This window comes from Pezoporus flaviventris, unplaced genomic scaffold, assembly GCF_033815535.1.
Source record: "Pezoporus flaviventris isolate CSIRO_AGI_PZ_B2104156 unplaced genomic scaffold, CSIRO_AGI_Pfla_v1 ptg000034l, whole genome shotgun sequence".
Taxonomy (NCBI): domain Eukaryota; kingdom Metazoa; phylum Chordata; class Aves; order Psittaciformes; family Psittacidae; genus Pezoporus; species Pezoporus flaviventris.
Window position 1 is genome coordinate 42,635 of NW_026892582.1, and position 493,086 is coordinate 535,720.

The following is a 493,086-nucleotide window of genomic DNA, read 5'->3' on the forward strand; positions in this document are numbered from 1 at the left end:
TCACACCTTGCTTCTCCCTCAAGCTGTGGGGCACAGTGGGCCTTTGCGTGGTCACCTCAGCAAGGGCGGCTCCAAAGCTGGGTGGCTCTGGGGCTCCCTCCGGACTCCGTGTGCTGTGCAGCCATCCCTCACCACCGCTCTGCTTGGAGGGGCTGGCTCTGGGGAGCCCCCCCCGGACCCGCCATGACACCTCCAACTATGGCGGCGCAGCCCTCCCTCCACTCCCAAGATGGCCGCGACCAGGGGCACTGCGCATGCTCCTGGCCACTGCTGGGCCCCGGCTCCTTCCTTCCCCTCCTCAAGGCAGGCCCAGCGGCAGCGGGCTCCCGGCCCCGCCGCGCAGGCGCACGGCTTTCCTCGCCGCTCCCAAGATGGCGGCCCGGCAGTGACGGGGGGTAGAGGAGGTTGTGGGCAGCGGCAGCGGCAGCGGCAGCGGCCGGCGGAGCGCGGCAGGATGATCCCCACCGAGGAGGTGTCGGCCCGCAGGAGGGAGATTGAGTACAAGCTCAAGCAGGTGGGACTGGCGCCCGGACGTGCTGCAGGCCCGGCTGGGGCCTGCGCTCCTAGCCCCAGCGCGTTGCTCAGGAGACGGGCCTGGGGATGCCCACAGGGCTTGGGAGCCAGCCGGGAACCCCTTAGAGCCTGGTCACCCCCTCCGGGCCTGGCAGCATCCCAGGTCTCCTTCAGCGCCTAGGGCCCTGCTTGTCAGGGCTATCTCTACCCCACCCCTTCGGCCTGTGGCAGCTCTCTTAGGGTCTGGTGGCCTCTTGGAGCTCTCTCTTCAGGTCCTCAGACCCAGCCTGAGGCCAGCCCTTGCAGGCTTCTGTTCCTTTCCTATGCCCGGGCTTTGGTGTCTTGAAAACAGCCCGTGGTGGTTGCTTTGCATTGGCTGCTTGAGTTCATGGCTGTGCGTGGGATTTGGGGGTGCTGGTACAGCCACTGTATTGTGCTATGGCAGGGAAATGTGTGCTCTCAGTCGGTGTGCCTCTGTGGTAAAGGTATTAGTTTTATCTTGTGCTGTGACTGTAGCATGCTAAGGCTTATGGTATTGAAGGGAAACAAGTAATCCGTAAAAACCTGGCTCATTTTGTTGTGTCTCACCTTGGGTCAGTTGCCCAGATTTCTATTAAGAGGTGGGTGGCCTCAGCATCAGACCAAGCGTGGTTTGCTGCAGTGTTTGCCAGGATGTGGAAAAACCTTCATGTGATGTTGAGTGACTTAAATGCTCAGTCTTCAGAACTGAAGAGTGTTTTTTCATCTTACTGGCAGGAAGAATTAACTCTGTCCTTCATCAAAGATAGCCTTGAGAAGAGTGACCAGCTCACAAAGAACATGGTAAGTTGATCCTTGAAATTCAGCCCTAATGTTGAGCCTGGCTTTACTCTTTATTAGGAGAAACTGTGTTCGAGGCTGTCACTGTGCCCATCTGAGGAGTGCAAAGTAATGAACCACTTGCTTTGTGCCTGTGTTTTGCACTTCAGTACCTGGGCAAAGGGGAGAACTGATCATAGAATGGTTTGGGTTGGAAAGGTCCTTAAGGTCATCCAGTTCTACTCCCCTGCCATGGGCAGGGACACCTCACGCTAAACTGTGTCACCCAAGGCTCTGTCTGTCCAGTCTGGCCTTAAACACTGCCAGGGATGGAGCATTTACCGCTTGCCACTTGATGAATGCTTCAGTCCTAAGCTTCTCTCCTGTTTAGATGAGGGCTCAAATCAGCTGTTGGCCTCGTCTCTTTATGGTCTGTCCCTCTTGGGAGGAGGTGTTAATAGACCTCAGACTAGTTTGTGCAACAACATCATGTTGTTGCTTCATAAAGTCAGGTCTTGTTTGGAGTTATATTTTGGGAATGTTCTGTTTAAGAGGTAGAAAGTAGTATTGTGCTCTCATGGCATGATAGCCCCCAGCTACTACGCTATGTCTAGTTTTGGGCTATAAGAAAGTCATAAAGGCATCACTAGGGAAGTGTGGAAAGCGTAGCATGAGAGTTAATCTTGAAGGAGTTGCATTTTGGCCTACAGAAGATGACAGTAAGGCATCCTTTAAGAGCGTACTATGGTTTAAAAGTAGTATCACGGTCCCTTTTAAGAAACAAGTGTCTATGATGGGTAAGATTTTTGCTTTACTTGTACTGTGCCTTCAGGTTGTGCATCTCATGTGTGGGTCTCAGTGGTATGGGGCGAAGTGGCTGCTGGTTTATGTGGGTGTCCTTTTTACCTAGTGCACGTGCAAGCTGTTCCTGTGGCTGTTCATGCTGTCAAATGGACTTTTGCTCCCCCTTAGGATGTCCTGAAAAGTCATGTTCACGCTTCACAAGCATTTAATTTAAGATTGGCCCATCTCTGTATGGCAGGTGATCTGTTTTGTAATTATGAATTGAAATTAGGACACAGAGGGATTAAAGAGCCAACCTAAGGAGAAATCAATAGCAGAGCCCCAAAAGAGACAGTGGGACCTGAAGGTCCCTGATTGCCCTACTGTTAACTACTACCCTACTGTATGGATACATGTGGAAGGATGTCCTCAGCTCTCATTCTTTCTTGGTGTTGTAGGTTGCTATCCTTTCCTCCTTTGAAAGTCGTCTGATGAAGCTGGAGAACTCCATCATCCCAGTCTATAAACAGACAGAGAACCTGCAGCGCTTGCAGGAGAATGTGGAGAAGACCCTGTCCTGCTTGGATCATGTCATCAGTTACTACCATGTGGCTAAAGACACAGAGAAGATCATAAAGGAAGGGTGAGTGGAGCAGCTAGATCTTGCTGTTGAACTTTCAGGATGGAAGTAAGGGAACAGACTCCACACACTCTTCAGAGGGTTCCTTGTAGCCTTCCCACACACTTTCCCTGGCATCAGACCACAGTGAAGCTGCTTGTCTTGACCTTCAGCAATCCCCAGAGGGCAAAGTCTGCTCAGGCTTGGCACTGGTGTCTCTTCCAGTTTAGCACACATGCTGCTATATGAAATTCATTAGCATTGGTGGCTTCTTTCCTCCACTGTTTTCCCAAAGGTTCTTCCTGCACTGCTGATGTTGTGCAGAACTGTATCCAGTTCTGGAGCCTGCTTTCAGCCTTTGGGTGGATGTTGTGATGGCCCCTCACTGGGGTGGGTGAAGACAAGGCTGAGAGTTGTGTGCTGCTCAGTCATCAGTACCTTTGCACTTGTTGCATGGATTTTATATTCTGCCATTGAGTGGAGGCAAAAGGGAATCCCATGATGATCTCCTGGTGGAAGAAAAGGGAATTGAAATGTTCCTTATTGTTTTTATCCTGATTTTGGTCTGATGCTTTCTTAATAACTTCATTCTTTGCTTCTTGGGGCATTACTTTAATTTTGGGTTTATTTTCAGCCCTACTGGGAGGCTGGAGGAATACTTGAATTGCATGGACAAAATCCAGAAAGCAGTGGAATACTTCCAGGACAACAATCCTGACAGCCCAGAGCTGAACCGTGTGGTAGGTCATGGGTTTGGAGCCTTGCATGAGTGAGATAGGCACAGATGTAGCCCTGCTGCTCAGCCTTGTGCTGTGAGAGGCTCTCAGCCTTGCTGCTGGTGAAGAGGGTGTTTGGGCACAGCTGAAGAAATGATTGTTTTGGGGTCTGGTGAAGTCTGTACACTTGGCAGCATTTCTGCTTGTGGGGTTCTGCTCTCTGCGTTGCACCAGTAGGACATCTGAAAGCATGTCACAGAATCCTAGAATGGTTTGGTTTGGAAGGGACATTAAGCTCATCCAGTTCCAACCCTCTGCCGTGGGCTTGGACACCTTCCACTAGAACAAGTTGCTCCAAGCCCCATCCAACCTGGCCTTGAACACTGCCAGGGATGGGGCAGCCACAGCTTCTCTGGGCACCCTGTGCCAGCGCCTCAGCACCCTCGCATGGAAGAACTTCTTCCTTATATCTAACCTGAACTTCCTCTGTTTCAATTTAAACCCATTACCCCTTGTCCTATCACTCCAGTCCCTGATGAAGAGTCCCTCTCCAGCATCTTTGTAGCTCCCTTCAGACACTGGAAGCTGCTCTGAGGTCTCCAAGCAGCCTTCTCTTCTCCAGGCTGAACAGCCTCAGTGTTCTCAGCCTGTCCTCATATGGGAGGTGCTTCAGCCCCTGATCATCCTCGTGGTCTCCTCTGGACTTTCTCCAACATCTTCATGTCCTTAAAACTTGCACATGTGATGGCGTTGATTTAGCCTCTTCTTGAGTAGCTCTTGTTGGTCCTCCAGCTGCTTGAGCAGAATGGGAGATGTGTCTGAATCCTGCTTGAAGACTAAGCAATTCCCAAGCAGTATTTTTTATTATTTCATTAGCTTTAAAAGTCTCTTACTTACAGATGTTGCTGGAGTTTGAACCATGTGGTACTTGACAGTGGTCAGAAACACTGCAGGAAGTATGTTCTGATGCAGAAATAATTTGGATGCTGGAGAGGACTTATCATCAGCAACTGTAGTGATAGAACAAGTGGTGATGGGTTTAAACTGAAACAGGGGAAGTTCGGGTTAGGTATAAGGAAGAACTTCCCTGTGAGGCATCCCTGCACTAGATTAGACTGGGCAGGGGTTGGAACTGGATGAGCTATAAGGACCCTTCCAACCCAAGCCGGTCTGTGATTCTATGAAACATTCATGAGGGACTGATTACAGAATCTCTGTCCTGCTTTCTCCTGTTTTGTGCCAGAAATCCCTCTTTGAGAGGGGCAAGGAGTCCCTGGAGTCGGAGTTCCGCAGCCTGATGACACGACACACCAAGCCAGTGCCACCCATCCTCATTCTGGACCTCATCAGTGGGGATGATGACATGGAGCCCCAGGAGGAGATGTTTCTGGAGCACCTCCCAGAGGGTGTCCTGCATGATATCATCCGCATTTCTGGATGGCTGGTGGAAAATGGCAGGAATCAAGGTTAGTGCTGCCGGGTGTTCCCTGGTAGTGGTGTATTGGGGAATGCTCTCCAGCTACTTACAACATGTAGTTGAGACCAGAAGTAGGGTGTTGAGGGCTGTGTGTAGCACTGCACAGCTTGTCTTATAGGTCAGCCGTGAAGCCTCTGCTCAGGTGCTGCTGTGGTTAAGAAACCCCCAGGCACACTGCTGTTGGAAGCAGCACCAGCAAAACTAGTGGCTGCCTCAGTGGAACCTTTCAGGTGAGTAGTTCAGTCTTTCAGTCACCTCAAGATTCCACTTTTTACAGTGTTTGGAGTGCAACTGAAGTGATGGTTTATTAGTTACAAAACAATCTCCTCCAATTTGTCGTAGTGCCTGGTCTGACCTATAGCAGAAATCCATTTAACTTGCAACTGTAATGCCTCCTGATGGAGCTGCAGCTGTCTAGTGCTCAGCTATTATTAATGTGCAAAACACCGGTCATTTATTCCCATCTGGGGACTATTTATGAACAGATTAAATGTGACCAAGGGCAGGGAGAAAGCAGCCCAAAGACTTCCTTCAGTCAGTATGTGCATCTTTCATGTCCTGCAGCATCAAAATATGCCTGCAGCTTTATAGTCCTTTATTAACGTTTCCTTTGGAAGTGATTGTCTTTGTGGAATTGTTATAGGAAAGCCTGTATTTCACACGCATGGAGCTGCTGGAATCACCCCCACCTCAGTCCTTTACTTCAGAGTGGGGATTACTGTTCTTACCAAGTATGACAAACATCTTTAAAAGCTTCTTAAGAATTTGTCCATGATCAAAGGCAATTCAAACACGTATAGCATAGTTTGTCAGTCACTTTGTCTTCTGCTTTTAAATGATGAACGCCTCATTTAGTTCCTGAGCACAGTGAACCCTGAGAAGTGTGTAAAGCCTCTTATCCTACAAACTGAGCCCTTCAGTTGGCAGCATCTTGCACAAATGTCTCCCATCAGTTTCACAGCTGATGTGCTCTTGTAGCAGTGCATAGACTTATTGTGTGTGGTGGGAGGGCTGGAATGAATACTGTGGAGGAGGGAAGAAGCTGGTTTGGAGAGACTCTGTGAGGGAAAACCACTTCACACTTCCTTAGGGTCCCACATCAATGCTAATAAGCCCCCTTAGGAGCACAGAATGTTTCAGGAGAGGTTTGGTTTCCCGTTTGCTTATAACCTTGTTTCTACCTTGTCTCTGTAGATTTCATGACAGTTTACTTCCAAATCCGCTCGGTCCAACTTGACCGCTCCATCAAGGGGCTGAAGGACCATTTCCGTAAGAACAGCTCCTCCACAGGGGTTCCCTATTCCCCTGCCATCCAGAACAAAAGGAAGGACACTCCCACCAAGAAGCCAGTCAAGAGACCAGGTGAGTCCCTAAAGTAGGGGATCACTGCAGTATGTATCCTCTTGGCTGGGTATGGAATGCCTTCCCTTTGCTGAGGTAGCCTCTGTGTCTAAGATGTGCTTTCAGGACAGGAGCAGGGGTAAGATTTTGGAGGTGAGCACCTCTTCTCTGCCCTGGGTTCAGCATTTTGATGACGGACGTTTTCTGTCTTGTTGTCAAGTCCTCAGACCTGTTCTTTGGAGGAGAGTGAGGTCCTGTATACAGAGAGAGAAAAGGTCATTGCCTTAACAATGGAGATGAGTAAAGAGACCTGAGAGGGCTCTATCTAAGAACACCTGTCTCCAGCCTTGGAATAGTGCTTATACATTGTGCCATAGCAAAACACAAAACTCTGATACAAGACATCACTTGAATCACTAGTTATGAATAAACTAGTGCTGGGAAACCAAGAACTGGTCAGGAACTGGGATGGGGTCTGGGGAGGTGCCTACAGAAATGAGATCCAGAATTTTGGAAGGGTTGCTTAAGGCTTTTGCCTCAGCCTGTTGTTGAAAGAAAGTCTGAGGCTGGTGGGTTGTTCCACCTCTCCAGCTTATCATGGGTTCTGCTGCGTGTTTTGCAGCTGGTGAGAGCAGTCACTCCAGCGTACTGAAGTGTGGAGCTGGAGTTCCATCTCTGAAACGTGCCATCTAGTGGGAGCACGGCCAGAAGGAGGGTAGCAAAAGCTAATGTGTCCCTTCCACAGCAGCACAGTGAGGTTGTCCCTCTGTGTGTCACGGCACCTTATTTCCTCCTCTGTAATAATGATGAAAGTCAGGAAAGTCCATATTTATGTGGGTTTATACAGGCAATGCTCTCCCACCCACATATATTTTCCTGTGTTGTCCAAATACTCTTACTGGGTTTCAGGAAAATAACAGGCAATGTGGGTAGGGCCTGGGAACGGATGGGATGGGGAAAGGGAGGGAAAGAAATACCCATTTTAATTGTGTTGTGTTTATTTTTATAATCCTGATGTGAATGCAGTCCTCATCCCAGGTAATGTGTCGCTGTGTGTGTGCTGGCCCTGGGGCTCTTCACTTCTCTGTGTGGAGATGCTTTGCTGGGCCTCTTCTTGCTAAAGCAGAGGGTGTGCCTGGGATATTTGCAGAGGGAGGTCTGGGGGAGGTTGAGACAGCTGGAGATCACCCCTCTGGTTGTTTAACATCAATCTGTTCCCTTGCTGCTGTGCCCTGGAGCTGTTCCTGAAAGCTGGAGTGGGAGTTGCAGGTGATGGGTGCAGTCAGGCTGAACTACAGTGGGGTTTCTCTTGCCAGCAGAGAACCACCTGACCAGGGGATGTCTCTCTTGGTTTTGCTCTGGGGGTTGATGTGTAGTTACTTGAGTAAGAATTTGCCATCAGTATTTGGAGAACTGTAGAGGACAGTATCCTCCTGCTAAGGAGAACTGTGCTGCAGATGGCAGAAACCAGTGTTTAAAATTGCTCCTAAGCATGGTGACAGTCATTAGTGGCAGTACCTCCTACCCAACAGCATGATTACCACAGGTAAAGACTGGTTTTGTGTGGTTCAGTAGCTCTCTCCTGGAAAGATGCCCCATGGGATACGTAGATGAACCATTGGGGTGTGGGTGCTTCAGGCTTGGTCCACAGTGCTCAGTTAACACCTGATGCTAAAGAGATCTCTGGGTGTTGATTGCTGTGAGGTCAACATGGCCAGTAAATATTTCTAAGCAGCCTGCCAAATGGTGACATCTCCCCTGTGCTCTGGGTAAACAGAGATAGAGGAGAGGGGTTTCATCATGGGCAGATGGAAATAAAACCAAGCAGCACTAGGCTATTTTATGAGTCTCAATCTTGGGTGCTCACATAGAGAGTACAGAAAGTACACACGTTTTGAGAGCACAAGCATTTGTCCCTATGAAGAAGAGTCCTCCAAAATGAATGCATTTGGGCATGGAATATTCCTTGTCATGATGAGTGTCTGTGCTGTAGATATACCAGGAGATTTTCACACCTTTCTGCCCAGTTTCATTGGAGTTACTGGGGTGGGTCTGGTAGAAGGCAGAGAGCAGGTCTGGATGCATTTAGAGAGCTGACAGTGACAGAAAGAGCATTTCAAGTCATCTTTTGGGGTATTGTTCATCTCAAGAAAAAACTAGTGGCTAATTTGTCTCAAATTTTCTGTGAACAAGGACAGACTGTAGCTCAAGGCAAGGGGTGGTTAAACCTCATGTACCAGCCATCTCTTACGGCCACTAAATTGTACTTAAGTGAAATTAAAAACTGAGGGAAAAAAATAGTCTTTGAGCAGTTTCACAGGTTTTTCTGCAGTCCCATCAGCTTTCAAGGACACCTCTTGAGGTCTTTATCCTCTTTGCACTGGCACAGTGGCTCTCTTCATAGCAATATTCATCTGGTGGGATTTGATTCCCCTGTTTTTAGCCTGTTTTCAATCATGGAAGAAGAACTGGTTTCCTGTACTGTTGCTTCAGTAAGCAAAGTCAAGTTCTGCCAGTTTGGGTTTCAGACAAGGGGATTTTCTCATGGCTTCACTGAGCAAGTTGATTTCCTTATTCCTTAAGGAAGAATATCCCAGTGCACACCCCAGCGCACACTTTAACCTGTCACAAGGGAAAAATAACAAACTAAATCCGATGTGCTATAACTTCTTTGCCCACAAAGCACAAGAGAGCCTACAGGTAAAGGGCAGGTGCTGTATTAGGGGCAGGGTAACAAGGCAGAGACATCCCCTCCCTGTTCCCCAGGTATTATTGATGCATTATGGAGAACTTGTTCCATATCCATGTGTTGTTTCAGAGGGTCTTCATCCCTCTGTTGTGGTTTTATTTGTTGGTGTATCCTGTACTATCTCCTGTTGTTACAGCAAGTAGTTGGAAACCTGGCTGCTGGAGATGCTTCTAAATCAGAGTTATCTCCTCTTAAATGAAACTTGCCAAGTCGAGTTGAATTCATGGAGCAACCTGTGGGCTTGGTTTTTAGTAGTTTGCTATTTGAAACGTCAGCAGTGTATTCAGATTCTCAAATCAGCCTCCTGCAAATATATGCAGATCAAATATTGCTTTTTTGGGATGCCTATAGACCCAGTAGTCTCTTCTTGGCTGGAGAGCAGCAGGTAGCTGGGGAGCTTTTCATTGCCAGGGAATGATAGGACGAGAAGATGCCAGCCTGGCTGCCTGCAAGAAACAGAACAAGGTACAATTGGAAAACTGTGCCTCATGTATGCCCAAAACCTATTTTAACAACTGGGCCACAGGAGCAAATATTTCAGATGGTTTTTGACTTGTGGGGGCTCTTTTTAAGCTATAGGGAGCCCTTTTCCAGTGTACCCAGGGCTCCCCTTTGCCTAGGGCTCCAGTTTACCCAGCAGTGTAGTGCTACCTGAAAGCAGGCTGTGGAGTCTTTGTGTGGCAGAATAAAGAGCTTCCCACTTCCCATATTGATCGCTGCCTGGCTTGAATGTGATGTTTTCATTAGCAGCTGAAGCACAGTCCCATTTGGTTTGGAACTGCTTAATAGCAAAAACCAATCATGGAACAAAAGCTTTGGCTTCCCCTCGAATCCATTAAAGCCTAATTACAGTGCAAAGAGAGAGGGATGGAGCAGCAGTGAAGGGATGCTCAGGAACAAACACAGGTAACTGTGTTATGCAAAACAACACAGCAGAGGTTTTCAGCTCTCATCTGAGAAGGAACTGTCAGGGGTGGGCTGTGGAGACATGCTCTGCATACCTGTGAAGTGAGAGCCTCTCTGCTTGTGTTTAATGCCAGTTTACCCTCTTTTTATTTTTTCCCCCCATCCACCCGGATGCTAGGAAGTGGGAAAGATGAAAGAACTGGTAGAGGAGCAGTGCCTGGGTTGAGCTGCTCTGCATCAGCTGGGCTATGGGGACAGCAGTAAGAAAGAGCTTAGCACGTATCTCCAGAGCTTGTTACAACCCTGCTTGCTCAGAGGAACTTCGTGTTGTGCCCAAGCTCTTAAGGTTTCTGCAAGTAGCTAAGAATAAACTGGAAGTGTTGGGTGTGAAGAGCACTGGGAAGCTTGGAGGAAGAGGAAGAGCCCTCTCATTTGATCATATGGCAGAAGGTAGGAGCAAATGCATCAGCACAGCGAGGGTGTAAAGTCTTCCCACCTCCCTGCTGTGCGCCTAGAGGGGAAAATGTGGTTTATGGATATGATGTTTTTTTTCTTTACTAAATGGTTGAAAGCAGCCTAAACTGGTAGTAGAAAGATGTTGCCAGTGAAACATTACACTTTAGGAACCATGTGCTGTTGTTTAGCGAGTGCACCATGTTAAGGCAGCTTGGTAGTTCAGTGAGAACTTCTCTCTCCTGTTCTCCCCCATTAGAGATGCACTGGGGGAAGTTTCAGTCCCCCTGCCCTATATCTTCTTATGAGATAAAGCTGTCCTGCACACGAGGATGCTGTTCTGCAGCAGTGTGTGCTTGGGCTTCCCCTCAGGATAGCGGTCCTCAGTGTTAGTGCAGCCAGCACTGTTTCTAGGCTGCACAGTGGCTCAGTCACTGATGGAAGCAGGGATTTTCTGCATGTTTGGAGGGTTTATTTCTTCAAAATGGAAGAACAATTCTTAATTTTGGCAGCAGCATTTTTATTTCTTGGATCCTTCTTCATTTTCTCAGTTCTGTTGCATCTGGGCCTGCTATAGAAACTCCTTCCACCTTCCCAAAACTTTCTGTTCCCTGTTGTGCAGGCAACAGCGAAGCTCTGCTCCGAGAGGGTGTCCATGTGCTTGTGGTAATTGTAGCTTCTTGCATGAAGGACTAACCTTTGAATGTGGAACCATTGTCTTCAGTTGTCACATTAATGCTTTGTTTTGTGCTGTCTAGCTGTATAGCCAGTGCTGGCTTTTGTTCAGTTCTGTCTGGTTTTTGTGTGTGTGAAGTATAAATCTTTTAACCCAGTGTTATGTTGTGTTTTTTTTTCCATGGTTTGAATTGATTTGCAGTTCCTTAGAAGAGAAGTGGCTTTGGGGATTAGGGGGTCTTAATGCCAGTTAGACATGGGTGGGCAGCATCCATTATTCTGGGATTCCTGGGATGGGAATTGCTCCCTCGAGCCCAGAGATTGTCACCATTTTACTGCTTCCTGTAGCACCAGAGATCATTCCTTGGCTGTGGAGATCATTGTCTTGGCTGTTGGGCTCTTGATGGGTCTGTATTGATTCTGCTCAGAAAATCCCCCTTGGAAAGGTACCTCTTGCTGCAGCTCTAACCAAGTGGCTGCAGTTGTGGCTCTGGGGAGCACACAGCGTGTTGCCAGACAGGAATTGTTGGCACTGCAAAGCCCTGCTTCTAAAGCCGAGGAAAAGCAATGATTTTGTATGCTTATGTAGAGTATCAGCTTAAAGTCCCTACAGGGAAGGGTGCTTCAGTGCTTCCCTTCTCTGCTCCTGTTTTCTCCACCTCACCAAACTGGTTGAACACCCTCTGATAGAGGGAGTCTCTCCGTGTGAGGCGCTGGCACAGGGTGCCCAGAGAAGCTGTGGCTGCCCCATCCCTGGCAGTGTTCAAGGCCAGGTTGGACCCAGGGGCTTGGAGCAAGCTGCTCTAGTGGAAGCTGTCCCTGCCCGTGGCAGGGGTTGGAGCTGGAGGATCTTTAAGGTCCCTTCCAACACAAACCAGTCCATGATGATTCTGTAACCCTGGCTGGAATTGGTGCTCCCACCCTCAAAGCAGGGAAGCAGACTGGAAATGCCATTGGATCTGCACACTTGGACATGAGCTTGGGGTTCACGTTCCTGTACTGAGCTTTCTCATTGGTGCCCAGGTGACTTGCTGGTGGAGGGCTGGTGGTCCGCGTTTGTTTTCTTTCACTCATTTTCTAGGTCTTCTTGTCTCTTCTCTCTGGCTCTGGTGACAGGCACGATCCGTAAGGCTCAGAATCTTCTGAAACAATACTCTCAGCATGGTCTAGATGGGAAAAAGGGGGCCTCTAACCTCATTCCTATGGAAGGTAATCACAGCTCTAGCTACTTCACCCTTGACTTTCTGTGTATCAGCCTTGCTTTTTCAGGTGGGACTTCCATTACCCTAGTGCTTGATGGCCAGCATTGGATACGTGCAGGTCTTCTTGGGAGCCAAGGAGATGCTGGAGGGCCAAATTATTTATCTGAGTTCAGTCTCTGACTTACAAAGTCTCCATAAGCATGAACACAGGTGGAAAGGAATGTGACCTTAAAGCAATTGACCCACCAGAGCCACCTGGCTAATGGAAGCTCTGCTCTAGTGACATCTGCTTGTGGTGTTTCTGTTCTCTTTTCTTTTTGCCTGGACTTTGAGACATTCTGTTTCCTGGTGACCTTTCCAAACCTGATGCTGAAGTGTCAGACCACAGCCTAGCTCAATGCATCCTGTGTGAAGTTCACCTCAGTGCATCTCTGTGAAGACCTACCTAAATAGTTGTCTTCCGTATTCTGATCTCCTCTGCCTATAGAGGTTGGACCAGATAAGGGGAAGAGGTCACTTGCTTCAAAGCATCTAAGACCTTTCCACCCCCTGTTATGTACGCATCCAAAGTAGATCTCTTCAGCACCTACACTGTAGTCTACTAAATCCCAGATGGTGACTAACATCACTCATTTGGGGTGGAAAAATCCTTGTGCTGAGCAGGAGATGGGCTTTGAGTTTGGCTTTGTGATGGTTGTGGGTACAAGTGGGACTTCTGGGGCCCGCTGTCCCATTCAGAACTTACGGCAGGAGGTTCAAGGGACTCCTGTGGCCCAGCAAATGGCTTGACTCACACTTTCATCAGGTTTCAAAGGGTTGCTACTGCCGCATAGCCCAACAAAGGGATTTGGTCAGGTAGTATTCCTGGGACTGTAGGGCAAAATAAGTGTCCATAACCTCAAATAAGCCAAGCTTGAAGCAGCTTCAGCCCGTGTGAGCATCCATCCATGCTGTAACCACCTGGATAAATTGCGCCTTCTGTTTGTGCCGGCTGCCATCTCACTAGGTCATGAGCATGACTTACGGGTTAAACACCTTTCCGATGCCCTGAGCGACAAGCATGGGCCAGCTGCTGGTAAGTACCATGTTGTCACTTCACACCAAGCTGGCTAACATCCCTTCTCTCCAGCATGTTCACGGTAGTTCTGTAGGCAGTGGCTGTTCATGGGCAGTCTGGGAGCATGGGCCTTCTCTGGCTAAGAAGCTCTGGCTCTTCTCAGTAGAATTCACTCCTACTAATCACACACCCCCCGAGCCCTCAAAAAGGGAACCCTGGCTTTAGCCAAGCAAAGACTGGGAGCCACCATGCTGAGAGGCACTTTTCTATAGCTAGCTACTGGCTTGTTTGGTGCTGCAGTGAAGCAGACACGAAAGGGATCACCTCAGCATGCAGTGGTGGGTCACTCTCCACTGTAGGCACTCTGTAAAACCACACATGTGTGTCCCCTGCTGACCATAGCTTTGAAAAGCTCAACCTGAAGGACCTGTCAGTGTAGGGAAGAATTGGTTCTGTGCCCATCAAAAGTTGCACATTGTTGCTGGGAGAAGAGAAACAGCAGCAGCACCTATAGCTTACAGAAGGCCTCTCCATGTAATCTGTTTTATAGTGGTTCCTGTAGGGGTCTGGGTGATGCAGGATGGTGTGTGTCACTTTGTGGCTGTCCTCATGACACATGCAGCTGGTGGTTGGCATGAGCTGATGCTGGCCCTTGTATCGTAGCAGCACTTCTCATGCTTACCTCTGAGATTCTTTGATGGATCTTGAAGACATCTGTATGCTAGGACTCAACTATTTGCATTTGTATGCAGCTGTGTGTGAGATAGCTCACCCAGCTGTGCTGATAGTCCTGCTTCATGGGGTCGAAATGTTCATCTGCCTGGTTTTTATCTTGTTTCTTCCTGTGGGAAGATGCTGCCTTCCAGGACAGCTTTGGTTTCCCAGAAATGGTGATGCATAATGGCATCTCTTCATCTGCATGATGGATGGAGATAAAGAACTCTAAAAATACCAGCAGAGATATTGAATAATTCACCTCAGACATTCCCAAGTACTCGGTGTTCAAGCCTTGATTTAATTTAGTCTGTGTCCCAGAAGAGTTCCAAACCTGCCTTTTGCCATGAGGCTGGCAAGAGCTGATGGCTTGATGTGCCTGTTTCCTGACCTGCAGGTGACTCTGCATACCCTGCAGGAGGCATTCATAGCTTCCTGTGCACAAACCCTGGGGCAGTTGGTGAGAACATGACTGTAGTTCTCACACAAGGATGTGTGCAAAGCCAGAACCACCTTTTCCAGAAGAACCTTATGCAAACCAAGGCCTTGAGCAGAGCTGCTGAAGCTCAGGGTGGAGTTTGGTCTCCTAAAGCCCTCTTGCCCTTGCAGGGAGGGATGATGTCTTCGACATTGAGATCGACGCGTACATTCACTGTGTTAGTGCCTTTGTCAAACTAGCCCAGAGTGAGTACCAGCTCCTGACTGATATCGTCCCTGAGCACCACCAGAAGAAGACCTTTGATTCCCTCATCCAGGTCAGTTGAGCCTCTTTGCTTGGCTTCTCTTGTAAAAGGATGCACACAGTCTTTTTCCCTTCCTCTTCATTGTGAGGATGTGGATTCCGCTACCCACTGTGGGTGCCCAGGAGCACCACCACTGCTTGTGCTGTCCTCCAGGAGCTATTGAGGGAACTGGGGCCTCACAGACCCTGGAGAACATGTGCTCAGAGTCACTCACTGGGTACCACAAATGAACCATTGGCTGGATTGGCACCTTAACTAGGGCATCCTACATGGAGCCCCTTGTGCTGCTTCCGACACTGTTGTGCTGCTTCCTTCTGACACTGTCATGCTGCTTCCTTCTGACCCTGTGGTTTTGTTGCAGGAGTCACTGGATAACTTGATCATGGAGGGGGATAACATTGTCTCAGCTGCCCGCAAAGCCATCATCCGACATGACTATTCAGCTGTGCTTACAATCTTCCCCATCCTTAAGCATCTGAAGCAGATGAAGCCAGAATTTGACCAGGTCTTGCAGGTGAGTGTGACAGGATTGGAGAGGGTCCTGTGGCTTGGGATGTGTGGAGAACTTCCTGAAAGGGATTATCACAGTGGCTTTGAACAAAGCTGCTTCTGTCTTCCAGCATGGGCTGGATGGAAATGCAGCTTGTGTCTTTCTGTGACAGTGAACCATTAACTCAGCATCTCTCAGCAGCAGCTCTTTTCAGTTCAAGTCATGACTCAGTGATGGACCATATAAATGGTCCATTCTGCTGTGTACATGGCCTCTGAGGGGCTTCATCTCTGTTAGTGCTGAGCTTAGTTTAGGCTGTGCTTACTGATGCCTGGAAGATGGGTTCCTCTGAGGAGAGCCTGCTTGGACTGTGCCACAAGGTACTCCAGGTATCAAACACATCTAGGTTTAGCCAGGCTCCTTTCCATCTGCTTCCAGCTGGTGGCTGTGATGCAGCAACCCCCTGTATCAGGTACAGTCCAAGAAGAGACATGAGAAGTGGCAGGTCCTGGTCACCACTGGGGTCACAGCATCCTCCCCTTCTGTCTAGCAGAAGGATGCAGGATTTCATGTGTTGTGGTGTTGATGGTGTTGTAATTATTCTCCTGGCACATGAGGAGTTGAAAATGAGATGCTGGGGTGGGGGATCAGGGTGGGTAGGTGCTGGATAACAGTTCAGATGCTGTTTGTTTAGCTTCTCTGATCTGTAATGAAACTATTGCAGGGAACTGCAGCAGGCACCAAGAACAAACTGCCAGGGCTGATCACTTCCATGGAGACCACTGGTGCAAAAGCACTGGAAGAGTTTGCAGACAACATTAAGGTAGGATTCTCCTCAGTGTTTCTTTTGGCAAGACCAGCAGGCTTGGTAAAGGTGTTTTCTGTGCGGAACCCCTACTTTAGCTTTCAGCTTTCCATGAGACCCTGCAGTTTCTGAGTCTAAAGGAGGCGCTTGCTGGATCAGCTGCAAATACCAAATGCTTGGTGCTGATTTCAAAGACAGAAGGTCTCTGCATAAGACCCTTTACAGGGTTACTACAGATAATCTGCCATAAGTTTCCAGATGCAGAATTAATCTCAGAATTAATCCTATTTAAGAAGAAACTAAAACTGCTGACTTGGTAAATTTTGGGGTACTCAGGTGAAACTGGCCCTATGTAAGGTGTGTTTGGTAAGCATACTGCCTGGTAGGTGAGCTTGATGGTCACATGCTGCCCAAACCCCTGTGGTTCTGAGCTGCTGGTACATTGGAGCTGTGGTTTCTGAGCACCAGGAGATGGCACTGTGAGAGACAGCTCTGAGGGTGTTGAGAGAGGCTGGATGAACAAGCCTACAGCTCGCTTGCAGCAGTTTTATTGTAGAGGCCCTGTTTCTTTACATGCTTACCTTGTGTCTTTCTTTCTTTCTTAGAATGATCCAGACAAGGAATACAACATGCCAAAAGATGGGACGGTTCATGAACTCACCAGCAATGTATGTGATGATGGTTTGAACCACCCTGTGTGAAAAACAGCTTCTGATGATGTTTGAAAAAGAGTAGTAAGGAAATTTCTGAAGTTAAACTGTCTTGGAAGGGTAATGAACTGGTTTCCATGGGGAGATCAGTCAGTTACTGGTTGAGCCATGATATGACTCTGTGAGTAAAACCCAGCAACTTAAAGCAGTGTAATGATTTGTTTCTTGAAGGCTTTTAAGTGTGGGGGACACATGGTCTTGCATGATCCTTAATAGCAGAGCATTTAATAGGAGATGCAGTGTTGGTTGTTCATAACTTCCCTCTCTTGCTTCCAGGCCATCCTTTTCCTCCAGCAATTGTTGGATTTCCAGGAGACAGCAGGTGCCATGCTGGCATCACAAGGTACAGACATGCATGAGGCTTGTTTGGGCATGCAGTTCCTTCCCCACATTGTCTGGACATCTTCCCTAAAAAGCTCAGACTTCATCATGCCTGTGAGCTTGTTCTCCTCCTGTCCTTCACCCTGTGGTTTGTCTTGTCCTCTGATATGCCATGACCATGTAGATAGTTATCTGGAGGGGATGCCGAGAGTTTCCTTCCACACTTGCTGCTATCAGGTACCCTTGGGGTAGTGTTTATTGCTGATGTGTTCCATCATGAGAGGATGCCTCAGTCATTTAGCTACAAATCTGACACTGGGCTGGTTCTCTGTGGCTGTACTGGAGTGAGGGTGGATGGACCAGCTGAGCTGGCTTTAGTTAGGGGTGTGTTGATGAATTTCACCTTTCCTGTCACAGCCTCTGGTCAGAGCATAACAGCAGCAGCAAGAATATTCTCCTTGGAATCTAGCATGGGCAAGCTGGGACTCCTGAGCTGTGTGTGCCTTGTGCTCTAGCAGAGAGATGAGTTTTAGCTCTGCTCTCCAGGATGCTAAAGAGACTTAGCATCCAGAAAGAAATACATGGATCAGAAGCTGAGGGCAGCTGCCTCATGGAACAGGATGTTGCTGCTTAACAGCTAGAGCATGAGTCTGTGTTCTGTGCAGAGCAGCAGCTCCCTGATGAGCCCTTGGCCTAGGCAGGGCTCGTGTTTTCATGTTTCCCTTGTAATAGAGCAGCTTGAGACGTGGAGAACTGTAGATTTTGGAGGTACAGAGACCTGAGGAGGCACAGGCCACAGCCTGGTGTTTGGGAGCCCATTAGGAGCAGGGGAAGGGGGAAGCTTACAGCTGCCTCTAGACTTGTATCTGCTATTCCTGCTTGGAAGATCCTGCCAGTTCTAAATTAACTCAAGCTGGGATGTGTCTGCTTCTTGCCACATCTCCTGTAACCACTGCCTTGTGCCCTTGGCACTTGTAAGCTCAGTGTGCTCAGAGCCTCCTTGACTTTCTCTCCTTAAACTAAGAGGTGATCTGGGGTTTTTTCTTCTGGAGAAACCAACTGTTTCCCATGTCCTTCCCTGAGTGGTGATGTCAGCACCGTTATGTAAAGCCTTGACATGTTGTCATGCACTCGAGCTCTGTCACAGGAGCTGATTCAGAAGGTACAATAGGCTTTTTTATTCTCTGTATTGGTCATGTAACAAAATGTGACACACAAACCATTTCCTTTTGAGTTGTGGCTGTCCCATCACATCAGGTGTAGAGGGATCCTGCTGTATAGTGAGACACACAGCTTTGCCCTCTGTTCAATTATTAAAGCTTGAAGTCAGTGTAATTGTAGCAGCTCTGGTAACTTGGGCTGACGTGCAGGAGCTCAGAGCCATGCAGGAAGTGACCCATAATCCATGTGCTGTCAATGGTGCTGTCTCTGGCTGCAGCCAGGCCTCGGGGACCATCTGCTGCACTGGTGTTCTGCAGAAACTGTGCTGTCACTTGCTCCAAAGCTATGCCCAACAGAGGGCACCGTACAGGCCAGACGTGTTCTCATTTTGAGCGACACTGGTTACTGATTGTTGGTGAAGCTGTAGTCCCTGTCTGGCTGTGGACCTGGTGTCACCCTACACCAGCCATCATCAGATCGGAGGTGATGTTACTGAAGTTGGAGGGATTTGCTTCTGGATCAGAGGCTTTGGGGTGGTGACTTGCCTTCAAGGCTTTACTCTGCGACAGCTTCCAGCTGCCAGCTCAGGTGTGGGTGCCTGGAGCTGGGTTTGATAACTCCCAGTGATCCCAAGTGGTGGGAATTACAGTTTTTTATGGGATGTTTGCCTCGAGTGGTAGCAAAAGCAGAGTGATGGGTTAAATGTGTGCTGCCAGTTCCTTCCTCTTGCCCGCTGAATGGTTCTGTAGAACCCTGTATGGTCATGGAGGGATGCTGAAGTGCAGAGTGAGGGTGGGAGTGCTTTGCTCAGGTTCTTGGGAAGGTTACGTGGGCTGTGCAGTTCATTTCTGGGGCATTAAACTGCTGCTTGTGTGAGGGGAAGCTTTCCTTTGCCTTGAAAGTGTGTTTGAACTCATTTGGAATGAGATGTCTTTCAGTGACCATGCAAACAATGTTTCTGGCAGGGGAAGGAGGTTAGACTGCCTTTCCTCTGTGATCTCCACTCCGTGGCCTTGGAAGGAGTTCTGCCTGCTCTCCTGTGTAGCTGTCTGTGGCTGCTCTGTGTTAATATCTGCTTTGTTCTCCAAGAGATGCTGGTCTCTAACCTGTCTTTTTGCACTTTGCCTTTCTTTTTCTCTCTCCACCCGCCCCTTTTCTCTCTGCTCTGCCTAATCTTTGTAGTTCTTGGGGACACATACAATATTCCTTTAGATCCCAGAGGTAAGCAGACTTACCCCCACCTCCCTGTTCACATTGCCTCGGACGCTGGTGATGTATGTTAATGCTTTATCCTCCAGGAGTGGTAAATAAATGAACATGTAACTGAAAAGGGAAAAGGGGAGAGTAAGTAACCCTTGCCAGGGCTGGAAAGACTAGGGAGGGCTTGTCACCAGCAGACAATGAGGGATGCCACATGAGCTGCAACAGGCTAAAGACACTCTCTTGGCACTGAATCCCTTTGGCACGGGTGCAAATTGGCCCAGCTGGGATCATGCTTTATCCCATGTGCATTCGGCTCCTTATTGTCCAACTCCCAGCAACAGGAGCCTCGAGGCCTTTCCCATGGGGGCTGATGAACTCAGACCACCCCAGCTAGGCCTGGCTGCCAAAGTCTCTGGTGGAGGAGGAGGAGATAGTTACCCACGTGTCCCATGAGCAACTGAGGGCAGAAAGCCATCTCTTATGCACAGAGGGACATGTGCCAGCCCAGAGTCATTGCTTATAAGGGCAGGCTCCCATGCTGGTGCAGCCCCTCTTACAGAGCCAAGCAGCCCTGTCAGCAACCATGGGGATGGCTGAAACTTCCCAGAGCCCTTGTGCCTGTTCCAGTTCCTGTTGTGTGCCTGCTGTGAACAGCTCCAGCTTGATTGTGCACGGATTGCCAGTTTCTAGTGCTTCCAAAGCCTTTCCAGGTGGTGGGGGAAGAATGGGGATGATGTGCTTAATGACTCTATTTCTGATCAAGAGGGTGTCCTCTGAGCACTAGGAAGGAAAGGAGAGGTTTCTGTGGGGGGTGCTGAGCATCTGATGCAGATAAAAGGGGTGAGAGGTGCAGAGCTCTTCCAGCCTTGCCCTGGATAATCAGCACTGAAGCAGGAAGCTTTCCACTGGTGATGGGAGCTCTGCACTAATTCCATAGCAACTTGGATGATGCTTGTTTGACTTAGAGGCAAGGCTGATGACACATATCCCCTTCCCATGGCATGATAACTGGCCTGAGACTCTTTGCTTTTCAGAGACCAGCTCTTCAGCTAGCAGCTACAGCTCGGAGTTCAGCAGGCGGCTGCTGAGCACCTACATCTGTGAGTACCCTGCACACCTTCCCAGTTCTTCCCCATCGCCTGTCCTTTGTGCTTGGGTGAAGAGCACAGGCTGTGTCTCTAATGCCATGTGCTCTTTCCACCTTTGAGCTGGAGTCTGATGGGAGGGCTGGGGAAAAAAGGGTCAAACTGGGAGTTTCAGGCTGATAGAGTTAGTCAGGACAAAGCGCAGAACTTCGTGTTCACTGTGCTGCAGAGCTTTTGTCGTCAGCTGCCTCAAACCGTTCTCAGACAGTACTTTGCACCTTCAACCCCACAGAGGCTCCCAGCTGCCAGATGGGCTCTGTAAAACCTTTATCCTGGCTTTAACAGTAAGGTAGTGAGATGAACTCATGGTGCTACCTCATCGTGATCTGTTACAGTGGGGATCATGTCCTTTGCCTTCTTTGAGATCAGAGCCTGCATCATGGTCAGGCTGTGTCTGATCCCCCCTAAGTCATGGGATGTGCTCTGAACCCAAAACACAACTATTGCCAGTTGCAACAAAGGCACTAGTTTGCAGAGAGCTTTTGGTGGCTCCCTGAGGAAAGACTGTTGTAGGGCTCATAGGATTGTCCCCTTGCCTGCACGTGCAGCTGGGACTGTGCTGTTCACCTTGCTGGGGCCCCCAGTGATGGTACAGTTTGGATTGCCAGTAATGAGAAGTTTCAGTGCAAAACCTTTTTGTTATCTGTTTTTCCCTCTTTAAGGCAAAGTGCTGGGCAACTTGCAGCTTAACCTTCTCAGTAAATCCAAGGTTTATGAAGACCCAGCTTTGAGTGCCATTTTTCTGCACAACAACTACAACTACATTCTGAAATCTCTAGAAAAGTAAGTGTGGAGCTGGGTAAATCTCCCTGAAGTCCAGGCTGAATCTAAGCGTGGTTCTGGAGCAGAGTTTTGCATCAAATGCATTTCCTTGCCAGCCTGTCTCATCTCTGCTCTTCCTTCCATTCTTAAAGTGCTCTTCTGAAAGCCTTGCTAAGCATCACATTACCCAAGAGTAGGAGATAAAAGCATCAGAGCTACTTTAGCTTGTAGAGAGTCCTTTGATCTTGGGAGGACTGAGGACACAGGTTTGGAAAGTAACTTCTGTCTCCCAGTTTGTGCATTTCAGGGTCCTTTTTATTGTAAAGGGCAGAAACTTGCTAATAGGGGGCTGAAGTGCAGACCTGACAGCAGCTGCCTCAGGTGCTTCCTCAAGTGCTCTGTCCTTTCAGATCTGAGCTGATCCAGTTGGTAGCTGTGACACAGAAGACAGCCGAGAGGTCTTACCGAGAGCTCATTGAGCAGCAGATCCAGACCTACCAGCGCAGGTCAGTCACATCCTCTGCTCTTCCCTCCATTTGCTTAGTTTGGAGCTCCTTGGGAGCCAGTGCTGTTGGAGCGGTGGGAGAGATTGGTCTGAAAATTGGTCTAAATCCAAACCCAGGTATTTTGGTTTCCAGGCAATGAATCTGACTTGGGAAGGGGTCCCTGTAGGAAGCTTTGGGGGGTGTATTGTCAGGGGTGGCCTTTGGGTCATGCGTGAATACGTAGATGTTCTGGTGAGGCAGGAGTGACTTCTCTTTGCCTCTGTCCTATCTCATTTTACATACAGCTGGCTGAAGGTGACAGACTACATCTTAGAGAGAAACCTGCCTGTCTTTCAACCAGGAGTGAAGGTGAGAGGATGGGCAAGGAGGGTTTTGAGATGATAGAAATGGCTGGAAGCATCTTCTCCTTTGTCATATGAAACAATTTCCAGAAACCTGCTTTATATCTCATGCCAGTACTGCTCTGCGGAGTGAATACTGTGCCTGGGATAAGATGGAGAGCATCACTGCCTTCTGATTTGCCCCAGGTTCATACAGGTCTTTTAATCTCTGCCTCTATTCTTATATTTCCACCTGAACAGTTCCTTCTATTTCAGATCTGTAAAACCTTGAGACCGTCTCTTAGAAAGGGCTGGGAACATAAAGAAATCTATTTTTATGTCTGTTCTAGCTGAAAATTACCCTTGTTAAACCTACTTCAGATGAAAGCCAATTGCTGAATGTAGAGTGTGCTGCTCACTGCAGCTTTCTTTCCTCCCTGCTTTAGGAGAGGGAATTCAAGCCAAGTAAGTAGGATATTACTTAGGTTGGATGGGGAGCTGTGGGCAAACACTGGTGTTGGAAATTTACTTCTGGAGATGTAATAAAATGTTTTCCCTCCTTGTTGCAGCTCAAGGATAAGGAAAGGCAGATGATAAAGGAGCGCTTTAAGGTGAGGAGGTGTTAGATGGCCTGAGAACATCCCTTGGTGATGGGGATAGGCAGTCAGAGATCTCCCTGAGGAGGAGACCTGTCAGTGGAGAGGAAGAACATCAAACTTGGTATGGAGATGGGGTTGCAGGCAGGACACTCACTGAGTTTTACTTTGGACAGGGATTTAATGATGGGCTGGAGGAGCTGTGTAAGATCCAGAAGGCCTGGGCAATTCCAGACATGGAGCAACGGGACAAAATCCGTCGGGCACAGAAAACCATTGTGAAAGAGACCTATGGTGCCTTCTTGAACAGGTGACAACATTGCAGCATTGTCCTCTCTTCTTTGGATTTAAGGAGGTCTTTAGGCCCTAGAGTAGCCTCAGATGAGGCATTTTTCTGTTGTCCTGTCTTGGCTTCCCTACTAAAACATCCCCAAGCTGAACTCTACTGGTTGCCAGCATCTGCTGCCAGCCTGATTCCTTGGTCAGGGTGAGTGCAGATGTTGTAGCCAGCACAAAGCTCTGACCCACCCTGAGCTACTCATGTAAAACTCAAGGGAAGACCCATTATAACCAGGTTACTTGCTCCCTACAAGATAACCTGTCAGTGGGATGTGCTGGTGTGGAACTGATTTGTGGCACGGGAGGCACCAGTGGGTCTCTTTTCTGTGTTCCATTTGTCACCTAGGGGTTGTCTTCCTTTGCAGATATGGCAACGTGCCCTTCACCAAGAACCCTGAGAAGTACATCAAATACCAGGTTGAGCAGGTTGGGGAGATGATTGAGAAGCTGTTTGACACCTCAGCATGAATCTCTAGCTGTCATATACAAGTCAGCACACTCTCAGCAGCCTTTGGGACTCCCTTTGCTCCCCCCCTGCCCCATTGTGGTGGGCAGGTTGTTATACTTGTATTTATCAGATTTATAAACCTGTGGAAGCACTCCCTCCTGGCTGCCTCTCCCTTCTTCCATGGATCTGGAGCAAAGGCTGCTGTGTGGGCTCTTACACTGATGCATCTTCAGGCCTGGGTGTAAGTGTTTATGCTTTGATGTGCAGCAGATGTGGTGAGTTGTTTAAAAAAAGGCAAAACAAAAAAATCTCTTATGGGTACAGCCCTTCTGTTAAGGGCAGAAGGCCTTAAACTCCAGGTGGTGCTTCCTGCTTCCCTGATGGGTTTTGGGAATCTTGGTTCTATAGGATCCCAAAGGATTTTCCCACTGTAACTGTTAGTTCAGTGAGGGGGTGAGATGCTGAGTCTCTCCTGTGGCTGTGCCTGGCAGGCTTTGTTTCCCCCAGAGTTTCATGAGCTGTCCCAGTAGCAGTTGTCCTGTGTGAGGTGGTGGGAGTCATGACAGAACCCTGAGAGCCGGAGGGAGCTGGGCTCTGCCATGTGAGATGGGCTGAGAACACTGGGGCTGTTCAGCCTGGAGAAGAGAAACTGCATGGAGACCAGAGAGCAGCTTCCTGTGTCTGAAGGGAGCTACAAGGATGCTGGGGAGGGACTCTTCATCAGGGACTGGAGTGATGGGACAAGGGGTGATGGGTTCAAACTGACACAGGGGAAGTTCAGGTTAGATCTAAGGCAGAAGCTCTTCCCTGGGGGGGTGCTGAGGAGCTGGCACAGGGTGCCCAGAGAAGCTGTGGCTGCCCCATCCCTGGCTTGTCCAGCTGCAGCTGGACCACTGCATGGTTCAAATCCTGACTGTCCCTGCTTGGCTGTTTTTCATGGGTCTGGCTGTGCAGGCTCACAGCTCCCTGCAGGGACCTTCCCTCCTGCTTTCAGAGCTCAACTCCTTGAGGAAGGCTGAGGCTTCAGTGCTAGCTGTTCCCTCTGCCAGCTCCAAGAGCCTCTGAAGGCTGGCAGGCAGTAGACAGAGTGGTTTTAAGCATAAGCAAAGTGCTGCTGGCGTGCATGATGTGCAGTGTCAAGCCTGCTGGATCCACATGCTGACACTGACCAGAAGGAGCTGGTTTCCATCTTTCTGGGTCTGTTTCTGCCACCACAGTGGTCTTGACCTGAATTTCTGTCTCCAGGAGAGTGGGTGGAATTGGTTGATGTGCTCACGTTGAGTCTGTAAATCATGTTTTATTGCAGCCCATCCTGGGGCGAGGTGATTCACCTGGAGGGGTTGGAGGCAAAACCAGGGGAGGGAAGGGGGAGCTTTGCCTCCAGCTTTTAAGGCTGTAAGCTGCCAGAGGCGAGGTTGAGATGAGCTCTTAGGCAGAAGCTCTTCCCTGTGAGGGTGCTGAGGCACTGGCAAAGAATGCTCAGAGAAGCTGTGGCTGCCCCATCCCTGGCAGTGTTCAAGGCCAGGTTGGACACAGGGGCTTGGAGCAAGCTGCTCCAGGGGAAGGTGTCCCTGCCTGTGGCAGGGGTTGGAACTGGATGAGCTTTAATGTCCCTTCCAACACAAACCAGGCTGGGATTCTGTGATTTCTGGAGCATTTGAGCCTTAGTGTACAGGAGCTGGTATCTCCCTGTACTGATGTTCTTGTGCTCACCAGGCCCAAAGATGGATGGGACCCTTTATGGACTGCTATGGGGCCACATCCCATTCTCCACAGGCTCTGGGAACGTCTCTGTATGGCCTGTACTGAAAAAGGCATTTCTGGGCTCCACTGTAGGCCTTTTCCCATGGGAAAGCTGGACTGGTCTGGGGCTGTGAGGAGCAGGACCAGCTCGGCTCAAACATGGGGAGACGCAGTCAGAGGGGTGCGCAAAGTCCCACTCCTCTGCCCTGGTCTCTCTGTTACCAGCACCAGAAGTTGGCTGGGTTGTTTCCTACCCTAGGGATTCCTTATCCACATCTGGAAGAAGGAAAGGGGATAAAGAGGCTACTGAGTCCTAGCTTGGTGGTAGCTGTGCAGCGAGGAGGAGCTGGAGGTGGTGAGTACCCAGAGGAAGAGGCAGCTTGTGCTGCTCCCAGGTGTATGGCTCTTAGGTGGGAGACCAAGACTCTGTTTTCCCTGAGCTAAAGGGAAAGCAGAAACTCCTAGTCCCTATTTCCTAAATCCAGCCTCCCAGTTGCTGTTCCCACACCACCTGCCTCTCTCCTGCACAGGGAATGGCCCTGAGGAGGTGGATGGGATTTCAGCCTTCTCTGGTGCCCCCTGCAGTGCCCAGAGCTGCTGAGGGAGCAGCAGCAGCTTCAGCCAGAGCTGCCCTTCCATGGGGTGGGAGCAGGGGAGCCCCTCGTGTGTCCCCCCCCTTCCCGGGCTGACCTCACGTGTCTGAGTGGCACCTGATGCTGCGCAGCGCTGGGGAGCGGCTGCCTGTGCTCCGTGGCTTTTTATGGTAAGGAATGTCAGAGCATCCTCATCAGAGCCACCGTGGCAGCCAGCACCACCCGGCACGGCTGAGCTCCTCACACCCCTGCGGGAGCTGAGACCACAGAGCCCACTGGGGGCTGAGCCCCCTCTGCCTCCCCACTGGCTTCCTCCAGGGCTCCAAGCCCCCTCACTTCCTGCCCTGCTCTGGCTGCTGGTGAATCCCTGACAGGCTGGAACAGACTGGGGATGTGTCTGATTCCAGGGGTTTGGGGCTGATCTCTGATGGTTTTTCTCAACCAATGGTTTTGGGGGCTGGAGCCCCAGTTCTCTATTTTGTGTTGGTCTCTCCTGCAGCGGGCCATGCTGTGGGGATCTGCAGGGTCTGGTGTGTTACCTGCACTGACTTACTCTGGGGTAGCAAAAGGGGTTTGTCAAACCCTGCAGGGACAGTGACCAGCTCTGCGTTCCCTGCAGCCCCCAGGGCTACTGTGGGTGCAGTTTGCAGCCTGGTACAGCAGATGAGGGTGGGAGGCTCAAAAGTCTCAGCCCCAACCCCTCTTTGGCTGTTTATGAGACCAGGGAGCAAATTTGGCAGAGGAAGTGTTTGAAAACAGAACAAAACCCCAGACGAAACCAGCTTCTTCAACCCAGTGCTAAATCCACATGCTGGACAGCTCACATCAACCCATGCCCCTCAGCTCCCTGCCCACGGCTGGCCGTGATGGGAGCTGAGTGCAGCCTCTTTATGTTCCAGTTGCATGCGGATTTATTAAGCTTTAACTGGGACAAGGGGACTTGTAATGTTCATTTAAGATAAAACCTCCCAGTGGAATGGACCAGGAGCCTGTCCCTGCTCAGCTGGGAGGGGGCAGGTCATGATGTGCTCGTCTTGTCCATCTGGTATGTTGTTATTCAGGGCACAGTCGCTTACCATGGTGGTTTTGTGTTGGCAGCAGTATCTTGTGCTTGCCCTTGAAGGGCTTCTCAAGGCGTGGGCTGGGTGGAGCAGCGTGATGGCTTCCTCCTCAGATGAACAGAGGCAACAGCAGATAAGCTGGAGGGTTCGTTTTTCCTCTATTCCTGTAGTATCCTGTAATGATCCAGCAGCTGATCCAGGCTTCTCTGCCTACAAATGAATAAGGACCAATGGATGGGGGAGGATCCATAAAACAAGGAGAGCAGTTGCTTGTGGCACACTGCAGAGACCTGTGAAAGCCCAGCCCTTGCTGAACAACCATCACAGAGCCCCTTCCTGCTCCTGTGTGAGGGTGAGAGCAGCATGGGGTGTGTTGGGGGGATTTGGGATGCAGGAGGGAGGAGTGAGGTGCACCCCCAGGCAGAGCCTGCCCCAGCCCAATGTCACACTGGTGCTGCTGAGCAGTGACCAGAAACAAGCCAGTGCCCAGGTAAAGGGGATGCAGCGATGCTTTGGGCTGGGATTGGGGTGTTCTGAAGTGTGTCCTCAAAACGGTCACAGGGATGGCCAGGCAGCTCTAGAGTTGTTGACAGGGGAGGGCAGGGCTCCATTTCCTTCCTTTGTATGTTTGCTCTCTACTGTTCTCCTTACAGAATCCCAGACTGGTTTGAGTTTGGAGGGACCTTAAAGCTCATCCAGCTCCACCCCCTGCCACAGGCAGGGACACCTTCCACTAGAGCAGCTTGCTCCAAGCCCCTGGGTCCAACCTGGCCTTGAGCACTGCCAGGGATGGGGCAGCCACAGCTTCTCTGGGCACCCTGTGCCAGCGCCTCAGCACCCTCACAGGGAAGAGCTTCTGCCCAAGAGCTCAGCTCAGCCTCCCTTCGGGCAGGTTAAAGCCATTCCCCTTGGCCTGTTCTTACAGGCCCTTGTCCCAAGCCCCTCTCCAGGTTTCCTGCAGCCCCTTCAGGCACTGGAGCTGCTCTAAGGTCTCCCCTTCAGGAGCCTTCTCTTCTCCAGGCTGCCCCAGCCCAGCTCTCTCAGCCTGGCTCCAGAGCAGAGCTGCTCCAGCCCTCGCAGCATCTCCATGGCCTCCACTGGCCTCGCTCCAACAGCTCCACGTCCCTCTTGTGCTGCTGCCCCAGAGCTGGATCAGGACTGCAGGGGGTTCTCCCCAGAGCACAGCAGAGGGGCAGAATCCCCTCCATGACCCTGCTGCTCACGCTCTGAGGGTGCAGCCCAGCACACAGACACAACCCCCTCCACACCCATCCCCTGCACTTGGCCTTTCTCTGCAGGAGGCTTTTGCCTTTCAAACATTTTTCCCCCCACTGAGTGTTATTATAAGCAGATCTTCCTGTCCCCACGCAAAGGGCCATAAACCAGCCACTGCCTCATATCAATAACCATGATATTTAGTCTAGGACTGCTCCCAGCATAAGTCACCGGGAGCAAGTGTATAAACAGCACCATTACTTAGATCTGCATTTATCTCCTCTGCTCAACCCTTCCCAGCCAGGGCAGACACTGAATCAGACACTCAAACACAGCCAACAGCTCATCTTCCTCCTGCCCTCACCCACCTCTGCTTGGCGAGCTGATGGATCCCCCCCAGCCCTCTCCTGGACACAGTTCTCACCTCTCCCTGAGGATGGAGACATTGTCCCCCACCACCCCTGCACTGCCCAAGGACAGGGGTCCCTGTGCTGGCATGGTTGGGGGTGCAGCATCCCCCATCTGCTCGATGCCATCCCAGAGGAGGCACTGACCCTGCTCCCCTCCTTGCCCTCCCTGGACCTGTTTTCCTATCACACGTGGCTGCACCCACAAATCTCAACCTGAGATGCTGCAGGGCACAGAGTCACAATCTGCTCTAGGGGAAGGTGTCCCTCACAGGGAAGAGCTCCTGTCTTATGTCTAACCTGAACCTCCCACATTTGTATCCTTGGAGGTAACCCCCATCCTCCACCCCCCCAGCACCCCTCCAGCCTCTCATCCGCTGCAGCCTCTGGGGTGTCTCAGTGGAGCTGGACACAGCACATGGGATAAAGGGCTTTATTGAGGCTTCCCCAGCTGCCTGGGGTCACCCCCCCAGCCCTGCTTGTCCAGCCCCACGCCATGGCCACGGGAAAGCTTTTCTCTCCTCCACAAGCTCCTTGCTGGGTCTGCAGTGCTGAGCCATGCCCAAGCTGGCTGCGAGCGGCACTGAGCCATTGATGCCCTGCTCCCCTTCCCCTGACAGCACAACCTCCCCCGTGGGGCCGTGGCTGTGTTCCTCCACCCCACTGGCCCTTGGTGACCTCTGCCTGGGCTGCAGAGCCAGAGCCTTGCATGCACCCAGATGGCCAGGGTGAGCCATGGACAGCAGCAGCACAGGGTGGTGGTGCTCTGTGCTCTCAGCACTCCATACTTGGGCTATGGATGTGTGTTCCAGCTTCCAGCCATGGGCAAACCTCTTTGAGCCACAAACCCCGCAGCCCAGGCAGCACTGGAAGGTTTCTGTCCTGATTTCTGTGCTTCCTTCCTGGATTTCCTACCTGAGCCAGGTTTTTGCCCATGGGGCTGTGGCCAGTGGTTCCCTGGGACTCAGCTGCTGAACTGGGATACAAATGAACCAAGACTTCCCATATGTCCCTAAAAGTGCACCCAGCTGGAAGTTGTGTTGGTTGGAGGAAGCAGAGCTTTCAAAAGGCTCCAGGTGTAGATGCAACTGGGTGTAAGTCCATCTGTAACAGAGGAACACATGAGACACGTGAGTTTGATCTCTGCTCTCAGCAAGTGCATGGTGGAAGCAAATCCTGCCCTTGGCTCTCTGCTTGGTTGCTTGCTGAGTCTGAAGTGAGCACCATCACTTTAACAGGTACGGTATCTGGGTGCATTTGAATGAAAAAGGGAATGTTCTGATGCATTTCAACCCAAACCAAAGCCCATCCCCAGGCCTGTGATGCTGCAGGACACTGCAAAGCCATGGGGTGGGAAGGAGCTCTGCTAGGTGATGCTGAAGGGGATGCAGGAGCCATCATCTTCCTGCTGCTCTCCCACCAGCCCTGCTTTCCCCCAGGGCCGGGCTGGGCCCGTGCAGCGCAGGGAGGAGCGGCCGCCGCGGGTCACCTCGCTGAGCTCTGCCTCCAGTGTGCTGACCGTGTTCGTCACCTGGGCCCTGTGCCCCTCGTGGGCTGGCTCCTGGTGCAGGAGGCAGGTGAAGATCTTCTTGAAGCCCTTGCGGAAGCGCTTGGAGACCAGGGCGTAGACGATGGGATTCACGCAGGAGTTGGCGTAAGAGATGAGATGCGAGAGGATGCGGAGCACGTACGTGGCGTGATTGAGGGGGAAGTACCCGAACCAGACGCAGAGGATGAGCAGGTGATGGGGCAGCCAACAGAGGCAGAACAGGACAGCTACAATGATGATCATCCTGGTGACCTTCCGCTTGGCCTTCTTGGCCTCTGACATGTCTTGGAGAGGGTCCACGGACCTCCACAGGTAGTGAATAGTCCGCACGTAGGTGAGGCTCAGGATCAGCACTGGGATGATGTAGCTGAAGATGAAGGTGCAGATGTCCATGACCTTGCGCTGGGAGATCTCCCAGATGGGGTGGCAGACGGTGAGGTTGGCCAGCTGGAACTCCTCGTAGTAGCTGAGGTAAGGGCCCGAGAAGATGAAGGAAAACCCCCAGATGAAGCAGATGGCAGTGAGGGCGTTCCGGGGTGTCCTCAGCTCCCGTGAGTGCAGGGGGTAGCGGATGGCCAGGTACCTGCAGGGGAAAGGGACACGACTGCACTCCAGGGGAGGCCACGGGGAGCTGCTCCAGGAGCGGGTTGGAGAAAGGGCACATGTGATGGATTTGAGCTTTCCAGGGCCATCAGTCACACAACTCATCCCTCAGGGTAGCTGTGCAGCGCAGTGGGGTGAGGAAGAACCTCTCCCCCAGCCCTGTCTTGTCACCCTCTCTGCTCCCTTGTGGAGCAGATGCGGATGGTTCCCTTCCGTCCCTCTCCCAACTCCAGCAGATCCTCGCTCCATCATCAGCCTGCCTGGCACAAGCGATAGCAGTAGTGAGGATATGAAGGCAGTAGCAAGCTCCCATGATCCCCAGGCATGGTGTTCCTCACGCTGGCACATGCTGAAGCCCATCGCCCATCTTCAGTCCTGCAGTTAGCTGGTTCCTTACACCCACGTCGGGGGGCTCATGCGAGCCCCCGTTGCTTGACACCTCTGTTCCCCTCTGTGGGCTGTAGGAGATCAGCCCCTGGCTGTGTTTTGGGGGTGCTGTCCTGGGAGCCAGCATGGGGCCGTGGACACATCCAGCTCTGCTCTGGGGCTGCCATGGCCCTTCCTAGGGGGACCTTCCAAGTGCCATCGTGCAGGTTTCGGGCACTGATGGAGCAGCACCAGGAGCTCCCTGCCTCTCTCTTGCTGGGGATTAGTAACTCACCAGCTCTTACAGAGGAGAGCTGGGGTGAGGTGAGGCACAGGCAGGAGCCCCAGGCAGAGCTTCCTGGCTAAAACCCACCCTGAGCCAGGCTGGGGCAGTCCCTGGGACAAGGGACAGCACCAGGACAGAAAGGGGCTTTTCCCCACTCTCCCCTTCTACTAGCAAAAGCAGAGCCCCAGCTCCAACATCCCAATGTCTGCTTGAGGTTTGCCTGCTTTGCCGCGGGCTGTTGGGAGGGTTGAGGATCTCTCCATGCATCCTGGGGCTGTGCAGGGACAGAGCCTGGTTTCTCTCTGGTTTTCCATCACCTCTTCAGCTGCCAGAGCCTGTGGATAAACCCCAGTCCTACAGCTTCAGGGTCTGAAAGCTTCCTCCAGCTGGGGACAGGGCTCCCAGGGCAACCTCTCTGCTGGACCCCCTCCTCAGTGCTTGCATTTCCTTGCCCTCATGAACTGGGAAACACTGAGGGATTCCACTGGGAGGTCACAGCTTGGCTCCAGGGGGCTCTCTCCCCTCTTCTGCCTGGGGGGATCCAGAGAAGGGGGAGATTTAGGCTACAGGGAGAACCCCCCCAGCCCCTTTCCTACCTGTCAAGGGAGACGGTGGCCAGGGTGAAGCTGCTGGCATACATGGTGAGGAAGATGAAGAAGTGGACGGCCTTGCACATGAAGGGCCCAAACACCCACCCTTCCAGGGTGTAGATGGTGGCTTGGAAGGGGACGCAGAAGAGGATGAAGCAGAGGTCGGCCACCCCCAGGTTGAGGATGAAGAGGTTGGTGGTGTTCTTCACCTGCCCACTGCGCAGCAGCACGGCCAGGACCAGGCAGTTGCCCACGGTGCCGATGAGGAAGATGAGGAGGTAGGCGAGCGGGATGAGCACTGCCTCGGGCTGCCAGCCCTCGGCCGAGCTGTTCATAGCCGGAGAGCACGGGGCGTAAGCCGGGATGCACGGGAGAGTGGGGACTGCACCGGGAGGCACAGGAGAAGGAGGTGCACGGGGAGAGAGCAGGGATGGATGCGGAGGAAAAGGGGTGCACGGAGAGGTCAGCGGGGGTGCATGGAAAGAGAGGAGTGCGCGGGGAGAGAGCAGGGATGCACGGGAGAAGGGGTGCACAGAGCGGTCAGCGGGGAGCGCACCAGGGATGCACGGGAAACGGGGCGCAGGGGCAGCACATTGGGGAGTGCAGCGGGGATGCGGAGGTAAAGGGGGTGCGGGGGGGGGTGTGCAGCGCACCGGGATACACGGAAAGGGGGTGCAGGGGGACCCGGTGCCCTTCCTTTCCTCCCGGGGGCCGCTCGGCTCGGCGCTGTCCCTCCCGCCGCGGGGGGCGGCTCCGGGGCGGCCGCTCCCTCCCGGCTCCGCTTCCCGCTGGGATAAACCCCGGCCCCGAGCGACGGCTGCAGGAGCCACCGCGCAGAGCGGGCAGGGGGGCTCGGCCCGGGGCCGGTTTGCTCCGCTGGTGGGGGGTGTAAAATGTCTTCCGGTACCGCGACCCCCGGGAAGGGGCTGGGCAGCCCGAAGGGACCCGGGCACCCGAAGCGGGGAGTCGGGTGGTCTTCTTTATCTCCCCCTTTAGCAGGCACTGGGAGAGGGCCGGTCCCACCCCGGGGGTTGCAGGGTTGGTGCTCAGGACCAGGGGCCCTCCCAGACTGTGAGCGTATCCAAATCATCCCGCATGCAGCTCAATCCCTGCCCCAAACACCCCCGAGGTGGGCTCAGGTTTGTGGGGTGGGATCAGGTAATTCACTGCAGAGAGGACAGATCTTTAACACGTGTCTTCTCCTGTCTGTAAACCCGCCTGGTTTGTGCCTTCGGAGCTTCCATGGGTGGAAGTCTCGGGACTGGCCGGTGCAATGAGCTCCCCAAAGACACCCCATTTGGCCCCAGACCGAGTCGCTTTGCTCCTGTGGACAGAGAAGCATTTAATACCTCAATCACACCTCTGACCACCCCGCTCCTCAGCTGTCCTAATGGACGTTTGGATCGCAGCCTGGGGCAGTGCTGGGAGCAATGGGGACAGCCACAGCCCTGTGATGGTCTTGCCACAGGACATGATGTGGAGCCCTTTCACCCCCAGCAGCCCACAGGCAGCCCCACAGAACCTGTTCCCATTCAGCTGCGCAGATAAGGTGGGGAAGCCAACACACCACTTTGGTGTGAGGATGCTCTGCTCCTGATGTTATCTGACAGGCAAGAGCAGGAATCGGGAGCAGAGGAAAGCTCCATCCTGTAGGGCATAAGGAGGTGCTGAGACACAGCAGTGCAGCACTGCCTTCCTCTTCTCATCCCAGACTGGCCAAATGCCCATGAAGAGTCACTCCTGAGGGCTGTGCCCCATCCCCATCCATGCCCATTGTGGTTGCAGGGCCAGCTCATGGGGAAAGTCAAGCCCCAGGGAGCTTTCACCTTGGCTCCTTTTCCCCTCCCATACTCACAGTAAGACACTGGCATCTGGGCTGAACAATGCTCATGGTGTCTTTGGTCTCCCTGGAGCTGCTGTCAGCTCACAGAGATGCCAGGTCTACCCTCACGCTGCAGAGTACTGAGGGAAAACACCCAGTTTCATCCCAACCACCAGCAGCTCACAGCCCGTGATGTATGCAAAGATCAGGAGCAGGATCCCTCATCCAGAGACAGATCCTGCAAAAGAAATTCCTGGCCCAAGATGTAGATGGGTTATTTGGGCAGGCCTGCAGCAGGCTGGGCATTTCCCAAGAGGGGCCAACGGTGCTCCCAGGGGTGGCCAAAAGCAAGAGCAAAAGGCACGCTGTAAGGCTGCCAGCCCTCGCAGGGCGCAGGGGCTGGTGGTGCAGGGTGCTCTGTGCGCGGTGGGTGTCTCTGGAGCTGGTGGCCCTCAGTGCATTTATTCCCCACAGCCCTCTCTGTGACCCCAAAGGCAGCTCAGCCCCACCTCCTTGCTGCAAGGCTCTCAACCAGGGCTCTTTGGATGCGGTGCCATGGGTTTGTGTTGCCCTCCTCTTCCTCCGCCAGCTCTGCAGCAGGTACCCACGCACTGAGCCAGTGCCTTATCCTCCTGCTTACAGCCTGCAGAGGAGCAGCAGAGCCTCGTGCCAGCACAGGACGAAGGCAGCGTGGCAGAAACGTGCCTGTGATAAACCTGATGGATGTTCTGCCCTGGGCGCTGGTTCCTTGGTGTGTGACGTGCACATGTTTGCACTGGGGCATCCGAACATGGGTGCTGCAGTGCCAATAGAATCCATGTCTGAGCCACCATGGCCGTGAGAGAGGAGCTGCTGTGTGTAAAACAGGCTTTGACTGACACCTGCTTGATCCAAGAACCATCCTCAAACACTTTGGTTTGGATGGGGGATGATGGAAACCCAGAGCAGCCAGAAGCGACTTAGGAAGATTTGCAATGGAAGGCTGCAGCTTGAGGGCTTGAGTTTTCTTTCTCCCCTTTGAGCTTTTATGGCCTCAAGAGGGAAGGAGAGCTTTGAAATCTGACATAAGGGTCATAGCTAAGCCCTCCGAAGGGGAGAGGAGCCAAAATTGCTGCTTGCTGTAGCATGGCAGCTGCAGACTGATCCCACTGCCCCCAAAGTGGCACAGGCAGGTTTAGGGGTGTGAGTGCAGTGGGAACTATCAGAGCAGCTTGCGATGCTCAGTGTTCTAACGGCTGTGTTTGCACAAGGATTTGGGATAGGTATAGAGAAAGCAGTTCAGTATCTGCCCCTGAAGGGGTATCTCTAAGCTTGGTTCAAATATTTAAACCTCTTCTGCAAGAGGACCTGGTCTGAAATGTTTCCTTCAGGTTTATGCCTTTAAGCAGCTGCAGGGCGGACTTGGGTGCTTTTGGGGCACCAGGTACACAGAGGGGGCAGAAGTGCTCCTGCTGCTGTGCCTGGTGGTGGGAGATGGTGCCCAGTGCTTGGCCTGAGGGAGTTTAAACCACTCACCTAATGGCTGCCCAGCCCCACACACAGATCCCAGCATCGTTAGGGCTGGAAGGGACCTCTGGAGATCACCCAGTCCCAGGCAGGGTCACACAGGAACATATCTATGCAGGTTTGGGATGCCTGCAGAGAGGAGACCCCACAACCCCCCAGCAGCCTGTGGCAGGGCTCTGCCGCCCTCCATGGAAAGTTGTTGCTTGCGTTGAGGTGAAACTTGTTGAGTTTTACTTTCTGGCCATCGCTCCTTGTCCTGTTGCTGGGCACTGCTGGAAAGTGTCCGGCAGCATCCTCCTGGCACCGGCACGCTTGAAGGTGTCATAGGAAGGTGCTAAGGGAAAGAGAAGCTCCCCAGGGCCTGCCGCAGCAGCTGGGCACCCTTTGCTGGCCGGGTACAGCACTGGTCCCAGAGCCAGCGTGGATCTGTTCTCCTTTGCCCCGCAGCAGCCTGGGCTGAGCCCTTCAGGCACCGCCAGGGTTTGCAGGGAGGCTGCAGCCACGGACCTGTCCTCAGCCCTTCCCTGGGATGCTCTGGGGAGCGAAGGTGCCACCAGAGGAGCAGGAATGGAAGTGGACGGCAGAGGAGGGGGCTGGGCAGGGGCGTCAGCCCCGGTCCGGGGGGATGTGCCCGGGTCCCGCTTCACCCGCGCATCCCGCTGGGTACCAGCGCCTCATCCCCGCCCCAGCCCCGCTCCTCCGCCGTCCCATCGGCCCCCGCGCTGGCCGCGCTACCCATGGCATCGGAGCGCGCCTCTTCTGCCCCGGCCCATGATGCAGCGCGGCGGCGGCGGCGGCCCGGGCACAAGATGGCGGCGGAGAGACAGAGTGGCCGAGGCGGCGGCGCGGAGGAGAACAAGGAGAACGAGAGGCCGGGGGGGCCGCAGGCCGGGGACCTCGGCGACAGCCTGGGCCTGGAGAGCATCCTGTGCCGCGGCGGTGGGCGGATGTGGCAGGCCTGGCCCCGTGCACGGCGGGGCGACGTGGCGGCCGCTGTGTGCAGCGCGGGGGCTCGCAGGCCGCGGGCAGGCAGGGTCGGCTCCGCTTCCCCCCGGGGCAGTCGCGGGCGGGCGGCGGAGGCTGCCGGCCCCTGTGCCAAGGCGGCGGCCGGGCCGGGCCGGGCCCCGGGGTGCCGGTGTGAGCGTGTCGGTGCGGGGGCTGCGCGAGCCCGCGCCGTGCCCGCGGGCAGGTTCGCGTCTCGGAGCTGTGAGTTCGTGCTTTGCCTTAGCAGCGTGAGAGCCTGGGGAGCAGAGCTGTGCGCTGCGGGCTGAGGGAGGAGCTGCGGATGGTGGCGCTTGAAGCGGGTGCGAGTGGGTAAAGTAAATCCTAACGGGTAGCGCTGAGGTGGCAAACCAGCTCCGCCAGGCTGAGCCCTTCTCCAGTGTGATGTGGCACATAGAGCTCGTGGTGTGCCTGTGCATGGAATTCTCCTTGAAACTAGTCCAGGTGCACGGCTCCGATAGAGCTGAGCTTTGTCTGGGGGTGAGAGCCAAACCCAAGTTTAGTTTCCATTTAGTTTGTGGCAGGTGTTGTGAAGTAACTGTTGAGTAAGATGTAGATAATGTCAGGAATACCTAAGTTAATGATAAGGTAAATGACAGAAGGGGTATGAATTCAGTGGGTAACTGCACAGGATAAAACAGAGAAGAATCCTAGGTAGACAGCAAGGAAAAGGATTGTTGTTGAGATGTTGTTTGACTTGTTTGTTCTACAAATACAGACTAATTCAGTCTAATAACTTGATGCAGGGTTTTAATGCTTCAGCTAAAGAGACTGTTAAGTGTAATTCTGAGAAAACACTTTGATAGACATCTGCCATTTGAACCTTTATAGTTTCTTTTGGTATAGTAACTTTCGCTTGATGGGTCACTGTATAGTCTGGCTTTGGTTTTGTGGAGTTCTTTTTGAAGCTAAAAAGGGAATTTTGTGATATAAATGTGTCAAGCACAGAGTGGTGGAGGTTTTAGTTCACAAAACAATCTGCCTTGTAAACTGAATGACAGCAGCAGATTTACTAGAACACAGCATGGTTTTCTTTGGTAGCGTAAGAACCTGTGAAGGGTTTGATGGTGAGAATCATGGTTTTTGTGAATAAAAGTAGGTGAATAAAGTCAGTACAGGATGCACAGGAGTCAGCAAATACGGTGAAAAATGGAGAGACTGGATGGAAATTGTGGAGTCAGTCAGGCCAGTGCGTTCTGTCATGGAGTACTTGCAGGAATGTGCAGTAAGACTGGAAATGTGTTGGAAAAATCTGTAGAAAACAAGTTCCCCCAACAGCTCTTTGTATGAGGTTCTCTGTATTCAGAAAACAGTTTGTGGAGGCTGTGTCAGGAGGCAGCAGTGATCCTGTTTTTCCTGAGAAATGGGATGTTTAAGGGCAGGAAAGCTGCTCTCTCTTCCAGCTTTGCCAACCAAACTGTGTCACAAGTGTGACTGGGAGGGGGTGTAGTGTAGGGTGGGGAGTTACATTAACCTGGATGTGCCTGGTGGCAGAGCCGATTATGCTGAAAGGAGCTCTAGAAACAGCATGACTGTGGTGGTTGTCTGTGAGAGGAGCTGCTTGTGGTGTGTCTTTGTCCTGGCCTTGATGACAGTCGTAAAGCTCTGAAGTAGGCAGTGGAGCCATGAGGTCTTCTGGGATCATCAGTTGTCTCAGCTGTGCTTTTTTTGGGAGGTTTTTGGGTGCCCTTCTTTTTCTCTAGAGTTCCCTTCCCATGTGTTTGGGGTGGAAGGAAGAACTGGTAACAGACTGTGCTGTCAATCTGCCTTAACACAAGCCCCAGTCCTGCAGATCGTGAAGGAGTCTCAGCAGCAGCACGGTTTACGACATGGAGACTTCCAGAGGTACAGGTAAGTACTGTGAGTGGCTTGGAGTTACCAGTGGGACTCAGCTTGCTTCATTTAGTATGTAAACTCACTGTAGCAGGCACAAGAAATGATCCACCACGTAAATACCCCTTCACAGGTTGCTTCATGTGAAGTAACATGTTGTTTTACATGAGATATTGTCAGCTGTGGCTGTTTCACGTAGGAGGTTACAGACTCGCTCTTACTTTTCCATTGCTTTTAAAAGCTTGTTTCTTACCACCTCACTCATAATCACTGCACTCTTCCAGAAGCGTGTGTTCAATAAACGTACATAAAGCAAATAGACAGTAAAGGGACCATCATTCTGATTTTTTTTAAGATCAGGAATTATTACGTGTCTTACCTTTCTTGTGTTCTGTTCTAAGAGGGCTGACAAGAAGCTTGGAGAGGGGCTTTGGACAGGAGCCTGTTATGGACAGAGGGGATGGCTTTAACATGCCAGAGGGGAGACTGAGCTGAGTTCTTAGGCAGAAGCTCTTCCCTGTGAGGGTGCTGAGGCGCTGGCACAGGGTGCCCAGAGAAGCTGTTGCTGCCCCATCCCTGGCAGTGTTCAAGGCCAGGTTGGACACAGGGGCTTGGAGCAAGCTGCTCTAGTGGAAGGGGTCCTGCCCATGGATGAGCTTTAAGGTCCCTTCTAACCCAAACTAGTCTGGGATTTTATTAACCACTGGTTTACAGGTAGTTCCTGAACTATTTCTTACCATATGTCATATGGAGTTCTTAGTTGTTAAAACGTTGCCTGTCACAGCCTTTGGTCACTTATTTTTTCCAGTTGTAGAGAGCATTAAACAGAAACCAAGTTGTTCTTTGGCCAGACTGACTTAGTTCCCTTTTCTTTAGGGGTTACTGCTCCCGTAGGCTGAGGCGGCTCCGGAAAACTCTCAACTTCAAGATGGGAAACAGGCACAAGTTCACTGGGAAGAAAGTGACTGAAGAGATTCTCTCAGACAACAGGTACCGTTGCTGCATGGAATTGAGCACTCAGTACATCAGTGAATAGTTTCTTTTCAGTAATTCCTTTCCATGTGGGTGTGGTGGAAAACTGTTCTCTACAATGTACTCAGAAAGGTTTCTTCTCAGAGATGGGTGTTGTTGGTGTTAATAAAGACAAAAGTTCAGGCTGCAGTGTGGGGGGGAAGAGGCACTGCTGGGATCCTGCTTCATCATGTGAACAAGTGGGAGAAGAGGGAGCAACAGCAGCCAGTTCCTTCTCATCCCTCATAGTTGCTGAGTGGGTTTTTCCATAATCAGTAAATCATTTTGATACTGCAGAAGAAATGCTTCTTCAGACCTGTTGTAAGGTGGCCATATGGATGCTGAGAACATAAATGGGGCAGCCAGTGAGGGTGTGGTTGGAGACATATCCCCTTTGAATAGAAATAGTGCAAGTTTTACTTTGGATTTTCCAAATCTGGCACATTCCTTCTCTGATAAAATATGTGGAGAGTAGACAGGATCTTGGGCTAATTTCCCACCTTTTAGAAGAACTTGAAATGTCTATCTTGTCTTTTCCTGTGGGGAAAAGAGGGCAGGATGCTCTCTTCACCTGTGTTGTTAAGAAGCCAGATGCATTATAGCGTTAGCTATAGGGAGAGCAGATGTATTTACATATGTTGAACCAGTTCGAAGAGCAACCTAAAATCATCAGTCCCTTGGTAATGTCTGTGGTGCTACAGAATCATCAAATTCTCTTCCTCAGTTGGGTAATTACATTTCTGCAGGGAGAAACAGAGTAGAAATCAGTGAGAAATAACACAACTTTGTGTGCTTAAGAGGTTAAGAAATAAAAACATCCACCTTTTATTAACCAAGCTGAAGTTTTGCTCCCAAAGTTTGCAGATGTGATGCAGGGATACCTGTTTCAGTGGCATCATTTTGTCATTAAACTTCCTCTGCAGGTATTTGCTGTTGATCCTGATGGATGCAGAGAGAGCCTGGAGTTACGCCATGCAGCTGAAACAGGAAGCAAACACAGAGCCCCGCAAGCGGTTCCACTTGCTGTCTCGCCTGCGCAAAGCTGTGAAACATGCTGAGGAGCTGGAGAGACTCTGTGAAAGTAACCGAGTGGATGCCAAGACAAAGCTGGAAGCTCAGGTAAAAACTGATCCTTGGATCTTTCACAGCGAAAGCTGAATAAGAAACCTTTGGATTTTGGGTGAAGAGATTATGCCCATGGCAGGGGGCTTGGAACTTAATGATCTTAGGGTCCTTTCCATCCCTAAGCATTCTGGTAGATAATCCAGATTGACTGATTCTCAAACTGGGTAATGTCTCCCTTTGAATAGCTTGGATTTATGTTAATGAAGCTGCTGGAATTGCAGAAATAACCGGTGGCACCAGCCAAGATGATTATAAGATCAGTATATCAAACGATTGTCCTTGCTTTGAAACTTTTTAAAGTAAAAAGAATTGAGAGAGGCTTAAGATGGTGCAACACAGCCTAAGAAACTATGGTTATTTATTGAGTTATTTGTTAAATGCCTTAAAGTATCCACTTAGGACACAAGACTCGTGGCTTCAGTTCCTGGCACGCAGAAAGCAACTGTGTTAAGACACAGCACAAAACCCCAAAAGTTCTTTGGCATCAATAGGCCATGTTGATTGCCTGACAAGCCAGAAGCATCTTTGCTTTCATCTCCATAGAAATGTAGCAGTGTCAGTTAAAAGAAGGGAAGGTGGGTAGCTGGTAATCCACAATCCAGACCTGTTGTTTTCTGTGGGAAGACCAGATGAAAAGGACAGGGCTTAGTCACTGACTGTAGGCATCACAGCAGCCCTCATACTCCAGGTTGTACAAACTAGGCTGTTAGTCCGGGGGAGGTTAATTTGTCCTTGTGCTGTCTGCAGGCATACATGGCTTACCTCACAGGGATGCTTCGTTTTGAACACCAGGAGTGGAAGGCAGCAATGGAGGCTTTCAACAAATGCAAGTGAGTTCCTCCCACTTCACCAACTTCATTTAGTAAATAGTATTGGACCAGTCTAATAAGTTTATGTACAGTATGTGGGAGCTGCTTACACGTAACACTGAGGTACTACTGAAGAAATAGCATCCTCCAGAGTAGAGACAAACTCTTCCCTTAACATAGCCTCTCATAAATGACAAATTCTGCAGTGTTAATATTTATCCTCTGCTGTAGGACCATATATGAGAAACTGGCCAATGCTTTCACAGAGGAGCAAGCTGTTCTGTACAACCAGCGTGTGGAAGAGATCTCGCCCAACATTCGCTACTGTGCCTATAACATTGGTAAGGAAAGGGGTTACCTCATCTCCAACACAGAGCAGGGCTTGTTCATGTGAAAGGAATAGTGACTTGATAGTTAAATACCAATCTAAGTGACACTGCAGCGAGTCCATAATGCTTTGGGCAGATTCTGCATACGTTCTGGGTCAGTTTAGCGGTGGAGTAATGTACTTATTTTGCAGCATGTGGTTTTGTATAAAAGGATAGAATGTCAGTTTGCAGGAGTTTGCTTATAAAGTCAGAATGAAATTGCAGATTTATCCCCTTTGTCCCCACATTGCCAGTATAACACCTATTGATGAGCTTTCCTATATTAAAGCAATTGGTGAACTCAGATGTTGGTTTGTTAATTCTCTCAGGTGACCAATCTGCCATGAATGAATTAATGCAGATGAGACTGAGGTCTGGTGGCACAGAAGGCCTTCTTGCAGAAAAACTGGAGGTAACTTATTTGCATGGTTCAAGTTGAAACAGTATCACTCTGAGCATAAGTATTGCTGCAGCACATCATTCAAGAGCTAAAACACGTGAGAGGAAAGCAAGCAAAGCCCTGGGCTCTATGGGAAACCACAATTTTTCCTTGGAGCAGCCTGGTCTAGTGGAAGGTGTCCCTGCCCATGGCTGGGGGTTGGAAGCAGATGATGTTTAAGGTTTCTTCCAACCCAAACCATTCTAGGATTTAGTCTATAATTTCAAAATGGTCAAGGGTAGTATGAATTTGAGAGGCTGGATTTTGGCTACCTGAAACTTCAAGCTCCTAAATTCAGTCCATTCTGTACAGGCACTGATTACTCAGACTCGAGCAAAGCAGGCAGCCACAATGAGTGAGGTGGAGTGGAGAGGAAGAACTGTCCCAGTGAAGATAGACAAAGTGAGGATCTTCTTGCTGGGGCTGGCTGACAACGAAGCAGCAATTGCTCAGGTAACCCAGAAGGCATCTCCAGTGCTGGTGTTCTGACCTTTATTATCTTTCTTTCAGTGTGCAAGATAATATGTGATACTTCGACCAAAAGCTTTGAATAATCTTTCTTCAAACTTGATGTTGGAAGGCTAAAAGTGGGAATACTGACTGTAACCCAAAGCTGAAGTCTCAGTTGGGGATAGCACCCACAGTCTAGTAGTAGTAGTAGTCTGAGAGATCTGTGCTGCCCAGAAGTGCTACCTTTCAAGTGATAACCATTATTATTTGTAAGTCAGTTGGATATGAAGGTTACAATTTTAAGAGTAACTGGGTTTGGAGTTGCTGTTCTAATTTCTCTTGAGTATCTTGCTGAAATGCTCCAGCTTCAGAGCACGCAGAAGAGATGTGTATGAATCATGTTTTTTCAGCACCAAAAGCACTTTGCCAGGTGAAGCAGGTGCTGTGAGATCTACAGCATTCTCTTCTTGACTTATAAATCCTCCAAAGCAAGAGGAGGATTACTGAATGTCAGGATGCGAATCATCCTCAAATGTAAGCTCTGGAGCACTTGCAGTGGCACATACTATGTGTATCTTGCAGCCAAGTTTTCTGCATGGGGCTTTTTACCTTGGTGCCCAGAGGATGTATTTTGCTTCCCAGTGGCTGCATACAGGTAGTGAAAGGATCTTTGGTAACAATTGTTACCACTAAAAATGTTTTTCAGCATCAAACCCCATTTATCACCAGAAGAATGATGACAATAAATAGAACTTTAATAAGAAAATGAAGGCCCTGCAGAGGAATGAGGCTAGAGGCTAGGAGCCAGAGACAGTGTTGGGAAGATAGTGCGATTACAGTAAACTGGTTATGGTTGAGGAGGAAGCATTGATGTTTACCACTCTTGTCCTAGTGTTCTGAATTGGAAGGTGCTGTTTGTATTGTTGGTAGGTAGTACAGTGGTATGACCAGCAGGTGGAAGTGTAGCTTAGGCTTTAGTGTCCCCTGTCAAATGTGCCCCCTGCCAGGCTAGCAGTTAGAACTTTTCAGTTTTGCCTCCCTCTTTGTCCTGTAAAGCTGTGGCAGAACAGTGATCTGGATTTGTTTTCTTCTTGCTTTGTGTTCCTTGGAGGCTCTGACTAAACACAGGAGTTTTGTGGAACCAGCTCACAACCAGCAATGGTGAGAGCTAAGCAGGCAGCAGCAGTATTTACATTCCTAGAGGGGTAAAACTTGGCTTTTTGAAAGCAGTGGTGTCAGCTGTGGTGGGCAGCCCAGCCTTAGCTAAATGCACTGTGGTTCCTGGGATCTTTGGCTAAGGCAACCTTCTGCTAAGGTTGAAATCCTGACTTCACAGCAGCTCTGCTCAGGGTTTGATTAGGAGCAAACACAGGTGGGTGTTGTGAGTAAAAATGCAGATTCTCAGTGGAGTTATGCCACTGCCTTCAGCATATTGATAACAGAAACAGAACAAATAAGCCAAACTGGAATTTGAATCCACATTTTGCCCAGGGAAGTTGTGAATGCTCCATCCCTGGCAATGTTCAAGACCAGGTTGGATGAGGCCTTGGGTGATATGGTTTAGTGTGAGGTGTCCCTGCCCGTGGCAGGGGGATTGGAACTGCATGATATTAAGGTCCTTTCCAACCCTAACTATTCTATGATTCTATGATTTAAAATTACTCATGTTAGCCCTTGTGTAGAATTGAGTGCATGACTTCCAGGGCCCATTGACTCCCACCAGGAAGAAGGGAGAAGGCTAAAGGGCAGAGTGATGGAAGGGTGCCCCTGTCTGGTATTGCCTCAAGGATTCTGTGGGCATCTCTCTGGTAACCAGGACTGCAGTAAAATGGGTGGTAATAATGTTCAGAGACGATCCACAATGCTTCAGAACAAAGGAAAAGTAGGAAGTGAGCACTGCTGGGCTTTGAAGAGTGGGTTCAGTGAGATCAGTTCCCTTGACCCCTTTAAGAAGAACCTGTGCTGTTCTATCAGGCCACTTGAATCACCAGCCACAGCACTTGTATCTCAATTTTATGTTCTGCTATCTCCCAGATCGAACATAGGTGTATTTTTGCATAGAATCAGCTTAACCTTGGGAATTTTCGCTTAGAAAGGAAAGCCTTTGTTTCACTGCATGGCCCAGCCCTTTCCCAGCCCTTTCCCTGTTGTGCTTGACTGATGATCCAGCTCTGTTTTCATTTTTGTACAGCGCAATTGCTGTGCTACTCTGGGTGAGGTTGAGAATGCTGTCAGACTCGTCCCTGCTTATTCTGAGCAGTCAGTCCCACCTTAAAAGTGGCAGCAAATCTTGCAAAAAAAAAAAGCCTTCATCTCAGGTCAAAATACCTGAGGCTTTGTGAGGGAGTAAAATTAACATTCCTTAATGGCTTTGCGAACCTGAGAAGAGCAGAGACTGCAGAGCTCTGTGGAAGATAAACAAGCAAGTGTGGGTTTAGACAGCTTTTTCTTCATCTGGACAATTGCAGATTGATTGCAACAAACTTTATCTTATGCTGTTACATGATGTGGAAGTGATTTAACATAGTGCAGGTACACTTTAATCCCTCCTTTGATTGCTTAAGGTCAGGGTTTGTTTCTGGGCAGTTTCCTCTTACTGAACTTAAGCAGGGGAAGTTCAGGTTGGATATGAGGCAGAAGCTCTTCCCTGTGAGGGTGCTGAGGCGCTGGCACAGGGTGCCCAGAGAAGCTGTGGCTGCCCCATCCCTGGCAGTGTTCAAGGGCAGGTTGGACCCAGGGGCTTGGAGCAAGCTGCTCTAGTGGAAGGTGTCCCTGCCTGTGGCAGGGGTTGGAACTGAATGATCTTAAGGTCCTTTCCAACCCAAGCCATTCTATGAATCAGTAAAAGCCTTATGATCCCCATCTGGTTACCTTCTCAGTCCCTTGGATGGAAGTGGAGTTTGGGTTTGGGTGCACTGTTTAATTGTGTACATGATATGTTAGTTCATCAGGCAGGGCTCAGGCTTCAACTTGCTTTTCAGAAGTTGTTTTCCAGTTTTGGCTGTGGTTCAGAAAGCCAAAAGCAGCTTTGTTTTTTGACGGAACTTGTGGTGACAGCAGAAAAGCTCTGGGTCACTCCTGCTATAAACTGCAGGCTGACTTAGAAAAGTGCTTCAAACAAGCAAATTACTGAGCATTACTGGAGTGGGAGTGTAGAAAAGATAATCATCTACATGTTGTTACCACATGAGAGGTGAAATCAGCATAACAAGAGCAGTCTACATTGACAGCTTGCCAGGTCAGTAATACTCAGCTGCTCTTGTGGTGCTGGGCCTTTCCCACAGTGCAGTCCAGCCCCAGCTGCTGCAGGGATGAGGTGGTCAGAGCTGTGTGTGACAGGCCTTCAGAGCTGCTGAATTCTCAGCACTGACCATGTTCCCCACCATTTACCCCCTAGAACGTACTGCAGACAGGTACAGATTGGGGTTCTAGCTGTCCGTGGCTCTTGAAGCCATAATTTGGGAGAAACTTTGTTTAATCTCAGTTAATTCTTGCATCATGGGATGCAAAAGACAGTAATTTCTGATAGACCTGTTTTGTCTTTCCTTTGCTCTTAGGCAGAAAATGAGGAGACAAAGGAGCGTTTGTTTGAGTCTTTACTCAGTGAGTGTAGAGATGCCATCCAGGCTGTCCGTGAAGAGCTGAAACCCGACCAGGTAAGCAGCAAACAGCAGTGGTTCTGCTTTCAAAACACAGCGTTCCTTTGGGACTAATTTGTTACTGTTGAGCTTGCTTAACAGTAAAAGTGACTGGGATTCCTGGAACAAAAAGGCACAAAAGAGTCAATACCTTTGAGTTTTATTCTCTTCAGAATTGGAGAGAGTGAATAGCAATGTGAAGCCCTCATTCTTCTGTCTGGAAATCTGTTCTAACTCCCTGGTTTACCCAACCCTTGAGTTGTTTCTGATGTTTTCAGTAAATTGTGCACTTGTTTGTCCCCAATTTCTGCAGAAGCAGCGGGAGCACTCTCTGGAAAATGATTCTGGGAAGGTGTCCAACATCCAGTACTTACACAGGTAATAGTCAAACGTTGCTGCCTGTTCTAGTGCGAAGAAGCATGGTCTTATGTCAGGGTTTTATTTCTGTTTGGTTTTGCTTTTATGGTTTTTTTTTGTTCTGGGCCTCTCAGTCTCAAAGGGTGACTGTATGGATAAGGATCTGATTCATGCAGCACTGAAAACATTTTACTTAAGACTCATGTTGACCTTTCACATGGGATTTTTTCCATACTAGTATCAGCTTAGACTGGGGGGGAAGTGTTCTCAGAACAAAGAGCAATGTCTGAGTAGTTCTGCTAATGGCAGTCTCTGCTAATGGCATTTTATCTTTCATCTTTTAGTTATTTGACCTACATCAAGCTGTCAACAGCCATCAGGCGCAACGAGAGCATGGCAAAGTCTCTGCAGAAGGCCCTGCTGCAGCAGCAGCGGTCAGAAGAGGATGGCAAACGCATGCCACGGCCTCAGGACCTGATCAGGCTTTATGATATCATTCTGCAGGTAGTGCTGGGAAAGCAAATCTTAATTCTTCATATTAACTGGAGAACTTTGGTACAAGAAGCTGTTGTAGGAAATAGAGCCCATGAAGTCTGAAGAGCAGCTGAGTACCTACAGTAGAAGATGCTCAACATCTACATGAAACACAAAACCCCTCTTCTAGCTGTGAACAGAAAATGCTCCTAGAATGGGTGCCTTTGGTTGTACACTCTGATGCAGTTTATAACTAGTTTTTCTGACTGTTTTATACAGCACCCTGATAGCTGCCTTTAATTTCTGCTGGCCAGAGAAAGTAGCAGCTACAACTACTGAAAATGTTCTTCATAAACAGTTTTTCAGTTTCTCACATAAGTTTTCTCTGTGGGAGCCTGTGGCTGAATCAGTTGTGAATGGGAAAGGGAAATGCCTTATAAAGGAATAACTTCATGTGAAATCTGAGGAGTCTTTGTCCTAATTCCTGTTTGTGTCAGGAAATCTGTCCTGAGGGCAGACTTTCACAAGTTTCAGTGGGTGTCCTTCAGAAGGTTAGAGTGCTGACAATTAAAAACTGGAAACTATTTCCATGGGAGTGTACTGTTGACTTGTTGAAAGGGGCAGCTTTCTCTTACTCCAGCAGATTCCAGAGGAAAACAGTGCCTGTGTTTGTTACTCTGACTCTCTTTTGCACAGAACCTCGTGGAACTGACACAGCTTCCTGGCCTAGAAGAGGACAAGAACTTCCAAAAAGAGATTGGATTGAAGACACTTGTGTACAAGGCTTACAGGTGACTTAGAAGCAGCCAGGTTTTCTTTAGCAGGCATTAATATCTTCAGAGGTTGCTATTCCAAAGCTGTATGGGCTGTACAGGACACTGATGCAGTTTCCTCAGCCCTGTTGTGAAATGAAAACTGGATACTAAGGGGAAACTGCCCAGTGCAACTTCACAATATCCTCTGTTATCAACAGTTTGAGTTGGCAGGAGGTGTGGGTAACAAACATGTCAAGGATCCACTCTATGGTTGCAGGTGTTTCTTCATTGCCCAGTCCTATGTCCTGGTGAAGAAATGGAGTGAAGCTCTTGTTTTGTATGAAAGAGTGCTGAAATATGCCCGTGAAGTTCAGTCAGGAGCTGGAGCTTACACAAACAGCTTGAAGGTAGGATCCCAGTCCTGGGTGTAGGAGGGAGCTGAAGTTTATGAGCAAGCTCTGTCCTGGTATTTATTGTCAGTTAAGTGCCAGACCATTATAGTTCAAGACTGATCTTTAGGGAGAATAATACAAGTGTGACTTCTTGGCTCATTGTAGTAGAGACTTTCTATGAGGCGGAGAGGCAGACATCCCGACACAGCTCCATAACCATTTCCCACTTCTTCTCGTGCATTTTCTATTACACAACTTCTGTAGTGCCTGAAGGGCTCTAGCTTTGCCTCTTCTGGGAAGGCTTATCAGCACCAGGACTTAATCTCTCAGTTCTTGCTTTATCAGCTTTAACCTTTGTCCTAAGTCTTAAACTGGTATATTTCAGGCTCTCTAATAATTGCCTTTAATGATCTAGGAGTTGCCTGATGTTCAGGATTTGATCACTCAAGTCAATGCTGAAAAGTACTCCTTGCAAGCATCAGCTATACTGGGTGAGTTGCACAATTATACTGGAGCTTGAACATCTTTTCATTCCTCATACTTCATTTCTGAAGTTCCAAATGTTTTTCCTCTTCACTCTGATCACCTTGGAAGATGTTTTCTCACCCTCCCAGTTCTAGGTTCTTCTAGCATTGTGTAGTGCAGCTAGACAGGCAGTGACCAGATATTTGGCATCTTGCTTCCTGCCCAGAGATATGAAAACACTTCTTGAGGATGTGCACCTGATTGGTAACCTCAGAACACTCTGTTTAGGGTTTATTTTTTAGGCTACAAACAAGGCCAGCTTGGATGGGGCTTGGAGCAGCCTGCTCCAGTGGAAGGTGTCCCTGCTGGTGGCAAAGGGTTGGACCTGCATGAGGTTTATGGTCCCTTCCAACACAAACCAGTCTGGGATTCTATGAAGTTGGCCTTACTCATCCCAGTTCTGCCCAGCTGGGAGAACTGCTGTGAAAGGGGAGTAGTGATGATCGGTGCCAGTGCTGACCAGTTTAACAGAACTTTGGGGAATGGGTGAACTGTGTGATTCTTGGGCTGTTGTTTTTTGCTGTGCCTGCTGCTAAACAACCAACATAAGTAATGGATTGTCTTGTCTTTCATTGCCTAAATGTTACTTTAACAGACCCCACTAGGGTCTTTCATCATCTCCTGCTTTGCACTTAACTCAGAATCTGTGCTTTCAGGAGCTTCTCACGCAATGTGGAGGAGCAGCTTTCCATCACTGGAGAGCTGGGCTGGCTGTAGATCCTTTTGGTCTAGACAGCGAGTTGATTCTAGTGAAAGTGCTGTCTTGTGTATCCCAGAAAGTAAAGCTCATAGCTAAGCTTAGGGGACAGCTGGGACAGGCTTACTTTGAGCCAAGATCTACCCTCTTATTCTTACCAGTTTTTCTTCAATCTTCCAGATGCAAATGATACTCATGAGACTGAGTCTCCATCACAGGTCAAGGATGGCAAGGTAAGAGCTGAGAGCTCAGACAAATTCCAGTAGGGTCCTTAATGACCATCACTTTAAGCTGTTAACCTGAATGTCTCTCACAATCGGAGCAGTTTCCTACTGATGGGATTTTGGTCATGACCAGTGTATTTAAATGACTTTATTGGACTTGTTTTCCTTCTGCAAGTCCTGCAGGTGGGTGACACAGTGGGTTCCTTGGATAGGAGCTAGGCAGCTGCTTGCAGCTTCTAGTGTGGCATCTTTTGATTTTATTTAGCTTTACCCTGTGCATGGGAAGGTTTTCCAGAGATCCTGCAGTGATGTTTTGACAGGGGTTTGAATCATTTTCAGGGACCTAAAGGAACTTCAGCTTCTGTTGTCTCAGTCCCTGCTTAACCCCAACCCCTTTTGCTTGTTTGGCTCTTGTCATCTGTGATTTGACATGTGCTTGATTTGTTTTTCTGCACTGGTCTCTTTCAGCCTCTCTCAGAACGGTTTGAGACTTTCTGTCTGGATCCTTCTCTTGTCAGCAAGCAAGTCAGCCTCGTGCACTTCCCTCCAGGCTTCCAGCCCATTCCATGCAAACCCTTGTTCTTCGACCTGGCCCTTAATCACGTTGCTTTCCCACCTTTGGAGGACAAGGTGGAACAGAAAGCCAAGAGTGGCCTCACTGGATATATAAAGGGCATCTTTGGATTCAAAAGTTAACCAGGACCCCCTGAGGAACAGAGGTTTTATCCTGTATTGAAGGAAAAGCTCCAGCAGGTTCTAAGGACACAAATGTCTGCATCTGAAACCAACAAAGGGAAGTTTTACCATCTTCTTCCCTGTGTTCTGTGTCTATGTCTGTGCACTTACATTCTCGCCCGGTGTATTAAAGACAAAGCAGTCTCTTACATGTACACTATCAATAGCTGAAAATAATCTGAAGCACAGAGAAATTCCATCCTGCTTGGAGGAGCTGGAGCTTGCTTTGTGACTGGTCAGGGCCAGTACACATCTACTTACCATGGACCAGGGCATAGGTACAATTTGATTCCTCCCTCTGCCCCATTATTTGACACTATAAATTGGTATTTTGGTCTAGAAATTGGGGTGTGATGGGGAACCAGAGGCAAAAGTAGGTGCGGAACTAAACCAGAAGGGTGAAGCTGCCTACAGGACAAGAAACAGTAGACAACGGGATAACTTCTTTTTGGCTCCCTGAAGTCTCTGTATTGTTAAACAGAAATGACAAAATAGAGCTTCCTTATGGGTAAGGATGGCAAATACCTTCCCAAATGTTAATGGTTACCCCAGTTTTGGTGGAGTATAACCTAAATTTGTACTCTGAGCCAAAAGAATCCTCCTTTATTTGATACACATTTTGTTAACCCCCCAGATATAACCTATTCCTGCAGGGCTTTTCCTGGGAAACCAGCTGATGGGTGGCTTCAGAAGTCGCTACTTGCTCTTCATGGGAACTTGGGTCTCTCAGTGTTCGTTTTGTCTCTGATCTAAACCTTGCCTGAAAACAATAAGGCCTTTTTCTGGAGTCCACTTGTTGCTTTTTTCTCTCATCCTCAGGCAGGAAATACACCTGAAATGAGGAACTGGCAACAAGAGACCAGAAGGTTTTTTTAGTGATGGATCTTCTCTGTCGTGCCACACAGCTTTTTTATAAAGCACCTGGGTGCTCTGATGAAAGGCACTTTCACAATGGGTAATTCCATAATTGTGATCAATGAAATGGGAAAAAACCGCACAGCACATGGGCAGAACTGTTCCTGAATAAAGAATTTGGAAGTTTCCACCAGCAGTGGTTGGGTTTTCACTTGCTCTGTGGCTGGGAGGGGAAGAAGCAGTTTGTTGTAGCTGCATCAACTCCTCTGCACCAGTTGTCTTTGTGGTGTTTCTCCATTTTAGGCACTGGAGTTCATAGGGGTGGAAAGCAGAGCTGTTCTAAATGATGGGGTGGTTGTTGTCATGGGAATTTTCCCTGCAAGGTGCATGTCAGATGAATGGGGGGAATGAACACTTCCCATTATTTTAGTCTGAACATTTGCTTCTTTGTTCCGAGCTGAAGTGATTTGTGAGTTCTCAAAGTACAGAGCAGCTTTCAATAGGACTCTGCTCAGAGGTGAGGGAAGGAGGAGGAGCTTCTTGTTTGTGTTTGATTTGGAAGTGGAATGGAAATTTCTGGTATTGTAGCAAATTCCATTTTCCTTTGGATGCTGCAGGAGGGGGGTTACAAGAGAAAGGAGAGCGTAGAGCTGAAAGAAACTTAGAAGTCTATGTACTCATCAGATGCCAGTGTCTAGAAAGCCTGGTTTTGAGTGGCAGATCTCTCTTTCCCCATAAAGCCTGTTTCCTTCTAGACAAGGAAGGGTCATGGAGTAACCAGCAGAGGCTGAATCTGAGCTGCTCTCTCCTTTTCAGCTTGTCCATTGCAGAACCAGTTTGAGAGCTATTCCCCAGTTTGGTTTCCAAACTGAACTCCTGCTTTTCTACCACAAATGTCTGTGGTGCCTGGATTGATTCCAGGGAAACTTGTACTGCAGCCACTTCTTAACGGGTGAATTACAGAAGGCTGAGAGCAGCTGCCCCCTGTGTCCAACATCTTTTGACAGATCTAATGGATTAGCTGAGCACAGATAAGAAACCTGGAAACAATGAAGTTTTATTCCGGAGCTCTGAGGCGTGTAGTTGGTGTGGAGCACTGGGAACACCAAGCACCCTTTGCCTGTGAAGCATTCAAAAGATCAAGGTCAAACCATCAACCTGAGGCTACATAACCGCTGGAGAATGGCCACTTAGTTCTGGAGGAGGATCCTGTGCCTGAGGGCTCAGATAAGGACATCCACCACTGAGGTAACTTGGCTTATTTAGTTTGATGTGATGTTAATGGCAATTAACAAGAAGTAGAGTGGGATTTGTGAGCTCTTGTGTGCCTTAAATAATGGGGAAGGCACTGGTGAGGGACTAGGAAAATGTCTTAAAATGTAAAAAAAGGGGGAAAATGGTGTTATTGGGGTCATTGAGTGGGGAAAACCAGACTGCTAAAGCTCATTGTGGCATTTAGCCCTGCAGTGGAGCAGGGAATGGCAAAGGTGAGGCTTGGCCAACAGCAGTTGGAAGGGAACAGTGCAGGGAAGTGGAGTGTGATGGCACATCTAGACTGATTCCCTGGAGTGCTGGGTATTGGTGTGCCTGGAACACCTGGAGCAGGATGCAGAGCACTGGGTTATGGGGGGTGGAAACCTGCTTCCTTATTGCCCTGGTCTTTCATCAGGCTGCACTGTTTGCTGTGAAGTGTTTGCTCTCTTGCCATGAATGAATTGGCAGGTTGGCCTCATGATTGCCCTCAGACCATCATGCTGGAGCTTCCTGTTGGGATTATTGCTTTCCATCAACTTTTCCTATGGAGTATCTTTGAGTTTAGCACTGGAATGTTAATTACAGGCTAAGCCTGGTGCCACTGCATCAGTTAAAACAGCAGTGAGATGTACATTTTGGCCTGCGGCTACACCACCAGTGATGGACCTGGCTCTTGGGCAATGTTCACTCTGGTCTTGCACTCTGAGGGGTCCAGTGGCAATGGGTGGGTCTAGGGGGACTAATGGGACATGACAGGGCAGTTTCAAGGGAGAAACGAGAGGTGACTTGTAGGACAGTAACAGTCTGGCCTTGGGAGCTTTTAGATAACAGTCTCTGCCTCCTTTAAGCCAAGGAATTGGGGTGTTTTAAACTGAAGGTGTTGTGTTAGTGGAGAAAACCATCTGCGATCCAAGCTGCCTCAGGCAGACACATCCCCAGTGGTGCTGGAGGTGGGTGGCTGCAGCTCCTGGAATTTAGATGTGGGGAGTCCTTGTACAGCTCCAGTGGCAGTGAGTTAGAACTAGAACGAGCTCCTGGGACAGCATGTGTCTGCTGAGGGATGTCTGTGCTCCTGCACAGCCCTTGCCATAGACTTACAGCCTGGTTTGGGTTGAAAGGGACCTTAACGCTCCTCCAGCTCCAACCCCTGCCACGGGCAGGGACACCTTCCACTAGAGCAGCTTGCTCCAAGCCCCTGTGTCCAACCTGCCCTTGAACACTGCCAGGGATGGGGCAGCCACAGCTTCTCTGGGCACCCTGTGCCAGCGCCTCAGCACCCTCACAGGGAAGAGCTTCTGCCTAAGAGCTCATCTCAGTCTCCCCTCTGGCAGGTTCAAGCCATTCCCCTTGGCCTGTCCCTACAGGCCCTTGTCCAAAGCCCCTCTCCAGCTTTCTTGCAGCCCCTTAGTTTGTTCTTCAAGCATCTGCAAGTTGGTTTGCAGCCAAAGAGCAGCCGGTTCTGATTCGGGGGGGGGGAGGGAAAGGCGCATGCTGAGTGCCCCAGTGTACAACAGGAAGCTCCAAGAGGAAGGACATAATGCATATAAAGGTGACAAGGATCCTGAAAGCTGCTGAGCAGAGGTGGGCTGGAGCAGCCTGTGTGCTCTGAGCATCCCTGGGGCTGCAGCTTCTCCATCCCAGCTTGGAAACCCAGGTCACAGCTCGAGTCCCTCTTCCTGTGCCCTGGCACAAGGAGGGGTTGCTGTGGAGCGACCGTGCAGCAGGAGCCGGTCGGAGGGACACGCCTGCAGCAAAGGCTGGTGCTGGGCTCACCCAGAGCCTGCCGAGGGTGAGCAGGTTTGTGCAATGCAGCCACTCCCTGACCCTCTCCCTTTGGGTGAGGTCTCGTGGGCCTGGGTGTGCTGCTTTGTGCCTGGGGAGCGGCCGGGCCCTCGCTGTCCTCCTGCATCACCTGAACTGAGCGGCTGATCCAGAAATCCCATGCTGGGGAAGGGAATCCTGGTGGGATTTGGGTGGGCGCAAAGCCGGAGAGTCCTTGCTCCAGCGCTTCCAGCCCGAGCACCTGGAGTGTCATCGCTCCTGGGGTTTTGGAGTGTTCCCACTCTCGTGCTTTTCTTTGCACTGGGATTTGCTTCGCACCGCGGAGCGATTGGTGCCCTGCTCTGTGCTGAGCCCTGGATGACAGTGTTCGGGTTAGAGCTGAGCCCAAGTGCAAATTCCCTTGTGCCAGGGCTGGCATGGGAGGGAGGCGGCTGCGTCATCGCTTCCCTGCATCCCCAGCCCTTCTTTGTCAACCGGGGCTGGAAATCCTAGCACCTCTGGCCTGGAAAGCAGTAATGTCTCAGAGGAGGGGGTTTAACACCACTTCCAAAGGGTTCTGCCTGTTGTGTGCACGTGGCCTTGGGCACAGCTTTCACGTTCTCCAGGTGCCATTGCCTTCAGACCCAGGTCCTGGCATGTGCTCGTAGCACTGCCATAGCATGATCTTGGGCAGACTCCACTGCTGGGCACCTGCAGTGTTGGGGTTATTGAAGTTACAATTCCTGCTCTGGAAATAGTCTTCCTGTGCTCCCGCTGGGTCTGTGGTGTCTGTGCATGGAGCAGACGGAGCAGCTTGCCCGAGGCTCACACGCTGTGATGAGGATTAGCGACTCTCAGCCCAGCCTGTGGTCAGTGCAGGCAGCGATGCCGTGGCTGTGGTGCCCGAATGACTAAAGAGCTGCATCAAAGCCTCTGAATTACCTTCAGTGCTGGCCTTTTTCCACAGAAGTGGGAGAACATCTAATTTTCTCAGAGCATCAATTTAAGTCTGGGCAGGCAAAGTCTGGCTGCACAGAATTAGCTGTGGCCGATGGATTCATCCTGCTCTGGTCCCTGTGCCACAGAGCTCCCCGCTGAACCAGGCAAGAGCAGCTCAAAAATGGAGCTTTGCAGGTTTGTGTCTGATTGAAATGCACTGGGGGCTGCTGGGGGGGGTCAGCCCCTGGCTCAGCTGCTGGGTGCTGCACCCTCTGCCCCGAAGGAGGGGGTCCAGTGCTGCCCTCCTGCCTGGGTGCTGGTTTGCAGGGGCTGTCACCACCCTGCTCCCAGCCTCCCCCAGGAGGGATTTGTCTCCTCTCCCACTAATGCTGTGCTACAAACAGAGCCCTCCCGTGGGCTTGGTTTGGTTTGGAGGGTGGCTGAAAGCACAGTCATAGCCTCACAGCCTGGTTTGTGCTGAAAGGGACCTTTAAAGCTCATCCGGTCCCAACCCCTGCCACGGGCAGGGACACCTTCCACTAGAGCAGCTTGCTCCAAGCCCCTGTGTCCAACCTGCCCTTGAACACTGCCAGGGATGGGGCAGCCACAGCTTCTCTGGGCACCCTGGGCCAGCGCCTCAGCACCCTCACAGGGAAGAGCTTCTGCCTAAGAGCTCATCTCAGTCTCCCCTCCTTCCTAGGAGGTGATGATCCTCCCTTGGTGCTGTGTGCCACAGCGTGTGAGCACCAGGAATCTTCAGCTCTGGCCAAAGGGGGTGCTCCAGCCTGGACCCCTCTCTCCCAAACATCACCTCCTCCACTCAGCTCTTTGTACCGAGGCCAGGCAGGCTTTGGGCTGTTCAGGTGTCCGTGGTTCAGCTGCCACCACCTACAGTGCAGCATCCTGTAGGGATCTATGCACGGTGCAAGGCCTTTGTGTTGTGCTTGAGTGCGGAGGCACAGAGCAGAGCAAACCTGCCCTCGCATTTAACTTTCCATCACCCTGATCTCGGCCTGGTGCTTCAGCCCAGTGCCCGCAGGGGCCGGTCCCTTCTCCAGGATGCTGCCATTGGAGCAGAGCAGCTCTTTTGGGGGATGTGGAAGAAACCTACCCCAAAAGCTCTGATCTCCACCCTGATGCCATGGGGTGCTTCTCCAGCTGTGCCATGTGTGCATCCTTGCCTGCTGGATGATCTAGGACACAGCTTGCTCAGATCCAGTTGCCCTGTTTGGGGAGCAGCTCCCTTCAGCACTGTCACTGGATAATAAAGCCAATTTTGCAGGCTGCATCCTGAACAAGCTTTCCAGACAAAGTGTCTTGAGAATCTGCCATTAGTGAATGCATTTAGTGCTATTACAGCCTTGCTAATCCTCTGGGGAGAGGAAAGCCAGGCTAAGGCGTTAGCTGCTGCAGGGGATTGCCGTGATGTCCTGCTCCTTGGCTTGAGGGTTTGAACTCAGGAGGAGCTGGAGGATGCTGTAATGAGCCTGGAGAGTCGATGGGGTGGTAGCAGGCAGGTTCTTTTGATGTCTGAAGGGTCTAGGGATGAGTAGCTCCTAAGCCCTAGGACTGAGCTGTTAATGAGGTGGTGGAAGTGTCCTCTGTATTTAGAGAGATACAGAGGAGAAGGACCTGGATTTCCCATTCATCTGCTGGAGTTTGGCCTCCTCTGGTCTCCCAGGGGAAGGCTCCTTGGTCCTGAAGCCCCTTTCCTCTGCTGCCCCTGAGCCAGCCTGTCCCAGGGACCTTTCTTATGGGTCTTAATCAGACCTGCAGGGAGAAGGGCTGGGGCCTTCGTGCTTCCTTTTTGCACTTATCACTTGGTAAAGATAAAACAAAACCTGAGGACTGAGCGATGCTAGACTTGGGAAAACCAATTGTCCTGTTTTGCCAGTGAGATGTGAGCTTTTAGAAATGGGCTCTTGTGGGGCCCTGGAGTTTCCCTTTGGCTTGGATGGAAACTGCACAAAGAAGAAAAGGGGCTGGGGTAAAAATGACACAAAAAGATGTGAGAAAGGATGTGGCTGACTTGTGTGCAGTGGGAACAGGCTCTGATACCTCCCAAGGGAGTGAACATTGGTGTGTCCCTGGCTCCTGACTGCCGTGGCTGCCCTCTTCCTGCATCCCTATTCTCCATGGAGACTCTTAGAAGGGTTTCCCTCTCACCGAGGACAGCTCAACTCTTACAGCCTCTGTCTGAAGTTGTAAAGAGGCTGACAAGCATCCTTTGCCATAGGCATCCTTTGCAGCAATCCTTGGCCTGGGCTGGCTGTACCTGTGCATCCTGCTGCCAAACAAGCAGCATCTCTGTGTCGCAAAGCATCTGCCACGTTCCAGAGGGTTCCTGCATCCCTCCAAGACACAAAAGTCAGATGCTGGGCAGAGGCAGGGTGGCTGTGCCTTACCTCTGCTGGGCCGTGGAGTGAAGATGAGAGGTGACCAAGCGAGGAACCTTCCTCCAGCTGCCGGGTGCTGCTTCTCTGACCTCGTGGCTGTGAAACTCTTCCTGACGTTGTCCTTGGGGCCGTGGTGGTGGGCAGGGCCTTGGCTTTACTTGGTGTGAACGTGGGTTACTGTTGGCAGGGGCTTTACAGGGAGAGGAAATGTGTTAAAGCTTGGCCATAGGTGGTGTTTTATGAGCAAATCAAGGCTGTTTCCTGGTGTACTGGAGGCCAAACCCCAACCACCCTCCTGCATCCGTGCTCACTGATGGCTCCTGCTCTTCTCCTCCCACCTCCCAGCTGTTCAGTTTGTTGGAAAGGTCCTTCCATTGCTCTGCTGTAGGCACCCATCACTTCTACAGGGCCGTTTAGGACCTTAGCAGTGGTGTTTTCCGTGCAGTGCCTGCCCAGGAGCAGCTCGGTGCTGGGATGTGGGAAGCTGGTGCAGGGTAAGGGCTCTGCTCGTTGCTTTGATTTCAGCACATCGCTTCCCAGGAGAATCATTTCAAGAATGAAGGAGCTCAGCAGCAAGGAGGTGAAGTGAGAAGAAAACTCAGCCAGAGCCGTGGTGAGCGGAGGATGGCCAGGAGAGGTGCAGAGAAGGTGAGAATGTTGTCACCCAGAAGGGCAAATGATCCTAACAGCTAAGAGTGAATAACTTATGGGTCATATTAAGCCATCACCTCCTCTGTAAAAGCTTAACCTGCCCGGTAACAGACACGCCATCCTCTGAACTGCTCCTCTGCCAGGCTCTTAGGAAAGATTAGTCCAGGATTGTTCCTGAAATCTTCACTCCTGAAAAGGTAACCTGCTCGCCAAGGCCCTCTATGCAGCTGTGCCTGCTGTCTGTCCCTGCAGGCACCTACTCATCGGTGTGAGCAGCAAGAGAGCATCTGGTAATGGGACTGCTCTGTAAACCCAGGCATCTGCATCCTGGCACAGCTCCGGGCTGTTGGGATGGATCCCCAGGTCCTGTTCTGGAAAGTGAATGAAATGATTGGGATGTGACTTCCCAAACCATCTCCTGCTGTGCCTGGAGCCCTGCCAGAGCAGCCAGCCCCATGGCTGTACCCCCAGGACATCTGTCTCACCCCCCAAAGTGAGCTGTAGCCTATCTGGGACCTACCTGGGCAAGCCACAGCCTCCTCTTGATTGGTCTTATCTGTAGATCAAGACCAGCATTTCAAGGCTGGTCCACTGGGAATGAAGTGAATGCTGCCCACCCCTGCCCAGGAATGACCTGGATCCATTCTTAACATGGATGATCTTGCTGGGGCAAGGCAGCTCTGCTGGCTGTGGCAGCAGGGAGCTTGGTCCTCACTGCAGTGATCCCATTGGGAATACAGCTGGGGTGGTCGGGACGTGCTGTTTTGGATGCCTGTCTTGGAGAGCTGTGTTTAGTTTTCCAGCTCTAAGGAGCAAGCACATCTTGGGTTTTGGGCTCGGGTCCAAGTGCCAGGCAGTGTGTGGGTAGCTGTGGTGAAGAACTGGCTGAACTGGTCTCCTTGCCTGTTGCTTCTTGCAGGGCCTGGGTGAACCATTGTACTGTGCCCTGGCATGGCTGGGGCCGGTCTGGACAGAGCCTGCTGAGATCTGGAAGTGACCTGGGCTGCAGCAAGCAGTGCTCATCACAAGTGTTCCCCTGAGCAGTCTTGCAGCCACATCCCCTTCACGTGTGCAGGTCGTGGTGGCCGTTGCTGGGCTGGCAGCAGGCAGAGCATCCCTCACTGCAGCACTCAGAACAAGGCTGGCAAGACCTGTCACCCACAGCCATCCTTGGCTCTCCCTGCAGCCTCCCCCTGCCACTCTTGGTCCCTGGGGCTGGGATGGTGACAGACTCCTTGGGGCTTTGCTGAGGGCTGTGTGAGGCCTGCTTGTGGCACGGCTCTGCCTCTTCTCCTCCCACCGTGCCTGTCTGAGCGAGGAGGAATCGGGTCCCTTCACCTCCATGAGGCAGGCTGGATGCTTGGCATCGCTCCTGGAGCAGGGCTCAAACCCCAGGTGGGATCTGGCCTTGTGTCTTGCACCATCTGTGAGCAGACAGGTGCTGCTCTGCCACTCTCTTCCCGTCAGCCCAAGATTAGCTGGTGTTGGTCTGTTCGGTCTGCGTATGGCACGGAGGATGCTGCTGCCTGCCAGAGCACGTGTCTGTGTGTGCACAGGGCTGCGATCAAGCACTCTGAGCTTTCCAAAATGCTCTGTCTGGTCCTTGCCAGCTGGAGCTCGGCTGGGGGGAAGGCTCAACCTCTGCCTTGTTAAACACAGCAGAGGAAGGTGCTGGTTTAAGGCTCTGTGGGTGAGGAGCTCCAGTCCTCGGCTCCAGGCTGCGGGTGATGGATGGCTCGGGGAGCAGCTTGTCCTGGGGGTGTTGGGATGCGCCTGGTTTGCTGTTTGTGTTACGTACAAGCGTGCTGTGTTCCAGGGGACTGCAGGCAATCGGTGTTAGCCCATTGAGTTTGTTTGGTTTGAATGCCCAGGGGATTGATCCCTCCTGGCTTCTGCAAGCAGCGGCCCTGCAGAGAGGGGCTGTCCCATGCAGCCATGGGCTCCTGCATCTGCTGCTTTGTGTGGGTACAGCCTGAGGTCTGCTGGGCCTCGGATGCTCTCAGCTCTTGGCCCTGGCAAGGCTTCATCTTGCTTTAAGGCTTTGAATGCAAATGCAGCAGGGTCTGGACCTGTGGGCTATAGGTGCTGTGCCTCCTGCCTGGGGCCCTCCAGCAGCTCCGGCCAAGGAGCATCATTGCTGTCATCTGTCAACTGGATGTTAATGGCAAAGGGCTGATCTCTGGAACCGCTTTCCAACCTGTGTATAGACCTTCACACAGCAAAGACAGGCCCCGAGGCAGGTCTCTGCTAACTGCAGCCCCCTTGGAGGAGAGGTCCTCCTAAGGTCCACACCAGCCACCTCCCAGCGCTTTGAGCTGCGGGGACCTCCCATCCTCATGCTTTTGGGATCCCCGTGTGAGAAGCAGGGCCCAAGCTGTGATACCACCATGAAAAAGTGGGGCTTTGCAGCTTGTTGAAGAGCAAAATCGTAGCAGAAAGCAAGTCACTTGTAAAGGAGCCTTGTCCTATGCATGTCTTTCCCTTTCTCCTGAGATAAGTGTGATTTGGTCTGTGCCAATTTAAAGAGGACAAAGAGGTCACCCAGGAAGTGATGAGGGACCCTCCGGCCTTTGGCTCTAGATTGTTCTGAGGTCACATGAAATGGGGAAGAGCAGCCACAAATGTGTGTGGGCATCACGGGTGGCTGGTGCTTATGTGGGGACTGTGGTCCCATCTGCTCCTGTCTTCCTCCTCCATCCTCCGCCCCTCCTCTCTGGTCCTGCACTGGATAAGGATCCCATGTGGCTGTGGGATCCATGTAGGATCAGCCTGAAACGCAGCCTTCCTGGTTTCTGGGGGTCTTTGGACTTTGCTTTCTCTGAAACCCACAGGATGTCGATGCCAGCCCAGCCTTGCAGTGGCTTAGGAGAGCTGCGGGGCGCAGCATGGCTTGGATGGGCATCCCCGGGAGCATGGAGGTGCCAGAGTGTTGTTGGGCTGCACTGGGAACCAGCTGGGACTCTGAACCTTTGCTCCCCAGGGAAAACAGCTGCCCAGAGGCAGAGCCTGCTCTAAGGTCTCGCATAGACCGGGTGCCTCAGTAGAGCCTCAGAGCCAGGTCTTGGGGGGCTTTGGGACCTGAGTTTGTCTCAGAGTCTGAACCCTACAGGCTGCAGCTTTTGTGATGCTTGGAGCCTCCAGCCTTCGTTCTGCCATGGCCTTTCGGTGTTTTGCTGGAGCTGGGGCTGCCGTGTGCCGAGCCTGGGCCCAAAACCTTCCCGAGCTGCAAAATAACATCGTGCTCTGCAAATCGGTGGTTCCCAAAGTGCTGAGCTGCCTTGGGAAACTCTTGGTTGGCTTCGTCTGCGGGGTTTCTGCTGCTTCCCCGGCATTTAAACAGCGAATGGCAGACGATGCCTTACAACGCGTTTGGGACGGGCAGCGCATCCCCGGAGGAGGCGGTTGCGGGTTCCCCTCGCTGCTGTGCTCGCCGGTCTCCGCTGGGGCTGTGTGCGCAGAAACGCTCCCCCAGCCAGGGCGGGCCCAAGCCCCGGCCTCCCCCGGGGCTCTGCTCTTCCCCCCCCAAACTGGTTCATCGGGTGCCTGCTCCCGCTCCGCCGCCGCCGCTCACCTGCGCCCGGGGAGGAGCCGCCCCCGAGCTGCTCTTCAGCGGCTCCCGGCCGAGTCCCGTCCTCCCGTCCCGACAGCGAGCACGGAGCCAGCGCCCACCGCGACCCCGCCGGCGCCCGGAGACCCGCGGGGACCTCGCCGTCATGTTCAAGGGGGTGGGCAAAGGCTCCCCGAGCAGGAGCTCCCCCAGCAGAGCTTCCCCTGTCAAGCCGAGCAAGTAAGTGTGGGTCCTCTCCTCGCCCTAAGCTGTCCTGGGGCCCTGCGGGAGGATGAGGGGAGAGCGCTCGATGTGTCCTAGGCCACCCTAAAGAACCAGAGCCGTCCTTGTGGAGCAGCTGGGAAGTTGGGGTCCGCTGGGAGGGGATGCCAAAACGTGCTGCCCCAGCTCTTGTCTTTGGTGGGCTTTGTGCTCTAGACCAGAAGAACCTGTGCAGCCTCTGGGACGGACAGCGCTGCAAAGCCCCTTTTGGGTGGGTAGGAAGGAAATAGGGAGAATAAAACAGCCTCTTTGCTTGGGTGGAGAGAGGTGTGCTTGATGGTGGAGCAGATACCAGCCTGGAGTTGAGATCTCGGGACTCACTGGCTGTGTGAGGTTGGTGTGATGCTGCCCTGGGACCTGGGGTCTGTGAAGAAGGATGCTCAGTTCAGTGCTGCTGAGGTGATGAAGATGGGTGAGGAGCAGGCTTGCTGGTGACTGCTCTAATCCATCCTGGTGACAGGCTGGGTCTCTGCAGGTCAGAGAGCTGAGGTGGCACCAAAAGGATCTGACAGTGCTGTCCCTTCCGAAGAGATTCCCTAAGCTGTGTGTGATGGGACCAGGATGCTTCCCATGGAGCAGGGTGTCCTCTGGGAGGGGTGCTCCTGCGGGGAGAGGGCTCATCCCTCCCTTCAGCAGTTGCTAACTCAGGGCTATTTTCCAGCTTCCTCAGCAGTTCCACGTCTCATACGCTCATGGACTGATTCTGTGGGAATCCCTGTGGCCAGCCAGCGTTAGAGGCTGTGGAAATCACAGTGGGGGTGTTCTGAGGAGGGGGGACCTGCAGGGAGAAGAGGGTGCTGGCCCCGTCTCCTGGGGTCAGCAGCAGCCCAGGATGGCGTGGGGCAGACAGACTCCTGGGTGGACACAACACGGTGCTGGCACCCAACTGCGCTGTTTATGGGGCCAAACCCTGGGAGCAGACAGCAAACAGGAGGGTGGTGGCTCTGTGCTGCTGGGCAGGGCAGTGGGGCAGGGGGAGAAGGGGCCCACACAGAGACTGAGGCCTCCCCATGTAGATGTTGGGAGCTGGAGCCCTGCCTCAGTGGAGCTGAGCCCTTACAAACTCATCTCAAAGAGGGATCTGGGGCTCTCTGAGCACCAAACGTCTGCTGGGGCCTGGCTGCAGTGAGACCCCTCCCCAGGAGCCCTGGGGCTGTGTCAGCCTCAGGTTTTAGTCTTGCTAATGCAATCTACCCCCTTCACCATCTGGGTTCCAAACCTGGGACGGGGATTTCACATGTCCTGGGACAGCCTCACTGCAGCCCCTGTGGGTTTGAGCCAGGCTCTTCCCCAGCATGAGCCTCTCGGGATAACTGGAGCTGCATCCTGCTGAGACCTCACAGCTCTCCCCTGTGCGGGACGGAGCCTGGAGCCAGAAGCCCTGCAATCACTGAGCTAGTTGTGCTTGTTTTAGGAGGCACCAGCCATCAGACAAGGGCTGATTCTCCTGGCCATGGCCTGGGGCTTGGTCAGCGCCAGTGTTTGCTGAGAGAATGAAGGTGAATGAGTTGTCTGAGGAGCAGCCGCCAGCACACGCTCTGCAGGTGGCCCCAAGAAGATCTTGGTGGCCCATTGCTGCTCCTGGTGGCCCCAAGGCCAGAACCTCAGCAGCAGTTGGGGTTCTCTGCCTCCAGAGGTGCACGATTCATGGTGCTGCTGCTGGCATAGACCCCTAGAGAGGTTCCTTGGGACCATGATGTTGAGCATCCTGGCTTGCAGGGCCCTTTGCTGTCTCTCCTTGGTGGGTGGATCCCAGGGAGGCAGTGGCAGGCGCAGGTTTGTCCCCAGGGAGCATCCTCACTGTGTGCTGGAGGAAGCACAATGCAGGGCTGAAAGGAAAACCTCCCGAGAAGGTGGAATTGAATCAGATCTGGCTGGACTGGCTGCCCGGGTGCGATCTCGACACCAGCAGTGGGTGGGTTTGCAGGTGGATGGAAAGTCCTGTCCTGGTTTTGTCATCTGGGATTGCTGCTTGGGCTGGAAGATCAGAGCGTGTGAGGACTTCTGTGTGCTGGGGAGAGCAGACCCATCTTTGCGCTCTGCCTCATGGCTATAAAGCAAAGCCCACTGAGAGGAAGGGACAGAGGGGGTCAGGGATAGAAGCTGGTGGGTGCTGTGGTCCTGCCCAAAGATGCTCTGGCAGGAGTGACCCAGAATAGGGCACAGTCCTGCTCCTGCTAAGAGACACTGTCCCCGGTGTGCGGTTGGACTGGCCAGGAGGCAGAAAGTGGTGTGAGGAATGAACCAATTAATGATGTTAATAACTGTGCTCTGCCTCTTGCAGGCATGAGATAGCCCTAGGGAGGAGGCCTGTCCTGGCTCCCGAGGAGGAGGAGCAGGAGGAGCTGGCCGAGCCTTGCCCTCATCCGTCTCGGCCATGCTGGAGCTGTGGGTGCAGGCTCACACTGTGTGGAGCAGGACCTGAGCCCCAGGAGCCTGAGGGATGCCCAATGTGAGCACAGGGGAGCTCGTGGCTCCTCGTATCCCACCCAAAGCCTCCCTGCAGCCCAAGTGTCAGCATGGCCACCCTGAAACATGGGGCCAAGCTGTGCTCAGGTGTGAGTGAGGGCTTCTGCCCGGGAGCAGGAGGGACAGGGATGTGTCTGAGTCACTGCAGGCTGTGGATGGGTGTTGGCATGGACAGGAGATGCTCACGCTCCTTTTGCCATGGTCTGTGGATGGGATAAGAGGGTCTGTGGTGGTTTGGGCACTTCTCTAAGCGTGCATGGACCAAATGGGTTCCTCAGTGCTGCTCTCACCTTGACCGAGGAGCAATGTGAGGGTGGGAGGCTCAGCTGAGGTGGCTTCAGGCCTTACTCTGGCTCCCAGGGCAGCGTGCAGACACCTCTCTCCTCCCAGGAGACATCCCTTACCTGCCTCCAGTGTCCTCCAGCATCCAGACTGCTCTTTCATAGACTCTGAAGTGGTTCAGGTGCTCGTAGGGCTGGGGAGCTGCTTCCCGTCAGGCTGCTGGATACAGGGTCTTGGTGTCCTCCTCTGCCAGGCTTCCTTCCTTAGCCAGCAAGGGGACCTGGCTCTCCAGCCCAGGACACACAGGGCAGACCCTTCTGCTCCTGAGACTGTTCTGCAGGAAGCATCACTTCTGCCCTGAAATCAGGCTGTTTGCTGCAGCATCCTCGTTGCTAACCTCAGGCGCCCCATGTGAAGGCAGTGCAAGTGGGGATGGGCAAGGCTGAGTCCCTGTGACCGGGAGGGTGCTGAGCTCTTGGCAGTCCATAGTTTTGTTGTGGCTTGGCCTAAATGAAGCTGATTTGCGTGTCCAGCCTTATGAACCAAGGGAGGGGGTGTCCCAGTGTTTTCTTCAGCCAGGAGGGAGGTGCCACAAGAAATAAGCAGGAATCTATTGGCAATCCCCTGTCCCTGGGAAGAACGGATGCTCACTTCTCCTCTCTCAGAATCAGAGGATCAGCCAGGCTGGAAAAGCCCTTTAAGCTCATCGAGTCCAACCTTTGCCCAGCGCTAACCCATGGCACTGAGGGCCTCATCCCCACGGTGTGTGAACACTTGCAGGGACATCCACGCTCACATCCCAGCAGGGCTCACACTGAACGCCCCATGCCTGCTCTCGCCAGGCAGGAGCGGAGCTCAGCAGCCCTCCCGGCTGGATGCTGCTCGCCCTGCGCATCGGGACAGGCGTGCATCCCCTGGGATGGGCCAGCCCGTGACTCACTCCCTCCTCCCTGCACAGGGAGCCCGAGCAGCAAACCTGGGTGGTGCTCAAGTATTTGCTCATGGGACACCACCTCATTCCAGGCGTGTCGGGGATGAGTGGGAGATTGTGTAACCTGCTGGGGAGGGGGCTCCTCCGCAGCTTCCAGCCTGCCGCACGCTCAGGCTCACAGCCCTGGCTCCGTGCTGCTTCCATCCGCCCTGTGGTGCTGGGGCTTGGGGCTCTTCTTCACCTCCTCAGGCACTGCAGCTGACCCCAGGACAGGCATCCCCGGGGCTCGGATGGGATGTTTGATGGGGTATAAAAGACAGATTGCAGCAGTGATGTTTTGGTGATGGCGATGATGAATGCTCTGCTTGGGCGCTTTGGCTCCATGATCCCCGGAATTAGACCCCATAGAAGAGGGCAGCAGTCCCCCCTTCTCTTTGCTGACACGCATTTTGCAGGCAGGGAAGCTGAGGCATGGCCCGGAGTCGCTGCCAACCCAAACCCAGAGGGAGCTGAGAGCTGCTGTGCTGCAGGCCCACACCTCCCAGATGGGAAATCCAAGCTAAGGGAGGAGCTGGAGAAAGAAAGGGGACAGGAGGATGCTGTGAGCGGGAGTGCTGCTCACCCGGTGTTACACAGGCTTGGCTGTGGTCAGCAGGGGCTGAGCTGACTTGAAGCACAAGCTCTGACTGTGGCATCCAAGTGCTTGGCTTGGGGTGACTGTAACACTCACTGGCACTTTACAGTCACTTGGGGCTGTTAGAAATGAACATCCCAGCAGCTGCTCTAGCCTTTGGTATGAGCCGTGCGTAGCTGGAGCCATGATGAGGAGCTGCAGCAGCGACGGAGCCGCTAAAGGAGCCGCTTTCCTCTGTCCTCTGCTGGATTAGGGGCTAGGAAGGAAACCACGTGGCTGGAGGGCAAATGTGGGTGGCTGTGCTGCAGGCCAGCACCTTCCTCCTCCACCAAAGAGGTACCAACCAGCCCTGGAGAAGTGCCCCCCCCCTTCAGCTGACCCCTTGCAGTGTCCCATCGCTGCTGCTCCAACTCTTTCCTCCTGGTCTCAGACCCCGGAGTCGGCAGGACCCGAGCTGAGCCTCTGCTGAACTTTGTCCCACGGGCAGTTTTCCAAGGGCTCATCCCTGGATGATGCTTCTGGTCCCACAGCCTGGCAGTGCAGCGCAATCCCTGCCTGGAGGGCACTGTCCTCAGGGGGACATTAGGACAAAGGTGGCACCAAGGCTTGTCCGCAGGGAGCTTTGGGAACCATCCCGTGCCTCGCTGCGGTCTCTGGGACCAGCAGAGCTCTCAGTGCCCACGGTGGCCATCTCGGTGCCATCCCTTGGTGGGGATGGAGTGAGGGCTGTGATGGTGCCCATCGGTTGTGTGGTGGCACTGAGGGGACAGACGATAGGGAATGGTCTGATGGGGACCTTCAGTGAATGTTCGCTGGTTCTGTGTTCTGGGCCTGGGCAATTTCTCCCCAGGCCCTGAAAGCAGCACAACTGCAGCAGCTACACAGTGCCCAGAGGGGTTTCTTGTCTGCGTCGCAAGTCCTTGTCCACTGCAACCCAGTCCTGGGGTGGCACTGGGCTCTCCAGCATCTCAATGGGCTGAACCGCAGGGCACTGAGCATGAAACAAGGGCGCAGGAAGGCATCTCTGGGTCAGGCTGAGGGGACATCTCACCCACCTCTGCCAGCAGCCAAGGGCAGCCACGCAGGGAAGTGCCTCCAAACAGGGCAAGCATGTTGTGCTGCCTCTGCAGGGTGCTCTCCTGGCCTCCAGCTGTCTGTGGCTTCAGGTCTTCCCCACCCAGATGTGGTGCTGGTGTATTTGGGAGCCCTACAGCAGATTCCTTTTCTCTTCCCCCCTCACTGCTTTTTGAATGCACTCAAACTTCGGAGCAGCTGCAGTGTCCTGCACAGGGAGTTGTGCCGATGAGCTGCATGGTGCTCAAAAAGCCGCAGTCTGAACACACCACCTTGTACCTTCACTTGGCTGAAGGCAACAGCCAGGCGTCCAGCACCCATATACACCTTGGCCACGCTTAGACTCTTTCTTTGGAGCACGGGAAGGCAGAGGGAGAAGATGTGAAGAGCCATCCCCACGTCAGGTCCTGGGTGCTGATGAAGAGGGTGCGAATTGCCGTCGCCCACCCCTTGCTTTGCTGCTCCCTCTCGCAGGTCCTCCACAAACGAGCTGGCCGTGCTCATCTCCCGCATGCAGACGAACGCTGACCAGGTGGAGAGGGACATCCTGGAGACACAGTCCAGGCTCCGGCAGGTGAGCTCTGCAGAGGGGGTGCAAAGGGGAAAGGCTTTGCAGTGCCTAGGGCAGCAGGTCAGGCGTCTGCTCTGTGTGCATCAGCTTGCTGGTGCAGGTTTGGGGGCTGACTCGAGGCTGGGGAGGAGCAGAGCACCCTGCAGAGCCTCCCAGCCCCTGGGGCTGCATACCAGGGCCTCCCAGATTCCAGCCTCCGTGCTTTCTGCTTGGTGCCTAATGCTTCCCACAGCCAAGGCTGTCTCACCCACAGCAGCACAGCCCTGTGCCTCCCGGCAGCCCCAGAGGCAGGCAGCCAGCCTGACCCACACTGCGCCCTGGGTGGAAGAGGTGCTGAAGCAGACAGCTTGGCTGCACCCTTGCATCTCTGTGGGGTTCCTCTGGGGTCAGTGCGTTGAGCATCCAGGCCCTGTGTGTTGACCAAGGAAAATGTTGTGAGGTCTGCGTGGCCCAACCAGGCTCCTTCCTGCCTTCCCTGGTCCCCAGGATGCCAGCAATCACCAGAAGAACAAGGCTTTTGAGTTCCAGCCGGAGAATGCCAGGAATCTGAAGGAAGCAGAGACCCTGCTGAAGGACCTCTTCCTGGATGTGGACCGTGCCAAGCGGCTGAAACACCCTCAGGCTACTGAGATAGAGAAGGAGTGAGTACAAGCGGGGAGGACTGGTGTGATGGGGGCATCAAGCCATTGAGAACCCCGCTAAGGCCTAGACTGAGCTCCAGTGGTTGCCGTGAGAGGCTGAGTTTCACCCTTCCTCCCATAGACTTTATCCTTAAAATCGGGGATTTTGCCAATATATTGTAAGGAGAGGGGTGTGTAGGGTGGCTTCTGAAGTGATCACCCCGAAGTGCCCGCTCTTATTTGGGAGCTCTTGTGAAAGGTACCCGAAAAATGCAGAGCTGAACCACGGCCCCGCTCCCAGAGCAAATCCCCTTTTCCTCTGCCTTTCCTAAAACGAATGCCTTTTGTTCAGGCGAGCACAGAGGTGGTGGGTGGAATGGGAGAAGGGCTTCGGTTGGCCTTTGGTTGCTTTGCTCCCTTTCTCTCTCCAGCCCTTCTAGGTGGAAGGCAGGAGGGAAGAGCTCTTTCCTAGTTGGGAAGGGACAGCCCTGATCTCCCTGCAGCTGCCTTTCTCCTGGGTGGGGAGTTCTGAGACACCCCTGGAGATGGAGAGCACCAGGACAAGAGCCCAGTGTCGCAAAGGGACAGCAAAGGGTGTTACGAGTGAAATCTGGGCTCCACAAACCCCACTTTGGTTCTCCCCTTTCCAAACTGACCCTGAGACGTGTTCCTTTTCTCTTGGCAGCATCCAGCAGCTCCATGACCGTGTGACACAGCTCTGTGCAGAGTACCGGGCCCTCTATGAACAACTGAACATCCCTGACGTGGGACCCAGGGTAGACTGGGCCAAGATCCTGGACCAAAAGATGGTAACAGCTGCTGGTTTTAGATGCATCTCCCAAATCCTGCAAGGCCAGATAATGTCTGCTATTGCCTATAGGGCTCTGTGAGCCATCGTGTGCTCAGCAGCAGCATGCTGGGACGTTTGGGGTGGTGGAAGTAACTCAACTGCTCTGGGTAGGAGAAGGATTCCCTTCCCACCTCTTAAAACCCTCTGGAGCATCTTCTTGATTGACCCCTTCATATTAAGAGCTGCTTTAGGGGGACCAGGTAGAGGTGCCCTGATGTGGGATGAAAGGATAGAGAAGGTGATGTCTTCAGGGACTTCACAGCCCTACATCCTAGGGTTTCATGCTGCAGTCTCAGGTATATGGAGTGCCCAGTTTGGAATCATTGGATTCCCTTGAAAGCTGGATGGTAACTATGTGCATTCAATGCAGCCACCACAGGCTGGCTGGTTCAGCTTAGGTTTGTACACCAGGCTTGTACGTCCTGGTAATCTTTGCCCTGCATATGGCTGGGGAAATGGGAACCTACAACAATCACGGTAAAGCAGCTCCCTTCCCTTCCCTTCCTCCTGGACTGCTGTCAAATCCCAGATCTTTTCATTCCCTGCCAGCACTCACTGGGGCTTTTCCCTGAAATAAAGTCTCCTGCTTTAATCCCTGCCTCAACTCCTTTTGCACAGAAACAAGTCAGCGCGGGGCAGTACGGCCCCGGCATGTCAGAGCTGGAGAAGCAAATAGCTGAGCACAACATCCTCCAGAAGGAGATTGAAGCCTATGGCCTCCAGATCAAGAACCTCCGCTCCGGGGTAAGGCACCCTCCATCCCCTCCCTGTGCCTGTTGGCTTTGCTTGGACCCTGCAGGCTCTGCTCATCCGCTCCTCTGCGTGGTGAATATCCACCCCGTTCTGCAGAGGGCATGGGGAGCTTGGACAGCCCAAACCATGCAGGGGCCAGGGAGGAGGTTCCTGAATGGCTCCTAAAGCACTTCCCATAAATCAGCACATCAGCATCTACCACGTGTTTTGCTAACAGCTTTTTTCTCTTTTCTTTTCCCCTTGATCTTGGCCGTGTTGTAACCCAGGATGTGGCAGATTTAAAAAGCCAGTACAAGGACTTGCTGGTAAGCTTCCAGCGGCTTTCTGGGCAGATGATGGGGTCACACCACAGAGAAACCCCCTCCCTGATGGACAGGGAATGCCCGGCTGAGGGCAGGAGCTACCTCTGGTTGTGCCCCTCATCTTGTTGCCCTGTTTCCTCCCCACCTGGAGTGTAAATCGGGAGCACGCTTGCTGCCCTCGGGGCAGTGCTGTGGGTGAGATCTGTGTGTCTCCTCCTCATGGATTGCTGGTCTGGAGCTGCTGTGTGTCCGTGAGCGCAGGGTTACGGGTGCAGCAGCAGGAAACCCTGTCCTAGCCCACACTGTTCCAAATCAGGATTGCAAATGTTGAGGCTTGCAGTGATCCCTGACGAGGGCTCCAGAGAGGAAATGAACAGCCGGAACAAAGGAGGTGGTTGGGAATTAGGTCCTGGGTTTAGCCAGCTGGGCCTGGAAAGGTTGATGCTGAAGAATGGCATTTGTGAGAAACAGAGCAGAGCGGAGCCAGCCCTCAGCCTGCCCCAGGCACCAGCCCACACCTGAGATTCTGGTTAGACAAACACAGCCTGTCTGTGAAGGAGGGAAAAGGGATTGGCATCCCCATCAGATAAGAGCAAGGGGTGGCAGAGATGTCTCACCGAGGGCTCTGGGAATCTCCCAGTGGATGCGCAATGAGAGTGGGATTCTGGGGAGGAGGAGGAGGAGGGGAAGGGGCTCCTCAGCCTGAGCACCAACGCTGTCTCTCCCCTGTGTGCATGGGCAGAAAACCTCCATCTGGCGAGGGCAGAGCCTGGGCAGCCTCTACCACCACCTCCAGGGCTGCACCAAGGAGCTGGGCTACCTGACGGACCAGCAGACCAGGATCCTGAAGCAGGACTGGAGTGACCAAATGATGGACGTCCAGAGTGTGCGTCGGGAGTACGAGGTGGGCTCCTGGGGGCTGGCCAAGCCCAGCAGCCGAGATTGGATCCCAGCTTCCTGGATATCCACCCCCAGCCCTGAGCCTGCTGCTTTCCCAGGCACAGAAAAAGAGGTGGAACAGATGCTCTGAGTCCATGCCGGAGTTAAGGATGAGCCACTCTGAGCATCCCCTGAGCTGGCATGTGGGATCACACATTAGAGAGCTGTTGGTGACGGAAAGGCTCAGCATCATGTCAGCCTCTGCATCCAAACTACAGCACCCAGTGCCAGCTATATGCTGGGATCTGGAAAAAGGGGAGGGATAATTGCTTAGGAAAATGCTCTCTGGATGAATGCCCTGATGCTCTGTGAGGCCCAAGCGTGTGTAATTTGTTGTAGCTTTGCTGAGCCTCTTCTTTCTTTAAAAACAACCCAATAAGGATGTGCGTGCTTTGATGTCCCAGGAAACCGCTCTGTGCTCCCTGCGTGCTCCCACGGTCATGGAATTTCTCTTCCCCTTCAGGATTTCAAGTCCAAGGAGCTGCTCAGCCAGGAGGAGTTTGTGAACAATCTGCAGGACGATGGGGACAGGATGATTGAGCTAAAGCACCCTGCGGTCAAACCTATCCAGGTAAGGCAAGGGGTCCTCCCAAACCCTGTAAGAGAATGAGTGTCTCTGCATCGAGAGCCAGGAAGTGCTTTGGAGGAGACCTCTTCTGCTTCTGCAGAGCTGCTGTGCTACTCTTCCCTTCCACGGTGCCGCAGACAGACAGCATCAGTCTGCCTGCTCCAGCCCTATGGGGAAGCTGAGGGCAGTGCAGGGTCTTCACCCCTTCAGGAACCTCCAGGAGGCAGTGGCTAACATTAGTGTGCTGGGACCAGCTCCTGCTCTGGCGCTCAGACGTGTGGTTGGTGCAGCCACATTCCTGCTGCTGTGAAGCTCCAGCTGTAACATGGCACAATCTCTCCCAAGTTACACCAGCCCCAGATCTCCATTTGCAGGCCCACAGACAGTGGGAAGCTGAGGTGGGCTCAGAGCTGAGGCCCCTTGGGAAATGGTGGCTGCTCTGTACGAGCCAGGTCCTTGTCACAGTGTCCTTGCTCAGCTCAGCATCAGGCAATGTTTTTGTCTCCGCTCAACAGCAGCCTTCACTCTTGCTCTGATCTCTGGGGCCTCTGGGGAAAGGAGAGCAGTGGCGGGGGGGGTAGGACCAGCTGGAGCCCACCGCGTCCTGCTCTGTCCCACCACAGGCTCACCAGGAAGCCCTGAAGAATGAGTGGCAGAATTTCCTGAACCTCTGCATTTGCCAGGAGAGTCAACTGAAAAACGTGGAGAGCTATAAGAAGGTAAAAAGCAATGAGGAGAGCACTGGCCATGGGGCTGCAGGGTCAGGTCTGAGTGGGCAACCTAGGGAGAGGGTCAGCAAAGGGATGAGGATGGGAGCTCCTTTGCTTGCATCTAGTGAGGGTATGTTGGGGAAACACCCCTTCAAACCAGTCCTTTAGTGCTGCAGGGAAGGATGGCTCCCATCTCATCAATTCAACCCTGTTGTGTTGGTGTGCTGGCTTGGAGGAGAGGGGCAGGGAGGGTTTGCACGTCACTGTTACCACGTGAGGGTGGTCTGTAGGGTCTTGTGAGCCCCAGACAGGCTGCAGGAGATGTGCTGGGAAATGAGACCCACGACAGGACTTGGAGATAGCAATGTCCTCCCATCGCTGACCATTTCCCTACCCACACCTCCAGTTCCAGGATGATGCTGAGGCTGTGAGCCACTCCCTGAAGAAGATGAGCTCTGACCTGGACACCAAATACAGCAAGTTTAACAAAGACAGCCCTGGGGTTGTGTCAGACCTGCTGCTTCAGCTGGAGGTGAGGTCCTCAGGGCTGGTGGCCCTCACGAGACCTAAGGGGCAGACCAAATGCCACAACATCCCCAGGAAGTAACAGTGGGGAAGGGGAAGAGGTGGGTGAATAACCCTACTGAACCTAGTGGGACAGTTCATCTCAGCTCATTCCCAGATGAGGGGGAAGCCCATGGCAATGCTGTGCTCTGGATGCTGTGTCCCTGTAGCCCCCAAAGGTCTGCACTGCTCATGCTGTGGGGCAGTGACCCCATGGGAAGGGACTGGTCCTCATCAGTGACACACAGCCTGGCCCCAGGTCACCATCAGAACGAAGAAGTGCAGGGAGGAGCTGCATGTTCTCGTCACTGAGACACTTGGATTAGAGGCCCTGCAGAGAACGTGAGCTGCTGGCACTCAAACAGCAGGGAAAGGTCCTCCCATCTCCTCAGCAGTGTCATGAGCCAAGGGCAAGGGAGAGATTAAAGAAATCTGACCTCAGGGGTGAGATACAGATAGGAGAGGAATATTTGCCTGGGAGAGAGGGAGGGGGCGTGTTCAACACGGTGTCTTCCCATGCATGCAGCACATTTTGCTCTGGTGCTGGGATCTTGGTACCTTCTGACACTGGAATGCAGCCACCTCTTGGCAGGTCTCTGTTCCATTTCCGAGAAGAAAAGCTTCCCTAGGAGACTGAAAATGACAGAGTGGAATCACCTAAGGTTAGCTCAGGCTGCGCCTTCAAGGCCAGATCTGCTGTGAGAGAAGGAAACAGAGGAGAGTGTTGAGGATGAAAAGGGGAAGAGAGGACATGGAGGGGTCAAGAATGGAGAAATTCCTGACTCCACCTCAGCAGTGATCACACAGGGCTGGACAACTGGCCCCAGCAGCCCCACTATTGTGTGACCTTCCCCTTCCTTCTCATCTAAGGCTGGTCACAACCACTGTCTTCTCTGTTTTCTCTAGAACGAGGAGAAAGCAGTGAAGCAGGTGGAGAAGAGCATCACAGACCTGAAGAGAAGGAGTAAAGAGATCAGCCCACTGAAACTACGCCGGATGCATCCGTCTCAGACCCTCACCTTGGACACCCTCTGTGACTGGGATGCTGGGGAGGTGAGGGCTTCACTGGCAGTACCCTCAGAAGAGGCAAGATTGCTCCAGATCTTGGCTCTGTGATGGGAGAAACCAGCCTGGTGCCAGAGAGCCAAGTCTCTCACTGGGTTTTGTGTCTTTGTGCCAGGTGCAGCTGGCCAGAGGTGACAAGTACACGCTGAAGGACAACAGCAACCCGGAGATGTGGGTGGTGCAGAGCAGCACCGGTGTGGTCCAGGAGGCACCGTCTGCTTGCTTCTCCATCCCTCCACCAGACCCTGAGTCCATAGACAAGGTCAATAGGTGAGCCTGCAGTGAAGAGCCTGGCCCAGAGAGATGTCCAGACTTGCTCTTAGGTTGTAGCCAGCTTGGCTGCCTCATCTCCAGAGAAATAGCAGCTGGGAGCAACCTCTGCACTGCCTAGTATGAAATCCCTCCTGGAGAGGGGTTGTTCCCTGCACCCAGCTGTCTCATCGAGGTCCCTGCCATTCCTCGATAGCTCTGCATGCTACACAGACCTTGCTGTCAAAGAGTTTTCTGGCAGCCGGGCTTGATTTCTTCACCCAAACATGTGACTTGCATAGGTTTGACTAAATTCATTGCAGAATCAGTCTGGAGCTTGGAACTTGCTAAACAGGACAAGTTATCTGTGGAATCTCCTCTCAGACAGCCCCAGATGGAAACTGAGAAGTGTTCTTGAATCACCGTGTGCTTCACTGCCTGGGTGCCCAGTCAGCTCCTGTGGTTCCCACAGGATGGATGGGGTGGTGGTGCAGGCAGCCCTGGCATTACCTTTATAATCATGTCCCTGGGTGCTGGGATAAATCAGTGCTGCTCAAGTCTTTGGGAAGAGCCCACAGCCTAGATACAGGGCTCCTTGGGCATGCCCGTGATGGGAGCATGGGTCCCCACTCAGCTGGGTGCGATTACTTCATTGTGCTGCTCTTCCTGAGTGCGAGCCCCTCTTCACACATCCTGGATTACTGAATCCTTTGGGTTTATGGGTTTCATGCGTGTTTTAAAACAGAACAGGAAAAGTTTGCCACATCCTCCTGGATAACAGCTCTAGAGATATTGCCTGGGAAACACTCACCCTATTCAGGCCATGTCTGACAGTTTGTTCCATTTCCCAGGGTTTGCTTCCCTTCCTACACACAAAATGTTTGTCTTTGTTGTATTTCCCAGCCTGTTTCACCATTCAGTCCCTCTGCATGGAGCTATGTCCTGCTGCTGCAGAGAGACAGCCTTTGCCTGACAGCACCCAGCAAGCTGGGACACGGTGGTTTTAGAGCACAGTGCATGTAGCAGGGCAGAGCAGGGATGTGAACTAGTCTGGTCCTTCAAATAGCCTACAAGAAACCTGGAGAGGGGCTTTGGACAAGGGCCTGTAGGGACAGGCCAAAGGGAATGGCTTTAACCTGCCTGAGGGGAGACTGAGCTGAGCTCTCAGGCAGAAGCTCTTCCCTGTGAGGGTGCTGAGGGTGCTGAGCAAGCTGCTCTAGTGGAAGGTGTCCCTGCCCATGGCAGGGGTTTAAGGGTCCTTCCAACCCAAACCATTCTAGGATTCCATGGCTCAAAGGCCCCTGCTTCCATCAGTCTTTTCTCACCCAGAGATATTTTTGGTCCTCCCAGCTCCTTCTGATCCCAGCTTGTTTTAGAACGGAACCATCCTTACAAATGAGACTTGGCATTTCTGCTGCAGCAGCCACAGAAGCAGCTGCTCGTACTTGCTTCCTGTGGAACTGCAAGGCACTGCAGTGATACGGAATAAACGTTCACCTTTGATAGCTGCTGCTGCTGCGAGCTGGAAACATAGGCTCCAGTGAGAGAAATGTGCTGCTCAAACCAGCCGGCTGCTCTTCCTGCTGTCCCCTTTCCTAAGGGACACCTCCGAGTTACAACAGGCTGCAGGCCCCCAGCCTGCCCCTGCCTTTGGGAGCACAAAGCTGCTGCTGGGCCTGGCTCTGTCAGGGCTTGCTCCGTGGTTTCCACGCTGCTGGCTGATGATGCTCCTCTCTGCTCACAGGCTGGAAGCAGAACTGAACACGGTGAAGCAGAAGCGAGCAGCGGTTCAGAGCACCCTGAGATGCGGCCAGAAGGAGCAGGTTCAACCCAGCCAGCAAGGTGCGTACGTCCACTGTTAGTCGAGCTCTCTCCAAAGCCACCCCATGCACCTCCCTTGCGGAGCACCTAAACCTGGCTGGAAGCAGAGCAGCCACCCAAGCAGGCAGAGGTACCTGTACAAGTGCAAGGATGCCTTCTGCTCCGTGGAATAGCGCAGCCGATGGGATAACCTGACTCCTAGTGCTGCCGAGGATTCACTGTGTGGTCTCAGGCAATTCTCCCAAATTCCCTGTTGTCTTTCTCAACCTCAGCTCTATCAACAGCTGCAGGGTATTATTTAGGGTTGCAGGGGGATGTGCTTATCTAGAAGCCTTAATTAAACCTTGTTTGGGATCTGGGTCCCTTGAAGTTCTCTTCCCTAGCTGGGGGCTGTGGGATAAGCAGGCAGCCATGGCTAAATCCTAACCCCTGGCTAAGCTGTGTTACTCCCACAGCTGTAGTTGGAAAGCTCCCAGCAAAGCTGAGCAGGGATGGGTCTGCATGACAGCACATGGATGTTTGTGTCCCTCCTCTGGACGTGAGCTCTGGTTGGCCAAGGCAGAGCTAAAACCGTTTTCCTAAGCCTTTGCCATGGGTAGGCACCTGCATCTGCATGATCCTCTGTGGGTTAGAAATGGTAACTGGATCCTTTATGGTTCCATCAAAACCGCATGCCCAGGAGAAGCCTTTGTGCCTCAGAGCTGCAAAACACAAAGGGCAGAGCTCTATAGCAGGGTTATCATGAGAGGGAGCTTTAGGGACCATGCATGGGAGAGCTCCCAGGGCCATGCACCACGGCTGGGATGGCAGATGGGAAACAGGGATTAACCTAGGCTGTGTCTCACTGCAGCTCTGTCCAGGAGCCCCACTGTAGTCCAGGATGACCCTCAAGCTGACCAGCTTCTCAGTAGCCTGGATCGTGTTGGCAAGGACCTGATCCAGGTAGAAAAGGAGGTGTTGAACCGCGTGAGGTCTCCAGTGAACTTCAGTGATCCCACAGATGACCTTGCCAGGAGGATCAAACACCAGCAGGTGGGTGCTGCCGCTGCGGCAGAGCTGGAGCAGGGTGAGTTTGGTAGCACTGCGTCCTTGGCCCCAAATAGGTTGATACAGGAATTACATGGGAGATGACAGCTTGTGCTTTAAAGAACACCATGCTGCTGTTGCAAGGCTTTTAGGCTGCCTCAAGCCCTTGGTATGGGACAGGTTAACCCAAACCCTAGGCAAATGCAGGCCCTTCTCTTGGCTCAGCCCTGTAGCAAGATGGTCCATTTGTTTCAGAGCCAGTTTTAGGGTGCCCTCAGCCTTGCCACAGGTATGCTGTCACCCTTCACTCCCAGGTCTGTAGCATAAAAGTCTGGGATAGAGGGAATTACTCCAAGGACCAGCTTTGGCTCACGTGGTGGGGAGTACAGACTGGTAGATGCGGGGGGGACAGGAAAAGAGGCAGTGCCCTGGAGCCCCTCTCCTTTCCTCTGTGAGAAGGTCTGGGTCTGTAGCAGTTCAGCTTGTTACACCTTCACCTGTGGGTGTTTATCCAGCCCTGGCAGAGGGATGGACTCAGGCACATAGGTTTCCTCCATCTCTGCCTCCTTGGATCCCTTTCCCACACCCTGGCCTTGCCAGACAGCCACAGTCTGGCTGGGGCTCTGCCCCAGGGCCCAGCTCCTCATGAGAGGGCTCCTGCACCCTTATCCCCACAGCAAAACCTGTCCCTGAGGGAGACACGTTTTCGCAACAGCCCTGTTATGACTGTGTTGGGTGACTCTGCTCCCATCTGATGTGCCAGGAAACAACAAAGAAACTTGAGAACCTGGGGGCAGCCAAGGATGCCTTGCAGAAGGAGTGTGAGACCTTCCTTTCCAAGAAACCCACCAGCACCTCGGCTTCCCAGCTCCCTGTCACACTGAATGCCCTCCGGAGCAAGTACAATGATGTCAATATGCTCTCCAGCCTGTACAACGAGAAGTGAGTGATGGTGGCAAGGCCTGATGGGGATGAGGGAAGGAAGTATTTGCACAGAGGTAGCAACACAGAGGCATGAGAAGATACTTTTGGTCTATATGGGCATTGGTTGAGGTCCATCCCAGGCAGTCCAGGTTGGAAACCTCCCATCCATCACCAAAAGCACCTCTGAAGGAGTTCCTGTGCATAATCTGTGGACAGTCCACTACAATGGGTGTGTGTCCCAGCTCCGCTGTATGCAGCGAAATGCTTTCTGCGTAGCATGACAGGGTGGTGAGTGTGCATGTTGCTTGTTCTCTGCCACGCTGCAGAAGCTCTGATGTTAAATAAGCTTAAACATGCAAAATCAGAGAGAAGAATGGGGTCTTCTGTAGCTAACCTTGTTGGTTTTCCCTTACCCAGGGCTAAGGCTGCCCTGAACCTGGAGACTCAGATTGATAACACAGACAAGATTGTCAGCACGTTTGAGGCCAGGCTGGCTCAGGACAGCATCATTCCTGCATCTCCCAATGCTCTGCAGGATCGGGCCAATGATCTGCAGGTAGGGCAGCATCAGGGTCTTCGTGAAGGAAGGGAGATATCTGAGCTCAGGTAGCAACAGTGGGGAGAGTTGGACTTTGCTTATTTGAGCACCTCAAGCCTTTCTAAGGACCAGTTCTTTGAAGGCTTTACATTGGTGTTGCAGGCTGATCTGCACTCACTGGCTAGCAAAAAGTTCTGTCCCTCTCAGGTTACCTTTGGGGTCCCTAAATACGCGATGAACCCCTTAGCATCTAAACTATATTGCTCTGCTTTACACTCATCCCTGTTCTTTCCTGCTCCCCATCTCCCTGCCCCATCCTTAGCACTCACAGTGATCCTTTTCTGCCTTCCTCAAAACTTTTTCCTTCTGCTCCATGCACTGTCCAACCCACCTTGCTTTCCACCTTCTTTACTGCATAAGTCTCACTGCTCCATCTCTTCCCTGTTGCACATCTCTTGGAGAGCCTAACTACCCCCCAGGTGCTGCACAGTGAATAAGAGTGAGAGCCTAACTACCCCCCAGGTGCTGCACAGTGAATAAGAGTGAGAGCCTAACTACCCCCCAGGTGCTGCACAGTGAATAAGAGTATTAAGTACTTCTGTTTGGTGCACTGACTGATGCAAACCTGGAGCTGCCCTGTTTCCCCCTGCAGAAGATGAAGCGGGAGGTGGTGGCTCAAGAGGACTGCGTGCTGAAGCTGAACCGGGGACTCAAGGATGCTGAGCACAGCTGCAGTGCTGTGCAGAACAACTTCCAGGAGTACTGCCCTGACCTGCCGAGGCAGAAGCGGGAGGTGCAGCTGCTCAATGACCGCTACCATGCCGTGGCAGACCAGCTGGACCAGCGGTGAGGAGCTACGGCATCATCTCTGCTTCTCTTAGCTGACATGGGCCAGCATTAGTCAGAGACCCGGGAATATGTTCTTCATTGCAGAGCCACCCTGAACACTATCAAAGAATACTGAGGACTAGGTCTGTCTTGCTGTGTAGTTGCTACCTTCCTATGCACAGCAGAGGCTTTGAGCTTCCAGATAGCTGTGAGAAGGTGGCCTTAAGTAGCTGACTGCTGGCCTCTGCCTGACCCATGAGCCTGCCCAGAGAGACCCTGATGTTTAATAATTCTCACAGGCATTGCTGTTGCTTGCCTTTTTCTTTCTCTCATCCTCCCAGGTTGCAGTAGCAACCACAATGTTGGGCTCCCCACTCGGGAACCAGTTATCACCCCCTTATTTTTGTTGTCTTGTTTTTTGTTGTGGTGACATTCTTACCATAGTGTCTTTTTAGGAACTTGCACATGAATCTTTGCCCTTCCCCTTTATGTTGCTGATCACTTCTGTGCTATGCAGAGAGAAGACCCTCAGAAATATCAGCCTCACCTACCAGCAGTTCCAAAACTCCAATGAGAACCTGATGTTCTGGATGAACAACCTACCCAAGCACCAAGTGAAGACCACTGATGGGCCAAGCCAGGTGAACTACAAGCTGCAGGCACAGAAGGTGGGTTCCAGGACAAGCCTCATAACCTGTAATGTTACTGGGATGGGGGGATTTGCTTATGAACAGCTCCTAGTTGTGTGCTCCACCCACCACAGTGAATGAACTAGAACAAGGAGGCAGTGATTGCAGCCCACAGATGATGTATCTCACCCAGCTGCCTTCATCCTCAGTGCTGGTGTCCTCATCTGTGCCAGTCTCCCCCAGGCTGATAACCTCTCCATGGAGAGGGCACACACAGATCCTGAAAGATTGCACTTTGGGCTGAGATGTTGCATCTGGGTTCTGCATCTTTCTCTCTCTGAGCGGATCCTAAGCTGACCAGTTCAGAGGATGAGATGTGGAGGTCTTTGTGTTGGCTGGTATTTATCTCATGCATGATAAATCAGTATGGCAGCTCCTGGGCAAATGAGAGTGCTGCTGAGATGCTCTAAAACCCCCTCTTAAATGTATTCCTGTTCTCATCACTCCAGTACGAGGCTGAGCTACTGCTTGTGTAGTCAAGAGTATTACTGCGTTTCTTTATTTCAACCTGTCCTTAACACCATGTGTGTCTCCTGCAGAGGCTGGTGGAGGAGATCGAAAGCAAAGAGCCAGAGAAGAATGCAGTGATCAGGCTATCCCGGAACGTGCAGTCCACGCTCAATGTATGGCTGGGTGTTCCCAGGTAGCACTCCCTTAGTGTCCCACCTGAGAGATCCCAACTGATTCTTCTGTCTCTGCTCTTAACAGGACTATGAGCTCCAAGCAGGCAAATACAGCTCTTCTCTGGACCCTGCCCTGACTGACTTTGCTGCAAAGAGGCTGCGTGTGACCCCCCTGCAAGAAAGCATCCAGGCCCAGGTAAAATGTTAAGATAAAGGCATGGAAACAGTTGTCCAGCTCCTTGCCCAAGCCTCATGTCCTCTGCAAAGCCTTAATCCAGCCTTAAAGCCTTAAAGTGATCATGGTCCTAATCCCAAAATCCAGTGTCATCAGGGATCTCTTTGTCTATTGGTCAAAGCAGCATGTGATCCAGAACTAGGGGTGTGCCTGGTACCTTTGGTCGAGATTGCTGATGATGCCTCCTTACCATATGGTGTGTGAAGATAAACCACAGGGCAGGTGTGTGGGGACAGGACTGAGCCAGAGCTCCTGTGTGCTCTTCCCAATTGCACCCAAGTTCTCCTGCATCACCTCGGGCTATTTGCCCATTGCCATCCATGTGTGGCCCAAAGTGAATCTGTAGGTCTGGACCATATGTAGGTTAGCAGGCACCTAACAGGCATTCAGCTGAAGGGGACAGGGTCTCCTACATGAGTCCTTAGACTCTGTGTCTCTAGAAAGCCAGATGTGAAGACACAAATCCCTGGAATATTGCAGTACACAAAGTGCATCCAGGTGAAAGGAGGGGTGGCAGTGTGCCATCCCAAAGAGCTGTGCCAGGGCGAGGGGGGCAAAGCTCTCACTTCTGTTTCTGTTTCAGGAAAACGATGTAGCCAAGCTCTACATGGAGCTGGCAGCAGCAAACAAACAGCAGCTCAGCCGGCTGGAATTTGCCAAGAAGATTGTTGAGAAGGTACCTGCTTAACAGCTCCTGGCAAGAATGGGGTACTCTAGCTTGGGGATTGAACTGATCTTTCCAAAGCTGTCAGACTGGGATCATACCGCTCCCTCCCCAGATCTCCACATCCAAGTGTGAGGAGGGACAGAAATGGAAACCCCTGTGAGATAAAGACCACGAGTTACCACAGTTTCACTGACACTGGTCCTGTTCTCAGCTGCATCTAATCGATGTTCACAGACTGACAGTTTCAGATTCAGCTGTGGCTGGTATTTAGTGCTCACAAACTTCTGGAAACATTCCAAAGCAGTAGAACTTTTATGCCTTTTTAGAGCTTGATTCACCTGTATTAAAGATTGCTGGGCTGTATGATTTTCAATGTGCTCAGGAAGGACAAGAGATTAAACTGGGGCACTCTGTGATGCTGCCATGAACCAGCTGCATAGTGGGGACTGGCCATGTTACCCTCCCTCAGCTGAAGATACAAGGCAGCACAAAGCACCTTTATGGGCTGCTGCAGCACCACCATGACAGGGGGAAGACACCAAGTCAGTTGCTTGAGATATTGAGAATGTCATAGAAACCTAGAATGGTTTGTGTTGAAAGGGACCTTAAAGCTCACCCAGCTCCAACCCCGGCCACGGGCAGGGACACCTTCCACTAGATCAGCTTGCTCCAAGCCCCTGTGTCCAACCTGGCCTTGAACACTGCCAGGGATGGGGCAGCCACAGCTTCTCTGGGCACCCTGTGCCAGCGCCTCAGCACCCTCACAGGGAAGAGCTTCTGCCTAAGAGCTCATCTCAGTCTCCCCTCTGGCAGGTTCAAGCCATTCCCCTTGGCCTGTCCCTACATCCCTTGTCCCAAGCCCCTCTCCAGGTTTCCTGCAGCCCCTTTAGGCACTGGAGCTGCTCTAAGGTCTCCCCTTCTCTTCTCCAGGCTGAACAACCCCAACTCTTTGCCATTTATCAATAGTTTTATTTGGTGGTTCTCTGTGGATTCTGTTCCAGTTCTGTCTTTCTGTCTCCTACCGTGCCTTGTTATGGAAAGGCCTCAGTGCCAGATTCAGGGACTCAGTTTCCTTGCCTTTTTTCTTGTTTTAATTTCTTTTTGGTTTTCCCTTGCAGAAGGAAGTGCATGAGGACATTGAAGCTGTACGTGAGCAAACCCAGCAATCGGAAAACAGAGCCACAAGCAGCAGGGAATCTGAGGGATTGAAATCACAGCTGGAGGAGGAAAGGAGGAAAGTGGCCAAGATTGAAGGGGACCTGGAGGAACACAGAAACAAGCTGCTGATGTTGAAGACTCAGAAGCCCATTGAAAAAGTGGAAGAAAAGGAGGTGATAGAATATTACAGAGACCCACAGGTGGAAAGCAACCTGTCTAAGATGGCACAGCAGATTGAAGAGGAAGGTAAAAAGAGGCAGAGGTTGCAAGAAGACATTGACTTGATGAGCCAGAAGCTTGCCCAGATGGAGAGTGAGAAGAAAGACACTCCTGCCCAGCTCCTCACCAAAGAGATCACAAAGATTGAGAGAGATCCAAGCCTAGAGAGCCAAGCAGCCAGTCTTCGTCAGGAGATCAAACGTCTCCAGGAGGAAAGCTTGGCTGCTGCTTCTGAACTTGAGCAGCATAAGAGAGAGCTCCACATGCTGGAGCGAAAGCAGCCCAACATCCGAGAGAAAGTGGTGGTGAAGGAGCTGATCAAACTGGAGAAAAACCCAGAAATGCTGAAGTCTGTGAGGACCCTGCAGCTACAAATTGATGAGGAATCCTTCAAGAGGAAGTCTGCAGAGGAAGCCATAGTGAAAGTGAAGAACAAGATTGAAGAGGTGGAAAGACTAATTGAAATGGCAGAACCCAAAATTATTGTTAAGGAGGTGAAGCAGGTAGAGCAGGATCCAGAGTTATTGAGAGAGTCTTCCAAGCTGAAAACTCTGATTGAAGAAGAGAGGAGCAAAAACATGATGCTTACAGGTGAGCTGGGAGAACTGCAGAGCCAGTACAGTATTGCAGAGAAGCAAAAGCCGAGGGTAGAGGTTAAAGAGAGGGTCAATGAAATTTTCCTGGTGGATCCTGAAACAGAGCGGCAAATTGCACACCTGAAAAGGGAGCTGCAGGAAGTTACTCTGAAAAGGACAAAGGTTGACAGTGAAGTGGAGGAGGCCTTAGCAGAGCTCAATGTCCTCAGGTCACAGAAACCAGTGGTGGAACTTAAGGAGGTCATAGAAGAGGTGGTGAAACATGAGAAGAGTCCGGAGATTCTCCGAGAAATAGACAGGCTGAAAGAGCAGCTCAATGAACTAGTGAACACCAATGGCAGGACCCAAGAGCAGCTCATTAGGCTGCAGGGTGAAAGGGATGAATGGAAGAGGGAGAGATCCAAGGTGGAAACCAAGCTAGTCAACAAGGAAGTAATCCGCTACGAGAATGATCCACTCTTGGAAAAAGAAGCTGATCGCCTTCGTCAAGAGGTGCGTAACATGTCTCAAAAGAGGAGAGCTGCAGAGGATGCAATCTATGACTTGCAGAATAAATACATGCTACTGGAGAGGAGAAAGCCAGAGGAGAAGGTAGTAGTTCAAGAGGTGATACTGACTCAAAAGGATCCGAAGCTCCGAGATGAGCACAACAGGCTGCGCAGGAGTCTGGATGAGGAGGTGAGCAACAGGCGGCGTCTGGAACGTGACGTGCAGCAGGTTCGTGCGCTGGTGGAAGAGCAGGAGAAGTTGCTCAATTTTCAGGAGGATCGAAGCAAGAGGCTTGCACTGGAGAAGGAGATGAGACAAATTACACTGAGAATAAAGGAGCTGGAGGAGAGCCCAGCCCCAGTGCAAGAAAAGATCATTATGGAAGAAGTGGTCAAGTTGGAGAAGGATCCAGTCCTTGAACAGTCTGCTAGCAACCTACGCTTGGAGCTGGACCGTGAGAAGATGGAGGTGCTGAACTTGCAGAGGGAATGTAAGAACCTGCAGATGCAAGTTGATGTCCTGCAGAAAACAAAATCCCAGGAGAAGACCATCTACAAGGAAGTGATTCGAGTAGAAAAGGACAGAGCACTGGAGAGTGAACGTGCACGCATCTGGGAGCTGCTGAACAGGGAGAGGGGAGCCAAGCAAAAGGCAGAAGAGGAGGTGCGGCGGCTTAGGGAGAAGATTGAGAGAGCTGAAGGCATGAAGAGGACATGGGCTCGTGAAGAGACAGAGCTGCAGAAAGCCAGGAACCTGGCCATCCAGGAGAGAGCCAGCTTGGAGAGTGAGCTGCGGGAGCTGGAGAGGCAGAAACAACAGAAAGTCCTCTTCCTGAGGGAGGAGTCCAAACTGCTTAACCAACGGACGGAGAATGATAGGCAGAAGAAGAAGCAGCTGCAACACGAGTTCTCCCTGCTGGAGGCAGACATCCTTAGGGAGAAGGATCAGATCTACAACAAGGAGAGGTTCATTCGAGATCTCCAGTCAAGAGTCAACCGGGAAGAAATCAACCATGAGACCCAGATGAGAGAGACAAACCTGTCCACCAAGATCTCTATCTTGGACCCTGAGACAGGGAAGGATATGTCCCCTTACGAGGCCTATAAGAGAGGAATTATAGACAGAGGTCAGTACATCCAGCTGCAAGAGCTGGAGTGTGACTGGGAGGAAATCACCACCCTAGGCCCAAACGGGGAAGTCTCATTGCTCCTTGACAAGAAAAGTGGGAAGCAGTACTCCATTGATGATGCACTACGGCTGAGGAGGATCACTAAGGAGGAATATCAGCTGTACCGCGATGGCAAGATTCCCATCTCTGAATTTGCCTTGCTGGTGGCTGGGGAATCCAAGCCTCCCCCATCCCTCTCTATTGGTTCCATCATCTCCAAATCCCCAGTCTCGTCACCCACCACTCACCAAACCCAAAGCTTCTTCCCCCCAGCCTCACAGAAGGGCTTCTGTGATGATACATCCCCCATTGCTGGGGTGTATGACACCACCACCGACACCAAGTACAACATCAAGACTGCTGTTGTAAAGAAGCTGCTTGATCCCATGACGGCTCAGAAGCTCCTGGAAGCCCAGGCTGCCACAGGGGGCATCATAGACCTCATTTCTCGGGACCGGTTCTCAGTCCATAAGGCAGTTGAGAGGGGGCTGATTGACAGGACCTACATGCAGAGACTGCTTAATGCCCAGAAAGCTTTCACAGGGATTGAGGACCCGGTAACCAAGCGAAGGCTGTCTGTGGGGGAAGCAGTTCAGAAGGGATGGATAACCAAGGAGAGTGCTTTCCCCTATCTGGAGGTCCAGCATCTAACTGGAGGGCTCATTGATCCCAAGAAAACCGGTCGCATCCCCGTGCTGGAAGCTGTCCAGACAGGGATGATAACAGGCAACCTGGCCAACAGGCTCCAGGATGAGTCCAACTATGAAAAGGATCTCATTGACCCTATCACTAAAGAGAAGATAAATTACAAGGAGGCCATGGCCCTGTGCCAGAAGGATTCTCTGAGCAGCTTCCTGCTGCTCCCAGCCACCTCAGAGGGTTATCAGCGGTACCACCAGGCGAGCCGTTCCCCCAAGCTCTCACGGTTCAGGCACTGAATGGATTCAGGCACATACTGGATCTGGTTCCTTCAGGAGTTCTTCCCTTCAAAACACCTCTCCCCTTGGAGGCAGCAGCGATCACAGGAACAGAGCATCTAGCATTTAGGGCTGCACACTCCTCTATCTTAGCTATCTGCTTCCCAATGCAGCTTGGCCGTGCAAGGAAGAAAGTGTGATCGTGAGTGTGCAAAAGGGGTCTCCACAGCCCCCTGGGCGCTGCTGCGACAGCAAAGGGGGGTTGATTGTGAGAACTCCGCTGGTAGTGGGTTAAATGTGTTCATGGCCAGAAAGGAGGAAGAGCCAGAGCATTTTCTAGTTGGGTCATTCTTCTGCATGCAATAAACATAGGAAGTGTGTCTCTGTGGCTGTGTTGTCTCTGCAGGCTGAGGCGCAAAGTGGCGGAGGACATGGCTCCACTGTGGAGTGTCCCCTGGCTTTGTGGGATGAGAAAAAGGAGTTTCTATTGACATGAGCTGCTTCTCCCCCTCTCCGGAGGGCTCTTTCAGCTGACATCGTTTGGGAACTCCAACACACCCAAAACAATCCATAAGGGTTTTCTCCCTCTCCTTTCCCCATCAGGGCAGCAGCATAGCCTCTGTTTCCATATGGCCTAGCTGGGATTTGAAGTCTGGGCTCCAAGAAGAAATTGTTCTCATGCTGGCAAGCTCAGCATAGTCACAGGTCCCTTTCCCTTCCTGCTGGTAGGCAGTGGTAGTGCTCAACATTAACAGTCGAGTCCCGTATAGAAATGCCATTTCCAGTCCAAGATCTGCCTGGGCTCTGTCCCATCCCCTGCAGGGTCTGTTTATTGTCAGGCCTATGGCTGGTGTCTGTAGCCATCTCAGCTGCCGTGATCAACACAGGACAATTTGTTGGTTTACAATGGGGAAAACTGCTGCCCACACCCTAGAGCATCCATGCATTCCCAGCCAGTTTCCTCTTGGTAGAGCACTGCTGCCACACGGCACACTGCGTTCCCCTCCTGGCTGGTCTGGACCAGGGGACACATGAGGGGAGAAATTCTTGCCTGATCTCCTGCCAGGGCAAACGCAACAGCCCTTGGAGCACAGGAATACGGTCAGATGAGGATCACATCCCAGCACAACCAGTGTGAGTCCCAGCTCCTCAAAGCTGCTGGGAGCAGCCTTGCTCTGCTCCAGATTTCTCCCCTTAGCTGGCTGAACACTGGGAAGATCCAGCAGCAGCAGGGCTGTTGCCTTTCCGCAGTTCACCTCTGCCCAGCAGGTGAGTTTGCTTCAGCCTTCCCTTGCCCAGTTCCGTGGGACTGCCCCTCTTGCCAAGGAGAACAGTGCTTGCTTTTAATGCACAAGGTTCACGTGGTGACTCTTTCCTGAAGTGCTGAGTAAATGGTTCTGGGGAAATGCTCTGTAACTGAAGGACTTGGTGTCCTGGTAATTAGGCACTCAGTTAATTAGTGTGGATAAAGTGTTCCCCTGCTGTGAGGTGGGAGGTGTTCACCCAGGGCTGGTTGAAGGCATTAAGAGATGATCAGGTGCTTGAGTAGGCTCCCTTCAAGGCTGGTCTGCCTTTACTTTATGAATAAAACCCCACTAAAAACCCTTTTCTTTGGTACCAAGTGGTCCTCACCTGCAGAAAGTAGCTGGTATCTTGTATTCCTGATGTGTCTGTAGGAACACCACACAGCCATGGAGCTTCCCCAGAGCCCAGGTGGCTTGTGAGCTGCTCAGGAGCCAGGTAGTGCTTTTCCTCCCTTCCTGTGCAGAGGGTGATGTTGCTGCATCATGGCTTTCCCAGAGTGGGTGTTTCGACACAGCTGTTTTTGGGCTCCTTTTTTGGCAGTAGGGTTGGGTCACAAATATGTGAAATTCAGGGTGTTGCATCATCTTATTGGGCTAGATGAGCTGTAGTAATTTTATTTATGTTTCTGGTCTTGAAGAAGGCTGTATGGAGGCCTCAGAGCAGCTTCCAGTATCTGAAGGGAGCTATAAGGATGCTGGAGAGGGACTCTCAGGGACTGTAGTGATAGGACAAGGGGTGAAGGGTTCGAACTGAAGCAGGGGAAGCTCAGGTTAGATATAAGGCTGAAGTTCTTCCCTGTGAGGGTGGTGAGGCGCTGGAACAGCTTGCCCAAAGAAGTGGTAAATGCTCTATCCCTGGCAGCATTCAAGGCCATGTTTGACAGCCTTGGACAACATGGTCTAGTGGAAGGTGTCCCTGCCTGTGGCAGGGGGTTAGAACTAGATGATCTTAAGGTCCTTTCTAACCTGAATCATTCTCTATGTATGTCCTTGGTATTTACTTTTTAATGCAGATCTTAACAAATCAAAAAGCAATCTCTCCTGAAAACAGCTTGACTGGTACAACACAAGATTTGCTTGCATAGAGCAAACAGTAGAGTATTGTCTCTATGAAATGAGATAACCTAAAAAAACATATGCAAGGGTAGGGAAATGATTCCCATAGCAGAACTCATCCACATCTCACAAATGTGCCCCTGTGAGCTGGGTGTTGTCACATAGAGGTTATGAGAGGCTGCAGGAGCACAGCTTCTCAATCTTCCTGCCACGCAGTTCTGGAGGCTGCTGCTGAGCCCAGCCCAGGGGCAGGTGAGCAACATGTCCCAGGGTTTCACTGTGGGGATCTGTCAGGATTTGTCCCAGGGTTTCACTGTTGGGATGTGTCAGGAGTTGTCCTAGGGTTTTGTTGCTGGGATCTGTCAGGAGGTGTGGCTGCTGCAATAGGGTTTCCAAAGGTCTTTTTGGTGCCAGGAATAAAGCAGAGCCACCCACTGCCTTGTGTTGGGTGGGGAAGAGGAATGAATGATGGAGGATGTCAAAGAACATAAAAAGGACATGGAACTGTTGGAACAAGTCCAGAGGAAGGCCACGAGGATGATCAGGGGCTGGAGCACCTCCTGTATGAAGACAGGCTGAGAAAGTTGGGGCTGTTCAGCCTGGAGAAGAGAAGGCTGCATAGAGACCTCATAGCAGCCTTCCAGTATCTTAAGGGGGGCTATAGGGATGCTGTGGAGGGACTCTTCATTAGGGACTGTAGTGATAGGACAAGGGGTAACGGGTTAAAACTTAAACAGGGGAAGTTTAGATTGGACATAAGGAAGAAGTTCTTTACTGTGAGGGAGGTGAGGCACTGGAAAGGGCTGCCCAGGGAAGTTGTGAATGCTCCATCCCTGGTGGTGTTCAAGGTCAGGTTGGACAGAGCCTTGGGTGACATGGTTTAGTGGGAGGTGTCCCTGCCCATAGCAGGGGGGTTGGAACTGGATGATCTTAAGGTTCTTTCCAACCCTAACTATTCTATGATTCTATGATGTCAAAGGACAGCTGAACTTGGCTTTAGACAGGTAGGTCTTGTATTGAGAGGGCTTTCCAGGAGGCACTCTAAAGCCTTCCCTCCACTGTGCAAATTCTCTGATATGTGGTATATGCAGAAGGAGAGTGTTGCTACAGCTCTGTGTGCTCTGTGTGCCCCTCTCCTTTACTGCAGTGTTTATCTGTCACGAAAGTCTATAAACATGATGGCTTTTGGGATAGCACTTTTATGCTGAGGATCACAGTCATTAGGAGGGCATGTGTGCGAGTGCACGGAAAGCAGAAGCACAGAAGTTTGTCTTACGTTAAAAGTCTGTCTTTTGGGTATTTAAATGTAGAACATAACTAAACTGGTTTGTGGGAACCTCTGATGGAAAGCAAGCCCATCTTACCATCGAGACTGCACTGGCCTGTAAAACCATCAGTCCCATGTCCACAGTGGAAGTGAGAGCACATCTCTGCACCTGCCAAGGGTTTGGGCTGGAAAAGATAAAAGAAAGAGTATAGGAGATTAGAAAAGGACAAGAGCTCTGTGGGAAAAAAGGATGAGCCAGACTGGGCTGCCTCACTAGCTGATGGGCTGCCCCAACCAAAGAACAAATGCCAAGGCTTCTGAACAAATGACAAGCCTTTATTTCTCTTCTGTACTGAAAAGAAAAAGATGTAAAAACCACACCAAAAGTTAGGGACAATTCTTGAATCATTTGAACAACAAAAAACATTTTCAAGATAATAAAGTGAAGGAAACAGCATTATGTCTGGACCAATGGTGGACAACCAGGGCTCTAGCTGTTTCTCTTTCCAGCCACATGCATTAAGTGCTTTATGTTAACTGGATCTTTCGGATTCTTGGTCCCAGCTAAGGTACAAATTAAGACATCATATAGTGCATTTCAGCTTGTGAAAGAGCAGAATGCCAGCTCTGTTAAACAGCTCAGAATAAACAACTTGTCTAGTGCTGACAAGCCAAGGCTTTGGTAACAGCAGCGGAGCAGAGAAGTGCTCCCTTGCCCGCAGTGGAGCTCCGGCACACCCTGCTGTCAGAAACTGCCACCGGCACACCTGGGGATGTGCCGCTGCTGGGAATGCGGGGATGACTCCAGTGCTGGCAGACATCACTGTGTCACCTTAGCTCACCAACGCAAGGACAAACCTCTGAAAGATGATCTCTCACATTTCAGTGTTTTACGCTGATAAATACCCCCCTACTTTTGCACGTGACCCATTTAAAAGGGTTCTACGGGCTATAACTCAAACTTTCCCCCAGGAAAACAGGCTGAGAGTCTCTAAATGCAAGAATGTCCCCTCCAGGCTCCTCAGGAGAAGGGATCCCAACTGTATTTTCTCATCTGCAGTGTTTCTGCAGCACACGTTGCTCTTCAGGCTTCCGAGGGCTTCTCTGGAAGAAGTACTGGTGACTGAGGGCTGCCTTGGCTGAGATGCGCTTGCTGGGGTCGTACAGGAGCAATTGCTACCAAGAGGAAACCCAGAAGAATTAGCAATTTAAAAACAAAATGATGGAATGTACCTGCATGTGGTGGTCCTAGATGCAGATGTTACTCCTGTTTTTCCTCCTTTCCAGGCTTTGGGGGTAACCCACAGCTGGAGTTACCATGGGAATTATGTTAGAAGGGTTTCTTGACCCTCAATGCAGTGGTTTCCTAGAGGAACCTGCAATGACAGTCCTGCTTTAGAGCCAGGACTTAGCACTGTTTGATGATTTGTTGTTTCTGCAGTGGCAGAGATGAGCATTAGAGCCAGGTCAGCTAATGCACATCCAGGTAGATCAGTCCCAAATGTCCCTGTTCTTTTCCCAGTTTCAAAAGGTCCTGCATGTCCCAGGGTCTTGTTCTGATGATTCTGTGGTCAGAACAGAGTCCCTAAAAATAGTGCACTTGTTACTCACCACCAGTAAGTCTCTACCATCTCGATTTAAGCTGGGAACAATTTCTGTCATCTCCTTCCTTGCCCACTGGGGAAAGTTCTCCTTGTAGTCAGGCAGCTGGGTCACTCCAGGCCAGGTCTCCTCAGTGGGAGTGCCCAGAGTGCGAAAGATCCGGAAGAGCTGATCGATCTCAGAGTCCCCTGGAAACAGGGCCTTCCTGGTCAGCTGTGGGGGAAAGATAATTCCTACCTTTCTATCAGTTCTATTTCCTGCTGTAAGCAGCCCTATGTCCCAGCAGATGCAAACAACTGCACAGACAGGTCAGTGGTTGGGAAAGTCACAGGTGTGGCTGCTTGTCTCCAGCACCTCTCCATGGATCCATGTTCCCCTGAGGCTGCCTCCCTTTCAGCCAGTTCCTTGTCCTTCTTTGTCTCCAGTTTCCTAACACCCGTTCTTGCAGGTTAGCTCCTTCCCCTCTTACTTGCCCAGGATCTGCTGCTTGGCAGCTCCAGTGGCTTCGTGAGCTAGGGATAGTGCTATTACACTGCAGGGATAACAAAAGCCCTTCAAAGTGGTGTATGGACCCCAAAGAAATCCACTCTGCCATGCTATGAGAGTGTTAGCTCTCTGCAGCCTATTATGGGGACATCTGCAAGAAGCACCTCCTCCCAGGGTCAAAATGCTGCAGCAAAAACATTGAAGTTGCCCCTTCTGCAAGGGGAGGCACCAAAATTCCCACCTACCTGGAACTGCAGCCAGGCAACAGAGACTTGGCCTTCTGCCAGGCACATGAGGGTGGCAGATTTCCTTCTGAACCCACAGTTAAAGATCAGCTAACCCTCACAGAATCATAGAAAAGCTTGAGTTTTAAAGGACATTAAGATCATCTTTAGTGTACTTCCCATAAAATACACCCCAGCATAGGGTGGGACCACACTATCACAGATGCTCTGTGTCTTGCCCCTTCTTCCCCACTTCCCATTGCAGCTGCATCCTCCCTGCTCATTAAAAAGGCTATTTAAACCCATTCTACCATTTCTGCAAAGATGCAGCCGACGCTCCAGATATCCACAGGGGTTGAGTAATATTTGCATCCCAGCAGTATTTCAGGGGCTCGGTACCACAGAGTCACTACCTGGTAAGGAACAAAGAAACAAGTTTTGGTTGTTTCCCTGGATGAAAGCAGAGGTATGGAATCCTCTCTTCTCAGCTGTAATGCAGTGACTGTACAAATCAGAGCATGCCAAGGCCATGCTGAATTAACAAATACCTTAGTGACAGCATGACTGGGATTAACAGATCATCCTTCAACAGGAGCCTCTGCAACAAATAAATATACCCAATGCAGAGAAGGTGGGAACCCAGCTTGCAGGCAGTCTAGGGTAGAAGCAGTCGGCACACTGTGTGGGACATGAGGTAGCCCTGTAGCTGCAGATGATGTTAAGAGCATGTGCCTGGGCAGGCCTGTGACTCTGTTATGGATGAGTAACTTATGATGGTGCTTTTGTTCACGCACTATGGATTGTGTACCCCACTCTCAGGTAGCAGAGAGCCTCAACAGTACCTCATGAGTGTACGTGCGCAGGGGGACACCGAAAGCTCTTGCCAGCCCAAAATCAGCCAGCTTGATTACTCCTGCTTCGTTAATGAGCAAGTTCTGTGGCTTCAAGTCCCTGTGTATGACTCTGTGTGAGTGGCAGAAGTTCACACCCTGCAGCAGCTGGAAAAGGTAGTTCTATGGAGAGAAAAGATTTCAGACAAGGCCACTGTGAAACTACTTTGAAGGCTGGATCTCATTTATAGACCTGAAGGGGAAAACAGACTTTGTTATAATGCAACACTAGGCTGGCGGGCCACTACTCAGAGACCCACACAAACTGCTCCCACCCTATGTGGAGACAGAGAGATTCCAGTCAAGTGGCAGTTCCTTCCACACATCTACTGCTCTGTAACAAGGCAATTAGTAATAGATCCCCCAGCTGTCCTCTTAGGAGCAGTTTGTGCTGCAGTGAGATGGGCTGGAGAGCCTGGAAACAGCTGGGAAATGAAAGCACTGAGCAATAGTGTCATGAGGGTTTCCCAGCTGAATTGTCTGAGATCTGAGAGATTGAATGCCTCCAGCCAAGGATGAGTCTCTTCAGAAGAAGCCAGGGTATGAGCAGCTCAGTGATGGCTCTGCCCAGCAGAAGGCAGCAAGGACACATGCCTTCTGCCCTGCCTGTTAGCATTCCCTCCATGCTGTACCTTGACCAAGCTTAAAGGAAGCTCTCTGGTTTGGGATGAGTCCATGTATTTCTTCAGGTCCTGATTCAGATACTCAAACACCAGATAGAGCTTCTTCTGGCTGTGTATGACATCCAGGAGCCTGCAAAAGAAATGCAAGTGCTCCCTTTGGTATCTGAAAGGTCCTCCAGACCCAGAAATCCCTGCTCCCACAGACTGCTCTGCTCTGGGAGTCCTTTGGAGCAGAGAGAGGTAGACACAAAAGCAGAATCTAGCATAGGATAGCAGCGGCTTGGACCAGCCTGTGTTGCTGGAATGAAGTAGCAGTGCTGTGAGCTATTGCTGAGAACCAGGGAAGTGTAAATGGTTCCTGCATTTTCCTATTTGGCTCCTGTCCTGCAGTCAGGAAGGACAGGAAAACCTCTCTTGCTGCCTGTACCCAGAGCTCCCAGAGCAGGAGCTCATCGATGAGCTGCTGAGAGGGTACATCCAGGTCTTACCTTACTATGTTGGGGTGCTTCAGCTCCTTCAGCAGTGAGATTTCTCGGATTGCAGTGCTAGGGACACCCTCCGTGTCGCTGCGGCAGAGACAGGCTGCATAGCACCCATCCCCCAGGATCCCACAGCCTGTGTCCCCCTTTGTACCCCATCACCCTGTGTGGGGCAGCGTGTGCCACGCTGAGCACCCTGGCTCTGGGATGGAGCCGCGTGTGAGGCGGGGGGAAATGGAGCCGTGGGGAAGGAGAAGGAAGGGGTGGTCTCAGTGCAAACTCCGAGGCAGAGCTGGTTTTAGAGCACCTGAGGGCACACTTGGAGAAGCAACAGTGGCTGAGACGCCCGAGCCTTGAAGTGGTCTCTGAGGCAGACGGAGCCTTGCAAGCACCATGCCCCTGAGGAACAGGACACCTCCCAAAATGGTGGCTACTTCCCCTTGCCCTGCGCTGTGAAGCCAGAGCCACGTAGGGCCAGGTGAGGCCCTAGCTGCTTGCTTGAGCTGGTTAAGAGACATTTCTTTCCCTCACGTCAGGCTTTTGTGAGCCTCCTGCCCCTTGCAGGGCTCAGGACCCTCCTGCTCACCCCCACGGCAGGCCTCGGGCCTTAGGCCCCAGAGGAGCCATTTGCCTTCCTCACCCCCCCTCTCTCCTCAGCACCCTGTGCATGGCATTCCTGGGCTCTTCCCCACTCACGAGTCCAAGCGGATCTTCTTGAGGGCCACCAGCTGCCCCGTGCGCTTGTTGCGAGCCTTGTACACCACGCCATAGGTGCCCTCCCCGATCTTCTCCAGCTTCTGAAACACCTCCTGGCAGGGGTCCATGCCGCTGCCGCTGCCTCGCGATGGCCGCAGGGGGTGGCTGGCACCGCTTTCTGAGGAGCAAAAGGAAACGGGGGAAAACCTACAGCCAAATGTGTGTGGAAAGGGTCTGCTCTTCCCCTGAGCTGCTCTTGGGGTCTGGGTCCCCTCTTGCTGCTCCCCCAGCGCAGGGGCCTGCCTTTGGCTGAGGCAGCAGCAGGCAGACAGAGCCTGCTGGGGCTCTGGGGGGTGTTTGCGGGTCTTCAAGCCCACCCAAAAAAGCCCAGCACGCTGTGCAGCAACCAGTACTGGCTGCAGCGTGACCCACAGTGCGCTGGCTAGAGCAAAACCAGGGCAAAATGGAGGCAAAGGGTGCTTTGGGCCTGCGGCACGGGCACTGCGCAGCGCCGAGGGAGGCTCTTCAGCCCTTTTACAGTGCCCGGCACCAAGGCGATGCAGCAAAGAATGGAGGTTCCCTGGGGATGCTCAGGTCAAACATACAGCAGAAGTGTCTTTTTTTCTTCATTTCTTGTTTCATGTGTTTGCTCTCTCTTGCGAAATTGTCCCTTGAAGCTTCCCACTGTGGGCTGTGCCACTCAGCCGGCCTTTCGGGAGATGTCCTTGGTGGGGGTTAATCATTGACTTGATAGCTGGCAGGCAGCAAGATTAAAAACCCATTATAAATGGGCACGCAGACAGGGCCATTGGGCCCGTCCTCTGGAAAGCTTGGGGGTTCCATGTCTCTGGGTGGGCACAGCAGGACATGGGTGCATGGGTCCACAGTGCAGACCCCAACTTTAGGTGACCCCCAAAGGACTGCTTTAACCCATTGCTGAGCCAGCTTAACATCCTTGTGCAACTGATCCTGATTTCTGCCAATGTGAAAGAACCGAAGGGCAGTCGTTCTGTGGCTGCAGAGGGATCCACGTGGCTACGGCCAACTCCAGTGTGGGTTCCCCAGTGGCTTGTGAAGGTTGAATTTGTCCTCATATCTCCACTTGGAGTCACTGCTAAATCTGCTCTCCGCTTCATGGTTGGTTGATTTTCTGGTTGTTTTCTTGTAGGAATCTGGTATCTTGGCTGTTCCCAGCCCTGGCATCGTGGCTATTCCCAACTCTCTGGCAAACCTGGCCATTTGGATAAAATTTAAGCATGAGGAGGAAGGTGGGAGAAGAGACAGGAGATGAGGTGTAAACATAAACCCATCATGACAAGCTCATCACTGTCTCTTAAAGAACCAGGTTAAAAATCTTGGCTCTTGAGTTCATGTTTTTGGACTTGGGCAGAACAAAGTGTGCTGAGGCAGGGTTTTTGTATTTCTGTAACTGTGTGAATGAAAAACATAAGGCTAAACTAAGATTAAAGATTACAGAAAGCACTGTAATTACTGAGCTACCTCAGGCCCTTGAATCAAGCCTGCTGGTAACAGGGGACTTTGTCAATACCTGTTGTGTTTTGATCTGCTGCTGTGCATTGTACTGCTTCAGTCCCTATTTTCTGTACATTTCACCAGCAAAAAGCAGAAAAGGCTGAATTCTGCCTGCAAACCACAGTCCCAGCTACCTCCAGGTCCGGACATTCCTATAGCACAGGAGTCTCCTCTCTTGCACTAACTTATTCTCATCTCACATTAGTGATTTTTGGTCTTTTTGTTGATGGTTTAGTTCTGCCAGGTGGGCTTGGCACCATGTTCTTAAACCAGAGTGGCTCTGATGTAACTTCATCTCCTCTTCTTGCAACGTTTTCAAAGCCAAGCCCTTCTTTATACACCCAGTGCTGAGGAGGAGGCAAACTGCACATCGCCAAGTTTTCTTACGCCATCCATCCAGCAAATCCAGGGGTTTCTGCAAGGCCTTTGTGTTATGCATTTGCCTTAGCAAGAAAGAGGGTTTCAATCAATAAGAGACGGGCTGCCTTCTTTTTAAATCTTTATTTAGGAATACATCAATCAAAAGCTGCAATAAAGTGATTTAAGGTCTCCTAAACTTAGTTGTGTCAAGGAAGAAAGTCAAGTCAAGTTGTGATTCTCAGGGCATTGCAAATATGTTTTCTACAGTAAAAATCAGCCCCCCCCCCCCCCATACAGCAGCTCCTGAAAACCTGAAGAGGCAGTGCTGCTGGAAATAACTCTTTGTTTTTCTTGTTTCTTTGCTGGTCAGCCCAGATCCGTGAGTGTTTTGCCAGGAACGCTCCTGTATGGAAGCTGAGTCATGGTAACTAAACTGGACCTGCAGTCACCCAGGGCTCATGAACTTTGTGCTAATGCCCTTCACCCTTTATCTGCCAACAGCCCATAAGCTGCTGAGCTTTGAGAGTAAGTTGCTTAACTCCAGGTTCAGAGACTTCCCCTGTTTCTGACCTCTCCAAGCCCTGCGTTACAAAAGGACCAGTATAACTCAAGTGCTCCCTTTTCTTAACCTCCCTTTTTAAACAACCCAACCTGCTTCCCAGAGGTTATTTTCAGTGATGACACCTGCATGAACGGACAGCCCACAGGCACATACTGACTCACAGAGTCTTCAAGCATTTCCCTCATCGTGACTTTACTTTGCTATTTACCACAGCAAACCTCAGTATGTCGCAAACCCATCTTCTAAATTTACTTTTAACAGAGCTGTTGCAAATGGCAGTGCAAGGACCAGCATACGGCTGGCCTCAGAGCTGCTGTCGGGATGTGCTCTTTCCCATCTTCTTCTCCTGCCTCTCGCTGAAGTATTTCCTCTGCTCCTGTACGGCTTGTTCCAGCAAGGGCACATTCAGCCCTTCCACGCAGGTCAATATTCGTGCCTTTACCACGGGACCCTCACCTGGGAAAAACAGGAAGTTTCTTTATAAAGAAAACCAGATGGAGCAGCTTGGAGGCAAACAGAGAGGTCCCTACAGGCAGCATATGGCTCCAGCTGGCCAAATAATCATAGCCTGAGAACTTGCAGGAGACTGGACCAGCCACCAGCGTGAGCAGCAGGCCCAGGAGCAGGTTAATTTAGTTATGTGCTTTCCTTCTGTAGGCTACAAAATGCTGACACCGTGCTCTCCGTGCACTGGGGAACACTGAGCCTAGGACATGCAATGCCTACCATGCAGCATCTGTTTACTTCGTGACTGGATGAAGTTTGGATTTCCCTGTCTGAAAAGCACCAGGGATGGGTTCTAAGCTCATTTCTGAATGCCTCCATGCAGACGAGGACAGAACAAAGCTGGGCTTAGAACAGGCTCAATGCTGACTATAACTGACAGTTTGTTAGTAGCATTCAAATGGTAAGAGAGATGCACAAAAGAGGCCAAACCCTGGCGACACAGCCACCATCTCAGCCTGCTCCCCTTCCACCCCTGCAAAATGGGGACAACTCGCTCCTAAGCTGTGATAAACAAAGTAGTATGTCTTTGTAAAGGAACTCTGCAGCAGTGGCTTAGCCGGTTACTCACTCAGTGCCATGTGCAGTGTGGTGTTCCACATGCCACTGAGGGTTTCAATGGTATGAATGCGAATGCTTGTTGCCAGGTGTGGGCAAGACAACACTTGGGATTTGCTTCCCAACCGCACAGCCCAGCCCAGATCAAGTCCCCAGGCAAAGAGCCGTGCAGCTGGAGTAATGCTCAGGGCACCCAGGAAAGGACATAACAGGGTGCCCTGTTACACAACAGAGCCTGCTCCATTCCTCACGCCCCATGTTTTGAGGGCAGGGATATAATTAGAGCCTTTCAAGGATGGCAAAGATCAACCCCCAGCTCACAGTGAGGTATTGCTGCAATCAACCATGTTTGGAGTGAAGATGATATGGTGGCTGGCAATGATGCCAGAAGGTTCCACTACAGCTTTCACCAACCCAGCGATGCTGCTGAGGTGCTTCTTTTTTAGAACAAAATCTGTGCCAGAGCATCGGATTTTCACCAAAATAATGGTGGTGGCTCTTCTCATGGTCAATGGGGAGAGACAGGCTGCTCCTGCCCTGAATCACATGCTTGTGTGACTAGAGGCTTGCCTTGGCCAACACCAACCTCAGCGACAGCATGTCTCACCGTGCACACAGGGAGCCATGAAGAAGCTGTTGAACAGCAAACAGCAAAGGGCACCGGTGCCTGAAGCATTTACCTTCCCTATGTTCAGCCTCTCCCAGGACCATGTAGCGAGATCCCAGCTGGGCTTGGAATGGCTCCACAAACTTGGTGTCGACACAAACCTGGTACTGAGCTGAGCTGTGCTGAGCGGTGAGAACAGCTTCAGACCGGGCCAGGTCATAGCAGCATAACCTGGGAATGATTGATTTGGGAAGCTCAGCAGTGCAGAGATACAACAATTACAAAGGGATTGGGGTCAGCCAGTGAAAGAAAAGCCTGGCCTGCAAGGACAGCAGTGTACCCTTCTCACCTGCCAAACGTTCTCAGTGCCTCCCCTTCTGGGACTGAGCTGTTGATCTCCCATGGAAAGTAATAGACGCCAGCACTTGGCAGCATCTCTGTCAGGCCTGCAGTAAAGTGAAAGATCTGAGTTCATGCCACCCCAGTACCTGACCTAGATACCCGGTGACACTGCCCCAAAACTCTCTCCTTGATCAGGGCCTCCCCACCCAGAGGACTGCAGGAGCTTCATAGCTTCTCTGCTGAGCCCTGCTGGCAGCTCAGTGCACATGCAAAGCCCCCAGCATCCCGGCATGAAGAGGGGCTACCTTCCCCTACCTTCCCCCTTCCCACAGTCCAGCATCAACAGCAACAAGCAGCCCACCAGATCCTCCAGATCTCCCCTAGGCTATGGATGGGTTGAGAAAGGTTAAGTAAGTGGGAAAAATAGTGATTGAGAAGTTCAGAGAGTGTGAGGGACTGAGATGCAGGAACAGACCCAGTTGCGGGGGTGATGGGGTACCACGCAGCAAGATTAGGATCCCAAGGCTGTTCTTATGCTGCAGGATAAGAAATTCTGGCAGCATGTGATCCTGCAGCTGGGGAACAATTACTTGGATACAAGCCCACCTGGCTTCACCAGGAGTCTAGGAGGCTTTACAAGGCAGCAATGAGTTAGAATGATTCACATCAAGACAAGACTTAAGTGGGGCCTCCAGTATGGAGCACATGCAGGCTAGCCAGTGCCATAGCTAGGCTGCTGCTGTGCCCCAAAGCGGTTTCTTTTAGCACAATTTTTCCTCTGATCTCCCTTGCAGGTGGCCTTTGTTTGGCATGTTTCCATGCTCCGTTTATTGTTTTTCATCCTGGTTTTTGCCCCCCTGGGGGGGACCCCCAAGAGCTGCATAACGGCCCAGGCATCCTGCAATGCAGACACAGGGGGCCACCCCGGCAGCTTCAAGGATCCCCCATACTGATTATGCAGCAGCAGCGACACAGTGAGCTGTAAGCCTGTGGCTTTAATGCCTGCTCAACCCATACATTGGTCAGGGGTTGCAATCTTGCAAAATGCCCCACTGCCATCCCTGATGTGGGAAGCCACCGAGACCAGGGTGATCCTGCTCACCCTGTCCCTGCACCCCTGGGTGCCTGGTCTGGTTGCCCCGAGTCCCTGTGCGAGGCCACGAAACCCCTGTCAGGATCCCAACCAGGAGTGATGGAGGTGGATCTCCTCCATGCAGTCTGCAGCTCCCTTCATCTCCACCTCACCTAACCCAGATTTAAAAAGCAGGTTCAATTCTACACCTCCCTAACAGAGCAAAGGCTGTCCTACACTGCTCAAGCTGTGCAGCACGGTGGGATCAGCCAGGAGTGCAGGATGCTCAGTGCGCATTTAATGCTCTTTTTAACACATGCCCAACCTATGTGCCTACTCAGTGCACGATTTAATGCACATGTAACCTCATCTGCAGGATGCTGCATGTGCATTTACCAGACACTTGGCCCCGAGTGAAGCACGTTACATGCAGATATATATATACACCTAATGCAACACTTAATGCGTGACCAAGAGCAGCACGCGCTCTTAATGAACACAAAACGCCTGGCGGCAGGTGGCTGTAGTTGCAGGATGTTACGTGCAGTCTCAATGCGCTATGCAACTGATCTTAAAGCTCTTTTCCAGCCTAGCCGATTCTGTGCAATGCCCGATTTCATGCCCGTCCGTCCAGCGCAGCTCTCTGCGCGCAGGTCACTAAGCCCCCGCTCCAGGATCTCTATCTGTCCGTCCCCCGCCTGCAGCCCGCGGCCGGGCCTCTTTAAAGCGCAGTTGAACGCCCCGTCCCGCACTGACCCGCTCCCGCTGCTCGCCGCCGGCACCGCCTCTTCCCGCGGGAGCTAACGGTCACGTGGCCCGGCGTGACGTGAGGTGACGTAAGGTGGGGGCGCGGCTTGGTGGAGCGGAGGCCGGAGCCGGAGGGCGCCGGGGCTGAGGCCGAGCGGAGCCGCCGCCGTTGCTGTCCCCACGATGATGAACGCGGACCTGCGGAGGGAACGCGCCGCCGCCACCTTCCAGCCCGAGCTCCTCACGCACATCCTGGATGGCGGCCCCGACCGCACCCGCCGCCGGAAGGAGCTCGGTGGGGATGGCCCCGGCCCGGTGACCCCTTACCGCTGAGGGGAGGGCGTCCTGTGGGGAGCGGGAGACAGCTCGGGAAGGGCTGTGAGGGGAGGAGAAGGTTTTAGGAGGGGGAATCGAGTGTGTGGGGAGGCGAGAGGCTGCGGAGGGAGAGGGAGGCCCGGTATGGGGCTTCTGAGGAGAGGGAAACCCGGGGACAGAGTGGGAGGGGGGAGGATGTGGGGAGAGGGGGACCTGGGGACGGGGCAGTGGGGAGGCCGGCTGCTGGGCAGGGAAAACCTGGGTAGGAACTTCTGGGGAGAGGGGAAGCTGCGAGGAGAGGGCTTGCAGGGGAAGGGTGTCTGTCTGATGGGTTAGACAGGAGCAGTGTTGTGTCCCTGATCCCTGTCTTCTGCCCTTCGCTAAAAGTATTAGGGTGGCCCTAATAGAGTAATGTCCTACCTCTCAATTATCCTTTCCTCCAGAGGCAACTTCCCGTGGGCATATTTCTTGGCCCCTCTCCCTTTTTTTCTTTTTAGTACACTTGTGCCCAGCAGTACATGTACAACGTGATTGTCACTCACCATTCCCATGATATGTGAGATTAATGACAGCATACCGACATCCTCTTCCCAGCCCACACTGGGATGAGGCTCCCAAAGGGTTGTGTAACTTCAGTGCCAAAGGGGACTGTGGCTTCTGGGTATCTTGGTTTCTAGTTGGAATGGTTGGAGTAATAGATGTACCCTTTGCAAGGATCAAAGTTCATGAGGCAGCTTTTCTGGCAGTAAGGGTGATTATCTGAGCTTTTGAGATGGTTATTGAGGGGCCTTGCAAGTAAACTGAGGGCCTCATAAGTGAATTACCCTCCTGCCAGGTGTGGTTTGAATTTAAGATGAGTATTATGTGTGGAATGGGAGAATGCCCTGTTGCTAGAGTCCCTTTCTCCAAGAGCTGTGATATCTTTCTAATTGCATTAGCTGTTGTTATGTTCTGTTATCTGTACCCAGAGATCCAGCAAGTGAAAGGCTGAATCATTTCTCACCTGCTGCCTGTTGAGGCTTGTGGAAGCTGAGTTTGTTTCCCTCTTCTCTTCTGTCCCCAGAGGCCTTAGTTATTAATGACCCTGACTTCCAGCATGAGGATTTGAACTTCCTGTCCCGCAGCCAGCGCTATGAGCAAGCCATCAGGAAGAGCTCTTTGATGGTGATGAAGTTAAGAGAATATGGAATTGCCGACCCAGAGGAGATCTACTGGTTTAAAAGGTACCTCGCTATGGAGTTTGCAGCTTGAATCATCATTAAGGGTGTTAGAGTTGGGCTTTTTTGCTGTGTTTGCTGTTTAAGGAAGCTCAAGACCTGTACAAAAGCCTCCTGAAGATTTGGCTTCAGTACATTGCCGCTGAAAAGCTGAATATTGTGTTATCTTAGATTTTTGACTAGAAATGCACCATTAATAATCACACCCTGTTTATTATATATGGTGCAGAAAGTAAAAAATAGGACTCGTAGTCTGATCATTTTTTCTTTTCCGAAAAGAAATAAAAATTATACCAAAATATTTTGAATCTGGACAGATCTGATGAGGTTGCAGCTTCTAATGAAATCTCTTAAAACTGATTACTTCACTTTGCACTTAGACCTAATAAAGTTGCATTACAGGCATAGTTGAAAATGTGCCAGGATAGCTTATATGTTTTTTGTTTATAACTCTCTCTCCTATCTCCCCGCTTCAGGCTTCGGGTGCTGTAGTGGTTCCCTTTCACCTAGAGGCATTTTGTTGTATCTGACCTTTATCTGATACTATTACCCTTGGATTAAATTTATAAAACTGCCCTTAACATCTGAGTTTGATTCCTTGCAGCTTGCAGGGAATTTAGTTCCTGACTTTGATGTATTTCTCCCCTTAGTTCCGTTAAACTCATTCTCATATAATCAGACAGAAACTGCTTAACAGAGGGAGATTGCACAGCTCTAGACACATCTGGACATACCGTGAATACTCTGGCACATTAAATGAGCATTGCAAATGAAATAATGCAGTGGTAGCATCACAAGCCCCCTCTGACTGGATTTGTGGGAAAGCTGTTGTTAGCCTCAGGGTACGAATATTGGGAGTAGCGAGTTGGAATCAAACTTGTCTGATGGAGTTTGAATTTCAAAGAACTTGGTCTGCACTGACCTTCATGAAAGCTCTCATGGCAGTAATGGAAATGTCATTTGAAAATTGGCACTGGTGGACAGTGACAACAAGAAGGAAGTTCAGTGACTGCATTGGGTTATTCAGGTACTACGTGGCAGAAGTTAATCATTAGAATTTTTCCTATATGAGGATTATTGGAGGTGATAGGGAAGTTTTTTAGTTATTTGTATGGAGAAAACTCGGAGCAGCCTATCCAGCATGCCAGCTGGCAGACTTCACCAAAGCTTGCAATATCAGTGCTGTCTTATGGTGGCATTACTGACAATACTTTATGAAGACAGGACTTTCTGAAGTAGTCAAATGTTAGATTCTCCTTTTGTCCTTCCATAAACTTATTTAGAAGTCAGCAATTCTTAACATTAAATGGATGAAAGCTTAATATTTCATATAGGTACCAAATATCACATCCAAGTGTTACGTGCTGTGAATAGTTAGGGGTGACTAGTCAGAGCTCATGATCCAAAATCAGCTGAAACCATGAGGAAGGATTACTTCTTTCAGAGTCAAGTCTAATTGTGGACATTAAGGATTTCAAGAGACAATTGCATTACTACAGGCTGCATTTTCCAGTATCTTCTGTAATAACACAAAGAATGAAGAGCAGCACGTACACTTCTTGCCTGCAAGTGGAATATGTTTGCTCTGAAAACTGTATTCTGTTCATATTCCTCATTTCCTTACTTTAACACCTGGTGTTTGCAAGGGAGGCTGTTTGCTTTGTGCTGCATAGAAAAGGGAAGAAATGAATGGATTATTTTTCCATCCTTAGATTTCATTTCCATTTCAGTATCTGTCCCCACTTTCTCACCTGCTGACTGCCAAATGCTTTAAGTTTAGTGAAACCCACCCAACTTGCAAAACTTTATTTGGGACTTTTTTTATAAGGGACTTTATTTGTGTGAAAGCTGATGTAGAGAAACTGGGGTTTTGTCTTTCCGAACTTGAAAATTGAATGGGTATAATGGACATACCTTATACAAAGTTATTGAAATAGATGGAAGTCCTTGATTCACGTCTCAAGTTGTATTTATTGTGATTGACCATCAGATTTTTACATATGGAAGCTTGAGATATTTTGTCATCAATTCCCTGTGCCTTGGATTATCCCCAAACAGCAGGGACAGATTTATTCACATATGCATATTTTGAATTTTGAGCTTGTTGGTTTCCTGTGGCTTTTCCTGGAAGCCAGAGCTTCTCCAGGGAGCTTTGTGTTTGACTGACTGAGTTTATAGCTTAATTTATGAAGAGGAGAGGAGAAATGCTTGTTCCTTCAACTGTCCTGGAGATGAACAGTTGTTGCTGCTGTGACATGCCCAACAGAAAGCTCCTCCTTCGTGTTTCCAGAGGGCTTTGCATTCCAAAATGTAAGAAGATCTATCAAATACAATGAAAAATCATTTTTATTGCTTTTTCAGCTAGTTCTTCATGTCTTAACATGTGGCAACACTGCAGTTGCTGCTGTGGCTACAGCTGTTGAAGGCCAGCAGCCTAAAAGTGCCAATAGTTAAGATTTTCTTCACAGTCTGGCTGCAGGAAAGTGTAAGTCAGCATGGAAAATGGGAATTGTTCTGTGCCGCACAACTCTGAAGAGAGCAATCTTGTCAGTTTTAATTCACCTTCAAGTTTAACCTTCACTGAGGAAAAGGGGAGTAAATGAAGAAAAGAAAAACAGTTGGGAGAAACTGGGTCAGAGAAGATCTGAGAGCTGCAAATCAACAGATTATTCCTGTGTTCATAAGCATTGCATGAGTGTGGACTTCCCCTGTGAGAATTTGAACTTCTTATTTTGAATCTGGTGTTAGGACCTGGAGTAGCTTTCAGCAAATCAAACCAGCAAAAGCGTAGTAGGGCCCTATTAACCACTGCTGAATTAATTTGGAGTTGGATGAGTCTTTTTGATACAGCTGGAAAAGGGGTTTATTACCATAATATCTATTAACACTGAAACCCTTCATGCTCTTCTTTGAGAGGGTTACCTCAAGAACCACAAAAAGCTAGAAGAGCTTGCTTCCAGATTGTGCTTAAAGTAAATGGCCTCATTCTGTGACCCAGTTCTGCAGCCTGAGAATCTTCGCAGTTGTTCATTTAGCTTTGGAGTCTCTGAAAACATAGACTTTGCTTCTGTTGTACTCTGTTTGCTGATAGATACACTGTCACACTCACCTCTCCAATACAGTTGTCTTTTACTATGTGGGTGGTGTTGGCTGCAATGAAATCTATGAAGATCTGTTATTGATGAAGTAGTGTATCCTTCTCCCATAAGTGGGTTTGGAGCTGCAGCCCTTCTCTTGACTTGCTGATTGTCATGACAAGTCTGACTTCAGACTGACAGGGCCATTGCTCATTGATCAAATGGCTCGTGCCACAATCAGTCCTGATGTAGCAAAGTCCTCGAACAGTTACACGATGCAGCTTTTGGGGAACAAGCTGTGGGAATGTAGAAATTGGAAGGGGAAGGAGTAAGCATTTGAGAGAGGAAAAAGAAGGAAAGAAAACCTGTTGTTCCTCCCTTCACAGCAAATACCTCTTTTTGTTTGCCCTGAGTCACAAGGAAAATGGGATTCTCTCTGTCTTTCAAATTGTTAAAAGACACATTAAGGAAATCCTAAACATTCCATATGGAGTATGCAGAGATGAGAAGTTTCTGCTGTATATTAGCTTTCAGTTCTGCTTTAAGCCTCGTTAATGCAAGAATGCTGTGTGTTTAGTCAGTGAAATAGCATGACCTTCTGACACAGGGATGTTAAAGTATTCACTCCCAAAATGTCATTCTTCTTACTGCTATCAGAGAAGGTGCTAGTTAAGCATGAAACATCTGGCAGTTGTGATTAAGCGTTAGTCATAGGCAATGACGGCTGCTGGTGGGACCTTCATGATTTTTTTTTGAGTATTACCTTCAGAGCAGCAGTGTCTGACCTGCTTTCTCTGACAGCAAAGCATGTGCTGCACCTTTTTCACAAGTTGTTTCAATGGCTTTTGAAAACATGCAGAGAACTGCACAAGCTCTTCCCAAGCCTCCCTGAAGCAGTGTATTTCATAGTCAACACTTGGTTTCCCTCTGTGGGTTTATCCTTCTTGGGCCCAAGGACTAGATATAAAGTAATTATGCTGTAAGCAGTGAGGAAGTGAAGGGTGCTTCTGTTGCTATATGGGTCTGAGAGTAAATAACCTGTGTAGGAAACCACAGAAATGCTGAAAAATACTCTGTCGGGTTGTCCTCATAGCATTTTTAAGGCCTTGGTCACCCTAAGTTTGACTTTGTAACCATGTGCTCCTGTAGGCAACAGAATATTTTCTGGTAAGAACGCTGCTTTGATTGCAAACACTCTAGACACCAGCTTGAAGCACAGTTAATATGTTGAGAGCCAGCTTTAGATTATATGATTGGTTTTGCTTCTGGAACAATCCATCACTTTTTCAGTCTTGTCTATTTGAAAACTGTTCCATTTAAAACAAACATCTTCAGTATGCAATTCAGTGGAGCTTGAAGAAGCTTTGTCCTGCTTTCTCTTGCCCTACGGCTGAGCTCCACAGCTTGTGTAAGGGATGTGGTTTTGAATTAGTATGTGCTCTCTGCTCCCAAGCACTTATTCCAGTCCTGGTGTAAAATGCCAGTCACAAATGCTGCTGTAATTTGACAAACTGTGCATAGCATCTGCTATGTAATGTGGATCTGTGTTGGCAACAAGCTCTTTAATATGCTCCCTGAGCAGGTATTAGTACCTTGGGATGGAAGGATGTATGTTTGAGTAAGTGGGGAGTTCTGTTCCTACAGGGCACTCATATTTTTCCTTCTCCAGCTTAGAGTTAGGATGGAACGCTTTTGTGTACAATAGATTGAAGGTGAAAAAGCTGTTCAGACTGCAGAATGTTGAAGGGAAGCTGTTATGATTTACTACACAGTTTCTACACAGTGAAACTTTCTAGCATGTTTGTGTTATGGAGCTGCTTGTAATTAGGAATGTACTTTGCCTGCCATTGTGGCAACTAAATTACTAGAGTTCTCTCATGAAATAACTTCTATTTTGATGAGGCACACCTAAAATATCTGACTTCCTTCCATCCCCTCCAGCACCAGCCTGTAACAGTAATTTTAATTGAAGGTGAGTTCTGTATTGGGTAGAGGCAGCTACATGAAACACAGCACTCTTCTGAGAAGACTTGGTCACCCAAGAAGCTTTTTCCTTTTCAATACATAGTCCTTGTAGCTAATAATGGCCTAGTTTTAGGCTACCAGCAGCAGTGGGATTTATTCCCACCAAGCCTGAGAGGTGAGGGAGAAGATAACCTGATTTTCATGTCCTCAGTTTAGAGTTCACCTTGAATCTTTGTAGATTTTTTTTTTTTTTCCAGTTACACAGTAACAACAGGATTCCTGGGTGAAGAAAATGCCTGAAAAAAAACATTTATTTCCCCATCAGCATTGCTTCTGAAGGGAGCTACAAGGATGCTGGGGAGTGACTCTTCATCAGGGACTGTAGTGATAGGAGAAGGGGTGATGATTTTAAACTGAAAGAGGTTCAGGTTAAATCTGAAGCAGAAGTTCTTCCCTGTGAGGGTGCTGAGATGCTGGCACAGGGTGCCCAGAGAAGCTGTGGCTGCCCCATCTCCAGCAGTGCTCAAGGCCAGGTTGGACAGAGCTTTGGGTGACATAGTGTGAGGTGTCCCTGCCCATTGCAGGGGGTTGGAACTGGATGATCTTAAGGTCCTTTCCAGCCCAAACCATTCTATGATCCTGATGCCTCCTGATTTGGAGGCTGACTGTGGGACAAAAGAAGAGGTTGCAATAGGTAAAGAAATTATCTTATTGTAGGGTTGGCAAAAAGCCTTTCAGACTGAGCTCCAGATCCCTCTATTTCTCTCCTGTAGAACATGCTTGGGCAATTTTCCTGAACCTTTCGGTCTCCACTTCAGCATGTTTCAAAAAACCTTAGAGAGCCAAACGACTGATGCTCAGAAGGAGAAATGGCTGCCCCTGGTCCATGGAGTCAAGATAATTGGCACCTACGCCCAAACCGAAATGGGACATGGTTAGTTCCCTGCAGGGATCAATGGGTAACCTCTGTTCTATAACTTCCCTTTGGAAATGGATGATGCTCCCTAGGTAAAGCTAAAAGGGGGAAAGTAAAATGGGTTGGTTAACTGTGGGTATTTCCTGTGTGGTAGGTAGACAGTTGCTTCATTTCACATCCTAACAATCACAGAGTTAATTTTGGTCTTTTCCAGAATGCACCTTTTAGCTGGTCACTGACTTTGTAGTTGTTTACTTTTGCTTTAAGGTGAGGAGGTGGTTCTAAGCTGTGGGAGTCTGAATTTCACTTGAACTGGTTTGGAACATGCTAGTCAGCAGTACTGTGGTTTTGATTTTTTTGCCTGAATTTGGGTCACATATATCTTGGTTCTTAGTGCATGACTGCCGTGCTTAAACAGGTCAGAAGTACACCTTCAGATGCAGTACAGCATGGTGAGGTTGTACAGTTTTGGTTTTGAGAGTAAGATATGCTTTGCCCCAAGCACTTTTCTTCCAGATGCTACTTGATTGCTGCTGTACAACATCATGGAAAAATCTTGGTTTCAAAGAAGAAAAACATCTGATTCCTGCTGTTGTTGAAAATGACTCATTCTTCAACTGGAAGAACATTTAATGGATCAGAAAACAGTCTTTTAGCCCTGAACCTGGAATTATGGCTGTTAAATATGTGCAAGAGTAGTTCAACAAAGCAAAGACTCCAGTGCTTGTGCTGGCATCTCAACTTGGAAAGTGGGATACGTACAAGTCTGGACAACTGCAGAAGTTAGCTGGTGATGCCAGTTGCTGTTCACTTACAGCTACTTGTGGTAGCCGAAATCTTTGTAAAAGAGGCAACAGAGGGAATCCTGAGTCTGTTCTGCTTGGGAGAGATGGAATGAGCAAACCTGGCTTAGCACCCGTAGCTGAGGCACACCTGGGTGGCACCAATAAAATCCTGTTGACCTTCTTTGCTTTATCATACCAACTTCTTTAAATCAGACACACATTCACACCAAAGTGATTTGTTCTACTCGCTATTTCACATCAGATCATTGCACTTCTTTGCCTGGTGATGGTCTGGTTTGCTTATAGTTCATAGTTTTCATGTTGTTTGAAGGTAAAATTAGTAGTTTGACACTTAATAGGGCTGATATGGTGATAGTGTGGTAAAATCTCTCCATGCTGAATAATTCAAATGCAACTGTTTGGTATTCCTGTGGTGGATGTTGAGTATCTGAACTATTTTACTGGTAAAGCTGCTGCAGCAATTGTCACTGAGCTCTCCTTAATTTAATCCTGATAGTTAGAAACTGGTGATATGGAAACAGACCTCTGCATTATTGAGTTGAATCCTAGCCTGGATGGGTTACTCAGTTTTATCTTAGTGAACTGATTTTAATCCATAATGAATTAGTCTCTTGAAAAAAAACTAAAGAAAGAGAAAGCACAAGTAGCACAGGGCTGTAAAAGAAACCAAAAGGGGTATTGACACTACTGTACTGTTTCTACCTGGATCATAGCTTTTGCTAGTAAATAGGATTTTCTTTCAGTCATTGACTGTCAGCTGTGTACTTCTTACCAGTACTGAATCTGTTATTCCTGATAAGCCATTAGTTCTCTGTTGAGCTTGGTTTCTGCTCAGTCAGAAAGCTTAGGAAACATTGCTACTAGGTTTATTAGATGGTTGAATTTATTTGTAGGTGTCTGAAATATCAAAGGAAGACACTAGACTTCTTAGAAAGCTGTAGAGGTAGAGCTAGTTCCTGTTAATATGTGTTTAGAAGTAACATGAGGATGTGTTCTTCCCACTTTGCTAAGAATGTCAGCTGAGTTTGAGCTAAGTTCAGATCAGTGCTCTTTCCATAATGTACCTCTTATTTAAATCTGTGTATTCCTGTTAGACCTATTTAATTATTTCATACATAAATGAACCAGATGGACAACCTCTGTACAGGAGGTACTGATCCTCCATCTATATCCCTGCTCTTTTAATACTCAAACCTATCAATAATTAAAGGTTTAATATGCATTTAATTCTGTATATCAGAAAACCTTAATAGACCACTTACTAATAATGGTGTTTGACAGAGCTTGGAGGAAGAGTAGGTCTAATGAAGCATATTTAATTGGAGAGACTGTGCTGGTTGAAAAATATTGGCTTTCTTGCCAAATTGTTTGTGTTCACAACTTTGATTTAACACATGCAGAGCACTGTCCTTTTAAGAGAGCTTTTAAACATAGCTAAAGTTGAAGGCGTTGGAATTGAGTGTACTCTAATCGCACCTGATCTTTAAAAAAAAGAGAAGATAGGTAGCATAGACAGCTAGGACATGCTTTTTTAAAATAAGAAAAGCAAGCTCAGTTGAAACTTTGCTCACTCAGCTGGATAAACTGAGAGTTTTACCTCATTCTACCCTGAGGAAAAAGTGGACTTCATATCTTTCTTTATGAAGTGTGGTGCACCAAAAATACAGGAATGCTGCAAATGCATTTTATGTAGCATTAGCAGGAAATACACTGTAGGATGTTTATTTCAGAGTAAGGGTAAGTTGTTCAGCTTGAGAAAGGACAGTGCTCTGGTTTCTGTAATACATTTGCTGAATTCTGATTTACACCTGAATCTTTCTTTTTTTCCTCTTTTTGTCTCTCCCTGAACCTCCACCATAATCCTCATGCTTGCTTCCTTCCCATAACATTCCCTTCACACTCCCATCCCATGGCACTTCTTCACAGCTTTGTTCATCGTGGACGGCCTGAGCCTCTGGACCTTCATCTGGGCATGTTCCTCCCCACCCTTCTCACCCAGGCAACCCCAGAGCAGCAGGATCGCTTCTTCATGCCTGCCTGGAACCTGGAGATCATTGGCACTTATGCCCAGACTGAAATGGGCCATGGTACAGTACATTCACTAAATGCTCTTTCTAAGAATGGTTTGTGTTCAAAGGAGTCCCCTGCCTGGGAAAAATGGTGTGTGTTTTCCCCCATCTTCACATGTGCAGCTGGGGCTGTAGGGAAAAGTGGACTGCTGGATTTTTTAATGGATCATTGTGCCACATGCTGTCTTTTTATTTCCTAGGGGAGAGTTTAGTGTCTGTAGCTCTATAGATGAGCATACTGAATGCTCCTGTTGTGCCATTCAAACCGGTATAGACTATCACATGTGGCTGTGGTGATGTCAGTTTGATGACATCTGTTCATTTCTACACTTACCATTCTTTCCAGTGTGATTTCTGTTTTTCTCTGCTTAATAGCTGGTGTGAAGACAAAAGAACAGAGCTTTAAGGTACTGAAACAGATGCTAAAAAGAAAGGCATTGAGTTGCTTGTCACCCTGGGACTGACCTTGGACCAGAGAACATGTGGATGACTTGGTTCCAAAGCTCATGTTTTGTGGGGAGCTTTATTCACCCAGTTCTTTAGTTCACTCCCATGTGTTCTTTTTAATTGGACCACAAAATGTTGTTTTTAATTGTCTGTCTCAAGTAGACTTTGTTCTCTACTGCTTTTCCTTTGCTTTCAAGCTTGACGTGGATTTTGATAACTCCAGCAGTATTGTGATTGCAACACTTTTAATGCAAGTTTCAAAGGGATGATATTATGCTTTGTGGACCTTGATTTTTGACATCTGAGAGTTGCAGATGAGAATCATTTTCTAAAAACGAGCAGGATTCATCTTTGTGTTGAAGTGAAATGTAGAGACTGAATGAAGCACAAATTAACTGCAAGCCTGTGGAGAATGTCCTGCAACTTAGTGAGGTTTGAAGATCCTTTACCAGCAAAGTAAGGCTATATTAAACTGCCTGTGGAAGTCTACCATGAACTCCATGCTTTGGAAATGTGGTTGCATCAAGGTGATAAAATTTTTATGTTGAAGCTTTCATGTAGAGTCACTAGCTCCATCAGTCCCTACTCAGGAGTGTTCACAGCTTTCTAGTTCAAGCAAGTAGGCCCAGTGATTTTGGATTTACATGTGTAGGAGCAATGCCACTGCTGAGGCAGGTGTGTGTGAAGTGTAAGGAGTTGGGAGTAGAAGACAAAGACGTTTCCTGGATTGGTTACCTTCATCTTTTTGCAGTGTCTTCATCTACCTGCATCAGTATCCTAGCATATTCATGCTATATGTGCTGTCTTGGAGCTATGGATGGTCTTGTTTAGGAGACACTGCTCCATCAAGTGAGGAGAATGTAGCCTGATGAGGGAAGGAAGAGATGAGGGGTGCTAATGCTTTCGTCTTGTGCCTGAAATGTAGATGATTTTTGTTTTGCTATTTAATCAAATTGCAGTTCTAGTGACATCCAGGTGAGCATGTTTTCTTGGACCTTTTGAACTGAGCTTCTGGGGTGTGAGAGAAAAAAGGTGTCAGTTTGGAGGTGCTTGGAAAACTTGTCTTAGACCACTAGGGGGGAAAAAAAACCCCAAACCAACAAGGACATGTTTTCTGAGAATTAGCTTCAGGTCCCAGAATATGGTCTAACTCTCACTTGTTCTTCCTGAATTGGTTGATAATTTATCCTTTATGTAGCCTAAAACAAAACTTCAAATTTGTACATTACTACTGGAGTTCAACTTCCATTTGTCCAGTTCTGTCCTTGTCTCTCTTGTGACTGACTTTCTGCCAAAACATTGTGTTTTGCTTATTTTTAGGAACTCATCTTCGGGGTCTAGAAACTACAGCTACTTATGACCCTGCTACCCAGGAATTCATCCTCAACAGCCCCACTGTGACTTCCATTAAGTGGTGGCCTGGTGGACGTAAGTGCATCGCTGTGTGCCTAAATCTGGAATACGTATGGCAGAGCTTAGGGAGGTGATGTCCTGCCTGTTCTGTCTACAGGATGGTGGCTGAAAGACAATCCAAAGAGTTGGGTGAAAGGCAGTTCCTCTTGCGCAACAAATAACAGACTTGGCAGAGCCTACTAAAACTTTGCATTGTCTGTGTGCTCTGATTTGTTTCTCAGAATCATTCACACTCCATGGATTTGGTGTAATTTTTGACTGGTTGTATCAGAGTTTAGACTTCCTTCGGCTTCACTGACAGGTTTGCCAAGGACTTGGTATTGTATAGTCAAGAGAATCATATTGTGCAGCTTTCATTGACTTGAGCAACATTTTCTAGCTGTAGAATTCGGCTGATAACTGATGTTGTAAATCCAGTTCTCTAATGCATGACATGCTTAAGGTAATCTTAGATCCTGCTTTAAAGAAAGACACTCTATGTATGGGATTATGTTTGTTTTTTTCCTTCTGACTCCCACTCCTTTTGCAGTTGGAAAGACATCAAACCATGCCATCGTTCTGGCTCAGCTCTACACCCAGGGCCAGTGCAAAGGGCTGCATGCCTTCATTGTTCCCATACGGCAGCTGGGCACCCACGAACCTTTGCCAGGTAAAACTTAAGGAATATACCTGGAATATGATTGATGTATTCCTCTCCACCTATATACAGCTCTGTGTATCTTCTTGATGTATGTGGCTTCTTTCAGCAGCTGATTTCAGTAATAGTTGGTAGGTCACAAGGCTTAAAGGAGTCTTTCTTATGACTGAACTACCACAGAGTCATTTTTCATCTCAGGCTTTCAATGGGAAGGTTAGTTTGGAATTTGATCCCAGTGTTTCCCAGATCTGCATTCTGTGAGGCAGCATGTCCCACTTTCTGAAAGGGAAAGAGTAACTTTCATCATCATCTAGCTAGAGGTGAGCTGTGGATGATCTTCAGAAATAACTGCCCCAGTAGGAGGACTGCATATATGAAGATCCCCATGTTTTGATGTCCACTTGTTGTGGTTCAACCTGGCAGCAGCTAAACACCACACAGCCATTCCCTCGTAGAATTGGAAAAAGGTAACACTTGTAGGTTGGGATAAAGACGGTTTAATAGGACAGAAAAGGAAGGGGAAAATAACACTAATAATAATGATAAAAGAATACAGAAAGCAAGTGATGCACAGTGCAGTTTCTCACCTCCTGCTGGCTCATCCCAGCCAGTCCCTGAGCAGCAGCCACCACCGCTGGTCAGCTCCACCCAGTTTTATTGTTCAGTGTGACTCCATATGATCTGGAATCTCCCTTTGGCCAGTCAAGGTCACCTGTCCTGGCTGTGTCCCCTCCCAGCTTGTTGTGCACCCCCAGCCTGCTTGCTGGCAAGGCAGTGTGAGTAGCTGACAAGTCCTTGACTTGGTGTAAGCACAGTTCAGCAACAGCCCGAACTCCAGTGTGTTGTCAACCTTGTTCTCATCCTGAATCCAAAACACAGTGCTGCACCAGCTATTAGGAAGTTAACTCTGCCCCAGCCAAAATCAGGACAGTGCTTTCTCATCAAAGAGATGAATGTCCTTGTTGGCTGTGACTTCTAACAATCCCAGGACTGGCTATAAAACCAAAGTCTCTTTACTGGAGAAAGCTCGAACCTCTCGTGTGATGTTTAGTTCCCATTTCCTAACATGGCTTTGTCTGTGGCAGGTATTACAGTGGGTGACATAGGGCCAAAGTTTGGTTATGATGAAATGGATAATGGCTACCTGAAAATGGACAACTTCAGAATTCCTCGGGAAAACATGCTGATGAAGTATGCCCAGGTAAACCAGTGCATTCCAGCGTATGCTGTTAGAAATGGACACTTCAAATGCTCTTGTGTGGTTGAATTGTGTACCAAAAAGATTGTAGGTTGCTTCTAAGTGCTACTTGGTGAGTTTAGAGCTTGACATGTGAACATGTAAAAGGGAGGACACTTTAGAAACCAATAGGCTGTGGTTTGTTTCTTTTTTCTTGGTAGGTTGAACCAGATGGCACCTATGTGAAGCCACTCAGTGACAAGCTAACCTATGGGACCATGGTGTTCATCCGGTCGCTCATTGTAGGTGATTCTGCTCGCTCACTGTCTCGGGCCTGTACCATTGCCATCCGCTACAGCGCAGTGAGACACCAGTCTGAGTTGAAGCCAGGGTGAGTGCAGTGAAATAAGAGTGCTGAGAGAAAAACCTCGAGTACTGGGGGGAAGAAGGACTATGGCTGATGTTTGTTGTAGCACTTGAAAGTTTCAGAACACTTTCATCTTTCATTCTTGACATTCTTGACAAATGTCTTCCCCCTGCCAGAGACTTTACTGTAGAGTCTTAGATAGTCTGGCTTGATATGGCTGCAGCTTGGACTCCAGAACCTACTGAGAGTTGAATAGGGATTCTGCAGCAGTTTGTTAGCCACGGGCATACTAATTCATCTGTATTTTGCTCTAGGGAACCTGAACCCCAGATCTTGGATTATCAGACCCAGCAATACAAACTCTTTCCTCTCCTGGCAACAGCATATGCTTTTCATTTTGTGGGAGCCTACATAAAAGACACCTATCGTCGTATTAGTGGAGACATCAATGAAGGGGATCTGAGTGAGCTGCCAGAGGTACTGTGTCCTCTGCAATCAGAGGGGTGGTTTTGGATCTTACCTAAGGTTTCTTTGTAGCATGGAAAAAAAGGCCTCAAGCCTTTATGGCTTTCACTCCTGAGATGACTTGTACTGCTTGAGACTGGGAGATCCCAAGCCCAGTATGTGCTTGTGACTTCTTTATTTGCACTATTCATTTAGCAGCCTTTTATAAAAAAAAAAAAAAGAAAAGAATTAATGCACAGTGAGAAAGCTACTGTGACTATATTCTTTTAAAAGGTGACTTTCAGGAGTGATTGCGTATTGCTTGAGAGCAGAGTTAAGACTGGTCTTAGGCTTGTCCTGTAGCTCCTTGATTGTCCTTCCAGGTGACTAGAGTGTTGATCAAAGTTATCAGTACTATACTGAGGGGTTAGGGTTGTATAATGGTACTTTTCAGTTAGGGATTCTGTTTGAGATCCTAATGTAACACAGGCAATTGAAGAGAGTTTTGTACATACAATGCGTAGAGACAGAAAGGATGGGCTACTCAAAAGAAGTCTTTAGATGTACAGAGGTATTCATAAACTCTTCCTCAGAGAAGAGTTCTTAGAAGATGAACCAGAACCTGTGGGACAGTGGAAGGGTGATGTTGACTCTGGTTTTTCTGGGCGCCACAGTACTGGGCATGTGGGCAAGCTAAAACTGGAAAATAAATATCTAAACTGGCTTTGCTTTTGTCCATCAGCTCCATGCACTGACAGCAGGGCTGAAGGCGTTCACTTCCTGGACTGCCAATGCTGGTATTGAGGAATGTCGGATGGCGTGTGGTGGGCATGGCTACTCTCGCTGCAGCGGCATTCCTGACATCTATGTCACGTTCACCCCATCCTGCACCTACGAGGGAGAAAATACAGTCATGATGCTGCAGACAGCTAGGTATGATAGCTCTGTCCAGAGGCATTCTTGCCTTGACATTACGCTCTTGGAAGTGATGAGTAGAAGAGTATCCCATTTTACCTTGAAGCTCTTCTCTCCTGTTTCTGTCCCTTGCCCTGTTTTTGACAGAAAATAAGCCTGCAGCTGTTCCTTGCTAGTCTGAGCCTACGTAAGCTGACTTCATTCAAATGACTCCTGTGTAAGAGTTGCTGTTTGTCTCTATTTCCAGATTCCTTGTCAAAAGCTACACCCAAGTTAGTTCTGGGCAGCGGGTTACTGGCATGGTGTCCTACCTTAATGATCTCTCCAGGCAACGTATCCAGCCACAGCATGTGGCTGCCAGGACTGTGACTGTGCGGCTTAATGATCCAGTCAGCTTGGTAGAGGCCTACAAAGCACGTGCTGCCTGGTGAGTTCACGCTTCCCAGGCTGAGCCAAGCACCAGTCAAACTGTGTCTCAGGAGGGGATGGTGATGAGCTGCCCTGTCAGTGTTGTGGTTTGCAAAGCTTTGCTCCATGTGTTGCTGTCAGGTAGTGACACGCTTTACCAGATTAGGGTCAGTGTCAAGTGGTTTTGAGGTTAAAGAGGCTCCTTAGCCCCTCTGTTTTCTGTCCCATTTTGAAGTATCTCTTATTTGCATGTAAAGTATATTTACGCATACAAATACATTGTTCAAACTGCTGAGAGATCTATCTGGAGAGAAACAATCCTGATACTAAAGCCTGTTGTGAAGGAAGTGTGAGAGTAGGACAGATGCCTACATGGAGTAGGTATTCAGGCACCACAGATGTGTTATCCAATGTCCTCTTACCCTCTAGCTGTGTTCTAGCTGCAGGAGTGATGACTGGTGATTTAGAGCCACAACTTTTCACTCAGTTTATTCAGTTGTGGCACATGATCTCAGAGTAGTTCAGATGTGTTAGACTGAAATTCATGTGAATACAGTGTATGTAATCCTGTTACTGTAGTGTTACTGTGTAATCTGGTTTTCTTCCTTTTATGAAACAGGCTTGTAGAAGCTGCAGCAAAGAATTTAGAAGCTGAACTGAACCACAGGAGGAGCAAGGAGGATGCCTGGAATAAAACTTCTGTTGATCTTGTGCAAGCATCTGAGGTGAATGATGTGTCTGATAAAGGAAAGCGCTAGAAGAACTTCTCACCTCTTCATGAACCTGATCCACTTTCCTTTTTGTTTCTTGTAGGCACACTGTCACTATGTGATAGTGAAGCTTTTCACAGCAAAGCTGGCTGAGATCAGTAATGCAGCAGTCCGTGCTGTCCTGACTGAGCTGTGTCTCCTGTATGCTCTCTGTGGAATCAGCAAGAACACAGGGGACTTCCTGCAGGTTGGTGCCTTCCTCCAACACTAAATCTTTTAGAGCCAGACTCATTGTTTGCAAAGATGCTTTAAATGTGGAGTTGCACGAGTGCTTAGGGCTAAGTTCTGTTGACTTCCAGAAGGCCATTAGCAGTGCAGGTCTAATGGAAGGCTGTTGTCAAGTTTTAATGGCGATCTGCTACAGAAGCAGAGTGGGATGATAAATGGTAACGTGGCATCAGTCTAGGTTTGCTTGAGTGTTTTGCAGTTGGTGACCAGGTGCTGTATGTTCGAAACCAAGGAGTCAGTAAAGGAGATGCATGTTAGACTTCAGTGAACGGGTTTATATTACCAAGCGTTACTTCGTTCTCTCTGAGAATTGTGTTTTTGCAGCACTGTTTTACTTTGTCTTCAGGCAGGCACAATATTTTGTCTCCCCATTTTCCTCTTTGCTGCTTTTAGTTCCCTGAAACCAGGCTGAACTTAATATACACTTATGCATACTCTTCAGGACACTTGCTACTGAAGTAAGTTCAGGCACTCTAAAGAATGAGTCTTCTACCCAGGGTTAAATAGCTGGGCAGTGTGGTGGGTTATGGTAGGCAGCTCCTTTTGCTTGTGCACAATGGCAAATTTGATTACTTAGAACTTGGGAAAGAACACCAAAATCCACTGTTCTGTGAACTGCTGCGTTTGGGGGAAAGGCTGACCTGTGTTAGAACACGGGAGGGGAGGGTTCTTGTGGCCTGGATTCTCTTCTGCTAATCTCTATTTTTCACCCCCCAAGGCGGGTATCTTGACTGATGCCCAAGTTACTCAAGTGAAGCAGCATGTGAAAGAGCTCTTGGCTGTGATTCGTCCCAATGCTGTGGCCCTGGTGGACTCCTTTGACTTTCATGACAGTCACCTGGGATCGGTGCTTGGCCGCTACGATGGCAATGTCTATGAGAACATGTTTGAGTGGGCAAAGAAATCCCCACTGAACAAAACAGAGGTAAAGAAACCTTACTTCTTTGTCTCAGGCCACGTGTGCCTAGAGAAATAACTCGCTTTAGAGTTCTCTGCTGAGACCATTGGATCAAAATGAATTGATGAAGCGGGGAGAAAAGTCACTGGTGGTAATAGACCAAAATTAGCAACCTGGCTTCTGCTCCTCTGCTTTGAGTATACTTAGTTCCTCTCCTTTGTGTACTTCACATGCACCCTGTGGGACACTTCAGAGTTTCTCAGTTAAGAGGGAGGAAATCATATGCTCCACAGGGAAACAATGGAGTCATCTCATGGAATTTAAAAGCAGTTATCACTTGCTGTTAATTCTGCTTAGTGACTGGAGCTGTGAAAGTCCTACCTACTTCCTGGCAATTCTGCCAGTGCCTTCAGGCAATAGTAAAGACTGGAGAAGAAGATAAATTGCTCCTCTGTAGTACTTCAGTGTCAGGTGTTTCATGTCTGCATCTGAGCTAATAAAATAAACTGAGCTAGGAAGAGGCAGTGTCCTTCTTCCATCAGCAAAGCAGAATTCTAAATCTTGTCTCAATGGCCTTTGCTGCCTTTATCTGATTTGGACAGACTGCATCTTCTATGGTGGGCTGCCAGAGACTCCAGCTGTAGTTGAATCCCAGCAGGACTTGCTCCATTTTATTGAGTTCCTGAAGTCAGTGGGGCTTAGGAGCTTCATTAGCACACTAGGAGACCTCTCCCATTTGTATTTTAATTAAAAAGCCACATGGTCTGTATGGATGCGAGATACCTTGCATTCTTTTCTTACAAGAAAGGTACTGGGGAGGCTCTTTTCTTGGGGAGGGTCTTTATATTCTTGTGCTTTGTGTCACACAGACACTCAAATACAGGAGTTAGCTGGCTGATCTTGCATCTCCATTGTGCCTCTGATTCGGATGTCCTTGGTATAAAACCCCACTGCAAGATGAGAGGAGCTCAAATGGTTTAAAGTTGAGGCCTGATCTGCTTGTAACCACTGTCTCCTCTTACAGGTTCACGAGTCTTTCCACAAACACCTGAAGCCAATGCAAGCCAAGCTGTGAAACCTGCTGTTTTTTTTCCTCAGCTGAACACTGTGTCCTTCCTTCAGGCACCTAAATCAAAGCTCTCAAACCCTGGTAGCTGTAGGACAGTGAAGAACTGTAGCCTTTCTTTCCACTTTTCTAAGTCGAGGAGGTGTTTGGGGAGAGTGCATAGGGATCGATGCCTGTTTTTAAAGTGCAATTCTAATGGTAAGATTAACCTTTTAGAAATCTGGGAAAGCTTTATCTATTCACACAAGGGTTGCTTTTGTGAAGCTGCTAACTGGAGACAAGTTGCTGTCAACTGGAAAGGTGGCAGGATTTTACAACTAGGTAGTCAAGATCCCTCAGGCCATGGCTTCTAAAGAGCAGTTCTGTCCTCCCCCCAAAAAACATCAATGTCTTGATTTTGGTTTTATTTTTAAGATTAGCACCAGCTCTCTCCTTGTTTGGCAAATATTTATGCTCCCTAAAGCCTCCTGCATAGCTTTGTGCACATCAGTCTGCATGGGCACTCCTTTCCTGATGTAGCTGGGAGGGAAATGCTCATCCTCCCCTGGAGCTCTGCTTCCTTCATCCTTCCAGAAAACATCCTCATGTTTTCCAGTGCAACCTTTCACTGCCCTGCAGCAACAACTTTTGCTGTGTGCCTTCTCCATTGCTGGCCCCAGACTCTTAGTGTGAAGGCAAAGGAGGATATAGTGATGCTGCTCGGAGGGGGAAAAAAAGGAATGTTGTCGTAGTAAGCAGATAGGTGCTGCTAAGAGATATTTCGCCCTTCCTCTACCTTAGAGTTTTCATGGCGCTCTCTCAAAGCACTTTACAAATGTTATGCAATGGAGACTTGATGTGAAAAACTACGTGTAGTGCTAGAAACTGCAGATTTGACCTGGAATGATGAAGCCAGTATCTGAGAGCAGAACTCAGTTGACCAAGGTCCTTGGTTCCTCAGGGAGGTCCTTCTGGTTTTTAAAGACATTCTTGAAGAAATCGACAATCCCAAGTGTCCAGTTTTTCCTGCCTGTGCATTTCCAAGGAGCTTTTTATGATTTGCTTAATTTTAGTTTTATATTGACTTGGGCTTTGGGCAGTGCTGTCTGGATTTAATGGGACAAAGACTGAACTTGTAACAGAACCTCCTGATGCCCTGGGATGTCAGTGCAACTGCCACTGTGCAAACTCCCTGCTATTCCTCAACACCACTAACTGTCCAGTAACAATAAAAGCTCTCTTCATGCAGAGAAGAGCATCTCTGAGCTTCAACTGGTAAAAAGCTTTCAGTTTAGACCTAAATCCTGGAGTTGTGAGGAGCTGGTGCTCTGACAGCTTTGGTATCTGCTAGTCTCTCGTTTCGGATCAGTTTTTGGGATGATTTTTTCCTGGCACTAACAATGATCAGACCCAATGTTTGCCTTCACCTGCAGTAGGTGGACAGAAAGAGATGTTAAATAAAATGATTAAACTTGCCTTTTGGCTGCAGAGTCTTTCAGATTGAATGGATACCAAAGCAGGCAAAGGGGCCTTGCCTTCTGTTCAGTTGATAGACCTGTGGAGAGGTGATGGAGGAGCAGGTTAAAATTATGTTGCTGGGAAGAGTACTGAGGAGGTATGTACAGATTTAATAAACTGTTTTCAGACAAAATGTGTCTATTTCGTGCACTGCCTTCAGGATCTCACGTCAAGTAGCAGAGGTGTGATGGTGGTGTTGGGCAGGAGCAGCTTTAATTCACAGAGCTGTTGGTTCATTGTTTCAGCCGTGTTTCTGGACAGGGATGTGTGTTAATGCCGTGCTGCCCTGCGCCGGGGCAGGGCATTGGCCACTTGGTTCATCTTGCCGCTGGTGGCGGTGGTACCCGAGTGCCCCCCGCCGGGCCGTGTCTTGCCGGGCGCGGCGGCCAGTGGCGGCGGTTTGAGCTGCCGAGCGGTGCCCCTGCTCTGTCTGTCGGCGCTGCAGGCTCATTCCTCTCTGCACAGGGAGGGGAAGCCGGCGCGGGCAGGGGTGGGGCCGAGCATCAGCAGCAGGAGCAGCCGTGCTGCTGCCCCCCTCCAAACTCCGTGTGGCTGTTCCCTGGTACAAAGCGTTCCCAGTGGGACCTTGTTGATCTCTGTGGGAAGAGAGCCAGAGGGGTTGCATTTAAGATATGCCTGTCCCCAAAGTGTCCTGCTCTTCCCCAGGCCCTGCTCTGGAGATGATTCCTGGGGGCATTTGCATTTTCCCGTGTGCTTTGGTTGTTAATGCCCGTCTGTAACACTTGGGAGCCCTTGTGTCAGGGGGATTCTGCCCAGCTTCCAGACTGGAGTGAGGGTTTCCTGGCACGGCTGAGATCTGCTTGTCAAAGCCTGAGCTTTAGCCAAGATCAGCATCTCTTAAACCTCGAATGCGCTTTAGGCGATTTAGGTGGGCTTTCTTCTTCCCCCTTCCTTTGCCTAACAATGTCCAAGCATTAAAGCACCCAAAGTGTGAGTTCTTCTAGGAGAAAGAAAATGTGGGAAAGCTGAACAGAAGTGTAATTCTTGGCTGTTTGAAGCACGTTGTAGCTGCCACTGCTTGTACGTGTAGTTGTCATTGCTTCTCTGCTGCTTTTTGACAATTGAGTACATTCAGAGTGAAGTGTGGTAGAATCATAGAATGGTTTGGGTTGGAAAGGACCTTAAGATCATCGAGTTCCAAGCCCCTGCCACGGCCAGGGAGACCTTCAACTAGAGCAGGTTGCTGCAACTGATGATGCTGACGCTGATGCTCCTGGCATTTCATTCTGCTGATGTGGGAGAGTGTGGTGGAAAATGACTGCTTTAGGGTCACTCAAAAAATGACCATCAAAGCTGTTAGCAAGAGCAGTTTATAAAAAAGGCATGATTGAACAGAATTTGATGGCAAGGCTCACTCTACTACTTATTACATAGGAGAAGTGTAGAGAGGGAAGAGCTAAAGGGGATTGGGATAGTGCCTGAAGGCATAAAGATACAAGGGAGACCCTGCTGCTGAGCCATGGGGTTCAGAACGGATGCCCCCTGCTTTCTAAACTCCTGACAGAGCCTGGATGTGGCTGGATCTTGTCTTAGTCTCAGACTTGGTCAACAATTTGTGTCTAATGGAATGCTTGAAGGAAAATCAAGGTAGAGCCAAGCTAAAATGATTTGTATGGAGACTGAAGGTGACAAGGGTAAGGGGACCCTCCCTTTAAGTGACAACATTCAGAACAGACCCCTGTTGCTTTCTAAACTCCTGATGGAGCCTGGGTGTGCCTGGCTCCTGAGTCTCAGACTAAGGAAATGCCTGCTCAGCCCAGAAGTGCTCCGGGTACAGTCGGGGAGTTCCCAACCATCCAGATCTCTGAGTGCTGCACTCTACCTTTGCCAGGCAACAAGAGTTCTTGCTACAGCCATGCAGCACCCAGCCATCCGGCTCGTTGCACTTGTGGAAAGGCAATCTCCCTTGCCATGGGATGTCGAGGGCAAAAGAGGAGGCTCTGTCAAGTCCAGAAACTATGGAGAAAGCCGTAGTTTTACCAGGGAGGAACGCTTCTGGATACTCTGCTGGTTGGGACTGTTGAAGAGGGAAGGAGGAAAGAAAGATGACTCTTGAAGTTGTGATGCCCGACGTCTTTATTGGGATAATGAAAGGGAAATGGAACAGAGGAGAACTTCAGCAATGCATTTTGGAGGCCGAGGAAAGGTCGAGTAAGTGGTGGGAACTGAGGGGAAAGCCGAGCAAGAGAAGGAAGGCAGAGGTTTCCTGGGCAGAGAGAGAAGGGCAGCGCAGGCCGGTTCCTGCAGGCGGAGCGTCCGGAGCTCGGCTCCTCTGCAGAGCACAGGCACGCGCTCGGGGCTGTCTCCAGGGCTTTCGTGGAGGCTGCTGGCGCTGGAGCACGGGCAGGCAATGCACGGGCTTCAGCATAAGAGATTGGCACGTCCCAGAGCCCCGCCGAGCCCCCGGCCCAGCCCTGCCCAGCCATAGCCCCCCAGCCCCAGGGAGCCCCCAGAAGCGATGGGCACGCTGGCAGCGCTGAGAGAGCTGCCCACGGCAGCCGAGGCGCTGGATCCCACGGCTGTGCTCTGCGGGAAGGAGCTGAGGATCGGGCCCGGCAGCGTCACCAGCACTGGCGAGGGCTGGATGGCAACGCTGGAGTCGGCGCAGCGCAGGACGCACGGCTCGTTGCAGCTGTTGGCAAGCGGGGTTGGGCCGCAGGCAGCGGGCAGGCACGGGCTGTAGCACGCCATGGCTGCTGGAGGGAGGAGAGCCTGCGGGACCCAGACAGGGAGCAGAGGCCATGAGCTGCCGGGCCCTGGCAGGCGCCAGCTCCGCGCCTCTGGCAACGGGCACTGCCTGGCCAGGGCCAGGGCCAGGGAAAAGCCCTCCCTCTTCCCGCACCATCCCAGCTCCCAGCACCCGGGAGCACAGGGCATTTTCCAGCCTCCAGCCCTGCTCAGAAGGACCCCGCACAGGAGCCGAGCAGTCCCCCTCCAGCTGCTCCGGTGGGGAGGGCCCCAGAGAGAGTCCTCATTAAGCCCCTTCCCAGAATGGGAATACGGATGCTGGGGTTTTCAGGTGGGTTGAGCACAGCCTTGACGCTGTGGCCTTAGGCAGGGAAAGATTTTCTCTTGCGGATCAGGAGGTTCCCTCTCCTTGGAATCGGCTCTGCACTTCCTGGCCATCAGCCCTGGTACCAGCACCCATCTGTTCACGCAGCCAAACGCCCTGCCCTGGAGCGCCCTGGTCTTGCCAGGTGGGGCTCCTCTCACCCTGCTCTCAGGAGGGGACGTGGCTGAGCACAACGCAACAGGCTCCTGAAGACAGCAGCCACTACGGAGGAAGGCGTGAATGCTGGGACTAGCTCTCCTGAGGGAGCTCCTCATCCTGCCATTAGTGCAAAAGCAGCATCGCTGAACTGCGGATGCTGGAGGAAGTGCCCAGTCATCGGATAGACGGCGCTGACCGTAGGACCTGAGCCTCGGAAGGAGCCACGGCTGGCAAAGAGACCAACCCGTGTCCTGATCCACATCCCAGCCCATTCACCAAGAACCAGGGAGGCCCTCACCCCAAAAACCTGTTCTGCCGACCAGGGAGACAAGAGGCAAAGTGAACTGAGACTTACCAACTTCCCGGAGCAGAGGAAGGCGCGAGGAGAGGATGGAGGAGCTGGCAGTTGGGCCACTTTTATACTGCGGCCCAGAGCCCCAGGGGAGCTGAAAAATGACCCAAACACGAAGCATGTTGAGAAACGGCAATTTTGGCTTCTCAGAGCTCGGCTGGAAGATGAAAGACATGCCTCCTCTGCCTGAAATGCTTGGTCCCTTTTCATCCTGGACAAACCACTCCTGTCACTGTGTTGATAGCAATTGTGGTTCTCCCACAGACCAGCGCTCCTTTGAGGTCCCATTCCAGGTGCTGGTGAAGCCTGGGGGCAGATTGAGGCCATGACTGGGTGTTGTGCATGTCCTGCCCTTCCTGGGCAACATGGCCACTGCTTACTTAGCACTCTGCCTGTGGAGCAAGCCTGAAGGGCACTCAGAAGGGTCTCCCTATGGTGGGCTCTGGCTGGCCCTGAGCAAGACCAGTGCCTGCAGGCTATGGAGATGCTCAGAGCCCAGCCAAGCCCCTGCAGGACGGCTGCTCTGCTGAGGGGCCTGGGAATGCCGGGGTGGTTGGGAGGTGATGGTCAAACAAAGCCCCCCTGAGCTCGGGAGGGAAACCCTCTCCCGAGGAGAAGCAGCGGCTCAGCACGTCCTGGAGAGCGATGAAGGAGCTGTTGACTCATGCCTGAGTGTGAGCCATCCCCAAGTGGACCTGTTGGCTTCGGCACGCTCTTTCCAGAGAAAACAACGCTCCTCTTGCATCAGTGGAGGGTGGCTTGTTCAGGTCACTTGACCCAGAGGGTCCGGCTTGTTTTGCCCAGCTCAGGGACAGATGGGCACCTTCAGGGCCCTTTAATTGCAAGGGGGCAGCAGCAGCCACCAGAAAGTGCTGAGCCACTCGGAGAGACCTCAGCTCCACCTCGGGGTGAATCACCCATGCCCTGGCCCCAGGGGCTCTGGGGCAAACGGCTTCAGATGTGCAGAGGTGCAGCTTCACATGCGTGTTCGTTCCTGCAGGCATGCAGCTTTTGGCACAGTGTTGTCAGGACTGTCAGCGTCTTGCCCAAGCACTTGGGGACTCCTTGCAACCCTGTCGTGCTCCTGGGTGAAACAGCAGCCACAGGAGGACAGCACAGACGTGCCCTGACGCTCCCACTCCGAGACGGTTCCGCAGCGCAGACGAAGGGGAGGCAGGCAGCGAGCACCGTGCCTGAGCTGCTCTCCTCCTTGGCCTGCCCCTGCCCCGCTGCTGGATGCAGAAGGCTGGGAGCCATTCCTGTGCCACGAGGAGCCCGGCCTCGGCTGTGCCTGAGCAGAGCTGAGGCAGCTGGAGAGGGCACACGCATCCACTGCCTCAGCAGCCGTGCGGGAACGCCCGAGGGCAGGAAGTGGACACCACAGGCCCGCACTTGCTCCCCGGGAAGCCTTCTGCTTTGAACTGCAGGCACCAGAGGACACGTCCTTCCCAGGCCGGGCTAGGACACCCAAGGTGGAAAGCACCCTCAGCCAAATGCCCAGGGGTTTGCTCCTCTGCCCCTTTGAGCTGGCACCCTTGGGGCTGACGACTCACTTTGGGAATGAGAATTTTGGGACTGAGAAATGACACATTGCCCTGCAGCAAGACCTTTCCCCCTTCAACCTTTTTGTCCCTGCTTTGAGGCCACCTCTAGGAATGCCTCCAGTGCCCCCCTCTTTCACACAACGGTGCTTCTCTCCATCCCACAAAGGGTCCTTCTTTGGCCTTCACCTTCCAGCCACCCCTGGGGATCTGAGTTCCCTTCTTTCTGTGTCCCTCCTCCAGAAAGGCATCCGGCCGGGGCTTGGCTGCTTACTGAGCCCTTCCGTGGCCCTGCGGGACCTGTGCTCCTCAGCCTCAGCCCTTCCACAGGTGACCCAGGTGAGTGCCCTTCATCAGCAGCGCTCTGCAGCTCAAGGCCAGGCTGAGAAGGGCCCTCCCGCTGCCCAGCAAGGCTGTGCACGACCCTCACACAGGGCCTGGAGCTGCTGAAACCCTTTCTGGGAGCTGGCGGGGAGCTCCACGGCCGTTGCTTTGGGGAGCAGCATCGGATGCATCACCGCTGCGCTCTCACCCAATGGGGAAATGCAAATCAGACCTTTCAGATGAAAGAGACCATTCTCCATCTCATGGCTGTGCTTTGCAAACCCCAAATTGCTGTTTGTTAACGTGCTTCACACAGACACGCGTGTTCCGCGTGTCCCGAGGCGCTGGCTCACCGTATAAAAGGCCGTGCTACTCCAGGCCCTTCCATCCCCAGCTCTTCCCTTGCTCTCCGCGGTGAACTCGGTACGTCTGAACTCCCTTCTTCTCTTCCTGTGGGTAGAGGGGGACTGCTCGGCTCCTGTGCGGGGTCCTTCTGAGCAGGGCTGGAGGCTGGAAAATGCCCTGTGCTCCCGGGTGCTGGGAGCTGGGATGGTGCGGGAAGAGGGAGGGCTTTTCCCTGGCCCTGGCCAGGCAGTGCCCGTTGCCAGAGGCGCGGAGCTGGCGCCTGCCAGGGCCCGGCAGCTCATGGCCTCTGCTCCCTGTCTGGGTCCCGCAGGCTCTCCTCCCTCCAGCAGCCATGGCGTGCTACAGCCCGTGCCTGCCCGCTGCCTGCGGCCCAACCCCGCTTGCCAACAGCTGCAACGAGCCGTGCGTCCTGCGCTGCGCCGACTCCAGCGTTGCCATCCAGCCCTCGCCAGTGCTGGTGACGCTGCCGGGCCCGATCCTCAGCTCCTTCCCGCAGAGCACAGCCGTGGGATCCAGCGCCTCGGCTGCCGTGGGCAGCTCTCTCAGCGCTGCCAGCGTGCCCATCGCTTCTGGGGGCTCCCTGGGGCTGGGGGGCTATGGCTGGGCAGGGCTGGGCCGGGGGCTCGGCGGGGCTCTGGGACGTGCCAATCTCTTATGCTGAAGCCCGTGCATTGCCTGCCCGTGCTCCAGCGCCAGCAGCCTCCACGAAAGCCCTGGAGACAGCCCCGAGCGCGTGCCTGTGCTCTGCAGAGGAGCCGAGCTCCGGACGCTCCGCCTGCAGGAACCGGCCTGCGCTGCCCTTCTCTCTCTGCCCAGGAAACCTCTGCCTTCCTTCTCTTGCTCGGCTTTCCCCTCAGTTCCCACCTCTTACCCGACCTTTCCTCGGCCTCCAAAATGCATTGCTGAAGTTCTCCTCTGTTCCCTTTTTCCGTTGATTGTCTCAATAAAGACGTCGGTCATCACAACTTCAAGAGTCATCTTTCTTTCCTCCTTCCCTCTTCTCCAATCCCAGCCAGCAGAGTATCCAGAAGCGTTCCTCCCTGGTAAAACTACGGCTTTCTCCATAGTTTCTGGACTTGACAGAGCCTCTTCTTTTGCCCTCGACATCCCATGGCAAGGGAGATTGCCTTTCCACAAGTGCAACGAGCCGGATGGCTGGGTGCTGCATGGCTGTAGCAAGAACTGTTGTTGCCTGGTAAAGGTAGAGTGCAGCACTCAGAGATCTCGATGGTTGGGAACTCCTCGTCTGTGGATGGATTTTTAGCAAAGAATGGCCACATTTCCAAGTCAGCAAGTGCCTACGTGGAGCTTGAGATGAACCTAGGATGAAGAGGACGTGGGTAAAGAAGGAAAAGTAGCAGTAGGAAAAGTAGCAGTGCAAGCAAGATAAGAAGAAACTGGACTGTGCCAAGATAGAAAATAGTGGACTGTTAGCAAATTTTATAGGATAAGTTCTCATACATTTGTTGTTACTAGTTGCTGTGTGCTGCAGGAATATGTATCAAAGCACAGTATACTGAGCTATTGTATATGTATTCAATCATCATACAACAAGCTCACTACAGTGAGCTATTGGTGAGGTAACCGTAGTTGTGGTGTGTTACAAGAAAATGCATCCGATTATAATACAGCAAGCTATTGTAAGCCGAGGCAGAGAAACAGTATAAAAAGGATTGATACTCTATGATAAATGGCTTTTGTCTGTTCACATTGATCTCTGACTGAGTCCATAATTTTTCTGCAGCAATTGACTCTCAACTTGGGGCACCCCCCTATTTTTCATATTGTGACTGAAGGAATTAAAGCTCCTGTCACCGAAGAAAGTGGAGAACGCGGAGCCCAGGGATGTCGGCTGGGTTCGATCCGGCAGGATCAGGATCGGGAGGTAGATGCCTTGGAACAGAGCCTTGTGAGCCTGGAAAGCACTGCGCAATGCAAATAAGGTAACAGCCAACGGGTCTGGAAGAGGGTTAGGATGGGGAATCAATTAAGTAAAGAAGAAACGGCCATCCTTAAGCCCTTCCAGCATATCCTCTCTGCGAGAGGGATAGAGTATGACGATAATCTGTCAAAAAAGACTATTGCTCTGGAGTAAAGAAAGTGCTGATCCAGGGGGTTAATGAAGCCTTTGAGCTTGGTCTTGGGAAAAATTGTTAAGGAAGAAGCCTCTGTTTTATGGATGTTTTCAGTCCTTAAGGTGAAGGGAGCAACCTTTAAAGAGACAGACTTAAATTTAATGTTGAAATGGTCGAAGACTCATTATCCAGAGATTGAGGAGTCTACCGTATTTGAGGTCTCTTTGTGGGATGGTGCAGGAGTTAAATTGTGGGACGCAGCCACAAAAGGCAATGACACTGTGAAAAATTTGGAGAACTATTTTTGAGACATTAAAGTCAAAAAGTGACATCATGGAGCCCAGTGCCCCCTCCCCCCCCCCTTTGCGGCTGCAAAGACTGAGGACAGAGACGAAGATGATCCTTTGGACCCATACCTTATTGACCTCAAGAAGGAGCCTGTGCACGTTCATCAGACATAGGCTGGCCACCTGCGTCAGAATGAGTGTGCATTTTGGTCAGTATAAAAGCCCAAGCCTCATGCGATGTGGGGGAGGCAGAGCCTCTGTGCGGACACCCGCTAAGGCTGAGCCTGCCACCTCGCACTGCGATGATGCTTCTTGGAGCTGGTTTCCTGATAGTCTCCACAGGGTCCTTGTGCCACGTTCTGTACGTGGGACTGTGTAGTGGGAGTAATGATTGTCTGGATTTTGTGCTTCAAATCTTGTAGTTGTGTGGAGTGTGCTTGTGGGATCCCACACGTGTGTGTGTGTGTGCTGAGGGCAGAGGGTGTTCTGTGTACTTCTTGTTGTTGGGTTCCTGTAAAAGTTTTTAACGGGTAGCAGTTTAACATTTCGGGCAAGAAAGGGTTAATGCAAAAGTGCGGTTGCCGGCAGGTATTTATGGCTGCTGCTGAAGCAGGCAGGCACCTGTAGCTGCTGCGGAGCAGGCCGGCATTTGTAGCCACGCAAAGCAGGGTGAGCGACTTTGACTTAAGAAAAGAGGGGTAATGATACAGCAAACTCCTTGACTGTTAACAGTGTCCAGTTTACTTCTGCAGCTGCTTCGTTCTTAGCTCCTGGAGCAGCTAGTGCTCAAGCTTTAGCAACATTAAATAAGTCAGGATGTTGGCTCATTAAACAAACTATTGCTACAGCATCCGCTCTCTCTGCATTACTCACTGATGTTGATTCTATTAAGCACGCGACTTTGCAAAATAGGGCAGCAACTGATTTCCTCCTCTTAGCACATGGACACGGGTGTGAAATTTTGGAAGGAAGGTGTTGTATGAACTTGCCAGATCATTCAGAATCTATACATGAAAGTATCCGTAAGTTAGGAGCTCACCCAGGCTCCACCAGGAGTTTAGAAAGCAACAGGGGTCTGTTCTGAATGTTGTCACTTAAGGGGAGAGTACCCTTACCCTTGTCACCTTCAGTCTCCATTCAAATCGTTTTAGCTTGGTTCTACCTTGATTTTCCTTCAAGCATTCCATTAGACACAAATTGTTGACCAAGTCTGAGACTAAGACAAGATCCAGCCACATCCAGTCTCTGTCAGGAGTTTAGAAAGCAGGGGGCATCTGTTCTGAACCTCATGACTCGGCAGCAGGGTCTCCCTTGTATCTTTATGCCTTCAGGAACAATACCAATCCCCTTTAGCTCAGTTTCACCTCCATTTTCATATCTATCCTTCAGCTACATAAAGTGCAGCCTTGCCATATAATTCTGTTCAATCATGCCTTATTTCTAATCTGCTCTTGCTAATATCCTTGATGGTCATTTTTTGAGTGACCCTAAAGCAGTCATTTTCCACCACACTCTCCCACATCAAACAGCATAAAAAGCCAGGAGCAGCATCATCATTATCAGCAGCAGCAGCAGGAGGAGGACAGTGATGAGGTGGCCGAGTGGTGAAGGCGATGGACTGCTAATCCATTGTACTGTGCACACGTGTGTTCGAATCCCATCCTCGTCGGCCAGCTCAGCGTTTGCTACAGATAAGACTTTGTTCTGCTTGTGCTGGGCCAGCCCTGCTGGCAGATCCCCTCGTGTTGGCCAAGCCAGTGGCTTTTGGTAAATGTGCATCCCCATGTTTGAAAGTCCCACCACTCATTGCTTTTAGTGTTGGTTTTAACAGCCCATTATACTGGTTGATTCTCCCAGAAGCTGGTGCACGGTAGGGGATGTGAAATACCCGCTCAATGCCGTGCTCTTTGGCCCAAATGTATGAGGTTGTTCTGGAAATGAGTCCCATTGTCTGACTCAGTTCTCTCTGGGCTGCGGTATCGCCTCAAAATCTCAAGGCCCAGGACAGTGGTACGGGCAGTGGCGTGGGGCACAGCGCGTGTTCCCAGCCATCCGGTGGGTGCTTCCACCATGGTAAGCACACGGCGCTTGCCTTGATGTGTTGGTGGCAGTGTGATATAATTGATCTGCCAGGCCTCCCCATAGTTGTTCTTCAGCCATCGTCCCCCATACCAAAGAGGCTTTAACCGCTTGGCTTGCTCAATTGCAGCACAGTTTTCACGCTCCTGAATAACCTGGGCAATAGAGTCCATTGTTAAATCCACCCCACGATCACCGGCCCATCTGTATGTTGCATCTCCGCCCCGATGCAGCGTGATCCACCTGTTGATTGTTCTGGTGTTCCTCAGTGGCCCGACTCCAGGGTACATCAGCATCTACATGGCGTACCTTCACCACCAGGGTCTGCACCCGGGCAGCGATATCTTGCCACAGATGGGCGTACCTCTGTGTTGCCAGTTGCTCTGCTTCCATTGCTGCAACCAGCAGCACAGGGCATTGGTCACCACCACCTTGCCACAGTGCAAAACACCCACAACCTCTCTGGGCATCCTGATCCAGTCTTTGACCCGCCTCAGAGGAGGAGCAGGAGAGCAGAGCTCTCTCTCTCAGAGATGAGCTCGCGCTTTGGGCAGCCCTGGAAGATCCCTCTCTGCCGGGTGCTCCTGCCCCCAGTGCTCAGCAGAGCTCCGGCTGCCCCAGCTCCAGCCTGACATGGTTCAAACCCAGCCAGTACCTCAGCACCACGCACCCTGCTCCCAGCCCAGGCTGGACGGGGAGAATCAAAGGGATGGAAAACCATGGAGTGTGATAACAGCAGTTTAATAACCAAATTAAAGTATGATATTGTAATAATAACAATGCTGTACTACTAATAAATAAGAACAACAATGAATATTAACATAGATTAATTATAATTAATTATAATGATAATAAAGTAGTAAACAATTATAAAGTACAATTATGATAATACAATAATGCTAAGAATGATAGGAATGATGATAATTATAATGATGACAATCACAGAATCACAGAATCCCAAGGGCTGGAAGGGACCTCAAAAGATCATCTAGTCCAACCCCCCTGCAAGTGCAGGGTAACCTAGAGTACATCACACAGGAACTTGTCCAGGCGGGCCTTGAATATCTCCAACGTAGGAGACCCCACAGCCCCCCTTGGGCAACCTGTTCCAGTGCTCTGTCACTCTCACAGTAAAGAAATTGTTCCTGATGTTCACTTGGAACCTCCTATGCTCCGGTTTACACCCATTGCCCCTTGTCCTGTCACTGGACATCACTGAAAAAAACCTAGCTCCATCATCCTGACACTCACCCTTTACATATTTGTAAACATTGATGGAGTCACCCCTCAGTCTCCTCTTTCCAAGCGAAACAGTCCCAGCTCCCTCAGCCTCTCCTCATAAGGGAGATGTTCCACTCCCTTAATCATCTTTGTGGCTCTGTGCTGGACTCGTTCAAACAATTCCCTGTCCTTCTTGAACTGAGGGGCCCAGAACTGGACACAATAGTCCAGATGCGGCCTCACCAAGGCAGAGTAGAGGGAGAGGAGAACCTCTCTTGACCTACTAACCACACCCTTTCTAATACACCCCAGGATGCCATTGGCCTTCTTGGCCACAAGGGCACATTGCTGGCTCATGGTCACCCTCCTATCCACCAGGACCCCCAGGTCCCTTTCCCCTTCGCTACTGTCCAGCAGGTCAGCCCCCAACCTGTACTGGTACATGGGGTTGTTCTTCCCCGCATGCAAGACTCTACACTTGCCCTTGTTGAATTTCATCAAGTTCCTCTCTGCCCAACTCTCCAGCCTGTCCAGGTCTCGCTGAATGGCAACACAGCCCTCTGGTGTGTCAGCCACTCCTCCCAGTTTAGTGTCATCAGCGAACTTGCTGTGGGTACACTCAGTTCCCTCATCCAGGTCGTTGATGAAAATATTAAACAGCACTGGTCCCAGCACCGACCCCTGAGGGACTCCACTAGTCACAGACCTCCAGCTAGATTCTGCCCCGTTAATCACAACTCTCTGCCTTCTTCCTTTCAACCAGTTCTTGATCCACCTCACTACCTGATCATCAAGCCCACACTTCCTTAGCTTATCTATGGGGATGCTGCGGGAGACTGTATCAAATGCCTTACTGAAATCAAGAAAAACCACATCTACCGCTCTACCACCATCCAGCCCCCTAGTTACTTCCTCATAGAAGGCTATAAGGCTGGTCAAACATGACTTCCCCTTGCTAAAACCATTTTGGCTGCTCTTAATGATCCCCTCATCCTTGATATTCCTGGGGATGGTGTCAAGAATAAGTTGTTCCATCACCTTTCCAGGGATGGAGGTGAGGCTGACCAGTCTAAAATTAGCTCCTTCTTGCCCTTCTTATAGACTGGCATGACATTTGCCATCCTCCAATCCTCAGGAACCTCTCCTGTTTCCCACGGCTTACCAAAGATGATGGAGAGTGGCCCAGCAATGACCTCCGCCAGCTCCCTCATCACCCGCGGGTGTAATCCATCCAGACCCATCGATTTATAATAATAATATAAAAGTAGTAGTAGTAGTAATAATAACAATAGTTATAATGGATAAAACAAGGGGAGACAATCTGAAAATAAAAAGGGGGCAGATAAAACCCAGCACTGCTGCACAACACAATTGCTCAGCACCCACCAACACATACCCAGCCCAAACCGAGCAGTGATTGGTCCCTTCCGGGTGATTTACCCCCAGTTTCTATACTGGGCATGACTTGCTGTGGTATGGAAGGGCCCTTTGGCTAGTGGGGATCAGGTGTCCTGTCTCTGCTTCCTCTCAGCTCTTAGGAGGAACAAGAACTTAATCCCAGCTGAAACCAGGACACTTTAGTATTGGGCAGCTTATTCTCCAAAGGGGATGGTGATTTGAACTTTGCTTCTGACAGGCCAAGCTCTTCCTTCTGTTTTTCCACATGCTTTCAATTGTTCTTGCTTTACTGAGTTTTGTTTCTCAGCCTGAGCTCTTTTGTTTGCCTTGGTATCAGGCTGATTGGTCATGTTCAGTGGAAATTCCCTCCTCTGAGCTTATCCTCAGCATGAGAAGAATGGTGAGCCAGCCTGTGATGGGCTGCCAGAGACTGCAGCTGTAGTTGAATCCCAGCAGAACATGCTCCATTTTATTGAGTTCCTGAAGTCAGTGGGGCTTAGGAGCTTCCTTAGCCCCCCTAGGAGATCTCTCCCATTTGTATTTTAATTCAAAAGCCACATGGTCTGTATGGATGCGAGATACCTTGCATTCTTTTCTTACAAGGTACTGGGGAGGCTCTTTTCTTGGGGAGGGTCTTTATATGACGTGCTTTGTGTCACACAGACACTCAAATACAGGAGTTAGCTGGCTGATCTCTCATCTCCATTGTGCCTCTGATTCAGATGTCCTTGGTATAAAACCCCACTGCAAGATGAGAGGAGCTCAAATGGTTTAAAGATGAGGCCTGATCTGCTTGTAACCACTGTCTCCTCTTACAGGTTCACGAGTCTTTCCACAAACACCTGAAGCCAATGCAAGCCAAGCTGTGAAACCTGCTGTTTTTTTTCCTCAGCTGAACACTGTGTCCTTCCTTCAAGCACCTAAATCAAAGCTCTCAAACCCTGGTAGCTGTAGGACAGTGAAGAACTGTAGCCTTTCTTTCCACTTTTCCAAGTCGAGGAGGTGTTTGGGGAGAGTGCATAGGGATCGATGCCTGTTTTTAAAGTGCAATTCTAATGGTAAGATTAACCTTTTAGAAATCTGGGAAAGCTTTATCTATTCACACAAGGGTTGCTTTTGTGAAGCTGCTAACTGGAGACAAGTTGCTGTCAACTGGAAAGGTGGCAGGATTTTACTACTAGGTAGTCAAGAGCCCTCAGGCCATGGCTTCTAAAGAGCAGTTCTGTCCTTCCCCCAAAAAACATCAATGTCTTGATTTTGGTTTTATTTTTAAGATTAGCACCAGCTCTCTCCTTGTTTGGCAAATATTTATGCTCCCTAAAGCCTCCTGCATAGCTTTGTGCACATCAGTCTGCATGGGCACTCCTTTCCTGATGTAGCTGGGAAGGAAATGCTCATCCTCCCCTGGAGCTCTGCTTCCTTCATCCTTCCAGAAAACATCCTCATGTTTTCCAGTGCAACCTTTCACTGCCCTGCAGCAACAACTTTTGCTGTGTGCCTTCTCCATTGCTGGCCCCAGACTCTTAGTGTGAAGGCAAAGGAGGATATAGTGATGCTGCTCGGAGGGGGAAAAAAAGGAATGTTGTCGTAGTAAGCAGATAGGTGCTGCTAAGAGATATTTCGCCCTTCCTCTACCTTAGAGTTTTCATGGCGCTCTCTCAAAGCACTTTACAAATGTTATGCAATGGAGACTTGATGTGAAAAACTACGTGTAGTGCTAGAAACTGCAGATTTGACCTGGAATGATGAAGCCAGTATCTGAGAGCAGAACTCAGTTGACCAAGGTCCTTGGTTCCTCAGGGAGGTCCTTCTGGTTTTTAAAGACATTCTTGAAGAAATCGACAGTCCCAAGTGTCCAGTTTTTCCTGCCTGTGCATTTCCAAGGAGCTTTTTATGATTTGCTTAATTTTAGTTTTATATTGACTTGGGCTTTGGGCAGTGCTGTCTGGATTTAACGGGACAAAGACTGAACTTGTAACAGAACCTCCTGATGCCCTGGGATGTCAGTGCAACTGCCACTGTGCAAACTCCCTGCTATTCCTCAACACCACTAACTCTGTCCAGTAACAATAAAAGCTCTCTTCATGCAGAGAAGAGCATCTCTGAGCTTCAACTGGTAAAAAGCTTTCAGTTTAGACCTAAATCCTGGAGTTGTGAGGAGCTGGTGCTCTGACAGCTTTGGTATCTGCTAGTCTCTCGTTTCGGATCAGTTTTTGGGATGATTTTTTCCTGGCACTAACAATGATCAGACCCAATGTTTGCCTTCACCTGCAGTAGGTGGACAGAAAGAGATGTTAAATAAAATGATTAAACTTGCCTTTTGGCTGCAGAGTCTTTCAGATTGAATGGATACCAAAGCAGGCAAAGGGGCCTTGCCTTCTGTTCAGTTGATAGACCTGTGGAGAGGTGATGGAGGAGCAGGTTAAAATTATGTTGCTGGGAAGAGTACTGAGGAGGTATGTACAGATTTAATAAACTGTTTTCAGACAAAATGTGTCTATTTCGTGCACTGCCTTCAGGATCTCACGTCAAGTAGCAGAGGTGTGATGGTGGTGTTGGGCAGGAGCAGCTTTAATTCACAGAGCTGTTGGTTCATTGTTTCAGCCGTGTTTCTGGACAGGGATGTGTGTTAATGCCGTGCTGCCCTGCGCCGGGGCAGGGCATTGGCCACTTGGTTCATCTTGCCGCTGGTGGCGGTGGTACCCGAGTGCCCCCCGCCGGGCCGTGTCTTGCCGGGCGCGGCGGCCAGTGGCGGCGGTTTGAGCTGCCGAGCGGTGCCCCTGCTCTGTCTGTCGGCGCTGCAGGCTCATTCCTCTCTGCACAGGGAGGGGAAGCCGGCGCGGGCAGGGGTGGGGCCGAGCATCAGCAGCAGGAGCAGCCGTGCTGCTGCCCCCCTCCAAACTCCGTGTGGCTGTTCCCTGGTACAAAGCGTTCCCAGTGGGACCTTGTTGATCTCTGTGGGAAGAGAGCCAGAGGGGTTGCATTTAAGATATGCCTGTCCCCAAAGTGTCCTGCTCTTCCCCAGGCCCTGCTCTGGAGATGATTCCTGGGGGCATTTGCATTTTCCCGTGTGCTTTGGTTGTTAATGCCCGTCTGTAACACTTGGGAGCCCTTGTGTCAGGGGGATTCTGCCCAGCTTCCAGACTGGAGTGAGGGTTTCCTGGCACGGCTGAGATCTGCTTGTCAAAGCCTGAGCTTTAGCCAAGATCAGCATCTCTTAAACCTCGAATGCGCTTTAGGTGATTTAGGTGGGCTTTCTTCTCCCCCCTTCCTTTGCCTAACAATGTCCAAGCATTAAAGCACCCAAAGTGTGAGTCCTTCTAGGAGAAAGAAAATGTGGGAAAGCTGAACAGAAGTGTAATTCTTGGCTGTTTGAAGCACGTTGTAGCTGCCACTGCTTGTACGTGTAGTTGTCATTGCTTCTCTGCTGCTTTTTGACAATTGAGTACATTCAGAGTGAAGTGTGGTAGAATCATAGAATGGTTTGGGTTGGAAAGGACCTTAAGATCATCGAGTTCCAAGCCCCTGCCATGGCCAGGGAGACCTTCGACTAGAGCAGGTTGCTGCAACTGATGATGCTGACGCTGATGCTCCTGGCATTTCATTCTGCTGATGTGGGAGAGTGTGGTGGAAAATGACTGCTTTAGGGTCACTCAAAAAATGACCATCAAAGCTATTAGCAAGAGCAGTTTATAAAAAAGGCATGATTGAACAGAATTTGATGGCAAGGCTCACTCTACTACTTATTACATAGGAGAAGTGTAGAGAGGGAAGAGCTAAAGGGGATTGGGATAGTGCCTGAAGGCATAAAGATACAATGGAGACCCTGCTGCTGAGCCATGGGGCTCAGAACGGATGCCCCCTACTTTCTGAACTCCTGACAGAGCCTGGATGTGGCTGGATTTTGTCTTAGTCTCAGACTTGGTCAACAATTTGTGTCTAATGGAATGCTTGAAGGAAAATCAAGGTAGAGCCAAGCTAAAATGATTTGTATGGAGACTGAAGGTGACAAGGGTAAGGGGACCCTCCCTTTAAGTGACAACATTCAGAACAGACCCCTGTTGCTTTCTAAACTCCTGATGGAGCCTGGGTGCGCCTGGCTCCTGAGTCTCAGACTAAGGAAATGCCTGCTCAGCCCAGAAGTGCTCCAGGTACAGCTGGGGAGTTCCCAACCATCGAGATCTCTGAGTGCTGCACTCTACCTTTACCAGGCAACAAGAGTTCTTGCTACAGCCATGCAGCACCCAGCCATCCGGCTCGTTGCACTTGTGGAAAGGCAATCTCCATTGCCATGGGATGTCGAGGGCAAAAGAGGAGGCTCTGTCAAGCCCAGAAACTATGGAGAAAACCATAGTTTTACCAGGGAGGAACGCTCACAGACACTCTGCTGGTTGGGACTGGGGAAGAGGGAAGGAGGAAAGAAAGATGACTCTTGAGGAGCTGATGCCCGACGTCTTTATTGGGATAATGAAGGGGAAATGGAACAGAGGAGAACTTCAGCAATGCATTTTGGAGGCCGAGGAAAGGTCGGGTAAGAGGTGGGAACTGAGGGGAAAGCCGAGCAAGAGAAGGAAGGCAGAGGTTTCCTGGGCAGAGAGAGAAGGGCAGCGCAGGCCGGTTCCTGCAGGCGGAGCGTCCGGAGCTCGGCTCCTCTGCAGAGCACAGGCACGCGCTCGGGGCTGTCTCCAGGGCTTTCGTGGAGGCTGCTGGCGCTGGAGCACGGGCAGGCAATGCACGGGCTTCAGCATAAGAGATTGGCACGTCCCAGAGCCCCGCCGAGCCCCCGGCCCAGCCCTGCCCAGCCATAGCCCCCCAGCCCCAGGGAGCCCCCAGAAGCGATGGGCACGCTGGCAGCGCTGAGAGAGCTGCCCACGGCAGCCGAGGCGCTGGATCCCACGGCTGTGCTCTGCGGGAAGGAGCTGAGGATCGGGCCCGGCAGCGTCACCAGCACTGGCGAGGGCTGGATGGCAACGCTGGAGTCGGCGCAGCGCAGGACGCACGGCTCGTTGCAGCTGTTGGCAAGCGGGGTTGGGCCGCAGGCAGCGGGCAGGCACGGGCTGTAGCACGCCATGGCTGCTGGAGGGAGGAGAGCCTGCGGGACCCAGACAGGGAGCAGAGGCCATGAGCTGCCGGGCCCTGGCAGGCGCCAGCTCCGCGCCTCTGGCAACGGGCACTGCCTGGCCAGGGCCAGGGCCAGGGAAAAGCCCTCCCTCTTCCCGCACCATCCCAGCTCCCAGCACCCGGGAGCACAGGGCATTTTCCAGCCTCCAGCCCTGCTCAGAAGGACCCCGCACAGGAGCCGAGCAGTCCCCCTCCAGCTGCTCCGGTGGGCAGGGCCCCAGAGAGAGTCCTCATTAAGCCCCTTCCCAGAATGGGAATACGGATGCTGGGGTTTTCAGGTGGGTTGAGCACAGCCTTGACGCTGTGGCCTTAGGCAGGGAAAGATTTTCTCTTGCGCATCAGGAGGATTCCTCTCCTTGGAAGCGGCTCTGCACTTCCTGGCCATCAGCCCTGGTACCAGCACCCATCTGTTCACGCAGCCAAACGCCCTGCCCTGGAGCGCCCTGGTCTTGCCAGGTGGGGCTCCTCTCACCCTGCTCTCAGGAGGGGACGTGGCTGAGCACAACGCAACAGGCTCCTGAAGACAGCAGCCACTACGGAGGAAGGCGTGAATGCTGGGCCTAGCTCTCCTGAGGGAGCTCCTCATCCTGCCATTAGTGCAAAAGCAGCATCGCTGAACTGGGGATGCTGGAGGAAGTGCCCAGTCATCGGATAGACGGTGCTGGCCATAGGACCTGAGCCTCGGAAGGAGCCATGGCTGGCAAAGAGACCAACCCGTGTCCTGATCCACATCCCAGCCCATTCACCAAGAACCAGGGAGGCCCTCACCCCAAAAACCTGTTCTGCCGACCAGGGAGACAAGAGGCAAAGTGAACTGAGACTTACCAACTTCCCGGAGCAGAGGAAGGCGCGAGGAGAGGATGGAGGAGCTGGCAGTTGGGCCACTTTTATACTGCGGCCCAGAGCCCCAGGGGAGCTGAAAAATGACCCAAACACGAAGCATGTTGAGAAACGGCAATTTTGGCTTCTCAGAGCTCGGCTGGAAGATGAAAGACATGCCTCCTCTGCCTGAAATGCTTGGTCCCTTTTCATCCTGGACAAACCACTCCTGTCACTGTGTTGATAGCAATTGTGGTTCTCCCACAGACCAGCGCTCCTTTGAGGTCCCATTCCAGGTGCTGGTGAAGCCTGGGGGCAGATTGAGGCCATGACTGGGTGTTGTGCATGTCCTGCCCTTCCTGGGCAACATGGCCACTGCTTACTTAGCACTCGGCCTGTGGAGCAAGCCTGAAGGGCACTCAGAAGGGTCTCCCTATGGTGGGCTCTGGCTGGCCCTGAGCAAGACCAGTGCCTGCAGGCTATGGAGATGCACAGAGCCCAGCCAAGCCCCTGCAGGACGGCTGCTCTGCTGAGGGGCCTGGGAATGCCGGGGTGGTTGGGAGGTGATGGTCAAACAAAGCCCCCCTGAGCTCGGGAGGGAAACCCTCTCCCGAGGAGAAGCAGCGGCTCAGCACGTCCTGGAGAGCGATGAAGGAGCTGTTGACTCATGCCTGAGTGTGAGCCATCCCCAAGTGGACCTGTTGGCTTCGGCACGCTCTTCCCAGAGAAAACAACGCTCCTCTTGCATCAGTGGAGGGTGGCTTGTTCAGGTCACTTGACCCGGAGGGTCCGGCTTGTTTTGCCCAGCTCAGGGACAGATGGGCGCCTTCAGGGCCCTTTAATTGCAAGGGGGCAGCAGCAGCCACCAGAAAGTGCTGAGCCACTCAGAGAGACCTCAGCTCCACCTCGGGGTGAATCACCCATGCCCTGGCCCCAGGGGCTCTGGGGCAAAACAGCTTCAGATGTGCAGAGGTGCAGCTTCACATGCGTGTTCGTTCCTGCAGGCATGCAGCTTTTGGCACAGTGCCTTGGCTGTGCCTGAGCAGAGCTGGGGCAGCTGGAGAGGGCACACGCATCCACTGCCTCAGCAGCTGTGTGGGAACGCCCGAGGGCAGGAAGCGGACACCACAGGCCTGCACTTGCTCCCCGGGAAGCCTTCTGCTTTGAACTGCTTGCACCAGAGGACACGTCCTTCCCAGGCCGGGCTAGGACACCCAAGGTGGAAAGCACCCTCAGCCAAATGCCCAGGGGTTTGCTCCTCTGCCCCTTTGAGCTGGCACCCTTGGGGCTGACGACTCACTTTGGGAATGAGAATTTTGGGACTGAGAAATGACACATTGCCCTGCAGCAAGACCTTTCCCCCTTCAACCTTTTTGTCCCTGCTTTGAGGCCACCTCTAGGACTGCCTCCAGTGCCCCCCTCTGTCACACAACGGTGCTTCTCTCCATCCCACAAAGGGTCCTTCTTTGGCCTTCACCTTCCAGCCACCCCTGGAGATCTGAGTTCCCTTCTTTCTGTGTCCCTCCTCCAGAAAGGCATCCGGCCGGGGCTTGGCTGCTTACTGAGCCCTTCCGTGGCCCTGCGGGACCTGTGCTCCTCAGCGTCAGCCCTTCCACAGGTGACCCAGGCGAGTGCCGTTCATCAGCAGCGCTCTGCAGCTCAAGGCCAGGCTGAGAAGGGCCCTCCCGCTGCCCAGCAAGGCTGTGCACGACCCTCACACAGGGCCTGGAGCTGCTGAAACCCTTTCTGGGAGCTGGCGGGAAGCTCCACGGCCGTTGCTTTGGGGAGCAGCATCGGATGCATCACCGCTGTGCTCTCACCCAATGGGGAAATGCAAATCTGACCTTTCGGATGAAAGAGACCATTCTCCATCTCATGGCTGTGCTTTGCAAACCCCAAATTGCTGTTTGTTAACGTGCTTCACACAGACACGCGTGTTCCGCGTGTCCCGAGGCGCTGGCTCACCATATAAAAGGCCGTGCTACTCCAGGCCCTTCCATCCCCAGCTCTTCCCTTGCTCTCCGCGGTGAACTCGGTACGTCTGAACTCCCTTCTTCTCTTCCTGTGGGTAGAGGGGGACTGCTCGGCTCCTGTGCGGGGTCCTTCTGAGCAGGGCTGGAGGCTGGAAAATGCCCTGTGCTCCCGGGTGCTGGGAGCTGGGATGGTGCGGGAAGAGGGAGGGCTTTTCCCTGGCCCTGGCCCTGGCCAGGCAGTGCCCGTTGCCAGAGGCGCGGAGCTGGCGCCTGCCAGGGCCCGGCAGCTCATGGCCTCTGCTCCCTGTCTGGGTCCCGCAGGCTCTCCTCCCTCCAGCAGCCATGGCGTGCTACAGCCCGTGCCTGCCCGCTGCCTGCGGCCCAACCCCGCTTGCCAACAGCTGCAACGAGCCGTGCGTCCTGCGCTGCGCCGACTCCAGCGTTGCCATCCAGCCCTCGCCAGTGCTGGTGACGCTGCCGGGCCCGATCCTCAGCTCCTTCCCGCAGAGCACAGCCGTGGGATCCAGCGCCTCGGCTGCCGTGGGCAGCTCTCTCAGCGCTGCCAGCGTGCCCATCGCTTCTGGGGGCTCCCTGGGGCTGGGGGGCTATGGCTGGGCAGGGCTGGGCCGGGGGCTCGGCGGGGCTCTGGGACGTGCCAATCTCTTATGCTGAAGCCCGTGCATTGCCTGCCCGTGCTCCAGCGCCAGCAGCCTCCACGAAAGCCCTGGAGACAGCCCCGGGCGCGTGCCTGTGCTCTGCAGAGGAGCTGAGCTCCGGACGCTCCGCCTGCAGGAACCGGCCTGCGCTGCCCTTCTCTCTCTGCCCAGGAAACCTCTGCCTTCCTTCTCTTGCTCGGCTTTCCCCTCAGTTCCCACCTCTTACCCGACCTTTCCTCGGCCTCCAAAATGCGTTGCTTAAGTTCTCCTCTGTTCCATTTCCCCTTCATTATCCCAATAAAGACGTCGAGCATCACAACTTCAAGAGTCATCTTTCTTTCCTCCTTCCCTCTTCAACAGTCCCAGCCAGCAGAGTATCCAGAAGCGTTCCTCCCTGGTAAAACTACGGCTTTCTCCATAGTTTCTGGGTTTTCAGAGCCTCCTCTTTTCCCCTCGACATCCCATGGCAATGGAGATTGCCTTTCCACGAGTGCAACGAGCTGAATGGCTGGGTGCTGCATGGCTTTAGCAAGAACTGTTGTTGCCTGGCAAAGGTAGAGTGCAGCACTCAGAGATCTGGATTCTGGGGAACTCCCCAACTGTGGGTGGATTTTTAGCAAAGAATGGCCACATTCCCAAGTCAGTAAGTGCCTACGTGGAGCTTGACATGAACCGAGGATGAAGTAGGACATGGGTAAAGAAGGAAAAGTAGCAGTAGGAAAAGTAGTAGTGCAAGCAATATAAGAAGAAACTGGACTGTGCTAAGATAGAAAATAGTGGACTGTTAGCAAATTTTAAAGGTTAAGTTCTCATACGCTTATTGTTACTAGTTTCTGTGTCCTGCAGTAATATGTATCAAAGCATAGAAAAAGAGCTGATCCAGGGGGTTAATGAAGCCTTTGAGCTTGGGACTTGGGAAAAATTGTTAAGGAAGAAGCCTCTGTTTTATGGATGTTTTCAGGCCTTAAGGTGAAGGGAGCAACCTTTAAAGAGACAGACTTAAATTTAATGCTGAAATGGTCGAAGACTCATTATCCAGAGATTGAGGAGTCTACCGTATTTGAGGTCTCTTTGTGGGATGGTGCAGGAGTTAAATTGTGGGACGCAGCCACAAAAGGCAATGACACTGCGAAAAATTTGGAGAACTATTTTTGAGACATTAAAGTCAAAAAGTGAGATCATGGAGCCCAGTGCCCTCTCCCCCCCACTTTGCGGCTGCAAAGACTGAGGACAGAGACGAAGATGATCCTTTGGACCCATACCTTATTGACCTCAAGAAGGAGCCTGTGCACGTTCATCAGACATAGGCTGGCCACCTGTGTCAGAATGAGTGTTCATTTTGGTCAGTATAAAAGCCCAAGCCTCATGCGATGTGGGGGAGGCAGAGCCTCTGTGCGGACACCCGCTATGGCTGAGCCTGCCACCTCACACTGCGATGATGCTTCTTGGAGCTGGTTTCCTGATAGTCTCCACAGGGTCCTTGTGCCACGTTCTGTACGTGGGACTGTGTAGTGGGAGTAATGATTGTCTGGATTTTGTGCTTCAAATCTTGTAGTTGTGTGGAGTGTGCTTGTGGGATCCCATACGTGTGTGTGTGTGTGCTGAGGGCAGAGGGTGTTCTGTGTACTTCTTGTTGTTGGGTTCCTGTAAAAGTTTTTAACGGGTAGCAGTTTAACATTTCGGGCAAGAAAGGGTTAATGCAAAAGTGCGGTTGCCGGCAGGTATTTATGGCTGCTGCTGAAGCAGGCAGGCACCTGTAGCTGCTGCGGAGCAGGCCGGCATTTGTAGCCACGCAAAGCAGGGTGAGCGACTTTGACTTAAGAAAAGAGGGGTAATGATACAGCAAACTCCTTGACTGTTAACAGTGTGCAGTTTACTTCTGCAGCTGTTTTGTTCTTAGCTCCTGGAGCAGCTAGTGCTCAAGCTTTAGCAACATTAAATAAGTCAGGATGTTGGCTCATTAAACAAACTATTGCTACAGCATCCGCTCTCTCTGCATTACTCACTGATGTTGATTCTATTAAGCAGGCGACTTTGCAAAATAGGGCAGCAACTGATTTCCTCCTCTTAGCACATGGACACGGGTGTGAAATTTTGGAAGGAAGGTGTTGTATGAACTTGCCAGATCATTCAGAATCTATACATGAAAGTATCCGTAAGTTAGGAGCTCACCCAGGCTCCATCAGGAGTTTAGAAAGCAACAGGGGTCTGTTCTGAATGTTGTCACTTAAGGGGAGGGTCCCCTTACCCTTGTCACCTTCAGTCTCCATTCAAATCATTTTAGCTTGGTTCTACCTTGATTTTCCTTTAAGCATTCCATTAGACACAAATTGTTGACCAAGTCTGAGACTAAGACAAGATCCAGCCACATCCAGTCTCTGTCAGGAGTTTAGAAAGCAGGGGGCATCTGTTCTGAACCTCATGACTCGGCAGCAGGGTCTCCCTCGTATCTTTACGCCTTCAGGCACAATACCAATCCCCTTTAGCTCAGTTTCACCTCCATTTTCCTATCTATCCTTCACCTACATAATAAGTAGCAGAGTGAGCCTTGCCATCAAATTCTGTTCAATCATGCCTTATTTCTAATCTGCTCTTGCTAATATCCTTGATGGTCATTTTTTGAGTAACCCTAAAGCAGTCATTTTCCACCACACTCTCCCACATCAAAGAGAATAAAAAGCCAGGAGCAGCAGCATCATCATTATCAGTAGCAGCAGCAGGAGGAGGACAGTGACGAGGTGGCCGAGTGGTGAAGGCGATGGACTGCTAATCCATTGTGCTCTGCACGTGTGTGTTCGAATCCCATCCTCGTCGGCCAGCTCAGCGTTTGCGACAGATAAGACTTTGTTCTGCTTGTGCTGGGCCAGCCCTGCTGGCAGATCCCCTCATGTTGGCCAAGCCAGTGGCTTTTGGTAAATGCGCATCCCCACCTTGGAAAGTCCCACCACTCATTGCTTTTAGTGTCGGTTTTAACAGCCCATTATACTGGTTGATTCTCCCAGAGGCTGGTGCACGGTAGGGGATGTGAAATACCCGCTCAATGCCGTGCTCTTTGGCCCAAATGTATGAGGTTGTTCTGGAAATGAGTCCCATTGTCTGACTCAGTTCTCTCTGGGCTGCGGTATCGCCTCAAAATCTCAAGGCCCAGGATAGTGTTACGGGCAGTGGCGTGGGGCAGAGCGCGTGTTCCCAGCCATCCGGTGGTTGCTTCCACCATGGTAAGCACACGGCGCTTGCCTTGATGTGTTGGTGTCAGTGTGATATAATTGATCTGCCAGGCCTCCCCATAGTTGTTCTTCAGCCACCGTCCCCCATACCAAAGAGGCTTTAACCGCTTGGCTTGCTCAATTGCAGCACAGTTTTCACGCTCCTGAATAAACCGGGCAATAGAGTCCATTGTTAAATCCACCCCACGATCACCGGCCCATCTGTATGTTGCATCTCCGCCCTGATGCAGCGTGATCCACCTGTTGATTGTTCTGGTGTTCCTCAGTGGCCCGACTCCAGGGTACATCAGCATCTACATGGCGTACCTTCACCACCAGGGTCTGCACCCGGGCAGCGATATCTTGCCACAGATGGGCGTACCTCTGTGTTGCCAGTTGCTCTGCTTCCATTGCTGCAACCAGCAGCACAGGGCATTGGTCACCACCACCTTGCCACAGTGCAAAACACCCACAACCTCTCTGGGCATCCTGATCCAGTCTTTGACCCGCCTCAGAGGAGGAGCAGGAGAGCAGAACTCTCTCTCTCAGAGATGAGCTCGCGCTTTGGGTAGCCCTGGAAGATCCCTCTCTGCCGGGTGCTCCTGCCCCCAGTGCTCAGCAGAGCTCCGGCTGCCCCAGCTCCAGCCTGACGTGGTTCAAACCCAGCCAGTACCTCAGCACCACGCACCCTGCTCCCAGCCCAGGCTGGACGGGGAGAATCAAAGGGATGGAAAACCATGGAGTGTGATAACAGCAGTTTAATAACCAAATTAAAGTATGATATTGTAATAATAACAATGCTATACTACTAATAAATAAGAACAACAATGAATATTAACATAGATTAATTATAATTAATTATAATGATAATAAAGTAGTACACAATTATGAAGTACAATTATGATAATACAATAATGATAAGAATGATAAGAATGATGATAATCACAGAATCACAGAATCCCAAGGGCTGGAAGGGACCTCAAAAGATCATTTAGACCAACCCCCCTGCAAGAGCAGGGTAACCTAGAGTACATCACACAGGAACTTGTCCAGGTGGGCCTTGAATATCTCCAACACTGGAGACTCCACAACCCCCCTGGGCAACCTGTTCCGGTGCTCTGTCACTCTCACAGTAAAGAAATTGTTCCTGATGTTCACTTGGAACCTCCTATGCTCCGGTTTACACCCATTGCCATCCTCCAATCCTCAGGCACCTCTCCTGTTTCCCACGACTTACCAAAGATGATGGAGAGTGGCCCAGCAATGACCTCCGCCAGCTCCCTCATCACCCGCGGGTGTAATCCATCCAGACCCATCGATTTATAATAATAATATAAAAGCAGTAGTAGTAGTAATAATAACAATAGTTATAATGGATAAAACAAGGGGAGACAATCTGAAAATAAAAAGGGGGCAGATAAAACCCAGCACTGCTGCACAACACAATTGCTCAGCGCCCCCCAACACATACCGAGCCCAAACCGAGCAGTGATTGGTCCCTTCCGGGTGATTTACCCCCAGTTTCTATACTGGGCATGACTTGCTGTGGTATAGAAGGGCCCTTTGGCTAGTGGGGATCAGGTGTCCTGTCTCTGCTTCCTCTCAGCTCTTAGGAGGAACAAGAACTTAATCCCAGCTGAAACCAGGACTCTTTAGTATTGGGCAGCTTATTCTCCAAAGGGGATGGTGATTTAAACTTTGCTTCTGACAGGCCAAGCTCTTCCTTCTGTTTTTCCACATGCTTTCAATTGTTCTTGCTTTACTGAGTTTTGTTTCTCAGCCTGAGCTCTTTTGTTTGCCTTGGTATCAGGCTGATTGGTCATGTTCAGTGGAAATTCCCTCCTCTGAGCTTATCCTCAGCATGAGAAGAATGGTGAGCCAGCCTGTGATGGGCTGCCAGAGACTGCAGCTAGAGTTGAATCCCAGCAGAACTTGCTCCATTTTATTGAGTTCCTGAAGTCAGTGGGGCTTAGGAGCTTCCTTAGCCCCCCTAGGAGATCTCTCCCATTTGTATTTTAATTCAAAAGCCACATGGTCTGTATGGATGCTTTTGTGAAGCTGCTAACTGGAGACAAGTTGCTGTCAACTGGAAAGGTGGCAGGATTTTACTACTAGGTAGTCAAGATCCCTCAGGCCATGGCTTCTAAAGAGCAGTTCTGTCCTCCCCCCAAAAAACATCAATGTCTTGATTTTGGTTTTATTTTTAAGATTAGCACCAGCTCTCTCCTTGTTTGGCAAATATTTGTGCTCCCTAAAGCCTCCTGCATAGCTTTGTGCACATCAGTCTGCATGGGCACTCCTTTCCTGATGTAGCTGGGAAGGAAATGCTCATCCTTCTGGAAAGTAAATTCCCATCCTCCCCTGGAGCTCTGCTTTCTTCATCCTTCCAGAAAACATCCTCATGTTTTCCAGTGCATCCTTTCACTGCCTTTCACTGCTGCCTTCTCCTGCCTCCACACGGGTCTCCTCTGCACATCCCTGCTTTATCACGCAACTGGTTAAGTGCTGTGCTTGTCTCAAGTATGAGGGGAGGCTGTGAGTGCTGTGGGGGCTGGACTCTTCTCATAACTGATGGGAGAGGGTGAAGAAGGAGCCAGGCTCTTCCCGGCAGTACCAACTGGCAGTGCAAGAGGTAAAGGGCACAAATCAAACACATGAAATTCAAGGCAAATCTTAGCGTGAGGCAGGTCGAAGAGTGGACCAGGTTGCCCAGAGAGGCAGTGGAGGCTCCATCCTTAGAGGTGTTGAAAACGCAACTGGATTACGTGCTAAGCAAGCAGGTCAAGGTGACCCTGCTGAACCAGTTGGCTGGCACTAAAGGATCTCTGGAGGCCTCTTCCACTCCCAGCGATTCTGAAACTCTGCCAACAGGCAGGAGTAATGTGTCCCATCAAAATCTTACTTCAAATGTTGTGTGACAGAAAGTGCTTTACTTGTATTTTCTTTTTTGATCCTATGACCTGTTGAGCGTTTCTGAAGGCAAGGTGAAGAGCATCCACTGCTCGTGCCTTCTCCGTCAGGCTACTCACCTCCCTGTAGAAGACTGGCAGCTTGGTAAGAATGACTTCTCCTTCATAAACCCACGCTTCCCGAATCCCTAGCACCTTCCTGTGCTACCTGTTCTTGTAACACACTTCCCAGGTATTTTGCTCTCTCATCATTGCAGATGATCAAGGCATCATTGCGTGGTTCAAGGAATCAGTGAGATTCCTGTGAGTTTATGGATCTGCCCTGTTTCCCTTCTTGTTCCTCTTCCCTAGGTGCACAGACAGAAGAGGCTGAGGTGTGTGCTGTGAAACTTGAACACCTTGTCTCAAAACAAAGCCTTATCTGTTGCAAACCCTGAGCTGGCCGACGAGGATGGGATTCGAACCCACGCGTGCAGAGCACAATGGATTAGCAGTCCATCGCCTTCACCACTCGGCCACCTCGTCAGTGTCCTCCCTGCTCCTGCTAGTGCTGCTGCTGCTGTTGCTGCTGCCGCTGCTGCTGCTTGTGCTGGTGCTGGTGCTGGCTCCTTATACTGATTGATGGGGGAGAGTATGTAAATAATGACTGATTTAGTGTCCCTCAAAAAATGACCATCAAAGGTATAAGCAAGAGCAGATTAGAAATAGGGCATGATTGAACAGAATTATATGGCAAGGCTCACTCTGCTACTTATTACATAGATGAAGTGTAGAAAGGGAAATCGAGGTGAAACTGAGCTAAAGGGGATTGGGAAAGTGCCTGAAGGCACAAAGATGCAAGGGAGACCCTGCTGCCGAGTCATGAGGTTCAGAACAGATGCCCCCTGCTTTCTAAACTCCTGACAGAGCCTGGATGTGGCTGGATCTTGTCTTAGTCTCAGACTTGGTCAACAATTTGTGTCTAATGGAATGCTTAAAGGAAAATCAAGGTAGAACCAAGCTAAAATGATTTGTATGGAGACTGAAGGTGACAAGGGTAAGGGGACCCTCCCCTTAAGTGACAACATTCAGAACAGACCCCTGTTGCTTTCTAGACTCCTGATGGAGCCTGGGTGCGCCTGGCTCCTATCTGAGTCTCAGACTCAGCCAACGGTGCGTGCAGTGGAACGTAACTTTGAGAGTTTCTGAACTCTGAGGGGTGCCCCACTCAGAGGGAGTGACCTGCTTGCAGCTCACTGCAGTCCAGGAGAGCCCAAAGTGTCTCTCTCCTGGGACAGTTACTTACAGGCTCATAAGATGATTGGCCTTAGCCATCAGTTCCATCGTGACCTCAGTGGTGTGTGTGTTCCACAACAGTTCTATTCCAGCTTGTCAGGAAATGCCTGCTCAGCCCAGAAGTGCTCCGGGTACAGTTGGGAAGTTCTCAACCATCGAGATCTCTGAGTGCTGCACTCTACCTTTGCCAGGCAACAAGAGTTCTTGCTAAAGCCATGCAGCACCCAGCCATCCAGCTCGTTGCACTGGTGGAAAGGCAATCTCCCTTGCCATGGGATGTCGAGGGCAAAAGAGGAGGCTCTGAAAACCCAGAAACTATGGAGAAAGCCGTAGTTTTACCAGGGAGGCACGCTTCTGGATACTCTGCTGGCTGGGACTGTTGAAGAGGGAAGGAGGAAAGAAAGATGACTCTTGAAGTTGTGATGCCCGATGTCTTTATTGGGATAATGAAGGGGAAATGGAACAGAGGAGAACTTAAGCAATGCATTTTGGAGGCCGAGGAAAGGTCGGGTAAGAGGTGGGAACTGAGGGGAAAGCCGAGCAAGAGAAGGAAGGCAGAGGTTTCCTGGGCAGAGAGAGAAGGGCAGCGCAGGCCGGTTCCTGCAGGCGGAGCGTCCGGAGCTCGGCTGGCAACGGGCACTGCCTGGCCAGGGCCAGGGAAAAGCCCTCCCTCTTCCCGCACCATCCCAGCTCCCAGCACCCGGGAGCACAGGGCATTTTCCAGCCTCCAGCCCTGCTCAGAAGGACCCCGCACAGGAGCCGAGCAGTCCCCCTCTACCCACAGGAAGAGAAGAAGGGAGTTCAGACGTACCGAGTTCACCGCGGAGAGCAAGGGAAGAGCTGGGGATGGAAGGGCCTGGAGTAGCACGGCCTTTTATACGGTGAGCCAGCGCCTCGGGACACGCGGAACACGCGTGTCTGTGTGAAGCACGTTAACAAACAGCAATTTGGGGTTTGCAAAGCACAGCCATGAGATGGAGAATGGTCTCTTTCATCTGAAAGGTCTGATTTGCATTTCCCCATTGGGTGAGAGCGCAGCGGTGATGCATCCGATGCTGCTCCTCAAAGCAACGGCCGTGGAGCTCCCCACCAGCTTCCAGAAAGGGTTTCAGCAGCTCCAGGCCCTGTGTGAGGGTCGTGCACAGCCTTGCTGGGCAGCGGGAGGGCCCCTCTCAGCCTGGCCTTGAGCTGCAGAGCGCTGCTGATGAAGGGCACTCACCTGGGTCACCTGTGGAAGGGCTGAGGCTGAGGAGCACAGGTCCTGCAGGGCCACGGAAGGGCTCAGTAAGCAGGCAAGCCCCGGCCGGATGCCTTTCTGAAGGAGAGACACAGAAAGAAGGGAACTCAGATCCCCAGGGGTGGCTGGAAGGTGAAGGCCAAAGAAGGACCCTTTGTGGGATGGAGAGAAGCACCGTTGTGTGAAAGAGGGGGGCACTGGAGGCAGTCCTAGAGGTGGCCTCAAAGCAGGGACAAAAAGGTTGAAGGGGGAAAGGTCTTGCTGCAGGGCAATGTGTCATTTCTCAGTCCCAAAATTCTCATTCCCAAAGTGAGTCGTCAGCCCCAAGGGTGCCAGCTCAAAGGGGCAGGGGAGCAAACCCCTGGGCATTTGGCTGAGGGTGCTTTCCACCTTGGGTGTCCTTGCCCGGCCTGGGAAGGACGTGTCCTCTGGTGCAAGCAGTTCAAAGCAGAAGGCTTCCCGGGGAGCAAGTGCGGGCCTGTGGTGTCCGCTTCCTGCCCTCGGGCGATCCCGCAGGGCTGCTGAGGCAGTGGATTCGTGTGCCCTCTCCAGCTGCCTCAGCTCTGCTCAGGCACAGCCAAGGCACTGTGCCAAAAGCTGCATGCCTGCAGGAAGGAACACGCATGTGAAGCTGCACCTCTGCACATCTGAAGCCGTTTGCTTCAGAGCCCCTGGGGCCAGGGCATGGGTGATTCACCCCGAGGTGGAGCTGAGATCTCTCCGAGTGGCTCAGCACTTTCTGGTGGCTGCTGCTGCCCCCTTGCAATTAAAGGGCCCTGAAGGTGCCCATCTGTCCCTGAGCTGGGCAAAACAAGCCGGACCCTCCGGGTCAAGTGACCTGAACAAGCCACCCTCCACTGATGCAAGAGGAGCGTTGTTTCCTTTGGGAAGAGCGTGCCGAAGCCAACAGGTCCACTTGGGGATGGCTCACACTCAGGCATGAGTCAACAGCTCCTTCATCGCTCTCCAGGACGTGCTGAGCCGCTGCTTCTCCTCGGGAGAGGGTTTCCCTCCCGAGCTCAGGGGGGCTTTGTTTGACCATCACCTCCCAACCACCCCGGCGTTCCCAGTCCCCTCAGCAGAGCAGCCGTCCTGCAGGGGCTTGGCTGGGCTCTGAGCATCTCCATAGCCTGCAGGCACTGGTCTTGCTCAGGGCCAGCCAGAGCCCACCACAGGGAGACCCTTCTGAGTGCCCTTCAGGCTTGCTCCACAGGCCGAGTGCTAAGTAAGCAGTGGCCATGTTGCCCAGGAAGGGCAGGACATGCACAACACCCAGTCATGGCCTCAATCTGCACCCAGGCTTCACCAGCACCTGGAATGGGACCTCAAAGGAGCGCTGGTCTGTGGGAGAACCACAATTGCTATCAACACAGTGACAGGAGTGGTTTGTCCAGGATGAAAAGGGACCAAGCATTTCAGGCAGAGGAGGCATGTCTTTCATCTTCCAGCCGAGCTCTGAGAAGCCAAAATTGCCGTTTCTCAACATGCTTCGTGTTTGGGTCATTTTTCAGCTCCCCTGGGGCTCTGGGCCGCAGTATAAAAGTGGCCCAACTGCCTGCTCCTCCATCCTCTCCTCGCGCCTTCCTCTGCTCCGGGAAGTTGGTAAGTCTCAGTTCACTTTGCCTCTTGTCTTCCTGGTCGGCAGAACAGGTTTTTGGGGTGAGGGCCTCCCTGGTTCTTGGTGAATGGGCTGGGATGTGGATCAGGACACGGGTTGGTCTCTTTGCCAGCCGTGGCTCCTTCCGAGGCTCAGGTCCTACGGCCAGCACCATCTATCCGATGACTGGGCACTTCCTCCAGCATCCGCAGTTCAGCGATGCTGCTTTTGCACTAATGGCAGGATGAGGAGCCTCCAAAATGCATTGCTTAAGTTCTCCTCTGTTCCATTTCCCCTTCATTATCCCAATAAAGACGTCGGGCATCAGCTCCTCAAGAGTCATCTTTCTTTCCTCCTTCCCTCTTCTCCAATCCCAACCAGCAGTGTCTGTGCGCGTTTCTCCCTGGTAAAACTATGGTTTTCTCCATAGTTTCTGGGCTTGACAGAGCCTCCTCTTTTGCCCTCGACATCCCATGGCAAGGGAGATTGCCTTTCCACAAGTGCAACGAGCTGGATGGCTGGGTGCTGCATGGCTGTAGCAAGAACTCTTGTTGCTTGGCAAAGGTAGAGTGCAGCACTCAGAGATCTCGATGGTTGGGAACTCCCCGACTGTACCCGGAGCACTTCTGGGCTGAGCAGGCATTTCCTGACAAGCTGGAATAGAACTGTTGTGGAACACACACACCACTGAGGTCAAGATGGAACTGATGGCTAAGGCCAATCATCTTATGAGCCTATAAGTAACTGTCCCAGGAGAGAGACACTTTGGGCTCTCCTGGACTGCAGTGAGCTGCAAGCAGGTCACTCCCTCTGAGTGGGGCACCCCTCAGAGTTCAGAAACTCTCAAGGTTACGTTCCACTGCACACACCGTTGGCTGAGTCTGAGACTCAGATAGGAGCCAGGCGCACCCAGACTCCATCCGGAGTTTAGAAAGCAACAGAGGTCTGTTTTGAATCTTGCCACTTAAGGGGAGGGTCCCCTTACCCTTGTCACCTTCAGTCTCCATACAAATCATTTTAGCTTGGTTCTACCTTGATTTTGTCAGGAGTTTAGAAAGCAGGGGGCATCTGTTCTGAACCTCATGACTCAGCAGCAGGGTCTCCCTCGTATCTTTATGTCTTCAGGCACAATACCAATCCCCTTTAGCTCAGTTTCACCTCGATTTCCCTTTCAACACTTCTCCTATATAATAAGTAGCAGAGTGAGCCTTGCCATCAAATTCTGTTCAGTCATGCCTTATTTCTAATCTGCTCTTGCTAATATCCTTGATGGTCATTTTTTGAGTGACCCTAAAGCAGTCATTTTCCACCACACTCTCCCACATCAAACAGCATAAAAAGCCAGGAGCAGCAGCATCATCATTATCAGTAGCAGCAGCAGGAGGAGGACAGTGACGAGGTGGCCGAGTGGTGAAGGCGATTGTGCTGTGCACACGTGGGTTCGAATCCCATCCTCGTTGGTCAGCTCAGCGTTTGCTACAGATAAGACTTTGTTCTGCTTGTGCTGGGCCAGCCCTGCTGGCAGATCCCCTCGTGTTGGCCAAGCCAGTGGCTTTTGGTAAATGTGCATCCCCACGTTTGAAAATCCCACCACTCATTGCTTTTAGTGTTGGTTTTAACAGCCCATTATACTGGTTGATTCTCCCAGAGGCTGGTGCACGGTAGGGGATGTGAAATACCCGCTCAATGCCGTGCTCTTTGGCCCAAATGTATGAGGTTGTTCTGGAAATGAGTCCCATTGTCTGACTCAGTTCTCCCTGGCCTTGAACACTGCCAGGGATGGATTATTCACAACTTCCCTGGGCAACCCATTCCAGTGCCTCACCACCCTCACAGGAAAGAATTTCCTTCTTATATCCAACCTAAATTTCCCCTATTTAAGTTTTAACCCATTACCCCTTGTCCTGTCACTACAGACCCTAATGAAGAGTCCCTCCCCAGCATCCCTATAGGCCCCCTTCAGATACAAGAAGGCTGCTATTAGGTCTCCACACAGCCTTCTCTTCTCCAGGCTGAGCAGCCCCAACTTTCTCAGCCCGTCTTCATACGGGAGGTGCTCCAGTCCCCCGATCATCCTCGTGGCCCTTCTCTGAACTTGTTTCAACAGTTCCATGTCCTTTTTATGTTGAGTACATCGGAACTGCACACAATGCTCCAGGTGAGGTCTCACAAGAGCAGAGTAAAGGGGCAGGATCACCTCCTTCAACCTGCTGGTCACGCTCCTTTTGATGCAGCGCAGGATACGGTTGCTTTCTGGGCTGCGAGCGCACACTGAAGCCGCCTCATGTTCATTTTCTCATCAACCAACACCCCCAAGTCCTTCTCTGCAGGGCTGCTCTGAATCTCTTCTCTGCCCAACCTGTAGCTGTGCTGGGATTGCTCCGACCCAGGGGTAGGACCTTGCACTTGTCATGGTTAAACTCCATGAGGTTGGCATCAGCCCACCTCACAAGCGTGTTGAGGTCCCTCTGGATGGCATTCCTTCCCTCCAGGGTATCAACCGAACCACACAGCTTGGTGTCATCAGCAAACTTGCTGAGGGTGCACTCAATCCCACTGTCCATGTCAGCAACAAAGATGTTGAACAAGACCGGTTCCAAAAGCGATCCCCGAGGGACACCACTCGTTACTGGTCTCCAGCCGGACATTGAGCCATTGACCACAACTCTTTGCGTGTGGCCATCCAGCCAGTTCTTTATCCACCGAGTGGTCCATCCATCAAATTGATGTCTCTCCAATTTAGAGACAAGGATGCCGTGTGGGACAGTGTTGAATGCTTTGCATAAGTCCAGGTAGATGCCATCAACTGCTCTACCCCTGTCCATCAGTTCTGTAGCCCCATCATAGAAGGCCACCAAATTGGTCAGGCAGGATTTCCCCTTAGTGAAGCCCTGCTGGCTGTCACCAAGCACCTGTTGTTTTTCATGTGCCTTAGCTTGCTTTACTGAGTTTTGTTTCTCAGCCTGTGTTGTTTTCTTTGCATAGGTATCAGGCTGATTGGTCATGTTCAGAGGAAATCCCCTCCTGTGAGCTTATCCTCAGCATGAGAAGAATGGTGAGCCAGCCTGTGATGGGCTGCCAGAGACTGCAGCTGTAGTTGACTCCCAGCAGAACATGCTCCATTTTATTAAGTTCCTGAAGTCAGTGGGGCGTAGGAGCTTCATTTGTCCCCCTAGGAGACCTCTCCCATTTGTATTTTAATTCAAATGCCACATGGTCTGTATGGATGCGAGACACCTTGCATTCTTTTCTTACAAGGTACTGGGGAGGCTCTTTTCTTGGGGAGGGTCTTTATATGACGTGCTTTGTGTCACACAGACACTCAAATACAGGAGTTAGCTGGCTGATCTCTCATCTCCAGAGTGCCTCTGATTCGGATGTCCTTGGTATAAAACCCCACTGCAAGATGAGAGGAGCTCAAATGGTTTAAAGATGAGGCCTGATCTGCTTGTAACCACTGTCTCCTCTTACAGGTTCACGAGTCTTTCCACAAACACCTGAAGTCAATGCAAGCCAAGCTGTGAAACCTGCTGTTTTTTTTCCTCAGCTGAACACTGTGTCCTTCCTTCAGGCACCTAAATCAAAGCTCTCAAACCCTGGTAGCTGTAGGACAGTGAAGAACTGTAGCCTTTCTTTCCACTTTTCCAAGTCGAGGAGGTGTTTGGGGAGAGTGCATAGGGATCGATGCCTGTTTTTAAAGTGCAATTCTAATGGTAAGATTAACCTTTTAGAAATCTGGGAAAGCTTTATCTATTCACACAAGGGTTGCTTTTGTGAAGCTGCTAACTGGAGACAAGTTGCTGTCAACTGGAAAGGTGGCAGGATTTTACTACTAGGTAGTCAAGATCCCTCAGGCCATGGCTTCTAAAGAGCAGTTCTGTCCTCCCCCCAAAAAACATCAATGTCTTGATTTTGGTTTTATTTTTAAGATTAGCACCAGCTCTCTCCTTGTTTGGCAAATATTTGTGCTCCCTAAAGCCTCCTGCATAGCTTTGTGCACATCAGTCTGCATGGGCACTCCTTTCCTGATGTAGCTGGGAGGGAAATGCTCATCCTCCCCTGGAGCTCTGCTTCCTTCATCCTTCCAGAAAACATCCTCATGTTTTCCAGTGCAACCTTTCACTGCCCTGCAGCAACAACTTTTGCTGTGTGCCTTCTCCATCGCTGGCCCCAGACTCTAGTGTGAAGGCAAAGGAGGATATAGTGATGCTGCTCGGAGGGGGAAAAAAAGGAATGTTGTCGTAGTAAGCAGATAGGTGCTGCTAAGAGATATTTCGCCCTTTCTCTACCTTAGAGTTTTCATGGCGCTCTCTCAAAGCACTTTACAAATGTTATGCAATGGAGACTTGATGTGAAAAACTACGTGTAGTGCTAGAAACTGCAGATTTGACCTGGAATGATGAAGCCAGTATCTGAGAGCAGAACTCAGTTGATAGACCTGTGGAGAGGTGATGGAGGAGCAGGTTAAAATTATGTTGCTGGGAAGAGTACTGAGGAGGTATGTACAGATTTAATAAACTGTTTTCAGACAAAATGTGTCTATTTCGTGCACTGCCTTCAGGATCTCACGTCAAGTAGCAGAGGTGTGATGGTGGTGTTGGGCAGGAGCAGCTTTAATTCACAGAGCTGTTGGTTCATTGTTTCAGCCGTGTTTCTGGACAGGGATGTGTGTTAATGCCGTGCTGCCCTGCGCCGGGGCAGGGCATTGGCCACTTGGTTCATCTTGCCGCTGGTGGCGGTGGTACCCGAGTGCCCCCCGCCGGGCCGTGTCTTGCCGGGCGCGGCGGCCAGTGGCGGCGGTTTGAGCTGCCGAGCGGTGCCCCTGCTCTGTCTGTCGGCGCTGCAGGCTCATTCCTCTCTGCACAGGGAGGGGAAGCCGGCGCGGGCAGGGGTGGGGCCGAGCATCAGCAGCAGGAGCAGCCGTGCTGCTGCCCCCCTCCAAACTCCGTGTGGCTGTTCCCTGGTACAAAGCGTTCCCAGTGGGACCTTGTTGATCTCTGTGGGAAGAGAGCCAGAGGGGTTGCATTTAAGATATGCCTGTCCCCAAAGTGTCCTGCTCTTCCCCAGGCCCTGCTCTGGAGATGATTCCTGGGGGCATTTGCATTTTCCCGTGTGCTTTGGTTGTTAATGCCCGTCTGTAACACTTGGGAGCCCTTGTGTCAGGGGGATTCTGCCCAGCTTCCAGACTGGAGTGAGGGTTTCCTGGCACGGCTGAGATCTGCTTGTCAAAGCCTGAGCTTTAGCCAAGATCAGCATCTCTTAAACCTCGAATGCGCTTTAGGTGATTTAGGTGGGCTTTCTTCTCCCCCCTTCCTTTGCCTAACAATGTCCAAGCATTAAAGCACCCAAAGTGTGAGTCCTTCTAGGAGAAAGAAAATGTGGGAAAGCTGAACAGAAGTGTAATTCTTGGCTGTTTGAAGCACGTTGTAGCTGCCACTGCTTGTACGTGTAGTTGTCATTGCTTCTCTGCTGCTTTTTGACAATTGAGTACATTCAGAGTGAAGTGTGGTAGAATCATAGAATGGTTTGGGTTGGAAAGGACCTTAAGATCATCGAGTTCAAAGCCCCTGCCATGGCCAGGGAGACCTTCGACTAGAGCAGGTTGCTGCAACTGATGATGCTGACGCTGATGCTCCTGGCATTTCATTCTGCTGATGTGGGAGAGTGTGGTGGAAAATGACTGCTTTAGGGTCACACAAAAAATGACCATCAAAGCTATTAGCAAGAGCAGTTTATAAAAAAGGCATGATTGAACAGAATTTGATGGCAAGGCTCACTCTACTACTTATTACATAGGAGAAGTGTAGAGAGGGAAGAGCTAAAGGGGATTGGGATAGTGCCTGAAGGCATAAAGATACAAGGGAGACCCTGCTGCTGAGCCATGGGGTTCAGAACGGATGCCCCCTGCTTTCTAAACTCCTGACAGAGCCTGGATGTAGCTGGACCTTGTCTTAGTCTCAGACTTGGTCAACAATTTGTGTCTAATGGAATGCTTAAAGGAAAATCAAGGTAGAGCCAAGCTAAAATGATTTGTATGGAGACTGAAGGTGACAAGGGTAAGGGGACCCTCCCCTTAAGTGACAACATTCAGAACAGACCCCTCTTGCTTTCTAAACTCCTGATGGAGCCTGGGTGCGCCTGGCTCCTGTCTCAGTCTCAGACTAAGGAAATGCCTGCTCAGCCCAGAAGTGCTCCAGGTACAGCTGGGGAGTTCCCAACCATCGAGATCTCTGAGTGCTGCACTCTACCTTTACCAGGCAACAAGAGTTCTTGCTAAAGCCATGCAGCACCCAGCCATCCGGCTCGTTGCACTTGTGGAAAGGCAATCTCCATTGCCATGGGATGTCGAGGGCAAAAGAGGAGGCTCTGTCAAGCCCAGAAACTATGGAGAAAAACATAGTTTTACCAGGGAGGAACGCTCACAGACACTGCTGGTTGGGACTGGGGAAGAGGGAAGGAGGAAAGAAAGATGACTCTTGAGGAGCTGATGCCCGACGTCTTTATTGGGATAATGAAGGGGAAATGGAACAGAGGAGAACTTAAGCAATGCATTTTGGAGGCCGAGGAAAGGTCGAGTAAGAGGTGGGAACTGAGGGGAAAGCCGAGCAAGAGAAGGAAGGCAGAGGTTTCCTGGGCAGAGAGAGAAGGGCAGCGCAGGCCGGTTCCTGCAGGCGGAGCGTCCGGAGCTCGGCTCCTCTGCAGAGCACAGGCACGCGCTCGGGGCTGTCTCCAGGGCTTTCGTGGAGGCTGCTGGCGCTGGAGCACGGGCAGGCAATGCACGGGCTTCAGCATAAGAGATTGGCACGTCCCAGAGCCCCGCCGAGCCCCCGGCCCAGCCCTGCCCAGCCATAGCCCCCCAGCCCCAGGGAGCCCCCAGAAGCGATGGGCACGCTGGCAGCGCTGAGAGAGCTGCCCACGGCAGCCGAGGCGCTGGATCCCACGGCTGTGCTCTGCGGGAAGGAGCTGAGGATCGGGCCCGGCAGCGTCACCAGCACTGGCGAGGGCTGGATGGCAACGCTGGAGTCGGCGCAGCGCAGGACGCACGGCTCGTTGCAGCTGTTGGCAAGCGGGGTTGGGCCGCAGGCAGCGGGCAGGCACGGGCTGTAGCACGCCATGGCTGCTGGAGGGAGGAGAGCCTGCGGGACCCAGACAGGGAGCAGAGGCCATGAGCTGCCGGGCCCTGGCAGGCGCCAGCTCCGCGCCTCTGGCAACGGGCACTGCCTGGCCAGGGCCAGGGAAAAGCCCTCCCTCTTCCCGCACCATCCCAGCTCCCAGCACCCGGGAGCACAGGGCATTTTCCAGCCTCCAGCCCTGCTCAGAAGGACCCCGCACAGGAGCCGAGCAGTCCCTTTCTACCCACAGGAAGAGAAGAAGGGAGTTCAGACGTACCGAGTTCACCGCGGAGAGCAAGGGAAGAGCTGGGGATGGAAGGGCCTGGAGTAGCACGGCCTTTTATACGGTGAGCCAGCGCCTCGGGACACGCGGAACACGTGTGTCTGTGTGAAGCGCGTTAACAAACAGCAATTTGGGGTTTGCAAAGCACAGCCATGAGATGGAGAATGGTCTCTTTCATCTGAAAGGTCTGATTTGCATTTCCCCATTGGGGGAGAGCGCAGCGGTGATGCATCCGATGCTGCTGCTCAAAGCAACGGCCGTGGAGCTCCCCGCCAGCTTCCAGAAAGGGTTTCAGCAGCTCCAGGCCCTGTGTGAGGGTCGTGCACAGCCTTGCTGGGCAGCGGGAGGGCCCCTCTCAGCCTGGCCTTGAGCTGCAGAGCGCTGCTGATGAAGGGCACTCACCTGGGTCACCTGTGGAAGGGCTGAGGCTGAGGAGCACAGGTCCCGCAGGGCCACGGAAGGGCTCAGTAAGCAGCCAAGTCCCGGCCGGATGCCTTTCTGGAGGAGGGACACAGAAAGAAGGGAACTCAGATCCCCAGGGGTGGCTGGAAGGTGAAGGCCAAAGAAGGACCCTTTGTGGGATGGAGAGAAGCACCATTGTGTGAAAGAGGGGGGCACTGGAGGCAGTCCTAGAGGTGGCCTCAAAGCAGGGACAAAAAGGTTGAAGGGGGAAAGGTCTTGCTGCAGGGCAATGTGTCATTTCTCAGTCCCAAAATTCTCATTCCCAAAGTGAGTCGTCAGCCTGGGAAGGACGTGTCCTCTGGTGCAAGCAGTTCAAAGCAGAAGGCTTCCCGGGGAGCAAGTGCGGGCCTGTGGTGTCCGCTTCCTGCCCTCGGGCGCTCCCGCAGGGCTGCTGAGGCAGTGGATGTGTGTGCCCTCTCCAGCTGCCTCAGCTCTGCTCAGGCACAGCCAAGGCACTGTGCCAAAAGCTGCATGCCTGCAGGAACGAACACGCATGTGAAGCTGCACCTCTGCACATCTGAAGCCGTTTGCTTCAGAGCCCCTGGGGCCAGGGCATGGGTGATTCACCCCGAGGTGGAGCTGAGGTCTCTCCGAGTGGCTCAGCACTTTCTGGTGGCTGCTGCTGCCCCCTTGCAATTAAAGGGCCCTGAAGGCGCCCATCTGTCCCTGAGCTGGGCAAAACAAGCCGGACCCTCCGGGTCAAGTGACCTGAACAAGCCACCCTCCACTGATGCAAGAGGAGCGTTGTTTTCTCTGGGAAGAGCGTGCCGAAGCCAACAGGTCCACTTGGGGATGGCTCACACTCAGGCATGAGTCAACAGCTCCTTCATCGCTCTCCAGGACGTGCTGAGCCGCTGCTTCTCCTCGGGAGAGGGTTTCCCTCCCGAGCTCAGGGGGGCTTTGTTTGACCATCACCTCCCAACCACCCCGGCATTCCCAGTCCCCTCAGCAGAGCACCCGTCCTGCAGGGGCTTGGCTGGGCTCTAAGCATCTCCATAGCCTGCAGGCACTGGTCTTGCTCAGGGCCAGCCAGAGCCCACCATAGGGAGACCCTTCTGAGTGCCCTTCAGGCTTGCTCCACAGGCCGAGTGCTAAGTAAGCAGTGGCCATGTTGCCCAGGAAGGGCAGGACATGCACAACACCCAGTCATGGCCTCAATCTGCCCCCAGGCTTCACCAGCACCTGGAATGGGACCTCAAAGGAGCGCTGGTCTGTGGGAGAACCACAATTGCTATCAACACAGTGACAGGAGTGGTTTGTCCAGGATGAAAAGGGACCAAGCATTTCAGGCAGAGGAGGCATGTCTTTCATCTTCCAGCCGAGCTCTGAGAAGCCAAAATTGCCGTTTCTCAACATGCTTCGTGTTTGGGTCATTTTTCAGCTCCCCTGGGGCTCTGGGCCGCAGTATAAAAGTGGCCCAACTGCCAGCTCCTCCATCCTCTCCTCGCGCCTTCCTCTGCTCCGGGAAGTTGGTAAGTCTCAGTTCACTTTGCCTCTTGTCTCCCTGGTCGGCAGAACAGGTTTTTGGGGTGAGGGCCTCCCTGGTTCTTGGTGAATGGGCTGGGATGTGGATCAGGACACGGGTTGGTCTCTTTGCCAGCCGTGGCTCCTTCCGAGGCTCAGGTCCTACGGCCAGCACCATCTATCCGATGACTGGGCACTTCCTCCAGCATCCCCAGTTCAGCGATGCTGCTTTTGCACTAATGGCAGGATGAGGAGCTCCCTCAGGAGAGCTAGTCCCAGCATTCACGCCTTCCTCCGTAGTGGCTGCTGTCTTCAGGAGCCTGTTGCGTTGTGCTCAGCCACGTCCCCTCCTGAGAGCAGGGTGAGAGGAGCCCCACCTGGCAAGACCAGGGCACTCCAGGGCAGGGCGTTTGGCTGCGTGAACAGATGGGTGCTGGTACCAGGGCTGATGGCCAGGAAGTGCAGAGCCGATTCCAAGGAGAGGGAACCTTTGATCCGCAAGAGAAAATCTTTCCCTGCCTAAGGCCACAGCGTCAAGGCTGTGCTCAACGCACCTGAAAACCCCAGCATCCGTATTCCCATTCTGGGAAGGGGCTTAATGAGGACTCTCTCTGGGGCCCTCCCCACCGGAGCAGCTGGAGGGGGACTGCTCGGCTCCTGTGCGGGGTCCTTCTGAGCAGGGCTGGAGGCTGGAAAATGCCCTGTGCTCCCGGGTGCTGGGAGCTGGGATGGTGCGGGAAGAGGGAGGGCTTTTCCCTGGCCCTGGCCCTGGCCAGGCAGTGCCCGTTGCCAGAGGCGCGGAGCTGGCGCCTGCCAGGGCCCGGCAGCTCATGGCCTCTGCTCCCTGTCGGGGTCCCGCAGGCTCTCCTCCCTCCAGCAGCCATGGCGTGCTACAGCCCGTGCCTGCCCGCTGCCTGCGGCCCAACCCCGCTTGCCAACAGCTGCAACGAGCCGTGCGTCCTGCGCTGCGCCGACTCCAGCGTTGCCATCCAGCCCTCGCCAGTGCTGGTGACGCTGCCGGGCCCGATCCTCAGCTCCTTCCCGCAGAGCACAGCCGTGGGATCCAGCGCCTCGGCTGCCGTGGGCAGCTCTCTCAGCGCTGCCAGCGTGCCCATCGCTTCTGGGGGCTCCCTGGGGCTGGGGGGCTATGGCTGGGCAGGGCTGGGCCGGGGGCTCGGCGGGGCTCTGGGACGTGCCAATCTCTTATGCTGAAGCCCGTGCATTGCCTGCCCGTGCTCCAGCGCCAGCAGCCTCCACGAAAGCCCTGGAGACAGCCCCGAGCGCGTGCCTGTGCTCTGCAGAGGAGCCGAGCTCCGGACGCTCCGCCTGCAGGAACCGGCCTGCGCTGCCCTTCTCTCTCTGCCCAGGAAACCTCTGCCTTCCTTCTCTTGCTCGGCTTTCCCCTCAGTTCCCACCTCTTACCCGACCTTTCCTCGGCCTCCAAAATGCGTTGCTTAAGTTCTCCTCTGTTCCCTTTTTCCGTTGATTATCCCAATAAAGACGTCGGTCATTACCACTTCAAGAGTCATCTTTCTTTGCCCCTTCCCTCTTCAACAGTCCCAGCCAGCAGAGTGTCTGTGAGCGTTCCTCCCTGGTAAAACTACGTCTTTCTCCATAGTTTCTGGGCTTGACAGAGCTCCTCTTTTGCCCTCGACATCCCATGGCAAGGGAGATTGCTTTCCATGAGTGCAACGAGCGGAATGGCTGGGTGCTGCATGGCTGTAGCAAGAACTGTTGTTGCCTGGCAAAGGTAGAGTGCAGCACTCAGAGATCTCGATGGTTTGGAACTCCCCAACTGTGGGTGGATTTTTAGCAAAGAATGGCCACATTCCCAAGTCAGTAAGTGCCTACGTGGAGCTTGACATGAACCGAGGATGAAGTAGGACGTGGGTAAAGAAGGAAAAGTAGCAGTAGCAAAAGTAGAAGTGCAAGCAAGATAAGAAGAAACTGGACTGTGCTAAGATAGAAAATAGTGGACTGTTAGCAAATTTTAAAGGTTAAGTTCTCATACGCTTATTGTTACTAGTTGCTGTGTCCTGCAGGAATATGTATCAAAGCATAGAAAACGAGCTGATCCAGGGGGTTAATGAAGCCTTTGAGCTTGGGACTTGGGAAAAATTGCCCTCCCATGGCAATGGAGATTGCCTTTCCACGAGTGCAACGAGCTGAATGGCTGGGTGCTGTATGGCTTTAGCAAGAACTGTTCTTGCCTGGCAAAGGTAGAGTGCAGCACTCAGAGATCTCGATGGTTGGGAACTCCTTGACTGTACCCGGAGCACTTCTGGGCTGTGCAGGCATTTCCTGACAAGCTGGAATAGAACTGTTGTGGAACACACACATCACTGAGGTCACGATGGAACTGATGGCTAAGGCCAATCATCTTATGAGCCTGTAAGTAACTGTCCCAGGAGAGAGACACTTTGGGCTCTCCTGGACTGCAGTGAGCTGCAAGCAGGTCACTCCCTCTGAGTGGGGCACCCCTCAGAGTTCAGAAACTCTCAAGGTTACGTTCCACTGCACGCACCGTTGGCTGAGTCTGAGACTCAGATAGGAGCCAGGCGCACCCAGGCTCCATCAGGAGTTTAGAAAGCAACAGGGGTCTGTTCTGAATGTTGTCACTTAAGGGGAGGGTCCCCTTACCCTTGTCACCTTCAGTCTCCATACAAATCATTTTAGCTTGGTTCTACCTTGATTTTCCTTTAAGCATTCCATTAGACACAAATTGTTGACCAAGTCTGAGACTAAGACAAGATCCAGCCGCACCCAGTCTCTGTCAGGAGTGTAGAAAGCAGGGGGCATCTCTTCTGAACCTCATGACTCGGCAGCAGGGTCTCCCTTGCATCTTTGTGCCTTCAGGCACTATCCCAATCCCCTTTAGCTCAGTTTCACCTCGATTTCCCTTTCTACACTTCATCTATGTAATAAGTAGCAGAGTGAGCCTTGCCATATAATTCTGTTCAATCATGCCCTATTTCTAATCTGCTCTTGCTTATACCTTTGATGGTCATTTTTTGAGGGACACTAAATCAGTCATTTTTTACATACTCTCCCCCATCAATCAGTATAAGGAGCCAGCACCAGCACCAGCACAAGCAGCAGCAGCGGCAGCAGCAACAGCAGCAGCAGCACTAGCAGGAGCAGGGAGGACACTGACGAGGTGGCCGAGTGGTGAAGGCGATGGACTGCTAATCCATTGTGCTCTGCACACGTGGGTTCGAATCCCATCCTCGTCGGCCAGCTCAGGGTTTGCAACAGATAAGGCTTTGTTTTGAGACAAGGTGTTCAAGTTTCACAGCACACACCTCAGCCTCTTCTGTCTGTGCACCTAGGGAAGAGGAACAAGAAGGGAAACAGGGCAGATCCATAAACTCACAGGAATCTCACTGACTCCTTGAACCACACAATGATTCCTTGATCATCTGCAATGATGAGAGAGCAAAATACCTGGGAAGTGTGTTACAAGAACAGGTAGCACAGGAAGGTGCTTGGGATTCGGGAAGCGTGGGTTTATGAAGGAGAAGTCATTCTTACCAAGCTGCCCGTCTTCTACAGGGAGGTGAGTAGCCTGACGGAGAAGGCACGAGCAGTGGATGCTCTTCACCTTGCCTTCAGAAATGCTCAACAGGTCATAGGATCAAAAAAGAAAATACAAGTAAAGCACTTTCTGTCACACAACATTTGAAGTAAGATTTTGATGGGACACATTACTCCTACCTGTTGGCAGAGTTTCAGAATCGCTGGGAGTGGAAGAGGCCTCCAGAGATCCTTTAGTGCCAGCCAACTGGTTCAGCAGGGTCACCTTGACCTGCTTGCTTAGCACGTAATCCAGTTGCGTTTTCAACACCTCTAAGGATGGAGCCTCCACTGCCTCTCTGGGCAACCTGGTCCACTCTTCGACCTGCCTCACGCTAAGATTTGCCTTGAATTTCATGTGTTTGATTTGTGCCCTTTACCTCTTGCACTGCCGGTTGGTACTGCCGGGAAGAGCCTGGCTCCTTCTTCACCCTCTCCCATCAGTTATGAGAAGAGTCCAGCCCCCACAGCACTCACAGCCTCCCCTCATACTTGAGACAAGCACAGCACTTAACCAGTTGCGTGATAAAGCAGGGATGTGCAGAGGAGACCCGTGTGGAGGCAGGAGAAGGCAGCAGTGAAAGGCAGTGAAAGGATGCACTGGAAAACATGAGGATGTTTTCTGGAAGGATGAAGAAAGCAGAGCTCCAGGGGAGGATGGGAATTTACTTTCCAGAAGGATGAGTATTTCCTTCCCAGCTACATCAGGAAAGGAGTGCCCATGCAGACTGATGTGCACAAAGCTATGCAGGAGGCTTTAGGGAGCATAAATATTTGCCAAACAAGGAGAGAGCTGGTGCTAATCTTAAAAATAAAACCAAAATCAAGACATTGATGCTTTTTTGGGGGGAGGACAGAACTGCTCTTTAGAAGCCATGGCCTGAGGGATCTTGACTACCTAGTAGTAAAATCCTGCCACCTTTCCAGTTGACAGCAACTTGTCTCCAGTTAGCAGCTTCACAAAAGCAACCCTTGTGTGAATAGATAAAGCTTTCCCAGATTTCTAAAAGGTTAATCTTACCATTAGAATTGCACTTTAAAAACAGGCATCGATCCCTATGCACTCTCCCCAAACACCTCCTCGACTTAGAAAAGTGGAAAGAAAGGCTACAGTTCTTCACTGCCCTACAGCTACCAGGGTTTGAGAGCTTTGATTTAGGTGCCTGAAGGAAGGACACAGTGTTCAGCTGAGGAAAAAAAACAGCAGGTTTCACAGCTTGGCTTGCATTGGCTTCAGGTGTTTGTGGAAAGACTCGTGAACCTGTAAGAGGAGACAGTGGTTACAAGCAGATCAGGCCTCATCTTTAAACCATTTGAGCTCCTCTCATCTTGCAGTGGGGTTTTATACCAAGGACATCCGAATCAGAGGCACAATGGAGATGCAAGATCAGCCAGCTAACTCCTGTATTTGAGTGTCTGTCTGACACAAAGCACGTCATATAAAGACCCTCCCCAAGAAAAGAGCCTCCCCAGTACCTTTCTTGTAAGAAAAGAATGCAAGGTATCTCGCATCCATACAGACCATGTGGCTTTTGAATTAAAATACAAATGGGAGAGGTCTCCTAGGGGGGCTAAGGAAGCTCCTAAGCCCCACTGACTTCAGGAACTTAATAAAATGGAGCATGTTCTGCTGGGATTCAACTACAGCTGCAGTCTCTGGCAGCCCATCACAGGCTGACTCACCATTCTTCTCATGCTGAGGATAAGCTCAGAGGAGGGAATTTCCACTGAACATGACCAATCAGCCTGATACCAAGGCAAACAAAAGAGCTCAGGCTGAGAAACAAAACTCAGTAAAGCAAGAACAATTGAAAGCATGTGGAAAAACAGAAGGAAGAGCTTGGCCTGTCAGAAGCAAAGTTTAAATCACCATCCCCTTTGGAGAATAAGCTGCCCAATACTAAAGAGTCCTGGTTTCAGCTGGGATTAAGTTCTTGTTCCTCCTAAGAGCTGAGAGGAAGCAGAGACAGGACACCTGATCCCCACTAGCCAAAGGGCCCTTCCATACCACAGCAAGTCATGCCCAGTATAGAAACTGGGGGTAAATCACCCGGAAGGGACCAATCACTGCTCGGTTTGGGCTGGGTATGTGTTGGTGGGTGCTGAGCAATTGTATTGTGCAGCAGTGCTGGGTTTTATCTGCCCCCTTTTTATTTTCAGATTGTCTCCCCTTGTTTTATCCATTATAACTATTGTTATTATTACTACTACTACTACTTTTATATTATTATTATAAATCGATGGGTCTGGATGGATTACACCCGCGGGTGATGAGGGAGCTGGCGGAGGTCATTGCTGGGCCACTCTCCATCATCTTTGGTAAGCGGTGGGAAACAGGAGAGGTGCCTGAGGATTGGAGGATGGCAAATGTCATGCCAGTCTATAAGAAGGGCAAAAAGGAGGTAATTTTAGACTGGTCAGCCTCACCTCCATCCCTGGAAAGGTGATGGAACAACTTATTCTTGACACCATCCCCAGGCATATCAAGGATGAGGGGATCATTAAGAGCAGCCAAAATGGTTTTAGCAAGGGGAAGTCATGTTTGACCAGCCTTATAGCCTTCTATGAGGAAGTAACTAGGGGGCTGGATGGTGGTAGAGCGGTAGATGTGGTTTTTCTTGATTTCAGTAAGGCATTTGATACAGTCTCCCACAGCATCCCCATAGATAAGCTAAGGAAGTCTGGGCTTGATGATCAGGTGGTGAGGTGGATCAAGAACTGGTTGAAAGGAAGAAGGCAGAGAGTTGTGATTAAGGAGGCAGAATCTAGCTGGAGGTCTGTGACTAGGGGAGTCCCTCAGGGGTCGGTGCTGGGACCAGTGCTGTTTAATATTTTCATCAACGACCTGGATGAGGGAACTGAGTGTACCCTCAGCAAGTTCGCTGATGACACTAAACTGGGAGGAGTGGCTGACACACCAGAGGGCTGTGTTGCCATTCAGCGAGACCTGGACAGGCTGGAGAGTTGGGCGGAGAGGAACTTGATGAAAGCCGTGTGCTTACCATGGTGGAAGCAACCACCGGATGGCTGGGAACATGCGCTGTGCCCCACGCCACTGCCCGTAACACTATCCTGGGCCTTGAGATTTTGAGGCGATACCGCAGCCCAGAGAGAACTGAGTCAGACAATGGGACTCATTTCCAGAACAACCTCATACATTTGGGCCAAAGAGCACGGCATTGAGCGGGTATTTCACATCCCCTACCGTGCACCAGCCTCTGGGAGAATCAACCAGTATAATGGGCTGTTAAAACCGACACTAAAAGCAATGAGTGGTGGGACTTTCAAAGGTGGGGATGCACATTTACCAAAAGCCACTGGCTTGGCCAACATGAGGGGATCTGCCAGCAGGGCTGGCCCAGCACAAGCAGAACAAAGTCTTATCTGTTGCAAACGCTGAGCTGGCCGACGAGGATGGGATTCGAACACACACGTGCAGAGCACAATGGATTAGCAGTCCATCGCCTTCACCACTCGGCCACCTCGTCACTGTCCTCCTCCTGCTGCTGCTGCTGATAATGATGATGCTGCTCCTGGCTTTTTATGCTGTTTGATGTGGGAGAGTGTGGTGGAAAATGACTGCTTAGGGTCACTCAAAAAATGACCATCAAGGATATTAGCAAGAGCAGATTAGAAATAAGGCATGATTGAACAGAATTATATGGCAAGGCTGCACTTTATGTAGCTGAAGGATAGATAGGAAAATGGAGGTGAAACTGAGCTAAAGGGGATTGGTATTGTGCCTGAAGGCATAAAGATACAAGGGAGACCCTGCTGCCGAGTCATGAGGTTCAGAACAGATGCCCCCTGCTTTCTAAACTCCTGACAGAGACTGGATGTGGCTGGATCTTGTCTTAGTCTCAGACTTGGTCAACAATTTGTGTCTAATGGAATGCTTGAAGGAAAATCAAGGTAGAGCCAAGCTAAAACGATTTGAATGGAGACTGAAGGTGACAAGGGTAAGGGGACTCTCCCCTTAAGTGACAACATTCAGAACAGACCCCTGTTGCTTTCTAAACTCCTGGTGGAGCCTGGGTGAGCTCCTAACTTACGGATACTTTCATGTATAGATTCTGAATGATCTGGCAAGTTCATACAACACCTTCCTTCCAAAATTTCACACCCGTGTCCATGTGCTAAGAGGAGGAAATCAGTTGCTGCCCTATTTTGCAAAGTCGCGTGCTTAATATAATCAACATCAGTGAGTAATGCAGAGAGAGCGGATGCTGTAGCAATAGTTTGTTTAATGAGCCAACATCCTGACTTATTTAATGTTGCTAAAGCTTGAGCACTAGCTGCTCCAGGAGCTAAGAACGAAGCAGCTGCAGAAGTAAACTGGACACTGTTAACAGTCAAGGAGTTTGCTGTATCATTACCCCTCTTTTCTTAAGTCAAAGTCGCTCACCCTGCTTTGCGTGGCTACAAATGCCAGCCTGCTCCGCAGCAGCTACAGGTGCCTGCCTGCTTCAGCAGCAGCCATAAATACCTGCCGGCAACCGCACTTTTGCATTAACCCTTTCTTGCCCGAAATGTTAAACTGCTACCCGTTAAAAACTTTTACAGGAACCCAACAACAAGAAGTACACAGAACACCCTCTGCCCTCAGCACACACACACACACGTATGGGATCCCACAAGCACACTCCACACAACTACAAGATTTGAAGCACAAAATCCAGACAATCATTACTCCCACTACACAGTCCCACGTACAGAACGTGGCACAAGGACCCTGTGGAGGCTATCAGGAAACCAGCTCCAAGAAGCATCATCGCAGTGCAAGGTGGCAGGCTCAGCCTTAGCGGGTGTCCGCACAGAGGCTCTGCCTCCCCCACATCGCATGAGGCTTGGGCTTTTATACTGACCAAAATGCACACTCATTCTGATGCAGGTGGCCAGCCTGTGTCTGATGAACGTGCACAGGCTCCTTCTTGAGGTCAATAAGGTATGGGTCCAAAGGATCATCTTCGTCTCTGTCCTCAGTCTTTGCAGCCGCTGTGGCAACCAGCAGAGGTTTGGGGGGGGGGGGGGGGGGAGGGGACACGACTGGGCTCCATGATGTCACTTTTTGACTTTGACGTCTCGAAAATAGTTCTCCAAATTTTTCACAGTGTCATTGCCTTTTGTGGCTGCGTCCCACAATTTAACTCCTGCACCATCCCACAAAGAGACCTCAAATACGGTAGACTCCTCAATCTCTGGATAATGAGTCTTCGACCATTTCAGCATTAAATTTAAGTCTGTCTCTTTAAAGGTTGCTCCCTTCACCTTAAGGCCTGAAAACATCCATAAAACAGAGGCTTCTTCCTTAACAATTTTTCCCAAGTCCCAAGCTCAAAGGCTTCATTAACCCCCTGGATCAGCTCTTTTTCTATGCTTTGATACATATTCCTGCAGGACACAGCAACTAGTAACAATAAGCGTATGAGAACTTAACCTTTAAAATTTGCTAACAGTCCACTATTTTCTATCTTAGCACAGTCCAGTTTCTTCTTATCTTGCTTGCACTTCTACTTTTGCTACTGCTACTTTTCCTTCTTTACCCACGTCCTACTTCATCCTCGGTTCATGTCAAGCTCCACGTAGGCACTTACTGACTTGGGAATGTGGCCATTCTTTGCTAAAAATCCACCCACAGTTGGGGAGTTCCAAACCATCGAGATCTCTGAGTGCTGCACTCTACCTTTGCCAGGCAACAACAGTTCTTGCTAAAGCCATGCAGCACCCAGCCATTCAGCTCATTGCACTCGTGGAACGGCAATCTCCATTGCCATGGGATGTCGAGGGCAAAAGAGGAGGCTCTGAAAACCCAGAAACTATGGAGAAAGCCGTAGTTTTACCAGGGAGGAACGCTTCTGGATACTCTGCTGGCTGGGATTGGAGAAGAGGGAAGGAGGAAAGAAAGATGACTCTTGAAGTGGTGATGCCCGACGTCTTTATTGGGATAATGAAGGGGAAATGGAACAGAGGAGAACTTCAGCAATGCATTTTGGAGGCCGAGGAAAGGTCGAGTAAGAGGTGGGAACTGAGGGGAAAGCCGAGCAAGAGAAGGAAGGCAGAGGTTTCCTGGGCAGAGAGAGAAGGGCAGCGCAGGCCGGTTCCTGCAGGCGGAGAGTCCGGAGCTCGGCTCCTCTGCAGAGCACAGGCACGCGCCCGGGGCTGTCTCCAGGGCTTTCGTGGAGGCTGCTGGCGCTGGAGCACGGGCAGGCAATGCACGGGCTTCAGCATAAGAGATTGGCACGTCCCAGAGCCCCGCCGAGCCCCCGGCCCAGCCCTGCCCAGCCATAGCCCCCCAGCCCCAGGGAGCCCCCAGAAGCGATGGGCACGCTGGCAGCGCTGAGAGAGCTGCCCACGGCAGCCGAGGCGCTGGATCCCACGGCTGTGCTCTGCGGGAAGGAGCTGAGGATCGGGCCCGGCAGCGTCACCAGCACTGGCGAGGGCTGGATGGCAACGCTGGAGTCGGCGCAGCGCAGGACGCACGGCTCGTTGCAGCTGTTGGCAAGCGGGGTTGGGCCGCAGGCAGCGGGCAGGCACGGGCTGTAGCACGCCATGGCTGCTGGAGGGAGGAGAGCCTGCGGGACCCAGACAGGGAGCAGAGGCCATGAGCTGCCGGGCCCTGGCAGGCGCCAGCTCCGCGCCTCTGGCAACGGGCACTGCCTGGCCAGGGCCAGGGCCAGGGAAAAGCCCTCCCTCTTCCCGCACCATCCCAGCTCCCAGCACCCGGGAGCACAGGGCATTTTCCAGCCTCCAGCCCTGCTCAGAAGGACCCCGCACAGGAGCCGAGCAGTCCCCCTCCAGCTGCTCCGGTGGGCAGGGCCCCAGAGAGAGTCCTCATTAAGCCCCTTCCCAGAATGGGAATACGGATGCTGGGGTTTTCAGGTGGGTTGAGCACAGCCTTGACGCTGTGGCCTTAGGCAGGGAAAGATTTTCTCTTGCGCATCAGGAGGATTCCTCTCCTTGGAAGCGGCTCTGCACTTCCTGGCCATCAGCCCTGGTACCAGCACCCATCTGTTCACGCAGCCAAACGCCCTGCCCTGGAGCGCCCTGGTCTTGCCAGGTGGGGCTCCTCTCACCCTGCTCTCAGGAGGGGACGTGGCTGAGCACAACGCAACAGGCTCCTGAAGACAGCAGCCACTACGGAGGAAGGCGTGAATGCTGGGCCTAGCTCTCCTGAGGGAGCTCCTCATCCTGCCATTAGTGCAAAAGCAGCATCGCTGAACTGCGGATGCTGGAGGAAGTGCCCAGTCATCGGATAGACGGTGCTGGCCATAGGTCCTGAGCCTCGGAAGGAGCCACGGCTGGCAAAGAGACCAACCCGTGTCCTGATCCACATCCCAGCCCATTCACCAAGAACCAGGGAGGCCCTCACCCCAAAAACCTGTTCTGCCGACCAGGGAGACAAGAGGCAAAGTGAACTGAGACTTACCAACTTCCCGGAGCAGAGGAAGGCGCGAGGAGAGGATGGAGGAGCTGGCAGTTGGGCCACTTTTATACTGCGGCCCAGAGCCCCAGGGGAGCTGAAAAATGACCCAAACACGAAGCATGTTGAGAAACGGCAATTTTGGCTTCTCAGAGCTCGGCTGGAAGATGAAAGACATGCCTCCTCTGCCTGAAATGCTTGGTCCCTTTTCATCCTGGACAAACCACTCCTGTCACTGTGTTGATAGCAATTGTGGTTCTCCCACAGACCAGCGCTCCTTTGAGGTCCCATTCCAGGTGCTGGTGAAGCCTGGGGGCAGATTGAGGCCATGACTGGGTGTTGTGCATGTCCTGCCCTTCCTGGGCAACATGGCCACTGCTTACTTAGCACTCGGCCTGTGGAGCAAGCCTGAAGGGCACTCAGAAGGGTCTCCCTATGGTGGGCTCTGGCTGGCCCTGAGCAAGACCAGTGCCTGCAGGCTATGGAGATGCTCAGAGCCCAGCCAAGCCCCTGCAGGACGGCTGCTCTGCTGAGGGGCCTGGGAATGCCGGGGTGGTTGGGAGGTGATGGTCAAACAAAGCCCCCCTGAGCTCGGGAGGGAAACCCTCTCCCGAGGAGAAGCAGCGGCTCAGCACGTCCTGGAGAGCGATGAAGGAGCTGTTGACTCATGCCTGAGTGTGAGCCATCCCCAAGTGGACCTGTTGGCTTCGGCACGCTCTTCCCAGAGAAAACAACGCTCCTCTTGCATCAGTGGAGGGTGGCTTGTTCAGGTCACTTGACCCGGAGGGTCCGGCTTGTTTTGCCCAGCTCAGGGACAGATGGGCGCCTTCAGGGCCCTTTAATTGCAAGGGGGCAGCAGCAGCCACCAGAAAGTGCTGAGCCACTCGGAGAGATCTCAGCTCCACCTCGGGGTGAATCACCCATGCCCTGGCCCCAGGGGCTCTGGGGCAAAACAGCTTCAGATGTGCAGAGGTGCAGCTTCACATCCGCGTTCCTTCCTGCAGGCATGCAGCTTTTGGCACAGTGCCTTGGCTGTGCCTGAGCAGAGCTGGCGCAGCTGGAGAGGGCACACGCATCCACTGCCTCAGCAGCCCTGCGGGAGCGCCCGAGGGCAGGAAGCGGACACCACAGGCCCGCACTTGCTCCCCGGGAAGCCTTCTGCTTTGAACTGCTTGCACCAGAGGACACGTCCTTCCCAGGCCGGGCAAGGACACCCAAGGTGGAAAGCACCCTCAGCCAAATGCCCAGGGGTTTGCTCCTCTGCCCCTTTGAGCTGGCACCCTTGGGGCTGACGACTCACTTTGGGAATGAGAATTTTGGGACTGAGAAATGACACATTGCCCTGCAGCAAGACCTTTCCCCCTTCAACCTTTTTGTCCCTGCTTTGAGGCCACCGCTAGGAATGCCTCCAGTGCCCCCCTCTTTCACACAACGGTGCTTCTCTCCATCCCACAAAGGGTCCTTCTTTGGCCTTCACCTTCCAGCCACCCCTGGGGATCTGAGTTCCCTTCTTTCTGTGTCCCTCCTCCAGAAAGGCATCCGGCCAGGACTTGGCTGCTTACTGAGCCCTTCCGTGGCCCTGCGGGACCTGTTCTCCTCAGCCTCAGCCCTTCCACAGGTGACCCAGGTGAGTGCCCTTCATCAGCAGCGCTCTGCAGCTCAAGGCCAGGCTGAGAAGGGCCCTCCCGCTGCCCAGCAAGGCTGTGCACGACCCTCACACAGGGCCTGGAGCTGCTGAAACCCTTTCTGGAAGCTGGCGGGGAGCTCCACGGCCGTTGCTTTGAGGAGCAGCATCGGATGCATCACCGCTGCGCTCTCCCCCAATGGGGAAATGCAAATCTGACCTTTCAGATGAAAGAGACCATTCTCCATCTCATGGCTGTGCTTTGCAAACCCCAAATTGCTGTTTGTTAACGTGCTTCACACAGACACGCGTGTTCCGCGTGTCCCGAGGCGCTGGCTCACCGTATAAAAGGCCGTGCTACTCCAGGCCCTTCCATCCCCAGCTCTTCCCTTGCTCTCCGCGGTGAACTCGGTACGTCTGAACTCCCTTCTTCTCTTCCTGTGGGTGGAGGGGGACTGCTCGGCTCCTGTGCGGGGTCCTTCTGAGCAGGGCTGGAGGCTGGAAAATGCCCTGTGCTCCCGGGTGCTGGGAGCTGGGATGGTGCGGGAAGAGGGAGGGCTTTTCCCTGGCCCTGGCCCTGGCCAGGCAGTGCCCGTTGCCAGAGGCGCGGAGCTGGCGCCTGCCAGGGCCCGGCAGCTCATGGCCTCTGCTCCCTGTCTGGGTCCCGCAGGCTCTCCTCCCTCCAGCAGCCATGGCGTGCTACAGCCCGTGCCTGCCCGCTGCCTGCGGCCCAACCCCGCTTGCCAACAGCTGCAACGAGCCGTGCGTCCTGCGCTGCGCCGACTCCAGCGTTGCCATCCAGCCCTCGCCAGTGCTGGTGACGCTGCCGGGCCCGATCCTCAGCTCCTTCCCGCAGAGCACAGCCGTGGGATCCAGCGCCTCGGCTGCCGTGGGCAGCTCTCTCAGCGCTGCCAGCGTGCCCATCGCTTCTGGGGGCTCCCTGGGGCTGGGGGGCTATGGCTGGGCAGGGCTGGGCCGGGGGCTCGGCGGGGCTCTGGGACGTGCCAATCTCTTATGCTGAAGCCCGTGCATTGCCTGCCCGTGCTCCAGCGCCAGCAGCCTCCACGAAAGCCCTGGAGACAGCCCCGAGCGCGTGCCTGTGCTCTGCAGAGGAGCCGAGCTCCGGACGCTCCGCCTGCAGGAACCGGCCTGCGCTGCCCTTCTCTCTCTGCCCAGGAAACCTCTGCCTTCCTTCTCTTGCTCGGCTTTCCCCTCAGTTCCCACCTCTTACCCGACCTTTCCTCGGCCTCCAAAATGCATTGCTGAAGTTCTCCTCTGTTCCATTTCCCCTTCATTATCCCAATAAAGATGTCGGTCATCACCACTTCAAGAGTCATCTTTCTTTCCTCCTTCCCTCTTCTCCAATCCCAGCCAGCAGAGTGTCCAGAAGCGTTCCTCCCTGGTAAAACTATGGCTTTCTCCATAGTTTCTGGGTTTTCAGAGCCTCCTCTTTTCCCCTCGACATCCCATGGCAATGGAGATTGCCGTTCCACGAGTGCAATGAGCTGGATGGCTGGGTGCTGCATGGCTTTAGCAAGAACTGTTGTTGCCTGGCAAAGGTAGAGTGCAGCACTCAGAGATCTGGATGGTTGGGAACTCCCCAACTGTGGGTGGATTTTTAGCAAAGAATGGCCACATTCCCAAGTCAGTAAGTGCCTACGTGGAGCTTGACATGAACCGAGGATGAAGTAGGACGTGGGTAAAGAAGGAAAAGTAGCAGTAGCAAAAGAAGTAGTGCAAGCAAGATAAGAAGAAACTGGACTGTGCTAAGATAGAAAATAGTGGACTGTTAGCAAATTTTAAAGGTTAAGTTCTCATACGCTTATTGTTACTAGTTTCTGTGTCCTGCAGGAATATGTATCAAAGCATAGAAAAAGAGCTGATCCAGGGGGTTAATGAAGCCTTTGAGCTTGGGACTTGGGAAAAATTGTTAAGGAAGAAGCCTCTGTTTTATGGATGTTTTCAGGCCTTAAGGTGAAGGGAGCAACCTTTAAAGAGACAGACTTAAATTTAATGCTGAAATGGTCGAAGACTCATTATCCAGAGATTGAGGAGTCTACCGTATTTGAGGTCTCTTTGTGGGATGGTGCAGGAGTTAAATTGTGGGACGCAGCCACAAAAGGCAATGACACTGTGAAAAATTTGGAGAACTATTTTCGAGACGTCAAAGTCAAAAAGTGACATCATGGAGCCCAGTCGTGTCCCCTCCCCCCCCCCCCCCCCCCAAACCTCTGCTGGTTGCCACAGCGGCTGCAAAGACTGAGGACAGAGACGAAGATGATCCTTTGGACCCATACCTTATTGACCTCAAGAAGGAGCCTGTGCACGTTCATCAGACATAGGCTGGCCACCTGTGTCAGAATGAGTGTGCATTTTGGTCAGTATAAAAGCCCAAGCCTCATGCAATGTGGGGGAGGCAGAGCCTCTGTGCGGACACCCGCTATGGCTGAGCCTGCCACCTCACACTGCGATGATGCTTCTTGGAGCTGGTTTCCTGATAGTCTCCACAGGGTCCTTGTGCCACGTTCTGTACGTGGGACTGTGTAGTGGGAGTAATGATTGTCTGGATTTTGTGCTTCAAATCTTGTAGTTGTGTGGAGTGTGCTTGTGGGATCCCATACGTGTGTGTGTGTGTGCTGAGGGCAGAGGGTGTTCTGTGTACTTCTTGTTGTTGGGTTCCTGTAAAAGTTTTTAACGGGTAGCAGTTTAACATTTCGGGCAAGAAAGGGTTAATGCAAAAGTGCGGTTGCCGGCAGGTATTTATGGCTGCTGCTGAAGCAGGCAGGCACCTGAAGCTGCTGCGGAGCAGGCCGGCATTTGTAGCCACGCAAAGCAGGGTGAGCGACTTTGACTTAAGAAAAGAGGGGTAATGATACAGCAAACTCCTTGACTGTTAACAGTGTGCAGTTTACTTCTGCAGCTGTTTTGTTCTTAGCTCCTGGAGCAGCTAGTGCTCAAGCTTTAGCAACATTAAATAAGTCAGGATGTTGGCTCATTAAACAAACTATTGCTGCAGCATCCGCTCTCTCTGCATTACTCACTGATGTTGATTCTATTAAGCAGGTGACTTTGCAAAATAGGACAGCAACTGATTTCCTCCTCTTAGCACATGGACACGGGTGTGAAATTTTGGAAGGAAGGTGTTGTATGAACTTGCCAGATCATTCAGAATCTATACATGAAAGTATCCGTAAGTTAGGAGCTCACCCAGGCTCCATCAGGAGTTTAGAAAGCAACAGGGGTCTGTTCTGAATGTTGTCACTTAAGGGGAGGGTCCCCTTACCCTTGTCACCTTCAGTCTCCATTCAAATAGTTTTAGCTTGGTTCTACCTTGATTTTCCTTCAAGCATTCCATTAGACACAAATTGTTGACCAAGTCTGAGACTAAGACAAGATCCAGCCACATCCAGTCTCTGTCAGGAGTTTAGAAAGCAGGGGGCATCTGTTCTGAACCTCATGACTCGGCAGCAGGGTCTCCCTTGTATCTTTATGCCTTCAGGCACAATACCAATCCCCTTTAGCTCAGTTTCACCTCCATTTTCCTATCTATCCTTCAGCTACATAAAGTGTAGCCTTGCCATCAAATTCTGTTCAATCATGCCTTATTTCTAATCTGCTCTTGCTAATATCCTTGATGGTCATTTTTTGAGTGACCCTAAAGCAGTCATTTTCCACCACACTCTCCCACATCAAACAGCATAAAAAGCCAGGAGCAGCAGCATCATCATTATCAGCAGCAGCAGCAGGAGGAGGACAGTGACGAGGTGGCCGAGTGGTGAAGGCGATGGACTGCTAATCCATTGTGCTCTGCACACGTAGGTTCGAATCCCATCCTCGTGGGTCAGCTCAGCGTTTGCAACAGATAAGACTTTGTTCTGCTTGTGCTGGGCCAGCCCTGCTGGCAGATCCCCTCGTGTTGGCCAAGCCAGTGGCTTTTGGTAAATGTGTATCCCCACGTTTGAAAGTCCCACCACTCATTGCTTTTAGTATCGGTTTTAACAGCCCATTATACTGGTTGATTCTCCCAGAGGCTGGTGCACGGTAGGGGATGTGAAATACCCGCTCAATGCCGTGCTCTTTGGCCCAAATGTATGAGGCTGTTCTGGAAATGAGTCCCATTGTCTGACTCAGTTCTCTCTGGGCTGCGGTATCGCCTCAAAATCTCAAGGCCCAGGATAGTGTTACGGGCAGTGGCGTGGGGCAGAGCGCATGTTCCCAGCCATCCGGTGGTTGCTTCCACCATGGTAAGCACACGGCGCTTGCCTCGATGTGTTGGTGGCAGTGTGATATAATTGATCTGCCAGGCCTCCCCATAGTTGTTCTTCAGCCACCGTCCCCCATACCAAAGATGCTTTAACCGCTTGGCTTGCTCAATTGCAGCACAGTTTTCACGCTCCTGAATAACCTGGGCAATAGAGTCCATTGTTAAATCCACCCCACGATCACCGGCCCATCTGTATGTTGCATCTCCGCCCTGATGCAGCGTGATCCACCTGTTGATTGTTCTGGTGTTCCTCAGTGGCCCGACTCCAGGGTACATCAGCATCTACATGGCGTACCTTCACCACCAGGGTCTGCACCCGGGCAGCGATATCTTGCCACAGATGGGCGTACCTCTGTGTTGCCAGTTGCTCTGCTTCCATTGCTGCAACCAGCAGCACAGGGCATTGGTCACCACCACCTTGCCACAGTGCAAGATGTCCACAACCTCTCTGGGCATCCTGATCCAGTCTTTGACCCGCCTCAGAGGAGGAGCAGGAGAGCAGAACTCTCTCTCTCAGAGATGAGCTCGTGCTTTGGGCAGCCCTGGAAGATCCCTCTCTGCCGGGTGCTCCTGCCCCCAGTGCTCAGCAGAGCTCCGGCTGCCCCAGCTCCAGCCTGACGTGGTTCAAACCCAGCCAGTACCTCAGCACCACGCACCCTGCTCCCAGCCCAGGCTGGACGGGGAGAATCAAAGGGATGGAAAACCATGGAGTGTGATAACAGCAGTTTAATAACCAAATTAAAGTATGATATTGTAATAATAACAATGCTATACTACTAATAAATAAAAACAACAATGAATATTAACATAGATTAATTATAATTAATTATAATGATAATAAAGTAGTACACAATTATGAAGTACAATTATGATAATACAATAATGATAAGAATGATGATAATTATAATGATGACAATCACAGAATCACAGAATCCCAAGGGTTGGAAGGGACCTCAAAAGATCATCTAGTCCAACCCCCCTGCAAGAGCAGGGTAACCTAGAGTACATCACACAGGAACTTGTCCAGGCGGGCCTTGAATATCTCCAACGTAGGAGACCCCACAACCCCCCCGGGCAACCTGTTCCAGTGCTCTGTTACTCTCACAGTAAAGAAATTGTTCCTGATGTTCACATGGAAACTCCTATGCTCCGGTTTACACCCATTGCCCCTTGTCCTGTCACTGGACATCACTGAAAAAAACCTAGCTCCATCACCCTGACACTCACCCTTTACATATTTGTAAACATTGATGAGGTCACCCCTCAGTCTCCTCTTTCCAAGCGAAAGAGTCCCAGCTCCCTCAGCCTCTCCTCATAAGGGAGATGTTCCACTCCCTTAATCATCTTTGTGGCTCTGTGCTGGACTCTTTCAAACAATTCCCTGTCCTTCTTGAACTGTGGGGCCCAGAACTGGACACAATATTCCAGATGCGGCCTCACCAAGGCAGAGTAGAGGGGGAGGAGAACCTCTCTTGACCTACCAACCACACCCTTTCTAATGCACCCCAGGATGCCATTGGCCTTCTTGGCCACAAGGGCACATTGCTGGCTCATGGTCACCCTCCTATCCACCAGGACCCCCAGGTCCCTTTCCCCTTCGCTACTGTCCAGCAGGTCAGCCCCCAACCTGTACTGGTACATGGGGTTGTTCTTCCCCGCATGCAAGACTCTACACTTGCCCTTGTTGAATTTCATCAAGTTCCTCTCTGCCCAACTCTCCAGCCTGTCCAGGTCTCACTGAATGGCAACACAGCCCTCTGGTGTGTCAGCCACTCCTCCCAGTTTAGTGTCATCAGCAAACTTGCTGAGGGTACACTCAGTTCCCTCATCCAGGTCGTTGATGAAAATATTAAACAGCACTGGTCCCAGCACCGACCCCTGAGGGACTCCACTAGTCACAGACCTCCAGCTAGATTCGGCCCCGTTAATCACAACTCTCTGCCTTCTTCCTTTCAACCAGTTCTTGATCCACCTCACTACCTCATCATCAAGCCCACACTTCCTTAGCTTATCTATGGGGATGCTGTGGGAGACTGTATCAAATGCCTTACTGAAATCAAGAAAAAACACATCTACCGCTCTACCACCATCCAGCCCCCTAGTTACTTCCTCATAGAAGGCTATAAGGCTGGTCAAACATGACTTCCCCTTGCTAAAACCATTTTGGCTGCTCTTAATGATCCCCTCATCCTTGATATGCCTAGGGATGGTGTCAAGAATAAGTTGTTCCATCACCTTTCCAGGGATGGAGGTGAGGCTGACCAGTCTAAAATTAGCTCCTTCTTGCCCTTCTTATAGACTGGCATGACATTTGCCATCCTCCAATCCTCAGGCACCTCTCCTGTTTCCCACCGCTTACCAAAGATGATGGAGAGTGGCCCAGCAATGACCTCCGCCAGCTCCCTCATCACCCGCGGGTGTAATCCATCCAGACCCATCGATTTATAATAATAATATAAAAGTAGTAGTAGTAGTAATAATAACAATAGTTATAATGGATAAAACAAGGGGAGACAATCTGAAAATAAAAAGGGGGCAGATAAAACCCAGCACTGCTGCACAACACAATTGCTCAGCACCCACCAACACATACCCAGCCCAAACCGAGCAGTGATTGGTCCCTTCCGGGTGATTTACCCCCAGTTTCTATACTGGGCATGACTTGCTGTGGTATGGAAGGGCCCTTTGGCTAGTGGGGATCAGGTGTCCTGTCTCTGCTTCCTCTCAGCTCTTAGGGGGATCAAGAACTTAATCCCAGCTGAAACCAGGACTCTTTAGTATTGGGCAGCTTATTCTCCAAAGGGGATGGTGATTTAAACTTTGCTTCTGACAGGCCAAGCTCTTCCTTCTGTTTTTCCACATGCTTTCAATTGTTCTTGCTTTACTGAGTTTTGTTTCTCAGCCTGAGCTCTTTTGTTTGCCTTGGTATCAGGCTGATTGGTCATGTTCAGTGGAAATTCCCTCCTCTGAGCTTATCCTCAGCATGAGAAGAATGGTGAGCCAGCCTGTGATGGGCTGCCAGAGACTGCAGCTGTAGTCGAATCCCAGCAGAACTTGCTCCATTTTATTGAGTTCCTGAAGTCAGTGGGGCTTAGGAGCTTCCTTAGCCCCCCTAGGAGACCTCTCCCATTTGTATTTTAATTCAAAAGCCACATGGTCTGTATGGATGCGAGATACCTTGCATTCTTTTCTTACAAGAAAGGTACTGGGGAGGCTCTTTTCTTGGGGAGGGTCTTTATATGACGTGCTTTGTGTCACAAAGACACTCAAATACAGGAGTTAGCTGGCTGATCTCTCATCTCCATTGTGCCTCTGATTCAGATGTCCTTGGTATAAAACCCCACTGCAAGATGAGAGGAGCTCAAATGGTTTAAAGATGAGGCCTGATCTGCTTGTAACCACTGTCTCCTCTTACAGGTTCACGAGTCTTTCCACAAACACCTGAAGCCAATGCAAGCCAAGCTGTGAAACCTGCTGTTTTTTTTCCTCAGCTGAACACTGTGTCCTTCCTTCAGGCACCTAAATCAAAGCTCTCAAACCCTGGTAGCTGTAGGACAGTGAAGAACTGTAGCCTTTCTTTCCACTTTTCTAAGTCGAGGAGGTGTTTGGGGAGAGTGCATAGGGATCGATGCCTGTTTTTAAAGTGCAATTCTAATGGTAAGATTAACCTTTTAGAAATCTGGGAAAGCTTTATCTATTCACACAAGGGTTGCTTTTGTGAAGCTGCTAACTGGAGACAAGTTGCTGTCAACTGGAAAGGTGGCAGGATTTTACAACTAGGTAGTCAAGATCCCTCAGGCCATGGCTTCTAAAGAGCAGTTCTGTCCTCCCCCCCAAAAACATCAATGTCTTGATTTTGGTTTTATTTTTAAGATTAGCACCAGCTCTCTCCTTGTTTGGCAAATATTTATGCTCCCTAAAGCCTCCTGCATAGCTTTGTGCACATCAGTCTGCATGGGCACTCCTTTCCTGATGTAGCTGGGAAGGAAATGCTCATCCTTCTGGAAAGTAAATTCCCATCCTCCCCTGGAGCTCTGCTTTCTTCATCCTTCCAGAAAACATCCTCATGTTTTCCAGTGCATCCTTTCACTGCCTTTCACTGCTGCCTTCTCCTGCCTCCACACGGGTCTCCTCTGCACATCCCTGCTTTATCACGCAACTGGTTAAGGGCTGTGCGTGTCTCAAGTATGAGGGGAGGCTGTGAGTGCTGTGGGGGCTGGACTCTTCTCATAACTGATGGGAGAGGGTGAAGAAGGAGCCAGGCTCTTCCCGGCAGTACCAACTGGCAGTGCAAGAGGTAAAGGGCACAAATCAAACACATGAAATTCAAGGCAAATCTTAGCGTGAGGCAGGTCGAAGAGTGGACCAGGTTGCCCAGAGAGGCAGTGGAGGCTCCATCCTAAGAGGTGTTGAAAACGCAACTGGATTACGTGCTAAGCAAGCAGGTCAAGGTGACCCTGCTGAACCAGTTGGCTGGCACTAAAGGATCTCTGGAGGCCTCTTCCACTCCCAGCGATTCTGAAACTCTGCCAACAGGTAGGAGTAATGTGTCCCATCAAAATCTTACTTCAAATGTTGTGTGACAGAAAGTGCTTTACTTGTATTTTCTTTTTTGATCCTATGACCTGTTGAGCTTTTCTGAAGGCAAGGTGAAGAGCATCCACTGCTCGTGCCTTCTCCGTCAGGCTACTCACCTCCCTGTAGAAGACTGGCAGCTTGGTAAGAATGAGTTCTCCTTCATAAACCCCCGCTTCCCGAATCCCAAGCACCTTCCTGTGCTACCTGTTCTTGTAACACACTTCCCAGGTATTTTGCTCTCTCATCATTGCAGATGATCAAGGAATCATTGCGTGGTTCAAGGAATCAGTGAGATTCCTGTGAGTTTATGGATCTGCCCTGTTTCCCTTCTTGTTCCTCTTCCCTAGGTGCACAGACAGAAGAGGCTGAGGTGTGTGCTGTGAAACTTGAACACCTTGTCTCAAAACAAAGCCTTATCTGTTGCAAACCCTGAGCTGGCCGACGAGGATGGGATTCGAACCCACGCGTGCAGAGCACAATGGATTAGCAGTCCATCGCCTTCACCACTCGGCCACCTCGTCAGTGTCTTCCCTGCTCCTGCTAGTGCTGCTGCTGCTGTTGCTGCTGCCGCTCCTGCTGCTTGTGCTGGTGCTGGTGCTGGCTCCTTATACTGATTGATGGGGGAGAGTATGTAAAAAATGACTGATTTAGTGTCCCTCAAAAAATGACCATCAAATGTATAAGCATGAGCAGATTAGAAATAAGGCATGATTGAACAGAATTATATGGCAAGGCTCACTCTGCTACTTATTACATAGATGAAGTGTAGAAAGGGAAATCGAGGTGAAACTGAGCTAAAGGGGATTGGGATAGTGCCTGAAGGCACAAAGATGCAAGGGAGACCCTGCTGCCGAGTCATGAAGTTCAGAACAGATGCCCCCTGCTTTCTAAACTCCTGACAGAGCCTGGATGCGGCTGGATCTTGTCTTAGTCTCAGACTTGGTCAACAATTTGTGTCTAATGAAATGCTTAAAGGAAAATCAAGGTAGAACCAAGCTAAAATGATTTGTATGGAGACTGAAGGTGACAAGGGTAAGGGGACCCTCCCCTTAAGTGACAACATTCAGAACAGACCCCTGTTGCTTTCTAAACTCCTGATGGAGCCTGGGTGCGCCTGGCTCCTGTCTGAGTCTCAGACTCAGCCAACGGTGTGTGCAGTGGAATGTAACCTTGAGAGTTTCTGAACTCTGAGGGGTGCCCCACTCAGAGGGAGTGACCTGCTTGCAGCTCACTGCAGTCCAGGAGAGCCCAAAGTGTCTCTCTCCTGGGACAGTTACTTACAGGCTCATAAGATGATTGGCCTTAGCCATCAGTTCCATCGTGACCTCAGTGGTGTGTGTGTTCCACAACAGTTCTATTCCAGCTTGTCAGGAAATGCCTGCTCAGCCCAGAAGTGCTCCGGGTACAGTCGGGGAGTTCCCAACCATCCAGATCTCTGAGTGCTGCACTCTACCTTTGCCAGGCAACAAGAGTTCTTGCTACAGCCATGCAGCACCCAGCCATCCAGCTCGTTGCACTTGTGGAAAGGCAATCTCCATTGCCATGGGATGTCGAGGGCAAAAGAGGAGGCTCTGTCAAGCCCAGAAACTATGGAGAAAAACATAGTTTTACCGGGGAGGAACGCTCACAGACACTCTGCTGGTTGGGACTGGGGAAGAGGGAAGGAGGAAAGAAAGATGACTCTTGAGGAGCTGATGCCCGACGTCTTTATTGGGATAATGAAGGGGAAATGGAACAGAGGAGAACTTCAGCAATGCATTTTGGAGGCTGAGGAAAGGTCGGGTAAGAGGTGGGAACTGAGGGGAAAGCCGAGCAAGAGAAGGGAAGGCAGAGGTTTCCTGGGCAGAGAGAGAAGGGCAGCGCAGGCCGGTTCCTGCAGGCGGAGCGTCCGGAGCTCGGCTCCTCTGCAGAGCACAGGCACGCGCTCGGGGCTGTCTCCAGGGCTTTCGTGGAGGCTGCTGGCGCTGGAGCACGGGCAGGCAATGCACGGGCTTCAGCATAAGAGATTGGCACGTCCCAGAGCCCCGCCGAGCCCCCGGCCCAGCCCTGCCCAGCCATAGCCCCCCAGCCCCAGGGAGCCCCCAGAAGCGATGGGCACGCTGGCAGCGCTGAGAGAGCTGCCCACGGCAGCCGAGGCGCTGGATCCCACGGCTGTGCTCTGCGGGAAGGAGCTGAGGATCGGGCCCGGCAGCGTCACCAGCACTGGCGAGGGCTGGATGGCAACGCTGGAGTCGGCGCAGCGCAGGACGCACGGCTCGTTGCAGCTGTTGGCAAGCGGGGTTGGGCCGCAGGCAGCGGGCAGGCACGGGCTGTAGCACGCCATGGCTGCTGGAGGGAGGAGAGCCTGCGGGACCCAGACAGGGAGCAGAGGCCATGAGCTGCCGGGCCCTGGCAGGCGCCAGCTCCGCGCCTCTGGCAACGGGCACTGCCTGGCCAGGGCCAGGGCCAGGGAAAAGCCCTCCCTCTTCCCGCACCATCCCAGCTCCCAGCACCCGGGAGCACAGGGCATTTTCCAGCCTCCAGCCCTGCTCAGAAGGACCCCGCACAGGAGCCGAGCAGTCCCCCTCCACCCACAGGAAGAGAAGAAAGGAGTTCAGACGTACCGAGTTCACCGCGGAGAGCAAGGGAAGAGCTGGGGATGGAAGGGCCTGGAGTAGCACGGCCTTTTATACGGTGAGCCAGCGCCTCGGGACACGCGGAACACGCGTGTCTGTGTGAAGCACGTTAACAAACAGCAATTTGGGGTTTGCAAAGAACAGCCATGAGATGGAGAATGGTCTCTTTCATCTGAAAGGTCTGATTTGCATTTCCCCATTGGGTGAGAGCGCAGCGGTGATGCATCCGATGCTGCTCCTCAAAGCAACGGCCGTGGAGCTCCCCGCCAGCTTCCAGAAAGGGTTTCAGCAGCTCCAGGCCCTGTGTGAGGGTCGTGCACAGCCTTGCTGGGCAGCGGGAGGGCCCCTCTCAGCCTGGCCTTGAGCTGCAGAGCGCTGCTGATGAAGGGCACTCGCCTGGGTCACCTGTGGAAGGGCTGAGGCTGAGGAGCACAGGTCCCGCAGGGCCAGGGAAGGGCTCAGTAAGCAGCCAAGTCCTGGCCGGATGCCTTTCTGGAGGAGGGACACAGAAAGAAGGGAACTCAGATCCCCAGGGGTGGTGGGAAGGTGAAGGCCAAAGAAGGACCCTTTGTGGGATGGAGAGAAGCACCGTTGTGTGAATGAGGGGGGCACTGGAGGCATTCCTAGAGGTGGCCTCAAAGCAGGGACAAAAAGGTTGAAGGGGGAAAGGTCTTGCTGCAGGGCAATGTGTCATTTCTCAGTCCCAAAATTCTCATTCCCAAAGTGAGTCGTCAGCCCCAAGGGTGCCAGCTCAAAGGGGCAGAGGAGCAAACCCCTGGGCATTTGGCTGAGGGTGCTTTCCACCTTGGGTGTCCTTGCCCGGCCTGGGAAGGACGTGTCCTCTGGTGCAAGCAGTTCAAAGCAGAAGGCTTCCCGGGGAGCAAGTGCGGGCCTGTGGTGTCCGCTTCCTGCCCTCGGGCGTTCCCACACGGCTGCTGAGGCAGTGGATGCGTGTGCCCTCTCCAGCTGCGCCAGCTCTGCTCAGGCACAGCCGAGGCCGGGCTCCTCGTGGCACAGGAATGGCTCCCAGCCTTCTGCATCCAGCAGTGGGGCAGGGGCAGGCCAAGGAGGAGAGCAGCCCAGGCACGGTGCTCGCTGCCTGCCTCCCCTTGGTCTGCGCTGCGGAACCGTCTCAGAGTGGGAGCGTCAGGGCACGTCTGTGCCGTCCTCCTGTGGCTGCTGTTTCACCCAGGAGCACGGCAGGGTTGCAAGGAGTCCCCAAGTGCTTGGGCAAGACGCTGACAGTCCTGACAACACTGTGCCAAAAGCTGCATGCCTGCAGGAACGAACACGGATGTGAAGCTGCACCTCTGCACATCTGAAGCCGTTTGCCTCAGAGCCCCTGAGGCCAGGGCATGGGTGATTCACCCCGAGGTGGAGCTGAGGTCTCTCTGAGTGGCTCAGCACTTTCTGGTGGCTGCTGCTGCCCCCTTGCAATTAAAGGGCCCTGAAGGTGCCCATCTGTCCCTGAGCTGGGCAAAACAAGCCGGACCCTCCGGGTCAAGTGACCTGAACAAGCCACCCTCCACTGATGCAAGAGGAGCGTTGTTTCCTTTGGGAAGAGCGTGCCGAAGCCAACAGGTCCACTTGGGGATGGCTCACACTCAGGCATGAGTCAACAGCTCCTTCATCGCTCTCCAGGACGTGCTGAGCCGCTGCTTCTCCTCGGGAGAGGGTTTCCCTCCCGAGCTCAGGGGGGCTTTGTTTGACCATCACCTCCCAACCACCCCGGCATTCCCAGGCCCCTCAGCAGAGCAGCCGTCCTCCAGGGGCTTGGCTGGGCTCTGAGCATCTCCATAGCCTGCAGGCACTGGTCTTGCTCAGGGCCAGCCAGAGCCCACCATAGGGAGACCCTTCTGAGTGCCCTTCAGGCTTGCTCCACAGGCAGAGTGCTAAGTAAGCAGTGGCCATGTTGCCCAGGAAGGGCAGGACATGCACAACACCCAGTCATGGCCTCAATCTGCCCCCAGGCTTCACCAGCACCTGGAATGGGACCTCAAAGGAGCGCTGGTCTGTGGGAGAACCACAATTGCTATCAACACAGTGACAGGAGTGGTTTGTCCAGGATGAAAAGGGACCAAGCATTTCAGGCAGAGGAGGCATGTCTTTCATCTTCCAGCCGAGCTCTGAGAAGCCAAAATTGCCGTTTCTCAACATGCTTCGTGTTTGGGTCATTTTTCAGCTCCCCTGGGGCTCTGGGCCGCAGTATAAAAGTGGCCCAACTGCCAGCTCCTCCATCCTCTCCTCGCGCCTTCCTCTGCTCCGGGAAGTTGGTAAGTCTCAGTTCACTTTGCCTCTTGTCTCCCTGGTCGGCAGAACAGGTTTTTGGGGTGAGGGCCTCCCTGGTTCTTGGTGAATGGGCTGGGATGTGGATCAGGACACGGGTTGGTCTCTTTGCCAGCCGTGGCTCCTTCCGAGGCTCAGGTCCTATGGCCGGCGCTGTCTATCCGATGACTGGGCAATTCCTCCAGCATCCGCAGTTCAGCGATGCTGCTTTTGCACTAATGGCAGGATGAGGAGCTCCCTCAGGAGAGCTAGTCCCAGCATTCACGCCTTCCTCCGTAGTGGCTGCTGTCTTCAGGAGCCTGTTGCGTTGTGCTCAGCCACGTCCCCTCCTGAGAGCAGGGTGAGAGGAGCCCCACCTGGCAAGACCAGGGCGCTCCAGGGCAGGGCGTTTGGCTGCGTGAACAGATGGGTGCTGGTACCAGGGCTGATGGCCAGGAAGTGCAGAGCCGATTCCAAGGAGAGGGAACCTCCTGATCCGCAAGAGAAAATCTTTCCCTGCCTAAGGCCACAGCGTCAAGGCTGTGCTCAACCCACCTGAAAACCCCAGCATCCATATTCCCATTCTGGGAAGGGGCTTAATGAGGACTCTCTCTGGGGCCCTCCCCACCGGAGCAGCTGGAGGGGGACTGCTCGGCTCCTGTGCGGGGTCCTTCTGAGCAGGGCTGGAGGCTGGAAAATGCCCTGTGCTCCCGGGTGCTGGGAGCTGGGATGGTGCGGGAAGAGGGAGGGCTTTTCCCTGGCCCTGGCCCTGGCCAGGCAGTGCCCGTTGCCAGAGGCGCGGAGCTGGCGCCTGCCAGGGCCCGGCAGCTCATGGCCTCTGCTCCCTGTCTGGGTCCCGCAGGCTCTCCTCCCTCCAGCAGCCATGGCGTGCTACAGCCCGTGCCTGCCCGCTGCCTGCGGCCCAACCCCGCTTGCCAACAGCTGCAACGAGCCGTGCGTCCTGCGCTGCGCCGACTCCAGCGTTGCCATCCAGCCCTCGCCAGTGCTGGTGACGCTGCCGGGCCCGATCCTCAGCTCCTTCCCGCAGAGCACAGCCGTGGGATCCAGCGCCTCGGCTGCCGTGGGCAGCTCTCTCAGCGCTGCCAGCGTGCCCATCGCTTCTGGGGGCTCCCTGGGGCTGGGGGGCTATGGCTGGGCAGGGCTGGGCCGGGGGCTCGGCGGGGCTCTGGGACGTGCCAATCTCTTATGCTGAAGCCCGTGCATTGCCTGCCCGTGCTCCAGCGCCAGCAGCCTCCACGAAAGCCCTGGAGACAGCCCCGGGCGCGTGCCTGTGCTCTGCAGAGGAGCCGAGCTCCGGACTCTCCGCCTGCAGGAACCGGCCTGCGCTGCCCTTCTCTCTCTGCCCAGGAAACCTCTGCCTTCCTTCTCTTGCTCGGCTTTCCCCTCAGTTCCCACCTCTTACCCGACCTTTCCTCGGCCTCCAAAATGCATTGCTGAAGTTCTCCTCTGTTCCATTTCCCCTTCATTATCCCAATAAAGACGTCGGGCATCAGCTCCTCAAGAGTCATCTTTCTTTCCTCCTTCCCTCTTCAACAGTCCCAGCCAGCAGAGTGTCTGTGAGCGTTCCTCCCTGGTAAAACTACGGCTTTCTCCATAGTTTCTGGGTTTTCAGAGCCTCCTCTTTTCCCCTCGACATCCCATGGCAATGGAGATTGCCTTTCCACAAGTGCAATGAGCTGAATGGCTGGGTGCTGCATGGCTTTAGCAAGAACTGTTGTTGCCTGGCAAAGGTAGAGTGCAGCACTCAGAGATCTGGATTCTGGGGAACTCCCCAACTGTGGGTGGATTTTTAGCAAAGAATGGCCACTTTCCCAAGTCAGTAAGTGCCTACGTGGAGCTTGACATGAACCGAGGATGAAGTAGGATGTGGGTAAAGAAGGAAAAGTAGCAGTAGCAAAAGCAGCAGTGCAAGCAATATAAGAAGAAACTGGACTGTGCTAAGATAGAAAATAGTGGACTGTTAGCAAATTTTAAAGGTTAAGTTCTCATACGCTTATTGTTACTATTTTCTGTGTCCTGCAGGAATATGTATCAAAGCATAGAAAAAGAGCTCATCCAGGGGGTTAATGAAGCCTTTGAGCTTGGGACTTGGTCATTTTTTTAGGGACCCTAAAGCAGTCATTTTCCACCACACTCTCCCACATCAAAGAGAATAAAAAGCCAGGAGCAGCAGCATCATCATTATCAGTAGCAGCAGCAGGAGGAGGACAGTGATGAGGTGCCCGAGTGGTGAAGGCGATGGACTGCTAATCCATTGTGCTCTGCACACGTGGGTTCGAATCCCATCCTCGTCGGCCAGCTCAGCGTTTGCAACAGATAAGACTTTGTTCTGCTTGTGCTGGGCCAGCCCTGCTGGCAGATCCCCTCGTGTTGGCCAAGCCAGTTGCTTTTGGTAAATGTGCATCCCCACGTTTGAAAGTCCCACCACTCATTGCTTTTAGTGTCAGTTTTAACAGCCCATTATACTGGTTGATTCTCCCAGAGGCTGGTGCACGGTAGGGGATGTGAAATACCCGCTCAATGCCGTGCTCTTTGGCCCAAATGTATGAGGTTGTTCTGGAAATGAGTCCCATTGTCTGACTCAGTTCTCTCTGGGCTGCGGTATCGCCTCAAAATCTCAAGGCCCAGGATAGTGTTACGGGCAGTGGCGTGGGGCAGAGCGCATGTTCCCAGCCATCCGGTGGGTGCTTCCACCATGGTAAGCACACGGCGCTTGCCTCGATGTGTTGGTGGCAGTGTGATATAATTGATCTGCCAGGCCTCCCCATAGTTGTTCTTCAGCCACCGTCCCCCATACCAAAGATGCTTTAACCGCTTGGCTTGCTCAATTGCAGCACAGTTTTCACGCTCCTGAATAACCTGGGCAATAGAGTCCATTGTTAAATCCACCCCACGATCACCGGCCCATCTGTATGTTGCATCTCCGCCCTGATGCAGCGTGATCCACCTGTTGATTGTTCTGGTGTTCCTCAGTGGCCCGACTCCAGGGTACATCAGCATCTACATGGCGTACCTTCACCACCAGGGTCTGCACCCGGGCAGCGATATCTTGCCACAGATGGGCGTACCTCTGTGTTGCCAGTTGCTCTGCTTCCATTGCTGCAACCAGCAGCACAGGGCATTGGTCACCACCACCTTGCCACAGTGCAAAACACCCACAACCTCTCTGGGCATCCTGATCCAGTCTTTGACCCGCCTCAGAGGAGGAGCAGGAGAGCAGAACTCTCTCTCTCAGAGATGAGCTCGTGCTTTGGGCAGCCCTGGAAGATCCCTCTCTGCCGGGTGCTCCTGCCCCCAGTGCTCAGCAGAGCTCCGGCTGCCCCAGCTCCAGCCTGACGTGGTTCAAACCCAGCCAGTACCTCAGCACCACGCACCCTGCTCCCAGCCCAGGCTGGACGGGGAGAATCAAAGGGATGGAAAACCATGGAGTGTGATAACAGCAGTTTAATAACCAAATTAAAGTATGATATTGTAATAATAACAATGCTGTACTACTAATAAATAAGAACAACAATGAATATTAACATAGATTAATTATAATTAATTATAATGATAATAAAGTAGTACACAATTATAAAGTATAATTATGATAATACAATAATGCTAAGAATGATAGGAATGATGATAATTATAATGATGACAATCACAGAATCACAGAATCCCAAGGGCTGGAAGGGACCTCAAAAGATCATCTAGTCCAACCCCCCTGCAAGAGCAGGGTAACCTAGAGTACATCACACAGGAACTTGTCCAGGCGGGCCTTGAATATCTCCAACGTAGGAGACCCCACAACCCCCCTGGGCAACCTGTTCCAGTGCTCTGTCACTCTCACAGTAAAGAAATTGTTCCTGATGTTCACATGGAACCTCCTATGCTCCGGTTTACACCCATTGCCCCTTGTCCTGTCACTGGACATCACTGAAAAAAACCTAGCTCCGTCATCCTGACACTCACCCTTTACATATTTGTAAACATTGATGGAGTCACCCCTCAGTCTCCTCTTTCCAAGCGAAAGAGTCCCAGCTCCCTCAGCCTCTCCTCATAAGGGAGATGTTCCACTCCCTTAATCATCTTTGTGGCTCTGTGCTGGACTCGTTCAAACAATTCCCTGTCCTTCTTGAACTGAGGGGCCCAGAACTGGACACAATAGTCCAGATGCGGCCTCACCAAGGCAGAGTAGAGGGGGAGGAGAACCTCTCTTGACCTACTAACCACACCCTTTCTAATACACCCCAGGATGCCATTGGCCTTCTTGGCCACAAGGGCACATTGCTGGCTCATGGTCACCCTCCTATCCACCAGGACCCCCAGGTCCCTTTCCCCTTCGCTACTGTCCAGCAGGTCAGCCCCCAACCTGTACTGGTACATGGGGTTGTTCTTCCCCACATGCAAGACTCTACACTTGCCCTTGTTGAATTTCATCAAGTTCCTCTCTGCCCAACTCTCCAGCCTGTCCAGGTCTCACTGAATGGCAACACAGCCCTCTGGTGTGTCAGCCACTCCTCCCAGTTTAGTGTCATCAGCGAACTTGCTGTGGGTACACTCAGTTCCCTCATCCAGGTCGTTGATGAAAATATTAAACAGCACTGGTCCCAGCACCTACCCTTGAGGGACTCCACTAGTCACAGACCTCCAGCTAGATTCGGCCCCGTTAATCACAACTCTCTGCCTTCTTCCTTTCAACCAGTTCTTGATCCACCTCACTACCTGATCATCAAGCCCACACTTCCTTAGCTTATCTATGGGGATGCTGTGGGAGACTGTATCAAATGCCTTACTGAAATCAAGAAAAAACACATCTACCGCTCTACCACCATCCAGCCCCCTAGTTACTTCCTCATAGAAGGCTATAAGGCTGGTCAAACATGACTTCCCCTTGCTAAAACCATTTTGGCTGCTCTTAATGATCCCCTCATCCTTGATATTCCTGGGGATGGTGTCAAGAATAAGTTGTTCCATCACCTTTCCAGGGATGGAGGTGAGGCTGACCAGTCTAAAATTAGCTCCTTCTTGCCCTTCTTATAGACTGGCATGACATTTGCCATCCTCCAATCCTCAGGCACCTCTCCTGTTTCCCACCGCTTACCAAAGATGATGGAGAGTGGCCCAGCAATGACCTCCGCCAGCTCCCTCATCACCCGCGGGTGTAATCCATCCAGACCCATCGATTTATAATAATAATATAAAAGCAGTAGTAGTAGTAATAATAACAATAGTTATAATGGATAAAACAAGGGGAGACAATCTGAAAATAAAAAGGGGGCAGATAAAACCCAGCACTGCTGCACAACACAATTGCTCAGCACCCACCAACACATACCCAGCCCAAACCGAGCAGTGATTGGTCCCTTCCGGGTGATTTACCCCCAGTTTCTATACTGGGCATGACTTGCTGTGGTATGGAAGGGCCCTTTGGCTAGTGGGGATCAGGTGTCCTGTCTCTGCTTCCTCTCAGCTATTAGGAGGAACAAGAACTTAATCCCAGCTGAAACCAGGACACTTTAGTATTGGGCAGCTTATTCTCCAAAGGGGATGGTGATTTAAACTTTGCTTCTGACAGGCCAAGCTCTTCCTTCTGTTTTTCCACATGCTTTCAATTGTTCTTGCTTTACTGAGTTTTGTTTCTCAGCCTGAGCTCTTTTGTTTGCCTTGGTATCAGGCTGATTGGTCATATTCAGTGGAAATTCCCTCCTCTGAGCTTATCCTCAGCATGAGAAGAATGGTGAGCCAGCCTGTGATGGGCTGCCAGAGACTGCAGCTGTAGTTGACTCCCAGCAGAACTGGCTCCATTTTATTGAGTTCCTGAAGTCAGTGGGGCTTAGGAGCTTCCTTAGCCCCCCTAGGAGACCTCTCCCATTTGTATTTTAATTCAAAAGCCACGTGGTCTGTATGGATGCGAGATACCTTGCATTCTTTTCTTACAAGAAAGGTACTGGGGAGGCTCTTTTCTTGGGGAGGGTCTTTATATGACGTGCTTTGTGTCAGACAGACACTCAAATACAGGAGTTAGCTGGCTGATCTTGCATCTCCATTGTGCCTCTGATTCGGATGTCCTTGGTATAAAACCCCACTGCAAGATGAGAGGAGCTCAAATGGTTTAAAGATGAGGCCTGATCTGCTTGTAACCACTGTCTCCTCTTACAGGTTCACGAGTCTTTCCACAAACACCTGAAGCCAATGCAAGCCAAGCTGTGAAACCTGCTGGTTTTTTTCCTCAGCTGAACACTGTGTCCTTCCTTCAGGCACCTAAATCAAAGCTCTCAAACCCTGGTAGCTGTAGGACAGTGAAGAACTGTAGCCTTTCTTTCCACTTTTCTAAGTCGAGGAGGTGTTTGGGGAGAGTGCATAGGGATCGATGCCTGTTTTTAAAGTGCAATTCTAATGGTAAGATTAACCTTTTAGAAATCTGGGAAAGCTTTATCTATTCACACAAGGGTTGCTTTTGTGAAGCTGCTAACTGGAGACAAGGTGCTGTCAACTGGAAAGGTAGCAGGATTTTACTACTAGGTAGTCAAGATCCCTCAGGCCATGGCTTCTAAAGAGCAGTTCTGTCCTCCCCCCAAAAAGCATCAATGTCTTGATTTTGGTTTTATTTTTAAGATTAGCACCAGCTCTCTCCTTGTTTGGCAAATATTTATGCTCCCTAAAGCCTCCTGCATAGCTTTGTGCACATCAGTCTGCATGGGCACTCCTTTCCTGATGTAGCTGGGAAGGAAATGCTCATCCTTCTGGAAAGTACATTCCCATCCTCCCCTGGAGCTCTGCTTCCTTCATCCTTCCAGAAATCATCCTCATGTTTTCCAGTGCATCCTTTCACTGCCTTTCACTGCTGCCTTCTCCTGCCTCCACACGGGTCTCCTCTGCACATCCCTGCTTTATCACGCAACTGGTTAAGTGCTGTGCTTGTCTCAAGTATGAGGGGAGGCTGTGAGTGCTGTGGGGGCTGGACTCTTCTCATAACTGATGGGAGAGGGTGAAGAAGGAGCCAGGCTCTTCCTGGCAGTACCAACCGGCAGTGCAAGAGGTAAAGGGCACAAATCAAACACATGAAATTCAAGGCAAAGCTTAGCGTGAGGCAGGTCGAAGAGTGGACCAGGTTGCCCAGAGAGGCAGTGGAGGCTCCATCCTAAGAGGTGTTGAAAACGCAACTGGATTACGTGCTAAGCAAGCAGGTCAAGGTGACCCTGCTGAACCAGTTGGCTGGCACTAAAGGATCTCTGGAGGCCTCTTCCATTCCCAGCGATTCTGAAACTCTGCCAACAGGTAGGAGTAATGTGTCCCATCAAAATCTTACTTCAAATGTTGTGTGACAGAAAGTGCTTTACTTGTATTTTCTTTTTTGATCCTGTGACCTCTTGAGTGTTTCTGAAGGCAAGGTGAAGAGCATCCACTGCTCGTGCCTTCTCCATCAGGCTACTCACCTCCCTGTAGAAGACTGGCAGCTTGGTAAGAATGAGTTCTCCTTCATAAACCCCCGCTTCCCGAATCCCAAGCACCTTCCTGTGCTACCTGTTCTTGTAACACACTTCCCAGGTATTTTGCTCTCTCATCATTGCAGATGATCAAGGAATCATTGTGTGGTTCAAGGAGTCAGTGAGATTCCTGTGAGTTTATGGATCTGCCCTGTTTCCCTTCTTGTTCCTCTTCCCTAGGTGCACAGACAGAAGAGGCTGAGGTGTGTGCTGTGAAACTTGAACACCTTGTCTCAAAACAAAGCCTTCTCTGTTGCAAACCCTGAGCTGGCCGACGAGGATGGGATTCGAACCCACGCGTGCAGAGCACAATGGATTAGCAGTCCATCGCCTTCACCACTCGGCCACCTCGTCAGTGTCTTCCCTGCTCCTGCTAGTGCTGCTGCTGCTGTTGCTGCTGCCGCTCCTGCTGCTTGTGCTGGTGCTGGTGCTGGCTCCTTATACTGATTGATGGGGGAGAGTATGTAAAAAATGACTGATTTAGTGTCCCTCAAAAAATGACCATCAAAGGTATAAGCAAGAGCAGATTAGAAATAGGGCATGATTGAACAGAATTATATGGCAAGGCTCACTCTGCTACTTATTACATAGATGAAGTGTAGAAAGGGAAATCGAGGTGAAACGGAGCTAAAGGGGATTGGGATAGTGCCTGAAGGCACAAAGATGCAAGGGAGACCCTGCTGCCGAGTCATGAGGTTCAGAACAGATGCCCCCTGCTTTCTAAACTCCTGACAGAGCCTGGATGCGGCTGGATCTTGTCTTAGTCTCAGACTTGGTCAACAATTTGTGTCTAATGGAATGCTTAAAGGAAAATCAAGGTAGAACCAAGCTAAAATGATTTGTATGGAGACTGAAGGTGACAAGGGTAAGGGGACCCTCCCCTTAAGTGACAACATTCAGAACAGACCCCTGTTGCTTTCTAAACTCCTGATGGAGCCTGGGTGCGCCTGGCTCCTATCTGAGTCTCAGACTCAGCCAACGGTGCGTGCAGTGGAACGTAACTTTGAGAGTTTCTGAACTCTGAGGGGTGCCCCACTCAGAGGGAGTGACCTTCTTGCAGCTCACTGCAGTCCAGGAGAGCCCAAAGTGCCTCTCTCCTGGGACAGTTACTTACAGGCTCATAAGATGATTGGCTTAGCCATCAGTTCCATCGTGACCTCAGTGGTGTGTGTGTTCCACAACAGTTCTATTCCAGCTTGTCAGGAAATGCCTGCTCAGCCCAGAAGTGCTCCGGGTACAGTTGGGAAGTTCTCAACCATCGAGATCTCTGAGTGCTGCACTCTACCTTTGCCAGGCAACAACAGTTCTTGCTAAAGCCATGCAGCACCCAGCCATTCAGCTCGTTGCACTCGTGGAAAGGCAATCTCCATTGCCATGGGATGTCGAGGGGAAAAGAGGAGGCTCTGAAAACCCAGAAACTATGGAGAAAGCCGTAGTTTTACCAGGGAGGAACGCTCACAGACACTCTGCTGGCTGGGACTGTTGAAGAGGGAAGGGGCAAAGAAAGATGACTCTTGAAGTGGTGATGACCGACGTCTTTATTGAGATAATCAACGGAAAAAGGGAACAGAGGAGAACTTAAGCAACGCATTTTGGAGGCCGAGGAAAGGTCGGGTAAGAGGTGGGAACTGAGGGGAAAGCCGAGCAAGAGAAGGAAGGCAGAGGTTTCCTGGGCAGAGAGAGAAGGGCAGCGCAGGCCGGTTCCTGCAGGCGGAGCGTCCGGAGCTCGGCTCCTCTGCAGAGCACAGGCACGCGCTCGGGGCTGTCTCCAGGGCTTTCGTGGAGGCTGCTGGCGCTGGAGCACGGGCAGGCAATGCACGGGCTTCAGCATAAGAGATTGGCACGTCCCAGAGCCCCGCCGAGCCCCCGGCCCAGCCCTGCCCAGCCATAGCCCCCCAGCCCCAGGGAGCCCCCAGAAGCGATGGGCACGCTGGCAGCGCTGAGAGAGCTGCCCACGGCAGCCGAGGCGCTGGATCCCACGGCTGTGCTCTGCGGGAAGGAGCTGAGGATCGGGCCCGGCAGCGTCACCAGCACTGGCGAGGGCTGGATGGCAACGCTGGAGTCGGCGCAGCGCAGGACGCACGGCTCGTTGCAGCTGTTGGCAAGCGGGGTTGGGCCGCAGGCAGCGGGCAGGCACGGGCTGTAGCACGCCATGGCTGCTGGAGGGAGGAGAGCCTGCGGGACCCAGACAGGGAGCAGCGGCCATGAGCTGCCGGGCCCTGGCAGGCGCCAGCTCCGCGCCTCTGGCAACGGGCACTGCCTGGCCAGGGCCAGGGAAAAGCCCTCCCTCTTCCCGCACCATCCCAGCTCCCAGCACCCGGGAGCACAGGGCATTTTCCAGCCTCCAGCCCTGCTCAGAAGGACCCCGCACAGGAGCCGAGCAGTCCCCCTCTACCCACAGGAAGAGAAGAAGGGAGTTCAGACGTACCGAGTTCACCGTGGAGAACAAGGGAAGAGCTGGGGATGGAAGGGCCTGGAGTAGCACGGCCTTTTATACGGTGAGCCAGCGCCTCGGGACACGCGGAACACGCGTGTCTGTGTGAAGCACATTAACAAACAGCAATTTGGGGTTTGCAAAGCACAGCCATGAGATGGAGAATGGTCTCTTTCATCTGAAAGGTCTGATTTGCATTTCCCCATTGGGTGAGAGCACAGCGGTGATGCATCCGATGCTGCTCCTCAAAGCAACGGCCGTGGAGCTCCCCGTCAGCTTCCAGAAAGGGTTTCAGCAGCTCCAGGCCCTGTGTGAGGGTCGTGCACAGCCTTGCTGGGCAGCGGGAGGGCCCCTCTCAGCCTGGCCTTGAGCTGCAGAGCGCTGCTGATGAAGGGCACTCACCTGGGTCACCTGTGGAAGGGCTGAGGCTGAGGAGCACAGGTCCCGCAGGGCCACGGAAGGGCTCAGTAAGCAGCCAAGCCCCGGCCGGATGCCTTTCTGGAGGAGGGACACAGAAAGAAGGGAACTCAGATCCCCAGGGGTGGTGGGAAGGTGAAGGCCAAAGAAGGACCCTTTGTGGGATGGAGAGAAGCACCGTTGTGTGAAAGAGGGGGGCACTGGAGGCATTCCTAGAGGTGGCCTCGAAGCAGGGACAAAAAGGTTGAAGGGGGAAAGGTCTTGCTGCAGGGCAATGTGTCATTTCTCAGTCCCAAAATTCTCATTCCCAAAGTGAGTCGTCAGCCCCAAGGGTGCCAGCTCAAAGGGGCAGAGGAGCAAACCCCTGGGCATTTGGCTGAGGGTGCTTTCCACCTTGGGTGTCCTTGCCCGGCCTGGGAAGGACGTGTCCTCTGGTGCCTGCAGTTCAAAGCAGAAGGCTTCCCGGGGAGCAAGTGCGGGCCTGTGGTGTCCGCTTCCTGCCCTCGGGCGATCCCGCACAGCTGCTGAGGCAGTGGATGCGTGTGCCCTCTCCAGCTGCGCCAGCTCTGCTCAGGCACAGCCAAGGCACTGTGCCAAAAGCTGCATGCCTGCAGGAAGGAACGCGGATGTGAAGCTGCACCTCTGCACATCTGAAGCCGTTTGCCCCAGAGCCCCTGGGGCCAGGGCATGGGTGATTCACCCCGAGGTGGAGCTGAGGTCTCTCTGAGTGGCTCAGCACTTTCTGGTGGCTGCTGCTGCCCCCTTGCAATTAAAGGGCCCTGAAGGAGCCCATCTGTCCCTGAACTGGGCAAAACAAGCCGGACCCTCCGGGTCAAGTGACCTGAACAAGCCACCCTCCACTGATGCAAGAGGAGCGTTGTTTCCTTTGGGAAGAGCGTGCCGAAGCCAACAGGTCTACTTGGGGATGGCTCACACTCAGGCATGAGTCAACAGCTCCTTCATCGCTCTCCAGGACGTGCTGAGCCGCTGCTTCTCCTCGGGAGAGGGTTTCCCTCCCGAGCTCAGGGGGGCTTATTTGACCATCACCTCAAACCACCCCGGCATTCCCAGGACCCTCAGCAGAGCAGCCGTCCTGCAGGGGCTTGGCTGGGCTCTGAGCATCTCCATAGCCTGCAGGCACTGGTCTTGCTCAGCGCCAGCCAGAGCCCACCATAGGGAGACCCTTCTGAGTGCCCTTCAGGCTTGCTCCACAGGCAGAGTGCTAAGTAAGCAGTGGCCATGTTGCCCAGGAAGGGCAGGACATGCACAACACCCAGTCATTGCCTCAATCTGCCCCCAGGCTTCACCAGCACCTGGAATGGGACCTCAAAGGAGCGCTGGTCTGTGGGAGAACCACAATTGCTATCAACACAGTGACAGGAGTGGTTTGTCCAGGATGAAAAGGGACCAAGCATTTCAGGCAGAGGAGGCATGTCTTTCATCTTCCAGCCGAGCTCTGAGAAGCCAAAATTGCCGTTTCTCAACATGCTTCGTGTTTGGGTCATTTTTCAGCTCCCCTGGGGCTCTGGGCCGCAGTATAAAAGTGGCCCAACTGCCAGCTCCTCCATCCTCTCCTCGCGCCTTCCTCTGCTCCGGGAAGTTGGTAAGTCTCAGTTCACTTTGCCTCTTGTCTCCCTGGTCGGCAGAACAGGTTTTTGGGGTGAGGGCCTCCCTGGTTCTTGGTGAATGGGCTGGGATGTGGATCAGGACACGGGTTGGTCTCTTTGCCAGCCGTGGCTCCTTCCGAGGCTCAGGTCCTATGGCCAGCGCCGTCTATCCGATGACTGGGCACTTCCTCCAGCATCCCCAGTTCAGCGATGCTGCTTTTGCACTAATGGCAGGATGAGGAGCTCCCTCAGGAGAGCTAGTCCCAGCATTCACGCCTTCCTCCGTAGTGGCTGCTGTCTTCAGGAGCCTGTTGCGTTGTGCTCAGCCACGTCCCCTCCTGAGAGCAGGGTGAGAGGAGCCCCACCTGGCAAGACCAGGGCGCTCCAGGGCAGGGCGTTTGGCTGCGTGAACAGATGGGTGCTGGTACCAGGGCTGATGGCCAGGAAGTGCAGAGCCGCTTCCAAGGAGAGGGAACCTCCTGATCCGCAAGAGAAAATCTTCCCCTGCCTAAGGCCACAGCGTCATGGCTGTGCTCAACGCACCTGAAAACCCCAGCATCCGTATTCCCATTCTGGGAAGGGGCTTAATGAGGACTCTCTCTGGGGCCCTCCCTGCCGGAGCAGCTGGAGGGGGACTGCTCGGCTCCTGTGCGGGGTCCTTCTGAGCAGGGCTGGAGGCTGGAAAATGCCCTGTGCTCCCGGGTGCTGGGAGCTGGGATGGTGCGGGAAGAGGGAGGGCTTTTCCCTGGCCCTGGCCCTGGCCAGGCAGTGCCCGTTGCCAGAGGCGCGGAGCTGGCGCCTGCCAGGGCCCGGCAGCTCATGGCCTCTGCTCCCTGTCTGGGTCCCGCAGGCTCTCCTCCCTCCAGCAGCCATGGCGTGCTACAGCCCGTGCCTGCCCGCTGCCTGCGGCCCAACCCCGCTTGCCAACAGCTGCAACGAGCCGTGCGTCCTGCGCTGCGCCGACTCCAGCGTTGCCATCCAGCCCTCGCCAGTGCTGGTGACGCTGCCGGGCCCGATCCTCAGCTCCTTCCCGCAGAGCACAGCCGTGGGATCCAGCGCCTCGGCTGCCGTGGGCAGCTCTCTCAGCGCTGCCAGCGTGCCCATCGCTTCTGGGGGCTCCCTGGGGCTGGGGGGCTATGGCTGGGCAGGGCTGGGCCGGGGGCTCGGCGGGGCTCTGGGACGTGCCAATCTCTTATGCTGAAGCCCGTGCATTGCCTGCCCGTGCTCCAGCGCCAGCAGCCTCCACGAAAGCCCTGGAGACAGCCCCGAGCGCGTGCCTGTGCTCTGCAGAGGAGCCGAGCTCCGGACGCTCCGCCTGCAGGAACCGGCCTGCGCTGCCCTTCTCTCTCTGCCCAGGAAACCTCTGCCTTCCTTCTCTTGCTCGGCTTTCCCCTCAGTTCCCACCTCTTACCCGACCTTTCCTCGGCCTCCAAAATGCGTTGCTTAAGTTCTCCTCTGTTCCCTTTTTCCGTTGATTATCTCAATAAAGACGTCGGTCATCACCACTTCAAGAGTCATCTTTCTTTGCCCCTTCCCTCTTCAACAGTCCCAGCCAGCAGAGTGTCTGTGAGCGTTCCTCCCTGGTAAAACTACGGCTTTCTCCATAGTTTCTGGGTTTTCAGAGCCTCCTCTTTTCCCCTCGACATCCCATGGCAATGGAGATTGCCTTTCCACGAGTGCAACGAGCTGAATGGCTGGGTGCTGCATGGCTTTAGCAAGAACTGTTGTTGCCTGGCAAAGGTAGAGTGCAGCACTCAGAGATCTCGATGGTTGAGAACTTCCCAACTGTACCCGGAGCACTTCTGGGCTGAGCAGGCATTTCCTGACAAGCTGGAATAGAACTGTTGTGGAACACACACACCACTGAGGTCACGATGGAACTGATGGCTAAGGCCAATCATCTTATGAGCCTGTAAGTAACTGTCCCAGGAGAGAGGCACTTTGGGCTCTCCTGGACTGCAGTGAGCTGCAAGCAGGTCACTCCCTCTGAGTGGGGCCCCCCTCAGAGTTCAGAAACTCTCAAGGTTACATTCCACTGCACACACCGTTGGCTGAGTCTGAGACTCAGATAGGAGCCAGGCGCACCCAGGCTCCATCAATAGTTTAGAAAGCAACAGGGGTCTGTTCTGAATGTTGTCACTTAAGGGGAGGGTCCCCTTACCCTTGTCGCCTTCAGTCTCCATACAAATCATTTTAGCTTGGTTCTACCTTGATTTTCCTTTAAGCATTCCATTAGACACAAATTGTTGACCAAGTCTGAGACTAAGACAAGATCCAGCCACATCCAGGCTCTGTCAGGAGTTTAGAAAGCAGGGGGCATCTGTTCTGAACTTCATGACTCGGCAGCAGGGTCTCCCTTGCATCTTTGTGCCTTCAGGCACTATCCCAATCCCCTTTAGCTCAGTTTCACCTCGATTTCCCTTTCTACACTTCATCTATGTAATAAGTAGCAGAGTGAGCCTTGCCATATAATTCTGTTCAATCATGCCCTATTTCTAATCTGCTCTTGCTTATACCTTTGATGGTCATTTTTTGAGGGACACTAAATCAGTCATTTTTTACATACTCTCCCCCATCAATCAGTATAAGGAGCCAGCACCAGCACCAGCACAAGCAGCAGGAGCGGCAGCAGCAACAGCAGCAGCAGCACTAGCAGGAGCAGGGAAGACACTGACGAGGTGGCCGAGTGGTGAAGGCGATGGACTGCTAATCCATTGTGCTCTGCACGCGTGGGTTCGAATCCCATCCTCGTCGGCCAGCTCAGGGTTTGCAACAGAGAAGGCTTTGTTTTGAGACAAGGTGTTCAAGTTTCACAGCACACACCTCAGCCTCTTCTGTCTGTGCACCTAGGGAAGAGGAACAAGAAGGGAAACAGGGCAGATCCATAAACTCACAGGAATCTCACTGACTCCTTGAACCACACAATGATTCCTTGATCATCTGCAATGATGAGAGAGCAAAATACCTGGGAAGTGTGTTACAAGAACAGGTAGCACAGGAAGGTGCTTGGGATTCGGGAAGCGGGGGTTTATGAAGGAGAAGTCATTCTTACCAAGCTGCCAGTCTTCTACAGGGAGGTGAGTAGCCTGATGGAGAAGGCACGAGCAGTGGATGCTCTTCACCTTGCCTTCAGAAACACTCAAGAGGTCACAGGATCAAAAAAGAAAATACAAGTAAAGCACTTTCTGTCACACAACATTTGAAGTAAGATTTTGATGGGACACATTACTCCTACCTGTTGGCAGAGTTTCAGAATCGCTGGGAATGGAAGAGGCCTCCAGAGATCCTTTAGTGCCAGCCAACTGGTTCAGCAGGGTCACCTTGACCTGCTTGCTTAGCACGTAATCCAGTTGCGTTTTCAACACCTCTTAGGATGGAGCCTCCACTGCCTCTCTGGGCAACCTGGTCCACTCTTCGACCTGCCTCACGCTAAGCTTTGCCTTGAATTTCATGTGTTTGATTTGTGCCCTTTACCTCTTGCACTGCCGGTTGGTACTGCCAGGAAGAGCCTGGCTCCTTCTTCACCCTCTCCCATCAGTTATGAGAAGAGTCCAGCCCCCACAGCACTCACAGCCTCCCCTCATACTTGAGACAAGCACAGCACTTAACCAGTTGCGTGATAAAGCAGGGATGTGCAGAGGAGACCCGTGTGGAGGCAGGAGAAGGCAGCAGTGAAAGGCAGTGAAAGGATGCACTGGAAAACGTGAGGATGATTTCTGGAAGGATGAAGGAAGCAGAGCTCCAGGGGAGGATGGGAATTTACTTTCCAGAAGGATGAGCATTTCCTTCCCAGCTACATCAGGAAAGGAGTGCCCATGCAGACTGATGTGCACAAAGCTATGCAGGAGGCTTTAGGGAGCATAAATATTTGCCAAACAAGGAGAGAGCTGGTGCTAATCTTAAAAATAAAACCAAAATCAAGACATTGATGCTTTTTGGGGGGAGGACAGAACTGCTCTTTAGAAGCCATGGCCTGAGGGATCTTGACTACCTAGTAGTAAAATCCTGCTACCTTTCCAGTTGACAGCACCTTGTCTCCAGTTAGCAGCTTCACAAAAGCAACCCTTGTGTGAATAGATAAAGCTTTCCCAGATTTCTAAAAGGTTAATCTTACCATTAGAATTGCACTTTAAAAACAGGCATCGATCCCTATGCACTCTCCCCAAACACCTCCTCGACTTAGAAAAGTGGAAAGAAAGGCTACAGTTCTTCACTGTCCTACAGCTACCAGGGTTTGAGAGCTTTGATTTAGGTGCCTGAAGGAAGGACACAGTGTTCAGCTGAGGAAAAAAACCAGCAGGTTTCACAGCTTGGCTTGCATTGGCTTCAGGTGTTTGTGGAAAGACTCGTGAACCTGTAAGAGGAGACAGTGGTTACAAGCAGATCAGGCCTCATCTTTAAACCATTTGAGCTCCTCTCATCTTGCAGTGGGGTTTTATACCAAGGACATCCGAATCAGAGGCACAATGGAGATGCAAGATCAGCCAGCTAACTCCTGTATTTGAGTGTCTGTCTGACACAAAGCACGTCATATAAAGACCCTCCCCAAGAAAAGAGCCTCCCCAGTACCTTTCTTGTAAGAAAAGAATGCAATGTATCTCGCATCCATACAGACCATGTGGCATTTGAATTAAAATACAAATGGGAGAGGTCTCCTAGGGGGACAAATGAAGCTCCTAAGCCCCACTGACTTCAGGAACTTAATAAAATGGAGCATGTTCTGCTGGGAGTCAACTACAGCTGCAGTCTCTGGCAGCCCATCACAGGCTGGCTCACCATTCTTCTCATGCTGAGGATAAGCTCACAGGAGGGGATTTCCTCTGAACATGACCAATCAGCCTGATACCTATGCAAACAAAACAACACAGGCTGAGAAACAAAACTCAGTAAAGCAAGCTAAGGCACATGAAAAACAACAGGTGCTTGGTGACAGCCAGCAGGGCTTCACTAAGGGGAAATCCTGCCTGACCAATTTGGTGGCCTTCTATGATGGGGCTACAGAACTGATGGACGGGGTAGAGCAGTTGATGGCATCTACCTGGACTTATGCAAAGCATTCAACACTGTCCCACACGACATCCTTGTCTCTAAATTGGAGAGACATCAATTTGATGGATGGACCACTCGGTGGATAAAGAACTGGCTGGATGGCCGCACGCAAAGAGTTGTGGTCAATAGCTCAATGTCCGGCTGGAGACCAGTAACGAGTGGTGTCCCTCAGGGATCGGTGTTGGGACCGGTCTTGTTCAACATCTTTGTCGCTGACATGGACAGTGGGATTGAGTGCATCCTCAGCAAGTTTGCTGATGACACCAAGCTGTGTGGTTCGGTTGATACCCTGGAGGGAAGGAATGCCATCCAGAGGGACCTCAACACGCTTGTGAGGTGGGCTGATGCCAACCTCATGGAGTTTAACCATGCCAAGTACAAGGTCCTACCCCTGGGTCGGAGCAATCCCAGGCACAGCTACAGGTCGGGCAGAGAAGAGATTCAGAGCAGCCCTGCAGAGAAGGACTTGGGGGTGTTGGTTGATGAGAAAATGAACATGAGCCGGCTTCAGTGTGCGCTCGCAGCCCAGAAAGCCAACCGTATCCTGCGCTGCATCAAAAGGAGCGTGACCAGCAGGTTGAAGGAGGTGATCCTGCCCCTTTACTCTGCTCTTGTGAGACCTCACCTGGAGCATTGTGTGCAGTTCCGATGTACTCAACATAAAAAGGACATGGAACTGTTGAAACAAGTTCAGAGAAGGGCCACGAGGATGATCAGGGGACTGGAGCACCTCCTGTATGAAGACGGGCTGAGAAAGTTGGGGCTGCTCAGCCTGGAGAAGAGAAGGCTGTGTGGAGACCTAATAGCAGCCTTCTTGTATCTGAAGGGGGCCTATAGGGATGCTGGGGAGGGACTCTTCATTAGGGTCTGTAGTGACAGGACAAGGGGTAATGGGTTAAAACTTAAATAGGGGAAATTTAGGTTGGATATAAGGAAGAAATTCTTTCCTGTGAGGGTGGTGAGGCACTGGAATGGGTTGCCCAGGGAAGTTGTGAATAATCCATCCCTGGCAGTGTTCAAGGCCAGAGAGAACTGAGTCAGACAATGGGACTCATTTCCAGAACAACCTCATACATTTGGGCCAAAGAGCACGGCATTGAGCTGGTATTTCACATCCCCTACCATGCACCAGCCTCTGGGAGAATCAACCAGTATAATGGGCTGTTAAAACCAACACTAAAAGCAATGAGTGGTGGGACTTCCAAACGTGGGGATACACATTTACCAAAAGCCACTGGCTTGGCCAACACGAGGGTATCTGCCAGCAGGGCTGGCCCAGCACAAGCAGAACAAAGTCTTATCTGTTGCAAACGCTGAGCTGACCAACGAGGATGGGATTCGAACCGACGTGTGCAGAGCACAATGGATTAGCAGTCCATCAGCCTTCACCACTCGGCCACCTCATCACTGTCCTCCTCCTGCTGCTGCTACTGATAATGATGATGCTGCTGCTCCTGGCTTTTTATGCTGTTTGATGTGGGAGAGTGTGGTGGAAAATGACTGCTTTAGGGTTACTCAAAAAATGACCATCAAGGATATTAGCAAGAGCAGATTAGAAATAAGGCATGATTGAACAGAATTTGATGGCAAGGCTCACTCTGCTACTTATTATATAGGAGAAGTGTTGAGAGGGAAATCGAGGTGAAACTGAGCTAAAGGGGATTGGTATTGTGCCTGAAGACATAAAGATACGAGGGAGACCCTGCTGCTGAGTCATGAGGTTCAGAACAGATGCCCCCTGCTTTCTAAACTCCTGACAAAATCAAGGTAGAACCAAGCTAAAATGATTTGTATGGAGACTGAAGGTGACAAGGGTGAGGGGACCCTCCCCTTAAGTGGCAAGATTCAAAACAGACCTCTGTTGCTTTCTAAACTCCTGATGGAGCCTGGGTGCGCCTGGCTCCTATCTGAGTCTCAGACTCAGCCAACGGTGCGTGCAGTGGAACGTAACCTTGAGAGTTTCTGAACTCTGAGGGGTGCCCCACTCAGAGGGAGTGACCTGCTTGCAGCTCACTGCAGTCCAGGAGAGCCCAAAGTGCCTCTCTCCTGGGACAGTTACTTACAGGCTCATAAGATGATTGGCCTTAGCCATCAGTTCCATCGTGACCTCAGTGGTGTGTGTGTTCCACAACAGTTCTATTCCAGCTTGTCAGGAAATGCCTGCTCAGCCCAGAAGTGCTCCGGGTACAGTCGGGGAGTTCCCAACCATCGAGATCTCTGAGTGCTGCACTCTACCTTTGCCAAGCAACAAGAGTTCTTGCTACAGCCATGCAGCACCCAGCCATCCAGCTTGTTGCACTTGTGGAAAGGCAATCTCCCTTGCCATGGGATGTTGAGGGCAAAACAGGAGGCTCTGTCAAGCCCAGAAACTATGGAGAAAAACATAGTTTTACCAGGGAGAAACGCGCACAGACACTCTGCTGGTTGGGATTGGAGAAGAGGGAAGGAGGAAAGAAAGATGACTCTTGAGGAGCTGATGCCCAACGTCTTTATTGGGATAATCAAGGGGAAATGGAACAGAGGAGAACTTCAGCAATGCATTTTGGAGGCCGAGGAAAGGTCGAGTAAGAGGTGGGAACTGAGGGGAAAGCCGAGCAAGAGAAGGGAAGGCAGAGGTTTCCTGGGCAGAGAGAGAAGGGCAGCGCAGGCCGGTTCCTGCAGGCGGAGCGTCCGGAGCTCGGCTCCTCTGCAGAGCACAGGCACGCGCTCGGGGCTGTCTCCAGGGCTTTCGTGGAGGCTGCTGGCGCTGGAGCACGGGCAGGCAATGCACGGGCTTCAGCATAAGAGATTGGCACGTCCCAGAGCCCCGCCGAGCCCCCGGCCCAGCCCTGCCCAGCCATAGCCCCCCAGCCCCAGGGAGCCCCCAGAAGCGATGGGCACGCTGGCAGCGCTGAGAGAGCTGCCCACGGCAGCCGAGGCGCTGGATCCCACGGCTGTGCTCTGCGGGAAGGAGCTGAGGATCGGGCCCGGCAGCGTCACCAGCACTGGCGAGGGCTGGATGGCAACGCTGGAGTCGGCGCAGCGCAGGACGCACGGCTCGTTGCAGCTGTTGGCAAGCGGGGTTGGGCCGCAGGCAGCGGGCAGGCACGGGCTGTAGCACGCCATGGCTGCTGGAGGGAGGAGAGCCTGCGGGACCCAGACAGGGAGCAGAGGCCATGAGCTGCCGGGCCCTGGCAGGCGCCAGCTCCGCGCCTCTGGCAACGGGCACTGCCTGGCCAGGGCCAGGGCCAGGGAAAAGCCCTCCCTCTTCCCGCACCATCCCAGCTCCCAGCACCCGGGAGCACAGGGCATTTTCCAGCCTCCAGCCCTGCTCAGAAGGACCCCGCACAGGAGCCGAGCAGTCCCCCTCCACCCACAGGAAGAGAAGAAGGGAGTTCAGACGTACCGAGTTCACCGCGGAGAGCAAGGGAAGAGCTGGGGATGGAAGGGCCTGGAGTAGCACGGCCTTTTATACGGTGAGCCAGCGCCTCGGGACACGCGGAACACGCGTGTCTGTGTGAAGCACGTTAACAAACAGCAATTTGGGGTTTGCAAAGCACAGCCATGAGATGGAGAATGGTCTCTTTCATCTGAAAGGTCTGATTTGCATTTCCCCATTGGGTGAGAGCGCAGCGGTGATGCATCCGATGCTGCTCCTCAAAGCAACGGCCGTGGAGCTCCCCGCCAGCTTCCAGAAAGGGTTTCAGCAGCTCCAGGCCCTGTGTGAGGGTCGTGCACAGCCTTGCTGGGCAGCGGGAGGGCCCCTCTCAGCCTGGCCTTGAGCTGCAGAGCGCTGCTGATGAAGGGCACTCACCTGGGTCACCTGTGGAAGGGCTGAGGCTGAGGAGCACAGGTCCCGCAGGGCCACGGAAGGGCTCAGTAAGCAGCCAAGTCCTGGCCGGATGCCTTTCTGGAGGAGAGACACAGAAAGAAGGGAACTCAGATCTCCAGGGGTGGCTGGAAGGTGAAGGCCAAAGAAGGACCCTTTGTGGGATGGAGAGAAGCACCGTTGTGTGAAAGAGGGGGGCACTGGAGGCATTCCTAGAGGTGGCCTCAAAGTAGGGATAAAAAGGTTGAAGGGGGAAAGGTCTTGCTGCAGGGCAATGTGTCATTTCTCAGTCCCAAAATTCTCATTCCCAAAGTGAGTCGTCAGCCCCAAGGGTGCCAGCTCAAAGGGGCAGAGGAGCAAACCCCTGGGCATTTGGCTGAGGGTGCTTTCCACCTTGGGTGTCCTAGCCCGGCCTGGGAAGGACGTGTCCTCTGGTGCAAGCAGTTCAAAGCAGAAGGCTTCCCAGGGAGCAAGTGCGGGCCTGTGGTGTCCGCTTCCTGCCCTCGGGCGTTCCCGCACGGCTGCTGAGGCAGTGGATGTGTGTGCCCTCTCCAGCTTCCTCAGCTCTGCTCAGGCACAGCCGAGGCCGGGCTCCTCGTGGCACAGGAATGGCTCCCAGCCTTCTGCATCCAGCAGCGGGGCAGGGGCAGGCCAAGGAGGAGAGCAGCCCAGGCACGGTGCTCGCTGCCTGCCTCCCCTTGGTCTGCGCTGCGGAACCGTCTCGGAGTGGGAGCGTCAGGGCACGTCTGTGCTGTCCTCCTGTGGCTGCTGTTTCACCCAGGAGCACGACAGGGTTGCAAGGAGTCCCCAAGTGCTTGGGCAAGACGCTGACAGTCCTGACAACACTGTGCCAAAAGCTGCATGCCTGCAGGAACGAACACGCATGTGAAGCTGCACCTCTGCACATCTGAAGACGTTTGCCCCAGAGCCCCTGGGGCCAGGGCATGGGTGATTCACCCCGAGGTGGAGCTGAGGTCTCTCTGAGTGGCTCAGCACTTTCTGGTGGCTGCTGCTGCCCCCTTGCAATTAAAGGGCCCTGAAGGAGCCCATCTGTCCCTGAGCTGGGCAAAACAAGCCGGACCCTCCGGGTCAAGTGACCTGAACAAGCCACCCTCCACTGATGCAAGAGGAGCGTTGTTTCCTTTGGGAAGAGCGTGCCGAAGCCAACAGGTCCACTTGGGGATGGCTCACACTCAGGCATGAGTCAACAGCTCCTTCATCGCTCTCCAGGACGTGCTGAGCCGCTGCTTCTCCTCGGGAGAGGGTTTCCCTCCCGAGCTCAGGGGGGCTTTGTTTGACCATCACCTCCCACCCACCCCGGCATTCCCAGGCCCCTCAGCAGAGCAGCCGTCCTCCAGGGGCTTGGCTGGGCTCTGAGCATCTCCATAGCCTGCAGGCACTGGTCTTGCTCAGGGCCAGCCAGAGCCCACCATAGGGAGACCCTTCTGAGTGCCCTTCAGGCTTGCTCCACAGGCCGAGTGCTAAGTAAGCAGTGGCCATGTTGCCCAGGAAGGGCAGGACATGCACAACACCCAGTCATGGCCTCAATCTGCCCCCAGGCTTCACCAGCACCTGGAATGGGACCTCAAAGGAGCGCTGGTCTGTGGGAGAACCACAATTGCTATCAACACAGTGACAGGAGTGGTTTGTCCAGGATGAAAAGGGACCAAGCATTTCAGGCAGAGGAGGCATGTCTTTCATCTTCCAGCCGAGCTCTGAGAAGCCAAAATTGCCGTTTCTCAACATGCTTCGTGTTTGGGTCATTTTTCAGCTCCCCTGGGGCTCTGGGCCGCAGTATAAAAGTGGCCCAACTGCCAGCTCCTCCATCCTCTCCTCGCGCCTTCCTCTGCTCCGGGAAGTTGGTAAGTCTCAGTTCACTTTGCCTCTTGTCTCCCTGGTCGGCAGAACAGGTTTTTGGGGTGAGGGCCTCCCTGGTTCTTGGTGAATGGGCTGGGATGTGGATCAGGACACGGGTTGGTCTCTTTGCCAGCCGTGGCTCCTTCCGAGGCTCAGGTCCTACGGCCAGCACCGTCTATCCGATGACTGGGCACTTCCTCCAGCATCCCCAGTTCAGCGATGCTGCTTTTGCACTAATGGCAGGATGAGGAGCTCCCTCAGGAGAGCTAGTCCCAGCATTCACGCCTTCCTCCGTAGTGGCTGCTGTCTTCAGGAGCCTGTTGCGTTGTGCTCAGCCACGTCCCCTCCTGAGAGCAGGGTGAGAGGAGCCCCACCTGGCAAGACCAGGGCGCTCCAGGGCAGGGCGTTTGGCTGCGTGAACAGATGGGTGCTGGTACCAGGGCTGATGGCCAGGAAGTGCAGAGCCGATTCCAAGGAGAGGGAACCTTTGATCCGCAAGAGAAAATCTTTCCCTGCCTAAGGCCACAGCGTCAAGGCTGTGCTCAACGCACCTGAAAACCCCAGCATCCGTATTCCCATTCTGGGAAGGGGCTTAATGAGGACTCTCTCTGGGGCCCTCCCCGCCGGAGCAGCTGGAGGGGGACTGCTCGGCTCCTGTGCGGGGTCCTTCTGAGCAGGGCTGGAGGCTGGAAAATGCCCTGTGCTCCCGGGTGCTGGGAGCTGGGATGGTGCGGGAAGAGGGAGGGCTTTTCCCTGGCCCTGGCCAGGCAGTGCCCGTTGCCAGAGGCGCGGAGCTGGCGCCTGCCAGGGCCCGGCAGCTCATGGCCTCTGCTCCCTGTCTGGGTCCCGCAGGCTCTCCTCCCTCCAGCAGCCATGGCGTGCTACAGCCCGTGCCTGCCCGCTGCCTGCGGCCCAACCCCGCTTGCCAACAGCTGCAACGAGCCGTGCGTCCTGCGCTGCGCCGACTCCAGCGTTGCCATCCAGCCCTCGCCAGTGCTGGTGACGCTGCCGGGCCCGATCCTCAGCTCCTTCCCGCAGAGCACAGCCGTGGGATCCAGCGCCTCGGCTGCCGTGGGCAGCTCTCTCAGCGCTGCCAGCGTGCCCATCGCTTCTGGGGGCTCCCTGGGGCTGGGGGGCTATGGCTGGGCAGGGCTGGGCCGGGGGCTCGGCGGGGCTCTGGGACGTGCCAATCTCTTATGCTGAAGCCCGTGCATTGCCTGCCCGTGCTCCAGCGCCAGCAGCCTCCATGAAAGCCCTGGAGACAGCCCTGAGGCCTCCTTTCCCCCGATGAAGCCTCCTTTTTTTCCACCCTCTTTACTCTGTTTTGCTTCATGCTCCCCATGAAATTCCTTAATCTGCTTTTTCCTCCTATATTAACACATCCAAGTGATACCTGATTCAGAACAAAAAATCGAGCTTCCTTGGTGTGGAGGTTCCTTTTAAGATGGCAGCACTTGTCTATGCTTTACTGAGATTCCAGAATGTGTTTCTTAAGCTCTCATCTGTTCCATTTCCTTTTGATTTTCTCAATAAAGACATTGGGCATCTTGTTTGCAAGAGAGTCATCTTTCTTCCTCTCCTCCAGTCCTAACCTCCAATCCTATCCAGAAGTGTTTGTCTCTTGGTAAACCTTCAGATTTCTCAATAGTTTCTGGTCTTGAGGAGAGCCTGGTCTTTTGTCCCTGACATCCCATAGCAATGGAGATTACCTTTGCATAAATGCAAGGAGTTGGATGGCTGCCTGCTTTCTGAAGTGTACAACCTCTTTATTTTCTCTGGATTTGACAAGCCAAGTTTTAAACAGATGAGCTTTAACTGATCTCATTAGACACTGACCTCATGCTGTGCCTCCTTGCTGGAATCCTAGTGCATGCAAGGAAAGGGAGATATTCAACACACACACACGTTTACGTGCACAAACATGTACATACACACACACACAGTTGAATCAGGGAAATTCCTGCATGTGATAGAACTGTTCCGTGTGACAAAACCCCCTTTTTTCACAGCAAAGATAGATTGAATAGTAATTACCAGGTTGACGATACCTGTGAGGACGCTAGGGAAACACCCAGCAGAGCACAGCCAGTGCTCTGCACTGCCCGTTATGGCAGGTGCCCTAAAGCAGCTGAAGTAGAAAATCAGGCAATAAATCCAAAGTTCTGTGGAGTTCAGTATTCCTGATTTGGGCTTCTTTGTTCTTCTTTTACAAGTATGGAAAGCCCAATTTGGGCTTTTTTTTGTTCTTCTTTTAAAGATTTGAAATTGTTCCAATTGATTTGACAAGGAGGTGGCTGAGGAAAAGCATGCATACACTTGTGATCTACCTTTGCTCTTCAGACCTGCCCCTCTTGCAGCCTCCTGGTGCCAAGTGTCAGTGCCAAGGGGAAGGTGTCTGGGAACTCAGGACCTTCTTGGCTGTCTCCTGCCCTCATGGTGTTCTGGGCAGGTATTCAGAGCGGGCAGTCCAAGCCTGCTGAGTCAGGTAGAGTTTCCTTGCTTCCCAGGATCTTTCTTTTTCTTTGGTTAGCTGTAACAGCAATTTTTGTAATGATAACATGGCTATGACTGATTTGGTTTTGTTCTGCTGCTGTTTTGTGCAGTATAAACATGTTTTTATGTAGCTGCTAGTAACAAGTGATTACTCTGCACAGAATCAGATACTGATGACTCCAACACCATGATGCAGTGTAGAGATATGGGCCCTTATCATGAATAAATAAGATACAGAATTATATTCTATGTGCAGAATATATAAAATAAAGGCTGATAGAGAGCTTGTGAAGCATGTGCCTGTACTCTGCTCTAGCTTCTGGCTGGGAATACAGGCCTCAAAGCTGGTAAGTATCATAAAGGAGTATACATATGGGATCACAAAAAGGGGCACTAACTTCCAAGCCCATTTATAGAGAATAAACTTCATGGGTACTGGTTTCTACACTTACTTGATATACCGTGGAGCTGAATTAAGCAGTCCTTGTAGTATCAGGATGCTTGCATTTTGGAATTTGTAGTAGGAACAGCACCTACATACTGTTGCGCACCACTGCTGGGGATGTGTGGGAAGAGAACATCAAATAAATAATCACACGGACTGAGGAGCCAGACCTTGAGCCGACAGTGTGTTTGACTTGAACTAGATGTTCTTCTGTAGACACTGTGTTTCTGATTCAACAGTTTCTGGTTCTTGTATTGTGATCACATTACTTTCTAAAAAGTAATTTTATAGTCTGAGTGTAAACATGGGAATTATAGCAAATACCAAAAATATCTTTATGTAGAAACCATAATGTCAGTGTGCTCAGTGATGTCAAAGCTATCAAAAGAAAATACAAGAAAAATAAAAAAACCACAAGATTTGAAGGAAATAGAGCAGTTCTGAACAATTTGAAATGTAAGTAATGTAAATGTATATAAGTACATGCTCATGCTCTCAGCCAGCCTTCTAGGTCAAGCACTTCAGGGATCTCCATCAAGTTTCATGTTTGGACACATATTGTTTAGTCTGGTGTCATCTGGGACAGCTTCTGGAGCTCAGGTCTGGACAAAGGGGTTGGGAATGTTCAGACTTTTCAGAGCTGGCTTGAACTTTTGTTCAAGTTTCCCTGTAGATGACTTACCCTTTTAGGGGATCTACCTTCTGAAGCATAATTCTCCTTTCTCTGGTGTTTCCAATGGTGATCTGCAGGTGGCAGTGCAGAATGCATTTCTCCGGTACCTCACCCACTGAGATTTGTGGGTTTGGAAAGATTTCGGTGTGCTGGTTATTGTTGCCACTGTATGTCTCTGTTTTTTCCAGATGACTCAGGTAGTCTTCCTTTACAATTGTTCATTATTATTAATAAACATTTTAGCATTTTATCCATCCATTATTGCATCTTGTTGCTTGTATAGTTCTTCCAATTGACTTATTCTTGCTGTTACAGTCCTTGTACCATTGCTCCAGTTCATTTCAAAATAAAGCAAACAAATAACCTCAAACTCCTGTAAATCCTCTCTCTAGTGTGAACTTTGGGGTTGATTTTGTTGTTGTTGATGTTTTTAGAACCTTGAATAAATAAATTAACAACACATCCTATTCCATAAAAGGAACAAACCAGCTTATTTACTGTTTATTTGAAGCTGATGCTTCAAAAGCAAATAAAAATAGATGAGGCTTTAATAGTGATGGAAAAGCAGATTTCCTCTCTGCTTCTGCAGGTAACTTCTCAGCTCATTTGACTTAATGTTTTTACATTCTCCTGTGGAAACTGATACAAATTTCAGGATACCATGACCTTTTTGCATTGGAAAACAGGTATCTATTCATATCTGTCATTTACTATGGAGTCTAGAATTGCACTCAGTGTTTCAAACATTGGTATATTAACAATTTGGTGGTTTGGAAATCTTAAATGGCTCTTTGACAGGCAACTTCAAATTTCACAGGCAGGAATATGCATCTTGATCTCTTGATTCCCAATGTCATTAGCTTCTAGAGCAAGTTAGGTTTATAAATATGTCTGAAAGTCCCCTCCTATACCCTCTTGAATGACCTTCAATCCTTTCCCACTCACTGAAAGCTAACACTGTCCTGACAACTGCAGACCTAACCATGAAGTCTTTGTGCCTTGGTAGAACACTCCAATATCAATGACCCTCTATCATTTGTAGGCTTGTCATTCTGTCATTGGAAATGAAAATTAGAACATAGAATTTAGATAAGTAATTATACAGCATGAAGTACTGAATCTGGTTGTCAAAACTTACAATTTCAAGACTATTATACAATTTTTTTAAACAGCAAAGCAGGAATGATTTATGGGTAAACCATTCTTTTCCCTAGAATCTCAAAAGGAAACCCATAACTGTGATTGTCAGGTTAACAGACAATGTCTCCCTGCAGGAAATGTAGCAGTTAGATCACTTACCTAAAGTTGATATGGTCCTGAAATTGCTGGGAAAGAGGCACATCAGCTTTCAGATGCCAAAAGTGGAAAGGAGCCTCTGGCGAATAGCAGTGCGTTACACCAGCCTGGTCTGTGTTCCAGCTTGCTCAAAGACCTCTTCCTGACTCATGCATATGTTATTCATGTTGCTGAACAGTGATTATTTCAACTTCTTTGCAGACCTATTGTTACCATCGAGTTTATACAAATGTTTATAGGTAAAGTTTAAGGCCAGTGACAAGAAACTGAGACAGTCCTATGACCTGCAACTGAAGGTGGTATGGAAGGATAGACGTTTCTGTGTACAGTTGAATTGATACTGTACCGAGAGCTTTTACATGACTGTCCAGCCTGTTGGACTAGATAGGTCAGGCATGCGAATCACACTGTAGATGCTATATTTACTTTTAAAGTTATCTCTGTCACATGGCTTTACGAGCCATTCTCATTCAGGCAAGCAGACTCAACGAATGCAATGCTCTACAAAATTGCTAAAGGACTTCAATTAAACCTGTAATACAAAAAGTTAGGAAAATACAGAAGAATGCTTTACCTCTAGCTGGAGTCTTCATAGCCATAGTAAGTGATTCTGTTTTCTCTATCTTTTAGAACAGAAAACACTTCTATTATGTGTAATCAGAATTAAAATATTCTGTCTAGTTATATATTTTAGTCTATGTTTTGCTTCAAGGCAATAATTGTGCTAAAGTTTTATTATGTTTTTTGCCAACATAGAGTAATTTTAACTAAAAGGAATCCAGTTTTGCTCAGACCATGCAATGAACAGGAAAACAAGCAAACAAATAGTATTACTCTGTTTATTAAATAATAATAGCAAGCCATTGGTTGGAAAACAAGCTTCAAGCCTTTGGCATGATGATTACTGAATTTTCTAGAGGTGAAAACATTTCTTTTTTAGGGAAGAATAATTCAAAACATAATAAATGCATATTACCTTTACTCTCATATGGTCTTCTGTTTCCTGCAGAAATGGGTATTTTTGCTATACTTGCACTACCATTGCTGATTTTTGGGATCAGTGGAATTATTTATATTTACCAGTCAGTCCGGTGGCTATTGTCCAAGTCAGCTGTGCAAAACAAGGTGGTGGTGATCACAGATGCCATCTCTGGACTGGGCAAGGGTGAGTTGTCTCATTTCTTTGCAGTGTTAGAGATAGCCAGAGAACCACCCTCTAGGTGATAAAATGTCCATTCGGTACCTTTTATATGTTCATAACTGCCTAAATGAAACAGAAGTTAAGAAATACATTTCCAAATAAATCCTATGTTATTTAAATGTACCTTTTAAGTCTCAGCCACAGGAAATGCTGGTGAACTTTCAGGAACTGCAGAGATTTCTATTTATTCAATTCAATATAATGAGAGGTTTTGTAAGCACATGATGAGTGTTATTTTTAGCATGTTGCTACTACTAGATCTTATTACATGGACTGTCACTGCAGAGTAGCTGCAAATCAGCATAAACAGGTTTCACCTTACTTTTTATATGTTCCTTTTCAGCCCTTTAAAGACTTCATTATTTCCTGTTTCCTGTAAACAGCAGTGCTCACCCCTTGTGAGGGACACTCGATGTCCCTGTGCATATCTCTGCCCCTCTATCCCCATGTTATTCCTCTTCCCTCCAGCTGGGTTGCCTGGCTATGTGTAATAGTTGGTTCAGTGGATGGAAGGAGAGGGTACGTGATAGTTTAGCTATTTATATGAGCTGATTGCCTGGCTGGTCAGCCACTCAGGATATACTTCTCCTTGGCTCATATTGCCTGCTTACACGGTGCTGCCAGGTTAAAGGTACTGCTTATTTACAGTCCTGCACTGGGCATCACTTGAGAGGAAGTAGATGTAAGTGCCTGATAAGAAAATACAGTTTGAGGCTACATCTTGGCATTTTCAATAAAGACTTTATGTTGGAAATCTTGCGCACCCAAGCAGAAAATATACGGAGAAAGAGAATGCTCTTGCAGAATTATTTCTTAGCAGAACAGAGACTTGCAACAGAAACACACACTATACTGGCAAGGAGTGCTCTTCATGAGAGCCTGTTAGGACAAGGTGTGAACTAACTCTGACCTCCACATCCCACCTGGTCGCTCGTTTTCTGGGACACTCTTCAGTTTCAGTTGAAGATAATATTAGCATGCATTTTCTCTGGTTGGTTATAGGTCAGTATTTTGTTTGAAGAGGCATGATTTAGAGTTCTGTAGCTGAGATTGGATCTATGATCCAATCATATGATGCTTGGAGGTTTCTAGACAAAAGTCCTATTTGGAGCAGGAATACCACCAGTACTACACATGACTGTGTGTGGCTTCAAGCCTTGGGAGCCTCCAAGGATGAGGAACATCTACTGAACATTTCTCCAGCGCTGCATGACTCCTGGGAAGATTTTCCTGAGTTCAGTTTCTTTATTGACCTTTCTTCATCTTTTTGTTTGTTGGCTGGTTTTGTGACTAGCTGCTGCCTGTCTCATGAGGCTACAAAGGCAATCACTTCCCCTGCCCCATCCCCTTTTTCACATAGATGAAAAAGGAGGTAACTCAAAGCAATTTTGTTCTATTATCCTAAACATACCTACTGCTGGTATCCCAGTATACAGCGATGCTCAGAAGTTATTTGCAGGCTTGAATGATTCCAAATCATGTAGAATTTACTGTGCAGTCCACTCATGTATATGTGATGGCCATTCATCTAGAGCTTTAAAATACCAGCTGTCTGGCCAGCTGCTGCATATTTGAGCTCTTAGGTAACAGCCAAATTCCTTTACCCACATGCAAGAATTTCCAGACTAAAGACAACATTTATTAAAGTTAAAAAAGAGAAAAACAAAAACTATGTTGATTCAAGATGCTTGCAATGGTTTATGGTTGTTATTTAAACCTGATTCCTATTTCATCTCAGGGCTATAACTCAGAAAAGTCTGGGATACTTCTAGAAGAGAACATAATTAGTTTCCCTTTTTCCCTTTTATTGCTGTTCCCACAGTAGTCACTTTTTATTCATTAGGTTGCCCCAACTGCTAATGTTTATAGGAAAAATACTGGTATAGTTGTCCTTGTAGTGGCAAATAATCTTTTGGGCTTTAAATTAAATATCTTTCTATGCTAGAAAAAGAAAATGAAAAGTACTGCTGCAAATTATGAAAAAAGATTACATAAATAAAAGTCTCCAGCTGCACAGGTTTCCAAAAATAAAACAGTGCCTCCAGAAGTGCTTCCATACTGATATTAAGAGTCTGACATTAGCGCTTAAGAAATCCAAGATGGGCATATTAACATAACTGGCTTTGTCTGTGGGTATTGAAATCTGAAGAAAACACTTTTTGGAGGACAGACAGCTATAGCACCAGGGCTGTACTGTTGCCCATTAAGCAAAGGCCATAGGAGCCAAGACAAGTCAAACAGGCTGGAAAGGTAATGAGAATAATTGTAAGACCATATCCCTGTTCCCGTGCTGAATATATAACTGTCAAATAGATCTGATTTATGGGCCAAATATGAGGACTCCAAGGCTGAGAGCTTTTTGGAAGACCTAATGAGGAAAAAAACCCATGAGAATAAAAAGAACCCTTGATTTCCACTCCTACCAGTACACATAACCCACTGTCGACTAGTTATCTGGCTGCACACCAAACCAGATATTTGGCACAGTGGGCAAATCATCAGTTGTATCTTCAGGCCTATCTGCAAGACATTATCTATTCCAAGAAAGAAAAGGCAAGCAATTGTGTACTTTTCCTGTTCAGGAGTACGGACAACTGTTACAGATTCCTGACTAAGAGATACAGTTTTGGTTCAACTGAGCTAGAACGTGCCCCCTGTAGCAGCCTGTAACAGCCAGAGGGATACAACTGACAATAAATTCCAAAAGATGGCCAGGAGGTGTCCATTCTCTTTCTTTGGTCAAACTGACAAGACAGTGGGGAATGTGCTCTCCGTCAGCACCACCTAGAGAAGAAAATAGACCAGACACAAGCTCTCAAGATGCTCCAGCCTGGTGTTTCATAATCTGGATCTTCTTGATCACATACTCCTATGAAGACCTAAACTAATGAGCTGGCTGCAGTCTTCTAGACAGTTCTGAGATGGGATGATGGGTAACACTGACTGCCAGTTCCTCTTGATGGGATGATGGGTAACACTGACTGCCAGTTCCTCTTGATGGGATGATGGGTAACACTGACTGCCAGTTCCTCTTGATGGGATGGTGGGTAACACTGATGGCCAGTTCCTCTTGTGGGGATGATGGGTAACACTGACTGCCAGCTCCTCTTGATGGGATGGTGAGTAACACTGACGGCCAGTTCCTCTTGTTATGTGAGTCCTCAGTTTCAGAAAATCATGATCATAGTTCACTTGTGTAACAGTGGGAGAAGAATCCTCCCCAGAGACCTAGTTTAAACTGGGGTGAACCCCTAGCTCTCAATGTCCCTGGCTATACAGAGAAAAAAACGTGCCAGCCCAGCATAGCCAGAAACCTCAGTGGCCTTCTCAAGGAGGCTTCAGGGAATGTAGCTGAACAAGAGGTAGCTCAAGCTGGTCCCTGATATTTCTACTGACTACTGGGAAGTTCTAAAACTCAGAAGATAGAGGTCTTGGAATGGATTACCTATGAAAGGAAGAGAATCTAGAAGAAATGCCTCTGTCATTGGTGCTCCATCTGTGGCCCAGTGGGTGGTTTTTCTGCATTGTTGTTTCTCAGAGTTGTAGATGAGTTTCATGAAGGTAGCATACAAAGCTAGTTTTATTACTTACTGGGGTTGGTTGGTTTCTTCTTTATACTGCAGTAGACATGAAGGTTTGCAAAACCCTGCAGTTTGTATTGTAGCAACCTTAGGCATATATTTATGTATATATTTTTCTCTATAGCAAGTGTGTCAGTAGGTGGAGAGAGTTAAGGAAGAAAGATAATCAGAATGATTTTTCTTACTCAAAACCATCATCCATTAACTGGCGTATTGTTCTTTTATTAATTAAAAATTTATTAAAGCCCATGAGTAAGCAGTACCATTGTGCTGTACCATTAATTGCCCATTATACCATTACAGCATGCAGGCAGTTCAGGACATTGGTCGCTCGAGATTGACCCAGGAGATGGCAGTCTTGTTTGGAAACATCCTGAATGACCAAGGAGCCTTTCTTCCAACCGGATTTGCCTATCCCATATTGCCCTTTTAGTCATTATCACGCTTCTAGTAAGCGTGGGTAAAGCCCTTCCCAAATCTTCGTTTGTGAAGCCAAGCCATCAAATGTTAATTTATTACTCACACATTATTGCCATTTAATGCTTTCTTTTTTTTCTCATGTATATTTATTCCTTCAAAATGAATGCATTTTAAAGCGTAGATTTAACATCATTAGCAAAACCAGCATCCTGTTTCAGGTAAGATAAACAAAATCAAATTGTTGTGAATGTTATTGTTTCTTCTGAGCATATTTCTCTCCTAGAATGTTCTCGGGTGTTTCACACTGGAGGAGCAAGGCTTGTGTTGTGTGGCAGGACATGGGAAAAGTTAGAAGCCTTGTATGATGCTTTAATTAATGTGGCAGACCCTAGCGTGGTAAGTATTTCCTAACTGCTTTGAAAATTCACAACTTGATGTAAACATCTGGTTCAGGTACACAAAATTCTTTTAAATCCAGTAAAACAAGGTACATGAAACTTCATTCACCGTTAATGGTGATTTTGGTCACCCAGGTAACACATCCAACACAGTCCAGAGAGCGAAAGAGAAACCTCTGAAGGTTTTCAGAGCATGATGCCAAAAGTGTAACTCTGAATTCCCGTTTTCTTGAGCTAATTCAAGGCAATTACTTTAAAGCAACTGAGTGGTCCTGCATTTTGAACAACTCACCCAAGCAGAAATGCTAGGCAGAGGAATTTGTGTGTTAATTTAGATGAAGGGGATCCAAAGTGTTTCTTTAATCACAGAACTATTATCCATTTTTCACATAATTAGAGTGGTCGAAGAGTGGGAAATGGGTCTAAAGACTGAGTAAATTTTGAGTTTCTCCACTCTGGGAGAAGTCTCAGCTAGAAAAGCATAGGAGCATATGAATGAGTGTCCTTTCCTCATTACCTCTGTCTGGGTCACCATGCAAGTACGCATGCAATGTTCTCCCTGTTGCCAGATCTTTGGAAGGTGTTTCTTTGATGCTTTCCTTCTGTGACCAACAGATAGCTTTCAGGGCACAGGTGTTCCTGAAGGCATCACAATAATTCTACAGCCAGGCGAGCAAATATCTGCTTTTGGCCTTTTGGGGTTTTGGGGGGGTTTATTTCCTTTTTTTCTTTTTCTTTTTCTTCTTTTTTTTTTTTTCTGTGGTCTTTATTCATCTGCATAAATAACTATAAAAGTAGTGTGCTCATGTTAGCCTGCACAGGCTCAACTAGGAAAAAAATATGAAGTAGGACTAAGGGATCTGCGTTAGATCATCACACTAATATAGTGCCTTCCAACTGCCCCACATGTATATGTAAATTGACTGACTAAGCACTAAACCCTAAACTCTGTGGTCAGCAAAGTTCTCCAGAGGACTGCTTGCAGATAAACCCGAACTTGGATTGATAGGACTCACCCTCTTTGTCTATTATCTGTCTCCACTGATTACAAGAGAGACAAAACTCAAAAGGGTCAAGTCTAGCTTTCCCTTCCCATCATGTTCTGCTTCATCTCCATTTCAGAGTCTATGAATTCCCATAGCTGAACTACCTTCTTTATAGAGTGTTTTAAAAGAACAAATCAAAGGTTTTGTGAGAATGGTAAGACCCCTTTCTTTAGATAACAAGGTAAATGAATTTGCAGGAAAAGTAAATGGAAATAAGTTTTTATGTAAGAGGTATTCTTTCAGTAAATCTTTTCTTTATTAGACATATGCACCAAAGCTCATACTTCTGGATATAACAGATATAAACTGCATTCGAGATGTAGCTAAAGAAATCGTGAATTGCTATGGCTGTGTGGATATACTGATCAACAACGCAAGTATGAAGGTCAAAGGAGCAGTGCAGAGCATTTCCTTGGAACTCGATAAAAAGATAATGGATGCCAACTATTTTGGACCTATAACATTAACCAAAGGTATTTTAGTTTTTCTTCCTGTTTTGCTGTTGTCGCTTTAAGCTTAAAATCCAATTGTTTTCAAAGCTGTTGCAGGGACAGAGACAGAATAACAATTGAATCTGATAATACTGGACCCAAATCTGCATGCGCAACCCAAGTGAAGTCTAGAAGAAACTCAAATTCCAGCTACTGGATTTTGTGGTATTTTTGATTGTGGTATTGAGACAAAGTTCATCAAAGCTGTGCTTTCTACACTTCAGATGTCACTTTTTTCACCAGTTGCATTGACTGCTTTTACTTACAGAGCTCTTTCTTTTATTAATTTTTTTTTTTTTTTCCCAGCCATTCTTCCCAACATGATCTCAAGAAGAACTGGCCAAATAGTTCTAATTAATAGTATCCAAGGAAAAATAGGAATACCGTTTCGTGCAGCTTGTAAGTTATACGTAGCAAAAATGTACAACCTAATGCATAAATTGTGAGCATTCCAGGGCACTGATAATTAAAAGTTATTTAAAGTTCTAACTTGTATCCGAATTCAGTAAACTATTAATAAAATATTTGGCTGAAAAAAATCAAAGAAGTGGAACTCAAGACGAAATAGTAAAATGCTATCTTTAAAGTATAATGACTGCCTAAGGTACTTGAGGACAAGAGAATAATAAATGTGACAGAAAGGGGTTTTTTAAGATCTTAGGGGACATTCAAGATATAGCAAACTTGAAAGTCTAACAGCTGTACTGGGTGTATTAGTAGAAACCATAATGAAGTAGTGTGTAAATATAACACACTGGCAGATAGTAGCTACTGCTTAATGGATTTATATGTGGGAGTTCCAAAGGAGATACAGTAATTGTATTGCACTTGGCTTTTGAGAAGATTGTAGAGGTCTTTCATCTGAATCTCCTAATAGAACTAAGCTGTCCTGAATGATGATGAAAGGTCTTTGCATTAATAAAATGCAAAGTTAGGGGACAGAAATAGAAGATGTAAACAGGCATTTTTAACTGTGACAGGAGGTCAAAGTGGATGATAGGCTCAGAATTAAGAGGTCTGCAAGACATCAGGATTGTGACTTACAGTTCCATGAAAGCAATATACAGTGACATAAACTATGAGGAAAGCAGCAGAGAAAAAAAATCCTTTCTTTATGCCTTTGTATCAATCTATGCAGTGCCCACATCTTTAACATCGTGTGCAATTGTGGTCCCCCATCTCAAAATAAGTATAAGAGCAATGAAAAAGGCTTAGGGAAGAAACAACACATTGGTGGGACATCTGAAATGGTTTTCATCAAGGAAAAAGCCGCTTGTGTCAAGATACATTGTATGTGTACAAGATCATCAGTGGGAGAAGAGGTCACCAAGATACCATGTCTCTACCTGTATCTGTGTGTCATGAAATGAAGCTGCCAGAGCAAGGAATGTGAAAGCAAATGAATGGAGAAGCTTCTTTCCATTTCTGGAGCCCACATGCCATTTTTTAGATTCTGTTATGCACAGGCTGATTTTCACTGCAAGCCAAGTCAAATACGGGGTGGAAGAGTGCTTTGCAGCTCTGCTGCACTCAACACATAGTTCTGGTTTTTGGTCAAGGTTCACATATATCACCCTTCTTTAATACCATTCTCAATCAAAAGGCACTAAGAGTAGTTAAAAAAACTCCTAACATTCAATTACTGTAACATTAATATTAAAATTGTCTTAGATTGCAGCTGCAGGGCTTATGGTTTTATATAGCTATATCCATGCATTCCTATATCCAAACACACATATGTGGTGGTTTTTTCTTTTTTTTTAGATGCGGCTTCCAAGCATGCTGCTGTAGGCTTTTTTGATTGTCTTAGAGCTGAAATGGAAGAGTTTGATATATCTGTCAGCACTGTGAATCCAACCTTCATCTGTTCATACCATCGCCAACCAGCGCCTGGCAACTGGGAGGCATCTATTTGGAAATGTAAGTGCTGATGCATTAAGAGAGACAGCAGCTGAGGTCCATACAGCAGTATGGAGGCTTTTCGCAGGGGGAAGGAACATAAAAGAAGAATGGAAATGACAGAAAGGATCATAGAATCATAGAATCAACTAGGTTGGAAAAGACCTTTAAGATCATGAAGTCCAAACTTTATCTTAGCACTGCCAAGGTAACCACTAACCCATGTCACTAAGAGCCTCATCTACACAGTTTTGAACACTTTCAGGGATGGTAGCTCCACCACTGCCCTGGGAAAACTGAACAGGCTAGGGAGTAAAAGAAAAGAGAGACTGGAGAGATGGGGTGAGCCTAGTGAAAAGAGAAGGACACAGAAAAAGACATCTTTGTGTGAGAAAATAAATACACCAGGGCATGAGGAGTGGAGATAGAGCAGAGCACGAAAGGTCCCAAGGAAGAGTTCCACCCAACTCAAGTGGTTCTTTCTTTCAGGCACTATGAGGATTTTACTTTAAAACTGTAAAAAGATCTTAGGGATATGCTGACGAGGGAAAGGGAATGGGTAAGGGATAAAAAGTGCATAGGAACGTAACTAATTTGACTGTTTCACTAGCTGCGTATCTTTTCACCACCATTCCTTCAGATGTGCCTCACTGTGTGCTGTAGCTCCCACTCCTCTCTCTTTGATTTACAGTCTTTTTCAGAAAGGTGGCATACGGTGTGCACCCGGTGGAGGTGGCAGAGGAAGTCTTGCGCACTGTGAGCAGTAAGAAGCAGGAGGTACTTATGGCCAACCCCATCCCCAGAGCAGCAGTTTACATTCGCACCTTCTTTCCTGAGCTGTTTTTTGCCATTGTTGCCTCCGGGATTAGGGAAAAGCAGAAGACAGAAGAGGAAAACTGATTTTATTCAAGGGTTTTCCCTGCTTTTGACCTGAAAGAAGTTTATGTTTCTGTCAGTGTTTATAGCAAAGAGTTTCTGTCAATGATTTCTGCTTCTCACTATAGGTAGAATAAAGCAGGAGGCTTTATTAAACATGAACCAGTCAATGTCTCAGTGATTCACTACCACTGACACACATTCATCTGTGAGACTTCTATTATTCTGGATTCAGTGAATATGTCAAGATATCATGTTTGCATTACAACAGTATAGGAAAAACTCTACTAGGAACTCTACAGCTGTTACAAGAGAGTGATTCCCAATCTAAATTGGCAGATCAAATTCTGGGGACCTGTTGCCACTTATCAGAATAGTCTGCAAGTGCTAAGACTGATGAGAACTTACAGGAACAAAGGGATGGGGAAGAAGGGAGATGTGGGACACTGAGGAGTAAAAATTAGTGGAAAATCGGGTCAGAGACTGGATCAGAGTGCTCCTCAGATGTACTCTTTGGAAATACTTGCAGGATATGCAAATGGTGAGCCCAAATAAGGGCTTACCTAGTTCAATATTCCATCTGCAACAGGACCCTGGAGTGCATGCTTCTTAAAAAGTGAATTATTAGAATGGGTCAATAATATGGAGACGCTCCCTGTATTACACTCTCCCAGGTTCTGATCATCTGCTACACAGTTTGAAACAAAATCAGTCTCTGCATCTTGTTAAGCAACCGATTTTTCATATTTTTTTTTCAAATTCCTATTCAAAGCATTCTATCCCTGAGGAATTAATCCTATATATATATATATGTAAAGACTTCCTTATGTTTGCTTTAAACTGGTCATCAGATAATATTCTCTGGTATCTCCTACTTCTTTTACTGTGAGAGACAAAAATAATGGCACTCAATTCACTGACTCTCAGTCATCCATGCCCATCATACTTTCCATGCAGTTACCTGTTTTCCAGGTGGGAGAGCCTTGATATCTCTTTAGTCTCTGTTGTTGAGAAGTCTGAATTATTCTTCCTGTTCTTCTTTATATCTTTTCCTGGTATATCTTTTTTAAATTATTATTAATTTTTAGATGGACAGGCCACTGCTGAATGCAGCATTTAAGAAAGATAGACAGTCTGCATTCACAGACAGGCATACAGATGCTTCCTGGGGTTTTCACTTCCTTCCTTCTTTTGCATGTCTTATGCAAATCCTGGTCCTGAGGAATTTTTCTGACTGCTATTGAGCATTGAGTTCCCTTGTCCACTCTGCCACATGTGGTCCTTAATCATCACGTCCGACATAAGCATGGACATTACTCATGTGAACTGTGTGAACTTCACATATTCCCACAGTTGTCTCTCATAGTCATTCTAGGCTTTTTCTCCCTATCCCATTTTCCAAGTTCATGCTGAGCACTTACCCCTTTTTGTCTCACCCTATGAGGTGAACCAGAATATATATAAAGATAATATAAGGGTGTCTTGATTGTTAGTTTCACTCTAAGAGCATAAATTCTGTTTCGCAAACCTTACCCTGGCCTTTCTTGTGCCATCAGTTCTCACAGACATCACGATCACCTACTTTTTTGCAGGCACTATCAAAATGCGTTGTTTGCAGAATACCTACAAAAGAAATACCTACCCAAGAAGCATGCAGCCAAACTGCATTTGTTGCTACAATAAGCCCCATTGCTCATATAGATTTCCACAGCAGCTGCAATTTTCTACCTCTTTCTATCAGTAAGACTCACCAAACATGATAGGAATTCCCAGTGGAAGAAAATACATGGTTATCACCTTGCAGGGACGTTAACCTGTTCATGTATCTCTAATTCAATTGCTCTGGCTTCAAGAAACATGCATGCATCTACCTCAGGGAAGTAGTACCTGCTGGAGCTCCATCTATTTGCTGTTGTAGCACTGGGCTTTTATTGTTTGAATGACTATACCTTAACTGTGAAGTCAAACATCCACTTTGTCCAAAATCTACTTGCTCCTCAACAGAACTCTGCCCCCTCAGAAAAAAAAAGGGCTTTTGCTGTGGTCTCATTTATACTTGTGTCTGAACCTCTGCAAGAGTCAAGCCCTTCACAGCTCCACAGAAACAAAATATGGAATAACTGGGGGATTTAATCAGAAAAAGATCAGAGAATCACAGGACATCATGACTAAACATGAATCAATATTGCCTTGCTTTGTTCTAAAAGCAAATGGATTGTGTGTTGAAATAAGCTGAATAATCCATCTGCTCCATTTTGCACTTTCCAGATATCAGCAGAAATTCTTCAGTGATTTTGAATATTTCACTTTTAAAATGTGGAACAGTTCAAGAAACCACAGTGAAAAGCAGTGAGGGTAAAAAGGTTAAAGCACACCTATGATCAAATTCTTGAGAATTTTTTAAAGGATAGATGTATTTTAATATAGAAAATAGAAGAAAGTTATATCTAAACAGGTTTCAAATACCTAAAATGTACTTCCTAGAGGATAGAACTAAACTGTTCTCCATTTCTGCCATAGAAAGACAATGTGCTAATGTTAATGCAGAGGAGAATTACAGGGAAAGAATTTTCTGCTAAGAATAGTTAAGCATGAAGGATAAATGCCACAGAAATTTTGGAATGCTTGTATTTGAAAGCTTTAAAGAAGAGATTAATGAAACATCTGTAAAAAAGCAATGCAGCTTTAGTTTATCCTGCCTAGAGAAAAAGAAGGATTAGGTGACCTTTTAAATGGGTCACACTTTTCTATAATTTTGTGGTTTTTTTTCTCATATTAAGAACAAGGCTTCTCCACTGGTATTTCTGAAGTAGTATTTTTCCCTCCAGGAGAATCTATTATTTAATCATAAATTTTCTATTTCTTTTGTCCATCTCTGCCTCACTGTCTGAATACCTGGGTACAGATGTTGCATATAACAAATTCTATGACATTAAGAATATTATGAGATTAGTTCATTAAGAGATATTTTCTGTTAGCCTCACTTATCTATATTTTAAGCCATGTAAATTCCTTAATAATACTAACTTTCATAAATGAGGATGAAACCAGGCCTGCAGATTTAGTTGTAGAAGTCATAGGGGCAAGATACTCAACTACAGCCCTTTTAATTTTTCTAAACTTCTCACATGTCTGAAAGTCGCATAGAATCATAGAATGGTTTAGATGGGGAGGCATCTGAAAGCTCATCCAGTTCCAACTCCCCTGCCACGGGCAGGGACACCTTCCACTAGAGCAGCTTGCTCCAAGCCCCATTCAACCTGGCCTTGAACACTGCCAGGGACTGGACATCCACAAGATGAGAAACTTCTCTGAGTTGGTCTCTGTGCATGGTGGCACACAATTTTCTGTTAATGTGTGCTGCAGCTCCCCTGTGTTAAATTTAAGGGTTCTTGTGGTGAAATCAGTTGTATCCTGGTGTTGGCCAAGATCCTTTACATTGCTGGCCACAAAGGCCCTTGAAGTAAGGAAGAATTTAAAAAATGCTAAGACTGGAAAGTCTTAGAACTGAGGAGTCTCTTGTCTAATTTCAGACACGTGTCCTAAATACAGCCTATCCAGAGCTAACCTCCCAGTGCCCTTCTTAACCAGTGGAAAGAAACAGGTGATTTATCTGACATACAGCTTAGGATAGCACGGATTGGGATGGGAGCTTTACAGTCTTTTCAATAAAGAATGAGGGTGGAAACTCCTCTGAAATTCTAACAAGCTCACATACTTTATATTAGCACTAGAGAGTGATTACAAATCAGAACATTGGAGGGCCTGTATCACTGTCTTTTTGGAACTGAGACACCTGAACGCACTTTTCCAGTACTAGGACTTCCTTGAAACACTCATGGAAATAGGATTTATTTATTAAAAAATAAAGATAACTAACACTACACAAGTATACATTTTTATTAATACTGTTTCATTTTGATCTGACATTATGATTTATAGGATGCCTTGAGGTACAGTTCAAATTTACAGAACTGAAATAGTGGCCAGGTGACGCAAGCCTTTTATTGGACGTGCAGGGTCCTCCGTACGGTTGTGAAACGAGTTCACATACACATTGCAAGCTTTCTCTGGAGATGTACGATCAGGAAACTTGTATTTAATCTTTAAACTCCTTCCCAACGTTTTTCTTTTGTGCTTGAATTCCAAAATAGTTTTTGTGTATTTGTTAATAGTGGTGACAGCTGCAGCCATACAGCAAGCGAAGGAAGCCCATGCGAGGCTATAAACAAAAAGGTTTATCAGAAATTAGCAGAATGTTTTCATATCCATGTCCTTCCATTTTATTTGTGAAAATACTGCATACATGCGCTTGTATTGGGGTGTATTAGGGAAAGAGGAGCATGGTGTGGGAGAAGAAAAACCATTTACATACCTAACTTACATTTTGACATCTACATATTCACATTTAACGTTCCTGTTTAATAAAATCCTACCTCAAATTTCTCTGTTTACTCAGAGTTTAATATCAGAAAAAGGAACTATTAAAAAAAGAGGATGCATAAAAAATTAAAAGGTGTAGTTATTGAGACTATGAATCTCACAGGTGATGTACCACTGAGATGTATGTGTGCCAGTTATCCAAAAGGGTTAAAAGGAAAAGAGAATGCACAATGAAGTAGCTCACTAAAGCAGGCTTAAAGCACTGAATTACATTCCTGAGAAAACATAGGTCATGACTAAGCAGAAAGAAAAGCCCATCAACTTCTAAATGTTAAAAGTAAAACCATAAGAAAACAGCATAAAGAACCAAAGTTGACTTGAACTACTGAGTGGACAATGCATGATGGAACTGTAAAAGTAGCATGTAAAAATATGGCCACAGTGGAATGTATTGGAGTTCACTGTGGAGGAATTTGCTCATTGGAGGCTTTCTCAACATGGTAAGGTCATGATTACCTAATGAATCGTTTGCTTTGGTGGAGAGATCAGTGTAAGACACTCCTGCTTATCTCTCTTCTCCCTCAGAGCTGTTTGTTTCCACATCCCTGCTGTAGTTCAACAAACACATTTAGGTTTTAAAATACAAATTTTTAGCCAGGATTGTTTTCCAAGGTGATCAGGAAATCGTATGCTTTTCAAGAATTTGAGGGTGGTAGAGCATAGCATGTAGATGTGAAGGGCACATAGAAGTAGGCAGAAGAGGAGCAGTTTACGCAATCTTTGCTCCTAAAATCAGTCAGACTACACCCTGACTAACTCTTAAATTTGGGGAGCCACAAAAGAGCTCTTATAAAAAGCTGTAAAACTAGGAGCAAATCACCAGACGCAGACAGATTTCCCTCCTTTTGTGAACGGAGCAAGAATGGGACGGCATGCCTACCTATGGTGGTATGTAACCTGGGGTTTACGCCAGCCATGGTAGAGAAGAATTGAAAATTCAGCCCTGGCAATGAGATAAAAGCAGTAGGTCTGCAGTAGTCCTGACTCATGTTGGAGGCATTTTTGGCTAAATAATTAAAGTACAGTAGCATTAGCAGACAAACTATGAAGGTGCTTTTCCTAATCCACCTGTTGAAGCCCTTTGAAGGACTCTGACATAAGGGCAAGGAACTGATTTCAAGAAAGCTTCTATAAAGGCCTCTTAGCAAAGACTGAAAGCAATTAATCTCTTATGAGCAGATTCTCTTGTAGATCAATACTGCTTTATAAGAGAAAAAAAACAAAGGTTAGAAATAAATGGTTTCCTTTGTCAATACAGGAAGCACATCAGTGTGGTTCTTCAAAGTTTTTTGCCTGAAATTTTGGTTTTCCATAAACAATTTGGAAAAAATGGGGAATTCTCCATCTGACTACAGAGAACAGAGGAAGGAAGTGAGCAAAATCTTGTTACTGAGAGATTCATAAAATAAAGAGCACTTTGGCTGACATGGAAATTCAGCTTCAAGAAGGAGAGCATTCAATCTGAATTCTGCCCACAGACAAATGACAAAAAGGGAAATCAAACAGGTCAACTCAACAAGGAAGCAAGCTATAGCAACCAGTCGTTCATCTGCATAAGAGAAATACCAACAGAAGCTCAGCTGGATTATGGGTTTTCTTTTTACTGTATGGAATATCCCATATGAAGTGTGTTACACCATTTGTCACGATCTGGCCAATCTCCAGTTTGACCAGGCCCATCCTTCATCCATCTGAAAGCAGTAGAGAAACATCTCCATTTCTATACACAGGTAACAATACCTTCAAACTGCTGCTTCGTAGGAAACAGGCTTCTGGAAAGGCACAGATTAATGTACTGTGACCTTCCAATGAGATATGAGTTATTAGGAAGTTAAAAAGTAACAGAACAAAAGATGAAAGAAACACCTATTTAATTGCAAAAATCCCTAGCAAGTCTGCACCCTCAAGACTGCGTGCAGCTATAAGCTCTTGTTCAATAATGGTACAATAAAAGTAGAAAGAGCAGTAAGAATGAGTGACAATCTCAGCTGTCAGAGAAGTACGAAGGTGACAATCAGCCTGAGCTCTTTTATACTGACCCAAAATATTGGTCCTGATTGACTTTTTTCAACTGGTCCTATTCTTCTTCTTAGTCACAGTTGGAGAAATAGCAGCAGTTTCCAGGATGTGAACATTCAAATGCTTGCTATTGATCAGATTTGATGGATTTTTGAAGTATCTCGATAGCAAAAATCCTCTAAACAGCCCTCTTCTAATAAATTCACTAGATCTCCCCAGAAAATGTGTTGCAATTATTTACAGAACCAAAATAATGCAGTTTTACCTAGGACAGTTAAAAAAAATGAGTCATCTTGTCTGAAATGGTCCAGATGCAACAACCTGAAACATGTATCTGATAAGGAAAATCTCAGCCTAAGTGGTTAAAGCTGGAAGAGTTTTAAACACCTTATGCGAGGCAGCTGTTCTGGGAGATGAGGGTACTGGATCCAATGTGTATGGAGAAGGACCTCTGCTTTGTGCAGAGCAGTTGGAGGTCTCCATACTAAAGGATGGCAAATTCAAAATTCACAGTCTTATGCATCCTATGTAATAATCTAAGACAACTGAATTTGGAGAAAACCAGCTGCTTGTTAACTGCCTCCCAAGGAGTGAAATAAGGTAGACCCATCCCTTATAAATTAGGTACACATTCCTTGGACATAAGATGAAGTGACTGAAATGTAATGGAAGAACCAAATATAAACCAATAGGTACCAATAGGACCAGCCATAATCCCATGTGTGAGGTCTCCAGTCTTCAGGACCAAGATTTACAGTCATTTGAAATACAGTTGTGTACATCATATGAGCAACCATGCCCAGAAGACCTACAAAATACAATAAGAACATTAGAAAAGGTAAATTAAGGACATTCTTCTTTGTCAGCTTTTTACACTTGTCCCTTGAGCTCCTGAAGAATATTTTATGAAGTGCCTGAACTCTATAAATCACTCAAAAATGCATAATTTAAGTGTATTAATGTGCTATGTATTTGCCAATATGATCACTAATACACTATCTTGACAGTTACCCTGTACTCAGAGTAATCATGGGGAGCAAGGGGATGTGCAGCCCATAGATTTTAAAAGGCAATAGGTTGATTTGCTCTCATCCTCTGAAAACGTCTTAATAATTCAATCCTCAGCAGAGATCAGCCATTACAAGCAAGTACTGCTCAGTTGCCTTGCACCTTATACACTTCACAGTTTCTTATTGTTCAGTGGAGAGAGTTTTCACAGGCATGCAGTCATATTCCATTTCCCTGTGCTTTATCAAAGTTTTGTAGGTAAATGAAAAGGTGAACACTTAAAGGCCATTAAAAAGCATTGTAAGCACTGAAAAAAGATTATGAAAGGGACTTATATTTAATAATTTATTTTTCAAAATCATTACTAGGTTGCTGCCTAATCCTAAGGGTATCATCATCTGTTTTCCCTTTGCATTTTATCTTCCAGTAGTGAACTTCCCCATGAACATCTATTTTGTTTTGATTTCAGCTTCATTTACAAATCCATAAATACCCTTGCAGAATCAACTATCCCACTGCCTGAAACACATTAGCTTCTCAGAACAGATGGTCTCATCCCAAACTCACAAGACTCAATTTGTTAAGTGTTCATGAAGCATGTTTGTTCATAAGCTAGTGCACAGAATCTCTTAGTCTAGGACACGTCCTCGGGCATAACAAGCTGACACTGATCTGGCTCCAGTAATAGCTGGGAAATGGTTTTCCCTGGAATACTAATGTTGCCTGAAACACTATCAACAGGCAATGGGGAGAACCCTTTTACATAGCACAGAAACAAGAGGCTTCATGCTGTGGAACGCAGCATTCAGGAGTTAGCAGGAACCATGATAGCACATTTCTTAATAAACTGTTTGGAAAAAGGAGTTTGACTGTCAACTGGCTATTAAGAGAATGACAAAACCAGTCTTAATATTAACTCTTTACCATCTGCCAGATGTCTGACTTCCAATTAGATGCCATTCTAAAAGATAAGCTTGCACCAAGTATAAATCACTTTGGTCTCCAAACTGATTGCTCCATGAGCTCCATGATTGCTTCTGGCTCTAAAATTAATAACCCTATGAAACATTGCTCATAATACATGTAATTTTTAGTTTTTACTGCAACATTCCTCAGCAACAATTCTATAATATAGAACAAATCACAGAGTACTTCAGGCTGTAAGACAGCTTCAGAGATCTCTGGTCCAACCTCGTCCTGCTCAACATGCAGTCAACACAGAATCCCCCAGATTGGACTAGGGACCCTCTGAAGTTTCTTCCAAACTGAATGTGCCCAGGACCCTATGATTAAATAGCACTGGTTTAGGAAGTAATATGTAGAAAATGAAAGACAATTTTAATGGTGACTCTCTACTAACACCCAATTGCATTTTATTCCTTCTTAAAAGTGCTATTTTAATTTGGCTATTGCTAATTTTATACTTAGCATGTTGGAAATAAAATACCCCCAACAAGTTATTTGGAAGAGTATGCTACTTTTTTACCTTTGACAACCAACCTGACAATGAAATTAAAACTTATGAAAAGAAAATAATTAAAATAATAAAAGCTATAAAAATAACATATAAAAATAATCATAGTAAGAAATAGCTAATTGAAAATAATATTTTCCATAACATTTTGCTGCCTCTTGCACTGTATCTGTCTCCAAACGTGTTGTAAGAGTTTTGAAACTTGGACACTGTTATTAATTTTCAGGTGGAAGTCTGTCAATGTTACATTTCCTAGATATAGGAAGTTGAGATCTTTAACTGTACCTGCTAATACGGTGACTACTGCAGAGAAGGCGTTGATCTTTAGCCCATCAATGACAGTGCTGTAGTAGCACATTTCTATTGACATAAGAATGACTCCAGCCAGAAGCAAAATGATGTACAGAAGCTCTGTGACAATAGACAGCCATAAAACTCCTGCAAAACCCAATAAATACCAATGATATTCTAAGCAGTCATTTAGTATTTTCACCATTTCTTTCTTCTTCAGTTATATTGTTTACACAACGTTAAACAAAAGCTCAAATCCTGTGAGGATGCTATTATAACATTTATAGGAAAACTTGGAGGTCAGTGGGCACCCTAAATTGCAATTCCCTCTACTGATTTGGCCATTTAGTGGTAGAGTACTTGCATGCTTCTGTTATTCTCTTAAGAAGCTTAAAGTACAAAGTGGAGCAGCATGGTTTTACACTCAGTAGCTACCCTAACATTACCATGAATCAAAGTTAATATAAAAAGAACTACTATCCAGTTACCTACTTGTTGTTGACACAGTTGCTGAGTCCAGACTGAAGTGTACCAAACCAGAAGACCATGTTACCCAGCTAACAGACTGCAAGGCCATGCACACAGTCCTAGACCTGAGGGTCTAGTCATTAACTAAAATCGTCCCCATAGGATTAATTTTCCACCAAAGAGGATCTTGATTTTTTGCAGAGAAGCCTTCATGAACCCAGACACTCTCCATGTTTCACTGAGCTTCATTTCTCTGCTTACCTGCTAACCGGTCTCTTTGTGGATTTCTGTTAATGATGTCTTACACAAGAAGTTAATCTGCTCATGAAGGTTTCTCAGCCTGCTGTTTTACTGTCAGCACGCTAATGTCTCACAGTCAGGAGCAGGAGGTCTTGTGTCCAGATAGTAGCAAGAGCTGGCCAACAACTTTCCCAAACCTTTCTAAGTAATTGTGAGAAGCTGCAACAGTGGTAGGGAGGATGAGACTTCAGATACTGAGCCTTCTTCCCCAAGGGGCTGAAATTGCATATTGCCTGCCCTTGTTGACACACTGCCTGTCCCTCTGCAGGCTGCATGGTGCAAGCCACAGATTTAATGACTGAATATGGAAGTATGAGGAAAGAGGGGCCAAGAACTTACAAATCTTGACTTCCAGTAGTGACATTTAAAGTAATTTAAAAGAACGTACCTATTCCAATGGAGTGGCTTCAAAAGACATAGATTAATATTTCAAGTCATGTGGACTTAATTTTGGAGTTGACAAAGTAAATAAAGGACAAAAACCTGTGCGATTAAAGCAAGCATTCTTGATATCAAAATACAGAATATTGGTGTTGGTTAATGTGATCAAGAAGGTTTTATTTACACAAATTATTCGTATCTACCTCGATCAGAAGCTGGAGTCAGACTGATGAAGCTTCTACATTTCTCACCTAAAAAAAAAAAAATTAAAATAAAATTTAGGATGATTTTGTATTCTGTAATAACCTAAAGAAACAGATTCATAGGAAGCAGAAAATGCTAAACCTGTCATAAAAGCACAAATTGAAAAGATGAGGAGAAATGATTTCTAATGTATATTTGTATGCAGAGTCCCTGGTACATCAATCTGCTCTTGACACTTAGCTGGATAATCCTTCCAGAACTTTTTCAAGGCAGGACCAGAATCTGGGAGACATAGAATGGGAGACAATGGGAGACATTGACTTCCAAAAGGTTGTAGCTGTGAAAGCCATAATGGGAAATCTAGCAACTCATTTCAAGTCCTCTCCTTGCAGCGACAAAGCAGCTGCTCACGCAAATTTCTTCTAAGCTTGATTACAATTTATTCCTGTAAGCTTTGATTTCCAAACCCGTGTGACCTCCTGATCCCCCCACAGATGCTGTGAACAAAGCTCTTGGAATTAATTCTGCTCTGCTCTGAAAATACGGGGTGGTTTTTTTTCAGCCACTAAGTTGGAAAACAAGAACTGCACTAGCTCATGCACAAATGAAACAACCACAGCAATCACCACCTGAAAGATGTCTTTTGGACATGTATTTTGCTCTGATCTTTGACATTTACCCCCTTAAAATTGCACAGCTTACAAGACTTTGTGGTAGAACTGGACTTTAAGGACAGGTGTTGTGAAAATATATGCATTTTATATCACATGTGAAAGCTGCTTTGATTTCTCTGGATGATCTAGTTGTCATTTGTAAACTTGTCAGAACATAAGGGGGAAAACTTAGTGCTGATTTACAATAAATGTCCTATTTGTTGAAGGAGCTAAGCAATTCTTTTATACAAAGATCAAGAAATAACCAGAAGCTTTCTTTAAAGGCAAGCTCATTTCATTCTACTGACATTTACATACACAAAGTGATGCTACCACTCATGATTAGTAAGTCTCTAGATTAGGCTTTAGCAGGGTGAAAATAATCCTGTTTTGCTTTATGAAAGGCAGGAAACAGCTGTGCTGAATTAATGAAATAGCTTAGATCTCACAGATTTAATTGCTCAAATGACTCTAAAAATAAACAAATCACATTGTGCTTTCTGACATTGCCATAGGGAATCATCAGCAGTTGTTTGAGGCAAATATGTTTATTTTTGCCTAAGGGGCTAAAAACATCAGGAAAATAAAACACTGTCCTGGTAAAGTAACTTAATAGTAATAATAATTTAATACTAATACTAATACTAATAATAATAAACCTGTCACCTTAAAGTTTTTTCAGGATTTATGGGGAATTTTTAGGAATTGACTAGATAGTACCCTTTAAGATCTCCCTTCCTAGGGAAAAAAAGTTAAAGGATACTTTTTCCTTTAAAACACATGCATGGCATTGCAGCCGAGGAAGTTGACACCAAATAAGTAGGAAGAACCTAGATGACTTTCTAAAGTAAATTTACAGGGGTTTACTCACCTTCTTCATTTATAATTTCTTCACAGGAATACCAAATTCCAGCATGAAACTTCTGATCAACGAACTTGTCATCTCCTGTCTCCCAAATATATTGCACAGCATTGCTGTTGTTGGCATCAGGGCTATTAAAGCGGATGCAGTGGTCCCCTCTGCTCTGCCCCGTACAGAAAGGTTTGGCAACTTTTCTTGTCCCTTCACACCAGTAACTACTACTGAATGCGGTGATGGAGAAGGCTAAAGAGAGAAAACTGAGAGAAAATGCTGCTGAGGCTCTCTGCCGTCTGTCTGCAGCTGGGACTGAAAGTGGCATCCCCCAGGACTGCGCTATCGATTGCTCTAGGCAGAACCTTTTACAAAGCTGTGTATGTATCTGCCTGGTGAAGCACTGCCTGCAGTCACCATCCCGTTCTTCATTCCTCTCAGAAAACTGTACCAGCTTAGCTGTTAAGACAGAAAGCAGAGATAAGGGCATGGCCAGAAATCATGTGGCAGGAGAGATTAAGGATATAAGACAGTGCTGTTTGGCAGTAATGTCTTGTGAAAGACATATGAGGAGGTGGGGCAATAAATTACAGTTTGCCCCATGAATCACAGGAGAACAGATACACAGAACACAGCAGCGTTGGGTGTACCCAAGTATGAGATCAGAAAAGTTGTATTTAGACAAACAGAATATGCACATTTACCTCGATCAGCAGGTGAAGTCACGCTGACGGAACTCCAATTCCCAGCTAAGAAATAAAATCCTGGGGATCCAAATGCTCCTGTTACACTGAATGCTGATTTGATTGAATACATGTGAATCTTACATGTATTAAGGAGATAAAGCAGTTGCTAAATTAGAGCATTTGACAGCATTAGTCAAAGTGATGAGTCAAGTGATGATGACTGCATCTGTTCAAAGTTCCACCAGTGACAAATGAAAGCCACAAACTACATGATTTTCCTATTGATGGGCTTCTAGGCACTGTCCAGTCTGCCTGCACGAACATGTAATTGACCTTTCAACCAACGTAAGTGAAGCGGTAGAGAAAAAGCTGAATTATCTTATTTTGTCTGCCCACCTGTTCTCTCTGAAATAGCTTTTATTTTTCCCTCCATCTAAGAAATATTTATCACCTTGACATGTTTTATACGTTGTTTTTCCTGCCTGTTTGACAATGCAAGTAGATGATACAAAGAACCAGAAAGATCAGGAGTGTTAGTAAATGACTGCTTCATTTTACAACTGTAAAGTCAAAACTCATGCCTAAAGGAGAGTGGTACCACAGGACAGACACTGAAGTCACATATGTGACATGAAAATCATTCTGAGTTTTAAGACAACTCTCTACCATAAGATGTCAGGGTTGGAGAAAGCTGGTGGCTAGACAAGTCCCAGTATGAAACTCAAAGAAATAGGATAAATGCCTGTTTTAGACTTAGGAAGATCTCAGCTTGAAGAGCTGGCCAGCAACAGAGTGAAACCCAAGCAGGTATCTGGGCTAAAAAGGCACAGCAAATCTCACAGCCCAAGAAGCAGACTGTAGATTGAGCCAGCAGTTATTTTTAACTGCAGCTTTGTGTAATTGTATTTTCATGAGGATGTAGCACTTGGGAACTCCACTTGAAGCCTCTGTGAATTGGACAGCATTGTGAGCTGCCCAGTACATCTGAGAACAGGATGGGTGGGAAGGAAGGAGGGAGGGAGTAAAGTCCTTCTAAGGATTAAGCACTTATCTATGTTTCTGTTCCCAGGAGTAATCACATAGGGCTATATTCATAGCAATACACAGATGAGGAGTTACTACTGGGGCTTTGAAGGGGCTCTCCCTGACCCACAGAGTAGCCCTTTGGTGTGTCAGGGTGGGATATGTATGTTGACACATCTAGCCAGGAGGCACAGCAGCACAGAGTGGCCAGTGGCAGGCCACGAGACTGGGCTGTCAGGCTTCCAGACTGGGCTGAATGCATTTCCATCCTGAAATCCTGGTTCCCATGGCACTTCCATATCCATGTCCAAGTACTACTTTTATTACATCCACATTTTATGTAAAGATGAGACATGGGTATGTATTATGCCTTTTCACCTCCTGGATTCCTCCAGAAGAAGAATGTTTGGGCATGTGTGTAGAGACTCAGGTCACACTGCTGGTGGAGTGTGCTGCAAGGTGTATCTATCTGCCACACTGTTTAGCCTATGTATGTTTGGTGTTCAAAACTGAACTGCTGATGGCCTCCACAAGTCCTAGCGTTGTATCTCTGCCTGATCTCCATCTTAGCTGCTCTGGATGCCCCTGAGTTCTGGGAAGGGCATGCAGAGCTGCAGGTTTCACTTCTTTTGGAAATGGAGGAGGCACCCCCTCGACTCTCCAGATTGCCAGTTCAAAGTAGGACAATCATGAGCTTGATTCTAAAACTATTTACTATAAATGGTTTGATTCCCTGAGCCTACACAGTACATAGAGTTATTGAAGTTTTCAAGCTTTTCTCTGCAACTAGAAAAGTTGAAAACAATTTTTGCAAAATTAATTCATGAGCAGTTTCTCCAACCCCACAGCTGAAAAAGTGGAAAAAAAAAAAAAGAGGAATGTCACAAGAATTGTAATAAAATAACCACTGGTAACATCATTTTCTGTCCATTTGGATCCTCCCTGATCCTGCACTGATAGTGCATATTTCACAAAACATGCTCAGAAAGGATAAACCCAGCTATTACTGAGCTGATTCCTGCAAAGCAAGCTTCCTACATGGAGTTTTTCTGTGTTCTAGGCCGTCTTTCAACGGTTTCACGAGGTGTGTATAAATATGTATGTGTATTTATGGAGCTGGATTGCATTCTTGCAAAAACCCTGGCAAAATTCCCATGGAGTTTCAGGGGAACAGGATCAGCCCTTTAATGTTTTAATAGTTTTCTGACTTCTGATTGGCTAAAGGACAAGCTACAGTAAGCAGACTTTCTGTGAGGTTTAGAGTAAATTTTCTCTGCCTTTAATCGGGAAAAGCAAAACGCAGTTGGAGCCGAGCAAGCTGCAGGCACTGTAGTAACTTCCTCTGTTATTTGTGAGAAGATTCATGAAGCAGTTACACTCATAAAAGAAGATATTTCAGCTTCTTTTTTTTCCATGGGACAGGGTGATATAATTGATCTATAGTAGCCCCAGCATACTGGGGACAAATTTATTAGAATGTGTATGGTGGCACTTTTTGGTCTCTGTTCCAGCATGGGACTCTGGTCCAGAATATGTCCTGCACCTGCCAGTTCTGTCATGATATTGTTTCTAGTGAAACAGGTAAGCTCATTCACTGATTAATAATGGACTGTATGAAAATGGATTCCTATCACATAACATTTTAACCTTCACCAACAGCATGTTCATTTCAAAAGTAGTTCTGCCAGCAATTTATATGTATTAAAAATTAGTCATGAGAAGTGTTGGTTGAGAAGAGGTAGAGTTTTGTACTAGAATTCAATTGAGGTCATTTATTACAATTTTCTTCTATTAATGCTCATTCATACAAGGAAGAAATTGCGTTTACATCTATTTATATAATCTTTTTTTCTTAGCACTGTTGATCAGTACTGAATTATACTTATTTTTCCATTTTCCTACCAAATATTAATACTCTTGTGAATCATGTTTATTTTCTACTGTTTTTTTCTCTGTTCTGAAAACAACTTTGCTTTGTTTCTATCATTAGCTTTTATCTGGTGTTACTGGCTTCATTCTGCACCTCAGCGTCTTACAGAACCTAGGAAATCCGTATGCAGTTTCTATTTTTATTCTTGTTGAGATCTATTAAACTATTCATTTCTGTTTTTTCTAAATCTGTTAGAAAAATCTGAGAGCTTACTTCTTTGTCTATAATGTTTTATGATTTGAAAGAGTTTTAGGTATTTAATGACAAAATATCTTTATGTTATTCACTTCAAGGGAATTTTCATGTATGCTTTTAATTATTATTATTTAATAATATCAGCCCTGGTATTTGATAAATATAAGAAATAATTACCAATGTGTATTACATTTCAATTCATCTGAATAAAATTCCTACATAGATTTAGGGTACAGCAATATGGTATTTCTACTCACTTGTCCTTCCTTTAGCTGGATTACTAAAGAAATTGTTTTGCATGTGTACATGCTGTAGAGACTGTAATTGTGTTCCTAGTTTTTTTTTATGAAGAAAAATTTAGCAGGAGACACATCTGCTGGGTTTTTTAACATAAAATATTCCTTATATGCTTGTGTTATTGAAATCTGGAGCTTCTCTCGCATTAATGAATATAGAACTGAAACAACTCTGGTTTGCGAGACACCTTAAATTGGTAGGACACCTGTACCAAAGCACTGGTTCCATCAATGCTAACAGAAAATCTCCCAATTACTTCTGTGAAGTCAAAACTTCACAAGACTGTAAATCACAGTCAGTTACTTTGTTTTAGGGATTACTGTAACTTGTTTGTTCTGTTGCTTTCTATTGTATTTAATGAGACAGAAAAATTTAAAGAAGCACCAGAAATCACCATATCGAGATTTTTCCAACAAAAAAACTATAGAGATGTGAAAAGTATCAATCAGAATAAACCACGATCATGGCTGAAATAATATGTAAATAATTAAGTTCTTATTCCTAGTTTATACCTAAATACACTATTTTTTCCTGTCCATAACAGCATAATCTGAATAAACAGAAACAATTAATTTCCCTATTAACTTAATATAAGAAATTAAAACGGTAAAATCCTGATTATGGTGCAGTCAGTCATGAAAAAAATAAATTTAAACCAGTCTGTTTACAACCTTGGAGGTCTATTATTGTAATCCATTTCCTACTTGTGAGCTTCAGGCTGTGTTTTCTGCTGCATCTAACATAAACAGTGGTGTCATCTTGGTGTAATGTGTGGGCTCTGAGCAGGGCAAATGAACTGAAAGACCCTTCCAGAGGAGCTGGATTACATTTTGGGGTGGGTGAACTCTTGTGTGAGCAGGGTACCAGGCAGTTCATCTGCTATCAGTGAGACTTCAGATAGCTTGAAGTGAAGATAAGCCCAGGTCAGAGCAAAAGGTCACAGGCTTTCTGAGCTTCTGCCTTGGACATTGGAGTTCAATTTCTTCTGAATCAGGAGCCCTGTTCAAATGCTAGTGGATGAATTTCAACTGAAACATGAAACTGAGATCAAAAGCCATGCTGAGCTGCAGGTTGCTGCTGCTTAAGATCATGGTAAATCCATCTGAAAGCTTGTATTTCTACTGCTAAGCATGCATTGTATCTAAATTTTTATAGCACTGAGTAGCCCAAAACTTAGATCATAACAAAACCCCATTGGGATCTGTAATCACGGACTCATGTCAGATGCAGAGAGCAATTTACCTGTTCTTCCAGAACATACTCACAGAACCAGGCCTTCTCCCACACGTGGCCAAAGCAGAAAAAGCCCCCCATGAACTCAGCGGTGATTTCTGTGCTCCTCATATTGGCCTACACTGCAAACCCTCCTCTTTCGGAGGCAGCTTGCACCCCTCTCTGAAGAATAATAGCAACATGGATGTAAGATACAGAGGCAAGCCTGTCTCTTTGTTTATATCATTAAATCCTTTGCACTTAGACATATGGCATCAAGGTTTCCCACTTCCTTATTTCCCCTTCCCTCTTAAGGCTACTGCTTTATTCCCAGCTCACACAGTTTGCCTTCTCACTGGACAGTGAATGGTGTTCTAGTACACCTAATGCAGAAAAGCCTTAACAGAAAACACTGACATCTGCTGTCTGAAGCACCTGCAGTAATCCTTTTCAAGCCAAAAGGGGTAAGAAAGCTCCTCTTCCTCATTCCAAGACACTGCCTTAATCTATGTATATAAATCCTTAAAGATTTTCTCCAGACATCACTGCAGACAGAATAGTCACACACAGACAGCAAGCTTGTCTTTTTTTAGCTACTTTTGGTGATCCCTGTGTAAGCAGCTGATGGTCAGTTCACAGGTTGCTGACGTTCAAGTCATCATGGTTTGCTGTTGGATACGTGTATCATTTCTTTGATATAAATCCATAGGGATTTCTTAGTCATTAACGATCCGGACCACTCTAGCATTTTGGTTATAGCTTGAAAATTTATCACCCTCTCTTTTGAGGTACGATCATCAAAGTTGGTCACACTATGGAGCCAGGGCTGCACCAGGGACAAATACTACTCAGTACAGGAGTGCTGTCCTGTAATCCTTTTCAAGGTCCTCCATTGTATGTACAGCTCTGGAAACGACAAGTCTCCTGCCCCGCAACACTGCCTGCAGGTGGTTCGTGTAACTTCAGTTCTACAAGTAAATATAAGTTCTCATGAATTTATATACATCCTCCACCTGCAGCTTCTAGGAATAAAATGCTGCGTTGGGTCTATCACAGTGCGTGCTCTGCAGAGAGGTTCATGTTTCCCTGTGATTTAAATGGCCCTGGTCATAGTTTGCTCCCCTGTTAATTTCCAATCATCTGCCCATTTGTTGATTAATAATATAAATCATTTTATATGCTCTTCTTCCTATATTTCAAATTAACTTTGAAGGTCAGCTGACAGCTCTTAGTGATTTTGTCAGATGCAGCTCTGACTCGATATAGACTTGACTTGATTTTTCATCAAGTCTTAAAGCAGCTCACGGGTATTTACATCACTCGTGACCAGGCACTGGCTAACTGACCTGCAGCTTTGCAGAAGCTGGCGATTACCTAAGAAAGTGATGTGAAACTGTCGTTTTTACCTGAACTGCTCCTTCCTCTTGTTGAGCTTCATCATGACTGCATGTCAACCTCGTCTCCAGGAATGGAATGAAACAAGCAGGTAGCTGCTGTGAGGCTTTCCTTGTATTTCTGTGGCTGTTTAACACATTTGTTTATTAGATACTGAAGTGTTACCCCTTAAATCAAGCAGTCTTTCCACAAATGCGTCATCTCCAATGTCTTTGCCTCTTCAGATGAGGTTCATTGACCCGGGAGTGCCTGAAGAGTCTTCCTCAGCTCCCAGCACTTTGAGGCCTACACGAGGGAAATGTCAAGGCATTTTTTATTTTGGAAACTTGCATTCCTTTCTCATGGCTGCTGTAAATGTTCTCTCCTTATCTCGCAAGCCCATCAGAGGAAGAATAATTATAGTCTTTCTAGCCCCTGGAATTTGAAGTAGGGTGTCTGGAAGTGAGCTGAGGCACTAAAAGCAGAGCATTGGGCAGGCAACATTTTACATAGCAAAACCAAGCATGGAATGGTGGCCTCATGTGCCGGTTAATAGTATCCTCTCTGCTTGTTTTAAAAGTCAGTAAGTATGATTATCTTTATTTTTCCAACAAACACATGTTCAAAGAAAAAGACACAGGTAAAGCTCACAGCCCTACACTGTCCTGGTTATTTAGCTCAGCCCTTAGCCTATCACAAAGCTCAGGCAAGCTCAGGACAGCCACATGCGTGAAAGGTGACTTCCAAAAAGGGTCTAGTCTGCTTTTCCTCAGAGAGCTGAAAAGCATCCTTTGGTATAAGGATTGCTGCTTTTTAGAAAACTTATATTTAGTCTGCTCTACACAATGTGGTCATTACAGTTGGCAACATTTCCAATGGGTAGTGAATTTTGCATGGTTGGTGACTTACTGTCACAGTGTTCTTTGACTACTTGCCTGCCTCTCAAGCTCTGATTTCAGAGCAGCTGGTGTATTACACAGAGTCTGCTTAGACCGATGCTCTCTTCCCTGGATAAATAATGATCAAGTCATCATGATGCCATTGAACTTCAAGCAGCATCTGGCATCATCCTTTCTCTACTGCTTTGCTCCTAATCGGGCATTTCTTCAACAACCCAAAAACATGTCACCAAGCAATTTTGCATTTAACTCTTCTATTTTAAGCCATTCCTTTCCTAAAATGTGATTGTTAGCTATGGCCCTCTTACAGGCCTCTGCAATCAGAGTGTTGTGTGATAAAGGTGCGTCAGAAAGAGGGATACTTCCTAAGAGCAAGTTAAAATATGAGAGTCCTCTTGGGACAATTGCAACCCTCACACCGATAAGGTGTATGCCACAGGTGTCCACCACATTGCAAGCACATCAGTCACTGTATATAAAATCATTATTAAAATTCATCTATGTCTGGGACTTTTTTTAACAGTAGAGCAGATTTAGGAGGTATTAGGAGTTATTGTGTCTGTGAAGATTTATAGCGGAGACGTATTTAATTCTGTCTCCTGTGCTAGCAACAGTTGATCTGCATCCCTGATCCCACCCCTTCATGCTGACATCTAGGTCTCTTTCCTTTCTGCTTACCTGTTTCCAGTGCCAATGGAATGACTCAAGGTGAGTATTTACAAGCAGGGCTCCTAAGCCTTTTCTCTCATTCCTTTTTTGCACACCACTAACGGTCCCCTCAACCTCTGTGTTTCTGCAGCCATAGTGCCATCCATATCTTATAAATGCAGCAACTCTCACCCATACTACCTGCTAGAATTTGTCCACCAGAGCAAGTACCCATTTAGACCCCAACACACTCTGCTTCATTTGTGTTCTCAGTCTATCTTCACCTGGAAAAGATGACAGTGGGTGACAGGGCCAGTAGGACTCTGTGGGGTTAGAGTGGATTGTTCTTGCTTATAGGAACAGCTAAATGTGTTTGGGGACAGAAGCTTCCAGGACACAGCAGAGGGTGAGCAGTCAAAGAGAAAGAGCCAGAGCAAGAAGCCAGGAGCTCGCAGTGTAGGAGCAGCCAAGAGGAGCAGTCAGCTCTTACGATTGCTGGGTTGATTTCCAGACACCAGAGGGACTCCACAGAATCTGCTGTCATTAAATCCAAAGTTGAGCCTCTCTTCAAGGCTACACTAGTAAACGGGAAATCTCTCTTGAGGCGCTTTCATTTCTATTCTCCCTAAGCAGATCACATCAACGCCATTGGTCCAGATCATATGGTCTCTAGAAATCTAGTTTTCAAAATGTAAATGAATTCGTGATCTCTTCTGGATTGTCAACATAACAGCAAGGCCTAAGCAAAATCAGCTTTGAAAATATCTAAACAGCAACAACAAAATATAGAAAATAAACGTACCTACAAAAGCTCAGGATGTAAAAGTCCATTTGTGTGAGATGATTTATATGGAGACAATTCTGGCATGGGTAAAAAAAAAGAATTCTCCATTTCATTTTGTGAGAAAACTTGAGGGCAAAACCTCTTCTTCCCTATGGACACAGGAGGACAGCAAAACTGTTCCCTGTCCAGGCAAAAAAGGCAACATAGTTGGTGCAGATGGGCAAGTAAAACTAAGACTTACAATGGTGTAAGAAGAAAAAAATGCCAATGGCACAGTTGCAGCTGCTGGAGAAAGAAATGGGCAGGAGTACAGAATGCACCAGACAAAAGGTGGCAGTAGCTAAATAGTATTCCTGATGCACTACTCCCTTATTCAATTTTTTCCTGTGATATTGAAGCAGGAGTGCTTGATTATCTTAAAAATACCCCCAAAATAAACAGCCCTCAAAATTGTCATCGGGTTCTAAATTAATCTAGCGGAAACATGAATACATGAGACGTGTTGGCTGACCTTGGCATAAGTTGACTGTAAAAAGCCTGGAAAGACTGTCAAACCTGTGAAGATGAGCATGCATCTTCTGCAGCGGAGGACTGAAACGCCCATGGTTTTGATGCACCCTCACAGGTCCTAGCAATCAAATGTCTGTGTGGATTTCTTTACAAGGGACTTTACACAAGTCTAATAGATTTCTGTGGTGATATAGCACCATGGCAACGTACTTCTAACTCGGGCAAAGACAGCAACTGAAGAAATTTCACTAACAGCTTCCTGGAGGAGAAAGGGGTCTGTCGTTACATCCCTGCTTGCCTGCCATTCCTCTGTTCCCCTCTCATCTCCTCTTTAATTTCTTATAATGGAAAGAACCACTAAAAGACACAAGGTTCTGATTGATTTTCCTCACATTCAGTATATTCACTCACAGGCAAAAGCATCTCTGCTGGAAAAAACCACTACTGGATGGAATAAATATAAACAAGAATGCTTGCAAATGCTGCAGGAATCAACTGTAGATACTGGTAAGGAAACAAACAGCACAAAAAAGCACCATGTTCAATAGCACTGATTAATGTGAAGATATTCTTTTACCTGCTTGGCAGAAGTGTCTGTCTGCAAGTTCTAAATGTAGAACAATCAGCTGTAATGACACATGCAAACATGCAGCCATGAAGTTAATGGCTCTCTTTGCCCTGAAACATATTAGGTTCTCCTGTGTAAAACCAGATCATGTACAGAAATGAACCACTGAACTGAGCTTCCACTGTGGTGAGGCACTGGGTGCCTGGTCAAGAGGTAGCTGTCGCTCATTATCAGTAAGAACCATTCACTTTGGATTAAGGAGTCCACTTTTCACTTCCCTTTTCAGCCTGAAGGAAGTCAAACCCATGTTCCTGGAAATTATGCTAACCACAGGAGAGCAGACCATCCAGGGAAGAGAAGACATCGTCCATTTCTATACTTTAGAAACTGAGCCATGGCAGACAAGAACCAAAAACACGTGAGGCAAGACAGAGTCTGGTTTCTGCCCAGTCAAGGCACAGGACTGCTGATGCATTTTGCAATACAGTCATTAGATTAATCAGCTGAGACACAGAGACCAGGTTGCCCCATGTTCACGTGGCACTTGTATCCATTAGCTGAAAGCCCGTTACTTTTTCTCCTGCCTCCATGGCTTCTGGATTCTTGGCTGAAGAGGGCAATGTCTTCTCCTGAAAAATAGCAGAGAGAAGAACCAAGTCCACACCTTTTGGCCAAGTGCTCCGACCTTTATGCTGTTTGGCAAAAAGGGATCTTCTGATCTGTGATTATTTCATTCTCAAGAGTATAAACTCTTCTGTCTTCAAGAGAGGATGGCTCAGTTGAAGTAGCTGGAGAAGTTCAAGTAGCTGGGAAAAAGGTGTCTGCAGTCACCAAGGAAAGGTTAGGAGTAAAACTGTCCTTTATGTACCTAATGACTATGGGCAGGTCTCTGCTCCTGTGTGCAAGTGATGCACTCATGGTCATCTCGCTCGGTAGCTATCTCACCCGGTCAAATGCACAGGTTGACTCCAGGACAGTTTGTGAGCTCTGACATGGTCTAGTGTGAGGCAGGGGGGTTGGACATGGATGATCTTAAGGTCCTTTCCAACCCAAACAATTCCCTATGACTCACTCTGATAATGGCAGTTGCACCAGTGCGCAACGTTGTTGGCCAGAACATATGGTCTAAGATCAATGTGTGTATTTTTCATCACTCAAAATACGTTTAAAAAGGTGGAAATCAATCCAAAACATTGGCCTAGGAATTTAAAACTGGAGAAGAAAATCAAAAAACAAAAACAAAGAAATAAAATAGAGGTTTTCAGGCATAATTTCAGGCAGAAATTATGTATTATGTTTTAAAGTTCCTTAAACTTTCCCCAAAATATTGAAATCCCTAACTTTCAAAGGTTTTTGAAAAGCAAAATGAAAGACACAGCCTGTGAGTTAACAGAACTCTTTCCAGTGATCCTGTTGAAGAACAGGCGTTCTCTTCTTTCAACTGAATTAGGAGTTGCTGAAAATAAGACACTGGAACAGTGTGAAAGAAAAGTTTTCCAGGGTAAGAAAATTTCTTTCACTGCTGAGGCACTGGCACAGGGTGCCCAGAGAAGCTGTGGCTGCCCCATCCCTGGCAGTGTTCAAGGCCAGGTTGGACACAGGGGCTTGGAGCAAGCTGCTTTAGTGGAAGGTGTCCCTGCCCGTGGCAGGAGTTGGAAATGGATGAGCCTTAAGGTCCCTTCCAACCCAAACCAGCCTGGGATTGTATGATTCTAAGATGATGGCAGTAGTCCAAGCTGAGAACCTGTATCACAGGCTCGTGTAAGGTGAAACATCTTCCACTTACCAGCAAAAATCTGTGGCATGTACAAAAAGACCAGGAGAACACATCTGGAAGTTGTCTGTTATATTTGGACAAGAGGCCTCAGGATGACTTTGCGCAATACCCTTATCTCATAATGAAGCGTGCAAAAGATGCTGCTGTCAAGTAGACCCAGGGAAGAAGGGCAGCAGCCATTTCTGCACTGCACACTGAGCATTGCACAGTGAACACACAAAGTGTACCTGCTATACCTTGTAAATAGCCTGGAGGAGCTTGCAGGTTACCTAGAACACTACACAATGGTTTTCATGACGGTCCATTGTCTGAGCAACTTCATGTAAAACCTCTATTTGCTTCTCTCCCCAGGAATACATTGTAATGGGACATTTGATCAATTTGTCTGTTGGCCTTACTCACCCCCAGGAAACGTCTCTGTTCCTTGTCCTTCCTATTTGCCGTGGCTGGAAAATGGTAACGTGAAAGGGGTAACTTCTCTTCGAGTTTATGCCAGGAATCTTGTGTTTCTTGTCCCAGTGTCCTTCAAGGTGTCCAAGGGCTTTCTTGTCTCACCTCTTTTCCGAATTGAGGCACAAAATTGTTGTTGATGTTTAAATGTGTACTCTCTTTCCTCCATCTCTGTTTGTTACAGCTCCATGTTGTCTGCTCTAAAGCAACATCTCCAAGATCATGGTACAGTACTGCCAGGCCTTTACTGGCAGTAACAACCTGGGGGTTCAGCTTTTTAGATTAAGCTTCTGGGGTCCCCACTGACCCCAAACATGAAACTCTCTCCCAGAAAACAAGCAAAGCAGCAGCCCAGGCAGTCAGCCCTCCAGCGGGACAAAGCTGCACCACCAGGAGGTGGTGTGGTGATAAAACAAGCTTTCCAAGCAGCCTTTTCCCGGGGGGAGTGGAGCAGGAAGGCTCTCAAGAAGGGAAAACCAGCAACATCTGCAGGAGCAAAACAGTCTAAAAACCACACAACATTCCCTTTATTATAAAGAAATGAAAGAACATTCCTTACCTCTGCAGCCAAGCATTTCTGAATCCTGCTACAGCCTTTCTGTGGCTTTCTTAACTGCATTTCTGATATCACTTGGAAGGATAACTTGTGTCCATGTCCTTTAGTTTATGGGAAACTACTACAGGCTGCTTATCCTAGCTTTCTCCAGCCCAGTCCAAGCATGACTGGTTCTGTAGCACCATATTTGTCCTCGTTTTTTGCTGCTAAACAGAAAGAGACCCAGCTTCTACCTAACCTCCCAAGCAACTGCTTCTGCCAACCATTTAGAACAAATTCAGCTCTTCATAATAAAATGAAAGCAACTTCCTTCCCTCCACGTAACAGAGGCTCTTTGCTGGCTACATTTCTGCAAAGTGAACATGTAAAACATTGCACCACATTACAAAGCTTATAACTGTACTCATAATGGGGAACACAACTGGGCTGCTGTGTTACCACATTACCTAGCATTCTCATCCATGCTACAGCACCTTAGGAGAAAAGGCACTAGAGACAGCCCGGCTGTCTGTCCTAGAGGCTTTGAGGGACTGTGGTCCCCATTTCTATTGCTAGTCCCATTTCTAGTCTCCACACAGAACTCCCACTCCATCACAGCAAACTCTACATCCAAAGCAGTTCCCTCAGGTCCAGTTACCCTGAGCCAAATAAAACATTTTAGGTGCTAGTGCAGCCTTTAAACACTTTCTAATTAAAAAATGAATGAAAAAGCTCAGCTCTGATGAGAAACGAAAGGCAGATGTTGAGGAACCATCAAACCATCAACCAGGGGCCCCACCCCATTCTTCTGATGGTATGGGCAAGTTCTTAATTAGTATAAATGAGTGCAATGCAGTGCAAACCAAGAAAGCTTCACATCACCTGCTGATCAGGCCACAAAGCACATCAATAAAACACCAGGCACAGGTCTCTTAGAGAAAGAAAAGTCATCCTCTAATCAAACCATAGTTTTCCTCCTACAGTTTGGACTGCACAGCACAGGCAATGTGCTACCCACACCTGGTGGAACTTAGGGGCTTAATGATTGAATCTAGTGAGATACAGGCTTTTCTTCCCGATGCAGTAACTATGTTTTTTTTTTATAAACAGCAGGTACATTGTGGAACTTGTTTCTGCTAGATTATGCTTCTACTTTGTCCTATGTAAATATGGAAAAATATATTGCAAAGACAAAAGAAAAGTGGCTTTTATTCCTTTTTTGGGGGGTAGGGTGGTGCTTATTGCTGTGGTGTAAAAGAGAAATCTTTAAAAAGCGTATGAAAGTGAAGTCTTTATTTTGACCTTTCAGGCTGAACCTCTGTTTACTTTCAGGAAGTGTAGGAAACGCATACAGAGTCTGCTTGGATGGAGGCACTTGGCAAACAAAGGAAAACTCCACAGACATTTGGCGTGATAGTTCAGAATGTTCTGAGAAAAATCATTTCCAAACCAATGTAAGTATGTTTTATGTGATGGTTTAATACTTCAATCTTCTCAATCCCCTCTTGATTAACTGATAAAACGTTTGCACTGAATACCTGCGAAAGATGCACAGATTGCATGTAGATAACCAAATGGAAACCTGTTATTTTATTTAGAGGAAGCAGAGGAGGAAAGATTAAGGAGGGGGATTTCTGCTTTAGATTCCATGGTTAATTTTCTCTTGAGAGACCGGTATCCAAATGCGCTGAATTTCTCCTAATAAAACTAGGCAAGGTGCTCCTTGACAAGCAAATAACTTACATTCAAAACATCACAGCATCAGCCCCACATTGCTGTGGTTTGCTAAGGCCAGACAACTGCATTCCCTGCAGCTTCCAAAGTACTTCATTGGGTGAACATTATTGCCATTTATCACTTCATTAAGTAACTTTATTTTATTAAGTACTTTGCTAAATGCTGGTAGTTCAGGGCCTCCATGTACTACTAAGGTTTTACTAAACTCTTTATTTAGTGAGTACATGAACTTCCAGCCTTGCAGTTTATTTATACAAGTCCAACAAATATTCCTAAGTACTGAGAGTTTTCCATGGTTTGTTGACCATTCTGGATTGTGAATTTGTGGGGAGGAGACACATTAATTCATCTTGTGTGGCAGCAGACACTTAAGCTGAAAGCTTTAACCAGCTCTCCTGCCAACACTGCATGTGGTCTTGTACCTGTTATATTTAGGGGAAAACACCAGGATCTTAGAAATAACTCGGAGCTGGTATCTGCACACATGGGAGGAATTGTCTTGACTTCATTTGCTCTGGTGTTGCACAATTGTCACAGCCAAGATGATAACTCATGCTTTTTATTAGGTTGATGCCCGTTTGAATGCTTTTATGGAGCAGTGACTAATGACTGTGCTATGGGAATCTCCTGCACCCACACTGCCCTCCCTGGGTGCTTTCACTCTCTCTGAGAGTTTCTACCAGTAGACACGGCTCGCCTTTGCTACGCAGGTAGTACTCGTAACACCAGGTAGCACTTGATTACAGTGCTCGTAGTACAGGTAGTACTTGATTACAGACAGCTACTGGCAGGAAGACAGAGCTAAAATCCCTGGCACCGAGCAGTGAGACAATTCACAGAGAAAGCAGCAAAACCGCTGAGGAAAAGACAAGGGTTCCAAGGAAATCTTTGCAGGCCAGATATGGATTAAGAAAGTCACATACCCTGTATCTCCATGTCTCCTCTGCAGAGAAGCTTTTCTTGACCTAGAAAAGCAATATGAAGAGATAAGAGGTAGACATAAGCAGCTAAATGGAAAAACTTAGCAAGAAGTAATGTTAAATAAAGCCAAGTGTAAAGTAAGTGCCCACCTTCCTCCTTGGAGTTCTTAATTTGCCATTCAAAGCTGTTCTGGACAACTATTAATTTAACAATTGAGATTTATGTTTTTCTTTGAACTCATGCCAAAAGCCAGGCTATGTCAATGACTCTAGACAGAGCTGCCTCTCAAAATCGCAGCCCCTAGGTTAGGCACTTGTGTGTAAAAGTTGAAGTGAGTTGATCTCTGCAATTATGGAACCATCGGGACCCATTTAGTGTATGTAATCATGGCAACGATTAGCTGTAATCAGAGGATGAGTGGTGTTTGTGCAGGAGCAATCTGGAAGTGAGGCCATGAGCCCTTTGCGTTTAAAAGGAAACTAAGGCTGCCTGAAAGTGATCATGCAGTGATTTCACAAGGCAGTGCAGGCAGCAGAAACCTGCCCTGGCTCCCTTGCAACACAAAGAAGTTGGACTCAAGCTGCTGAGCTGTGGTCATGCTCGTGCTCTGCCTACCTGCCTGCATAACACATTTTTCTCCTTTGCTCCTAGGAAGAAGAACATAAATTACTTACCACATTACAGCTATTGTACACTATAGGATATTATTTTTCCCTCATCTCACTTGTATTGGCTCTCCTTATACTTTGTTTACTCAGGTTAGTACAAATTTACCTGCATTTTAAAAGTACAGACCCCAATATGCACATTCCTTTTTTCATGTAATTGAATTTATTGCATAACTGCCTATGGAAATAACTTGTATTTTCCTAATAAGCATTATAAAAGCAGTTCTTAAGCAAAATCCATTGATGGCAACAATATGAATACAACTGTACTTCTTTATTTCTGCAACTTAAAGTACGAATCCTCTGAAATTATTTATCTTTTCTCCCACAGAAAACTCCACTGCACAAGAAACTACATTCATATGAATTTATTTGCATCTTTTATCTTACGTGCCACGGCAGTTCTTATAAAAGACACTGTATACTACAATATTTACTCCAAAAGACCAAATGATGAAACTGGATGGATATTATACCTCAGTCCAGAGGTAATTTGATAGTTCGTTGCTAATAGTAAATGTGCACTGCTAGTGGCCATAACAGTTAGTTTTGGATCCTTGCTATATGGGAGCAAGCTTTGAATGGTGAAATTTCCCTGATGCAACTTAGGGTAATCAAGAAAAAAAAATCTGATTTGATAACTTGTAATGAGTTGATTTTATACAAATCCTTGTATAGTAATAACAAGTTAATAGCTATTAATTTGTTATTAATATTAATAGTTAGAAGCACACAATTACAGTAGTATTTTATAGGAAGAAATCTATACATTTCTTTGGCTCATACACACCACTGTATTTATTCACTTTTGGTACGTATAGCACAAAGCAGGGCGCACGAAGCAATGCACACAAATCTTGCTTTTAAGAGTGCTATCAAACAATGTATTTGAGTGGAAGAACACTGAGAGACAAAAATAGTTTAAAGGCTTTTCTGGACTAGGAAAATGTTCTAATTTCTCACGGTTATTTGCAGAATGGAATAACAGCATCTCTCATTTGCACTATGATTTATCCTAAAGAAGGATAAATCATAATTGTGTGATATTGTATAAGTATGGTTTGCTCATGTCAAGACAAAATTACCTGCAGGATGTTAATGGGAGCTATTAATTTTGTAGCTCATTAGTATAAATTCTGATATAAAGATCATGTCAAAGAGCACATCCCCCAGCCTACATGGCCACTCTCAACTCCTACTTGTCACCTCTACTCAAACTCTCTGATAATGCAAAAATAAGCCTTTAAACGGTTGCACTCCAGCCTCTCCCAAGCAGTAAGGATAGCCTTGAGATACGTGACCAAACCACAGCTGTAGCACAGCCACTGATAGCTTTAAAGTGGTTGCTAAAGTAACAAAAGAAACCCAGGAGTTGTCAGAGCTTTTATATATTAACAATGATTCCTGGTCTCTCGTTTCCACAGATTGTAATAATTTGCAGGACTGCCCAGTTTTTCATGCATTACTTTGTTGGGGCAAATTATTTTTGGCTATTAGTAGAAGGAATTTATCTGCATACACTATTGATAACTGTAGTACTCTCTGAAAGGCGACTGCTACAGACCTATATCGTGATAGGGTGGGGTAAGTACATGACCATTTCCAAGTTCTTGTTTCTGTGGTACTGTTTTGAGTCAGTGGCAGAGAGTTTGTAATGAAGAAAGAAAAGAACTTAATTTCTCTGTTCCCTCTTGCATTCCTCTTTAAAGATCCCTTCTGCTATATTAATATGCCTGTACTAGCATACAATCTGCTGACACGCCAAGACTGCTGTCTTTCACCCTGGTTAGTGTTACCTCATTGATTTCTCTTCTCACCTCTCTATATTCAGTTGTTGCTTAGATCACCAGCTTGTTGGAATAGAGACCAATCATTTGATTCCTTGTTCAAGGTGCAGCAGGACAAGTCTGTTAAGAAACTTGCTCACTACTGTGAAAGTATAAATAATGATCATCTCCCTGCTGGTCCCCTTCCAGGCAAGCACCTGCCTTTCATAGCTTTCATGCCTTGTGCTTGTGATTGAAGCTTGTGCCTGTGTATTTATAGACTGGAATAGTGCAATAATCCTTTATTTCTTGGGGGGGTTCAGTCTGCAGTCTTACGATCTCCTGGGAGGGGGAGAGGGGGCAGCAATAGGGACCATGGATTATCTTTATGGGGTCCAGGAAAGGTAAGCCATGGTAACAAGCCTTTGTTAGCTCTTTTCATTAACTAGAGAGATTTTCATGCCTCCACTGAAAACTCTTTAAGGTTCCACAAATAAAAACGTTAACACTTGGTGCCTTAGGTGAGGCCTCGAGTGCAAATCGTTTTGGATTCTCAGGGTCAGGAATTTAGACTGGGGCAGGCCAGCATTGTATATGTATATATGTATTATATATACATACATATATTTCGGCCTGAAAATGCCAGATTCAACAATAAACTGAAATCTCTTTTTGTTTTTTATTTGATCTACAAATGGGGAAAGCCAGAATCAGGTTGATTTTTATACGGTTCTAAGTAGAAGACTGAAAGCCTATGTCTTTGCACACATAGTCCTGTAACATACCTGTGTTTCATATGAACCATTCTGAAAGCTTGGCTGTAACTGACTCCTTTCCTTTTCAGTTGTTCCTATCCTGTTTGTGGGCCCTTGGGGAATAAGCAGGTCAAAGCTGGAGAACACAGGGTAGGTTACTAAATAAAATGTGCCTTAGAATATTGGCTTTCTCTGTGCTTCATTTTTCTGGAAGCCCCTGACAGTAATTGACACAAGTATGGACTAGTAGATTATGTTAAGATTATACAGCACCTATTAACAGTTGTTACACTTTATAGGTTATCTTCAGTATTCTAGGAAGTCTCAGATTTACTTATGCATAAATCAGGAAGTAGAATGAACACTCACTGTACCTGAAATGAAAGCTGTGGCATCCAGTGTTCATCCACTTACATGAAGGAAATTGTCGGCACAAATGTAACTTTCATGGGGAGCATCCTGTTAGTAAGAAAAGGAGCCCAGTGCTTTCCTTGGTGACAGCCCACCCTTTGAGGTTCATTAGTATTCATTCCCATTTTGAAAATACAGAAATTGTTACGGAGGATAATGTCAAAACCTGATGTTTACTAAAAAACAATATGTGTTCAGTATGAATGAATAATAATGGAGTAACTTGCATTAGTAAGCATCATTTTTCCAGTCTTCTGGTCTTCAATGACACTGTTAATGGCATCACATAAACTTTGGGATTTATGTATGATTTCTTTTGTTGCCCTTTTTCTATTAATGGTTCTTAGTGAGTTGTGTTTTGGGGCATCAATACAGTTATTAAGCAACAACATCAAGAACCAAATCACAATGAGAGTCTCACAGAGTTAGATACTATATAAACTATAAATGACAAGCCAAGATCCTACAGAGTTTCAGGTTAACTAGCAAGAAGGAACATGTGCATATGACAAACAGGTTAGAGCAGGAGGAAAGGAGGCAGCTTCAAGGAAACTGCATATTTTTTAGCAGGTCAAGAAGCATGACTGTAATTCATAGTCTACCTGTTTCCAATTTTAGATCGATAAATTTCAGTAGGATGAATTCCATTATGAAAGCTTGCTGCTATGCACAGCTCTGGTGTGGATTCATAGCCTGTAAGTTTGCCAGATAGCGCTGAAGTTTGCAGCCTAGGGAAACCTCTCTCAACATCCTGGTGGGAAGATCTTCAGAATAAATCCAATTACAGTTGCTGGTGAAACTTCCCAGTTTTATGCCATTTCTCCTGGATGCCAGCTGCAAAAGTTGAACTTTGTTAACTTCCTTTTAAAACAAATACTTAGGCTATGTAAGCTTTCTATGGAAATTATGTGGTTATACTTTATTTTTCAGCTGCTGGGGAACAAATGAACACATGGGAATCTGGTGGATTATCCGAGGACCAATGCTGTTTTCCATTGCAGTAAGAATTATTTAATCTGTTTCTAATATCATGCTTAAGTGTGGTTGTCCTTTGTGACCCTTTCTCCAAGTATAATCCAATTCCTGGATTAGGAAAGATGAGACAGAAAAAATGCAGTAAATGAATTACTGTGGGCGGATGGGCTTAGCTTCCTTTCTGGCTATCTGCAAACAAAGAAGATTTCAGTGTCAGCCTCTCGGAACACTGTTTATCTGTGCAGGGAATTCTGCACAGCTCCATCTAGATGAAAGATGGAGCCTTTAGCTGCTTTTATTTTTTCCCTTCTCACATTTTTACCCTCATTTTTTCTAGTGAGAAGGTTACTTAGGAGGGTCGTATCATGTGATGAGCATCTCTAGAAAGCTCCAAATTCTCTATAGAGGATGATCTGGTGATAACAGGGATACAGAGAAGTAGCAATAGACTCCTAACGGCTGATGCTCATGGGGAGAAAGCATTCACCTAATTTAAAGAAATGAAGCATTTCAAGAGTGTGATATAAGGTTTCTTTTCTTAAACAAATGCCCCCCAAAAATGTACATCTGAAATCTGGTGATAACAAAGAGATGGAAATAGCATCATCAAAGCAGTGCATGAGGACGTGATTACAAACACAATTTTGATATGTGGGACTATGCTGCGTGTCCAGAATACCTTATATTCTCATGCAGTTGGTTGGTTTTGCCCCTTCGTTTTTCATTGTAATTAGTGTCCTTTTTGCCCCTGAATATTTTGGAACAAGAAAGATAGCATTTCCTACTACAAACCAATACACAGACATATTGAGGTGGACATAAAGTGGCAGAAAGGATCACTTTTTGTTCAAATATCCCTCTAATTGAAATTGGCAAAAAGAGAGGTCACCTTAAATTTATATGTTAATAATAGATAGACACACGCATATGTTATTCCTTTAATATACTTTTAAATTCCTGCTCTTTTCTATTACATTTTGGGATATGCCTTGGTACTATTTCAGAGCCAGATAGCCCCAGCAGTTAAATTTATTCTGAGCATGTACCCTCTGATCATCACCTCCCAGCAATGTGCATAGAGGAGCAGGCTCAGCTTCTTCCCGGGATGATCTTCTTAAACCTAACTGCCTGTCTGTTGTGTACTGCCTGGGATAGAGTTAATTTTCTTCTCCTCCCTGGAGAGGGAGGTGGTGATGCTGAGCTAGTGGCTGGATGGAGCTCAGTTGCCAGCAAACCTAACTTCAAAACCAGTTGGACTTCAGACTACTCTGGTGAGGAGCTTTCTCGTCTAACAGAGCTTGAGTAAGTGCTCCCTAAAGCAAGGACCAGAACACAGAAATCCCACTTCTGCCTTCTCTTTTATTCTCTGGTATGCTGAGAACCATATTTCTTGCTGCATAGCAATCCCATGGCGGTAGCTGAGAGCACAACCAGGGCTGGTTTGGGCGTTCTCCTGAGAAGGATTGGTTGGAATTGACCCCTGGAAGTCTCCAACCCAGCTACACACTCTGAGCAGGATCACTGCTAACAACAGATCCGGGCAGCCACAGCTTTGTCTAGCCAGGTTCTGAGATGCCCCAAGGATGGAGATTCCAGCACCTCCCTGGTCAGGCTGTGCCAGGGCTATCCTGACTTCCTCGAGTAAAGCGCGTTCCTGATTTCTGACCTGGACCTACCACGCATGATGTGGCTATTGGCCCTTGTTTTATTGTCTGTAACTCTTAGGAGGAAAGTAAGAAGCTGCCTGGCATTACAACCACAACTGCATATTGGTTAGTCAGTGACAGGTTTTACACGTGTTTAATAGCAATTTCCCATTCTTTACTGTGAGGGAGGTGAGGCACTGGAAAGGGCTGCCCAGGGAAGTTGTGAATGCTCCATCCCTGGCGGTGTTCAAGGCCAGGCTGGACAGAGCCTTGGGTGACATGGTTTAGTGTGAGGTGTCCCTGCCCATGGCAGGGGGGTTGGAACTGGGTGATCTTAAGGTCCTTTCCAACCCAAACTATTCTATGGTTCTATTTATTTCATAGTTGTATGAGTAGTGTTGTAGCATTTATTGTAAGTAACCAATATGTCCTTTCTTTAAAGGTTAACTTTGGCATCTTCTTAAAAATTCTCAGGATGCTGATTTCCAAGCTAAAAGCTCAGCAAATGAGCTTTCATGACTACAAATACAGGTATGTAATGAATAACACAAAAGTCCTAGCCCCCTTTTTAATTTCACAGTATGAGGAGGTTGCCTGTTTGCCCTGGCAGGTCAGACATTTACTTACCACCATGGGGTGCAACAGAGATTCAGAGTGTGATATAGGAAAGCCATCTGGAGAAATATTTTCTTATCTGAGAGGTAATGGCAGTTCTGTGACTGTGTCCTGGGTATTAAGGGAGTTTTCTCAAGGACTTTGCAATGCAGCAAAATCTCTGCTCTCAGGTATCCTCATTGTACACCCATGGCCTCTACCGCAGTGACACATCTTTCCTTGACTGTTTGACTAAACATCCCCAAAGAAAGAAAGGTGTAAAAGATTAAGTGACCTTGGCATTTCTCATCTACCTTTCTTGACAGACACCGACTCAAGAATGTTCCTGGTCTCCTTGTAAACCCAAATGAGAATATTGCCCTTAGTCTGCACTCCTGTGGGCCCTGATATGGGCTCTCTGGCTAGAGTCTCAGTGGTACATCATGTCTTATGAAAAGTCCTGGCGTTGGCCTTTGCATAAAGGGCAGCTTTTTGGCCTCTCTGCTTTTTGGGACCAGCCAAGACAGGCTGCTCTGCAAGGAGCTGAGGGTGCAGTGAAAGCTGCATTTAAATAATGGAAACCTGAGGATTTGTTAACTGCTTTCTACATCCCAGCTCTTTCCAGTACTGAGTATCTTGAATCAAAGCGTTGTGGACCTCTGTCTGCTACTACAGTCCTGACTTCCTATTTTACTGTCTAACAGGACTGGCAATGGGGTAGAAATTCCACTTCTAACATGCTATTAAATCCCTAACAAGAAGCGTACCTCCATTTCCCTTAACCATTCAAGGTTGAAAAGATCTTAGATATATTCTGCAGATTGCTGTGATGATAGTCCCAGACAGCAGCATTTAACATGTTTTGTGTTGCATTCTCTTTTCTACTGCTTACAGTTTGGCTGTATTGTCTAAGATTCAAGCTATTACTCACAATGCAAGTCTCCCTCGGGACTCACTTTTTAGCTCCCTTCTTGCATCCATGCAAAAACGTTCTCAGACTTCTCACAGGAGATGGGCTTCCATAAAAAATCATTGTGCTGTTTAAAAGTCGACGACTGCTGAAAGTACCACAGAAACCTCCCATGCAGCTGCACAGAGCTTCCGCAGTGGCGGGAAGGCCTCGGATCCCTCTGAACAGATTGCTCACATACAGCTATGTAAATATTTCTCGGTTACCGAGCGATGTAAACTTGATGATCGTGGCCTTTCTGCTCGATCTAAAGTCTCTAACTTTTCACCTTAAGCCCAAAGCCAGGATTCGTTCCTGTACAGGCTGCTCCGAAATTCGTATCTGGGAATTTGTCCTCAAAATCACAAAATTGCTAATATTTGAGGAAGTGTTTCTGGAATCATTTATTCGTAGCTGAATATTTGACTTTTTTTTTTTTTTTTTGTTTTGAACGAAAGATGTTGAAAACCCACTCGAATCAAACATTTTCTTTTTAAGATTGGCAAGATCTACACTTGTGCTGATTCCGCTTTTGGGAATCCATGAATTTGTCTTTACTTTCATCACCGACGAGCAGGTGGAAGGACTTCCAAGACATATAAGACTTTTCATTCAGCTGACAATGAGCTCATTTCATGTAAGTACCACTTCGCAAGTATTGGTTTTAGGGGTCATAGATCCATGTATATACGTGGCCCACCTATAGATACTGCAGATACACAGCATTCTTATTTAATATTATATTCCAAGGTCTAGTGTCTCTAAATACACTATTACAGTGACAAGATAAAAAGAAATCCCAAGACTGCATGTTCAGAATATGGCAGTGTTATCCTAAAGGTGGATTTGTTACCTGGTGTGCAATAAACCAATTGCCACACCTTCAGCAGAGATGCTGCTTTTGATCCAGGTGGGTGCTTGGTGGCTTCCCACAGACCAAGCACACGCGATGAGGGCTTCTTCGGCACATTCATACACAAAAGTTACAGGATAGTACACCCTCAGCTGCAATGGTTGGTCAGGAATTTACATCTCATTAGATGGTGTTAGAGGACATGCTCCTCAGTTAGACATAGCCTTACTTGGAGAGGCTGCAGTGACTCGATGTTATTTTAAGAATCATTTTAAGTGAAAACGTAATTTACAGGCTAGTACAAAGAAAGCTGACACAGAGGCGAGCTTGCTCATCCCTGCTAGAAAACACAAACTTCATTCCTTCTGGAGGAACATGCACGTGCTCAGCTACACAGCACGCTCTAGAAGCAAAACTTCTCTTCAGAATACCCAAAGATTTTCGACAATGCTTATTGCAGATCCTCTTTTTTAGCTGCAGCCTCATTTGCGAAGGGATTAGCTAAAAAGCACATAAACTGTACACACTGCAGTTGTTTAGTCTGTAAATCTTCTCAGTAGTTTTAAAAAGCAGTTAAACTGTTTTGTTAAAGAAAAACAATTACCCCTGGGAGCTCAGCTGGAGGCTTTAAAGCCAGTGTTTTCAAACAGCACAAAATTAAATCCTCAGTAGGAGTTCTGCTGCAGATACGCTGCTGCTTCTCTATAGAAAATGGAGCAATTGAGACATCTTTGCTCACTTGGTGCATGCAGGAAAAAATACTGGTCTCTGGTGGATAAAGGCCGTTATTTAATGAGCTATTTATCATGCTGCTACTGTCCATAGAGCTGAAGAGTAATTAATTCTGAGGCTTACACGTGCACCCATCCTTTCCCATTGGTTATTATGCTAATGAACTTTTCTGAATTCTTCGGTGGTTCTTTTTCCATCACACTGTGGTCATTTTAAAAATAGAAGTGATGGCACATGGGCAAGATTGCCAAGTATGAGGTTCCATGCATGGCATTAAATAAATCAGGATATAAAACTAGCATCAAACATCAGCTGAATTTTCCACCTTCTGGTACGATTTTACAGTGCTTCTGCCCATCGCTGCATGGTCTGATCTAGCAGCAGCAGTGAACTAAATTCATACAGGTAGTTACAGCTTGGATTCAATGCAGCAGTGCCACAATGTCCTCTCCTAATCTGCTGAGTTTCTATATTTCTGGCAGTTGGTATCATCGGGCTTAGTGGTCAGAGGACTGAACAGCACCATGTAGTTTAGATGCTTTTCTGCCTGTGGTGCTTGTAGGGCCAAATACAGAGTTGATACTCGGAACACGAAAACCCCCCACCCAATTAGAGACATTTTCATGGACTTTCTACCCCCAAAAGAGAACGATCTCCAGGTGCAGAAGCAGTTCTGGATAAAAACCTATTTTTAAGCTATTAAATTTGCACTCATCCATCAGAACATCTCTCCATGGTTTCAGTCTTCTATAACTCTATTCTAAAATTTATCCCTATAGTAAAATATCATCTATTATAAACTCTAATGACCACAGGATTTTGAGTTTGGTGGTGGGTTTCTTTGTTGTTTTCTTCTTTATTTCTTTGAAGTAATTCAGATGGAAAGGATCATTTAAAAGTCACATTGATAAATAACATGTCAAAATTGCCTACACCTTGCTAACCATAACCCAGGTGAAACATGAAATATAGTAAAAATACGTGAAAGAGGCAATCCTGATTGCCGTTTCTCCTGCTTCCATTTCCACTAGTGTGGCAGACAAACTGTTCTTTTTCATACTTACTGCATGAAGGAATTAATGGCTCCAAACCTTTTGGGATAGCTAGAAAATTAACAGTATGCTCCAAATGCTATTGGTTAATGCTAGATATAATAAAAGATATTATATATGTGAGATTCTTTTTAAGTTTTTGTCTGAGAAAAACACTTCTGGAAAAGCAGGAGTGTGAGAGCAATTGAATGATGTCAGTTGTATCAGATGTGGTTACGACACCTTTTACTTGCCATGTGAACATTGCCTGGGGACTGATAGTCAACAGTACTTACTCTTTTCATCAGAGCTGGTGTCATAGATGTGTTTAGACATACCAAAGGAAGTGCATTTCCTGAAGCAATAGTAATAAATCTGCGTATCTGTGCCAGGCTGTTGGGCTGAGATGCATGGAAGCTGTTTTGATCTGAGGTCAATTATAGACCGAGGAGGAAAATAGAAAGACTAATTTTGGAATTAGTTTAAAACAAGTTTGATCTCTAGGATTTAATTTTTTTTTTTTTTTTTAAAGGTGTTTATTTAAATTGATTTCAAAGGAAAAATGGCACCACAGAATAGCCGTAACACTTAAGACAGCTGAGCCTTAAACAAGCACTAATCACTTAATATGTTACTCGGTTCTAAAAACCACCCAAATGAGACCCCTCAGTAGTCTCATCTGTAAATTCAAACGTGCACATGGTTTATATGAGGCCCCAAGGTGCATTTTCTTGTTTAACCATGTTTATAAATAGCAGAAGTCATGGTATAACAGCAGTAGTTTGAAAAAAAACATTATGTGGTGGCAAAATGAAGATAATATGGAAGACCAAACTTTATAATGTCTGTTCTTCAGCATCCGCACCAAATGTGCCCTACATTTGCTAAGGCACCATATGAAAGCAAGTTAGTGGGTACTTCAGTAGTAAGTAAATACAGGTGACTAGTTTCCTTTCTGAAAATTAAGAAGCACTGTTTATACTTATGCTTTAATGCTAATGTCGTCTTTAAACTAAAGCTTTGGGTGTTTCCAGTACAATCTAACTTTTTCCTCTTGCATCTTTCTCTTCCAGGGATTTTTTGTAGCAGTTTTATATTGCTTTGCTAATGGAGAGGTAAGAGAATGCAACGAGTTTTTAGTTGCCTAATAAAGCATAGTAATGACACCAAGAAGGATGAACCCACTGCCTAGCTCTGCTTATTAGAGAGCATGTGTGTATTCTTTTGAACTGGTGTAACTGCTTTGGACAAAGGTAACAGCATGCACTCTGGCAGGTTTGGGATTCAAATGCACTTCTACAGTTCCTCTCATTTTACAACTAGCATTTGGGTTAGTGGGCTGCAGGGTGGTCACAAGACAGCACAGGGGACAAGCTGTTTTCTTCTTCCCCCAGGTGAAAGCAGAGCTCCAGAAGCAGTGGTCCCGCTTCCTGCTGGCAGATCCCTTTGGATGTAAACTGTGCTTTCTTGGGGAAAACATCAAATACCTCAGGAAATGTTCACAGAAGCGAAAGAAGCAGCACCTGAGTAGCAAATACCACTTGTGCCTGGAGGCAAGCGAGCCCTGGGGCATGCAGCTCCAGCAGGTATTAGTGAAGCAGAGGACAGACCTCAGCCCAGAGCCGGGCTCTGCTCTCCCATCTTGTCCTCGGGCAAGCATGTCGGACAGCAGCGAAGGAGAAGTCACCACTGGAGAGACAACTGAAGAAGTCTTTGAAGAAAGTGAGATTTAGAAAGCTGTCCACCGGTACAGCACCTTCCAACAGCCACAGCATTTTGAAAGATGTCCTCTCATCCCCAGACTGTACACACCTTTGGGATGTGCAATGCAAGGAGGAAGCAGTTAATACCACATCTGTCCCAGTTTTCTTCATAGGAGAAAAATGTTGTTCTGGATGTTACTAAGTGGTGTGGCTGGGGTAGAAGAGGTTTAATGGATCAAAAAACGCTTTGAATTGACTGGTCTGGAAGATAACTCATGCTGAAAGAAATGTACACTGTGGAGCAGGATGTACTATGGACATGAGTAGACTCTGGACACACGCATTGTCTGCCGGTAGCTTGACTGCCATTTTACTCACATGATAGAGAAGTTGTTTGATTTTATCTTTTCTAAGTGTAAATGTCGTATGTAAATATGTCATAAATAGATGTGTGTGTGTAAGACTCTTCTCTCTGCAGCCTGAAATCCCCCATCTCAAAAAAAAAAACAGTTTTGGGTCAATCCAGGCACATGTTGTTTAAGCAAAATGAAAGGTTTTATACATATATATATATATATATATAAAAAAAAAAAAAGGTTGGGAAGAAGCAACCTTTTTCTTGCCTTTTTGAGCATCTTCACCTAAATGTTAGTGGTGGAAATATTACGAAATGAAAAGCCAAAATGTTTTCTTTCAAAAGTCCCCAGATGAAGTGGTTTTGATACAGTTTTTGTTTGCTCATTTTTGTTTTCTCTATTTAGTCTTATTTTTTTTGACACAAGCCACACATTTGGATGCAGCTTCAGGTTTGCCCTATTGTGTGGCCCAAATGATAAAATAGATCAGTGGCAAGTGCTACTTCCACCTTCCTCCCAAGGGATCTGAAATGGGTAATGACATGGGATTTTGACAGCACCAAAATAATATTGTGAAATCATTTTTCCAGTGTTTAAAAAAACCGGGATGAAAAGTGTCACATACAGCTCACCCAGAGACCTACAGTGTTCAATTAAGCTTGTTAATATTCCATGATCCAGTTTCCAAAATCTCAAAACCAAGCTAATAGGCATATGGGAAGTTCAAAAGGAAAAGGCAACAGAACGATGAGCAGAGACTAGAATTAACGAGATTGGAAAAGACCTTGAACTTCATAAAGTCCAATCTTTACCCCAGGACTGCCAAGTCTACCATAACCCATGTCACCAGCATCACTGATCTACAACATAAAGCTCTCCCCCAGGCACACATGTGTATCACTATCCAGCCTTGCAGCTGGTTACCCAGCACAGGTTGTGAATTTTTCCTGTTCTTTACTAGCAAGCTTTACTCTATTTTAACCTAAATGCCTGGAAATGGAGTAAGTCGTATCCTGGGCAACTGGCTCTAGGTAGCCCTGCTTTAGCAGGACCAGCTGACCTTCAGAGGCCCCTTCCAACCTCAAGCAGTCTCTGATTCTGTGAAAACACTCTACGTCAAATAAATAACACTTAGGGCTAATCATGGGCTCTATTCATGCAGCTTCTCTCCATCAGGTGCATTTGGCTTTACCCTACTACTCCATCTCCCCATGGGGTGGCTTTCTCCTTAAGACTCCAGCTGCCAGCTTCACAACTACAAATGGCACTTATTTTGAGGTAGGTTACTTATAGCTTCAATATGTTGTTTGAGCAGAAGAAGTTTCTGCAGCTTATATAATTTACCAATGCTCTAAAAAACTATATATCGGTCTACAAATGTTTAGACATGTAAACTTTACCAGTAATCATGTGCTGTTTTCTTGCAAAGAAGAGATAAATTCACTGACTAGCACTAGGTCAAGAAGACATTTGACATTTCTGGTACTTTTCAAGAAGTATTTCTTCTACAGTTCTAGCAGTGTTAAACTCAACATATTTAATCAATACCAGGTTCTATGTTTCAGTAAAATTTTAATAAAATGTAAATATCTGATCCATTTTAATATACATCTGCAGCTTTAAAATCATTTTTACCAGAACGTGCATTCTGCATACAGAGCATTCTACTGCAGTGGATTTCTCCACCATTCATTACAAGCACCAGACACTACATATAGAATCATAGAATAGTTAGGGTTGGAAAGGACCTTAAGATCATCCAGTTCCAACCCCCCTGCCATGGGCAGGGACACCTCACACTAAACCATCTCACCCAAGGCCTCATCCAACCTGGTCTTGAACACTGCCAGGGATGGAGCATTCACACCTTCCCTGGGCAGCCCTTTCCAGTGCCTCACCACCCTCACAGGAAAGAATTTCCTCCTTAGATCCAATCTAAACTTCCCCTGTTTAAGTTTTAACCCGTTACCCCTTGTCCTATCACCACAGTCCCTAATGAAGAGTCCCTCCCAGTTGACCGTGTCTTCTCCAATCCAAAAAAGACTAATTTCTTCTAGAGCTGTTGCTTAAGATATTAAAAAGCTTGAAGTGGTTTAGAATGCATTTTACTTGGGTGCTAAAAATGTGAAAACTAAGATTTTTACTGTATCGCAGTAAACCAGTTTGCTTTTTAATTGCATTTTAAAGTACTTCAAATGGTCAAGAAAGCAGTTTCCTGTGCTCTTCACAGCAGTCCCTGCTAGGTGCACTTCCTCCTCTTTATTATGTGTATGTTCTTTTTGCCTCTTTCAGTTTATAAAAATGAACTTTTCCATATAAACAGAGCCCAGAGGCCTGATAAATACACTCATCACATGGCTTCCTTCAGAAAGCATATTTGTAAGTAGGTAAACCAGCACTTTTCCTCATAAAAACACATTATTTATTATATCACTGAAGTACAGAAGTTACTTAGTCAACTTGTACACACATTAACTATCAGACAACACAAACGTTAACGTTAGTTAGGGTTTCGTGCTGGTGTAGCCCTAGTAGCAGGATTTTTCCTCTCTACCAACCAATTGCTCGCCTTTACTCCCCAGACTTCCACTGCCTTCCCCTTATAAGAAGGATTGGTGTGAGCTAAAGGGTTCTTTCCTCTAGAAGACAGAGTCCACCCTCCCACCATCCTATTGAGTTTGGTCTCTGCTGAGTCACTCCATTAACTAACAAAGGTGGAATATTCATGCTCAGGACATCAGAGGCAACCCACTCTAAAAACCTGACTTCCACAGCTTTGAAGTTGTCTTTGCCAAGGATTTTGCTTTCCATCAAAACTTGTATGACAAAACAAAATGGAATTTTAAGGCCAAAATAGCTTGTGGAGTTCATCTGAGCCTTCCCAGTAGATGCAGTGTGACAACTGATCTGATCTGTATGAATAAGGTTTATGCAATCTGAATAATCTGCTGTGAGACATGCTATAAATTTTTGTGTTTTACTACACATAAAGCACAACCTTTCAGACACAAAGGCTCCTTCTATGGCCAGAGATGTCAACTATATGCTAATTATTAATGTGTACTTACATTCGTTGTTTAAATATATTACCTCTACATACCAGGCGGGGGCTGCGCTTCGAAGGATCAAATAATAAAGCACAAACATTCCAGCCTGGAGAACTCTTTGTCAGTTATGCCTTGGAATCAATAATACTGGTTTGTAGCTTTTTAAAACATGGAATAAATCCATTAGATTGAGACGTGACAGTTCTGTCAGGTTTCATGTGCTCACTTCCCAAGGCACCACATACAAGTTAAGTAAGGCAAAGAGCCACACATGTGGCACTTCACTGAATACGATGAAAAAGGCAACTTTGGGAAGGTTGGGTGTCTGGGAGACATTCCAGCTCTAGTCTTCTGGTTTGTTCCAGTGCAAACATTTAATAACAACTTTAAGAAAATAGATAAACCAAGTATCCTAGGACAACTTAGGAAGAAATTCTTTACTATGAGGGTGGAAAGGTTGCCCAGAAAAGCTGTGGCTGCCCCATCCTTGGATGTGCTCCTCAAATACAGCAGATGAAAAAGATGATGCTGTGCCTCTGGGTCTATTTGGACATCCCATATACCTGTGCCTAGTACCAGAACTGGAGAATGGGAAGACTTACCAGAAGGCATGTACCTTCTTCAGCACTCTTGACCTTTGTGAGTGCCCAGTCTTCAGTGGAAGACGATGACAAACTTGAGTGTGTGGGACAGCAGCAGAGTGAGCAATGCCAAGCCGTGACATACCTCCTCAGGAGGCTGTAGGCATAATCCTCTCACTCCAGGTTGATGTCAGCTTATTCATCTGCACGGTAGAGCAAAACACTTCCACTTGGCTACATCTGTTGTTTTGCAGCCTCTTGTCTCTTGGTCCACTCCTCCGATATTCCTCTAGGACCAGCATCTGATGTCGCTGGCAGTCCCCATTGCAACAGTCAGTTTCTCTGCTGGCATTTCCACTACAGCCTGATGTCATAAGCTGCATTTAGGGACTTGTGGTGCTCTCACTTCACTGGCCGTCACTATCTTTGGGTCTCCCATAGCACTTCTCCCTTTCCTAGCTACCCCAGCAGTCGCATCTGCCCTTTGCTACATTGGCTTATTATTTGGGCAGGGTATCAGGTTATTAGGCATGCCTCAACTTAAAAACTACATCTTAAAAACCTTGTGTAATTCTGTTTGTCCCACCTGGAGAGGACCAAGCAGGGCTAGGTCTGCTGACCATGAACAACAAATGATGGGGTCAAGGGGGAAGGAACATGATAGTGAGCTGTCAAGATTGCGGGTTGACTACAGAAGGCAAGTAGCCATCTCTTCCCATGCAAGAACTAAGACAACAAATTAACCCAGTGAGATGCAGATTAGTGGGAAGCAGAAGGAGATGCTTCTTATCATACATCACTGTGCTGTTCAGCTGTTTTCTACATCATGTTATGGGAAGTTTATATGAGTTCCAAAATCAGCTCATGGGAGATAAAAACATCTCTCAAGTGCTGTTTAAATACAACACTGTCCCTGCTGGGGAGGAGACAGGCTCTGAACAGGGGTCACCAAGGGCTCAAAATATTATATAGGGATGAATCACAATGTATTTCATTACAAAGCTTTTCTCCCACCCTCCCCTATGAAAGAAACTAGTTCTTACTGGTCACTGTCATGCCAGGACACTGGACTATATGGACTTTTGGCCTAACTCAATTTTTCCTTTTCACAGATTTGAGACTTAAGAAATAACTTTGATTCAGCAATAGATAAGACTGAGGGAAAACATAAAATAGCAAAGGACAAAAGAGGCATTGACTACACACATTTTCATGCCAAAGTGAGCCAACAGGAAAGATTTCTGAGCACTGGGAGCAGTGCTAAGGGGCTGTCCTGACCCGACTCCCATGTTTCCATGTTAACTAGAGCTCCATTTGGCAACCTTTCCCCCTTTAAAATAGACTTGTTAGAAGGTGAAGGGGCAGTGAAAAGAGCTCCAGAAGCCTGGACCTGTAAGCAGAGAGATGGTCACCATGCTGTAAAAGACACCTAAGCAACTGATAGAGAGAGTCCTAGTCTCTCTGAGCAAGCAAGCAGAGACAAATGATACAGTCTTAAAGCATTTGCTAAGTCTACCGAAACCATCAAAGTTCTGTAAACAGAACACTAACTTCTGCTGTAGCTCCAGGAGACCAAGTGTGTGGTTTTCTACTTTATAAAGCAGGAAGTCAAAATAAAATTGGAGCTAAATGTTCTCATCCCCTTCTTTCAGGGCCTTGTGAAAAACGCAGTGCAAACAGAGCATGCAGCACTAACCCGTGAGGCAGGACTGTTTGTCCCTGCAATAAATACTTCATTAGTTCATGTTGGTAATTTTTTCTTCATTTGTATAAGGACCGAGACAGTAATTTATACAAGGAAGATTCTTTGAGTAAGAAATGTGACAGTGCTATTTCTGTGGTTTCAGTCCAGATCCTGACTGCCAAAACTTCACTTGTGTGTGAGGTTGGTTCAGTCATGGGTGTGCAAACAGCACTTCTTGGGCTATTTTGCCTTGACCATCAGTTCATTAATTGCCATTGTATTTAATGAAACCACATGAGAGAAAAAGCAGTTGGCACCTATGTAGCAAAGCAGAAAAAATGACAAGAGCTAAGTTAAACCAGTTGCTTCAACTTTGCACATAGCTTTGCTTTTAAGAGCCTCATGGACCTAAGCCACAATGACCTGTGAGGGCTCAAACCCACTTTCAGCCCATTCAGCTTGTAGAATAAATTAAACTTCTTCATTTGACTCACACCAGTAGTTATGACTGCTCCTAGTAAATGGTCCTGTGTGAATCCTTCCATGAGCACTGTAAATCATCATAAGCATCTCTGATGTTCTGCAACCTAGGTGTGCATGGTGTGTACAGACCCCAATTTCCACTTATACTTAATCTTTGCAATCAAATAAAAGTTAAGACACTCCTAACATACTGTTCAGTTCATCATATAGAAAATTTGTATTTATCTGGAGATTTCAGGATATTGCTGATCAGGGAAGATCAGCAGAAGATGCAGACTGTATTGACATAGTTTTAATTAATAATAATTAATTACCCTAAAGCATTAGGTAAGAGCTTGAGGCACAAATCATATCTACTTAGTCCCAAGAGTGATCTGGAATCAGATTTCCTTACTGATTCCCTTGCAGCTTGCTTTCCATATCTGGGGAACATGAGGGTCAAAAGCTTAATTGCACAGTGGAATGCAAGCTGTTTTAATTATTTTGGTTGCCAAAGTCTAGCACAGGTATTTCTGTGCAGAACGGAGTTAAACCTCCTAACCTTTACATCTAAATGTTGCAGATGGAGAGGCTGCCACACTGCTATCTCCACCATCCACTCTGGTCCTTTCACCTCTGTGTTTTTCAGGGTGCTGACAGTACCCCAGCATACAAAGTACATGTCATGGCTTGTATAATTAACTCCCTATCTTGCGTTTCAAAGTTGGACCAAAGTCCTCTACAACTGAAAATGCTTTCTGCTGGTAAGCTGCAGTTAAATGTAACACAGCACACAGAGGATTGTTACGTATTCACAAAGGTGGTCTGTACCATACACCAACATTGGACACTACATTCTGAAATTCTCCACCAGATTTAGGCCACTTTGGACAAGGTGCAAAGACTCTGCTGTGAAAACCAAGCTGCCACCTGGAACTTTTTCTGTGTCTTACCTTTTGTCTCCTTTTCTAAGAGTGTGCAGCCCCTACAAGTACTTACCACATCAGTGTGCATACACCGGAGCTCTGAGGTGCCATTCTGCAGGTGGCTGCAGAAACTGAATTCTTACATGAGCTCAAAACCAGCCAAATTCTTAGAAGAAACCTCCACCGAGGTTTATAAGATGTGTGGGTACTGCTGTTACCTCCAAAGTCCCCGAGTCACATATCACTGGGAAGACGTGCTTGTGCTCTGCAGACCTGTAAAACCTGCTTGCTCTGAGCTCCACCTCTATAGCAGTATCCCATGATGGTCACTTTTGGAGACAGTTGCTGGATTAGACAGGATTTTGGCAAGGCCAATTTTGACTTTTGCAGAAAACCTGCCAGCATGCATATTAATGCAATTATTCAAAGTAGAATAAGTTATTAACAGTAACATTTTACAATTGCTTTCTCTCCAACTAAGCTTCAAGACACATGCAGAACTTGCAAGTAAAGGACTGACTTGGTATAGAAGACTTAACAGACCACAGAACCATAGAACGGTTTGGATTGGAAGGGACCTTAAAGCTCATACAGCTCTAACCTCCTGCTACGGGCAGGGACACCTTCTACTAGACATGTAATTTAAAGCATGCCCGTTTCGTGGCAGCTGCTTTCAGACCACATTCAACCTGCTTGCTGGTTTAAGGAACAAAACCAGCTACACTTCACTACAGCTGCTTCTTAATTTTCTAAAAATATACGAAATCTTAGGGACTGTACTCATCTGAGTATCATGCAAAGATCTGAAAAGGATAAGTACAAGTAGATTACACCCAAGTAATATGATTGCAAATTCAAGCTGCATCAACAAAGCAGTACGTGCGCACATGGCCCCCAAGTGTTCTTTGATGATACTGCATCGGAAAGTGTGTGGCTTTGGGAGAGAAAAAGCACCTGGGGAAAGACGATTCCATGCTCAATGCGTCTCTGTACAGTTTATTTTACAGGAGATGAGATGAGCACTGTGGTGCATATAAACTTGCAGAACAATATAGGAAAATACAGTTTAACCATATGAAATTGTTTTACAGTAAAGACAGAAAAATTATGTATAGGAAATACCTTCAACACTGAAGGACAAGATCCACAGCTGACATAAAGTAGCTTCCACCAAACTCTGCCAGTTTACCCGAGCTGAAGATCTGCCCCTTAAATCTTTTCCGCATTCAACTTCATAAGTTCAGTAAAGTGATTCCTCTGTGTACCCTTATGGGCCAAAAGCCATCCTATAATACGCACTATGATCTGAGATTTACTAGTTATCCAGTCTGCATGATACATAAACTATTTAAGGGGTCTATTCAGCCAAAATTTATTTAAAGTTACAAAATTTTGGTTAAAGATCTTTAAAATAAGTCATTAGTACTGGCAAAAGACAACTTTCCTAGAAATTTAGAAGTATTTAGCAAAAGTTACACAAAAAGGACCAAATAAGCAACTTCATTTTAGTAGAAAACTCTGGTTTAGTGTATGACTGGTGATCTGGCTGCCTTTGAATCCCTGCAGTTAGAATGTCTGCAAAACTTCTCAGTGGATTTTTCACACTATTTTGGGCTGCTGGAAGAATGGAAATAATCTCAGGAGAAGAAAATATTTGTCCAATACTAGTACCTGCTTTATTTCATAATGGACAGAGGTTGCTGTCTCTATGGAGTATTTTTGACCTGCTGGAATAAAAGTCTGGTAAATGGGCACTCAGATTTTTTAGGCTATTCTGAAAATTTCAGACATCACATCAAAAAAAAAAAACAAAACCAAACCAAAAAAAAAAAACAACCCCAAAACCCAACTCCGAAAGAACGAGGGATTTCAGGCCAAGCATTCCCAAATTCAAATTACTAAGATTGTCATGTCATGGAGATGGGAGATCCCTGAAATCACTTTTCAGCTTTAGACTTCCAGTACCAGAAAATTTCTTCTCAGCAACTGCATTAAAAAAGTCAGGTTGTTTTGATTTTACACAAGAAAGGCCTATTTAGGCCCCAAATGCACTTACTCAACTATTTTTATGCAGAATTCCCTGCTTACTCTACTGAATGATGTGTCAGAAGATGAGGTTAGCAACTCCTTCAATGCAATTCCTTTTAAGTCTTAACATTTCCAACTCCATTTTCAGCATTGAGAATTTAGAATGACTGTGCTGGACAGTAAATGATCACTGAGACAAAGCCAGGTCTACTGGATATGTGGATGTCCTAAAGGAGTGCAGAGTGCAGAGCAAGGAAGGAGCATTGAGAATCCAGCACAGATCTGTGCAAACTGGCTGCTCCTGAGTTTTGGGAATTTATAGGGTGAATCTGTGTATTCTACATGCTTGTGGCAGATACAATTTAAAGAGGCACTTCAAGGGGAATTACTAGCAGAATTTTAGTCAGGTTGTGATACAAACTGTTACTCAGCTCTTTGTTAAATCAGTAACCCTGAAAGACTGCATATATTGAGAATTACAGTCTATCTACTCACTGAACCTGAATACAGAAGCTAAAAGCTTTTGTTCTGAATATCCACTGAGTTGGTCTCTTACACCCTAAGTAGTTCAACTTAATGTAAGTTGAGGGAATTAAATCTGAATGTGTCAAGTAAATATTTTTTCCTTTTTTTTTTTTTTTTACCTGTAATTATTATGTGGTAACACTTGTTTTTACTGGTCTATGGAAAATTTTTATCCATGTACAATTCTTATAATCAATTGCATCATTAGGCACAAAAGGTTTCTGCCTTGAGGAAATGGGATTAGAAATTGAAGACAAATTGTGCTATCTGTTGGTCCCTTCAGAAAAAAACTGTCCAGGAATTAAAACTAAACTGTGACTAGCACAGAAAGGAGGCATTGCACTTCCAAACCCAGTGGCTGGTAAGAAAAATCCAAAAGAAAAGCCAAAATAACACCTCCCAAAAGCATGCACTTACCACTCTCAGAAAATATCCAAAAGTATGAAGTTTGGTCAGTCAAAATTAAAGAAAAGATTATCAAAACTGGTGTATCTCAGTGTTAGAGGGTTGGCTACAGTACCAATGAAGAGTTCAAAATAAGAATTGAAAGATGCACATTTATATGAGTAAGATCTATATCACAAAAAGTTGTGAATGTTATTTATACAATAGTTCTTCTCAGGAAAAGACAAGGATTGGCTGTTAGGAAAGACTTTATCACCAAGAAAGATGGTGTGCTCCAAGCTCCTGGAGGATACCTGCACAACAGGCTTGACATGTCTGTGCCAGACTTACAGTCAGTTCAGTGCAAGGGCACAGGACATCATAGCACTGTGATGCCAGAAACCATACTGTAGCACCAGGGTGGGATTGCCACATGTCTCCCACTGGCACAACTAGGTGCTACTTAAAGAGCCCTGTATCAAGCAACAGATACTAGGAAATGTTTCATCACTGCTTTTAATGTGCTAAGCAGAGTTCAGAGTGTGAGGAGCCTGTTAACAGACTCACCAGAGCCTGAGGGAGACAAGTGCCTCGTGTCCAGAAGCTCAAATGCCACCGGGTCAGCTGAAGATTTTCCTGCCCTACGTGTCTGGTTTTAATTTGAATCTGCCTCCCTCTATTCCCACCTGGTTAAGTTAAATGTGACCAGCAGGCTCCTCTGGCAGAATGTCAGACAGCTGTGCTGTGCAAAGAAGGATGCTCAGCAGCCATTCCCTACCACCGTATGAGTACAGGGGGATGCCTACAAAGCAAGAACAATCCACAGCAATCCTTCAGCAACCTCTGGGATCTCATTCTCCTATTTCAACACATGCTGAGTAGCAAAAAGCCTAGATTTTCCAGAAAGTGATCAAGAAAGGTCATTTTAAAGCTGTCTTTTTGACACTGTTTTTTGAAGCCCTAGTTCTCATAAAGCGCAAAAGGTTAAGGGTGACCAGGACTGCCTCCAGAACACCAGACTGCACCATCTCTGGCAACAGACCCAGCAGGCTGCACTAGCACAAAAAAAGCACACTAGCTACTATGAAATAGCAAGCATGTTTGCAATTCAGGAGAAAACAGTTAACTGATCACACCAACAAGTCACATTACTCATTCCAGGGGGACCTTCAAGGTGCTGGTCTGGATTCCTTAAGGTGCTTGATAGTGAAGGACCCACCTGGGTGAGCAGTGTTCTTTTTCTCCCTGTGTGTGACTGAAGAAATAGATGAGCAAAGCTACTTCTTAACTGAATTTCTGATTTGGGTTTTTACAGCTGCATCAGAAGGTAAGCCTTAGCACCACGCTCTAGAGCTGTGCTCCTACTACAGCCTGACACAGGGCCACTCGTGGAATGCCTGGGAACTGCATGTACAGCAGGTAGGTCTTATACATTAAGTATCTGAGGCTCCCATTTCTTAATGATGTTTACCTTATATATGTATTCAATGACTAAGAAAAAAAACCCCAACAAACCCCCAAAAAGCCTTGTGCATTTCTGTTTGTTAGCCTGATTTTCAAAGTCTTTTATCACCTACATCCCTGTTGTGTTCCAAGAAATCTTGGAGTGCCAAGCACTTCCAAAGAGCAGGTGGAAAGAAGACTGCACATTTTTACGTGAAGAGTCTAACTTGCAGCAAATATTTCAACAATGACATTAAACCAGGGAAAAATGTAAAGAGGTTCTGAGAAATTCTGAGTGCTACTGAGCATGTAAAAGTTCCCTGTGAATACTTTACAGAAAACTCCTCTCAAGAAAAAAGGAGTGATCCGAGTGCAGTTCACTGTCACAAGGCAACTACACAGACTGACATTATAGCATGAGGCTATCAGTTAAGCAAAAAGCATCTAATTCTTCAACATCAAACTGCACAGATGCATGAAGGCTAAAGAGAACCAGAGCACAACTTTGCATGCTGCCTGTTATGCACAAAAAGAAGCATGATTTCAATGTTTGTTGTAACTGTGCAACATGAGGGGGAGCAGAGCTACCCCACAGCAGCTCAGGCAGGGCTGCAAGAAGGGGAAAAGTATTCTAGAAACGTAACAGAGATTTCCTTATGACTTGCACTGCTGTTACGATAATTAAAAAGAAAAAATATAGTTATCTTTAAAGGTCCCAGTGTCAGGTAACAAAATAACATTCCCACAAGGGAACAACTGAAGTCTTTCAAACTATGTTCAGCACACAGAAGTAATTTACAGATGTGAGTGAATCTGGAGAAGACTGAAAATCTGCTGGAAAGCCTTTTTGGATGTTGCTCTATAAAAGCAACTGGAATCTTGACAGTGATGGGAGGAAAGTGCAATTGGCTCACATGGTAAAGGACTCCTTGCTTTCAGCTCAGCAACTCCAACAGGAATCAGCCAATAGCACTGGATCCAGAGTGAGTTCTGTTAGAAAATAAGCTGAAAGAATATCTTAGAGAAAAACTTCCAGCAAGGACTCTGTTGAGTAAGCTGTGCCAGGAGATGTCTTTGAAGACATAGGTGGGCTGGTGTGGATGATGAATAAAATTCACATTCTGCACGGCAGCTGAAGATACAGCTGGTAAACACCTCACCAGCTCTGGCACCAGAGCCAGCACACCCTGTGGGTTCAAAGCCATAGGAATTCGTACAGCCTTTTTGTTCACACAAGGGCCAAAAGGCTCTGGCTGAAATAAAGATTGCCAGGGAGCCAGAGGCTTGACAGCACAAGTATGTGACAGCATTGGTTAGGCAAAGAGCAAGCGCTGCAGTACGTAGGTGGCTTCAACAAAAACCCAGGCAAGTAGAGCTCCCAGGTAAGAACAAACCACAAGCAATTCCCACTGACTGTACGCACCTCTTAGGGTGAAAGTGCACAACACTAATCAAAAGCTCACCTTCTGCTCTGTGACCACAGGCCATGTGAAGATGTAAACCAGCCTTGTCACTCAACAGAATTTTTCATGTAGTAACTAAAATAGTAAAAACTTGGATCAAGTGTGTGAGCCTACCTGCCAGGCGAAATGGGGTGATGCTTAAGCTCAGTACTTACGAAGGTAAGAGGCTTACTTTGCTATTCCTATTTATCAGTTACATTGCAACATCATGCTTTCCACATGCTAGCTTTGTTACCATAACACAAAGCTGAATATGGCTCTGGACAAGAAGCTGTTTATGATGACCAATTACAAGTTCAGCTGCATTTTTGCAACTCAGTGGAAGATTAATTGAGCAAAGCTGTGACTCCCAAAGTTACCCTGTAAGGAATGAACACGAAGGCAGGTGTCCATATTCTCAAACATGCCACTACCTTCTTTGAGGATGTTGTCCATTCAGAAGCACAGGGGCTCCAGCATTCCCTGACTTGTAAGGCATGCCACTGTCCATGATCCATCAGCCAGCGAAATGAATGCGCCAGGTAACACTGATCCTACAGTCTGCAGTGTCATATCACAAAGGAATATCAACTTTTGCAGGAAATAAGCTGCAAACTGTCTATGAGCAACAGCAAAACTTCCACCTATTACAGATGAGTATCTTGTTTTAGAGAAAGCATCTCATCCACTGCAGAGCAGCACTGCCTGAGAGTTTGCTGGGCCCAGTAAAGATTAACAGCCAGGTACAAGGGCTCTCCTCAGGTTATCAAAGTGAAAAAGGGAGACAATCTCCATCAAAAGAATGATCATTCTGTGCAGCTCACGCATGCCTGCAACATTTCAAATGGACCAAAACCAAGAAGTAGGAGAACTGTCTGGAAATAAAACTAAAGGGAAAAAAAGCAGCTACCAGAAAAGACAACTGAGAAATAACAGCAGCTTAAATACAACTTAGTAGAGGAACCAAAATACTCTTTGGTCCTCACAGAAACCTATGCTAATGGACAGTATTTCCAGTCCAAAACAGATAAAATAAAAAACATCTTTAAAGAGTAAAAGTGTAATTGGTAACAGATTATTTCAGGTATTTTTAAGGAGAATCCTGTATAAAGTGCACAATTAGCTTGGTTTTGCAATCAAAACACGATTGTGGTGAGGTGGCATCAAGATTGCTTATTCTGATTTACAATAGAGCTTAGAACACAGGGGTCCACCTGAGATGCAGCTCTAAAGTACTCCAGTTATTTTTGGCCATTGAAGTTTTGAAAGCTCACCCTGCCCCTGTGGTTTAATAAAAAGAAAAGTGCCTGTCCTCCAAAGTGCATGGTAGAGATAGGAAAAGTATCATTGGTATGACAAAATGAGTAAGAGAGTCAATCAGTAGGAAGACCGTAAAAGACATCACCACAAAACATCCCTGCTTGAGTAGCAGAAGAGGAATCTGGGGAAGAGTATGTACTCTACTGAGTTCAGGGACTGTGTGACACAAACCATGTTTCATTTGTACTGCAATGGTCTTGGCAGGTACTTAGAAGAGTCTCACATAACTGTGCTGGATGCTTCCAACACTGAGAATAAAACAATAGTCACAAATTCAGAAGTGTGTCTGGAGGTGTCACACGAGGAACAGTGATCCTGAGCATGCAGTGGTCATGGCAGCGCACTTGCCAACGTGCAAAGGTTTATAAAGGGTAATGATTCAGCAGAGATGTGGGTTGTAGAAGCATTTTTCAAGACAAGAATGAATCTATATTAGTAAAGAGATGGTTGAGGAAAAGGGAACAGGAGGAAAATGCCATAGAATTCAGACTGAAATAACAAACCAGGAAAATAATCACTGCAGCATTATTAAATACGTGCTTCAGGTAAGACTTCTCTGTGTCTCAGAATTTGTAAAGGGGAATATTAATTCTCAGTGATCCAATCACAGCACTCAGAGGCTGGTAAATAAAAACCTAAAACAGCAGTAGAACAAAAGGATGCAATTTTGGTGCTGGGGAGAAATGATGGAAACAATGAGGTGAAGTGGATCAAATGGCATAGTACTGCTTGGGAAATTGTAGATAGCAACACAGTAAAGGCCACAGTGGTGAGAATCAAGGTTTCGGATCTAAAGCAAGAATCTTGGCATTGTATGAAATGCTGAAAACTGTATTACCAGCAACACTGAACAGTCAATCAGAAATGACAGCAAGAAAAGAAAATGAATTTTCAAAAACCTTTTCAAAACCAGTCTCCAAACTATACAATATTATGTGCCAGGGGCAGTGTTACATTTTTGGTAGTTTGTGGTAAAGGTAACAAAGGAAAAGCCTAAGGTTAAGAATCAGCTGGTGCAGAAGTGCTGGGCACCTACATCTCTTATATTTAATGCAATCTAGCATCACAGATTCATGGCATCTTTGAAAATCAGGCTCTAAAAAGATAAACCCCACAATTTAGCTGGAAAAACTTGGCAATTAAAGATACCTAAAGGCTGCAATATTCACCTGAAGGAACCAACAAAGGGCAATTTAAACCTGGATCCTAAATCAAATGTAAGAGGGCTGTCTTGAAGGAGATTTTTGTGAGAAAACATCTTGCATAAGCAGGAAAGGTTTTGAGTATCTCATTTATTCCTTGGTATATAACCTCTTTCTGTCATTGAGGGCACTCAGACAGCTAATGAGGTAGGTATAGCACGACCAAGTCTTTCCTTATAAATAACAGTGCTAGTTAACACTTTCAACCTTACTGATTGGCCTGGAACAGAAATCATGATGACAATGGGTTTATGTATCCCTGAGAGGGAGTGTAAAACAGGAAGAACAGGACTCTTCTCCATAGATATTGGGAGAAGGGCCTTGGTGGGAAACTGTGTTATATGAAATAAGTGTGTTTGCACAACACTGCTGCAAGATACGTGTTTTATAGATGGGGGAACCGGAAAAGTTAACTGACTTGCCTATAGCCATGAAAGCAGTCAGTGACAGACCTGGGATTCATGATCAGGACCTCCTTGCCTCCTGCATCATGTTCAGTTATTCACTTGCTGGCCAGAGGCTCTCTGCATGGTTGTTCTAACATACTGTATAAAGATAGTCATGCAAGGGATGTAGCACAAAGTCACTGAAGAACAGAGCTCTCCTTGTACCAGAAAGCAGATTTCTTCTGGAAGCTGCGTGCAATTGGGAACCTCTGGTGGGAAGCACACATCTGGTTTCTTCATCCTGGAATGTCTGGTGCTTAAGGCTTAGCACAATGAGGACCATTTTAATGACTAAATGTAACAGAGATGGCCTGTACAGGCATAAATTACAAGGAGTCTGGTAGTGGAACAACCTTTTCCTTATGCTCTTCTGACCCTTAAAAAGCAAACATTAGCTGGGTTAATTCAGTGGACTCATGACATACAACTAAAGATCAGTCTATATTTCCATGTCCACAGGTCGGATATCTCCAGTTTTGTGTTCTTTTACCCACAGTTCCCTGTCTTTGGCAGGATCCACTTTCCGAAGCAACTGATCCACGAGCTCTACTGTCTAAAATGAACAAAACAAGAATCAAAATGTCAAGGACACATTTCAAGCAGAAGCAGTCATTGCTCTGAAGTATAGAGCAGCTATGGGCACACTTATATTGCATTTGCAGACAAGTGAGAACTGCAGGTACACATGACTTAGTGGACAACAGTCACATCTGAATGTGAAGCCTCACAGCAGGAAGCAAAGAGGCTGACTTTTAACATCAAGCAGAGACAGGCTTCCTATGCCAGGCACTAGCCAGATGGTCTCTGCTTCCTGTCCTGCAATCCGTACCTTACACCAAATACGACCATGTACTGAGGTCAGCAAACAGCCCCCATGTTTTAGTATTTGAAAACTAGCCAGTTTTTTAATACAAAAAAAATATATACATTCCCTCTCCCAACTATTTACCACCTTCCTTGCAAGAATAGACCAGCTCAGGAATAGCGCATCTTGCAGGGAGAACTAATAATAGCTCATGCTGTTCACATGTAATTCAATTCAGTGTGTCTCCCCCAACAAGAAGCTGTGATCTAGAAGTATGAAATGTAATCAGGATAAGAGAGTCTTGGAGGAGCAGAAATGTAGGGTGGCAGTAAAAACTAACAAGCTGACTGCGTACGCTTTTCACTCCTCCTTTTGATACAGGTCAGTTGGATGAGGATAGGGACTCTTCTGCTCAGCTGAAGTACAATAAAGGCCAAAGGGACCAAACAAAAAGCAGACTTACACTTTGGTTGAACATGTCTGTCTCATGCCGCAGCTGTGTATACTGGCAAAGATGCTGCCGAATCATCTCCACCCTTTCAACTTCTAGTCTCTCAAGCTCCTAGACACAAAAGAAAACAAATTCATATTTTGGTTGGAAGCTGAGCTTGAAGGCCCAGGGAAGGGATGACACACAAAAGGTTGTCAGTCAGTGTGATACTACTCCAGGGTCATGCTTTGGAGCTGAACTCTGTGGTTGCACATCTCTCTGATTTGTAGAGAATCAGAGACAACAAGCAACAGAATTCCCTTCATTATGAACCCAGTGACAGAAAAGAACCATAGAACCACAGAATAACAGGTTGGAAGGGACCTCAAGGATCATCTTGTCCAACTTTTCTAGGCAAAGCATAACCTAAACTAGATGCCCCAGGACCCTGTCAGGCTCAGTTTTAAAAGTCCAGTGTTGTGGTATCATCACCGACCTTCAAAAGGCACTGTCCTGTTTGAGCCATTTTTTCTGGGTTTCTCTGAATTCTTGAGTGCAATGGGAATATTTATTCCATTTGACGGGGAAAGTAATTTCATTTGTAACACGACATTTGCTAGTAACTACAAAGTAGCTATAGTCTAAACTTCTTCAAAACTGAGACAACCAAGGGAGAGAGGCAAGCCTCTATTCTTAGGGATGCTGCAAGCAAGAAGGCATCTGTTTCCTGCAGGAAGCTTTGCATGCCTTGTTGCTAGCTCCAGAAGTTGCAGTGGAAGCAGGAGACGATGCTGAGCGGTACAACCTTACTGCCCTTGGTCTAACCAGGCACGTGTAAAAGCTGTTTTCTTTCCACCACATGAGCTGGCACAAGGCTCCACCTCACTCAGCTGCCAGTAAGCTGACCCCAGCAATGATTCAGTTGAAAAGGCAGATCATTTCTAACTTGCCTCCTGCTCCTTCTGCCTCCCTCTTCTCCTGGATTCTGATATTATATCCCCAAATCTGCATTAAGTCCCTCCTTGTCCATCTGAGTGGAAGAAGCATGCTATGGAAATCTGCCTTTAAAAACATAGTGTAATGTACTTTGCTGTACCATTAGAAAGCTCTGCATTCACAGGCACAACAGTGGGCCAAAATCTTTTAAAACTGCTGTCAGAGGGCATTTCTGATGCTCACTTACTGTGTATCGAGGTGGAAAGCAACGTGAGCATACGCAAGCAGGCGAAACACTTCATTGCCTTCCCTGTGCTATTTGCAAGTTGGTAAACACCTTTTTGGAAACAGATTCTTCCTTACAGCACAAAAACCTCAGGTGGTCAACTACCAGCCTGGGGAGGAAGAGCAAAGGAGCTTGTAGAATCATAGACTCACATAATAGTTTGAGTCAGAAGGGACCTTCAAAGCTCATCTAGTCAAATCCCCCTGCAATGAGCAGGGACATCTTCAACTAGATCAGGCTGCCCAGAACCACATCCAGCCTGACAGTGAATGTCTCCAGGGATGGTGCATCCACCACCTCAATGTTGGAAACACAGAAGATCTTGTCTAGAAAATGATGTCAAATATCATGGCTCAAATCATTTGTGTTTCATATTTTACTGTGTCCAGCTTTGGGCTCCTCAGCACAAGACAGATGAGGAGCTACTGGAGATGGACCAGCGGAGGCCACAAGGATGATCAGGGGTCTGGAGCATCTCTCTTATGAGGACACATTGCAAAAGCTGGACCTGTTTAGTCTAGAGAAGAGCAAACTGAGAGGGAATCTCATCAGTGCAGATCAATAGCTCAACGGTGGGTGACAGGAGGATGGGACCAGACTCTTCAGTGGTGCCCAGTGACAGGATGATGAACAATAGCCATAAACTAAAGTAACAAGAAGTTTCACCTCAACATGAGGAAGAACTTTCCATAGAAGGTGGCAGAGCTCTGGCACAGGCTGCCCAGGGAGGTTGTGGAGTCTCCCTCTCCAGAGACATTCCAAACCTGCCTGAGCATGTTCCTGTGTGACCTGCTCTGGGTGGCCCTGCCCTGGCAGGGGGTTGAACTGGATGACCTTCAGAGGGCTACTGCAACCCCAGCGATTCTGGGATTCTGTGAAAAACCCACAACAGTGTCACCCATATTGGCCTGTCCATTAATTCTCACCCATAAACTCTCGTTTGTCTGTCCCTGGGCAGAGCTCAACCCATCCCAGTTGCTCTCTCAAATAAAGAGCAAATTCCTCTTAAGTCATCTACTAGCACACTTCTGGGTCGTAGTTCTCCAGAAGCAAATATGCAGCTAACATATATCTGGCCATATCTGGACACAGTGGCACTGACGGTCAGTGTCATTTGCATCAGTGAGAAACCATCAGTGGAGGGGAGAGGAGAATCAGATCCTGTATGTATAGGAACAGCCAACTTTTTCTCTCCTGTTCTGCTTTTGCGAAGACATCCTCCTCCTGGTTTTCTGCTCACCCATCTGCCTTTATTTACTGCACTTTAAATATTGCACTTACACACTTCCAAATGCTGAGCAATTTATTATCCTCTTCTTTTTAGGAGGAGTTTACAGTTTTGTATTTGGCCAATGAGAAAAACACATGCAAAAGACATTTTATTTCCTGCTTTTGAAAGCAATCAGCTCTTTATCTAGAAGGGCTGTAAGGAATTACATGAGGGAGGAGCCCTCTAGCCAAATACAGGTATTTCAAGGTTTACAGCACATCAAAGCTGCTATCTTGGCATCTTGGAGACTAACCCCAAAGGTATATGCCCTTAGGGTGAACACGGTGAGCTGTGCTATCTTCTGAGAGATAGAACAATAGGTGATTAAAGCTTGCCTCTGCTGAGCGGGCAAGAGACCAAATTGGAAAATCATGGAATACGAAAATTCATTTGTGTATAAAATGTATTTAGTGATTTATCATGTTTTCCATGTCTTCCCTGTGCACTCCTTCACCCTTCCTGGGGATAATTGCAGTGTTCTGGCCCCTAAGAAGCCCTGAATTGATTTAATGCCTTCTGCAAAGAAACAATTATTTCTTCCTTCCCCTAATGATAGGAGTTTTTCTTAGAACTGAGAACAGGAAATACAATGAGAGATTTATTACTCAAGTTTCCCCACTGCTTTGCACTATAACTGTGATGAATGTTGCAGGTTATTACAATTCTGCAATATTACACATGTAAGATGCTACAGTTACATACCAGAGTGGTAGTCACCATTTCCTCAAACCACTTGGACTGAGCTTGATTGTAAAGATCCACGCAGCGCATCAAGTCATCCCCTGGAAAGTTCAAGATAGCAACACTTTAGTCTTCTGTAGCCAGTGTTACGGAGCTTAGAAGGTAAGTACAGCTGAGGATTTGCAGACAGACCCAGGAGGTTGGAAGGTCAGTCCTGGTGGAGCTGAAGGCAGTTCTGTTACATGGTATTTGTTATGTGCAATGAAATTTCACCACAATGCATTGTCAGGTGGTCGGGGTGAGAAAGAATGAGACAGAAAGACAGGATTTTAAAAGAAAAATATGAATATTAAGGAACAGTTTACAAAATGCCCAGAACGGTGAAAACACGTAACTTCAGTTAAAAAGAGTTATAGATAGTTGTACCTAAAAAAACATTAAAATGGGAAGTCAATAATAATGAGGGCAGCACTTTGTAGGTGAGGCTGCATTCTAGGACACGTCTATTTAAAATAGGAGCAAAGCATCATGCTAAACCTGTCTGAGACCAAGGGATGCTGATTTGCAACCTCAACCAAGTTGCAGTCTCCAGCCTCTGGAGATGCTCTGGCTCCCTCCCGTGCTCATGGCAGGAACACAATAAGCTGCAATGATTTCATGTTTTTTCTTTGTTGCAGGACTCTGTTCTGACAGAGAGGGAAAGGTGGGCGGGCAATCTAGAAGGCATGGCTTCGAGATTACTGCTTTCTGGCTGGCAAATTCTCTTTCTTCTTTAAATGAGGCTCAGTTACACTTTCCCTAACGGTTCCATGTCTAGGTCCAGGGCTCACATTCATCCTGTTCTTTTGGGTGCAAAAAGGTCTTTATACTTAAACCACAGACAAACCAAGCTTTAAGAAAAGGACTCCACAGACCAAACAAGTGTTAAAGAAGTAAATGCATCTGGAAGTCTCTCATGGCCTTAGAAGTTGGGGTGGCAATCTAACCCCACAAAGCTCTGGTAAAAGCTTATTCACCAAGACAGGAGATGCTTAGTTTGACATGACAAGTCCAGGCAGCTCCTCAGGAGCTATGTGGTTTGGTGTTATCCTCTGAGTGAATCTGAGCTACTGTACATTCAGGAACCTGAAGTCATTAAAAACATGAATGAAGTCATTAAAAACATTGAACAGTTGCAGTAGAAAGGCATGAGAGCAGAAAGCAACGTATCAGTAACTGGTAGAATTGTAGAAGGGCTCTGATCTAGAGCTCTCTGGTCCTACCATCCACTTGTAGCAGGCCTCATTTCAAAGCTAGATCACTAAATACTGCTACTGTACACATCATAAGCACCCTGGCTTGGCTGCTCAGTGGGGCAAGTCCTCCCCTGCCACGCACTGTAACAATGGCACAAAGTGGGGGAGAAGTGATGGGGAGACACACCAAACTCTGGGTTACTCCCATAGAATCTTCAGCTCTCCCATAGTTGTTCAACATGTAACATTTGTTTCTCCTCAAACAGTTGTCTATGACCATGGTCACACTGCAAATGACTCTTCCTAGTCTCTTCAAAACCCAGACCAGCGATTCTTAAGTTTTAAAAGCCTCACAACTATGAAGGACCATTCTGCCAAGGAATGGACCTAAGAAGGGATGAAACATGAAAGCCCTAGTTAAAATAGATTTTCAGCAGCTAGCATGTATCAGTTTCGCAGATCTCAAGGAAGACAGCTCCTGACTGATTCTGTAGAATTGGTTTGAGCCTCTGTAAAACATGCATAGGTCACATCACGTAGAACAGAAATCATTTTAATCGCGGAGTAACAGTGGAAAAAAGACAAAAAGTTCACTTTTAAAGAAAAAGACAGTAATAGGAAGCATAATAGGTACCAACAGAGCTGGGGGTAACTGGGATTTAGGGAAGAACCAAGGAAGGACATAGGATTTAAGGAAAAAACATTCTCAGCTGAAGTGCTTTGAACCTGACTGCGAAAGTTTCACAAGCATTCAGTTATCCCAGCACACTTTCAAAGGACAAAACAAAAGGACAATTCACCCTCCTTTTACTGTTCTCACCCCAAGTATCAAAATCATCATTTTGTGATGTCTCACTTGGAAAACTAAGCTCGTTTCTTCAGGGGATTTAACACCGGACAGATTCATAGCACGATTCACTTGGACTTTGTAGCTACTATATTAAAACCCAAGAAACACATGGGTGGATGGGCAGTTGCATCCCATCTTGTTCCTGCCTTCCCCAGGCCTGTGCTCACCTCCCACCACTGACAGACACGGGTACTCACCCGCTTGAGTGGACTTCCGCCTCGCCTTCTTAATTTCTTCTTCTGTTTTGTTGCTGAGCTTCACCTCTAGCTGCTGTGTTTTCATTTCCAGATCCTTCTGTCTCTCTGTCAAGGCTTTCCGGGCCTTGGAGTAATCAAAGACCCACATGTTTTAGAGCAAAAGAACTGCCAGCTTCTTTCAGCCATCTATGACCCCTTCACACAAGTATCAATCACTAAGGTGTCAGCGACTCTGCATCAGACTGGGTCCTAACTGGGATTCAAGTTCTTAGGACACCATGTGGTGATCAAAGATATGTCTGACCACCATATACAAGTCGTCACCAACACATTGTAAGAGCACCTGAACTCTTCACAGGTTGTTAGAAAGGCAGAGTACAAAAGGCATCATCAGACTTTCATGTTTCTTAGTAACTTTTTTATCTTAGTAACTATTTCCGAAAGGAAGCAGATCTGAAGCTTCTCCTCAGTGTTTTAACCAGCATCACCAAGACCCCACATTTGCTCTTCTTAAGATCTAAATTACTGAAAGAAATTCAAGCATCTCACAAAATTAACTTTTAAGTACCTTGTGGATTCAATATACACTTATTAGAAAATAACAACACAAACTTTGAGGCTTATTTTAGAGAAGCTACTTCAGATTCATTATACCAGCAATTAGTACTGCAGAAATCATGAACCTGAGACCTGGTTACAACTGATTATTTAAGTTACTTTAAAGTTCTTCAGGAATTAGAAACCTGATTTATCAGTATCATTAGTGAACTTATATGGCCAAATTACTGAAGTGTCTTAAATAAACATCATTTCTACATCTGCATGCTGTCTTCTGGGGTGACAAAAGTGCATGAAATAGCTTGTTTCGCACAGGCTTTTTATAAAAGAGGCCACATTTGCTCTTTATCCAGCTATAGTGTTTTAAAACGAATGTGGATGAGTGTTCGCACCTTGCAGTTTTCACACGAGCCTGCAAGTTGCGCTCTTGAGGCATTACTTGAATCTTTGCAGTTTTAAAGACTGCGCTTGGTTCGGCAGGTCGCATGAGGGAGCTGCAGGAAAGCAACCTGGTGAGAAGCTGTGCTGAGGCACACTGCAGAGAATCCTGGAATGGTGTGGATTGGAAGTGACCTTAAAGCTCCTCCAGCTCCAACCCCTGCCACGGGCAGGGACACCTTCCACTAGAGCAGCTTGCTCCAAGCCCCTGTGTCCAACCTGGCCTTGAACACTGCTAGGGATGGGGCAGCCCCAGCTTCTCTGGGCACCCTGTGCCAGCGCCTCAGCACCCTCACAGTAAAGAATTTCTTCCTTATGTCTAACCTGAACTTCTGATTCAGTTTGAACCCACCACCCCTTGTCCTATCGCTCCAGTCTCTGATGAAGAGCTCCTCTTCAGCATCCTTCTAGGCCCACTTCAGACACTGGAAGCTGCCACGAGGTCAAACTTCTGCGTAAGATCTCACCTCAGTCTCCCCTCTGGCAGGTTAAAGCCATTCCCACTTGTCCTGCCTGTACAGGCCCTTGTCAAAAGCCCCTCTCCAGGTCTCTAGTGGCCCCTTTGAGCACTGGGAGCTGCTCTGAAGTCTCCTCAGAGCATTCTCTTCTCCAGGCTGAACATGCCCACTCTCTCAGCCTGTCCCCAGAACAGAGCTGCTTCAGCCCTCTGATCTTACGGCTTTTATCTTTTTTTGTTCCTTCTTCTCAAGGTTCCAGTTCATTCTTTTCAATACCCCTACTGAGAACTGTGTTTCTTTGCAGATATGGCTGTGAAGATCTTAAGTGTTTTGCAGAAAAACACCTTCCCTGCATACATACAGTGTGTATCCTGCAACAATTCTGTTCCCAGGCAAACTTGTTCGGGTGCACTCTGATTCCTACTGAATGCCCAAATAACCTTCTGGCTTAACTGAACATGGTATTTTCCTTTTCAACTTACACCCAAGAGCAAACCACATGAGGATACCATTTGGCACAAGTGTCTTGGCAGCTGAAGCATGGGTATCCCATTTCCTGGCAGCTGCTGGTAAGAGCACTTTTTGTGGGTATAACTCCCCTAGGTTTATACGATTTATACCTGTGGGTGTAAATCTCAACCTCAGCTGGATGTTCATGTTAAAATAGCCCCTGATCTGAGGGTGCTGCTACTGTTTGGGTTTTTTAGGTGAGGTTGTTTGCTGTGAGGCACAGAAAACAGGAACTGGGAGAGGCTTTGTGACAGGTCTGACCTGCCTTCCTTAGTCATCTGCTTTTCACCACTGCTGGATGATACTGAGCCATACACACCTTTGGTCTGCCTCTGCCGCTATTCTAAGGCAACACCTTTTTAAATTTTGAGGGCACAGATGTGGCTTCTGGATGCACATGAGCAAGGAGCATTTTAATCAAATGCATTAGAAATATACTGTCCAAAATTGGGAAGTGGAGGATAAAACAAAAAGCCCCAGCCGTAATGCGTTAACCCTGCCTGTAGCCCCCAGTTTCCCAGCTAAGCAGGGGCCCAGCAAAATCAAAACCTTTGTGGTTCTTTGTGGCAGGACAGAAACTTTTCATGGGGCACCTGCTTTTCTGTCCAAACCAGGAGTATCTCAAATTCCCCAATTTGTTCTCTGCTCCCACCTTTTCAACTGCTGCATAGCGGCTGGCCAGCTGCTTCCGTAAGTCTGCAATGTGGTGGTCACACTTCTTCATGTCTTTCTTAAAATTCTCTCTGAAGTTGAGCAGTGGCTTCTCTACCTCACTCTGAAGCTGGTAATGAAATAAAAATGAAGAAGAAAAGACAATAATGAGGAGCCAGGCAGTAATTCCCAGCTCTTTTGCTGAGCAGAGCTCAGGACAAAGAGGAAGCAATACACACACTGCAGCCAAAGGCAGTGCCATACAGCAACACTTCTCTTCCCCAAGAGAGCTGTGAGTGAAGCTATTGCAAAAATTAGCTCTTCACAGGACAGCTCTGTTAAGGCAATATCACAACATCACAAAATGGCTCAGGCTGGAAGGGACCATCAGAGGTCATTTAGCTCAACCTCCCTGCTCAGGTAGGGTCACCCAGAGCACACCATCCAGGTTTGTGTGCAGACAGCTCCTGAATATCTCCAGGGAAGAACACTCCACAACCTCTCTGGGCATCCTATCCCAGTGCTCATTTGCCCTTACAGTAAAAGGAATTCTTCCTCATGCTCATGTGGAACTTTTGGTAGTTTAGTTTATACCCACTGCCACATGTACTATTCCCTGGTACCACTGAGAAGAGTCTGGCTGAAGGAAGCAAAAGGATGAAATTTTGTCTTCCTCTCTCGCTGTTCTCTCTTCCCACATGAGTTCAAACTGCAGGCAATGTCTGGAGCACTACTTGAGGTATTCTGATTCTGGCCTAACTAATACACCTTGCTTAAAAACCCCTTAAGTTACACAAACTGAAGCTGCTAACCCTGACTGCCATAAGGTGAAACAGTTGCCATTATGTGCGCAGGGACATGCCTGTGTTTGTTGTGCAGTGAAAAGAGATCCAATAAGGACACGTTTTATTTACTTCTGTCAAGTATGAGGGAGCCTAAAGAGAAGCCTGAATATGGTAGCAAGAAACCACTGAAATGAACTCAGCAGAGACCCATCAAGGCCACCAATGTGACTTATCTCCTACAAGCAGGACCTGACAGTAATACTCAGCTCTGATAGAGTTTGTATCATATTGCTCTTTGGCCTTCTCATACACAGAAATGTGCTAGGAAAAGTGCTCTGAAGGGATACAGATATTTCACCTCCCCAGAAGCAACCAAACTCTCCTACTGTTCCTCCTGTGGGGATGTTTGACTGTCAACGCAGAGGAGTTGGGTCCATAATCACCTAACGTGGCCCACAGTGGAGCAGTATCAAATAGTCCCTGAAAGTAAGTATTTTTGGCCTTTTCCCAGTGCTATTTCAATGGAGAAGGAAAATTCGTTCCAGCTTAGTGTAGTCTTTTAATGAAGAGAGGCTACAAAGACAGCCAAGCCCTACAGCACACATCCTAGAGAGGTTAAACAAGCCTAAAGCAGAGCTTTTTTTAGGCAGATGAAGACTGGCACCATGGTGATCTAATATGGCCTACAGCTATCTGAAGGTCAAATGCAAGGGTATCAGGGCCAGGCAATGTCACAACAGACAATTGAGCTTTGGGAGGTTCAGGCTGAGTGTAATTTGAAGAAAAAAGTCACCAAATTGGTAGCTGGGCACTGGAACAGGTTCACCAGAGAGGTGGTGAAATCCCTGCTAGACAAAGATGTAGCTGTGATCCACTGTGGTGATAGTCCTAGCTCTGACTGGGAGGGTTGGACTAGAAGATTCTGGACAATGTTTAGATGACAGTCACATCAGGGTGGCTCCAGGCCAGCTAATATAGACCTGCTCACAACCTGGTGGTCCCGCATGTTTACACGAGCTCTCTCAAGAGCACAGGAACAAACTGACAGTTGTACCAGGAACATTGTCAGTGCTCAACAAAACAAGAACAGAGAAATTCAAGAGTGGCTTCAGTAAACTCCAGAAGCAACATATTATGATTGAGTCTGTGCCCAACTGAGTTTAAAGTAGCTAAGCAGTCTGTGTGCCCTTCAGACTGCTTCATTAATAACTGGATTAACCTGGGTAAACAACCCAACATGAGTCAGTCATTCTGAGTGGAAGAAGCGGCAATCTGACTTATCTGACATAAGTAGGCATTGCTGTGAAAACCCTTATTAAAGTCCCCATGACCGGGGACACACAAAAAAGGAGGGCATTTCACTGCTATTTCTACTGCCTAATAGACAGTAACAAAATTAGTTTATTTCCCACAGTTTATAATGGGGCAGGAAATTCTGAGATCCTCATGGAAATGCATCACCAAAAGGCTCAAAATGGAAACAAGGCAACTGCTTTCTCCCGTTTTATGTTTTGGAAATTAAAGAGGGGGATTCTCAGTGAAGGCAGTCATCTTTCCTCTATCATCATCTTGCTAGAATTTCCATCTTGCAAGAGGTTAATATAAGCTATCAAAATAGACTCACATGTGAATGACCCAGGCTTTTAAATGTTGTATCATTGTTGGCCATTTATATTCTTTTTATATTTTTGCTAGCAGATCTGACTTCAAGACTTACAAATCCAAGCAATAGATGAAAAAAACATAAACTACTTTCCTAAGATAAAGGAATTTAAAGCGCCAGTGTATACAGACAGCTCTGACACCCATCACTAAATGGGTGAGATGCAACACAGGACTTGAAATCTCAAGAAGTTTGTTAAAATAAGTTAGGAAGTTTGCTAAAATAAGTACAGGACAGAGATCATGTATCTCTGTACCAGTATGGTAGAGACTTAGGCAGAAAGACAGAGGCATGGGTTTAATCACAGTATTAGATGCTGAAGAAACAAACCAGCTGAGTTTGTGAAATCAATTCTGATTTCACAATTACTTATTTTTCCCCTTTGCTCCATCAGTACCATTTCCAGAATGGGGGTAACACACCATCATATCCAGGCCAGCCCATCATGACTTCAACACTAAAACACCTGTGCACCTTCTCTTCCAGCAGAACTCACCTCTTAGAGCTCACTGAGGGATAATCACATAACTGGAGAAAAGCTTCACTTCCATGACAGCCTTCTTGAAGGACTCCACGTGTGCATGTATATATACACGTGCCATGCCAGTATCTAGAGGCATTAGCAGTGTAATAATATTTTATGTTTCACAGAATTATAAAATGGCTTGGGTTGGAAAGGACCTTAAAGCTCATCCAGTTCAAACCCCCTTGCCATGGGCATGGACGCTTTCCACTAGACCAGGCTGCTTCAAGCCCCATCCAACCTGGCCTTGAACATTGCCAGGGATGGAGCATTCACAGTTTCTCTGGGCACGCTGTGCCAGCTCCTCAGCACTCTCACAGTAAAGAATTTCTTCCTTGTAACTAACCTGAACTTCCTCTGTTTCTGTTTGAACCCATCACCCCTTGTCCTATCGCTACAGACCCTGAAGAAGAGGCCCTTGCCAGCATCCTTGTAGCCCCCTTCAGACACTGGAAGCTGCTCTGAGGTCTCCACGCAGCCTTCTCTTCTCCAGGCTGAACAGCCCCAACTTTCTCAGTCTTCATACAGAAGGTGCTCCAGCCCCTAATCATCCTTGTAGCTTCCTCTGGACTTGCTCCAAGTGCCATAAAAGTGCTGTCACCCGTGACCCCCACTGTAACAGTGCTATGAAGGACTGTCACAAACATGTTCAGTGTCTTCAAGGCTGGTGTTTGTGTTTCAATACTCTTGGTGTGCTCTGCACTGCACTGACTGGTGTTGTTCAAATATCAATGAGAAATATAACTACTACTTCTAAGAATGACTTACCTGAAAGCAATAGCAATAATCAATGTGTTTAAAATCATATTCTGTTAACAAAAGAAAGAACTAGGAATTCCCAAAGCAGGTACACTGGAAACAGTGGGGAGAGTTTGGATGATGCTACAGGAGTTTCTGTGCAGGGTTTAAGTAAAATAATGAAGGAGCCCCTATCCATTGCCTGCCTCCCTGCATACCCCACTCCAGGCTGCATTTCTTCCACTTGGAAAACAATACAGGAACACAATGGGGAGCAAAAAGTATTTCACTAATTACAGCTCTGAAGTAGAAGTTTGAAGCAGAGCAATGGGTTACCAAGGCAGCGGCTGGTTGCCTGAGTAACCTCTGCATAATCACTTACAAACAGTGCAGAGCTATAATTTTCCTCCAGAACATGGCTGTTGTACTGAGATTATCTACCACTGTACTGAACTTGATCACCCACAGAGGTTAAGAGAATGTGACAGGATGCAAGAATGTGTCACATGTGGTGGAAAAAAAACAGTTAAATACCATAATTTGAACAAGAAATCTCCTTGGGGATCACTTGAGAGAAGATCCAAAAATAACATGAAGTTCCCAATGCACAAAGGCTAATGATATGAAAAAGTCAGCGTCCTGGTTCTCTTCTTTCCAAACAGATACAGTAGATTCTTGTTGAGAAGCCAAACATTATTTTTCATTTCTTCCTCTAAAGTAATAATCTGTACGAGCTCTAAGTAAATTTACTGGAACACATTGCCCTAAGTGAATAACCTCGAGAATCAGTTTCCCTTTTTTCTTTTCATTAAAAAAAAAAAAATGGAAAATTAAGGTTAGATGTGTTTTAACTTACTGATCAGGAAGTTAAATATCATTTAACTTACCTGATCAGGCAAATTAAAAAAGCCAGGATTCTGTCAGGAAGCATGGACAGAGTTTCAGTAAGTTTGTTCATCAGTTCTACATTTGTACCCTATATATGGGTATCTTCCCCACTAACAAGCACTGAAGGTAGATCCACATCAATGACATGGCAAAAATATTTGCAAAAAGGAAGAACTACTTACCTTGGAAGAGAATTTGAGGTGAACCTCTGCTTCATCAGCTAGACTCTTCTTTAGCTGAGCCCAAGCCTCTCCTAGTGTGCTGAAAGAACACAGAGCAACAATGATCAATGCCCACATCCTCCTGTGCATCCTGCAAGATTGGTCAGACAGTGGCAGACAGACATGGTACCACACTTTGTACCATATCTTGCTCAGCAAAATCATGGCAAAGTGACAGCAGAAATCTGAGAAGATCACTGATCTCTGTGACCAAGGCAGAATTATCTTTGAGAACACTGCCATAGTGATCTCCTGTCACAGAGATGCCAGTCTCCATAAGCAAGCTACTTCAGTATCTTATCCTCAGCAGAACAAAGTGTTTCTTTTCTAATTCTTAAAATAAACCTTCACCAGTGCAGTTTTTCCATTGCTCATTCTACTCTACACCCTCCTTTTGGTGAATGGATTATTCTGCTTCTCCTCAGAGAACCTTTCAGTATTTGAAAACCATTACATCTTCTTTTCCTTCAGATAGGTTATTTGTTAGCTAATGGCAGTTTAGGTACATTCCTCCAGACCCCCTCCAACAGCCTGGATTCCTCTTAAAGCACCATAACCTAAACTACACTGTCTCTTCCAGTTGCTAAACTGGTAACAGATTATTTCCTATCAGACACTCTTTCTTCTACATATCCCAGTGTGATGCTTTTTTAGACAATGTTGTGAAGCTGTTGATGAATAAGCTGGTGATTCACTACAGCCAGATCCTTCTCCCACAAACTGTTATGTAAGTGTATCTTTCACATCCTGTGAAAGTAGAAAACCTGGGACTTTGTCCTCATTGAAATGCATTTTTATTTCTCTCCAGTTCATTTCTCTAGTTTAACAACATCATTTTGAATTGCAAGCTTTCCTTCAAATTGTACACACCACCGCTCCCAGCTCTGTCTCATCTCTGATCACAGTAAACCCGTAATTTATTCTATCCAAGGTTAACAACAAAGACATAGAAAAATAAATCAGGATTTGTGATGAACCTTATCATAGAATCACAGAATAGTTTGGGTTGGAAAGGACCTTAAGATCATTCAGTTCCAACCCCTCTGCCATGGGCAGGGATGCCTCACACTAGACCATGTTGCCCAAGGCTCTGTCCAATCTGGCCTTGAACACTGCCAGGGATGGAACATTTAGCACTTCTTTGGGCAACCTGTGCCAGCGCCTCACCACCCTCACAGTAAAGAGCTTCTTCCTTATATTTAACCCAAACTTCCTCTGCGTAAGTTTAAACCTATTCCCCCTTGTCCTACTGCTACAGTCCCTGTAGCAATATTCTTACCTAATTTTGCACCTTAGGGTTTATTTAGGCCTGCCTCCCTACAAGAATCTCCCATTGCATAAACTGCAATTAAATTGCATAAATTGCAATTAAATTGCATAAATTAAGAGCTATGATGCTGACCTCTTCTTTTCTTTTACTCCATCACTGGAAGAATGAAGGTTGGTTTGAGGCTGTTTGCTCTGTAGGCATCCACAAAAATTGCTCATCACCTTAGTTTTCCACTGAGTGCTTCTAGAAAGCCTGATAGTTTATTCTACCACTTTTCAGAGGTTAAACAAAACTGAGTGATCTACAATGTCCTAGCTCCTCCTTTCTTTCACCCAGCCCTATTCAGTCAGATTTGCCCCTTCCTCATAGCCTGAAAAATTGCCTGTGATCTGCAATTTCAAAACACTCATTTGTCATCTCTGAGGTTGCTCCAATGAGTTGACTCCTCAAGCATGGTGTTCACCACAGCTAAACAACCTGAGATTGTTTCACCTACGTAAATGCTCTCAGCTCTTCTTCTCTAGTTCCACCCTGAGGTACCCTCCCACTGTCAGTTCTCACTGGCACTATTTTGCCTGATCTGTTCAACGGAAGATGTCTGCTAAGCATCTTCTGCATCTCTTATCCAGCTACAGTGACTTGATTGGATGTATGGATCATATCACCTTCTGTGTACATGCAACAGCACTTTACTTTCAGCAACTGGCACAGAACCATCCCGATAATACAAATCAGTCCCATCTCAGCACCCTTGTGTTCCACTCACATACATGATGGTGGGTCTTCTTACCACCAAAGGAGGGCAGAGGACCTTGGAGGGACAGCTCGTACTTTGTGACAATTCCATAGACAGCAAAGCTGGAAAATGGTCTGTAGAGTATGAAACCAGCAGTGGTAACTGGTATGTTCACAGAGCAGTTCATTGGGTCCCCCAACTCATACCTTCCCAGGAATGAGAGGAAGACCCTGGTGAATGCTTACTTTGAGTGTGCTAGGCTGCAGTCTCACTTCTGGATCCTTCAAATCTTCCTGTTAGCTGCTCTTCCTCCCTCACTTCTTTAAATGGAACCTTTCCCCTTCCCAGGGCCTTACCAGTTCTCAGGATCTTCTCACTAGCCTCTTCCTGGCCCTAGCCAGTCTGGCCACTATAGCACCAGGAGGAAAAATACCAGCAGGACCTCATTCCACTCCCTCACCTTGCCACCCCCCCAGACAGAGCACCACTGGGCAGTGTTCCTAGCTCCCTGCACTCTGCTCCGTGTCCCCTTACCTCCCTACTTCAACATTTTTTATGCTTCAGTCCTCATTCCTCTCTTTTCAACTACTCTCCCCTAGTGTTCTCCCCCTTCATTGTTTCAGATATTTTCTCCTTCTCGTATTCGGGGTAGAAAAAGTGGGAGGAGGATGCAGAAGAAAGCTGTTTTAGTTTGCTACAAGCAGGTTAGCACCCTCCCCTAAAGGGGAAAGAAGAACAGAAACCACTGTCAAGGGAGGTACTTGGAGAAGCCTAGTTAGCCTCCTGCACTTTCTGTCCTTGCTTACTGGAAGCTGAGCAAACACCTTGTGGAGCTTCACTGCCAGTAGAAACACCCTGTGTCAGAACTAGGATGAGGATAATAATTTCAAAGCTTGGCTTTCAGTGCTTAGATGGCTTGTGTTGGAACAGACAGAGCTAACAACTTCTAATCCTTCAGGAGTGGTGTCATTCCATTATTTTCACTGAACTGCAATCTAATCTGAAGTGCATTGCCTAATACCTTCTTAATAACTTCTGAAGTGTGAACATGCTGTAATGGACAACCTGCTGCTTCTCTTGGAGAGCCAGACCCACGATGAGAAGGAACTTCATCCTCTCAGTCTGTGCTGCTACAATTCTACTGGCCTGACCTTATGGATCTACTTTCAGCAGTAAGTATATTCCATATATACTTCCATAGTCAAAGTAGTTTAGTACTTCTACATGCTAATCTTTAAAGGAGCTAGTGCTGGCTAGAATAAGGACAGCATAAACACATTACTGGAAACATATGCATATACGTAAAACTGTACCATAAACATCTTCATAAGGAAAATAAGAAAAGCAATTCTATCCTTCCCAACACACGCAGGATGCTGAGCTAAATAAACCTCTACTCAATGGGAGAGCTCAGGAAAAGTACATGTACCTGTGTGGGAGGAATGCTTTTTATGTTAAAATCTTTGTCTTCTGCAAAAGTCAAAGAGACACACTTACCCTTCCTCCTGAGCAGCCAAGGAATTCTGAGACAGCTTGGACAGGTTCTTCGCATATTCCTCCTCAATCTTTATCCTACACTCACACACATACACACACACAGAGAAAATAAAGATAGCAGTAAGTAAGCTTTAAGGCAGAAACCCACACACATCGTTTCAAGAAATTCTCTGCATTTTAACACATTTTGCCACAGGAATTTTACTTTCAGTCTCCAGGGTTTGGCAGCACCAGTTTCAGGTTCCATCTCTCCCCTCCATATGCCAAAAATGCAGTGGCAAGAGCATGGATAGATGTGTGATAAAATCTGAAGGAAAAGCTACAGTTCTGGAGAGCAAATAACAAGAACAAAGTGCTTCTACTGTGCAACATGGACTGTTTGCAAAACCGGGCACACTTGAGAAATGTGTTTCAGTCTGCCACTAAACGTGCGCTCACACATCCTCGAGGCAAAGATTAAGGAATGAATCATTGCAGGAGAAATACAAATGAGGTTTGTGGTGCTGGACTACACCTTTCCTAGGAATACAAGTGCTTCCTGATCCCCATGACAGATAACAAAGCTGGTGAAGATATGGCAAGGGCTCCTGCCACCTACAAGTGGTGGTGCAGCTGCTACCATTCACCCATCATGCCCACTACCCTGTCCTCCTCTCTGCTCACTCAGCAGCACCACACAGGAACAGGATCTGAGCTTGCCCTCAGTGGAGGTGCACAAGAGGGAGACTGTTGGCACACAACCAGTATGAAAACATGGGTTGAACAAGGGGACAAGGATAAATGCTGGCTGCACAGCAGGGAGGGAAAGAGCAGCTGCTGGTGCAGAGGTGACATGCATCATGCTTGAAAACGATCTTCAACTACCCTGAGTTCTCCTAAGTGAGACATCTGCAAGGTACACATGATCCCAACTAGGGCAAACAAATGGCTCTTGGCTGGTTTTCAAATTAGTTTGCTCAATAAAGCACCTCTAAGAGAGAGCTGAGTGATATCCAGGTGGAGCAACTCCTGATTTTGTGCTAAACTGTGAACAAGCAGGGGAAAAGCCTGGTTAGAAATCCACCTCCTTCCACTGAGAGGACAGAAGGTGGGGTATTTTTGGCAGGCCCATTGGCAGTAGCTAGTTGAGCAAGCACTGTTATGCAGGCTGTATTTGAGACAAAAGGGATCCCTAGAGCCAGCTAAGAGGGGTCTGATATTCTGGGCTTCTGAAAATAGGATGTGCATGTCACTGTGTGGGATGCAGCTGGCTGAAGCCCAAGGTGATACCCAGCTTGGTACAGCACAGTACAACTACAGAGCATGCCCAGCATGTGGGGGCTTCTTCATCCCCCTCCCATGAGAACAAAACCAGACAGCTCCTCACACCTGCTGCAGCAAGACCAACAAATACAGCTTTCAGCACCAAGGCTATGCCGTGGTTAGGACCTCACAATGTAAAGGGTTTGATCCAGGCACGCTTCACTTGACCTACTTTAAATATCTACTTCACGATGAGGCTAATCTTGTCTTAGAAGTGGCAATTTCTATGGACTGGAAAGGGAGCACAGGTCAACTACACCTTCAACTACACCTTCACACCCAAACCCCCTCCATGTTTCTGGTTCCCACTAACTTGTTTAAGAAGTTTCCCAACCTCACTCCCTGTGTTTCCAAAGCATTATAAGTACATTTTGACCCATGCTGTCCTTAGTTCTAGTTGCTCTTTGGAGTTTTATTCCTTGCTCTTATGCTTCTTTTGAAATAAAGTACTTTGTGTGCTCACACCCAGATACTTTCAGTCACGCTGTTACAATGGATGAAGAAAAAACGGAGAGCTCCAAGGGGAGGCAAAGATGATCTGATGTGACTACCATGCAAGAAGAAACTAAATAGCTTAAGACAACACAGGGAACACAGGGAAAAGGTGAATAGAGGGTATCTGACAGACATCTACACAACTGCCACTGGATGAAGATAGTGATTGTGACTTTAAGTTTTTTTTTTTTTTTTTACACTATTTCTCCAGATTAGAAGGGAACAATGAAGTTATCAAACAACAGCACAATCACTTTTCCTGTAGTACACAGACTGCAGAAATCTTGTCCATTTGTTGTAGTGGCCAAAAATATAGAAAGACTCAAAAGGATGAGACAGAGTGGAAGGTGCTTACAACCACCTGCTGAACATGGCAGCAGCTAAACAATCTGATTTACATTTTCCAAGCACAGTCCAGCTTGATGAAAAAAGTGAGAGGCCAAAAGCCCAATTTGTGTTCCTTTGCTACTAATTCATACTCAGAGACTGATGCTATTCTGGGCAGTCTGCATATTTTCTTGGCTGTTCTAATGCAAATGCTGGACCATATTTTTACTTTCGATTTAAAGCAATTCTTCCTTTCCTTCACACCCACACCCTTGATCTCCTGTTTTCAGGCCTGTTTTATTCAAATTCAAAGTCTGTGTTATAACCCTACCTTTGTCAACAGGTGCTGAATAAACACAGAATTGCTATTTACAAGTAGTTCCTCTTAAAGAACCTACTTGAGAAACTGAATTTCAGTTAGTGTTGCTTCTTGTTGGTTAATTGATGAAGTAATATGGTTATCACGTCTCATCCCTGCTTCCTATTTAAAGCTTTTTTTATCAGCTGCCTAAACCTCACCTCCAGAAGGCAGATGGAGAGGATTTTTCTGGACATGAAAACACCTATACATAGTCTTGTATTCCCCGAGTCCTTCTTCCTATCAGTCCTTCTTCCCTCTGAGCTGGAAATGTAAAGGTTCCCCTGATGGCCTGAAGTCTCATTTCTGTGAGTAACTTCTCCAACTCAACACAATCCTCCTCATTTTCCACACACAGCACTCCTGAATCATTTGTTCCAAACAGAAGGAAAATGTATTCATCTTTTTATAACTCCCATCTAGATTCTCTTCACAATTAATTCCAAACCTTGTTTCCAGCACACAGTGAATCTTTTCTGCCTTTCCTTCTACCAACATGCCTACTTCTCTCTACTGAGGACATAAACATGCCTCTTCTCAGTGTCAGAGCTGTTCTTTCTTTGTTCTCTCATTTCATGTCAACCTTCCATCCCTCTCGAATGCTCCCTTCTTTTGTTTCTACCAGATTTTATTATGTATTACTTTCTTTGGGGCAGATACCCTCCTCTTTTCCCTGTCCATGGCTATCACAATTCTGCTCACCTTCTCCTCATCTTCCAGCTTAGCAAGCCTATTTTTCGACTGTATTTTTTCTTTGTCAGCTAGTCCTTCCTTCTACCTGCATCCTCTGGTCACACTGGGTCAGAGAGTACACTGTCCCTTGGACTGTCTTATGTCACAGGCAGCATGAACCACATGTGGATGCTGGGCCCTCTGCACCTCCTGTATCACTGTCCTCATTGCCTGGCCTATCCTTTTCATTTCTCCACTGCTGCCACATCTTTAATACCTTAAAAAAGACAAGAGCACCAGCGTGATCTGCCTTCCTCCTGGGAATAAACACTGCTTTTTCCCTATAGGCTGTTCTCAAGTTGTGAGAGTCATCCTCAAGATGATTTACACTGGCCTGGACACATGACAAATGATTTCAAATAATACTGACACTACTTACGAGTAATGATGTCACATCATCTCCTGTACCTGGTTGAACTGAGCATCTATCAACTGCTTGTTTGGTGCTCAGTGCACCTCCCATATCAGCAGAGCAACAGACCATTAACAGCGTTCTGCCATTTTCTGGTAAAGACATCTGCCTTTAGGACTTGGGGCTCACTCTAAATATCTTTATGTGTACTTCAGCTCCATATCCACCTGAATTCCCAAGTGATGTCTTTTTACATCTTCCTCTAGGTAACTGTGTTTATGCTCTATGTCAACAAATTGCTTCTCTATTTTTCAGGCAAAATAGTTCCTTTCAAAATACCTTCACCTTGTTTTTTCCATGTTCAAGTTTTCCTTGAATCTGCAATGTAAAACCTTCTTGGTTCCCTCTACCTAAATGGACAGCCAGTGTGCAAAGCAGGAGAGGCAAGTTGGAGAGTGTGGATGGACATTAAAGGAAAATTAAAATGTTCTTTATGAATTGGTAGCATATCTTTTACATAGTTTAATTAATGTACCAAAGGAATATCTAAATCAGGAAAAAATATATATTGCCATAAACAGTTCATTTAATAGCAAAGTGCTCTTTACCTTTCTCGAACAAACTCTGCCATTTCTTTCTGCATTTGTTTCCCTTTAAGCTGCTTTTGAAGAAGAATCTCAAATCCCGACACTGTATTGTTCCCTTGCGAATCCTTCTTATCGGCCTGGAAGGAAAAAGCAAGTTCAACAAAAAGATACGGGGATCAAAAGCACAGACATGTAGCTCCAAGCCTCTACTGCCCAAGGAGTCAGGGCTACAGGCAGCAGTGGTGGTCAAAGAGCCCTCCCTGATCACAGCTGATGGTTGAAGCACCTCAGCCCCTGTCAGAGGAACAGTCCAATACTTTCTCTTTCCCCATCCTCTTACTCCAATGCCCCAGCACTGGGGCTGGCTCTGGCAAGCATGAGCCCCAATGGCCCACCCTGCATAGAGAAAGGCAGCACAAGAGAATAGGAGGAGGAAGACAGGGAGGACACTGCTTGCTCCTTCCAGGGGTAATGTAGCCTTAAACAACCTTTAACAGACTGTCAGGCTCAACCCTGACTTGCATTCAAAAAAATACAGCACAGGTCGGCTGTAAGGCAAAGCAAAGCAGCAACTTGTTCAACAGGTTACTACCACACATCCCATCTTTCACTGTTTCCAACACAGCCCTTTCTACCCTTTGCTCCACTGACTTCAGGGTCACTACAAGGACCAGGTCAGTTTTCTCTCTGCTCTTTTCTCCCTGATCTTTCGGCATTTCTCTATTTCAGAATTTAATTTCCTACCCTCTTCCAACAAACAGGCATGGAAAACACTTCCCTAAGGGCTACGGGTTTTGTTCTGATGCGCTGGGTGCTGCACATCTGCACAAAGGAAAATGCCACATTAATCCAAGTACGATACCAGGCACTGGGCAGCTGAGACAATGGGAGGAGTGGAGCTGATGGAAGAAGGAAGGCAAGTCATGGATGACAAGACCAAACAAGAGGAAAAGTCCTGGGAGCAGAGCTATGGGAGGATACAAGCTTGCAGAAGGCAGCTTTCAGTGGAGTTTCACTGACAGCAAGATTGGACCAAAACCAAGGAACCAAGTGGTGGCCAAGATTAAATGGAAAGCACCAAAGAGGGCAGTGACTTCTGCAAGACATGTGCAAAACATAAGCGTCTACACCATGAATGACTTATTGCTCATTGGGATCACAATACTGGAAGAAGCTGAAGAAAATCTGATGGTTTGGGAATGTCACAATTTGCAATTATGTCAGCGTATTGTAGCAAGTTACTACAACTTGCCACTAGTTACGATACCAACACTGAGTACACATGAGGGGAAGTGCTGCTGTGCCTCCAACACGTACACTTTTGTAAGTAAAACTCTTTATTTTGATGTTTGAAATGGAAATCCTTCAACATCCCATAACTGAAAACACACCCAAAATTCAGAAAATCTTCACTTTGGAGGCGGCATTTCACCCACCCCAAAAAAAGCTTCCCAGTAGAAGAGTCTTTTTCTATCAGCTCCACACTTGAAGGACTATTACATCATTTTAATCTGATTCAGGATCCTGAAAGCGGAGCTAAGTGCGAGAGGGCACACACAGAAACACAGTCACTAGAGACTTCCCCTGCTGAAGCCTGCATTAAAACTATTCCATTTAATAGCTACTTAGAAGCCTGTCCTCCTCAAACCTCATCCTTTAAAAAGTCATTTATCATCTCTCCTACAGAATATCCCATAGGAGAGTTTTCCAATTTAACAGAAAGTTTGTAAAGGACCTTCACCAAATTCAGCGACTTGATTTTCATCTTTATGATGGATTAACCCAGAGATATATTTGAGCAAGGCAGAGATCTGAATTTGGTAATGAGATCTGAGCTTCCATTTCTAAATTGGCTGTCTTCAAATGCAGGGTATTGAATCTAAGTGAATGCCCCATCCCCGGCACCGTTCAAGGCCAGGCTGGATGGGCCTTGGGAAACCTGGTCTAGTGCGAGGGGTCTCTGCCCATGGCAAGAGTTGGAACTAAATGAGCTTAAGGCCCTTTCCAACCCAAGCCATTCTATGATTCTATTTGCTTGTTATAAATGTGATACTCCCAGCTTCCTCATGCATTCCTAATTCTCATGCTCTGGAAACAGTGAAATATCATTGCCTGCCAGCCACCTCCTGCTGCATAGCCCTTTTGGCTGAGGTATTTCGAGATGTGTAGTTTGTCCTACATCCTCCCCATTTACTGACCAAAACCATCTCCTGAGAGCTGACCTTGCCTTTCTGGACATTCTTCTGATAATTGTCCACATCTGACACCATTGAGATGGTTTCCACTGGTGTCTTCAGTCTCCCTTGTGCTGCCCTAATATTCTGCATTTCAGCCCAAATTCTCCTTTACTTTGTACCACAAATCAAGCTGTTTGTTCCACTTTTTCAGCAGCTCAAGAGCTGCAATATGGCATGTGGCTGGCTGCCTACTTACCCAGAAATAATCACAGTAGCTCCACTCTGAAGGTTTCAGCAACTGCTGCTCTGGCATTATGTCAGGGTGGGGGAAAGTCACACAGTTTATCTGTAACAAAAAAGCAAAAGACAGAAGGTAATGAAATGGAGCTGTTGATGAGATCTATGCAGATGAAGGGTTATATACACACTCTTCCAATCAGAAAATCCAGTGAATGAATGTCAGAGAAGAAAAATTGGTTGTTTCATGGAAACAGCAGCTAAGTATTCCCAGAAAGCTCCTGTGAGCAAGCAGGAGTGCTGCCTCAGAGGAAAATCACCTCCCTGTTTCACATGAGGAAAACTGCTTGATTTGGAAAGTGCCATACAGGGAGCTTTCCTAGATCCCTAACAAAGTGTGGGGAAAATCCTGACGTGGAACACCCTGAACACACAAAATGCTGTGAGCAGCAGACAGCACTGAAGGCACTATTGGAATATCTCATCAGAAAACCTCAGCTATCTTAGCCTCTTACAGGATTACATAAAAAGGTGTTATTTGTTCATTCCAGAGACCTTTTCAGTTGAAAGTGATGCTCCCTGCAAAAAGGAACAGGGGCTCTCTTAAGTCAGGTAGCCTTCAGTACACAAAACCCACAGCAATCTGAGACAGGATTCATCACACAATCATTAAACAAAGGCATAAAGAAGTACAAGTGCTTATTAAGTTATCACAGTAGAAAATGTAGCCTGATAAAAGCACAATGGAAGTGAAGAATGTGACAGCTACTGCAGAAGGTGCTGCAGAATAACTCTGGATGTAGTTAAGCCCTTCAGAGGAAGCATTGACAAGAGTCAGAGCTCACTGCCAGTATATAATGCTCCCCTGCATTTCTGCTGGGCAGGCACACTAAAATCAGCCTCTTATTGCCCCCACAGGTTCACTGGCCACTAAGAGTGTATTAATTGAGCAACAAACAGAAGTTGGGGATGGAAGACTTGCAAATGTAACTATGGGTTTGGGGAGTTAATGTTCACAGGAAATCCAGAAACAAAGCTGTGGGCAGGGTTAGCACAGCTGCATGGGCAGACCTAAAAGGAGTGCTTACACACAGTGAATCTGCCTTTTGGCTATTCAGAGGGGATCAAAAAGGACACAGCAAAGTGCTGACACAGAGTAAAGCCACTATGGTAGAGCAGGGCAGACAAAGCCTTTAGCTGATACAACGCTGTTCCTACAAACCCACACTGGCTCTGCTACTGGCTGCCCATGCTGAAGTTTCAGGGGCTGTCCCGTACATAATGCAAGACCTCTGTTCCACCCCCTGTCTCCACAAAAATCACTCTGTTCAGCACTTGCCAAGTCCATTTCAAAGCAGGCTGAGGACCCTGCACCTACAGGTTCTAAACCATGCATCTTCCCCTTCAGCTCCCATCAGGCTTCAATCTGATCTGCAGGAGACCAGGGCTCCTGCTTCACCACCATTCTGCAGGCACCAGCTGTGTGGTACTGCATCTCCAGCCAGAGCCAGCCTCCTCCGGCCACACAGTCCCCACTACAGGAGCTGCTGGAAACACCTCCTGTTCCTTCACATTCCACAGCAGAAGTGCCACACATCAGGAGATATAAAACACCAGCTCAGTTCAGAGTGGGATGGCCATGCAAGAGAGGTGCTAGTGCTCACCCTCACATCCCTGCAGTGTTGGGGCATGCCAGGGGATGTGCCTGTGCAGTTAGCTGGGCTTGCCCAGCAGCATCAGGCCCTGTGTTAACCCAGGCTGACCTCAGTCACCACCACAGCCTCCAGCATGAAGCTCCTCCACAAGGGATGCTCCACTGAGAACACCTTCTGTCTCTGCTAAAATTTTCCTCTCCTGCCTTTTCTCTGTCAGCTCAGTTATCTCAGGACAACACTGCAAGCCCATCTTGCCCTGGTTTTCTTCAGTTAGGTAGGTTGGGTTACCTTCCCTTCTCCACTCAGGGATCGCCAAGATCTAAAAGCCTGCACGCAGATCCCATAATCCCTACAAGGATGCCTCACAACTGATCAGCCCAGATGACTTATAAATAGTGGCTATAAACCTTAAGCCAAATTGCTACCTTCAGATAGCATCCAATAAGCACTGACCTGGACCAGTGCTAGATTGGTGCACAAGGGCAGACAGAGAAAAGGCTCCACTTTGCTGGATCACCAAATTCCATGCCACTGCTGTACCTGGGCATGCCTCTATGCTGCCATAGACACACACTATCTCTCAAATAGCACAATATATTGTAGTTTCATCTTAAGACACTGAGACAGCCTCAGAACCTGTGAACAATCACTCTGCCAGGTATCACAGCGGGCCAACTGGTTCCCATGAGAGCAATGCTGCAGCTTATCCTCCCTGAGCAGGGGAGATGCAGGAAACAAAGTCTTGTCAGCAATGACAACGTTTTAGGTAACCAAGTGAAGGATGCGGTGTCAAGACAGGTTTAAACAGCTTCTGGCTTTGACGATTTCTGGCTTGGATGCTGCATTTCACACTCAATTGAATAAAAATCTGGGTCACAGCCACAGGTCACTTGGATGCCAGCCCTTCCAGTCTTCACCACCCTCTACAGCATTTCCAACTCCTCCAGCATCGACATCTACCGAAGCCCCTCTAGCCCCTCCAGACCCTCTCTGGCAGCCTGCATGCAGCACTGACCCATGCACAGCTACCATGTGTCTTTACACAACACACCTCAGAGCATCCAGGACAAGGTGCTGCCCCACAAGGGCAGACTGCCAAGCTACAGGAACACTGGACTTAGCTCAAGTTAAAAATAGTTAGCAGCAAAAGGCAAAAGAGGTAAAGAGACTCCACAGAAGTTTTAGGGATGCTGGAAACGATGTACACCTCCATTATTGGGAACGCCAGTACTGCAGTGGGGAAAGGACAAGGTATTCTGGTTTACACATATCTTCTTACTGGTGAACTTTCAGAGAATGGCTAGGAGGTCCCCTGTGGAAACACTGCTGAGTGGAGTTTTGTGCTTCTCAAAATGGCTTATTTCAACTGAGAAAGAACCAAATGCTTTCCATGAAGACAGCAGTGTTTTCAAGGCAGATTTCTAGAACACAACACTGGAGAATCAAACACAGAAACACAGAATTTAATCACAGAATAGTTTGGGCTGGAAGGGACCTTCAAAGGTCACCTAGTCCAAGCCCCCTGCAATGAGCAGGGACATCTGCAACTAGATCATGTTGCCTACAACCACATCCAGCCTGGCCTTGAATGACTCAAGATGGTGCATTCACAGCTTCTCTGGGCAACCTTTGCCAGTGTTCTACCACCCTCATCGTAAATAATTTCTCCCTCAGCCTGAATCTCTCTCTTTCAGTTTAAAACTATCACCCCTCATCCCATCACAACAGGCCCTGCTAAAAACTCTCTCCCCATTTTTCTTTATAGGCCCCTTTTAAGAACTGAAAGCCCACAATAAGGTTTTCCTGTAGTCATCTCAGGCTGAATAACTCCAACTCTCTCAGCCGTTCCTCACAGCAGAGACGTTTCAGTCCTCTGATCATTTTTGTGGCCCTCCTCTGGACCATCTCCAGCAGGTCCATGTCTTTCCTGTACTAAGGACTCCAAAGCTGCATGCAAACATTCTCACACTGGATAATGAGAAGGGGGGAAATAAGTACCTCCTAAGTGTATTTTAAAGCCTTTTCCAGAAGGCTGGATGTCATCACATTGTGCACCAGCACATGAAGGTAACATGCAGCAGGGAGCACATACAGTGGCACGCAAGTTGTTCCCTGCAGCTTAGAAATCTGCAAAGGAAATTCAAATTTCCCACTAAAACCAGCATCTGCTTCCCAAAAACTAAATCTGTGTTGGCTGGAAGCTGCTTAATGAACTTTAAGACTCTATTACATCACTATGTCCTAAAGAAATAAATACAAAGTCACTGGAAATGCCCATGCTTGGACCGTGTATGGACCAAACGCACTGCACCATGTCCACATGCACAACAGGAAGAAGAGCAGTGAGTACACACATCAACGGGTGATCAGAGTAGAGTTTATTCACGTGTTCCTCAAAGAATATCATCAGACACAAAGTTTTATTAAATAAATCAAACATCCTCCACTTCTCCGAAGCTTATACTTGTCTAGAAACAATGCTGAAAGGTCTGGAAAAAGTCAGGAGGCCATTTGGGTTGAGTATCCCGTTTAAAAGGAAACTGGTGTCAGAACTGACAAAACAAAATGCAGAAGCTTTTGCAAGATTATTTGTGTGGTAAACAGAATTTAACAGAACTTACAGTTTTCTGAACAAAGTCCTGGAGGGGGCATGAAAGTTTCTGAAACTCTACGAATATTACTGAAAGTTATATACAGCTGCACAGGAAATCCTCTGACTCCTTCTTTCCTTTCATCACCACAGATTTCATACAACAAGAGCTCTTAGATCTGTATTTCCAAACATTTCTAAAACCTCTCAGGGTTTCCCAGCAGGGAGGAGAACACTGAGCTGGCACTGAGCAGAACACGGCTACATGCCAGCAGTGGAGTGACCACATTTCATTCTCCCCACAATTCTCCCTCTGAAATGCTCTTCTTCTTATTCCTAAAATCAAAGATAGCTAAAAAAAAAAACACTCAGGCTCACCAGCTTAGTCCCACTGATGAGCTTTTTGATGCTAGAGAGTCAAAGCATCTCACAATGATGTCCTGATGTTTATTAACAGCACTAATTAGCTTTATCAGTCCCACAAAGAGCAATTCCCCCTCCCCATACAAGGGACCACTGTTCTCACTAACTGCATCCCTGAGAGCCAGTCAGGCTACATGCAAGGTCCAAATTCAAACCATGGCAGCACTAATTTCTTTCCCCAATGCTGATAGCCAGCAAGACCCGAACAGACATGCAGAAGCTGACTATTACAGCTGGACTTGGCAGTAAGAAACAAAACAAATTAAAACACATCTCAGCTAAGGATGGAGGCACAAAACTTCAAGGGAAAACAAGGCATTATGACCTGCATTAGATTTGCATAGGCTCTTCTGAGGTGATAATCAGCCTCACCATGATATTAACTCCTCATTTGGCCTCTTTGCTAATAAAAATAATGGCTGTTGTCAGCTTGCAACAAAGAAAAATTAATGACAAGGCACCAGCAAGGCGTACTGCAGGGATAAGCTAAGCAAACATGCCAGAAGACAGCAGCCTGTCCTTCCAGCTCCCACAGGACACGAGTGGCACCATCAAATCTGTGGGAGAGCCCCGGGCTCACCAAGGCTAGAAGAAGGTATGCAGACAGAGAAGACACGCTGTGAAAACCATGGTGACAACAAATCTCAGGGGGACACAACCCAGACAAGCAACAAAAATTGATGCATTTCTCTTGACAAGCCTGTTGTGGACCAAACTCAATAAATGGTTCAAAATACTTTTGTCTGTATACTGATCATGAGCAAAAGCAGTTATACTTTTAGCAGCTAAATATTCCAGCTCACGTTTCACAGGAATACATTGGCAGTGATGGCAAAGTGAGCTGTTTACTCATGGTTGTAGGTAACTCTTGACCATGTCTGAGATGCAAAGGGGTGACAGGAGAAGAAAAGTCATAGGGTGGCAGGTGAGTGCATAGAATTTGCACAAAGGCAGCATGCACATGAGCAAGAAACTTTGTTGGTTTGGACACACACATTCATTTTGTGGATTTCAAACTCTCTGGAGACTCTGAAGTTGCTACCAGCACTCACAGTAAATGACACATTGCCCAGCAACATGAATAAACCAAGAATAATTTGATCAAGGTTAGGTAATCAACTACATGTTTATTACATAAGGCACTATATAAATAAAGCAGCAGACAGTGGGCGAGCTTACTGGGCCATGCTAAAGTGACTAAAGCAGGGCAACATGCTTGTTCATTTATTCAACTTCAAAATGCACATTATTTTTCTCAATTTCTACACATTCACAGCACCTTAAACACAGCATGGTTGTGCCGGATAGCTTAACTTCAGTATCTGCTTTACAATTCCAGCTGAGACCCAAAAAGTACAATGGCCAACTCCACTGGATGCAATGAGGGACTGTTTGGGCAAAAGAGTCAAATGCAAAGGCTGGAGATCTCAGAAGAGGCTTGGGCACTCAGTAGAGGCCCAGAAATGCCTGGACTGTGTCTAGGCAGCTTTGATATCATGAGTTTGCATGGGGTTTTAGCACTGGCAGGGTGATGCTGCAGCTATGGTACAACAGAATGGGAGATCAAACAACTCAAATTCTAATCATTAACACAGTCAATTTATATTCTTCCTATTTCAAATGGAAGGTTCCACCAAAAGTGCTTAGGAGCCCTCTTTATTTGGTCCATGTGTACAAAGGTTGAGAGATTATTTGGTCCGTGCAAGGGATTTCAGAGAGTTTCTGCCATGCAGTCAGCCCCAGAGCAGAAGAGAACATGCAGCCTCAGACTCTGTTCCTCACATGATGTCAGACGCAGAGCACAGCAGCAGAAAATACCAAGTTACTGCATGTAGGCTGCCCCTCTTCCCATCTGCAGCACGTGTTCATTTATGTGTTCAACATACGCAATGCAAATGCTAGCGTTTTCCAAGTTATGCTGTATCTTGACAAGACACCAGAGCATTCTTCAGAAGGAAACCCACACTCGGAAGTAGCATATCAGCAGAGAGGTTTCTTGCTCTTCAAGTGAGACACGGTGGGTTCCCCGAGTCAATACCCTGCAGTATATTCTCTATTTAACTCTCCCTCACGTATAATAAAGGAATTCCAGCTTCCATGGATAACTCATGTACAGAGACAGCTTTTCAGGAATCAAACAGCAAACCATCCAGCCTAAAACTAATGAGTCCATTTCGAATCTCACTGCAAAAATCAACACAGACCACTGACCTGCACTGCTGCTTCTTAAGAGAGCATCAATAATCTGCGCAAGCAGCAGTTTCATAACAGTCTCTGTATATAACCCTTCCAAAGAAAACAGACAACACAGTGATTTCAAGATTCATTTACCAACGAGAAAACATCATATTCTTTTCTTGTTGGATGCATATAGATGAGAAATACTCCAGCTTCCACTATCCTTCAAGATTTCCAGAAGCCATGTTCCTAAATGGTTATTTGGATGTAGAAGAGGCAGATGCAGTCCTAGGAAGAAAGGAACAAACTCCCACTCCTCTGCTGAAAGCAGCGGAACAGAGACAGAGAGGCTGCAGCTGCTGGACATCACCTCATGTCCACAGTTTGCATAACACAGGATTTCAGTCTGGGGAGAGATTTGCTTTTCTGAGAGACTTAGTCACAAAAATCCCCTCTGCAAGAAGAGGTTCTGCCTGAGCACAGCTACAGACCAAGAAAAAACATTTGACAGAAATCTAAGGACATGCCCTACAGCTCTGTTACTCAGAACATCCCAATGTTAGCTTGAGTGATGCTGAACAAATATAACCTCCCAGGAGACAGGGGGAAAATTTACATTGTTTTACAGCTTACACTCTGTATGAGAATTGTTTTTCACAATGCTTCCTTGATGCAGGCAACGGCTCGGAGCAAACAGCTGTTAAAATTAGCTTGGGTTTGTCTGTCTGATGCATCGTGCTTGAAAGCTTCAGACTTCTGCTGGACAAATGCACACCCAGTGACCCCGACATAACACACAACAGCTTCTTGCTTTGCAGATGCTACCAGATAGCACATGGGCCAGCAAATATGAACAGTAAAAAACACCCTAAGTGAACAGCCTGTGTCCTCAGCCCTGTAAGCAGCAAGTATTTCAGGAACACAGGCACTCTTCTGCTGCACCTTGCAACCCACCATCTCTAGTCCATCTAGACATGATGTTCAGCCCATGGTTTGCTCCTACCCCTCCAACCCAGGTTGGCAGGGACTGCATTAGGTGGCTTGGACAAGTTTCCAGCCCCAGCCACCATAGCCCTGCAGCTAATTCCCCAGGACATTGCAAATCTAAACCAGCTTCATGACGTACAACTCCCTCAATACACTAACAGTAACAGCACGTTTCATTTGTAACAACCTATTCTGATAACCAAGCAAACTGCTGAGGATATTTTTCCCCTACAAAACTGTACCTACATAGCAATGACTGACCTGCACTTGCTCCTTCTGGCACATGCTCCTTCCAAACACTCATCCCCCTCACCAGAAACACAGGGAATTGTGCCGCACCAACACATAAATCCACCAACAGATAAATCAGGCTCTGTGTGATGATAATATAGACAACAACCTCCTCCACTTAATAACAGTTAATGATGTACAACATTATTCTTTTTGTTCCTGTGGATTTTACACCCTGCCAATGCTTGCAGCTATAAGCATGTTTATTGCCTCTCCTTTACTGCTACAATATATTTCTCTGCTCATTTATCTTCTTTATTATTTCCTTTTAAACAAACTTTTCTATTCCCAGCCACTTTCAGAAACCTATTTTGATTTCCCTTCTGTGTTTTAACATCTGTCCTGCACTGAGGAGGCCAGAAGTGCAAACTGGGTTCCAGATGAGGTCAACAGGCACACAAAAGATATTAATGTCAGTAAACAGGATACTGAAGAACATTGTAATTGAGTCAGCTATATTTAATTACTAATATTAAAAGGAAATGTAAGATTATCTTCAGACTGACACTTAAAATCTTTACCTATATCTGGTGGAAGGTGTCCCTGCCTGGGGCAGGAGGTTGGAATGAGATGAGCTTTAAAGGTCCCTTCCAACCCAAACCATTTCACGATGATTTCTCCATCATAAATCTTCACTTGGACACTCTGGCACAGAAAAACACCTTCTGACACCTCTTTGGGAAAAAACAAACATTCTGCCCTGGCAGGGCAACGACCATCTCCTCGGATTTGTGCATTTCCAACCTGTGACTGCTTCTCCAAGCAGAGGCTGCGGATGGGGGTTTCCACACGAGGAAGTTTCCTCAGGATGCCTGCTTCACATTTAGGACCTCTGGAACACCCTTGCCTCCCGCTCATCCCAGATGCACCGGGATCAAAGGGATAACGACACTGGAATTCTGTCCAGGTAGAAGAACCCCGAGCCTCCCCGGGGATCTTCACTTAGGAGCGTTTCCACACCAAAATCACTCGCGGTGATTCACCCTTGCCCGCCGCCCCCCGGCACGAAGCCCCCGCCGCCCCGCGCACTCACCGTCAGGCTGCTCTCCTTGCTCTGCCGCCGCGGCGCCGCCGGGGACCCGGGGGTCTGTGGAGACAAGCGGGGCACATCGTCACGGCCGCTCTCGAAGCCCAGCATGGCGGGGCTGGAGCTAGGCGGACCCCATGGCCCAGAGCCGCGGCTCGGCTCGGTTCGGCTCCGCTCCGCTCGGGGCGCAGTGGAGGCGGTGCCGCCGCCAACCCGCGCGGCCAATGGCGGAGCGCGCTGCCGAGCGGGGCGGTCCCGCCGCCCGCCCGCCGAGCCCTCAGGGCGGCCCCGTCCCGCGGCGCTGCCTCTGAGGGGAGTGACCGCCCCGGCAGCTCTGAGCCCCGCGGCACAGCGGTGCCCCCAGCATGAGTGCCCCCCGGCCGGGCAGTGCTGCCGCAGCGCCCGCACCACCGCGATCCCTTCGGGTACAGCCCGAGACCCGCGGCCAGCTCCGGTCACATCGTGTCCTGGGCCGAGCGCGTTGCACCGGGGCCGGGCTGTGCTGCCGCTCCCGCCGTGGCTGTTGTGACAACCCGGACGGGCAGCGTTCAGCTGCTCTCTAGGAAGCCGTAAACAAGGCCTGGCCCTGCGCCCAGCGCAGCACAGCTCCGCGTTGTTCTCTGCTGTGGCTTTTCCCCCCCTCGACCTGTTTCCAAGAAATGTGCCTGAGGGATCTTGCCAGCGTTTGTTCGAACGATGGCTGCTGCCCAGGCCCAAGAAAGCATCCTGGAGGATGCCTGGAAGCAGCTCTGCAGCAGGAGACAGCCTGTGCCAAGCACAGACAAGGAGGCAGTCAAGGCGAAGCAGCTTGGGGTGGCCCAAGACAAGCAAATGGGAGAGGGACTGTCCAAAGTGCATGAGAGTTTGAGGTGCAGAGAACAGCTTCTTGCAACCAACAGTTCACGGTCAGATGTTTTCCTTACTAAGGACTCTTCTTACAAAAGCAGCCAGCTCCCAGGAAGAGCAGGCTCCTGAGTGGGCATGGACATGAACTGCTGCTAATGCAGCCAGTTATAAACTAGTTACAGGTTCAAAGCAGGAATGAAGCCAGGATTTCAAATTGAGAAAAACTGTAATAAAGGAGCAATGGAAAGAAAGTATCACAGAGGCTGTTAGAGTAAATGAGGAAAGTCATGAAAGGGATTTTTGTCAGTCTGATGGTTGAGGCAGCTGAACAAAGCAGTGCATGGTAATGGGCTCCCCATGTAGCTCAGAAGTGAATTTGTCCAAAAAGGTGGCTATAAATGTGAGTCAGGCTCAGCACTGTAAAAATGGAAAGTAGCAAATGTAGCAAAAGGAAGTTTTGGAGGTGTCAGTTAATGTGACTTGTGAACCAACTGCAAAAACACTGTGAACCAGATACCTTGAGAAATGAATGTTTTGCAAAAGGCTTACCACAGCTATTTTAAAAGGAAGGCACAGCCTGCATGTTTATTTGGGTTCTCTGAGGGTGTCACAGCAGATGTGTGGACAGGGGTGTCTGACAATGCACTGCACTACACCAGGTTTTAAAACGCTTTTGACCTAGTTTGGTCATGGGTTTTTTTATATGTTTTTTTAATATGGTCTGCCTCCAGCCTGTGCAAACTGCTCAGAGAAGAAGCAGCACGGGCAGTGCAAGATGTTTGATGTGGAAGGAACAGGGAGTCTGAAGTAAGTGCGGAACTGTGTCATGGGAGATGAATCCACTGGTGTGGAAGCAAAACCAGAAATGCTAACTTAGCTGCAATAAGAACACATGAGGGCAAGCCTGAAGGCCACTACTTAGGAGACAATGGGTGAGAAAGTGGGTTGAGGCAAAGAGGGACAGTTGGCAGACAACACAAAATTAAGACCAAGAAATAGGGAACATCAGAGAAATGCTGATAGCAACAGGCAACCCAAGACAGGATGGCAGCAGCACACAAATCATTTCACTTGGAGTATTTAAGGAGTTGCACCTAGAAGAACCTGTCAGTTACTACAGAAATGAGGCAAGAGGACTCAGGTCTGGTAACATCAGGGTTACCAATGGGCAGGGAAGCACAACCCTACAGGAGTGCAACCCACCACCTATTCAACTGTCGTTTTGGCGGGGAGTGAAGAGTTTCATGGGAGAAGCTGGACGAGGGCCCTGTGCTGCATCTGCAGACCTGTGGGGAAGACTCGCCCACGGACACAAAGTGGTACAAGAAAAAGTGCAGAGATATTTACTGAAAACTTGGACAAACAGGCAGGGAGACTGTCCACGGGTCAGTGATGAGATGGGTGAGGCACATGCTATGTCATGCACAGAGGAGGGTCTGTAAGAGGACATGCAGGAATGGATGAAGTAATTGCGAAACAAGTTTCAGACAAATTCTTTGTGAATATTGTCTTTGGGAGGGAAAGCTGGAGCTGCAAGAAAACACAATGAGATACAGACATGGGCAGATGTGCAAGTCTAGAGAGAGAACTGTGCTGGGGAGAGGCCCAGGTTTCTTGCTGGAGTGGCAAGAAAAATTGTAGGGTTGTTAATAGTCACTGAAGTGTCAGAGTGATAGGATGAAAAAATCCCAAGTATCTTGGCATTCTGTACTGCTTTACCAGCTGGACACAAAGACTAACTATTCTAGATACAACAAATCTGGTCTGGTCTGGCAGTTCCCAAAAGAAAATGACTCTTGACCTCCTGCCCTGGGCATATTCCAAAATTACTGAAGTGGAGACCCATGTATCCATGGATAGCTCTGTTTGAACTTTTGCCCCAGACTTACCTGTGGATCCCCACTGGCTTTTCGGAGGCTCATATGACCAGAGTCAAGCTGGTGTACTGGGGTCCCAGAGATGTAGTAGCCATTCACTGTAAGAACAGATGAAGAGTTAACAGGCTCGCTGCTGGTAGCAAATTAATAAATACACACTTAAAAAACTATAATCACTGATTGAACAGACAGATATAAATCAGTGTCTTTTTTGAATTAGCAGTGCTCACTGCCTCCTGCCTAAGAAACTACGGATGCTTCTCCCCATTCCAACAGGCTGGCAATGTGTTGTGTTAACTCCAATCCAGAAAGACCCCAGAACTGGACTCTACAGAAGCTCAGCCCATGGACCCACAAGCAGGCTCTTAACAGCAGTTATGACAGGAGTTACTGAGCTGGAAAGAGCTAAGAAAAAGAGATGCCCAGACTCAAAACAACTCCCCTATCATTGTTTGGTAAAGTTATGTGTTTGAAGAAGTTGGGTATGTTGTGTTTGGTTTGTGTGGCAAGGTTTTGGTAGTGGGGGGAGGCACATGGGTGGCTTCTGTAAGTAGGTGCCAGAAGCTTCTCTCATGTCTGATAGAGCCAATGCCAGCTGGCTCCAAGAGTGACCTGCTGCTGGCCAAGGCCAAGCCCATCAGTGACAGTGGTAGCTCCTCTGGGTCCACGTATTTAAGAACGTGGGGGAAACTGCACATGACCAATTGCAGCCAGAGAGAGGAGTAAGAATATGTTAGGGAAAACTCTGTGGGCCCCAAGGTCAGTGCAGAAGAAGGGCAGGAGGTGCTCCAGGTACTGCAGGAGAGGTTCCCCTGCAGCCCATGGTGGAGCCCATGGGGAGGCAGGCTGTCCCCTTGCAACCCATGGAGGTCCACAGTGGAGCAGATACCTGCAGCTTGTGGAGGACCCCATGCTGGAGCTGTTTGCTTCCCCTACCCCAGCAGAAAGTGGGACTGGGAAAGGCAGCCTGTCTTCCCACTGAGAGCCAGCAGCCCTGCTGGCTTGCTGGGCCACCATCTGCCTCCATGCTCCAAGGAAGAAGCTATCTCAGCTCTGAGCAAACACCTCAAACACCCAGCCAGAAGATGCATCAGTAGGGAAACAACAGCCAAGAAGATGTATCAGAAGTGACACCCCCCCCCCCCCCCCCCATATTCTGCTACACTTGCATGACCATGTACATTAAATACACTTCTCAGGTAATCACAGCATTTTCCTTTGCTCTGCTGAGTGGTGGAGAAGCAGATTCACCCAATGCAGTGGTCAGTCACAGCAGCAAACAGTACCTGCAGAACTCTTCTGTGACACAGGGCTCTTTGGAGTCCCAGGCACGCTGCTGGGCCGCTCCCAGGTCGTTTCTGTTGAAGGGAAACATCAGTGTAAGGGTGACAGAGGCCTTGAACACACACCAGAGTTACGTGTATTATACACAGACAAATGGGTCTGACCCTCAGTGTTCTCTGACCCAAGTTCTCACACTGTGAGGAAGATGCTGCACTTCCCATCTCCTTCCATCTCTTTCTGCTGCTGCTCCCCAGCCCTGGCTCCCTTGTCGGCCAGCTGGGATGGGTGGAGACAGAGCAGACTGGGAGCTGCATCACTGGTTCTTCCAGTCCAGATCTGCCCTAGGGCTGTGCTCGGCAAGAAAGCAGGGGTACAGCAATAGCACACATCACTATAAGCTGGTGCCACCATGACAGCCTTTCCAGATGGAGTTAAATCAAGCTCAGCCCAGAGTCCTGCCTGCAGCCACTGTGGACACCGTGACCTACCCAGCCACAGTGGCTGCAGCACAGCCAGTCATGGCCCTGGGAACAAGCACCAAGCAGTGGCAGTGCCTTCGCCCCTGCTGTCTGCATCAAAGGCAGCTGTGAATGACTCAGAGATGTGGTTTTAGTGACATATACATACACCATAACATTTTTTTTCCCCTCAACAAAGCTATTTCCCTAGCAAATCTCCTTTTGCTTTCCACTCGGGCTGTTTAGCAGCTGGGATATGCAAATGTACGTCACACCAGTTTTGATACTCAAAAGACTGTTGATGCTTTCCCTCTCACAAGTTTCCTCTGAAGTTTAGCCATTTTGCTCATTTTCTCAGCAAATGGAAAATTATTTTTGACCACTGAATACAGACAATTTAATTGCAAAACTTTGTAAAAGCTGCAAACAGCAGACAGTAGAGTTACAACAGCAACTTCTGCAGAAGTTGAGCTAGAAAGCCCAAACCACCATTCCTTTTGAATAAACATACTGGTACCAAACCAAATAAATAATACTGACTGACTGCCAATATCAAATAAGAAAATAAGCAAGTTAGTGTAATCATAGAATGGTTTGGGTTAGAAAGGACCTTAAAGCCTCATCCAGTTTCAACCGCTGGCCATGAGCACATTCCAACAGACCAGGTTACTCCAAGCCCCATTCAACCTGCCAGGGATAAGGCAGCCACATCTTCTCTGGGCACTCTGCCAGCGCCTCAGCACTCTCACTGTAAAGTATTTCTTTCTAACCTCTAACCTAAATGTCCCCTGTTTAAGTCTGAACCCATCACCCCTTGTCCTATCACTACAGTCAAAGGCTTATATAGGCCACTTCATTTGAAACAGTTATTCTCAAAATCCCAACCAACAGCCATCCAACCATGCCAAAACTGAGATCCTGCATCTCTCTCAAGTGGTACTGGAGCAGGAGAGAACCCTTGGGCGTAACAGTCTAGGGTTGGCAGCCAGTGCTTCCATCAGGGCACATGAAGCCTTCTATCCTGCGTGAGTGATGCTAACAGGATGCTAACATGCTTCAAGAACCAATAAAGGCCTGTTGGGTAAAGAAGGGAATACTGTTTTGTCTATCTTTATGCACATATTCATGCACATACACACACATCCTGATGTCCTCAAGGGTTGCGTTAGGTTCCTCATTTTGGGAAATCCCAAATGAGGGAAGGTGCCATCCACTACACCTGTGATGCCCAAATACTTGAGACATATTCCCTGCTTACCCCTCTCTTCCCTTCTCCCCAGGCCACAGCTTGCTTTTGCTTGCAAAGAAAAATACTTTGAGCACTGAATTTTCTTTGCAAGTGCAAAACCTGGTGGACAAACAGCTTTGATGAATCATGGGGAAATGTTTAAATTTTACTCAGCTTTTTGTGAACTGGGGAGCAAGCTAATAAATTCCATGCTAGGTCAATGAGGAAGAACTGGAATGTGTTTTAACTACATAGAAGGAAAATTAAATGCTAGGAGTTGTCTTTTGTGAGTCAGCTTGTCTTGGCTTCAAATACTCAAATGCATGATTAAATAAAGACAAATTCTAATTTACATTTATTGTAATGCAAAGGTAAACAACAGAAAATGCTGCCCACGTTTCTGGTAATGATTTATTTTTGTAACATAACTTGTTGATTACTGAATAGTATGAGTTGACTTCAAGTCAAGCACTTCAAAGAGTGGCTTTTGGGAATCCATGTGGAGGGGCTGTGGTGTCCCCTTATGCTGTGCCCAAATGCACTCAGTGGGGTAACACGCTTTGATCAGAACTGACTTTGACATTAGCAGTAAAAACAGTTACCTTAATATTTGGCTTGAGGCTTTTTATGCCAGCATATCCCTCAACAATATTTTTGCATTTTTGAGACTGTACAAAGAATGCACTTAGAACATTGCAAATATATTAGAAATGTAATTAATCGGTTAAAATAACCAGCTGCTTCTTGTAATTCATCTCTCCTTTGCCTGCTAGCTGCTGTGAAGATGGTGTGAAGTGACTGATTACTCCCCTCTGCCATACAGAAAGCCCAGATACATAATTTGCGGGAAGAAATGTCATACATGAAAGAGCAGCGCCCAGCGCTTTGCATATTTGTGAATTCAACCCAAAGCACTCAGTGTCTGGACAAATTTTCTAAAATAAAGTGATTGTTGGGTTATGCACATTGAAAATTCATAGAATTATAAAATCAAAGAGGTTGGAAAAGACCTTCAAGTTCATCAAGTCCAGCCATTCCCCCAGCGCTGCCAAGTTCACCACTAAACTGTGTCAATAAAGGTTTTGTCTACAGGGAAATAAAATCTTTTATTGGGTAGGAAATGAAAAGAATACGAGTGTTTTAAACCCATTTACTTTGAGTGCTAGGAGAAAAAAAACTCCACTTCTGTGCACGCAGTAAAAGAGGAATTGTTCCTGCAGCTGAAGTAGGACAGAAACCAACCTCCATCAGGACTGCACTGCTCTAATGCCATCTACTGGAAGCAACTAAATTTACCAAGATAGTAACATCACAAATTTCTCTTCAGCTTAGTCATGATCAGAGTGAATGGGGAAGGGGGATGATTGTTTTTCAGAACTACACAGAAAAGGCTTGATGAGAGATAACACCCTGCTTAATACATCCAAGAGAGAGTCTTGTCTTGGTGTACTAAATGCAGCCTTTGATCCTCATGCTTGGAAAATCTGAAAACTACCTGTAAACATGTGGTAAAATAATGATCAGTACTATTAAGAATAGATTCAATATCAGGCTAGATTTTATATTCCACACAATCTTCCAGAGAGGATTTTAGAGTCAGGCTAAAAGCTTTCACTCTTCGAGAGTGTAATTTAGCACTGGCAGACCAGTATCTACAAGTTCTGCTCTCCATTATCAGCCACATGTTCATACTCAATTTAGCAAATGAAGAGAAGGAATAATCAGCAGTTTCCTTGTCATCCTCTGGACTGTGAAGGTGGTTTGTGAACAAAAAGAGTCCTGCAGCCCTGGGAGATACTCAAGGGGCTTTGGAGCAACCTTGTCTAGTGGAAGGTGTCCCTGCCTATGGCAGGGGGTTGGAACTGGATGAGCTTTAAGGTCTCTTCACAGGGACAGCTTTGGCTGTCCCTTCACAGCCAAACCAGGCTGTGATTCTGTGAAGCTATTATTCTATGAAATTAGTTACTGTACAGCAAGGCAGTAGAAAGCCACTTGCTCAAACTGAAATGACGTATTGAGAGGAAAACCAGTTACAATACCCAAGCTCTACGTGCCAACAGAACCAAAGAGGGCTTTCACAGATGTGGTTAGACATTTCCTCCCAAAGGAAAGCGGAAACCTGGGGTGTTTGGGGGAAAAAAAGTTCACTTTGCATCTGTTTGGCAGAATGAGAAATAACATGATGTGTCAGGCCTTCAGAGAGACACACACTCTGGGACATCATGTCAGTCAAGAAACACAGCTTCTGAGGAGGTCCGAGTGCTGATGATTTTTGTGATCAAAGTTGTAGCAGCTGAAGAAGGAATGTGGTGTCCCTTCTCCATGATCCAGCAGCACTCTGAAGTCAAAGCAGCTGCTTTCTAGTCTGAACTTACCACATCAGCCAAGCATCAGGGCTTTAACATCTAGCATAATCCCTCCTCAGTGTGCTCATATTGCTTTCAGGACTGGATTTAGTACCTCTGCATTCTGTCATGTGTAGTGCTATTTTAGGAGCTAAATGCTCCACAGTTTCATCGGCCAAACTATGAGAATACAGCAGAGCAAGCCAGAGGACCTCTGGGTCTGCTCAGTGTGCAGTAACTTTCCCTGGTCCAAACGATCTGTAGCAGCTACAACCTGTCACTCCTACAGCACCTGTACTGGTGCTAGCTCATGTCTTTATAAATAGGTTTGGAGTTTGGTTTGATTTTAACAGATCTCTTATGCTGAGCAGCTCTAAACCCAGTTACTGCCCTGAATAATGTGAAGCTGTGCAGGCTGCATCAGCCACTGATATGGATCACAGACTCATGGAATACCAGGTTGGAAGGGACCTCACGGATCATCTGGTCCAACCTTTCTCGGCAAAGCATGACCGAGGAAAGATTCCCAGCACCCTGTCCAGCTGAATCTTAACAGTGTCCAGTGCTGGGGAATCCACCACTTCCCTGGGGAGATTATTCCAGTGGCTGACTGTTCTCATGGTGAAAAATTTTCCTACTGTGTCCAATCAGAATCTCACCAGGATAACCTGCGAGATACATTATATTATTAATAAGACATTATCCCTGTCTTTTCCATGTGAGTCCTTGTAAAAAGAGAGTCTCCATCTTCTTTGTAAACATCTTTTAAATACTGGAACACAGTGACACAAATCCAGTTCTCTCAGCCTTTACTCATATGGCTTTCCAGTCTTTTGATCATCTTTGTGGCCCTTCTCTAGACCCTTTCCAGCCCATCCACATCTTTTTTGTATAGCTACAAAACTATTCCTTAAAACATAAAGGATTAGAAGTGATTTTTGCACTAGGGTAGAACAGGCCCCACAGTCTTACCTCATTGTTTTTGGATTCGCTTTGCTTTTGCCAATGGCATGTAGGAACCACCCCTATGTGCAGATAGTTTGCTAATCTTTTGTCCTTCCTTTGCTGCTCCCCTGCATCTTTCTAGGCTTTTAGCAAGGTTTACAGCCTGCCCCTGGCTCCTAACAGTGCAAAGATTGGTTGGACCTGTGAGTGGAAGGGAGTACAAACAGCCCTGCTTTGGAAACAGGCTTTCCTTTAAGAGCTCAATACTGCAGTCCCCATTCCAAGCCTCCAGGCTGTTTGAAGCTGGCTTTGCTGGAAGGAAACCTCAGCAGCCGGAAACAAAGTGCTGTCAGTGCTTTCACACCTTATCTCCCCTTCCTGACTAAGATCTTCTCCATATTTGTGATGAATCAGAAAAGGTTTCATGGCACTTAATTTCATGGTATTGTGTGTGGGAGAAAACAGCCTAAAGGAAAGTCAGGGGGAGTGTGGGTTTGTGAATGTAAGGAGGGGAAATCATTTGCAATGCCCTGACACTGGAGTAAACCATTCAAAACTTCAGAAGCCAATGAATGGGGGAATGAGAGTACAAGGAAAATCTTTTCCTCCTATTCTGTAGCACAAGATTTTGTTTCTTTGGAATGATGAGGTCTAAAGAACTAACTCCAGGCTAGGAAGAAACACCCTGCTCTCCCCTCCTGACCTCCTGCAGAGTGTGAGGACTGTCCTGATTCAGCACAACAGCTCCCTCATCTTTATGCTCCAACATTTTGAGCCAGTGACCCCTGCAGAAAGGAACCTATGGGTCACCTATAGCAATATCACCTCCAAAGGCCCAAACAACCAGCCCGTGCATGAGCCTCTGAACTGCAACATGGTCCTTCACATGGTAGCCTTCCCATTGCATTGCAAGGTCACACTCCTCTATGGGCCTCCCAGGACCCTGACCTTTGCTTCATGCTCCTAATGAAGAGAGACAAGAAAAGCAGCAGAAGTGACAGATGCAAATCTCTCTGCACCTGCATGGAACAGGAGATTTAATCTCACAAGTGCTGTAAGCAGAGCACCATGTAGTACATGAACTACTTCAGCATGAGCTGCCATGTCAGAACTGAAATCCAGCTCCATCCCACAGGCAGTTCAATTAAAATCGTCTAAGGCTGCCATATCCTCAGTTCCAAATTAGCGGCATGGACACAGGCACCATCCAAGAGTTCTTGAAATCTTTTGTCCATGTGTTGAGGATAGAGGTGCTTATCACTACCTCAACAGCATGGGAAAAACTGCTGACAATAGTCCTTACTTGATCTGTCGACATGAGCACTGGGAGCTGTACCATGCCCCTCCTTTTGCAAACACTGTGCAACAAAACTGAGCCCTTCACTGCAGGCTTAGCAGTGATAATAATGCTATTTCCAGCACTGTCTGAGGCACACTTGTTTTTTCTAGGTTTTAGGCCACTTTACCAGGGCAGGTTTCTTTATCACCCTTTAGCTGAGCATCCTGTATCAGAGGGAAACTGTCACTAAAAAGTTTTATATGTACAAGACAAAATATATAATAAAAATGTTTGATACCTCTTTGGTGTCTCCACAGATGGCTCACTATTGGAGCTGTAGTTCATAAGTTTAGTTGGAGCAGGTGTTGACCGTGGCTGGTGAGAAATGAAAGAAAAACCTCAACCCACAGACTAAATCCTTCCAAGCTCCTTAACTGACTCAGAGAGATGGAAAAATATCAGGCAGGGGAAGTACTACAGTAGGTCATGCTTATATTCCTTCCATCCACTGCTCTCTCAATTCAGGTTTAGCGAGTACTTCAAAAGAGGCAAGAATTGTCTCAAGTGGTGAACTGCCTCACTGCCTTCCAGCCCTGCAGTCCACATAGAGCCCCTCTAATGCATCTGGATCCTCAGGCTGATATGTGTACTCTGGATCTCAGGGATGGGACAGGGTGTGCTGACAGGAACTCTGGGAACATACCTATTTAAATGAACTACTGAGTTACCTTAAAGAAATGGATTGTTTTCAGCTCACTTTGAGGTTGCTTTCTAATCAAGCAAAGATAAAATAAATCTTGTTTATTCTCTGAAAATAAAGAGTTTGAGATTTGGTAAAGGTTGGAGGTAAAGTTCCAAAACTACTAACTTACGAATAGCCTTAGTGGCACCCTTAGCCAAATGCATTCCAGGGTGTGCTTGGGCTGCCAGGATAGATCTCACATACATTTCCTCTGGAGAATTAGCCATTCTCTGTATTTACCCTGTTCTTTTCCCCACTCACAGCAGCACCAGGGAAAGTGCAGATACCTCTGTGTGATCACAGGGTAGGAAATTCTCCTACTTCATCTGTTGTCATCCTCCATTTAAGAAGCATTATTAAAATTGCTTTTATATTCTTGATTAAGGTCTAGCTTACAATGGTGCAGTAAGCTGGTGCTTACTGTACCTGGTGCTTCTTAATTGCTTTAATCCCTTTTATGTGCTTACAATGCTCAAAAATTGTATGTCTGTGGAAAGAATAGTTGATCTTGCAACATACTAATGTTACAGTGCTCTCAGCTCTGGCATTCCACAGAAGCTATGAGACATAAATGTAGTGAACGATGAATTTTAGAAGAACATCAAAACACACAGAATTCCCTCTGAGTTTCCATGAGTATTCTCTGACCCGGTGAGTGTTCTAATCGCAAAGGTGTCACATACAAGACAATCACAAGCACTGTTGCCATGTTTTACAGACTCAATAGGATTGGGTTGGGCTGGAAGGGACCTTAAAGCTCATCCAGTTTCAATCCCCTGCCACAGGCAGGGACACCTTCCACTAGACCAGGTTGCTCTGCCCATGTTGTGCCAGGTACTGCTCATGACAACAGCCCATGGGCAAGGCACAAGGAGGATTAGGTGGTTGGAGTTTCCAGCTGTAGTTTCCAATGGGGCTTAGACATGTCAGTGATCAACCCCTCAGATCAGGATTTTTTTTTAGTAGATACTGGTTTGGTGCTGGATAATTTACTTGCAAGACAAAGACAGCACCATGCTGGATGGAAAGGATCCGGTTGCTCACTAGCCACAGGATGCTGAAGGTCCCTAAGCACTGGGTTTGTGAGGGAAATGCAATGTGTTTATGGCACTGAATTTTCACCTATTGCTTGAGTGCCACCTAGAAAAGCACAATCTGTTGTTTCTGCTCTTCCTGGGGTCAGTGGGCAGGCTGCAGGTTGCAGTGGTTGCACAGCTGGATCAGAAACTCGCTTGGAGTTAGGAGCATCAGCGAAAGAAAGGTGAAGGGTAAATCAAAGTAAGCAGGAAAGGGTGCTCAGGGCACAGAAACAGGAATGATGGCTGGTGGTACGAGGAGGACACTAAGTAATACATAATTTTTTCAAGCAGATCAAGAAAATGTCCCTAAAACTCAGAAGTGCTGGACTTGAGATTCCTGTCACAGAAATGACCGCTTGCAGCTACACATTTCAGTCCCTGCCCCAACCCTTGCTGTTGCAGGTGGCATTCTACTAATGATGTTTGTGACCATGAGACTATATGGACTTTGATTAGGATTGAGATAATGTGAAAGCAGAATTCCCATTTTCCAGGAGAAAGAAAGCCATTTAGTAAATGGGCAGAACACAACACCACAAACAAGAAAAGCCTGGAAATAAGGACACACCATGTAAGGCTGACCTCAGCTGAGAACGTAGGATGGCAGCACGCCACACACACGCTTGTGTCAGAAGTATATAAGTCATCTTTAATGTGATGGGCAAGGTAGCTGGCGTGCTATTGTTTGACTAATGCAAGAGGTATTACAGCTGCAGCACATCACAGGATTTCTTCAGCATAATCAAATATTTTCCTGCTGAATCTACCACCCACACAGAGTTGTAAACCACTCCCACAGGCACGGAGCAACTCCATGGCTAACCCCAGAGTAGCTGTGCATTCTGGGCACATGTAATCCTGGGAAAGGGGAGAGGCTCCGCTGCAGTAAGCTGCATGAAGTTGCAGACATGGTTTCAGTGATCCTGATGCCTGGGCCAAATATGAAGCATCGTAGAGCAATGCAAGTGGGAAGAGCAGTGCTATTGTCCTTGCTTTGGGCTCTGGAAACACCAGCTAGAAGCCTGCTGCCCCCCCCCCCCCCAAATCAGCAGCAAGTAAAATACCCTTCATTATTTCACAAGGATTGTCAAAGTAGGAGATACACAGAGTAGAAATTACTTCATCCTAATTGCACCTGCCTCCAAAAGACCCACAGCTTGTCCGGATGTGCTCAGAGGTGAATGGAAGTGTCAGCACACTCTGCCCCCTCTCCCAGACAGGGTTTCTTCCTATTCACAGTCTCCCCATCAGCTCATGTACATTAAAGGTTTTGAAAGATTCACACAGTGATTTTGCAACCCAGACCCGCTGGGGACATTTATTTCTTGAATTTCCATCAAAATGATTGAGTTTCTTGCTGACTTGCTGCAGTGGTACCTGTCTTGGGAAGGGAATAGGCAGGGACATCCCTGTACAGGCAATCTCAGCTGCGTGGTGAAGTGGACACAGGCCCCGAGGGGCTGGCAGAGGTCTGCAGCACCTCACATAAACACTGCTTTACTTCAGTGATGCCACATGCAACAACGCTCACACAGATGGAGGAGGGTGCATAGAGCACTGGGAGATGTGTCAAGGTGGGGCTTGAGCCAGCTCACTTGGAATATGAAGGCCACAAGATAACTGGCAGTTTCTGGAGACCTTAACTTCATGTGTCTCCTTGCAGGTCAACACCGGGGCTGACCCATGAACCCAAGGAGTGCAGATGAACAAAGGATGGAGCCCACCACTCTTTGCTGAGGTAAAGCCTTGTTAAAACTCAGTTACTTCTCAGGGTAACCACTGGTCTCCCATTCATTGCTCCAACAGCAGAAAGGTTTCTCCTCTGCTGAATAAAACCTGCAAGTACTGCACACAGAAATGCATTTTTTTTCCTAGCTCTGACCCAATAGTTTCCAGGACACAGAAAAACTCCAGGGCTTACAGCTCTGTAACCCTGAGCTGCACTCTGCTCAGCTCTAAGCCACATGCTGTGGCTACCTTGAGTGAGGCAAAGTGTGCTATGCGGAAGGTGTTCTCCTCCTGAGACACCCCTGAAGCTGTACTTGCACATCCTGCCTTGCCTTTCCACTGCCTTCCTGCCAGCCACTTGTGCAATGAAGGTATCTAAAGACGTATTTCTTTCTGCAACCATTCCTGTGCCAACAGGTCGTATTTCTGATGTTTCCTGAACCTGTCAAGGCTTCCTGCCCCTGGAGAAACATTTTTGCCCTGGTCTGGTTTGCAGAGCTGTTGGCCTGGCCTTCCAGCTCCTGTTACCCAAGTAATCCCCAGGAGTACTGCAGCCTTTCAGACACGGAATCTCTCCCAAAGTGCTGTTCCTCTGAAGCATGAGCACCCGTGCAGATGTGTGTGTGCGTGCATGTGTGAGCACGTCGGGGTGTTTGCAACAGCTGTAGGAATGAAGTGTAGAAATGGGGTGCGGCATTTTACAGATGTGCTGTGTATCCTACGCGCTGCTGGGGAAGAAAGCCAGGGCAGACATGCTGGGTGTGAAGGGAGGTGTGCTCACACTATAGGAAGTGATGGGAAGAGGCTATTTCACTGTGCAGCCCTCTCTGTGCCTGCTGCATTCTGCTGCATCATGGCTGCATTCTGCTATAGGAGTAGTAAGGGGCAGTAATTGTAGAATCATAGAATGGTTTGGGTTGGAAAGGACCTTAAAATAATCCAGTTCCAACCCCCTGCCACAGGCAGGGACACTGCACACTAGACCACATTGCTTCAAGTTCTGTCCTACCTGGCCTTGAATATTGCCAAGGAAGGGGCAGCCACAGCTTCTCTGGGCACCCTCTGCCAGCGCCTCAGCACCCTCACAGGGAAGAACTTCTTCTTTATATCTACCTAAATCTCCCCTGTTTCAGTTTGAACCCATCACCCCTTGTTCTATTGCTACAGTCACTGATGAAGAGTCCCTCTCTGGCATCCTTACAGGCCCCCGTCAGACACTGGAAGCTGCTCTGGGGTCTCCACACAGCTTCTCTTCTCCAGACTGAACAGCCTCAATTTTCTCAGCCTGTCTCCATATGGGAGGTGCCCCAGCCCTGGATCATCCCATAAAAGAAAAGTGAGGATTTTTTAAGTTCCCCTTCAGTTCTAGGCTGCAAACTCAGGTCCCTGGTGAGATTCACTGCAGCCAGTTTTACCTGTCTGTGGAGTCAGGGTTGTCACTGAAGCTCTCCTTAGAGTCAATAAAAAAAGATTGGCACTTCCAGGGTGTAGCTCACATAAGCTGTTCCAGACACCTACTTCAGATAGACAAAAGGGAGGTAAAGGTAATTATTTCCTTTCACGGATAAATGGTGAGACTGGAAGATCCCATTTAAATGGAGTTGTCCACCCTGTGGATGGTACCTTGTCAGGTGAATCAAACTCTGCCCTGCTCAGACAGCAATAGGGGTGGTGAAACCTATCTAAGGACACAGAAGTAAACATCCTAGAGGCCAGTCAGTGCTATGGACTCTGATGGGCACTCCTTTGCACACACACTTCCTTCCAGCTTATTACCTTGCTTGCTGATTATAAACTGCACAAACATGCACTTAATCCTCCAGATCCCAGGAGATGTATCCTGACTGTCCTTCCAGACATCACAGGACTCCTTGCAGAGTTAATGATGCAAAGTAAGGACCATGACAGCTACGGAGAAGGGTCTTTTCCAGGTATTTTAGAGTGGCTTGCTATCTCTCTTCTCTGTCTGTTTTCTTAGGTTTTGCTATGACAAGCTTGGATGTCTGGAGATGTTGCACAAGTTAGGCAGCAGGCATCCTGACTGTAAAGGATCCTGACTGCACCTAACTGGTGCAGACTCAAGCTTCCTATAGCAGGCCATACTGTGAAAACAAATTTTAAGTATATTGAAATTCACTTGGGCTTCATTCTGCAGACCTTTTACAGGTCAGAGGCTTTAAAAATGGTTTTGGGATTGAGTCCAATCAGTTTCAAAGGATGATACATGTGGATAGTTTATCTTCTTGAGCCATCAAGTGGAGATAGACAGGAATGTGCTGTCTTTGTTGGCTGTGCAAATCTGTTCATTCCCTACAGTCACCCCAATTCCTTCATTACAGATTTTTCTAAGACCATTTTTTCCACATAAGAACACTGTCTCATAAATTCTATTTCTTTTCAGTTGTGAACCAATTTCCTTGTGTTTTTCATGTAAAGTCATTTAGACCACAAAACAACATGCATGGTGGAAATACTATTATGGTCAGATAAGATGTATGGATAGCACAGGCAGATAATCACCATGTGGAAGGACGCTAACCACTGGAAACAACTGGCCATGATATTAATGCTCACAAGGAGGGGAGAGTTCTGTTGTATTTTGAAGGCTCAAAAGAATAAAGGTGTTGCTTGCCCCTGCAATCCCATCTCCCCTCCCCAGGAACGGGAATGAGTACGTGAGTTCCCATCTCTGAACAGCGCAAGCACCAAGAGAAAAAAAACTACTTAATCCAAGAAAAAAAGGCTTCTACAAGATGTGAGAAGGGGAGCAAATGGTGGAGCAGAGATGGGGCAGTGCCAAGCAAGTTCAGAAAGGCTGATGTTGGATGGGCTGGTCACCTTAATACCTCCTGTTTTCAGGAGAAGAGCTAAACCAAGGGCTCAGCATAGAGCCCCACAGCACCAAAACATGTATAGTTTTTGCTTGCTGACCTTCTTTAAAGGCCATGTCCCCTCCTTGCTTCCATTCCAGCAGATTGCATGGTGTGGAGCCCACTGGCTGCTGCCGCCCTGTGCATTGCTGGCTAATCCTGCCTTTCCCTAGGGAGCAGGAGGGCAGGACTGTGCAGGGAGAAGCAGGATCTACCCCAAAGCACAGTGGGGATATTTATTCATTTATTTACATATTCAGAGGAACCTTCCTCTGAACTCATATCAAGATTCTTTGACTTAGACGACCAGAAAAAGCAACGCAGCAGTTGAGTGACAGCAGCTAAGTTAGATGTGATGTACTTAAAATTGGGGAAACAAAAAGACACCAAATAAAGAACAACTCCCATGTGAGTCTCAGGCATTTGTCACCCTCTGCATTGATAAATATTTTTCATATAGGTTAGGCTTTACAGACTGAAAGAACAGGCCTGACAGGGATTTCAGGAAATCATTTTCTCCCTGTTGTGCCCCAAACCAAGGCCAACGTGACCTCATCATTTTGTGTAACCTGCTCTTAGAGACCTCCAGTGATACGGACTCCCTGGCAACTCCCTACTCCCACACTTACTATCTTAAGAGAGCTAGGAAGAGTTAGTTGTCCCCATTGCAACTGAAGTGTGTCACTGTGTCTTCTAGTGATGACAGGCATTGCAAACAGTCTTCTCTGCAACAGCATTTTATGCATTTGAAGCCTACTTTCATGTCCCCACTTTGCTTTCTTAGGGCAGACAGACCCAATCTCTAATATTTGCCCACAGGCCATGTTTTGCACATCTCCCATCATTCTTGCTACTCTCTTCTGGACTTTATCCAACTGGCTCACATCTTTCCTGAAGTGTAAAGTCCAAACACGATAAAATATTCCAGCTGAGGCTTTATAATTTCCTTGTAAAGTTGGATGCTTATTTCATGCCTCCCAGACAACATTCCTATTTATACAATGGAAAATGCTGCTTGTTTGTATTCTAGGACAACACTGCTGGCTTACACTCAAGTTTTAGATCCTCCAGAGCCCCTGTGTCTTTGTCTGTAAACTGCTCCTTCATCTGTCTTTGTCACTTAATTATTTCAGATTAACTCTTCAATCTTAAGTGCATCTTTACTGAACAGCATCCCAGTCTTCCAGCATGCCCTCAGCTGCAGGAGGCTTGTGAATTCTGAGCCTGTTCTGTGCAGCACACCATGTTCTCTCCCAGCTTCATTTCAAATAGACTGTTTGAATAAGTGCTCTCAATGTCAACATGCCATTCATTACTGGAAATACAAACTAGAACGATACCCCGGGCACATCCCTGCAGGATTTCCTTCATGCAAACTTCCCTTTGACAAGGGACCATTGATTACCATGCTCTAAGTATGACCTGCCAAGCAGTTTTGCACCATCTTGCTTTAATTTATCTGTGGTCCCCTTTTCCTTTAGTTTGCTTTCTATCCAGCCTGCTTTCAAACTGCCTTTCCTCTAAGTGAGCTGCCTTTGGCATCTCTGCTCACAGACCTGCCCTGCCTGGAGGATGTATAAATGTTTAGCCACAACTCTACCATAGGAGAGGGCACACACCTCTTCCCACCACTGCCTGTCAGTGATGGAAGTGCTAAAACTGCCATGAACCTGCCAAGAAACCCTGCTTTTGCTAGCACTCATTTTCAGTAGGTGGGTGCTAGCAAGGCCCCAGAGTGGGTCAACGGGATGCTCTCTTGTGCTCTTATCCCACGCAGGGATCAGCCACAGCCCTGGGCTTGGTGCATACCCACCCCACACACTGGGATATGCCTCTCACTGACTGACAGGGCAAGTGGTTGGGCACACAGGACAGCTGGAGTGCTCCAAGAGAAGGACATGCCACTCTGTGGATGTCCAGATCCGACATTTATAAGAACAGACAATGAACTCGATGCCTGGAGCTTCCACATATGCCTACCATAAGGCTGAGATAAATGTCTGTCTTCTACCCGCAAGAGACACATGATGGAAGGGATGACCAAAGGGAGGATGAATGATAGCAATGCCTAAGAGATACGTGTTACATGTATAAAAAGAAAGCAAGAACATGGATTTGTGGGCTTCAGGCTATAGGAGACCTTGCAGAGTGCTGTTCAACCAAAAACACAGTGCAATTTGCTACCTAACATCAGCCCTGAAGGAAAACCCACAGTGTAGTTGTGGTTTTTCCACAGCTCTCTGTCAGAAGGTTCTAAATGAAGGAGTAGACAAACTCACTTTTTAGTGTAGCCCAGTGTAACAAGGCCCCTGGAAACCTTACAGTCCAAATCTGTGTCCCACTGTTCTGCTGTGTGTTGGCAGGTCCAGCCCTTTGGTGCCAGCTCTCCACCTGCTCCACACAGCAGAAGGCCCTGGGAGGGCTGAGGTCCTACAACTGAAACCATAATCTTCAGTGAACAGGGCCTTGCTGTCACCCAAGTTACCTCAAACTCACCTTCCAGTGCACCTATGTTAATGTACAATTCTAATAAAACGATGTATTAACAACAGCTAGTTCCAGCAAAGCAGGTATAGAGGCTTGAGAAAGACAGAAGTGGAAAAAAGCCACAATTAAACCACTTAGACACACCAGCCACAGAGAGATGTGTGCTGGCACCATGTCCCTATAACAAACACTGCCAGTGTTCATCTTGAAACTCCCAGCAGCACTGCAGCAGTGACAGGACAAATAAGCAGTTGAGACAAGGCAGAAGGTGCACTCAAGTGAGCTGTCCAGTCTATGAGCTTCTAATAAACATTATCCAGGCTAATGCAGCTCTACCATAGGAAAGATGGGGAATGCAGCTTTAGACATACTGTCTTTGATTTATCATATGGCTCAAAGCCAAACAATACTTCCTGACAGTCAAGGTGCAATCCCACTGTAAGACAGCAAGCTTTGCATGCTGCACTGACTTCATGGAGACTGCAAATGAAGAGTTTTATCACATGAAAACTGGGCTCTGCTTCTTACTGGTTTTATCCGAGCTCAACCCAGTGCATGTGAATAAGTCCACCACCGTACTGGCTCAGCACTGAGTTTAATCACCTCCTAACCCACCTCTGAACTGCAGTGGGGACAGGATATCTAACTCCTGCTGACCTCCCCAGCCATGCAGGGGATGCTGCTCATGAGCCAGAGCAGACTGTGCTTGAAAATGAAGGCACTGTTTCATGGCAATGTACCTCCTGGAGGGTGCTACGAGATCTCAGTGCATAAAACTCAGGTAAATCATTATTTGGCCAAGTTTTAAGCCAAAGCCTTCTGCAGTAAAACACATCAGCCCCTGAATGGACCATGAGGCACGTGACAGCCCACGGCCCTCCTTGCACTCACAGTGAGTCAGATAATGGAACGTCAGTGGTCACCCCTGATGGCTTTGACTCTGTTATGGACAACATGAACTCTTGATATCCTCTCCTCCTTTGTCATTCTGTCATTCTTTTTGCTAAAGCAATCTGGTTTTGCTGGTCACAAGTCTCTGTTTTGCAATGCTGCTGTGAGGTCATGATGAGAAAAGCAGGTACACTTAGGCAAGCTGGGGGTGGTACCAGTCTGACAGGTCTTCAGCAGATAAGATCATTAGTTGCCTGCTTCTCTACTAGCATGACAGTGAATAAAACACACAAATATACACTGGAAATTCTGTCTTTGACGTCCCAAAATCGGGTGGTTTTCTTCCTTTGTCTCCATGGGCAATGTGACCCTGACCAAGCACCTTTTCAATTAACTTTCTGTTTTCCCCTAGCAATGCTTTAGTGATACCTGACATTCTACCACACTTTTTACAAACAAGCACATATACAGACACACAGGCCTCCAGCTAAAGCAAAAGGAAAAAAAGGAATGTGGTAAAAAATATACCCTTCACAGGGGTTTATATTCTAAAACATTTATGGCAGGGGTGTTTCTACTTTACATTCTCTGATCTTCTGTAAAAGCTTCAGATGTCTTCTAATGGTCGGGATTAAGATGACAGACAATCAGAATACTAAATCCTCTTATAATTATGGTCTTTCATATGGTGACAGGGTCATATTAACTCCTTTGACTCGGGGCCTACTTTGTCATCAAAATCAACTTCAGAGCCAATTTCCTACAGCAGATCTGTACTGGTAGAGTGACACATTTACGGGAGCCTCCACCCCCACTTACCATTCGTGAAGGTGTTCACATAGTACCTTCGTCCCTGGGGTGACATATAGCTCTGCCAGCCGGGGGGAAGATGGCCATTCAAGGTATCTTCTGCCTGAGGAGCTGCTTTTCTGGGCTTCTGCTGAGAAAAGAGAAAAACCCCAACCTATTAAATCAATACCTAGATAACGTAAAATCTAACCAGACACAATCTGGAAAGGGACCATGTGGTTTGGCATTCTAGAGATTGCAATGCATCCAAACACTTTTAGTCCATTTCTCCTCTCATCTGTCCTAGCTTTGTCCAGAACATGAAGAAACCTTCCCTCAGAGCCCTGGCTACACAGAACATCCTTTGGCAGATAAATAAATTAACCCCCTGTGTATTTAATGTCCCATGGCATCTGGACCTGACTATGAAAATTCCTCTCTTTAAGCAGTAAAATGCTAAGTGTAAAATAAGTGCCTGGGAAAGAAAGGCATGCATCTGGCACTCATCTGATTTCATGTGGATATAATGGTGGGTCAAAGCACTTGCTCATGGAGGTGCTGCCCCAATTTAATTTACAGGGACACTATCACCTTCAGACATTTTAAGAAGAAACACTACACAGTCATGTTGTCTACAGGAGCAGTGTGCTGAAGTGGGTTTATCAGTATGCTGATTCTATACTAATAATGCTTGCAATTATCAGTGCATACATTACTGATCTAGATACAGTCTGGATCCATATCATCCACATACAGGATCACAAGGAGTCAGGTTGCTAGGAGTGATCCGGATCATTAGAACAGCAGGAGATGAGGGTCATGCTGTTGCCTGCTCTCCAGGCACGCACAGAACTGCTGCCGGGGTTCAGGTGCCACCTCGGCTGTACATCTCCTCCCCTCAGTGCAGGCTCAGGGCGCAAGGAAAATAAAAAGGTGAAGCTGAAGTGCAAGCAATGGTCCCATTACACTGCACCCCCTGCACTGTTTCCTGCTTCACAGTAGCTCTGGTGGTTCCTTGGTAGCTTGGGATTTACAGAGCTGCTTGATGTGAGACTGGCAAAGAAGGCATCATCCCAAAGGTGGCATGAACCCCATTTGGTCCTTTCAATCAGGAACACTGAATAAGGCAGAGGTAGAGAGATACGATGCATGGCTAAAGACTGCCAGTTGCAGCCCTGTAGTGCTGCAGCTATGAACCCAAGAGCCTCCTCCTGGCTCACATCCAGAGAGCTCCACTTTGCCTTTCCACATCCTAAGGCAAACCAGGCATGTGATGTACTCATTTTTTGTTTGTTTGTTTGCATTGCCTTCAAAGGAAGGAATACAAAAGAACAAGGGAAAATGTGTGAAATGGAATTATTTATCCCATGGAAACTAGTCTCTGTTCAGGAAATGCTTTTTGACATGAGGGGAACAGGTCTGAAGTGACTGCACTAGATTCACAGGCAGCCACATCCAGGGAACAGAGTTTCAGCTGCTGGCTGAATATAATGTTCAAACACTGACAGACATGTGAACAGTACCAACAGAAAGAAACCGGTGATGTGTCCTTCTCCACATTCAGTCTGAGTGAAATTCCAATTGTGTTACAACCCAGAATAAAAGGAACATTTAATGATTTTGGAGCCAAAAATCCAGTTTATGTTTCTCTTCAGTGTCAGAAAGCGCTGATTGCAATGGCCCTCAGGAGGCACTGAACTTGAGAATGATCTTGTGTTCGTGCCTCATCAGGCGTACTCAGACAGACAGGTCACAGGCTCCAAGGCAGCCTAAGGCCAGTGTGAACCCTGTCTCACTGCTGCAGCTTAGATGCAGCCTATGCTGGTTAGGATTGAGCTCCCCTCCTAGAGCAGAAATACAGCCTGGGAGACTCAGCCAGCCCAATCCCAACAGAACAAGTTAGCTTAGGAGATACAAAGGGTCTCTATGGGGTGTGTGACTCAAATCTCATGCTTTGCATGCCAATGGCTAGCACGGTTAATGCAGAATTAATCAGTAGGATAGCAACCATCTATCCCTACCCCGTGTGTTTGTGCTCTCTAAGGTTTAATCTTACCAGTTTACAGTTCCCCTCACCCTGCTGTACATGTGAGAAAGCAGAAGCTTTCACAGTTTATGTTACTATTTGATTTTTTCCCTGATCTCAGTTTATGATACAAGTGAAAACTTCCCTTGCACATTAGCCTACTCAAAGGCACATGTTCTCATTATTCTTGGTGTTATTCTATTGCCTAAAAATGCATGACATGAAAATCCTGTCTTAGTAAGGCTAGCACAACCATGCCTGTTCTGTGATCAGAGGTGTGGGACCCCTCCATAGATGCCACTGAAACACCTCACTTTCATTCAGCTTTCTGTGAAAGCTCTCACTAATGAAAATATTATACCTCATTGTAGAAAAATTAAGCTATCCAAGTTTTACCTCTGCGTTAACTGAGGTCTTCTCCAACTCAGTCCTATGAGATTATATGACTATATGCTTGAGCCATTGCACAGGATGGACCAGCTCTAGGAATGAATTGATGTGGTGAAGCAAGCTTGGACTGTTAAGACCAGTTAAGAGAGCTGGGCTTGCTCAGCCTGGAGGAGAAGAGGCTCCGGGAAGAGCTTAGAGCAGCTCCAGTGCCTAAAGGGGCTGCAGGAAACCTGGAGAGGGGCTTTGGACAAGGGCCTGTAGGGACAGGCCAAGGGGAATGGCTTGAACCTGCCAGAGGGGAGACTGAGATGAGCTCTTAGGCAGAAGCTCTTCCCTGTGAGGGTGCTGAGGCGCTGGCACAGGGTGCCCAGAGAAGCTGTGATGAGCTTTAAGGTCCCTTCCAACCCAAACCACTCTGTGATTCTGTGATATGAGTGTTTACTGAAGTGCTTTGTTTCACTATGCTATGACACTTCTAACATGGCTCCAACAGCCATAGACTTATTTCCAGTTCTTTACAGCCATGTATCGGCACTACCAAGGAACTTGCTCACACAACTGTGACACCTGCAGTACGGCCTTAATGTCCAACATCATCCTTTTATTCGGTTTTACTCTCAGTTAAGACTGAAAATACCTCACTGCAGGCTTCCCAAACATTACACCCCTGGAAGCATCACATTGTGCAGGTGATGCAGAACTGCGCACTGGTGTATGGCATTGATAACATACTTTCATCACACGGACCTTACAAACAGAATGGTTTGTGCAACCATTCTTTTCACCCTGTTCAACTTCTGGGACTTGCCATGCAGGGGAGTTTTTCCGTCTCACATCTCTCTCAGTTTCACCTCACTACAGTTTCAGCTAATGTAATGAAACACGGGGCAGAAAACAGAACTCCTGGAAGAGTCTGACCAGTGCAGCCACCCCAGTAACTGCAGTAACAGCTAAGGAAGCTGTTTGATTTCTGTCTCCATGTCTGCCTCCTGAGGGGCTGCCTTTGCACCTTACCCATACACGATCCTTACCCAAACCAAGCAGGTTTGGTGAGAAAGCCACAGCTTTCCTTCCAGAGGCTGAGAATCAAGTAACATATGCAGAGAAGAGTGCGTATGATAGCCCCAAACTATTGTCTGAACCACAAAACCAGTCTCTTTCCCAGCATATTCCAAGCAATAGCACAGAATGCTGGGACATATCCTGGGACAGCTCCTGAACTCTCTCATTAATGGTCCCCCTTTATTGTTTGCCAAAGCCCACTGAAGAAGAAATAAACTCTGCAGCGTAGGAGTGTACCAGCTCGTGAGGAATTTGGCAGCAGGTTGGGTCCCTCAGCTTCACTGCACAGATCTCTGGCCTTGAAGATAACAAAGTTACAGCAGACTATCTCTGCTGTGCATGATCACCCCATAATGAGGAATTTGGGATAATCCAACCCTGGGTTCTGTTCCAGAATCTGGAGGGTACTGAATTTCACACATTATTACTGCAGGCTTGTAATTTCTGTACTTAACACCTGCTTTCCCTTCTGGAACTGAAGTCCTATCCATTCCTGCTATCCCTCTTTCTTAATATGGTCCTATAGTGATCCCAAGTACCAAGTAGGTCGAGACTTGATTTTAGGGCCCCTGGTATTACTTTATTTCACACAGTCAGCACCAGTATCTCGCAAGGACAGATACCAATGGTTTGCTTACGGGAAGCTCTGCAATTGTCTCAACATCCTTTGACTCACTTCTGTGTTGCTTCATCTCTCTCTGATGGACTACAGGAAAACCAAGGTCTTTTACAGACAGATGCCATGGCTGTATTCTTAAACAAAGGCTATGATGCGTGTGGACAGTATAGAGGTGGCCAGCAAATGTTGGATGAAAATAGTGTAAAGACCAAATTTAAGCCATTATGCTTGCAGGTGCTAATTCTATTATGAGTTACTAATATTTCTGTCTTTGCTTCTGATTTTGCCAACAAAGTAGTATTGCAAACACCATAGTCCCTATCAGTGATGATAAGGGAAACCTCAGCACTGCCAAATGCTGAAGTTCTTGTAAAAAACAGGGCAGTGGTTTCCTTGGATGAGCATGGAGTATGGATATGTGGATCTCTTCCTTTTGTTTTAGAGAAGAATGTGTTCCTGAACAGCAACTCACTGTTGGGCAGGACATTGTACCCTCCTGCTCCCCATGCTCCATGGGGACTGCCGAGGAAGATCCTCTGGATGCTGGGACCACTGTTCTGTTAGAGTCCCTAACTGGTCCCAGTGCAATCCCATCCCACACACATGAACTCCCACTCTTATAGCAGCTCTGCTCCAAACTGATACTCCATACGTGAAAGAGGAACTGAAAATTAAATAGGGGAGGAACTGAAACGAAACTTGGCTTCATCCGAGTTTCCTCATCATTCTATGCTCATTGAAGAAAAGGAACCAGGAGTCTCTGGAATACTCGGTGTGGGGCAGTAGCATATGGGGCTATAGATCAAGTACTGCATAGTTTTGGCACACGCAGCAGTGCATCTCTTCAGAGTGCCATGGAGGCCATAGTGGCAGCACATCATCCCTTCTCTGCCAGACCAGATCTCAGTCACAGGAGAGACTTTCTCACCCTTACTCAGCAGACTGAGCCTAGACCCCGTCCTAGCCAGACCCTCTGCAGTCCCTTCCTTCAAGCATCAGCACAGTTAAACTGGTTCCACGTTTGCACACCCACCTGGCAGAAGTTCAGGCTAACTGGGCATGCGATGACAGACAATCCTGCTGCTGTGACAGGACAGAGATGGGGGCCAGGAGACAGCACAGAGACGGGAAGCAGCCGGCAGATGGTGTTCAAGAGCCCAGCTCCAGAGCTGGCACGGCACCCCGACAGGCTTCAAACCTCCCCCCAGACCCAGCTCTTACACACCCTGTGCCCAGCCACATGTCATGGGATAAGTGAGGCACTCCTGCTTGCACACCTCATCCTTGGACGGCCCAGCAAGCCCGTGCTGGTACTTTGATGTCCTGTTTCTACTTTTAGGAGAATTATTGCCAGGACAGTTTATGAGGATGGTAAATCACAACATGGAGAAGAGGTTTCGCTATCAGCAGAGAACATTCCGAACCAGCAAAAACAGAACAGCAGACAGTGACTCTGTTGAAACTAGACAGGCTCAGACTGAAAAGAATCTGCCACTTGTGAGGATAAGTAGTGACTGGAATGGCTTACCAGGGGCCTCTGTACTTCTTGAAGTTCCTCCATCAAGATTAAGTGCCTCTTTTTAGAAGATCTGCTCTATTCCAACCAAAGGAAGAGATGGGACCCTGAAGCCCCTTCCCCAGCAGCGCAGAAGCCCGGGCAGGGTGGGTTATCAACCCCTTCTGCCTTCCAGATCTTGCAAATCCCACAGTGCCTATTTGCTGAGAGAGACACTCGAGACACTCCCCTCACTGGGAGCGTCACCCAGGCGCTGCACGGTGGTGGACAGGCAGCTCTGGACCTGAAAAGGATGCCTGCAGCACACAGTTGAGGAAACAGGAAATCTGAACAATGTGAGCAGAGCACAGACCGTCTGACCCCACTCAAATCCTCCTGCATCTCTATTTGCTGCCTGGAAAAGGGATCAAAGTATCTCTCAAAACAGTCATACCCAAGAACACAAGCACTTCCCTCCTACGAGACTTCCTAGGATTGGAAGTCCATGTAGCAAGGGTACATACAGAGACAGGCAAGAGCCAGTACCCAACAGGCCTCATTCTCCATGACAAGCGATGGGTTTCTGTCTGCAGAAACTCAGGGACAGGATTCGCCTGATACACACACAGCAGAAAGGAACCAGAAAAGAGCAGTAAATTCAAAAGGCCTCTCAAAGCAGAGAGGGCACTGGAGCACTTCAACAAACCATACACCATAGAGCTAGCAAAGGCAAGCATATGAAATAAAAGCAGATGTATGGGGTTAAGCCACCTAGTCCATGACACCACCATTGACAAGAGGCAGAAGGATATGCTTTTTAGGGCAGAGCACATGAACCTGACGACTGCTTGTGGTCCATTCCCCCTGCATCTGCAGGTGATGGGTTAGGTCAGGGAGAGGAGGACAGCCAGTGCAGGCAGGACAGCTGCTCCACAGCATCACAACCTACCCAGAGGTGACACCCTTGACCAGCGAGCAGTGTTTCATATGTGCAATGTTAAGCACAGTTTGTCTAGGATCATGTCTGAAGAGAATGACAACTGGGTCAGACATATTAGATGACACATGCAAAAAAGAGCACCACTATGGCCTGAACATTGAAGCCCTGGTACTTGTCTAGCTGAGCCTGCTCAGAACAGGGCAGATGTCCAGAAGGGAGACAGTGGGGATGCCTCTCCCCCTCTGCAGCTTCTGACTTTCCAACTATTTAATTTCTCTCTCTTCTTGACCAAGTTAGCAGCAGCTTGACTCGTCCCATTCCTTTGGAAGCCCACGTGGCAATGTGGTCCCCTCCCAGTGGTGGAAAAAAGAGCCAGAGAAGGGGTTTTATACAGCAAAGTGAGGCAACGGGGATTGAAGGGTCCACCATACAGCCCATCCCATGCTGACTGACCCTCTGAGACTAGTTCAGACTTGCTCAATAGAGGAAAATCACTTCCCATTTTCAAACTACAGGAAATCCCCATTCCCCTTCAAAGAAGGATGCTGGGGAGGAAACATCTGTGCACTTAAAAGCCTGAGCTGCCTGAAGATGAGTTAGCTCATAGTGCTCTCCAGCAGAGTGCAGCCCCGGGGCTCTCCTGAACACACAACCCAAGGTAAAGCAGAACAACCCCAAAAGCTCAAATGCAGGTCCTGAGCAACCTGCTCTAACTCTGAACAGGGGGCTGGACCAGAGACCTCCAAAAGCCTCTTCCAATTCACATTCTTCCATGATTTTATGGAACAATGGAGCAATGCAGCCTCAGAGCAACTGAAGGGGATGCCTCGAGCTGTGGGAGAGGTTTGACCTGCATGCAGGGGCAGTACCGCCCTGTTGTTGCTGCTTGTTCAGTCACACTGCACTCCTGCTGCAGATTCAGCTCAGCAGCAACCCTGCAATGCCCTGCCTGGTGCTGGAGGATCACTGGTGACAGAAAGCTGGACAAAACATGCAGGGAAACTCCATGCGAGAAGCAACGCAAGGAGACAACAAAGAAGATCTGCCAGAATGTGAGCCTGCACCAGAACAGCCCTCTGTTCTGCAGTGAAAAGCTTGCTCTGTATTGATATTACTGAGCTTCTGTTTCTGTCTGACTGCAGTTTTCATATATCATAGAATCACAGAATCCCAGCCTGGTGTTGGAAAGGACCTTAAAGCTCATCCAGCTCCAACATCCTGCCATGAGCAGGGACACCTTCCACTAGAGCAGGTTGCTCCAAGCCCCATCCAACCTGGCCTTGAACACTGCCAGGGATGGCACACACGCAACTTCCTCAGGCAGCCTGTGAGAGTCTCACCACTCTCGCAGTAAATACCTAACTTGGCCAAGGTGTGCATCAACCCAAGCATATGAAGCAGAAACAAGGCAGACGCGGTGCAGCCAAGGAAGTGGGGTCTGTGTCTGGACACAGCTGATGCCGCAAACAGAATCTGCTAGTGAGAAAAGCACACAGAAGACCCTTGGTGGCAGGGATGCTCGTGTCCATTCCAAGTTTGGCTTGAAAATCCCAGCACTGAGAAATGCCCTGCAGACCTCTCTGGGTCCACCAACATGTGCCCTGGGTAAGTGGGATGCCTGGGACACCTCTGAAGCCCGCCAGCATTACCCACAGCCTCTCTCTGTCCCTCTAGTACTTTTGAGTCATTCTGTATTTTGTTCATTTTTATGCAATCTTTCTTGCTCAACATTTGGTTTCCATGGAGTCACATACACTGTGCGAAACAGATTTATATTTAGAAAGTGGAGCGGCTCATATGACCCATCCCAGTTGTCATGGCAGCCAGCACAGCTCCCCTTTGGCTGCATCTGGTGGCACATGGCTGCTGGGGACAAGTCCCCCTCCCTGGGTGGCCCTGTGGGCACTGCCACTGCAGTAGAACACAGCAAGACAGTGCCACAGCCACAGCCACAGCCCCGCCACTCGTCCTCTTCAGGCACCGTGCCTCATCGCTGGGCACCTCCTCCTCAAAGAGAAACGGTTCCTTTGCCTGTGCTAAGCATTAGGGTGTCACAGAGCGCTGCTTGAACGCAGCACATACCCCACGTGCCAGTCTATCAGGACAGCTCTCATTTTTCCCAGTCTTAAAAAACTCCCTGCCCTACTAAGTCCCGTCTCTGCCATGCCAAAGGCTTCTTCACTCCTTCTTCTTCTTGAATAATGTCAGCATCTCCAAGCTGCTGTTTCCTTGGATGCCATCTCTGCCTCCTTCCTACCAACCCATCGCAGCTGTGACCAGGAGGAGGCTCTTCATAGACTCATAGAATGATAAGGGTTGGAAAGGACCTTAAAATCTTGTGCATGGGTCTCTCATCAGGGCTATCCCTCTTGGAGCTCCACACCTCTCTACATCCCATTTGGCTCTGAAATGCAGTGTACATGCTCCCCACCCAGCTCTGCCTTCCCTGCTGAGGGCCTGCTCCATCCACAGCTGCCAAACCGTCCCTCCTCTCCCACCCAGGTCCCTGGCTGCATCACAGCCATGTGCCCAGGACTCTGCTTTAAGGTAATATCCATGAATAGCCCCATGTTTGCAGAGAGTTAGCCTTCTGGGACTGGTATACTTTTCTCTGCCAGTACTCTAAATTAGGGGAAAACAAACCATTTCTGAAGGATACGTGACCCAGGGAGACAGACAGGGTGATGTTTTCTAGCTCAGTGTTGTGTGAGAGACTGAAGTGAGTGGGAAGAGAAATGCTCTGATCTGTGAAACCTGCCCAGACCCTTCCAAAATAGAGGGTGTTGAGCCAGAGGTGAAAAACTCCAGTCCTTTCCTGCCTTCCTTCTCGATGTGTGCCTGGTGCACCAACCCACATGACTGGGAGAAGCCACAGCATTGAGCTGCAGCTGGCCCTCTCACAGAATCCCAGGATGGTTTGTGTTGGAAGGGACCTTAAAGCTCATCCAGTTCCAACCCCACTGAATCACAAAATCAACCTCACTGAATTACAGAATGGTTTGGGTTGGAAGGGGCCTTAAAGATCACCTAGTCCCAACCCCCTGCCACAGGGCATGGCACCCATGGCACCGGGTCTGGCCCAGATCCTGCTGATGATGATGCTCACTCGCAGGAAAGCAGCAGTCCAGGGAGATGCTTGTCAATCGCTATCAGCTCCTTTTGGTTGAGAGGAAAAGTAGGCAGGTGTGAGAAGTTGGAAGGATAAGACGGGGATGAGGGAGATTCAATGTGGGCAAAGAGTGTGGGAGTGGGGCCCTGATGTGGGGAGGGCGGTTGGCAAGAAGAATAACAAGCATGTGATGGCTCCCAATTTGGGGAGCAGATGGTGTGCCAGGAGGGGAACGCAGACTGCAGAGGACAGCTCTGCTGGCTTTTTCTCCTCCTGCCCTGCCCAAGTTCAGGGCTTTCAGTACGTTCCTGTGCTCCCTTTTCCATGTGCTCCCAGCAGATATGAGTGCTACCCTGTGACAGCATTTAGCACTGTCTGACAAGGGCCAAGAGTCCTGGCACTGAATTAGCTAGCAGGCAAGAAAAGGGAAGCAAAGCACCACCCTCACAGCAGGCGCTGAAGACCCTCAACAGCCAGATGGGAGCAGCGTCTGCTCTGACAAAACGTGTCTAGAACATGGTGACCGTGGCTAAACGCACATGTGTATCCTTGCAAGTCTAATGCATATATACCACAGGGAGCTCAAAAATCACTTCCTAGGAAAAGACAAGGTTCTTTTTCCTTTCTGTGCTAATGGACAAAAAGTAATTTAATGGACAAATCTGTCCCATTCAGTTTGAGCATCCCCTTGCAGCTACTGTTACCCAGGCAAGCTATGCGTGGAAAGGTGATGGCCAGAGTGAGACGGGATGGGGAAGAAGCTCTTCCCAGGAGCTCCAGTGGGTGGTCATACTGGGCAGCAGCAAGGAGCTGGCACTGCTACGTGGTCCGGGAAGGCCAAGGAGGAGTCAACCAGGCAGATTGCTGTGATGAAGGTCTCAGCTCCCCACACAATGGAGCACAGAGGAACAATACCAGCAACAGAGAGACAATGATGGGTGGGGAGCTGAGATAACCTAATCCCACAAAGACAGCACCCTGCCTGGAGCCTCCCCTGTGCAAGAGAGCAATCAGACCCATTGGCTGGGGTGAAAACCATCACAGTGAGTCAAGGGAAAGGCTCTCTAGATCATTTTACAGACTGATAGTGCCTCTAGGGTTATGGGGCTCATGGGATGCAAGCAAAGAGTCTCTTGGGATTATACAAAACATGGGATGATTAAGGGAAGAAACAAAGGCGGGGGAATGGTTCATCTGCCAGCATACAGCCAGCTGGGATCACCAACAAGCAGCACACTCAGTGCTTTGCCCTGCTACCTTTCTGCTATTAGGAAATGAAGCCATGGTGTCTTCCTACCATGGTGTCTTGAAATAACAGGATGTGGCCAGCTGGGACAAAGCTGATTTCTCAAGAGACCCAGAGCTGACGGGAGCTCAGTTTCATGTTTCTATGCCCAAGCTCTGCATGCTGCTGCAGACACTCATACCACTAGGATATGACAGGGTGACATGAGCTACTTGAGTCACAGCCCCATCCCCTCAACAGGAATTGAGTGCCCGAGGTCTGCCACAGGCTGCCATGTGCTGGCTGTCCTGGACCCGCAGATTTGCCCAGGCAGGAGTTATCGCACCATGGCCCGGCAGGGTGGGAACGGGCAGGAGAGAGCAAAAGCCTGGGGATGAGGCAGTGCCATCACTCTGAAAGCTCTGGTCTGGATGAGCCCTGTGCCAGGGCAGCCTGGGGGGAAGCAGGAGCCCTCCTCCCCTCACCCTGCTCAGGAGGGATGTGCCACTGTCTCTGACATCAGCATCTGGTACAAGGCAGAGCACCAGGGCCAAGCGCTCTGAAGGGCTTTGTTGTCCTGGGGAATCAGTGACAACAGGGCTATTGTGCAGGAAACCTTGTACTGCAAGAGTCACCCCCATATGCTCAGAGAGTCACAAGGCCAGGTCAGGCCAGCTGCAGCATTACTGCTTGTCTCCAGCCTGAAATGACATGCTGTGGGGACAGATCCCCCTCTGAGTGACTGCACACCCGCAGGATGGTCAGCCCAGGAGGCAGTCAGGGATGCAGGGGCATGATGCTTGCTCCTTGGAAAGGTGACTGGAAGCACCTAAAAGAAGGAACTTCCCGCAGCCACCTAAATGCACAGTGTGTCCCCTCGCCCTGGGCTGCTGCATGGAAAAAGGGGGCAGAGGGGTCTCCCCAGCAGGCTGGAGGGCAGGCAGAGAGCTGGGCAGCACAGCTGTGTTCTGTGCTCCTTGGGCCTGGGAGTGCAGCTGGTTTTGGAGAAATGGAACATCTGGGAATAATGCCAAATGTTTCTGTATGGGGCCTCCAGCCTGCGCGCTGCAGGAAGGCTCTGCCTGGCTAAGTGCTCTCTCCTCTATGTGCTGACACAACACGCTCTTACCGGCCCAGGATGAAGCCTGTGGCATACCCATGGTCACCTGCATGCAGGAATGTGTCCCCTCTCTCTGACCAGGGCCAAGAAGGACTTGAGGAGAAGGACTTGGGGGTGTTGGGTGATGAGAAGCTCCCCATGACCCAGCTTCAGTGAATGCTTGAGCCCAGAACCCCCCCATGTCCTGGGCTGCACCCCCAGAGCGTGAGCAGCAGGGTCATGGAGGGGATCCTGCCCCTCTGCTGTGCTCTGGGGAGAACCCCCTGCAGTCCTGATCCAGCTCTGGGGCAGCAGCACAAGAGGGACGTGGAGCTGTTGGAGCGAGGCCAGAGGAGGCCATGGAGATGCTGCGAGGGCTGGAGCAGCTCTGCTCTGGAGCCAGGCTGAGAGAGCTGGGCTGGGTCAGCCTGGAGAAGAGAAGGCTCCTGAAGGGGAGACCTGAGAGCAGCTCCAGTGCCTGAAGGGGCTGCAGGAAACCTGGAGAGGGGCTTGGGACAAGGGATGTAGGGACAGGCCAAGGGGAATGGCTTTAACCTGCCCGAAGGGAGGCTGAGCTGAGCTCTTAGGCAGAAGCTCTTCCCTGTGAGGGTGCTGAGGTGCTGGCACAGGGTGCCCAGAGAAGCTGTGGCTGCCCCATCCCTGGCAGTCTTCAAGGGCAGGTTGGACACAGGGGCTTGGAGCAAGCTGCTCTAGTGGAAGGGGTCCCTGCCTGTGGCAGGGGTTGGAGCTGGAGGAGCTTTAAGGTCCCTTCAACCCAAACCAGGCTGGGATTCTGTGATTCTATGCAGAAGCATGGATGGCTTCATGGGATTAGATGCAATGTCAGGGTTGGATATTTCACAAGACATTGCAGTGAGCTGCAAGATGCGTGCATGACAACCTGAAGGGAGCCCCAAGCACTCTGGTCTTCATGGGGACATGCCCTACCCCATCCCAAACAATGCCACAGGGCCACCTGAAGACAAATGCGAAGCAGTAACTGCTTAACTAGTTAAATACTTCAACAGAAAACTAGCAGAAATGAGGTGGTAAAGAAACCTGTGCCTTGCTGGCTGTGCAGCTCTTTGAGGCACACTCTTGGCTTTGTGCACAGGCCGTTCAGTGTTGTGCCACACTTCGCTTCACCCTCCTTGCCCGTAGAACAAAACCCCTCCCAGAGGCATCCCTCACCCAGGGATGGTAACCCAGTGCCATTGCAGGAGCTAGTAGTAACAGACTCATTTGCTTTTGTGATTTGCATGGAACTGGGACAACTCCACTCTGGCGATACACAAGGTGCAAAAAGAAGTTATGTGTAAAATGAAATAGTGACAAATACACAAGTCCCTGTGAAAGAAAATGTTTCTCTCAATGGTACCATCTACTTGTGCAACATACCTTCATAAACGCATGCCACTTCCAAGGGGGCTCTGCCAGAGCCTGCCTTTACTCACTTCATCTCTCATACATCACTATGGCTCTTTTAACAAGCACAATTCTACTGCTGTGTTCTGCAGTTTCCCAGACACAATAAAATCTCTTTGTGAAAACAAGCCATCATTACTGTCTGTTCTTTTAGGAAGGAAGGGATTCTCCCTTAAATTGTACAGACTCCCTCCACGTGCACACACAAGCATGCAGAGCAGAGCCAAAGCATAGCAACCTCCACCTCTGCTGCAGTCATCTGCCAAATATGGCTAGTTACAAAAGCATTTTGGAGCAAGTTAGTAACGTGTTTGCAAGTTAGAAAAGCAAGTAAAAAGCATCATAGAGGAGTTTCTGGTCAGACCTCCAGACCTGATGGAATCCCCTTCTCAAGAAAAAGGATACCCTCAGATTGGCCAGAAAATAATCAGGGTTAGTTGTCTGACTTTATCGTGAATTAGTTTTTAGAAGACTTTAAATATCCTGTCTCTTTTAGCAAGAATGTTGTGACCAGCTCCCTGAGAACCTTATTGCAATGAACTGCATTTCTGAAAAGATACTTTTATTACAAATATTATCTCAAAATCTGTGCAATTAAACCAAAATTGGAATAGTTAACTCGGATTCTGTTCCTGGCCCCAGGCCTTCAGCAAACCTATTAACGTTTTGGCATATTACAGCTACATTTTCCAGCACTTTAAAATGAAATTTGCTTCCCCCTGTTTCTGTGGTAGGTCAGGATCCCCAAATAAAGCTCCTAGCTGCTTCTGCAGGCAGTCAACATGGGAACTTCTTACTTAAAGCATCCTCAATTCTCCTTGAATGGTGTTTCCCTGCAGAGGAAATCTTTATGCAGCCCCCGACATGATGCTCCCTGGATTAAATGGCCCTCCATGACCAAAACTTCAGGAACCTCAGATGCAGAGAAAACAATGAAATGGCCAAGATACAAAGTGCTGCCAGATGCACATTCCTGCGCCCTCCCTCCTAATCTCTCTCAGGCGTGGGGAATGTAACTGCTGTGGCCTGTAGCTTGCAGTAAAACACACTCAACCCACATGCGTTTTACTTTTGCTGTTGCTACAAGTCTAAATAAATGAGCAAGCAAAAATCAACCAAGGGCCGAAGGACATCCCCGTAACTTGGCAAGGCTGAAGGAGGCTGCTGGAGCCTCCACACAGAGCCAAGGCTCAAGCAAGACCCCAGACTGCGGCGGGACAGACGGACAGGACAGGCAGCCACCAGAGCATGAATGGGTGCTGGTCCAGCCGTGCAGCTGGTGTGATGGCAAGTAGGTGGCCATGCGCCCACCCCTGCTGGGGGGACAAGGTGCAACGTGTGGCACTGCCTTTGTACCCCTAGAGAGGACTGAGATGTCCCTAAAGAAAATCCTCCTTCTCCACCAGGCTTAACAACTCTGGAGGATGCTCGGGCAGGACATGCTGAGCATGACCACAAGCATCTGTGTCTGGCTGCCTTGACTGCTCCCACAGGAAGGCCTGGACAACCATGGCAGCATTGCCTGCTGGCACCAGAAGATTCCATATTAATTTACAAACTTCTTCCCACTGTAGGAATGGGGAAAAACGGGCAAATGTGACATACAGGTAATGCAGCACCATCAGTTACTTCTGAGGATGATCCTTGGTGGGCACAGCAGCAGACTCTCTACCACTGTATGAGAGCCACGCGCTCCCCTTTCCCCTCTGCAGCTTCTGCTGCTCCCAGGAAGGACCAAGCTGTTTCACATTGACCCTGGCAGCATGAAGTATTCTCTGGAGCTGCTGTCCCCTCTCTGGCACTCCTGCACAGGGACTCTGCTCCTCCTTCTGGCCTTCCTGATCTGGAAGAGGACACCCATGTCTCTCTCCCACATGCCACCTCCCCTCGACTCTAAAGCAAGAAGTGATTTCAATAGACTGGGGGGATGCCTCTTATCTCTGACACACCACCGCTGACAGGAGAGGGTTCGTTCATGTTTGCTTCCTAACTAGCAGCATACCCCTGAGCATCTGGAAAACCTCCATTTCTTGTCCTTGCAGCTACTGCTCCCAGCCCTCCGCACGCTACAGGGAGCTCGGATCTCATTTCCCCACTTCATGTCTTATTAATGAAATGCCACAATACAAACATTTTATCTCAGAAGAATATCCAGGTCACCACACTGTGAAATTCATTTAGTCCTGAGATGGCCCATATACAGTAACACCATTTCAGCCAGCACACTGCAGACAGTGGGAAGGATCCAGAGACAAGGGATGACACAGGCAGGCCTCAAGAAATGTGCTGGGACACAGATGTCATGGCAGGGGACTCATCTGTTGGAGGTGATCAGCTATAGACAAGACAGATGCATGCAGCAAAGTGGAAAGGGCAGAAACACAGCCATGAAATAGATACTCAGCTTGGAAAACTGCAAGTACAAGAAAACAGCCCCTGAAACAGCCAATGGGAGGGAAATCCCTGGAAACAGCCATTGATGAATTCTAATTCACCCCCGGCAGTATCAGAGCATCCTCAGAAGAACACAGTGAGTGTCACTGGGTCACCTCCTCCTGCCATCTTTTCCTGGTCACTCCCCTGCCCCACTAACACTGGTTTAGAGGACATGAATAACCTGTCCATTTTAAAACAGCCATGCCTCCCTTCTTGACCCTCCATTCTCTTCTGGACTTCACTGGACTTCAAGCTTCTGATTGCATCAGAACAGCCACTTGAACTCTAATTCTTAGAAAAACGATTGAATGGATTATTTAACAACTTTTAAGGACCCTGGGCAGACAACAGGGATGTAATTAAAAGCCTGCACCATCTCATCATGGATAGATCCGTTGAACCAATCTGCATGTGACTGAACACTAGCCCCAAGGTGGAAGTGGGGCTGTAGGTGTCAGCAGTGGTACACCCCCCTGGAGAGACAAACATCTTCCTGGGAAGGGAAACAAGAGAGCAGCCTGAGAGACATGGACCTCAGCAGCAGCTTGGTGGCAAGTTCTGAGCCTCCAATTCGAACAAACTGGTTAGTCCAGAAAGGAGGAAAAACCAGAGATCTAGGAAAAGCACCCTGGAAGGAAAGAGGAAAAGCTGTTTACTACAGAGCAGGAATGAGTGAGAGGGGAGTACCTCAGATACATCAACAAGCTGATGAAAAGAGAAAAGAGATGGTTTGTTTTCCTATCCATCACAGGTGGGATAAAAATGGATTTAAATTGCAGGAAAGAAGGTTCAGGATAGAGGTGATCTTGAAGCTATAGTATATCTTGGACATCCTTAAGAACAGGCCAGATAACTGTTTATAAGAAATGATGTAGGTATTATTGAGCCTTTCTTGGAGGAGAGGAGTGAGCCTATGACTACAATATGAGGATACACACACGTACCCTAGGCATTTGTTTTCCATAGAATCACAGATCACAAGATCACACTATGCTGACATTCCCTCATGTGGCTTGGAATAGACACACTTGATATGAGAATGGAAATATTATTAAAAGTATGACATCATGTATTAGAAAGAAAAGAAAATCCAATGTAAGAAAATGCTACTTAGAGAAGGTCAACACTTGGAGCTGAAAGTTAAGAACTGGGGTGGGGACTATGTCATCTTTCTGATGGCATTCACAATCTAATCTTTAATAATATTATCACACATCATTTTGTTCCACAGCCCCCTGATGCTTGAGTTATGTGATTACTCAGACACTGCTTAACTCCTACCTCATTTCCATCCTCTGGGGGGAAATATATTATGAGGGTAATGGATGCAGTTGTAAGAACAACAATTAAGATGACCACAATTGGGAATAGAGCCCTGGAGACCACTGTGACGTGGGTTTTACTTCTCCTCAATCCTGGTATTTAAGAACAAATACGAGTCATCTTACTACCACCAGCTAAACCAGGGATATCTCCTTGCAGACACCCGTTTTCAAAGGGTTGTGAAAGGCCTGGGTTCAGGTTTGTTCACCAATCATTTCTCAGCTCAGTCATGTTTGTTCCCCTTACATTCAAACAGTTCTCCATCCATAAGCCAAGTGCAAGAGAACTTTTCCAACCCACTCTGAATCATGAAGCCAGACAGCCTTCTGCACTGATGCAGCAGGGCCTTTAAAACTGTCAGTAAAACCATGAATGTGCTTGAGTGAGAGACACAGGGTCATTGTTTCTGAGAAGACCTGCTAAAAATTAGTCAGAGGTTGACAGGCTCACGGATCCTGTGCTGTATTATTCAAAGGATTCTGCAGATCAATGACCTTGGATTAGTACTAAGCATGCTGGGCAGAACAGTCTCTGCAAACCCCTTGGGCACTGCAGCACACCCATGCTCGGCACATCTGAGGGTTTCTGTGAGTGGCTGAGCTACAGAGCTGCCCCTGTCCCCCTCCAGCCCAGCACCCAGCAAAGGCAGCATCCTGGAGACATTCAAGGCCAGGCTGGATGTGCCTCCTGACAACCTGAAGATGTCTCTGCTCATTGCAGGGGGGTTGGCACTAGGTGAGCTTTGAAGGTCCCTTCCAACCCAAACTATTCTATCTATGATCCAGCAGACTGTGCTCTCCCATCACCCTCCTCTTCTAGGCCTGTGGCACTGCCTCTGGTCTCATATAATTACCTGGACATCACTGCCTCAAAGAGGCACAGAGAAATAATTCCTACGCTGTAAGCCCTCTCTACATGAACCACTGGGAACTTCTGCATGTGAACCACAGCAGTGTTTGGAATGGAGGCATTTCCAGGCCTGCGGCTGCAGAAACCCTGAACCTAGGCAAAGCAAGGAAGTTCTGTTGAGTCTGCCAATTATATCACTGCTTTAGATGGGATTCTTAAGGCTATGGGATTTTTAATTCTTGTGTTTTGGTGAAAAAGGGCAGAATTCTAATTTTAATACAGACTTGACGAGAAAATAAATGGTCAGAAATTTCCCCATAGCAAGATGCTGCCCTGTGGAGAGCAGAAAGAACAGAGTGTTGCAGCACAGCTTTTGGTGCAGCTAACCCAGGAGTCATGGAAGCCCTCCCTTTAAAATACCCCAAGCCCCAGGCTCCTAAGCAGTACCCTCTGTCAGGAGTTTGCCCTGCTCAGGGTACCTCACTGTCCCGTTTCCCTCCTGAAACTCCCGACAAAGCCAAGGCCATCCTCCCAGTACATCTGTGGGGCTGCACCCAGCTGCATCAGTGTGTGTGGGGCTCAGGGAGGCACGGGCAGGAACAGAAGGCATTTAGTTCTTGGAAAATTGTTTTAATTCAAGCCCAAGAGCCACTTCCTGGCTTGTAAAAAAAAAAACAACATATTTTCACCTCCCTGTTCTGCTGCACCAGCCTCGGTTATGGAGGAAGGAATGGGGAGCCGGAGCACAGCTTTGCGTTTGCAGGCAGGTCCCACCCTCCTCCTGGACACCAACCACCAGCTTTGGCCTCATGCCTAGGGAAGAAGCAGGACGATGCAGAACAGATGCTGAATTCAACTTACAGATTGATAACAACACCCCCAGGCTCCTGCTCTCTGAGTTAGCAAGAGGAAGAACAGTTTGGCAAGACATGAAAACTACATTTCAGTGTAGCTGCTTGTGGAGGCTGCCATACAGCCTGTTTAGAGGGCAAGTACAGAGCAGAGCTCACTACGCAGAGCTGGTCAGTGCTCCTGCCTCCATGCAGCACTGCAGACTCCACCTGAGTGAACACAGGTGCCCGCAGCTCAGCTGGGGAGAAACACAAGACCCAGCTCCTTCAGCCTGGCCATCTGAAAAAGCATCAGGAGAGTCTGACTTCAGAAGCATCTCTTCCTCAGTTGGCTGTAAAGGAATCTGAGTGTTTTGTTTCTCTGAAGTAAAGATGAACTTGTTCTTCGCTGTCTGCATGTTGGATTGAGAAGTTTCTGCTACGGGACTGTCCATACTGGACCATCACAGAAGAAACAATCCTTGAAGCTTTTCCTACAGACGAGAAGGCTGCATGGAGACCTCATAGCAGCCTGCCAGTATCTGAAGGGGGCTATAGGGATGCTGGTGAGGGACTCTTCATTAGGGACTGTAGTGACAGGACAAGGGGTAATGGGTTAAAACTTAAACAGGGGAAGTTTAGATTGGACATAAGGAAGAAGTTCTTTACTGTGAGGGTGGTGAGGCACTGGAATGGGTTGCCCAGAGAAGCTGTGAATGCTCCATCCCTGGTGGTGTTCAAGGCCAGGTTGGACAGAGCCTTGGGTGACATGGTTTAGTGTGAGGTGTCCCTGCCCATGGCAGGGGGGTTGGAACTTGATGATCTTAAGGTCCTTTCCAACCACAACTGTTCTATAATTCTATGACTCTATGAAGCTTATGAGAAACCTGCTATTCCCCTGGGCATCCCATGCTTTCTAAGTGCCCACAGGCAGCCTCCCCAGGGGCAGGAGGATGTTCACTGCACAGCCTGGCAGCTAACACGCTCCCTGAGGAATGGAGAAGTGTGTGCTTGACTCCACACAAAGTTAAGAGGAAACTGAAGCCACTTCCTGCACTCAAGATGCTTGGCTGCTTCAGGGGGTTGGTGGTTAACAGCCTTCTCTCCCTGCAGCTTTGAGTTGGTGGTCATCATGCACATAGAACCCTCCTGCACAGCTCCATGCCAGGCACTGCAGCTGCCAGGAGTCCTCCTCGGTCACACCAGCCCTCGGACTTGGCCTTCTCCACTGGTGAGCTTTGGGCAGCTCCTGCCAAGCATAAACCAACACTCAGTCCCCTTTGGAGAAATCAGCATCTCTTGCATCTGCTGTACAAAAGGGTCGGATGTCTGTCAGACAGTGGAGATAACCTGCTGGAGCAGCACATCTCCACCTTAGTGATGAGGTGGAGGTTGGGCTCTGGTCCCATCCCTAATGCCTTGTGGTCTGTGTGCTCAAAATACTTCACCCCTCACAACCCCAATCCCAGACAGGCAAGGGATGTGTTCAGCATCCCTGGAGACCCAACTACTGCAACCACAGGGTAGAATACCAGGGAAGGCATTGAGATGCCTCACAGCAGAGCTTTGCTCACATCCCCACTTCGAGCAGGCTCTCGTGCTCAGTGGCCCTGGAAGCTCACCCAGCAGAGAAGCCAACCCAAGAAAACAGCGAGTCCTCTGCTGCACAGAGCTGGACCAGTTGGTGGAGGGAGGCTCAACAGGGTCATCAAGGGAATGCTGCTGGATGCAGATGGGCTTACAGAGGCAGAGAAGGAGTGGAGGGGAAGCCAGCCTGGTCAGCTATCCACTGTCACCATAGGTCTTCACCTGTCATAGCCTAAACATCCCTCACATTGCTGTAAATATTGCTGTGCCTGTTGCTGAACTGAAACAGCAAAAGCTCACAGGCAACCTGAGATCAGCAGGACCTGTGTGCCTGTGACGTGTGTATGTGCCACCTTCCTGTGCAGCCCCCCACAGACAAGTGTCTGTCTCCCCAACCTTCACCCATGTTTCAGAGGGTGTCAGTAGTGCCGTGCTCCTCCTGCCACAGCATCTCTATGTTGTCCATCCCAAGTGCCTGTAATCAATTGGATTAAGGGAGGAAAGCTGTTCTGATAACAGAAGGAATTTCCCTTGTGAATCGTGCATAGCTGCAGGATCTCACCATGTGAAGAAAAACAAAACCTGTGTTATGTGAGGGAAATCTGGGAGATTACCCTGGCTTTGGCCAGAGTCTAATAGTCATCCTGCACACTTCAATGTATTGAATCTGTGTCTAATTAGTCATATGCTACTACACCATGGCAACACAGTTCGTGTTATTGTTCTTCAGAATAATATTGTTTAAAAATATGGAGAGCTCTAACTTTGCTGGAACTCGTGGTCGTAGTTCCTCAGACCATGCTCCTGAGAGAGGGAATCTCTGGAGCTGAAAGCCGTCCTCTCAGCATGCTCTGAGCAAAAATAATGAATGTGACATTTCATGATCTCCTCTGAAAGAGAAAAGTCTTTAGACAGGAAACAGGGCTGAAATCAAAATTAGTGCTACAGGAACAGCTTTCAGATCTGGCTTGCTCTTTTCTGGGGTGATATATTTAACTCCTGCCACTGGAGAAATTGCCTTCCTCCTCCTGGAGCTCAAGCCAAGCAGACAGAGGAGAAAAGGAGCCAACCCTGAAGAATTTATAAACGTATGTATTTTATATATTTATAAATTTCTCACCTTGAGGATAAAGCATGGAAGCTATCAAGGAAGACATCATCATAAATAATGGAAAAAGTTTACAACAGAGGAACCAATTGTGTCCTATGTTGCAATAACAGATGACACAATTCTGCCCCTTGGAAATATTCTGTTAAGGCAACTGAGGCAGTTACACATTACATGACAGAGAGACACATTTGCTGCTCCCGGCAGAGCAGAACAAGACATCTCAGGTGTACAGGCTCTATTGAAGGCCAAGCTGTAATCTTGCTAAAATAAAAGTACTTTTAAGGCATTTAGGTGCACTGCATTTCAAGCAATAAGAATCATAGAATCACTGAATGGTTTAGGTTGGAGGGGACCTTAACATCATCCAGCTCCAACCCCTTCCACAGGCAGGGACACCTTCCACTAGAGCAGCTTGCTCCAAGCCCCTGTGTCCAACCTGGCCTTGAACACTGCCAGGGATGGGGCAGCCACAGCTTCTCTGGGCACCCTGTGCCAGCGCCTCAGCACCCTCACAGGGAAGAGCTTTTTCAGGTGAAAAGCCCCTCTATCCAGATAGGTGAGCTCAGGAGCAGTCTTGCTCCCTCAAGGCAGCAGGAAGGGGAAGGAAGCAGAGGGCTCAGCAAGTGTGGCTCTAACAGCATTGCATACATTAGGGACACACAGGCACAGAGCACTAATCAGTGCTAACAGGCATTCCGCTTGCATATTTCTGATCCTAGAGTCACAAAAGAGCCATTTCCAGAGATCCATATATTGTGCAGCTAAAAGCCATTCCATTCAGTGCAGCCAGCTTCATTCTGTATTACAAAAATCACTCTCTTTTTAGCTCCAAGTGCAGAGCCCAAGAGCTGCTGCTCTGCACAAGATAGTGCATGGCACTCTGACCAGCCCTGCTCATCAGCACCAGCACCTCTTGCATCCTGCCAAAACACTGAAAGCCGTAAGAACAAGCCTATGTACCACTAGTTCAGAATACGGGATAAGACCCATTGGCTGCGAGAGTCTGAACCTAGTGCAAAGACCACTGAGGTCAACTGAGAGAAAACTGGTGAAGCAGAAGAAGCAGAAGCACACAGCTGCTGCCCAGGCCAGCCTGGCTCTTCATGCAACCCATCTCCATGCAACCCATCTGCAGGCAAACCAGCACCCTGCTGGCCCAGGAGTGCCAAGATGTGGGCATCTTCCCATGTGGCATCCGTGCAAATGCTTCCTTCCCCTTTCATGCACTTCTTGGGGCTGGTGGTCTTTATCTGTGGGTTCCCTGTCCATGGAGCTCCTGCCCTGCTCCAGCAGAGTCCCACCTCTGAGATGTGGCTGGTTCCACCGCCAAACTGACAAGATGCCAGAGTGGGGATCATTAATGAGAGGTACGCTGGAAGGTACACTGTTGTGCTCGGTGCACACTGGACAGTGCAGAGCAACCACCACAGTGAATATCCTGGGAACAGTGATACGCACCAGCTCTCCTCCTCAGCACATCAGCACAGACAGCAAGACGCACATCAGAAGAATTTGCTGTGGTCCCATCCCTGAACTGAATTAGAGCCCACAATCGTATCTCTGGCCAGCACTTTCCTCACCAAAGATCCGTATTCAGATGTGGTAAATTGTGTTGGCCAAGAGCAGAGGAGGAAGCAGGAGTGGTGACTCCAGCAAACCCCAAGGCAGTGCAGCTGAGATAGGAACTTGGTACAGGGGCTTACTGATACAGCTTCATTTAAAAAATATTTTCCAAAAGGACCCATTGCTAATTTAAACTTCATTTCTTTTTGGAAATACCTGAAGTTCCATTCTTCATTTCCTAACAGACTGAGGCTGTAACAGCCTTCATTTGGTGCCAGTCATCGCTGTGATAATCAGCAGTTCACAGCGCCATGAGACAAGTCAGGCTCTCCTCTAAATCTTGCTATTGAAAGTGATTACTTGGCCTTGGGTAATGAATTAGTCCTATTATACAGCAGCTGGCACAGGAGAAGCAAATCTGCTGCTCAGGCAGCTCATTCCATGGGCAGGGCTGGAACTGCTCAGCTGTGTGCTGCACACAAAGCCCTCAGCAGGATTTTCAAGCTGAATTCTGCAGACAGTACACACAATTCTGTGGGACTGCAAAACACACTACATCCACGAAGTGTTTCTGGTTATTCCTTTCTGAGTTAAGCCTTTGCCCACCCCTTGGCAATATAATTCCTCTCCTGTGCAATTTCTGCATGGCACTTTGCCAAATCGTATCAAATTCAAACTATGTTAATACCTCATTCTCTGACACCCCTGGCAAACTCTGTCACTCCAAATCTCCATTTTTCTCCTTTAAACTCCTCCATACTATCCTCCATACTAATTATTCCTTCTCCCCTGCAACCAAACCCTTGCCAGCTCTTGATGCTGCCTTTTGTACGGCCAAGCCTCACTTCTGCAGCAACTGAAACTACTCGTCATGCACCAGCTTGTCATTGTAGGTTTGGCTTTGTGGCTTTGCGGCACATGGCTCGAGGAGGAGCACGTGGGCACACAGCAACTGCTGGGGTTTGTCTTGGAAACGTGAATAAAGTGCTAAAGAAGTGAATTAGAAAGGATCAGGAAACAAAGCAGATCCATCCTGCCAATTTATAAGAACATTCTGAAAGTTCTTATAGATTCCCAGAGGGAAAAAGAAGGCAGAATGACAGGATACACTCATAACAGTGTTACAGCCACGGTGGCATAAACCTATGTGTTAGGTGCTCTTGGGAGTGCTGGTATCGTCTGTTAGACCAGCTCTCACAAGCATGCTTGTGAAAACATAACTCCTTTCTGTGAAGATTTTAAAAACAAGCAGACAAGGAGTGTGAAAGCTACTGTGTAAAATGAAACATTGCTAAGCCAGAGAGCAAAGAGGAGAAACAAAGAGTTAGTCTTGCTCAAGGCAAAAGTCAACCACAAAGGCTTGTTGTCGCTGCTCACTCCTCAAGCGATGCAAGAAAATGAGCGTGAGAAGTGTGTTGTAAACATATGCAAGTCATACATGAATTTTTATGCAAGAAGTTTATGAATCTTAAGCCTGAAGAGTTTCAGTAAGTCCTCATTGAATAGATAATATCACAGCAAACAACTTGCACTGGTGATAAATGCAATATATTACATACAGAGGTAATAACTGGAATCCTACAGGTTTTTTTCATAGAATCATAGACTGGTTGGGGTTGGATAGGACCTTAAGATCATCCAGTTTGAATCCCCCTGCCATGGGCAGGGACGCCTTACACCAGACCATGTCACCCAAGGCCCTGTCCAACCTGGGATGGGGCGTTTACCACTTCTCTGGGCAGCCTGTGCCGGCACCTCACCACCCTCACAGTAAAGAACATCTTCCTTGTGTCTAACGTGAACTTCCCCTCTTTCAGTTTAAACCCCTTGTCTTGTCACTACAGTCCCTGATGAAGAGTCCCTCCTTGGCATCCTTGTAGCCGTCTTCAGATACTGGAAACAGCTCTGAGATCTCCACGCAGCTTCTCTTCTCCAGGTCTTCACAAGACTTCTTATTTATCTTTTGCTGAGTTTTTTCCCCTCCATGGAATACCAGCTGACAGGGCAGAAGAGAGAAGTGTACAACTGATCAACATGGGCACATGAAGTGATAGCACACCAACCAGTCAGTGTTGAAATTCTTTCCTTCCTAGCATATACCCTAGGAACTGCAGTAGCAGAGGTGCAGAGGGCTATCACAATCTGCCATAGAGCTGGGAAAGCCCTGGGAGATCTGTGCAGTAAATAAATTTGCTGCTCAGACCAACACTGGAAGACCACAGTGCTTTTGATGCCAGCATCACAGTGGGAATGTGTGGCTCAAGAACAGTCTGGAGAGTCTACTCTTACTAACATGGAAGAAGTGCATCCATGGCATCACCCTTCTGGAATCTGCCAGCCAAAAAGCAAACCATGTATGTACTAGGCTAATACGTTGTGGTCCAGGAAAGTGGTCTGTGTGAAAGGTGGGGAGCTGGTTGAGTGGCTGCACCCCAAGTCACTTTTCCAGATGGTGACCTGCCACTAGTGGAGTCCTCCAGGGACTGATGTTGGGCCCAACGCTGCTCAATGTCTTCATAAATGATCTGGAAGATGGGACCAAGTTTGCCAATGATACCAGACTGAGTGTGGAAGTGGACATTTTGGAAGGGAGAGCCACCCTGCAGGAAGACAGGGTAGGCTGTAAGAGTGGGCTAACAAGAACCATATGAAGTTCAACAGGGACAAGTGTAAGGTCTTGCACCTGGGTAAACCCAATACAAGAGTGCAACATGGGCTGGGGAGCAGCTCCCTGGAAAGGGGACTGGGGGTCCCGGTGGACAAGCTCAACAGGAGCGAAGAATGTGCTGCTGCAGCAAAGAAAGCCAACAGGGTGCTGGGGAACATCAACAAGGGCATCACCAGCAGAGATAAAGACATCATTGTCCACTTCACTCAGCTCTTTCCAGGCCACACCTGGAATACTCTGCTCAGTTTTGGTCCCTGCTGTACAAAAAAGATGTGGATGGGCTGGAGAGGGTCCAGAGAAGGAACACAAAGATAGTCCAAGGACTGGGAAGCTATGTGAGGAAAGGCTGAGAGAGCTGGGTTTGTTCAGTCCTGAGAAAAGAAGGCTCAGGGAAGACCTTATCACTCTGTTCCAGTATTTAAAGGGTGTCTACAAAGAGGATGGAGACTCCATTTTCACAAGGACTTACATGGAAAAGCCAAGGGTTAATGGGTACGAGTTAATCCTGGTGAAATTCTGGTTGGACACATGAAGAAAATTTCTACAATGAGAGCAATCAGCTATGGGAATAATCTCCCCAGGGAAGTGGTGGATTCCTCAATGTTAGACGCTTTTAAGATTCAGCTGGACAGGGTGCTGGGACTTCTAATCTAAAATGTGCTTTTGCCATGACAGGTTGGACCGCATGATCCTTGAGGTCCCTTCCAACTTGGTTCACTATGATTCAAAGCACCACAGCTGGCAGAGTATTCCAGCAAGTCTGTAGCCCATGGAGCATCTCCTGCTCTCACCCTCAACCAAAACAAGAGCACTTCTGCTGCTATGGCAAGTATGTGAGGGGCTCTTGCGGGCCCAGCCCTCTCCCATACCTGACCCCACGCTGCATAGTGCAAATCTGGAGAACTGATAACCCAGTTTTCCTGACACATACCAGCCCTTAGCATGAGGGCCTCTTAATAGGTAATGTTTTACACAGTGGCATGACATGAAGAATTCCAAGTACACTAAAGGATACTTATATTTTTCAAGACAAACACTTGTTGAAGCACTCTGGTCTTGAAAAACAGTGGCTGAACAAACTGTTGCTCTTGATTTGACGCTGTTCTGCACTTTTAAGTGGATCATACCAATAAAAAGGGGTGCGACATGTAATTAAATACAGCCAGTGACACTTCACGCCAACGTGAACTGATGACAGTGTCAGAGCACAGAGTGGGGACCATCAAGTCCATTATGCTTTCTTCAGATATCCCCAGGTCCTCCTTCCCTGCCTGCAAATGTAGAACCATGCACGGTTACTGGAAATGTGCACAGCAGGCAGCAGCCACCGTCACACAGCCCAAGCTTTTGGGATGCTTCCAGCAAATCTGCCATGTGTGCACAGTAAGTGAGGCACATCCCGTAAGTGCTGGATTCTGGAGAAAAAAAATGCAAAGAATAAGTGCTCCTGGGAAGTGTCAGAAATCAAAGACAGAAATATCAGTGCCTTATGTCAAATATTCCAAGGCACAAGTTAGCTCAGCAGGCTGGCTCCCATGCTCTTCCCATGCTGCCAACAGCATGAACACATGCAACAGAAGAAATAGCACACTTGCTGCCCTGAGTTATAGCGTGGCCAGTGAAAACAACTTCAACAGTCCCAGGTATTTCCAAAGAGATATGAACAGCAATGCTGCAGCACCACATACTCGCTCCTGTTATTGTTGGACTTCTCCAAAAGAAGAATGCAATCTTTGGGATTGCACTTCATGTCAGTTGTCAGTAAAACAGTGAAAACAAGTCCTGAGTATATAACACAGAACCAGAGTCTATTACTGATAATAATGCGCTCCATGGGACATAAGCAACTGTGCAAGATAAGGAATCATGGAGTATAAAACCAAGGATTAATCTGCTTATTTAAATGACCATTTAATTCTACCTGGTCATTTATTATCACACTGGAAGATGTGAAATATGTAGTGAAAACCAAACCCCACCAAATCTACCTTCTGGTCTTGGTTTCAGAACTAAATTATCTCAACAAAAGAGTGTGAGATAACAAACTCCAAGGATGTAGAAGAACCTACTAAGAAAGCAAAGCACTGTTGCTGCATGCAGGAGGTACCAATGTATAAAGACCCCAGGCTGCAGGTACTCACAGCGAGATACCTTCCATACACAGCCTTCTTCTTCTTGGTTCAGTCATCAGGAAAAGCTCTTGTTGCAATAGGTACTAACATCTCTCTTCCAAGTGTATGGCTCACATTATATGGCTTGAATGACACCAGAGAGCAGCTCCAGGAGCTGCTTATCCAGCTCTCACTGTGGCAGCACACAGCACAGCCATCACTGGCTACAGTACTGCTCATTTCTGACAAAATATTTTGGAGCTTTTCTTGGGCAAGATACACTCAATCACTAATGACGAAAGAGAAATATAAACTTTTTTTTTTTTTTCCCTCTGTAAAAATAGGGTTTCATCACAATCTTGTTTCACATAAATGTTCGGAGTTGAATTTTGTCATTAAATGGAATTCTCCTTGCTTGACAGCTGGCAGGTTCTAGTTTCTCCTTAAGCACTCTGTCTCCTTGGATCCTGATAGCTTACAACAAGATATAGTTTGGCACAGAAATCCTCTACACAATCTCTGCTATTAAAAAACAAATTACAGACATCATAATTTCTATAAATTCCTTTCATACTTTTTTCTCTATGATTATCTAGGCACAAAGAATCCTAGAATCATGGAATGGTTTGGGTTGGAAAGGACCTTAAGATCACCCAGTTCCAACCCCTGCCACAGGCAGGGACACCTTCCACTAGACCAGGCTGCTTCAAGCCCCGTCCAACCTGGCCTTGAACACTGCCAGGGATGGGGCAGCCACAGCTTCTCTGGGCACCCTGTGCCAGTGTCTCACCATCCTCACAGGGAAGAGCTTCTGCCTTAGATTCAACCTAAGTCTCCACTGTTTAAGTTTGAAACCATTACCCCTTTTCCTATGACTACAGTCCCTGATGAATGAAGCAGTTCACTCCATGCCTCTTGCAGCTGAATGTGCCGCAGTGTCCAGCCTCAGCCATTGGCACATTTCAATGTCCATGTGGCAGATGTCATAGGTTGGGTTCAGTGAGGTGAGTTACCTTCTCCCCACAAATATTACACAGCAGTGGAAGTGATGTATAATACTGCCTGATGCCTGCAAGAACTGCAAGGCAATTCTTTATCTCCAAAGTGCTTCCTGGGTCTGGTAAATCAAGCTGTGGAAAGCACAGACCAGCTCAGTGGCAGCTCTCAGTCCTACTCAGTCCAGCTTGCTCAGTCAGATTCCAGAGCCACCTCCATCCATGCTGGAAGCACACACTGTGCTTCATACAGAGACTTACATCTGTGGGACGACTGAAGCTATAAAAAGTGCTGACAATTTTCAGCAAATCTGCATGTGTTGCTACTGCTGCTGCTTATATAAGTGATTTTGAGCTAACCACAAATACAAACTGCTACGCTCAAAATAGATTTTCAAACAAACTGCTTGCAAACGTGACTGAGCGACACATCTCCCCACCCCTCTGAAAACCACTTGTCTAGGAAAGGCAGACGCAACAGCCAGTGTTTCCCCAGAGGGTCCTGTGCAAAGCAGCGCTTGGAGCACCTACCCCAGAGGTCTACCACCACCTTGCCTTCCTGACACCTATGCTGCCCTGCACCAATAAAGTGTGCAACAAAGTGGGACACTCCTGAGACTTGTCCCAGGTTGCTCTCAGGTCTGGAGCTCTGTAGATCTTTCTACATCTTGGTATCGTCATCCCAAGCACGCTTGATGCAGATGGGGTGAGGAGGCACTCAGACTTCAAGTGTTAAGAAATCCCTTGCCGTAGCACCCACGACATTCCATTTGCTCTATACCTGTGTTCACCATTGCAATGCTGGCTTGAAGGACACCTCATCATCCATGTCTGCACAGATTCCTCTTTGCACTAGGCTGGGAAGGGCAATTGCTTAACCTGGGACTGCAACAGTCTGGTACAGAAGTCCCCTGTATGGCTCCACTCAAAATAGTCAAAAGGTCAAGCAAAATACAAAAGCATGAAGGAGGAAATGGTCAGAAGATACAGCTGCTAGTCCCTGACTTTCAGGTCTCATGGCTGACATAGCCATAAATCATCAAAGGAGGGGTGAAGGTTGAAATTGATTGTGGTCTTCTCAATGGAATATGGATCACAAGCAACAACATCCCTCTTTTCCCAAGCCCCTGAGTTTGAAGAAGGGTGTTGCTTGCTCATAGACCAAGCTCAGTCAAGACAAAACCATACAAATTTGGTGTCAGTGGATTCTCATGTTCAATAAATACTGGGTCTGTTTCTCCATTAACCTACTATCTCCAAGAGCACAGGAGGATAAGAAACAGTACTTGGCTTCCCAGCACAAGGAAGACAAGGACATACTGGAGACAGTCCAGCAATGGGCCACAATGATGATTAAGAGGTTGGAGCATCTGCCATACAAGGAAGGGCTGAAAGAACTGGGACTGTTTAGCATCAAGAAAGAAGGCTTGAGAGGGGTGTTATCAATGTGTATGAAAAATGGGGGGGGGGCCAGGACGGGACGGACAACACACAGTGAAAGAAGCAGAGACAGACTGTTCTTAGTGACATCCAGTGAAAGGATGAGATGCGATGGGCACAAATTAAAATACAGGAAATCCCTTTAAACAAAACAGAAAACTGTGAGCATAGTCAAACACTGGAACAGATTGCCCAGAAAGGCTGCGGAGTATCCATCACTGTACACATTCAAAACCTGACCACACATGGCCAGGGAAGCTGGACTAGCTGATCTCCAGAGGTCCCTTCCAAGTCAAGCTTTTCTGTGAATTAGGCAACAACAGCCTCCCCTACTGCGGCCCACCAGCCTGACCCTGGGGATCTCATCTGGAACCCCACCATAGAGCTAATACCCTCCCTTGCTCACTTTGCTCTCTGCTTCTGATAGCCTGTCTTTTGGTTTATGCTATCCCTTTTGCTCTATGACAACTGTATCCTCTCCAAAGCTCAGAAACATGCTTGTTTCTAGCTTACCCTCACCACACACTTTTCCAGTCCTTCTCCGGCTCTCCCTGTTTCTATCACTGTCATTAGCAGGAAACTCCAACCTGTTGTCTTCTAACCCACCACTGCGGGCTTGCAGCAACCACAGGAGCAGGAACCAAAGGATGCCAAACACGTTTACCTCTTTACCTCCCTACGTCTCTATTGTCCCACATTTACTACAGTTTTGATCTTTCTTTGATCTTCTGTGATGAATGAACTGAAACCAAATTTTTGCTAGCAACAGACCTCAGGAGGCAAAAGCAGCAAACCCTCAGGAGTGCTCATCTCTAGCACTGGAGTTCATTTCCACAAGTCACCTCATGGTTTTCTCAGAGCTGTCCGACTCCACATTTGCCATTAAAACCTGCTCTGGGCAATCACCAACCATGGCTGCCACTCAGTGTGAGTGCAGATGAGGAGGAAGAGCCTGCCCTCTCCATAGCTCCTGGATGAACCAGCTAGAGCCATGTGGCAGCATGCGGGTGATAGGTTGCTGGCAGCTCCACAGCCCGCCTGCCTGTGAAGAGACAGACGCAGGTGCTGTTGGTAGAGCACAGTTCCTCCCAAGGCAGAGACAGCATCAGGAACAGTCCCTTCTTCTTTCAGCAGCAATCAGCACGGTGCAGACTGGCTGCTAAACTAACTGCACAAGGGTGGGAGAGCTCCTCCCTCAGCTACTGCCCTTCATACCTTCTTCCCTTTCAGCTCAGGACCAAAGCTCATTGCAGACTTCAGAGCAGCACTATAGGAGATTTCAGTGTTGGTGAATGTGAGGTCATATGAGTGAGAGATTCCAGCCTGCCTATCTATACACGGTGGCAGGCTTAAGTCACAAAGAATTCAGAAGAAGGTCATCTCCCTTTGGTAGCACACAGCCACCTGACAGACTTTGTTGTGAGAAGCAAGGGTGTGTGCCATGCAGGGCAAACCCTGCCAGGCCTGGCACGCCTTGGACAATGTCATGAGCCACATTCAGTCACTGCTGTGGCAGAAAATGCAGCCAACTCCATTGTCCATTGGGACAATGAGGTACAGGGCTCCAGAGAGAAGAGCACAGGCACCTGCTAGAGCAGACTGGGCATGGGAAAAGGAGGGCAGGAATAACATCTTCCTCTTTCAACAGCAGCATGTAGTTAACTTCAGCTTGGAACATAACACTGAACCTCGCCAAAATTTGCAGGGCCAGGGCCACCCAAAGCCAATGTAAGAGCTAGTTGATACTGAAAGGAGAATCATGTTCATGGCTCCATCCCCACTATCATCACCTCCCTGGTGCCAGCTCCAGTGTCCGTGTGGTTGGCCTTGGATCAGAGAACAGAGAAGACAGTATTTCTAGCCTGGTGTCTTTCAGTTAGATCAGGTCCCTGAGCAAGTAGCTGCATACCTGCACATAAGGGAAAGGCCACCTGCACAGAGCCAGGAGAGACACATGCATATCTTAACAACTTCTTCTCACACATCTATTCTGTGTTCCTGTGTTCCCATAGATTTGGTTAAATTGGTTAATTAGCCCTTATTTGACATAATTATTAACTCTGGCTCATAGTCCTTATCAGGCATGACCTCTGGAGAGAATGAAATCATGCCAGAGTGAACACCACTAGGCGCTTGTTGTCCTTCGTGCCTTCTTTCCAAAGGTTTGCTCAAGAGAAAGGAGGTTGGTCTGTCTGGACAACTGGTCTGCAGAGACGTTTTCAGTGGTGCACGAGCCGAGGGTCAGAAGTGCACATGTGGGAGGCTCAGGCACCCATCTGAGCACAGTGCAACTCCTATAGCAAAAGAGTTTCCAAGAAGGAGATGATACGAGAGCAAAGTTACAGTGCACGCAGAAATCTCCCACTGCCTTTGCCAAGCAGAGTTTGTCCCATCTCACGATACATTTTGCCTCAAACAGTTCCTAAATTCCTGGCTAGGTGTGTAATACTTAGCAATGTGTGAAACCACAAACATCCACGTATCTCAGGAAATGATCTTGTAGGTGGCAAACCTGACAAACAAAAGGACTCCCACATTCTTAAGCTATCCAAAAAATCCCAAGTGCTTCAGTGGCATAGAAAAGTCTCTGGCCCCACGCTTGTAGCACCAGGTGGGGAAATTCTGCTTCTACTTTCCCATCTTTCCAGGTAAATATGAGAAACACAACCCGAATGGAAACATCACAGCTTTTTTAATTCATTTGGACTAGAGAAACCAAAAGGCAATGCCAGCTCTATAGGCCAAATGTCCTTTTGCACAGAACCCTTCGCTCACAGGACATGGCTCTGTGAGGGGGGCCTGGTTCCGCTCAGGGCTATGTTTCCTGCCACTCTGCATTCCCCAGAGGCTGTGCATGGAAAACCTGGAGTGGGTAGTGCCTGCCTTGCATGTAAGCACAGCAGGTTGCCTGATTCCCCTTAGAATCCTGGAGGACAAACAGAGGCTGACGCATGAAACTCTGTGCTGCTAACCACTTCGGCCCAGTCACCACAGGGACACTGGGAGACGGTTCCCATATGCACATCCCAGGTTAAGTTCTAAATGTCACCAGGCCATGGTCAGTGAGGGAAGGACTGATGGGCTCACGGCAGGTTCTTGCTTTGGTGCATGAGATGTTTCATATCTTGCTTTCAGAAATGCAGAGGTTGTGAAGACACTCCTCATGGACATCTGTTTTATACTTGCATTGTGTCTTGTCTGCATAGGAGAGATAGCAAGCAAGTTCAAGCAGTCCTGAGGCGGAAATACAACTGTTGCCATGGCTGTCATGGCCCTGAAAAGACCTGAAACAAACAGCTCCTCAGCATCCTGACAAAAGGTCAGGCACAAGGCAGAGTCTGGGCAGTGATTTTGCTTTTGAGTCTGGGCATCTGACTGTGCCTCTGCTGGGGCTCTCTGGGGTGATGCCACACACAGTGCAGCAAGGTACCTCCAGCCAGCTGGGGAACTACCTGAGTTACTTCTTCCACAGTATGAAGCCAAAAGATGTTCAGTGGGAAGAGAGAGGAGAGAGAGAAAAAGGAGGAACTTGCCCAGCATCTGGCCCACGTGTACGACTGACCCCTCAACCACTGATTTCTGCTGCTGTTGTCCAGAGGAGCCCGCAGCTCGCTGTGCAGCCTGAACCCTGACACCGAGACTGAGGGAACCAAAGGCTCCTGCTGCCGGAGTGGGGCCAGGCTGCCTGCTCCTTCCCCGAGTGCCGCATGCCCGTACCAACACCCAGCACACTCCGGCGCTGGGGTGGCCGGGGCAGGCGGAGCGATGCCGCGGTGTGCCCCCGACAGCACCCCCGGTTTGCAGCCGCGCGTTTCCCACAGCGCTGCCGGCACCCACCGGCACCAGCGGCACCCGCTGCCGGCCAGCCCGGGGCCGGGCCCGGCCGGAGGAGCACGGGGCGCTCCGGGACGGGTGCTGCCCCCGCTGCGCCCCGGACCGGCCCCAACCCCCCCACCCCCACCCCGCATCGCCGTTCCCTCCGCCCGATAGGCGCTTCCCCGGCCCCGCTCCTACCTCCAGGAGCTGCACGTAGCTGGCCGGGAACCAGCCCCGCAGCCCGTCCTCCTTCTGCCCTTCCCACCAGCCGCCGTCCGGCACCTGCAGCACCGTGATCAGCTCCCCCGCCGCGAAGCGCAGGCCCTGCCGGTGCCGCTCCCCGGAGAACGGGTACAGCGTCTGGCAGCGCGACCCCGACATCCCGCCAGGGTACGCGGCCAACCCGGCTCCGGCTCCGGCCCCGGCCTCGGCCGCCGCGCAGGGCTGCGGGAGGGACCGCGATGGCCGCGCCCCTCTCCCGCCCCGCTCCGCTCCGGGGGCGCGGCGGGAGCCGAGCGCGGGCGGCGGGAGCGGGATCGGGATCGGGAGCGGAGCGGGGCAGCCCCGGCGCCGGGCGCCCACGGGCACCGCCGGGGCGGGGCGGGGAGGGGCGAGGTGAGGGGAGGAAGGGCGGGGGAGAGGAGGAGGAGGATGAGAAGAGGCCGTCGGGTGCGTAGCTCCGCGTGTGATACTTGCGCCGGCGGGACAACGGGAGGCCGTGTGTGACCCTGAGGGGAGACACGTGTGCGTGTGAGACACCGGGGAGAGGGGTACAGAGGGTGTGAGAGCCACCCAGTGTGGGAGACAGGCACTGAGTGACCATGCTACCCACCAGCGGGTTTGGGAGGTACCCGCGTGTGTGAGGGGCGATGTGACACAGAGACACCCACGTGTGTCTGTGAAAGGCACCACGTGAGATGCTGTGTGTGACCCCCGTGTGGGTGTGCAACACCCATGCGTGTGAGAGACAGGGTGTGACCTGGAACAGCTGCCTGTGTGATTCCGTGTGTCTGAGGCAATGCGTGCACCTTCAGAGCCGCCTGTATTTGTGTATGTGTGAGACATCTCTGCACGTCTGAGACACTGTGTGGCATCCTTGACACAGACCCAAGCATGTGAAATCTATCTTGCCTGAAAGACGCCATGTGACATGCCCGAGCATGTATGAAACATAAATGTGTGTGATATAGTCTCAAGTGCACATATGTCTGCAACACTCAGCTGAGTGCACAACTTGCTCCACGTGTGCATGTCTGACTGCAGCATGTGTGTGAATTGCATGTGTGTGAGACATCTCTGTGTATGTGACACCCTGGTCTGTGTGTATGTGAGAGATGCACCATGTGTGTGGGACATGTTATATGTGTCACACTCCTGCATGTGTGTATGCGAGACACCTCCGTGAGTTTTGTGTATGAACACCCACTATATTTGCACAACCTGTTCTGGGTGTGCAGGCCTGACTCGCTCTGCAGCACGGGTGTGACTCTGTGTGTGTAAAACACATCTGCCTTTGTGCACACAGGTGTGTGTGCACACTTGAGCCACTCTACATATGTAATGCATACCACGCATGCTTGCCTGTACATGTACGAGAATGGTGTGGATGTGTGTGTGAAGCCCAGGCATAGATGTATTTGGACTTGCTGCAGGGTGGGCTGTCTGACAAACAGTGTGTGTTTGTGCGTGCATGGGGGTGTGAGAGGATGTGCACACACACACAGAGCGCTTGAGAGCTCCTGGTATGCACAGGGGTACTTGACAGGCAGGGCACACATACCTGTGGGATTCTGTGCTACATACACCTAGTCTGTCGCTTAAGGGATACGTATGTGTGAGCTTGAGTATGTGAGAAACTCAAGTATGAAACTCAGCCTTGTATGACAGTGGATGTATGTTTGCTTGTACAGGAGACACCTGTGTGCATGTGACTCACCTGTGAGTGTGACTTACCGGGATGCATGTTCACACACACCTTGAGGCTGAGCTCCGTGTGTGTCACACCATGTTTGTGTGCCTGTGGCTCCCCTGAAAGGGTGAGACACTCCTACAGAAGATGGACTTCTGTGTGTGCCAATGGGACAGCCTTGTGAGATCGTGAGACCCAGCTCTCTGTGTGTGTGACTGTTGTTTGTGTGTGTGTGGCTGTGTACACCAGTGTAGCTGTGTGTTTGTGTGTAAGCTGGCTGTGTGTGTGGCTGTGTGGTTGTGTGTAAGCTGGCTGTGTGTGTGGCTGTGTGTGTGTAAGCTGGCTGTGTGTGTGGCTGTGTGTGTGTAAGCTGGCTGTGTGTGTGGCTCTGTGTGTGTAAGCTGGCTGTATGTGTGGCTGTGTGTTTGTGTGTAAGCTGGCTGTGTGTGTGGCTGTGTAAACCAGTGTGGCTGTGTGGTTGTGTGTAAGCTGGCTGTGTGTGTGGCTGTGTGTGTGTAAGCTGGCTGTGTGTGTGTAAGCTGGCTGTGTGTGTGGCTGTGTGTGTGTAAGCTGGCTGTGTGTGTGTAAGCTGGCTGTGTGTGTGGCTGTGTAAACCAGTGTGGCTGTGTGGTTGTGTGTAAGCTGTCTGTGTGTGTGGCTGTGTGTGTGTAAGCTGGCTGTGTGTGTGGCTGTGTGTGTGTAAGCTGGCTGTGTGTGTGGCTGTGTGTGTGTAAGCTGGCTGTGTGTGTGGCTGTGTACACCAGTGCATGACAGACTCCCTCCAGAGTGCCTGTAAGAATCCATGACTGGTGAACTCACTGCACCACTGGCATGTACCAGGGTCTCACCCATGTTTCTGCAACCTGCTGCATCATGATCTACATGTGTGGCACCCATCAGTAGTACTTGTGGCTCATGCTGTGTGTGCCAGCATGTGTGTGGAAGGGATGAAGCAAAAGGAGCTGGATCTGCCTGACAAGTACCCCAGAGCCGTATCCAGGCTTCTACCCTGCATGCGTTGTAGTCAGTTGGTGGAGAGGGCAAAGGAGGACACAGACCTGCTGCTGTGTTCAGACACCAGTGAGACACGGAGGTTCTTTTCCCCACTGATGGGAGCAGTCACGCCCAGTGGACTTGTCCAGGTCTCCTCTGATGCGCACTCTGCTGCTTGCCTCCCAGGCACTGTGGGTCTGCAGGTGAGCAGGAGAACCCATGTCTGCTTCCAGGGCATTTGTGAGACCCTCGGGTGTGCACATGTGTGTGAGCAGTGAGCTCAATGTGCATGCCTTGTGGGTCCACAGGAGAAGCTGGCTGGGTGCGTGGCTGACTCGAGTGTACAGTGTAAGACTGCACTTGTGTATGTGTACACATAATTCGTTTCAATGTGTGACGCAGTCCACTATAAAAGTGGCAGGAACTCACAATGTGTGCAACTCGATGAAGCTCAGGATGTGTGGTTTGACTGAACCCAGTGTGTGTATGTCTCAACAGCAATAGGCATGCTCTGCATTTCTCCATGGCTTGGTGACATCTTCCAGCTGGGGAGGTTTGAGATACAGTGTGCACCTATGTAAGCCACAGTGTATTCTCACACATGCTGCTCTGGAGGGCATGAGATCTGTGTCACTGTGTGTGATGTCCCTGTGTACATTACAAAACTATCTCTATGTTCCAGTCACTAACTCCACTGCATTTATGATCATGTGCATGAGTTATTTGTGTCACGTTCTGCTTGTATTCTGCACATTTAGGCTTCAGGTGTCCATGTGTACAGTTCTGGTGTCCCTAACATAAGGACATGGAGCTGTTGGAGCAGGTCCAAAGGAGGCCACAAGGATGATCAGGAGCTGGAGCAAGTCCCATATGAAGACAGGCTGACAAAATTTGGGCTGTTCAGTCTGGAGAAGAGAAGCTGTGTGGAGACCTCAGAGCAGATTCCAGTATCTGAAGGGAGCTACAAGGATGCTGGAGAGGGACTCTTTATAAGGGACTGCAGCGACAGGACAAGGGGAAACAGGTTTAAACTGAAACAGGGGAAGTTCTGGTTAGATCTAAGGCAGAAGTTCTTCCCTGTGCGGGTGCTGAGGCACTGGCACAGGGTGCCCAGAGAAGCTGTGGCTGCCCCATCCCTGGCAGTGTTCAAGGCCACTTGAACAAGGTTGGATGGGACTTGGAGCAAGCTGCTGTAGTGGAAGGTGTCCCTGCCTGTGGCAGGGGGTTCCAACTGGATGAGCTTTAATGACCCTTCCAACCCAAACCATTCTGTGATTCTATGATTCTAGCTTCTGTTCCAGTGGAAAAGAAGCAGGTGCTTCTGTGAGCCAGTCCAAGTTTTGCACAATTTGTGGTGTTTTGCTGTGAGCTTCACAGACCCCTTCTGACCACTAACGCCTGTATGGCCTGTTCTAAGATCCCTGTTCCTTTTCCACCTTTTTTTTTTCATGGAGGAAGGGTGTCCCATTTCTCCTTTTGATTCGTGATTGCTTTGCAATCAGTAGACAGGAGCAAGTTCAGAACAGCCACCTTTGGTGCCCATAATGTAGCACCGTGTGTGTCTCCTGGCCTGGGGCTGCACAGGACACTGTTAGGGTATTTTTTTCTCTCTCTTTTCATGGAGTTTTACAAATTTGCAATACCTTTTTCTTTAAAGTCAGCAGTCAGGTAGCTTGAACATAGCCTTTCTCCTGAACATTTCAGGAGGTGACTTTCAATGTAGCTGTCCTTCGTTTAGACAGGCCAAGCAGGGATCTGAACTGAACCCTTCTGGGATTTTGTCAGGATTCTTTCAACAACCCTTAGACTACTTTCCTCAGTTCTATTTCTGGCTCTCTGAATTTGTGGAAAATTGCTTAAAATCATCCCCTTTTGCTAAGCATTTAAGCTGATAACTATTGAACTATGATCCATTATGTGTTATTATCACACCAGCTGTGCTTTGCTTGGCAAACAGCAACAGACCTGGTATCATGGCACACATCCAGGTACATCTATCAGCAGTATTGTCTAACAATGCTCTTTATAAATGGCAAGAGCTGAAATGGAACAAAAAACCCCATATTTTTCTTCAGCATATACAAACCCAGCTTCCCCTGTGATGGAACACAGCTCCATATAGTTTAGAGCTTTCATGGACAACAATATATTTTAGTCATCTTTTCTTATGGTTAATGATGACAGAATACATTTTTTTTCTTAGCTTTGTTCTCTGATGGTTTTTTCCTCTGCTATTTTTATACTCCCAACTTGTTCTGCTTTATCTCCCTTTCTGATATTTTTGCAAGATTCTGTCCATCTTTGTGTTAACTTTCTCGATGACAAAGCCTCTAGCAGGGTTTTAGTCTGAGGGCTGTCTACTTCCTGAAGCAATTACAAGCTTCAGCTTCTCAGCAGGCAAGCCCAAAGGTAAGCACTAGCTTCATTCTTATTCCACAGTTTGTGTATGACCATCCAGTTTACAACAGAAGGGCTCCATACATATCAGAGGATCCCTTTCAGTCACTGGAAGTACACAACTTTGAAGTAATCCCTGTAAGTAATCCTTATTTCATTGTGCAGATAATTGTATGCTTAGTTTCTCTTGAGATATGTCTGGTCCTTCTCCTCCACTTGCAAAATGACTTTACTCCTTGCACGGAGAGCTTTTATCAAAGGCTTAGACCTATGTTTGCTCCTGCATCATATATTGTCTTTGTTGTGAAGGATGTTAAAGGGTGTCATGCTTACTGTCTATGAAGAAAGTTATTTCTGAGCATGAAAAGCTTTTTTATCTAGCATAAGATAATCACAGCCAGAGTCACTAGATGGAAGATATAAAAGCCATCCCAGAAACATGCAGATTTGCAACTTCAAGGGTACCAGGTATTGGAATGAATTAGTCAGCTTCCAGTCTCAGCCTTTTTATCTGTCATCTGTTCCAGCTTGGCTGGATGCAGGTGTTCTCTGGCCAGTACTCAGCAGGTCTGAGTGAGTGATCAAACAATCCCTTTGGCTGCAAGATTTCCCTGATTTTATTTCCTGAGCCATCAGAACTGTCATATTCACTCTGTCGTCTGTTCTAGGAGGGTATTCTACTTAGCAATGAGAAAGTAATGCTAAAATTAGTGCCACACGAACATAATCTGTGTTAGGGTGAGATAAACCTCACCTTGAAAGGATCTTCTTCTCCCTGTCTGCCACCAAACAGTCTAAGGTGAAGACCTCAGCCTTGGACATCTAACTTTTTAACAAACCTTAGTGTCACCAAAATGCTATCTGTCAATGAGAGGAACCAACTTCACATAGCACTGCAGAGAGCCTCAGTTATGATCATCCAGTCAGAGAGAATTTATTCCATGATTTTACAGATTGTGCCTGGAACTTAAAATGACACCACTAAAACAAGCCCTGTATAGATAGGCATATTCCCTGAAGAGGGACCTAAAACCAATTTGGGAGTAACAGAAGAAAGTTCACACCCAACAGTTGTAGAAGCAACATGGTCGATGTTTTGTTTGTTTAAAGCAACATCTGACAATCTGTCCAGCCCATGGCAAAGAGCTAAATGACTCCTGCTGTCTTCACTGAAAAGATCCTGCGGAGCTCAAAATGAGAAAGGGTTTGCACAGGTACATGGGAGAGCTTTTTATTTGATTTAATTGATTTGCCATACCTGTTTGCAAGACACAGCAACACCAGGAGATCTCCTGAGGCCAAGAACCAGGGCCGAAAGAGACTAAAAAGAAACCACATGTAGCTCTGGATCTTTAAATGACCTTTGAAGTCTAAATGACTAGCAGAAATCAGTTCTGTTGTTGGAGAGGAAATGTTCTGAGCCTGTACACAAAAGATAGTTCCAGTTGTTAAAAGCTTAAAATCCATAGCTTTTGATGGAAGGGGTCATTCTCAGTGCTTTGAACAGCCGCGATATAAGAACAGATACAGGACCTCAGAACAATATTTCATCTATTCTACAGTCTTCTTTCTGGCAGAAACTCAAAAAGAATGCATAGGGTGGAGTGAAAGAGCAGGACAACACATAGCAGTGCTCTTCCATCGTCCACCAGGCTGCAGTTTAGGGATTTCCTAAGCCAGATATTCTTGAGTATCACAGTTGGAAATTTAGGCATCCAGGACCTCAAACATTCCAAGAAGAGGACTCAGAGTTATGAGTCATATTCATATGACCAAATATGTGATTCAAACACAATTAAAAAATGCACTTCATAATACAGAATGGCTTTACCTTTGATTTCTGCCTTTATCAGTGTTTCTTGTGGCTCCAGTGACCTTGGAACTCCTCTTGTACAAGGTCAATTCTTTTCAGAATTATTTTCATAAGATCAGATGTGCAGTGTCCTGCCTTATTATGGCCATTGTAAAACTTAGTGATGTTCCAGGGTAGGTTTAGTCATCTTTGTTGTTAACAGTGCCCAGAGCTGTACCTACTATTTTAGAGTCAGACATGAACAAACATAGTCTGAGTCTATAAATGGACAGTGATATTATGTGAACAAACAGTTTGTGATGATTCACCTGAGACTAAACTGGATTTGCCTGCCAGGATAATTCACCTGGAAAGCTGACTGCTTCCATTCACTTCCTTTCTTGGAAGCAGGCTGAGAACAACAAACTGTTCCGATAACATCATTCTGCTTCCAGTCGACATGTTTCCCATTGAGAGACAGGGCAGGTCCCACCCTGTTACATGACAGGCACATGTTTGGTCATACAAATGTGAATCACAATTCTGAGTCTTTCCCTTAGAGTTAGGTGTCAACAGCAGCCAGCTGTCACAAACCCCTTGCTTGAAATGGTGTTGCCTTGCCTTCTCTGCAGCTCCAAGCAGCAGCCTTCTCTTTCTACAGCTCCATAAGCACTAGGTCACACAATGTTATTTATTGAATGTTTAACTATTTCATGCTAAGTGGAAAAGTCATGGAAAGGAAGAAAGGCATTATCTATAAATCATACACTTTCAGTATCAGTAACAGGCAAGCTGTGGTCATTTGGGTCTCAACTTCTAAGTGTTATACAACGACATAAGACAGTTCTGGATCAGGACATCAGTCTATCTGGTTTATTATGTAATAGCAGAAGTCTAGGGAAAAGCACAGGTGCAAAGAAGTATTTCTGCGGAATAGCCTCTCGATTCCCAGCAAATGATAGCTCAGGTCTTCCCAAGTTAGGGGTAGTATCTTGTATTTAATAGCGCATTGCCATTACTTAGGGCAATTATTTTTTGAGCCCATGCAAACTTTTGGTATCCATAAAATTCTGTAGCAAGTTTCCAGTGCAGGCACTATATTTGCAAGCCTGTCCTTTGCCTGTTTCATCTGAGGCAATGCTGGCGCACAGTCACAGGCAGAACCCACCCACAGTGACCTTTCCACTGTTATAGTGGCACTGATGTCCAAACCTGAGCCACTGAACTGAAAGTTACCTGCATCTGGAGATGTGGGCATGAGCCTACATGAATCACCTACTTTAAGGTGTCCAAGATCACATGGAGAGGCATTGGAAAAGCAGGAAAACTTGCCTAGAGGACTGTGATGAAAGCACCTAAACTTCCTTCAAACCTCCTTCCCTCTGGCTTAGCATCAGTCTTAATGGTGTGGTCTGGACTTGCCAGATCGTCTACAACAGCTTGCTGGGTCCCAGAGCATCTGATCTTTTCTTTTGATCCCATGGAGAACCGGGCTTCTGGCCAGCTAAGAAGAACAGTCCAGCAAAGCAGTCCTCCAGCCAAACTCCCTCTGGGTGTGCTAGTTTGGACATTGATATTTCACTGACACTAAGCTTCCCTCTTCAGCATGAATTGCTCATTACTTGAATTCCATCAGGGATTTCTTATGTCATGAAAGAGCAGAGATTCTGCCTGAGCACACTGAGCAGGACTGACTGCTTTCTGTGGATGAATTTGTTGATCTGTGTATATGTGTATGCCTGTATCTGTAGGACATAGATGCCTCAGTGTTTTCCTCTCAATGGTGTCTCTGTTCTGCAACCATCTGTGTATAAAGCTGCTATTCTCTTGTGAACAATGACTCATACAGGAAAGTCTCTAAGAATTAGGCAAGAACTATGTTCATCCTGAGTAGTGTTAAAGATGAGGATTCAATCCCATAAAGTCTTGGAAACTCAGCATTAGTTTTCCCTTGACAGCTTTAATCTTTAAAACCTGCTGTTGCTGACACATATTTACAAACAGCAGGTTGGCAGTAAGCTGTCTCTGCGAGTGGGTGCTGCAAGTCCACCACTTGCTTCTGACAAAGACCCAGCACAGCACTGCTCACTGCGGCCAAATTTTTCTTCACTCCATTTCTCAATGAGGATCCACCTAGTGACACTTCCACTTCCTACATTCTTCTCAGCCCCCACAGATGACTGTCTCCAGCCCTTTCCCTTTTATTTGCAGGCTACTCTGCATCTCTGCCAACTGCAGTGGGTGCAGTTCCTGGCACCCTACAAGCTGTGCCTGGAGCTGGAGCTCCCCAAAAGACCGTGAAGTTGGTCATAGGGACTATCTGGGGCAGTGATTCATATCGGAATCAAAAAATCACAGTGATCTTCACTTCATGCATCTAGCAAGGTTTAGAAATAGCTGAAGGAAAGGAAATACCCAGAAGATTTTATCAGAAAGTCTCCTGTGGGCAGAGTGAGTGCGAAAGGAAGAGTTTCTGAAAATCAAATGAGCCTCTCTGGCTAGTGGGGAAGGTTCTGATTTGTGGCACCTTGTCCAATACTGTGGAAAGAAAAGGTTGCAGGGTTCTCCTGTTCTCCACTGCCCCAGAGAGGTAATAGTCTAAGGATGCAGATTAAGATGATCAAGAAAGCTTAAAACAAATAGTGACATATCCTATGACATATAAATGCAATCATAAGTCAACTCCAGATATGTAAATGATACCCAGAAACCATGCACAAAATAAATACAATTTTTCAGTTGGGTTAGAATTTTAATTAGAATTTTTATTGTCATATTTTACAATTTCTCTAGGATGTTAGATGATAAACAAGGGTCAGAGGTGCTACCACATGAAAGGAAACATCTTCCTGTGAATATGATTGAAGCTGGGTGGCTGAAACTGGACAGAATGTTAAAATCAACAGCTAAGATCAGAATCACAGAGCACTTGAGGCTGGAAGGGAGCCCTGGAGGTGATCTGTTCCCAACTGGGCTGCCTAGAGCAGGTTGATTCCACCACCCCTCTAGGCAGCCTGGCCCAGGGCTGCAGCACTCTCATGGTAAATAATGTGTTCCTTTAGTTGAAAAGGATCTTCCATGGTTTGCAGCATTGCCTCTTGTCTGTTCACTGTGCACTTGCAGGAAAAGCTTGGATGCATCTTAATTCACAATCCCTTTTTCAGCAGTGTTAGTCTGCAGTTAGCTCCCATGCTAACCTTCTCTTCTCCAGGCCAAATGAACCTGATTCCCTTCGCATCTCCTCATGTGACATGTGCTCTGTCTGTGCCGGACCGGTATCAGGAGCTTTTGTTGGATCCTCTCCAGTATGTCAGCATACAACTGGGGGTCTGTGTGTCCCAAAACCGAACACAGTATTGGAGATGCAGCTTCACGAGTGCCAGCCAGAGGGGAATAACCACATCCCTCCAGCAGGTTTCTGGCTGCTTACTAATGCAGTCCCATGGCTGTTTAGCTTTCTTACTGCAGGAGGCATTGCTGACACGTCCAGCTTGTTTTCCACCAGAACCCCAAGGCTTCCTCTGCAGGGCTGCACCCTAGCAGTCAATCTCTGTTCTACACTAATGCATGGAGTTGGTTGAAAATATAAAGAAGTTTTATTATTTCATAGAATTAAAACAAATGTATGATGTGAATAAGGCCAAATTTATCACGTGATTAAAAAGAGTCAAACTCCAAGTCCTCCTGTGCTTGGTCTGTCTGCTAATATGAGTAAGGAGCAACGGTGGCACATGGGAGCCCAGTTTCATACCTGAGAAATCTCAGTTTTCTGGAAAACGTTTTTACAGCTGTACAAGGTCTGATGTTGGTCACAGACATAAGCAAAGGGGCTGCAACTCTCAGCACAATTTATCCTTTTCCTATAAAAGGCCCTGCAGGCTTGAAAGAGAATCTTGTAGGCCACTGGAATGATTCCCACTTCCATCCATTCCCCCAGGACCTCAAAGGAGGAGCAGGCACCATGCCTAGAAGGGATGAGCTCTGTGTGTTCATGGTGTGTTTTTAAATCAGTATTTGAATCCTTCTGACTTCACAGACAGGCAAACGAGTAAGTCATTCTTGGTATACACTGAGGTACGACACAGCTCCCGTTATCTTAATGAACATATTTATTTATTATTATTTATTATCTCTAAATTAAAGAGTCTGTCCTTTTTTATTTTTTAAGTATATCTCACACTACCTCTGGTTCAATCAAAGCAAAAATAGTGTATTTCTTGTTCTTATTTCAATTTTCTTGCAGCTTTCTGCAAGGGCTGCAAGAGTTTTTTTTCAGGGGAATATTTTATTTCCCCTTTCGTATTTTCCAGAAACTGTCTACTGCTCTTCATAATGCTAATAGGCACCTGCATATCTTACAAATTCAGTGGCAAGAACTAAGCAGATAGATACAGAACTCCAAAATCTCAAGTTTCCCACTGGAACTGCTTGGCACAGACCTGTGTTCAAGTTCTTGCCAGTCTCTGGAGTCTCAATGCCTCTCTCCTGTCTTCTCAGTCTCTCTATGGAGACACTTAGCTGAACAGTGAGCAGTTTTTGAAGAGCAGATGATGTGGATGTTTGCTGTTGTTTTCACAATTATAGCTAAGTTAAAGGCATGGAGTGTTTTTATTGTTGCTGGGATTTGGCTGGTTTTTTCATCCATCAGCCTAAAAGCAGTTTAAGCCTTTGTCTGAGCATTGTTCAAACCATCAGATTGGGCCTGCCATCACTTTGCCCCTGGGCAGAGATGGCAAGTAGCATAGATTTAGACTTACTCTTTAACCTTCACCCTGTTCCTTCTGCGTCTCTCCCAGAGGTGTCTCCAGTGAGCAAGGTGACATGTTCTGTAGTCACAAAAAGAAGCCAGTGATGCTAATGTATGTTCTAAACACATAACAGGATGCTTTAATGAAATATTCCTGTAGAGAGGTGATCACACAAAATGGCACTTCCTACTGCTGGCCAGCATGCCAAGAAAAAGCCAGTGCTGGTTCGTGCGTAGTGCACGTGCATCTGGTCATTCCAGTGCCTCTCCCTTCCTCATATACTGGGACAAGCAAAGGACTCTGAGGGCTCTATAGATCTCTGGCAACTACAAAGCACATCTAGAAGCTTCTGAGAGTGCAAAGAAATTTTCAGACAAAGGTTTTTCTTTCAGCTTCATAAATATGTTTGCAGCTATCATCATACAAAGAAAAAATAGCTTTCCAAACCTGCAGAGCAACACTGCCATGCAGGAGCTGTCTCTCATTGTTTCAGTTTTTCTTCCTTTATGGACAAATAAGAGTATTGAGAACAGGTTTGTGCTTAACAAAAGGGTAAACCCTGCTAATCTACTGATCTATCTGCTAGTATTGTGCTTATCACAGCACTGTTTTTTGGCTGGGGCAGACGTGGTCCTAATGTGCACAGCTGTGCAATGAAAACTCTATCGTCATGTGCAAGTGTGGGCAGGACCTGCCAGTTTGAGGGGGTTGGACACAATGGCAGTTCAAGTCATGGACTGCTGTGTTTGTGAAAGAGCTGTCCATATCCATCTCTGACAACAGAAAATGCCATGGTGAAGAACACGCAAGCTAGAGCCAGTGATGGCAGGTAGCCATGGAGCAAGGATAAAGCAACAATAAAATTCTTTTTGTCAGTTTGACAGGCAGTGATGGCAGATCACCATCTGATGGGGCATTAGCGGGCAAAACATCAGAGCTGTGACTGGCACAAAGGACCCTGAATGCAAACAGCAGGATGACCAGTCAGGAGGCACATGGGTTACAGCCAGCAGTGATGACAGGGTATAAAACACAAGAGGATAATGAAAGAAATCCGGAACACAAGGTACCAGAACAACTGATGCAGATGAACACACAAGAGAAGGGAATGACATGGAAGGAAGAGGCATTGAGGGGATGTGAACAGCAGGCCATAGAGTGCTGTGTGTACACTGGAGGAGGCAGGAATCTTGGCAGGGTGAGCTGCTGGTGCATGAGGATGGCACTTGTGCCTGAATCATAGAATCACAGAATAATTTTGTTTGGAAGGGACCTTCAAAGCTCATCCAGTCCAACCCCCCTGCAATGAGCAGGGACATCTGCAACTGGATCAGGTTGCTCAGAACCACATCCAGCCTGGCCTTGAATGTCATCCACCAGCTCTCTGTGCAACCTATTCCAGTGTTTCACCATCCTCATTGAAGACAAACATGAGACCGAGGAGAATGGCCAGAGGCACAGGCTGTCACTTGGAGAGCCTAGCTGAACATGAACACCTGGCAAAGGCCAGCCCCTGCAGACAGCAAGCATCCAGTCATTGTAAGATGAAAAATCTGAAGCCATTAATGTGTTCCACAGTAGTTTTGCTTTTCAGAAGAAGTCATTTTTTTCACTTAGCGATGAGCAGCTCAGTAGAGCCCCATGCTGAGCAATGCAGCCAGAGCATGCACTCCCCTTGTTGCATGAGGGAGGCCCCGGCACAGCAGGGAGGGCTCCCAGGCACAGGGCCTCGCAGGGGTGCTTGAGGGCTGGTGTCTCAGAGGGGAGAAGCCTGGAGCTGACAGAGAGCTTACCAGAACAGGGCCTGCCCTGGTGGGCTCCTGGGACTCTGCCCTCTACTCTGCTCTCGTAAGACCCTACTTGCAGCACTCTGTGCAGTTCTGGTGTCTCCAATGTAACAAGGACATGGAGCTGTTGGAGCAAGTCCAGAGGAGGCCACAGGGATGATCACGGACTGAAGCAAGTCTCACATGAAGACAGGGTGAGAACGTTGGGGCTGTTCAGTCTGGAGAAGAGAAGCTGCGTGGAGACCTTGGAGCAGCTTCCAGTGTCTGAAGGGAGCTACAAGGATGCTGGAGAGGGACTCTTCATCAGGGACTGGAGTGATAGGACAAGGGGTGATGGGTTCAGACTGAAGCAGGGTAAGTTCAGGTTAGGTATTAGGCAGCTCTTCCCTGTGAGGGTGCTGAGGCGCTGGCACAGGGTGCCCAGAGAAGCTGTGGCTGCTCCATCCCTGGCAGTGCTCAACGACAGGTTTGACGGGGCTTGGAGCAATCTGCTCTAGTGGAAGGGTTGGAACTGTATGAGCTTTAATGTCCCTTCCAACACAAACCATTCTGTGATTCTATGACGGGGGAGGGCTCTGCCATGGCCCCGCGGTGCCCTCCGCTCCTTCAGGCCTCCCACCCCCGGTCCCGCGCCATGTCGCGGAGCTCGCCCGCGGCCGACCCCACCACGGCACTGCAGCGCCCCCTGCCGGCGCATCCTGCGCAGGGCTTCCGCTGGCTGCGGGCGGCACCGGCCGGAGCGCTGCAGGACTCGAGCGCCAGGCGCGGCCGCGGCCGCTGGGGGACTGCGGGGCTGAACGGGTTCACCCCCTCCCCGCATGGAGCAGAGCTCCTCCACACCCCCCCCCCCGCATGGGGCGGATTCCTCCCCATATTCTCCCCGTCCCGCATGGAGCAGATCCCCGCGCACACTCCGGAGCGGATGCCCTCTTCCCTCCCTTGCACAGGGCCTACGCGCCCTTGCAGCACACACGCAGGCGGTGTGGGCTGCGCATCCCCAGCCGTTCCTTCCGCTCGTGGCAGAGCCCTCCACACATGGGCTGTATGGAGGAGACGCTCTCTCCGTGGATGCAAAGGCGGGAGAACCGGGCAGTTCAAGTCACAGGTATTGTGGAGAGATCTGTTCTGTAGTTTCCTGATTTAACTCTTTGCTTCTCTCAGGCATGAAAGTTGAAACTGTGGAGAATAACTGAGCAGTGTGTTCCCATTGCCCTGGGAATCCTTCCTGCTAGGACATACCTTGGATTTTGGTAACCACTGCCGTACCTGCTACTTCCGTTCACAAACACTGTCAATCTCACGATAAATTGAGGCATCACCTAGGTTTCTTTTTATTTTCTACACCTATTTAGGATTGGTTAAATATGACCAGGCAAATGGTTATTATTATTACGTATAACTATTATAACATAATACCTGTATTATAACCATGAAACTAACACCTAATGAATTACATGAAGCAAATAATATCTCTTGTTAGATCCACAGAAGTCAGCACAGAGCCTGCTGCAGCTCTGGTCAGGGATATCATTTCTCTGATTTCTAAAAGAAAAAAAGAAAAAGGAAGATAATATAGAGATTATTTGAGCAATTGGATCATTGGTGGGGTTGCATCAGTTGCATCTTAGCCTGTGGCTATTGCTAATGTTCTGCTGTATTACTGGCAAAGAACCAGTATCTCTTAATTGTGCTGAAAAGACCTGGACTCTTAGAGTTGATCATATGTGGTCAGTCTTTCGGGGGGCACCAAAGGGACTGTCAAACCACACTGGTTTTGAATAAGAGCCCATTTCTGGCTTTCTTTTAAGAGGAAACTAGTGCAAGAGTGGAAGGAGTAGAGCTGTGCCTGGAGGTGTTTGGTCAGAGATCTTTGCGGCCCTCCTCTGCAGCCCTCCAACTCACCTGTCCTTCACGATTTTTGGCTCGTAACTTGTTAACCTGACATTCAGCAATATCAGCTCGTTCTTCAGCCCCTTCCAGCTCGTGCTGGGTCTTGCGATATCGTGAGAGAACAGCATTTGCCTGTTCTTCCTGGAAGTCATGCAGTGCCATCAGTGACATGGACACAAAGTGACATTGCTCTGTTATCATTAACTGAACACCTTATGGCTGCGCCCCAATAACATCCCCAATTTCAAAGGTACATCCTTGCCCTGCCAGCACTCCGTGAATTTCTATCTAGTGCTGTCAACAGCATGAGCACTCAGCTGGGGTCAGAACGATTAGTCCTGATCAGTTCCAGGTGGGAAAGTTGGCTAGTGTGGCTCCAAAAGTGCAACAACTCCAGGGTAATTACAGCTGTGCCTGTTCAGTTGTGAGCCCTAAGTTTTTATGAGGTGAGGAATATCCTAAGGCAGTGGCCATTGCCACCGTGTCAACTGAGTAGTCAGTTACTTGAATGAATTGGGAGCCCAGGCCTTTTGGAAATCTCCACCCAGAGCCCACAAAGATTTAGGAAGAGTCTGGCACTCACAGCTTCCTCAGCCTGTTTCTTGTATGCTTTCACTTTTAGCTGCAGCTTGTCCACCAGGTCCTGGAGCCGGAGAATATTTTTCTTATCCTCCTCAGACTGTGGGAAGTGAAAATCACATTGGCTTCAGATCACAGAAGTGATGCACATAAGGGGGCAGAGGATTTGAATTACCTGGTAAGTGAGCTCCTTCAGCCTTCGTTCATATTTGCGAGCACTTTTCAGGGACTCAGTTCCTCGTTTCTGCTCAGCATCAAGCTCGTTTTCTAACTCACTGACCTGAAACACAGTACCATGGTGAAGACAGCAAGCTGCCAGGAATGGTTGCTGATCCTGCTGTAGGAACCTGGGAAACAAGGTTCTGTGGACTAAGTCTGTAGAGAAAGTGCCAATGCAGGGCAGTTTCCTGGAGCTGGTCCTTGGGGCCAGACTAGCTAAAAACTGCTCACCATTCTGTATTAGTAGTGACATAGTGTGTGAATCCATAGTTATTTATAGAAGGAACTTTGCTGTGCATACCTTTGACATTTATAATCAAAGTTCGCTTGAATCTGCCAGAAAAGAGGAAACTGAAACAGGGAAGTGTCAATGTTCACCAGGTAAATGGGGAAAATTATTTAATTTTAATCTTTTCAGTCCAGCTTATCCTCATGAATAGTCCTTAACAAGCTCCTACAGCTCCGTGCCTCTTCTGTAGTGTATGAGTCAAATTTGGACATCAAAGTTTTTACTTCTGTGTGGATACTTCCTTTCAAAGCCAAGAGTGCCTAATTCCCAGTCTGTTGTGCTATATTTTGGAGCAGTTAAGAAGGGCAACAGGCAGGTCAGGCAAATGGTCTATCTAGCCCAATGCTCTGCCTCTGAGAGTGGCAGCAGGGGGACTATTGAGGGACAGCCTGAAAACCTGACTGCTATCTACTCCCCTCACGCTTCCACAGCTTCCACAGTCGTTAGATTGGTATTGTAAAGTGGCATCTCTATGCCTGTTCTCTTAAGTATGTCTATAAACCTGCTGATTTCTAATCCCGTTTTGAACCTTCTACCCACTCTCTCTACAGCCTCCCATGCAGCAGGTTCCAGAATTTTGCTGCCCATTCTGTAAAGTACTTCCTTTTATTTATTTTAAATTGATCTCCAGGTGAAGATGTCCTGATCTGCATCATGTGTCCTTACTTCTGATATTGCATGTTTTGGTGAAAACCATTCAGAATACATCTTGGTCCCTGCTGACAGGATTCTGTAAACTCTCATAGCATCCCCCTTCAGCCATCTCCTCTCCAAACAGAAGAGTTCTAGCCTTGTTTGTCTCTCGTCATAAGGCTCAACCCACTCAGCTGCCATTCCCTGGATGCTTCTCTGTCAGGTCCTTGAGTAGCAGAGAACAGGACTGCACATTATATATTTAATATAGTGGCAAGTGATGCTCTCTGTCTTGTTCTCTGCCTTTCCTATTGAAGCCAATTTTATTTTCTCTTTTCTGGTTTTGTCTCTACTGCACATTGAACAAAAAGTTTGAGGCCTGTCACGGATAAGACTGAGATCTCCTGGCTGAGCTGCAATTGCCAGATCCAAGTTTATCCACAGGTTAAGCATGTTTTAAGTTATTTTCCCTATATGTCTGTCCTGATGTTCATCTGCCGTATTTGACCACTCAGTTTTTATGAAGTCGTTCTTAAGTTGCTCACCCACTGTGCAGTGTTTGACTACTCAAAGTAACTCTAATCAAATCTGCTTGGAGGGACCTGGGCCCTTTCCTGTTGTAACCTTTCTAAGAAGTTCCAACAACCAAGGGCTCACTCAGGAAATTGACCTTAGTCTGCCCTACTCTTCACCGTACCCTCGCCTCTAGTTTCTGGAGTTGCTTCTTTCCACCCTTCAGTGCCAACTGCTCAGCCTCATCCAGACGGAGCTGCAGGTCCTTCACTGCCTGGTCCAGGTTCTTCTTCATCCTCTCCAGGTGGGCGCTGGTGTCCTGCTCCTTCTTCAGCTCTTCTGCCATCATGGCCGCCTGAGGAGAGCAAAGGGTCAAAGCCATTTTGGGGCTGGAGACGGGGAGAATCCATCTATCATCAGTAATGAAAAGAACCCCCAACTCACATCTGTGATGGCCTTCTTGGCCTTCTCTTCAGCATTGTGGGCTTCCTGGACAGTATCCTCCATCTCACCCTGAATTTGGGCAATGTCTGCTTCCAGCTTCTTCTTGGTGTTGATCAAGCTGGTGTTCTGTTGAAGAGCATCAACATGACCATTTTCTTTTTGTTACCTTGTGATATTATATTAAGAATATTGAATAAATAATTTTTTTTAATGCAAATTGCCCCATCAGGTCACATGTTATTCTGTTCTAAAGGATCTGCTGTGGCAGCTGTTTGTTTCTCAGCTGTGATGTGCTTCCTTATTTCAAGAACATCCTCCATAAAGTCTTTCCTCAAAATTTTTCAGTCAATAGAGAAGGAATTTAGACTTATAAAGATAAAAGATGTAATATTTCTTTACAGTTTTCAATCTTGTGGCAGTAAAAGTTTTAAATGGTGATACACAATGCTTATAATGACATTGTTAAATGATGTCAGTAACTGTATTAGTGTATTCCTGTTTTGTTAATGATCAACCTAACTTTGACTTTACAGTCTCAAAAGTAAACCTGAAACCTGTTAAACTCGATTGAGTTGTAGGGTAAGAACCTCACATATCTCTCTAAAATTTACTACTTTTAAGGTATCTGCACTGTAGTCTAGTGAAATTCATATCTGCACCTGAAAAACCACACTTAATATTTGTTATCCACAGTGTGAAAATTACAGTGTATTTTACAAGTGTTATAGTTCAGTCAGTCTTCAGTTATCTGTATGGAGAAAAGGTATAGATACTAAATATATTTCTACACTGACCTGGGTATGGAGGAGCTGAACTCTCTCACTTGCATCCATCAGTTCCTGCTCAGCCACTTTTCTTGTCCGCTCTGTCTGTGCCAGAGCTGCCCGTAGCTCCTCAACTTCAGCCTGCAACAGGTCTGCTCTGCGTTCCACCATGGCCACCTGCTCCTTCAGGTCCTCCTGTGCCCTGAGAGCATCATCCAGTTGAAGCTGGGTATCCTGGAAAGGAAGACAAGAAGGACTGTGAAGTATATTTTCCTCTTTTTCCTTTTCCTGTTTTCACTTCATTATAGATCTGATAGAATTGTACAACAGGGAAATGTTTATATTATTCATTAACCAGTGAGCACCAGTTTTGTTGTACCATACCTTGAGCACTCCCTGTGTGTTTCTCAGGTTCTTTTGTGCCTCGGCAGCCTGGCGATTGGCATGGCTGAGCTGGATCTCCATTTCATTCAGATCTCCTTCCATCTTCTTCTTGAGACGCAGGGCTTCATTCCTGCTCCTGATCTCAGCATCCAGGGTGCTCTGCATGGACTCTACAACTTTGAGGTGGTTTCTTTTCATCTGTTCGATCTCCTCATCTTTCCCTGCTATTTTCCTGTCAATCTCAGACTTGACCTGGTTGAGCTCAAGTTGGAGGCGCAGGATCTTCCCCTCTTCATGTTCCAGGGAAGCCTGAAAAAAAAGAAGTTAATATTGGTTAATTGTATAAATACCACTCTCAGTCACTTTACATGAACTATTCTCTTGAAGAATAATGTATAGCATGAGGTCTGAGACTGCAGGAAAGATTTCTGCGTACCCAAAATTTAATGGTGTCCAAAATTTCCTCTTTCCTGTACATGGTATATGCTCTGTGCATATAATTTCATAAATCATATCTGAGGTTGCTAAACTGTGAGTGCTAAATGATAAGTGAACAATTAAGAACAGAAGGCTGTACCTCAGCTTCCTCCAGTGAGGCTTGGAGCTCAGATTTCTCCTGCTCAATCTGCTTCTTGACTTTCTCCAGCTCATGAATCGCTTTTCCTCCCTCGGCAATCTGCTCCGTGAGGTCAGAAATCTCCTCTGTGGGAACAAGGACCAATGGCATGGTCAGGCACAGAGCAGAATGGGAAGGGCCCTCACACACCAACATGACAGGCACCTTTGCCCACGTGCAGGCACAGACCCATGTGAAGCGGTGGGTACTGGTGGGTGCTGAGAAAGCCCTGCCAGGAGCAGAGGGCCAGGCACTTACGCTGCAAGTTCTTGTTCTCACGCTTCAGCGTTTCCAGGTGGTCCAAGGACTCCTCATAGGCATTCTTCATCTTAAACAGCTCTGTGCTAAGAGAGCGGGCCTCCTTCTGGGAGGCTTCCAGCTCAGCCTGTGTTTCCTCATGCTTCTGTTTCCATTCTGCCAGGATCTGAAGAGAAAGGGGGTGTCAGTGTGGATGTGACAATGAGGAGGGGATGCTCTGTCCAGGAGCCCCCAGTCTGCAGCCTGAAAGACCTTGTCGAAGTTCTTCTGCTTCTTATCCAGAGCTGCACAGGCAGTATTTGATCTCTCCACATCAATCATCACATCCTCCACTTCATTCTGCAGCCTCTGCTTTGTCTTTTCCAGGGAGGCACATTTGGCATTGACAGCTTCAACATGTTCCTCTGCATCCTGCAGGCGCTGTGCCAGCTTCTTCCTGGAAGATGGTAAGCACAGGTGCAGGTGAGGAAGCAAATGGGAGCCAGTGTTGTGTAGCCTGTATGTTTTTCGCAGGAGCACTTGCACCCAATTGGCTGTGTGTGATCCCCATTTATACAGAGGTGTAGGACCTCTTCCAGCCAGCCACTGTATTTCTATGTCTGAATCCTGGGCTGCAGGAATTCATGCTCTACTGTTCGCACTGTTACTCTCATCAGCATGTCTCTGCAATTCTTCATCTGAACAGCTTTGCTGTGTCTGCTTTCCCCCGTGCATACCTGCTCTTAGTTATATTTTGTCTCTTCCTGCCAGCCCCTCCTAAAGCAGAGCATTGACTTCTTCCTGACAATATCACAGTGGTCTCCTTAAATTTCCATTCTCAGTGTCAGCCCTGCCCAACTTCCCCACATACTTGGCCTCCTCCAGCTCCTCCATGCGCTGAATAGCGTCTGTCTCATATTTGGTTCTCCACTGGGCCACTTTGCTGTTGGTCTTGGACAGGGCGCGCTGCAGCTCCCCTTTGGCTTCCTGCTCCTCCTCATATTGTTCCCGGAGCAAGTCACAGTCATGGCGAGCAGACTGCAAGGCGTGGGCCAGTGCGTTCTTGGCCTGTAGGGAAGAATTTTAGTATGGCAATGAATGGAAGTATTGTGGTAAATCTCCTGCCTGAAGTATTCATGGGCACTGGATTATACTATTGTGAGAATGATGGCAAGCTACTGAAGGAGAAAGGAAGATCTGGGAATCTGCAGAAGAACTAATGACTAGGCAGTAGAGAAAGTAGAGCAAAGCTAATATGAGAACAGCTGACTTCATTACCCAAGTGTTTTTTTTCTCCCTCCTGTTCATTCTGTAATTTCATATGTATCTGAAGCCCCTCCTGGACAGGAGAAATCCAATGGAGAAGACTGTGAAGCTTTCTCACCTTGATCTCTTCCTCTAGGTGCCTCTTGAGCTCCTCAATCTGTTGGGTGAAAGCCTGCTTGCCTCTTGACAGCTGAGAAATCAGAGCATCTTTCTCCTCCACCTGGCGCGAGTATTCCCCTGAGGGAAGTCAGATGAGTAAAGGAGCTTCTTTATGCCTTACTGAAAAGTGTCAACCTTGATAATTAAATGCATATAAAAATATTTGGAGTTTAACAACATTTTATTTCTTCCATGGAATTCTAATTGCTTATACCTGTCCATAGCTCTGAGAATGCTGAAGTATTTATCTTGGAGGCAAGAAATGAGGTACATCATGCCCTTTTTCCAATATCTGACTAGTCTTAATGTATATTTGCACTAAGTCCCATGGTCCCTTCAAGCCTCAAGCTTTCAGAATTAGTACTATACTGTGTATGTGCTCAGGTATATCACTGTCCTGTCCTGAATGTCTCTGGGAAGAGGGATGAAGTCTAGGTTATGAAGTAGATGAATTCTCCTTTGAAACTCCAGTCATAGAATTATAGAACAGTCCCATTTGGAAGAGACCTTTCATGGGAAAGAGCACCTAGATGTGGTTATGTGTCACCCTCTCCAGTCAGGTCTTGGACACCTCCAGTGATCAGACTCTACCACACCCCTGTGAAGGTTGTTCCATCCACTGTTTGTTCCAGTCCATGTTACTGGTCCTGCTTCAGGATGCCTGTATCTCTCTGGTATGGGTAGCCTAGCACAGGACACAGCACCCCACGTGGGCCTTCAACTGTGCCGAGCAGGGATAAGGATCACCCCTTTTAACCTTCTGGCAACACTTTTGCATTTTGAGATTCTGTTGGCTGCATTTGTCACAAGAGCACATTTCTGGTTAATGTTCAGCTGTGGTTCCAGCAAGACTCCATGATTCTTCTTCCCCTCTCTTTTTTAAAGCCTCATGTCATGTCATTTGATGTCTTTTTTAAAGCCTCATTTTCTCTTAAACTCTGTCCACAAATGTCTTACCAGATTCTGTTTGTAGCCGAGCTCTCTGAGCACTTATGTCATTAATTGTGCGCTGTTGTTCCTCCTCCTTTGTCTTAATCTCACTGAGCTGATCTTCTAGGGCGCGACATATCTTCTCCAGATTTGCCTGTTTTCATGAAAAACAGAGTGAAAGATGATTGGTGGTTCAACACATAATAGGCTCAAACTGAAACAGGGGAAGTTCAGGTTAGATATAAGGCAGAAGTTCATTACTGTGAGGGTGATGAGGCATTGGAATGGGTTGCTCAAGGAAGTTGTGAATGCTTTATCCCTGGCAGTGTTCAAGGCCAGGTTGGACAGCCCCTTGGGTGATATGGTCAAGTGTGAAGTGTCCCTGCCCATGACAGATGAGTTGGAACTAGAAGATCTTAAGGTCCTTTCCAATCCAAACCTTTCTGTGTTTCTATGCAATATCTAGAAGGTATTTGTGTACCTTGGCTTTGGAGACGGACTCCATGTTACTGGCCAGGTCGTCGATCTCCATCTTCAGCTCGCTCTTCTCCTTCTCCAGCTTCTGCTTCACTCGCTGCAGGTTGTCGATCTGCTCCCCAAGCTCAGCGGTGCTGTCCGCGTGCTTCTTGCGCAGGGCAGCAGCCGTGGCTTCGTGCTGCAGCGTGGCCTCTTCGAGGTCACGACGCATCTTCTGGAACTCGGCCTCACGCTTCTTGTTCATCTCGACCTGAGCTGCTGTAGCCCCTCCTGCTTCTTCCAGGCGCTCGCTGATCTCCTCCAGCTCCCTCGAGAGGTCAGACCGATGCTTCTCTGCTTTTGTCCGAGAGGTTCGCTCTGCCTCAATTTCCTCCTCCAGTTCCTCTGTTCGAACCTGTGAAACTTAATCGGTTAAATGAAGGCTTTTCGATGGACAGATGTGAAATTACCTTTAAGGAAGAAGGAGTGAACATTCACATCCAGTTATATCAGCATAATGAGAGAAGCACCACTAGAAATTTCACTGAATTATATTCTAGGACATGTAATATTTGGTTTTAGAACAACAGTGAATGCAATATCTGATATTTCATGTTATGTTATAGCTCGGAATGGATTCATTATGTTAAGAAAGATCTAGTATTGAACTTTTCTGAAGAAATGGGGGATGTGTCACTGGAAAATGTAAAGGAAATCAAGTTTGTTAGAGATTTCCCAAAGGTCAAGCCAAAACAAAACAGTGTTTTCTTGCTATCAGCAAAGATGGAAGGAACCTTGAGATGACCAACCATAGGATAATAGCACTGAAAAGGATTTTCTTCCTGGCTCTGCATTTAAAATGTGATGTCTGTCCTGATCATGACAGGTTATGTCACATTCAATTTTTTTTAATTATAAAAGTAATTCTCAGTGGCTTCACTACTGTTATAACTCAGTATCTGATCCATTTTCAAAGCCTGCCACAAGCTTTACTTAAGATGTTTCTTATGTAGTTATGTATGATTAGAAGCCAGAGTTCCTGTAGAATTGTCCTGAGATGGGAACAACACCTAGAGTCCATGTTAACTGCTTTATTCATGTGTAGGAAAATATTTTTGTAGAACAGCCTAAGAATAAACATCAATTAATTCTAAGGAAAATGTGCTTAGCTACCAAAAAATCAAGAACTCTCGTACTCTACCTGAAGCTCCTTAATTTTCTTTTGCAGCTGATAACTGTGAGCCTGCTCATCTTTTATATTACCTTGCAACTGTCTGATTTCAAAATCCTTCCTGTTAAAGAACAAGAATGCAAATTCAATATGGTTAAGATTAAATATGAATTTTAGAATTCAGAGCATAAAAATCCAGTGCTATACTTTTTTAGTCTGTCATCCATCTGTTGCTTATCATTTTCTAGATCCATGATGGAATCCTGAGACATTTTCAGATCTCCCTCTAGTTTCCTTTTTGCTCTCTCAAGGTCCATTCGCAGTTTCTTCTCTTCTTCCAGAGAACTTTCAAGCTAAAACACATAAAACACTGTGAAACACATAATTCTACTTTGCAAATAACTATTATTGATTAAAAATTGATGAATAGTGGAAACAGATCCTGTGTAAACTTCTCATCTCTACCTGTGTTACACTCTCGCTGCAAGATTAAAGCTGCCATTGTGATTTGATTTTGGACATTAAGCTGTCCACAGCTTGGCTGTGCACAGTTGAAATGCAAGTTTCTGAAAAATACAGAAATTTAAGTTTTTCCAGTGGCTGCAGTCCCTAAAATATAGACAAATTTCCAGTGTCCATAACTTCCTGGAGTATATCCACACTGCACAGTAAGAGACCACAAATAACTCTGCATCAAACTTCAGATTGCTACAGTGGTCCAACTAAATTGATTAAAAGAGGCACGAAAGTCTACAATACTGAAATATCCAGTGATGAATTTAGTTTACATGTCCAGGGAAAAGTAGATGTCCCAGATTCCACAATACTCTGTCAACTGGCAGTGGGTTATTAGCTGGAAGTATTAGGGTTGGCTTGGCTGCTTTAGGTGTTACTTATACTCCCAGCTACAGTTTTCTAGACTCTTCTAATCTGTCAGTACATTCACCTACACAACCCCAAAACTTTTCCTTACATCATCTACTTGTTGCTCCAGTTTGGTCTTGGTTTTGTTGAGTGCCGTGACTTTGTCTTCCTCAACTTGCAAGTCATCCAGTGTCTGACTGTGGGCTTCCTGGAGGGCCTTTTTCTCCTTAGTGAGTTTAGAAATATTTTCATCCAGAGCTGCCATTTCTTCAGTAAGATTCTTAACCTGTTAGACATCCATACTATGAGGGGGTGCCTTGAGACATGACAGACCAAGAGCACAGAGACTACATCCTTGCAAAATCTTTCATGGATGTAGTCAAAATGCTCTCAACAGAAGGTCTCTTATCATTCATGGTGAGTGTAGCAACAAGTGTCATGCTTAACAGTCACACCTCTCTGGTCCTGCAGTGTAGGAATTCTTGCTTTAATTATTTTTGACTACCAGCTCTATCCTGCTGAATTCTATAGTGCAACATATGCTAGATATTCACCTGCCTCTGCAAGCTTTTCCCACTGGGATTTACAAAAGGCCTCTGAGTTGCTCTTGCTGAAAATATGTATTTTCTGGATGTGATGTATTTGCCAGGTAAACAGCTGTAAATTCTCAGTAGGTGAGGTTCTTTATAAAGATATTATCATGTGCTAAGCATAACCAAAGATAAGAAATACATTAAGTTTTCCATAAAAGTGAAACAAACAGGACAAAGATGTCACATGACAAAGAACCTTATGCCCTTGGAACAGGTGATCACAAATTTAGGGCAGGAGCTTCTAAGCGGGCTGCTGGACATAGCAGCTCTGCTAGCTTTACCTTGGAAACTTATTCCTTGTACTTCAATGGAGCTCTGCATACCAGCAACCTTATCCGAAACACATTAGGTGCTGTGCATTAGCCTGCCTTACCCTTGCTTCCCATTTGTCTCATTTGGTAGGAAAGCCTGACAGTTGGAATAAGAAGAGCCCACTCTGCTAAGTGCTTTAGCTATGTGGCCCTGATACCTGATTAAGACACTCCCTCATCCTAACACTCAGCACCAGCTAGATTTCTTCTGAACATTTGTTTACAAATATCCAGCATAACTGTAATTGCAAACTTAAGATCCAGTATTGTTCTCAGTGATGGCAGTGAAGGGAACCTCAGTGTTATAATTAGATCTCTTCTAGTATTGTTTCCACAGCAGTGGACACTCACCACAGATGTGGGCTTTTGAGTTCTAACATATATATCTCAATTCTGTCTCTTCACATTGGTTGTTGACACGTAAGTGAAGAGACCTGTGCTTTTACTGCTTGTTAAACCAATTAATGACTGCCTGATAGAGACCATCCTTGCTACACTGACAGTCTGAACCTTAGGAGTCAGGAAGAACTCTCATCGTATTGTCAAGTCAATGGAAAGGATGTCCATCCTAGCTGAGACGTGGTCTTCTTAAATATAAGAGAATTATAAGAAAACATTTGACATCTGCAATATCAGTTCTCCTCAATGCATGTTAGAAAGGACCAACAGCCATTCTGTGCTGGGCTACTCGTAAGCATACTAATCCTCCATTTGTGTCTCACAAGAGACATAAGTATAGTGGCTCTTTATGACTGCAAATAGCCAAGTACAGAAATTCTCTGTCAAGCACCATAACAAGCTTTCAACTCTTTTTGAACTGTCACAGAAAATGTATTTTTTATAATTTTCACAGATTTCCAATCACACGTAATTAAGTGGCAATATGTCTCTCCTATGCCTTGGGCACATATCACTTTCCTTTCAGAGAACTTAGGAATGACTGCAACTTTCCACAAAACTGAAAACTGTCTGGAGAATAATAATTCCCTGATTCCCCTGTCACCTTATTCTCTGTTGCATGCTTCTCCTTTTCCACTTTGGCCAGAGTCAGTTCAAGATCATCAATATCTTTCTTCAGCCCAGAGCACTCATCTTCAAGTTTCCTTTTCTTTGCTGTCAGGTCAGCATTCGTTGCTTCTTCGTCCTCCATTCTTTCAATTACTTCTTTAATTTTAGCTTCCAGCTGGATTTTATTTTTGATGAGTCCTCTACATCTTTCTTCAGCATCAGCTAGATTTTCACTCACCTGTTGGAACATAATGAAGGCATATTGTATTTATCATCAAAATGACAAAAGCCAATGCACTGTTCAAGTGCCATCTCTGGGAAATTAATTACACAACTCAGGGTAAAATTTCCTATGCAAATAGGACAATAATGCACACGATCTAACCATGAGGAAATTGTCCTGCTCAGTCATGGCTATTAAAATGGACCATAGTCCCATGGTACAGATACTTCCTTTCAGCTGTTCAGCTGGATACAATACCATGCCATAGACTCACAGTGTTCAATCATAACAAGGATCCTGCAAGGAATCAGTGAGATAAAAAGCTGTGTAGCAAACTGTATTTCATGGAAGCATAATCTTAGATATGGATTTCCAAGTCATTTTTCATAAAATGTTGGATGATACTTTCTTCAATAAGCTCCTCCAACTCTAATGACATAAGTGAGAGCCCCCCAGACTTTTTCAACTTTATTCACATGAGGCTAACCTCGCTCCCATCATTCTCTAACCTCTTGCTCAGCCAAGCTAGGGTCAAGCTCAACCTAAACTGTAGCCTACATCTTTTACTAGAACTAACATTTTAAGACATGATTAACAGATAAAATTTTGTCTAAATTCTTGCTACTATGACTTTTTCTAGGCAGAATACCAGAGAAAGTATCTGCTGCCTCCCAAAAAACTTATGGCTGAAAGCCATCACTGCAGTAACTGAAGATGGTATGTTTCCCTGTCTCTGAGATTCTGACTGAAACCCATAGTGCACTGGAAATCGTGACTATAATCATGGAAATCTTCTGGGGACAAACTTGGAGAAGTTTGTGCTTGAGGTATCTTTCAGGCGGGGTTGTTAGACATTTCCACAGGAAAATAGCAAGAACACAGGAAGGACACTTCTAGTACTGAAACAATGGAAAACTGAGAATCAGGAAAAAGTTAGACAACACACTTGAGGGCAATGATCATACCTTAGGAGTTCTTTCATGTTCAAAAATCTGAGTGCTTTGAAAGGCATCGTAACCTGGAAGTTATTTAACCTAGTTAAACTTGGTCTTCTCAGTTGTGGGTTTTTTTTGGCTTGCCATCCATGAAAGGTTTAATAAATTGAACTCCCAAATGCTTGCAAACTAGATGGGTTCTGGAGAGCAAAGCATTAAGTACCAAGAAGGGCACAAAGAAACTCAGGTTAAGTTGAAGTTCTGAAGAAGGATTCGGGTAATGAACTTGATCTTCAGCAGGGACAGTTAGCCTCAGTGCTTGAAACAATACAAGGCTTGAAACAATACAATGGGGCTACAGAACTGATCGACAGGGGCAGAGCAGTGGATGTCATCTACCTGGACTTGTACAAAGCATTCGACACTGTCCAGCATGACATTCTTGTCTCTAAATTAGAGAGACATCAATTTGATCGATGGACCACTCGGTGGATAAAGAACTGGCTGGATGGCCACATGCAAAGAATTGTGGTCAATGGCTTAATGTCCAGTTGGAAAACAGTAATGAGTCTGTCCCTCAGGGATTGGTGTTGGAACTGATGATCTTGTTCAACATCTTTGTTGATGACATGGACAGTGGGATTGAGTGTGCCCTCAATAAGTTTGCCAATGACACCAAGTTGTGTGCTTCGGTTGATACGATGGAGGGAAGGAATGCCATCCAGAGGGACCTTGTCATGCTTGTGAGGTGGGCTGATGATGCCAACCTTATGAAGTTTAACCAAGTCAAGGGCAAGGTCCTACACCTGGGTTGGGGCAGTCAAGGCACAGCTACAGGTTGGGTGGAAAAGAAATTCAGAGCAGCCCTGAGAAGAACTTGAGGGTGTTGGTTGATGAGAAACTGAGCATGAGCCAGCAGTGTGCGCTTGCAGCCCAGAAAGCCAACCGTATCCTGGGCTGCATAAAAAGGAGCGTGACCAGCAGGTCGAAGGAGGTGATCCTGCCCCTCTACTCTGCTCTCGTGAGACCTCACCTGGAGCATTGTGTGCAGTTCTGGTGTCCTCAACAGAAAAAGGACATGGAACTGTTGGAACAAGTCCAGAGGAGGCCACGAGGGTGATCAGGGGCTGGAGCACCTCCTGTATGAAAGTTGGGGCTGTTCAGCCTGGAGAAGAGAAGGCTGCGTGGAGACCTCATAGCAGCCTTCCAGTATCTGAAGAGGCCCTATAGGGATGCTGGGGAGTGATTCTTCATTATGACTGTAGTGACAGGACAAGGGGTAATGAGTTAAAACTTAAACAAGGGAAGTTTAGATTGGACATAAGGAAGAAGTTCTTTACTGTTAGGGTGCTGAGGCACTGGAATGGGTTGCCCAGGGAGTTGTGACTGCTCCATCCCTGGTGGTGTTCAAGGCCAAGTTGGACAGAGCCTTGGGTGACATGGTTTAATGGGAAGTGTCCCTGCGCATGGCAGGGGTTTGGAACTGGATGATCTTAAGGTCCTTTCCAACTGCAACTATGATTCTATGATTCTGTGATTCTAAGACACTTTCAAAACCCAACTGGCTTGAAAGCACAGGGAAACAAGTGACAGGTCTACTTGCACCAGACTGTCCTTGGGCATGCAGTATCCTTTTAAACCTTTTAAAACCTGACAGTATTCCTATCTTGTGTAATTTCAGACTTGTCTCATCAGTATTCCAGAGAAAAGGGTTAGTTTTTTCCCACAGTTTCAGTTCTGTCTGTGACAGAAAAGCACCCCTGTCCCAGCTCCCTATTATAATGGTCAGCAGATGGGGAAACAGCTTGTATTTCATCCAGAATCAGACTCCATTGTTAGGAGCACACTGTATATATTGTGGGACATCTGATTCTTCCCCTGGTGATTGCTTAATAATGAAGTGGGGTTACATGGGCACCCAGTCAGAATCTCCTGTATTCCTACTAGCAATGTTTCATATATTCTTTGTACTCATTTTGTTTAGGTGTAATGACAAGACCAGATAAAAGCAGTGGAGAATCCAGCCCTTTTACATGTCTGTTTGTGAAGGACCATGGAAAAGGGAAGGGAAAGCAGAATAAGAAGTGGGTGAAACGAAAAGTTGAGGTTACTCACAGACTGAACATGAAGTTGCAGGTCATTTTTCTCTTGCACCAAGGTCACAATTTTCTCCTCCAGCTCTTTCCTTATTGTCTCAGACTTTGCAAGCTCTTCCTTGGTTTTCTCAAATTCCTCTTTCATGTTGGCTATCTCCTTCTCAGATTCTGCCTTCTTCATCAAGGGTTTAATCATGGTCAACAGCTTCATCCAGGGCCAGTGCCTGACGGTCAGGAATGCACGAATGTTGTCCTGGATGGTATAAATGGATTCTCTGAAAATACATGAAAGCAGGGTTTATGAGGATGGTAAGATTTGGGTTAGAAACGCTCTGATGACTGGCTAGATGGCATCATCTTTTGCCTCAAGGAACTTCTGCATGAAATTTTTTTCTTCATCTCTATTAATAAGAGTCATTTCTAGGCCCTTGGTTGCAGAGTGGCTGGTTCAGTAGCATGAACAATAACTATGTCTGGATATAAGAGGGAGAAATACTCCAAAGCAGACAAACTTCTCTGGCATGTTACCTGTGAATCTCTTAGATTTTCCTTAGTCTTAAAGAAAGTTCAAGTGCTCAGGTAAATACCAGAGTGAAAACTGACATCCTTGCCATGTGTTGCTGCTGAAATCTGGGAGTTACCGTCAGTTGTGGAAACAGAAGCTTGATGCTTTTCAGGTCACTCAAAATAGCAAATACCATATTAGAAATATATAAATTATACTTTGGAATGCAAAAGGGTGTTGTTGATGCCCATAGTTCAAAGGGAAATTAGACAATTCGCCATAGAAAAATCATAGACCTTAAGATCATCTAGTTCCAGCCCCCCTGCTGTGGGCAGGGACACCTTACGCTAAATCATATCACCCAAGGCCTCATCCAACCTGGCCTTGAACACTGCCAGGGATGGAGCATTCACAACCTCCCTGGGCACCCCATTCCAGTGCCTCACCACCCTAACAGGAAACAGTTTCCTTCTTATATCCAATCTAAACTTCCCCTGTTTAAGTTTTAACCCATTACCCCTTGTCCTATCACTACAGTCTCTAATGAAGAGTCCCTCACCAGCATCCCTATAGGCCCCCTTCAGATACTGGAAGGCTGCTACGAGGTCTCTATGCAGCCTTCTCTTCTCCAGGCTGAACAGCCCCAACTTCCTCAGCCTGTCTTCATACGGGAGGTGCTCCAGCCCCTGATCATCCTCGTGGCCCTTCTCTGGACTTGTTCCAACAGTTCCAGTAAGAATTATTGAGTTCTTAGAAACTATACCTGGCTCAGGAAGCCCGTGAGCTAAATATATCCTGCATAGTATTACAGATAAAAGCAGCTGGTTGGCAGAGCACCCTATACATTTATGCAATCTTTGTTCCCCCTAAAGCTTTCGCTTGTCAACATTTGAGAAAGTTTGCTTGGCTCACTCAGTGCTGCCACTCCTACACTATAAATTTTGCATGATTCATCCAATTTCAAAGGGAGAGAGCTGAAAATGGGAAGTGCATTCTGGATGATTGAAAGTATGGAAGTAACTTCTTTGTACAAGCTAGAATTGTTCATTGTAGATGATGGAATCATGAAAGAAAATGAATGAGAAGGAGAGCAGAGATTGATCATATGCCATTCCTTGCAAAACACAATGCGATCCAGTGAAATTATCAGACAACATGTTAAAACCAGACAGACCTCAGCTGGCTTAGATGACTGTCTCTGTCACAGGTTAGGTGCATTCCTGGAGAAAAAGTTCACTGTTAAATACTAAATATCACGGCCCAGCCACACGGTCCAATTACTTAATAACCACTGCCAGAATTTGGAAGGCTATGGCAAGGAAACTCTTTGGGCTTGCTCTTTTTCCCGTAGTCTTTCTAGGAGTCTCTCTTGAGAGCAGGTTTTTGCCTCAGACAGTATACTGCATTGCTGGACTTTTGGTCTGACACAGCATGATTGTTAGTATTTTCTTATATTACCTTTTTCCACCCATTGTTTTGTATTTTTTTCTCATGAGGAACCCTCTGCAGATAGCTTGTATACTAGTGATGATGCTCGCAACCTTACAATCTCTCATCTCTTCCAAGACTCCCAAGAGACCTGCCTTGAAGAAAACCTAGAACATAAAAGAGTGTCAAATATTTTGAGGCTTAGGCAGCTGATGCAGGGTAGTACAAGGCAGTTTTGGAAAAATGCCTGCAGAGTAAAGGTTTAACAGCTAAAGAAATTTTGTGTCGGTATTCATATCCTCAGGGTTCCTGTGATTCATGACAAGTTACTGTATGTATGATCTAATCACATTATTGCTGTGTTATTTGATGCCTGCTCCAGTGCAGGCTGTAGAAGATTTAGCTCATCAGTAGTTATTAAAACAAAAAGTTGACTTTCAACTTAGTACTGTATCTTACTCTGTCTCTTTGCTGTACTCTACCCTTCTATGTCAGGCTCAGGATTTGCTCACTGACTTAGAAATGGCTTGAGAAGCGTACATGATGTCTACTCAGTAGTGTAGGTGATTTGTTTTTTTGTCCAGATATAGTAGTGCTTTGAGTCTGCTGATCAGAGAATCAGTGTCCCACCTGACACTGCTTTGGATATGGATGATAGACTTGTGTGCCCAAATCCTCTGGAAAATCTGACTGTCCAATCTTGTCTGAACCTGTCTAACACACAATAGTACAAATAAGTTCAACTTGCAGGAGAAAGGGGCAGCACTAGTTCTAGTTGCAGCTGCTCTAGGTCATTCTGGTAGTATGGGCTGACAGTACTACCCTTTACACATACCCCAGAACCTGAGAAGTTTTCCATACCCCTTCTTGCTTTCTTTCTGACCATTGTGAAGGCTGATTTCATAAGCAAGAAATACTTTCAAGAAACAAAATTTTTTTGCTCATAATCATACCCACTGTTCCACAAGGGCTTTACCTTAGTGTGGCCAAATTTGTATTGGTTGTGGTCAACATCAATGGAGGAAAGAAGCTTTTCTGAAGCCTGTTTGCTGTCGGTGGATTGGTCATCTGGAATGGCTGAGGCATTAAGTATCTTGTACCTGTGGTAAGACAGGTTGCAAGGACTGACTGCAGGCAGGGTGAGGAAAATATGATCCATCATATATCATAAAATATATGGAAGCTGAGCTATCTGCAAGCAGCTGAATATGCCATCTGAAATGAGACAGTCTTTCCTAAACAGAGCGTGATGACAAGGGGACATGTCTACTCCTCAGCGGAATCTGTTGGCTGTGTAACAACACAGTATGTTGTTACATACAAAATGTGTGTACTGAAGAGTGCCTGTAGGTCCAGGAATTAGGAAGAACATAGTGAGAACGTGTCAGCCTCTTCTCTTGTCTCATTGATCAGAGGAATGCTACTCAAAATTGAAGATGAATTAAAACTATTAATCAAAATCAGCTATATTCTAAAGGAAATATAGATCTTGCACAGTTCACAGCTCTATAAAGTTGTAGCACTGAATCCACTGAATCCTTTGGACTAAAAATAGCACAGTATTATTCTGTAAATGCTAAGAGCAGTTTAAGCATTTTGTAAGGGAACTTAATGATTAAGATAATCCAGTGTCATGGAAAGGACTACCTCATCCTTCTAAAGGGATTTCTTCAGGTACATGAGGATGTGTGATTCTGCACTGGAGCACTTCTTATTCTCAAGTCTCTCTTGAAGCAGAATATGTAAAATTGAGACAGTGATAGTGGTGCAATGAATTTATTCTCTATTTTAGGCTTCCATTGTAGTTCCTCCTGAACTTCAGTTCATTTGCTTTGAACTATAAAGCACTTTGTGGTTGTGAACTATGGCCATTATGGATAGATTCCTTCACCTGTCACATCAAATTATGATTTGAGAATTGAGAACAGCTAATGCCTTACTGAACATCAGGTTGCAGGGCATTTTGAGAGAGTTCTTAGGTCCTTTTCACACTATTTCAACATGGAAAATGCTACTGTCACATTTAAATGTAACAGCAGCGAGTTCTGATTCAGGCGTTTATAGCAACAGAGCTCATATGAACCTGTTTAATTGTCTCCATTTTAAAGATGAGAAAAACAGGGCAGAGGATGCGGGCCAGGGATAGAGCATTGGGAAATCCTTGGAGTTTTGCATGCTTAGTCAGTGCACAGTAAGAAGACTGTGCTGACGTGTTGTTTTTGCATCTATTCTCTTGGAGACTTACAAAGAGAGTCTCTAATGCCATGTAATTCATTACACTGCAAGCATTTTGCATCTCTTTGAATCATCAGGCATTGACTCCAGTTTAGAAACTGTACTGGTTCTGAAGAATCAAAAAATCTCTGGTCTGATCAAAGAAGGAAAGACTGGGGTGACGTGACAGTATTTATTTCTTGGTTCTCTCAAATGACTCTAGTCTGATTCAGAGGGTTTCTCTCCATGTTGTCACCAGACTTATCACCTGAGCTGTGGGTTTAACTGAGGCCTTATCTTAAAAGACAGTAGTAACTGAAGACTTACCGTTGCTTGAAGTCTACATAAAGGATTCTGCTTGGAAACCCTTTTCTGCAAATTCGAATGCCTTCTAGAACTCCATTGCACCGCAGCTGATGCATCACCAAGAAATGGTCCATTTCACCTTAAAGAAAATACATCCATCATGACTCTTCCTTTCTTCCAAAAAATCTCCATATGTTTTAGCATTCCAGAATGACCTCCTTTTTTTTTTTTTTTTTAATAAATTCAACCGTCTTTTGATAAAAGATGCAGGAAGTGGAGAGAGAACATGTCTTCAATTCATACAAGTTGCAGAGATCGTACTAAGAAGAGCAGAATTTGTGAATTGCCAACAGCCAAAAGGCATGCGGCCATATTAGTCAAAAATGTCAGGACAGTGGTTTAGGAGACCAGCTGAAAGATCTTCTACAGCATCAGCATCCACATTAAGTGTTGGTAGAGGTGGCACAATGCAGAGCGTAGTGCATCTAGGCAATCAGCTCTTCACATTATGTACCTCACATCATACCTTCGATCTGCCGTGCAAGTATTGACTATACTCAAACTTAATTAGATTTGATAGCTAGATAGATTGCAACACAGGAAGGGATAAGCAGGTTGCTTAAAGCTTTCAGTCTGCCTGCAGAGGACAGTTGATTTAAATTGGAAGAATTATCTTTCTCCTCCTAATATATCTATTAGATATAATAATCAGCTGTATTTCGAAGCCTAATTTCCAAGCATTACAAAGTACAACTGACAAAATAAAAACCTCTTGGAGCCACTGTGTCATGAAGAAATTTCCATCAGCTGCCAGAGACTTTAATTAGTACAGTGTGGTCCATACCCTTAACTTTATCTTTTCAGTGTAATCAATAGTTGTACCCAAATAACTTGTTAGAAAAGTCGAGCACAAGCAGCCAAAACCCAGCTAAAAATCAGAAGATGTCCAGTTTCTGTCCCTTCACTTCACCATCCTTAATTTTGCTCGCACAGCATTACTTTTCTTTTCTCAAAGGGCAAAAGTTAAGATTCCCTCTGAGTCATCTGTCAAAACAACTAACCAAACATTAAAATGACAGCAATATCTAGCAAAATAATTCATTCAAATATGCTTTCCTATTTTAGTAGGTTTCTTTAATTCCCCACTTCTTACACTTGACTATCAAGACCCCAGTGGGATTCCTCTTTCTTCACTTAAGATGTGAAGTGTGGACATTTCCATTTGGGCTTCATTTATAGTCAGTGGAGTGAAAAAGTTTCTTCTAGGATGTGATTCATCTCATCCTAAGGTAGATGTATAAAGGAGGCCAGATGAGTCGTATCTTAGAATGCCAGCTTCTCTCCACTGAATATAAAAGCAGTTTTGATGAATAGCTGAAATGTGAATGTCATTCATGTATGTGTTGCTTGAATCCTGCTTGTGGTTTTTGGGGTTACACAGAGACATAAACAAGAAAGGTAAGGAACGTTCTGAAATTGGTCTTTTGTTTCCTGAGCAGATTAAACAGATGCTAAGATCCTGTTTCCTTATATTCCTGTTGCATCCATTACATTCTACCAGGACTGATAGGACAAGAGGAAACGGCCTCAAGCTGCACCAGGGGAGGCTTAGACTGGATTTTAGGAAAAAATTTCTTCAGTGAAAGGGTGGTCAGGCATTGAAACAGCCTGCCCTGAAATGGGAAGTGGTGAAGATTCCACAAATGGGGGAATCACTGTCCCTGGAAGTATTCAGAAACTGTGTAGATGAGGACCTCAGTGACACGCTTTAGTGGTGGCCTTGGCAGTTCTGAGGTAAAGGTTGCACTTGATGGTCTGAAAGGTCTTTTCCAACCTAGCTGATTCTATAATTCTGTGATTCCTAAAACCCACACAGGCAAGTATCCCCCCAGGTACTTTAATTTAGTGGCCACATGAAAATACTCCCAAACTTGACTGTGCCCAGAGACAAAATTCCTTGTGAGAGTTTAATATTTAATTATATAAAGAAAAGAAAAAGGAAATTTATATCAAAATGAATTCCAAGTGCGAGCAGCACCCAGCAGCTTGTACCTGGAATTCTGTAAGTGATATATGATTGCTTTGGCAGTCCTCCAGCTCAGTGAATCAGATCATAACACTGAATATTTAGAAATTGGTAAGTGGTCTTGGGCTGAACCCAACAGTTCTGAATGATATGGTGGTTCTTAAAACTAGGCACTTTTTTAGGGATTTGCTAATGCTATTACACAACAGACCATTTCATCAGCTGTGATTAAGCCAATCTCATTCATCTTCAGTGCTGTACACACATTAAGAGAAGATGGGTAATTGCTGGAGACTGTAAGGCTCAAAATTTCACACTCACTGTAAGCAATAAAAAAAGATTTGGACACTGTCCTGCAGGCCAATTCCTACAAGTTTCACATGCAAAGGGAACTGTTCTGGGAGAAGTTGATGTGGAAGCTAACCAGGCCAAGTCCTGCCAGTCCCATGTCTTCAGAGTTTAATGATGGACTTACCAGGTGTTTTGGACTCATTAGGAACCAGGCATCGCACAAAGTGAGGATGGGTACTTCTCAGGTTAGTCATCAACTTGTTTAGATTTTCCTATGATAGACAAAACATGAGTTTGAACTTTGGGGCATAAAACTTTTGCATCCTTATTCAAATATCAAGGGGTTATAGAATCCCATAATGGTTTGGATTGGAAGGGGCCTTTGAAGTTCATCAAGTCCAATACCCCTGCCATGGGCAGGGACATTTTTCAGTAAACCATGTTGCTGAAAGCCCCATCCAGCCTGACTAGGAACAATTCCAATGATGGGGCAGCCACAGCTTCTCCAGGCAACTTGTTCCAGTGTCTCACCACCCTCACTGTAAAGACTGTATTCTTTAAGTCCAGTTTAAACCAACCTTCTTTGATTTTAAAACCATTGCCTCTAGTCTTGCACTACAGGCACTGTGAAAAGTGTTTCTCTGTCTTTCTGATAAGCCCCTTTTATATATTGAAAGGCTGCAGTAAGGTGTCCCTGAAGCCTTCTCTTCCCCAGGCTGAATTACATTAACTTTCTTCATAGGAGAAGTGTTTTGGATCATTTTGACGGAAACACGGCTCATTTAAAAGGAAATTCACATACCCTGAACACAGCAGACACTGTTTGGAAAGAGCCACCCTTCTTCTTACCACCTTTCTTGCCACCAGCAGTATCACCTTTTAAGAAGTAGATAAGAGGTGAACAGTTAGAGTAAGCAGTATGTTTTGTAGGCCTCACCTTCCTTTCTTTGGCCATAAGCCAATAATGTAATCAACTTTAAATTTTAAATACCCACTGCTGCATGAGAGTTTTAGTGAACTGCTTCTGTCTGGTTGGTGATATTTGCTCTCAGATGCATGATTTAGGTTGCATCATGTTTTAGCGGCGTGGAATTCCTATGGCCTGACATAACTTTCATAACAGTATGCTCTGTGCTTCTAGTCACTTTCCTTCTACTTACAGACATAGCCACAGTCATTATTTTTTTATTTAATTAGATGAAAGGCCACAAGAACATGGCTCAGCAGTTGACATTTCTTTATCAGTGCAGTGAAGTCTTCTTTAGAAACATCTCCTAATCCAGTGTTTCAGGTGAAAAAATAGGGATCTCTTCTGGTTTATGACTTCACCATGACAGGAAACAAATTACAGTCTCAGGAATACAAATCCAAGCAGCTCATTGCCTTTTAATATTTGCTGCACCATTGATGCCAGTTAAATGGATACTTAAATGAAGTCTTTGTTCTCCTAATTTCACACTTTATCCAAAATTTTATCTTCGCAACCTTTTCCTCTCACCTTCCTTATATTGGTGATACCTGCAAAGACCACAACTGACACATCCCCAGTATTTCCTAAGAGCTTGCCTAGACACATTGTTATCTCAGTCAAACTGAACTGCAGGAAAGTTCCCACGCACTACCTTCTTGAATCCCAAACCCTGCTGTCCATATGCCTGATGGCTGAGTTGACTACTGCTGTATACTGCCTCGTCTTTTTGCCCAGCACTCAGGCTGCCAGAATATTGGGAGTTTTTTGGTAGAAATCTGTGTGGCCATTTTTGGTAAGGCAGACGTGTTGGCTGTCCAAGTTGATTATCTTCAGCCACAAAAAAGGGCAAGAGAGTGGGCTGCTCTTTGATGCCCTTAGAGGACTATTACACTGTATTCTCTGTCTCTCTCATTTTCCCTTGCAACACCAGGACTGCTCAGCTGGGTATGAAATAGTTCCACAGACTCCTTTTAGTTCTTGTAGTTCACCTCGGTAAACAAAACTCTGTCCCCAAAGACTAGAAAGTGCTTTACTTAAAGTAAAGTATACTTTACGTGTATAGTTGATACCCATCTAGAGGATGAGTAAGTATGCGCATGATTCACAACATAGTGAGTCACTTTGTATTGGACTCACTGTGTTTTACTTCTCTGCGCCACATGAATGTGTTTTCAGCAGTTCTGCATGTTGATATCTTAATTTTGGCATAACTGAGTGCACACAAGAACAAGGCCACCTTAGGGGATGATAGTCTAAAGTATACCACAGAAAGCAGAAGAAGTAGACTTAAGTTGGCTCTTGCCTTATTGATCATCACTGATAAAGCACTTACTTGTTTCTGCACTTGCGTAATTAGAGAAAAGGAAGCACAGTAGCTTCAAGGATGATTTCTGGTACAACTCTACCACACTTTCATTCAGGGGGTCCTTGTTCTTGTCAAGCCAGCCAGCAATGTTGTAGTCTACCGTGCCAGCATAGTGCACCAGAGCGAAGTGAGCCTCAGCCTTGCCTTTGGCAGGCTTGGGCTTCTGGAAGTTTTTGTTCTTGCCCAGGTGCTGGTCATAGAGCTTGTTCTTGAAAGAGGTGTCAGTTGCCTTGGGGAACATGCACTCCTCTTCCAGGATAGAGAAGATGCCCATGGGCTGGAAGAAATATGAAAACATGAAGAAAGTGGTGGGGAGAAGAAAAGTAAATAAAATGTTACCTTCCATATAATTTGTGGCTTGTTTCAGTGACTGTAATTTATATTGCCTAAGTTCTTAAAGCACCACTAGTTACTATAATAATCAGGCAAACTATAATTAGTCTGTGTTGCTCAGGCTACTACCCATGAACATGGCAACTCAACAATGCTGTTCGCAGTATTCATAGATACATGCATCTTTGAATGGAAGACTATATATACATATTTTAATCTATTGTTTTGATTCTCATTACCCTACATCATTAGGAAGTAGGTGTTAGCATCCTGTTTGTGGGCCTGATGCCATTGTGCATGTCTGTTACAAGCCATAAGGTTGCAGTTGTCAGTGTGGACTTAATTTGATGGCTTCTCAGGAAAGTGCAGATTACTGATACCTACCGGCTCTGGTTTTGTCTACAGTGAATGTGAATGATGGATCAGATTTTCCACACCTTATATGAAGTGTAAATGACAACCTGTCACTTTAGAATACCTATAGACTTTTAATTTGTCTCAGAATTTCATTTACAATGAGAAGAATTTCAATATAGAGATGTAGGCACATTCACAGAGCTTTCGTTGGAGCTACATTAGGTATCTTCTGATAGTACAGACAAGCACATCCTCTGATACTGCTGGAGACAATGATGTGATCTGTACCTTTCTGGCCTAGACAGAATTCTATGAGTTCCTTCTTTGTGTGAACCCCTTTTTTTTTTTTTTTTAGTTTAATTTAATAAGGTGCCATGAGATGCTTACATCTGATTTCAGCTGGATAGCTGCCAGAGCTAGGATCAGGGTTCTTCCAGAGCAGCAGCAACCACAGAAGGTGGATGTTGGGAAGGAATGCTATGCTTTGAATGAAGACTTTGCTGTCTAGGTGTGGCTGCTGTATGAGAGCTAGGGGTTTAGCATACATCTTGCCTAAGTGTGGGTGTCTATAAAACAAAATCTAGATCTGAGCTAGCTGTCCAGATTGCTTTTCTATTATGGAACACATTATAAAGACATTTCACAGAATCCCTAACAGAATGTACCAGATGATTTGCATCTTAGAAGTGTCTGCTCCTTTTCTGTCATTGCAAAAGATTTTACAACATTAGATCAGCATAGGTGTTCTGCTTCCACTGGCTCTACTACTGTGCATTGCATAGATGTGGGACACAAAATGTGTGGCCACTGAACACTTAGTGTGGATATGGGGTGTTAAATAAAGTAAAAGGCAACAGGCAGTAGCTGTGAATGGTAGTGCTGCCTGTAGATGCTGCTATGTGGTGGGAAGTGTGGGAGGTTAGCAAGAAATGTGTCTCATGTGCAAAGGCATAACACATGGAATGAATATAAAGCAGAGAGCATGCATGTGGAATGGCTGTACCAGTCACTGGGCATGGGGCATGAATGACAGTGCTGGGAGCAGATATCTGTATGCTCCTGAGAAGGAAGATGTTTGCATATGTGCGTATTGGATTTGCACATGATGTGTAAGAGCTGTGCACAGCCACTAGACACTGGCTTGTAACATAGCAGTGAGGGGTTCATTCCCATTAAGGTCCCCAGTGCAGTGGCAGTGAGCAGTGACAGAGGGGCCAGAAAGGGCTATGTTGCTAGAACCAGAACTGCTACCCCTTACAGCAAGTAGTAGGACTTGAGGTTCACTTTACTGTTAAAGGCAGTTTTGTTAAGGCACCAAGTTGACATTGTGTACCCCCTCTCCCGTCCACCCCAGCCATGTTGTTCAGGAAGTAACTTTTATCACAGAGGGAGCCTGTCATTCCCAAAGCTTTTGGTTTATGAACTACCTTTTCTTATGTTAGAAGGTCATTCGACATTAATGTGACCATTTATTAAGAATGACTGGACTAAAATAAATGCCCATGAGAGAAATGTGCTCTCCTAAAATGAAAACAAAAAAATCCTCTACCTTCTCAATGAGCTCAATGCAAGCAGCCAGATCCATCCCAAAGTCAATGAATTCCCATTCAATTCCTTCCTTCTTGTACTCTTCCTGCTCCAGCACGAACATGTGGTGGTTGAAGAACTGTTGCAGTTTTTCATTGGTGAAGTTGATGCACAGCTGCTCCAGGCTGTTGAACTGCAAATTCAAAATATATAAAAAAGCCAGTTAGTTTGGAAATGTCATCAATGGGCAATTGTACTTACTGTAACTCACATCAAAGATCTCAAAGCCAGCAATGTCCAGGACACCAATGAAAGATGCTCTGGGTTGCTTTGTATCCAGCTGCTGATTGATGCGAACAACCATCCACAGGAACATCTTCTCATAGACTGATTTAGCCAATGCACCCACTGAATTGTACACCTGTAAGAAACACAACCAAGGCAGTAACGAAAGTTGAGTTAGCTTTAAAGCTGAAAGAACTGTCTGAATAAAATGAAAAGCTGATCAGCTGTCAAGGTACCTGTTGGACGTTTTGTCCTTTAGTTACATATTCATTCCCGACTTTGACCCTGGGATAGCATAAAGCCTTGAGGAAATCAGCAGAATTCAGACCCATCAGGGAGGCAGCTATATCAGCCACTAGGATCAGAGACAGCAGACAAGGTCAAATGAGATAAAGAAAGCTGTCTTGGCCCTCTAGGATGTTCCTGTCACAAGGAACTCACTTTCTGTGCTACTCAGATGCACCTATTGTGAAGGAAAGTTTCCACTTTAATATAGGCAATGTCTCAGCTGCAGCACACTCCTCTTCCATGTCTGGAGGGCTGCAGCAATGCTTCATTTCTATGTATTTCTGTCTCCTTGTGGAGCATAAATTCAGTCACTGACTTGCAACAAACTGAAAAAAATTAGTTTCTGGAAGGGAAATTCATTCTCAAAGTGTTGGGCACTTCATGGGACAGGGTTACTAGCTTGTCTCCTGTTGCAGTTCACAAGCAAAATCTGCAGTCAACACTACCTCCTGTGCCATCTGGCTCTGCCTGCTCCTCACGCTGCTTCTGCTTGAACTTCATGTTCCCATAGTGCATGACAGCCCCCGTCACCTTATATATCCCTTCCTTCTCTTCAGGGCTGAAGCCCAGGATGTCCACGGCATTCTGCAGAGGCAACAGGGTAGGTTAGACAAGCACAAGGGCTGAAGAACAGGGTGCTGTAACAGGTACCTGTGCTGTGATGGGAAGGTAGGGTTTCTCCCCCTGCCTTTTTGCCTCCCTGCCTGCACTGAGCTGTGCTTCCCTGGCCACAGCTGCTCTGACTGTGGGGTCATCCTGTGGGTGCTCCCCTGTACTCACATCCATGGCCAGCAGCTCCTCAGCATCATTAATACTGGAAACAGTGACTTCTCCTTGGCTCACATACTGGAAATCGTAGGGGTTGGTGGAGATATGGAGGAGATCTGCAGGTAGACAGGGCACCTTTGGTGGCATTGGGGCAGGTCATAGCAGAAAGGGGAAGCACTCACTGAGCTAAGCCCAGCACTACTGGCACTCACCAATGAGCTCTGGCTTCTTGTTGGACATTATCTGATAAAAAATATGATAGCTTCTTTCACTGGACAGCTGGAAAGTCACTCTGGATTTCTCCAGAAGATCTAACCAAAAGAGAGATGTCATTAGCCTCCTGGTAAAGTAGAGATCCTTATTGCACAAATTCTGCCTCCACTGACTTGCTCATAACTCACAGGTTTCGATATCTGCAGAGGCCAGCTTGCCAGTTTTTCCAAAGTGAATCCGGATAAATTTTCCCTGTCAGGCAGTACAAATCAACCCATTGGTTATAGCGATCAAAGAATGGGACATGTATGAGATGTCTGCATTCCACCAAATCTTAAATAAACTCACAAAGCGCGAGGAGTTGTCGTTCCTCACAGTCTTGGCATTGCCAAAGGCCTCCAGCAGTGGGTTGGCACTGATGATTTGATCCTCCAGAGTTCCCTAGTTACAAGAGAAAAAGCTTCTTATCAAATCTTGCTACTGGTTAAAAACAAATATTGCAAAGGAGATAATACGAACAGGCAATTCCTATACTTCATATGTGATTTTTAACCTAAAATGTATTGGAGTTTTTAAGCATTTATTCACTCATGAATATTGCCATTGGTTTCAAAGTGGAGAGTTTCTTAGCTGCATGACTGCAGAAGGTATGATCAGCATGTAAAGTTTCGGTACTGTATTGTGTCACTCTTGTTAACTGCAAAAATATGGGAGGAAAGAAGGTTCTGTGGCATTATGCCTCTCCTTTGCCTTGCAATCTATAGGGTCCCGGAAGTAGAGCCACCCTGTGCTTTTATGGAATGCTAGAACAAAGCTTTTCTCAAGGATTCTAGCAAAGTTATAATTGATCGTGATGTAGTCAGGGTGTGTAAGTGTTGCCAGGGATAATTTCCAAGACAGAAAAAAAAAAAAAAAAGAGAACAAACAATCAATTTGTATCCGGATGACAGATGAGCAGCACAGCTCAAGTTCCTGCAGCTTTGTGTGTGGTGGTGTTCAGCTCAGCCTTTCTCAACTTTCAGTGGAGAGGGAGCGCCGTTCCCAGCACTGTCTGCAGATGGCACAATGGGTTTAAATAAGTTGTTACAAGTCCACCGTGAAGATGAACCCTCTAAAATTAAGGAAATACAGTAGCATATGAAGCTCTCTCTCTCTTTTTTTTGGTCTTAACTAAGGCAGCACAGTATCAGATTAAGCTCCATGTATATATATATTTAATAACACCCCCCCCCCTCCCCCAATCTCTACAGCAGTGCCCTCTCATATGTGTCTTCCAGCTTTCTAAAGGAACTTCCTCTTCTCTGTTTATGAGAAGAGATATGTGTGTCAGTGCAGCTGACTACACCAACACCAAAGCTCTTCTTAGTGCACAGCTGTGACCAGGGTACTCCCAAGGGAGTATTGTTCATGGAGAATAGCATAGAAGATGGCATGGCAATTCTTTACAAAGTTCATTCTGGAGACCTGCCTAGAGGCTGGGTGACAAAGTGCTGGACGCTGAGACAGTATTCTAGAGAAATGTTGTTACATGTTCCTGTACTAGTATACTCTTGCCTGGCATCTGATTGCAGCCTACATCTGAGGTAGGATTCTGGGCTAAATAGAACTATATCCTGAGTGTTTTATTTAATGTTCTTATGAAGAGGCACATACTTCTGTTACAGAGATTGTGAATACTATAAAATAGGCTATTTGGAAGAAGGCAGAATAAAGTTTTATCCATCTGAGAGCCAGGTGAATTTCCTTATATCAAACACAGACATCTCTCAGCTGTCTCCAAGTTCTGCAATCAGTGCTGGCATAGTGGGCAGCTGGTGAAAGCTGAGCCCAGGATATTCTCAAATGCTGCTGATGGAAAGAGTGTTTATGATGCACTTGCCTTGTCCATAACAGCCCATCAATCACAGACACCTGCCTCTAAGTGTGGAAAGCATATTCAGCCTTGGAATCTCCTTACGTTCCTCTGTGCCCTTGGGTACTCAAATAACATGCTGACACGTGTCACCCACTTTGATGCACATACCATCTCAAAGACTTTGGTGACACACACTTGTGCTGCAAGGATGTTTGTTGCTTGCTCTGTGCTAGGGAGTGAAACCCATGCTTTGCAAATACACCAGTGGGCTCAGATTGTGGCAGTGGGGCTGCTCAGCAGGAAGGGTCAGTAGGGTATATGCTTTCTTCCCTGGAAGGATCCTTTTTGAGGTTACATTTCCACTGTCAGGCAAGTGGTCCCAGCTGTCCAAAATCTGTCCCTTTTCTTATGCCTCCACTAAGGGCTGTTACTTTGACCACAGGCAGGAGAACAAGCCAGTGGAAACTACTACCTGATGCAATTGAAAAGGCTTTTAACTTCAATATAAGCACGATGGAGTCCAGAGTTACTGCACTTCCCCTGTCAATAGGAGTCAAACCAAGGAATAGGGATGGCACAGTCATGTGCCACTGGGAACCAGCTGCTCTCTTTACACTTGCAGCCACTCGGGGCAGTGGATGTGGCTGAACTTGTAGGATACTGATGAACTGATTCGTAGTGCAGAGAAAATTGCTGTCTTACATTGTCTTCCTTTCCCTAGTGAAGACTTCTCCTGTGTAAATGAAGACTGGAGAGAAACTGAGGCTTGGACCTTTCCTACATAAAGAAAATGCTCCTTTAAGTAGAGTTCCACTAGTGTTCAGGGGGATGGAGGCCAGGTAGCAGGGGTAAATGAGCATTGGTGTGCTTGGACTGTGCATCCTGACTGTCTCCTCAGCAGTGCTACACTTTCTACCTATTGATAGTTGTGCAACCCAAAAAGATGCATTGATAGCTTCTGCTTTTCAGGCACAGTCTTGAGCAAACTCGAGAAGGGGGAGCAAGAGGCATACCTGCAGTTTGCCACTCTTTTCTTCTTCTTTCTTTTTGTCACCACTAACTGCAATTGTTGCAAAGTACTGGATGACTCGCTTGGTATTCACAGTCTTCCCTGCTCCAGATTCTCCACTGTTGGAATGAAAGTATTAATTGTTACAGAAAACAGGAAATAGGAAACATCTTTACTTCTCTGTCAGCTTTGAAACGTGTATCCAAACATACTCACGTGATAAGGATTGACTGGTTGCAAGAATCTGAAAACAAAGTACCAGAAAGAGATGTTGAAATGAGAAGTGAAGGACTTCTGTTCCTCAGACATAACTGACTGACTTCAAGGGAAATAACTGTATTGTCACTGTATTTATCACTTTGTAACCAGAGAAGGTAAACTCTGCATTAGTCTCCATGCGGATTTTTATTTTCTTTTTTCTTTTTTTTTTTTCACAGAGGGATGGTTCTTTACAAGGCTTCCTCCTCACTGTTTGGCTTAAATATTTTTCCAATCAGAATCAGATTCTCTGCTGTGTTGCTTTACTGTTTCTTTAAATTCCTCACTAGGAGAGTGGGCACAAAGCCAGGCAGCTGGCTACTACCTTTCCAGAGAGCACAGAGGTCATTAAGATGCCACAAGCAGTCTAATCTTGAGTTGTTCCATTAGACTTCAGTCTGCTTTGTTGAGGCTGCATCTGGAGTTCTGGGCTTCCGAGTACAAGGAACTACTGAAGAGGGCCCAGTGATCCTTAATCAAAGCTGATAAAGGAACTGGAACATCTCTCTTTCGAGGAAAGGCTGAGAGACCTGGGCCTGTTTAGCTTGGAGAAGAGATGACTGAGAGGGGATCTTATCAATGCATGCAAACATTTTAAGGGTGGGTGTCAAGAGGATGGTACCAGGCTGTTATCCAGTGATAGGATAAGGGACAGCAGGCACAGACTGAAACACTGAATGTTCCATCTGAATATGAGGAAGACAAAGCACTGTAACAGGCTGCCAGAGAGGCTGTAGAGCTTCCTTCTCTGGGGATGTTCAAAACTCATCCCATGTCACGTGCTTTAGGTGAATCTGCATAACAAGGGAGTTGACTAAGATGATCTCCAGAGGTCCCTTTCAACCTACCAGTCTGTGATTCTGTGACTCTTTGTTATGGGAGCTGTTTCCATACAGGCACTGAGTAGAGCACCACCTAGGATGCCTGAACTCTCAAATGTTTCTTGACCAAGCAGTAACCCTGTGTATATCAGTATTTTCCTGTTCTTGCCAAAAGACTCACCAGTCAGCATGGACTGATATGCATTGTCAGAGATTGAGAAGATGTGTGGAGGGGCCTCCTGGCGCTTCTTGCCTCGGTAACCAGCTACCACCTGCTGGCTGTACACCGGCAGCCACTTGTAGGGGTTGACGGTGACACAGAAGAGACCCGAGTAGGTCTGTGGGGAAGGGAGATAGCACGTTGGCTTCCACTTAGGCTGGCAGAGCAGTTCCTCCCAGCTACCCAGAGGAAGACTGCTGCTGGTACTTACGTAGATCATCCAGGCTGCGTAACGCTCTTTGAGGTTGTACAGCACAGCGGGTTCATGGAGGTGGGTCATCATGGCCATGTCCTCGATTTTATCGTACTTGGGAGGGTTCATGGGAAAGACCTGGTCATCAGTTACAGTCACAGTCTGAGAAAAGCAGAAGAGAACAACAGGAGAAGAAATCTAAGTGAGGGAACTGCCTGGACTAGATGGTCATGCATGAGTAGCTGTTGGTATCACTTACTGTATCATCATATGTTTTAACTGTGACTTTGCCGCCTTCTCTACTTTGTATAGTGGCTTTAACATACATTTGCTTTTCATCCACTACAAAACAGGCTGTCTTAGCATCAAATGGGCGGTTCTGGGCTTCAATTCTCTCCTTCTCAGTCTTCCGTAAATAGGGAGCAGCTTCTCCAAAAACTGCCATCTCTGCATCAGAACTCATGGCTGGAGTTGCTCTAGAGGAATTCAGAAAGGTTTCAGAGAACCTGTGCATTTTTAATTTATATTTATCCAGAAAATGGGTATGTTCAATGACTAAAAGGAAGGAGACTAATCAATGTAAGGCACTTAATTTCTGCCTTAATTTTAAGTATCTGAAGAAGTCCTAATAAAGCAAGTTCCTTTTGTAGACAGAGATGTTTACAAAAAAGAAAAAAATTGCCTTTAAAGGCATCACCCTTAAATAATGCGCCTGTGTGCAGAAGCGAAGGCAGAGACTTCAAGCTAGAAGTCTTTCAAAGCCTCTCCTGCCGTATCTTCATTTGCTATTCACACAGCTGCACAGTCACATCCTTCTCAAAGCTACGTACACTAACCACTTAGATAGTTTCATTAGATAGCTAAAAATCTAGACATAAATAAGATCTGTAAGTTAAGCAGATTGGCTCTTACACATGATTTCTAGGTGGAGGTATTCTTGGCACCCTTCTGTTTTCTGTATTTTAATACCAAGCAAGGAAAGCTCAGCTATTTTCTGTTTGGCGCTGGAACAAATAGTGAGGGTCAATCATCATCTGTTTAAAGCCAAACCTGTTTATCATATGAACCAAATATAAAACATCTTTTCAGATCTGTGGCAAAATTAGCTAATAAAGGAATATAATGTATGGTGAAGGTAATCATTAATGGCATAGCATTATCTAGGTAAAAAAGTACCTGATATAATATTTCAAAGAATTTAAATAACAAGGTACCTTTTAGCTTTAACATATTATATGGAGTAATATTGGTTATAAATCATAAAAAAAAAACAATAAATGTGTACCAAGATGGAGCAGGCATTCAACTAGGGATTTGTGTAGCAGAAATATTACAGAAAACTGCTTTATGCTCAATTTAATGTTACATATAGAATCATAGAATAGTTAGGGTTGGAAAGAACCTTAAGGTCATCTAGTTCCTACCCACCTGCCATGGGCACCAATATCTAGTAAAAATTCAAAATTCTTCAACACAAATAGATGCTATTGGTTGCTACATTCAGGTGGACTGGTGTAGGTAATTCAAGAGCATTTGGAAATAACAGAGGCAGAAATGATGTAGGCAGGAACTAGCATTACCAGAATGTTCTTCCCCAGGTAAGGAATATACAGGCTAAAAAAATCCACTAAATAGCAAAATCCAAAACTCCTGATACATCATTGGCTGTTTGATACACTGTGGTATTAAAGAAGTTAATGGGACAGAATAGAACAACTCAGATGTATCTTCCTAGGCATCGCAATACTGACTTAATCAGCATGGAGTGGTTTTAATCAAGGAAACAATGAAGGGACTCTGAAGGCATTTGTAATGCTGCTTTTGGACACATTGCTGTAGAAGTGCTGATCTCTCTCAGCAAAGCCTACTTGCTATGGGGTATGTACCTCGCTGGACTTAGAGGGGCTGCATGTCTCAAGAGCCGTTAATTTCAAGCCACAGAATCCAGGACCTTTAACTTTGAAATTATTATTCTATGTATATACAGCCCAGCATTTTTTTTGCCTATATGATCCTGCTTCTAGAGAAGCAACATGAAACAAGGAGAGAAATTATTTCAGTGTCCATGAAAAGGTTAAGCAGAGTATCGGAACATGCCAATAGGTTGTATTTCTCAAGAGCCACAGTCTGTTAAGCTACTGTATGTCTTCAATAGGAGATAGCGTAAAATTTAAATCTTTGGACATTCATGAACAGAGAATAAGGTATTCTCTGGGAGAATAACGTGTACTTCCATTCTTTTCAGCTCCAATTTCACTGAGCAGTTTTTGGTATTAGGCTCCTTCTGTGTCTCTGGTGAACTCTCCCAGTCAATCACTAACCGTCCCAGAAAAACTGGGAGGGAATAGTGCATATTAAATTCTCTGTGAAGGTGACATTTTGTACATAAACAGATCTATCAGACAGGAGACAAGATTGTCCTGAACTTTGTTCTGGTTTCAGGATGTGTGTGATAAGCCAAAGTCAGCATATAATGTTCTAGAACTTACCCCAGGGGAAACTTAAGGTGGACAAGCTTAGACCCTTCTTGAACTGTACTTTGAGCCTCCTGTCTGACAACAGCCTCAGTTTCATGATTCCAGCAGCTGTGCATGTGGCAGGGGTTGATTTTAATCACCTATAAATCCCAGGTTACACCACATAAAGACATTATTGTCACTCTCTCCTACATCCTCTTGGCTAAGCTTGAGTATCTGTCACTCCTCTTTCCCAATATGTGGACTGTTTCCTACCAAGAACTGTGAATATGCTCATATTGATTAAAACAGCATTTGTCCTTTGCAGTGAACCTGGTTCTGGAACACAGTCTCTTGCCATCTGCCTTTGCCATTGACTTTACTCATTGCTTAGGATTAGCAAAACTACATGTTATTCGTTAAAACCTTACCTTTAGAGAGCCCAGGAGGAAATCTGCTTTCAGTATCTGTGTGGAATGGTTAAAGAAATGAAAGAGAGAGTTAAATCAAAACCTGTCCATTGTCTTGAGTGTATGCTCTATCAAACATTTATACACTTTGTGTAGTCTGTCCCAGCAGCTGAATTTTACGCAGAACTTTACAACTCTTGAGCTAGAACCAAATTCCACAGAAAAACTTATGCTCCTGACATTACTGTCATCTGTTGAAAACAAATCTAACACCTAGGAAAATATCAGATGGATTACATGTATATTCCCAGTCAATTTCAACTGCTTTCAGAGTTAGTTTTCCTGTGCCTTTCATAGGACTCGGAGGTAGCAAAGCTTGTAGAAGGGCCCTCCAAGGAAAGACATGTCATTGCTCTTCTGTTTGTACCACTATATTGGAGTAGTTTGGATCGTATAACCTTGACATTGCATGTAAAGCACAACCTGGAAAATTAGAAGTGGGGAATGAGAAGAAAATGCCCCTACATATTCCACCTCTTTGCAAAGATGTGGAGTTGTCATGGTCAGAGTAGGAAGCAAGCAAATTAGACTTACCCTGAGATGCTGAGGTAACAAAGAATAAGGGTCCTTTCAGCGGTGGCTCTTTATACGTAACCTTCTGCCCACGCAGCATTCAAGCACTCTATTTTTGGTCAATAATATTTTACTCTTCAGTGGTAAATGTGTTGAAGCTCTAATCTCTGTGCTAATTCATCAGAGACAGGATTGGTTTAAAGTTGTATGGAGTCAGCTGCACTGACCTGTTCTTTTCACGTTGCTCTGTGCCAGGACAGAAGAACCCAAAGACAGCTCTGATAATGACAAATAAGGCAACACTTGGCTCCTGACTTCCAAGATGATTTATTTTATAATTGTGCACAATTATTTCTTTATGGACTATGATTTTCATATATCCCATCCTATCCTCTCTGCCTATCTGCACATGCTGAGGAAGACTAGTAAGGCAGAATTTTTCTCTCATTAAATGCCTTTATACCACTCTATTGGATTGTGACAAGCCTGAAGAATCTGCAAGCTTGGGTCAGAGAAAGACAACTGCTATCTTATGGACCACAAGACAAGCTTGCAGTCCTGGCCTGTGGGTTTACAATACTTGAGGCCTGCAGGCATACTCAAGGTCTCAGCCTGCAGGAAGGAGCTTGGTTTTTGTGCCACTGCGTTATTGTGCAGAGGATGTCATGGAGCAGGCTGAATGTCAAACCAGAATAACTTTGGCTTGTTCTGTAACTGTATGTGGAAGGAGAATGTCTGCTTCTTTAAAAGTATCTGGTTAAGGGCCTTTTTTGACACCACAAGGACAGTAGGAAAGAGAAAGCCATGAACAAGTACATAGTGTGACACAAATCTGACTGACAAATAGTAAGGGAGGAGGTGATGACAACCAAACCTGGTCAGTCACACTACTTGAAGGCATGTTGAGCATGTGAAAATGTGCATTCAGGCAAGGAAACATTGTCAGTTGGGAAATTAAGGTGGAAGGGTGAACCAGAACAATATATACAGACACAGATCTGACAAAACAAACATGGAGACAACAAAAAGAAACAAACCTCACTAGTGGCACTAACTGATAGGTTATCACGAAACTACAGGTGCCACTTCCAGAAGGATCAACCTGAACTTCATGACTGATAAAACCAAGGGAGATCTCAGGGCTGGGGTGGGTGAAGGAGCTGGCAGACCTTTACAAACCCAGAAGAGGACGTGCAGAGGAAGGGCGGGGGACAGGGAGGAGCAAAGAGGAGGTAAACAGGAAAGGGTATAAAAGGGAATGGTTGCATGTAAAACAGGTTCAGTCACTGTGAGCCTGTCTGGCTGAGCCCTGCACCTGATCACCACGGTCTTTCCTGTCTTCTGCCATCTTCTTATTAAATCTTTTCTTAAGTATCTCTTTGCATAATCTCACTCTCTATCCTGGGGCTCAATGGCCTCATCTTTGACCTGGCTGGACTAGCAATGGTGGTAGCTACTGGAAATTAGTTATGAAGGTGGTGGTGAGTAGAAATAAAAGTGTCTTCAAAGTGTAGATGTCTAAGTGGTATTATGTTGGGTGCATAAGGGCTGATACAAAGGCTGATACAAAATTAGCATTTTCTGAGAACTTTGGGGGATACAATGTAGTTGTGAATTATTGTTGTCAAATACAGGACTGTCTAAAATGGTGTCAGTTGGCTATTTTGACTGTCTAAAATGGTGTCAGTTGGCTATTTTTAGTCACATGAATTGCATCCCATGTTTTTATTCTCTATTGCTTTGTCTCAGTATATGAGCTATTGATTAGAGAAAGCACAAAATTGCTTTACACAACAAAATAGGTGGGACTGAAGACTCTTAAAATCAGCTGCTTTCTTCCTCCAACTTTCCTCTCTTTTATTGAGATATCTAGATATAATTCATTCGTCTGACATGGGCCACTTAAACCCATATACCCATTAGACAAAAATGTAAGAACAGCTGTGTTTTGTCCCTCAAACCCTTGTTCTGTCCCCAGCCATGGCCAGGACAGATGTACAGGAAAGAATATAAGAACAGAGTTCACATTTAGTGAAGCTTACCCAGAGTAAGCCTTCAAAATCTAATGGTTCAAGGAATCCCCAATTCGGATGTTATGTCTTTAGATTAAATTGGTTTTAATGTATTCAGTCAGTTTTGGTCCTCTGTAAGCATTTAGCATTTACACCATCATGTATCAGTAGGTTAATTGCATGTATGAAGAACAACTACTTTATTTCTGAGCTATCCATCTGAAAAATGAATTAGAAAAATCTACAGTGGAACATTGTTTCCTCTCTACTCTCTTTTCCACCCATGCTTTTATATTCCTTAATAATAACTAATTCAGAAGTGATCCCATTGCTTTTTTCACTGTTGTTGTCCTTCTCTAAGCCCTACCCAGTTCATTGTTCTACTTTTGGGGTACATGATCACCACAGCCTTTCCTGCCTCATGCAGTAGTTTCTCATGTGAAAGTTTCTCTTTGTGCTCCATTCTTTTCCTGATAATGTAAACCAATTGATTTTGCTTTTTGAACCATTACCAAACATAGAAGTTAATGTTTTCTGAGGAATAGATTTGTATCTGTCTGATCTCTTCTAAGTAGTAATGGTCATCTTAGAACCCATTTTTGTGTGTAGAAATGGGATTATTTTTTTTCTCCTGGGCATAATTTCACATTTATTGCTATTAATTTAGTGTGCAGCTTTATCACTCAATTACAAGACAGTTACAATGAGGAAAGCAGAGAATGAAACTATAATTTCTCTTGAAGGTGCTCTGACATGAAGGAAAAATTCAGTGTTCTGAGTTAGAAGTAAACTAGAGTGAGAGATAACCACACCTCTGTAGTATCACTGGCAAGGAGGTGTCCATTTATGCTATTTAATCAATGGTTGCCTGCTATGAAGTATGCAGACATCTTTGAATAAGGTTGAATATGTAGAGCTAAACAGATGGGTTTCCTAACCAGTAACCCTACTTTTCCTGTCCCAAGCACTCCTGTAGACTTGTTCTTTTTTTTTCCTTTTCTCTTGGAGAACAGTACTTCAGGAGGAATACTGAGAATGTTCATGCATTCCTGCATGGGCTTAAGCACATTCTGTGAGCTTGCTGAGAGCCATACAGCTACAGGAACAACAGCTTGGGATCTGAACTCCTCAAGCGACAGGAAGAGTTGGCAGGTATCTCTCAGCTTGGGTAAGTGCTCTTACTATTTGATTATTTTGTACAGGAGGTGAGGTGGCAAAGCAGATTTAGTTTAAAGGCAGAAGGAACATTGGTCAGAAAATGATTAAAACTTTAGAGTCCATGAAGTCTTATCACCTCTTTATAGAATTGACCCAGGTCCCCATCCGGAAAGAGGTGGATTTTCAGATGCATTGTTGTCATTGCTTCATGTTGGCTTGATCTAGGGAATGTTCTTGGTGCATTTACAGAGTTCTCATTGCCTGTTTGTTTTGGATTGTGTCCATGATGCCTACTATTTAGGTAACAGAATCCTTCAAGTCTAGTGTTGCAATATGCGGAGTTGGGATGTGTCTTGTTTAGCACTTTTCTTTTGCTTCTTCAGACTTTTTTAGTATGTTCTTCAAATACATTTTTTAATTTTGCCAGGGTTCCTGCATTTAATGGAAACAAACGTATTGAGCTTTGAAAATATGTACTAGAAGTTCATCTTCTCAGCCTGACTTTAAAAGACACTATTTTCTAATGAAAATTGAAAGATAATATATGTAAGGGTAAAAGAAAGTTGATCTAAACTGGTTAAAAATACATAAACATATATGCTGATTTTCTGCACCACTGAGCATGAATTTGACACTGCACCAAGGCCAAGTAGAATTAATGATAATCTTTGAGGCATTCCTTTCTAAAAATATATTTGCGAGCTTTTTTTCACAGCTGTCTACTACCCCCAGTCAAGAGCAGCTTCTGTTGTAATGCTGAACATGGTCATTAAAGATGTCTTTCATCTAACTACTGAATGGTGCAATATGGTCACTGATATATATTGTGTATTTTGGGGGAAAAGGTGGTCTGTATCCTAAATTTGTTGTTCTATGATATGGTCATAATTTCAGCAGATGTAAAGTTGCCAGCAGTCCCTATTCTATGCAAGTTATTGACAAGAATTGTTTATTACCCCATGGGATGTGGGGGTATTTCCCCTCAAATGACAGGTCTTCTACTTCCTTCTGTCCTTCCTGAGGCAATCAAGCTAGAAAAAAATGGATTTACAGGCCATCATTTTTATGTTGGCACTCTTTTTTTTTCCCCAGGCCATTCTGGCAAAAAAAAAAAAGCAGAAGAAGAGACAGGAGCAATTTGAATAATACACAGTTTTTGCTCCCACTTATATCTGGTCTCACACATCTGCCGTCTCCTTGTACAAGAGCAAATTGTATTGTTTACTTGGGATGTTATGTGGCAGCAGTAAAGAAAAAAAACGGCGTTGGGAGAAAAACAGCTTGACTTCTATGCCAGAATTGTTCAGCTAATAAACTGATGATGATGACTTTACATCCTGCCTGTTGCCAAATAGACAAAATGAATAGTAACAAGTGGCCAAGACCAGATGGAATTTACACAAAATTTTAAAAAAGGCATGGGATGTAATAGCTGAACTAATGGCTGTGGTGTGTGAGCTCTTACTAAGAGCCTTGGTTTTGGAGATATGGAAATTGCCCAGTAGAATGTTAATTTTTAAGAAGTGTTTCAGGGAACTGTGTCCCCGTAAACCTGGTGCCTGTACTGGGGAAAAGGTGGAAGCTAATAATAAGTAGAATCTGGGGACACAACAGCAGCTATAACATACTGATTGAAACGGTGTTTTTAAAAGGATGCCACATTGTTTAGTGTGAAATGTCCCTGCCCATGGCAGGGGGGTTGGAACTGGGTGATCTTAAGGTCCTTTCCAACCCAAACTATTCTATGATTCTATGATGCCACAAACCTAGTGAAGAAGAAAAAAAAGGGTGGCTGAAGGGGGAACTAGCTGTTATTGCCTTAATGAATATCTAAAAGCCATATGAGAAGGCCTATCATCTTTCTTAAAGAAGCTATATGTGTGTCTGTTGTTATATGAGATAGTTATGAGAAGTGATGCAGCCTGATAATCGTTGCTGCAGATACACAAGTGTCTCTGGGTGTCCAGAGTGGCTTGAACTGAAGCAAATCTCAGGAGCAGCTTGAGGGAAAGCTCGCTCCGTCGGCTATATTTATATACTGTTAAAGGCCAGCACAGCTATCCAGTACTGCCTCAATGGGTCCCATGTCCTCACACTCCTTAGGTAACCTCACATCCTTCCTAACGCCCCACATACCCTTGCCATCCTTCTCTGTAGAGCCTGCTAACAGGTTATGAAACAACTTAACTTTATTTTAAGTCATTAATGTACTGACTAATGAATACCAACATGTCACAAGACTCTTGTCTACTCAGCTCTTGGCCACTCAGCACCACCTGGCCAGTCATTCAGTCCAAAGCTGCTCTCCAATGGCATCTTTGTGGATCCAAGCTGAATCCAGCTCTCTCAATCACTGCTACTCTCCTTGTTATGAAAATATCTGGGAGGATAGATACAGGAAACTATGGCGTTTGTGAAATGTGCTGTAATTCTCTAGTTTTTAAAACAAACAGATCTCGGTCCTTTTCTTCCACATTCAACAGGAAAGACCCTGCACCAACCTTTTTTAGCTCCCTTCCCTGTCATCCCAGCTGAAGCCATTTGAAGGAACGCCTGGATACTCTTGTGACAGCAATTCAGCAAGCCCAGGATTTTAGAGGAGAAAGTAACATTCTGGATTTTTTAGCCTGAGAGCAGCAAGATTGCTGCAGCTCTGTGCCCTCAGGTCCTGTACCAAGGTTACAGGTATATTCCCAGCAGGCACATGTCCACAGAGCACATGTGTATACCCTGTGGTGGAATCACGCAACTACACTCTGCGCATTATTAAATATTCCACATGCATTCTCCCCGTATTTACAGGACTTACAACTACAAGTTTAATTTCAAAAGAATAATTAAAGTGGGGCGTAGAGAGAAATTATGTAGGGAAAGGGCAAAAAGCACAAAATCCTTAATACGACAGGCTGACATTTGTACCTTTCATCCCTCCCAAAGGCCTAGAGCGTTCCTGTATGAACTGGAGCCCTGTGACCAGGCTTGTAAAATTGGAAATTGTTGAGTAAGTTGAGGACACTCATTTGCAATTATCAGCACCTCTGTAACTCATCTCCCAGCAAGTGGTTTGCAGAGAACCTCCTCCTCGCTTTCTAGTCTTGTCCTGCTTCACAGTCAGCGTAATTAGGTCGCTAACAGTTTTTGGTCGCTAACAGTTTTTCAGAAGAAACCAACTCTATTCACAAAGCCAATTTACACACCAGTATTCACATACACAGTATTGTCTGTGTATTCCTCAGTCCATCAGCCTGTTTCCCTCACAATCTAATGAAGGTTTGATAATAATTCTAACAGGCAGAACACATTTGCAAAAGGATCAGTTCCCTCCCCATATTGAAAATACTGAATCTGCTGTTTTGGGAATACTCATCTCAGCTGGCTCAGACCAGATATGTTTTTCCTCTTTGCTGTTTTGTTGTAAGACTTGGCTTACAACGGACTGCTTTGTAATGGGCGTAGTATGGTATTGCCGTAGTCTGTTCAGTAAGACAGTATCCACCTATCAGACTACCTCAGACACAGAAGGCAGAATTGCAAGGTGTCTGCAAGATGTGGCAGGTAGAGAGAGTAAAGCAGTTGCCCATCCTGTTCTTCAGGATACAACTCCTCACAGTCATCCTGTTAGACACAGCTGAAGTGTACGTATGACCTGCAGCACTGAGCAGCCAGAGGAGGTTTGCTGTACTTGCCACAGCATTGCACAGCCCTTTGACCACATCAGCTGAAATCCATGGGTGATGAGGTGTTGTCTGTCCTACAGGAATAATGTTATATGCTGCAGCCAGTAAGCTTACAAACTCCTCCAGGTGGCTGTGCTGCCCTGGTAGGTTGATAGGTTGGTAAGTCAACCTTGGTTTCTGTACTGATACCATCTTGGAGCTATTGCAGCCCATGGGCTTTTGCAGCCCATGTTTTGTAATTCAGGGTTTCATTTTCTGCATACCCTGCAAAGTAGATAGGAAGGAGCCTGTGTGAAAGCGAAGTCATATCTTTACACTGGAATGTAAGTTATTTTCAAAGAAGGTAGCTACTATTTATAAAGTTTGCATCTGTGGACAGTAATGGTTTGGACTACACTTAGTTAGAAGTCCGCACACTCCCTGAAAAAAGATGATCTGGTTCAGTCAAAGGCAGGAAAAAAAGCATCACGAAAGCAAGTAGTGGGGCCTCCAAAAGCCCAAACAGTTTTTTTGTCAGGTAAGGGGGTTTCTGAGCAAGGAGGTTTTCTACTGCTGTTGTGTCTGTGGCACACATGAAAACAGGGTTATCTACATAGTATAAAGGTTGCATGCTGATGTGCCATCTTTCTATTTTCTTCCAAAAGGAACTTGATAGCAATACTTTTCACAGATGGCTATAAATCCCACAGATTAATTTCTCAGGTGTCTGACATGTGACTCTGGCAATGGGTTTGGAGATACGGTGACACTCAACTAGGACTGCAGTCAGGGGATGCTGTCCTCTTAAGCTGTAAAATGCTTATCAAAGTCCTGATATTGAACTCCAAAAATAGTGACTACTTCTGACCTTGATTACGTGTCAGTGATGAAACAGTAATATACATCTTCAAGTTACTGGATTAGTGCTGAAAAAATAGCTTTGGAAACTTTATATGTGTATATTTGTGTGTGTGCGTGTGTATGTACATGTGCATGTGCATTACTTGCATACGGTAAATACATTAATATGTAATATTTCACACATGTACCTAATAATCTTGGAAAGCCTATGAGGAATTTAGTATTTTCATCTGCAAGCTTGGTTTGAATAATAGTAAGAAGAAAACAAAGGGAAAAAATTACTAACCAGCTCTCAGTCACTGAATGCTGTTTTTCATGTGTCATAAATTAAGAATCAGACCTTTTGAAAACGAATAAATGTTATATATCCTAATACATAATCAAAAGTGACAGAGTCCGGTCTAGGCAAAGTTATTTGGGTTACCCTGGAGACTACATAGAACTTCAGTGGCTGCCTGATCAGCTTAGAGGATTCATGGGACCTTTATGAACACAATATAGACAGTGAATGACTATATGAGGTAGCAGGTTGTACTGCCCTTGGAATTTGGGTTTGTACATCACTTTCATGAATGAAACTTAAAAGTAGATCTCATTTTAGGTTTAAATGTCCTCTAAAATATGTTTCAAAGTATCTTGAAGGACTGAAGATGTTTAACCTGAAAATTATCTTCTTGTAAATCATGCAGAAGATTTATTTCTATTAAAATGAATCTTCTACATGATTTAATAGAACAATCAGTGATTTCTGCCTTAAGGAGATCAGATGAAATTCCATGATGAGAATGAAGCAAGTTGTCTCATTACACCATTTTTACAGTGGCTGAAACACTGAAAATACCTGAAACAAGTTTTTAATTGAATGAATTTAAATAAATTAGAAAAACAAATTAGCCTAGAAATTAAGAATTCAGGATAATAATCAAAATACAAAGGTGAACCATTATTTCCTTGGGAAAAGCTCTACAATTTTTATTATCTATGTGTTAATTATCTTGGTAAAGGACTAAGCAGTGATTACAAAGTCAAAGAGATAGAATTTCACATTTTGTGCAATTCTCTTTCACTTCGCACCACGTGAGGCATTTACTCTTCACTTTCTGCCTTGCCAATTTCACGGTTCTTGGCTCGGAGCTTGTTGACCTGGGACTCTGCAATGTCAGCCCGCTCCTCAGCTTCCTCCAGCTTGTGCTGGATTTTGCGGAACTTGGAGAGGTTGACATTGGACAGCTCCTCCTGGGGATACAAAGAGAGATAAAATAGCTTTAAAAATATTTAATAATTACAAAATCACAGAATCAGCTTGGTTGGAAAAGACCTTTAGGGTCATCAAGTCCAAGATCACCAAGTGCTTTACCCGAGCAGTGCCAAGGCCACTATTGAGCTGTGTCATGAAGGGCCTCTTCTACATGGTTTGTGAACACTTCCAAGGACAGAGCAGGGTAAAACACCAACACAGAATTCCCCCTCCATGTGAATGGGGACTGACTGCACTCAGTAATACTTACAGCCTCCTCAGCTTGTCTCTTGTAAGATTTCACTTTCATTTGAAGCTTGTCCACTAGATCTTGGAGCCTGAGAATATTCTTCCGGTCTTCCTCAGACTAGGGTGGTTGTCAAACAGAAAAGAAAGTGAATTATTAGTTTTTCCACACCACAGAACAGCATTTTGTCCAGGATTGCATTGAAACAGCTTTGGTTTTCTGGGATGAGGGTGTGTGACCTGAAGAACACCACCTGCCTTACCTGGTAGGTCAGCTCCTTCACCCTCCTCTCATACTTGCGCACACCCTTCACGGCTTCAGCGCTGCGCTTCTGCTCAGCATCAACCTCGCCTTCCAGCTCCCGCACCTGCAATCACAAGCCCATCTTTGGAGCTTCCCTGCTATCTCTCCAAGGCACATGCTCACTCTTGCACAAACACCAGCCCTACGCACTCTGGCCTCCAGCTTCTGGATTTGCTTCTTGCCTCCCTTCAGTGCCAACTGCTCAGCCTCATCCAGACGGAGCTGCAGGTCCTTCACCGTCTGGTCCAGGTTCTTCTTCATCCTCTCCAGGTGGGCGCTGGTGTCCTGCTCCTTCTTCAGCTCTTCTGCCATCATGGCCGCCTGAAGAGAGCAAAGGGTCAAAGCCATTTTGGGGCTGGAGACATTCTGGGGGAGAATACATCCAGAATCACCAATGAAAGGATCTCACATCTGTGATGGCCTTCTTGGCCTTCTCTTCAGCATTGCGGGCTTCCTGGATGGTATCTTCCATCTCACCCTGAATTTGGGCAATGTCTGTTTCTAGCTTCTTCTTGGTGTTGATCAAGCTGGTGTTCTGTTGAAGAGCATCAACATGACCATTTTCTTTTTGTTACCTTGTGATATTATATCAAGAATATTGCATAAATATTTTTTTTAATGTAAATTGCCCCATCAGGTCACATGTTATTCTGTTCTAAAGGATCTGCTGTGGCAGCTGTTTGTTTCTCAGCCATGATATGCTTCAGTATTTCAAGAACATCCTCCATAAATCTTTCCTCAAAATTTTTCAGTCAATAGAGAAGGAAATTAGACTTATAAAGATAAAATATGTAATATTTCTTTACAGTTTTCAATCTTGTGGCAGTAAAAGTTTTAAATGGTGATATACAATGCTTATAATGACATTGTTAAATGATGTCAGTAACTGTATTAGTGTATTCCTATTTTGTTAACAATCAACCTGACTTTACAGTCTCAAATGTAGACCTGAAACCCTACAACTCAATTGAGTTTAACAGGTAAGAACCTCACATATCTCTCTAAAATTTATTACTTTTAAGGTATCTGCACTGTAGTCTAGTGAAATTCGTATCTGCACCTGAAAAATCACACTTAATATTTGTTATCCACAAAATAGTGTGAAAATTACAGTGTATTTTACTAGTGTTATAGTTCAGTCAGTCTTCAGTTATTTTATCTGTATGGAGAAAAGCTATAGATACCAAATATATTTCTACACTGACCTGGGTATGGAGGAGCTGAACTCTCTCACTTGCATCCATCAGTTCCTGCTCAGCCACCTTTCTTGTCCGCTCTGTCTGCTCCAGAGCTGCCCGTAGCTCCTCAACTTCAGCCTGCAACAGGTTTGCTCTGCGTTCCACCATGGCCACCTGCTCCTTCATGTCCTCCTGTGCCCTGAGAGCGTCATCCAGTTGAAGCTGGGTATCCTGGAAAGAAAGACAAGAAGGACTGTGAAGTATATTTTCCTATTTTCCCTTTTCCTATTTTCACATAGTTCTGATAAAATTGTACAACAGGGAAATATTTATCTTATTCATTAACCAGTGAGCACCTGTTTTGTTGTGCCATACCTTGAGCACTCCCTGTGTGTTTCTCAGGTTCTTTTGTGCCTCAGCAGCCTGGCGATTGGCATGGCTGTGCTGGATCTCCATTTCATTCAGATCTCCTTCCATCTTCTTCTTGAGACGCAGGGCTTCATTCCTGCTCCTGATCTCAGCATCCAGGGTGCTCTGCATGGACTCCACAATTCTGAGGTGGTTTCTCTTCATCTGTTCGATCTCCTCATCTTTCTCTGCGATCTTCCTATCAATTTCAGTCTTCACCTGGTTGAGCTCAAGTTGGAGGCGCAGGATCTTCCCCTCTTCATGTTCAAGGGATGCCTGGACAAGAGTAAATTAGAACAATTCCTGTGTGGCAAATGCTCAACCTGAAGCTCTAAGTAAAATGGGAGAGCCATGTTTAAATAATATTTAGCACTTTGATGCAAACACTCGTTTCCTCAAGTCTGAGAATGACTTGATAGTACTTGTAATGAGATAGAGATCCAAGATGTGTAAATAGCAACAAATAATGATGTGTACCTCAGCTTCCTCCAGTGAGGCTTGGAGCTCAGATTTCTCCTGCTCAATCTGCTTCTTAACTTTCTCCAGCTCATGAATCGCTTTCCCTCCCTCAGCAATCTGCTCCGTGAGGTCAGAAATCTCCTCTGTGGGAACAAGGACCAATGGCATGGTCGGGCACAGAGCAGAATGGGAAGGGCCCTCACACACCAACATGACAGGCACCTTTGCCCATGTGCAGGCACAGACCCATGTGAAGCGGTGGGTACTGGTGGGTGCTGAGAAAGCCCTGCCAGGAGCAGAGGGCCTGGTTGGAGGAGGCCTTGGGTGATATGGTTTAGTGTGTGGTATCCCTGCCCATGGCAGGCGGATTGGAACTTGATGACCTTAAGGTCCTTTCTAACCCTAACTATTCTATGATTCTATGACTTACGCTGCAAGTTCTTGTTCTCACGCTTCAGCGTTTCCAGGTGGTCCAAGGACTCCTCATAGGCATTCTTCATCTTAAACAGCTCTGTGCTAAGAGAGCGGGCCTCCTTCTGGGAGGCTTCCAGCTCAGCCTGTGTTTCCTCATACTTCTGCTTCCATTCTGTCAGGATCTGAAGAGAAAAGGGGTGTCAGTATGGATGTGACAATGAGGAGGGGATGCTCTCCCCAGAAGCTCCCAGTCTGGAGCCCAAAAGACCTTGTCGAAGTTCTTCTGCTTCTTATCCAGAGCTGCACAGGCAGCATTTGATCTCTCCACGTCAATCATCAGGTCCTCCACTTCATTCTGCAGCCTCTGCTTTGTCTTTTCCAGGGAGGCACATTTGGCATTGACAGCTTCAACATGTTCTTCTGCATCCTGCAGGCGCTGTGCCAGCTTCTTCCTGCAATGTGGTAAGCACAGGTCCAGGTGAGGACGCAAATGGGAGCCAATGTTGTGCAGCCACTATGTTTTTCAGAGGAGCACCCTATGCCACTTGTTTTGTGTGATTCTCATTTACACAGAAGTATAGGACCTCTCCCCAAAAGCCACTGTATTTCTATGTCTGAATACAGGGCTCAGAGAACTCATGCTCTGCTGTTCACTCTTCTACTCATGTCAGCATGTTTCTGCTATTGTGCATCTGAAGAGCTTTGCTGCTTCTGCTTTCCTCCTATGCATACCTGTTTTTGGTTATGTACATTCTCTAACTTCCTGCCACCCCATCCCAAAGCAGAGCATTGACTTCTTCCTGACAGTATCACAGCGGTCTCCTCAAATTTCCATTCTCAGTCTCTGCCAGCCCTGCTCAGCTTCCCCTCGTACTTGGCTTCCTCCATCTCCTCCATGCGCTGAATTGCGTCCGTCTCATATTTTGTTCTCCAATTGGACACTTCACTGTTTGCCTTGGATAGGGCACGCTGCAGCTCCCCCTTGGCTTCCTGCTCCTCCTCATATTGTTCCCGGAGCAAGTCACAGTCGTGGCGAGCAGACTGCAAGGCGTGGGCCAGTGCGTTCTTGGCCTGTAGGGAAGAATTTTAGTATGGCAATGAATGGAAGTATCGTGGTAAATCTCCTGCCTGAAGTATTCATGGGCACTGGATTGTTCTAATGTGGGAATGATGGCAAGGTACTGAAGGAGAAAGGAAGATCTGGGAACCTGCAGAAGACTTAATGACTAGGCAGTTGAGAAGGAAGAGCAAAGCTAATATGAGAACAGCTGACTGCATTATCCAAGTGTTTTTTTTCTCCCTCCTGTTCATTCTGTAATTTCATATGTATCTGAAGCCCCTCCTGGACAGGAGAAATCCAATGGAGAAGACTGTGAAGCTTTCTCACCTTGATCTCTTCCTCTAGGTGCCTCTTGAGCTCCTCAATCTGTTGGGTGAAAGCCTGCTTGCCTCTTGACAGCTGAGAAATCAGAGCATCTTTCTCCTCCACCTGGCGCGAGTATTCCCCTGAGGGAAGTCAGATGAGTAAAGGAGCTTCTTTATGCCTTACTGAAAAGTGTCAACCTTGATAATTAAATGCATATAAAAATATTTGGAGTTTAACAACATTTTATTTCTTCCATGGAATTCTAATTGCTTATACCTGTCCATAGCTCTGAGAATGCTGAAGTATTTATCTTGGAGGCAAGAAATGAGGTACATCATGCCCTTTTTCCAATATCTGACTAGTCTTAATGTATATTTGCACTAAGTCCCATGGTCCCTTCAAGCCTCAAGCTTTCAGAATTAGTACTATACTGTGTATGTGCTCAGGTATATCACTGTCCTGTCCTGAATGTCTCTGGGAAGAAGGATGAAGTCTAGGTTATGAAGTGGATGAATTCTTCTTTGAAACTCCAGTCATAGAATTATAGAACAGTCCCATTTGGAAGAGACCTTTCATGGGAAAGAGCACCTAGATGTGGTTATGTGTCACCCTCTCCAGTCAGGTCTTGGACACCTCCAGTGATCAGACTCTACCACACCCCTGTGAAGGTTGTTCCATCCACTGTTTGTTCCAGTCCATGTTACTGGTCCTGCTTCAGGATGCCTGTATCTCTCTGGTATGGGTAGCCTAGCACAGGACACAGCACCCCACGTGGGCCTTCAACTGTGCCGAGCAGGGATAAGGATCACCCCTTTTAACCTTCTGGCAACGCTTCTCCTGCATCTTGAGATTCTGTTGGCTGCATTTGTCACAAGAGCACATTTCTGGTTAATGTTCAGCTGTGGTTCCAGCAAGACTTCATGATCTTTCTGACCATTTTTTTTAAAGCCTCATGTCATATACAGTGTTCTCTTTAAACCCCAGAAATGTCTTACCAGATTCTGTTTGTAGCCGAGCTCTCTGAGCACTTATGTCATTAATTGTGCGCTGTTGTTCCTCCTCCTTTGTCTTAATCTCACTGAGCTGATCTTCTAGGGCGCGACATATCTTTTCCAGATTTGCCTGTTTCCATGCAAAACAGAGTGAAAGATGATTGGTGTTTCAACACATAATTACTGAGAATTTCAAGTCTTCTCAAGGGCCCAAAATGAAGCCAATTATAGGAATGAAGGAATGATAAGAAAAGGGTAAGGTAGAAGTAATATCTATTTTAGGAGAACCAAAGAAGTGACTAAATCAGTGCCTTTCATTTCATATCATAATATTTTGAACCAGGAAATGAGTTCCTATAGTTCTTTAGGTTAGGTACTACAAATGAATTATTCTGGTTGTCTTATACTACTACAGAAATATACAATTCAGTTCAAGTGATGAAGTGAAACTATTTATTTTTAAGCATGACTAACTTAAATTTCTAAGTTAAAATATAAATACTTGCTTATGTTTGAATCACTACAAAGAAATATTCTTTTGAGGCAGAAATATCTAGAAGGTATTTGTGTACCTTGGCTTTGGAGATGGACTCCATGTTACTGGCTAAGTCATCGATCTCCATCTTCAGCTCGCTCTTCTCCTTCTCCAGCTTCTGCTTCACTCGCTGCAGGTTGTCGATCTGCTCCCCAAGCTCAGCGGTGCTGTCCGCGTGCTTCTTGCGCAGGGCAGCAGCCGTGGCTTCGTGCTGCAGCGTGGCCTCTTCGAGGTCACGACGCATCTTCTGGAACTCGGCCTCACGCTTCTTGTTCATCTCGACCTGAGCTGCTGTAGCCCCTCCTGCTTCTTCCAGGCGCTCGCTGATCTCCTCCAGCTCCCTCGAGAGGTCAGACCGATGCTTCTCTGCTTTTGCCCGAGAGGTTCGCTCTGCCTCAATTTCCTCCTCCAGTTCCTCAATACGAGCCTGGAGAACGTCAGGGACCATTCACACCCGTGCCCTCCTCTTACCTGACCCGGATGGATGAGAGAGCAGAAGGAACAGAAACTTGCCTGCAATTCTTTAATCTTCTTCTGTAATTGCATGCCCAGGGTTTGCTCATCCTCAATTTTGCTCTGGATCTGGCTGATTTCAAAGTCTTTCCTTTGGGCAAAGAAAACCATGTTAGAGCTGAAAGAAAAAAGACAAGTGCAACAGGCCAGTGCTCAGGTGCCCCACAGCCACACTTACTTCTTGAGTTTCTCATCCAGTTGCTGCTTATCATTTTCCAAATCCATGATGTTGTCCTGGGCCAGCTTCAAGTCTCCTTCGAGTTTCCTCTTGGCTCTCTCAAGGTCCATGCGCAGCTTCCTCTCTTGCTCCAGGGACCCTTCCAGCTGAAATGAGAAAGACCATGAATACCCTGTCCACCAGATCTAACCCCATACCTGCCTTGTTCTTGCTGTATGCCTATGCCCTTACATCATCCACTTGCTGCTCCAGCTTGGTCTTAGCTTTGGTCAATGTATTGACTTTGTCCTCTTCTGCCTGCAGGTCATCCAGTGTCTGCTGATGGGCCTCTTGGAGGGCTTTCCTCTCTTTTGTCAGCTTGGTGATATTCTCATCTAGGGCTGCCATCTCCTCTGTGAGGTTTTTCACCTTTGAGAAGAAAGGAGGAAGTGAACACAAAGGAAATAGGTACAGAAGTCCTGTAACAGCACAGATCTTTTTTCTAGAGCATGACTGACAGGTTCTGCCTCATACCTTGTTTTCAGTGGCATGTTTTTCCTTCTCAACCTTGGCCAATGTTAACTCAAGGTCATCAATATCTTTCTTCAACTCTGAGCATTCATCCTCCAGTTTTCTCTTTTTGGCTGTCAGCTCAGCATTCATCTCTTCTTCCTCTTCTGCTCTCTCTGTCAGCTCCTTAATTTTGCCTTCCAACTGGATTTTTGCTTTGATGAGCTGTTCACATCTTTCCTCTGCATCAGCTAAAGCATCAGCTTCCTACACATGATTGAGTTAAATAAAGTAGTTCTCACATAAGTGTTTTTTCTTACTGATTTTCAAACCAGGAATTCTTATTTTCAAAGAAGTCCTTTTTAGTTAAAATTCATTACTGTTCAGTATCTGTTTGGCTTGGACTTTATCCATCCCAGAAAATAAATTAATATATTATCACATTATAGGTAGAGACTCTTAGGATTCTTTAAAAAGGCTTTAACTGCTCATGCAAATCCAAAATTAATTTATTTCCTGATATCATATATAGCAATATTACCCTTGTAACTTTTTATCGTTTTACTGATGTTGCATTTGACTCGCCTGTAAAGTGGTATAGTCTTCTACTGAAGAGACCATCTAGATTAGGCTACATATTAGGAATATGGAACATATTCAGGCTACATATTAGGAAAAAATTCTTCATTATGAGCATGGTGTGACACTAGCACAGGATGCCCAGAGAAGCTGTGGCTGCCCCATCCCTGCCAGTGTTCAAGGCCAGGTTGAATAGGGCTTGGAGCAACCTGATCTAACCGAAGGCATCCCTGCTCGTGGCAGAGGGTTGGAACTAGATGAGTTTTAAGGTCCCTTCTGACTCAAACTGTTCAATGATTTTATTATTCTATGATGCAGGCAGATTTTGTAGGATACAGTCTTTAAAACCTGAAACATTTAGCTGAGAAAACGATTAAAACTGTTCCAAAAGATTTACTGAGCATGAATTTAATTTTTGGTTTTGGACAACTTTGTGTTAAGATCTCTATTTCAAAGAGAATAGTTGAATCAGGCCTTTTTCTAGCCCTTGTGGTGAAGAACAACAGTTTGGAAGGGAGAACCGTGTATATCAGGGTAGTATCAATTACCTGGGTTTCCATGCATTTTAAGATGAAATTTATTAAGAAGTGATCTTTATTGTCTACATACTGCTTGTTCTTCTCCTCTTAGTTCTAGTGAAGAGCAATGATACTACCCAGGCAGAAGACTTTTTAAAGTACAACAAGACAGCTAGGTTGGGGTTTGTGTTGTGTAGATTTAGATATTGTTGTGTAGATTTAGATATCTGCCATGATATCAAGATACAGTCCATTCAACAACAAAAGAATATTACATCTTTAAACCAATTGTATCATACTCTAAAAGGATGAATTTCTTGATGAAGAGCAAGGAGTATCTGAGGCTACTAGCTCATATGTAGACTTTAAAAGTGTAGGCATCAAAATGGGGAAGATGAATTGTAATCATTGCTTGAAAAGTCAGTTTAAGAGGATTATTTTTGTTACTTTTTTATTTCAGGGAAAAAGGGGAGGGCTCCACTTCCATCACTGTTTTTCCAGAGGAGGCAGGGACAATAACTGCTAGAGAAATCCCTGACAGTATCGCACCCTCCTACTCCACCTGAATCCACTTGTGATTGTTCAAGTAAAAGGTGTTAATAGAACCTCTAGACTACCTTCACTGATCAGATTATAATATATAAGAATTATATAGCACATATGTGCCGCACATATTTTAAAATGTCATAATGTAAAACGTAATATATGCTCACTGGAAAGTGATGATATTTCTCTTTATTGAAAATATAAGGAGCCAGATTCAATAATTCATTGTGAACTGATTAATATTTCTAGATTTTCCTTGCTATTTTGTAAAATACATTTAAAAAATAGATACTGTTTGTGATAATGTGCCTCTTACTGAAACCCTTGGAATCATTTTAGAGACAACATTACAAGCCAAAACCATTAACAATACTCACAGCCTGTACTTGGAGCTGCAGATCATTTTTCTCCTGCACCAGTTTCACCATTTTCTCCTCCATCTCCTTCCTCTTTGCCTCAGACTTTGCAAGCTCTTCCTTGGTTTTCTCAAACTCTTCCTTCATGTTGGCCATCTCCTTCTCAGATTCGGCACTCTTCAGCAAGGGCTTGATCTTAAAGAACAGCTTCATCCAGGGCCAGTGCTTCACATTCATGAAGGACCTAACATTGTACTGAATGCAGAAGATGGACTCCCTGAAAGGTAATAAAAATTTTATCTATTGTTATATTTATGATACATATTTAATCCTATATCTTGACACATATAACATGAAGTTCTATGTACAATACTTTATAGTTTCATATATCACTGTGCATATAAAATATTTATTATAAATTATTAAGTATATATTTCTTAAGTATATTTAGGATATTTAATATATATACATATGTATCTCTGAGGAAAGCTCCCTAGTGTGATGCAGATTATCAAACATTATGAACACTTTTGAAGTACTTATGAACACTTCTGAAAGATGTTTGGCTTGCTTTCACGGTCAAAAATGGAACAGCTCCAGAACTTGATTTGATTTCTTTCATGAAAGTTATCCAAGGGAAGAGTACACTTCTCTTGTGCTAAAATTATGTCTTTTTCACCTTTGATTGTAATGGTGACTTAAAATAATCAGCTTTGACTAGATGTCTGGTTTCTGGACATACATATAGTGTAACCATTTACTGAATTTAGGAAAAACTAGTACAAAGGGTGATATAAGTTAAAAATGGTGATGTTTCCCCTGTATCAGGACTTTATATTCTTCATCTACTGCAAGGGTATGCTCCCAAATACATCCATATTGCTAAACTGAATTAATGATAAGTAAATGAGATTTGGTGAGAAGAAGCTTATTTTCAATTTTCTTCATGTCATTGATATCTCATGAGGATTGGCCCAGCAAGCCAAATAAGTATCTACCTCCTATCCATCATTTTCTTGAACTCCAGTCTCATCAGGTAGCCCCGGCACATGGCTTGTGTGTGGGTGATGAGCTGTACCAGCTTCTCATCCCTCATCTCCTCCAGGAGTCCCAGCAGCCCAGCTTTGAAGAACACCTTGAGAAAGGGAATGTTGCTGCACATCACTGACAGGTAGAGCAGGAACAATACATCAGTCAAGCAGTATTTGTACCTTTGTGTGACCCAATTTGTACTGGGTGTGGTCCACATCAATGGATCCAAGGAGCTTCTCAGATGCCTTCTTGTTGTCCATGAACTGTCCCTCTGGGATTGCACTGGCATTAAGCACCTTGTACCTATAGGATGAAGTAGAATTTAAAGAAATTCAGATTCCTGAAAGCTCAATCAAACCTGTACCAACTGATGCCATTGTTAAGATTCTTGGAAGGGAGACCAAGAGAGGAAGAGAGGTGAATAAGTCTGAACTCTGTTCCATTCTTTAGAAATCACATTTGCTTGGGTAAACATATATTTTTGAGAAAAATTTGCACTTTTCTTAATCTACAAATTCTTGACACAGAATGGGTACAGATTTCTATTGGGAACTGATATATTTCACATGCCCTGTTATCTAATGCCTTATCTCAAAATAGAATCATAGAGTAGTTAGGGCTGGAAAGGACATTAAGATCATCTTGTTGAACTTTATGTGCAAGAACAAAATACAGGGAGAGGAGAAACCATTCTTCATCCAAAACATTGGCAGTATGTACTCTGTGAGTACTGCTGATACAGAGCAAGAAGTGAGATCTTTTAATTTTATTTAGTTTTCCAACAAGTTAGTCTAGAATATGCTATAGATTCTTTATTCTCATTTCTCTGCTGATGGCTGCAAGTTACCTTCTTTAACTTGCCTAGAAGTTAAATAAGTCTGAGTTAGTCAACTTCTTTTCTGGATAGTTAATTAAAAAATGCCTTATCCCATATCAGAATGTGAATCAAGGACAGGAATAAATAATTTGAAAATTCCTCTTCTTTTAGTTAGCTATAGAAAGAAACCTGATGACTAACTTTGACCATTGACCTTTTTATGCCTAAAATGTAGGTACAATAAACTCCTCTTGTAACTCCCACGGTAGTTAAAATAATAAGGAAATGCAAGTTATTCAGTATTTGTGGATATGGCGGAGGGTGGATGATTTGGAATCTGACCTTTGCTTGAAGTCTGCATAGACTATTCTGCTGGGGAATCCTTTCCTGCAAATTCTTATCCCTTCCAGTACACCATTACACCGCAACTGATGCAGCACCAGCTCATGTTCCATGGCACCTAATAAATGACATAATGAATTGCTAATTCATTGTACTGCATGGAGAAGAAGAAATTTATTGTATCTTTGAACTTTAACAACTTACCGGGTGTTTTTGTTTCATTAGGAATGAGGCATCGCACAAAATGAGGATGTGTGCTTCGCAGATTGCTCATCAGCTTGTTTAAATTCTCCTTGAAGAGCAAGAGCAAAGACTTGGGTTTAAGAATGTCATGTGTACAATATCACTAATAGATGGAGTAAAGACACTGCAATAAAACCATCAGCAGTATTTTCTTTTTTATCAAATTTTCATGCAGCTCTGAAAGAATACTTCTGAGGATTCAATGAGAATCCTTTGTTAAGAAGCACATGCCTTTATTTTTTCTGACAATAAGGATTTTGCATATGAAATTAATCTAAAACTTTTCTGAACTAGATTTTCTATCTTCTTTTCAGAAAATGAGAAAGTTATAATAATTATTCTACTGTACCCGGAAAACAGCTGAGACAGTTTGGAAGGAAGCACCCTTCTTCTTGGCACCCTTCTTGCTGCCACCACCACCACTCTCTAAACAATAATATAATTTTTGAAACAGAGAAGAACATCAAAAGCATGCGGTTAGAATCTGAAAAAAAAAATCTGTGCTCATCTTAAATTATAGAAAATATAATAACATGATCAAAATTTGCAAATGTATACAGTGTTACAAAGGGAGACTCATAAAAGTTACAGTGGGAGACTTGACTTGTTCAGATGATAGCATAATGAAATCTAATGTCTTCAAGTTGAAGTTCAGAAAATGCGAACATAAAATGTAATACTTTGCATAGTAAGATATTTAAGGATTTAAATACATCCCTAGTGAATATACTAAATGCAGTCTTTATGGATCTTCACATCTAAGGATGTGCATAAATTTAGCAGCACATTGATACATTTGATTGAGTTCTTGAAGTATTTGGGAATGCCCCATATTACAGAAATCTGGTTTGTTGGCTCGTCTACGTTAATGCTGTAGTACAGCTGCCTGGTCTTTAAACCTACAGATCTATTAAGGTTTCTAGGGAAATGTAATATCCTTTATTAGTCTGAGTGACTGAGTTCCAAAAGTCAGATGAGATTTGGAGTTTTCAGTTTTTAAATCTTAAATGTTATTTCAAAATGTTATTGCAATTTTTTTTTTTTTAAATTATAGTACAACTTATTTAAAAGGAATCACCTGCTTCCCCGCCACCAACAGAGGCGAAGAGTAAGGCCAGTGTCTTCAGGGATGACTTCTGGTAGAGCCCCACAACACTTTCATTCAAGGGATCCTTGTTCTTCTCAAGCCAGCCACTGATGTTGTAGTCCACTGTGCCAGCATAGTGCACCAGCGAGAAGTGAGCCTCAGCCTTGCCTTTGGCAGGTTTAGGCTTCTGGAAGTTGTTGGACTTGCCCAGATGTTGGTCATAGAGCTTGTTCTTGAAAGAGGTGTCAGTTGCCTTGGGGAACATGCACTCCTCTTCCAGGATGGAGAAGATGCCCATGGGCTGGAAGAAGTAGCAACACGTGATGAATGAAAGTGTGGAAGCAAGAAGCAGGCAAAATGTATATGAGAGAGGAATGGAAGATAAAAATCATAAAAAACCCCTCCTCAAAATGTGTAGTCTTATATTCTTCCAGAATTGGCATTTTGTTAGTGGATATGCCATCAGTTATATGAAAGCAAAATCACCAGTAAGTTTCTGATAGATCAGACGTGTGATGTAATAAAGACCTAGCATCTAGAAATACACTATGTGCATGATAGTTGAAGACGGAAAGCAAAAGAAATGAAATTAGGAGCATTCTGACATAAGGCTTTATGCTTCCTTAATGCTTTTTCTTGGAAAGAAGACAAAAAAAATTCTTTATGTATATATTAAACCAGAAGTTGCTCAGTGCATTTACTCACTCAGCATGCATTAAAAAATACACACGTTTGAGTATGAACTCCAGAACAGTGGCTAGGACTGACGTTTTTGCCCCATTTAGGTCATGTGTACTATCCCACGAACAGTGTAGTAGCAGACAAATTAAAATGTATGTGCAAAAATGATGTTAAGTGCTGCGTTAAGTGTGGATACCACGCATTAGAGTGGTCTAATTTGAGCACAGAAGACTTCTTTTACATTTTACATCTGGAAAACTATTAAGTGTGTAGGGCCCAGAACCTTCTCAATGAGCTCAATGCAGGCAGCCAGGTCCATCCCAAAGTCAATGAACTCCCAATCAATTCCTTCCTTCTTGTACTCCTCCTGCTCCAGCACGAACATGTGGTGGTTGAAGAACTGTTGCAGTTTCTCATTGGTGAAGTTGATGCACAGTTGCTCCAGGCTGTTGAACTGCAAATGCAGAGATTTACTTACTTGTGTTCCGTTTCAGAAACACTTTTCATCTTCCAATAGGTTTTATTTTTAACTCATGTTTGAGGTCCTGAATTCTAGTCATGGGACTGGACAGGTGTCTGGCACAGTCCATCCTCTAATCTACCCTTTCAGACCCTAGCACTTTCTTAATGTGTCTCTGAGTTATGAAATGATTTACAGAGCTTTGTCCAAGTCCAGCTTTTCATCTGCTTGAATTTGTCTATATGGTCAATCTATTTACAAGTATTCAGAGCATTCCCAATGGCTTCAGCATTGCAAAAATCTTCCTTCAAGATGGCATATTTTAACTTCCTCAAACTCTGGTTCTGCTACCTATCAGCTGTTCTACATCCCTATATCACTTTTCAATGCAATTTGCACTTTTGCATGCAACAATAGACATCTCTAGAAATCTGCAGCCTTAGTGGGATAATACATACTATGAGAACCAGAAGAGTGCCATTCCTACAGGAATGTCAGGATTATCCAATAAATAAAGACAATCCCTAATTAAAAACAAACAAACAAATCCAACCCAATACTATTCCCATTTCTTAATGCCCCTTTCAGGAAACCTGTATGAAGATGCTCTCCTTACATCAAAGATCTCAAAGCCAGCAATGTCCAGGACACCAATGAAGTACTGTCTGGGCTGCTTCGTATCCAGCTGTTGGTTGATACGAACAACCATCCACAGGAACATCTTCTCAAAGACAGCTTTTGCCAAGGCACCCACTGAATTGTATACCTAAAAGAAAAGAAAAGTTACCATCCAGAGCAAGAGAGGAAGTTCAGAATTTTTAACTCATGTCATTTTTCTCTATCATCACTTGTTTCTTACCTGCTGCACGGTTTGACCCTTGGTCACATATTCATTCCCAACTTTGACCCGTGGGTAGCAGAGGGCCTTCAGCAGTTCAGCTGAGTTCAGACCCATCAGATAAGCAGCCTTATCAGCAACTAAGGAACCAAGCATACAGCAGGATTAACTCTCCAGTAGACCTATTTTGTCATTCAGAATAATTTCTGCAGAAGCTACATATATTTGTCATATACTTCAAAATATTGTAATTTTTCTTGATTTACTGATTTTTTTCCCACTTAGTTTAGACAATTTGTAAATGTAAAGATTCTTCTAAATGCCTTTAAGATGAACATGTAAGTTTTTGAAACAAATGACCAGACACAAAAGGGCATAGGGCCATGAATGCAGGTCAAACAAGTCAAAATTTCTGGACAGATAGAAAAGGGAACTGGTTGGTATTGAAGTATACTGTACTGAAAATTGTAGTCAGTGAAACTGTACTGTCATTAGTGAAATAGAGATTAGTGTAGTATTACAGCAAAAACACGAATACATATCTGCTACAACTTTTATAGTGGGTCGCATTTCCTCCTAAAGAGACACTCATAGGTCTTTTTGAGCTCTCATTTCATCTGAAACTCAACTATAAAATACAAGCACTGTAGCTCTGGATATACACTATCATCACTTTCCAATTTGCTTCCTGTCTTCTCACAGCAAAGGTGATGGCAAGTAACAGTGTTATTTACAGAGTCATTAACATAAGAAGCCCAGACCTCATTATAAATATATATTTACAGATGCTAATTTTAAGCTGCTTCTACTTTATGTGGTATTTATAACTATTTAATGTACATTTATCAATAGAAAAAATAAGGTATGAAACAAGAACAAAATTGGAACTTACATTTTATTTCATTTTTGAAGAGTTATATTTTTATAATTATATAGTAATCTAATACTATTCTATTCATCTGTAATTCTTTTGGTTATATTCATGCAATGATCAGTTATTATTTTACCTATTTTACTATTACTGTTCATCATTATCAGATTAATTGCAACTGTATTTCTGCCAGCCATTTTCATTTGTCTTTTCTAAAAGAAACTCAAACCACAAACATTAAAAAACAACTGAGGAAAAGACTCCTTGATAGTTCATGTTTTCAATACATGTAAATAATGCTGTTTTCATAAAAATACTTCCCTAAACTTTTAAAGGAATGCAGCTGTGAACAATTATAGGCAAAGCAAATGTGATAGACATATCTTTAAATGCCTATTTTTCAAGCATGGATGTGTTGAGACATGTTGAGACTCTACGGAAAATGCAGAACATACAAGCCACAGATGCAGCATTAAGTGATATTCCTTTTTAGCAACCCCATGTATAATGAAGTAGCACAATGCTCAATTCAAGCACTCTGACTTGTCTTCAGCCTCAAAGAGGAGCAGTTTCAGGATTCTGGCTTCTTGGCAGGCTAGGTCAATGATTCTGACCATTAATTTTACTGCCTGTGTTGATGAGTGCTCTGGTCTATACTATGCTCCAGTATAGGTTTTGCTGGTACCTTCTGTGCCGTCCGGCTCTGCCTGCTCCTCACGTTGCTTCTGCTTAAACTTCAGGTTGCCATAATGCATGACAGCCCCTGTCAGCTTATAGATGGCTGTCTTCTCATCAGGAGTGAAGCCCAGGATGTCAATGGCAGTCTAACAAAAGAATCATGAGAGTAAGTAGCATGCCTGGTAAAGGTAAGAGTCTGCCTAAGATAACTTCAGTGTATTACTTACATCTGTGGCCATCAGCTCTTCCTGGTCATTAATGCTGGGAACCGTGATCTCACCTTGACTCACATACAGATAGTCATATGGGTTGGTGGTGATCAGTAACATCTCTGGAAAGAAGGGCAAACCGCATACAGATCAATGGTAGTTAGCACATACAGAGTTAAATGTTGTTCCATGAGCTTTGTCTGTAGCAGTTAGTGATCTTGCCTACCAATGAGCTCTGGCTTCTTGTTGGACATGATCTGATAGAATATGTGGTAGCTTCTTTCTGCCTTGAGCTGGAAAGTGACTCTGGACTTCTCCAGCAGATCTGGCAAGGATGGTAGGACAGAGTTAGAGCAAGAACTGAGGAAGGTGGAAGGCAAAGGATGAGGCCAGGAGGGCCACTTACATGTTTCAATGTCTGCAGAAGCCAGTTTCCCCGTGGCACCAAAATGGATTCTGATGAACTTACCCTGAAAGAAGCAGAAAAGCCAATGGAGATCTATTTGACCAATCCTGGTAGCAAGAACATTTGAGTCAGCTTGCTGACAGCTACAAGTAATTTAGTGCCAGGCGACAACTTACAAAGCGCGAGGAATTGTCATTCCTCACGGTCTTGGCATTACCAAAAGCCTCCAGCAGTGGGTTGGCACTGATGATTTGATCCTCAAGTGTCCCCTAAAATAGAAATCTTGTTGTCATGATATAGCTCATCAATGAATTTGATAGTTGCGGGTTCCTACCCCTAGGATCTCACCTGCATTTTGCCTTGTGCCTGTGGCTCTTCCTTCTTCTTGTCCCCACTCGCTGCAATTGTTGCAAAGTACTGGATGACACGCTTTGTGTTCACAGTCTTCCCTGCTCCGGATTCTCCGCTGTGCAACCAACAAGAGAAGCAGAGAGCGTGTGGTCAGGCAGGAGGTCCCCTGGCACTGGGCACCGCGCAGGGACCAGACCAGGGAGTCTACGTACGTGATCAGGACTGACTGGTTCTCGCGATCTAGGAAAGAGTCAAAATGAATCATAGTATTAGTTGTTGTCCCAAGGGACATTAAACTGAATGAGAAATAAAGCCGTAAATGCAAGTTGGGTCATCCCCAAAGTCCAGGTGTGGTAGTTCAAGCAGCCCAAGACTACCCAATTCCCTTCCACATCCGAACAATAGAAAGTATAACCTGAAATGAATGCATTGCAGCATGCCTCTTACGGCAATTGAGCTGTAAGAAGCATGTGGTCCTCACGATCTGTGTGCCCTCTTGACCTTCACATAGTACTCATCAAGAAATCTAATCATATTGGCTGTATGTATCTAGTATATAGAATAAGTCTTTCTGTCCCATCAGGAAAAAAAATTAAAGTGCAGTAGTAGTTTCTGCAGTGGGAGTATGATTAATTTCATACATTAAAGTGTAAATAATACACATTGCTGAATCCAGGCTTTCTTCTGGGTCACTTAAAATTAATTCCTGTGTAACTCGCTCAAGCTTTCAGTCGCACAGCTCAGAGGTGGTTTTAGCCGGTTTGTCAAGTGCCCCGGTGAGGTCAGTGGGGACTTTGGTCTACACTGCTGTGAGGGAATCAAGCACTCACCAGTCAGCATGAACTGATAGGCATTGTCAGAGATGGAGAAGATGTGTGGAGGGGCCTCCTGGCGCTTCTTGCCTCGGTAGGCCAACACCACCTCCGGGTTGTACACCGGCAGCCACTTGTAGGGGTTGACGGTGACACAGAAGAGACCCGAGTAGGTCTGTGGGGAAGGGAGACAGCACGTTGGCTTCCACTTAGGCTGGGAGAGCAGTTCCTCCCAGCTACCCAGAGGAAGACTGCTGCTGGTACTTACGTAGATCATCCAGGCTGCGTAACGCTCTTTGAGGTTGTACAGCACAGCGGGTTCATGGAGGTGAGTCATCATGGCCATGTCCTCGATTTTATCATACTTGGGAGGATTCATGGGAAAGACCTGGTCTTCCTTCACAGTCAGGGTCTGTCAAAGAATAGAAAGATTCAAAATTGACCTCTAAAAGTCCACAGTATGATTAATTTGTATTCTTAAGCTATGGATTTTTATGTAACTCACCTCTCCATCTTCAGTCTTGACGGTGATCTTCCCTGCTTCTTTGCTCTGGATTTTGCCTTTCACATAGGATTCCTTAGAATGCACCACAAAGACTGATGATTTGGCATCGAAAGGCTTGTTCTGGGCCTCTATTCTCTCCTTTTCTGACTTCCGGAGGTAAGGAGCTGCCTCCCCAAAGGCAGCCATCTCAGCATCTGACGACATGGCTGCTCTTTACTAGGGGTAATGCAACGAGTATCTGCGAGGGTAGAAAATACATTACAATATCACATGGTGGAAGAAACACTCCCACAGCACAGTGGATCAAATGCTGCTTTGCTGTAGGCATCAACTGCTTGAATTGACACCCTCATTTTCCTGCTAAGTCATAGCAATGTTCTATAATTTTCTTGCCTTTATTTCTGTTTTATGTAGTCCACACCTCCTGGATGACAGCTTTTACAGAGGAATGCTTTCTGTGCATTCACTAGGTATTTCCAATTCTGGTACTGTGAAAGCTCTCTCATGCCTTTTTTTGTTTACCACCTTTCAGACTCTGAGATTTGTTTACAGAACACTAGAAGAGGCACAGCACACTGGGTATGCAGAGAGCTAATATTACTAGCACTTCTCACTAAAGACATTCCCCGTAATATAATAGCTCAAGTTGTCATATATTTTAATTATTCCACAGATCCGTCTGCTAGCAAACAGAGCTGATATCCTCTGCTTTGATCTTTTTTTTGTAACAGAAACCAAGTAATCTTGTATTCCTTCACTACTTTAAAAGAAACCTCCAAACAAAATGATAACCCAGTTTATTATTGCCAAATAATTGTCTTGACTGAAAAGTTTAATGCAAATCTTTCATGAAAAGCCGGACTTCATATTGTTCCAAAATTAATACTGCTACAAATTTATATGTATATATTTTTCTAGATTGGTTTATCTAGTTCATCACCTAGAATCTGGATTTTGAGGAGCTTTTCTGAATTAAGAAGCTAATTTCTGTATTAATACCTTCAGCTATGGCAGACCTCTAGGTGAAAATCAAAAAATTGGTTAACTTTTCCTTTCAAACCAGTTTCACTTTGATTGCAAGAAAGAAATTCTGAACTTAGAATATTTTTAAACTAGTTTCTGAACTCCTTACCATCTAGCAAACTCCTCATTACAGTATGTCCAGCCTAACAGAAATAATAAGTTATTAATAATCACAGTTTCTTTGCACTTTATAAACCTTGTTCCACTCAGCATTCCACTGCTTGCACATGAACAGAACTGCTTTGCCTACTTAGCTAGCAAAGACAGAGTTTGTGAAACAGCTTGTTGTCATAAATTCAAATGCATGGGTACAATCTCCTGACTGATGGTTTTGTTTCTAACTACATGATTTTTCACTTCATCAAAATGTTATTAACCAAATGAGACTATTTCACAAAATAATTAGGTAAGGTTATAAAATGGACCCAGTCTTTCACCAGCATTTTTATCATTGCCTGTAATATCTCACATTTTCTTACAAGATTCTTAGCAGGAATAGCAGTAGCATATTATATATATTAGGAGATACTATAGTAATGTGTATTAATTATGTAAATTGCATGTATATTGTATTTATTTTATTTAGATATTGTATGCTATTATTACATTTTATCATTATGGTATTATTGCAATTTATAGTATATATAGTAGGTTAGTATACATTATCTTAGTATGTAATACGTGTCAGTAGGCTGCCTTTTAAAAGTATTTTTTTACTATTTTATATGTTTTCTTTTTTCCCTGAAGTCAGTGATTTGCTAACTTTCCTCCACTTACTGAAGGCATGCTAGTTATATTCTTTACACATCACAGCTTGTTTGTATTTTATTATTTTGAGAGATATAATTCAGTGACAATATTTGTTAAAATTTATATAAATTAATGTCAAAAGTAAACTTGACCAGTTAATTTTCCTGGGTGCAAATATTTAAAACTTTGAATGTAGTCGCTGTTCCATCTCTTTCTTTAGTTATCCAAGAAGGTGTCATCCTGTCTTCATTTCCCCGTGACTATGAATATTTGCCTATATACTTATATCATAATTGTGCAATATTTTCATAGGTATAAGCAAACCTATAAGGAAGCTCAGACTGAAATGTTTTCTTTTAGCACTTTGATGTTTTGATACGCAACATTCTAACCCCACTCCCCAAGCTTCCCTGTGGAAAAAAAGAGAAAACATTAAGATAAATATGCAAAATATGGCACTCAACAGCTACTGCTAGTGACCCTTGATGTTTGAGATAAAGAATATATTTCATTTATGGACAAGTAAGTGAAAGCTATTTCCTGATGGGGCTTTTCTTCTCAGGACAGTTTCTCCTAAGCTGAGGACTTAATGTCTGTTAATATAGGAATTTGCTGTCTATGGGAGAATCCTAGGGAGAATGTCGACAATGCAGCAGTGATTAGTACTAAGACCTGTCTTTGAGAATCTTGTGGCAAAGATATCAGCAATCCAGCCCAATTATTACACTACATTTATACAATGGACGTAAATATAAGGATCCAGGGATTGCCAGCACACCTCTCAGAAATCCTACCAACTCTGTCCCTGAAGAGTGAATAAGTCAGTATCTTACCTTTTGTGGTACAAGATGAATGGCTTACAGTCTGGAAGCTGTTCAGTATAGTAAAATAGAATTAGCAACTTCCTTCTTACTGCTGCACAGAGAAAATTTAGACAGAAAACATATGGATGCCTTCAAAGCTTACTGAAAATCACAACTGACATTGGCAGACCCCATTGAATGAAGGTGAGCATCTGTAGGAATGCCCTGGTGCTTGTGAAATGCAGGGCCAGTTTCCCTTCATCCCCCACCTCCCCAATCTAAAGCCTTTGAGACTCTTACCTTAGAGATTTCTGAGGAAGGACAAGACACACTGATCCCAGGGTACTTTTATATGGTCTGATCTGCATACGTAGCCACCACCTCCTCTTTCTTAGGTCAAAACATTTTTGGCAATCTTAACTGCTAGCAGAATTGCCATTCATATTAGAAGTAAATGGATATAATTAGACATAACAGATCTGTGAATCAATCTCCTATAAATAATTTGACAAGAGAGTCTGAGAAGGGGGTGGGGGGAGGCAGAATGCTGTGCTAAAGGAGATGAAAAGGGCTACATTGATACTGTAATCCATCAGATGCTGACTCGAGCAGACAAAGTGAAGAGTAAGAGGCAGTGTATTGTAGTAGCAAACATAGGGATGGAGAGGTGAAGGCACAGGCTCTGCATGCTGCAGATGCTCTGAGTCTGCAATGTGAAAGAGCATGAGGGGTCCTGCTGAGGTGCAGGATCACTGTTAGAGGAAGGAAATCCATATGTAAGAAGAAGCATCTGAATAGGAACAAAAGTCTCAGGAGTGAGAATCAAGGGATGATACGAATGACCAAGTAGTAAAATGGACCTTAGCCAAAACAAGAGAAGCAGGGGGAAGGATGAGTCTGAAGGTAATGATAAAGAAGGTGTGATGATTTAGGGTGGGATAGAATTAATTTTATTCACAGTGTCTAGTATGAGGCTGTTATTTTGGGTCTGTGCTGGAAAGGGTGTTAGTAATAGAAGAATGTTTTCCTTATTGCTGAGCAGTGTTTACACAGGGTCAAGGGCTTTTCTGCTTCCTACCGCACCCCACCAGCAAGCAGGCTGATTGAGTTGGGAGGGAACACAGGATGGACAGTTGACCCCAGTTGACCAAAGGGATATTTCATACCTTAATAACAACATGCTCATCATATGGGGGGAGGGGGTAAGGGGGGAGTGGGGGGAGAAAGAAAAGGGGAACGTTCATTGTTAGCAATGTTCATCTTCCCAAGTAACCACTATGCTTGATGGAGCCCAGCTTCCCTAGAGATGGCTGAACACCTGCCTGACCATGGGAAGTGGTGAAGGAATTGCATGCTTTGCTTTGTGTGTGTGTGCAGCGTTTGCTTTTCTTGCTAAAGTGCCTTTATCTCAACCCATGAGTTTTCTCATTTTTACTCTTCTTATTCTCTTCCCCATCCCACTGGGGAGGGGGTGAGTGGCTGTGTGGGGCTTAGCTGCCAGGTGGGGGTAAACAACAACAGAAGGTTATTGATTAAGGAATAGGAAGTAAATAGGGGTGTGATTCCAAGGGGATAACACTGGGGCCAAGGGGATAAGACAGAGGGGCCAATAAAAGGGTGAAACAAGTTAAGTCTAGAGTTGAAGATAGAAGTCTCTAAGTGTGAAGTCACCAAGTTTAAATCCCAGAGGAAAGGCACAGAAATCCAACGCTTGTTTCTGGGACTGGAGGGTTTCAAAAGTCATATGAACAGAACTATGGAACCACTGTACTGAACTGAAGGCACGTATCCTGTATGAAGCAGCAGAAATAGGTGCTGTCTCGACATAGGGGAGTCATTCAGTACTGTTTTGCTGGGTGAGAGTGCTAGACAGAAGGAAAGGATTAATAAATCTGCATTATCTAGAAGAGAATCAATCACGCCCCATGCTAGTCTGGAGGACAGACAGTTATAGTCAGAAGGAACACCATGCGAAAAATGCAATCTACTTTGCCGATCCCTGGGGTGTTCTCCACCTACATCAAGGAGGGGGATACATATATTCTGCAACAGCAGCAGCACAAGTAGGGGAGTGATGAAGAGGTCAGTGGGACCTTTTTCTTTATTGATAAACGATTTCATCCCCATGCAACAGTGTTCTTTCACAGCACTTAGAGGCTGGCTGGAGGACTCGAAAAGATATCCAAAAAGGACACATGAAGGTCAGCTAGGGATTGGCAATTCTGACAGGATGACCAAAGATGCTTAGCACTTGCTTTAAATAAACAGCAAGTTTGAAGGTAGCTGCTGAAGCTTGTCACATATGCCAAAAATACCAACCAAGTCAATCTCATACGTTTTCTCCGTGGATTCCCAAAAGAAAATTTATTTAACAGTAATAGGAGTCCCTATACAGTTTCACTTCTAATTTATCAGAGTCCTTAGTCATACTGAATGTAGTCCCAAACCACCTAATTTGCTTACGCATCTGTAAAAGGTGATAGTAATTGGATACAATCAATGTTGTACTTGATCTTACATTACATTTGTGATCAACATGTAAATGTTGAATGTCTGGTTCAGCTTAACTCAAAATACTATGTTTGGGCTAATAATCTAGTTTTAGGCTAATTAACAGGCCCGGTATGCTCTGTTAACCTGACCTGCCTCACAACAGGCAGCAGCGGGAGTGGTGACCACCAGGCAGGACCCAGAAGTCCAGCAAGCTTAAGAGTTAAGCTCAGCCAGTGGTCACCGAGAAGGTGCTCAAGGATAGTATTCTCTCGGTGGGAGGCAAAGAAAACAAAGTCATTTCTGCTGGCCAGAAAGGACGCAGTGACCCAACAGAGATCCCTCAGAAACACGTAGGCATCCAGGCTCTGGTGAGTGCTGGAGCCTGTCAGGGTTGTTGGGTGGTAGCTGTGCAAGATGTGATCATGTTGATGATTTGCTCTGCATGGTGGTAGAAATACAGGAATTCTGTGAGGAAGCAGCTATGCCTTTGCTATGGATCTGGAGACTGGAATAAACACTGTTTCCAAGGCCTATTCTTGGATGACTCTGCATTAGACTTTCCCTGGACAGAGTGAAGACTCCTAGAAAGGCAAGGGAGAACTTGACTCAAATTATAAATAGATTAAATATACTATGATGGTCAAATCAAATGCCCACCAACTCTAGGGTGCCCTTCAGCTTCTTTAAGGGTCTTGTGAAATAAATAGCAATGGAGTGTGAAAAACAAAGGGGCCTGAGGAAAATCACCATGTGTTTTTTGCTGTCTTCCCTTTGGTGAAAGGGGTCTGAACCCAGAAGCTGTGGCAATTATCACTCCTTTATCCAGCCTGTTTCTGCTGTGTTCCCACACAGTGCCTGTTAGAAAGAGCCTCCAGCCATGGTTACAATGTCCCTTATATTCCCCTTCAGGGAATCCAATCTCTTCTGGTCCCCTACATTCTGGACAACACAGGATATTTCATAGCAAAGATGTTGGTCTGTGAGAGCAGGAGACCTTTAGGAGACTAGCCTGAGCAGGTATCAGCTTAAAGTGACTATTCTGCATGTACAGACAATTAAGAGAACAGATGTGCATTCAGGAATCCCCTTTGGTACTTTCCTACTCTGAGACATTCTTCTAAGGCAACATTGCTGGCTGCCAAAGCATATCAATATGATGATTATATCTGATTTATTTTATGATTTTTGGGATATGAATCATGGTGATTGCCTCTTACAACTGAAACGCACAGGACAGTTCTCCACTGATCTTTCCCCTGTTTTGATGGTACAGGTACACACCGCTCATTTGAGGTATGTACTGTGTGTAATTAACAGTCTTCACGCAGTTGTCCCACTAAGCTGACCACCCTGCTGTGCTTCTGTGCAGCTTTACTGTCCAATATTACGCAAACTGTGGTGTAATAGCTTGGAGAAAGGAATGTTTTTCTTAGGCCTTTTCATGAGATTCCTTGCACTTTGGCTTAAATATCTTAGAAGTATATGTGAGGCTGGCCTGTGTAAGACTGGTTGTGGAGCAGAAGGGCATGAATACAGGGAAGAGGGGTAAGGATGAGTTCTTAACCAGGAGAGAGATTTTTTTGCAAGCTGATCTCTGTTCTTTGCAAAAATCCCTACTGTCTTTATTACCTAGACATAAATGATAGTTACAGAAACAGCAACACTGAGATTCACATTTTATGCATGCCTCAGGTCACTTTTTAGCCTTGGGACCCTCATTCTTGCTCTTCTATTTTCTTATGAACCTCTTGGCTCTTTGCGTGGAGCTTTTTGGCAGAATTGAATTGAAACAGGCAAAAGCACTGCTTCTGCTGTATATGCAGAAGAATCTATGGTCTTTATTCACTAGACATTGACATTGCTACAAAGACTAATTACAGGAGAAAGCGACCGAGAGGTTCACATTTTGTGCAGCCTCCAGGTCACTTTGCTGCCTCATGACAGCCTCACTCTTCCTCTTCTATCTTCTTGCCATGAAACTCCCGGCTCTTGGCTCGGAGCTTGTTGACCTGGGACTCTGCAATGTCAGCCCGCTCCTCGGCTTCCTCCAGCTCGTGCTGGATCTTGCGGAACTTGGAGAGGTTGACATTGGACAGCTCCTCCTGTGCGGGGAGAGGGAGTTATGAAAAAAAATGCAGCGAGATTGAATATCTGAAAATTGGGCAAACAAACATTCAAATGCCACAGCTGGGAGAGCAGGACAGGCTCAAAAACAAGGTAAGAAGCTGCTCAGAATGTTAAGTTTGCCAGAAGACAAAGAACAAGGGAAGGTCAAAAAGGCCACATAACACACAACATTGTCTAGGCAGCGTCAATGACAGAGTTCCCAACAGTCAGACTAGAAGCTGCCTCTGACACCCAGAGTAGCATAGGGAGGAAGAAACAGAGCTGAAAAGTGAGGCTTGGAGGAAAACAAGTAGAGATGGGGAAGTATAGTTCCTTACAAAGTCAGAAATTCTTACATTCCCCACTCTCTTGTAGCAGCAAATGCATTAAAACAGTCAAGGTTTTAAAAAGTTGGACATAAGAAAGCACTAAAATTCCACTTCTACCAGAAGGAATTCTGAATTTAGCCAGGGTGGTACTTACAGCCTCCTCTGCTTGTCTCTTGTAGGACTTCACTTTCATTTGCAGCTTGTCCACTAGATCTTGGAGCCTGAGAACATTCTTCCGGTCTTCCTCAGACTAAAGAGAATGGCAAGTAATAGAAAGCCTCATTTCCCTCTTTCTACAGATTTCATAAATGTGAAATGGAGGGAGTAACATTCCTTATGGAGCACTGCTGTCCACAAAGACAGAGGCCAAAATCTTGTAAAGTGTGTCACTGACAGAGGTATAGAAAGAAATCCCTCTGGAAGACAATGTGCCAAAATTTTGACTTCCTGGAAAAGAGTATGCCCACACAAAGAAGCTTCCTGCCTTACCTGGTAGGTCAGCTCCTTCACCCTCCTCTCATACTTGCGCACACCCTTCACGGCTTCAGCGCTGCGCTTCTGCTCAGCATCAACCTCCCCTTCCAGCTCCCGCACCTGCAATCACAAGCCCATCTTTGGAGCTTCCCTGCTATCTCTCCAAGGCACATGCTCACTCTTGCACAAACACCAGCCCTACGCACTCTGGCCTCCAGCTTCTGGATTTGCTTCTTGCCTCCCTTCAGTGCCAACTGCTCAGCCTCATCCAGACGGTGCTGCAGGTCTTTCACCGTCTGGTCCAGGTTCTTCTTCATCCTCTCCAGGTGGGCACTGGTGTCCTGCTCCTTCTTCAGCTCTTCTGCCATCATGGCCGCCTGAGGAGTGCAAAGGGTCAAAGCCATTTTGGGGCTGGAGACATTCTGGGGGAGAATACATCCAGAATCACCAATGAAAGGATCTCACATCTGTGATGGCCTTCTTGGCCTTCTCTTCAGCATTGCGGGCTTCCTGGACAGTATCCTCCATCTCACCCTGAATTTGGGCAATGTCTGTTTCCAGCTTCTTCTTGGTGTTGATCAAGCTGGTGTTCTGTTGAAGAGCATCAACATGACCATTTTCTTTTTGTTACCTTGTGATATTGTATCAAGAATATTGCATAAATATTTTTTTTTAATGTAAATTGCCCCATCAGGTCACATGTTATTCTGTTCTAAAGGATCTGCTGTGGCAGCTGTTTGTTTCTCAGCCATGATATGCTTCAGTATTTCAAGAACATCCTCCATAAATCTTTCCTCAAAATTTTTCAGTCAATAGAGAAGGAAATTAGACTTATAAAGATAAAATATGTAATATTTCTTTACAGTTTTCAATCTTGTGGCAGTAAAAGTTTTAAATGGTGATACACAATACTTATAATGACATTGTTAAATTATGTCACTAATTGTATTTGTGTATTCCTGTTTTGTTAAAGATCAACCTAACTTTGACGTTACAGTCTCAAATGTAGACCTGAAACCTGTTAAACTCGATTGAGTTGTAGGGTAAGAACCTCACATATCTCTCTAAAATTTATTACTTTTAAGGTATCTGCACTGTAGTCTAGTGAAATTCGTATCTGCACCTGAAAAATCACACTTAATATTTGTTATCCACAAAATAGTGTGAAAATTGCAGTGTATTTTACTAGTGTTATATTTCAGTCAGTCTTCAGTTATTTTATCTGTATGGAGAAAAGCTATAGATACTAAATATATTTCTACACTGACCTGGGTATGGAGGAGCTGAACTCTCTCACTTGCATCCATCAGTTCCTGCTCAGCCAATTTCCTTGACCGCTCCGTCTGCTCCAGGGCTGCCCGTAGTTCCTCAATTTCAGATTGCAACAGGTTTGCTCTGCGTTCCACCATGGCCACCTGCTCCTTCAGGTCCTCCTGTGCCCTGAGAGCATCATCCAAGTGTATCTGGGTATCCTGGAAAGGAAGACAAGAAGGACTGTGAAGTATATTTTCCTCTTTTCACATAGTTACAGATCTGATAAAATTGTACAACAGTGAAATATTTATCTTATTCATTAACCAGTGAGCACCAGTTCTGTTGTGCCATACCTTGAGGACTCCCTGTGTGTTTCTCAGGTTCTTTTGTGCCTCAGCAGCCAAGCGATTGGCATGGCTGAGCTGGATCTCCATTTCATTCAGATCTCCCTCCATCTTCTTCTTGAGACGCAGGGCTTCATTCCTGCTCCTGATCTCAGCATCCAGGGTGCTCTGCATGGACTCCACAATTCTGAGGTGGTTTCTCTTCAGTTGGTCGATTTCCTCATCTTTCTCTGCTATTTTCCTGTCAATCTCAGACTTGACCTGGTTGAGCTCAAGTTGGAGGCGCAGGATCTTCCCCTCTTCATGTTCTAGGGAGGCCTGAAAGAAAAGATTAATATTTTTTAATTATATAAATAACAATGTCAGTCACTTTATTCTTGAAGAATAATACATAGTATGCGGTTTGACAGTGCAGGAGAAATTTCTGTACATCTAAAGACTTTAATTATGTCCTAAGTTCCCTACCTGCTGTGCCTGGAGGTCCTCTGTGTATAATTTCATAATTTGTATCTGAGGTTGCTAAACTGTGTTATAAGGGGACAATTAAGAACAGAAGGCTGTACCTCAGCTTCCTCCAGTGAGGCTTGGAGCTCAGATTTCTCCTGCTCAATCTGCTTCTTGACTTTCTCCAGCTCATGAATCGCTTTTCCTCCCTCGGCAATCTGCTCCGTGAGGTCAGAAATCTCCTCTGTGGGAACAAGGACCAATGGCATTGTCGGGCACAGAGCAGAATGGGAAGGGCCCTCACACACCAACGTGACAGGCACCTTTGCCCACGTGCAGGCACAGACCCATGTGAAGCGGTGGGTACTGGTGGGTGCTGAGAAAGCCCTGCCAGGAGCAGAGGGCCAGGCACTTACGCTGCAAGTTCTTGTTCTCGCGCTTCAGCGTTTCCAGGTGGTCCAAGGACTCCTCATAGGCATTCTTCATCTTAAACAGCTCCGTGCTAAGAGAGCGGGCCTCCTTCTGGGAGGCTTCCAGCTCAGCCTGTGTTTCCTCATACTTCTGCTTCCATTCTGCCAGGATCTGAAGAGAAAGGGGGTGTCGGTATGGATGTGACAATCAGGACAGGATGCTCCGTCCATGATTCCCCAGTCTGGAGCCTGTAAGACCTTGTCAAAGTTCTTCTGCTTCTTATCCAGAGCTGCACAGGCAGCATTTGATCTCTCCACATCAATCATCAGGTCCTCCACTTCATTCTGCAGCCTCTGCTTTGTCTTTTCCAGGGAGGCACATTTGGCATTGACAGCTTCAACATGTTCTTCTGCATCCTGCAGGCGCTGTGCCAGCTTCTTCCTGCAATGTGGTAAGTACAGCTGCAGGTTAGAGGTAAAGGGTTTGACACAGTTGTGTCCCAGCACCTACTGATTATTAGGCCTGTCTTTACCATTCTAGCCATAAAGGTTTTTGTGTTTCCAGACCATTTTTCCACAGGACACTTTTTCTCTCTCCCTCTCTGCCTTCTACTGCAAGTGCACTACATCCCAGCCTTCATTCCCCCCTGTCATAACCCAGTCTCAGAGACGCCCATTTCCCTGCAGATAGGTCTTCTCCAGCCATTCTATATCCCACTTGCCACATACTTGGCCTCCTCCAGCTCCTCTGTGCGCTGAATAGCGTCCGTCTCATATTTGGTTCTCCACTGGGCCACTTCGGTGTTGGCCTTGGACAGGGCGCGCTGCAGCTCCGCCTTGGCTTCCTGCTCCTCCTCATACTGTTCGCGGAGCAAGTCACAGTCGTGGCGAGCAGACTGCAAACCGTGGGCCAGTGCGTTCTTGGCCTACAGCAAAAAGAGTGGGGAAAAATTTTACTGTGACAGTGAATAGAAACATCCTGAAAAATCTTCAATATTGGTCGAGACTGTAAAGAGAATTAACGGCTAGGCTGTAGGGCTGGAAGACTCTTTCCAGGCTGGAAAGCACAGCACTACTGAAGTAGTTATTATTCTCCTTCTCATCTTGTAAATTCTGTGATTTCATATGTTTCTGATAATATCTTTTCACCTTTATCTCTTCCTCTAAGTGCCTCTTGAGCTCCTCAATCTGTTGGGTGAAAGCCTGCTTGCCTCTTGACAGCTGAGAAATCAGCGATTCTTTCTCCTCCACTTGTCGTGAATATTCACCTAGGAAAGCACAAAGAAAATATATACAGTGTCATTTGTGAGCCAAAATAAGTCTTTTGGGATGCTCTCCCATTCAAGGACATAGAGGAGGTTCTCTCACCTGACTCTGTCTGCAGACGAGCTCTTTGAGCACTGAGGTCATTGATCATGCGCTGGTGCTCTTCTTCCTTTGTCTTAATCTCACTCAGCTGGTCTTCCAGGGTGCGACACATCTTCTCCAAATTTGCCTGTGTGGTAATACATGGAAGTAGTTAATGATGCTAATTCTCAATAATAGCAGCTGCAAAACCTTAAATTTAATAGAAGTCTGTTGGGGCAGAAATATCTAGAAGGTATTTGTGTACCTTGGCTTTGGAGACGGACTCCATGTTACTGGCCAGGTCGTCGATCTCCATCTTCAGCTCGCTCTTCTCCTTCTCCAGCTTCTGCTTCACTCGCTGCAGGTTGTCGATCTGCTCCCCAAGCTCAGCGGTGCTGTCCGCGTGCTTCTTGCGCAGGGCAGCAGCCGTGGCTTCGTGCTGCAGCGTGGCCTCTTCGAGGTCACGACGCATCTTCTGGAACTCGGCCTCACGCTTCTTGTTCATCTCGACCTGAGCTGCTGTAGCCCCTCCTGCTTCTTCCAGGCGCTCGCTGATCTCCTCCAGCTCCCTCGAGAGGTCAGACCGATGCTTCTCTGCTTTTGCCCGAGAGGTTCGCTCTGCCTCAATTTCCTCCTCCAGTTCCTCAATACGAGCCTGGAGAACGTCAGGGACCATTCACACCCGTGCCCTCCTCTTACCTGACCCGGATGGATGAGAGAGCAGAAGGAACAGAAACTTGCCTGCAATTCTTTAATCTTCTTCTGTAATTGCATGCCCAGGGTTTGCTCATCCTCAATTTTGCTCTGGATCTGGCTGATTTCAAAGTCTTTCCTTTGGGCAAAGAAAAGCATTTTAGAGCTGAAAGAAAAAAAAGACAAGTGCAACAGGCCAGTGCTCAGGTGCCCCACAGCCACACTTACTTCTTGAGTTTCTCATCCAGTTGTTGCTTATCATTTTCCAAATCCATGATGTTGTCCTGGGCCAGCTTTAGGTCCCCTTCGAGTTTCCTCTTGGCTCTCTCAAGGTCCATGCGCAGTTTCTTCTCTTGCTCCAGGGACCCTTCAAGCTGAAATGAGAAAGACCATGAATACTCTGCCCGCCAGATCTAACACCATACCTGCCTTGTTCTTGCTGTATGCCTATGCACTTACATCGTCCACTTGCTGCTCCAGCTTGGTCTTAGCTTTGGTCAATGTATTGACTTTGTCCTCTTCTACCTGCAGGTCATCCAGTGTCTGCTGATGGGCCTCTTGGAGGGCTTTCTTCTCTTTTGTCAGCTTGGCGATTGTCTCATCCAAGGTTGCCATCTCCTCTGTGAGGTTTTTCACCTTTGAGAAGAAAGGAGGAAGTGAACATAAAGGAAGTAGGTACAGAAGTCCTGTAACAGCACAGATCTCTTTTCTAGAGCATGACTGACAGGTTCTGCCTCATACCTTGTTTTCAGTGGCATGTTTTTCCTTCTCAACCTTGGCCAGTGTTAACTCAAGGTCATCAATATCTTTCTTCAACTCTGAGCATTCATCCTCCAGTTTCCGCTTCTTGGCTGTCAGCTCAGCATTTATTTCCTCCTCATCCTCAGCTCTTTCAGTCACCTCTTTAACTTTTGCTTCCAACTGGATTTTGGTTTTGATTAGCTGGTCGCACCTTTCTTCAGCATCAGCTAAAGCATCAGCTTCCTGTTAGAGAAACATTGTATTGTTTGCTAAGTGCAAGTTTTAGCAAAAGCTGAATAGAAAAAATGGTATTTCCTATTGAAAAATCCCCATGGAATTCCCATTTTTTATTATTTCGTGGGAAATGATTTTTGCACAACCTCTTTTAAATTAATTAGAGTAGGATCTTATTCTAATGTTTTACTCTCACTAATTATTCTCTCTTGCTTATTTGGAGATGTGTAAGTATCTAAATACACTTATTTTCTTAAGGATTTTGATTGCTTTCCCTGAAAGTCAATAACTGAATATAATTGTGCACAGATCTTTTTGTTTTATCTCTGTAAAATCTTCCCTTGGCAAGACTGACTTAGTATTGTTCTTGTTCCAGATAAAGTGGTACATAATTTATTTGTAATTGGTGGGTTTTGTTTGAAACTGAGTTTGTCTTGAAGCTGTGAAGCAGATACTTAAAGACAGAAGAGTATTGTGTAAATGTTGCCAAATCTTTTGATCTTCTAAGGAACATTTGAAACACACATTGGGTTCACAGTTAGGATGTAGTAGGTTTGTGAGTCTTTCTGGAATAGCAGCTGAGTAGGACAGGTGAAATATTATGCACATAAGAAAAAAAATAAGGCTCTTTTATTTAAGGTAACTGATAAAAACCAGAGTCAACTAAACTGCTTTCCAGGCTCTGGTAATATGTACTATATCTCTAGTGACTGCAGCTGAACCTTACATTGTAAGCTTGCATTCAGAAACATTCCTGTAAACGCAGAGTCTTGAAAAGTCATTCTCAAGTTCATTCTCAAGTTAGAATCTGATGTTGAGTGATCTGTATTTTACCTTTAGTGATTCAGATCAAAATACTTGCTAAGGAAATTTAGTATGCAGTCTGAGGGTTCCAAACTATGAGAGAGGACTTAGACCTTATTCATTTTCCCCTGCAAGAAATGTGCTAGTAATACTTACAGCCTGCACTTGGAGCTGCAGGTCATTTTTCTCCTGCACCAGTTTCACCATTTTCTCCTCCAGCTCCTTCCTCTTTGCCTCAGACTTTGCAAGCTCTTCCTTGGTTTTCTCAAACTCTTCCTTCATGTTGGCCATCTCTTTCTCAGATTCTGCACTCTTCAGCAAGGGCTTGATCTTAAAGAACAGCTTCATCCAGGGCCAGTGCTTCACATTCATGAAGGACCTAACATTGTACTGAATGCAGAAGATGGACTCCCTGAAGCACAATTAAAAAGGAAATTAAATATTTTCAGTAGGATGAGCGTCAACACTTTCCTCCAAGTACAATGACCTTAACTGAAGATGAGAAATGTCTACCTTCTCTCCACCATTCTCTGGTACTCCACTCTCATCAGGTAGCCCCTACATCTGGCCTGTGTGCGGGTGATGAGCTGTGCCAGCTTCTCATCCCTCATCTCCTCCAGGAGTCCCAGCAGCCCAGCTTTGAAGAAGACCTTGAGAAAGGGAATGTTGCTGCACATCACTGGCAGGTAGAGCAGAGCACAGAGATGCAGTGAATGACTCAAGAAAGATTTGTACCTTGGTGTGACCAAATTTGTACTGGGTATGGTCCACATCAATTGACCCAAGAAGCTTCTCAGAAGCTTTCTTGCTGTCAATGAACTGTCCCTCTGGGATTGCACTGGCATTAAGCACCTTGTACCTGTGGAATGAGGAGGAAATATGGATGAAAGCAATCTCAGACATAAAGGTGTAATGTTTATTGAAATTACTATTAGTCTGTGAAGCAGAATTGGGGTGAGGAATTTTGAATTTCATCTCTTGTTTAGAGATACAGTTGCACTGAAGTTCTAATCTGATAACAAAGTTAGGGAAACTTTTACAATCATTAGGTGATACGTCACAGATGAGAAGAGGACACTGATCTCCAGCCGTTTCATTCCAAAATCTTTTTCACTGAACCTATGCTCTAGAAAACATCTAGAGAGGAACATCGCCACTCTGTGTATAGGAAGAATGCATCTTCCCCTGAAACTTGCAGCTGATACAATGGTCAAAGCACTCTACTGAGTCTGGAAATTTTATTTGAGAACTTGTTGTAGCCACATCCCAAGCTGCATTTTTAGATCTTGTGATTGCTGGTTTGCATAGCTTTATTGTGCTTTCATATTCAGAGACACCAGCAAAGTTCAGCTGTGCGATGACCAGCAAATAGTGAGGACACCTGACATCTCTTCATTTATCAACAATTTCTCTTTTTCTAGCCTTACATGTTACACTTTGTTTATACATTTCATTATTTTCCTCTTTCAGTTTTTTGATATTTATGTTGCAATACTTATCTTTCAGATATTTGGCATTAAAAAGTAATCACAAATGTTAAAATTGTTAGGAATTACAACTTATGCAGTAAAGACAGAAGGGAGAGCAGAAAAGAGACTGACCTCTGCTTGAAGTCAGCATAGAGGATTCTGCTGGGAAATCCTTTCCTGCAAATCCTGATGCCTTCCAGCACGCCGTTACAGCGCAGCTGGTGAAGCACCAGTTCGTGCTCCATTGCACCTTAAGGAAATAAGACAATTATTTGATACTTCATGTTAAAGCATAGAGAATAATGGCTGCATTGCAATATTGTTTGTCTTTACTTGAGGTTCTTACCAGGTGTTTTTGTTTCATTGGGGATGATACAGCGCACAAAATGGGGGTGAGTGCTCCGTAGATTGGTCATCAGCTTGTTTAGGTTCTCCTGTGGGTCATAGAATCATAGAATAATTAGGCTTGGAAAGGACCTTAAGATCATCTAGTTACAATCCCCCTGCCATGGGCAGGGACACCTCACACTAAACCATGTCACCCAAGGCTCTGTCCAACCTGGCCTTGAACACCAGCAGGAATGGAGCATTCACAACTTCCCTGGGCAACCCATTCCAGTGCCTCACCACCCTCACAGTAAAGAATTTCTTCCTTATATCCAATCTAAACTTCCCCTGTTTAAGTTTTAACCCATTACCCCTTGTCCTGTCACTACAGTCCCTAATGAATAGTCCATCCCCAGCATCCCTATAGCCCCCCTTCAGATACTGGAAGGCTGCTCTGAGGTCTCCCCGCAGCTTCTCTTCTCCAGGCTGAACAGCCCCAACTTTCTCAGTCTGTCTTCATACAGGAGGTGCTCCAGCCCCTGATCATCCTCGTGGCCTTCCTCTGGACTTGTTCCAACCGTTCCGTGTCCTTTTTATGTTGAGGACACCGGAACTGCACACAATACTCCAAGTGAGGTCTCACGAAAGCAGAGTAGAGAGGCAGGATCACCTCCTTCAACCTGCTGGTTAGGCTCCTTTTGATGCAGCCCAGGATACGGTTGCTTTCTGGGCTGCGAGCTCACACTGCTGGCTCATGTTCATTTTCCCATCAACCAATACCCCCAAGTCCTTCTCTGCAGGGTTGCTCTGAATCTATTCTCTGCCCAACCTGTAGCTGTGCCTGGGATTGCTCCAATAGATTTTTCGTAAGTAAATTTTTCATTATTGCTTTATCATGAGTAAAGCTTTTTCATTAACAAATGATACCTCTGCAGTTACACTCTCAAATGTGAGAAAAGTGTTAGAAAGCTACAATTAATTTAATTTTCCCACATATAGCTGTATGTTTTTTTCTGCCTTTCAGTCTTAAGCATGAGAGAAAGTCACAAAACTGTGTAATGTGTTCTCACGAGACTGAGGGATACACATAGATAGGACACCTATTGAGAACAGTGATGAGAGGTTCGTGGCAAAAATCATAGTTTTGAGTGAAAGATGATTCTCACTGAACAGAAGATGCTGACTACTGATGGGCATGGAAACAAAACCAAAAATAGGACAAAATTTAAGAGGGGTAAGGACTAGTTTTGCAGAAAGGGATGGGAAGGGGAAGGTTAATGGCATTAGGTGCTACTTGTGAAGTTATATTTGGTTGATCTGGGAAGACAAGAAAGACTCCCTGTTCAGTTAGAATGGGGCCACAAGTCATAGAGAAAAGGCATAAGTGACAGGTCCCAGAGCACCACTTTCTAGAAGTGCTTCTAAAAGCAAACCCATGATCTCTTTCTGATTTCAGTAATTCCTTTTATTAGCTAGATCCTAACAGTTCTCAGTTTAGCCCTGTTTTGGTGCAGGAGCAAAGCTGCTCAAGTACTTTTTTTATAGTGTGAAAAACTGTTCAGGATGCCAGACAGTATATAGATGCATGCAGGTGCTGAAACAAATGTGTTTTCATCTGCCTTAAGCTCTGTCCATTGGTGGCATTTCCCTATTGCCTTGTCTTCATACATATAATCATGCTCAAATCCAGATCCAGACTTGAGATTCTGTGTAAATGAAACTGTAGCCTGAGCTAGAGTACTTTTTCTAATGCTGGAAGAAAAGCTAGATCAAGATGTATCTTCCTGAGCTGACCTCAGCTGACTTGCCGTCAGTTTTTTTATAAAGAAATGAAGAAATGTTCTTGGTGTCTTGGTGCAGAAAAATGTTCATAGGTGCAGTAAAACAGCCTTGTGGAGTTAGTGTGAGGTTTCACAGTTTTTAACCAAAATTAAAATTAAAATAGAGAGAGAGATGGAGAAAATAGAATGACTTTTGTACTTACCCTGAAAAGAGCTGATACAGTCTGGAAAGAAGAACCCTTCTTCTTGCCTCCCTTCTTGCCACCGCCACCACCAGCCTCTGAAGAGCAGCAAAAAAAAGATGGTTTTAAAACTTTGTTTTGTAAAATTTTTCTCTATGAGACTCCAAGAAGGTTCCTTATATGTATCAGTCATGCTAAGAAAGGAACCTAGGAAGCAGTAAGGAACAGAGTCAACATTCTATCTAAAGGAACACAGGACCAAAGGAGTGTGATAATCCAAGAGATTATCATGCCTGAGTGGAAGGCCTGAAATAGATTTAATCTTTTCATTTACTGAAAAATTGAAGACATGGGAGACTCTGCACAACATACAGTTCCTTTAAAACACTCTAGTTGATAAAAGTATGTATTTCACAGAACTGACCTGCCTCTCCTCCAGCAGATGCAAAAAGTAAGGCCAGTGTCTTCATGGATGATTTCTGATACAGCCCCACAACAGTTTCATTCAGGGGGTCCTTGTTCTTGTCAAGCCAGCCACTGATGTTGTAGTCCACTGTGCCAGCATAGTGCACCAGCGAGAAGTGAGCCTCAGCCTTGCCTTTGCCAGGCTTGGGCTTCTGGAAGTTGTTGGACTTGCCCAGATGTTGGTCATAGAGCTTGTTCTTGAAAGAGGTGTCAGTTGCCTTGGGGAACATGCACTCCTCTTCCAGGATGGAGAAGATGCCCATGGGCTGGAAGAAGCAGAAGGAAGAGGTGAAAAGGCAGAAAGAATCACAGATAAAGTTTCCTGAGAGGGACGACATCAAATCCCTGCTCCCAAGGATTTTTCTTCTCAGCAGAGCAAATTGTAAAATAATCTAAGCTTACAATGTATTTGTAATGTATTTACAACATCATACTTACCCTTTCAAGCCACATTTATAAAGATACAAAAGATTAATGCATTTCTGAAATATTAGGCTTGAATTGCACAAATACCTTCTCAATGAGCTCAATACAGGCAGCCAGGTCCATCCCAAAGTCAATGAATTCCCATTCAATTCCTTCTTTCTTGTACTCTTCCTGCTCCAGCACAAACATGTGGTGGTTGAAGAACTGTTGCAGTTTCTCATTGGTGAAGTTGATGCACAGCTGCTCCAGGCTGTTGAACTGCACAATTGCAAATAAAGATTACTATTATTGTAAATTTAAAAAGTTAGGGATAAAGAACAGTACTGGCTTTTTGTACCAAATCACAGCAGGTTCTGCAATTGTTTCTTCTTTGCTCAACCAGGAGTTTGGAACTGCTGTCAGTGTCTCTTTTGTCAATCTAAACTCTATCTGAATGTTTACGACCCCTTGAAGTTTGGGCCACTTGTCAGACTTGTCAGTTTTGATAGCTACTCGACTGGGCTAATTCAGGTGTTGGAGACCCCAAAACACAACATTTTATCCAGCATTTCCAAATGCTGATTTCAAAGCATGTCCCAGTAATTCTAATCACAAGTTTTGACTAAGGAACTGATGTCTCTGCACATAGGTATGAAATGCTGTGTTAGTCTACTGTTTGTAAATGGTAAAAAAACCTGCATTTGTAGATTTCTGCTAGTATATGTGCAACACCAAATCTTATTCTAATTAAAAATCTGTGGGAATCAGGATACTTTACGTGCAATCCCAAAGGATCAAACCATTTCTGAGAAAAAAAAAAAGGCACGTAATTCCTTCTAAAGTACTTTGTCATATAACAGAGTTACTTCTAAAGGCATGCTAATAAAACACTGTTCTTACATCAAAGATCTCAAAGCCAGCAATGTCCAGGACACCAATGAAGTACTGTCTGGGTTGTTTGGTGTCCAGCTGTTGGTTGATACGAACAACCATCCACAAGAACATCTTCTCAAAGACAGCTTTTGCCAGGGCACCAACTGAATTGTAGACCTAAAATAAAAAAAAAAAACCAGAAGGCTCATAGTTATTATGTAAATCAAAAGAGGAAGGCGAGAGGATTAGTCAACAAAATGGGGAGTTTTGTTACCTGCTGCACGGTTTGACCCTTGGTCACATATTCATTCCCAACTTTGACTCGGGGGTAGCAGAGGGCCTTCAGCAGGTCAGCTGAGTTCAGACCCATCAAATAGGCAGCCTTGTCAGCAACTAAAGACCAAAATAAGGTATCAGCAGACTTTAGTGTTTCTTTAAAACAAGTATTAAAACTCAATTCTGGTAAAGATAAAAAGGTAAAAAGTGCAAATTACACCTTTACGAATAAAGATAGATATGAGCCTGAAATAAGGTTTGGAATTTAACTTTCTGCTATTGCTTTTAATGGTGCCAGCAGGCACAGTATGTAATCATCATACAAAAGTATAGCAGATTCATGCATGAATGTTGGACATGATCTAACAGTCTGAAATTGTGTCAAGGAACATTTAGGCTAGAAACTGGGGAAAAGTTTTCAATGAGTTAGGATAGTGAAGTACTAGAATAGGTTGCATGTTTTCCTCAAGGTTTTCAAAAGCAGATAGAAAGATGGCACAGTAAGCAGGGTCCACAGGAGGTGGAGAATATGCACTGCCACACTTCACTCTCAGCTTCCTGAGCAACTAAACCAAGCAAAATAAAAGATGACTTTGTCACACTGAGAAATCTGTTTGTAGGTTCTGAGTAATCCTCAGAAGAGCATTCCAGTATCTCTGCAACAGAACTGATTTCAATGGAATCAGTACACACTACTCCAAATATTTCCACTGGAAAATGCCATCACCTAAGTAAAGTTACAGCTATTATTTGTAGCCTATTCTACTATTACTGTTCATTATTATGAGATTCCTTTCAATTTTACTCCTTCTAATCATTTTACAATACAATACTAGCATGTGCGGAATCAATGATTCTGACCATGAATTTTACTGCCTGTGTTAGTGAGTGCTCTGGTGTATACTGTGCTCCAGTATAGGTTTTGCTGGTACCTTCTGTGCCGTCCGGCTCTGCCTGCTCCTCACGTTGCTTCTGCTTAAACTTCAGGTTGCCATAATGCATGACAGCCCCTGTCAACTTATAGATGGCTGTCTTCTCATCAGGAGTGAAGCCCAGGATGTCAATGGCACTCTAACAAAAGAATCATGAGAGTAAGTAACGTGGCTGATAGAGGTCACAATCTGCCTGATAGTTTCAGTGCATTACTTACATCTGTGGCCATCAGCTCTTCCTGGTCATTAATGCTGGGAACCGTGATCTCACCTTGACTCACATACAGATAGTCATATGGGTTGGTGGTGATCAGTAACATCTCTGGAAAGAAGGGCAAACCGCATACAGATCAATGGTAGTTAGCATATACAGAGTTAAATGTTCTGTGAGCTTTGTCTGTAGCAGTTAGTGATCTTGCCTACCAATGAGCTCTGGCTTCTTGTTGGACATGATCTGATAGAATATGTGGTAGCTTCTTTCTGCCTTGAGCTGGAAAGTGACTCTGGACTTCTCCAGCAGATCTGGCAAGGATGGTAGGACAGAGTTAGAGCAAGAACCGAGGAAGGCTGGAAGGCAAAGGATGAAGCCAGGAGGGCCACTTACATGTTTCAATGTCTGCAGAAGCCAGTTTCCCCGTGGCACCAAAATGGATTCTGATGAACTTACCCTGAAAGAAGCAGAAAAGCCAATGGAGATCTATTTGACCAATCCTGGTAGCAAGAACATTTGAGTCAGCTTGCTGACAGCTAAAAGTAATTTAGTGCCAGGCGACAACTTACAAAGCGCGAGGAGTTGTCATTCCTCACGGTCTTGGCATTACCAAAAGCCTCCAGCAGTGGGTTGGCACTGATGATTTGATCCTCAAGTGTCCCCTAAAATAGAAATCTTGTTGTCATGATATAGCTCATCAATGAATTTGATAGTTGCGGGTTCCTACCCCTAGGATCTCACCTGCATTTTGCCTTGTGCCTGTGGCTCTTCCTTCTTCTTGTCCCCACTCGCTGCAATTGTTGCAAAGTACTGGATGACACGCTTTGTGTTCACAGTCTTCCCTGCTCCGGATTCTCCGCTGTGCAACCAACAAAAGAAGCAGAGAGCGTGTGGTTAGGAAGGAGGTCCCCTGGCACCGCGCAGCCCCTCAGGGACCAGAGCAGGGAGTGTACGTACGTGATCAGGATCGACTGGTTCTCGCGATCTGTGAAGGAGACAGAAAGAAATAGATTTTGTAAAGGAAGAACAAAAAAAGACTGAAAATTAATGTAGTAATTGCAAGTTATGACAAGAAAAGAATTCTGCATGGTTTTCTTCCCTTTTTGTTATTTTTTTTTTCCTATTTCAATTCCTTGCAAAGCAATATGTACTATGTTCTTACCTCTAACCATACTCACAACATTTTTGTCTCTAAGCTAGAGAGTTACGGTTTGATGGGTGGACTATCAGATGGTTAAGTAATTGGCTTGATCCAGAGTGTTGCAGTCAAAGGCTCAATGCCCAAATGGTTAATGAGTTGTGTCATACAAGGTTTTGTACTGGACCAGTAATGGAGTAATAACTCCATCAACAACATACATAGTGGGATTGAGTGCAGACCTAGCAAGTTTGCAGATGAGCACCTCCTGTATGAAGATAGGCTGAGAAAGCTGGGGCTGTTCAGCCTGAAGAAGAGAAGGCTGTGTGGAGATCAGGTTGGACAGAGCCTTGGGTGGCATGGTTTAGTGTGAGGTGTCCCTGCCCATGGCAGGGAGGTTGGAACTTGATGATCTTAAGGTCCTTTCCAACCGCAATTATTCTATGATTCTATGACACCAAGCTGAGTGGTGCAATTAATGCACTGGTGGGAAAGTTTTCCATCCAGAATTACCTTTACAAGCTTCAGGAGTGGGCTCATGTGTACATCATGAAGTTCAGCAAGGTGAAGTGCAATGTCCTGCTCTCAATTGTGGGAATCTCCAATATCAGTCTAGACTGTGGGATGGCTGCCATGTGAGCAGCCCTGTAGAGAAGGATTTGGGGGTACTGGTGGATGAGCTGGCAATATGCACTTACAGCCCAGGAAGCCAACCAGATCCTGGGCTGCATTAAAAGGAGTGTGGCCAGCAGGGCAAGGCACATGATTGTGTCCCTCTGCTTTGCTCTTGTGACACCCCACGTGAAAAATTCCCTTGGGTCTACAATACAAGAAAGACATGGACCTAGTAGTGTTGGTTCAGATGAGGGCCATGAAAATGAATCGAGGTCTGGAGCACCTTTCCTATGAAAAAAGGCTGAAAGAGTTGGAGGTGTTTAGACTGGAGAAGAGAAGGCTCCAGGGAGACCTTATTGTGGCCTTTCAATACTTAAAGCGAGCTTATAAGAATGACAGAGAGAAACTTTTTATCATGATCTATAGTGACAGGATGATGGCCTGTAGTGACAGAACAAGAGGAAACAGTTTTAAACTGAAAGAGGGTAGATTTCATTTGGATATAAAGAAGAAATATTTTATGATGAGCATTATGAGACAGTGGAACAGGTTGCTTAGAGAAACTGTGGATGCCCCATCATTATAAGTGCTTCAGGTCAGGCTGGAGAGAACTTTCAGCAACCTAATCTAGTGGGAGATGCCCCTTCCAATCCCAGAGGGAAGGACTACATGATTTTAAATACTCTTTCCAGCCCAAAGAGTTCTATGATTCTACAACTCTATAGTAGTTTTCTATGGACATCAAAAAACCTTGAAAAGTCATACGGTTCTTCCCTACTCCACTCTACGGTCTTTTTTTTCCTTCTGCATTAATTTTCTGTGACACAGACTGTATTTAGAGAGGGATAGTCAGAGCACATGACGAAAGAATCCTGAGACTGGTTAATAGTTCTGAACTCAACAGCACAGGGAAAGAAAGGAATGAAATGGTGGACCAAAACTAGCAGCAATATATAATTCTATTTAAATTTTCATGTCATGGTTTTATCAAGACAAATCTGAATTTGTGATATAGATGTTTTCTGTGCTCAGGTGAAATAATTTGACATCACTAGACAGTAATTTCACATCATCTGTTCAGTTTCAATATTTCATTACAAGCGTAATTATATTCCCTGCTCCACCCAGTCCATTTGGCTTATTGGTCTTCCTGACAACTCTCTGTGGAAATATACTTCCTTTTTGGAAATATTAGGATGAAAAATTCCTGTTTAAATTATCAGTGATTAATGCTATGCTGAAATAAAACTCTAATGACGCCTTAAGAAAAGGAAATTCTGTAATTACTGTTAAAATATCTTTTTGATAGAATCCCTCTGACAGCCACTCACCTGTTAGAATGAACTTAAACAAACAAATGACAGAGCACCTCACTGAATGCAGGGATGTCTTTCACTTAGAACAGTAGAAAAAATGGTGTGAAGATAGTAAAGCACACAGTGTAGTATGCATCAGTACCATGAAAGCTTTCAAGAAGTCTCATATTGCTGAGACAGAGTATTACTGAGACAGAGAGAACCACTCACCAGTCAGCATGAACTGATAGGCGTTGTCAGAGATGGAGAAGATGTGTGGAGGGGCCTCCTGGCGCTTCTTGCCTCGGTAGGCCAACACCACCTCCGGGTTGTACACCGGCAGCCACTTGTAGGGGTTGACGGTGACACAGAAGAGACCCGAGTAGGTCTGTGGGGAAGCGAGACAGCACGTTGGCTTCCACTTAGGCTGGCAGAGCAGTTCCTCCCAGCTACCCAGAGGAAGACTGCTGCTGGTACTTACGTAGATCATCCAGGCTGCGTAACGCTCTTTGAGGTTGTACAGCACAGCGGGTTCATGGAGGTGGGTCATCATGGCCATGTCCTCGATTTTATCATACTTGGGAGGGTTCATGGGAAAGATTTGGTCTTCCTTCACAGTCAGGGTCTGACAGAGGAAAGAAAGGTACATGCGTGTCATCTAGGAGCTCAAAATGGGAATTTCATGTTGTTTATAAATCTTGCATTTTACCCACCTCTCCACCTTCAGTCTTGACAGTGACCTTCCCTGATTCTTTGCTCTGGACTGTGCTTTTCACATAGGATTCCTTAGAATGCACCACAAAGACCGATGTCTTAGCATCAAAAGGCTTGTTCTGGGCAGCAATTCTCTCCTTTTCTGACTTCCGGAGGTAAGGAGCTGCCTCCCCAAAGATGGCCATGTCAGCGTCTGTCGACATGGCTGCAGTTTATTGAGTGCAGCACAGCACGGGGCTGAAGTGGAGAGACATGGTACAGCATTGAGTGAAAGAAGCAATGCCTTAGCACCACACACCTGACTCTCTGTAGTGTTCTCTGCCTGTTCTTACAACTTCGTTCTTTGTCTTATCTGTTTTCACTCTAAATATCTTTTTATTTAAGTCCTAGATAAAATATGTGTCTTTGATTTGTATTAACTTTCTTTCCCTTAGTCCTGTTTATGTGTTCAATTCTATAGATGTTATAGTGTGTTAGCATGCTCTGCAGAAAAATTAGACTGACTGGCATAATAGAAACATTTTTTATACAAAGCAGCAAATATCAAGGGAAATAATCTTATTGAAATCTTGAAAACCCACTTATAACCTTTCTTTCTTGCACATTGTATACCATGTAATTTGCATCAAATATAGAAGATGAGCAACATTAAGAAAAAATGTGTGAAATAAGCAGAGACACAGGTGTGAATTGTCTATGCAAAGGTTTTTCTCAGTTAGAAATCAGACAGCTAGCTTCTCTGGTTTTTCTCTTTCCCATTTCAAGCTGATCCTTTAAGATCAACTTGTATCAAAAGAGGAAAACTTTTCAATAAAAAATACTTAGAGACATTTAGCAAAATCTCTCTGTGAGCACTGTTCATTCATCTTCTTTTTCCTGGATTCCTGTTTACACTCAATCTCCTTTAAGTAGTTCTGTGCGTGGTAAAAGGTCATCTATTTTCCATCAGGTACGAAACAAACGTGTCCAACGCAGTTATGCTATTTTAGGCAGCACACCTCAGATAGAATTGCACTGCATTAGCATGCACAGATGTAAAGGGGTATGGGAAGTGCCCTTACTGCTGCATAAAAAATATAAAAATAATAGAATCATAGAATCACAGAATTATTTGGTTTGTAAGGAACCTTAAAGCTCATCTAGTTTCAACACCCTGCCATGGGCAGAGACAGCTTCCGCTAGAACAGCTTGCTCAGATCCCCATCCAATCTGGCACTGACGGGGATATCTATTCCAATAGAGTAGGTAAATCAGTCTTACCTCTTGTGATACCAGCTGCCTCTCAGGCCGGAGCTGGTCAATACTGAAAAACAGAAATGACAACTTCCTTCTTATTTTGCATGGAATTCCAAGGGCAAAAATATGCTGGTGACTTGAGAGTGGAAAGAAAATCTATTGATACAGACAGTCCTTTGATGAAAGCAGTCCCACAAGCAACAGGATTGCAGTGGCATTCTGCTAGCACCCAGCCTTCCATACTCTTACCTTGAAGCTTTCCGTGGAGACAGAACACACTTGGTCATACCAGCACTTTTATAGATTCTGGTCTGCATATACAACTCCCTCCTCCTCTTTCTTAGGTCAAAACATTTTTGGCAAAGCATTGTTTGGCAAACTTGACCGAGTGCATGATTCCCATTCGTGCTAATGGATATATTTAGAAATATATGAAGTCTTACTAGCTATGTGAATAAATCTCCTATAAATATTTTGACTAGGAATCTGAAAGGAGGAAGTGCTGTCCAGCAAATAGAGCAGGACACTGGGACTTGAAACAGTTGGCTTCTCTTCTCCTGACTCTGAATTGCTGTTTGACATTAAAGATTCATGTGTCTCAGGACTTGGCAGTAGTGGGCAGGATTACTGTTATAAAGAGCTTTGGGGAGATTCTATTCTGAAATATCTTGGAAATAAAGAACAGAAACAATCTAGTCTAGTCTTAATTGAAAGTTTGGACAACCATATCACCCTTGTGCTACTGCACCTGTTTACAACTCATTAGCTATTTCCTGGCTACTTCCAAAAGATCAGAGAAGACTTTATCCCTCTTGATTCATAATTTAATTACATCTTTTTCCTTCTTCTGAAGTATTGCCAATTGCCTAGAATTTTAGATTGGATTTTAAAGACATTGTTTTGCTATTCTTCGTATCTGGCTGTGCTGGTTTGCTCAGCTGTATTTCTAGCAGAAGTACTGTTATGGCCACATTAGCTGTGCTCACTGGCATTTTGTGTCCTTTGTCTTTTAAGTTAATTGGCAATTTTAAGTCACCAATTTGTTGGTATTGTAGAGACCTTGGACAGTAGCTATAGTTAACAAATGCAAGAATAGGGTTTAGATAACAAACACACCTCCTCCAGCCTTCCCAAACATAAACTCCACAGAAATTCAGAGAACCCCTGAGAGTCTCTGGGTCTTGACATGTCTCACCTCTGGGTGTAGAGATGATTTTATTCTCCCCCTCCTCCCTGCATCAATCCAGTGAAAATCCTAGGTATTCTAGGTATGTTTATTCCTTCAGAGCTTCATTCAACAGAAAGTATTAACAAAAGCAACATAAGCTTTACCTTAAAAATACAAATCAAGATGAAAAAGGAAGTTTTTTCTTAATCTTAAAATGCCTTGAAATTTCTAAAGCAAGCAAAAAAACCCAGAAAATCATTAGTTTAAGCAAAATTCACAGAGGTTTTTGATGTTGCTTGGATGCACAGAGAAAGAAGAGCACTTGACCTGTTTTGATACATCTATGACAATGAATTGTACCTTAAGAGAGGCATGTTGCTTATCTATGGGCAAACTAGCTTATTTTTACAGGTATATTTTAGACCAAGCATGACAGTTCTCAGTGAAGGTGAACTTAAGGTAAACCCATGAAGAGATGCATTAAGTAATGGGAAAAAAAAAGCCACTCATGGCTTCCAGCAATTCATAGGGTCTTATAAGGTTGTGGCCACTTTATGGTGGTGTGGCTATAACCTCTGGTGCTGCACATATGCATCATACAGCAGAAAATTTGCATCATATCTTGTGGGAAGGGTGCAGAGGGAAAAGGCGCAAGTAGAACACTCTAGCTGCTTTATATAATAAAAGTTTGAGATTCATGAGGTGTATGGAAATACTTTCTGGGTCCTGCAGAGCTGTCATATTCTGGAATTCACACTCTCCCTCAGATGTCCAGGAGTTGAAGCAGTCTAAGGGTCGGAGAGGATGACCAGTCTTCTCAACTCACTGCTTTGATGAACTTTTGTATGTTTCCAGCACTGCACATACAACTGAAATACCTGAGATCAAGTGTTCTTTTATGAAGCTGCCAATGTCTTTTTGAACAATAAATGTAGAGATTTTCTTTCTGTTTGAAAAATAGTATTGAATACTTGTAGAAATGTCATTGAAGAAAATGGAAAAGTCTTATTGCAAAACAGGATAAAGGGAGGGAAAGAAAGGATAGTTCTTCTAATTGTTTAGCAATTTAAAAAGTTATTGATAGATCCAATAATTGTTTAGCAAAGAATAGACTTGACTGTTCTTTCTATGACACATGAAATTAACTCCAAGTTAGACCTGCAGTTCTTTCTTAAATTTGCCTCTGACTGTTGACATAGTGACTTCCAAATCATTCAGGAACAGAAAACTTAGCAGCTGACATCCACCTAGCTGGGAGAAACTTCTAACCTTTTTAATTCTGATAAAGGCTCTCTCAAACCCTGGTAATACCCACTGTTACAGTCATTAATTTGCTTATGTTTCTAGTAGTAATTGCTAGATGATTCTTATTATTTCAGTTTCCTTCTTGGGACCTCTGCACATGTTAAAGCAGATGACTTGAATTCCAGGACACTAGTTCAGAGATCACACTTGAAGTATATCATCTTCTCTGTCAGTTTGACTTCTTGTGTTTTGTTTCACCTCGTAGGGTAATGGAAATCATCTGGGAGGGCAACAGAAGGAATGACAGCTGACTTTTCTGTTCCATGTGCCTTTAACTTCCCTTCCTAGAAAGCTGGTGATAAAGGTCCACCTTCTATAATACGTGTCTTTCCTCTGCCTAGCTCAAGAAATAGCACCTCACGTATATTCACCCCACAGCAAGTACACTTGCCATCCTGGAGCCCTGAATTCTTGTGGTTTGCCTTGCCCCTCCATTTAGCTTGGAAAAGTGAGAATGGGGAGATTTTAGCCTGTCTGGGAAAAGGTTCTATCCATTACCTGTCTAGAAAGACGACTTGCCAAGGCAGAAGCATTTCTGCTCACTTTGCTGCATAAGAGATAAGGTATTCCTATTACTTCTATCCTGATTCTCAGCCTGCTGAGAGTATAAAGAGCAGTAAGTGAGCTGTCCCTACACTGCATAGGATATTTGGCCTAAAGATCCCTGATCCATCTTCTGAATGAGGCTGATTCTGCCTGGGGTGTTAATGCAAGGTCAGAACCCAGTAAAGGATGACAGCCACAGAAGGCACCCTCAGTCCTAGCCAGGACGTACTGCTCTGGTCTTTAACATCAAATTTCCAATTCCTGAGGAGACTGCTGTTGTTGTTGCAAAGCTTATGGTCAGATAAAGGCTTTCCTAAACAAGGTCACAACCCTATAAACAGCGCTTTCTGGGCCTAAAACAGTTCATGGAAAAGCACAACTATCAAAAGTAGGTCTGAGAATTTTTCAAGTGAAGATCTTTCTAATTTTTGTGGTAAACTGATGTGTTTGTTGTTTTTTTTTTCCCCACAGACAACAACATAAGGGTGCAATAGAGGGTGAACAAATGTTACGGAAATAATAGACAATATCATAATGCAAGTACCTGTAGAATGTAAGTCAAAGCTGGGCAGATCCACAGTACACCCCCAAATTTGGATTTTTATTACTTGCAGTGATCTCTGTAATCTTCACTGTCTAGAAAATAAGAAAACAGAAAGTTATTATTACAGAAAAGCAACAATTTAATGTTCTGTCAATCTTTTGAATAATTTTTCCTTTTTGTGACATCCCCTGATCCCATTAAACTCAAAACATTTTATAGAATTTGTTCAACTGGGATGGTATAACATCAACCTGCACTTCAGATGCTCCCTCCTATTTTTAAAGTTTTGGAAAAAATTACATGAATATTGTTCACTTGTGGATGGAAAAGGATTAATAAATACAACATAAATACAACAATGTACTTGTCCTGTGATTGGTTGTAGAGCTGGACTTCGTGTTACTGGCCAAATCATTGATCTTAATCTTTAACTCATCTTTCTCCTTCTCCAGCTTGACGCTTTGTAGGTCTTGGCTCCCCAGACTCATCTGTCTGCAGTAGAAAAAGAATAATAACTCCACAGACATGTTGGTGGTAAAGGACCTCTGGAGGGCCCTAGTAATGTTTTTGAGTCAGGAAAATACTCCACGTCTTTCAAAACTCTGTTGCCATGGTTCACTATTGTCATACTGGAAAACAACATCAAGGCTGAAACTTCCAAGCCTCTACTTGTGTTTTACTATCTGACACTACCAAGAGTTTGCCTTCATCACTTTTTCAACAACATGGCAAGTAGCTATAGGCTGCTGTACCACTCCCAAGCCCATTTGACAGACTAAACTCCTTGCAGGTTGTGTGTGCTGACCAAGTTGTTAACCTACTACTCACCCTCCAGTTACTCCACATCCTTCTTGAACAGAGGGGAAAGAATAGCTTCCTTCAGTATGCTGGCGACACTCTTCCTAATGTAGCCTAATACAGGGTTTGTTTCCTTTACAATAAGAGTGCACTGCTGGCTCATATTCACATTTGTCATCTGAAGATTTCTCAAGGGCTTCCTTGCATCATCATTGTTCAGGATGCTGGTGAGAATGTCAAATAACATGGGCCACAGTGTTGAGCCACTGTACTCGTTATTGACAGCTAACTGAATATCAAGCCATTCATAACCATCCCTTGAACTCAGAGGTCCAGCCAAAATTCAACAAACCTAATAGTCCATCTATCCAATGCATTGCCTGAGTAAGACTGCTGCAGAATACAAGATCCTTCTAAAGTTCACCTGTTTTTTCCCCTCATCCCTTGTATCTATTTGTTTATTCATGGAAGCAATCTTTTCCAGCACAATTATTTTTCCTCCCTCCTTTTCTTCGCTTCAGTAAGTGTCCTGTAACTTTTGAGGGCTTCTTATGTTTTTCAAAGTTACAGAGAGGATAAAATAAAAAAGAGAAATGAAATAAAAAATGCTTAGAAAAGTATAATTTGATCCTTCTTACATACAGCACAAACATTTTCCACTACAAGAAAAAAAAACAACTCAGTGCTAAATTACTTAACTCTATGTATTGGGTGTCTGTGGCAAGGTTTTTGTAGCAGGGGTTGCAGTGATGACTGAGACCAGGAGCTGCCTCCCTGTTGGACACAGTTTTGCCAACTCTGCAGTGAACAGACGAGCTATGTAAATGTCAGATTTTGTTTCTAATTTGATAAGCCAAGCCAATGTAAACAGTGTCACATGGAGTCTCTTATAAAAATCAGCTGCAAAGTTTTGATCATTTCAGGGTCCTGGGAGACTCGGACATCTCAGAGACTTCAGAAAAAGGAAGTAAGAAATGTAATTTTTAAAAAAATTAAAGAAAAAAAAAGGTCAGAGCTTGGCAGCATTCAGAACATTAATAGAATTTAAGCCAAGGAGACATTACACTGATATGCTAATAAATGGATTTGGCACCCACAATTAGGTATGAGAGTCCATGTAGTAACTTCATTTAAAAACTGATATAAATAGTAGACCCTCCCCCGTGCCCAAAAATCACAACGGGAGAGTGACCAGGGATCAGGAGTGGCCTTCACATAAAGGATACTACATAGGACAGAACCCTTCTCTCTTGGGAGTGGCTGATTACACTTAGGTCTCAAAGACGTCTGGAAAATGATGTCAGGCATGCAAAAATGAGTATGGAAAAATAGCTAAGAGATACCCAGGACTAATGAAATAGTTTTTCTTAGAGTGTGCCATTTAGCCATAGAAATAATTTCCCCAGAACACTGTGAGGGTCAAAGGGTGAATGAGATTAAAAAGAATTAAAAAGCTTTCTTTTGGTTGTTTTTTCCTTTTTTTTTTTTTAATTACATAAAAACTTAGAATAATTATTGGAGAATAAGTGTATAAGAAGTAATTATTCATGTGAGGCCAGGTAGACCATCCTGTTCAAATCTCTAATCCACTATCTTTATTGTTATCTCTGGACAGTTCTGCTAGTCTTGCTAGAATTAGATAGAAGTAAATAGTTCTATCTTGTTCTGCTATCGCCTCTTTGACATTAGGGATAAGAAGTGCCACTGTATTCAGGTATTACAGACTTATATTGTAATGCAGCAAAAATCTGGGAACTTGTTTGGGGTTTTTTGTTATTTTGTTTTGTGTTTATTTTGTGGGTTTTGTTGTTGTTTTCTGTTTCTCCATTCCCTGTTCTGATAATGTCTGCAGTCCATTTTACCTCATTCCCAGTGCTAAGCAGTGGGGAAGATCACCTCCCTCAACCTGATTGTGATGCTCTTCCAAATGCAGCTCAGGTTGCTTGGCCTTCTTTGCTGCAAGGGCACATCGTTGTCCACCAGGACTCCTGGTCCTCCTCTGTAAAGCCGCTTTCCAGACAGTTGGTTCTCAGCCTGTGCTGGTGCGTGTGATAATTCTTTCTCAGGTGCAAGAATTCACACTTTCTGTTTTTGGATTTCATGTCAGCCGTTTACTCCAGCCTGCTGCTGAAGCCCCTATAAACTGCCTCTCCCAATTTTGTATTGCATGCAAACTTTGCTAAGCATGTTTTTTGTCCTGTCATTCAGGTTACTAATGATGGTGTTAAACACTATTGAATCTCTATTTTCTGTCCCTCTTTTACACATGGTTTTCAGTTTTTCAGTTACATGCTTTTTTTTTCTTATTGTTAAATTAGGGGATCCCAAATAAACTTCTTTATCTCAGGGATGCCACTGGATATCGTGCGTAACATAGAACTATTCAGAGCTGGTGATAATGCTTCTTCTGGGGGAGCATCAGGATGACATCTTGCCTAAACAGCCTACAGTTAACTCCCACCTATGCAATGCCATTTTCCACTCTTTGGATTCCTAGGTAAAGATCCTCCTCTCAGTCTAGAGCACGGCATAATCACAGCCTTCTTCTCTAAAGTATTAAACCTTTCATCTTGAGAGATGTCAAATGAATAGCTTAGGGGAGATGCACATTACTCTTTGCAGGGCTAAATAGAGGTGATGGAGAAATCTGATGAGATTTCTTTAAAGCTGTTGTTACTGTCAGTATGTCTTATTGTTTTTTTCAATGTGACTCCACATACGGACATGACACTTTGCTCCCAGAATCCAGTCTGGAGCACACTGACTGGTTCTCTCCAACCTGGCAGCTGTGGCACAATGTTGTATATTAATTGCATCCCTGTTCCAGACAGACAATATAACTACAGAATAGGGCACCTATATCCTAATGCAACGTGGTGCAACACATGCTTTCCTTATCACACTGTGTCACTGTAGTGAGCTGCAGCTTACTCTTATCATACTGGGGTCTAGGAACTAGAAAACTGCAAAGCAGTTATTGTGTTTTCAGCACCAGGAGAGCATAACATCAGTGCTATGCTATATATCTGCTTGATCCTATTAGCTCTGCTATTGGAGCAGGTACCCAGGAACACGTTTTTAAACAAATCTAAAAAGAAGGTTAATTTGGTAAAGCATTTGGGATTAATTTTAGCCATTTGTTTTACTTTAACACCTGAATAATTATAATTTCTTTTTGCTGAAAAAAAAGAAGGTATTTTAAAGGGAAATTTCTAGACTATCACATTCTAAACTTCTCTGCCTAGACTCTTTTGGATATTCTACACAAAGGGCTTTTAAAGTTTTAATAGCAGATTTAGCTATTTGAAGATATTTGTCATTACACATTATTTGTATTTAGCAGACTGAGACTGCAAAACCATGGAAATCACAAAATCACAATAGAGTACCTATAATACACAGTTGAATCACAATACAAACATGATTGCTGTTGTATCTCTAGGTGCTCACCATCATGATGCTGGGCATCCCCAGTCACTGGGAAGGAATAAGAAGGTTGAGACCAGCCCAAGCCCATTGCTCTCTTCAAAGTTTTGTTTTGTTTATTATTTGATTGTAATATTCTGTGTTGGCCTGAGCCACTTACACACTTCCCCCCACCCCTTCTCCCCTCCTGCTTGGTTTCAGTGGCTCAAGAGGATTATATTTTTCTACTGGTTGTTTTCAGGAAAATCTTTTACATAAACAGTTGTGCCACTCAACTGATACACCTATTTATCTTTGTGTTAACTTCAGCTCCCTTTAGGATTGCTGTTATCACTTCCTACATTCTTTTCTGAGATTTCTGGGCACAGCATCTTTGCTTGCCAGCTCTGAGCCTTCTGATGTGGGGGGTTTGTTGATCAGTCACTCAGACTGTTGCTTGAAATGATGTTATTGAATGCTCTTACTGTATTGTATGCTTCTATTCAGAAGGACTTGACAGGCTGGAGAAATGGAGAGATAGGAATTTAATGATATTCAACAAAGGGAAATACAAATAATGTGCACAGGTTAGTGTCAGGTAGGTACATTCCAAGGGAAGCTGACAATCACTCAAAAGACCCACAAAATAAAACACAAGAAGCGTGCCTACTAAAGAGAAGGTGATTATGAGCAGAAATACAGAATAGTTTCTGAAATATGCAGTGAGATTGCATTCAGTCTGTGAATTCACATGCCATATCTAATAAAGATTCAGCTTGACGATGAAGACAGTCCTGAAAGAGCCAGCAATGTTTGTATGCGAAAAGAAAACCAAGTAGGGAGCCAGCCCCTAATTGACCTTCTGCCATTTCTGATCCCATCTATGCAGGGCTGGACACCACTGGCCCAAGAAGCAAAACAGAGCCAAAGCCAGCTGGTTGATTGAAAGCCGTCTCTGGGTATAGAATATCCTGCACAGCAAGGCACTGGAGTGCTGACATTCCTGCAGAGGAGGGGGGATTTGGGTATACTGAAAATAGATCTTTCTTGAGATGGAGATCAGGCAGCTGCCTTAACTTTCTCCCAGCTCTGAAGATATTACTTCCCTTCCCCCATACTGAGAAGCACCAGAAAGGACAGACAAGTATTTTCAGCAGTTCAAGTAAAATAAAATTGAAGTATCTCATATTCTTGGCTTATGGCCTGCTTCTTCCAAGACCCCTGAAAGAAATTACCTTCATTGTTCATTGTGCTTTGGAAGTTACATTGTATTTGAAGTGGGAATAACTGATGTTCACTGTTCTGAAAGGAGCATTTATTCATAAGCAATACAATTGTTATGCTACTATCCTTACCCGATATCAGCCACTGATTTTAAGGTAGCACACTAGACAGTCAAAGACAGAAAAGTCAACATTGCTGTAATACTTGCAAGAAATCTGTGAAGGCTCATGATATGTAGATGCAGGAAAATAACTTTTGCCAGCTCTGGCATGCCCATGATAATGCTTTCTGTAACCCTAAAATTCTCACTGATGCATTTTGTATTTGGGCTCTAGCTTACATTAAGGTGTTTTGTTAATGGATTAGGGGCTTTTTCCTTTTTCCCCATGTCTGATGTTATTGCTGGACTCTTAGAGTTTTCATCTTGTGGTCTTTTTTCCATGCTGTAAATTCTGATCTTGCCCTTCACTGGTGTGGTCTGAAGCTTCTCTACTTTGCCTAGTCACGTCTGCCAAGAGGAGAGGGTTTGAAGCTTGAGCCTGTAAGAAAGCAGCAGCATCTATCTCAGCATGGGCTCAAGAAAAACACATGACAAGTGTTCCTGGACAGGTGGCAACTCTAACCAACTGCATGTAGGCACTGCAATGTAGCAGTAAGAGATGTCTCTCTGGTTGGCCCAGACAGGTTCTTTTGCATGATCAGTCCAATTCTATACACTTGAGATTCTATACTATCACCTGAGGATGAGGGAAAGACTTTTCTATTCAAAATTTTCCCCTGCTTTTGGGTGCAGACAGAGACATAGAAGGACTTCAAGAACTTCAGTGAAGAGATTGGCAATCATGTTAAAGAAATGTATGCCCTCAGAAACAGGTTTTTGCACGCTATATGAATTTTCTAAGACACATAAGGGGAAAGGGACAGGAGCAGGAGAAAAGCAATGAGAGGACCTATAACAGCTGATAACACCTAGCAGTCTGTATAGGCAGAAGCTCTGGGACTGGAAAGCAGGAGAAAGCTACTGTATGGGAGAAAGCAGCTGCAGCATTGATTGGTGATCCTTCCTCTTAATCTCTTCTTCCTAGGCAGAGCCTTCAAGCTCTAAATTCCACCTCTCCAGACCATTTTCTATATGTTCTCCTCAAGTCCTCTCTTCCCCTCCTTCTTTCCCTCCCCACTCCTATTAGATAACAGACCCTGGAGAACCTCATTTCTGAGAGTGTGTGGGACAAATATCACATTAAACATTGGTCTCACATAGAGCAGTTAAGTAGTGTCTGGTGGAGTAGTGAGAGTGTGTGGAGAAGATAGAGGTTTAAGAATCTTAACTTTCATAGCTGGTGTGACCAGCATTTAAGTTGCCGCAGTCGTCAGAATAGTTTGGAATTCTAAAAGCAAGTGAATTGCTAGCTTGGCTTTCATCAAATTCGTATTAATTCTTTCACATTCTTCCCTGTTGGGAAGTTCCCAGAGGGATTTGCATCCCATACAGATTCAGCAACATCACCAGCTCCTCAGTAAATATAAGTTGTGCCAGAGCCTACTTCCTTTTTACCTGTTGTGATAAGCAGCATACTCCCACCATGCCTACCCACAACAGATCCATGTGTGAGCATCTCCTGTGGGATTATGTCAGAAACTAATACTCTGGTCCTTTTAGATATTCCACATAAGGAGGTTTTAATGTTTAATACCAAATTTACTTATTTGAAGATATTTGATGTTACGTGTGTTTTAGAAATAGCAGAGTGATACAGGAGTGTGATGAAATCACAATACAAAGACAGGAGAGCAATTGCAATACAGAATTGAATCACAAATCAATTTCCTGTGATTCCTGTTACCCACCTCTACATATTCATCATTGCTGGCTGTTTCCAACTGCCAGGAAGGAACACACTGCCTATGATGCTGGGAGAGTAGTTTTCCCACTCCATAATGGCCATTAGGTTACAATACAAATGCTGGCTTGGGCTGCTGCACTGATGGGTGGGTGGAGGTGGCCCAGGTGTAGATACTCTGAGAGTCTGTGGGTTTCCTCCACCCTTTCCTGAAATGCTGTTCTGCCCCAGGCACTCCTCATCATCTGTGAATCACAGCTTTTCTGTGAGGCTTTGCCAGATTTTAGGCTTGCACATTTTCATATTTTCCCAAGGCTCACTGGGTCTTCATGAGGAAATGTTTGGTGTTAGAACTATAACTTGTAGTTAGGTTTGAACAAGCTTCTGGCAGTGGTAAAGAGTGAGCAGTCTACTCAACTCTGGTCTTTCCACACAAGCTTTTCAGAAAGAGTGGGTAATTAGATGCTGTGTTATGAGCTGAAACTCAGAATTGTCATGGTTCCCATCTCCAACAGTACATTTCACACAACTTTATTGCAGACACGAGTGCTTCATGAGAGTGCGGTGCTTGGGATGCTACAGAAGCAGCAGAGTTTCTTGGGGGGGGGGGGGGGCATCATATCAGAGTCGATGATGTAATGGCTCCCAAACAGTATAGATCCTTGGTACAAACTCCGGCTTTGTCTGTATTATTAAACTAAAATTATGGCGCAAGCTGTTCTTTGACCCAGAGGCCAACAAGCTTAGTTTTGCTTTGCCTCTGACGCTAAAGGAATCACAGACACTCTGTAGGTCCTGTCTTGGTGTGCCAGAGATACTTGTGTAGGCAGCCCTACCCACTGATCATTCCTCACTCAGTTATGCTGTTGATATCTGAATTACATATATTGGAAAGCTCACAGCAAGGAGGTGAACATGTAAGAGTTTTATCTAGTGTCTTTATTTCTCTGTGATACAGAGAAATGTGAAATGTTATGGAGATGGGAAGTAATCTCAATACAGAGAACCTTCTTAGTCTTTCAATCACTGCAAGTACAGACCTTGGAAGACTATGTTGTCCCCTCTCTAGGCATGATATAAGAAGGATATTCCACCCCCACTGCCCTAGGAAGTCAGAGCAGGATTATAAGTCACCAGTATGATCCCTAACATGATCAGTTTGAAATAATTCTTGTACAACTGTGGAAATGTTAAAACTGCTGTATGAGCCCCTTTAGAATACTGGATGGGGTACTTGCCATTTCTGCACAAATAGAAGAGATGTATTCAGGCTGGAACTGGTATGGGAAAAAAGTGATCTGGAAAATTAACTACTGACTTAAGAAGTAGTAAATAAAACAGCTTGTTTGGTTTAGGCTAGTCAAAACCAAGAGTTGCAGTGAAAAAGGGCTTCTTCCATTGGAAGGAAAGAAAGTTTGGATCTAGAGAACTGCTTTACAAAAGCACTGTAAAACTTCCAAGGATATAACATAGTCACAAGTAACTCTAGGTGAGAATTTGGTTTCTAAGGATGGTTTTGTAGAATTAGGGCCACCAAGATGGCCAGAGGACTGTAGCATATTATACATAATGAGAAGCTAAAAGAAATAGTTCAGTTCAACCTGATGAAAAGAAGGCTAAAGGGAGATCATACTGCCATCTACAGCTGTCTGATATCATGAGAGCGGACACAAGGTAGAATATAGGAAATTCAGATTAGATATAAACAAAATACCACGAGGCCACAGCAGCACCCAGGCTCCAGGATCTCCATTGTGCAACTTTTTTCCAGGCGCTGTCCCTGAGGGGACCTACCTGCCTTGCTGCTGTGTGTTGGCTTGTCGTGACAGGCTTGTCAGGACATGGCAGTTGGCCTGGGTCAGCCTTGAGCAGTGTCTCCCTGGCAGTGGCTGAGAGCCTCACTGGTGTCTGAGGCTGACAAGGTTTGGGAATTATGGGTACAGACACATGTGCAGAGGCTTTCCTTGATCTCTGCCCCACTCCCCACGTGCTCTGGGCTTGGGCACATCCTAATACTGATGCTTTTGTTATGTTTGGGATCAGGAAACTGCTCCTGGTTCTCCTCCCATGGATTCATGTGGCAGCTTGAACAAATGGGAACATTCAGTAGCCACTCCACTGATGCTGAGGAGCTGTGCAGAGTAACTATGAGTGGCTTGAAGGATCCCATTCTTCCATCTTTGGTTGCCTGCTAATTTCTTGATGCCCTTACTTCTTGTGCAGGAAAATTCCTTCATCCATCCACTTCTCTCTTTGTCCTCTCTTGAGTTTACGGACCGCATCTTACACCTGTTGGCTGTCTCCTCTCCAGCTTGAAGGGCCCAAGGCTGACTAGGCATTTTCAAGTGCTAAAGGACATTTGTGCCAGATGACACTGAATGTTCTTTCCAGTGGGATGAACTCCTGCTGGGTGCTTAAAAAGATCTCTCATTCTGATTCATGTTTGTGTTGAAGAGATGATAAAGATATCTGTCTCCTCAGTATGCATAAAGTGCGTGCTGTTCTCCTCAAAATGAACTCTCCTATATTGGGTGAACCCAGTGGAGCCTGATTTGTATGAAAATCTCTTTGCTTAGCAATTCCAATACAAACACATCTCTGAGCACCCAGCTGAAGTGCCTATTTTTATGGTTATTGATATCACTGCTCTCCGGGGTCAGGTTTCAGAAGAAAGAATCTAATTTTTCGCTGACATTGTAAAATTTGAGGGGGTGGTCAGAGGTCTCTGGGGGATAAGTGAAGCACTTGGCTCCACCAGCTGCACAGGGAATATGATCTGGGCCAAATATAAGAACTCAGGGATTTATACATTTGTTTTAAATGTTACAAGTTCATTTAAAGTGGTGGTTCTCCTTACAGCCATACTTACATATGCCCGCCCTGCACCATTTATGGTATTCTAATGTTTCTCCTCTAGATTTGCTTTGCTGTTGCTGTTCAGAGTCTGAAGCAATCCTGTGGATGAATATCTGGGTAAATGTGTAAACAGACTAGTTTTTCCTCAGAGAATTATGGACACTGTTGACCATGACCATGTTCACCCTTTGTTTCATCATCCCAGTTCTCACATAAGTACATGAAACAACATTCATAGCTCTTTCTGGTAAGAAAAGAGGATCCTATGTGCCAGAGAATAAACATTTTCCTCCCCTTATGTGATAAAATTGTTCAACAGAGAGGGATTTTTTCACCGTTGTTTTTGCAGTGGGAGGTAGACTCATTTCCTTCTTTGACAGCAGAAATGTGGCTATGGAGCTGCAGGAAGAGAAAAACAAGAGTCCTCACATCCTGTTGAGCCAACGCTTACCTGTTCTCTGTGTAATACAACAGGAGGAAGGTCTCCTATGTGGCATCAGATACCCACAGGGAGCCAGGATCAACATGTGGTGGGCTCATGAGAAGTGTATGCAGCAGCATCTCTGTCTTCCAAGTCTTCAATATCAGGGGTCTTAAGAGGCAGTAACAGAAAAGTTATAGAGGGAAGTTTTATCCCTTGTATCTGAACGTTATCATGGAATATTTCACTTAGCAACCTGCTTCTTGCTTAAATGAGTTATCTCCTCTTTCTATTCAGCCAGGAATGCTACATCCATGCCAGAAAAAACAGCACGTGCTCAGTGGTCACGTAAGTAGTGCAGCAGAGTAAGCTGTGTTATCAGGAACTTGACATTATACCACAGGGACTGGAGAAGACTGGGCTGGTTTTGACAGTGGCTTGCATTTAGCTTAGGGGAAGGTGCTGGACTTCCACAAATGGACTCTTGCCAAAGCAGCAGTTCCCTCTTATCCTCAGCTGAGATGTTCATTCGGCAGTCCACCAATGGCAAAGGGCTTGTTAACATGCTCATTAAACAATCCACACATGCAACGGCTACTTGGATTGTTTGGGAATAGCCTGTGGCATGGCATCTACTGAACAGTGGATTATCTGCATAACAAGGAAGTTTGGCACCTAGGAGTTTGGCTTCCACATTATGCAAAGCATCCAGGCTACTTCCAGCACAGGCCAACCATACAGTGTGGTAGGAGAAAGACATGCATGGAATAAGTAGTTCAGAGGCAGGACAGGGTACAGACTTTGTGAACTCTGTCTTCTTGGAAGGCAGAACGGAAAGGGAGGGGTTTGACCTCAAGATTTAGAGGAGAAAATGCTGGAAAGGTGTTTCCTGAATTGTGGCTGTCAAACTGCACATGCCAAAAAGAGACCTTTTCCGGCTATATACAAGTGTGCAAGAGAGTGTGTGCATGTGTGTGCATGTCCCTGTGGCAATGTGCAGGGGTTCCCAGAGACACCTGAATTTTTTCTTGCTTTGAGCCAAATGCTGTGCCATCTCTCCTACTGGGAAATACCCCAAGTGAACAAGGCTGGTTGGCCTATGGAAAAGGGCTTTTACAAATAATCCTTTGAGGGTACATTGGGCTAGACACTTTAATCACAAACGTGCCATTTCGGTTGGTTCCTCTCCATTTTATTTTGATTGATTTGCTTTCTATCAAGCTTCCTTCTTGTCAACACTGAGAAGTAACAACATGGCTAATAAAGAAAAGGAATAATGAGGTTTGTGCCCTCCCAGACAGGTCAGCCAGAGGAACTTGCCAAATATTCTTGTCTCATCATTCGTTATCTCAGACACTGCCAGAATATTTCAAGCAGCAGCTGGAGGGGGCCAGCTGGCAGGCTGGCTCTTCAGTAGGGAAACAATCCTCTCCCCACCTCACAGCGCTCGATACCTGACTGTTTTCTACTTTAACAACAGTTTCCCTGCTAGTTTTATTCCAGATGTGGTTCTGGTGAGGGAACAGGCTGAATCTGGCAGTGTGACAGGGGCAAGACTGCCATGGTTCCAAGCCCAGGTCCAGCCAAGCAGTGAGGCTGAGCATGTGCCCAAAAGGCACAATGCACACAGAGCACACATATGCAACATGTATGTACATATATACACAGCTGGCCACACAGATCAGCACAGATGAGAACACTCAGCACTCGCACAAATACAAACAGCACAAACAGCCTCATCTTGTTCCCATCTGACAGCTCAGGATGAAGTCCCAGTAGTGGCAATATAGATAGAGATAAGTACAAAGTGAGCCTGCCGGTACCTGGGCACAGATGCTCAGTGTGCCCTGTAACTATCCCTAGCTCCCAGTCTCCTCCAGACGCCGTGATGTGCTCCTCATGGTTTGTAAGAAGGCAGATCTGGAAATCCTTCTGGAAGGTGGACTGGACAGCTTTTAAATATCCAAAGGAATGGGAGGACTTTCCCTGTTCCCTTCAGGTCACCTCAAAACCATGGCTTTGTTTTGTTGTTGTTGGTTGTTTGGTTTTTTTTTTCCCTCATGCAAAACCTGGACTTTCCCAGCTCCTTTGAGTTACACCTTGTTGAAATCTGCAGAACCTGCAGCCTGTGATGTTTCCCGAAGTGTTTTGTATGTCTGGGCCCCAGCAGCTCCAGTTCTCTGATGAATGTACTTTTTCTACAGTCATCAGATCTGTTGTCATTCTAGGAATGCCTTTCTAGAGTGAAGATAGACATGCCATTGCTTACCTGGACTGCCTGATGGGGCAGTAGCTCTCATTCCTGTGGGTAAAACTCTTCCACATTGTTCAGCAAGAATTAGATTACTGGATCATGCAAAGGAGTAAATGAACATGGGTTGCATATTCCTTCCCTTGTATTGGACTTGGCTTCAGTGTGTGCATTCTTGATGGAGGCCGGTCTCATTCCTGTGTTCGTGCCTGATGTGTATTGGCATCTTTCTTCTCCCTGATCCCCCCAATACTACATTACTTATTTCCTTAGTTCAGAAAAGTAATGGGACCACCTGGACACATCTGTGAATTGGAAGTCGCGGCCTTTGGGCAACCCCTGCATGAGTATCCCATGGGATTTTTTCTCCTAGGTCTTTAATGGTGATGCCTGGTTACAGAAATTGTATAGTAAGTTCATACTGTGTCTGCACTGTGCCCAACAAACTTTTCCTTGGTGTCAGAAGGTCTTTTGGCACTGCAAGCCTATTGCTGCTCTTCAACCCAGAGGCTGCACTAACTTACATTTAATTTCTGCCTGGTTTCATTTCACAGAGAGACTAAATATCTATTTTTGTTTTATTTATTTGCTTTATGTCTTAATTCCTTTCTTAAAGTGCAATTGATTTCTTACAGTTAATTTACAGTTAGAAGTGTGAACTATGTCTCTTTTTCTTTCTTCTTTTTTTTTCTTTTTTCTTTTTGGGCTTCTTATACCTATATCCTTTCTGATGCTGTTCCACCAGAAACCCATTCCTGCAAATCTTTTCCATGTGCTTATCAGGATAGAAATCCGTGATAATGTTAGGAGCACTGACTTGGAGTTACTTAGCTTGATCCACACTCAAGACTTTGATAATAGCTGTGAAGTGCTTTGGTAGCAATATTGGTTAAGCAAATTCTTGTGCTCTCCTGTGTAGAGAAAAACAGCTATTTATTTCTGATACTGCAAATGAACTGATTAAAATAGCTAAAAACAACTTTGCCAAAATCAAAAAAAAAGGTGCTTATCTTTCATAACTTTTTCTACTTTCTTCACAGTTGGACTGCTGTCACTGAATCCTACTGTCCTAGCAAATAGAAGGATCTTAGGCCTGGGATGAAAATAACAGTAGTTTGCACAAATCTTTCTCATCTAAATAGAGTGATAATGAGCTACCATCAATGGACAATTCTGTTTTCTTTGATAACCTTTTAAATTTATTTTAGATCTAAACAAGCATAGCTCTGCTCTGGAGTGTATCTTCTCTCAACCAGACTGAGATCTGGCCTTAACCAAGTAAGCTGGTTACTGCCAGCTCAAGATGGCAGTAACCTTATGCTGCTGCCACTAAATTTTTCCAGCAGAGGCATATTTTCAGAAAGTGGTGACTAACAATGACCTTCTCTTGTGGTTTAACCCCAGCCGGCAACCCAGAACCAAGCAGCCACTTGCTCACTCCCCCCCTTCCTGCCCCTGTTCCCGGAGGGATGGGGAGGAGAATCAAAAGAATGTAACTCCCACAGGTTGAGATAAGAACAGTCCAGTAACTAAGGTATAACACAAATCACTACTGCTACCACAAATAATAACAATAAGGGAAATAACAAGGGAAGAGAATACAACCGCTCACCACCCACCGACCGATACCCAGCCTGACCCGAGCAGTGATCTAGCCCTTCCGGGTAACTACCCCCAGTTTATATACTGGGCATGACGTGCTGTGGTATGGAATACTTTGGCTAGTTTGGGTCAGAGGTCCTGTCTCTGCTTCCTCCTGGCTTCCCCTCTTCCCTGCCAGAGCATGAGACTCAGAAAGTCCTTGGTCCGAGTAATCA

General features: G+C 47.0%; 28 protein-coding genes, 5 long non-coding RNA genes and 11 other non-coding genes across 65 annotated transcripts; 22 read left to right on the forward strand and 22 right to left on the reverse strand.

The window, feature by feature from the left end:
• The first annotated feature begins 428 nt into the window (after positions 1–428).
• Positions 429–23,706, forward strand: EXOC7 (exocyst complex component 7). Of its 13 annotated transcripts, XM_061461859.1 has the most exons (22): positions 429–514; positions 1,270–1,335; positions 2,553–2,737; positions 3,348–3,453; positions 4,673–4,895; positions 6,101–6,268; positions 7,274–7,285; positions 12,147–12,239; positions 13,239–13,307; positions 14,613–14,758; positions 15,108–15,260; positions 15,961–16,059; positions 16,647–16,709; positions 17,028–17,094; positions 19,416–19,454; positions 20,471–20,536; positions 21,244–21,364; positions 21,754–21,849; positions 22,134–22,197; positions 22,739–22,780; positions 22,942–23,075; positions 23,470–23,706. In XM_061461859.1, exons 1-22 carry the CDS (start codon positions 455–457, stop codon positions 23,570–23,572), a joined length of 2,175 nt encoding a protein of 724 aa, XP_061317843.1. In that variant the 5' UTR covers positions 429–454; the 3' UTR covers positions 23,573–23,706. The 13 variants fall into 13 exon arrangements, with proteins under 13 accessions (XP_061317843.1, XP_061317846.1, XP_061317848.1 ...); XM_061461862.1 differs by lacking the exon at positions 19,416–19,454; XM_061461864.1 differs by lacking the exon at positions 13,239–13,307.
• A 5,753-nt stretch (positions 23,707–29,459) lies between these two features.
• On the reverse strand, positions 29,460–32,392 carry GALR2 (galanin receptor 2). The gene is made up of 2 exons (XM_061461874.1): positions 31,972–32,392; positions 29,460–30,703 (listed from the first exon to the last, which is right to left on the reverse strand). The coding sequence occupies exons 1-2, from the start codon at positions 32,298–32,300 to the stop codon at positions 29,938–29,940; spliced, it is 1,095 nt and encodes a 364-aa protein (XP_061317858.1). The 5' UTR covers positions 32,301–32,392; the 3' UTR covers positions 29,460–29,937.
• A 3,695-nt stretch (positions 32,393–36,087) lies between these two features.
• On the forward strand, positions 36,088–51,170 carry SRP68 (signal recognition particle 68). Its single transcript, XM_061461876.1, has 16 exons — positions 36,088–36,214; positions 38,080–38,146; positions 39,005–39,118; positions 40,063–40,258; positions 41,012–41,094; positions 41,305–41,414; positions 41,771–41,853; positions 42,193–42,333; positions 45,888–45,986; positions 46,282–46,346; positions 46,670–46,829; positions 47,496–47,590; positions 47,832–47,961; positions 48,362–48,437; positions 49,349–49,401; positions 49,861–51,170. The coding sequence occupies exons 1-16, from the start codon at positions 36,103–36,105 to the stop codon at positions 50,086–50,088; spliced, it is 1,812 nt and encodes a 603-aa protein (XP_061317860.1). The 5' UTR covers positions 36,088–36,102; the 3' UTR covers positions 50,089–51,170.
• Positions 51,171–51,308: 138 nt separating this feature from the next.
• Positions 51,309–86,671, forward strand: EVPL (envoplakin). The gene is made up of 22 exons (XM_061461875.1): positions 51,309–52,230; positions 67,677–67,776; positions 68,260–68,414; positions 69,079–69,202; positions 69,862–69,987; positions 70,263–70,301; positions 71,041–71,202; positions 71,701–71,808; positions 72,429–72,524; positions 72,922–73,047; positions 73,986–74,132; positions 74,260–74,414; positions 76,138–76,235; positions 77,065–77,246; positions 78,004–78,182; positions 78,582–78,720; positions 79,355–79,548; positions 80,048–80,198; positions 80,759–80,842; positions 80,928–81,038; positions 81,661–81,753; positions 82,863–86,671. Exons 2-22 carry the CDS (start codon positions 67,714–67,716, stop codon positions 86,310–86,312), a joined length of 5,982 nt encoding a protein of 1,993 aa, XP_061317859.1. The 5' UTR covers positions 51,309–52,230; positions 67,677–67,713; the 3' UTR covers positions 86,313–86,671.
• A 3,569-nt stretch (positions 86,672–90,240) lies between these two features.
• CDK3 (cyclin dependent kinase 3) lies at positions 90,241–95,096 on the reverse strand. Of its 3 annotated transcripts, XM_061461877.1 has the most exons (7): positions 94,919–95,096; positions 94,232–94,309; positions 93,753–93,873; positions 93,073–93,243; positions 92,542–92,643; positions 91,530–91,733; positions 90,243–91,094 (listed from the first exon to the last, which is right to left on the reverse strand). In XM_061461877.1, the coding sequence occupies exons 1-7, from the start codon at positions 95,044–95,046 to the stop codon at positions 90,969–90,971; spliced, it is 930 nt and encodes a 309-aa protein (XP_061317861.1). In that variant the 5' UTR covers positions 95,047–95,096; the 3' UTR covers positions 90,243–90,968. The 3 variants fall into 3 exon arrangements, with proteins under 3 accessions (XP_061317863.1, XP_061317862.1, XP_061317861.1); XM_061461879.1 differs by lacking the exon at positions 93,073–93,243 and having other exon boundaries at positions 90,241–91,094; XM_061461878.1 differs by lacking the exon at positions 94,232–94,309 and having other exon boundaries at positions 90,242–91,094.
• Positions 95,097–96,937: 1,841 nt separating this feature from the next.
• TEN1 (TEN1 subunit of CST complex) lies at positions 96,938–99,675 on the reverse strand. The gene is made up of 3 exons (XM_061461881.1): positions 99,392–99,675; positions 99,116–99,273; positions 96,938–97,829 (listed from the first exon to the last, which is right to left on the reverse strand). Exons 1-3 carry the CDS (start codon positions 99,475–99,477, stop codon positions 97,678–97,680), a joined length of 396 nt encoding a protein of 131 aa, XP_061317865.1. The 5' UTR covers positions 99,478–99,675; the 3' UTR covers positions 96,938–97,677.
• Positions 99,676–101,338: 1,663 nt separating this feature from the next.
• On the forward strand, positions 101,339–121,793 carry ACOX1 (acyl-CoA oxidase 1). 4 transcript variants are annotated; one of them, XM_061461883.1, is made up of 14 exons: positions 101,339–101,498; positions 102,582–102,741; positions 108,551–108,711; positions 113,336–113,443; positions 113,958–114,077; positions 115,151–115,266; positions 115,464–115,633; positions 115,924–116,086; positions 116,796–116,986; positions 117,216–117,395; positions 117,996–118,101; positions 118,190–118,333; positions 119,093–119,299; positions 120,297–121,793. In XM_061461883.1, exons 1-14 carry the CDS (start codon positions 101,387–101,389, stop codon positions 120,345–120,347), a joined length of 1,989 nt encoding a protein of 662 aa, XP_061317867.1. In that variant the 5' UTR covers positions 101,339–101,386; the 3' UTR covers positions 120,348–121,793. The 4 variants fall into 4 exon arrangements, with proteins under 4 accessions (XP_061317867.1, XP_061317866.1, XP_061317869.1 ...); XM_061461882.1 differs by lacking the exon at positions 108,551–108,711 and adding an exon at positions 111,426–111,586; XM_061461884.1 differs by lacking the exon at positions 101,339–101,498 and adding an exon at positions 111,426–111,586 and having other exon boundaries at positions 102,602–102,741.
• A 2,375-nt stretch (positions 121,794–124,168) lies between these two features.
• Positions 124,169–124,556, reverse strand: LOC133273633 (beta-keratin-related protein). Its single transcript, XM_061462022.1, has one exon. It carries the CDS (start codon positions 124,545–124,547, stop codon positions 124,218–124,220), a length of 330 nt encoding a protein of 109 aa, XP_061318006.1. The 5' UTR covers positions 124,548–124,556; the 3' UTR covers positions 124,169–124,217.
• A 268-nt stretch (positions 124,557–124,824) lies between these two features.
• Positions 124,825–127,744, reverse strand: LOC133273634 (uncharacterized). Its single transcript, XR_009744903.1, has 3 exons — positions 127,638–127,744; positions 125,423–125,513; positions 124,825–125,130 (listed from the first exon to the last, which is right to left on the reverse strand). It is a non-coding gene; the product is annotated as an uncharacterized LOC133273634 (long non-coding RNA).
• Positions 127,745–127,804: 60 nt separating this feature from the next.
• On the forward strand, positions 127,805–128,360 carry LOC133273635 (beta-keratin-related protein). Its single transcript, XM_061462023.1, has one exon. The coding sequence runs from the start codon at positions 127,982–127,984 to the stop codon at positions 128,309–128,311; it is 330 nt and encodes a 109-aa protein (XP_061318007.1). The 5' UTR covers positions 127,805–127,981; the 3' UTR covers positions 128,312–128,360.
• A 3,239-nt stretch (positions 128,361–131,599) lies between these two features.
• On the forward strand, positions 131,600–131,681 carry TRNAS-GCU (transfer RNA serine (anticodon GCU)). Its single transcript has one exon. It is a non-coding gene; the product is annotated as a tRNA-Ser (tRNA).
• A 7,721-nt stretch (positions 131,682–139,402) lies between these two features.
• LOC133273637 (beta-keratin-related protein) lies at positions 139,403–139,790 on the reverse strand. Its single transcript, XM_061462024.1, has one exon. The coding sequence runs from the start codon at positions 139,779–139,781 to the stop codon at positions 139,452–139,454; it is 330 nt and encodes a 109-aa protein (XP_061318008.1). The 5' UTR covers positions 139,782–139,790; the 3' UTR covers positions 139,403–139,451.
• A 3,166-nt stretch (positions 139,791–142,956) lies between these two features.
• Positions 142,957–143,344, forward strand: LOC133273638 (beta-keratin-related protein). The gene has a single exon (XM_061462025.1). The coding sequence runs from the start codon at positions 142,966–142,968 to the stop codon at positions 143,293–143,295; it is 330 nt and encodes a 109-aa protein (XP_061318009.1). The 5' UTR covers positions 142,957–142,965; the 3' UTR covers positions 143,296–143,344.
• A 2,667-nt stretch (positions 143,345–146,011) lies between these two features.
• On the forward strand, positions 146,012–146,093 carry TRNAS-GCU (transfer RNA serine (anticodon GCU)). Its single transcript has one exon. It is a non-coding gene; the product is annotated as a tRNA-Ser (tRNA).
• Positions 146,094–149,837: 3,744 nt separating this feature from the next.
• Positions 149,838–149,919, reverse strand: TRNAS-GCU (transfer RNA serine (anticodon GCU)). The gene has a single exon. It is a non-coding gene; the product is annotated as a tRNA-Ser (tRNA).
• A 10,320-nt stretch (positions 149,920–160,239) lies between these two features.
• On the reverse strand, positions 160,240–160,795 carry LOC133273639 (beta-keratin-related protein). The gene has a single exon (XM_061462026.1). It carries the CDS (start codon positions 160,616–160,618, stop codon positions 160,289–160,291), a length of 330 nt encoding a protein of 109 aa, XP_061318010.1. The 5' UTR covers positions 160,619–160,795; the 3' UTR covers positions 160,240–160,288.
• Positions 160,796–160,855: 60 nt separating this feature from the next.
• On the forward strand, positions 160,856–163,290 carry LOC133273640 (uncharacterized). Its single transcript, XR_009744905.1, has 3 exons — positions 160,856–160,962; positions 162,742–162,832; positions 163,125–163,290. It is a non-coding gene; the product is annotated as an uncharacterized LOC133273640 (long non-coding RNA).
• Positions 163,291–163,654: 364 nt separating this feature from the next.
• LOC133273641 (beta-keratin-related protein) lies at positions 163,655–164,085 on the forward strand. The gene has a single exon (XM_061462027.1). The coding sequence runs from the start codon at positions 163,707–163,709 to the stop codon at positions 164,034–164,036; it is 330 nt and encodes a 109-aa protein (XP_061318011.1). The 5' UTR covers positions 163,655–163,706; the 3' UTR covers positions 164,037–164,085.
• Positions 164,086–165,975: 1,890 nt separating this feature from the next.
• TRNAS-GCU (transfer RNA serine (anticodon GCU)) lies at positions 165,976–166,057 on the forward strand. Its single transcript has one exon. It is a non-coding gene; the product is annotated as a tRNA-Ser (tRNA).
• A 3,746-nt stretch (positions 166,058–169,803) lies between these two features.
• Positions 169,804–169,885, reverse strand: TRNAS-GCU (transfer RNA serine (anticodon GCU)). Its single transcript has one exon. It is a non-coding gene; the product is annotated as a tRNA-Ser (tRNA).
• A 2,684-nt stretch (positions 169,886–172,569) lies between these two features.
• On the reverse strand, positions 172,570–172,957 carry LOC133273642 (beta-keratin-related protein). The gene has a single exon (XM_061462028.1). It carries the CDS (start codon positions 172,946–172,948, stop codon positions 172,619–172,621), a length of 330 nt encoding a protein of 109 aa, XP_061318012.1. The 5' UTR covers positions 172,949–172,957; the 3' UTR covers positions 172,570–172,618.
• A 410-nt stretch (positions 172,958–173,367) lies between these two features.
• Positions 173,368–175,882, reverse strand: LOC133273643 (uncharacterized). Its single transcript, XR_009744906.1, has 3 exons — positions 175,783–175,882; positions 173,824–173,914; positions 173,368–173,531 (listed from the first exon to the last, which is right to left on the reverse strand). It is a non-coding gene; the product is annotated as an uncharacterized LOC133273643 (long non-coding RNA).
• Positions 175,883–176,123: 241 nt separating this feature from the next.
• On the forward strand, positions 176,124–176,511 carry LOC133273645 (beta-keratin-related protein). The gene has a single exon (XM_061462029.1). The coding sequence runs from the start codon at positions 176,133–176,135 to the stop codon at positions 176,460–176,462; it is 330 nt and encodes a 109-aa protein (XP_061318013.1). The 5' UTR covers positions 176,124–176,132; the 3' UTR covers positions 176,463–176,511.
• A 2,688-nt stretch (positions 176,512–179,199) lies between these two features.
• Positions 179,200–179,285, forward strand: TRNAS-GCU (transfer RNA serine (anticodon GCU)). Its single transcript has one exon. It is a non-coding gene; the product is annotated as a tRNA-Ser (tRNA).
• A 5,437-nt stretch (positions 179,286–184,722) lies between these two features.
• Positions 184,723–184,804, reverse strand: TRNAS-GCU (transfer RNA serine (anticodon GCU)). Its single transcript has one exon. It is a non-coding gene; the product is annotated as a tRNA-Ser (tRNA).
• A 1,423-nt stretch (positions 184,805–186,227) lies between these two features.
• Positions 186,228–186,614, reverse strand: LOC133273646 (beta-keratin-related protein). Its single transcript, XM_061462030.1, has one exon. It carries the CDS (start codon positions 186,604–186,606, stop codon positions 186,277–186,279), a length of 330 nt encoding a protein of 109 aa, XP_061318014.1. The 5' UTR covers positions 186,607–186,614; the 3' UTR covers positions 186,228–186,276.
• Positions 186,615–190,037: 3,423 nt separating this feature from the next.
• On the forward strand, positions 190,038–190,425 carry LOC133273647 (beta-keratin-related protein). The gene has a single exon (XM_061462031.1). The coding sequence runs from the start codon at positions 190,047–190,049 to the stop codon at positions 190,374–190,376; it is 330 nt and encodes a 109-aa protein (XP_061318015.1). The 5' UTR covers positions 190,038–190,046; the 3' UTR covers positions 190,377–190,425.
• Positions 190,426–191,396: 971 nt separating this feature from the next.
• On the forward strand, positions 191,397–191,478 carry TRNAS-GCU (transfer RNA serine (anticodon GCU)). Its single transcript has one exon. It is a non-coding gene; the product is annotated as a tRNA-Ser (tRNA).
• Positions 191,479–196,928: 5,450 nt separating this feature from the next.
• Positions 196,929–197,010, reverse strand: TRNAS-GCU (transfer RNA serine (anticodon GCU)). Its single transcript has one exon. It is a non-coding gene; the product is annotated as a tRNA-Ser (tRNA).
• Positions 197,011–198,431: 1,421 nt separating this feature from the next.
• Positions 198,432–198,818, reverse strand: LOC133273648 (beta-keratin-related protein). Its single transcript, XM_061462032.1, has one exon. The coding sequence runs from the start codon at positions 198,808–198,810 to the stop codon at positions 198,481–198,483; it is 330 nt and encodes a 109-aa protein (XP_061318016.1). The 5' UTR covers positions 198,811–198,818; the 3' UTR covers positions 198,432–198,480.
• A 3,158-nt stretch (positions 198,819–201,976) lies between these two features.
• LOC133273649 (beta-keratin-related protein) lies at positions 201,977–202,364 on the forward strand. The gene has a single exon (XM_061462033.1). It carries the CDS (start codon positions 201,986–201,988, stop codon positions 202,313–202,315), a length of 330 nt encoding a protein of 109 aa, XP_061318017.1. The 5' UTR covers positions 201,977–201,985; the 3' UTR covers positions 202,316–202,364.
• A 1,422-nt stretch (positions 202,365–203,786) lies between these two features.
• TRNAS-GCU (transfer RNA serine (anticodon GCU)) lies at positions 203,787–203,868 on the forward strand. Its single transcript has one exon. It is a non-coding gene; the product is annotated as a tRNA-Ser (tRNA).
• Positions 203,869–207,486: 3,618 nt separating this feature from the next.
• TRNAS-GCU (transfer RNA serine (anticodon GCU)) lies at positions 207,487–207,569 on the reverse strand. The gene has a single exon. It is a non-coding gene; the product is annotated as a tRNA-Ser (tRNA).
• A 1,320-nt stretch (positions 207,570–208,889) lies between these two features.
• On the reverse strand, positions 208,890–209,277 carry LOC133273650 (beta-keratin-related protein). Its single transcript, XM_061462034.1, has one exon. It carries the CDS (start codon positions 209,266–209,268, stop codon positions 208,939–208,941), a length of 330 nt encoding a protein of 109 aa, XP_061318018.1. The 5' UTR covers positions 209,269–209,277; the 3' UTR covers positions 208,890–208,938.
• A 3,247-nt stretch (positions 209,278–212,524) lies between these two features.
• LOC133273651 (beta-keratin-related protein) lies at positions 212,525–213,080 on the forward strand. Its single transcript, XM_061462035.1, has one exon. The coding sequence runs from the start codon at positions 212,702–212,704 to the stop codon at positions 213,029–213,031; it is 330 nt and encodes a 109-aa protein (XP_061318019.1). The 5' UTR covers positions 212,525–212,701; the 3' UTR covers positions 213,032–213,080.
• Positions 213,081–217,176: 4,096 nt separating this feature from the next.
• On the forward strand, positions 217,177–226,809 carry DHRS7C (dehydrogenase/reductase 7C). The gene is made up of 7 exons (XM_061461886.1): positions 217,177–217,335; positions 217,745–217,900; positions 222,221–222,333; positions 223,644–223,854; positions 224,179–224,271; positions 225,637–225,792; positions 226,463–226,809. The coding sequence occupies exons 2-7, from the start codon at positions 217,747–217,749 to the stop codon at positions 226,669–226,671; spliced, it is 936 nt and encodes a 311-aa protein (XP_061317870.1). The 5' UTR covers positions 217,177–217,335; positions 217,745–217,746; the 3' UTR covers positions 226,672–226,809.
• A 3,277-nt stretch (positions 226,810–230,086) lies between these two features.
• On the reverse strand, positions 230,087–239,154 carry GSG1L2 (GSG1 like 2). The gene is made up of 5 exons (XM_061462036.1): positions 238,760–239,154; positions 237,235–237,282; positions 235,877–236,029; positions 233,806–233,917; positions 230,087–230,869 (listed from the first exon to the last, which is right to left on the reverse strand). The coding sequence occupies exons 1-5, from the start codon at positions 239,067–239,069 to the stop codon at positions 230,614–230,616; spliced, it is 879 nt and encodes a 292-aa protein (XP_061318020.1). The 5' UTR covers positions 239,070–239,154; the 3' UTR covers positions 230,087–230,613.
• A 2,512-nt stretch (positions 239,155–241,666) lies between these two features.
• Positions 241,667–266,930, forward strand: GLP2R (glucagon like peptide 2 receptor). Its single transcript, XM_061461887.1, has 13 exons — positions 241,667–242,031; positions 248,713–248,806; positions 250,996–251,100; positions 252,962–253,083; positions 254,939–255,045; positions 255,287–255,443; positions 256,380–256,539; positions 257,566–257,626; positions 258,818–258,887; positions 260,951–261,039; positions 262,550–262,688; positions 265,741–265,782; positions 266,062–266,930. The coding sequence occupies exons 1-13, from the start codon at positions 241,927–241,929 to the stop codon at positions 266,398–266,400; spliced, it is 1,590 nt and encodes a 529-aa protein (XP_061317871.1). The 5' UTR covers positions 241,667–241,926; the 3' UTR covers positions 266,401–266,930.
• A 7,476-nt stretch (positions 266,931–274,406) lies between these two features.
• Positions 274,407–371,090, reverse strand: GAS7 (growth arrest specific 7). Of its 3 annotated transcripts, none has more exons than XM_061461901.1 (14): positions 370,726–371,090; positions 336,439–336,556; positions 319,570–319,641; positions 318,296–318,381; positions 315,567–315,620; positions 306,429–306,518; positions 304,017–304,132; positions 299,843–299,917; positions 296,301–296,379; positions 291,523–291,651; positions 288,907–289,030; positions 286,646–286,725; positions 283,485–283,583; positions 274,407–282,769 (listed from the first exon to the last, which is right to left on the reverse strand). In XM_061461901.1, exons 1-14 carry the CDS (start codon positions 370,906–370,908, stop codon positions 282,656–282,658), a joined length of 1,419 nt encoding a protein of 472 aa, XP_061317885.1. In that variant the 5' UTR covers positions 370,909–371,090; the 3' UTR covers positions 274,407–282,655. The 3 variants fall into 3 exon arrangements, with proteins under 3 accessions (XP_061317885.1, XP_061317884.1, XP_061317886.1); XM_061461900.1 differs by having other exon boundaries at positions 336,439–336,559; XM_061461902.1 differs by lacking the exon at positions 370,726–371,090 and adding an exon at positions 342,034–342,166.
• A 3,852-nt stretch (positions 371,091–374,942) lies between these two features.
• LOC133273583 (uncharacterized) lies at positions 374,943–392,308 on the forward strand. Of its 3 annotated transcripts, none has more exons than XR_009744891.1 (3): positions 374,943–375,838; positions 386,672–386,800; positions 392,124–392,308. It is a non-coding gene; the product is annotated as an uncharacterized LOC133273583 (long non-coding RNA). The 3 variants fall into 3 exon arrangements; XR_009744889.1 differs by lacking the exon at positions 374,943–375,838 and adding an exon at positions 386,178–386,293; XR_009744890.1 differs by lacking the exon at positions 374,943–375,838 and adding an exon at positions 386,314–386,489.
• Positions 385,759–418,429, reverse strand: LOC133273573 (myosin-1B-like). Its single transcript, XM_061461908.1, has 38 exons — positions 418,226–418,429; positions 417,985–418,128; positions 417,735–417,891; positions 416,691–416,718; positions 416,479–416,593; positions 413,959–414,051; positions 413,799–413,862; positions 413,610–413,708; positions 413,410–413,513; positions 413,076–413,214; positions 412,578–412,696; positions 412,328–412,477; positions 412,079–412,249; positions 409,807–410,116; positions 408,306–408,379; positions 407,688–407,775; positions 405,208–405,325; positions 403,643–403,766; positions 402,697–402,833; positions 400,753–401,008; positions 397,475–397,717; positions 395,677–395,853; positions 394,911–395,056; positions 394,734–394,824; positions 393,558–393,947; positions 393,104–393,230; positions 392,106–392,224; positions 391,593–391,789; positions 390,995–391,178; positions 390,743–390,908; positions 390,446–390,570; positions 389,869–390,177; positions 389,515–389,718; positions 388,721–388,846; positions 388,461–388,631; positions 386,798–386,902; positions 386,627–386,722; positions 385,759–386,184 (listed from the first exon to the last, which is right to left on the reverse strand). The coding sequence occupies exons 1-38, from the start codon at positions 418,427–418,429 to the stop codon at positions 386,014–386,016; spliced, it is 5,841 nt and encodes a 1,946-aa protein (XP_061317892.1). The 3' UTR covers positions 385,759–386,013.
• An 11,740-nt stretch (positions 418,430–430,169) lies between these two features.
• Positions 430,170–448,961, reverse strand: LOC133273577 (myosin-1B-like). The gene is made up of 38 exons (XM_061461912.1): positions 448,743–448,961; positions 448,506–448,649; positions 448,256–448,412; positions 447,638–447,665; positions 447,423–447,540; positions 447,251–447,343; positions 447,075–447,138; positions 446,895–446,993; positions 446,687–446,790; positions 446,467–446,605; positions 444,932–445,050; positions 444,689–444,838; positions 443,896–444,066; positions 442,923–443,232; positions 442,194–442,270; positions 441,806–441,893; positions 441,602–441,719; positions 440,622–440,745; positions 440,409–440,545; positions 439,432–439,687; positions 437,436–437,678; positions 437,154–437,330; positions 436,923–437,068; positions 436,745–436,835; positions 436,269–436,658; positions 435,700–435,826; positions 434,726–434,844; positions 434,213–434,409; positions 433,607–433,790; positions 433,355–433,520; positions 432,943–433,067; positions 432,433–432,741; positions 432,085–432,288; positions 431,289–431,414; positions 431,030–431,200; positions 430,839–430,943; positions 430,601–430,696; positions 430,170–430,328 (listed from the first exon to the last, which is right to left on the reverse strand). The coding sequence occupies exons 1-38, from the start codon at positions 448,944–448,946 to the stop codon at positions 430,179–430,181; spliced, it is 5,826 nt and encodes a 1,941-aa protein (XP_061317896.1). The 5' UTR covers positions 448,947–448,961; the 3' UTR covers positions 430,170–430,178.
• On the forward strand, positions 439,557–442,134 carry LOC133273584 (uncharacterized). Its single transcript, XR_009744892.1, has 2 exons — positions 439,557–439,694; positions 441,827–442,134. It is a non-coding gene; the product is annotated as an uncharacterized LOC133273584 (long non-coding RNA).
• Positions 448,962–455,617: 6,656 nt separating the features above from the next.
• LOC133273574 (myosin-1B) lies at positions 455,618–475,252 on the reverse strand. Its single transcript, XM_061461909.1, has 40 exons — positions 475,160–475,252; positions 474,935–474,977; positions 473,674–473,911; positions 473,442–473,585; positions 473,192–473,348; positions 470,870–470,897; positions 470,654–470,771; positions 470,482–470,574; positions 470,306–470,369; positions 470,125–470,223; positions 469,920–470,023; positions 469,702–469,840; positions 468,768–468,886; positions 468,521–468,670; positions 467,729–467,899; positions 467,175–467,481; positions 466,772–466,848; positions 464,807–464,894; positions 464,593–464,710; positions 463,727–463,850; positions 463,505–463,641; positions 463,148–463,403; positions 461,954–462,196; positions 461,672–461,848; positions 461,441–461,586; positions 461,261–461,351; positions 460,785–461,174; positions 460,541–460,667; positions 460,322–460,440; positions 459,902–460,098; positions 459,431–459,614; positions 459,179–459,344; positions 458,882–459,006; positions 458,328–458,636; positions 457,989–458,192; positions 457,186–457,311; positions 456,927–457,097; positions 456,736–456,840; positions 456,401–456,496; positions 455,618–455,913 (listed from the first exon to the last, which is right to left on the reverse strand). The coding sequence occupies exons 3-40, from the start codon at positions 473,875–473,877 to the stop codon at positions 455,758–455,760; spliced, it is 5,829 nt and encodes a 1,942-aa protein (XP_061317893.1). The 5' UTR covers positions 473,878–473,911; positions 474,935–474,977; positions 475,160–475,252; the 3' UTR covers positions 455,618–455,757.
• Between the last annotated feature and the right edge of the window lie 17,834 nt (positions 475,253–493,086).

Coding starts and splice junctions, on each gene's coding strand:
- EXOC7 (XM_061461859.1), top strand. CDS start 455: ATGATCCCCACCGAGGAGGTGTCGGCCCGCAGGAGGGAGATTGAGTAC. Junction 13,308..14,612: donor CAAGCATGGGCCAGCTGCTG/GTAAGTACCATG, acceptor TTGCCCTTGCAG/GGAGGGATGATGTCTTCGAC. Junction 20,537..21,243: donor GCTGCTGAGCACCTACATCT/GTGAGTACCCTG, acceptor TCCCTCTTTAAG/GCAAAGTGCTGGGCAACTTG.
- GALR2 (XM_061461874.1), bottom strand. CDS start 32,300: ATGAACAGCTCGGCCGAGGGCTGGCAGCCCGAGGCAGTGCTCATCCCG. Junction 30,704..31,971: donor GCCACCGTCTCCCTTGACAG/GTAGGAAAGGGG, acceptor TTTCCCCTGCAG/GTACCTGGCCATCCGCTACC.
- SRP68 (XM_061461876.1), top strand. CDS start 36,103: ATGGCGGCGGAGAGACAGAGTGGCCGAGGCGGCGGCGCGGAGGAGAAC. Junction 36,215..38,079: donor CGACAGCCTGGGCCTGGAGA/GCATCCTGTGCC, acceptor CACAAGCCCCAG/TCCTGCAGATCGTGAAGGAG. Junction 48,438..49,348: donor GCAAGCATCAGCTATACTGG/GTGAGTTGCACA, acceptor TCAATCTTCCAG/ATGCAAATGATACTCATGAG.
- EVPL (XM_061461875.1), top strand. CDS start 67,714: ATGCAGACGAACGCTGACCAGGTGGAGAGGGACATCCTGGAGACACAG. Junction 69,988..70,262: donor TCAAGAACCTCCGCTCCGGG/GTAAGGCACCCT, acceptor GTTGTAACCCAG/GATGTGGCAGATTTAAAAAG. Junction 73,048..73,985: donor ACCTGCTGCTTCAGCTGGAG/GTGAGGTCCTCA, acceptor TGTTTTCTCTAG/AACGAGGAGAAAGCAGTGAA.
- CDK3 (XM_061461877.1), bottom strand. CDS start 95,046: ATGGACCCCTGCCAGGAGGTGTTTCAGAAGCTGGAGAAGATCGGGGAG. Junction 93,244..93,752: donor TTCCTTTAAGCTTGGTCAAG/GTACAGCATGGA, acceptor TTCTCTCCATAG/AACTACCTTTTCCAGCTGCT. Junction 91,734..92,541: donor GCTGCATCTTTGCAGAAATG/GTAGAATGGGTT, acceptor TTTCCCCCACAG/CTGACCAGGAAGGCCCTGTT.
- TEN1 (XM_061461881.1), bottom strand. CDS start 99,477: ATGCTGCCAAGTGCTGGCGTCTATTACTTTCCATGGGAGATCAACAGC. Junction 99,274..99,391: donor GCACTGAGAACGTTTGGCAG/GTGAGAAGGGTA, acceptor AATCATTCCCAG/GTTATGCTGCTATGACCTGG. Junction 97,830..99,115: donor AGAGGCTGAACATAGGGAAG/GTAAATGCTTCA, acceptor TGTTTTTCCCAG/GTGAGGGTCCCGTGGTAAAG.
- ACOX1 (XM_061461883.1), top strand. CDS start 101,387: ATGATGAACGCGGACCTGCGGAGGGAACGCGCCGCCGCCACCTTCCAG. Junction 116,087..116,795: donor ATCTGAGTGAGCTGCCAGAG/GTACTGTGTCCT, acceptor TTTGTCCATCAG/CTCCATGCACTGACAGCAGG. Junction 118,334..119,092: donor ACACAGGGGACTTCCTGCAG/GTTGGTGCCTTC, acceptor TCACCCCCCAAG/GCGGGTATCTTGACTGATGC.
- LOC133273633 (XM_061462022.1), bottom strand. CDS start 124,547: ATGGCGTGCTACAGCCCGTGCCTGCCCGCTGCCTGCGGCCCAACCCCG.
- LOC133273635 (XM_061462023.1), top strand. CDS start 127,982: ATGGCGTGCTACAGCCCGTGCCTGCCCGCTGCCTGCGGCCCAACCCCG.
- LOC133273637 (XM_061462024.1), bottom strand. CDS start 139,781: ATGGCGTGCTACAGCCCGTGCCTGCCCGCTGCCTGCGGCCCAACCCCG.
- LOC133273638 (XM_061462025.1), top strand. CDS start 142,966: ATGGCGTGCTACAGCCCGTGCCTGCCCGCTGCCTGCGGCCCAACCCCG.
- LOC133273639 (XM_061462026.1), bottom strand. CDS start 160,618: ATGGCGTGCTACAGCCCGTGCCTGCCCGCTGCCTGCGGCCCAACCCCG.
- LOC133273641 (XM_061462027.1), top strand. CDS start 163,707: ATGGCGTGCTACAGCCCGTGCCTGCCCGCTGCCTGCGGCCCAACCCCG.
- LOC133273642 (XM_061462028.1), bottom strand. CDS start 172,948: ATGGCGTGCTACAGCCCGTGCCTGCCCGCTGCCTGCGGCCCAACCCCG.
- LOC133273645 (XM_061462029.1), top strand. CDS start 176,133: ATGGCGTGCTACAGCCCGTGCCTGCCCGCTGCCTGCGGCCCAACCCCG.
- LOC133273646 (XM_061462030.1), bottom strand. CDS start 186,606: ATGGCGTGCTACAGCCCGTGCCTGCCCGCTGCCTGCGGCCCAACCCCG.
- LOC133273647 (XM_061462031.1), top strand. CDS start 190,047: ATGGCGTGCTACAGCCCGTGCCTGCCCGCTGCCTGCGGCCCAACCCCG.
- LOC133273648 (XM_061462032.1), bottom strand. CDS start 198,810: ATGGCGTGCTACAGCCCGTGCCTGCCCGCTGCCTGCGGCCCAACCCCG.
- LOC133273649 (XM_061462033.1), top strand. CDS start 201,986: ATGGCGTGCTACAGCCCGTGCCTGCCCGCTGCCTGCGGCCCAACCCCG.
- LOC133273650 (XM_061462034.1), bottom strand. CDS start 209,268: ATGGCGTGCTACAGCCCGTGCCTGCCCGCTGCCTGCGGCCCAACCCCG.
- LOC133273651 (XM_061462035.1), top strand. CDS start 212,702: ATGGCGTGCTACAGCCCGTGCCTGCCCGCTGCCTGCGGCCCAACCCCG.
- DHRS7C (XM_061461886.1), top strand. CDS start 217,747: ATGGGTATTTTTGCTATACTTGCACTACCATTGCTGATTTTTGGGATC. Junction 222,334..223,643: donor ATGTGGCAGACCCTAGCGTG/GTAAGTATTTCC, acceptor TTTCTTTATTAG/ACATATGCACCAAAGCTCAT. Junction 225,793..226,462: donor GGAGGCATCTATTTGGAAAT/GTAAGTGCTGAT, acceptor TTTGATTTACAG/TCTTTTTCAGAAAGGTGGCA.
- GSG1L2 (XM_061462036.1), bottom strand. CDS start 239,069: ATGCCACTTTCAGTCCCAGCTGCAGACAGACGGCAGAGAGCCTCAGCA. Junction 237,283..238,759: donor AGAAATTATAAATGAAGAAG/GTGAGTAAACCC, acceptor TTTTTTTTTTAG/GTGAGAAATGTAGAAGCTTC. Junction 233,918..235,876: donor AGTAGTCACCGTATTAGCAG/GTACAGTTAAAG, acceptor TGTATTTTGTAG/GTCTTCTGGGCATGGTTGCT.
- GLP2R (XM_061461887.1), top strand. CDS start 241,927: ATGTGTATGGTGGCACTTTTTGGTCTCTGTTCCAGCATGGGACTCTGG. Junction 253,084..254,938: donor AAAATCATTTCCAAACCAAT/GTAAGTATGTTT, acceptor CTTTGCTCCTAG/GAAGAAGAACATAAATTACT. Junction 257,627..258,817: donor TCAAAGCTGGAGAACACAGG/GTAGGTTACTAA, acceptor TTTATTTTTCAG/CTGCTGGGGAACAAATGAAC.
- GAS7 (XM_061461900.1), bottom strand. CDS start 370,908: ATGTCGGGGTCGCGCTGCCAGACGCTGTACCCGTTCTCCGGGGAGCGG. Junction 318,382..319,569: donor GTCACAGAAGAGTTCTGCAG/GTACTGTTTGCT, acceptor CTGTTCTTACAG/TGAATGGCTACTACATCTCT. Junction 291,652..296,300: donor ACCTCAAATTCTCTTCCAAG/GTAAGTAGTTCT, acceptor TTTCATTACCAG/CTTCAGAGTGAGGTAGAGAA.
- LOC133273573 (XM_061461908.1), bottom strand. CDS start 418,429: ATGAGTTCTGATGCAGAGATGGCAGTTTTTGGAGAAGCTGCTCCCTAT. Junction 403,767..405,207: donor TATGTAGACTTCAAGCAACG/GTAAGTCTTCAG, acceptor GTCTTACCACAG/GTACAAGATACTTAATGCCT. Junction 391,790..392,105: donor ACCTAGAGGAAGAGATCAAG/GTGAGAAAGCTT, acceptor TCTTCCCTACAG/GCCAAGAACGCACTGGCCCA.
- LOC133273577 (XM_061461912.1), bottom strand. CDS start 448,946: ATGTCGTCAGATGCTGAGATGGCTGCCTTTGGGGAGGCAGCTCCTTAC. Junction 446,994..447,074: donor TTCTGCAGACATTGAAACAT/GTAAGTGGCCCT, acceptor CATCCTTGCCAG/ATCTGCTGGAGAAGTCCAGA. Junction 434,845..435,699: donor TCGGCTACAAACAGAATCTG/GTAAGACATTTC, acceptor GACTTCCCTCAG/GGGAATACTCGCGCCAGGTG.
- LOC133273574 (XM_061461909.1), bottom strand. CDS start 473,877: ATGTCGACAGACGCTGACATGGCCATCTTTGGGGAGGCAGCTCCTTAC. Junction 464,711..464,806: donor CAATGAAACAAAAACACCTG/GTAAGAACCTCA, acceptor TATTTCCTTAAG/GTGCAATGGAGCACGAACTG. Junction 461,352..461,440: donor CTGGATGAGAAACTCAAGAA/GTAAGTGTGGCT, acceptor CTTTGCCCAAAG/GAAAGACTTTGAAATCAGCC.